Source organism: Triturus cristatus, chromosome 6, assembly GCF_964204655.1.
Source record: "Triturus cristatus chromosome 6, aTriCri1.1, whole genome shotgun sequence".
Lineage (NCBI taxonomy): Eukaryota > Metazoa > Chordata > Amphibia > Caudata > Salamandridae > Triturus > Triturus cristatus.
In genome coordinates this window covers 24,712,668-25,142,224 of record NC_140589.1, presented here as the reverse complement: position 1 = coordinate 25,142,224, position 429,557 = coordinate 24,712,668, and the positions used below count along the sequence as shown (strand labels likewise).

The window sequence follows — 429,557 nt, the reverse complement described above, 5'->3', positions numbered from 1 at the left end:
GAATCCACAAACCCTGGGTACCTTTAGAATCCCCATGATGTTGGAAGAAAGGGACGCAAATTTGGTGTGGATATCTTATGTGGTCAAAAAGTTACAGGGGCCTAAGCGTGGACAACCCCAAATACCCAAAAAAAGGCTTAGCACAGGGGCGAGGGAGTTTAGTTTAGTTTAGTTTATTTAATTTGTAGAGCGCTTGGTTACACCAAACGGTGTGTGTCCGCGCTGAGACATAGGAGAGGGAATAGCTGCTATAATCTAGAAAAGGTTCTTGCCAGACATCTATGAATTATTCTGTACTGGTAAAGAGCCAGGTTTTTAGTTGTTTGCGGAAATTGTTCTCACATGGCTCTGTCCTTAGGGCTATTGGCAGAGTGTTCCACATTTTTGCTGCCAGGTACCTGAAAGAACGTGCTCCCAGTCTGGCTTTGTATATCCTTGATACCTTTCACCAGGGCTTTCCCTGAGGACCGCAGACTCCGACCAGGGGTGTATTCGGTTAGTAATGGATGAAGATATTTAGGGCCGCGTTTTGTGAGCATGCGATGGCCGTAGCACATTGCCTTAAAGGTGACCCTTTTTTCCACTGGCAGCCAGTGCAGTTTCTTCAAGACCTTCTCAGTGTTCGCTCTTCTGGGTAAACCAAGCACCAGTCGAGCTGCAGTTTTCTGCACCCGCTGTAGTTTGGATAGTCCTCTCTTTGTGGCTCCGAGATACAGGACATTACCATAGTCCAGTTGTGAGGTTATGATAGCATGAACAATTGTTTTCCTGGCATTGGAAGGTAGAAGAAGGTAGAAGATCGAGGATCTTTTGCAGGAGGGAAAGGCCTAGCAGCGAAGGGGTTAATCTATACCATAAAATTAATTACCTGTGAAACCAGCTGCTTTACACTCCTTCTGGACTAAGCCTGAAGGCTGCTCTCCACAGCTACCACTTAGAGAGCTTTCTAAGGTTGTCTAAGACCACTAAAATCACAATAAAGGTTGTCTGGATTAGTGCAGGGTGCCCACTTACATAAGTGAGCACCATATACTAAGCCCGCCTCTCACAGTCCTGTACACAAACTTTCGAATCATACTCAATACATCTATCCACTTATGACCCATCAGGAGCACAAGCAGTTTGTAAACAATATCACTCGTTAGCAGCAAAGAGGCCATACACATTTAGGCAGAGAAGCTGGATGGTTCTTACCTTCCACTGTGTTAAGTATAAAACAAACTAACACACTCAGTGAATGATGTCATCAGTGGTATTATCAGTGATGTCATCAATAATGTCATCAGTGATGTCATAAATGATGTCATAGAACATGTCATGAGGGATGTAATATGTGAGGCCATAAGCAGTGCATGGGGGGCGCAAGTTGTAGTTAGCTCTGCTAACTATAACTGGTGAATTTGTTTTAGTTCAAAACGTTATGTTGGCACTGACATATTCATCTAAATATAATGTCACTTATATATATCGTGTGCATTCCGTCCCATTCATTCAGCAGACCTCTGTCATTTGTCTGAAGAAAGGAGAGGCAGGAAAGTGTATTAGATGCTTACGATTATCCAACGTATCCATTCATGCGTATCCTTGACATGATGTGGATCTGGAGCGCGGGAAAGAAGAATCTGAATAGACTGGCAGAGAAGTAAGCAGCAGCGGCTGCCCCAGGGGGTGCCAGGGCACCGACCCTCTGCCACTACTGCTGGCATATTACAGCTTTGTTTGCATGTAAATACTGAAATGTCAGCATGCCAGCAGATGAGGGTACCACTACCTGCTTTGTGCCAGTGTCAGGCGAGAGCTGTTACAGCCCAGCCGAACACATACACAAAATATATCTGACATACTGCACTAGCATCACACAGTGCAGAATGTCACAAAATGGAGCTTCAGGGCTGGTCAGAATGCCCTCTTGCCCAATCTGAATCTGGAATAGAGAAAAAGGTCTACCTCTGTACCTTCAATCTTATCCCAGCTTCCGATTGGGGAAAAGCTCATGGATCTGCCTCTGGCTGCTGCAGAGAGATGGGAGTGTTGGAAAGCATGGGCCTGTCTCTGGTATGTTTTTCTGAATTAAATTCTAAGTGTGTCTGTTTGCTGGCGTGCTGGGGATTGCATGTGTATGTATGGATGTATGAATGTATTTGTGTGCGTGCCTGAAACTGTGAGTGTATGTCTGCATGTCTGCTTGTGTGTGAAATAAATGTCTGCCCCAGGATTGGCAAGGCCCGAGGCACAGTGCTGGATCATGCTGTTGGGCTCACCACATCCATAATGCACCAGCCGCCACTGGAGGTGAAATAACAAAAGTTACTTGGAAGAGCAAATTCAAGGAAGAAGTTAGAAATCATTTACAAATGGAACGAACAAGGGAAAGAAATAAATAAAAGTACACTTCTTTATAATCACTGGAAAAACATTATCCCCGTGATTTTGTATGAACCAAAAAGTTACAACACTGATACCACAGATAACCACAGGTTTTGAGTTTTTGAAAACATTTGAAAACACTGACAAAAAAACACCAGAATTCACAACAAATAGAAACTGAAACCAATAAAACCTAAGTGTAACCTATATGGAAGAATCCAATTAAAGTAATAAATGGATCCAAGGGAGAGGGGAAAAGTAGTAATCGGTCATGATTTATAAAGTGCCAATTGTTGCCTGAAAAGGGATTCCGGGTGTTATAACATTTTGTAGTATTTTACTTGTTTATTGCTGTCCCATTCAAAGGCTTTCTGAGGGTGACATGTGACTTTATGCCCTTCAGAGTACAAAGGAGAATATTCCAAGCTTTAGTCTTAAGTTAACTGAAACAGCCGCCTCCATAAGGGATGAGTTTGAACTGAGGAATTCTCGAGGTATTGTCCGATGGTGACCGAAGACAGCGAGCTGTAATATAGTGCTGTACACTTTTTCTGGAGATACAAAGGGCCTACTTCCTCAACTACCTGATAAACCAAGCATAAGGCCTTAAATACATTATTTTATCCACTAGGAGTCAATAAACTGCCCTTTGGTGGAAGGGAACATGTATCTGTTTTGGTGGCCCCCAAATGAGTCATTCCACTGTCATTTACTAAAAAAGGTACATAGAAAAAAACAGGCGAGTAATCCATAATTATGAAATCCTGCCCTGGCATTGCACTGCTAATGAAATGAAATAAAGTTCGTTGGTGGCTGCAAGAAATTTACTGAAGCACGATAAAATAAAATTCTAAAAAGACAAATTTTGAAATAACATCATGATTTTTTATTTATTTGGAAAAATGATTTCTTGTCGTGAGAACTCCATCTTTAGCCAAATATTTTGAGTTGAAAAGCAGAGTCTGTGATCCATAAAATATGTTGTCCTCACAAATGTCAGTGTGTCCTTAGAGTCCCTCTCATCCCAGGGCCATCGGTGTCCTTAGATCTTGTCCAGATTCTTCAATGGAACATGTTCCTTTGGCTTGTCCTCGGGCAGCCTGAGTTTCAGTCCGCTGTAGAACAAATTACAGCAGAGGCGAATGAGAAACAGCAATCAATCTTCTCTGTTCAGTATTTGTCATTGACGGTCAATAGGCACTATCTGTTAACTGGAATCAATTGATGATCAATTCTGTCTTCCTATGTTCACATACTTCAAGAGATAAAACTACGCTTGACTGGATTGGCAGAAGCTACGGCTGGGAGTGCTTACCTGGTGCCTGGACGAACAGACATCACTTCTATCTGATCCTCAGAAATGCCCAGCTTGCACTTTCTTGCCTGAGGGTGCAGTGCACCAACATAAACCCAACATAGTTACACTGATCTGAAAGGTAGACATCTGCCTAATCCTTTCATTGTTTTGGTGAAAGCAAAGGATCTGTGGAGAGGTGGCGTGCCAATAACTTGAAGACATCAGTTGGTTTGGAAGCAGAGCTACTTTAGCTATGTGTCTCATAACAGCACCAGGAAGCAGCTGTAGCCCAACCAAACCATCACCTTCCATACAGAATGCAGAACACATGCACTCGAAGCATTCTATAAATGCTTTGCATGAGCATCATTGTACATCAGGACAGAATCCTTAAGCATCATGACAATACATCACCACAACATCTTCCTCCCTTTATTAAACCAAAACCTGTAGTTCCCACAAATAAAACAACAGCATAACCACCTGAGCCTAAAATAGCACACGTATGGAATCATGTGTTCACATATCATAACTATGTGAATATGAATTCACTGGAATCAGTTCAAGTACGAAACCGTACCACTGTCCTTATCGTCCTGTTCTCTCTGGCATTGGCTTGACCACTTCCTGACTGATATGGTAAATCCGAACCTTCGTCCTGCTTTTCTTGAGAATCTTCATTTGACTTGATCACCTTCACCACCCTGCCAAATTCCACCATTCGTGCCCTTTTACCTTGACTGCATCTACCAGTGCAGGCTCTCTGAACTTAGATGAACCCTTCGGTACATGACTGGACTCTTGTATGCATACCCAATCTCCTGCTTGGATTTTACGTTCAGCCACTTTGACACCATGCCGGTCATCAAAATACTGTTTCATTTTCTTCTGGGGGGCCTCCACCTTGGGCTGGATCTCCCCATCTATAATGCCTTCCTGCAAAGAATGATTTTTGTACCCCTTCAGCCATGGTGAACACATTAAGCATGCTGGCAATCTCCCTCTCATGACCTCAAATGACAGCTTGAGTTATGTCGGTATCCATACTCGGCCACCAAAATACTGACCGTATTCCCCTCTTGGTAATAGTTGAGCTCAAGTGTCCCTTATGACCTGCACATATGATTTTTTCACATTATGAACTTGACGGCACAAGTTTGTCACCCCTCGTGACCATGTTTCCTTTCTCCAATGTTAACTCATCCGTCACCTTTACAGAAGGTTGCAACCTCGGATGAAGAGATGTTTCCTTAGGCCACCCTTCCCTGATGTATTTCTGAACTAAATTCAAAACTTCATCTAACTTCTCACACTCAAACCCCTCATTTTCATCAAATCCAGTTTCATTACATACATAAGTTGCAGCTATAAGGCATTCGTCATCTTCCTCATCTTCTCCAATTGAACTCATGTCACACGGCTGGAATGTCCTTGCGAGATAACCTGCCCTAATGTTCTTCCCGATTGGAATGTGCTGGACATCAGAATTGAACTGTAGTAATTTATAACTTAACCTAGTAATTCTAGGGGTTTGGCCCTTGATGATAGTCCCACTCAGGATTTTCACCACCAACGGTTAATGGTCAGTGAGCATTGTAAACTTTCTCCTCCACACAAAACTTTAAAAATCATTCATCGGCCATACCACACGCCAACAACTCCTTTCCAATGACTGAGTAAATGTTTTCATTTTCACATAATGCTCTAGAAGCAAACCCAATCGTTCTCTCTCCTTTTCCATTGTGCTGAGAACGTGCTGCCCATAATCCGCTGTTGCTGTCATCCACAGTAATTAAGCATTGGCAATTCGGGTCGATTTTAGCTGATACATTTTTTCCCTTTCAGAGCTTCAAATTCTGCCTTGCACTTATCACCCCAGGCAAAAAACTTTGCTTTATTTTGGCATACCCTGCAAATTCTCTGTTTTGCTTGAGAAACCCTTGATAAACTTTGCATGGAATTCACAAACACCAAGGAAGGAAGAAACCTGTTCCTTACCATCAGGAATAGGAGCGTTCTTGATTGCATCTACCAACCCTGGATGTGTTTCAACACCCTTCTCATATATCACATGATCTAAGTATTCCATGAATGACTTCCCAAAAACACATTAGCTACAATTCCTGCTCATTCCAGCCTCTTTAACACAACCCGCAAAACCTCATCATGTTCCTATATATCTCTTACCACTACCAAAATGTAATCTTGAAATGTAAATACCCCTCTGATATCACTAAGAACTAACTCCATTATGCGTTGAGAAACTGATACGGCCAAGGCCAGCCCAAACGGCATTCTCCTAACCTGGAAGGTGAGACGTTCACCTGGTTCACGCCGCTGCCGCCTCCTGCCTCCTGCTTCCTGCCTGTCGCTTCCTGCCGCTGCTGCCCCTCCTCGCCCGCTGACCTCCGACGCTGCCCCGGTGACTTCCGCTCCGTTTTTTCCCGCCGTTTTCGCCACCGCTGACCCGCTCTCCTCCTTCCTGCTCCCGCCTGCAGTCCCCGCCTCCCCCCACTGCCCATTGGACAACCCGCTCCCGCCTCCCAGCTGACCCTCCCTCCCGGCTCCTTATTTATGACGCCCCCTGAGCGACCGCGCAGCGGACGCGCGCAGCGGGAGCGCCGACTGAGCGCCGAAGGTGCGCCAAAGGTAAGCCCGTCTGCGCCCGTCCGTGCCTGGACCGCGCCCAGCGCCAGACCCCCTGGCCCCCGCGCCCGCCATCCTCCCCGCAGGACCTACGACTTCACTACGCTCATCGCACTCAAAACCGCCCGAGCCCCCGGGTGCTACCGAGCGTCCCCGCGACACACCCATGGACCCTTCGCCTGCCGATCCTGCAACTTCTCCTGCCTCCAAACAAGCACCACGCCCACCAAGACGGACAACAGCAACCACCTCAAGTGCATCCTGATCAACACACGCTCCGTCCACAGACACGCCGTGGAACTCTGGAACCTCCTCGACACCGCATCTCCAGATGTCGCCTTCCTCACGGAAACCTGGATGAACACCTCCTCAGCCCCCGACATCGCCATAGCCATCCCGGACGGCTACAAGATCATCAGGAGGGATCGCGTCAACCAGACCGGAGGAGGGATCGCCATCGTACACAAAGACACCATTCGCATCTCGACTGACTCCACCGACGCATTCAACACCGCCGAATACCTGCACTTCCAGATCCACACCGACCCCAAGACTACCCTCAGAGGCACCCTCATCTACAGACCCCCGGGACCACGCGCACAGTTCTGCGAAGACATCACGGACTTCATCAGCCCTCACGCCCTCCCCTCCGCCGACTACATCCTCCTCGGGGACCTCAACTTCCACCTGGAGAACAACAACGACCGCAACACGACCACCCTGCTGGACAACCTCGCCAACCTCGGACTCCAGCAACTGGTCAACACCCCCACCCACCACGCCGGCCACACGCTCGACCCCCTCTTCTCATCCAGCAAGCACGTCACCTTCAGCCACTGCACCGGACTCCACTGGACTGACCACAGCTGCGTCCACTTCAGCTTCAAGAAGAACACGGTCCAGCACCACCCGAAGCAGGTTCCCCACAGAAACTGGAGCAAGATCACCGTCGACCAGCTCACCACCTCCCTCAGCCAGAACCCACCGGTCAGGACAACGGACCCTAACACAGCAGCCCTCGACCTCACGCAATGGCTGACCTCCTGTGCCAACGACCTCGCCCCACTGAAGAACCCTCTCACCAGGCCCAGAAGCAAGAAGGCCCCCTGGTTCACCGACAAACTCAAGGACTCCAAGAAGGCCTGCCGCACCCTCGAGAAGGCCTGGCGCCTCGATAAGACCACCGACAACAGAACCGCCCTCAAACTCGCCACCCGCAGACATCATCAGCTCATCCGCACCACCAAGAAGAAATCTTTGAAGGAACGACTGGACAAGAACGCCCATGACAGCAAGGAGCTCTTCAACATCGTCAAGGAGTTCTCCAACCCCAGCGCCGGCAACAACGACATCACCCCCTCGCAGGACCTCTGCGACTCCCTCGCCTCGTACTTCCACCGCAAGATCGCCGACATCCACAACAGTTTCGGCGCTCCACCCCCGCACCCATCGACCGAACCTACACACCCCGCCGCTATCCTCCAGACATGGACCAAAGTGGCCACCGAAGACACGACACGCATGATGAACACCATCCACTCCGGATCTCCGACCGACCCATGCCCCCACCATGTCTTCAACAAGGCCGCCTCTACCATCGCACCTCACCTCCGAGACATCCTCAACGCCTCCTTCGACACAGCCACCTTCCCGGAGAGCTGGAAGCACGCCGAGCTCAGCGCACTACTGAAAAAACCAACAGCGGACCCGACCGACCTCAAGAACTTCCGCCCAATCTCGCTCCTTCCATTCCCTGCCAAAGTCATCGAGAAGGTCGTCAACAAGCAGCTGGCCGCCTTCCTCGAGACGAACGGATCCCTCGACCCATCGCAATCCGGATTCAGAGCCAACCACAGTACCGAGACCGCCCTCATCGCAGCCACCGATGACATCCGAGCCCTGCTCGACAAAGGTGAAACAGCGGCACTCATCCTCCTTGACCTCTCCGCAGCATTTGACACGGTCTGCCACCGCACCCTAGTCCAACGCCTCAATGACACCGGCATCCAGGGGACTGCTCTGGAATGGATCATCTCATTCCTCTCCGGCAGAACACAGAGAGTACGCCTCCCTCCGTTCCGCTCTGAGGCCACCGAAGTCATCTGCGGCGTCCCGCAAGGATCGTCGCTCAGCCCCACTCTCTTCAACATCTACATGAAACCCCTCGCTGCCATCGCACGCCAACACAACCTCAACATCATTTCCTACGCCGATGACACCCAGCTGATTCTCTCCCTCACCAGAGACCCCGACACCGCCAAAGCCGACCTACACGAAGGGATGAAAGATGTCGCCGAATGGATGAACATCAGCCGCCTGAAGTTGAACACGGACAAGACAGAAGTCCTCATCCTGGGACCGTCGCCCTCCGCATGGGACGACTCCTGGTGGCCCCCGGCCCTGGGCACCGCACCCAAGCCAACGGACCACGCACGCAACCTGGGCGTCATCCTGGACTCCTCCCTATCGATGACCAGACAAGTCAACGCTGTCTCCTCATCTTGCTTCCACAACCTCCGCATGCTCCGCAAGATCTTCAGATGGATCCCGACCGAGACCAGGAAGACTGTCACCCAGGCCCTCGTCACCAGCAGACTAGACTACGGAAACACCCTCTACGCCGGCACTACAGCCAAGCTTCTGAAAAGACTTCAGCGTATCCAGAACGCCTCCGCCCGTCTCATCCTGGACGCCCCCCGACGCAGCCACATCTCGAGCCACCTGAGAGACCTGCACTGGCTCCCTGTCAACAAGAGGATCACGTTCAGACTCCTCACCCACGCACACAAATCCCTCCACGACCTGGGCCCAAGGTACCTCAACGACCGCCTGACTTTCTACACGCCCACCCGACAGCTACGATCCGCAAACCTCGCCCTCGCCGCCGTCCCTCGCATCCAGAGAGCCACCGCCGGAGGAAGATCCTTCTCCTACCTAGCGGCCAAGACATGGAACTCCCTGCCCGTCCACCTGCGGCTGACCCAGGACCACTTCGCCTTCAGGAAACAGCTCAAGACCTGGCTGTTCGAGCAGTAGCAGACCCCCTCCCCCAAGCGCCTTGAGACCCTTCCGGGTGAGTAGTGCGCGCTATAAATTCCATGATTGATTGATTGATTGATTGATAGACGTCTGCCATGAATGGTCTAATTCAACTTGGTGGCACGCAGATGCCAAGACGATTTTACTGAATACAGGTGCTCCCGCTCCGTCGTGAGTTTATCATCTATATGTGGTAGTGGATAGGAATCCACCCAAAAGACTTTATTTCGGCTTCGTAGAGCAACACAGATCTGCAAAGCTCCATTTTTGTGGAGATAGCCATAAAGACAACCCCCCTGGTTCAATTACACCTTCCATTGACATTTTCCTTAACATTTCTGCCAATTTCTCTCGAACACTGAATGGCACAGCACTCATTTTGTCTTTTACTGGAACTACTCTGTCCTGTACGTGGATCCTATGCTTGAAATCACTGATGTTTCCGAAACATCCACTGAAAACATTCTTAAACATGTGCAAACACTTCTTAACCATTGGTTGTTCCTCTTGTGAAACCACATGTGGACCATTCCTACCGTGTGGACCACTCTGATTGTATTCACTTACCAGTGACACCTGTACTTTTCACCCTGGTTTAAGTGTCATCCCAAACAGACCCTGATGGTACCATCTCAAAATAATCAGCCCCTCCTTTGCTATGTATACTTTTCTAAAAAATTGTCTTTTCTTTGATTTGTAGACTAGTTTCAAAGTATCCCACCAACTCGATTTTTTCCCTTCATAGGATCCAGGGCACCTATCTGGTAGGAGAAGTTATTTTCTCACACATTTTTTGCAAACAGATCTTCAGTAATTGTGAGAAGTTGGCCTGGTATATGCTGTCCACTAGTTATAGTGGGCACCCTGTACCAGTCAAAACAACCCCTTATTGATGATAGGTTAAAGACAACCTTTATTGAAAGCTATCCTAGTAGTAGCTATGGAGAGCAGCCTTCAGGCTAAGTCTTGAAGGAATGTAAAGCAGCTTGTTTTACCAGTCTATAATCTCTTGAATGACTAAATGAAAGGAGACCACACCAGGTATATATATAAAATATATGTATTTATTACTAAACACACCCCTCTCGTCTCTTTATGAGATTAGAGGCAAAAGCACATAAGTTACACTTCAACGAATACAGTAAATAAGCACATTATATGCTAGGCCCTAGGGGCAAGTCAAACCATATACTAAGAAAGTGGTATAAGAACCACGACTTGACTAAACACAAGGCCTAGAGCCTGTAGAATCGCTGGGACCCCAAGGAACCACCCACAGGGGACCCACGGGCCGTGTGCAGTGTGAGGACACAGCCGCGAGTGCCGTTAGCTTCTATGGGGAAAGTTGCGGTTAGATTTTTAAAGTTAAAGGACACTTAGAAATAGACTAGGACCAAATCCTCTTGGACTTAGACAGTTCTAGGGTCAATACCCACGGGAGCACTGGAGTACTCGAGTTACCTCACCCAGGGAAGCCGGGTGCATAGGTGTCAAATGGTGTTGGGTCGCGTTGTCGTTTTCAATGGCAGCTTGCGAAGAAATGCTGCTGCCAGGAAGATGCAAAGTGTCCGAAGAGATCCAAGCCTGGATCGGAGATGTGAAGAACCTGAAAGCTGAGGGGACAGAGTCTTGGTCACTTGCCAGTTACCAGGGGCACGATAGACGAATGCCCACCTTTTAGAATTTGGAATCTCTAGTTGGCACAGGTATGCACTTGCGACAAGCAGGGACTCTCAATTCTAAGTCAGAGTAAGGGGATCACCCTTTCAAATAACCCCTGCTCACCCTTTAGGTAGTGTGGCGCAAGCAGTCAAGACTATTCTCAGGGCGTCATAAGTCAAGCATTTGTGAACACATACAGTAATACAATGACACACCACAAATGGACACCAGTCAAGGTTATATCAAAAATAAAACCTTTACTAAAAGATGTATTTTATTATTCCGAGTTCAGGCATACTTAACACGAATTTCTACCATGCTTCCTGAGCCTGCTAGGATTATAGAGTGTTATAATCTAGCAGCCCATTGTGGCCTATGGAGAGCAGGTAGCCTTACAATAGTGAAAAACGAAAATGGCTGTAATTCACTATTAGGACATGCTACACACCTCAGGGCATGTCCTACCTTATCCTTACAATGCACCCTGCCCTAGGGCCTACCATAGGGGTGACTAACATGAAGGTAAGGGAAGGTTTAGGGACTGGCAAGTGGGGACACTTGCCCAGTCAGCATGACAGTACCAGATTGCATGCAGGTTCTGCAATGGCAGACCTTAGACACATTTTACCGGGCTGCTTCTGTGGGTGGCACAACCAGTGCTGCAAGCCCACTAGCAGCATTTGGATATACAAGCCCTCGGCACCCCTGGTGTACCCTACTAGGGGCTGATAGTAAACCAAATAAGCTAATCATGGAATCCAATGAACATCAACATTTTACCATAGGGAGAGCATATGCACCTTAGCACTGATCAGCAGTGGTAAGGTGCCCAGAGTCATAAATCAGCCAACAACAGGTCAGGAAAAATATGGGAGGAAGGCAAAAAGTTTAGGGATGACCCTGCAAAAAGGGCCAAGTCCAACACCACCGATGTCTGGTGTTTCAGGTGAAAGAGGTGAAGCTTGACTTTTCAGCCACGAGGACCGGGAGGCGTCGAGGACGACGAGGAGCTGGATTCAAGCTGTCCCACAAAGGATGTCGAGTGCTGCAGTGTCGGTGCCCGGATTGGACACAACAAGCCTTGGCAACAGCAACCCACGCAGAAAGGAGAAAGATGCTTCGGTGTGGACCAGCAAGGTCCTGGGGACTCCCCAAGAGATGGAGAGTCGAGGCACATCTGGAGCAACCAGGGAAGCCCAATTGAAGTAAGAGTTGCCTTCACAGGGACCCACCAGTTGACGGACCAGGGATCGCGAAGGTACCTCGAGCCGGAATGCAAAGAGCGGGCTCACGGAACACTCGTGAAGTGTAGACCCATAATCTTTGGTGCAGAAGGTGCTCGGGGTCTGGGCTACAAGTAACCCAATGCACAGCGCTCTAGAGTCATCGGGAAGCTGATGAACTTGCAAATGTGCACGGTGTCCAGGGGTTCCGGTTCCACAGTACCCACGAGGGCTGCAGGTCTCAGCTTTGCTGGGGACTCGGTTCGGCCTCTGGGAAGTCTGGAAATCCACCTCTGGTGTTGCAAAGTCTTTGGCGTCCAGCGGGAGCTTCGGAGATGCAGACCGGGCAGATGCTTCTTTGGTGCCTGCCAAGCAGGGGAGTAACTCCTTTACCCCAAGGGAGATTCTTCAGCCATCTAGCGTTGAACAGATCGTCGAAGGTCCAGGATTCAGTTTCAGAGTTTCGTCCAGGAATATCTAAAGTTCTGGTTACAGAGGTTCCTTCTATATACCCAAGGAAGGGGTTGGACTAACTCAGGGGACCCAACTATGGGAGGGTTTGGGAAGAGGGGTGGCTACACCCATTTCCTTTGTTTAGTTTCACGTCAGAGCAGGGGCTGGTAGCCCCTGCAACCGGTTTGAACTGGACTATGCACAAGGACACCAAATGTGCCCCCAGTGCAGGACTTCAAAGCACTCTCAGAGTGCACCCACCCAGCCCCAATACACTAAAGCCTGTCTGGGAGGTGACAACACCTCCCTGTGACAGGAAACCTATAGTCCAGACCTCCCCTGCCAGAGTTTCGGTCAGCAGCAGGAGGCCAGACTCGCGTCTGTGGCTGCAGCATGCATTTTGTGATGCCAGGGCTCTATTAAGCTGGTACCGGCTATACCGGTGCTGTCATGTCTCTCCCTCTAGAAGAGTGGGATCATACTCCCACACCAGTTACTGAAGTGGGGGTATGATTCCAAGGTGTTTGACACCAAACACGACATGTTTCCGTGCAGCCAGTCCAAAGTTATCATTTACCGTTTGCTTATAATGCACTTAAGAGTATATGGTCAGGCTGCATCACAGACAACCCCGGAGAAGAGATTCCAAAGGCTGCAGAGGGGCTCTGCTCATGCATGGGCACCCTCTCACACAAAACCAAGCACCCTGCCTTCAGGATTGATAAGGCCTGCCATAGGGGTGACTTATAGGTTTATAAGTGCAGTGATAGGTGAGATATAGTGAACCTATATCTCAGTAAAGGGTGCATGCACCACCTTACCCAGGCTGCAGTAGCAGACCTGTGGTGTCATTTTGGAGGGCTTCACAGGGGTGGCATAATACATGCTGCAGCCCCTGCTAGGCCTCCGGGGTACCTATGCACTGGGTACATAGTATACCATGTACTAGGGATTTATAAGGGCACCTCAGAATCCAATCTGTTGTGTACCTAAGGTACTAGGAATACATTTAGAGAGGAAGCAGCTAGGGTGGGGTCCTGAATAGCAGGGCCCCAGCCACACGAAAAACAGTGTTACATCAGTAAGAAGTGGGGGTAACCATAAGAAGCAGATCCTACTCTCCTACAGTAATTATTGTCATTTTTGGCATCTGAGCCAACAAGCAAATTAAGAATGGTTCCACCAACACAAATCTCAGTGTAGGGATCCACAAGATCTTGCTCATTTCCCTCAGCAGTCCTACATCTCTTGGTCTTTCCACGACAACCAACCATTCCTCATCATTGTCACTTTCGGCCAGGACGTTCGCCATGTTCCTCTTACTTTGACATACTTTACTGAAATGACCAACTTCACCACAATATTTGCATGTTCCATTTTTGGCAGGGCAAGGTCAACCCATAGGTGCATGATTGGGACGCCCACACCTAAAACATATATTCTTTTTGTTAAAAAACTGATTTTTTGTCTCCCTTACTCGCTTCCTGTGTCTTTCTCTGATACCCAGCTTTACGCTTGTTTTGGTCTTTACTACTGTTTTCTGAAACAACATGTACACCTATATTTTCTTTTTTTTAACACTTCTCTTGATGCTTTGTGGGAAATTGCTATACTTTTAACTATATCAATAGTCTCCGTTACATTGGTTGGTGCTTTTCACACCAGGACATCTTTGGCTCCTGAAAGGCAAGACTGTAACTTTGTCAACAAAAGTAGGAAGGAAAAAGAAAAGCTTCTATAGCACAGACAAGGGGTGCACTGATGACATTTTATAGTGGGCAAGAAGGTAAATGAACCCTTCTCGGCTTTGATTGTCTAAAGAATTTCTGACTACAACATACATGGAACATGTCTTTGTCTCACTATAGACCTAAGAGACTCGTACTTACAGATTCCTCCCAGACATCATCGTCACAGATTGCTGGAGCAGCATTCCCATTGCTAGTTCACGGTCCTATCCTTTGGGTTAATCCTTCCTCTCAGGATCCCTAAAGACTGCCTTGTGGTGGTACAAGCACTACTGATCTGGATAAAGGCCTCTTCGAGAGGAAGCAACTTAAGTGCCTGCGGATCCCTGCAAACCATGTACATGCTCTAGGATTTTGGTGACCTGGGAGATGTTGTGCCTTCTTCCTCGAAGCCTGATGGATATCTTTTTATGTAACTACAGACACACAGAATACGGTTACCATTAATGCCATGTTGCTTTTCTTACAGAAAAGTATCTTGGAGATATGGTTGGAACCTTTCCCTAGGGGAAACAGCCACTACAACGCGACCGATTCCACTCATACACTTAACCTTCAACCTTCCCTAGCATACAAAGATGCCTCTCTGCTGGGATTGGTGTCCTTCTCCTTTCCAGGCACCACATACCCATCTGCAGGTGGAACCCCTGCAGGAGGGTGGATAATAAACAATTATACTCTGGATTCGGGGCATTGCTTTCCAGGGCCATGATTGCATTCACTCTCTCAGCTGGACATCAAGAACACCTTGACAGGGTTCTTCTTGGTTCCCCACAGCATCAGAGGACCTTTATCACAGATGCTGTCCTCAGGCTGTGCAGCCTACTGGGGTAGATTTCTGTTCAGCAGTGCAGGTCACCTTTACTATATCAACATTAGGGAGCTGCGGCCACCTCAGGCCTCATCTTTACACCTCAGGGGAAGTCAACACTAGAGCTGTCTGGAAACAGGGCCAGCCGGGGAGGAGGTGGGGCAAGGTTCACATTCTGTCCAGGGAGCTTTGGCAACAGTGGCACAAAATTCACTACAGTCTTTTCAGTTCAGCACCTTCCAAAAGTCCATGGAGAGAAGCAGATGCTCTAAGAAGGTGCTTCCCATGAGAGAATAGAAGCGTTGTCGTTTTTCATTGGCACCTATGGAAAGTCTTATTTAGATTTGTTTCCTTCACAAAGAAATCTTAAATGCCAGCTTTACTTATTCGGTTACCCAGGTCCAGGGTCGCTGGAGGAAGCACTGTCGCGGAACGTCCCTGGGATTACAATAATCAATGAGTAAGATCCATGCTGATTCTAATTGACTGTAACCGGTGAAAGAAATGTGGTACCCGGATCTGCTCCAGTTATCTGTTGTATCTCTGATGGGTCTCCCTGGCATTTAAATCCAGGGACGCCTGCAGAAAAATCATTATATATGTTAGATGGGAACCGAACACAAAGTCCTACGTTGAGAGGTGAAAGATGTCATGGAATCCAGACAGCTGAGGGTCTTCTGTGCTCATGTCAGTATTGGGAAGCTTATCATGAAACAATGAATCCCTAAGTAGATGGTGGAATGCATTAAAAGTGAGTTATTAGAAGGCCAACAAAGCACTTATGGGGCATCTTGGAGCCCATGCTGCTGTTTGCTGTACCTCTTCAATTTGCAGTACTGCATCTTGGAGTTGAGTACTCACATTTGAATCCTTGGATTCCAGTGGATCAAGAACCCCTCCAGATTCTTGTTGTCAAATCAAAACATACAATCCCCTGTACAACATCTAACACATGTGGACAGAGGCTCAAACCTTGGAAGCCGTAGGACTTGAGAAGCGTAGTGAGATTCTGAAGGTAGAACTCAAAGGATGTAAAGGGGTCAGAGATGCTCCACTAACCCTTGTTGGAAAAGTCAACAATAACTAAAGGGGCAGGAACAGCAGTTGTCTCCTCAGTGGCAGAATTTTCAAAGACAGAAATGACTGAGGGGCAAACATCCTTAGCAGCTGTCCACGGCCATGTGTAAAGCTCCCCATCTGACCAATGAATGGAAGGGGCAGTCGTGCTTCCACCTGCAGTACCACAGCTGAGGCTCTCCAGCCTCTGGCACCAGCCTAAGACCACCATGTTCTTGAGTGTGGTGGCGGTGCGGTTGTATGGGGTCTCGAGGGGATGTTGGCGCTTTCCTGCTGTACTGTTGCATTCTGTGCCCGTGTGCCACAGCCTCAGAGATGGATTGTATACACCATCCAGGTATGCAGGTATACAAGCCTGTGTGCTTCCTCCCAGCCTTGGAGAAGCCCTGGGCTCGGGGGTCACCAGAGGAGATTGTAATCCCCTCCCCCCACGCAGTGTTGGTGGGGGGCTGCTCAGGAGACCGCAGGATTCTGTTCAACATGTACAATGTCACTGGGGACAGCAGAGAGACAGGCCAGCTTTGAGTTGACGCCGATCACAATTCATGGCTTGGAGCTCGCCTCTATGCTACAGTTCCTTGACAGAGTCGCTGACCCCAGCTTATCTCCCCATGGGGGTGTAGTTGTGGGTCCAAGGCGACAGAACTCTGCTGGACGCTCATATGGGGCCATGGCTAAGGAAAGATGCCCCGCAGGAAGGAATGAAACCAAACTCCAATTGGAGGACGTTTTGGAAGTGCCAAAGATCCCTACCAGATTTTTATAACTGGTTATGTCACCTCATTTTACTCTAATGCGCTATTTTAAACGTTTGTTTGTACCTGTTTGTCTGTGTAGCACTTCTCATGTAAATTGCCTTATGCAGTGCATCACTGTTCTTTTGTAAAACACTCAGGTACCCATTGGGTATAGTTCGCGCTATATAAAACGGCAAACATAAATAAGATGACACAGAGCGCATTTCCAGCCAATTCTCTTTCTGGCAGGGGACAACAAGCAACAACTGGATGTGAGAAATTGTAAGGAGACCAGGTACAAGATGAAATGCCTTTCTATTCCACCCATCATTCCACTAAGGGTGCCTAGACTTCTATACCAGCTGCTACAGCAAGTGTAAGTCCTCATTCCGGACAGTGGAGTGGACTGGGCGTCTCATTGCCAAAAGAATTAAGTCTTTGTTCCCTCTAGTTATTGGTAAAGAAACTGCGGCCTACTCTCAAAGGTGAATTTACACTTGAGTAAATCTATTGAGTAAATTTAGTCTTACGCTTTGTACTACTTTTACCTATTCACCATTTCCGGGTGTAAATTTACTGCAAAGTGTAGACTTACTATTCTCCACCCCCTGAAACAGGGGATGGTGGCACATTTAGAAGTGTAAAGTTACTACTAATAACTTTTCACAGCTAGGCGGAGATATCTGCCTCTAGAGTGTAGACGGAGGTATCTGCCACTACGGTGGAGATCGCCCACAGTAAATTATAGGGAAACTTTAAAATGGTAAAAGTGTACTAAATTAAACTTTAAAAAACTTTAAAAAATACTAATCATATTATTATCTTAAATATTAATGTGAAAAAATGTTACATATTCATTTTCAATGTAGAAGAAAATAAAAATGCTAAAGAAATATTAACTTAATTTTAAATTAAATATTTAATTTACTTAAATATATTAAATGTAAATTATTTTTACACATTTATTTTACAAAATCCCAACTAATGCAAAATGTTTATATTTATTTATTATGCGGCAAACATTTCTAAAAGTTATGTTAAGAATTTATTTCAAATATTGTTTTTCTTTAAATGTTAGTTTTTTAATTAAAAATGTAATAAAATAGTTTATAATAAAATAATATAAATTAAAAAAAATATTGTAAAATTGTTTCCTATGGGCTATTTTAAGCCTCTACCGCCAATATTTTCTATGGGAGGGTGTTGCAGTACTAGTGGTTGGTCATGTTTGGGGCTGGACTTTCTCCCGGTGGGAGCTGAAGCACATTTACAACTGTTTTGGGTCCTTTTTGCCTTTAGAGGTGCTGTTTGTGAATAGGAATGTGCTTACATTTTTGTGGGTGGGTGCATGCTCCTCCCTAAACCCCTCCTGTAAGAAGGGCGACCACCAGTGGCAACGGAATCTCACGAGTACCTATCAGAGTAAGGCTCTCCGATAAAGAGCTCCTTCAAGGGCCGAGTTGGGCTCTGCAGCACCCACCCAACTAGGAGTTGACCCAATGATGTAGCATGCCTCTTTGGTGGGTGAGGGACCACGCATCCTATTTAGGATGTCCCCTGTGACCCCTAACTAGTCCTTAAACCAGTAATCATATTATGGGACCCGCATGAAGGAACTGCACACTGGTTTGTGAATGATTTTTGACTGGGAGGATGTGTGCTGGACCGTGACAATTCCTTTCCCTCCTCCTTTTTTCATTTCCTACATGAGAATCTCTTCTCTGCAGATGATGACGTAGTCACACCCCACCCTGAGACGCTCACATCAAAAGGAATGGGGTGCTCTCTGCCGAAGGAAAATGGTCTTTTGTAGAAAAGCTGTACCCTATAAATGTGCAAGAGCTCAGAGCAATTCACCTGGACCTCCCTACATCATCCGTTCTCCAGAAAGACCACACAACTACAAAGCCTTCCCTCGACAAGCAGATGGGATCTACATCCAACGTACTGTCAAGGGAAGCACAGCCAAATGAGACATGTTCCTGCCGGACAGCACCCGTCTGATGTCTTCTGGGAATTTATGTGAGACCTTGTGTGCCGAAGTAACAGGAGTGATGCTTTTCCATCTCTCACCAGCTTCACCAGTAACCATATACACAGATATATATATATATGGGGATATGAGGGCCAGTGGTAGACGTAGGGCACCACCACTCTGACTTCTTATTTCTGTAGGTGAAGGAGGCAGCTGCGGTCCATGCAGGTAAGATCGGTGGGGTTGTAGTGCCGGGTGGGGGGGATTTGGACAGACGACCACAAGTGAAAATTAAATAATTAATATTTCCTCATCTTCTGTCGAAATCTCCCCCCACCCGGCCCTACCGCTCTTACCTGCACGGGCCACGGCTGGAAGGAGGATGTAAAAGACAAAGAGAAATCTTAAGTAACTTTTCTTCAAGAGTCTTAAACATAACTGTAATTGTGAATGGATATATCTGAGCACTGTCTCTGTGTAGCCAACTATCTGCACTTTGACATTAAACTGGTAACTCGTGAAGACTAAGCACATGAACAATAAGTACCTCAAATATACATATGCACTAGGACTTCTCCCTATGTCTTGAATGGCTACCTCCAAAGTTTAGGAATAACCTCTGACTTTTGATCTCAAAGAAAAGCATGAAAGGAATATGCTCTTGAAGAACATCTCAAGGAGTGTATTGGAGAACGTGACCTTCTAGAGCACCTGGAATGACGCATGTGATGTCTGTCTTGGTTTATAGACTGCGACCTCAGAGGACAACATGATCTTCAACTAGGAGTCTTGGATCTCCTTGGTCACCTGAGCCAGGAACAGTGAGTGGTCCTGATGATGGGGCTGCTGGAGGTGTCCCTGTAAACGGGGTGACTGGAGAAGCGGGTCTTGACAGGGAAGTCCCAGTGGTGCAGTCGACTGTGGAGGTGACCGAGCTCTCAAGCAAGTCCATCCCCATAATAGTGGCTGGAATGGATGCAGGCAGTGAGTTCTCAAGAATCTGAAATCAGTGGCAACCTAAGAATTTCAACTTGTAAATCAATCCTGCAGGGTGGTGCAGAGCGACTGATGATGAAGTATGCCTCGACATTGAGTGGTGCCTCAATGTCATTGACCCCCTCGATGTCTAAACTCTTTCCTTCTTCAACGTCAGATGCCTCCTTCATGGGAACCCAGCCATCGATGGTGAGCAAGCCCCCATGTCATGGATCTCGACGTCAGGCAGGAGCAGCACCATTTTGCGTGAAGATGGTCCTTTTGGATATCCCTCTTGAGGAGTCATCAGAGATGGAAATTTGATCAATGGAAGAAGGTCCCCATCTCGTCACTCTACTGGACGTCCTGTCCAGGGAGAGATTCTTGAGGCCTGCGCTCTGCCTCCTGAAGTCCATGAAGCCAGATGATTTCTCTGTCCTTTGGATGGGGAATGGGTCTCATGAAGGCATTTAATACACAGATGATGAGAATCTTTTTGCTACCACATGAAGTGACTTCACTATTAAGGAAGAAAATGTTCCGAACCAGGAAATGATAGCAAAGCCCTCCACGTCCTTCGTGGGCATTGAGTAAAGTTCTTTCAACTGTGGGTTGGAAAGATTTCCAGAGGAAAACAAACCAAAGAAGATCAGCACAGTGCTCTAGGATGCTGCCGCCAGGAGCCAGAAGGAAGAACTGCAGCATGAGCAGAGCATGATGGGAAACTGAGGGATTTGGATTCCTTAAAGCTGCAGTGTCAGATTTACAGCCTAGAGTGGTTGTAGCCTGTATGGCTCTATGTCCCTGGCTTTTCCCTTCATTTCCTTTCAAAAGAAAAAAGTTTGCAAAACAGGTTTTTTTCTTGTCACCCAGTTCTCTTGGTCTGGTCACTTTTATACTTTTTAATTGGTTATTGGTCTTAAGAAAATAAATTAAATTGGTTAATATAACTTTCTACTAAGCTGCTAGATTAGTTTGTGTATCATTGAGAAGAAAAGGCTTTTCTAACGAAAAGCAAAAATAATGTATATTTTTTAAAAGAGTTGCAGGAGCCAGCGTGTGAGCGCAGGTCCAGTGCTCATGATTATGAACAGAGATTCCCAGAAAGAGAAATACAATTCCTCAAACCCTCTGAAAAAAAATTAAACTGCCAATTATTAGCAAAACAGGAAATAGTTAGTCACTTGCTGCATCCTGTCATGGGATTGGAGACAGGAAAGGAGAGGCTGATGGGAGAGAGAGGAAAAGAAACACTTGGGACAATAATCCAAGGTCAGTAGAGTTGCTGAGTGAAGCTTGCCTAATATGTCTGCATCCTTTCTATAGATCCCTGCAGATGCACCTCCTGGAGATACTGTTCCATACACAGTGGTACAGCCTGCCTTACCGCGTCTCTTCGATGTCCTTTACTGTGTCCGGCAGCCGCACGTTGAGAGTCTCAGGGAGGCAAAAAGCCACCAAGCCACAGACGATGGCCACCAGGCAGTAGATGAGCTGCGGCAGGACCTTCCAAACTTCATCCAACAGCAGGATCAAGGGAGCCAGAGACACCCCGATGCGGGCGAGGAACGAGTTGTACCCGATGCCGTTCTGCCTGGAAGAAGACAGTGAAAGAAAGGTCTGAAGCACAGGATACCAGAGCAGCAGCTCTCACATGTACGCACTTGAATATTATCACCACCATTCCAGTTTTGTGTTCCGAAGGATGGATACTTCCTCCTAAAGGTGCCTCGTGCAAACCTTGCGCAAAATCACAAATAAGAAAAGCTCTTGGGATTGCAAGAGCATCACACATATCCCCATGGTATGTAGGCTTAGGTTAAAAACAATTATTATTGAGCAACACTCACAATGCTATGGTACAACCATGACCTAGGCAAACACCCCCTTCCCCGCCAATAGCCCCGTATTACACACACCTCCTGGCAAAACATAGAAGGATCTTTTGGGGTTCCCCAATTCTTCATCTTAGGGTAGAGACCGACCAACATTCCCAAACCAGCCCCATCAATAGAAGTCCAGAGCTCTCAGAGTCTGAGGTCTCAGTGGACTATTTTCAACCTTTGTCGGGCCTCTGTCAATGGTTGCAATACGGTCTTACACTGCCAGTGAACATCATCTTTCCATTGCCAATGGCATTCACATTTTGGAATAACATCTGAGCCATGTGAGGGGCTCGGGGCCTTATTATGAGTCCCGCGATCCATAGGACCACCGAATCAGTGGTGGCAGTCGGACCACCGCCACTCTGTGTGACCACCCTAGCGGAGCCCCCTGCTGGATCTGGGCCAAGAGGTGCATGGGGGGGGACGTATTTGGACCCCCACATCCTGCACAGTGTATGTATGCCACACCGTGCAGGAAAGTACAGTCAGCGGTCTCACTGCACCAGTCTGCATTATAGCCTCTTCATTGAGGCCTCCAGACCACCACAATCAGACTGCCGCAATAATGCCCGTCAGACCAGGATTTAATTCCTGATCTGGCGGGCGGTCGCACAATGGGTTTAGCGATGTGACGGTGGAGGACCGCCGCCGCTGTAGGACTGTAGGACTGCAAAACTCACAATCATGCCCTTGGTTTTCTTCCAGTTGACTGCGACTACTTATTTGTAGCTACTATTAATCGGTGGCTTATTAGCCCTCCTCCTGCCCTCATCATTGCTTATGCCGTATTGTCATGGCAAAGATTTGTCAAGCACTATAACATCTTTTCACAGGATGTGTCATATATTGTATTTGTCACAATAAGCTAGAGCAAAATGTTAAAAACAGAAATGTTCAGGCTCTGGAGTTTATTATCAGAGTTTTGTCTGCTAGCCCAGAAGGTACATCATTTCAAATAGCCAGACATGCAATGTCAGAAAGAAGATTAGAGGATACTTGTGGATAGGAGCGGGGAGGGACGATGGATGCACTGTGTAACGGAAAAGGTTCAGGTGCAGTTTCCGTTAAAAAGGCATTTTTTGATTTGCTTATAACTTTTGGCACCATGAACGTATCTGAACAGATTCGGTGATCTCTTGGCGTAGACAGCTAAGACGCTGGGGGGCTTATTTACAAGAGGTGTAAACCTGGGGCAGCCCCAAAACCTTACGCCTCCCCAGAGCAGGCGTAACGAGGAAAAATATTTTTATTTCTCCTCGTTTTTTCCTCTTTCCATGTATGCTACATTCTGCTGCACACATAGAAAGAGGAAAATGACCCTTGAGATTGTTTTTGTGCAGGAAGGTGCGCCTTCCTGCACCAAAACAATCCTGCAAGTAAAGGAGGCACCCTGAACCCTGGTGCAAGGGGGCCTGCGTTGCTGCTTAGCATCAAATTGTGTGCCAGCGCAGCGGGAAAGGACAGGAGTGCACAGTATTGCATAAATACGGTGCATTCCTGCCCTTTCACATTGGCATAGGGCAGCACAGCAAGACTTGTGGCGTTGCCCTACGCCAATCCCTCATAAATGAGGCCCTGGATGTCAACCCTTGTGCAGATCTATGCTCGCACCTACATACAAACAACAGAATTATACCACACTTGGTATGACAGCACAACTTTACTCCCAAAGCATGCTTTTGTTGTTTTGCTGCTAGTGGTTTTTCGGGCGAGCTTCGGGGGGCCCTCCAGCACTGTGCACGGGTAGCGGGCCCCTGGCCTTAGAGGTTAGGGGCCACCTCCATATACTTTGCAGGGGGGCCCTCTCAAGTTTCGTTACGCCCCTGCATTTCATGCCCTTAGTGTCAGGCTGTTCCTCAAATGCAAGGTATGTTTCTGATGGGCCAAGTGTGGAAATGCAGGATGCTACAACCCATGCTGTTAGTTATTGATTTTCACAATTCCTTTGAATCTCTGTTTTGAGGCTCTGCTAAACATGTTTCAAGGCATAAATACTCCAGCTCAACTCTAAACGTCTGTCTTTTCTCAGCAACTCTGACTCCCTTGACGTGATTTCACCTTTTTGCATTTCTGATTGTGTACAATATTTTTGGCTTCCTATTTTAAGTGAGTTCCCACATAAATCACCTTTTGATAAAGCTCTCTGAGAATTGAGAGGGGGTATGAATGGCCATCCTTAAACTCACCTTTTTGGTTAATTTCCCAAAATGCATGGCTTTCCTTCATACTCACATTTGAGTGTTATCAAAAAATCAGGGGAAGTTACTTGCTCCAAGTATCACATGTTTTTCTACAAACTACACACACTATATATTTCTGTGACCAGACACGGAGAGGTTATTCGCTTTTGTTATTACAGACGTTTATACAAGCCACAACTGCTATATATCTCTGTGACCAAACAAGTATGGGGGAGATAACAGTAGCTGTCATTTATAGCTTGAACTTCAATACACCAAGTGTTGGAAAGTCATCCTGTGCCCTGGGCACCCCCTAACTTTTTGCTGACTGATGCTGGTGGTAACTGACTCTGACTGAACCTGGGCTCTGCCTAACCAGGCCTAGAGCCAGTGCTATGCTGAAAGACACTTAGAATACAGTACAAACACCTACATACACTAAGGTACACTATGGGTTGGGGTAACTGTGATTGACATGGCCTACCCTATAAGGCCCTAGTACATAATAGGGCAGGGGAATTGAAACTACCTATCAGTCCCTAGTATATAATAGGGCATGGCAGTTTAGAGGCCAGCAGCCCTTTCCGCACTTGCATGTGTGCACTGCTGAAGCCTGAGGTCAGTTTAAAAGTGACTCTGTGTTGCATGACTGCTTTTAAAATGTAAATTGTGCCCAAACTCGACTTTGGTGTTACAAATGGTTGACCTACAAAGTTTGGGCATATTAGGTACCCCCAGGGTCTCCCATGGGTGTCCCAGGGGTGGGGAATTGGGTATTTATAAGGAGGAGCCTTATAAAATGTGTTTTATATGCCCTTAAGTTAAATTGCACATTTCACTAACCACATTGTGATAAAGTGCTGCCCAAAATCGACTTTGGTGGTAGGAGCACTGTGGAGGGAGGATCTGCAATATTGTTACATATTCAGAACCCTTAAAGACTCCCCTAGGTGTTCCTGGGGTGGGGGTCCTGTAGATATATGTAGAGTACTTATAAAATATGTTTTTATAAGCCCTGGTGCTGGAAAAATGTCCAAGTCATTTTCCCCATTTTAAATCCCATGCCACATAGGTTAACATGGCAAGAAGTTATTAACTGCTAACTCTTGATAGGCTAAAAATACCACTCAAAGACTTCCTAGAATGGTATTAATAAATCCAACAATATGATATTGTAGAATTCCTCCTAAAATGTACAGAGAAGAAGTTATAAGACGTTCTTGTTTGTAAGCCCAGATTCAACCTTCCAATGGTCTGTCCTGATTGGTCAGAGTTAAGTGGATTAGCCAGTCTTCTTTGAATAGGTGATTAAGAGCCCCTGGGGTTAACCAGCTATGCTGGTAGGGCAGTGTTCTGTTAAACAGGAATGCCAGGGCAGGGGAGGAGTCGAAAACAATGGACTTCAAGGGAAGGGAAGACACCAGTGTCATTTACAACTCTACTCTTGTGACCCCAGCCAGATGCTAGGATTAAGGAAAGAATGAGCCGATGCAAGGGGGAGAGACTGTGGAGATTACCCATCCTAGGGGTGTGTTTAGCCAGCTCTTCTCTCCCTGCTGGAAATTCAGCCATTATGAATTTGGAAGAATTCCCTGCAGCCCAATGGACAGGAGGGACCTCCTGGTTGACCCAGAGAAATTAAAATAAGTATCTGAAAAGGGCAGAGCCCCTTAGATCTGCTGCTTGAAATTCAAGAAAGCAAGACGGGCCATGCTGGAAGTTTGATGTGTATTCCTAAGGCCTGCACTCCGAAGACTCCACCATCTGAAACTACAGCCTGTGGATTACCTTGCTGTAAAAAGGACTAAAGAGTGGATGCCATGCAAGCTACAGGTTAACAGAGCTCACCTGGATCACCACCAAAGAACCTCAACCTGGAGAACTACCAGTGGATTTGTAAAGGTTTTGTCCAAGTGGATTGTGGGAACTGAAGTCCTCAACTTTTAAGGACCATCTTGGAGATTCCAGACCCTTGGAGTGAGTTTGACACACTTTGGGACCCTTTGGGGAACTTCAAGAAGAAGTTCCAGGAGTTTGGAGAACTTTGGAGCAACTTTGGAAAAAAGCTCCATAAGGGGACCGACTCAACCTGGCCAGCCAAGCCGCCTGCCTTCAACTGTGAGCTGGCCAGCCATCCAGATTCATCCCGCTAAAAAGCTCTGTAGGTCCGACTTCCAGAATTTGACCGGGAGTAGATGAAATCCGAGGCCGGCGAACCCTCACCGAATCTGGCCTCTTTAAGAGCATCGAAGGACTCCGCGAAGAAAAGCTCCAGAAACGTTTCTAGGGCCAAACGTAAAAACTGTGACCAAGACCCACCACTAGGGGTAGCAGAGTAGGGCTCCATTGAGGTTGGCCTGAAACTTTGACTTTGACCCGGTCTATCGTGACCAGATGTCCCAATAAGCCACTATTGGTTTCTATGTACTAGAAATTGCTAAATCTTTCAAAATTTATTTCTCCAGTTCCCTACATTGGACGTTTGTTGTTTTGGTGTCATTTTAAAGATACAAATATTTCCTTTTGTTATAAATTGGTGTTGGATTTTTATTGTGCATTGTGTCTTAATTATTTACTGAATTGGTGTTTTTAGATGCTTTACATACCTGTCTTTGAAGTTAAGACTGCCTGCTCGCAGCCAAGCTACCAAGTGTTGGGCATGGAAATATTTTTCTAGGACCTATTCTGAGCCCTAGACTGTGTTAGTGGCCTTATTGCCAGTGGCAGACCTACATTTGCCCCTACCAATAATCCACTTTCCAACACCAAGGTACCAATGCAAGCCTTGTCACCAATTTGTCTTCTTTCCCATTTAAATTAATTATTTTCTGATTTCCAGGATCACTGTACTTTCGAAAATATTTGCAATTTACACAAAGAAACCCTTTATGAATATAGAATTGTAGCTGTTTTTCAGAAACTTAAGAGTTTTTTTGGTTTACCCATGTTTCACATCTGTTCCCCCACAAATAGCAAGCATGTGGATACCATAAAATGAGAAAACATTGACCACCAGGCACAAAAGGGAACATGGTAAATAAATCTGCTTCTACCTGTTTCTGAAAGCCGGGAAGATGGCTATCCTAGTAGAGTAAACCCTTTACTGATTGCATGGTAAATCACACACCAGAGGGACCTTTAGAACTCAAACGTACAGGGAAAAATTCATGTAAACTTGTCCTGTGTATCCTTTATGAAAAACGCTATGATGCCCTAAGTGTGAACAATTTCAAATGGCAACAAGCATTGGCAAAGTCAATAGATCTGAGTGTTTGCATGTCTGCAATACCTCAAGACAGTATTAGATGTCACTCATGAGTCAGAGGCAGGAGACTGAAGTCAGTAAGGATGCTGCAGTCCCTCAAGTTATTTCCAGATGTCCCTCTGATGCTGAAAGCACCTGTTTAAAAAGTCTATACAAAGGCTGAAGTACCTCAAGTCGTTACTACATGTCCCTCTCCATCACATACAATTGTGAAATGACCTTCACAAAGATGAAGGCGAGTGGCTTCAATGTAGACATTTACAGCTATACTTTGTTTCTACAGCATAACATCGTCAACAGTGTTATCACAATACTAAATATTGTCAAAAAAGTATTGAGGACACAAATATCGACTTTACCTACTTTCGATGTAAATTACAAAAATACTGACTTAAAAAACGATAGTGGATCAAATTATCATCATTAAATCGATACGCACATCAAATGTAAAATATTTAACATGATATTATTAAAATAAAATAGATTAAAATGCATCTTATATTTCAAAAAAGATATGCATAACATATTGAAAATATATAAATACATATAACTTAAAAACATAAAACAAATGATAAACTTTAAAATAACTTTAAAGCATAAACAAAATATGGAAATAATTAAAACTAATAAATAATAACATATAAAAGAATAAAACATACAAAGAATGAAAAATAAGATTCCAATATTACAATTTTGGATCATAAATAGTATAATGCTACAATTACATTGCCAACTAAAAGCATAACAAATAAGTACACCCACCAAAAATAAAACTGCTACAAAAACCAAATAGCATGCATTCTTTAAAAAATATAATGCTGTAAAATTAATTCTTAATACAAAAATAATAAAACATAATATGATTAATGAATATAAAAAGTATTAAAACAATTAAATAGTTTACATAATCAATATTCTAAATATCCAATAAACTGTTAAAAAAATGAATTAGAAAATGCTTTTTTAAATCACATACAAAATAACTTAGAATTTAAATATTTACATAGTTGATAATGAAATCAACAAATTGACATTTGTAAAGTAAATAAACTGTTTACAAACAATTATAAAGTATATATTGGAAAGGCTTGCCAACCTACTCCCCAATAGACCCAAAACCAACCATTAATGAAATTCAATCAAAATATAAAAGAAAATATACTAAAAAAAAGAAAAATAATTGATATTAAACACATAAAACAAAAATATTCTGTCTAACGATATTCTTGACTCCTCAATATTTTTGACACAATTGAACCTGTAGACAGCTTTGTTATGTAGTCAGTGAATACATAATTTCACACGCTGTATCAATCCATGTAATATTGCAGGGCATTCTTTAGCTGGAATTGGGAAAGGCCATATGCTGGTGAAGAATCCCAACTTTAACTGTAACAGCTATCAGGAACATGATTATACCGTTTGTGTTTTGATGTATCAATTTCTTAAATAAAAACTCATTTTAAAAAACGAATGTTGTTTTTTCCCTGGTACTTGTAAAAACTACAATCTGGAAGCACCTACTAGTGAGGTTGAAGGTGGCCACCTTGCAGCACCCAACCCAACGACAAACTTTTACTCAATAACAATCTGATTTGCCACCTCTTTTAGAACATGGTGGCCTACACAAAAAGGTTGGTCTATCGACTCTTGTTTAGGGAACAGCATTGGAAGGGCTAACCCAGGACTCTGAAGCCACCAAATGGGGTCTAGGGTTGATATTGTAGCCACGGCATGAAGAGTGTCCTTGGGCCCGATTCACAGAACTAACCTAAGACAAAATCCTAAACTTGCTACCATTTTGGTATTCACAGACTTCAAAGCTTGGGAACCAGGTTCGAGTCTCGGCAACGACGCTCAACATCCTTTGATTTTGGGCAAATCACTTAATCTCCCTGTGCCTAAAAAAAAAATTAATGTGTCCTTGTGTAATGAAACTGGTGCTATGAAAAGCGCTCTGATATCCGATATCTTCGGGTCTAGTTCGCGCGATATAAAACTCTAAAAAATGTTTTTAAAAATTACCATCCATTGGGGTAAGCCTCCAGATGTTTGAACGTTTCCAAACGTTGCTGCTTTAATCAAATGTTGACAAAAGGACCAGGTGAATGGGTATCACTTTAGTCAGTTTGTGTGAAATATTTTCGTAGCTTAAAAATACATAAGCCTTCTCAGAAGTGCCCGTCCAGTCTAGAAAGGCGTGCTTTTCGTTGGGTGAACTGCGGAATACAGACTGTGAGGGTGTCAGTGCTCTAAGAGCGATTGTGTTAGAAGTGAAGGCTTGGTACATTACATACATCCCCGCAGGTTCTCTTTAAAAGAGTCCAGGGGCACTGACAACCACCAGCTTGGAAAGACTGGGGGGGTGGCAGAGTACTTCCTCCATTCCTGCCATGTGCATTGTTAATGCAAAAGGCACACAGGTTGGAGTACCTGAGGTTAGTTCTAATCTACCTCAGTTACTACCTGTGAGGCAGAAAACACAGAAGAAGGGTTCGCTCTCCTAAAATATTAGGAATCGTGAGTTTAAATAAAATAAAACATGGCGGTGCTTACCTGAGGACGGTGGGGTAGAGCTCAGCAGTGTACAGCATGACTGCCGTGAAGGAAGATTCAGAGAAACCTTTCCCTATAATGGCGATTATTGTTCGCAGAACATCTTGAGCTGGAGATTGTAAAACAAAGGAGAGAGAGAAGGAGACAGAAGGAGACAATAAGAGAGAGAGTGAGAGAAAGAGAGAAGGCACAAACTATTCATGAGTTGCTAGGAAAATGGGTTGAACCATAATAACAAAGCTATGTGGTGAAAGAAGCATTGTATGATGGGAAAATTACCGGAAAGGATATTGCATGATGGGAACATGACCGGAAGGGACATTGCATGACGGGAACATGACACTAAGGGACATTGCATGATTGGAACATGACTGGAAGGGACATTGCATGATTCGAACATGACAAGAAGGGACATTGCATGATGGGAACATGACACGAAGGGACATTGCATGATTGGAACATGATCGTAAGGAACATTGCATGATGGGAACATGACTGTAAGGGACACTGCATGATTGGAACATGACTGGAAGGAACATTGCATGATGGGAACATGACCGTAAGGGACATTGCATGACGGGAACATGACTGTAAGGGACACTGCATGATTGGAACATGACTGGAAGGGACATTGCATGATTGGAACATGACTAGAAGGGAATTTGCATGATTGGAACATGAGTGAAATATGAGTGAAGCATGGCTTCAAACCATCACCAGAAGGTGTACCAAGAAAGACTTTCCGGAATATGTGATACCAGTGAAGGAGCCTATCAAGTATTCTCGATTCAAGAGTTTAATTCAGTAAAGATGGCAACATGTAGCATCTTTCAGTCTCAGAAACATTACCGGAAGGGACATTGCATGACTGGAACATGACTGGAAGGGACATTGCATGATGGGAACAGAACGGGAAGGGACAGTGCATGATGGGAACATGATTGGAGGAGACATTGCATGATGGGAACATAACGGGAAGGGACAGTGCATGATGGAAACATGACTGGAAAAGACATTGCATGACGGGAACATAACAGGAAGGGACATTGCATGATGGGAACATGACCAGAACGGACATTGCATGATGGGAACATGACTGGAAGGGACATTGTATGATGGGAACATAACTGGAAGAGGCATTGCATGACGAGAACATAACAGTAAGGGACATTGCATGATGGGAACATGACTGGAACGGACACTGCTTGATGGGAACATGACCCGAAGGGCCATTGCATGATAGGAACATGACCGGAAGGGACATTGCATGATGGGAACATGACCGGAAGGGACATTGCATGATGGGAACATGACTGGAAGGGACATTGCATGATGGGAACATAACGGGAAGGGACAGTGCATGATGGGAACATGATTGGAAGAGACATTGCATGATGGGAACATAACGGGAAGGGACAGTGCATGATGGGAACATGACCAGAATGGACATTGCATGATGGGAACATGACTGGAAGGGACATTGCATGATGGGAACATAACTGGAAGAGACATTGCATGACGGGAACATGACTGGAAGGGACATTGCATGATGGGAACATGACTGGAACGGACATTGCATGATGGAACATGACTGGAACAGACATTGCATGATGGGAACATGACCCGAAGGGACATTGCATGATAGGAACATGACCCGAAGGGACATTGCATGATGGGAACATGACCGGAAGGGACATTGCATGACGGGAACATGACCGTAAGGGACATTGCATGACGGGAACATGACTGTAAGGGACACTGCATGATTGGAACATGACTGGAAGGGACATTGCATGATTGGAACATGACTAGAAGGGAATTTGCATGATTGGAACATGAGTGAAATATGAGTGAAGCATGGCTTCAAACCATCACCAGAAGGTGTACCAAGAAAGACTTTCCGGAATATGTGATACCAGTGAAGGAGCCTATCAAGTATTCTCGATTCAAGAGTTTAATTCAGTAAAGATGGCAACATGTAGCATCTTTCAGTCTCAGAAACATTACCGGAAGGGACATTGCATGACTGGAACATGACTGGAAGGGACATTGCATGATGGGAACAGAACGGGAAGGGACAGTGCATGATGGGAACATGATTGGAGGAGACATTGCATGATGGGAACATAACGGGAAGGGACAGTGCATGATGGAAACATGACTGGAAAAGACATTGCATGACGGGAACATAACAGGAAGGGACATTGCATGATGGGAACATGACCAGAACGGACATTGCATGATGGGAACATGACTGGAAGGGACATTGTATGATGGGAACATAACTGGAAGAGGCATTGCATGACGAGAACATAACAGTAAGGGACATTGCATGATGGGAACATGACTGGAACGGACATTGCATGATGGGAACATGACCCGAAGGGACATTGCATGATAGGAACATGACCCGAAGGGACATTGCATGATGGGAACATGACCGGAAGGGACATTGCATGACGGGAACATGACTGGAAGGGACATTGCATGATGGGAACATGACTGGAACGGACATTGCATGATGGGAACATGACTGGAACGGACACTGCTTGATGGGAACATGACCCGAAGGGCCATTGCATGATAGGAACATGACCGGAAGGGACATTGCATGATGGGAACATGACCAGAAGGGACATTGCATGACGGGAACATGACTGGAAGGGACATTGCATGATGGGAACATAACGGGAAGGGACAGTGCATGATGGGAACATGATTGGAAGAGACATTGCATGATGGGAACATAACGGGAAGGGACAGTGCATGATGGGAACATGACCAGAATGGACATTGCATGATGGGAACATGACTGGAAGGGACATTGCATGATGGGAACATAACTGGAAGAGACATTGCATGACGGGAACATGACTGGAAGGGACATTGCATGATGGGAACATGACTGGAACGGACATTGCATGATGGAACATGACTGGAACGGACATTGCATGATGGGAACATGACCCGAAGGGACATTGCATGATAGGAACATGACCCGAAGGGACATTGCATGATGGGAGCATGACCGGAAGGGACATTGCATGACGGGAACATGACCGGAAGGGACATTGCATAATGGGAACATGACCGGAAGGGCATTGCATAATGGGAACATGACCGGAAGGGACATTGCATGACGGCAACATGACTGGAAGGGACATTGCATGATGGGAACATGACCGGAAGGGACATTGCATGATGGGAACATGACCGGAAGGGACATTGCATGATGGGAACATGATTGGGAAGGGACTTTGCATGATGGGAACATGACCGTACAGGACATTGCATGATGGGAACATGACCACAAGGGACATTGCATGATTGGAACATGACCGGAAGGGACATTGCATGACAGGAACATGACCGGAAGGGACATTGCATAATGGGAGCATGACTGGAAGGGACATTGCATGATGGGAACATGGCTAGAAAGGACATAGCATGATTGGAACAGGACTGGAAGGGACATTGCATGATGGGAACATGACTGGGAAGGTACATTGCATGATGGGAACATGACTGGGAAGGGACATTGCATGATGAGAACATGACCATAAGGGACATTGCATGATGGGAACATGACCGTAAGGGACATTGCATGACGGGACCATGACTGGAAGGGACATTGCATGATGGGAACATGACCGTACGGGACATTGCATGATGAGAGCAGGACCAGAAGGGACATTGCATGAGAGGAACATGACCGGAAGGGACATTGCATGACGGCAACATGACCGGAAGGGACATTGCATGATGGGAACATGACCGGAAGGGACATTGCATGATTGGAACATGACCGGAAGGGACATTGCATGATGGGAACATGATTGGGAAGGGACATTGCATGATGGGAACATGATTGGGAAGGGACATTGCATGATGGGAACATGACCGTACAGGACATTGCATGATGGGAACATGACCACAAGGGACATTGCATGATTGGAACATGACCGGAAGGGACATTGCATGACGGGAACATGACCGGAAGGGACATTGCATAATGGGAACATGGCTGGAAAGGACATAGCATGATTGGAACAGGACTGGAAGGGACATTGCATGATGGGAACATGACTGGGAAGGGACATTGCATGATTGGAACATGACTGGGAAGGGACATTGCATGATGGGGGACATTGCATGATGGGAACATGACCATAAGGGACATTGCATGATGGGAACATGACCGTAAGGGACATTGCATGACGGGACCATGACCGTAAGGGACATTGCATGATGGGAACATGACCGTAAGGGACATTGCATGATGGGACCATGACTGGAAGGGACATTGCATGATGGGAACATGACCGTAAGGGACATTGCATGACGGGAACATGACACTAAGGGACATTGCATGATTGGAACATGACTGGAAGGGACATTGCATGATTCGAACATGACAAGAAGGGACATTGCATGATGGGAACATGACACGAAGGGACATTGCATGATTGGAACATGATCGTAAGGAACATTGCATGATGGGAACATGACCGTAAGGGACATTGCATGACGGGAACATGACTGTAAGGGACACTGCATGATTGGAACATGACTGGAAGGGACATTGCATGATGGGAACATGACTGGAAGAGACATTGCAATCTGGTAAGACATTGCATGATTGGAACATGACTAGAAGGGAATTTGCATGATTGGAACATGAGTGAAATATGAGTGAAGCATGGCTTCAAACCATCACCAGGAGGTGTACCAAGAAAGACTTTCAGGAATATGTGATACCAGTGAAGGAGCCTATCAAGTATTCTCGATTCAAGAGTGTAATTCAGTAAAGATGGCAACATGTAGCATCTTTCAGCCTCAGAAACATTACCCAGACACCACATAACCTTAGAAGAAAGTCTATACCATGGGTGAGTTTTAGCCCTGGGTGCAGAAACATTGTCAGCTCTGATCCAGCATTAACATAGCCCCAGAGAGAGCTGTGCCTATATTATTAACTAAACATACATCATTAGGCCTTCAATATATGTATACACATTCTTATGTATCCTAAACCCTTCAATGATTAACTGCAATGATGCCTGTATGTGACTTCAGTCGGTTAATCATCATCATAGAAACCTCTAATATGATTGGCGCTCATCATATATCTCAATTTTCATCTAATCGGGCTAATAACTAACTGATATGAAGCGATCAGAAATGCCAATATATGAAAGCAATCTATTCATGCATCTCATTCAACCATTTTCATCCCATATAGCTCCTATTAATTTTTCTTTACCCCAAACACTCACTAGGCGTATGGGTATTTTTCACAGGCATACAGTAATAATCAGATGGTTCTTTTATTCCATGTCTATCCCCATTTAGCCTTATGTCAAAGCCAATATCATCAAATAAACATTTACAAATTAATTGAGCAGCTCATCAGGTCAGCAATGTCTAATGCAGTAGACCTCATGTGAGGGATGATACACGCAGAAGAATGTATTCAACAGGAATGCTACGTCATGGTTCATGTAATTTTCATGCAAATCATGGATATGCTGATTATTCTCTAACTTCCACTGCCATTCCCCGAAACAACAAATAACACCATCATAAATGCGTACTCAGCTCCTCATCCCAGTTCAGTCCTATATGGTGCATACTTTCTAGCGAGATTAGTATACTCTGATTCAAGTCTGTGTAGCATCGCTTCCCTGTCACCGCCTCAGATGTCTGCCCTTACCGGGTCGATTCCATAACAGACTAATGAATCAGGGTCACATCCACACTCCTGCTGAACATGACGTGCCAAAGGAATGAACAAGTCCCTAATTGTTATTGCATGCGTGTTTCAAAAATCTCCTTTTTAATTGCAATCGTGCTGCCTGCATATGTACTTCCACTTACATTTAAACATTGATAAAAAATACATAAAAATACCTGTTATTTTTCTAAATTGGTCCTGAGTGTCTCATTTATTCTCTCTGTGAGTACAACAAATGCATTAACACTACCTTCTGATAAGCCTAAACTGCTCACCCACACTACCACAAAAGTGAGCGTTTGGGAAGCTGGATGTAAGCACTGTAGACTAATAAGGGTCATCTGGACTTTCTACATAGTGTACCTTGTTTTGGTACCCTACATAAAATGCCAGCTCCCTATATTGTGGAGCTAAGCGCTGCTCTAAATTAAAATGTAAACGTGCCGGTACCCATTATCCCGGAGTGCCTGATTGATACTGGGAAGTACCGGTACTCTCCCTTTTAAATCACTGCACCCCTGAAGAACCACACGATTATTGAAAGGGGGTCAGGGTAATAGGGTGTAGGCATGTAGGAGGCTGACTCTCTATGGAGTGCACTAAAATGAAGTGCACTGTGCAGAGAGTCCAGTGAGTCCCTCCTTGGTTCACAGAGGCATAAATAGATCACACTAACGCTCCATTTGTGGTACTGTGGGTGAGCAGTTAGGCTTAGCAGAGGGCAGTGCTAAGCACTTATATACTCACAGAGGCAATAAGTGAGACACACTCCAGAATAAATCTGACACCAACTTGCAAAAATAACACTGATTTTAATATCATTTTAAAGACCAAGAAATTCATTCACAGATAAGTACTTTCTTAGATATGAATTTTCAAAGTTCGGAAAATAACACACTGTTGTGCGCAATTACGCACCATGAAAGTCTATGGAAAAATACACATAAATGTGTATAAAATCGTACAGTCAGTTTTAGGGGGTTCACCTGTGAGGTTTAGGTGAGCAGCAGGCCACGGTCCAATGTTCCACCAGCGGTTCGCCAGGAGTGTCCCGGATTCGGCCGGGGGCAGAGTGCTGAGGTTGTTGGTAGATGGTGTGCTACAAAGGAAATGGCCACCTCAAAACAGGCTGCACAAGGGGACTTACAGGTAAGTCCTGGGGATCCCAAACAAGGGATCAGGTTGCAAAGGCCTCAGGACCACGGGAGGACAGCTGGTTCGTCGGTACCCACGCCTACAGAGCAGGTAGGTCCGCCGAGCTCTGTGCGTCAAGATGGTCGTCGCGGTCATGGGCATGCAGGTTGCAAGGATGATTCTGGGACAGCTGGGCTATTCAGAGAGTAGGTCTCGGTGGTCTTGATGGGTGCCTGCTTCCTGGGCAGCTGGAGTGAGGATTAGATTCTTCATCTCAGTGTTGGCTGCAGGTGGTCTGGTACCTCGGGTATTGCGATGGCATGGATCTGGTAGATCCTGGTGTCCTCTCATGTGGTGGAGGGGACAGATCTGACCCTCCGGATCTGGCGTACCACTTTTGGTTCGGTTGCTGTGTTGCTGGGGAGTGGCAAGTCAGGCTCTGTGGGTTCGGTGCCTGCTGCTGCAGGGGAGTAGTTCCTCTACTCCAAGGGAGTTCTCTGGTGATTTACGAAGGGCTGAAGGTGCTCCAGGGTTCTTGGAGGCCTCACAGCAGCAGGACGAGTCAGCACACCAAGTCCTTAGAGGCAACAGGCAGGGTTTCGTGCCAAAATTCTACAACAGGTACTCTGTTCTCGGGTCAGCAGCTCTTCTTTGTCCGTTTTCTTCTTAGGTCTATTGAATCTGAAGTTCAAGGCATAGGGGTGCCACCTAAATACTACATTAAGGAGCATTAAAGGGAGTGACAGGTAGCAGCCAAAGGGCTATCAACCTCTACCTTTAGGGTGTCTACACCCTCTTTGTGACCACTTCTCAGACAGGTTAATCCCTTCCATTCCCAGATACAGTAATTGAAAAAGTGGGGTCCACATCACCTGCCCCACCTTAAGGGTGGTGCTAGCTGAATGTGGGCACACTGCCTGTCCTCCTGCCAAAAGCGGAGCAGGACAGGGGGGGTGGCATCCTCCACTAACTGAATAGTGGAGAAGTGTGGTTCAATGGTTAGAGCGGCAGACCCTGATGCAGAGGTCTGGCCCGGACCAGGGCCCAATTGTCCACGGACTCGATAATTCTCGCTTCGGTGCCCACTCTAAGCACGAGTTCACACTATGCAGCTCTGGGCAACAAGCTTGCTTAATCTCCACAACGGCCCCCCCGCGGCGGGATGCCTGGCTTTCACCTTGGGGATGCCCAGTACGGGTTATCTCACAGGGAAAAACCAGGACGGGTTCCCAATGCAAGCGCCAAGATGCCCAAGGGTGAGTTGAGCGCTATATAAGAACAGATAATAATAATAATAATTCCCGCCTCGGTGGGTCTTGGGCTCAATTTCCCCGGACCAGATAATTCTCGCCTCGGTGCCTATTCTAATCATGGGTCACACTTTGCAACTCTGGGCAATAGCTTGCTTAATCTCCACAACGGCCCCAACAGCGCTAGGATGCCTGGCTTCACCTTGGGGGTGCCCAGGAGTGGGCACTTCACAGGGAAAGGCCAGGAAGGGTTCCACAGCGGTATGTGCACAGCGCCTGAGAGACCCTTTCGGGGGTGTGCGGAGCGCTATATAAATGCACTACATTTACATTTACAATATTCCTGGGTTGCATTTCAAAGGCGGCATCGCCTTTATACCTTCATGCCTTGGAATTCCATTACGGCCTGCAGGAGGTGTGAAGTCCCAAGCCTTTGAGAGCGCTGGCTCTCACCCCATGGGGCCATAAACATGTCTGGCGGTGGCAGGCTGGCTAAGACTACTCAAGGACCACACCAGTGTTCTGTAGAATTTCAGGGGCGCCTCTAAGGTTCCCTCTGTGTGTATTTATTAATAAATCCATCACTGGCATCAGTTGGATTTTTTAAGACGAGATCTTTGCTACCAAACATAGGTACAGTGAAGCCGTCATGTTGCTGGGGAAGTCGTAATGACAGGTATCGAGCCCATGTTCTCTCTATGGCTTCGCTGTGCACTTACAATATCCAAGAACGGACTCAGATATTGTTGGTTCATATCTGCTTAGGCAGACATTGCCACACATGTGATATAGTGCATTCTGCCTTAGGGCAGTAAGGCCTGCAGTAGGGGTGACCTTCCTATGCCTCATGCAGTGTCTGTGGGCATGGCACACCAGGATGTGTGCCATGTCGACTATTCCATTTTCTCTGCACCAAGACACGCAGCCTGAAGTAGCCGTTTGCATGGTCCTGGCGATGGGGCCCTAGGATGGCACCAGTTGTGCTGCAGCCCCAGAGGACCCTCTTCAGTATCAATGCCCTGGGTACCAGTGGGTACCATTTACTAGGGACTTACAAGGGGGCTGAAGTTGTGCCAATTGTGGAACATTTTTAGGGAAAGAACACTGATACTAGGAACCTGACTATCAGAAACCCAGTACGCCTTGGTCAAAGTTGAATTAGAAAATAGGCAAAAAGTGGGGTGATACTGCAACAAGAACCCAGTTTTTCACAAGGCAGGAATATATGTACTGAGTTATTGGTGGGATAGAGAGTACTGAGGTATAGGAAGGTTTGGGTAGAGGCTGCTTAGGAGTCAGAAGCAGTGGTGGTCCTAGGGTCCAAAGGCACTCAACACAAGTAGATATAAAAGTGTTGGACTGTGTTGTTACAAGGGTGCTAGGGTTAGTTAACGCTAGAGGTGCTATGGGTTAGGTAGGTCGGGTAGTAGTGCTCCTAGGCCATAGCTATTAGTTGAGATACTAAAGTTCAGAAAGGGATTGGAATACAAGAAAAACAAAGAGGAAGGGGTGAATTGATTTGGCTTTGGTAAAGGAAGAGGGAAACAACGAAGAGACAGATCGGAAACATGAGATCCAGGCGATAGTGTAAAACTGGACGGCAGAGATGTTTTTTCACCAAGAGATGCAGTTACAAGGAGGAATTCCACATCCTGGGAATCCCACTCAATAGAAACATCTGAGGAGGCAATTCCCAGAAGAATTTTCTCCAGAGCAGATTTTCATAACTGACTAAGCGTACTCTTGAGTTAATGTAATCTGTCTATAATATAGCCATAAATTCATAATTAATACCTCTGCACTGCTTGTATGTAGTGCATCCCTGGAGTTCACACTTACATAGCTTAAGAAACAGAAACAAAAGCATGTTCTCTGAAGAAACTCACAGACTGGGATGAGCGTGTTTATGCCTAAGAAGAAGCCGGTGATGAGCAGGGTCCAGGCCTGCGCGTGGCGTCGTCCACCCTTGCTCATGAAGATGTAAATGCCCAGCTTGGAAGGTATTTCAATGGCTCCATAGATGAACTGGGTCATGTACATGTCCAGCCCAAATCCTGTGATGTTGAGGCTGATTCCATAGTAACAGAATGCCACGCCAAACCTACAAGAAGAGACAAGCAATCACATGGAATAACGCTGCTGAGACACTGAGACAGTAAACAATATAAGGTCTACATTTTAAAAATGTCCATTACCATACCATCCCCGCACAGATGGAGATTTTCCTTAGTACTGGAGTTCTGAACAAGTCTATGTACGAGTAATGGGCACCCGTGTTCTCCTCTTTTGCTATGTCACTAAGTGTCTGAAAACAAGAAACAAAGGAAATCACTGCATAGTGGTTATTTATTTACTTGAAATTAAATATGCCTTTACCCCCAAAATATAACCAACCTCTTACGTCGATGGCACCAGAATTAGAGCCCCATCATTAATTTACAGTCAAACCATTTTATTAAATTCTTTCTGATTAAAGGGCCCCATGCTGATGCTCAGTACAACAGACTGTCGACAGGTTTCGCCCATCACTCAGTGCTTAATCAGGGCTTTCTCAGCTGTTTACTCTTACCACATTGACTGCCTGCACTATGGTTTACTGATTTAATAGTTCTTAAGTAATTCACAGCAATGATTTAATAAACATGCTTAGTTACCGATACATTTAATTTGGGAACCATGCAAGATTTATGTTGCTGAGTTTCACATACATTCACCATGTATGTTCCCAATAAAAGCAAAGAAATGTATAACATTCACCCTCAAGTAAAGCTTAGACTATACCTGAACCATCAGGTTGCTGTGTGTTCCACACTGTATGCTCTTCCGCCAAAAAATAATTCATCATATTACTTAAAAAACAATAAGCATGTACCTTGTTGCTGGTGTTCTTTTATTGGTTTTCAAACTTACATGTACCTTTTTTTATGTCACTTTTATGTGACTAAAAACATTCAAACTGGCACACATCACTTACTGCCCACATAGATTAATGTAATGGAGAAATAGTCTATTAGTAAATCAATGCACTACACTGTACACTGTGCATCTCCATAATCAAACACTGGCTCATATATCCTGTCTGTTTTCAGGCCACAGCCCATGGGTACGGCGCGAGCGACAGGGATCACCGGGCTTTGTGTATTAGAGCCTGGTGCACTCAGTACCATGCTTGTGGGTGATGCCACACATACCATGACCCTTCTTCTACGCAAGTGCGCACTCATACCACTTCTCTTTATCCCCCCAGCAGCGTGGATGATCGCCAGCTTCTCTAGTTCTTGGGAACTAGGGCCTTGTTTCTCTCTTTTTCTGATGATTTGTTACTCTTAGTCTCTTCCCCCTTCATCTCAGATAAATTACACTTAAGTGCACCATTCTTAAGGCATGTGCCTTGTCACAAGTTACTGGAAGTTCCCCAACATATTCTGTGCTCCTAACTTTTTTGGGACTACTGGTCTCATGCATGCCTATACTTTGTATTTGCACAAAATGCACGACGTTCTTTGGAAAAAGCGATGTGTCAGCCACTGGGTCCCGTGCTCGGTCAAGCTAACACAAGTGTTGTCAACAATTCCAACTGCCTGTTCTGGGACCATGGCCAGCAGCAGTATGATATGTTCAATCCACGCAAAATGTACAGGTGTCATAAAACATCATTCACACTGTCCAGAGACAACCTGGCTTAGCAGTTCGGGCTGGACTGTTCCCATGAGGAGCAGGGTCAAAACTGATTTGCATATGGCTGGGTCAAAACTGAGGTGGCATGATGGGCAAAAGAACAAAGGGTTTGAAATCTACCTCCACGGATTGGCAGTGGTTAGATTTGTTGCAAGCATTCTGATGAACCACCTCCAGGTGCCAAGGGTATGCCCATACGTGGGTCCCGTGCTCACTGTGCCATTGGAACCAACCAACACCCAACTGACGAGCCCCAGTCAGGGTGAAACCAGTCCTGGGTCGCTTGCGTTCCGGTTCAGGGAGGACCTGGCTTGGCAGTTTGGGCTGGACTGTTCCAATGAGGCACAGGGTCAAGACTGATTTGCATACGGCTGGGTCCAAACTGGGGTGGTATAGTGGGTAAAAGAACAATGGGTTGGAATAACAGGCAGAGCAATTGTCAGTGATTAGACTTATTTCAAGCATTCCTTCCATCACCTCTCGTGAGTTGATGTTCCGTCCTATGTGGCCAAGTTATGCCCAGACGTGCGTCCAGTGCTGCCTGTGCCATTGTAACCAAGCTGTACCCAACTGACAAGCCACAATCAGGGTGCAATCAGTCCTGGGTTGCTTGTGTTCCAGTTCAGGGAGGACCTCGTCTGGCAGTTTGTGCTGGACTGTTCCTACTGCAGTCGACACATTGATCATACTGTCATCCCCATGGACCTAGATTATCAATGCGTCGCTATCGCAAGGGTCCATCCCGGATTGCCTAAAAACCGGCCAAGTCATCCCCATCCTTAAAAAACAACAGAAAACCCTTCGAACCCAAATAACTTCTGACCAATAACCAACATTCCCATGCTAGCTAAAGTAATGGAAATATTTGTTCAACAACAACTGAACCAACACATTATGTAATTCAAGCTATTAGACGCCTGTCGATCAGGATTCAGACCCGGGCGCAGAACTGAAACAGCAATTTTACATATAGAGGACAACGCCCTACTCGCATTAGACCGTAATGAAACATGTCTGCTTGTGCGGCTTGACCTCTCGTCCGCATTCAACACTGTTAACCATGGCAAACTACTCGGGAGACTTGAGAACAGGATGGGTTTAGCGGGAACCGTCCAAGAAAGGTTCCTTATTAGAGGACAGAACGCAGAAATTTCTGGTGAATCAAAATCTATCCTCACCATCCCCTAACCTATTAGGGGTACCACAAGGCTCAACACTATCCCCATCACTATTTAATCTCTATAGCGAACCCGTAACCGAAATATTACAGCAGTCAAACATCTCCTTCCTCATGTATGCCGATGACACACAGCTGTAGATTAAGATTACTTCCGTCGAAGAGATTAAGATGATGAACCAAGCACTAAAAAAGACTGTTCAATGGCTAACATACAATCACCTTAAGCTAAACTCTCAAAAAAACAAATCCCTTCTAATCTCCCCCCAAAAAAACTCTACAGTGAAAAGGATTGGATCAAGTTCATCACTGTACTACACTGCACTCTGATCCTAGTGGACTCTAAGGGGCCGATTCACAGAACTAACTTAAGACAAAATCCTAAACTTACTACTTTTGGTATTCACAGAAGCTAGGATTTTGTCTTAAGACAAACTTAAGACAGACTTAAGACAGTCTTAAGACAGACTTAAGACAAACTTAAGACAAACTTAAGACAGTCTTAAGACAGACTTAAGACAGACTTAAGACAGACTTAAGACAGACTTAAGACAAAATCCTAACTTAAGTCTGTCTTAAGTCTGTCTTAAGTTTGTCTTAAGTCTGTCTTAAGACTGTCTTAAGTCTGTTTTAAGACTGTCTTAAGTCTGTCTTAAGACAGTCTTAAGTCTGTCTTACGTTTGTCTTATGACAAACTTAAGACAAAATCCTAACTTCTGTGAATACCAAAAGTAGTAAGTTTAGGATTTTGTCTTAAGTTAGTTCTGTGAATCAGCCCCTGAGTGTCTGATGGGTAATGTCCTGCAAAGGGGTCACTCCACCAGGAACTCAAATAGTGCATTTTAATAGCGTCTTTTATAAAAACAACCAGGCTGCTTCCAGTTCTGATCTGAAGCGCCCACCATCGAAAGTATCAAATCCGATAAAATATTGTTGTTGTCATGAAATCCTGCAAGGGTGATGAGCATTATAACGCATTGGTCGCAAATGTTTTCATAATTCCTTTGTTTTTTTTATCATAGTCTTGATATTAGCAGGTCCCAAATGTATATATTAATAATCGCAATTAGCCTGGTCAGGGTATCTCTTGAGTACTTTGCCATGGTTAACAGTGCGGAATGCGGACGAGAGGTCAAGCAGGACAAGCAGACATGTTTCATTACGGTCTAATGCGAGTAGGGCGTTGTCCTCTATATGTAAAGGAATATGCTACTTACCAGTATGCATCTGTTCTTGGCATGTAGAGCTGCAGATCTATACACTGTGCATAGATCGCCATCTGGTGTTGGGCCCGGATGTTTGCAGTTTGTTTTTCATCTTGGAAAGTCTTTGGAAGTCACAAGGTCGGTGACTCCTCCTCTGGTTAGTATTGCGCATGGGCTTCGGCTCCATCCTCAGATTGTTTTTCGCCAGCAGGGAAAGATGGAGCGTAGTAGTAACAGTAAAGAAACCCATGTGTATTGTATCTAAATAAGATAAGACTGGAACGGATACTGGTAGCCGGGGAGGCGGGTGGGCGTGTATAGATCTGCAGCTCTACATGCCAAGAACAGATGCATACTGGTAAGTAGCATATTCCGTTCGAGGCATATGAGCTGCAGATTATATACTGTGCATAGATTATATAGCAGTACCAAACCCTAGCGGCAACCACCGGCATCCGTTGCAGTTGTCTGAAACAGTGTTTTTAGTACAGCTTGGCCCACACTAGCTTGTTGCTTGGTTTTGAATATGCTACTTACCAGTATGCATCTGTTCTTGGCATGTAGGGCTGCTGACATTCATATCTGTGCATAGATCGCCGCCTAGTGTTGGGTCCGGATGTTTGCACGTTGTTGTCCTGGAAGAGTCTTCGAAGTATCCTTGGATAGGTGACTCCTCCCCTGGACTACAGTGCGCATGGGCATCCTCTCCATCCTCAGATTGTTTTTCGCCATTGTGGCAGTGATGGAGTAGATACAGAAAGTGATGACCATGCTTGCAGTAATTCTGAGAGCTGCAGCTGCGACAGGCGCCGGGGAGGAGGGAGGGCGATATGAATGTCAGCAGCCCTACATGCCAAGAACAGATTGTGAGAAAGTGGCTCTGTATATACTGTTCCCTAATAGGTACAGGGTGTACAGAGTCCACAGTCCCCCAGAGGCTGATAGAGGTCAAAGTTAGGTATGACCTTACTCTCAAAAGTGGTAGCTTGGTCGAGCAGTAAGGCAGTACCAGAGGACAGTGTAAAGCATTTATTGTACACACTCAGTCAGCAAATGGTTTCACACACTCAATAACTGAACTCTAGGCCAATGATTTGTATATATAAAATATATGCTTGTTTTATTTTTAGAACCACAAAGGGGGTAAAAATATACTTTCTCAGAATGAGAGGTTGAATATAAATACTTTTGTTTCAAGCAATAAATTTGTGTAAACAGTCACAGTTGGTTGCAATAAACAATCCTATTTCCTAAACATAACAATGCATTGAGCTCAATGGTAAATTTAGGTTATTTGTAATAAATTACTTTTCAGATTACTTTTGGAATTCCAGGTCTGGATCCTAGAACCAGCCTGGGGTCAGTATTCAGAATCAAGTGATGAAAGTCGACTTAATAACTGTAAGGATTTTTAAATAATATTTAGCTATTTCAAAAGTTAGCACTTTGAAAATATTTCACAGAAAACATTCAATGGATCTCTATGGCAAGAAATTCAAATTGCAGGTAGAGTACTTAATCGTTACTTTAGTAATCCAGGACTGGGTGCCTAGACCCAGGACTGGGGTCCTTATCAAAAGCAGGTAAGTAATTTCGTTTGCAGAATTGGTACGATTTTAAAAGAATATTTCAAATTTGCAAAAGTAGACACTTAGAAGAAATTTCACAGAAAAGCAGACAATGGTTTCCTATGGGAGAAAAATGAGTTAGAAGTAAGTATAGTTGTGAACACTTTTCAGAGTCAGGGCTGGGCACCAAGATCCAGCACTGGGAGCTCACCTAGGAGCAGGTGAGTAAATTCGTTTTTGTCACTTGGCTGATTTTTGGTGAATTTTTGCAGTTTTGAAAAGTTCACACTTAGAAGATTTTTGAAGAAAAAGCCAGTCAATGTTACCCTATGAGGAAAATGAAGTTAGCGGTTTAAGGGTAAGTACTCGACTGGTAGTGTTGAAATTCCGGGCATGGACTCAGGGGTCCCCCAGTGTCAGGTAAGTACAGTTGATTCACCCTCAGCGGTTTCAGGACGGCCGGGTGCAGAGAGAGTTGGGCCCAATGTTATCCTATGAGGGATAGGGGGGCCTTGGTTGGTGGCTGCTGTCTGGCAAGCCACGCGGCTGTGGGAGCTGGGCTCCTGGTCACTTACTCAGGGCAAGTGGGGAAGTAGGTTAGAGTAGAGAGGGCACTGCCAGGGCCACTCGGGCGGCTGGGTGCAGGGTGCTTTTGAGCCTTAGGGCGCTCAATGGAAATCAATGGGAATATTCCGGTTTGGAAAGAGGCTGCAGGCTCGGGGACGAGGATGTTTCAGGTGCCACCACCACTTCGAGAGGTAAGTTGGGTAGTTGTAGGTTAGGTGGGTACCCCGGGATTGGGCACAGGGGGTCGCAGGGCGCCGGGTGCAGGGGTGCCTTTTGACGTCGGGAATCTTACCCTCTGGTTGATCGCGGCTGGGGTGGCACTTGGTTCTGAGGCTGCAGGCTTCTTCCGGGATGTCGAGGGGGGTCCTTGGGTGCCGGACTCTGGGTCACAGTCGCCGTGGGGTCGTCCTCTGGGTCTTTGTCCGCTCCGGCACTGGCCAGGCTTGGCTGGTGCAGAGTGTGTTGGGTCCGCGGTCCCGGGCTGGTGCCAGGGATAGCAAGTAGGTTTCTTGAGTAGAGCCTCTACTCGTGGGAGTCCCAGGGGCTTAGAGCTAAAGGGTAGCCAGGTCCTCCGGGGTTGGTGAGGTTGCTGGCCACGTGGGATGCCGCGCTGGTGCAGGTTCGAGAGTCGACAGGCCGGTAGGGCTGGGGCCAAAGCAGTTGGTGTCTTCTTCTCTTTTTAGCAGCTGCAGGGCAGGTCTTTGTTCTTCTTGCTCTTCTTGTCGTTTTTCTATCTGGAATCTGGGGAAGGAAGGTTCAGGGGGCCCCTAAATACTAGATTTAGGGGCGTTACAGGTAGGTGAAGGCCAGGGACCAATGGGTCCTTGTCCTGGGGTGGGTACACCCCCTATCCTGCCTCTCTCCTGTGGGAGGGGGGCAGTAGCCTAATCCTGATAGGGTAGGGCCTCCCATCTTCAAGATGGCGAGAGCCCGGAGATGTGCTTCACCTCGCCTCCCCCACCTGAGGGGTGGGGTGGGCAGGCTGGCACATCCCCTGTCCTTGTATGGGGTTTCCGGCCAAGCTTCCCGCCAGAGTGGGGGGTTGCAGTGGCCTGGGGAAACTCCAACTGGCGGCATGCCTTTGAAGCTTCCCTTTGCTCATCCTGGGGGAGGAGATTTCTCACCTCACCCAGGATGTGCATTGTTGCAGGCCCGGGAGAGCAGGGGCTCTCCCACCCAGGGGTCCAGCAACGTGTCTGCTGTGTGGCAGCCTGGGCAGCCTCAGAGCAGACGTGGATTGCAAGTTAGCTGTAAGGGGGCATCTTCTAAGATGCCCTCTGGGGTGCTTAGTACATTAAATCCCACACTGGCATCAGTGTGGGTTCAATGTGCTGAGAAGTTTGATACCAAACTTCCCAGGCTTCAGTGTTGCCAATATGGTGCTGTGGAGCTCGTGTTTGACAAGCTCTCAGCACCATGTATTCTTAAATGACAGCACTGCACTTACAGTGCCCAGGAATGGACCCGGGTACTGTAGGGGCACAGGGCTCCTGCTCCTGTGCCCACACCATAGGCGTAATGCACCCAGCTAGAGGGGTGGCTGACATATGCCTTGGCAGTGTAGGTGATGGGCATGGTACACAGTGATGTGTGCCATGTCGACTCTTTGTTTTGTCCTACACCCAGACACTCAGCCTGCAAGGGCAGTGTGTGTGTGTAAGGGTACAGGGCCTCTGAGGGTGGCACAATGAGTGCTGCAGCCCTTAGAGGCCTTCCCTGGTCACAAGGCCCTGGGTACCTAGGGTACCATTTACTAGGGGCTGACATGTGGCTAGGGTTTGCCAATTTGGAGTTTGTGTGGTTTAAGGAAGGAACATAGGCCCTGGGCACCTGATTGGCAGGAACCCAGGGTACACTCAATCGAAGTACATTCAGCAATTTAGCAAAAAGTGGGGGCATACCATGCAAGAAAGATGGCACTTTCTCACACAACCCCCCCCCAAACGAAAGGTGATGAGACTAACCTTGTCCTATGGAGTCTTCATTGTCTAAGTGGAAGAACCTGGAAAGTCCATCTGCATTGGCATGGGCAGTCCCTGGTCTGTGTTCCACTTCAAAGTCCATTCCCTGTAGGGAGATGGACCACCTCAGTAGTTTTGGATTTTCCCCTTTCATCTGCATTAGCCATCTGAGAGGTCTGTGGTCAGTTTGAACTAGGAAGTGAGTGCCAAACAAGTATGGCCTCAGCTTCTTCAGGGACCAAACCACAGCAAAGGCCTCCCTCTCAATGGCACTCCAACGCTGCTCTCTAGGGAGTAGTCTTCTGCTTATAAAAGCAACAGGTTGGTCTTGGCCTTCATCATTGGTCTGGGATAGGACCGCTCCTATCCCTAGCTCAGAGGCATCAGTCTGCACTATGAACTGCTTGGCATAATCTGGAGATTTTAGAATTGGTGCTGAGCACATTGCTTCTTTTAGGGTGTCAAAAGCCTTTTGACAACTAACTGTCCAGTTAACTTTCTTGGGCATTTTCTTGGAGGTGAGTTCTGTGAGGGGGGTCACAATGGACCCATACCCCTTCACAAACCTCCTGTAGTACCCAGTCAAGCCAAGGAATGCCCTGACTTGGGTCTGGGTTGTTGGAGCTATCCAGTCCATGATGGCCTGGATTTTGGGTTGTAAGGGCTGTACCTGGCCTCCACCTACAAGGTGGCCCAAGTACACCACAGTGCCCTGCCCTATCTGGCATTTGGATGCCTTGATAGTGAGACCTGCACTCTGCAGAGCCTCTAAAACCTTCCCAAGGTGGATCAGGTGATCCTGCCAGGTGGAGCTAAAGACAGCAATATCATCAAGATAAGCTGCACTAAAGGACTCCAACCCAGCCAGGACATGGTTCACCAACCTCTGGAAGGTGGCAGGGGCATTCTTTAACCCAAAGGGCATCACAGTAAACTGATAATGCCCATCAGGGGTGGAGAATGCTGTCTTTTCTTTTGCTCCTGGGGCCATGCCAATCTGCCAGTACCCTGCAGTTAAGTCAAAGGTACTGAGAAATTTGGCAGCCCCCAATTTGTCTATCAGTTCATCTGCTCTTGGGATAGGGTGAGCATCTGTCTTGGTGACAGAGTTGAGCCCTCTATAGTCCACACAGAACCTCATCTCTCTCTTTTCACCCTGTTGATGAGGTTTGGGGACCAGAACCACTGGGCTAGCCCAGGGGCTCTCTGAAGGCTCAATGACCCCTAACTCCAGCATCTTGCTGACCTCAGCTTTGATGCTTTCCTTGACTTGATCTGACTGTCGATAGATTTTGTTCTTGACAGGTGCACTGTCACCAGTGTCCACATCATGGGTACACCAGCTTGTCAGACCAGGGGTCAGGGAAAAGAGGCTAGCATATTGTTGCAAGACTTGCTTGCAGTCAGTCTGCTGTTGGGCAGAGAGGGTGTCTGAGAAAATCACACCATCTACTGACCCATCTTTTGGGCTGTAGGATAGGAGGTCAGGGAGTGGCTCACTCTCTGCTTCCTGTTCTTCATCAGTCACCATCAGCATGGTGATGTCAGCCCTATCATTGTAGAGTTTAAGGCGGTTCACATGGATGACCCTTTTGGGTGTCCTGCTAGTGCCCAGGTCAACTAGATAGGTGACCTCACTCTTTCTCTCTAGGATAGGGTAAGGGCCACTCCATCTATCTTGGAGTGCCCTTGGTGCCACTGGCTCCAAAACCCACACCTGTTGCCCTGGTTGAAATTCAACCAGTGCAGCTTTTTGGTCATACCAGTGCTTCTGGAGCTCCTGGCTGGCCTCAAGGTTCTTGGATGCCTTTTCCATATACTCAGCCATTCTGGACCTTAGGCCAAGCACATAGTCCACTATGTCTTGTTTGGGTTCCTGAAGAGGCCTCTCCCAGCCCTCTTTTACAAGACATAGTGGTCCCCTTACAGGATGACCAAACAGAAGTTCAAAGGGTGAGAAACCTACTCCCTTCTGTGGCACTTCCCTGTAAGCGAAAAGCAAGCATGGTAACAGGACATCCCACCTCCTTTTGAGTTTCTCAGGGAGTCCCATGATCATACCTTTCAATGTCTTGTTGAACCTCTCAACAAGGCCATTGGTTTGTGGGTGGTAGGGTGTAGTAAACTTGTACTGCACTCCACACTCTTTCCACATGTGTGTTAGGTAAGCAGACATGAAGTTGGAACCTCTGTCTGAAACCACCTCCTTAGGAAAACCCACCCTGGTGAAGACACCCAGGAGGGCCTTGGCTACTGCAGGAGCTGTAGTAGTCCTAAGTGGAATTGCTTCAGGGTACCTAGTAGCATGATCCACTACTACTAGAATGAATTTGTTCCCTGAGGCTGTGGGAGGTTCAAGTGGACCCACAATGTCCACACCTACCCTTTCAAAGGGGACCCCCACCACTGGTAGTGGAATGAGGGGGGCCTTTGGGTGGCCACCTGTCTTGCCACTGGCCTGACAGGTAACACAGGAGCTGACAAACTCCTTCACCTTTTGGTGCATCTGGGGCCAGTAAAAGTGACTCACTAACCTTTCCCAAGTTTTGGATTGCCCCAGATGTCCAGCTAGGGGGATGTCATGAGCCAAAGTTAGGAGGAACTCCCTGTACTTCTGTGGCACTACCACCCTCCTGGTGGCTCCAGGAGTGGGGTCTCTTGCCTCAGCATACAGTAATCCCTCTTCCCAATAAGCTCTGTGGGTACCACTGACATCTCCCCTGGCTTCTGAAGCAGCTTGTTGTCTCAGGCTTTCAAGAGTGGGACAGTCTCGCTGGCCCTGGCACAGCTCTTCCCTAGAGGGTCCCCCTGGGCCCAAGAGTTCAACCTGGTAAGGGTCAAGCTCCATGGACTCAGTTCCCTCAGGGGTATCTACATCCTCTCCAGGGGGAGAGGGGTTCTGAGTGTTTGGCTGTACAGAAGCTGGTCCCCCAGTCTCCTTGCCCTTCCTCTTGGTTGGTTGGGCCATTATTCCAGGCTCCAAACCTACTTTTTCACCCTTCCTCTTGCTCTGTGCTCTGGTTTGCACACACACCAATTCAGGGATGCCCAGCATGGCTGCATGGGCCTTTAACTCAACTTCAGCCCAGGCTGAGGTTTCCAGATCATTTCCAAGCAGGCATGCAGCTGGCAACTTTGGAGAGACCACTACCTGTTTCAGGCCAGTAACCCCCCCCCAGCCTAATGTTACCATGGCCATGGGATGACTAGTGGTGACACTGTCAGCGTTGGTGACTGGGTAAGACTTCCCAATCAAGTATTGCTCAGGGGAAACCAGTGTGTCTTTCACCATAGTGACACTGGCACCTGTATCCCTCAGAGCTTCTACCCTAGTTCCATTTACCCAGGGGTACTGTAAGTATTTCTTTAAGTTGGGGGGCCACACAGCCACAGTGGCAAACTCCACTTCTCCCAAGGAGACTAAACTTGCTTCAGTGTGTTCCCAGATTTGCTCAGGGTACACCTCTGATCCCATTTGTATACTTGCTGCCCCAGGAGTGGCTGTACTGGGTGCCTTAGGGGCTTTGTTTTGGGGGCAAGATACAGTTAGGTGTCCCTGCTTCTTACAGGTATTACACCAGGCCTTTAAGGGATCAAAGTTCTTCCCCCTATATGGTTGGGGCACATAGGGAGTAGTTTGGGTCCCACCCACCTGAACAGGTTTTTGGGGCCCTTTGGAAGACTCAGACTTTTTATCTTGGGGATTCTCACCACCTTTCCCCTGGGGAGGTTTTGTGACCACCTTCTTTTGGTCACCCCCAGTGGTTGTCTTGGTCACCCTAGTCTTGACCCAGTGGTCTGCCTTCTTTCCCAATTCTTGGGGAGAAATTAGACCTAGGTCTACCAAATGCTGATGCAACTTTTCATTTGTGCAGTTACTCAAAATATGTTCCTTCATGAATAAATTGTACAATCCAGTAAAATCCTGCACACCATGTCCAGCTAACCAACCATCCAGTGTCTTCACTGAGAAATCTACAAAATCAATCCAGGACTGGGTCTGGGTTTTGTGAGCCCCCCTGAATCTAATTCTATACTCCTCAGTGGTGAATCCAAATCCCTCAATCAGAGCTTTCTTCATGAGGTCATAGGATCCTGCTTCTGGCCCAGAGAGAGTCAGAAGCCTGTCCCTGCAGTTACCAGAGAACAGTTCCCACAGGAGTGCCCCCCAGAGAGGTTTCTTTACTTTCCTGATATCACAAGCCCTCTCAAAGGCTGTGAACCATTTGGTGATATCATCACCTTCCTCAAATTTAGGGACAATCCCTTTGGGGATTTTAAGGTCAGAAGTTTCCTCCCTATCCTTGTTTTTATTATTGCTGCCACCATTGATGGGTGCTAAACCCATCTCTCTCCTTTCCTTTTCTAGAGCCAGGAGCCTGGACTCTAGATCTATTCTTTTGGCCAGCCTCACAAGGCTGTCCTCTTCACTGGGGGGTCCCCCAGTGTTGTCTCTGGGACCAGAGCCACCTGTGTGGTCTCTAGGTGCCCAGATGCTATGTCTTGAGTTGGAGGGTATGGGTGCCATCTCCTCCCTAGGGAATAGTATGGGGAGGTTGCTGTCCTCCTCCCCTGATTCCCTTTCCCCATCTGACTGGCCATCACCATGTTCAGATGGGTGGTCTTTAGCATACTCAGCCAGGAGCTCCTGGAGCCCTTGTTTGGTTGGATGCTGACCCATTTGTAAATTTTTGAGTTTACATAAGGACCTCAATTCCTTGAAAGACAAGTGTAAGTAAGGTGTGAGGTCGAGCTCCTCCACCAGGTCCATGTTATTATTATCACTAATAGCTGGGTTTGTTTGAGACATTCTAACCTGACAGTTCTAACCCTCTACCCTGACTATAGTGACTTTTATTTTTCTAAAATTCTAATGGGACTTAAGCAAGGCCCTAGCAAGACTTTTAGTAATTTTGGAAAAACCAATCAGAATTCTAAAGGCAATTTTTAAGAGTTCTGTCGTGTGATCAGATGGTAACCAAGTAGTCCAACAAATGCAAGTTTGTATCCCACCGCTGATCCACCAATGTGAGAAAGTGGCTCTGTATATACTGTTCCCTAATAGGTACAGGGTGTACAGAGTCCACAGTCCCCCAGAGGCTGATAGAGGTCAAAGTTAGGTATGACCTTACTCTCAAAAGTGGTAGCTTGGTCGAGCAGTAAGGCAGTACCAGAGGACAGTGTAAAGCATTTATTGTACACACTCAGTCAGCAAATGGTTTCACACACTCAATAACTGAACTCTAGGCCAATGATTTGTATATATAAAATATATGCTTGTTTTATTTTTAGAACCACAAAGGGGGTAAAAATATACTTTCTCAGAATGAGAGGTTGAATATAAATACTTTTGTTTCAAGCAATAAATTTGTGTAAACAGTCACAGTTGATTGCAATAAACAATCCTATTTCCTAAACATAACAATGCATTGAGCTCAATGGTAAATTTAGGTTATTTGTAATAAATTACTTTTCAGATTACTTTTGGAATTCCAGGTCTGGATCCTAGAACCAGCCTGGGGTCAGTATTCAGAATCAAGTGATGAAAGTCGACTTAATAACTGTAAGGATTTTTAAATAATATTTAGCTATTTCAAAAGTTAGCACTTTGAAAATATTTCACAGAAAACATTCAATGGATCTCTATGGCAAGAAATTCAAATTGCAGGTAGAGTACTTAATCGTTACTTTAGTAATCCAGGACTGGGTGCCTAGACCCAGGACTGGGGTCCTTATCAAAAGCAGGTAAGTAATTTCGTTTGCAGAATTGGTACGATTTTAAAAGAATATTTCAAATTTGCAAAAGTAGACACTTAGAAGAAATTTCACAGAAAAGCAGACAATGGTTTCCTATGGGAGAAAAATGAGTTAGAAGTAAGTATAGTTGTGAACACTTTTCAGAGTCAGGGCTGGGCACCAAGATCCAGCACTGGGAGCTCACCTAGGAGCAGGTGAGTAAATTCGTTTTTGTCACTTGGCTGATTTTTGGTGAATTTTTGCAGTTTTGAAAAGTTCACACTTAGAAGATTTTTGAAGAAAAAGCCAGTCAATGTTACCCTATGAGGAAAATGAAGTTAGCGGTTTAAGGGTAAGTACTCGACTGGTAGTGTTGAAATTCCGGGCATGGACTCAGGGGTCCCCCAGTGTCAGGTAAGTACAGTTGATTCACCCTCAGCGGTTTCAGGACGGCCGGGTGCAGAGAGAGTTGGGCCCAATGTTATCCTATGAGGGATAGGGGGGCCTTGGTTGGTGGCTGCTGTCTGGCAAGCCACGCGGCTGTGGGAGCTGGGCTCCTGGTCACTTACTCAGGGCAAGTGGGGAAGTAGGTTAGAGTAGAGAGGGCACTGCCAGGGCCACTCGGGCGGCTGGGTGCAGGGTGCTTTTGAGCCTTAGGGCGCTCAATGGAAATCAATGGGAATATTCCGGTTTGGAAAGAGGCTGCAGGCTCGGGGACGAGGATGTTTCAGGTGCCACCACCACTTCGAGAGGTAAGTTGGGTAGTTGTAGGTTAGGTGGGTACCCCGGGATTGGGCACAGGGGGTCGCAGGGCGCCGGGTGCAGGGGTGCCTTTTGACGTCGGGAATCTTACCCTCTGGTTGATCGCGGCTGGGGTGGCACTTGGTTCTGAGGCTGCAGGCTTCTTCCGGGATGTCGAGGGGGGTCCTTGGGTGCCGGACTCTGGGTCACAGTCGCCGTGGGGTCGTCCTCTGGGTCTTTGTCCGCTCCGGCACTGGCCAGGCTTGGCTGGTGCAGAGTGTGTTGGGTCCGCGGTCCCGGGCTGGTGCCAGGGATAGCAAGTAGGTTTCTTGAGTAGAGCCTCTACTCGTGGGAGTCCCAGGGGCTTAGAGCTAAAGGGTAGCCAGGTCCTCCGGGGTTGGTGAGGTTGCTGGCCACGTGGGATGCCGCGCTGGTGCAGGTTCGAGAGTCGACAGGCCGGTAGGGCTGGGGCCAAAGCAGTTGGTGTCTTCTTCTCTTTTTAGCAGCTGCAGGGCAGGTCTTTGTTCTTCTTGCTCTTCTTGTCGTTTTTCTATCTGGAATCTGGGGAAGGAAGGTTCAGGGGGCCCCTAAATACTAGATTTAGGGGCGTTACAGGTAGGTGAAGGCCAGGGACCAATGGGTCCTTGTCCTGGGGTGGGTACACCCCCTATCCTGCCTCTCTCCTGTGGGAGGGGGGCAGTAGCCTAATCCTGATAGGGTAGGGCCTCCCATCTTCAAGATGGCGAGAGCCCGGAGATGTGCTTCACCTCGCCTCCCCCACCTGAGGGGTGGGGTGGGCAGGCTGGCACATCCCCTGTCCTTGTATGGGGTTTCCGGCCAAGCTTCCCGCCAGAGTGGGGGGTTGCAGTGGCCTGGGGAAACTCCAACTGGCGGCATGCCTTTGAAGCTTCCCTTTGCTCATCCTGGGGGAGGAGATTTCTCACCTCACCCAGGATGTGCATTGTTGCAGGCCCGGGAGAGCAGGGGCTCTCCCACCCAGGGGTCCAGCAACGTGTCTGCTGTGTGGCAGCCTGGGCAGCCTCAGAGCAGACGTGGATTGCAAGTTAGCTGTAAGGGGGCATCTTCTAAGATGCCCTCTGGGGTGCTTAGTACATTAAATCCCACACTGGCATCAGTGTGGGTTCAATGTGCTGAGAAGTTTGATACCAAACTTCCCAGGCTTCAGTGTTGCCAATATGGTGCTGTGGAGCTCGTGTTTGACAAGCTCTCAGCACCATGTATTCTTAAATGACAGCACTGCACTTACAGTGCCCAGGAATGGACCCGGGTACTGTAGGGGCACAGGGCTCCTGCTCCTGTGCCCACACCATAGGCGTAATGCACCCAGCTAGAGGGGTGGCTGACATATGCCTTGGCAGTGTAGGTGATGGGCATGGTACACAGTGATGTGTGCCATGTCGACTCTTTGTTTTGTCCTACACCCAGACACTCAGCCTGCAAGGGCAGTGTGTGTGTGTAAGGGTACAGGGCCTCTGAGGGTGGCACAATGAGTGCTGCAGCCCTTAGAGGCCTTCCCTGGTCACAAGGCCCTGGGTACCTAGGGTACCATTTACTAGGGGCTGACATGTGGCTAGGGTTTGCCAATTTGGAGTTTGTGTGGTTTAAGGAAGGAACATAGGCCCTGGGCACCTGATTGGCAGGAACCCAGGGTACACTCAATCGAAGTACATTCAGCAATTTAGCAAAAAGTGGGGGCATACCATGCAAGAAAGATGGCACTTTCTCACACAGATGCATACTGGTAAGTAGCATATTCAGTTCGAGGCATGTGGGCTGCTGAATTCATATCTGTGCATAGAATACATAGCAGTGCCCTCTATTAGCGGCGGCTACCCGTGCCAGCTGCAGCGGTCTGAAAAAGTGTCTTGAGAACAGCCTGTCCTACAGCTGCCTGCTGTTTTGACTGCACATCTACACAATAGTGTTTTGTAAATGTGTGTGTAGTGGACCATGTGGCTGCTCTGCATATATCATGCAGGGGAATATTTCCTAGGAAGGCCATGGAAGCCCCCAACTTACGTGTTGAGTGGGCTCGTGGTGGAATAGTTAATGTGCGTTTTGCCTTTTGATAACAGATTTGAATACACTTAACTATCCATCTGGCTATCCCTGCTTTGGAGATGGCGTTACCTTTGTGGTGTGGGGCAAAGGCAACGAACAGTTGTTTTGTCTTCCTGAATGGTTTAGTCCTGTCGATGTAGTACATGAGGGCCCTCCGTACATCTAGTGTATGTAGTGCCCTTTCTGCAACAGTTTGTGGGTTTTGGAAGAAAACGGGCAGTTCAATAGTCTGATTCATGTGGAACTGCGATATTACCTTGGGCATGAATTTGGGGTTGGTACGTAGTACGACCCTGTTGGCGTGAACCTGAATAAATGGCTCTTGAACGGTTAGTGCCTGGAGTTCACTAACTCTTCTTAGGGAAGTAATCGCTACTAGGAAGGCCACTTTCCAGGTAAGGAATTGAATCTCGCATGAGTGTAGAGGTTCAAAGGGTGGACCCATCAGTCGTGTGAGGACCAAGTTGAGGTTCCACATTGGAGCCGGTGGGTGACTAGGTGGAATGACTCGTTTGAGCCCTTCCAAGAATGCTTTGATGGCAGGCACTCTGAATAGAGAGAGGTGCTGCCTGGTTTGCAGATAGGCTGATATTGCGGTCAAATGGACACGTATAGAGGTGTACGCCAGATTGCATCGGTATAGGTGTAAGAGGTAACAGATGATGTTGTGGATGGATGCGTCCAGCGGGTTGATGTCATTATTACCGCAATAAATTACGAACCTTTTCCATTTGGCTGCATAGCAAGCCCTGGTAGTGGGTCTCCTGGCCTCCTTGATGATGTCCATACAGTCAGGTGGCAGGTTGAGATAGCCAAACTCTAGGACTTCAGGAGCCAGATCGCCAGGTTCAGCTGTTGCGGATCTGGGTGCTGAACCTCTCCATGGTTCTGCGTCAAATGCGCGGGTTTGATACGCAGCCTTTGATGCGGCACCACGGAAAGTTCGAGGAAGGTGGTGTACCACGGCTGGCGTGCCCACGTGGGAGCAACTAGGACGAGTGTCAGGGAGTGTTGTCGTAGTTTGCGAGCCACCAGCGGTATCAGCGGCGCTGGGGGAAAAGCGTACGCAAATCTGCCGGACCAGTTCATCCATATCGCATTGCCCTGCGACTGCGGATGTGGGAATCTGGCGGCGAAGCTTTGGCATTTTGCGTTTTCGCTTGTCGCGAATAGGTCTATCTCTGGATGACCCCACTGCTGGAAGTACGGTTGGAGTACTGATGGGTGTAACTCCCACTCGTGCATCTGGTGGCTGTGTCTGCTGAGCAGATCCGCCATCTGGTTGTCCTTGCCAGGGAGGTGTTCCGCCATGAGGAACATGTTCCTCTGAATGGCCCACTTCCACATGCTCTGAGCCAGATGAGACAACTGTGGAGAGTGTGTTCCTCCCTGCTTCTGTATGTAGTACATGGCAGTCATGTTGTCCGTCCGGATCAACACGACTTTGGTGCACAGATGTACTTTGAATGCCTTCATGGCCAGGAAGATTGCCATCAGTTCCAGAAGGTTGATGTGCATCTTCTTCTGTTGTGTCGTCCATAGTCCCTGCACTGTGTAGTGGAGTACATGAGCTCCCCATCCCTGGAGAGACGCGTCCGCTGTCAGTACTATTTGCGGAACAGGCTCTTGGAACGGTCGGCCCTTGCAAAGGTTTTGTGGATTCCACCAATGCAGAGAGTTGTATGCCCGACCGCTCACCAACACTAGGTCTTTCAACTGTCCTGGAGCCTGATTCCACTGACGTGCTAGGCACTCCTGAAGTGGGCGCATATGTAACCTCGCGTGCGGGACTATGAAGATGCAGGAGGCCATCATGCCTATCAACTGCATAAACACTCGCGCTGGATGCGAGTGATTGGGTTGGAACTTGGAGATCAGCAGTTGTATGCTGTTGATCCTCACTAAATTTGGCTGAGCTGTGGCCGCCAGAGTGTCTATAGTCGCACCCAGGTACTGTTGTACGTGTGCGGGCTGGAGATGGGACTTTGGGTAATTTAGTGAGAATCCCAGACTGTGAAGAAGGTGAATGGTGCGGGACATGTGGCTTGCACATTGCTGGGCTGACTTCGCTTGAACGAGCCAGTCGTCTAGGTAGGGGTAGACGTGTATATGCTGCCTCCGTAAATGTGCTGCCACCGTAGCTAGGCACTTCGTGAAAACCCTGGGCGCTGTCGTCACGCCGAAGGGAAGGACTTTGAACTGATAGTGCTGCCCCTGAACAGTGAACCTGAGGTATTTTTTGTGTGAGGGGTGGATGGGTATGTGAAAGTACGCATCCTTGAGGTCCAGTGAGGCTAGGAAGTCTACCTGCTTGAGAAGCGGAAGGACTTGCTGTAGGGTGAGCATGTGAAAGTGCTCTGAAAGAATGTACTGGTTCAGGGGTCTCAGGTCTAATATAGGCCTGAGCGACCCGTCCTTTTTTGGAATTAAAAAGTAGAGGGAGTACACCCCGGTACCCTGCTCGTGGATGGGGACGACCTCTATAGCGCCTTTTAGAAGCATACTTTGCACCTCTTGCTGTAAGAGCGTTAAGTGCTCTGAGGACATAGGACGGTTTCTTGGTGGTATTGTGGGTGGAGTGGAGGTTAACTCCAGACAGTAACCGTATTTTATAATATCTTTGACCCACCTGTCCGTGGTGATGGAGGTCCACGTGGACAGGAACCTTTGTAGTCTTCCCCCGACAGGTGTTATGTGGTCGGGAGGAAGGGAGAGGGCGTCACTGCTTGTTCTTGGGGGAGGACCTGGTGTTGCCGTAGCCACGTCCTCTGCCCTTTGTACTGGAGCCACGATATCCACCTCGGGTGTTTTTATCGTAGGTGGTCTGTGTATTGCCTTTGTTATACGTTTGTTGTGACCCCTGTCCTCTACCTGCCCCCTTGTTTCCGGGGCGACGAAAGGAGCCGCTCCGAAAGGACTGAGTTTGGAGGGCGCCCATGGACTTTGCAGTGTCCGTGTCCTTTTTTATCTTTTCGAGGGTGGTGTCAACCTCTGGGCCGAATAAATAGTCGGGGTTGACGGGCTGGTTCAGTATGTTGTTTTGTACCTCAGGCTTGAATCCTGAGATTCGTAGCCAGGCATGTCGTCGCAGCATGACGCTTGTGTTTATGGCCCTGGCAGCCGTGTCTGCAGCATCTAGTGCACATTTGATGGAAGCATTTGTGAGTAGCTGTCCCTCTCTGATAAGAATTTCTGCACCTTCTTTGAACTGGTCAGGGAGATGTTGGAGTAGTTGCTCCAATGTGTCATAGTGCGCTCTATCGTAGCGAGCGAGGAGCGCTTGAGTGTTGGCTATGCGCCATATGTTGGCAGCCTGGGCGGCAACTCGCTTGCCGGAGGTCTCTAGCACCTTGGACTCTTTGTCCGGGGGAGGAGCGTCACCCGTCGTTTGCGAGTGTGCCCTCTTGCGAGCATTCGCTACGACGATGGAGTCGAGTGGTAATTGTCCTTTGATGTAAGTAGGATCCCCAGGTGCTGATCTGTATTTTTTATCAATCCTGGGGTTTATCACTCGTGCCCTGATGGGTTCCTTGAAAATGTCCTTAGCTGGTTTGAGGACCCCCTTCAGCATTGGCAGAGTTTTTGCATGTCTTTCAGAGGATGCAAAAGTGTCCATTAGAAAGTCATCTTCGATGGTATCTGAGTGAAGCTGTACCCCATGGTTATTTGCAGCACGTTCAATAAGAGCGTTGAACGCCGCAGTATCCTCCGTGGGAGATGTTTTTGCCCCATAGAGTTGTGGGTCCTGTGTATCGAGAGGTGCACTGGGGTCTGCAGGGTCGCCCCAAGTTTGATCAGGGTCCTGCTGGTCATCAGGGTCTGTGTCTACATGGTAGGGTGCTTGGTCATCCATGTAGTCCTCCAATGCATCCGTGTCGGAGCGCGTGGGGGAGAACCGGTGTGGATCCTGGTAGGAGGAATGGAACGGTTCATAAAGGAGAGGTTCTGATTCCACCGGCAGCTTCCTTTTTAGTGGGATCCTGAAAGGGTCCAATGGCGGTTCCGAAGTTATTCTTCGGTCGTGGAGAATCATCCTGCCAGTGTCGGCGTCAATGACACGTGACGGAGACGTCTCGTCCGGTGGAACCGGAGTCTGGGTAACCCGTGTCCTGAGTTGGAACATCTTTGGGATTGTGGACGGAGGCAAGCCGAAGGTAATGTTGGCTGGCCCCGTAGAGGTTGCTGGAGCTCCGATCGGGCCGGAACCCGACGGGTCTTTGAGGGCCGCCGTGGTTTTGTTGCTTTGCGTCGCAGCAGGCCGCACTTGGGGCGCCTTTGAGGCTTTGGCACCGGGCAGGTTCGTAGAGCCGGGCGTGGATTTTTTCGGTGCCGGCGGGTCCTCGAGTCGAGGTGTGGAGATCACCGTCGACGTCCTCGATAGGTGAGGCATCGGCGTCGTCGAGGGAGCGACGCGAGGCGAAGCAGGCGGTATTGCCCTCGGTGTTGTTGGCGTCGGTAGCCGAGTAGGTTTCTCGGTGCCGATGGCCTTTTTCCGCTTGTCGACTCCGATGTCGCCCGATTCCAGTTCGGCACCAAAGTCCCTCTTGGTGCGGTCGGTGCCGACGCGTTGCGCTGGCGTCGAAGGCGTGGAAGGCCTCGATCCGACCAGCGCCACTTTCAGTTTCGGTTTCGTATGAACCGGAGCAGCTTTCGGTTTCGGTTTTGTGGTAGGGAAACCAGCTGGCTTATGCAGCAATGGCTGCCGCTGAACGTCCGAGGCCGGGCCCGAGGGCGGGGCCGAAGAACTACGGGATGGGTCTCGGGTAAGGCCCGAAGGCGATCCCTCGACCGGAGCCAAAGGCTGTGGCGCTGGTGTTTCTTCGGTGTGAACAGGTAGGCCTTGTTCATCATTGGAGCTACTCTCTTCGGCCCCTAAGGCCTCCTCGTCGTCTCCTACCTCGGTGTCGTCTTCACCTCTGTGGAAGAGTGACTCGTCGCCCTCGTCCGATCCGGGGTCGTGTTCGGAAACGGGACTGGAGGGTATGACTTCTAATTCTTCGACGTCGGCCTCGTCGAAGATGTCTGTTGGGGCCGGTGCCGCGTGCCGCGCCTCGAGTCTCGCCGCTCTTCGGTTCCTTAGAGTCTTCTTGGAACGGAACCGGGCACAGGCCATGCATGTCGATTCGTCGTGGTCCGGCGAAAGGCATTTGTTGCACACCGGATGGACGTCGATGTGTGGGTACTTCGCATTGCATACCGGACACCTTTTGAATGGCGTCCTGGATTCCATCGTCGAAGTAGTCGATGGACAGGTAAATGCGAAAGAAGTCGGTGCTGAAAGTTAGTAAACTAACCAAATGCTATCGAAACCCGATCGATAAACAGTACCGACGCGAACTAAAGGCCTTTTGGCCTCGACCAAATATATTCCTAACTTGAGCTAAGATAGCACATCCGAACCCAATGGCGGAAAAAAACAATCTGAGGATGGAGAGGATGCCCATGCGCACTGTAGTCCAGGGGAGGAGTCACCTATCCAAGGATACTTCGAAGACTCTTCCAGGACAACAACGTGCAAACATCCGGACCCAACACTAGGCGGCGATCTATGCACAGATATGAATTCAGCAGCCCACATGCCTCGAACGCACATCTACACAATAATGTTTTGTGAAGGTGTGCGGTGTTAACCATGTCGCTGCTTTGCAGATGTCATCTAGTGGTATGTTCCCTAGGAAAGCCATAGAAGCCCCTATCTTCCTTGTAGAGTGGGCTTTAGGGGGAACCGATAGCGTTCGTTTTGCTTTGTGGTAGCAAATCTGTATGCATTTTACAATCCACCTAGCTATCCCTGATTTGGGAATAGGGTTGCCTTTGTGTGGTGGGGAGAAGGAAACAAATAGCTGTTTGGTTTACCTGAAACGTTGTGTTCTCTGGATGTAGTAAAGTAAAGCCCTTTTAACATCCAGTGTGTGTAAGGCTCTTTCCGCAACTGTTTGGGGTTGCGAGAAAAAGACTGGTAATTCTACCGACTGGTTTAGATGGAATGGAGAAATGACTTTGGGTAGAAATTTGGGATTGGTGCGGAGTACAACCTTGTTGTGATGCATCTGAAGAAAAGGTTCCTGTATAGTGAGTGCTTGTATTTCACTAACTCTTCTGAGGGAAGTGATGGCCACTAGAAAAGCTGTCTTCCATGTGAGGAATTGCAGCTCGCACTTTTGTAATGGTTCGAAAGGGGGTCCCATTAACCGTGTGAGGACTATATTCAAGTTCCAAACAGGTGAGGGTGGCACTCTGGGTGGAATTACTCTTTTGAGGCCTTCCATAAAGGCTTTGATGGCAGGCACTTTGAAAAGTGAGAGGTGCTGCCTGTTTTGTAAATAGGCAGCAATTGCAGAGAGGTGCAACCGAATGGAGGTATATGCTAGGTCACACCTTTGTAAATGGAGTAAATAACATATAATGTGCTGTATGGATACATTTAAGGGATTGATTGTGTTGTTGTGGCAGTAAACAACAAATCTTTTCCACTTTGCTGCATAGCACGCCCTAGTAGTAGGGCGTCTAGCTTCCCTGATAATGTTCATGCAATCAGGGGGAAGGTTAAGGTATCCAAATTCTAGGACCTCAGGAGCCAGATCGCAAGGTTGAGTTGAGCTGGGTCCGGGTGCCTGATCTCTCCAGGGTTCTGGGTTAGGAGGCATGGTGAGAGGCGTAGCTTTTGGTGTGGTACTACTGAGAGTTCCAGCAGTGTGGTGTACCACGGTTGTCTGGCCCATGTTGGAGCTACTAGGATCAGAGTTAGGGAATGCTGCTGTAGCTTCCGCACCACTAATGGAATTAGTGAGAGAGGGGGAAAAGCGTATGCAAATTTGTTTGACCAGTTCATCCATATCGCATTGCCTTTGGACAATGGGTGTGGATATCTGGCGGCGAAGCTTGGGCATTTTTTGTTTTCGTGGGTGGCGAATAGGTCTATGTGTGGATGCCCCCACTTCTGAAAGAACGGGTGAAGAACCTGTGGGTGAAGTTCCCACTCGTGGATCTGCTGTGTCTGTCTGCTCAGCAGATCTGCCACGGTGTTTTGTACTCCTGGGACGTGTTGGGCTAGGAGAAAAATCTTTTGTGGAATTGCCCATCTCCATATGCTCTGTGCTAACAGAGAGCTGTGGAGAGCATGTGCCCCCCTGTTTTTGAATGTAGTATATGGCAGTCATGTTGTCTGTGCGAATGAGGACTGCTTTGCCTGAAATCTGCGCCTGGAAGGATTTTAGGGCGAGGAAGATCGCCAGTAACTCCAGATGGTTTATGTGGAGTAACTTCTGTTGCGGCGTCCATGTGCCCTAAAATCCCCAGCCGGAGAGCGATGCATCTGCCTTTAGGATTATTTGTGGGACCGGGTCCAGGAACGGTCGACCTCTGGAAAGATTTGTGGTGTTCCACCACTGCAGAGAGCGATGGGTGCGACCGTCTACCAACACCAGATCTGTCAGTTGTCCCTGGGCCTGGTTCCACTGTCGCGCCAAGCACTCTTGGAGAGGGCGCATTTGGAGTCTTGCATGGGGCACTATAAAGATGCAAGAGGCCATCATCCCTATGAGCTGCATAAACACTCTTGCTGGGAGAGAGTGTTGGGATAGGAATTTTTGACGCAGCGCCTGTATTTTTGCAATCCTGGCAGGGTTGGGATAGGCTATGGCCTTTGAGGTGTCTATGGTGGCACCGAGATATTGTTTTGTGTGTGATGGTACCAGGTGGGATTTTTGATGGTTCACTGTGAAGCCTAGCTGGTGAAGTAGTTGGACTGTAGCGGCGGTATGTTGCACACATTGTTGGTAGGACGTGGCTTTTATCAGCCAATCGTCCAGATAGGGGAAGACGTGAATGTACTGTCTTCTGAGGTGTGCAGCCACTACTGCCAGGCACTTGGTGAACACCCTTGGTGCTGTTGTTACCCCCAACGGGAGCACCTTGAACTGGTAGTGTTGTCCGTCTACCACAAACCTGAGGTACTTTCTGTGAGATTGGTGTACTGGGATGTGAAAGTACGCGTCTTTCAAGTCCAGAGTGGTGAGAAAGTCATTCTGGGAGAGAAGTGGAAGAACCTGTTGGAGGGTTACCATGTGAAAATGGTCCGAATGAATGTGTTTAGAGGTCTGAGATCTAAGATAGGTCATAGGGTCTCGTCTGTCTTTGGAATTAGAAAGTACAGGGAGTAGACCCCTAAATGTTGATTTATGGGGACCTGCTCTATTGCTCCTTTTTGGAGGAGAGAGATCACCTCTTGTGTTAGTAGCGCTGTACGTTCTTGCGACATAGGGCGATGCCTGGGTGGAATGTTGGGGGGTGTAGATGTTAATTCTAGGCAATACCCTGACTGAATAATTTGTGTCACCCATCTGTCTGAGGTGATTGTCTCCCAGACGTGAAGGAAATGCCGTAGTCTGCCTCTGACCGGAGAGGAATGGTCTGGAGGGAGCAGGGCAAAGTCATTGGGCAGGAGGTGTGGCAGAGCGGGCGGTATTTGTTTTGCCTCTGCCCTTATTATTATTGCCTCTGTATCCGCCTCTTTGATAACCCTTCGTGAAGGTAGACTGAGGAGGGGATTTATAGGACGGATGCACTGTCCGAGGAGTAGCCTCTGCCCGTGCCCCGAAAGGAAGAACGGCGAAAGGAGCGTCTGGGAGTCTGTGTTTGTAGGGCTCCCATAGATTTCGCTGTGTCTGTATCTTTTTTTATTTTTTCCAGGGCTTCATCTACTTTAGGGCCAAATAGATGATCTTGGTCGAATGGGTGATTTAGTATAGAGGCTTGAACCTCTGGTTTAAACCCTGAAACCCTGAGCCAGGCATGGCGACGGAGAAGGACACTGGTGTTTATGGCACTGGAGGCTGTATCTGCTGCATCTAGGGCACATCGTATTGAGGTATTGGTTATTTTTCCCTCTTGAATAAGTTCATTAGCCCTAGTCTTGTACTTTTCAGGGAGATGGCGCATGATGGTCTCTAGCTCATCATAGTGCGCCCTGTCGTATCGGGCTAACAGTGCTTGCGTATTGGCAATACGCCATATATTGGCCGCTTGTGACGCAGTGCGCTTCCCTGACGCATCTAGGAGCTTGGACTCTTTGTCAGGTGGTGGTGCCTCGCCTGACGCCTGAGAATTTGAGCGCTTCCTGGCTGTAGATACCACTAGGGAATCTAATGGTGCAGGGCCCTTAATGTTAGAAGGGTCTGTAGGGGCGGCTTTGTATTTCTTTTCTATCCGAGGGTTTAGGACCCTGGCCCTGACTGGGTCTTTAAAAACCTCAGGGGCATGTTTAATTACGCCCTTTAACATAGGTAGAATGGCAGTGGACCTATGTGTATCGTCAAAGGTGTCTAGGAGGAAGTCCTCCTCCACTGGGTCGGTATGTAACTCCACCCCGTGGTAGTGTGCCGCCCGTTGTAACAAGTGGTGAAAGCCCAAGGAATCTTCAGAAGGGGATGGCCTAGATGGATAAAGGTCATCCTGTGGGACATCTGGGATGTCCGGATTGTTATAATCATCCCATAGGTCTGGAGATCCAGTAGGGGTGGGATCTTGTGGCACATCTGCTGGATCATAGTAAGGGTCCCCCAAATCGTCTGGGACAGGAGACAAGGTGGGGGAATGATGAGGTGGAGGGGGTGGAGGTGGAGAGGGTGGAGGAGGTAGAGGAGGTGGGGAAGGCACCCTGAAAGGAGAGGTAGCAATGTCCTTTCTCTTTGGAGGTGGAGGTGGAGCCGGCTTGTCCAAGTGTCTCTTTTTTGAAGACAATGTCAAGTGTCCGGTCTTTGGATCCTTGGTGAGGGTTTTTTGCAAATGATCCGGTGTGAAGAGCTCCTGTGACACTAGTTGTTCGGTCGGCGCCGAAGGTTTCGAGGCTGACGGCTTTTTAGGTTTGTCGAAGCCGTGCTTCCTAGGAACCTCCGTTTTTTTGGTCGGTGCCGAAGAAGGTTTCGGCACGGGAGTGTCGGTGCCGAGGGTCTTGTGATGTTTGGTCGGTGCCGGAGGAGCAGGTTTCGGCACCGAAGGCTTCGGTGCCGGGTTCGGTGTGGAGGTGGAGTCCGATTTTTTCTTCGGTGCCGAAGGGTGTTTGTCGGCACCGGTGGCCGGCTGGCTTGAGCCCGAGCTGCCAGAAGGCTTAGTAGGCTTCTTTACCGGGCCCGAAGGTGGGGTGTGAGAAGCAGTGTCCTTGGTCTTGCCTAGGCCCGGAGGCGAAGGTGTGACCGAAGCCTTTTTCGGTATCGGCGTGGGCGTGGGAGGGGAAATTGTACTCACGACCAGCTGCGCAGGGGCGATGTCCTCCACATCTGAGTCGTCGGCCTCGGAAGCGCTGACGAGGTCGTCGTCCTCCTGTTCGATGTCCTGCTGTCCCGGAGCTTCGACGTCGTCCCCGAAGATGTCGACTGGAGCGGAGGTCGAGGAGTGCGCCATGTTGCGTCTAGCCCGTCGATCTTGAATGGTCTTTTTTGAGCGAAAAGACTTGCAGTCGGGACAGTCTCGGGCCTCGTGTTCTGGGGAGAGGCAGAGGTTGCACACCTCATAGAGATCGGTGTGGGGAAACTTGGACCCACATCGAGGGCACTTCTTGAAGGGAGTTCTTTCCATCAGCCGAGACCGGAGCCGGAATAGGCCCGAAGGCCGCCGTCGACCACCGGAATCGAAGAAGTGCCGAAGAGAAGATGAATAAGATGATTTATGTCTTTGAAGAAGCTCAATGAGCGAGGATTTGTGCGTCGATCGGTGAACTGGGAAGTTCGGAACCGGAGCGCGAAGTTTTACATCGTCGATGGCGGAAAAAAACAATCTGAGGATGGAGCCGAAGCCCATGCGCAATACTAACCAGAGGAGGAGTCACCGACCTCGTGACTCCCAAAGACTTTCCAAGAGGAGAAACAAACTGCAAACATCCGGGCCCAACACCAGATGGCGATCTATGCACAGTGTATAATCTGCAGCTCATATGCCTCGAACATTGCTGTTTCAGTACTGCGCCCAGGTCTGAATCCTGATCGGCAGTCGTCTAATAGCTTGAAATACATAATGTGTTAGTTCAGTTGTTGTTGAATAAATATTTCCATTACTTTGGCTAGCATGGGAATGTTGGTTATCGGTCGGAAGTTATTTGGGCCTGAAGGGTTTACTGTTGGTTTTTTTTGGATGAGGATGACTTGGCCAGTTTTTAGGCAATCCGGGATGGATCCTTGAGAAAAGGGCGACCTCGAATGGCCACAAGAGAGGGCACAACAGAGACCACATGGTAAGCAGTTTGTCATTGTAACACTGGCACAAACAGTGTTTTTTTTGTGCAAAGCCTATACACAATATCAGATTTATGATGTTTTTGACAGATCTAGGATTGGTTTGACAGTCGAATACGTTTTAAATTTTTCTGCCAGACTTCAGTAATTTGAAGAGGTAAGACACAGTAATGCAATACCTACACAAGGGGAATACATTTTGTGCCTTTGGATAGACACCACCCCAGAGAAAAAACACACAAGGCATATGTGAAACTAAATACTACATCTGTCTTAAAATGCACTCTCAGAAACTGATCACAGAGGCATTTGCTTTAGGTGGCAGATGTATGCGTCTGGTTAGACATCAAGGCTAAATACAGCCCGGCTATCGCCCAGTCTACCAGTGGGTCTAGCGTCAGACACCTGAGCTATCCTCTGTGCTCCATCACAAAGTTCAAGAGACACAACCTGGCCGTTCTGCTCCACTTCTTCTAAAACTGCCACCAGCCCTGCATTGAGTGCCTGAGGCCCCCAGTGAATATATTTAAAACCTAAACATGCAAAGTAGGAGCTGAAACGAGTTGTTACTTATAGTGCAACAAACGTGCTGAGGCCTCTTGGAGCTCAACTAACATCAGAAAAGCCATGAAGATAATATATATAGAAGGGTCCTCTATTCTACCCAGGCCACGACAGAGTGCCCTCCAAATAGAAGAAGCAGCTAAAGGGAAGGAACATGCCCCTCGCCCCAGACCCGACCGCCCTGTATGGGCCCTTCTGAATCAGGGGACTGAAGGCAGGAGGAAAGGGCCAACATGAAGGCATCACGCAGACTTGGAAGCAAACACACAAGCATCATGGGGCTCGCCTCTTGACGGGCCCTGTGGGCAAAGCAGAACACCTTATAATGGATCCATCTACAAACTGCCAATCCCTGCCGCTCACGGCGAACCTCGGAGAACCAGGCAAATGTCCTAAAATTAGGACAAGTCTTGGTGTCATATTCTAAACGCCTTGAAGTTTATAAACTGCTGCCTCAGGAGGGCCTATGTAGCATTCATCGGCATAGGTCAGTACAGAAATGATGGTTATATCAGCAACACAAGCTTTCAAGAAGCACAGGTCAACGCAAATGCTACAGCAAGATGAGGCAGGTGGAAATGCCATCCTTGAAATCTTATCTGATGTCGTTCAGTACAGCCACAGGGGCGGCTCAGTGGCTAAACAGGGGCCTAAACGTATCCAGCCAGCAAACAAAAGATGAAACTATAGCTACCTTCTGACCAGTGGTCCAAGTCTGGCTTCTACAAAAGGAAATTGATGATCGCTTTTTTCCATCTACTGAGGACAGCACCAGATGGAGACCAGTGCTAAGGATGAAGGTAAGAGCAGGTTTATCAACCCTAGCCCCTCCCCCTCCATTTTTAGCTTGCTTCTGTAACTCCCCCCACCTGCCCTCATTGTCAGTTTCTTTCCCTGTACCCTTCGGCCACCATCTGTTCTTGCTGCCCCAAACTCTCCTGCCCACTCCCTGTTGTCAGCATGCTGCCCCAGCCCCTCCTGCCTGCCCTCCTCTGAGCACTAGAGAGTCTGGCCTCAGTGGTCAGCTTGCTGCCTCAGCCCCTCCTGCCTGCCCTCCTCTGAGCACTAGAGAGGCTGGCCTCAGTGGTCAGCTTGCTGCCCCAGCCCCTCCTGTCTGCCCTCCTCTGAGCACTAGAGAGTCTGGCCTCAGTGGTCAGCTTGTTTACCCAGCCCCTCCTGCCTGCCCTCCTTTGAGCACTAGAGACTCTGGCCTCTGTGGTCAGCTTGCTGCTCCAGCCCCTCCTGCCTGCCCTCCTCTGAGCACTAGAGAGTCTGGCCTCAGTGGTCAGATTGCTGCCCCAGCCCCTCCTGCCTGCCCTCCTCTGAGCACTAGAGAGTCTGGCCTCAGTGGTCAGCTTGCTGCCCCAGCCCCTCCTGCCTGCCCTCCTCTGAGCACTAGAGAGTCTGGCCTCAGTGGTCAGCTTGCTGCCCCAGCCCCTCCTGCCTGCCCTCCTCTGAGCACTAGAGAGTCTGGCCTCAGTGGTCAGCTTGCTGCCCCAGCCCCTCCTGTCTGCCCTCCTCTGAGCACTAAAGAGGCTGGCCTCAGTGGTCAGCTTGCTGCCCCAGCCCCTCCTGCCTGCCCTCCTTTGAGCACTAGAGAGTCTGGCCTCTGTGGTCAGCTTGCTGCCCCAGCCCCTCCTGTCTGCCCTCCTCTGAGCACTAGAGAGTCTGGCCTCAGTGGTCAGCTTGCTGCCCCAGCCCCCCCTGCCTGCCCTCCTTTGAGCACTAGAGAGTCTGGCCTCTGTGGTCAGCTTGCTGCTCCAGCCCCTCCTGCCTGCCCTCCTCTGAGCACTAGAGAGTCTGGCCTCAGTGGTCAGATTGCTGCCCCAGCCCCTCCTGCCTGCCCTCCTCTGAGCACTAGAGAGTCTGGCCACAGTGGTCAGCTTGCTGCCCCAGCCCCTACTGCCTGCCCTCCTCTGAGCACTAGAGAGTCTGGCCTCAGTGGTCAGCTTGCTGCCCCAGCCCCTCCTGCCTGCCCTCCTCTGAGCACTAGAGAGTCTGGCCTCAGTGGTCAGCTTGCTGCCCCAGCCCCAGCCCCTCCTGTCTGCCCTCCTCTGAGCACTAGAGAGTCTGGCCTCAGTGGTCAGCTTGTCTTAAAGTGTTGACTCTCTGCCAAAATCCTTCTTTTTCTCATCAGCGAGCCTGCAGTAACATTAACATTAAAGTGCACCCCCTGCTTCTCCTGCTATGCTGAGCCACCGTGCTTGGCAAACAGAATGATTTTAGGAGAGGCCCTGCACCTGAATAACCACAATTAAATAATAAACAGAACAAAAAGGTCCTGCACCCCCAGAGTTTGCTCTCAGTTTTCAGGGCTTCAAGGAGACAGGAGAAGAGCAGCGTGGCGTCAGAGAAACATGTTCTGTCTGCAGCTGTTTATCTTTAGTTTCATTGCAAAATCTCTCGTGTGTGGTGGAATATTGTCCCCAGCATGCCCCCACTCCAAAATATGGGGGGAATATATACCCCCAGCTCCCCATGGTTCCTAAAACCCACGGTCAACATGCAGATGGCAGTGAGCTAGTTGTGCGCAGGACAACCTGCACTGCCATGACCGTGCTAGACTCTTAAGACATGCCTTGACAACATCATGCAACCCTCAGTCCTCCAGCTCAGCTCCCATGCAGCCCTTAATCCTCCAACTCAACTCCCATGCAGCCCCATGTCCTCCACCTAAGCTCCCATGCAGCCATCAGTCATCTAACTCGGCTCCCATGCAGCCCTCAGTCCTACAGCTCAGCTCCCATGCAGTCCTCATTCCTCCAACTCAGTTTACATGCAGCCCCCAGTCCTCCAGTATATCTTCCATGCAGCCCTCAGTCCTCCAACACAGCTCCCATGCAGCCCCATGTCCTGCAGCTCAGCTCCCATGCAGCCCTCAGTCCTCCAGCTCAGCTCCCATGCAGCCCTTCGCCCTCCAGCCCAGCTCCCATGCAGCCCCATGTCCTGCAGCTCAGCTCCCATGCAGCCCTCAGTCCTCCAGCTCAGCTCCCATGCAGCCCTTAATCCTCCAACTCAACTCCCATGCAGCCCCCAGTCCTCCAGCATATCTTCCATGCAGCCCCCAGTCATCTAGCTCGGCTCCCATGCAGCCTTCAGTCCTACAGCTCAGCTCCCATGCAGTCCTCATTCCTCCAACTCAGTTTACATGCAGCCCCCAGTCCTCCAGTATATCTTCCATGCAGCCCCCAGTCCTCCAGTATATCTTCCATGCAGCCCCCAGTCCTCCAGTATATCTTCCATGCAGCCCTCAGTCCTCCAACTCAGCTCCCATGCAGCCCCATGTCCTGCAGCTCAGCTCCCATGCAGCCCTCAGTCCTCCTGCTCAGCTCCCATACAGCCCTCAAGTATTCCAGCTCAGCTCCCATGCAGCACCTCATTCGTCAAGCTCAGCTCACATGCAGCCCTTAGTCCTCCAGCTCAGCACACAACCAGCCCTTATTCCTCCAGCTCAGCTCCTATGCAGCACCTCATTCCTCCAGCTCAGCTCACAGCCCTTAGTCCTCAAGCTCAGCTCCCATGCAGCCCTCATTCCTCCAGCTCAGCTCCCATGCAATCCTCAGTCCTCCAGCTCAGCTCCCATGCAGCCCCTCAGTCCTCCAGCTCAGCTCACATGCAGCCCTCATTCCTCCAGCTCAGCTCCCATTCAGCCCTTAGTCTTCCAGCTCAGATCCCATGCAATCCTCAGTCCTCCAGCTCAGCTCCCATGCAGCCTTTCGTCCTCCAGCCCAGCTCCCATGCAGCACCTCATTCCTCCACCTCAGCTCACATGCAGCTCTTAGTCCTCCAGCTCAGCTCCCATGCAGCCCTCAGTCCTGTAGCTCAGCTTCCATGCAGCCCATCAGTCCTCCAGCTCAGGTCGCATGCAGCCCTTTGCCCTCCAGCCCAGCTCCCATGCAGCCCTCAGTCCTCCAGCTCAGCTCCCATGCAGCACCTCATTCCTTCAGCTCGGCTCCCATGCAGCCCTTAGTTCTCCAACACAGCTCCCATGCAGCCCTCAGTCCCCAAGCTCGGCTCCAAAGCAGCCCTCAGTCCTCCAGCTCAGCTCCCATGCAGCCCTCATACCTCCAGCTCAGCTCCCATGCAGCCCTCAGTCCTCCAGCTCAGCTCCCATGCATAACTCAGTCCTCCATCTCAGCTCCCATGCAGCCCTCAGTCCTCCAGCTCAGCTCCCATGCAGCACTCGGTCCTCCAGCTCAGCTCCCATGCAGTCCTCAGTCCTCCAGCTCAGCTCCCATGCAGCCCTTCGCCCTCCAGCCCAGCTCCCATGCAGTCCTCAGTCCTCCAGCTCAGCTCCCATGCAGCACCTCATTCCTCCAGCTCGGCTCCCATGCAGCCCTTAGTTCTCCAACACAGCTCCCATGCAGCCCTCAGTCCCCAAGCTCGGCTCCAAAGCAGCCCACAGTCCTCCAGCTCAGCTCCCATGCAGCCCTCATTCCTCCAGCTCAGCTCCCATGCAGCACCTCAGTCCTCCAGCTCAGCTCACATGCAGCCCTCAGTCCTCCAGCTCAGCTCCCAAGCAGCCCTCAGTCCTACAGCTCAGCTCACATACAGCCAGGTACACTTTGCATGTGAACAGTGCTCAATCGTCCCATGCTCTGCAGGTTTGTCCCACTTTTTGGTGGGCTGCCCTGTCTGCATTGTGCTGATGTGGGACACCAAGGGGCCACATGCACGAAATTCTGTTTTAACGTTTTCTTAATAGCGAATCCTAAGAAATCACTATTTAGGAAATGCAAAATGGAATGTACAAAAATAGAGATTCCCTAAGAGCGATTCCTAGAGAGTAGGAATCGCTATTAGGAAATCACAGTTTAGGAAAGGCTAAACCATTTGTTCCTATGGGCCTAAGGCCCCCCTCAATGCACCCCAGAAAAAGGGGTGTACGTGTAAAGCAAGCTCATGCCCTAGGGGCATGTGCGTGCTAAATGGCATTTAAAAAATGCTTTTTAGGTGCATTTTTTTAAATTGCACATGGTTACCATCGACTTGGAGTCGATGGTAATAGTATTTACTAAATGCCCATATAGCATTCAGGAATTGCTTTGTAAATGTGATTATGAAATCGCAAAAAGGAAATCCCTATTTATGATTTCCTGCTTAGGGAATCGTAAAATGCAATTCCCTATCTGCTTTTGTACCTATGGGAAAGTCAACATAGCATTTCTTAACGGACCGAAATTGTGAGGAACTGCAGGACATGGGAGTCCTGCACAAGGCACCTCCAGGGACAGGGTCACCTCTACAGAAGCCGTTTAAAGACCTTGAATGTGTGACCGAAACCCGTGCTGGAGGCATGTTTGGAATTTGGTATGTATGTCTTCCTTGAAATCTGTTTGTCACACCAGGAGAAGAAGCGCAGGGATATCCTTTGCCCAAGATCACATGGTAGGGGAGTAGGATCTGCTTCACATGGGTACCCCCACTTTTTGCTGGTGTTTCACTGTTTTTCGACCTTAGTCTGGCTGTGGCCCTGCTAATCAGGACCACAGCCTAGCTGCTTCCTCTCTAAAATGGTTTCCATGTACAGTAGGTACATATCTAATTGGATTCTGGAGTGCCTTATAAGCCCCTAGTATATGGTATACTATGTACCTAGGGCATAGGTACCTCAGAGGCCTACCAGGGGCTGCAGCATGTATTATGCCACCCCTGCGAAGCACTCCAAAATGGAACCACAGGTCTGCTACTGCAGCCTGGGTAAGGTGGTGCCTGCACCCCTTACAGTGGTATAGGCTACCTATATCACTACCATTGCACACACATATAAAACCTATAAGTCACTCCTATGGCAGGCCTTAACAATCCTGAAGGCAGAGTGCTTGGTTTTTATGTGAGAGGGTGCCCAAGCATGAGCAGAGCCCCTCTGCAGCATTCGGAGTACCTCCTCTGATGCTGTTTGTGGTGGAGCCTGACCATATACTCTTAAGTGCATTATAACCTCGCGGTAAATGCTAACTTTGGACTGGCTGCACGGAAAGATGTCGTGTTTGGTGTCAAACGCTTTGGAATACTACCCCCCGCCAGTTCTGGCGGCGGGGATAGCATTCCATCCTTCTAGAGGGAGAGACATGTTCACACTGGTATAAGCCGGTAGGACTTTCTACAGCTCTGCCATCACAAAATGGATGCCACAGACACGGGTCTGGCCTTCTGCTGCTGACCGAAACTCCGACAGGGGAGGCCTGGAGAATAGGTTCCCTGTCCCAGGGAGGTGTAACCACCTCCCCAGACAGGCAGATGTGTATTGGGGCTGCAATTTTAAAGGGATTATTGATATTGAATGGTTTGTAAAGTGCTCGATTGCCCAAGGGCGTCTTAGCACTAGAATCAGAAGAGATGTAGGTAAAACAAGTCTGTATATATGATAAAAAGGAGGTATTATAGGGGGAGGGCCTGTGAACAGAGACAGGTTTTAAGATGTTTCCTGGACTGCAGGAGAGTGGGTTGGGCTTAGAGGTGCAAAGGCAACATGTTCCACAGTTCAATGGTGGCGTCGGAGAGACTTCTACCTCCCAGGATGGTTTCCTGATTTTAGACATAGGCATCGATTTAGTGGAGCCAGAGCGCAGGGGTCTTTTGAGGTATACCAGTGGAATATCTTTCTCATAGTGAAGGGTTTTATGTTCTGAGAAGAGTGCCTCAAGGGCTACTCTTCTCCTAACCGGAAGCCAATGAAGCCTCTTGATGGTTTGGGAGACTGATGCATATGTTGGGATCTCCGTGAGAATGCGAGCTGACGCTTTTCCAAGTTTTTGCAATTTATTCATCTTTTTGTATGCCCATATAAAAGGCGTCAGAGTAGTCAATCCTAGCGAGAACCAATGTCGTGATTACTGTTTGCTGCAGATCGAAGGGATGAATGGAAGGATCTTTTTCAGTGTTCTTAAAAGTTAGGAACAGGATGATGTAATTTGATTAATGCAATCTGAAAACCTGAGCTTGCTATCAAAACCACCCCCGGATTTCTAACCTTAGCGACCGGAAGGGGAAGAGGACCCAACTCTAGAGGCCACCAAGTAGCATTCCAAAAAGTTGCTTCCTTTCCAAAAGCAGCACCTCTGTCTTCTCAGAGTTTAGCTTCAGACAATTGTCTCCCAACCAGCGCTGGCTCTGTACTGTGGTTTTTCCTAAAACCATATTGCCCATGATCTAAGATCTCATTCTTGTCCTGAAAGGATGCGAGTTGAGGTGTTTTCCCATTGTCTTCGCTGTGAATGGAAGCCTAGAAATGGGTCTATAATTTTGGGGTCAAGTGAGGGCTTTTTCATCAAGGGAACTTTCTTCCAATCATTGGGGAAGATTCCTGCTGGAAGGGTCGTATTTAAAAGTCTAGTCAGATGAACCGGGAGTGCATTGGTTACTGACTGCAGGATTATTGGGCGACAGGGACGAAGGGAAACCTGACTTAGAGGGGTCAACAAGCATCTTGACTTTCTCCTCATTCAAAAGAGGGAACTCCACAGGGTGGCATAAGTAATCTCTACGCTATGCAAACTATTTCCTGCCGATTTTGTGTTCTGACTGGGGTTGAATTTACAGTATATTTCCTGTACCTTTTCTTGGTCGAAAGTTGCTGTTTTGTTGCACATAGTTCGGTCGGGCACCAAAGTGTTTGGGGTTTCAGGATTGGAGAGTGTTTGCACTGTTTTGAATGGTTTCATAGCTGAGTTCTTGGGGACTTTAATTTTCTTAGTGAAGTATTTTGATTCATTATCTATAATCAGGCTTCTGTAATCCAATATGTATTGCTTGTATTTGGTTCTTGTGAAGACTAGTGATTCAACTCCTGCCTTGGAGGCCATCTGCTGGCCTCATGGATCCCATTCCTTGGATGTGTCTGGTTTGGTTTTGGCCTGCGCATTCAGGTTTTGGTTGAGAATGAACCCTAGTGATCTAGCGCTTACAACAATGGACGACTGGCAGTTCATTAGGTTTGTAAATCAAACCACGGTTGCACGGGAGTTGAGTAGTGTGGGTGAAGGCCTGTTTTCATGATGTGTAGCTTGAGAAGGTGTGCTGACATCCAGGAGTGGAGACACCTTAGGGTCTTACCAGGGCCATTATTGTTCTTCGGAACGGACACTTATGAATACAGCTGAGCGCCTTCTGCGTAATGATGAAATGAGACGTTAAATTGTCGCAGAAGGGAGTGGAAGGGGTCCATGTAGAGACTGAAAAGCTTCAGAGAGAGTCTTGGCCCTTGAGGAACTCCTTGCAAAGGACTAGAGAGGGAGTTTGATAATTTTATTTGCTGGGGATCAATTGTTCGGATCTGATTGAGACCATCTCAGGACTGTGCCACTGATCCCCATCCCTTCCTGTATAATCTTTAGAAAGGATGTAAAGCGGACTGCGTCGGATGCAGCTGACAGAGTTAGAAGGACGAGAAGGCAGGATCTGCCCTATCCAAGAGTAACAACGCTTCATCTGCTGTGTGTAGCATCAGCGTCTCAGTGCTGCATCCAGACCTCACCGTTCTGAATGCATTTTAGCTGTAAGTGTGTGATGTCGAGGGAGAATCAATTTTGGGCATCATCTCTACAGTGCAGCACTACACATCCTCTCACCTCAGTGTTGATTTTGGAAGACAAACATTCCTGGCCGTTCATTGAAGAGCAACGAACCAAGTAAGCATAGGTCTCCTTCACCTTCCCTTTGGCCAAAAGCCACCTCGCAGACTCAGGAAGCCACCTGTGTGGGACAAAAGGAGACTGGCGCACTAATACTGTGTATAGACATCAGAAGGAGGACACGACACAGCAGACATGGAAGGGCGTAAGGTCTCTCAGAAGAAGGACATGCAGAATGAGAGGACATAAACTCACTCACCATATGCTAATAATGCCCAGAATACAGGGGGACGTGAGAGCAACAAGAAGCCAGCGCCAGTCCCGGATCAGGTACGCCACCAGGGCCAGAAACATGTTCCCGATGCTCCAACATAGGCTGGTCAGGCACCCGGCTAACGTGCGATGCTTCATGTCCACCCACTCCACACCTGCAAAACAAGGCACACTCATCAGATCTCAATCGTTTTGGTTGCATCATTATATAAGGTATGACCCACCTCCCAAGATCTGTGCGCCCATCAAGGACATTGTATTTTCAATTTGCCTGTTTTATGTGCTTATTATTGAATCAGTGTTTCTCTTCGACTGTAATCCTTTAAACTAGTGGTGTCCCCACTGCCCAGAAGGGGTTGGAGAGCTTGCTTCACTGCGGTGGGGCTGCAGACCCACCGCCCCACATAGAGGCCCGGGGTGTGTTAAAGTTCGTCTCCGTGTAGCTGCAGTCCTCGGGCTGTTCTGTTTCCACCTATTCGACTTGAGGTTGCGATGACCGAGTGTTGACTGAAAGATGCGATGTACGCTGAGAGGGGTCATCATATTCATCACACGTCAGTTTTCCAGTTCTGGGCTTTCAGTTGACAAACTAATGTAGTGTGGACGTTCAAGCCTTGATTTCTATTGGACGAGTGCTCTTGATGAGAATTATCTATGCCTTGGTGCGCTGCAGACACTGCTGGAAACCTCAGCCTGAAATGACCCTAGATTAGAAAGGAGCCGCATTGTATGTATTTACTTACTGCCTATAGGGTCCAAAATCAGAGGTGCAAGATATGTTCCCCAACGGCTTCTATAATGGTCCTGGGCTGGTGGACCCCCCTTCAGCCCCCCTCAATGAACCGCAGTTGACCTCCATGAACGGACGCCCATCTAGGACCATCATTTCCCCAGACCTTGTCTTTGATACCCGTGCCCTGCTGAAAAGCATCAGCCCAGGACCATTATACATCTCGCCTCCGCTCTACAAGGCATGTTTACAGTACTCTGCCCTATAAAGTGATTGTCTTATTGCCTTGATAAAGCCCCAGGTCTGCGCACCTCCAATGGCGCGAAACACGTGTTGGCTGCACACTGTTGGCTAGTTTTGGCTCTCAAATTGGAGCATCCTGCTGATTTTTATAACAAAAAGTATTTCTAAACTCCAAGAACTGATTGCAACTATCTACAAATACCATTTAATCAATTACATACCTTATCACTCCACATATCCTCAAACACTTTCTTCTTTAATGCCCTAATGGGCAAGGAGTTCCCCATCTTGAGGTATGGGAGTCATCCAAAATTGATCCGCTTATCAAGGCTGGAACCTCTGGGACACTATCCCCTTCTCATCTTACACACTGTTCAAGGAGGGCCTGTCCTGGCAGTTTGAGCTGGACTATTGGAGCAAAGTCAAGACTGATTTGCAAATGGCTGAGTCCATACTGAGGAGGCATGGTGGGAAAAAAGCAATGGAATGGGATGCGGCACAAGCAATTGTCAGTGGCTGAGATTAATTCAAGCTTTCCATCCATCACCTTGTTGTTCTTATTGTAGTGGGACCAGCATCCTATCCAGAGCAGGCACAGGGCATCATTCCACAAATGCCCACAAGTTGCCAGGAATTAACGTCATTATGCTAAGGTCGGCATTTTACCATAAACGTACAATAAGCAACATCCGTTAGATACTCAAAAGTTACCAAGAATCGCCAGCATTATGCAAGACCATGCATGGAAGGCAACAACCGTCATCCGCCTCCTGCAATCAAATATTGAATAACCCAGCATCTGTGTTCATCGCACCTGAGAAAGCCAGTAGAGAGGTCCTCAAAAATGAGAGTTAATTTTGGCCTCATTATCCTTACTCCAAAGCCTCAGCTACAAAGAGCTCTGACCAACACACCAAATTTGCATCCCAGGCAAAAGGGATCAGGAAATGATCTGACCATAGAAGGGATTAAAAAAAGCTTGGGAAGATTAGGTTGAATGAGCACCCCCTTTGATGTGTAGCGCACTTGAAATATTTAAAATAGATTAGGAGCATGACGGCTTCCACCAAAGCTCGCTCAGAGCTATCTGTAATCATATCGACAAGTAAATGGAAATCACCTACCAAGGTCACATTGGTGTACCTAAGTACCTAAAAGACACTGAACGATTCACCTCATCCCAAGACTCTGAGGCCAGCCTCAGTGGGCGATACACAGGCACCCATGAAAAAGAAAGTTGAGGGACCAGAGAAATTTTGAAAAAAACATACTTTCAGCCCCTTTAAGATTAGTAAGCTGGAAGGGGCTGCACTGAAAACCATTTTGAACAATAATCACCCGCCCTTTTTTCCTTATCCGGTCTTTCCTGTGCATGACACAATCAGAATGGATAGCTTGATAAATGCTCGGCGTGACTCAGAATGCCGTATGCAATAAAGTTTCCATTAAGAAGAAGGCATCCATGTCTGAGTCTGAAAGCACTTGCTCAATAAATAGGGTGTGCTTGTGCAGGGAGCGCACACTCACTAACCCAGCTTTAAAATTGGGTTTGTGAGCCGAGTTGTTGGTCAACAGATCTGAAGTGCTGCAGGCCAGAAGCTTCTTCAAATTAGAAACGAGCATAGTCGCAGGTAACGAGAAAGAGAAAACAAAGGGCTGCCCAGAATTACACACTATCTGAGGATAAACCGCTCGGCTCCTCAGCTGGGTACCTCTGACATCTATGGTGGGACGTACTAAATGGCAATAGCTCATCTCCTGTATACATACGATGAGACGTCTTAGGGGGAACAGATCCTCATGCCGGCTCCCCCTAAGACGCTCCTCTTGTCCAACTGAAGTCCGCTACTTTCGGCTTCCTTCCGTTTTGTTCCTCCTCTGCTCGTTTTTCTTCCTCTTCTTTGCTCGCTCCTGCCCTCTATTTTTCCTCTTTCTGCTAATTTCTAACCTTTTCCCTCTTTCTGCTTGTTTCCAACCTTTATTTTACCTTTTATGCTAATTTCTGACCTTTATTCTGCCTCTTTCTGCTCGCTTCTGACATTTATTCGGACATTGCATCCACTGAGCCCAGATACCCCTAGGGGTGACAGTGCTACGCTGTACAAATGCTGATTGGTTGATTGATTGACGTCTGAGCTAGAGGGAACTGGCATAGAGGCTGATGCTGAATACAAGCGGGAAGCTGGCAGGCTAGCCTTGTCGTGTCTGTGGTACTCGTCTGTTCCACAACTCTCATTAAGTAGGCTGTTAACGGCTAGATCACGTACCACCAAAATGGCGACTCTAGGGGCCCGATTCACAGAACTAACTTAAGACAAAATCCTAAACTTACTACTTTTGGTATTCACAGAAGTTAGGATTTTGTCTTAAGTTTGTCTTAAGTCTGTCTTAAGTCTGTCTTAAGACTGTCTTAAGTCTGTCTTAAGACTGTCTTAAGACTGTCTGAAGTCTGTCTTAAGTCTGTCTTAAGACAAACTTAAGACAAAATCCTAACTTCTGTGAATACCAAAAGTAGTAAGTTTAGGATTTTGTCTTAAGTTAGTTCTGTGAATCGGCCCCTACATGTCTGGCCCGGCATAGGAGTGTGACTCAGCTCTGTCCTCAGAAGCAAGTGGTGAATCAGAGAGCGAGTGGTCGATAAAAGGTAAAAATAGGCAACGCTGAATATCACGCAGCTAGATACGTTGGGCCCGATTCACAGAACTAACTTAAGACAAAATCCTAAACTTACTACTTTTTGTATTCACAGAAGGTAGGATCTTAAGACAGACTTAAGACAGTCTTAAGACAGACTTTAGACAGTCTTACGACAGACTTAAGACAGTCTTAAGACAGACTTAAGACAGACTTAAGACAGACTTAAGACAGGATTTTGTCTTAAGTTTGTCTTAAGTCTGTCTTAAGTCTGTCTTAAGACTGTCTTAAGACTGTCTTAAGACTGTCTTAAGACTGTCTGAAGTCTGTCTTAAGACAAACTTAAGACAAAATCCTAACTTCTGTGAATACCAAAAGTAGTAAGTTTAGGATTTTGTCTTAAGTTAGTTCTGTGAATCGGCCCCGTTGTGACAATATCAGCGCTTAATTTGAGCCAGTGGTTTCTGGTGCTCAGTATTGGCACTTAATTGTCAACACTGACAGTTGTGAAAGTCTGCCACAAGGTGGCACTGTCTGGCTAATTTAGAGATGACCACAACAACAGGTAATTATTAATTCAATATACATTAAAAATGACTCTTACCTGCTGCCCAAGCCATTCTTGAGCTTTGGAGGGCTGAAATAATCCGAATTGTCACACTTCGTAGGAGTGTGATGGTTAGTAATTGTGTTGTTACTATCATTGGCAGCTTGGCAGGGGCGATGGGTGGTGCAAGCTGCAGTGGCCTCCTGAGCAGAACCCTGGCACTTATGTTTGTTACAAATGAAGCACTGCACAATATATGGAGCCTAAAAACAGTTGCTGCCTTCTAATTACTCATGTAGACATACAACTCCCAGATCTTGTTTACTTACTTAAAGCCACAGTGATGATAGACAGCCCAGAAAGGGACACCCCGGAAAGAGACCGGAAGACCACAAGCATGGGGTAATTGATGGAGGCTGCGGCGGCCGTCCCGAACACCAGCGTGAAGACAAAACAGACCACGAGCATAGTGCGTCGACCAAACCTAGAAAGAAGCACATCAGAGCATGTTTATTTTGGACCACTTACACTCTGCAGACCATGAAGAACTAATGAGATACCCTTCTACTTAAAACGAGAGGCAGGGAATAACGGGAAATTCATCTGGACCCGCAACCCAGGAGTCAATAAGATAATGTACGTGTGCATTTACCCCCTAGTTATATAAGGAGGTATCTACGTGTTTATCCCCATTAGAGGCTTTTTCACATTCATTGCAATGATCCCAGTGTTTCATTCTACTTAGACTGCAGTTCATAAATACTAATACTGTACCTTAGCAGCAGCTTCCTTATAAAGGCAGTCTGGTTTTTAAAGATATTGGAAGGGAGGATGGTGACTGCACCATCACTCATATGCTGATAGCATTATTGACCCAGGAGCCAGTCGTTAATGCTAGTTTTTGTTGCTTGTCCTCTTTATGCACCCTAGTCTTCATCTACTGAAGTATACGACAGGTAAAAGGTAGACAGGACTACAGCAAGGTTCTCTAAGTAGGAATTGCCGTACACCTCCTATCGAGACTTCAGACCATACAGAACGTCGCAGCCAGACTCATCCTCTGCCTTTCCCAACAAAGCCATATCACACCCCACTTCAGGAAACTCCACTGGCTCCCCATACAGAATAGATGCCAATTCACGCTGCTGATGCATGCACACAAGGCTGTACACAACCAAGTGTCCACATACATTAACCAGCACCTGAACTTCTACCAACCATCAAGTTGACTACTCTCCGTCTCCCTTTCACTTGCCCACACTCCCCGCATCTACCAAAGCAGAAGTGGAGGACGTTCCTTCTCCCACATCACAGCAAAGACCTGGAATATCCTCCCCACGCACCTCCGGAACATAACCTCACTTCTGGAATCCAGACTGGCCATCAAGACCTGGATGTCTGAATAAGCCTTCGGGCCTGCAAGCGCCTGAATACACTATTGAGTGATTATCCACGCTTTTTAAATCCTGATTGATTGATTGATTGATTGATGATAAAAGCAAATACTGGACATTGCTGATGGGCTTAGTGGTCAGGGATGGTACATTGCTTCAGCACAAAGGTGCATAACTCTAGAACCAGTCTAGCTGGACCAGACTACGTTGGGTAGAATTATCTTTCATTAAACAGTTTTCCAGTGGAGAAGATAAAATGTCTGCCACCCCAAGTTGCCCTTTTAGATTTAGGTACCAGATTTTTTGTGAAGGTGGAACTCATTGTTCTTTAAGGGACATACGACTGGAATCCAAAATTTGAATATTCCAGGCCATAGTCATGAAGAGCCTTGTGGGCAATGCACAGTTCTTTAAAAGCGATCCGCGCCTTTACCGGCAGCCAGTGAAGTCTAGGTAGTGCCTGCGAAACAGACTGAAACTTAGCAGCCCTACAGAGACGCGCAGCTGCATTTTGAAGGATTTGGTGCTTATTTAATAGTCTCTGTCGAATGTTGTCATAAAGAGCATTGCAATCATCGGTTCTTGATAATGGTATGGCAACTGTTTCTGTTTTCTGGAGCTCCGGGAGGAGACAAGGAAAGACTTCAGTATTTTCAAAATATAGAAGCAAGATGAAGGACCTTGATTAATTTGATCTGAAAAAATCAACCTGTTATCAAGCATTACTCCAAGATTCTTGACCTTTCTGGGGGAAGATGGAAGAGTTCCAAAATCCTGAGGTCACCAACTGGGGGACCGACCAGAATGAGGTATCATTGCCGAACAGAAGGAACTCAGTTTTACCAGAATTAAGTTTGAGGCAGTTTTTCATCCATCTTCCAACATACAGTCATGGAACCTACTTGCGACCTCAAGGTGGTCCCTTGAAATGGAGACCACAATCTGGGTGTCATCTGCGTACGATACCAAGGAGAACCCAAAGATGCAAATCAATCTGGCCAGAGGTGCAACATAGATATTAAAAAGTGTGGGGCTTAATGATAACCCCTGTGTGTAACCTAAAACTTTTTAAAAAATGCACCTTAGTGCATTTTTCAAAGTTTTTGCAAATTACCATCAAGTACAAATTGATGGTAATTTGCGCCCCCTATTAGCAGAATCGCAATTTGCGATTCCATCATGCATTGCATTTAAGGAATCACAATTTGCAATTCCTTAAATGCAATCGCAATTTAAGAAATCTCAATAATTTGCGATTTCTTAATTTGCGAGAGGCTGACAGGTTAATACGGGCGCAAACGGATGATTTTTGCGAATCGCACCGATTGCGCTCGCAAAAATGGTTGATGCTTGTACCTAATAGTCCCTGAAAAAGTACTTTCATGATTAACTTCATGTAGGGAGGTTTCCGTGTAATTCCTCATATACCTCATTGACTTTTGATTGAATATGATGGAAAGGTTTGTCACAGAAGGATTGGTTCAAGCCTGATGTATTGTTGCTGTTGAAATTTACAAGTGTGTTCACCGTTTGAAAAAGTTCTCTCGCAGGGTTGTTAGTGGATTCAATGTTTCCAAGTAGATTTCTCAGTCAAAACCATGGCGTTATGACCCCGCATGCATTGCTTGTATCTGTCTCTCCCGCATGGGTCATTGATTTTTCTCCATTTTGGTTCCTTTCTACGGCAGAGTTGTTTTTGGGATCTTAGTTTGTTAGAGTACCAAGGAGCGGAGGGTCTCCTTCTAGGACACTTTCAAGTTTTTATAGGGCCATCTGATTTACTGCTGCCCCAATCCATTTAGTGTAGTTTAAGGTTACCAGATACAGGGTATTAGCTATGACCGGTTGGGTTTCCATGAAGGTCAATGTAAACTTATCTGCATTCATTTTATGCCAGATTCGCGGTTTAATAGTTTTGTGAAGGTTGTTTTTTGGTGTTGCTTTGGTGTTGCTCTGTTGTCAGTGTTAGAATGACCGCGTTGTGGCCTGACCAGTTGAGCAGTAATGTGGATACAGCAGTAATAACTGGGTTATTAGAGAAAATGCCATCCAAAGTATGTGAACCAATTGGGAGAGACTAAAACTCAGCATGTTATCAACTAAGTATTCCGTATCCTCATCACAAAATGTTTCTGAATGAAATTAAAATGCCCATGTAAAGTAAAATTAGACCGGTGGAGGGAAGATTCCAGAATTGCACTAATTGTTTGCACAATATTAGCTTTCATATTAGGAATGAATAATTCTTAGATAGCTCAAATTTAAAAGTAAGAGCTTCACAGTCAATGGCGTATCATGTCCTTTATGCTAGTCCTGTCATGTACACCCCTCTTTACATGCATTGTCCTATCCACATGACGATAACGATTCCAAACAGGTGACCTTTTACCTAGTAGCTTGCTCCTGTCTCTTCGACACCAGGCTCTTAGTTTTCTGTCTGAATCCCTCCACCTGACGTACATAAACATGTCCCAAGGCACGGCAGAATGATTCTGCATAAGGGTCACTCACCACTTTTTTCATCCTTGGCCAACAGTCAGCTGTGCATGATCACCTTTGTTTGGAAAAACATTGGTGACTGTTTTCAAAACGTTTATGATTGTTTTGAAAGCTTTTATTATTGTTTTAAAAACATATTGCTTCTAGAAGAAACCACGGAGTGACTACTCTAGTATATATAAGACTCTTATTTCCCCATGCAAATTAGAGGAGAATTCCTTCCAAGCTGACACGGGGTCCTGCACGCTGAATCTTCGGCACGGAGCGGTCTGACATCCCTTGCGGGCTGTCACCCTCGAAGCAGAGACGGGGTTCTTTCATTCTCAACCATCAGGTGAGGGGTCTGGTTCTTCACTAGGGGTTTCTTGGCTACATGCCTACATATACACATATTTATGCTACACATACAGATCTAGGCTAGGTACATTTAGGCAAAATACTTAGGATGCGCATTTTAGGAACATGCACGTGCTACTGTTTTTATCTGAACTGCTTATGTTCATCATTTTAGTATTGTAGAAATGTATCTACTATTTAATATATTATTACTTGCAATCTCTTTTGTACACTTCTGTCTCCTGATTGTCGCAGTAAATATCATTCACACACACACAAGTGAGCACAAGTGACTGAGCGAAAAGTACTGTACTGTTTTCCACGATCCCTGAGGAATCAGGGTTGTCATGTTCAGTGGTTGCCAGAAACTACCTACGCCACTGTAAGATACAGGGAGGGTGGTAGTGTCACTGTAGAGCTCGCTGGTCTAACGGCTGACATAGCCTGTGGGGGTGTCTTGAAGTGGTTGGGACACCAAGCCCTCAGTTTAGGTCATCCAAATCTCGCAGGTCCTGGGGGATTCCTAGGAACTACAAGACAGGTGGTCACAGGCTGAAATATAGCCTCCAGATAATTGCGATAGATGACTGCTAAGCCACCTCCCCACTTGAATATGTGGTCCACTATGCAGGTGGATTAGCCTGCTGGAATGGCAGAGACTAAATTTGGGCCAGATGTAGAATCTGCCCAAGTTTCAGTAACAAACGCAATCTCAGGAGCGTGGTTCTTGAGGATGTCTGCAAATTCATATTTATTTTGAATTAAGGAATGTGCGTTAATGATCCCGCACTTTAGATTGCCTCCTGGTTCTTTTTCTCTAGTGCGAACAGTGTCTTCTATTGAGATACCTGTGGTACCCCCGTTTCTTTTTCGCTAGTACTAACGGTGCCCTCCATTATGATACCCATGGTGGGATTTCCGCCATTCCTTTTATTAATTAGCGAGAAGTAACAATCATTACAGGTTTAGTGGCCTCTGTCTCCAGTATACTAAAATCAAACACGGCACATATAGTTTTCTTACCTATTTAATTAAAAGACAAAAGCTCTTCCTTCAAGTGACTAGTGGTTGTACGAGGCTGCGGGGCGAATTGAGCAGGGTTTCCGACACTAGGCGGTATGTGGGCGCAAACAGAGTTGACTTTTGTGTGCCTGCACGCACCCACAGCGTGTCAGCGACGTAGAATGCAATACATAGTTAGAAAAATGTGGAGAAAGGAAGAAGGACACCAGTTGCCCCAGCCACTAATGCGCTAGCTCAACAAAATGGTGTCTCTACGGCAGGGCATACAATGGCGTAATAATGGCACTCCACTTCCTGAAGAGCCAATAAAATAGCCCCCCTGCAAAGTCTAGATAAAGTGCAAATGTGTACAGAAAATCATGAAAATGTAACCAGAAATTTCCCTCCGCTTTTCCCTTTTACCACTTAAAAAACACAGAGAGCCCTTCTTTTACAATACAAAACAATCTCACACAATGAAACACAAAAATTCTGCCGTTAGATAATAAATCAGCCCCACAACAATAGCGATCGATAGAACCAGCCAGTTGCAGTCTACGCTGCACGTCTGCAGCACAGGCTGCATTAAATATTGAGAACAATCTTGAGACAGGAGGATGGTCACCAGTCGTCCCAGCTGCTAGAAGGCTAGCTCAACAAAATGGCATCTCTGCGGCAGCAGCCCATACAATGAGGGAAAAATGGAGCTCCACTCCCCAAAGAGCAAATATAATTGACCCCCAAAGGCTAGATAAAGTGCAAATGTGTACAAAAATTCACAAAAATGTAACCAGAAACTTTGTGTAACTGTAACTCACAATACTGTATGTTTCTACGCCAGTGCTCTCTATGCTACTCCACTGTACGCTATTACACTCTACCACACTACACTATACTCCACTTAACAGTATGTACCCTTCCACTGTACCTCATTCTACTCCTCAATACCACTGTAGAGAACTCAACTTTACTCTATAGCACTTTCTGACACTCTTTTCCACTCTACAGAAACACCTCTATGTCGCTCCACCCCAGTTAATATCCTCTATTCTATGAGACACTGCCCCACTGTACTCCACTGTACCACACTACTGTACTCTACACCACTCCACTGTATGCTTCTCTATCCCACTCCACTCTACCACACTGTACCAACTCTACTCTACTCCATGCCACTCTACTGTACAACACTTTAACCCACTCTGTGAAACTCTCCTCTACTCCACTCTACAACACACCAGTCAACTCCACTGTACCACCCACCACTCCACTCTACCATACGGTACCACACTCTACTCTACTCCATTCCACTCTACTATACAACACTTTAACCCACTCTATGACACTCTACTCTAGCTCCACCTTACCACACACCACTCAAATCTATAACACTTTAATCCACTGTACACTACGCCACTCTACTCTACTCGACTTCACACCACTGTACTCTGGAAAAAGAAAGTCCACTCTTATGCTACGCCACTCTACTGGACTCCACTACACTCTAATCAATTGCACAACACTACCCCACTCTATCACACTGATCAACACACCACTCTACAGCGGCCCATTGTACCATACTTTACTCCACTCTATGCAACTCCACTCTACAAACCTACCGAGAATGTCACTATACCACACTCTACTACACCCAATTGCGCTACAATACAAAGTACAACACCTACTCCACTCTATGCCCCTCACCTTATAGTATAACACTCAACTTCAATCTACAACACTTTCAAACACTCTACAACGCACCACTTCACTGTACTGTACAAAACGCCTCTACAATTTATAACAATTTACCCGACTCTACACTATGCCTGTCCATGCTGATGCACTCCACGCCATTATACAACACAAGATGCCACAATACTATTTAAAGATTTAATCCACTGTGCACTAAGGCACTCCACTCTACTCTACTTTTTGATACTCCACTCTACTCCACTCCACTCTACCCTACTACACTGTACCCCACTCCACTCTGCACCGCTCAACTCTACATCACTGCACTGTACACTATTCCACTGTATGCCACTCTACTTTACCACATTCCACTCTACTCCACTCCAGTCTACTCCACTCTACAGAGTTATATGACAGTACACTATACAACACTCTCCTCCACTCTCCTGTACCACATTCCACTTAATGCCGCTCCACTGGGAAACTGAACTTTACGATTTCAAACACATTTTTATTAAAACTAAAATCAATGAAATTCAAAGATAAAAATCAATGGTTAAAACTTTGGTATAGTAAGGAAAAGTTTATGTATTCTTTCTATACAAACCAAACTTAAAATACACAAACATTGCAAATTCTTAATTTATTGTGATACCTTAAATTTAAAACGTATGCACCACTTTTAAATTAATATCACCTGGTTTTTTCTTTATCTAGAAGCCAAACCTAAACTTCACAACAATTTAAATTTCCAAACTTGTACCTTAAGTTTATAATTTTCGCAAACCTTCAAATTATTATAGCACGCACACCTCCATACACGGTGTATTCAACTAGGTAGCCACACTACACAAACTATAACTCATGCCTTCTCCATGCACTGCTTACACTGTTTTATGGTAGCTCACTTATACCATGAACAATAATAGTATTTACAAGAACAGTTATGACATTGCAAATCAAATCTTTTGGGAAAACACTGTTCATGGCACTGTGGTGAGTTACAGTTAATATAGTATTTCTACCGATTTGAATACACTGTGGTTAGAGGTGCATAAGACATACATAGCCCTTGTAATAGTGTAAAAACAAACATTAAGTTTCCCATCATAATCTTAGTATCTTACCTACATATAACTCAATTTTAACCTTTGTTTTTTTCAGTGAATTTCAATTTTTTTAAACGTAAAGTAAGATCTAATTACCATACCTAAGTATACTACAGCAGTGCACCGTGGGGGTTGGATGCAGGGCCTAGCTTGCGACCTAGTCCAATTTTGACCCCAAGGGGCCTCTGGGTCAATCAAATCACTCAGCAATGTCCAGATATCATAAATGTTGGAACCTTAATTTATCACAAATGGCTAAACAGATTTTCACCAAACATAAAAAGTTCGCTTCCTAAGTGAAGATCTGTCATTCTGCCAAATTTGGTTTTTTTTTTTTGCTGTTTCTTCTGTATCGCTGTATGAAAATTGTATGTGAAATTACATGGTGAAAATGCATTTTGGGACCCTCTTTTAATCTCGGATCCCGCTTTACAGATCACTTTGAAACTTTCTAGGAAGGACCTGAGGTAGATTGCATTTTTTTTTTTTGTAAACTATTGAGAAGACTCGTTAAAAGGCACCAAAATTATTAGCAAAACAAAAAACACTCTTTCTATGGAAACTCTGACCTACATATAACATAACTTATAACTACACATATATACACACACACACATAAATATGCATATACACACACATACATGCATCTATACATACATGCGCATGCTCACACCTATCTCTCTCTCTCTTGTAGGCATTTCCTTCATCAACTTCACCAATGGTTTGATTACATTCAGTTGTTTAAATGCTCAATTATTCAAACGTCAGGGTTGCTCTTTGATTTTTAGTAAGTTTTATTCAGTAAGTCAATTTTGCTCAACGTATTTTGAGTTCAGCACCAACCAAAAAACCTGGAAATATCATAACGAAAACTTTAGAGTTCATGTGAACCTCTCATGCTATTTTCTTAGCTCACTAATACATCATTCAGGCTCATCATTTTGTGGACTGCCCGAGTGAAACACACCTGCTTTGCTCATGCCAGTGCGTTTGTGCCTGCTCCAAATTAATTTACAAAACACTGTCACCTTTTGTATTTAGTGCATAAAGGCGTATGTATCCCTATTTTAGCTCTGACATACATACAGCTTTAGAAGTCTGTTGGCAACAGATTTGTTGTATCTAGTCTAGACGTACAGTGGGCTTTGTGTCTGCACCTTGCTCATGACTCAGTGCCTCTCCTGTCTATGTTAGTTTCCTGCTCTTGAGTCTGTAGCTTTTGCACTATTCAACCAGGGGTTTATAGAGCGCACTACTCACCAGTGAGGGTCTCAAGGGGCCCGATTCACAGAACTAACTTAAGACAAAATCCTAAACTTACTACTTTTGGTATTCACAGAAGTTAGGGTTTTGTCTTAAGTTTGTCTTAAGACAAACTTAAGACAGACTTAAGACTGTCTTAAGACAGACTTAAGACAGTCTTAAGACAGACTTAAGACAGACTTAAGACAGACTTAAGACAGACTTAAGTTAGGATTTTGTCTTAAATTTGTCTTAAGTCTGTCTTAAGTCTGTCTTAAGTTTGTCTTAAGTCTGTCTTAAGTCTGTCTTAAGACTGTCTTAAGTCTGTCTTAAGACTGTCTTAAGTCTTTCTTAAGACTGTCTTAAGACAAACTTAAGACAAAATCCTAACTTCTGTGAATACCAAAAGTAGTAAGTTTAGGATTTTGTCTTAAGTTAGTGCTGTGAATCGGCCCCAAGGTGCTGGGGGGAAGGGGGTGTGCAGCTCCGGGTCAGTAGAAGAGCCAGGTCTTGAGACTCTTTCTGAAGGTGTTCAGAGTGGGGGAGCGTCTGATGTTGACTGGGAGCTCGTTCCAGGTCTTTGCTGCGATGTAGAAGAAGGCTCTTCCGCCTATTCTGGTTTTGCGTATGCGGGGGTTTGTTCTAGGGCGAGGTCGGTGGAGCGGAGGTTCCTTTAGGGTACGTAGAAGGAGTTTCTTTCGTTGAGGTATTTGGGCCCGATGTTGTGGAGGGATTTGTAGGTGTGGTTGAGTAGCTTGAAGGTTACTCTCTACTCGATGGGGAGCCAGTGGAGGTCTCGTAGGTGCTGGGTCATGTGCTCATGTTGTGGCGTTCCAAGCACAAGTCTGGCCGCGGGTTCTGGATCGTTTGGAGCTTGTGTAGCAGGGTTTTGTTGATTCCGGCGTAGAGGGCGTTGCCATAATCCAGTCTTCTAGTTACGAGTGCGAGGGTGACGGTCTTTCTGCATTCGTGGGGGGATCAACTTGAAGGTCTTACGGAGGATGCAAAGGGAGTTGAAGCAGGTCGAGGCGGCGGCGCTGATCTGGTGGATCATGGTGAGGGAGGAGTCCAGGATGATGCTGAGGTTCCGGGCATAGTCTGTCGGTGTGGGAGGGTTTCCGAGAGCAGGGGGCCACCAGGATCTGTCCCACGTCGTGGGGGAGGGTCTTAGGACGAGGAACTCGGTATTCTCCGAGTTCAGCTTCAGGCAGCTGTCCCTCATTCAGGTTGCGACGTCTTTCATTCCTTCTTAGAAGCGGAGTCTGGTGTCTTTGGGGTTCTTCGTGAGGGAGAGGATGAGCTGGGTGTCGTCGGTGTTGAATACTATGCAGAGCCCATGCTGTCTGACGATGGCGGCAAGGGGGGCCATGTAGATGTTGAAAAGAGTGGGGCTGAACAAGGATCCTTGGGGTACTCCACAGTTGATCTCTGTTTGGAGACGAAGGCGGGGGAGTCTGATCCTTTGGGTTCTGCCGGTGAGTGTTTGTGTTTGTCCCACCCTAAGAGCATTTCAGTCTCACGGTGTTTTGATTGGATGGATTGTAGACTTCCGCTACTGATGCCAGACTTTCCTTTGGAGTGTATGAAGGACTACTTTTTCTCCTTCTACCTGCCTCTTTCTGCTCAACTCTCCTTTTCAACCCTCACTCTCTTAAATAAATATTTGCCAAAGCCAACACCTGCTTGCACCCAACACACACCATCTGCTGCCTCCAGCTGTATTGGTAGTATGCCATCCGTAAATGGCTTTTAAACTGTTGCACTTTCGCCGTCTGTGCATGTTGCATGCATGGCCACGGCCGTGGAATTCATTGTGTTTGCTTTAGGAAGATCCATTTCAAGATGGGTGACTCTTGAATGCATGTGTGTGCAACAGCCATCTTGGAATGTTTTTCTTAAAACAAAAGAAGAAAGAATCATTCCACAATGGCCGCTGCATGCACGCCTGCCTACTTGGAGAAGTTTTTCTTTTGTTGGCTTACAGTGTCCAAGATGGCTGCCCTGTGTGCGCATTCACAGCCATAGTGGAATGTTCTGTCTTAATTCAAAAGTAAAAGCATTGCACGCTGACCTGTGTGTGCACACTCATGCACGCTGGCAACCTTGTAATGAATGAATGAAACAATGGAAAACCATTACAAGGTGGCTGCCACATGTACATTCTCAGGCACAGTGACAATTTTGAAATAACTCTTTTTTTGCTTTAAATAAAATTATTTCACGATAGCCACCTTAAATGTGCATGCACGGACGGTGGCCATCCAGGGTAAAAAAAAAAGTGTTGACAATGCCAGATCTGCACCAAGAGGCTTAAAAGTAGGCCTTGTACATCTCTAGTTACCGCTCAGAGCAAGGTGGCATGTGGCATTCGGTGGTAATCGAGTACTGAAGTTATTTGAGAATGTGACATTTTTTCTTTTGTGAATTAAAAACTTTGTGAAGGAGACTGGCACCGTGAGCATCGTCCGCGCCCCGCACAATCTGAAGCCTCCTCAGCAGGGGATTCCTTTCAACCTTGTGGGAGTTGGCTCGCAGCTTCACTTCCCAGCATGAGGCAGGTTTTCATCCTTCGGCGTCCGTTCGTTACCATAGCAACGGTGTTGATTTCACTTCACTTCCCCTCAAGCGGCAAGTTTTCATCCTTCGGCGTCCGTTCGTTACCACAGCAACGGTGTTGATTTCACTAAAGCTGGCTCTGCCCACAGCGGGAAGTAACTACTTACGTAGTGGCGGCCTCTCCGCCTGACTGGCGCTCAGCTGTTAATTCTCCTCAGCGAGCGTTCCATTCAGCTGCTCTCTCCCTCAGCGACCATGTCAACCCGACCCACTGACTCAGTTCGCTAAGGAATGTATCATAAGCACTGAAGGTGGCACTCGCATGTTTCCTCACCAGCTGGGAGTCAGCTGTCAGTCAGCTTAGCCGTGAGTACATTTTCTTCACTTGCAGCGCTGCGGGAGGCGAAATTCTCTGCGCAAGTTCTTTGCTGCACGTTATCAGTTTTCTTTCATTACGTGGAATGAGTACATTTCATACCAATGTAATATTTACATCTTCTACGTGCTGAAAACTGCTGTGTAATTTGAACAATTGCTTCCTTCAAGTCAAGTCATTCATTCAAGCGTGGCAGTAATTTATTTTCCTGCCACAAAGGTCTACATCATCTCCTCAGCCTGGGATATCATCATTTTCCTAAAATACGTGTTTGGCCTGCCTTATGGTGCTCCTACCATTTTTTTCACAGCACTGACAGGCACTTCACTCTGTGACTCTGACTTTCCTATTTGGTGCCATATTTATAAACATTTTATAGTTTAAAAGGTATTGAACTTTGCCCAGGATATTGTATAAGTTAAAAATACACCTTACTAGGTAGTGTTTTATTTTTTTTCAACAGTGTTGTCTGATTACCTCCTCCTCTTCTTTCTTCCCATCTCTACTTTTTTCTCTTCTTATACTCTTCTCTTCTCTCGCCTGTCCTTTTCTTGTTTTCTCCTCTTTTCTCTCCATAATGGCGTCATTTGCAATGTCTCAACCTCCCTCATTCTTGAATGAAGAAGGTGAACCGCTCATTCCTTGGAAGAGATGGGTGAATCTTTTTTAATCTTACCTAATTGCTATTGGGAGGGCCAGATTTTCTTCTGTAAGAAAACAGCATATTCTGTTACATAATTTGGGCAAACATGCAAGAGAAATTTTTGATGATCTCCCTGACATTGTATTTGAGGGCGGAAATGGTAGTGAGGATGCTCATCGAGATCCCAAACATGATGTTTATCAAAATACCCTTAAAAAATTAGAACTCCAATTTGGAGAAAAAGTTAATGTGGTACTAGACCGCCATAACTTTTTCTCTAGATCACAAGGGAAGAATGAGAAGGTGGTAAATTACATTGCGCTGCTAAGAGGATTAGCTTCTACTTGCGAGTTTGAAAGGTTAACTGAATCTCTTATCAGAGATCAATTGGTAAGGTGCACTTGTGACAAAAAAATCCAAGAAAAATTATTAGCTGATGCTCCTGATTTAAAACAAGCAGTTGATATTGCGAAGAGCATAGAGCATACTGCATTTTGTATGAACGAAATGAAAGACGCTGTTGAGGTAAAACAAGTCAATGACAATAGTGTACTTAAGGTGTCACCAAAGGATGATAAAAACAAAGTATCCTCCACTGGACATGTAAAACAAAGAACGGAAGTTTCAAAATTTAAATGCTTCCGTCATGGTAATCCCAATCACTTGGCCAACAATGTAAGGTGTTCAGCTAGGAATGTTACATGCAGGAAATGCAACAAACGTGGTCATTTCTCTAAAGTTTGTAATGATATAAGAAGAAATGCCACTCACATGGTTCCCAGTGAAACAGTGCCTAATGAAGACATTATATTCCAGGTAGCAGACCCTAAGGAATTGTCTAACAGTAACTACCCCAAATGTGAAATTCTCCTTGATGACATTCCATATATGGTGTTTGCAGACTCATGTTCCTCCTATACCCTTATCAATGAAGCTACATTCAAGGCCAACTCAGGAACCAAGGATTATGAAATGTTGCCCCCGATGTCAATCCAGGTGGTTACAACCACGATCCTATACCCTTGGTAGGCATGCTCGTTATGCAGATCAATTTCAAAGACAGAGCTACTGTGGGGAAAGTTTACATTACAAGAAGTGGGTCTAATTTATTAGGGTGGAAACACCAAAAAGATCTTGTGATAAAATTGAATCTTAATGCTTCTGAACCTGTGTATTTAGTTGAGAGATCTGGCTTAAGGAAAGAAGTTTGTGAAGAATTTCCTGACGTATTTTCAGACAAGTTGGGTCTGCCGAAGGGTTTTCTGCATAAAATCAAGTTAAAGAAACAAAATAAACCAGCTGTCCACACAAACCTAGATCAGTCCTCTTTCTTATAAGAGACCCTCTCAGAAGAGAATTAGAGAGATTAGAAACTTGTGGGGTGATTGAAAGAATTGAAAGCTCGGAGTGGTTAGCTCCCATTGTGGTCCCATCTAAGGAAGGAGGGAAAGGTATCCGCTTATGTGTGGATCTTAGGGATCTCAACTCCAACATTTGGGTGGATAGACACCCTCTTCCTAACATCAACGAGATGCTCAGTGTAATTCAAGGTGCCAAATATTTCAGTGTCCTAGATCTTTCCGCACTGTACCATCAAGTAGCTCTCCACCCCGATTCTAAAGCCCTCACATCCTTCATAACGCCCTTTGGAGCCTAACACTTTTGTAGAATGCCGTTTGGCGTGGCTTCAGCAATGGCAGTGTTCCAACGAATAATGCAGCACATTTTAAAGGGATTGGACAAAGTGTTGTGTTTCCAGGATGACATCCTGATACATGGAGAGTCAGAAACAGAACACAACAAGATCCTAAGAGAAGTTCTTTGTAAACTAAGCAAGGCAGGATTCACCACGCACAGAGACAAATGTAAAATAGGTGTGAAGTCTGTAGAATATCTGGGCTACACCATCTCTGGTGAAGGAATTAGACCTAAAACCAGCTTAGTAGATTCGGTCAAGCTCGCCCCAGCTCCCACTAACAAGGAAGAGCTTAAATCCTTTTTGGGCCTGGTAGAGTACATGTCTAAGTTTGTGGAAAAATTTGCAGGACATGTCCACTCTCTAAGAGAATTATTTAAAAAAAGGTCCCCCTTTAACTGGAATTCACAATGCCAAAGTGATTTCACTTATATCTAACAAGCCATAGTAAAAGCTCCCACTTTAGGAATGTTTGATCCCAGTGCCAGGACAAGTTTGACAACAGATGCAAGCATGAAAGGTCAAGGAGCTTCACTCATGCATATGATAGATGGTAAAGAGAGAGTGATAGCGGTTGCGTCCAGGTCATTGAAAGAGCCTGAATGTAACTATTTCACAATTGAGAAAGAGGCCATTGCCTGCTATTGGGTGATAAACCATTTCAAATTTTTCTTATGGAGAATTCCCTTTAGGCTGCGTACAGACCACAAACCCCTACTTCCCATGTTCTCCACAAAAAGCATAGAAAAGGCTACTCGCTGCATCTCTAAATGGGTGTTGGGCTTACAAGGTTTCAATTATACCATATGTTATGTTTCAGGTGACAAAAACCAAATAGCTGACTGTTTGTCGAGACTTCCCATTTCCAACGAGGATTTACAATTTAACCCTCCTGATGAAACCATTCTTGCAATTGACATTCTAGCCATTAACAAGGAAAAATGGGAAAAAGGGTTACAAGAAGACACCATTCTAAGGGATCTAACAAATTTGATCTGCAAAGGATGGCCCAGAACTATTAAAGATCTTCCCGAGAATCTCAACTCTTTCTGGGTGGTGAGAGATGAATTATCCATGGTAGGGGATAAAATCTACAGAGGAAACAGAATTTTTACTCCCACTAAGATGCAGAAATGCATCATAGAGGTGGCACATGAGGGACATCCAGGAAGAAGTATGACCAAAAGTAAAATTAGACAAAACTATTGGTTCCCCAACATGGACTGTATGGTGGAAAGAACAGTAAAAAATTGCCTAGCCTGTGGATCAAGTGACAAATCCAAAGTCACTCGTAAAACGCCCCTCAATCCAGTGTCTGTTCCTTCCAAACCTTGGGACAAACTGGGCTTGGACATCATAGGTCCTTTAAATCTACTAAATGTTTCTCAAAGATTCTTGTTCGTACTCATTAATTATCATTCACATTAGATCTCTACAAAAATGGTTTCCTCCATCACCACACCATCTCTGATTGAATTTCTGAAAGATGTATTCTCGAAAGAAGGGATACCCAGTACCCTTGTCACAGACAGCGACGTTCAATTTACGTCGGATTTAATGACACAGTTCTTACCCAAATTAGCCATCTCACATGTAAAATCTCCCCTTTATTGTCCTAAAGCTAATGGACTGGCGGAAAGGGCTAATAGAATGATAAAGAACACCATTCAAATGGCCCTCATGTCGCTCAAACCCATAGATGAAGCCATGAGAAGGATGCTATGGTCATATCACTCCTCTCCCAATGCCATTACAGGAGTTTCTCCATTTGTGTCCCTGAAAGGGAGGAATCCAGGTCCTAAACTCACTTCTAATTGGCTAAATGGTGGAAGTCCCGTCTGGGTAGATAGAGAATCAGTCATGAAGAAAGTTGGTCGGCATCAACAGGAGTACAAAGCTAAATATGGCCAGAAGCGGGGAACTACCAAGAAAGAATGGTTTGAAGGCCAATGGGTAGTGATCAAAAGACCACAGGTTGGTCGTTCCAAAGTATCATCATTCTCTAAAACTCTAAGAATCCAGCGTGTAAACAGTAATTCAGTGGTATTGGAAGATGGTAGCAGCTGGAGCATGGACAATATAGCTTGCTGCCCCAAAGTGTGAATTCCCATGGCCACTAAGAAAGAATGTCGGGATGAGCCGTTCTCAAACATGCAACAGCCTAGCGTTGTCAGAATACATCGTCCACCACGGTGGCAAGAGGACTATGAAATGTGATGCCTATTTCTTTTAATTTCATGAGGTTTTCATGATATATGATCTACTGTATTGCAAATATTTCTCTTCCCTATCAAAGGGAGGTGTGTTGTAATCTATGCCTGTCATTCCACATGTTTACTATATCATGTATAGTTTGTAGCTTCCCTGCCTCTTTGTAACCCATTATCCCCCTGCCTGCTCCTCTCCTCCTTTCCCACCACCTTGGTATTTCCCTACCTTAGAATGTTGAGGTGAAGCTCACCTTAGAATGTTGGTGTGCCTCAGTTGCCAGCTGGTGCCTGAGGATCTGGTCTTAATGAACTGCTTCTCTTCCTGTGTCTGCAGTTTATCTTAATAGTCGCCTCCTTCCCTTCTCTGAACCCCACACTCAGACACCTGCGCCTTCTCTCTGCTTTAAAAAGTCACGTGATCTTCATTGGAAGCCTGTGTAGAGCTTTCTACATGTCTGCCTTTCCTATGGAGCTCGCTCTAATAGGGTTCACTTGGGGACCCCTTGGCCAATCTGTGAATTACAGTTAATGATTTTTCTTTTGTTAATAGACCTTCACAATGTGATCAGCGTGTGTACACATTTTCAGATTTTTTAAAGGAATGTACATACGACGCTTACATCATTTTGTACACAGCTAAATGGCAAAATGAAGCTAGAATTTAACACAAAGGCTATTAACCTGAGGGAATTTTTCCACACAAGTAAGTATTCTGCCCCTGTTTAGGCATGCAGTCGGTTTAGTAGCCTGTCCCACCCCGGACCTTGAAACCCAAACCATCAAAAAATGTAATTGTTTTTTAACCTTGATTCACCAGAGATTTAGGAGTTTCGAGATCAACCAAATTTGGTTTACCCGAGCCTCTTATTCTATCTAGATATTTCTTGAATCTCCAACATAAATTGCACATTGGATTGACACCTACCGAGTGAGTTCCAGGAGCCACCATCTCTCCCCTAGCTCTGTTTTCATTCATTGAACCATCCGCTGTGTTGTGTTTGGTAGTTCACTTTGTATTATATGCGCTTGTGCTCCCGCACCTTGTATTGGTCTCGCGACCTGCCTCGAGCTATCTCTCTGGTCGCGAGCCCTCGCCTAAGGTTCTGTGAAGTCCACCCGTTCTGGAATGGAACCTTGGGCGAGGGTGGTGGTTGGAGGGACAATTGGAGGCGAATTGTGGTACCAAGAAGACACCTAATGGTGTAAGGGCATTTTTTACAATAAAGACTACTTCACTTACCAGCTGGTCTATGAGTGGTCTCTACACGCTGTTGTCACCATCACCTTCAATGTACTGAGCTGTTATCTGCTCAACGTTCATGCTCTTGAAGGAGTTGGCAGGATCAGCGTCACGCACAACACCTATCAGACTCTTCCCAGAAGACCTTTCGTGTCACAAGTAGTTCTATCGGATGCTGGAACGAACGCATTCAAGTTATAGAAACAATAAAAAAATACTGCACCTGTCTGAAAGATAACCAATCAGAATGGCTCCCATTGTGACCCCGATGAAGAAGAAGGTGGCTGAGGCCTGATTGAGCCACTTCCGCTCGCACACGAGGTCCCACTGAAAGGCAAAGGCAGAGCCAGTGTTACAATGACTGATCGCAGAGCGAGAGTCTTCATGCCACAAGGGTGTGCCCCATGTGCTCTACTTAGCCATTGGGTTGGCAGAACCCCCTCATTACATGCATTCATGCACTGAGATCAGCATAGCCACATGGCCCTCTGTTCAGCTGGATTACCCCGCCAGTGTTTCACACTAAAGCCAAAGAGCCCTGGAACCACTAGTCACATGCCGAGCCTCTCACAGTGAAGACTCCTTGGATTTACAGACAAAGGGCTTGATTTGGATCTCGGCGGACTGATTACACCCTCTCAGCAGTGAGGGATAACCCATCTGCCGAAATATAAACCCCATAGGATAGAATGTGATTTACATTTCGGCTGACTGGATATTAGTCACCGTTGTGACAGAGTAGCCCGTCCACCGAGATCTAAATCTTTGGCCTCATTATCCTTCCCTTGTCTTTCCAGACTGCTTCTCAGATCTCCAGATGGCCTACAAGGGCAAGACGATGCTTGTGTTACCATAGAAAAGCATTGTTGTGTGCCCAGTTAAAGAGTGGAATACTTAACTCCTTCACAACCTATGATAGAAGTGCACACAGACCCTTTGCATTTGTGCTTCAACCTTTAGTGATGCATGTTGTGCGCCAAGACACTCCATGCTGTGCGTGGTCTGGGTGGCGGATGTAGCTTTCAGTCACACCTTGTGTTTACTCCCCTCAACTCTGGAACACACCGGAAGCCTTTGGCTTTCCCACGACACTCTGGCCTGTGAATAAACAACAACACTCAAGAGGGTTAACCTATGATATTGTGATCTCTTCCAATCGAAAGATCAGTTGAGCGGTCCTTGGTAAATCCCGAGAGAATGAGGGATCCGCACCCTGTTGAATTAGTGCAAGCCTGGCCTCTCTTGGATATTTCTGTATGATCCTCACCCACAAGTACCACCTGTGGCACGCTTCATCATCGGATCCTCACCCACAAGTACCACCTGTGGCATGCTTCATCATCGGATTCCCACCCACAGGTACCACCTGTGGCATGCTTCCTCATCGGATTCCCACCCACAGGTACCACCTGTGGCATACTTCATCATCGGATCCTCACCCACAAGTACCACCTGTGGCATGCTTCATCATCGGATCCCCTCCCACAGGTACCACCTGTGGCATGCTTCATCATCGGATCCCCTCCCACAGGTACCACCTGTGGCATGCTTCATCATCGGATCCCCACCCACAGGTACCACCTGTGGCATGCTTCATCATCGGATCCCCACCCACAGGTACCACCTGTGGCATGCTTCATCATTGGATCCTCACCCACTGCATATAGCCATGTCCTGTGCGCTCTCTCCCCTTGAGACCAGAGTCCAGAGGGCAAGACATCTGTCCTGCCCAGTGGGCAGAGGATATGGAGCACGTCTCTCGACCACGACCTGTGACCCGTTCTATGCCTGCTGTTATGTTAAGCCTCTAAACTCAAGTATGTTCTTTCCAGTTTGTTTTTTTTGGAGAGGTTTGAAGACTTGTGGTTGCAGTTTGTCTCACCCCATTTGTGAAAGAACAATCATAGAACTGCATATTATTTTCACGCGTCCCCAGAATCAGGGTTTCCGTTTGTTTGTAGCATGTTTAAAATGAGCTGGCACAAAGCTAGAGTTTTCTCTGGCCTTTTCTGTGCGTGAGTTGTACAAACCACATGCCAATATCACCCTGTCCATGCGTTCTACAAAATGGTAGACAGAGGAACCCAATGCAGCTCAGAGTAAGAGAGCCATACAAGTGTTTCAGCAGATTGTTTACATTTTTACCCTCAAATATTTGGGAACATTTCCATAAACTGCTGGAAGAATGTGCATCAAATATGAAGAAGAAAGTAGAAGGCAACAGTGTCTGTTTTCAAGCATAGTTTGGAGTTCATCTTCCAGCGAGACTATAGGTTTTGGCTATAACTGGTTCTCAGACCCTTTGTAAATATGACATAATGCTTGATAATACAGAGGGGCTGTGGGTCAGTCCCCTTCAGCCACTGCACCCCTGATGGGGTCACTCCTCTTTGGGATCGGTACACAAGAAAGCTTTTGGTGGCTGAGTGCAGCTAAGGTGGGGAGGCTGGAGGGAGCCGCAAGCCTCCTGCACATGGTGTGTGACTGATGCTGCCCTAATGGCCCTTGGCACCTTAACAACATCTTTTGTCAATGGTTGATCTTGGGCGGTGCACACACCCAGACACCTACCCATGTGCGCATAATTTAGCTGGTGCTTCTTATACCCTCTGTGTGCGCCCTGGAGAGCTCGTGTGCAGGAGTCCATGGAGGTGGCGGAAACAAACTCCTCTGATGTTGTTGTCACGTCTATCAATGACATGAACACAGGTAAAGTGTCAGTTGCATTAGTATCTGCATCACACCTAGGGGCCCTGTATGTACACAAATACCTGCCTTGTGATCCATGAGCTGGCTAGCATCACTGAGGTAAGGTTCCTGGCTGGCCCTCCAAGGGTTCACCTGTATTTTCTAGGTCACTGATTCTTGGAGGTTCGAGCATCAACAAGGACCCACGCCACCAAGGCGACCCCACCCAGATATATGCGTTAGGAGTCAGAACTACAGATGTTTGAGATCACTAGACGTATCAACAACAATCTATACTCCATATACAGTAGTCGCATAGGGACTTTATTCACAGTTGGCTTGTAAGGGGTGATCTTCCGTAAAGGGCATGCAGTGGACAGGCGTTGGGTTGTGAGCCCCATTTGACCCCGGTGCAGTAACCCTCCGTCTCCTAAGTTCTCCTGAACCTCTCTTCTCCTAACCTCCCTGAAGTGGGTCTCAGCCCCTCAGCAGTGTTTTCTTTCCTAGATCTTTTCCTATCCAACCATTTTTTTTAAAGTGTAGAATGCCTTTTAGTGCATATATGTGTGTGCGTGAGTGGGTGGTGGTGTTCTACAACAATACTGAGTTTTAAATGCCACCATGCTATCTCTTAAAGTATGTATACATTTATTGTTCTTAACGCTACACTTACACACCTTGAAGATAATTATATAGCTATAGTAAGATCAGAGTTTCCAGAGCAAGACGTTTTCTTGTTTTTCTAATAACTTTGGCGCCATCTGATGAATCTTCAGGAAACTTTACCCCAAAGAAAGTTCCCCCACCACAGCTCCTTCCTGGGAGTTTCAGGGGGGTCAATGCAACAGGGGCCCAGAAAAAGAGGGGTCCCAAAATGTATTTTTACCCATTCAGTTTCCCATTGGAATTGAAAGAACAAAAGACGACTGAACAAAACTACACCACATTTGGCAGAAAGCTGGATATTTACTCAACAAATGTGTTTTTTGTGATTTGGTGTAAATCTGTGCAGCTGTTTCTTTAGAAATGAAGGTGCAAAGGTTTGTGATATATGTACTGTTGGTCCCACTGGAGTGACCCAGTACTTCCACAATAACGTAAATTATGTTAGAGATCTGATTGGTTGAGAGGGCTTTGGTCCTGTCAGCCGCTTCGATATCAGCTGTTGGTTATGAGGCCTGGAACAAGAGACAACACTAATAGTGATATTCATGAGTTGATGAGTACGAGTGACTTGTAAAGTGTAAACCTAATAACTTGCCAGTTACCTTTCCATCTTCAGCGCTGAAATGTGTAGAGATGCATGGATAGTAGGAGACACTCACAGGAAAGCAAACATGTTCATCTTTCAACAGACACCAAGATCTCAGACTCAAACCAGCTAATAGAAAGCTCTAACTATAGCAACGTGGATTCTTCTGCTGCAAATCTGATAGACAGTGTATTTCCCTTTACTGTTTCAATGAACAGCACTCCATAGAAATTCAGTAAATTGGTCACAAAGTCTCCACAAAGACCCATACGTGACCTTTTTCAAAGCAAGCTTGTATAGAAGTTCAGTTACCTTACAGTGATTAATGGAATCACTGTTCAAAGCCTGCCACGAGGGCCACTGGAACCACAGATTCAAGTGCATGTGCTTCTGTCTTTTCAGTGGAACTCAACTCCAAAACAGTGCTTAGAAACAGTGGCTGTGCCTTGACTGGTGTCTTACAACCCTGTACAGAAATTAATTCTTATTCATGCTTTCAAGGTGGCCTTTGATTCTCTCCCGTGCCTTGCTTTACAGGGTGTGAAGAACAACTTGTATCAGTTAGACCTCATAAGAAAATAGACAATTGTTTTTAGTAAATGTTTTAAGCACAGAATATCATCATGCAGAGGAGTAACACCTAAAACATTGAAGGTTAAGAATGTACTGTTATATTCAAGAGAGCAATTTAAACAGGAGTTGGTGAGTTGAGCAAAACTGTTATCGTTGAAGAAATAGAAGCATCACAGTGGCTCTCAACGTTCATCATAGTACACAAACTGTGCAGTTTGATTAGTGTGTGTGTTCACCCCCTCAATGCAATATGGACAGATAGACACCTCCTGCCATCAGGTGTAGCCCAACTATTAAGGAGTTCTTAATTACTTTACAAAACTACCTCCTGTTACTCAAAACTCGTAGCGGCTAACATCCTGACTTAGTCCTCAACTACACCATGGAAATGTAATATAACTCTATCTAGATTCTCTCCGGATTTCTATTATGCCTGCAACATTTCAGGGTGATTAATTGTGCGAAGTCAGGTTTAAATACAAAATGGTTGTGGGAGACATTTTGTCCTGGAAACAGATCATATGTGTATTTTGATACTTTTGAATCCTCAAGTTCAATGTTCATGTGAGATACAGGCTAGTACATTTTGTGAAATTCTGTGCTAAGAATATTTTATCCCTGCTTGTAACTGATGTGTGTGCATTATATCTGATATTCAATATGTTGTTGCTCATCCTTGCCTTAAGTGAGTCACAGCATTGCATTCCACTTCTAAACATTTAAGCCTCTGTACATCTCCAAATCTGTCTATTGCCCTATGTAACATATAAAGTGCTCTTCTGTTTTCCACGGTTGCTGTAAATAAATATATTTAGCAATATAGGTGAGAGGATGTGTTATATGCAGGTTTCACTTTATCAGTGGGATATAGGATGTAGAACATATGAAAGGTATCAATTTGTTAACCAGATTTATCAACAGCCATTGGTGGAGCATGAGAGAGGAGCTGCTGCCTGCCAGGTGGGTATGCTGACGATAAAGATATCAATTTGAGATTTGTGAAGACATTTTTTTTAAGGGACCTGGGACACAAAGAGGGCCCATCTTAGGCTTATGCAGTAGGTGCCTACCCTATGCCCTCCCAAAGTTTCTGACAAGGTATTTTCAGAGGGAAACACTGGTTAGGTTTTCGCAAAATGGCTTGATGCATTTGCCCCCTGGTCTTCCTTCCTCTTTCTTTTTCTCTAATTTAAATTGTTGCCTTATTTGCAATCTGTTTTGATATGTTACTACACTTTCAGGGTTATGTTTTACTATATTTATATTGTTTTCCCAAAATACTAGTTATTATTGCTTGTTTTAATATTTCTGAAATTATTATTGTATTGTAGATGGTTTTAATACTTATCTCTTGAAATGTTAAAGGTTTCTGCTCTCCTATAAAACATCAAATGGTTTTGTCTCATATTTCCAACTTAAAGGGTGATACTGTTTTGCTGCAGGAAATACATATTTCAGACAAAGTAGTATCTAAACTTAAAAGTCAAGGGGTTGGTCATGGTTTTGCTTCTCTGGGCTCATAAGCATCTCACTATACAAACTCTTGCCCAAGATGTTGATTGTGAAGGCAGATGGGTTTCAGTTTCCTTACTCATTGATAAAATTCCTTTAACTATTGTTAATCTTTATGCACCTACTAAACCATATAGTTCCTTTTGGCCGGGAGTATTGTCAAAATTGATGACTTATACTGATGATTATTTGATTGTTGGAGGGGATTGTAAAATGGTTTTTGATCCCATTATAGACAGGAGATCCAAAACTAGATTTATACCGTCACAAATACATCCCCAGTTTAAATCGACAATATCCCAATGATCTCTTGTTGATGCATGGAGATTGTGCAATCCAACACGTCAGGAGTACACTTTCTTTTCCCCTGTTCATTATTCCCAACCTTGGATAGATAACGGGCCCGATTCACAGAACTAACTTAAGACAAAATCCTAAACTTACTACTTTTGGTATTCACAGAAGTTAGGATTTTGTCTTAAGTTTGTCTTAAGACAAACTTAAGACAAACTTAAGACAGTCTTAACACAGACTTAAGACAATCTTAAGACAGACTTAAGACAAATTTAAGACAGACTTAAGTTAGGATTTTGTCTTAAGTTTGTCTTTAGTCTGTCTTAAGTCTGTCTTAAGACTGTCTTAAGTCTGTCTTAAGACTGTCTTAAGTCTGTCTTAAGTCTGTCTTAAGTCTGTCTTAAGACTGTCTTAAGACTGTCTTAAGTCTGTCTTAAGACTGTCTTAAATCTGTCTTAAGTTTGTCTTAAGACAAACTTAAGACAAAATCCTAACTTCTGTGAATACCAAAAGTAGTAAGTTTAGGATTTTGTCTTAAGTTAGTTCTGTGAATCGGCCCCTATATGTTTATTTCTAATGCTCTTGCTCAATACGTTATCAATTCTGATATAGGATCCATATTGATTTTTGATCATGCACCAGTCACCTTGGATTTAGAACTCCTTCCACCTATTCAGGGAACGAAACGATGGAGATTTAACAATTCTCTTCTCCTAGATCAGCATTTTACACACACTTTTAAACAATTTGCTAACTCATTTTTTAAGAAAATGAATCTCCTGATCTATCTCCTCAGATTATTTGGGATGCTTTCAAGGCCGCTTCTAGAGATTTTATTATCAGTTTTGTTTCTCAGAAACAGACATCGGCTTCCAATAAATTGAAAGTACTTAACTCACGTATCAAGCATCTAGGACACTCTTTTTATAATTCTCACTCTAAACACATTTTAAATGATCTTGTGACTGCTAAATTTGAATTTAATACACTTTCTACAGAGAATGCCAACTCTTATTCTACTCAAATCTAGTGCAAAATATTATGGGGGTCTGAATAAAGTGGGGGAACATCTTGCCAATTATCTTAAAATCAAAAAACAACTTACTAAAATAGATTCTATTTTAACTGCCACTAATCGGAATATACATAAAAATTAAGATATACTTTAGGAATTTACAAAGTTTTATCAGGCCCTTTATACCCCGGAATCTCAATCTGATCCCCAAGATTCTTTTCATTATTTATCATCCATTCCTTCGCCTTCACATCATGGCATTGATTTTTCTATATTGGAAGAGGATATTCAAATTCAGGAAATCTCTAATGCTATTTGTTTAATTAAACGTGGCAAAGTTCCGGGACCTGATGGTTTTATGATTGAATTTTATTCATATTTTTCTTCACTTCTCTTGTCCAAATTACACCAACTTTTTCTTTATTTTATATCCTCTCTATAAGTATCGGGGGTTCTTTTCAAGAGGCGTTTATATGTCTTCTTCCCAGGGACAATAAGGACCATCGATTATGTAAGAATTATCTCCCAATTTCCTTAACTAATTTAGATGATAAAATCTTTGCGAAAATCTTAGCTCTCCGCTTGGATAAGTTATTTCCCCAATTAATTGGGAGAGAACAATGTGGGTTTATTAAAGGGAGGCATCTTTCTGACATTATTTGAATATTTTTTAATGTTATTAGTAAATCCAAATCTTATAATTATTCTTTGGCAGCTGTCTCTTTAAGATGCGGATAAAGTGTTTGACAGAGTTAGTTGGTCTTTTATTTTCTCCTTGCTTTCTGGATTCGGTTTTGGTCCAAAATGTATTAACTATGTTTCTCTGTTATACTCTTCTCCCATGTCCTTTATTTTAATTAATGGTCTTTTGTCCCCATTTCTTCCTCTTTATAGAGGCGTACGACAAGGTTGTCCACTCTCTCCAATATTATTTATATTTGCTTTGGAACCCTTTTTAATAAAGATTCGATCTAACCCACGAATTACAGGTTTTTCTTACGGGGACACTCAACTTTAAACTTTCTGTTTATGCTGACAATATTTTGCTTATCTCTCTTCCACAGACATCTTTACCAGCTTTTTATTAGAGGTAGATAACTTTGCGTCTGTCTCAGGCTATAAATTAAATGCTGATAAGTGTGAAATTCTTCCCCTAAATAATTTATGTTTTCATGCTGATTTCAGTTCATCTTCTTTTCATTGGTATCCAGATAAGATTAAATATCTTGGTATGTGGTTCTCTGATACTGTTAAAGATTCCATAGCTTTAAAGCGTTGCACACAGTCCTACTTGCACTTACATCCCATTGGAATTTTTATCTTGGTGTGGTCGTCTCGATACAATCAAAATGATGCTTGTACCAGTTCAATTATTCTATATTTCAAATATGCCTGTAATATTCCCCCAATCTCAAAACAAAAAAGTATATTCCATTTGATCTAATTTCTTATGGAATAGTAAAAAATCCAGGATGTTGCTTCATAAACTTAAAAGACCAAAGCATATGGGGGGAGTCAACTTTCCGGACTTCCATAAATATCACTTGGTCTTTTGCCTCAAACAAGCCTCTCTTTTACTACAAGACAATGATTTTGTAGTCCCTCCCTTATGGACAGATCTTGAGAAATCCTTTTTGCTCACTTTTTCACTGATGGAGTGTTTGTCTTTTACTTCTGGACCATCATCCCTATCTCTTCTGATTTTTAAGATTCTCTCCCCCATTTTTATTTCTTACAAAACTCCTAAGGATCAATTTTTAAACTCATCAATTTGGTACAACACTTCTATTAAAATAAATAATATAATAATGTTTTGGAAGGATTAGTAGTCTAGAGGTTTTAAATGGATTCATCGGTTTTGTCAGAGCCGAACTTGCCTACTCTTTGTGGTAGTACAGTCGTTTTTTTCTTTACCGGATCCGGTTACATGCCTCGAAAAGTAAATCCTCTTTTCACACACTCTTCTTCCTCATCTCCTCATACTTATAAGTTATTAGATGTATTACTGTCTGCATCCCAATTATATAAGTATCTAATACTTATTCCTGAAGATAGAGATAAAACAGAGGTAGAACATCTTTGGGAACTCGATTAGCAAACCACTTTTTCCACTCCTTTAAGGAATAAAATTTGGAACAAAATAAGGAAATCTTCTAGAGCGGCTAATACAACTCAAACTTTTTTTTTTCTATAAATGACTTTTGATCACTTCTGTTACAGTACATAGAATAGATTCTGCTGTTCCTTTTAATTGCTGGTCTTGTTCTCAACCCTTAGCAGATCTTAAGCACATGTTATTTGAATGCCCTCTTATTTATGAATTTTGATTGAGAGTTTGACAACAGATAAATACTATTTTTAACACACAAGTCCCATTTAATTTCATGAAACCTTTTCTAGGTAGTACTTCCGACCATTGGTCATCCCAGTCCAAAGATTTTTTTATAGTAGATTTACTTCTGGCGATTGCTTTTCAACAAATTACGAAATCTTGGAAGGATGCATCTCAAGTATCTTTTCAAGCATGGTGGTATGGAGTTTGCTGCAACCACAGACTTGATAGAGCATATGTTTATCCAGTTACACTTGCAATTAAAAGAGATCTCTTATGGCTACCTATAACTACTTTTTTAAATAGGTCTGCCCGTAATTCACAAATACACAATCCTCGAACTGAAGAAGTGCCTAAGACTCCATGAATTGTTCTTTATTAATAATATTTGTTTTATGCCTTTAGATCTTTTTAGAGACTGTTCTGATATGGTTATGTATTTAATATGTTTCTTCCTGATGGTGTTATGTATTTTACACCTGTGATTATATGCTCAATGAATATTTTTTTTATTTTTTTTGTATTATAATTGCATATTTATCTCAATAAAAATCCATTATCAAACTTAAGAAATATCACTTGTATTTCAAGGGACTGGAGAGATCTTCTGCCAGAAGTGGACATCATGCAACAGTGGGTCAGAGTGTGAGCGGAGAGATCTTACCTGGGTGGCGATGGTAGAGGTGAACTGGGAGTGGTCGTAGTCCCAGCCATGCTTGCAGCTCTGCAGGGCCGATTCATTGAGTGTTCCCCAGGTGGAGTCATCGGGTGTTCCCCAGGTGGAGGTATTGGGTGATCCCCAGGAGGAGGTGTTGGGTGGTCCCCCTATGTAGTCCATGGGTCTTCTCCAGGGGGAGTTCTGCACCAGGTGCCACTGGGGCTCCCTGTACATCTTGCAGGAGCTGAAGGTCCCATCAGGCTCCCTGGGGATGCTGGCGAGGAGCAGATCCTCCTCTGTGAGGTTCCTAAATCCATCTTGGTTGGGAAGGGCACAATGATGAGAGGGCACCGCTGCGAGGAAGTTGTGCAGCAGGAAATGTGAGGGCAAAATAATCTGAGGGATTATAAGGAACACCAGTATTTGGATCTGGAAGAGGCCAAAACCACCCACCTCTAAGATGAGATCCTCAAACTTCATACTTCCTCCTACAGAGAGACTGACCCACCATGCAAGGTGCACGGATTAACCTTATCAGTTCATAGGAGATAAGCCAGGGTTCAGGGGCTTGGAGGGGTCTGAGCAGAGAGCTACGGTCTCAGAGGAGGTGTAGTGACTGGGAGGAGTCTCAGGGGTCAGAGGAGGGCCAGGAGGGTTGATCAGGCTAAGTAGAGCACTGGAGTCTCAGCAGAGTCTGAGGAGAAAACCAGGGTCTTGGGGAGGATTTTGGGAGATATAGATGTTAAAAAGTGGTTCAGGGTCTGAGTAAAGAGCCAGAGTCTGGGAGGAGATGCAGAGTCTCTGTGAATCTGAGGGGACATCAGAAGTCTCAAAGGCAGCTCAGGGAAGTCTCAGGAGGTGTCATGAGGGTAGCAGGATGCCCTGGAATAAAAGGGGGGCTCAAAGAGGCCCCAAGAGTTAGTAGAGACTGGGTCTCAAAGAGGTTCTTAAGCTTCAGAGTGCTTTGGGTCCCTGACTGCTCAGGGGTCATTAGAAGGAGTGGAGTCATAAGACACCTAGGGTCTGGAAGGAGTCTTGGAGGTCACCGGAAGCTTGAGGTAAGAGGAAGCTCACACACGGAAATTGAATTTTTGAGTCACATGAGCCTTTGGGTTGCAGGAGTCATGGGGTCACAGCCTTGGGGTTGACCACGCGCTAATGGATACAGAGGCTCAACCAATAGTCCATACACTGAAGGTTCTGGGACTTCGCTTGGACTGGTCCTGGCAGGGGCTGATTCTTAATTGAGAGTCTGTCAACTTGACACGCCGGGAGTTTGCAAGAACGTTCCTGGTGGGTGAAAGACATGTATATGTGTGAATTACTTTACTTTCACATCTTTCTTCAGAAAAATCAAATACTCTCAAGAAACATCTACAATCATCAAAGTAAAATACTGCACACACTGACAGCTGGTACTGTCCTGTCTGACACTAAATAGAATTCAAAGTGTCAGCCACAGATTTAGGAACTCAGGTGAAATGACTGCTATTAAAACAAGCTTACAAACAACAGAGGCCGCCCAATGACCCTCTGGAACCAGGGCCTGGTGCATTCACTAACAAAAATGGATCCTCAAGGAATATTTCAATCAATGGACAAAAAACATACCGACATAGACCAGTTTTGACTGTGTGCTCAATATGTGGTTTATATGACAGTACGCGCGAACCAATATTATTCCACGGCATGTATTGGATGAGCAACACCAACGGCAAATCATACAGATTATTTAGATGACACAGTCAAAAACTCAAATATATTTCATATATTATCAGTGCTCAGACAAGGACTGACAGTGTGTACAAAGAAAGTAAGTGCAAACACGTGCGGAGGTTTAAAAAGCCACAATCAGAACTAGGAAAACAGATTTTTTAAGGTGACATTCTGCTCAAAATGTTACAACAATTGCCACACAAATTTAATCAAATTTGGTTACACAATTCCTGTTTATCAACAGCGTTTCGGCCCTGAAGAAATTACTAGGCCATCATCAGGACTGACAGGAGTAATGAGCACGAACCATGATCAGGCTTCATGTCCATACACCAGGAGCTAGACAGCTACCCCAGTTGGTGTGAGTTTACACCAGCATGACATTCTGCTGCAAGGAGCGAAGAAATGGTGCTCCAGTAGTTAAGGATCAGTCATGTAATTGGGGCTTAGGTATAGTGGTTAAGGTTAACGAATGTAAGAGTTTTTCACTACTAGGACATGTAAAACTTAAAAGTAGATGGCACTTTAAAGACTGCACACATAGGTGGCAGTGACAGGCCTGAGACATGTTTAGAGGGCTACTGAAGTGGATGGCACAAGAATTGCTGCAGACTCAAAATGTGCCCATTGGGGATACGCCCATGTCACCATATGCTAAGGAGGGAACACGTGCACTTTATCACTGGTCAGCAGTGGTAAAGTGCACAGAGTCCTAAGGCTAGCTCAAATGCGATCAGAAAAATGGAGGAGGAAGGAAAAAGTTTTGAAGAAGACCACCCTAAGGCGACAGGTCTAACAATAGTCGAAATTGCAGAGCCCAATACATTTCTTATTTTCCTTTGTCAAAACCCTGTTTATTGATAACAAGCATAAAGAGGAAAGGGATTGCATCATATATTCATTCCCCACGATCCCCTCTGAATCTAAAGACACAGTATCTCAATACGTGGGTATATCTAGCACTAGACACCTTGTCAATCACAGTCCCTTCCATTAAATCGCCTACCTTGTAACGTTTTTATAACCACTTCCCTGCTGTCCCCCCCTTCCTGTTTCCCTCCCCCTAACAATGGTGGTGGAGAAGCACTGGAAACCGCAATGTCTATTTATGTGTATTGTGCAGCTTGGGAAATGAGGCATAGGCCCTAAGGAATAGGTAGGTGCGATGATAGGTCGCCAAGTGTCCGGCAGGATGGGGAGACCTGTGAGTGAACCCGGGATTGATCTAAAACTGAAACAGGTGCATGCCTCTCCGCGTGGGTGGGTACACCGCCAGCGGACAACCCTGTGTTAGGTATGTCACAAATGGACCCCAGCTGTATTCAAGATTCTTGTAGGCATCTCTAAAGATGTCTGCATGCCTCTCCTTAGAGCAGAGGTTTTCAAACTGTGGGGCGCGCCCCCCTGGGGGGGCGTGGATGGGTTCCCAGGGGGGCGCAAAGGCCTCTGCAAGCACATGTAAATGAAGACGCCTGGAAGTGCCAGGGATGTTTATTTGCTGCATTTCCAGGCTATGAAGCCCTCAGAGTGCCGTGGGGCCAGAGGTCAGTGGGTGTGCTGCTGGGGGCTCGCTGGGCAGTGTCTGGTATCTTATCTCCGGCACGCCTGAGTTTTTCACAGGTCTTTAAAGACCATTTGCATATTTACATACCTTTAGAAACTGCTTACCGAGGCTTAGTTTTTTTTCTGTTTCCAGTACCCCCTCGGCCCCCACTCTACCTATTTATACATTGTATTTTACATTTACTGCTGTAGTGTGAGAATGCATTTCATGAAAAGCAATATAAAGTAGGGTTGCCAATAAAAAAAAGGCCAGCCATGTATGTTTAAAGAGCCTGCAAAGACCTTGCTTTGACACTAAATGGAGTCTTAAATAAAAACATATGTACTCATTTGTAATGTGACTTTCTGTTTGTTCCTTTTATTTTCAGCCATGAATCATTCAGGCAGCCCTAGAACACATTTAAAAGTGATTTATATTTGCTTTTCGAAGTACGCACAGATAAGTGCTGAAAATAGGGCTTTAGGTGACTGTTTATTTTGGTACCGTCTGGGACATCAAAATAATGAGCTGGCAACCCTAATCATAAGACTGGAAGTTTGTTGCAGGATCAGCACATTATTTATTTCCTTCACCCTTGATTCCCTGATTAATACCATAATAGCAATTGTTCAACTTATATCTGAAACCCTACGCCCCGTCAATAACATGCTGATTAACTTCCAAGTGTCTGGGAATTCACCCTGCATTCAGACAACTCACTCCTCATTCTCACCCTTCACTTTCACGCTCACCCTGCACTCACAGCGCATAGTTATGGTTTTCCCGCACTTGCCACATAATCCATCGTCTGCTGCATAATTTGCCGATTAAAAAATGCACAACACATGTTACCTCACAGTGGAAGGCTCTTTCTAAAGGTTGACTGGTCACCTTTCTGCTGCTTATTTCTATATGTGGGTGTTAATGTTGTACTTATGAGGGGCAATAAAGGCCAGGACAATGTTAACAAGTGTAAAAATAGCAAAATAGCGCAGTAATGCTAGCACAAAAAATGCAGCATAATTCGCCTTTGCTTGCTGCAGAATTTAGTCAACCATGCTGCATAATTTGCCATACTCCTGCCGCACAATTCCAATGGCCCTGTTTATAGTGCTGTGAGGTCCCAGCCTGTGGCAGAAAGCACTGTGAATATGTAAGTCATTATTTTAAATCATTATTCACATACTCTAAGCTAGTCTGCTGCAAAATGATGCAGTGATTGAGATAAAACAAGTTCTTACAAAATGTACTTTTTAGTAATAAGTAATCAAACTGTATCTAATGCAGACATTTTTGTAAGTGTCTCCACTATTCCAAATTCCAGCTGATAACTCCTTTACATTACATCTTAAAAAGAATAGATCTTTGCCACCATAAAGCTATAAGCAGATCCACCAGAATTATTCAGCAGAAGAGGACAACATTATGCGGCACGGTTGACTAAATTATGCAGCAAGAAAAGGTAAATTATGCGGCACAATGCACCACATTTTGTGGTTAGCATTACTTAATTTTTTGTCATTTTAACTCATGGTAACGCTGTCAGGGGAAATATTTCACCTCATTAGTACCAGTTTAACACCCACATACAGCAGTAAGCAACTACAAGATTACCAGTCAATCTTTGCAAAGGGCTTTCCACTGCTCCGGAACACTTTGTCACGCTTTAAGTAACTTTTGTTCCGTTTGAGCTAGAATCAAGTTTTTTTTGTTGAAATCTGCAGATTATGTAGCAAATGCAGTAAACTGATAATTATGTGGGAAACGCTGCTGCTGCAGAAACTCATAGTTCCAGTGGCCCTGGCTTTAAGTGACTCAATCAATTATGGCTGATAAGAAGGCTGGTTTCTTTTTTAACTTTCTGCACTATCACCACACTCTTCGATTTCAGGCAGAGGCATCTCAAAGTCAGTATTAACCATTCAGGGTCAGTTTTTTTGTGAAAGCGGAGTCCATGGGGTGGCAGGTAGAAGGCCAGGAGGGTTACATTCAGATGCAGAGCCCTAATCCTCTCAACCCCTGGGGCCTCACAGTACTGGTCTAGGAAACAGAGGAAAGGAGCGAGATTCATGGATATTGTCAAAGAGTAGGCCCAGAATAGGGAGCACTGCATGGGGACTCATTTTTGTGTTTACAAATGGCCAGAAACCACTTCTTCAGAGAGATACCCCAAAGAAGGGGACAATATAAGTGTTTTTTTCTTGTTTTTTTTTAAGGGACATTCCTTAGTGAAGCTGGTACTGCTGCCAAGTGTGTAAGTGGCCACTGCTGGTTATCATAAAGGAGCAGATGCAGCAGGACTGGGGCCCAGGGATTTGGGAGGCCCACTGCATCACAATTATGACTGTCTACCTTTAAAAAAGGGGCATCAGAGCTTATTGTCCTTTCAAGCATTAGGACCGAGGTGATGATCCATCATGGAGGGGAAGAGGTTAAAGAGGCAGAGGAGATAGCCTGTTACTCAGGACTGCAGTTATCATTAGTGCAGCAGGTGTAGTTGCATTGGGGTCAAAGAGTGTGAGGGGCTCACAACACCCCAATTATGGGGAGCAGTTTGTTTGGGATATCAGTTTTTGTTTGATGCATTTGCTGTTTTATAAGTCTCATATTTGGTGCGGTTCATAAGCTATAGAAAAAGTATTCCTGAAATCATCTCATAAGCCCCGCTCCCTGCACGCAGCCATGCCCCTTCCGCTCCCCCAATCCTTGCCATAAAGTTTTGGAGGGGGGCTTGACCTCGAAGCATTTTGCTTAGGGGGGGCTCAGAGTAAAAAAATGTGAAGACCTCTGCCTTAGAGAGTATTTTCCATAGACGGGAGTGCCGCTGTGCCACCACTGGCGCTGCTCTTTTCTTCCAGGCAGCTGCGTTTGCCGTTTTAGCAGCCCTCGGGTAATCACACCCTACTATTTATAGGAACTTTTATTCACTGGTCAGTACAAGTTAATTTCGATAGCTTATTTTGGCTGTTTATATTTCACTGGTTGTGAGCTTTGCCTTTGTGTTCAGAGTAGTGTTTTCTGCATATTGACAGCGCTGGTACAGAATTCCAACAGGGGTGAAGTAGTTCCACAAGTAGTTACAAGAGGGCTCGCTCCAGTGGTTAAAATGTCAATCACAATCCTGTGGGGTTGTGGTTTGTGGTTTTAACCTAAAGATCTGCATATACACTTTAGCTACTCTAATTAATTGTGCTTAAAGGATAACCAAACCTCCTAAATCTGGTTTGTGGTGGGGAATAAATACGTCTTGAGAGTTATGAAAATAGTTGATGTAACCCTACTATACAAAGGGAATGCCAGTCATTGGGAAGTGCAAGTGCCAAACAATTTCTGGTTTTGGGGCACTGCTTTTTTAGGTGTGTGTGTAAATGTGCAACAGTAAAATGCTGTCACTCAAAGTGTATATTACGAGTGGCATGTCAACAGACCAATGGTGTAAGAGTGTTGATTGGGAGCCCTTTTATGCGTATGAATTTCTTGTATGAAATGTTAGGGAAATCATGAGGCTGGTAAGACAGTTAAAGGTGTCTTTAGGGCAGACCTAAAAAGCTGTGAAAGCCACCGCCTGTCCTTGTAAAATATGCTGCCTAAATGCAATGAGTGCAAGTATGCCACCAAGTGAAACTAAAGCATAAAAACTGAGACCCGCCGTGGGAAAATCCATTTTGTCTGAGTTCCCCTATATTGCTTGCATTTGTGGATCTGGATTACTGACAATTGTTAGTCCTCTAGGCAGAGAAAAGCACTTTATGTGCTTAACCCCTAAAACATTGCAAATGATCGGTGTTAGAAATTGGGTTGTTGGTTGACTGGGGTATGAGGCCATGTCAAACAGCAGCCGCAATCCTAGTCAAGGTAAGAGGCAGGCAAACCCAAAATTAACCTGTGCTCACCCTCTGGTAGCTGGGCACAGAGCAGTCAGGCTAAACTTTAGAGGCAATGTAAAGTATTTTTGCAACACTTTAAGTCCCCACACAAACGATACCACAACACGTTAGGAAAATAGATCTGACTTAAATAAATAAAACAAGAGCAAAACAACAAAAATCCAATTAGTAGAACTAGAGATATTACATTTTGAAGTTTATAAATAAAAATAGCAACAAAAAGCACAAAGCACTATTGAAGGATATCTGGTCATGCCGGACCAAGACAAAGTCACAAGTTCAGGCCAACTGCGATGGAGCGCAGGCCAGCTACAGGCACCCAGTTAGGCCCGCTGAACAAAGTACCTTAAATCCTGGTCGCGGAGCATTGAATGGATCGGCTTAGAAGATGCGTCATGCAGCACAGGTGATGCGTCAGTTCTGAGATGTGGCGAGGCTGCGGTGCGCGGTCGGCCGGCCGCCTCCTCTTCTTCGTCCTCTTCCTGGCTTCTTGGGACATACAGGAAGCACCAGTGCTCCCAGGCTCCATGTAGCCAATCAAAACACTGAAATGCAGCATTGTGCTTGGTCTGCACGCTGTGATACGGCACACAGCCAAGGGGTGGGCATGTTCTCCGCGCAGGCTGCATGGAAAACACAGTATGTGCGCATTACTGTTTTGGGAGGCCCGAGAGGGCCGGCCAGCACTCATGCTCTCATAGACAGTGCAAACCACTCCTCCCCCTGCACTGAGAGCAGCCCCGCCCCACAGAGACGCTGCAACGGGAAAACTAAAATGATAATAACCCAAGGTTATTATCATTTTATTTTTCCTTTGTTTAGTTTGCGTACAGCAGTGGGGCGTCGCTCCTTCGCCTTAGCAGAGGAGCTGCCACTGAAGTGCATGTCCTGCCTTTTAAGTGCATTGCTCTTTGCCCTCGGGGTTGTCCAAGGCCTATCTTACGGTTGACTTATATGTATTAAAAGGGAAGGTTTGGGCCTGGTGAAAGGGTTAGTATGCCAGGTCGACATAGCAGTGTAAACTGCACACACAGGCTCCTCAATGGCAGGCCTGGGACATGGTTAGAGGTTAAAGTGGCTGGCACCATCAGTGCTGCAGACCTACCAGTAGTCTTTAATTTACAGGTCCTGGGCATATGTAATACCCTTAACTAGGGATTTATAAGTAAACTAAATATGCCAATTGGAGATGAGCCAATACTACCATGTTCATGGGCGAGAGCATAAGCACTTTAGCACTGGTTAGCAGTGGTAAGTGCACAGAGTCCTAAAGCAGGCAAAAAAAAGGTCAGAAAAGTGGAGGAGGAAGACAAAAAGGAGGTGAGTCCAGCCTAAAGCTGTCAGGTCTAACAACTGGCAACGCCAACTGTCATATGTGAATTTTAAGCACGTCTGTAGGAGAGTAGGCTATGCCTCTTATGGTTACCCCCACTTTTTGCTGATGTTTCACTGTTTTCGACTTAGTCTGGCTGGGATCCTGCTATCCAGGGCCCCAGCCTAGCTGCTTTCTCCTCTAAATTGATTGCATGTACTTTAGGGACACTCCAGATTGGATACTGGGGTACCCTTATCAGTCTCAAGTATATGGTACACCATGTACCCAGGGCATAGCTACCCCAGAGGTCTCTCAGTTGCTGAAGCATGTATTGTGCCACCCCTGAGAGGCCATTCAAAATGACACAACAGGTCTGCTACTGCAGCTTGTGTAAGGAGATGCATGCACCCCTTGCTTAGATATAGGTTACCTTTATCTATTCTAAATCACTGCATATATAAACCTATCAGTCACCCTTATGGCAGGTGTCGTACTTTAATATTCGGGACCGCGTAGGGGACAGGGCCCTACCCCTGTCTATCTTGGCATTAGCGAACCGCAAATGGTAAATGCGGCATGTACGAGTGCTTTATATATCGTTCTAGCTATGAATGCACTGTGTACACGTTATTCTGCTTCACTACGCGGGTTCCATTTTGGAAGCAGTGGCCATCTTGTCATTGCCCTCACATAGGCTATAATGGAGTAAATACGGGCCTCACAGTACATGGGCTTTCCCTCTGACTTTTCTGTGACCTGGGCAGCTGGCTCTGCTGCCCCAGGTCAAACCGGTCTCACGAGCTCCCCTTCCTCCGTCCACCTGTGATTAGCATCAGGGCTTGACCCGTCATAAAACCCTTTCATTCTACACAATCCTCCGGCTAATCTCTTCCACACCTGCTTGTTCCTGCTTTATGACTTGTTTCCCAAAACAGGAGATGCTCATGTTTATTGGGGGGTCTGTTTACATCTGATGTGGGATCTGAACCTTACTGTGTAAATCATTGTGGGCTGGCCGAACTGGAATGTGGGATGGTCATCATGACTCTGCCTTTTCTTTGTAATGTACACTTGTATATTGCCGTATCATAAAACCTAGGAATGTATGCTTGAGGCAAGGAAAAGCGTATTTAAGATGAAGTCCGTTCCTATGATTTTCAGCAGTCTCCTGAGAACATACACGCTGTTGTACTTCTAGGATACCTGTCATTGGTCTGCAGCCAATAAACGAATCTTTGACTTCACCCAGAAGACTCTGTGTTTCTGTAGGTCTGGAACAGGGTGAACCCAGAAGTCATAGGGTGTGTGCCCCTGCACCGCTGGGTCTAAAATACCCAGTACTTCAGTTTGGCGCCCAACTCGGGACGATTTCAGCGGTACCAGTCCAAGCCAGAGGTTCGTGAGGAGCTTCGTGTGGAAATTCCGGAGGAAGGCCGCCACTTCATCGACCCCTGCATGTCGACGTGGTCCGAAAGTCTTTTCTGCGAGGTTCTCCGCGTCCCGACGGCTACGAAGGACTGCTGCCCTGATTAATCGACCTGTTTTGGACCCTTGACGAATCTGAGAGAGCGAAACAATCGAGAGTCTTCTGGTGACGCCATCGATCAGCAATATTCAGTTAAGTATAAGTGGAGCGTCTCCTATTTGTTTTTGGTATCCTTCGGGATCGTTTGATTTGGTAATTTGGTACTTTGGAGTTTGCAAACGCTAAAACCAGAGGACTTGTGTATTCACGAGAATATCGTATTCGATAATCCTTTGACGTTTGGATCTAGACTAGTGAGCAAAGATGCCTGGTTCTGGACTATTTGGTAGATTATTCTGTTTAGGTTGTGGAAAAGATTTCCAGCTAGAGGAATCATGTCCGGTTCCTCCGGTTGGAACTCCAACTTATGAGCTCTATGTAAAACATGGCGTAGGCCCCATTGCATATAACGAAGTGTGGATCCACTACACCAGGAAAGATGGTGTTTTAAAATGGCCCCAAAATGGTAGTTTTGATACCGATATTTTAGATAATTTAGAAATTAAATTGTTTAAGAAGAAAGCCCGGCCGGCGATGTTTGACTCTTTCCGCTTATGGCGAAAGGAAGCCAAACAAAAGGAAATTAAGCTAGCGAAAAAGAATAAGAGAGAGAAAGGTATGACAGTAATGCAAGCAGCTGTACAATTTAAAGACAATGAGGAGGAGCAGATGAGTGAGCAATTGCATAGGCAGCGCAAGTTAGGGATTGACAAATGTTACCCAGCTTTACCACATTCTAAGCAGAATGAGTCCGAAGAAAAGGAGAAAGATCCCCTGATGTCACATTTGTTGAGTTCGCCACCCCCGTATGCTCAAAATGCCACGGCGCCTCCCCAGCTTGTAAATATGCCACCTCCAGTGAATATACTGCAAGCCTTGCCACTACCGCCAGTTGCTTTGCAACCGGCTCTTATCCATGTAGCGCAGCCCTCTCAAGGACCGCCAGTTGTGCTTCCAACTGCCCCCGCACTTCCTGCGACTTTGCCTAATACAGCAGCTGCCTCCCCTGACACTCTTCCTTCCACCACTCCAGTACCTGTCTCTACATCCTCTTTTCTTCCCTCTGTTTTTCCCCCTGTTCTCGCCTCAGCTTCTCCTTCAGCGCGACAGCGCTTAGCTAATGTGGTTACTACATTAATGTCTCCTCTCTTTGAGTCATCTGGTGCGACTCCTGGTTTACAGCGTAAGCAGTTGCGCAGCCAATTGCCTAACCCCGATGAGAAGAAGGTAATAGATAACATGGCGCGTAGATGGATTGTTTTCCCTTCACTGTATGATGTGGAATCAGTTGTCAACGTTTTCCATCAATGGGATGCCCCAAAACAGAGATATGTGTTTGAGAAAATGTGCGAAATTCTCTGTGAAGAATTGGAGGATAGTGGTAAAAATCCGAACCCGCAGGAATTGTGTAGAGTGAGGTTCGATTTTGGAACTGGTATAATTGTGGACCGTGGAGTAGATAAAGCAGTTGCGGTTGTATTGTCCTTTAGGAATGATGATTGCCAACAGTCATTGTTTGAACAAGATGTCCTTGTGGGGAAAAAGGTAAAAGCACGACAATACCCTATGAGAGAAGTTCCCCCTGTATGGAAGGAAGCGGTTGCAGCTGCCGGTGGTAACCCCGCTGTGGCAGCGCATTTCCAGCGTGTTTGGGTGCATGTTCCATGGAAGCGCTCTGAGGTGTTAGCGCTTAAGCAGTCCTTGCCTGATCCCCGTAAAAACCCAGCAGGTTATTATAAAGAGTTGTCACAGACGGCAGGGTCATGCATTATGAATCTGGCCGACATAGACATGTTGTTTGGTAATGTTGTTCCACAGCCTCTATGGGGGTCAATTCGTAATGTAGATCACAATGCAGAACTAGGGGATACATGGGCTAACATTGTTGCTGCTGATGCTAGACAAACTGGTGGTGCGAAACCAGAACCTTTAGTAGCTGAACTGCCTGGTAGAATCATCACGTATATGAAGACAATAATGCCTGCGATGCGTGTAAATTGGGACAAGTTATCTGCATGCAAGCAGAAGAAAGATGAGACAGTGTCAGACTTCTTTACTAGGTTTGAAGAAACGTTTATTGATCACAGTGGGCAGGATATGAGTACTGAGGGTGGCCAACGGCTGTTTGTGGATAAGTTTGTGCAGAATTTACTTCCTGACCTGTGTAAAAAGTTAAAAGATTCAGAAAGTTCTTGGGCTGTTTCTTCTTCAGCGCAAATACTGGCTACTGCACAGTATTATGAAAATAGAGATAAGGACGAGAAAGATAGAACAGAGAAGAAAACGAAGGAACTAAAGACAAAGGTCCTTTTACAGCAGGCCTATCCGCCACGTGGAGGTCAGAATAATTATAGGCAACCCCAAGGTGTCTATCACCAACCCCAACAGTTTCAGAACAACCAGCAAATGAATGGGTATTACCAACCACGTGTCCCTGTAGGTCCCAACCAATGTTCATACTGCAAAGAGGAAGGTCATTTTAAATATAGTTGCCCTAAATTAATGCAGCGGAACGGTAATATGTATGGTGCAAGAGGTAGGGGTGGTCAGCAAGCTCCTAGAGGCAGAGGGCGTGGAAATGCTCCCCAGAATGCGCGTCCTCTGCCGCCTCAAAGTACCATCAATAGCTTTGATCAGCAAGCTAACGCGATTAGTAATACGGCTCAGTATTACAATAATGATTATTATGCAGAGGACGGTGATGCAGAAAATAATGATTACTAGGACAGCCATAGACAGAGAGAGGGAGTTGTTTCAGTGCCAGTGGATCAGAGTGGACCGTATGTTGAGGTGACTACATCAAATGTGACGGAGCCTTTTCTGCTAGACACTGGTGCTGCAAAGAGTTCAATCATGCATTCAAAACTCCCTGGCGCACCTTTGTCTGGCGATATAAATGTTTCGGTAGGTTTTTCTGGCGCCCCAGTTAGGAACCCGATTTCTAGTCCCATGTCACTTTCTGTTGGACCTTGCGAGCTGAAAGCACCCCTAATTCTGACAACAGGTTGTGGTGAGAATTTGCTGGGATTAGATTTGTTGAAAAGATTGCACGCTACACTGTATTGTTCTCCTTCAGGAGTACAACTTACGTTAGGCAAGAAAGTGATTTCCCCAATGTACTTGTCTAAAAATACAATGCCGCCTGAATTGTCATCCCTTCCGGATTCCCTTTGGGCTACTGGTCCCAATGATGTGGGCCTCTTGGAGATACCGCCATATGTGGTGACTTTAAAGGCTAATGTCAGACTGCCACGTATTCCCCAGTACAAGATCTCTAGTGAAGGGCAGAAAGCATTGTTAGACATTGTCAGCGACTTGATTAAGAAGGGTGTGATTGAAGAGACAAGAGGCAACGTTTGCAATAGTCCGATTTTACCTGTCTTAAAACGAACGGACCCTTCACAGCCACCTGTTTACAGATTTGTGATCGATCTTAGAGAGGTTAATAAGATTGTTGTGCCACAGTTTCCGGTTGTCCCCGATATAACTGCCCTGTTAACGATGATTCCAGCCTCTGCTGCATGGTTTTCAGTGATCGATCTAAAGAATGCTTTCTTTAGCATCCCAATTGCAGAAGAGAGCAGAGACATTTTTGGTTTTAGTCTGGGAGGCCGAAGCTTCCGCTTCAAACGCGCTCCCCAGGGCTACTGTGAGAGTCCATCAATATATAGTCAAGCTTTGAAGGCGCAGCTTGATGCACTTGTTTTACCTAGTGGCGCTATCCTGATTCAGTACGTGGATGATTTACTAATTGCCGCGGATACTGAGAAGATCTGTAAAGAAGCCACATTGTCACTGTTGCGCCATTTATCCGCTTTCCATCACAAAGTGTCTCTCTCTAAGCTGCAATATTGTCGACAAGAAGTGACCTACTTAGGTCATCTCTTATCGAAGGAGGGAAGGAAACTGACCCCAGAAAGAATTCAAGCCATTGCACAGTTGAGTGTGCCGAAAACACAGAGAGAAGTGCGTGCTTTCTTGGGCATCACTTCATACTGTAGGCATTGGATCCCTAGTTTTTCTTTATTGGCAAAACCTTTGTTAGCCTTAACATGCAAAGACACACCGAATCCTATCCCATGGTCTGAAGAGTGCCAGAAAAGTTTTGTGGAATTGCGTAATGCATTATGTTCAGCACCTGTGTTGGGTACCCCCGACTACAGTAAGCCTTTTACATTGTATGTTCACGAGAAAGATGGATGTGCGTTGTCAGTGTTAACACAGCCTTTTGGCGACAGACCGCGCCCATGCGCATATTTTTCATCAACCTTGGACCCTGTAGCGAGGGCATTGCCAAGCTGTCTGAGAGCGACAGCTGCTGCAGCGATGTCTATCCGACAATCTGCTGGTTTGGTAATGGACAATACATTGATTGTTATGGTTCCACACGCTGTAGACACATTATTAAATAGAACCAAGACACAACACTTGACTAGTGCGCGGTTATCAGGTTATGAACTTACACTGTTAGCTAATCACATACACATAAAAAGATGCAATACGCTGAATCCAGCCACATTGTTGCCAATTCCAGCAGACTCAGATGAGATTGAGCAACATGACTGTCTGTTTAGAACAGAAGAAGAGACGAAAGGGAGAGTAGATCTAAAAGATACTCCCCTGACTGAATGTGATGGCACTTTATGGGTAGATGGTTCATGTTTCAAGCTCCCTAATGGTGACACGACTGCTGCATATGCTATCACGACTTTGCACACGGTTGTGGAAACTGCACGAGTGCCACATAATTCGGCCCAAGCAGCGGAATTAATCGCCCTCACGAGAGCATGTGTGTTGTCTGAAGGAATGAGAGTGAATATATACACAGATAGCCAGTACGCCTTTGGCGTGGCTCATAATTTTGGGCGACTGTGGAAGGAGCGTGGGTTCCTGACGTCGCATGGAGCTAAAATTCAGAATGGCAAGTTGGTGAATGATCTCCTTGAGTCACTGACCCTACCGTTGCAAGTTGCGATCATGAAATGCAGTGCGCACAGGAAAGTCACAGATGATGTTGGACGTGGGAATGCGTTTGCTGATGAGACCGCGAAAGAAACAGCACAGAATGTGAAGACTAGAATGTATGTTGCAGGCCCCGCAAGATGGGTTAATGATGTGGGAATGTGCGAGAACACAATAGAGAGCGTGAAGTCGCTTCAAGCTGAAGCCACAGAGGAAGAGTTAAGCAAGTGGAGAGAAAGTATGGGTAAGTTGGATGAGAATGGTTGTTGGATTGATCTGACAGAACATAGGCGATGGTTGTTGCCTGATGCATATGTGCTTCCAGTGGTTACTATGGCACATGAAATGGCACATATCAGTACGAAAGGTATATGTAAGTTGTTGGCTCCAGTATGGCAGAATGCTGGGATTCCCAAGTGTGCAGAGAATGTGGTCAAGAATTGCATAGTATGCTTGAAGTACAACCCTGGTAGGGGAACCCCAACTCCAGCTGGTCACTTTGCACCCCCATCATGTCCATTTGAAGTTTTGCAGTTGGACTTTATTCACATGGAAAGATGCAACAACCTGAAATATGTACTGGTGGTTGTTTGTGCTTTCTCAAAATGGATTGAGGCTTATCCTCTGAAAGATAACACTGCCCTATCCACAGCCAAAGCCCTTGTGAAGGAGTTTTTCCCTAGGTTTGGGATGCCAAGAATGGTGTGGTGTGATAACGGAAGTGAGTTTGTGGGTAAAGTGATGAAGAATGTATGTGAGGGGCTAGGGATAAAGCAGAAGTTCCACGCTGCAAATCACCCCCAATCAGCTGGATTAGTAGAACGCTACAATGGAGCCTTAAAGCTCAAGCTGGCCAAAATCCAGGCGAGCACCGGTCTTAAATGGCCTGACGCTCTGCCTCTAGCACTCCTGTCCACCAGAATGACCATACACTCACGAGTGGGACTTAGCCCTTATGAGGTCGTCTTTGGCCGCCCGGCTAATGTATGGAGCGTGCCAAGACCGACGAAATTTAGGGCCTCATGTAGGTAAATAAATTTTACCGTTTCTTAAATACCGAGCCGTACCGAATCGTTAAATTAGAATCGTTAAGTTATATGTAGGTAAAAATTCGGTAACAGTTACCGATTCGGTAACATTCGGTAATCACGAATCGGAATTCACCGAATCGGTAAATACCGAGGTGGTATTTACCGAATCGGAAAATACCGAGGTGGTATTTACCGAATCGGTAAATACCGAGGTGGTATTTAGCGATTCGGAAAATACCGAGGATACTACCACCTTCCCTTAACTAAGTAGCTAATATCATAATTATGTTATAATAGAAGGTCTCTTAGGCTTGAATAGGGGACCCCATACCTCAAAAATCAGCTCAGTGAAATCACATCACAGGAGCATCAGGAGCCGTCTCGCAGGAAGGCTCGTCTTCGGTCTGAATAATAAACATGATGTCTGTGATATGAAAAGCACCAACTGTCAGGTATTTGCAGCTGCGCGTGTGTCATGGCTAAATAGTGGGTCGAACAACCTAGAGTGGAAAACATGCATTGTGTAAAATTCCAGACTGTGTGTCACAGCATGTACAGACCAAGGTCGCTGCGCAGAGCTTGGGATGGGAACAACAGAATGCACTCGTCTGAAGGAAGTCTCGAGTCAGCAGTTTATTCAAGAAAGAACATGTAAACGCAGTGTCGTGTGCAAAGACAAAAAGATGGCTACATAACATTCAACGTGGTTATGCTAACTGAACAATGTATGTACGTATTCAGGGAGAACTCACTACACGCCCCCTTGAGCGAAGCAATATTTGATAGGCAAGAAAAGAGTGAACGCAGAGTTCAGTATCGTCAGAGCAGAACAAGGCGTAACCAATGCAGCGCCAAAGTCCTAAAGTCCAATTAATTGCAGCATAAAATTCCAAAAAACACAATGCAAGTATAGTAAAAAACTCAAGCCGACCATCAGGAAGAGAAAAAAGAGAAATAAAAGAAATAAATGTTGCGCCAGGGTGCTGTCCAGTAGCACAGGCGCAATGGACGACAATCCAGTTAATCCATGAATGTATAGGCAGCATATGTGGCCACGGCTTCCAACAAAAAATCGTTTGCAGGGCCACTAAAAGTCTCAGCCATCCAATTAAGTAAAGAAAAGGAACATACGTGTTCTCCAACCAACGGAGCCTCTAGCACAATCAGAGGGCACCCGGAATGTTCCTCCAAATAGCTCATGGACAAGAAGTCGTAGGCTGCCGCTGAGATGTCCCAATTACCCAGGATACCATGCGCCGCACCACACGCCATGATCCGGACACCAGAACAGGACAACTCGTGAGACACTAAGGGCCTCATCAGTCGATCGAAATCCGGCACCGGAGACACCATGTTGGTCAAGCACAAATCCAGAGGCCATTCAAAGGGACAATCCAGGCAGTGTAATACAGGTTGTACGCAGGTGAAGTAGGAATACCTGAAGGATAATCCATAAACCAGGCTCAAAGTCGCCAATGGCAGAGTACCATAAAAGTCAAGCATCCTATCACGAAGAAGATGCAGACGGGACAGGTGCTCGTGTGGCACAGAAGGAGCAGCCATTCCGGAGTATGAAAAGGAAAGGCAGCACACCTGCCACTAGCGCCAGGAGCAGCGGGACACCTCCAAAGATGCTCGAGAACAGTGAATGAACAAATGCCGGAATTACACCAAAAATAGGTTGGAAAGAGGTCACGAGACCCGAGCCCACATGTGTAAAAAAATGAGCCAGGCCGGTCGTGGACGAGGCATTGAAAATAGTTTGGATCAAAGAGCCGAAATGCAGGGGGAGGTCAGTATTCAGAGGCGCCTGTACCTCAGTGCGCGTATTAGCAACGTGAAGGACAAATGTTTCACGAGAGGAAGTCAAAGGCACCTCTTTGTGGGACAATAGCGCTCTATTCTGCTCAACTTGTTGAACTCTGCTTTCAAGGTTGGAATCGAAGGCCAGATGGAAACATCCAGCCGCACATGCGGGGGTGGAAGAAGAACAGTATTGAAGCAGACAACTTTATGCGAGACAGTTATGTACGGGATTCCCACTCACATCCCGCAGCAAGCTTCATTATTCAACATTAAATAAATACCGTTTGCAAGCAGAGTGAAAGGAGGTGTAATCACAGGCACTGGGATACCTCGTAGGACGCACGCCAAATTCGGGGCTTGTACATTGCATGCGCCGTGTACTTGCATGTGCCTATTGTCTCATGTATGAATCCTAGAAGAGAGAGTGCTGAAGCTATTATCTATAACGGCTAAAGCCTTCTCCATGTTTGCTTGGTCAATAGCTCTCAATCTGGAAGCCGCCTCACTGTGCGACAACTTGCAGACTTCGTTGTAAATAGCATACGCCCACCTTTTGGTTGTGCCACCCACAGGACCATTCACAAAATCATTCAATTCGGTATGCACATTGATGGAGTGGGTGGACTTCCTGATCCTGTAGATGTGCTCTGTGTCAGCTGGTGGACAGATTGGGATGTGTGTACCATCAATGCAGCCAATGAAATGGGGGAACTGTGCCATGTGAGAAATGTCTGTTTTTGTTTACTGCAGTGCAGCCTGTGTGTTGTGGAAGCTGATGTAGTGGTGCATTCTCTGCATCATGGCATCCAGGAAATTCCTGACGGAACGGGACAGGCAACTCTGGGATACACCACCCACCGCAGCTGTCACCACCTGATAACTGCCGGATGCCAACAGATGTGGGCTGCAGAGCACCTGCACATGTGGGGGTATGGCGTGCGCCCTTCTTATTGGCTGGTCCAGGAGTGGGTGCAGGTCCCTGATTAAGGCCATGATGTTTTCGGGGTGTAGCCTGTACCTCTCATGTATCTCTGCATCAGTCAGCTGGAATAGTGTGATGCGCTGTCTGGAGATGCGTTCCTCCCGTCGCCAAACCCTCAGTCCTGCTGCCGGTGGATGTGGGCGCCTTGCAATGACGTACATAGCGGGCATGTTGTCCACGCTGTTGCATTTTGGGATTGCTTATCTGCACTGTTGATGGTTACCACCTGCTTTCAATCCGTGTTAATTACCGACTCTTATTTACCGATTTTCTTGGATTTCTTAATTACCGAGTGCTCCTACATGTCATTTTCATTTTTACCACTTCATATTTACCACTTCATATTTACCGATTCGTTAAGTATGTATTCGGTAAATCTGAATCGGTATTTTAGAATTCGGTAAATATGAATCGGTATTTACCGAAAAGTGGTTTTTGGACTCCTACATCTCACTTGTCTGAATACCGGTCGGTAACGGCATATTTACCGAAAATCGGCCGTTACCGACCGGTATTTGGCTACCTACATGAGGCCCTTAGTGAGATAGAGCATCCAGTACTGCTCGATTACCTGTATGATTTGACTGTTAAACTGCGTGTTTTGCACCAACAGGTACATGATACTCTTCCCCAAGCCTCTGAACCTCCTGGACACCCTATCAACCCTGGTACGTGGGTGCTAGTCCGAAATTTCCAGCGCAAGAGCAACGACGAGCCTCGCTGGATCGGCCCTCATCTTGTTCTTCTTTCGACAAGATCAGCAGTGCGAGTGAAAGGGAAGAAACACTGGATTCATGGTACCCACTGTAAAGTAGTCCCCTTGCCTCTGCCATATGACCAGTGGGTCAAGGAGGGTATCGCCGACTCAGAGACAGACATTGTACCTCGTTTTGTACCATTCAGTGACGCACGCATAAGAGGCACAGTTTCAGACCAAGAGAGTGACAATATTCTGCAGGAAGCTGTGCCACCATCAAGTCGACTGGACACCACTGAGCCTGAACTTTTGTTTCAAGACCAAACAGCACCTGGCCGTCTCCGCTATAATTTGAGACCTAGGCCCATGGACAAATAAAGATTTCCTCACTATTTCCTTTTCTAACATTTTTGTTCTCCCATCTGAAGGACTTTCTTGATTTTTTGTTTTTCGAACCACCATCCGGGTTCTGCCGCAGGGTCGCGGTGCCAAGACTTTGGGGTACAGGCCGAAGACGCTAGGTCAACGGTTCTGGTTGGTCTAGGGCGTTTCCCTGGACTGACAGGCGTACTCCTTAGCAGAAGACACTCATCCGCCGCGAGCGGCCCGAGTAGAGGATGGAATTTTTCAAGATGGAGAGACCGATTGAGGAAATGAACTCTAACGCAAGGATGTGTAGAATTGTAAAAAGTAAATGTTTTGTCTTTTTGTGCCTTTTTACACTATGTAGTATCATAATGTTTATTGTAGGATTTGTGTTTTTCTCCGCTCAAAAGCCCATTGAACCCACTGAACAGCCTATACCTCTTTCTACTGCCTCCTCTCACTCTTTTCACCCTTTGCCTGAGCACGAACAGACCAGACGATCAGAGTTCGTAAATAACTCGTTTATCCAACTCTTGCACCAGCACCAACTGGTAATGAATACGACCAATTGCTGGGTGTGTGGGTTAATGCCACATACCATTAACAAGGGTATTCCCTACCTGGTGCTGCCGTATAGTTACAATGGATCGTCATGGGCATTCCAAACCATGTTTCTCTATGCTCTAGATACATACTCCCCTCGCCAACCGCGTTCCATCAGACCTATCACCAATAATAAGGCTTTGATGAAAGGAGTTGCCGATATGAGTAGGGATATCGATGCATACTCATCCATTCCCAAAGAAGAGTTGAGACCTTATGTAGGATGGAACGCGACGGGGTATAGTATTAGTCTGGGTGAAAGACAGCGAAAAATCTCATCTCCAATCTGGGTCGTACCCCACATGGGTCGGTTCTGCTTACAGGGTAATGGTCAGAATCCTAGAGCTCAACTGGGAAGAAGTGACTGTACTGAAACGTACACCTTCCCATCACAGTTTTCCCCTGCGTTTTTGGCTGCCAAGGGCACTTATTTCATCTGTCATGACCGAGCATATACATGGCTGCCCCCTGATTTCTCGGGCACATGTTATATTGCGAACTTGCTACCGCCGACATTTACTGCTGCCTCTGACTATCACAAGACCAGAGTTGTGAGAGGTGTGATTAGTAAGGAGGATACTGCCGGTCAGGAAGCAGGAGACTTCTTCTTGGGTTTCCTGCCGTTTTGGGGACCTATGGTCAATAGTAGGAACCTGAGACAACTGACACGTGTGGTTGAATCCACTGTCAATGTAACGGCTGGTGCCCTTAGTAATCTGACAGCTGAGCTCCAAGCGGATCGCCTTATGACTCTGCAGAACCGCATGGTTCTAGACGTTATTCTTGCAGACCGCGGTGGGGTATGCAAGGTCATCCAATCCAGTTGCTGCATTTTCATACCAGATAATGCTCCAACAGTGTATCAAGCCATCTCCAAACTCCATAAAATATCTGAATCCATACACGTGGATAAGGGGGATTGGTCACTGGTGGGGTGGTTCTGGGAATTGATATCTGCCTGGGGTTGGAAAGTTCTGATGGTCATTGGAATGATCTTAGCCATTCTTTTCCTGTTCTGTCTGTGCATACAGTGTGCTCCTGCGATATGTGGCCTCTGTGCTACCTTATGTGTAAAGAAACCTGTATCGAGGGACGAACTAAGTAATAGGATGATGCTACAGCAACATCTCCATGACTTTGCGGACATTGACCTAGACTCGGATTAAGATGAGTATAGTGATTGCCTATGTAAGGGCAAAAGGAGGGTCTGTCGTACTTTAATATTCGGGACCGCGTAGGGGACAGGGCCCTACCCCTGTCTATCTTGGCATTAGCGAACCGCAAATGGTAAATGCGGCATGTACGAGTGCTTTATATATCGTTCTAGCTATGAATGCACTGTGTACACGTTATTCTGCTTCACTACGCGGGTTCCATTTTGGAAGCAGTGGCCATCTTGTCATTGCCCTCACATAGGCTATAATGGAGTAAATACGGGCCTCACAGTACATGGGCTTTCCCTCTGACTTCTCTGTGACCTGGGCAGCTGGCTCTGCTGCCCCAGGTCAAACCGGTCTCACGAGCTCCCCTTCCTCCGCCCACCTGTGATTAGCATCAGGGCTTGACCGGTCATAAAACCCTTTCATTCTACACAATCCTCCGGCTAATCTCTTCCACACCTGCTTGTTCCTGCTTTATGACTTGTTTCCCAAAACAGGAGATGCTCATGTTTATTGGGGGGTCTGTTTACATCTGATGTGGGATCTGAACCTTACTGTGTAAATCATTGTGGGCTGGCCGAACTGGAATGTGGGATGGTCATCATGACTCTGCCTTTTCTTTGTAATGTACACTTGTATATTGCCGTATCATAAAACCTAGGAATGTATGCTTGAGGCAAGGAAAAGCGTATTTAAGATGAAGTCCGTTCCTATGATTTTCAGCAGTCTCCTGAGAACATACACGCTGTTGTACTTCTAGGATACCTGTCATTGGTCTGCAGCCAATAAACGAATCTTTGACTTCACCCAGAAGACTCTGTGTTTCTGTAGGTCTGGAACAGGGTGAACCCAGAAGTCATAGGGTGTGTGCCCCTGCACCGCTGGGTCTAAAATACCCAGTACTTCACAGGCCTTACCAATCCTGAAGGCAGGGTGCGGGGTTTTATGTGAGAGGGTGCCCCTGCATGAGCAGAGCCCCTCTGCAGCCTTCGGAACCTATTTTCCGGGGTTGTCTATGATGCAGCCAACCATATATATTTAAGTGCATTATAACCTCACGGTAAATGCTAACTTTAAAACGGCTGCTTAAAAACATGTTGTGTTTGGTGTCAAACACCTTGGAATCATACCTCTCTGCCTGTAACTAGCGGGGGAAGGTATGATTCCACCCTCCTAGAGGGACCTATGTGGATCACCGGTACACCCGGTACCAGCTTTCTCGACCTGGGCATCACAAAATGGATGCTGCCAGCCACAGACACTCCCCTCCTGCTGCTGAGCTGAGCTCGAGCAGGGGAAGGCTTGACAATAGGTTTCCTGTCACAGGGAGGTGTGACCACCTCCCAGACAGACTTTACTGTATTGGGGCTGGGTGGGTGCACTCCTAGAGTGCCAGAAAGTCTGCACTGGGGGCACATTTGGTGTCCCCATGCATAGTCCATCTGAAACCGGTTGCAGGAGCCATTTGCTCCTGCTCTGGCACATAACTGGACAAAGGACATGGGTGTAGCCAGCCCCCTATCCTACCCCTCCCTTAGAAGGGTCCCCATAGTTAGTTCAACTCCTTCCCTGGGTATAAAGTGAGAAACTTGACTACAGGACTTTGGATTTTACCTGGACTAACCTCTGCAAGCAGAAACCAAGTACTTCGACGGTCTACACTTCGATGGATGACAGAAGAATCTCCCTTGGAGTAAAAGAGTTACTCCTCTGCAGCAGCAGGCACGTAAACACATCTGACCGGTTTGCATCTCCTGAAGACTCTGAAGATTTCTGCAACACAGGAGGTGGGTTCCCGAGCATCTCCGAGGTCGATCTGCTCTCTCAGCAATCCTGAGACCAGTGTCCCTCGTAGGGACGTGCAACCCGAACCCCTGTGCACCGTGTACTTTTGCAGCAGAATATGCTTTGTGTCGATTTCTGCAGCTGTACTTTGGACTACGTGTAGTCCCGACCCTGAGCAGTATTTCCACCGGCCTCCTTTCCACAAGTGCTCTGTGGGCTGATGCTTTGTGATTCAGCTTGAGGTCCCTTCGCGATCCCTGGTCCGTTGGCCTGTGGGTCCTAGCGAGGGTCACTTTGATTTTCTTTGGGCTTTCCTGGTTGCTCCAGATGTGCCCTGACTCCCCATAGCTTGGAGAGTCCCCTGGACCTTGCTGGTTTACACCGTAACCTGTTTCCTCTTCCCATGTGGGTTGTCAAGGCTTGTTGGTGTTCATTCCGGACACTGACCCCTCAGCACTCGACATCTTTCGTGGGACAGCCCGCCTCCGGACTTTGGTTGTCATCGATGTCTCCAAGTACCCGTGGCTGCAGAGTCAAGCATCCTATCTTCACACCTGAAGCACCCGACATCGGTGGGCATTCGTCTATCGAGCCCCTGGGCACCCTGAAGTGACCCAGACTCTGTCCCCTCTACTTTCAGGTTCTTCTCACCTCGGATCCAGGCTTGGATTCCACCAGACACTTTTCATCTTCCCGGCATCAGCACTTCTTCGCAACACGCCACTGAAAACGACGAGGGTTTAGAACACTACTTGACCCCTATGCACCCGGCTCCTCTGGGATAGGTAACACGGGTACCTCGGTACTCAAAAGGGTGCTGGCCTTAGAACCTTCTATGTTCCAAAGGGTTTGCTTGAAGTCCTCTCCGAAGTGTCCTTAATTTTCCAACCGCGACTTTCCCATAGAGTTGTAGGGAGCTCGCACCCGTCCTCCGTGGGTCTCCTGTGTCACTCCTTTGGGTGGTTCCTTGGGGTCCCAGCGATTCTACGTGCTCTGGGTCCTGTCTCTATTGAAGTCGTTGTTGTTATATCATTTTTTTAGTATTTGGTTCTTTCTTCCCCTGGAGCCCGCTGTGTATTGTGCTATTTACTGTCGTTCTATTGATTAAGTATTGTGTGCTTTGTGCTCTAATCACGTATAGAGGTTAGTAGAGAGCGTTTAGTAATAAATACATATATTTTATATAACACTTGTGTGGTTCTCCTTTCATTTGGTTACTCAGGAGGTTCTGATCTGGTAAAACAAGCTGCTTTACATTCCTTCAAGACTTGGCCTGAAGGCTGCTCTCCATAGCTACCACTAGGATAGCTTTCAATAAAGGTTGTCTTTTTTTTTTGTAAATCTGTTTATTAGTACAATCAGTATTCCAACATCACTTTACAAGCAACAAAGCAACACGTTATAGTCCATCTATACCCAATAATTAAACTACGTTCAGAGCTCACGGTACACATGTCGTGGGGGGCATCAGTAAAGGATTATATTTACAGTTACATTGTGGCCTAGGCCATACATGTTGATACTGCTTCTTGAGGGGTAGTTCCCCGAGATCCTCCCGCATGCCATAGTCCGTATGCAGTTGTGCCCTTAAATCAAATTCCTACTAGTTGATTTACGCTTTTAATGACAACAACCCCCCCGCCCCCTCAACAAACTACTATAACCATTTGACAGCTCCTGGCGGAATGAGTGACCCCCCACGAGTTGTAGTGATGCGTCTTGCCACTGCGTGTAGGCGCAGTCTCAGTGTGACGTAGCTTCTCATGCTCCTAACCCCCCCCCCGCCCACCACAAGGCACACCTACGTGGGGGGAGCCAGGGATAGGGAAGGCCCAGGGGGCCGCATGGGGGTGCCACGCCCCCACCGCGGGTCGGCACTGCGGGCACAGCCCATGCGCTGGGGGGTCAGCCGTAGAAAGGCCCGTGGGGGTCAGGGGAGCCAGGGTGTGCGCATATGTTGATGCCGCCTCTATGCGTGTATGTATATGCAGTCTCAGCGCTGCCGCCACTACTTGTCTGCAGGGGGAGGTGAGAGCGATGGGGCATCTGGGGCGGGAGGGGGGGTTTTCCGTCATGCGCTAAGGTGCAGGTGCAGTCCTGATTCGTCCCTGGAGGGATCTGCGCAAGCCTCATCTGCATGGGTTGCTCCCATCATGATGCCCCATGTCTTCAAGTCCCTGTCCGCATTTGTATCCGTTCGGACCGCCCTGAGCCTGCGCTCCTCCACCACCCCCCATTCCCTTAGGTCCGCCCTCCATTTCTCCAGGGGGGGGAGGAACCCCGACTTCCAGTGAATGGCTATGCGGCGTTTCGCCAGCACTAGCCCCAACATAGCAAATTTGTGCTTTGTGGTCTTGGGAGTCGGGAGTACCCCCAGAAGGCATCTTTTTATGGAAGCTTCAATAGTGAGCTTCGTGGTGCTGTGCAGGGTGTCCAACACTACACTCCACTAGGGGCCAAGTCTCGGGCAATCCCATGTAACATGGATAAAGTGGGCCGGGGAGAAGCCACATCTTGGGCATGCAGCTGTCTGCGTCGGGTCAAACCTCACAATGCGTGCAGGCGTCAGATAAGTGCGGTGTAGATAGTTAAACTGTGTGAGCTTGAACCGGGCATTACTCGAGACGTCCTGAGCCGCTGCCATGGCGCGGCGCCATTCCCCATCCGTCAAGGGTGCGGGCAGGTCTTCCTCCCACCTTCCCCGTATCAGTGCTGTGTTTGGTCTGCGATCCGTTTTTAGGGACTCGTATAGCCGGGATATGAGTCCTCGGAAGGAACCCGGGTACAGAATCGTGCGAAAAGTGCACGAGTCCTCTGGCTCCGATGGGAATGTAGTCCATATTTCCCAAAACGTGCGGGTAATCTCTGCGTATTGTAGACAATGGCCCCCTGGGATCCCATAGTGGTCCCTGGCAGCCTTGAAGGTTAAAAAAGAGTTATTAAAATACAGTCGCCAGCCATAGTGCAGCCGCCTGCACTCCAACTGGCCACATCCCTCACCGATTGTATCTGGCGATATCCCGGGAGCCATTCCAGCGGAAGCGCGCGTGCATAGGGGGCTCTTCATAAAGGTTATCTTTAACCTAATCACCATAAGGGTCTTTTGGACTAGTGCAAGGTGCCCACTTTAACTAGTGAACAGCATATACCAGGCCAACTTCTCACAACGTCCACAGTAAAAAAAACATAAAAAGCACTGAAAAAGCACAGTTGCATGCACGTAGGATCCCCAAGGTAGGATGGAGCACGACTTTATGCTGCACACATGGCAGACAGGCAGCTCTGCAACACTCCAGACACCGCTGGGGTTTTAGACTCTCAGGGTCATATTTACTAGAGAAGTAGCGGAGCGCGACGTTAGCCTCCTTGGCTTAACGCAGCACTCTGCCACCTCTGAAACGCAGGGCTGTACAATATTTACAACAATATGGTTCAACCCTGCGTTTCCCCCTGCGCTGGTGCTAATTTTAGCTGTGTAGTGCCATCTCAGGCACCCTTGCACCATAGTGCAAGGGTGTCTGCATTAAGGGGAAGATTGTTTATGTGCAGGAAGGTGTCCCCTCCTGCACGCAAACAATCTTTAAATGGTGTTTTGAAACTTCTATGGCATTAAACAGCACAAATAGAAGTTGCAAAATGTTATTTTTTTTATTGATCATTTATGTGCAAGAAGGGACACCTTCCTGCACATGAAAAAATCAAAGGCCTTTTGATGTTTCTATGTATGCTGCACAATGCAGCACACAAAGAAACAGCAAAAACTAGGAGAAATAAAAGATTTTTCCTTGTTGTGCCTGTTGGAAACCAGGTTTTTCCTGGTCTTAATTTTGGCACTGCCCCATATTTACACCGCCCTTATTAATATGGGGCTGCGTAAAAATCAATGAGTGTTGTAATGGAACGCCCACCACAACACCCGTTGCCCTCCCCTTACACGCTACGTATAGCATGAATGGGGGCCTTATTTGCAAGACAGTATTGAGCCATGTTAATGGCAGAGGAGCGTCGCCCCACTGCCTGGCTCGGAGCCAGCAAATCTAAATTAAAACAATGCTCTTGCATTGTTTTAATTTACATTTGCCGAGTCTTAGCCAGCGCTGCTGGGAGGGGCGGGGCCGAGTGTGGGGGGGAGGAGGAGTGCAACGTGCACTCCACTCCCTAAGTGCGCATATGTGTTTTGGGCAGCCATCTCAGGCTGACCAAAACACACATGCTCACTTAGGTTTTCTCAAGCCCAGCTGCATTGAGCAGCTGGGCTGGAGAAACCCCACATACTCCCTGGTCTGAGCAGGATGACTTTTCTGCCAGCTCAGACCAATCCCCGCACTGAGCAGCGTGGGGTTTGGACAGGAAGTCTGTCCTAGGGGCTGCTGAGGCCAGCAGGCAGGAAAAGGTGAGGCGGCACAACGAGAAGTGACGCTGGAGCAACCGGCGGCAAGAGGTAAGTTTTCTTTTTATTTTATATATAACCCCCCTGCGCGATGCCTCCTGCGCGACCCCACCTGCCCCACCATCCTTCATTTATAGCAGCCGTCGCTGCTTAACGCCGCCTTGTAAATTAAGCGAAGCACATATCGCCACAGGAATGTCACTAAAAGTGAGGTCCCTGAGGCAATAGAGGCTTGTAAATACGCCTTTGTGATTCCATAGCACCGTCCGTGTGGTTAAATCCGTCCGTGTGGTTAAAATAAGACGTGATAAAAGGCATGAATTCTCATATACACACAAGATATCATTACGAACCCCCAAAGGCATCTGTGCCTGCAGAGTTAAACTACTAGGAAACTGCGGTAGTACTGTGCGTGGTTATAGAAATAGACATGCGCGTCATGCGCGTCATGATCAACAATGCACGACACTGAAACAAAATCCCTTTGCCATGCGACGCGGAGTGGGAAGTGCCAGGAAACGCTTACAACAGAAGGAATAATAACAAAAGACGAATCCCATAGTAATAGGGGATGTTATGAGCACCCTTGCTTACCAATGTGCAAATAAAAGCGCTGTTGCAAAGCAGGGCTTGTGGCTGTTCACATAGGAAATGCCTGACCTACCTTTGTAAGGGCCATGTGTACAGCTCGGGCTAGGAAGCAGCAAAAAACATCATTCTTGCTGCATTTACTAATGAATGGAAGTCTAGGGGCAGATTTACAAGCCCCTTGCGACACTTTTACGCTGCCACTGCGTCACTTTTGAAGCAGGCGTAAGGAGTGACGCAGCATAATAGAAATAGGCATTCCGAGGCATTGCTGGAATTGTGTTGTGCTTGCGACACGACTCCAGCAATGAGTTGCTTTACTCCAACAGATGCGTCACGCATCTGTCAATCCTTGCGCCACGGTGCGCTGCATTGTAAATGCAACGCATCCATGGTGGCGCAAGGGTTTTTCTACGTGACACAAATTTACTGACTCATCTCTGCTAATATGCAGAGACGCGTCAGTTCTGGTAAATCTGCCACCTACTTCTGTGGCAAGATGCATGAGTAACCTATGCGTGTGGGCCTGCGGGGGTGGAAGAGGCTGGGACTCTAGGACCGCCCCTGGAAATGTTTGGGCCTAAGGAAGAATGGTGGTCTGGTCTCTGGTTGGATGGGGTCCCTCGGTTCCAGATATGCGTATTTTCCGAAACGGAGTCTTCAGTCCCACATGAAATAGCCTAAGGTGGATGTCACTTCCAGCTAATTTCTGGTACTTCCCTTCAGCCTAACTAAAAAACACAAAGGGTCCCTATTCAACACATTCAATTAAAAAATTTCTATACAACATTGGTGCTTAAAGGGAATAATAGATCATGCTAATACAAAACAGTATTATTGAGATAAAGCAAAAGAGAACTAGTAATACACTTATTAAAAACATGAACAGTTTATTCCAAAATCAACAGGAATTTAAAAACATTTCATACTAAAATACATATTAAAATACATATACATTATTACGAGAAAACAAAAAAGCTGCGTTTCGGTGGATGAATGATCGTTCACCTTCTTCAGGACAGTTTTCTAAACGTTTTGAATGCAGCTAGTATTGCACTTTACTAGACTTGCCAATGAAGCAATTAACTTTCACATTCCGGGAATTGACGATGTCCCACTAGTAAAAACCTTTGATTTGGGTACCAGATTATTGAGTATGTTCGTTTGTGCCACCGGTCAGTGCTAAATGAGATCGGAAAGAAATCTTTTTAAAACTTATATTTCTGTAGCTCGCAGTTGGTGAGTCAAGATCGGATATAGTGTTTACAGTTTTCAAAGTCTAACCCAATATTTATTCCATTTGGGACTTCTGTAATAGCTGTGATCAACGATAATCTATTGGTTTAAAAACCTTGTGTATTTGCCTTGATGAGCATGCATCTAGTAGATTAAAACCCTTTTAAAATAACGACGGCCTCCTTGCACGCAACAAACAGCTTCCGGGTCACTACGCTTCAGCCTCCCATCGGCCCTGAAATCTTTACAAAGATTATGTCGGTGGTTGCGGGTCTTGGCGCAGGTGGGGATCACTTGTTCTCTCACCTCGAAGTCTGGCTATTAAGGTCAGGCATGCCACAGAGGTTGTTGGATCCCCTGCAGAGAAGGATATCTTTGTTTTACAACTGGGATTTTCTATCAACTACCCGAGGTCTCACCACTAGCCCACCAATATCTGCTTGTCATTGGGGTGATTTTGGACACAGTGGGCCCGTTTAACGAAGGTAAAGTTAGACCAAAAGTCTAACTTTACTATTTTTCAGTATTCACAAAGGTAAGTTACTACTAGTTAAGTTGGACTCTTGGCCTAAGTTTACCTTTGTGAATACTGGAAAGTAGTTAACTTAGACCATGGGTACTCACAAACTTTTTCTCGGGGGCCAAAATTACAGTCTGGTTTGTGGTCAAGGGCCGCACAGATTGGCCTACGTGATGGGGGCGGGGTCGGTGGGAGAGGTGGGGTCAGTAGGGGCAGGGCTACTGGGGTGAAAATAAAATCACCCCCTTTTCAAAATATGACTAGAAAACGCTGTATTTTAAAATGCGATATATGTGTGTATGTAGCCAGAATAAATGCTGTCAATATTTTTATTTTTATTGGGGTCTGAGTGTTTGACCATAGTTTTGTATCTTTGCCTTGTTTTGACAAAAACCCAGTTCCCTGCTCTTAGGCCCTCAGTTGCGCAGATACTTGGACACACCCTTCATTTGTCTCTCAGAAGACACAACTCATACCCCTATGCCTCTTAAAGTCGCCCGAACAACCCTCAATGGGCCTGTTGAGAGTTTAAAGTACCAAGGCCCAAGATCATCCATTAAAGCTCAGAAGCGTAAATGCACAGTGCATTGATAGAGGTAGGTTTTCTGTCCTCTGTCCAGTCCACTGTGCACACCCCAGCTCATGAAACGTGCCACATGAATGTAACCCCAGGCAATACAAGCATCCGTGACAGCATGCTGTCATATTCTTAATGGACCGAGACAGCACATGCATAAATGGTCCCATGCTGTAATGTGCATGCTTGGGCCCACACAATACATGCATTCATTTACTTGGGCTGTAATGCACATTTACAATGGCACAATGTCCGGCATAATGGGCAAGAGACGTGCTGTGGCTCATGCTGCCCCGTCAATGAGCTCGCGCAACAATGCGGCAGAGGTACTGTAGTGTCATCTCCAAAATGACTATCATCTCAGGTAAGTGCACGTCATTTAATAATAATGCATGTATCAGGCAGCACGTCTGCTGCTAGTCTTCCTAATCTCCCCTGAGCCCCACACTCAATCACTCTGCTCTTAGGGTCTGCTGCGATCCTGGGTCTTCACTCTGTCCCTGCACTCTGACTCTGACCCTACCAGACCCTACCTTCATGCTTGCCATATTCCCCTACTTTACCCCCTCATCCTACCACTACCCACCTCTTTGGCCTTAATAATTCACTTTTTTCCTGACCCGTCCTGCAGCCTGGCACTCTGTCACAACTTTACAGTTCTATTGTTTTACCCTCAATGTTTACCACTTATTGTACCTCTCCCCCTACCCATGCTTATTTCCTTATCTAATGAATGCCCCTCACATTGTCCCTACCCCCAGTTTCTATTCCCATCATCGCAATCTGCTCCCAGTACCTCTTTGCTCAGCTCATAAGCTTCCTTTGTCTGACCCTCCAACCTCATGATTACACCCCTCTTCACCCTCCTTATACTCATTTCCTGGCCCTTCTATTTCACGATGCTCATAGGCTGTCATTTTGCACCTACTCTGCCCCCAATTTCTTAAACTGCATTCTCTCTCCACACCTTGACTTTTTAATCCCTCCATCACACTCTACCCCTATCTGGCCTCACCTTTTTGGGGCCACACTTGTCTACTTTTTTCAGCATTATTTTCCACACTCTCCTCCTAAGCTATCAAACTGCCTACCCTCTCATTGTGCCCTAACCCTTCATCCTATGCCTAACCCTGCATTGCACGCTAATGCACCACTCTGCGCCTACCCTCTCATTGTGCCCTATAGCATCACTCAGCGCCTACTCACTCATTGTGCCTGTACACCTTCACTCTACTGAAGATTCACTCTATTGATGAGACAGTCCCGTGTCCTTCCTGCAGCCCTACTCTACACCTTCACTCCACTGCTTCCCTCCCTCTGCTGCTCCCCTTCACTCCACTGCTCCCCTTTACTCCACTGCTCCCCTTCCCTCTGCTGCTTGCTCATATCTGTTGCTTCCATTGTGTCTGACCCCTCACTATTTCCTTGCCCATGTCCCTGGTTTAGCACTCACCCTCCATATATATCGCTCAATGTAGTCCTTGTATGTAAAGCAGCCCACTCTTCCAGTCCTTACTCTGCTGCGGCCCCCTCACACTCCTCATAACCTGCAACACCCTCACTCTGCGCTCATAATTCACATGGCTCCAACTCCCTCGCTCTCTTCTGTTAACCTCTGACCTTTCCAAACCTCCGCACTGCGCTTCTCATCCTGCTGTTATGCTTTACTTATATGGAGTCTGACAGTACCTATGTCTTCCCCTTCCCTCCACCATCTCATTCTGCCTCTGCCCATTCATCTTTTTAGGTCTCGGGACCATCCGGTCGGCAGACCGGAAGTCCGGAGATTTAATGTTATTGAGAAGAGGGGCTTGCACCCGCCCCTCTTCTATCCTGTTCTCCATTGGCTGGCCTCTTAAATGCTGGCCAGCCACTGGAGAAGAGGTCCAGTCACTCCGTTGAAGGCCCGTCTTTTTCGGATCGGGGGGCGTGTTTTTTGCGTTCCGTTTCGTTAACTCCTAAAACACGCCCCCCAATCCGAAAATGCCGCTGCCTTTACTCCCGCTCCACATGCGCCTCAGATTCCTGACAACGTTCATTATTTTCAGTCATTCGCAGTTACAAACATCCGGTGTTCTTTATGCGCGGTAACTGTGGCATGATAATCTGTGCATCGTCGAGCAGGGAAAGGTCTGCGTAAGACTGCGCTGCAGCCGTCAGTATCACTAACCAGCTGTCGGAGGTTAGATTTGTTAAACTGCAATTAGTCATGTCATCCCATTCTTCCACCATGTCTGTGAATCAAACATGTGTTCACTGCGTCTACTAAACAACTGATACTAGTTTACTTTTACTTCACAAACGCATAGACGATGTGACACAAATTTCATCTAAGAGTGCGTCCACTACACAGGCTCAAAGAGGTGAGCGCGTGCTACGGCGGTCCGTGTGCAAAGCTCAGAATCGAGGTCCAGCAGGGCTGATTCCCCTATTCATCATTCCGTTCTAACAGTTGAAGAAAGGCGTAACACAGCAGATAGAAAATATCCGTAACTTAGAGTGTCATACTGTTATTGCTGCTAAAAAAAACCTTCAGATTGAGCAGTAGTTCGGTTTCACTGCTGAATTTTTAAAAGAAAAAGCCTTTTCACTGAGCACTCATTTCAGCCAGTGCACAGCATTAATAGTGCCACATTGTAGAAAATGAACCGGAAAGACATTCTGCCTATTAAAAATATCAGCTGATTTAAGGATAAAGTGTTTTCAGTCCCCAGCTTCCCCCCGCCCCCCTAAAAAAGAAATCGGTACCGGCAAATTCTCCATTTTGTGCGCAGTGGCCTTTCTACGGCCTGGAATGACACTCGCAGCATTTACGATCGGACACCTTTAATTTAAATTTTTTTTTTTTTTTTTTTTAATCGGGTGGTACAGCTGAAACAAGGTCAGGTACATGCATCAGTTACCTGTGCCTCATACTTTCTTATTGTTTAAAATTTGAATTAAAGTCGCAGATGGTGGATTGAACAAACATTAGGAGCGCAACCCTTCCCTCACTGAGCCACCCCTGCCACCGAAGATGGAAAAAACAAACATTGCTGCCAGGGCGCCCCCTGCCTCACTGTCCTCACAGCCTCCGATCAGTGTCACCGAGAAGCATTAATTAGATGCAATTTATTCCCTTTTTGCTGCTTGGAATACCAGATAATCACAGGGTGTTAATTGAAGCCAGCCAGACACTTAGCTTTCTTAAACACCGCCAGCACTTTCTGCTGGGAGCATGTTGTGGGTTTTTTAAGACAGATAAATAACAGTTCAGACGGGGCTGCTACTCCTGTAGTACTCTTTTACATACTGTTAAATGCCTTTGTGAACTGTCCCCAAAACATCTAAAAAGGGAATAAAATGAGAATATTAAGGTAATAGGCATACTCAATCAGTTCAAATAGAAAGGAGTGGTGCCCTTTTTGCACTTCTACTAATAAAGAATTCGACGTTTGAGATCTGAGTCACAAAGAAATGTAAGAGTACATAAAATATTACTCCTTAAGTACTACTTTCCCTACTCCAAATGTTTTTGCAAATCATCCCCCGAACTCCCTTATAACGGTTGGGATCACTCGCTACGCTCGCTTGCCACATGCCACTCATCCCGAACTTTTATGCCTCACCACTTTCATATGTCATCAGCCGCCACTGTTCTACGCCCAGGCTTAACAGTTGTGACAAATGCATCATTGCTGGGTTGGGAATGGTGTGTCCTACAACTTGAGAAGATTGGTGAAACGTGTGAGAATCAAATCAACTGTCATCCAGATGCTGCAAAAAAAAACTTTTCATGTGATATTCCTGGTTGAATTTGAGCTTAAAATGAAAGCAAAGAAACTCTGGATATAATGGTCCCTGTCTCTGTAAGTGAGAGTGCTTCTCAGACCTGCTAGTAAGCTCAGGTCAAAGCCATAGGTCAACATGTTTCATGCATTAGGTGGTCATTGAGCGATCTGGTGGCATTTCGTCCGGCCCAACCATTTATACAAACGGGTAGATGTGACCTAATATTCTCTGCAGAGAGAGGAGCTCAATGACTCAAAGCCCCACACTGTGAATATCTGATGAGGTGCCGACTGACATCTTACCACCACTGGCGAGCACTGTTCTAATAAAGTGCTCGAATTGTGAAAACCCTCCTGCAATTCAGGGCAAATCGACCTACCCGATTGCGAGGATGCCAACACAGAGCACAATTTGTCAACTCTGGGCAGTGCCCACTATCTCCTATCCCCGTCCTTGCCTCAGAAGGTGTGGTGTCCATGCCATGAACATTACATGTGATTATGCTGACTTTGGTCATCCTGTTGTTACAACATAAGAGTGGGCCCCAGAGAGACCCATAAACCACATGGCGACAACCACAAATCTAGGCACCAGAGCCACATTTCTTGGAAAGGAATATGATAGCACACCATATGACTCTGCAAACTGCAACAATAGAACCTACAACACACAGGGCAACACTAGAACATGTAATCACCCCGACTGAAAATTACCTCTTCTGGACCCTTTCTCTGCTGTGCTAAGTATGTATGTAATATTGTGTCAAATGCAGTCAGATAACGTGTAGACTCGAGGAATGCCGTTATTTGCCCCCACATTTTACACAGTCTCCATAACTTCTCAGCCATTAGGAGAAAAAAGTGACAGCTACCAGCAACCCAACACGTCTCAGCAGCTTCCTGATGTTTCAGACCTAACCATACAAAATCCTGAGACCAATGAGTAATCATCATGGCAAACCTAGAGAAAACCTCAACAGCTTCCTTAACTTTCCGTTCTTTTGCGAGGCAGAGAGTAACGACTACGGCATGAGTGTTCGCTGACCAATCGCCCCCACTATGGCCACCTCAGAAACCTTTCTGATAATCTGTCAATTTTTATTAGTCATTTATTTTTTAAATGCTTAATTTTTAGTGATAAATGCAAAGATCTAGAAACAACGGTGCCACTTCTGCTTTGGCTCCCAAGATCAATGTGTATGTGTCTAGATCCATGTGTGTGTGTGTGGTTCTGTACGTGTGTGCGTGTGGCTGTGTGTGTATGTGTATGCGGCTCTGTGTATGTATGTGTGGCTCTGTGTGTGTGTGTGTGTGGGAGGCTCTGTGTGTGTATGTGTGTGCCTCTGTGTGTGTGTTGCTCTGTGTGGGTGGCTTTTTAGTAGGTGGCTCTATGCGTGGGTGGCTCTGTCTGTGTGTGGGTGGCTCTATTTGTGTGGCTCTATTTGTGTGTGGTTTGCTCTATGTGAATAGCTCTGTGTAGGTGGCTCTGTGTGGGTGGCTCTGTGTTTGTGGGTGGCTTTGTGTGTGTGGCTCTGTGTGTGGGTGCAAATGCAATAGGTCTCGCATTTGAGATAGATTACGCTATTGACATTGTAAATAACAATGGCGTTTCTTTAAATGTTTTAAAAATAAAAACACACACAAAAAAAATGTCATGAGCAGTGCCAATAGCTCTAACTTTAACAATGCCGAGACCATTGCATTGTAAATGCTTGTTTACACAATGTCCCCCTGTCCCCTCGGCTCTGTCTCTACCTAATGAGTGCCAGAGCCAATAACTATTTGCTGTTCAATTCTGCAGCTTAAAAGACCTGATGCTCCATCTCTGCCATGACTGTGAGTGAACACGCTTTCTTGAGCAATGCACAAAGCAAGTTGAAGTAAGAAATGTGGGGAAGCTGGGGTGTATACATAGCTATCCGGCTGCTTGCGAGGCATATAATGTTGTGTATAAACTGCATCCCCCTTTTCCAATTCCACCTGTAAACTTTTCCTAGCACCACTGTTGTCAACAGTGGGCTCACGTTGGTATCTCATGTAAAGCCATAAAACAAAAGGCTACTTGCACCCCAGGGATTGACATTAGGACGTTGCTGAATCCTCGATGTACTTATTTTATTAACACTACGTGCGGGCTTGGCTGAAACCTAACCCAGGGGCCATAAAAACATAAATTTAATTACAGAGAGCGCTGATTTAGCAGCACCAATTGAGACATTAAAGAGGCCACACTGTGAGCAGCATGCACAGGCAGCACAGAACATGCTCTCAGAGGCAGGGTGAGTAAGTGACGTCAGAGAGGCAGGTGAGGGCGACCGGCTCCGGGTGAGAAAATGGTGTCGAGTCCGTGCCTGCTGTTTTTTATGAGGGCCGCATGGACTGACCTGGCGGGCAGCAAGTGGCCCGTGGGCCGTACTTTGAGTAACGCCGACTTAGACTCTTGGTCTAAGTTTACATTTGTGAATACTAAAAAGTAGTAAAGTTAGCCTCTTGGTCTAAGTTTACATTTGTGAATACTAAAAAGTAGTTAAGTTAGACTTTTGGTCTAAGTTTACCTTTCTGAATACTAAAAAGTAGTAAAGTTAGACTCTTGGTCTAAGTTTACATTTGTGAATACCGGAGAGTAGTTAATTTAGACTCTTGGTCTAAGTTTACATTTGTGAATACCGGAAAGTAGTAAAGTTAGACTCTTGGTCTAAGTTTAAATTTGTGAATACTAAAAAGTAGTTAAGTTAGACTCTTGATCTAAGTTTACCTTTGTGAATACCGGAAAGTGGTTAAGTTAAACTTTTGGTCTAAGTTTACCTTTCTGAATACTAAAAATTAGTAAAGTTAGACTCTTGGTCTAAGTTTACATTTGTGAATACTGGAAAGTAGTAAAGTTAGACTCTTGGTCTAGGTTTACCTTTGTGAATACCGGAAAGTGGTTAAGTTAAACTTTTGGTCTAAGTTTGCCTTTCTGAATACTAAAAAGTAGTAAAGTTAGACTCTTGGTCTAAGTTTACATTTGTGAATACCGGAAAGTAGTTAAGTTAGACTCTTGGTCTAAGTTTACATTTGTGAATACCGGAAAGTAGTTAAGTTAGACTCTTGGTCTAAGTTTACATTTGTGAATACCGGAAAGTTGTAAAGTTAGACTCTTGCTCTACGTTTACCTTTGTGAATACTAAAAAGTAGAAAAGTTAAACTCTTGGTCTAAGTTTACATTTGTGAATACCGGAAAGTAGTTAAGTTAGACTTTTGGTCTAAGTTTACCTTTGTGAATACCGGAAAGTAGTTAAGTTAGACTCTTGGTCTAAGTTTCCCTTTGTGAATACCGGAAAGTAGTAAAGTTAGACTCTTGGTCTAAGTTTACCTTTGTGAATACCAGAAAGTAGTAAAGTTAGACTCTTGGTCTAAGTTTACCTTTGTGAATATTAAAAAGTAGTAAAGTTAGACTCTTGGTCTAAGTTTACTTTTGTAAATACTATAAAGTAGTAAAGTTAGACTCTTGGTCTAAGTGTACCTTTGTGAATACCAAACAGTAGTAAAGTTAGACTTGTGGTCTAAGTTTACCTTTGCGAATACCAAACAGAAGTAAAGTTAGACTCTTGGTCTAAGTTTACCTTTTTGAATACCAAACAGTAGTAAAGTTAGACTCTTGGTCTAAGTTTACCTTTTTGAAAACCAAACAGTAGTAAAGTTAGACTCTTAATCTAAGTTTACCTTTGTGAATACTAAAAAGTAGAAAAGTTAGACACTTGGTCTAAGTTTACATTTGTGAATACCAAACAGTAGTCAAGTTAGAATCTTGGTCTAAGTGTACCTTTGTGAATGCTAAAAAGTAGTAAAGTTAGACTCGAGGTCTAAGTTCACATTTGCGAATACCTAACAGTAGTAAAGTTAGGCTCTTGGTCTAAGATTACCTTTGTGAATACTAAAAAGTAGTAAAGTTAGGCTCTTGGTCTAAGTTTACCTTTGTGAATACTAAAAAGTAGAAAAGTTAGACTCTTGGTCTAAGTTTACCTTTGTGAATACTAAAAAGTAGTAAAGTTAGACTCTTGGTCTAAGTTTACCTTTCTGAATACCGGGAAGTAGTAAACGTACAGAGAAGTGTAAGTTTACCTTTGTGAATCAGGCCCTGAAACTCAGAGAGTGCTTTCCACTACCCAATGCATCTTAGAAGTTCAGGATAAAAGCCTGATGTTTCGGGTGGGGCCCATCTTCTGGCACAAACATCCTTAGCTACGTGGCCTCCTGTCTCAGCATTCTGCTTCTTCCAGACATAAAGTGGCATATATGGGGCACTGGAGTGGTGCCTGCATCTTCAGTGAGCCCAACACTTGGGGACCCTTTCGTCCAGATTTCTTCAGAAGTGTCCCAGGACCTGCACTGGTGGCAAGTGCCGGACCACTGTGACCGCTGCGCCTCTCACCAGGCCGGGTCACCCCCTTGCTCCTCCTGCCGCCTCCTGCTCCTGCCTGCCAGCCTTGCCGCCTTTCTCCGACGCAGACGCCCCCCTGGCCCCCCGAGCGGCCCAGCCTCAGCAGAGCCGCCCGCTCGCCAGTTTCCCGCCGCAGCTCGCCACAGGCCCCGCCCACCACCGGCCCATTGGCCGAGCCGCTCCAGCCGCCCAGACCGCGCAGCGGGAGCACTGACTGAGCGCCGAAGGTGCGCCAAAGGTAAGCCCGTCTGCGCCCGTCTGCGCCTGGCCCGCGCCCAGCGCCAGGACCCCTGGCCCCCGCAGACCCCAGCCCACCCGCCGGACGTACGACGCCGCCACCCTCAACGCACTCAACGCCGGCCGAATCCCAGGATGCTACCGAGCCAACCCGAGACGCACCCACGGACCCTTCTGCTGCAACGCCTGCAAGTTCACCTGCATCCGGACCAGCACTACTCCAGCACCAACCAAGACCAAGACGAGCAACAGCAGCAGCCACCTGAAATACATCCTGCTCAACACCCGCACCGTCCACAGACACGCCATCGAGCTCTGGAACCTGCTCGACACAACCTCACCAGACGTCGCCTTCCTCACGGAAACCTGGATGAACGCCTCTTCAGCGCCCGACATCGCCATCGCCATCCCAGATGGCTACAAGATCATCCGAAGGGACCGCATCAACCAGACCGGAGGAGGCATCGCCATCATCCACAGGAACAACATCCACATCACGACCAACACCGACGACACCCTCGCACCCGCCGAGCACCTGCACTTCCAGGTCCACATCAACCCCAAGACCACCCTCAGAGGCACCCTCATCTACAGACCCCCGGGACCACGCACACAATTCAGCGAAGACATCGCCGACTTCATCAGCCCGCACGCCCTCCTCTCCGCTGACTACATCCTCCTCGGGGACCTCAACTTCCACCTGGAGAACAACAACGACCGCAACACCACCACCCTGTTGGACAACCTCGCAAACCTGGGACTCAAGCAGCTGGTCACCACCCCCACCCACTACGCCGGACACACACTCGACCCCGTCTTCTCATCCAGCAAGGACATCGCCTTCAGCCACGCCACCGGACTCCACTGGACGGACCACAGCTGCGTCCACTTCAGCTTCAGGAGGACCACGATCCACCACCACCAGCAACAGGTTGCACGCAGAAGCTGGAACAAGATCACAGCCGACCAGCTCGCGACCTCCCTGAGCATGAACCCTCCCACCAGCGCAACGAACCCAAGCCAGGCAGCCACCAACCTCGCAAAGTGGATCAGCAACTGCGCAGACGACCTCGCCCCTCTGAAGACACCGCCTAGCAGATCCGGTAGCAAGAAAGCCCCATGGTTCACCGACGAACTCAAGAGCTCCAAGAAGAACTGCCGAGCCCTCGAGAGAACATGGCGCAGAGACCCAACACCGGACAACATGACTGCCCTCAAGCTCGCCACCCGAAAACACCACCAACTCATCCACGCCACCAAGAAAACCGCATTCAAGGAACGACTGGACAATAACGCACACAACAGCAAGGAACTCTTCTACATCGTTAAAGAGCTCTCCAACCCCAACGCCGGAAACAACGACATCACCCCTTCGCAAGACCTCTGCAACTCCCTCGCCTCCTACTTCCACAACAAGATCGCGGACATACACAACAGCTTCAGCACTCAACCGACGCACGCCACGACCGAACCACCGCCCCCCACCACCACCCTCCGCGCCTGGACCCCGATCAGCACCGAAGACACCATCCGCACGATGAACTCCATCCACTCCGGATCTCCTACCGACCCCTGCCCTCACCACGTCTTCAACAAGGCCGACGCTGTCATCGCACCCCACCTGCGGGACATCATCAACACCTCCTTCGACACCACTACCTTCCCAGAGAGCTGGAAGCACGCTGAACTCAGCGCTCTACTAAAGAAGCCATCAGCCGACCCCACCGACCTCAAGAACTACCGCCCCATCTCGCTGCTCCCGTTTCCTGCAAAAGTCATCGAGAAGACCGTCAACAAGCAGCTGGCCGCCTTCCTCGAGACGAACGGTTCCCTCGACCTCTCGCGGTCTGGCTTCCGGGCCAACCACAGCACCGAGACCGCCCTGATCGCAGTCGGTGATGACATCCGAACACTGCTTGACAACGGAGAAACAGCAGCCCTCATCCTCCTAGACCTCTCCGCGGCCTTCGACACTGTCTGCCACCGTACACTAGTGCAGCGACTCAGCAACGTCGGAATCCAGGAGAAGGCACTGGAGTGGATCATCTCCTTCCTCGCCGGAAGGACACAGAGAGTCCGCCTCCCCCGTTCAGATCTGAAGCCACCGAAGTCATCTGCAGCGTTCCTCAAGGCTCCTCGCTCAGTCCAACCCTCTTCAACGTCTACATGAGCCCCCTCGCAGACATCGCATGCCAGCACAACCTCAACATCATCTCCTACGCCGACGACACCCAGCTGATTCTCTCCCTCACCAACGACCCCGCCACCGCCAGAGCCAACCTTCACGAAGGGATGAAAGAGGTAGCCGAATGGATGAAGAACAGCCGCCTGAAACTGAACTCGGACAAGACGGAAGTCCTCATCCTGGGATCCTCACCCTCCGCCTGGGACGACTCCTGGTGGCCCCCCGCCCTAGGCAGCGCACCCAAACCAACAGACCACGCACGCAACCTGGGCTTCATCCTGGACTCCTCCCTCTCCATGACCAGACAAGTCAACGCCGTCTCCTCGTCGTGCTTCAACATCCTGCGCGTGCTACTCAAGATCTTCCGGTGGATCCCCACCGAGACCAGGAAGACGGTCACCCAGGCCCTCGTCACCAGCCGTCTGGACTACGGCAACTCCCTCTACGCCGGAACCACCGCCAAACTCCAGAAGAGACTCCAGCGGATCCAGAACGCCTCAGCACGACTCATCCTGGACATCCCCCGTCGCAGCCACATCTCCGGACACCTGAGAGACCTGCACTGGCTCCCGGTCAACAAGAGAATCACCTTCCGACTCCTCACCCACGCACACAAAGCCCTACACAACCAAGGCCCAGGATACCTCAACAGCCGCCTCAACTTCTACGCTCCCAAACGCCATCTTCGATCGACCGGCCACGCCCTCGCCGCCGTCCCCCGCATCCGAAGAGCCACCACAGGGGGACGGTCCTTCTCCTACCTCGCCGCCAAGACATGGAACTCCCTCCCGACCCACCTCCGCCTGACCCAGGACCACCTCGCCTTCAGGAAGCAACTCAAGACCTGGCTGTTCGAGCAGTAGCGGACCCCCCTCCCCCAGCGCCTTGAGACCCTCTGGGTGAGTAGTGCGCTATATAAATGCTTTGATTGATTGATTGATTGACCACCTGACCTGGTAAAATCTTTCTGTCCGCCTTAGACCATCGCCACAGTTTAGACAATGCGTATTCCCTAGATTGGGGAGGTCTTCTAGCTGGCATGGAAATTTGGGACCTCTTGTCTCCTATGTACCCTCATACCCCAAACTCCTTGTGTTCTTAGGAAGTTAAGCAGGACCACGCACAGGTAAACTTGTTTTGCGATGTGGTGTGCCAAGGATAGAGTTGATCTAATTAAGGCACGTTTGTGTTCTGTGTTGCAGTTTGTGCGTTCTTTGTCCTGATAAGATTTTTCTGTGGGCTCTGCCAATGGTTACCCGTCAGCAATGTCAGCAAATCCTTGTTGACAGATAAGCTTCATTTTTTCATTCATCTCATGAAAAGTCTGAGCCATATGTTTCCTCCTGCTCCATTCATCATGCTCCTATAGAGGGTTTATAGGGTTCTCATATTTTTATGAGTTCGCTGTTTAGATCCATAGACAGCTGCCTCAAACGCTTCTCACTCTGAGGAAGGCCTCCTTTAGCCGTTCCTCTGGATCAGCGAAAGAGCCACCCGCAGGCCCTTTTAATTCAGCCACACTTCACTTTTTGCGTCCTACAGAAGTCAGTGCTCCGGACGATGGTGTCCTCCATGTCTAAGGTCGTTTAGCTGTTTCTAGTCATCCAATCCATGAACCTGTCAATACTCTTCCCTCCTTCGCAGCCTGCCTCAGAGGACCCAATGCTGCATCCAGTGCACCTGCACCTGCCTCTCATTGTGGACATCAACAGAACTTTGGGCCATCGTGTTTTCCATCAGGTGTTTGTTGCTTTTGTGGGTGCCAAACAGGGTAGGGCTGAGACAGGGCACCTGAATAAAAGAATTCCTTGTTGGGAATTGATTGGTAAAAAAAAAAGTGACCCACATTCATAAATCGAGAAACACTTCAAGCACCTTTGGAGACATGCTGTCTGGGCCTTGTGAGGGCTGCGCGACCACATGCATTCCTGCTTGCTGCACACAGTGAGCCTCATCTACGAGGCCCCTAGCGGCTCTTCGCGCTGCCGGAGCTTCACATTTTTGACACTCCTGTGGCACAATGTGACACAGCATATTGACAAGGCCACGCAAAGCCACTTTATGTGGCCAAGTAAATATGTTCCCTTTTCACTCAGAACACTGCGTAAAAGGGGTATTCCATGGATGTCACTGTGGGTGTTCACACGAGACACCCATATAATTTGAATTATTCCCAGATTTACAAGGAATCGTAAACCAGGGAAATGCATCAGAATCCTATGACTCATCATGAGGTGCAACATGGAGAAATCCTTTTATTTCTTTTAGTTTTTTCCTCTTTCTATGTGTGCTCCATTCTGCAGCACACATAGAAAGAGAGAAAACGCCATCAATGATTGTTACTGTGCAGTAAGGTGTCCCTTCCTACAAATAAACATTTATCTCTGCGATGCAGACACCCTTGCACCATGGAAAAGGGTTTCTACGTTGGCGCACGGCTGCTGTTTGTGTGCCAGCGCAGGGGAGGAGAGGAATATGCCATATCTTGTTGCTACGGCACTTTCCTGCCCTTAACTTTTGACGTGTGGCAGCGCTGCAAGAAGGCCTGCTGACCTGCCGAGCATCAAAACTTTGTAAATGTGGCCCGCTGTTCGTTGTAACAGTAGTGACATGCAGCATTTAAATATTTTCCTTCCATGTCAAAAAACATAAAAACACATTTTGTTCTTCTATCCAGTAAGGCTCTGATTCCAAGTTGCACAAAGCTAGCAGGGCATTAAATGTACATGCAAATTTACCACTGCCACGCAATAAATGTCCAATGGTACCGCTGTGCGGTTATTACTTACGCCCCATGGAATGGGGAAATCACTGTGTGGGACCAAACTCACCAGTCATAAAACCACACAGAATTCAGCCAAAACCTCATGTGAATTTTTCCGGGTGGGATAATTTGCTCCAAAAAATTGGGTCCGGTCTTTCCACGCCTGGGAAACTAGTGCGTGAAAACCGATCCACTCAAATCAAGTGAAGAGGATTTCCATACTGTAATTCCACTCTGCCTGACTCATTATTAGAATCTAAGGGCCTGATTTAGACCTCGGTGGGCGGGTTACTCCATCACATCAGTGACGGTTATTCCGCACGCCGAAATATAAATCCCATTATATCCTATGGGATTTATATTTCAGTGGACGGGACCGCAGTTACCATTGTGACAGAGTAACCCGTCTGCCAGGATCTAAATCAGGACCTAAGTGGGTTTGTTCCGCAAACGTCGTCTTCAATGAGGCAATCGCACCCGACGTGCAGCTTCCTCATTCCTCAATCATGTTTCCTGTTTTCCTTTCTTCTCATCCCACTTTTCCACTTTTATTATCCCCCAACAGTGCTTAAGGTGAAAGTATCATTTTATTCTGGACTGCAAAATGTGATCAGCAGGTTACATGCAGTGCTTTGAAGCAGGCACATTGACATTCCAAGATGCTTTCTGATAATTCAGACTTATGAACAACAGATTTAACACAGATCTCCTTAACAAGTTCATAGACAACCTGAGCAATATATTAGAAGTATTAAACCAGGTGCTCAGTGCACTGCAATCAGATGTAGGATAACAAGTGGTACATAAAACACAAATAAAGGCAGACAAGTGTATGTGAGCAGGGAAAGTGGTAATCCTATCTGATAACACCCTACTAAGTCCGAGAGGTTCACAGAGTCCTTGTAAGTGCTTTGTTTCTATCTTGTAATTTTGGACGTGGGTGGCGGCTGCCACTTTAGAACATATAGGGCCCGGTAAGATAAACTTACACTTTTGTGTACATTTACTACTTTTCGGTATTCACAAAGGTAAACTTAGACCAAGAGTCTAACTTTACTACTTTTTGGTATTCACAACGGTAAACTTAGACCAAGAGTCTAACTTTACTACTTTTTGGTATTCAGAAAGGTAAACTTAGACCAAGAGTCTAACTTTACTACTTTTTGGTATTCACAAAGGTAAACTTGGACCAAGAGTCTAACATTGCTACTTTTCAATGTTCACAAAGGTAAACTTAGACCAAGAGTCTAACTTTACTACTTTTTGTATTCACAAAGGTAAACTTAGACCAAGAGTCTAACTTTACTACTTTTTGGTATTCACAACGGTAAACTTAGACCAGGAGTTTAACTTTACTACTTTTTAGTATTCACAAAGGTAAACTTAGACCAAGAGTCTAACTTTACTAGTTTTTAGTTTTCACAAATGTAAACTTAGACCAAGAGTCTAACTTTACTACTTTTTAGTATTCACAAAGGTAAACTTAGACCTACACTGTACCTTTAGTACTTTTCGATATTTACAATGGTACACTTAGACTAAAAGTCTAAATTTACTACTTTCCGGTATTCACAAAGGTAAACTGAGACTAAAAGTCTAACTTTACTACTTTCCGGTATTCACAAAGGTAAGTTGCTACTAGTAAACTTAGACTTTTGGTCTAAGTTTACCTTTGTGAATCCTGAAAAGTAGTAAAGTTAGACAAAAGTGAAAATGTACCTTTGTGAATCGGGCCCGTAGAGTAGAGGCAGAGCACATGCCTGGATGGAGCAGGCCATACTTTTATCCTTCTCCGTCTCTTAGCATCAGACCAGCAAACCTCCCTTACCTAAGTGACTTAAAAGCAACAGAACTCAGCAAGAAGGGCGGGGGATTCACAGCAGACCTGAGTACTTTTTGGAAATATTTCTTAGTCCTCGCTGCTTATGGAGCCGGTGCGGCGCTCCTTGCTCAGCCCACAGTGGAAGGAGTCATTCTTTTCTGTGCACAGTGGACCTGAAGAATGGCAGCAGAGGAGCCAGTCTGGAGGGGGGTACCAAAGAGACAGCCTGGCCCCAAAACTGGATTATTTCATAGGGAGGGGGACGATTTGACTGGGTGTGGTGGCTTAGTGGACTAATGTGTCCACTGTAGGGGCCAGTTCTTGACCTAATGATCGCAGGTTCAATTCCCAGTGGGTCCACTCCACCTTTCATCCTGCTGAGATTGATAAAATGTGTACATTTGGGTAACAGGAAACATCTAGCACCCTTCGCGGTGAACAGGAGCTTTAGAATTACTCGTTATGTTGTTGTTTGATTCTCAGAAAGTATTTTGCAGGCTGGAGAGGGAAGTTGGAACAATTTCAGTGCCTAGGGCCCCCATACGGCTTCAGACCTCTGCCCATCGGAGGGGCTGCTTGCATGTTGCAGTGGGTGAGAGCACAGGTCTAGCACTCTCTGGCACTGTTCAACAGCGTTGCAAATATAGCGCTGCGGGCAATGTTATGATTGTCAAAGGCCTCACCCTCTTTGACTGTGGCCAGCTGCTAAGGACGTGTGGGAGGGGCTCCACTCTGGTGTCTCCAGTTTGCCTCACATGATTGTGGCACATTCCAGGGAGAGGGTTTCACATCTTCTCTCCTGTTTTTCAGCCCTGGTCTGTAGACAAAACATTTGCCATCCCAAGTATAACAAAAGGGAGAGGAAAGACATGTGAGGAAGGGAAAGAGAGGCAAAGAAGGACCAGGGAGAAGGGGAGAGAACATGGGAGGGAAGGAAAAGGAGACATAGCAACTGTGGTGTGACAAAGGAGAATGGTGAGGCGGGGCACTGACTGCAGGGTGGTCCGATGTGGTGTTGAGTTCTTGGCTTGCGGGAGGAAGTTCTTACTTTCTGTAGGGCTCCTAGAAGCCATGTTATTACTCGGCACATTTCACTAACAGTGCCATAGCCTGGGTCCTCTGCCCATCATATCTGAGCAGAGGATCCTTCCTGAGTGTACCGTCATAAGATGATTGAAGGAGGAAGCCATCTTGGCTTGTCCCAGGTCACCCTCAAGGACACTGCATGGTGAGTACTGAACTCCTTCTTGTGAACTCATAGCATTTACCCTGGTCTGACTATAGTTTAAATACATACCAAGTCCTGTTAATAAATGGAATCTATTTTCTGCCACAGAACACACCATCCAACAGAAACTAGACTCCAATGTTCGGATTTAACATACCTGCTTCTGGAATGACCAGACCCTGCATGCGGTAGCTTAGGAGTTCCTAGTACTTCTTGAAAACATTAGATGCTCTTGACCCTTGTGCACCTGTGAGCCTAAAGCCATTAACACCAAGGAAGGCTTCACAGATATATCAATGCACACCAGTGAAACATCAGTGCAGTCCCTCCTTTGACCGCTAGGTTAATCCATACCTATCGCTATGGGGTGAAGCCCTCCTACACCCTATGAACACTCCTATGGTAAAGCAACATCTGGCTAAATAGACAACAGTCTACATTAACCTCAGGCTTATCCTGTGTTGGCAGGACACTTGGAACAGCAGCCACACCCAGAATCAACACTCTTCAGTGACGTTCAGTCGGGGCTAGGACCCTTCATCAACATCACTGAAGACCTACTCAATACAGGACCCAAGGCGCATTACGACACCATCAGCCACAAGAAGCTCTTCGCCGGCCTGTCTCATCTGGTTCGAATCAGCATTAAAGTCCTATTTGTTTTGGTCATGTTGTGAATCCCTTTAAAAAGCCTGTGGTAGCCTCAAGGTGCTTGTAAGAGATGTATAGGAGATTAATAATGTAGTATGTTCTGCACGATAACTGAACAACCATATATGCTGATAGACTGGGAATAACGTCATGGTAAACAATCTGCAGGTTGAAGGGGTGGAGACGAGTTTTAGGAATCTGACTGACAAGCTTTTGTACAGAAGGGGAATAGAGGCAGGCAGGGGAGGATTAGCAAAGAATCTGCCTGTAGAAATGGGATTTAATGATTTGGAATTAAGAAAACAAGATTCAATGTGTAGGCAGAGAGAGAGATTCATGGGGATTAAGGGCCATTCTTTACAATTACTGTAACACGTTGAGGAGGTGGACAGTGATATAAGTTTGAAAGACAAGAAGGGACAATTGCCTCGAACAGGTCATTTGGGGCTCAGCCATGTAAGACTTTGTGGACAAGGAAGTTGAATTTGAAAATGGCTCTTTCCTTCACAGGAAGCTCGCAGAGGGCTTTCTGCTCTGCCGTGATGCGTTCATCTTCTTTCAGGTTAAACAGGAGAAGAGGGGAATGTTCCTCTTCCATTAGAATATTTTTTTCAAAACAATTAAACTCAGCTAGCCAGCATGGCGGACGTGTGCTAAGTGGGCTCCGTCCAGCCCGCTGCATTATCCTTCAGATATCCTGCTCCTCCGGCTGCAACATCCACCACTGGGCTCCCGCTGTGGTGGAGAGCCTTGGTGACCCTTCTGGTGGCAAATTTGGACTTGCGCCGTATCCTGCGGCGACGGGGTGGTGACGAACGCACCTGAGGCCTTGCGGCGGTGCTGAAGCCGCGGACTCGAGTGTGGCCCTGCCGGCGATCTCGGGAGGGGAGGAGCCGCGGCGATTAATCTGTCCCGCCTGGTGGCACTGAACAGGGCTTTCATTGCCCTCCCAGAGCCTGTCCTTGGCTGGGCGCTTGCTTCCCCACTGTGCAGGAGCCCCTCCCCCCCTGGTTCGGCGGTCAACTCAGACCGGAGGGGGCGAGTGGGCGGGAACCAGGGACGACTGGTGCAGACGCCGACATTTTGTGCCGGCCGGGCCGCGGAGTGCTAGGCCCCTGATCTGCCCTCGGCTATGCTCTTGGCCCCCCACTGTGTAGGCCCCCCTCGCTCGGCAGCCGGATCGGACCACAGGGGGGGGTGAGTGGGTGATCCGGTGACACCTGGTGCAGGCGCCTCCATTTTGCCCCACCCAGGCTGTGGGTTGCAGGAGATGCACCTCATAGAGACGAAGGCAAGTGTTCCACTCCGGCTTCGTGCGAGGGTCCCGGGGAGTCGCAGTCCCTATCCACCGACGAGTCCCTTACATTCATGCTAAGACGTGGGGTGACACGCAGGGCCGATACCTCTTCCTCCTAGGCGAGGTAGGTGGTGAGTCTGTGATATTGGGCAGTGTCTATGCTCCACCGCCACTATCTAGGGGGCTGGTGGAGAAACTTGTGACCGTCTGGGCGGACATTCCTGAGGGCCCGACTGTGGTTGGTGGGGACTGGAATGATGTGGTAGATTTTGTCCTGGATCGGTGAAGGCACGGTGGGGTCCAAGAGGCTCATCACCCCACCAAGCTTCACTCCCTGGTAGTAGGTCAGGATTGGGTAGATCCGTGGCACAGGTTACATGGTGGAACTCGGGGATACACTTACCTCTCAGCGGTGCATGACTCCTTTTCCCGCATTGATTACATCTTTATCTCCCGGGACATTGCTGGCAGGGTGGTTGAGGCGGATATTCTCCCCCGTGGGCTCTCGGATCATTCACCAATAGCAATTACTCTGCGCACTGGACTGGTGTGTGGTGGGCCTTTCCAGTGGCGCCTCTCCACATGGAATCTTCAGAATGAAGATTACAGGGACCGTATGGAGGAAGCCATTGACCAATATCTATCTTGTAATGTGGGGTCGGTTTCTGCGGCGGAATCCCTCTGAGAGACAATGAAGCCCACTCTTCGTGGGGTAGATATTTCCTTCTGCGCCACAGCCCGTAGGGCCCATAGAGAGTCCCTTATTCGGGCAGAAGCTACACTCTTGAATCTGGAGGGGCGTAGCAGGGAGTAGGGGGGCGGCTGGTCCGCCACCAACTGATACTAGCACAACAAAGCTACTCATCTCTACTGCTCGACGAGGCCCATCAGGCTTGGCTGGCAACCCGAGTAGGATATACCAGTGGGGAGACAAATCGAGTAAGCAATTACATAGACTGTGCAGGGGTGCATCGGGTTCCCTTGTTCTTCCGGGTATTGTTGGTCCGGATGGGCTGCCCATATTGGATCCATCGGCCATAGCGGTGAGTTTTGCGATGTATTATGTGGACCTATATACTCCCAGGGACTGTCTGACAGCGGAAGTGATAGGCCGGTTTTTAGATGATCTTCCGCCTCGGGCCCTTTCTGATGAGGTCAGTGTGGAACTGAACCGCCCACTCACTGAGGACGAACTGGGTTCCGCTCTACGGGAGCTGCGTCCGGGAAGGCCCCTGGTCCCAATGGTTTCCCGAATGAATTTTTCAAACGGTACTTTCTCCAGCTCGGCCCTCACTACCGTAAAGTGGTGGAGGAATCCAGGGAGCTTGGTCGATTGCCCAGTGATTGGCGGCATGCAGAGGTAGTGGTCTTTCACAAACCCGGTAGACTGCCCGAACACCACGCGTCCTATCATCCCATTTCCCTCCTCAACTTCGAGGCCAAGGTGTTGGCCAAGGCTTTGGCCAACCGTCTTCGGCCTCATATCTCCTCCCTGGTACATCCGGACCAAGCTGGGTTTATGCCCCAGCGGGCGACCCGGCATAATATCCGCCGAGCGCAAACAGCTATGGCAGCGATTGGGGACCTGGGGGTCCGTGCAGCATTATTGCTTGCGGACATGGATTGTGCTTTTGACTCATTGAATTGGGAGTATTTAACCCTGCTTTATACTGATATAACGGCGTCTGTACGCGTGGCGGGCTCTGTGTCGTCAGTTTTTACCATTGACCGTGGCTACAGGCAAGGGTGTCCACTGTCTCCATATCTGTTCGCCATGGCGATGGAGCCCCTGGCGGCCTGGGTGCGCACTGATGCACAAGTCGCTGGTCTTGAGTGGGCTGATGGGCTGTCAGACCGTATAGCCCTATACGCAGATGAAGTGTTGTTTTTTCTTACGAATTTGGATAGCACTGGCCCGTGATTGATGCAGGTGTTCGGCGAGACCTCTGGTCTTTATATGAATGAGCAAAAATCTACCCTTTGGGTTTTGGGTGGAGGGGGTGATCCTGGCAACTGGGCCTCCGTGGTGAGGGTGGTGCACGGTGGGCTGAAATATCTAGGTGTGTTCCTCTCGGATTCGCAGTCATCTGCTTGGGACAGGAATCTGGTGCCGGTGTGGAATAGGGTGCATGAAGATATTAAAACATATTTTCACATGCCCATATCCATATATGGTCGCTCGTCTATTTTTAAGATTGTCTCTCTTCCCCATCTCTTATATCAGCTACAAAATCATCCATTTCCCATCTCCCAGGATGGTTCCGCCAGGTTAATGCGGTCTTGGGTCAGTTCTTATGGGGGGTGGGGTGGCCAGGGTGGCTCTCCGTACCTGTTTCCAATCCACATATTGTGGCAGGCTTGCGACATCTGACATTCTTTCGTACTATATGGCTTCGCACCTTCCCGTCCTTAATGAATGGTGGTATGGGGACAGGTCGGATCCGGCGTATGCAGTGGAGCGGCGGCTCATGGGTAATCACTCGCTGCACACACTTCTATATTCTGCACACTTGCGGCGCTCGTTGCCGGTCGCCACACAGCAAATTTTTTCGGATCTGGAGGCAGGCTTTGCGGAGGATGGGTTGGTGGAACCACTTAACCCGGGAGACCCCATTGTGGCAGAATGGACGCCTGCCGCAGTTGGCGACCTTGCCTGGATTTCGTGGCTGGGACGTGATCGGGATCTCCGTGTTGGGGGATGTCATGCGGGGGCCCGTTTTGAAGTCATTTCAAGACCTGCAGAAAGATTTTCAAATGCCGCGTACCCAATTTTTTAAATACTTGCAATTTCGACATGCTATTTACCCTAGCTTGGAGGGACTGGAGGTGCTGGCCGACTTTAGCCCAGTTGAAGCAAAAGTTTTCATGGGTGATTTGAAGGACCAACTGATCTCTCAAATTTATCAATCCCTTGTCACGCATAGCTCCCCAACTCTGCAGCGTCTTCGTGAGACGTGGGAGGGTGATGTAGGTCCACTCGAAGAGGAAGACTGGGTGGAGGCCCTTCAATCAATCAATCAATCAGTTAATTTGTAAAGCGCACTACTTACTCGCAAGGGTTTCAAGGCGCTGAGGGAGGGGGGGGGGGGGGTGCTGCTACTACTGGTCGAAAAGCCAGGTCTTGAGTTGTCTCCTGAAGGTCAGCAGGTCTTCCGTTTGTCGTAGGTTGAGGGGGAGGGTGTTCCAGGTCTTGGCGGCGCAGTGGGAGAAGGATCTGCCTCCGGATGTGGTTCAACTGATGCGCGGGACCGTGGCCAGGGCGTGGTCGGCGGAGCGCAGTTTCCTGTTGGGTACGTAGAAGTGGAGTCGACTGTTGAGATAGGCTGTGCCAGTTTTGTGGAGTGCCTTGTGTGTGTGGATCAGGAGCTTGAAGGAGATTCTTCTGTTGACGGGGAGCCAGTGCAGGTTCCTCAGGTGGGGGGTGATGTGGTCGCAGCGCAGAGGAGTTCTGGATTCTTTGCAGTCTGTTGATGAGCTTGGTCGGGGCTCCGGCATAGAGTGTGTTTCCGTAGTCGAGTCTGCTGCTGACTAGGGCCTGGGTGACTGTTTTCCTCGTGTCTGTCGGGATCCATCTGTAGATCTTGCGGAGCATGTGGAGGGTGTTGAAGCAGGTGCAGGAGACTGCGTTGACTTGTTTGGTCATGGTGAGTTTCGAGTTGAGGATGACTCCCAGGTTGCATGCGTGGTTGGTAGTAGCCGGGGGTGTCCCCAGTGATTCGGGCCACCAGGAGTCATCCCATGCTGAGGGGTTGGGCCCGAGGATGAGGTTTTCCGTCTTGTCTGTGTTCAGCTTAAGTCGGCTTTCCTCCAGCCAGTCGGTGACAGCCTTCATTCCCTGGTGGAGGTTGGATTTGGCGGTGAGGGCTCCTTGGTGAGGGAGAGGATCAGCTGCGTGTCGTCGGCTCAGGAGATTATGTTGGGGTCGTGCTGTCAGGCGATGCGTGCGAGTGGTGCCATGTAGACGTTGAACAGCGTCGGGCTGAGGGAGGATCCCTGCGGGACGCCGCAGATGATCTCAGAGGCTTCGGACCGGAACGGGGGGAGGCGGACTCTCTGAGTTCTGCCGGAGAGGAAGGGGGTGGTCCAGTCCAGGGCCTTGTCTCGGATCCCTGTGTCGTGGAGGCGCGTGCGTAGTGTGCGGTGGCAGACGGTGTCGAAGGCGGCAGAGGGGTCCAGGAGGATGAGGGCCGCCGTCTCGCCGTTGTCTAGCAGGATCCTGATGCCATCTGTGGCGGCGATGAGGGCAGTCTCGGTGCTGTGGTTGCTGCAGAATCCTGTTTGGAAGGGGTCCAGGATGCTTTTGTCTTCGAGGTGACGGGTTAGCTGGATGTTAACTATCTTCTCTATGACCTTTGCTGGGAACGGAAGCAGGGAGATGGGCCGGAAGTTCTTGAGGTCGCTCGGATCCGCCTTAGGTTTCTTCAGTAGGGCGTTGATCTTGGCGTGCTTCCAGCTCTCAGGGAAGGTAGCGGTCTCGGAGAGGTTGATGACATTTCGCAGGTGGGGTGTGATGGAGCTGCTGGCTTTGTTGAAGATGTGGTGTGGAAGAGGGTCAGACGGGGAGCCGGAGTGGATTGTGCCCATGGTCTTGATTGTGTCCGATGCTCACCTTGGCCCAGGTTGTCAGGCATTCGTGGACGATGGGGTGCCATGGGTCTGGCGTGTCAAGCCTGTAGGGGTCGTCCGGGGGTTGAAGCTGTCATGGATGTCGGTGATTTTGCGGTGAAAGAAGGTGGCGAGGGAGTCGCACAGGGCCTGCGATGGCGGAATGTCGTTGGCGCTGGGGTTGAAATGTTCCTTCACGATGTTGAAGAGCTCCTTGCTGTTGTGTGCATTGTTGTCGAGGCGGTCTTTGAAGGAGGTCCTTTTGGTGGTCCTGATGAGGTGGTGGTGGTTGTGGATGGCGTCTTTGTGGGCAGCACGGCTTTCCGGCGTCTTCTCGCTGTGCCATTTGTTCTACAATTTCCGGCAGGTGCGCTTTGATGCTAGGAGTTCCGGGGTGAACCAGCTGGCTCTCTTGCTGGTGTCTCTGTTGGTTGGCTTTTTCAGCTGGGCTAAGGTGCTGGCGCAGTCATCCATCCAGCATCTGAGGATGCGTGCACCATCATCGGGGTTAGTGGGTTTGGTCGGTGAGTTGAGTACGAGGTTTGTCTGTAGTTGTTCTTCAGTGACTTTGCCCCAGCAGCGGCGGGGGATCTGTAGGGTGCGGTGGTGTGTGAGGGGTTTTCGGAAGGTTAAGTGGATGCAGTGGTGGTCTGTCCAGGTGAATTCGGAGGCGTGGCTGAAGGCGACGTGGGGGCTTGAGGAGAAGATGGCATCGAGCGTGTGACCGGCGATGTGGGTCGGCGTCGTGACAAGCTGTTTTAGTCTGATGTTGGTGAGGTTGTCGATCAGGGTGGAGGAGTTGCTGTCGTTGTTGTTCTCCAGATGGTAGTTCAGGTCTCCGAGGAGGATGTAGTCGGTGGAGGTCAGCGCGTGCGTGTTGATGAAGTCGGCGATGGAGTCGCAGAATTGTGGTCGGGGTCCGGGCGGTCTGTAGACGAGGGTGCCTCTTAGGGTGGTCTTGGGGTCCGTGTGGATCTGGAAGTGCATGTGTTTGGCGGTGCTGAGAGTGTCGTTGGTGTTTGTTGAGACCCTGATGGTGTTCTTGTGGACGATGGCGATTCCTCCTCCGGCTCTGTTGGTGCGGTCTCTGCGGGTGATCTTGTATCCGTCGGGGATGGCTATGGCGATGTCTGGAGAGGAGGCTTCATTCATCCAGGTCTCGGTCAGGAAGGCGACGTCCGGAGATGCTGTGTCGAGTAGGTCCCAGAGCGGGTGTTGATCAGGATGCATCTGAGCTGGTTGGGTTCCGTCGTGACGGGTGTCTCGCCGCCTTCGAGGCAGGAGAAGCTGCAGTTCCGGCAGGCGAAGGGACCGTGGGTGCGCTTCGGGGCGGCCTTGCAGCAGGTGTGGGTCCTTCCTGAGTTGAGAGCAACGTGGGTGCTGACGTCGTAACTGAGGCGGTCTTCATGGCTTGTGCGGGGGCCAGGGGTTCTGGCGCTGGGCGCGGTCCAGGCACGGACGGGTGCAGACGGGCTTGCCTTAGGCGCGCCTTCGGCGCGACAGCGGTGCGGCCGTGCAGCGGCCGCCATATATGGAGAAGTGGGGTGGGAGGAGCAGCTGGGAGGCGGGTGGCAGGGGCAGCGAATGGGCACGGAGGGGGCGGGGCCGCGGGGGATGCAGCGGCGGGGACGGGAGCAGGTAAGCGAAGCGGTCGCAAAGTAGGAAAACAAGGCAAAAAGGGGTACAGAAGCAGAAAAGGGGCACAGCAGCAGCCGGACAGATGGGCAGGGGGCACAGAGCAGAAAGGTCGCAGCAGGGACGGAAGGCAGACGAGGGACAGAGGGAGAAAACCGGGCAGTGGGGGCACAGAAGTAAAAGAGGTCACAGCGGCGAGCGGGGTGCAGGGGGGTACAGAAGTGGAACGGGTGTACAGAAGGAGGGCAGAGGAGTACAAAAGAGAGGCGGGCAGACAGAATACAGGCACAACAGAGAGCAGATACAAACCTAAGGCCACCCTTGAGGGGCAGCCACTGCCATGAGCCTTCGGCTAATCCAGTTTAAATACCTTCATAGTGAGCAGAGTGTGGTAATTTGCATAATCAGCAAGTCGTACATTATTGATTTCTTTGCACTACCTAATGAACATCTACTCCCTGGTAGAACAGAAGAAGTTTTTTTTTTTTGGACATTATTATAATTAGTTTTTATCTGTTTTTATCTGTTTTTAGTTTAGTTGCAGAATGTAAGCAATTATATTACATGGTTATTTGGATAATACTTTTGCGGCCGTTTTAATATAAAGTATTTAAGCCACAGCATCCGAGCTACATCCGAGCTACACAAGATATTTATTTAGTTTTGTCATAGTAGCCAGTGGTGACATTACTCATAGCATTAGTTCGTCTGGTCTTAGTGGCCTTGTGTTTTAGGTGACCTATAATAAGGCTCTGTGTTGGGGTAGGATGTCTAAGCGTAAACAATTGAAACCCCCCATAAATAAGGAAAGCCATAGCCCAACTATAGACAAATATTTAGTTAAGGTTGTCAGTGCCATAGATGTGGAAATAAATAGTAAAATAATTGGAGCAGTGCACCACCAAGTATTCAATTGTAATCACACCAAGTGATCAATTCTGTTCATAGAAAAAGTCGTTATTGTAGTTTTCCAACCATATACATGAAGAACGTCTCAGCCAACGCGTTTCGTTCAAATGAACTTCGTCAGGGCGTACTCAAGAGTGTTTCTCAATCCCACAGTAGATCCACTATTTGTATCGTGGGTGGCCCGTCTCTAAATAAAGAGCCTATGGCGTGGACATGAAGTTTCCAGTTGCACTCATAATATCTGGTGTGTCTCGTGTGCAGGCAAATGCCTCCTTGATAAGGGCACCACAAAAGATTCGCGAGCCTGCGACCGTCCGCGCTCTTTCCTCTGCCATAGATGTGGAAATAAATAGGGCTGAATGCCGTTTGTCTCTTGGAGTTGTTAATGATCAAGTGAATCCATCCGTCCCGGGGTTAGAGGTTACATCGGGTAATGCTCAAGATCCCATCCCCCAAGTGCATTCTGAGAGCCCTTTTCTTCCCCAAGCCCTACCGATGCAAACTGTGACACCTCAATCACCCTCTACAAGCGGATCCCCGGCCCTGAAAAGGAAAAGAAATTGCAGGAAAGAACAAACCAACACAAGGAACAGTAGTAAACCAAATAAAGGGGCCACTTCTCGCAACACGAGTAAGGAACCGGTAAAAGAGAGTGTTTTAAATCTATTGCCGGATGAACAAGCTAATTTTATTATATTCACTCTAACACAAAAAATCGAATCAACCATCAAACCCCTAGTTGATAAAATAATTAGCTTAAATACGGAGGTGACCAAACTTGGCAATATCCTTAAAGATATTTGTGGACCGGTAAGGTTACCGTCGAGTGATTGCCCAGTTGGGCGTAATTTAAATCCAATAAATGAAGTTATTTCTATTCCATCCACTAGTGGTATAGCTACATCTCACAGTCCCATTAGGAAGTTCTATGATACAGGGACTATTAATTCTACATATAAGGCAACCAATAATTCTTTAGCAAGAGTGGACCGGCGGATTGGTCTACATATTAATGGAGAGGCAATAAATAATAAACACCCAACACGTAATAAACTGGAGAGGAATGAAGAGCCTGTGGGTTTATCAGTTACTTCTATTAACCTACCGCCAGAATGTAGCCCATATGTCGCAGTTTTGGTTAATGTTCCACAACTAGAGGCGCAACAAAAAGAAAGCTATGATACCCTAAAAAATAAGGCGGTGCACTGGTTGCACCAAAAATGCGGTTTCCCAGTGGGGCAGGCGGACCAGGTACTTTTTACCAGAAGGGTGAACTGGACAGGGCCCTCTAGAAAGACTCTGTATGGGTACTGTATCGTTATTAACTTTAAGAACCCGTCCTGGGCGCGAATGTCCCTTGAGAGAGTAGCTTTAAGTCCACATACTGAACGCCGTGTCTCGCTCTACCCTCTTGGTTATTTTTATAGACACTTAAGTCACCCTCAGTTTGGAGACAGGAACCCTAGTGCTTGTAGTTCTAATTTAGTATTAAATTCGCAGAAATACCCCGGTCTGCCCATACATAATAGATTCCAACCTCTCAGTACCCTAGACTGTAATGACTGGATCCAACTAGTGTATATGTAAGGGGGTTGGGAGTTCCTGGGTCCTTGGAGTTAGATTTGCCCTCAGTAAAGGGGTCCACCAAAGATCCCGTTGGCTTCTCCATGTCGAACTGTGTAGCCCGTGATAAAATTATAACCTTATATCAAGGAGAGCAAAAAACCTCCCAAAAAGGGGTTAATATAGATTGGAGTAACGGTCACAGTTTAATCGCAAATTCATCTAGTAGTGCACAATTAGACGACAGTACAAATGTTTTAGGTGGAGCCCCCATTAGTGACCCTACCCGCCAAGGAACCATCCTACCCGCATTACAACAGGGAACACACCAGGATGATGGTTATTCAATCATTAGTTGGAACATAGCTGGCATTGCAAGTAAGTCTGGTGTGTTAAGATGGAAGGAATTTGTTAGTTCATTTGATATAGTTTGTTTTCAGGAAACCTGGAGTACCGTAGATGTCTATTTCGATGGTTATGTAGCATATAATCTGCCCGCAACCCCTTCCCCCCGTGGAAGAGCAAAGAGAGGTTTGTTAATTTTATTAAAAAATAACTTACCGATGAAAGTCAAAAGAGGCACTAATATAGGGCATCATTCACAGTTATTACGACTACAGCATAGGGAGGCCCAGGATTTGCTTTTGATCAACTTCTATAATAATATTTTCGATTCCACCCGCTATAATGTAGTTTTAGAATTAAAACTAGAATTAGATAAAATGGCCAATAGGGAAGAATTTTATTCGAATATTGTTTGGCTTGGTGATTTTAATGTTGTTACCTGTCCTTTGTCGATGACCAAAGTATGCGGATATCAAAATGAAGAGGGTAATGATTATCTGCACTTCCCACATACCACCTATGGTAACACTCTAAATGCAGTATTGACAGAATTTGACTTGGATATTGTGCAATGTGCTAAGGATGGGAGCGGACAAGAGATCCCAACCTTTATTGGAAGGTCTGCGCACAGTTGTATTGACCATTTCATAGTTTCTGCCAATATTGTAAATTTATGCTCTATCCCGCAGGTTGTCGAATTGTCTATAAGTGACCATAATTCAATCACTATGTACCTGAATATATGGGGGCGTCAGACAGCTGAACCATGTACAATTGTGGATAACATCATTCCGACACGCCCTAACGGTACAAGACTGAAATGGAGAGGTTTCAGCTCCTGTGAGATGCAAAAAAAGATTGTACAGACATGTTGTAATGAAATAGATGATTGTTTATCTCCCGGGACGGAACCACCACAGATTATGTCTAATTTCCTTAAATTCTCCGCACATATCACTAAATTACTGTCTGTTACTACCGTGGAAATTAACACAGGCTAGGGGCTGGTTTGATCACTTTTGTACTGTTTCCCTAAACCGTTTGAAAATAGCCCTCTTAAATAAACCAAGGGATAGTTTAGTCATCCATTTGCTAAGAGTAGAATATATTCTTAATATAAAATGAAGAAAGAAAGAGCTCCAACAAGACGCATGGGACAACCTTGCATTCGCAGCAGAAACCTCAAATAATAAGCTATTGTGGGAAACAGTGAATTCAAAATGACTTAAAATCGAATCAGTCCCAGAGCTTTTAAGTCACGTAAGCTGTGAAGAATGGGTGTTCCATTTTTCTAGTATTTTTAGCCCTAGCGATATCCCCTCAGTAAATTTAAATATCCAATGCCTTTGGCCAATTATCCCGCTTGATATAACTTTGGACGAAGTCCTGATAGGAATAGGAAATAGTAAAGGAGACAAAGCACCGGGTGTTGACGGTGTCCCCATTGATGTGTACAAATCAATAACTGAACTGTGGGGACCCATACTTACCAGAGTTTTTAACGCAGCGGTAACCGAGGGTTGCCCTTCTTCTTGGGGAGAATCCGTTATTATCCCATACTTACCAGAGTTTTTAACGCAGCGGTAACCGTGGGTTGCCCTTCTTCTTGGGGAGAATCCGTTATTATCCCTATTTATATTAAAGGTAACAAATCAGAAGCGAAGAACTACCGCCCAATCTCCCTACTTGACTCCTCAGTAAAGATCATGAGTAGGGTTTTATTGTTAAGATTGGAGGAGTGGGTATCGGATAATGAGATTATGTCACAGGCGCAATATGGTTTCAGAAAAGGGTTAAGCACATTGGAACAATGTATTAATTTGGAGCTTTTAATTGGCAAATATACCAAAGCCAAGCAGGGTCGGCATTTTTTATGTTTTATTGATTTAAGTAGTGCTTTTGATTTGGTTGATCATGGAATTTTATGGTCTGTTTTACCCAATCTAGGGGCCCCGAAATCGATTATTTATTTCTTGGCCAGGTTGTACGAAAATCTTTCAACCGAAGTTAGATATGGCCAGAAGGGTGAATGCACCCCCAATTCTAACGTAAAACGCGGCATTCGCCAAGGCTGTGTACTAGCTCCACTACTCTTTACCCTGTTTATTAACGAAGTCGATGCTATACTTAAGAGGATACAGGCGGATTCACCGCTAGTGCAAGGCAAAGAAGAACCAGTCCTGCTTTACGCGGACGATGCCGTGCTTTTATCAAGAACACCGGTTGGCCTCCAGAGGTTAATAGATGGGTTTGGAGCTTTTACCAACCAGAGGAAGCTGGTAAGAAATAAAACCAAAACCTTCACAATGGTATGCGGCCCAAAATATAAAAGCTTGAAACCGTTTAACGAGGGTAATAAAATGGAAAATGTGGATATTTCTGTTATTTGGGTATCTCTTTCTCATCGGATGGGAAATGGAATCATGAAATATCCCAGATTTGGGCCAAATTGAGGAAAAGTATATATGGTGTTTTTAAATTTGCCATTAATCTGGGGGATCGTCGTATCAAAGACATGAGTGAGCTCTTTAAAGCTAGATGTACATCGGTCGCCCTTTACGGGGCTGGGATCTGGGGATCAGAACCTTGCCATGATCTACAGGTGGAAGAGAACTCTTTTTAAAAAAAGCTTTTATGTCTGCCCGTCTCTGCCCCCTCTGAACCTATTCATTGCGAGGTTGGTTTTAACTTTTTGAGTGATTTAATAGCATTGAGACCGCTTCAGCTTTGGCGTTCAATACGGTCTAAAGACGAGACAACTTTCACTAAGTCTATTATAAACGACTGTCTATGCCTGGAAAATTATCTAAAGATACCATGGTTGAGATATTTAACTCAAACTTATGGGGACATTTTTACTCTACCTGTCCTGGGAAAGCATAACGAGACACCAGTTACATCTAAACAGGAGTTAAAGAACATCTTTTTGTCACATAAGAACGCATGTGGGAAGGAATTAATTAAGAAACAAACCACGTACCAGTTTTACCACCAATATATGGACACGCTGGGTTTCCAATCCTATCTCTCTTTAGTCACAAGATCTTCCCATCGTTATGTATTAACCAGATTGAGATTAGGCCTCGTGCACCATTTGGTTGCGTTTCCTGTGATGAACCAGCACCCAGTTACCCCTTGTCCTGTGACGGGTCCACAAAACAAAGCACTTTGCACTTCCTTTTTTTAGGTGATCTTTTTCTGCCTTTAAGGATTGTCTATCTCAAACCCTTGTTTAAAAAGTATGAAACCAATACCATCAATGCTGCTATGACCCTGCCGTTTGCACTCAACGACCCTGGTGTATGTTTTTATACTGCCACGTTTATTTTAAGTGCAATTAAGTTAAGAAAGAGTATGCTGTTCTAACGTGAACCTTTATCCTTCATTAAGTTAGGGCCAGTTCTATTGCTCCTGTAGTTTGCACTTTAGCATTTGCATTTTGCACTTTAGCTTTAGTACTTTTTAAGCCTTTGCGAGTTGATCCTTCGCTATCGCTATCAATATCAGGTTACGCTGCTATAAGTCCACTGTTTACATCTGGAGTTTTGCTTTAACTTATGCATTATACACCGGACATTGAAAAGCCCCGACGGTTCCCCTTAATGTAAATATGCCATGCTATTCTGTGCTTACTGTTTATTTCAAGAGAAGATAACCACAGTCTGTCGGATACTGAAAATGATAACTGTATGTGTTTTAATATTGTATGTGGATCTGTATCATGGTATTTTAGTATGTTAGGTGCTATACATTGTGCTTTTATGGTTGTATGTCCCAACCGAATAAAGCTTATTTTGAATTGAATTTGAATTGACCTTCATAGGGTATATTTCACTAGAGCCAGGCTGTATAGGGCGGGCTTGGTAGCATCCCCAGTGTGTCCATATTGTATGCTCCATACTATATGGGATTGTTCTGCGCTGGCGCGGTTCTGGCGGGGAGTGATGACATGTTTGTCAGAGGTTTTGGGTTGGGACCTCACTCGCACACCTAAGCTGGCGCTCCTGCATGTTATGGATGATATCGGGGGCAACGTCTATAAACGTCATCCTCTGCTCCTGGGCTTTACCGTGGTCAAGCGTGACATTGCTCGAGCCTGGAAGGCGACAGTGGCGCCGTCCGTCTCGGTTTGGAAGGTGGGACTAGATTTTTGTATGGGTTTGGAGGCTCCTATCTTTATAGCGAGGGGGTGCCCCTGTAAGCACTATAAGATCTGGAAGCGTCGGGCGGACTATTGGGGACTAGATTTGGAGCCGGTTCCAGCTCAGGGCTCGGGATGGCTCTGATCTTCTCCCCCCCCCTCCTCTCTCTTTTTACCTTGGCTGGGATACTATTTATTTCCCTTTCTCTGTGTGTGTGTATGCTGGTGGGATTGTGCCCTTTTGTAGGGTATAGTAGTGAGCGTAGGATTGATGCTCTGACTGCATTATTTGATTTTGCTTGGCTAACAGTGCGGTGGGTGGGAGGGTGGGGGGGTTTATTTGTTCTTTATTTCTTTTTTATTATTGAATTTGCAAGTCCTTTCAATATTGTTTTCCATTTCTATATGAGAAAAGTGTCAAAGTCATGATACTACGGAAGCCTCTGGGTTACAGAGCTCCGCTCCATTTGTTTTTTGACAAATAAAATATGTTCTCAACAAAAAAAAATTCAACACCGTGGCTATAAAAGAGAGATAATGCATGCAGAACAAAATTTAGAATGCCTGCCGTGCTGAGCATTCTTCCTCTACATTCAGCACTGCATGACAAACGTGTCCAGCAATAAGTAACTCTCCACTCATGCCTGTAGAGTTTACCCTGCACAGGCAAGCAACCACAACCAGTTTTAGACATGGCCCCAACCGCCCACATCCAGCCAGCCAGCTTGGCTTGGGGAGCTTCAGGTGGTATGAGCAATGGGCATTCATTGGCACATTCTGAGTTCATGCAACAACAAACAACGAAGAGCTGGACAGTGGTTAACTTGTGGAAGGTGTGTGTGCAGCAGCTATGTGGGTTGGGTGGCAATTGTTTGTCAAATGAGTACTTCGCCTCGTAGGAAGGTAGGATCCTTCTCCATGCTCACCCCCACTTTTAGCCTGCTGCTGTGATGGTGTCTGACTGGTCTGACTAGGACCCCGCTAATCAGGACCCCAGTCTCTGTCCCTTCTCCCCTAAATTGGTATGGCAAGAACCTAGGTACCACAGCACAAGCTCCCATACAGAAAAGGGAGTTTGTGTTTATCCCTGCACTGTGTGGCAGGCACCCCGTGGTGCGTGCCACGCAGTGCAGGGATCAACAGGGGGGCACTAATGGTTCCCCCTCGGCCATCACCGGAGGCCGCTGGCTAAAGGAGGCCCTGCTAGGGGCCCTCAAACTTTCTATCCGACAGCCTTTTCATGTTGGAAATCTCAGCATGGGAAGCCTGCCGGAAACCGAGCATCGTAATCCGGATGGCATGAAGCACCATCCATATGGATTAGGGGCCGGTCTCCGACTGGCCGACGGGCTCCTTGAGCTAGTCGGAATCCACCCGGAATGACTGGCCAGTTTCACTTCCGACCGCCTAATTTGTAATTAGGTGGTCGGAAGTGAAACCGGCGATCTCTCTTTCCGACCGAGATCCTTATTGGGCCCTTAATCTTTAATGAATTTAAATATATTAAGCGAAATAAATATTGTCTTCCTGAAGTTTAAATTAAAAATGAATTCCCACCTAAAGTAAAACATTACATTTTTATTGCGCAATAATTATTAAAATTAATATGGAGATTTAATTAAAAGTAATCTAATTATATTTCAATTTCTAAATTGTTAAAATATTTTGAAATTAAATGATAAATATGTTTTTCTTTTTTGATTCGCTTTACATTTAATTGTACTTATTTATCTTTTTTTACGATTTTTTTAAATGTTATTTCATTTAACATTATTTCCTACGGGGCTTTATTTTAAGTCCCTACATTCATTAAGTCAAGTCAAGTCCATTAATTTCAATGGAAGGATGTTACGGTACCAGTGGTTGGCCATGTGTGGTGCTGGACTTACTCCAGGTATGAGACGGAGTAATTTGCTACTGTTTTGAGTCCCGGTTTGGCTGTAGTACCTTTAGAAGTGCATTTTGTGACTAGCATTGGGCGTACTCTTGTGAGCGGGTGGACGTCCCTCCCTAAATCTCTCCGTACATCCGTAAACCCAGCCCCTTTTCCAGCCATGTCCCTGGTCCCCTCACATTTACTCAGTAGTAAACCTCTATGTATGGAACTCCACCCACAGTGAAGATAGAAGGGGGGGTACACCTGTAGTTTTGTGAACAGCATTGTGTGGTACTTCAGTATTACAATTGTAGTTGCTATTAAAGTACGACACAATGCAGTTTGTGAACAGGCCCCCATGTGCGTAATCGGTGCACACCCACCAGTTGTACGCAGCGCCGCTAGCGTTAGATTCCCTCTAGTCCTTCAGCCTCATAGATGCCAGATGCTCCGCTTGCTTGTGTGTGACAGTTCCACATTTTCTGTGCCTTCGAGCGTGACATTTATAGTCATATGCGTGACACGTTGAAGGGTAGGTTAACCCCGACTAGAACAAAGCAGTCACTAAACACAGCTTTAAAATGACCTCCTTTTGTGTAACTATCTGGAAACAGCTTTACAACAGTTTACAACAGTTGTCACGCGCCTTGAGTGTTAACCCCTGCTTGCCAATCTATCCTGGTGCATTCTGGGACTTCTAAACTCATTCGTTGTCCAGTAAGAGGAGGAATCCAGCATGGAGGTGCCTGTGTGTGTGTGCTTAGAAGCCTGCAGGAGGCGCTGCAGCTCAGAAGGTCTCATGCACAACACAGGGTTGCCTTCCTTGAAGCTGGGAAATGTGACCCTTGCAGGCGCTTGGTCGTAAACAAGCAGGTGACAAGCCCGCGGCATGCCATTCAGAATGTCCCAGTTGGGTTAGGGTACTGGCCAAACACGGTACTGGCTGGCCTGCCCCTCGGAAGAAACAACTGGAGGTGCCAAGAAGCCGAGCGTCAGTCCGGTGTAAGAGAGCGCCGCCAACTGAAGGTGTCAGACACACAGGACGGCCACAGATAGGGGCGTAACACAGGCCCCCGCAGCCCCTGCGGAGCGGGGGGGCCCAAAGCTCCAGGGGCCCCCTCAGCACAGCACTCTGGCTGCAGGGCTCCTGATTGAGCCGCCCGGAGGGAGGGGGGGGGGGGGGGCAGGTGCCTTGCAGGGAGGCCCCCTCAAGGTTCCTTACGCCAGTGGCCACAGAACAGTTATTTCAGGGGTTTGAACACTTCCCTTGACCCACAACCCACACGCGCTTAAGAAACAAGAGTTCCTGTCAGTTTCAGACAGAAATAAATTAAAATTAAAGCACATTTTTCAATGTACGTCAACGGTGAGACACTCGAGCCTGGAACAAGCCGTCCTCCGCGTGTGCGGGTGTCCCATCCTCGACACACACTGGGACAGATACAAGGCCCCCACCCCAGCCCCACCCGCTCCTCTGACCCCCTGAATGGACCTGCGAGCCTTCTGCTGTCCGAGGGGGGGTCACAAGGACGCACGAGCGGTGCACTGGACTCTCACAAGTGCCGGCCTCTCGGGGCCAGCGGTCAAGGGCGCAGAGGAAGTGAAACGTAGTCTCATATGTGTAGGCAATGCGAGGAACGAGGCCATAGGTTACTCTACATTGGGTCGCAGGTAGAAACAGGGATTATAAAGCAGCGAGATGTTAAATTAGATTCACAGCGCTAGAACGCACCTTTCTTCCAATGGGTGAACCGTACTGGAGGAGTAACTACCAATCGGGTGGTAGATGAAGGGTCATGATGGTCCAGAGGACAAAACAATATATAAGAAATTAAAGTTATACAAAAATTAGAACGCTACTGGACCAACAGACTAGAGTCAATAAAAATGTGTGCGTGTTTTTTACTGGATCGTTTTCAACCGTTATTCACGCACGTTAACGGGGCATGTCACGCGTCAGGTGTCACATGAGTCCCAAACTGTGTCTCTCCCTTGCAGTCTCCCCTTAGCCTCAGTCTTTCTCACAGCCTGCGCCCCCAGACTGGAGGCATAGCATGGTTACAGCGCCTCGAGGACCAGTTGGAGGCAATCTAGCGAGCCTCACTAATGCATCTCAGTGGCAATGCGGTGATGCGTGATCAGGCACTAAAATGCCTCAGTCTAACCCTTGATGCGTGCCGTTTGGCAGACCACACTCTTCCTGCACCCAGTGGATTTGTTATGCCCTATACTTCTCCCAGTGACCACACATACTCGTGGTAGTGGAGTTTTAATGTCAACTGTTGTCACCCAGGCATTCCGTCCACCCCCCCCAAGCCATAAACAGCAGCATGCAGCCTACATAGAGAAAATCCAGAGTGCGCATGACTGGAGGGCCGACCAAACAGTCAGGGCCCACAACAGTGGGCAGGCCACTCCTCCCAGACCCGCCCACCCACCTGCCCCCAACTAGGCATACCCTCCCGCCCGCCCCCAATCAGGCATAACCGGCCTTCTGCTTCCTCGCAGTGCAAGAAGCAGAAACATAAAATAAATAAATTTAAAATACCATTTTATGTTTCTGCTTCTCCCACTGCGAGAAAGCAATGGGGTGACGCTCCTCTGCCTTAAAGGAAAGTAATCGGTTCAGTAATGCCGACTGTGTAACGTCTGGACAGACGGGGCTCTCGACTGTGCGTCTAGACCCAAACGTGTGCTATGGTGCAGGTGGGACCTGAGCAACATGCTGTGATGCAAGATGCATGTTCACGCTCGATATGTAGTAAAATACTAAATATTGAGGAACCAGTAAGAATCACTCATGGGTGCCAATGTGGATAGATTTTTATTTAGACGTGGGTGGAAATGGAAACCTACTGAGAGTTGATGGGCTTCTAAGGATGGGAAAGCGCAGAGTTTCCGACAGCAGAGCCGCCGCTGTCGGCATCCCCTGGTCTGTAGCAGGCCGCTTCCCCAGCATCAGAACGCCGGCTCTCGTTAATATGGGGCTTCAAGCGCGGATCTTTCCCTCTAGTGACTGCCATGCAAGGCATGAAGGCCGCAGGCTGCAAAAACCCACGACCCTCTAGAGCTGGCAGTGACCTCCGCTGCATCAGGGACATCGACTTTCTTCTATTTTTAAGAAATAAAAAGCAGCTTCGGTGGATTAATTTTGAAAAACAAAAACAAACTACTGACCGGTCCACCATACAAGGTTTTTGATCAGGCGAATACTAAAAACATTAATATTTCCTCTACCTATCGGGGTCTGGTGGCTTAGTGGACTAATGCGTCCACTGTAGGGTCAAATACCGGCAGGTCCACTCAGCTTTTCACCCTTCTGAGGTCGATAAAATGAGTATCATTGATTTGGGTAACAATAAACATCTATTATTCCACACCAAGATACCCTTAGGTGAGATGGGTCCGCTGTCGGAGAGATGGGTTCCTTGTCGGAGAGATGGGTACACTGTCAGAGACATGGGTTCGCTGTCAGAGACATGGGTTCACTGTCAGAGACGGCAGAGAGATGGGTTCGCTGTCAGAGAGACGGGTTCGCTGTCAGAGAGATAGATTTGCTGTCAGACAGACGGGTTTGCTGTCAGAGAGATAGATTCACTGTCAGAGAGACAGGTTCACTGTCAGAGAGACGGGTTTGCTGTCAGAGAGACGGGTTTGCTGTCAGAGAGACGGGTTCACTGTCAGAGAGATGGGTTTGCTGTCAGAGAGATGGGTTTGCTGTCACAGAGACGGGTTCGCTGTCAGAGAGACGGGTTCGCTGTCAGAGAGACGGGTTCGTTGTCAGAGAGACGGGTTTGCTGTCAGAGAGATGGGTTTGCTGTCAGAGAGACAGGTTCGCTGTCAGAGAGACGGGTTTGCTGTCAGAGAGACGGGTTCACTGTCAGAGAGATGGGTTCGCTGTCAGAGAGACGGGTTCGCTGTCAGAGAGACGGGTTTGCTGTCAGAGGGACGGGTTTGCTGTCAGAGAGATGGGTTTGCTTTCGGAGAGATAGGTTTGCTGTCGGAGAGATTGTAGAAATGACAAGATTGGCACAGTGGGCCCTGGAATCTCAATAGAGAAGAAGAGATATGAGGCTTATCTCAGCGGCAGCTGACAGCCAGGTGTTGCCCCCGGCTACTCCCTTGGACTGTGTTGTAGGTCAGTCAGCCACTCCGGAATGTCCCTCTGACAAGGGGCAGTGCAGAGGCGAGGGAGCACTTCAAAGGAGCCGACACCCACAACCTGAATTTCAAAGAATTAGACACTAAGTCACATTTGCATCTGGAGTTGGACTAAGGAGGAGGGAGCATACGTTTTGCAAATTCTTAATCAGGACAAAGAAGATCCCCAAGAAGCCTCACTGCTGCTACGAGGATTAAGGACGAAGGTTGGCTCGTGTCTCTGCTAGGCTGGGGGCGCTCACCCAGGAAGTCAAGGTAAAGTTACTTGTGCCTGGATCACCAGCCCTCTGCCTCCTTGCCTGCAAGGGTCCCCTGGTCTGACGGACTAACCACGCAGTGAGGAGTAAGGGCACGTCTGGAGCAACCAGGGAAGCCCAAGGAAAATCAGAGTTGCCTTCACAGGGACCCACCAGTCGACGGACTAGGGATCGTGAAGGAGCCTCGAGCGGAAATGCAAGAAGCCGGCTCACGGAACACTCGTGGAGTGTAGGCCCACAATCTTCGGTGCAAATGGTGCTCGGGGCTTGGGCTACAAGTAACCCAAAGCACAACTTCAGGAGACGTTGAGAAGTCAATGCACTTGCAAATGCGCATGGTGTCCAGGAGTTCCGGGTCCACGTCACTCACGAGGGCTGGGGGTCTCAGCTTTGCTGGGGACTTGGGTCGGCCTCGGAGAAGTCTGGAAATCCTCTTCCTGGGCTGCAGATACTTCGTAGTCCGTCGGGAGCTTCGGAGAGGCAGACTGGCAAAATGCTTCGTTGGTGCCTGACAAGCAGGGGAGTCACTCCTTGACCCCAAGGGAGATTTCTTCATTCCTCTAGTCGTGAGTAGACCGTCGAAGTTCCAGGATTCAGGTGCAAATGTGCCCCCAGTGCAGGACTTCAAAGTACACTCAGAGTGCACCCACCCAGCCCCAATACACAAAACCCTGTCTGGGAGGTGGTGACACCTCCCTGAGACAGGAAACCTATTGTCCAGGCCTCCCCTGCCGGAGTTTCGGTCAGCAGCAGGAGTCTAGACTTGTGTCTGTGGCTGCAGCATCCATTTTGTGATGCCAGGGCTCTTTTAAGTTGGTACTGGGTATACTGGTGCTGTCATGTCTCTCCCTCTAGAAGGGTGGGATCATACTCTCACACCAGTTACTGGTGTGGGGATATGATTCCAAGGTGTTTGACACCAAACACGACATGTTTCCGTGCAGCCGGTCCAAAGTTAGCATTTACCGTTTGGTTATAATGCACTTAAGAGTATATGGTCAGGCTGCACCACTGACAACCCCGGAGGATAGATTCCAAAGGCTGTAGAGGGGCTCAGCTCATGCCTGGGCACCCCCTCACATATAACCAATCACACTGACTTCAGGATTGATAAGGCCTGCTATAGCGGTGACTGAGGTTTCTATGTGCAGTGATAGGTGAGATATAGTGAACCTATATCTCAGTAAGGGTGCCAGCACCACCTTACCCAGGCTGCAGTAGCAGACCTGCTGTGTTGTCATTTTGGAGGGTTTTCCCAGGGGTGGCATAATAACTTGCTTCAGCCCCTGGTAGGCCTCTGGGGTACCTATGCCCTGGGTACATAGTATACCATATACTAGGGACTTAGAAGGGCATGCAGCAGCATACATAGAGAAAATGGCCTGTGTGGGGCGCACTCCGCTGCGCCTCACCAATCACAACGCTGCCATTGCAGCGTTATGATTGGCTGGGGGAGGAAGTCTGCATTTCCTGGCTGATGAAGATGCAGGAATTTGAAAAGGCAGGACGGCGGGGATCGGGAGTCGGACCCATCCAGAAGCTGAGGTGGCAGGGGCGCAGGACGCTAAGTTATCTTTTATTTTATGTATTTTTTTAATTAAACAAACCCCTCCCGCCTCCCGCTATTTCCCCCCCCCCCCCCCCCTCTGGACGACCCCATTTCCACCCCCTGCCCCCCCCCTGTCATGCCGGCCGCGACTGTTACAGCATCTGGAGAGCTGACACCTGCCTGCTGTTACTTTCTTTTGTTCTTATATCTTCTCTCTTGCTAGAAAGAAAGATGAGATTGCCTGGGCACAGTTTCTTTCTGGGTCTTGTGCTTTTCTCATCAATCTCAGTTGAGCTGGACCCTCACCTTGAGTGATGTGCTTTGCTGTTGCCTTGCGAGCTTTGATATCTTCAGATACAGTCTGGTTTTGGGGGGCAGGGGGATTGTCTGGTGAAGTATGAAACGTTCACACCAACTCCTGGCCATTGGCTCCCGCAGTTACACTTTACTCTTTCCGGGCTGTCACATTAGAGCACAGGTCAGTTATTTCTGCACCATCACCCAGTCCCCTTTGCTGAGATCTGGTGAGTGTGCCCATCCCCCTCTGGCACATACTGTTTCATCTTCTCTCTTGCACTCCTCACCTTTAGGCGCCTGAGGCAGAGCTGCTGGTAGCAGCCAGCTAGGGATACGTCTCTTGTGCCAGCATGAGTGCTGGAGAACATGTTCACATGGAGCGGTGATGTTCCTATAAGCCCTAAGGATGAGGGTGAAGACTTGTTGCATGGGCGTGTGGCTTAATTCAGCTGGTTGGGGAGCATTATCGATGCATTTTCACATCTTTTTCTCGTGAAGCTTTTTCACCAAAGTTCAATTGGGCTCGGGGGTTTAAGTAAAATGTTTGTATTCAAGTTTCCTCCCTGGGTTCTTGCAGTGATGATAACATTAAGGCAAATGACTTACACAGCCTGTAACCGCACTGTCAGCTGGGGACACTGTTCGGCAAAGTGAATACTTTTCACTTTTCTCAAATTACACCATTAATAGGGCGACACTTGTGATCTTTGGCAAATAACATTAGTACTTTCCTCATTGGTTTCATTGGCTGCCAAGTGTCATTGTTTCAGCTCGCTGAGCAGCATTGTTATGCGCCGCAGCTACGACTGGATCAGTTGCACGTGGAAGTGCCTAGAGTCGCACCAATTTGCACAAGCCCTCGCAGCCACACCCACTTTGGCTTTTCGGTCATTCATTTTCACTTTATTCGAGGCGATGTTAGTCCTTTTTGGCTGTTTTGTGTTAAGGGCATTTGTGTAGCGCTTTCTGCTGTTGGTGTGGCACAGTACTGCTTGTTTATTCTGGGCGACCTTTTGCACAGCATTGCATAGTGCACTATTTGGTTGTGTCTCTTGTGAGACTGTTCCATGGTATATGATTAGAAGAGGATTGTTTTCTGTTAGGTTTAGAAGTGGTTTATGGATGTAAATTTGAAAGTAGAGGGAGCCTGGTGTAGATACACATCTTTCTGATGCAAAGTGTGTATGGATGGGTGTGCCAGAGAACTTTTCTCTTTTTTCTCTTTAGTGAAAATATTTCTACCAATACCTAACACAGGCACAATATGGGCAAAGGCAGTGCAAGCGCCCCCAAAATCGAACCTAGAAATAGGGTGGACGGCAGTAGTAGTGCACCCTTGCAAACACCAGGTCTGATTCCTCTTCAGGGGCTCCAGAGCGTAGCCTGGACCCACCTATGAGACCACGGAGCCTCTGTAAGTTATTCTATTACACTTGTAATAAGCAGTGTTCATGCCTCCGAGACCTGGCCCTGCTGCTTGGTCTGACTCCTGGTTAAGTATCATGGCTTGCCGGTTCCATTTCCCATCTGCTGTGCCAATGAACCTCTGAGCAGCCAGAAAAGAAGAAAGGTTAATAAAAAAATAATTCAGTCTTGTTTCTAGGTGCTTGTGCGAGTAAAAGTGTGTTTGATTGAGAGAGAATGAGATTAAGTGTCGTGTTTGAGAGTGTCAATGAGAATGAGAATCAACGAGGGAGCGTGAGGAAGGGAAAGCGAGGTAGGGAGTAAAGTAGTGGGAGTTACAATGAGTGTGTGAGGGGGTGATTGAAAGGGAGGGGGAGTGAGTCAGAGTTGCCTCTATCAATGGTGCAGCTTGTGCAGTGGCACCATGGCATAGAGGCCCTGGTGCAGCTGCTCTCGCTGCGCTATTAAAGCAGAACAACGGTACCCTGGGGGTTCAGATCAGAGCCCCTGTATACCAATGGTTGTGATTGAGGGTCAGTGATTATGAAAGTGTGTGTACATGTGCATTTGTGTGCAAGAAGCAGTGAGTGTTAGTGTATGGGTGCTTTTGTGTGTTAAGGCACCCAAGGCAATTTTTGACCCTTATGAGGGGAACCAGTGGCAAGTATTACGCCACACCACTTTCAGGGATCACCAGCCGCCACTGCCTACACTTGAGTGTGAGAGGACCAAACTCAGAATCAAGAGGGAACAATTGGCCTTACACAGGGAATCCCTAGAGCTCCAGAGAGATTCCAGAAGGTTGGGGCTAGAGCCCCGTGGTGGCAGCAACAGGGTCCCTAGAGCTAGAGAATATACTCATGTTCATAGGAACCCGAACAAGATTGTTCCTCCCTACCAGAGTGGGGATGACATCCACAAATGGATAACTGCACTGGAGAGGGCCTGTGAAGTACAGAGGGTCACTCAAGAGCAGCGGGCAGCTATCTTGTGGATCTCCTTTGCAGACAAAGGTAGAGACAAGCTCCTCACTGTAAGAGAAGAGGATGCTGATAATTACAAAGTCTTGAAGAAAGCTCTGGTTGATGGGCGTGGCTTAACCACTGAACACATAGGATTAGGTTCAGAGACACCCAAAAGGCACAGACTCAAGACTGGGTAGACTTTGTAGATTGTGCTACTAAGGCCCTGAAAGGCTGGTTACTTCGCAGTAAAGTGTGTGATTTTAAAGGATTGTACAATTTAATTATGAGGGAGCAGATCCTTAATATTTGTCAAAATCAGCTGTTGCATCAGTACCTGGTGGACTCTGATCTGACCTCTCCCCAAAAATTGGGTCAGAAGGCAGACAAATGGGTCAGAACCAGGATGAGGCAGAAAGTTCAGAACCAAGGTGGTGACTCCGAGAAGCAAGATTCTAACACCTCAGATAAGGGTGGGGAAAAGGGTAAAGACCAGAGGTCTTCTCAAGGGCCCTAAAAATCTGCATCTGGTGGGGAGTCACAATCAAACAAGGGTAAAGGCAAGAAGAAACCATGGTGTCAAATCTGTAAACAGAAGACCCATTGGACAAGTGATTGTTCAAAGTCCAAGGACTCAACTCCAGCCACCACTGCCCCATAGGCAACTGTTTCCTCTAGTTCAGCTCAAAGTGGTGGTACACAGAATAAGGGTGTAGTAGGGTTAACCCTGGGTTCTGAGATGGACTCTGGCCTAGTCAGAATTCCAACTCAGGCTGTGTTGGTCTCTGATGGAGGCATGGATATGGCCTCCTTATTTGTCAGTCCCAGTAATCTGGGAAAATACAGACAGCAGCCTTTGATAAATGGAAAAGAGGCCTTGGCAATGGTGACAAAAGATCTTGTGGCCCTCAACAAATCATATTTGGTGAGATGTACCAAGTGACCAATGCAAGCAAAGTCAGAACCGACCATTCCTTGGCAGTTGTGAATTTCAACTGGGGATGGGTAACTGGCCCTAAGAAGGTTGTGGTACGCGCAGACCTCCCTGTTGAATGCTTATTGGGCAATGATTTGGAAACTTCAGCTTGGGCTGAAGTGGAAGTCTACACTCATGCATAGATGTTGGGTATCCCTGCAGATGTGTTTGATATGACTAGGTCACAGGCAAAAATGTCTTCCACTAAACAGGCCCTGGATCCTGGAATAATGGACCAGGCGCCTTCCAAGAGAAGAAGCAGTAGGGGTAAGGCAGTGTCTCGCCCCCCGACTCAGAGTGCAGATCAGTCTCTTGAGGGAGATGATCTTATTCCTGAAGAAGGAACTGTCTCAGAGGAGCTTGAGCCTGACCAGGTTGAGTTCTTGGGGACAGGAGGCCCTTCCAAGGCAGATCTGAGCCAGGAGCAGCTGAGCTGCCCCTCTCTTGAACCCCTCAGACAGCAGGCTGCTGATGAGGCTGCTGGGAGTGCCAGTGGGTCCCATAGGATCTACTGGGATGATGGACTGTTATACTCAGAGAGTAGAGACCCCAAGCCTGGTGCTACCAGGAGGTTGGTTATACCTCTGAAGTTTAGGGGCTTCGTATTGACACTGGCACATGATATCCCATTAGCAGGTCACCTAGGCCAAAACAAGACTTGGGACAGGCTTGTCCCTCACTTTCATTGGCCATATATGTTAGAGGACACAAAGGAGTTTTTTCTCTCCTGTATCACCTGTCAAGCCAGTGGTACTACAAAGGTCCCCCTGATACCACTACCTGTGGTGGGGGTTCCCTTTGAGAGGGTTGGGGTTGACATTGTTGGTCCCATGGATCCTCAAACTGCATCTGGGCACAGATTTATACTGGTGGTGGTGGGCCATGCCACTAGGTATCCAGAGGCAATTCCCCTTAGAACTACCACAGCTCCTGTTGTGGCAAGGGCCCTCCTGGGAGTCTTTTCCAGTGTTGGTTTTCCTAAGTAGGTAGAATTAGACAGATTGCAAACTTCATGTCTAGTTACTTGACTGCTATGTGGAGGGAGTGTGGGGTAAATTACACATTTACCACCCCTTATCACCCACAATGCAATGGGTTAGTTGAAAGGTTCAACAAAACCCTCAAGGGCATGATTAATGTCTCCCTGAAAAACTCAGGGGTAGATGGGACATACTCTTGCCGTGCCTTCTCTTTGCCTACAGAGAGGTTCCTCAGAAGGGGGTTGGTTACAGCCCTTTTGATCTTCTGTTTAGAAATCCAGTTAGGGGTCCTATATGTCAAGTGCAGGAGGGATGGGAGTTACCTCTCAAACCCCCTAAACAGGATATTGTGGACTATGTACTTGGTCTCCGCTCCCGTATGGCTGAGTACATGAAGAAGGCATCCAAAAACCTTGAGGGTAGCCAGGAATTGCAAAAGGACTGGCATGACCAAAAGGCTGTGTTGACTGTTTTTCAGTCAGGACAGAAAGTATGGGTGTTGGAGCCTGTGGTCCCAGCAGCCCTCCAAGACAAGTGGAGTGGCCCTCATACAATCATTGAGCAGAAGGGAGAGGTTACCTACCTGGTGGACCTTGGAACTCCCAGGAGCCCCAATCGGGTGCTCCATGTGAACGGGCTCAAACCATATGTTGACAGGGCAGACATGGGCTTGCTCATGGCTACTGATGAGGGACAGGAGGAAGAGAGTGATCCACTCGCTGACCTGCTCTCACAGAACCCTGATGACGATTCAGTTGATGGTGTAGCCTTGGCAGGCAGCCTCACTGACCAGCAGCAAACTGACTGCAGATAAGTTCTGAATCAGTTTAGACATATGCTCTCACTGACTCCAAGTCAGACCACCTGGTGCACTCATGATGTGGACACAGGTGACAGTCACCCAAGGAGCAGCAACCTCCAAAGAGGCCTGAGACCCTGACAGGCCAGAACCACAGCCCAACGAGCAAACAAGGCAGAAGGGGAGAGGCCCAATAAAAACCCATCTCGGAGAAAGACAAGAATAGAAGCTGGACCACCAAACATGGATCTAGGCTAAGAGAAGAGCACCAAGAGACAAAAGAGCCTCAACGCGCACCACAGTCTGTAAGTGTTGAAGGCCAATGCGACAATGGAATGCCACCAGCCACCACAGAAGAACAGCCCAAAGACGCCAACGACAGCCGCTCAAGAGCCAGGTCAACAAATAAAGGCAGCAAAGATAGGGCAAAGACAGGTGCAGCGTAGCCGGAGTCAAGGGAAGCCGGCCAAACCCGCCCCCCTCCAGCAGCAGCGGAAACCAAAGGCAGCGAGGCCAAAAAGGAGCAACCAACAGCACAGACACCTTCATCCCCCGGAATCCTCTGCAGCACTCCTAGGAAGAGGGAAATAGGAGGGAAGGCATACAGAAAACCCAAAGGCCAAGGAAATGTGAGAGCAACCCCCAAGCCTGAGGACAGACCACCTTTGAACAAAACTGGGGGAGAAGAGCATCGTGAGGGGAAGCAAAAAGACAGACCAGATCCAAAGACAAAGGTCCCGGAACAGAGGAACAGACAGACGGCACAAAACAGAGGACAGGAGGAAGCGGCCCAATCCATCCTTACGAAATTCAGATGCCTCTGAATGGAAACAGCCCTCACTGCCAACAGATGAGATTTCACCCAGACACAAATCACGGAAGGCAGCAGGTACAGAGACGCGCACCTGGACCCCCCAAGAAGGCGCAAGGAACAACAAGCCACCAGATTGTCGGGACGAACCAACTCGTCATCCACTAAAGACCCCAACGCGGCCCCCCAACCCCAAGGACAGGTGTCCGAGGTCAACAAGAGGAGAGAAGGAAGCACAAATCGCACCCCCACACCAGGGTGGGGGAGCAAAGCCACCATACCAAAGTAGGAACCAGAACAGGGGAGGGGAACCAGAGCCACGCAACCTGCATGGGAAGGGACCCAACAAGCCAACAGAAGAATCACCAAGGACCCGAGGCGCAGGTGAGCTCAAGGAATCACAGGCATGGAGGCAGCCACGAACCCCCGGACCAGCAACCAATGCCGAGCCGAGCAGAAGGGCAACCCAGCAGGACCTGCAGAAGAGTCAAAAGGGCAAAGAACCGAGCCCGAGGGAGAAAACAGCCCCATGCATAGCGTCAAACAGGCCTCTGAGAAACTGAAGTCCCAGAACAGGAACCAGATGAGAAAAGGCCAGATCCAACACGAACCCCAGATCCTGGAAAAAGGCCATCAACGGCACCACTGCCAGAAGAGCCACAAGGAGGGTGGAAGCAGAAACCAGACAAAAGCAACATAGGAAAACATAGGGACAACCCAGACCCAGCAAAAAAAACCACAGCAGGAGCCGACACCGCTGAAAAACCCAGGTAGCAGTAGAGAGGCCGAAAGGCACCACCTGAAAATGGTAATGGAACCCATCCACCGCAAACCGCAAGAACCGCTGACCTGCCGGATAGACGGGAAAGTGAAAACAGGCGACTTCCAAACCCAGGGAAGCCAGAAAATCGCCCACCAGGATGAGGGGAACGACGGACAGCAAGGGGAGCATCCAAAATGATCCAGCTGCACCAAACTGTACAAAACCCGGGGATACAGAAACTGAGCGGAAGGAACCATCGGGCACCAGGACCAGGAACAGCGAGAAATAGAACCCCAGGCCCGGTTCTGTCACCAGAACCAGCACATCCACGCCCCAGGACAAAGACAGGCCAATGCCAGAGAAGATGGCAGAGCACATCACGGGGCCAATGGACAACAGGGTAACCTTGAAAACAGGCCATTAGGGGGACGGCCATGGATCAGAATCCGGTAACCAAGATCGATGACCGACAAGACCCAGCAGGGGGAAACAAGACCAGACCAACGATCCAGGAACAACCGAGCCGAGTCCCCAAAATGGCAACAATGCCAACAATGTAGATGGGGAACTAACAACCAGTGAAATACCAGGAGTTGAACACATAACCTCTTGAGGGAGGGACCGCAACCACAACCACCAGGCCACAGTTTACACCACTTGGGCAGAACACTAAATGACCAACACCCAGGGGGAGCTGCATGAGGCCGGAAAGCAAGCGGAACATAGCCCCCCGAAAACTGGCCCTGCCATGAAAGGGCCGAGAAGAAGACAGAACACCCGGAAACTCCAGAACATGGAAAAATACATGTCACTTCGCATAAACTGTCTGGAGAGCAAGCCAAAAAAGCCAGGGATCCACAAAAGGCAGGTAACGGACCAAGGTGTCAGAGTAGTGGTAAGGCATCTGACCCATGGCCACAAGCAGGAAGAGCAAACCATACAGGAAGCCCAGCACACACCAGGAAGTGCTCATCCACTCCACTTTAACACTGTCCCCAATTAATCAAGTCTAGTGAAACACAAGACATGGAAACCACAAAGGACAGCCCTGCAGTTACCCCCTCCCTCCCCACAGCCACAGAAGAAAGCACCATGGCCGCGGGAGCCGAACGCTGCTGGAAGACCCCAGCGCCGGAATGATCCAGGACCAGGACATCAGGAAAGCTCCCCGCCCCAGCCAGGCACATGCGCGGGGAGCGTCCTAACCCAGGAGCAGGAGCGCTGTCGGCCGGAGCAGCGGTACGGCCGCACAGTTACAAACAACAAAGTCAGAATAAATAGCATGTTTATGACCTCCAACAAAAAGATTTACAAAAACTTACAGCACCGCAACAAGACCTGCAACCACCAGAAACAGCAACAGGATACACGGAGCACCAGCGTTCCAACCGCCATCGGAGCAAGAAAAAACAGGCATGGCGGTGGGTGGGAGGGGTTTATATGACCTCTGACTTTAGTTTTTTTAGCGTTTTGATTGGCTGGCTGGAGGCAGGACTGCCTCACTTTGTAAGGACTGGGACAAGGAGGACCCATGAGGGGGTAATATTGCCTCATAAAGTTAGGTTAATGCATTGATTACATAAAAAAAGCATGTGCTGATTTTAAAAAATCTGCGTGTTTGCTAGTGCATGGTTAAGACATGTAGAAGGGGGAGGAATGCTCCTAGCTACTTCTGCTTGAATGCTAATTAGTTTAATTAGCTGATGGGAAAAAAATGAGCAAAGAGTGCCAAACAGGCTGTGTGTCCGCCAAGTGTCGAGAGGGGCTCCTGGGGGCATCCTGGCGCCGAGAACCTTCCGAGCTCATAGTTTATTTGATAGAAATATAGCATTGTTTCTCGTCCTGGTTACTGAAAGGTGTATACAAGCATCTTCTAAGCAGGAAACACTGTAATTGGAACAAAAAGGGGTATGTAATATGTATATATTTGTTGTTTACGTTACAACATTCACTGTCCGTAGCAGAATGTTCAAATCCAATGCTGCAGATCTGCTTTTTAATGTAACAGGTTGGCTGTTTTCAAACTGCAAGAGGCAGAAAGTGCCCTTGCTGTGAAGGGAATACATTTGAAGGTCCGTATCTTGCGAACCACACACTCGAAAGCGCAGATCACTGGCTGTGTTAATTACAATAGCCTATAGCACAAAGTAGCTGATGGAGAACACATTCCATCACCCTTCGAAGGAATAAAACGTATCCTAGCGCCATCTTTTGCACTTTTACAGAGAGTGTAGACTGGAGACCAGGTGTTCGAAAAGCGCTTGGTGCACTACCAGACCATACAAGCACTTTGGACAGTCCACCTGCCTTATCTCTTTCCCTTTTTAGGTCTCGCCTGACCCAGCGCATGCGCTGGTCTGGCGAGACTTATTGAGAGTGCTCCAAAAAGTGCTTCCAGGCCAGCCTAGAGCGACAGTGCATGTGCGCGGGCGCGCGCGCCGCACTTTACCCCGATTGCTTTCACTTTTGCGGCTGCATGCCGCTTTGATGTTTGATTGTGACCGCGATCACTTTCACTTTCGCGGCCGCACGGCCGCTAGGCATAGCCAATAGGTCTCGCTTTTGGGACCTTATAAGTATTTAGTTATGCAACTGTTGCATGGCTAAACACTTATAAGGTCCCAAAGGCGAGACCTATTGGCTATGCCAATGCTTGTTAAAATCACGCCCGGGCACAATAGACTGGGAAGAAGGACATGTGTCAAGGGAACTCTTTATAGTAAAGGGCCCGGTACTCGCTTGTCAGTGTTTGTGTTACGCACTTTCCCAATGCAGAGGATCATCCAGGCAAGCACATGGGCAGGGTTTATTCTCCATTCCAAGAAAATTTGTTTAAACACTGTCAAAAGAGAGACACCCAGGGCCGCTCCATTAGTGCCTGTACCCTTTGCCCCTTGCCGTGAGCACACTAACGTCCCACTTTCACACCTTGGAGAGCTGGTGGGGCACGGGGGTAGCACAAGTGACTGTAGAAGAACAGCTGGCAGCCAGCACAGACTGCTGCATGCAGCCATGGTGAAGAGTGACAGCACCACGGCACTGCTGCACCTGCTGGTGGAATGAGCGACTGAAGACTACACCCACTCCGGGGCACCACCAGTCGACCTACGCCATGGTTAAAATATAGAACTGGATGATGACAGTGGCTATTATAGCTAACGCGGCGGCCATCTTGGACAAGGTCCTTTTGTAGTTTATATGATGTATGTTAAACAAGATATTTGAAAGGCACCACGGATGAAAACACTATTTAAAAATACTTGCTGTGCTGATTACGGACATTAAATGCTATTTTGGCTCAATTAAACTTTTTCTTAAAACGCTTGGGCCTCTTTTGCGTCATTTTCAACATGGGAAAAGTGACGTAAGGGAGGCGCAAGGGGCTTGTAAATAAGCCCCTTGATTTTTCATTTTGAACAGTGGAAGACGTTTTAGATGTGCTTTGTTGATTAGTATGGGTCTGCCACAACAAATACTAAAATAGTACTTTAAATGTACTGTGACGCTATAAATTAGCATAGACTGTTCTGACTTCAAAGACCAGAGACGCCTGAGTAACCCCTTCTCAGGAGCTGTCCTCGGTAGCACATATGTACCGCAAATCACTTAATCTCCCCTGGTATATCTTTCTACAAATGTACATAAAAAAGCATCTTCATCTTCACACTGAGCACTAAGGCTGCTGCGCCATTTCAAACGAGGAGGAACAGTGCCCAAATATACGTATTTTTTGGTTAACCATGTAGTGTTTTGCATATTACTAAATTGAGTTAAGGGAAACACAACAAACCCACCAGCCGTAAAAAGAAGCCCAAACAAAATCATATCCTACCAAACAAAAGCCCAACTGCCCATCGACATGGAAAAATGCAAAAAGGTTAAATAAAATACAACAGATGGAGCAGGAGGCACTGCGTGGGAGGCAGCACTGACCCAACTGTAGCATTAAGAGAAGGTGGGAGAAAGAAATTCTATAGTTAAAGCTAAACAGCTATGCCACCAAAGCTCAACACAGGCAAACAGTCACAGAGCAGGAAACCAAGAAAAAAATTGTCCCCCAAAGAACAAATGAAGAACCATTGCTTAATGAGCCAGTACTTGGACCCTGCTGCGTGGGAGGAACAGAAGAGAAAAGGAGGGACAAAGAGGCAGGACTGGCCACTAGCAAGCAAGGATTTTTAAAGGGCACTGAAACAAACAAATCAAGAGCAGTCGGATGGTTTTAAGCCACAAGAGAAATTACAATAGGTCTCGAATGCTTGACCTAAAAAGGGAGACAAGAGCCAACCCCACTGTTACCACCCGATTTTTCTGCTAGACAGTATGGTAAAGATTTTGGACACGGTAATCCTAGCCAAGCTGGAATGCTAGGTAGCAAGTCTCTGCGACTCTCGGTTGTCCAGTTCGGGTTCTGTCCCGGCCTAGGAACCTCAGAGCAATCCCTGAATCTATCACTTATCATCCAAACACACAAAGGCAAAAAAGGGTGCGTCCATCTCGCCTTCATGGACTTAACATGTGCCTTTGACACAGTAGATCGATCTCAACTGTGGTCAATTATGGCCGATCTGGGGATTGACAATGCTATAATTATTCTGCTCTGTGGGTTACAAGTAAACGCAACAGCTAAAGTTTGATACAGCAGGGGTGGGCTCTCAACTGATGGGTTCCCCTCTTTATTTGGGGTAAGGCAAAGATGTGTCTTGGCCCCTTTTCTCTTTTTAATCTACATAAATAGTCTAGAGGAACATCTGTGTGGAGTGGGGAAGGACATGCCAAAACTCGGCTCTTGGCATGTCCCTCTTTTACGTCAGACAATGCCGTTCTCATAGCTAGAACAGCCAATGGCCTCCAGCTTCTACTTGATGCTTTTAATAGCTTTATGGAAAATTTGGGACTTAGGACAAACCTCATCAAATCTTTTATAATGAAATGTGGCCCAAAGTTAGCCAAAACGAGGACATTTTTACCTGGCTGTACAGGAATGTTTTAGTTCCTGCACTTTACGTTCCTAGATGTCTGCGTCGATGTTGATTTTACCTGGAGGTTCTTGTTAAACATCATTCCCCTCCAATTTCAAAGGTCTATCGAGGCTGTTTTTAGGTTCTCCAAAAGACTAGGGTAGAAGCCAACAGAAGGATTGCTCTGGTTCTTAAAAGTAAGTGCCTATCAATTGCCTCTTTTGGGGCGGGTGTTTGGGGTTAGGCCAACAGCAATTCACTCCAAACAATAGAAAACAGTTCTTAAGAAGGCTGTGGGCTCTGCCACAATCTACGCCCCCTTCATTCTGTCCTGAAAAAGTTTTTTTCTCATAAAAGCAAGTATTTGGCTGGACAATCGTCTCAATGGCGTTACTGTGTGTACTTTGAGTTTTGCCCCTATGTACACCTCATACCTACCTCTCCCTCGAAGAGATCTGGACTAGCGCTACCACTGAGAGTCAAGTACTGGATGGGGTGCTACGTGGCCCAGCTACTCAGAACCCATAGTAGGTCAGTAAGTAAGTAATAAGTTTATTGTACAGTTAATTAAAACCATTACAAAAATTGACCATCTCTTATTAACATGATAAAAAAAGGAAAGATAAACAGTTAAAAGAGAAAAAAAAAAAAAAAGAACACACATTTTAGAATTGCACGGAATATCCACTCCCCCTGCATTGGTGGCCCATAGTCTTAATTCTTCAGTTCTATTGGAAATATTAGCAGCAATTTGTTGGGTAACATTTCCCCCCCATTCAGAGTCTTAGCTGCAGAATGATATCAGGCCATGGCGTGCAGGATTAAACATACATGTTTAAAGTGCATAGTGCCGCCGCAAGTATCAGAGTTGGCCATTTAGATGTCCTTTTGGTGATTTACTTAGGGCATTTACTTGTGCTAAAAAGCATGAGATAATAAACTTAAAACACTGTTGCAGTACACTTATTTTTAAAACGAAGGTCAGCTACAGATAAGAACTTTACTAGGCGACAGCTTAGCTGAATGTCTTCACCAGAGAAGCTTGCAAGCACCGCTTGTCTGCACGACCGTAATTGTTTTTTGTTAAAAATAGGCCTGAGTAGTAACCGGCGTTCTCGCATCAGCTCACGGCAAATCGTTAGGATATGAACTATGTCCTCCTCTCCTTTACCACAAAGACGACACATTGCAGGTTTAGGAGGGCGCAGCCAGGGAGGCAGATGGTATGCCGTCGGTAATAAACCTAGCCGAAATTTCAGAAACTTTTCTTTAATGGTTCTAGAGAAGTTAGAGAGGAGATAGGCTTGAGGAGTCGCTTTCCCATAGGTTTGTATCGTGAGCCAGCCGTGTGAGCGTTTTGTCAAGGTCGCTTTATCTTGTAAAATGGACTCTTTTTTGACTATCTTGTTTACAATTTTCTTGAAGCTAGCCATGGTCCCGGGCAATGCCCAGAGTTGCCGTAGCCCCAGCTGGTCCAGTGCAGTATTCAAGTAATGTCTGGCTGGGCAAGAACCTGTTGTTTCCACTTCTCTCCACAAGTAAAAATTCAGCGTTCCTGGTTGCCCTTTTTTTTATCTTAAACCAGGTTTTGACAAAGGCTCCTTTTCTGGCTAACTCCTGCCCTTGTATCCCAAATTCCAACCTCATAGTAGGTCAGGCCTTGGGACAGCAGGAGTAACAAACATTTGCAATGCAATAGGTCTCGCATTTGCGAGAGTTTAAGCTATTGACATTGTAAATGACAATGCCTTTTATTTACGTTTTAAATATCAGCACATAAGGAAAGGTTCTGACATTTACAATGCCAATAGCTCAAACTCTCGTTAATGTGAGACCCACTGCATTGCAAATGCTTGTTTTGTTTGCAGTGGAGGGATCATTTAGAAAAACAAGGTAAGAACACAGTAACATTTTGTGTGTGAGTGCACCAGAGTATTTAGCAGCTTGAACAAGTTCTAGCTAACAGGCTACGATGACAGATTTAACACACCTCGTGTTGAAAACTTTGCGCTTATTTTACAAAACCCCAATCACATGAGCAGCGCATGAACTATAGGTTCAGGGACAGCCACCCTGACTGCGTCCTACTGGAGCAGCGCATGAACTACGAGTTCAGGGACAGCCACTCTTGAATGCGTCCTACTGGAGCAGCGCATGAACTACGAGTTCAGGGACAGCCACCCTTGACTGCGTCCTACTGGAGCAGCACATGAATTATAGGTTCAGGGACAGCCACCATTGACTGCGTCCTACTGGAGCAGCACATGAATTATAGGTTCAGGGACTGCCACCCTTGACTGCGTCCTACTGGAGCAGTACATGAATTCTAGGTTCAGGGACAGCCACCCTTGACCGCGTCCTACTGGAGCAGCGCATGACCTACGAGTTCAGGGACTGCCACCCTTCACTGCGTCCTACTTCACTGCGTCCTACTGGAGCAGCGCATGAACTACGAGTTCAGGGACTGCCAGCCTTGACTACGTCCTACTGGAACAGCGCATGAACTACGAGTTCAGGGACTGCCACCCTTGACTGCGTCCTACTGGAGCAGCACATGAACTATAGGTTCAGGGACTGCCACCCTTGACTGCGTCCTACTGGAGCAGTGCATGAACTATAGGTTCAGGGACAGCCACCCTTGACTGCGTCCTACTGGAGCAGTGCATGAACTGTGAGTTCAGGGAATGCCACCCTGACTGCATCCTACTGGAGGAGCGCATGAACTGTGAGTTCAGGGACTGCCACCCTGACTGCGTCCTACTGAAGCAGCGCATGAACTATAGGTTCAGGGACTGCCACACCTCACTGCATCCTATGGGAGCAGCGCATGAACAGTGAGTTCAGGGACTGCCACCCTGACTGCGTCCTACTGGAGCAGCGCATGAACTATAGGTTCAGGGACCGCCACCCTTGACTGCGTCCTACTGGAGCAGCACATGAACTATAGGTTCAGGGACTGCCACCCTGACTGCGTCCTACTGGAGCAGCGCATGAACTATAGGTTCAGGGACAGCCACCCTTGACTGCGTCCTACTTTAGCAGCGCATGAACTATAGGTTCAGGGACAGCCACACTTGACTGCGTCCTACTTTAGCAGCGCATGCACTATAGGTTCAGGAACAGCCACCCTTGACTGCGTCCTACTGGAGCAGCGCATGAACTATAGGTTCAGGGACTACCACCCTGACTGCGTCCTACTGGAGCAGCGCATGAACTATAGTTTCAGGGACTGCCACCCTGACTGCGTCCTACTGGAGGAGCGCATGAACTGCGAGTTCAGGGACTGCCACCCTGACTGCGTCCTACTGGAGCAGCGCATGAACTGCGAGTTCAGGGACAGCCACCCTTGACTGTGTCCTACTGGAGCAGCGCATGAACGTAAGTTCAGGGACTGCCACCCTGACTGCCACCCTGACTGCGTCCTACTGGAGCAGCGCATGAACTGTGAGTTCAGGGACTGCCACCCTGACTGCGTCCTACTGGAGCAGCGCATGAACTGTAAGTTCAGGGACTGCCACCCTGACTGCGTACTAAAGAAGCAGCGCATGAACTATGAGTTCAGGGACAGCCACCCTGACTGCGTCCTACTCGAGCAGCGCATGAACTGTGAGTTCAGGGACTGCCACCCTGACTGCGTCTTACTGGAGCAGTGCATGAACTATAGGTCCAGGGACTGCCACCCTTCACTGCATCCTACTTCACTGCGTCCTACTGGAGCAGCACATGAACTACGAGTTCAGGGACTGCCACCCTTGACTGCGTCCTACTGGAGCAGCGCATGAACTGTAAGTTCAGGGACTGCCACCCTGACTGCGTCCTACTGGAGCAGCACATGAACTGTGAGTTCAGGCACTGCCACCCTGACTGCGTCTTACTAGAGCAGCGCATGAACTGTGAGTTCAGGGACTGCCACCCTGACTGCATCCTACTGGAGCAGCGCATGAACTATAGGTTCAGGGACTGCCACCCTTGACTGCGTCCTACTGGAGCAGTGCATGAACTGTGAGTTCAGGGAATGCCACCCTGACTGCATCCTACTGGAGGAGCGCATGAACTGTGAGTTCAGGGACTGTCACCCTGACTGCATCCTACTGGAGGAGTGCATGAACTGTGAGTTCAGGGACTGCCACCCTGACTGAGTCCTACTGAAGCAGCGCATGAACTATAGGTTCAGGGACTGCCACACCTCACTGCGTCCTATTGGAGCAGCGCATGAACAGTGAGTTCAGGGACTGCCACCCTGACTGCGTCCTACTGGAGCAGCGCATGAACTATAGGTTCAGGGACCGCCACCCTTGACTGCGTCCTACTGGAGCAGCACATGAACTATAGGTTCAGGGACTGCCACCCTGACTGCGTCCTACTGGAGCAGCGCATGAACTATAGGTTCAGGGACAGCCACCCTTGACTGCGTCCTACTTTAGCAGCGCATGAAATATAGGTTCAGGGACAGCCACCCTTGACTGCGTCCTACTTTAGCAGCGCATGCACTATAGGTTCAGGAACAGCCACCCTTGACTGCGTCCTACTGGAGCAGCGCATGAACTATAGGTTCAGGGACTACCACCCTGACTGCGTCCTACTGGAGCAGCGCATGAACTATAGTTTCAGGGACTGCCACCCTTGACAGCGTCCTACTGGAGAAGCGCATGAACTGTGAGTTCAGGGACTGTCACCCTGACTGCATCCTACTGGAGGAGCGCATGAACTGTGAGTTCAGGGACTGCCACCCTGACTGCGTCCTACTGAAGCAGCGCATGAACTATAGGTTCAGGGACTGCCACACCTCACTGCGTCCTATTGGAGCAGCGCATGAACAGTGAGTTCAGGGACTGCCACCCTGACTGCGTCCTACTGGAGCAGCGCATGAACTATAGGTTCAGGGACCGCCACCCTTGACTGCGTCCTACTGGAGCAGCACATGAACTATAGGTTCAGGGACTGCCACCCTGACTGCGTCCTACTGGAGCAGCGCATGAACTATAGGTTCAGGGACAGCCACCCTTGACTGCGTCCTACTTTAGCAGCGCATGCACTATAGGTTCAGAACCAGCCACCCTTGACTGCGTCCTACTGGAGCAGCGCATGAACTATAGGTTCAGGGACTACCACCCTGACTGCGTCCTACTGGAGCAGCGCATGAACTATGGTTTCAGGGACTGCCACCCTTGACTGCGTCCTACTGGAGAAGCGCATGAACTGTGAGTTCAGGGACTGCCACCCTGACTGCATCCTACTGGAGCAGCGCATGAATGATGAGTTTAGGGACTGCCACCCTGACTGCGTCATACTAGAGCAGCGCATGAACTGTGAGTTCAGGGACTGCCACCCTGACTGCCAACCTGACTGCGTCCTACTGGAGCAGCGCATGAATTATAGGTTCAGGGACTGCCACCCTTGACTGCGTCCTACTGGAGCAGCACATGAATTATAGGTTCAGGGACAGCCACCCTTGACCGCGTCCTACTGGAGCAGCGCATGACCTACGAGTTCAGGGACTGCCACCCTTCACTGCGTCCTACTTCACTGCGTCCTACTGGAGCAGCGCATGAACTACGAGTTCAGGGACTGCCAGCCTTGACTACGTCCTACTGGAACAGCGCATGAACTACGAGTTCAGGGACTGCCACCCTTGACTGCGTCCTACTGGAGCAGCACATGAACTATAGGTTCAGGGACTGCCACCCTTGACTGCGTCCTACTGGAGCAGTGCATGAACTATAGGTTCAGGGACAGCCACCCTTGACTGCGTCCTACTGGAGCAGTGCATGAACTGTGAGTTCAGGGAATGCCACCCTGACTGCATCCTACTGGAGGAGCGCATGAACTGTGAGTTCAGGGACTGCCACCCTGACTGCGTCCTACTGAAGCAGCGCATGAACTATAGGTTCAGGGACTGCCACACCTCACTGCATCCTATGGGAGCAGCGCATGAACAGTGAGTTCAGGGACTGCCACCCTGACTGCGTCCTACTGGAGCAGCGCATGAACTATAGGTTCAGGGACCGCCACCCTTGACTGCGTCCTACTGGAGCAGCACATGAACTATAGGTTCAGGGACTGCCACCCTGACTGCGTCCTACTGGAGCAGCGCATGAACTATAGGTTCAGGGACAGCCACCCTTGACTGCGTCCTACTTTAGCAGCGCATGAACTATAGGTTCAGGGACAGCCACACTTGACTGCGTCCTACTTTAGCAGCGCATGCACTATAGGTTCAGGAACAGCCACCCTTGACTGCGTCCTACTGGAGCAGCGCATGAACTATAGGTTCAGGGACTACCACCCTGACTGCGTCCTACTGGAGCAGCGCATGAACTATAGTTTCAGGGACTGCCACCCTGACTGCGTCCTACTGGAGGAGCGCATGAACTGCGAGTTCAGGGACTGCCACCCTGACTGCGTCCTACTGGAGCAGCGCATGAACTGCGAGTTCAGGGACAGCCACCCTTGACTGTGTCCTACTGGAGCAGCGCATGAACGTAAGTTCAGGGACTGCCACCCTGACTGCCACCCTGACTGCGTCCTACTGGAGCAGCGCATGAACTGTGAGTTCAGGGACTGCCACCCTGACTGCGTCCTACTGGAGCAGCGCATGAACTGTAAGTTCAGGGACTGCCACCCTGACTGCGTACTAAAGAAGCAGCGCATGAACTATGAGTTCAGGGACAGCCACCCTGACTGCGTCCTACTCGAGCAGCGCATGAACTGTGAGTTCAGGGACTGCCACCCTGACTGCGTCTTACTGGAGCAGTGCATGAACTATAGGTCCAGGGACTGCCACCCTTCACTGCATCCTACTTCACTGCGTCCTACTGGAGCAGCACATGAACTACGAGTTCAGGGACTGCCACCCTTGACTGCGTCCTACTGGAGCAGCGCATGAACTGTAAGTTCAGGGACTGCCACCCTGACTGCGTCCTACTGGAGCAGCACATGAACTGTGAGTTCAGGCACTGCCACCCTGACTGCGTCTTACTAGAGCAGCGCATGAACTGTGAGTTCAGGGACTGCCACCCTGACTGCATCCTACTGGAGCAGCGCATGAACTATAGGTTCAGGGACTGCCACCCTTGACTGCGTCCTACTGGAGCAGTGCATGAACTGTGAGTTCAGGGAATGCCACCCTGACTGCATCCTACTGGAGGAGCGCATGAACTGTGAGTTCAGGGACTGTCACCCTGACTGCATCCTACTGGAGGAGTGCATGAACTGTGAGTTCAGGGACTGCCACCCTGACTGCGTCCTACTGAAGCAGCGCATGAACTATAGGTTCAGGGACTGCCACACCTCACTGCGTCCTATTGGAGCAGCGCATGAACAGTGAGTTCAGGGACTGCCACCCTGACTGCGTCCTACTGGAGCAGCGCATGAACTATAGGTTCAGGGACCGCCACCCTTGACTGCGTCCTACTGGAGCAGCACATGAACTATAGGTTCAGGGACTGCCACCCTGACTGCGTCCTACTGGAGCAGCGCATGAACTATAGGTTCAGGGACAGCCACCCTTGACTGCGTCCTACTTTAGCAGCGCATGAAATATAGGTTCAGGGACAGCCACCCTTGACTGCGTCCTACTTTAGCAGCGCATGCACTATAGGTTCAGGAACAGCTACCCTTGACTGCGTCCTACTGGAGCAGCGCATGAACTATAGGTTCAGGGACTACCACCCTGACTGCGTCCTACTGGAGCAGCGCATGAACTATAGTTTCAGGGACTGCCACCCTTGACAGCGTCCTACTGGAGAAGCGCATGAACTGTGAGTTCAGGGACTGTCACCCTGACTGCATCCTACTGGAGGAGCGCATGAACTGTGAGTTCAGGGACTGCCACCCTGACTGCGTCCTACTGAAGCAGCGCATGAACTATAGGTTCAGGGACTGCCACACCTCACTGCGTCCTATTGGAGCAGCGCATGAACAGTGAGTTCAGGGACTGCCACCCTGACTGCGTCCTACTGGAGCAGCGCATGAACTATAGGTTCAGGGACCGCCACCCTTGACTGCGTCCTACTGGAGCAGCACATGAACTATAGGTTCAGGGACTGCCACCCTGACTGCGTCCTACTGGAGCAGCGCATGAACTATAGGTTCAGGGACAGCCACCCTTGACTGCGTCCTACTTTAGCAGCGCATGCACTATAGGTTCAGAACCAGCCACCCTTGACTGCGTCCTACTGGAGCAGCGCATGAACTATAGGTTCAGGGACTACCACCCTGACTGCGTCCTACTGGAGCAGCGCATGAACTATGGTTTCAGGGACTGCCACCCTTGACTGCGTCCTACTGGAGAAGCGCATGAACTGTGAGTTCAGGGACTGCCACCCTGACTGCATCCTACTGGAGCAGCGCATGAATGATGAGTTTAGGGACTGCCACCCTGACTGCGTCATACTAGAGCAGCGCATGAACTGTGAGTTCAGGGACTGCCACCCTGACTGCCAACCTGACTGCGTCCTACTGGAGCAGCGCATGAACTGTGAGTTCAGGGACTGCCACCCAGACTGCATCCTACTGGAGCAGCGCATCAACTGTGATTTCAGGGACTGCCACACTTCACTGCGTCCTACTGGAGCAGCGCATGAACTGTGAGTTCAGGGACTGCCACCCTGACTGAGTCCTACTGGAGCAGCGCATGAACTATAGCTTCAGGGACTGCCACACTGACTGCGTCCTACTGGAGCAGCGCATGAACTGTGAGTTCAGGGACTGCCACCCTGAATGCGTCCTACTGGAGCAGCGCATGAACTGTGAGTTCAGGGACTGCCACCCTGACTGCGTCCTACTGGAGCAGCGCATGAACTATGTGTTCAGGGACTGCCACCCTGACTGCGTCCTACTGGAGCAGCGCATGCACTATAGGTTCAGGGACTGCCACTCTTGACTGCGTCTTACTGGAGCAGCGCATGAACTACAGGTTCAGGGACTGCCCTCTAGACTGCGTCCTACTGGAGCAGCGCATGAACTATAGGTTCAGGGACTGCCACCCTGACTGCGTCCTAAAGGAGCAGCGCATGAACTATAGGTTCAGGGACGGCCACACTTGACTGCGTCCTACTGGAGCAGCGCATGAACTATAGGTTCAGGGACTGCCACCCTGACTGCGTCCTAAAGGAGCAGCGCCTGAACTATAGGTTCAGGGACTGCCACCCTTGACTGCGTCCCACTGGAGCTGCGCATGAACTATAGGTTGAGGGACTGCCACCCTGACTGCTTCCTACTAGAGCAGCACATGAACTATAGGTTCAGGGACAGCCACCCTGACTGCATCCTACTGGAGCAGCGCATGAACTATAGGTTATGGGATTGCCACCCTGACTGCGTCCTACTGGAGCAGCGCATGAACTATAGGTTCAGGGACAGCCACCCTGACTGCGTCCTACTGGAGCAGCGCATGAACTATAGGTTCAGGGACTGCCACCATGACTGCGTCCTACTGGAGCAGCTCATGAACTATGAGTTCACGGACTGACACCCTTGACTGCGTCCTACTGGAGCAGCGCATGAACTATGAGTTCAGGGACTGACATCCTTGACTGCGTCCTACTTGAGCAGCGCATGAACTATGAGTTCAGGGACTGCCACCCTGACTGCGTCCTACTGGAGCAGCGCTTGAACTACGAGTTCAGGGACTGCCACCCTTGACTGCGTCCAACTGGAGCAGCGCATGAACTGTGAGTTCAGGGACTGCCACCCTGACTGCGTCCTACTGGAGCAGCGCATGAACTGTGAGTTCAGGGACTTCCACTCTGACTGAGTCCTACTGGAGCAGCACATGAACTGTGAGTTCAGGGACTGCCACCGTGACTGCGTCCTACTGGAGCAGCGCATGAACTGTGAGTTCAGGGACTTCCACTCTGACTGAGTCCTACTGGAGCAGCGCATGAACTGTGAGTTCAGGGACTTCCACTCTGACTGAGTCCTACTGGAGCAGCGCATGAACTACGAGTTCAGGGACAGCCAACCTGACTGCGTCCTACTGGAGCAGCGCATGAACGATAGGTTCAGGGACGGCCACTCTTGACTGCGTCCTACTGGAGCAGCGCATGAACTATAGGTTCAGGGACGGCCACCCTTGACTGCGTCCTACTGGAGCAGCGCATGAACTATAGGTTCAGGGACTGCCACCCTGACTGCGTCCTACTGGAGCAGCGCATGAACTATAGGTTCAGGGACTGCTGCCCTTCACTGCGTCCTTCTTTAGCAGCGCATGAACTATAGGTTCAGGGACAGCCATCCTTGACTGCGTCCTACTTTAGCAGCGCATGCACTATAGGTTCAGGAACAGCCACCCTTGACTGCGTCCTACTGGAGCAGCGCATGAACTATAGGTTCAGGGACTACCACCCTGACTGCGTCCTACTGGAGCAGCGCATGAACTATAGTTTCAGGGACTGCCACCCTTGACTGCGTCCTACTGGAGAAGCGCATGAACTGTGAGTTCAGGGACTGTCACCCTGACTGCATCCTACTGGAGGAGCGCATGAACTGTGAGTTCAGGGACTGCCACCCTGACTGCGTCCTACTGAAGCAGCGCATGAACTATAGGTTCAGGGACTGCCACACCTCACTGCGTCCTATTGGAGCAGCGCATGAACAGTGAGTTCAGGGACTGCCACCCTGACTGCGTCCTACTGGAGCAGCGCATGAACTATAGGTTCAGGGACCGCCACCCTTGACTGCGTCCTACTGGAGCAGCACATGAACTATAGGTTCAGGGACTGCCACCCTGACTGCGTCCTACTGGAGCAGCGCATGAACTATAGGTTCAGGGACGGCCACGCTTGACTGCGTCCTACTGGAGCAGCGCATGAACTATAGGTTCAGGGACTGCCACCCTGACTGCGTCCTACTGGAGAAGCGCATGAACTGTGAGTTCAGGGACTGTCACCCTGACTGCATCCTACTGGAGGAGCGCATGAACTGTGAGTTCAGGGACTGCCACCCTGACTGCGTCCTACTGAAGCAGCGCATGAACTATAGGTTCAGGGACTGCCACACCTCACTGCGTCCTATTGGAGCAGCGCATGAACAGTGAGTTCAGGGACTGCCACCCTGACTGCGTCCTACTGGAGCAGCGCATGAACTATAGGTTCAGGGACCGCCACCCTTGACTGCGTCCTACTGGAGCAGCACATGAACTATAGGTTCAGGGACTGCCACCCTGACTGCGTCCTACTGGAGCAGCGCATGAACTATAGGTTCAGGGACAGCCACCCTTGACTGCGTCCTACTTTAGCAGCGCATGCACTATAGGTTCAGGAACAGCCACCCTTGACTGCGTCCTACTGGAGCAGCGCATGAACTATAGGTTCAGGGACTACCACCCTGACTGCGTCCTACTGGAGCAGCGCATGAACTATGGTTTCAGGGACTGCCACCCTTGACTGCGTCCTACTGGAGAAGCGCATGAACTGTGAGTTCAGGGACTGCCACCCTGACTGCATCCTACTGGAGCAGCGCATGAATGATGAGTTTAGGGACTGCCACCCTGACTGCGTCATACTAGAGCAGCGCATGAACTGTGAGTTCAGGGACTGCCACCCTGACTGCCACCCTGACTGCGTCCTACTGGAGCAGCGCATGAACTGTGAGTTCAGGGACTGCCACCCAGACTGCATCCTACTGGAGCAGAGCATCAACTGTGATTTCAGGGACTGCCACACTTCACTGCGTCCTACTGGAGCAGCGCATGAACTGTGAGTTCAGGGACTGCCACCCTGACTGAGTCCTACTGGAGCAGCGCATGAACTATAGCTTCAGGGACTGCCACCCTGACTGCGTCCTACTGGCGCAGCGCATGAACTGTGAGTTCAGGGACTGCCACCCTGAATGCGTCCTACTGGAGCAGCGCATGAACTGTGAGTTCAGGGACTGCCACCCTGACTGCGTCCTACTGGAGCAGCGCATGAACTATGTGTTCAGGGACTGCCACCCTGACTGCGTCCTACTGGAGCAGCGCATGCACTATAGGTTCAGGGACTGCCACTCTTGACTGCGTCTTACTGGAGCAGCGCATGAACTACAGGTTCAGGGACTGCCCTCTAGACTGCGTCCTACTGGAGCAGCGCATGAACTATAGGTTCAGGGACTGCCACCCTGACTGCGTCCTAAAGGAGCAGCGCATGAACTATAGGTTCAGGGACGGCCACACTTGACTGCGTCCTACTGGAGCAGCGCATGAACTATAGGTTCAGGGACTGCCACCCTGACTGCGTCCTAAAGGAGCAGCGCCTGAACTATAGGTTCAGGGACTGCCACCCTTGACTGCGTCCCACTGGAGCTGCGCATGAACTATAGGTTGAGGGACTGCCACCCTGACTGCTTCCTACTAGAGCAGCACATGAACTATAGGTTCAGGGACAGCCACCCTGACTGCATCCTACTGGAGCAGCGCATGAACTATAGGTTATGGGATTGCCACCCTGACTGCGTCCTACTGGAGCAGCGCATGAACTATAGGTTCAGGGACAGCCACCCTGACTGCGTCCTACTGGAGCAGCGCATGAACTATAGGTTCAGGGACTGCCACCATGACTGCGTCCTACTGGAGCAGCTCATGAACTATGAGTTCACGGACTGACACCCTTGACTGCGTCCTACTGGAGCAGCGCATGAACTATGAGTTCAGGGACTGACATCCTTGACTGCGTCCTACTTGAGCAGCGCATGAACTATGAGTTCAGGGACTGCCACCCTGACTGCGTCCTACTGGAGCAGCGCTTGAACTACGAGTTCAGGGACTGCCACCCTTGACTGCGTCCAACTGGAGCAGCGCATGAACTGTGAGTTCAGGGACTGCCACCCTGACTGCGTCCTACTGGAGCAGCGCATGAACTGTGAGTTCAGGGACTTCCACTCTGACTGAGTCCTACTGGAGCAGCACATGAACTGTGAGTTCAGGGACTGCCACCCTGACTGCGTCCTACTGGAGCAGCGCATGAACTGTGAGTTCAGGGACTTCCACTCTGACTGAGTCCTACTGGAGCAGCGCATGAACTGTGAGTTCAGGGACTTCCACTCTGACTGAGTCCTACTGGAGCAGCGCATGAACTACGAGTTCAGGGACAGCCAACCTGACTGCGTCCTACTGGAGCAGCGCATGAACGATAGGTTCAGGGACGGCCACTCTTGACTGCGTCCTACTGGAGCAGCGCATGAACTATAGGTTCAGGGACGGCCACCCTTGACTGCGTCCTACTGGAGCAGCGCATGAACTATAGGTTCAGGGACTGCCACCCTGACTGCGTCCTACTGGAGCAGCGCATGAACTATAGGTTCAGGGACTGCTGCCCTTCACTGCGTCCTTCTTTAGCAGCGCATGAACTATAGGTTCAGGGACAGCCATCCTTGACTGCGTCCTACTTTAGCAGCGCATGCACTATAGGTTCAGGAACAGCCACCCTTGACTGCGTCCTACTGGAGCACGGCATGAACTATAGGTTCAGGGACTACCACCCTGACTGCGTCCTACTGGAGCAGCGCATGAACTATAGTTTCAGGGACTGCCACCCTTGACTGCGTCCTACTGGAGAAGCGCATGAACTGTGAGTTCAGGGACTGTCACCCTGACTGCATCCTACTGGAGGAGCGCATGAACTGTGAGTTCAGGGACTGCCACCCTGACTGCGTCCTACTGAAGCAGCGCATGAACTATAGGTTCAGGGACTGCCACACCTCACTGCGTCCTATTGGAGCAGCGCATGAACAGTGAGTTCAGGGACTGCCACCCTGACTGCGTCCTACTGGAGCAGCGCATGAACTATAGGTTCAGGGACCGCCACCCTTGACTGCGTCCTACTGGAGCAGCACATGAACTATAGGTTCAGGGACTGCCACCCTGACTGCGTCCTACTGGAGCAGCGCATGAACTATAGGTTCAGGGACGGCCACGCTTGACTGCGTCCTACTGGAGCAGCGCATGAACTATAGGTTCAGGGACTGCCACCCTGACTGCGTCCTACTGGAGCAGCGCATGAACTATAGGTTCAGGGACTGCTGCCCTTCACTGCGTCCTTCTTTAGCAGCGCATGAACTATAGGTTCAGGGACAGCCATCCTTGACTGCGTCCTACTTTAGCAGCGCATGCACTATAGGTTCAGGAACAGCCACCCTTGACTGCGTCCTACTGGAGCAGCGCATGAACTATAGGTTCAGGGACTACCACCCTGACTGCGTCCTACTGGAGCAGCGCATGAACTATAGTTTCAGGGACTGCCACCCTTGACTGCGTCCTACTGGAGAAGCGCATGAACTGTGAGTTCAGGGACTGTCACCCTGACTGCATCCTACTGGAGGAGCGCATGAACTGTGAGTTCAGGGACTGCCACCCTGACTGCGTCCTACTGAAGCAGCGCATGAACTATAGGTTCAGGGACTGCCACACCTCACTGCGTCCTATTGGAGCAGCGCATGAACAGTGAGTTCAGGGACTGCCACCCTGACTGCGTCCTACTGGAGCAGCGCATGAACTATAGGTTCAGGGACCGCCACCCTTGACTGCGTCCTACTGGAGCAGCACATGAACTATAGGTTCAGGGACTGCCACCCTGACTGCGTCCTACTGGAGCAGCGCATGAACTATAGGTTCAGGGACAGCCACCCTTGACTGCGTCCTACTTTAGCAGCGCATGAACTATAGGTTCAGGGACAGCCACCCTTGACTGCGTCCTACTTTATCAGCGCATGCACTATAGGTTCAGGAACAGCCACCCTTGACTGCGTCCTACTGGAGCAGCGCATGAACTATAGGTTCAGGGACTACCACCCTGACTGCGTCCTACTGGAGCAGCGCATGAACTATAGTTTCAAGGACTGCCACCCTTGACTGCGTCCTACTGGAGAAGCGCATGAACTGTGAGTTCAGGGACTGCCACCCTGACTGCGTCCTACTGGAGCAGCGCATGAACTGCGAGTTCAGGGACAGCCACCCTTGACTGTGTCCTACTGGAGCAGCGCATGAACGTAAGTTCAGGGACTGCCACCCTGACTGCCACCCTGACTGCGTCCTACTGGAGCAGCGCATGAACTGTGAGTTCAGGGACTGCCACCCTGACTGCGTCCTACTGGAGCAGCGCATGAACTGTAAGTTCAGGGACTGCCACCCTGACTGCGTACTAAAGAAGCAGCGCATGAACTATGAGTTCAGGGACAGCCACCCTGACTGCGTCCTACTCGAGCAGCGCATGAACTGTGAGTTCAGGGACTGCCACCCTGACTGCGTCTTACTGGAGCAGTGCATGAACTATAGGTCCAGGGACTGCCACCCTTCACTGCATCCTACTTCACTGCGTCCTACTGGAGCAGCACATGAACTACGAGTTCAGGGACTGCCACCCTTGACTGCGTCCTACTGGAGCAGCGCATGAACTGTAAGTTCAGGGACTGCCACCCTGACTGCGTCCTACTGGAGCAGCACATGAACTGTGAGTTCAGGCACTGCCACGCTGACTGCGTCTTACTAGAGCAGCGCATGAACTGTGAGTTCAGGGACTGCCACCCTGACTGCATCCTACAGGAGCAGCGCATGAACTATAGGTTCAGGGACTGCCACCCTTGACTGCGTCCTACTGGAGCAGTGCATGAACTGTGAGTTCAGGGAATGCCACCCTGACTGCATCCTACTGGAGGAGCGCATGAACTGTGAGTTCAGGGACTGTCACCCTGACTGCATCCTACTGGAGGAGTGCATGAACTGTGAGTTCAGGGACTGCCACCCTGACTGCGTCCTACTGAAGCAGCGCATGAACTATAGGTTCAGGGACTGCCACACCTCACTGCGTCCTATTGGAGCAGCGCATGAACAGTGAGTTCAGGGACTGCCACCCTGACTGCGTCCTCCTGGAGCAGCGCATGAACTATAGGTTCAGGGACCGCCACACTTGACTGCGTCCTACTGGAGCAGCACATGAACTATAGGTTCAGGGACTGCCACCCTGACTGCGTCCTACTGGAGCAGCGCATGAACTATAGGTTCAGGGACAGCCACCCTTGACTGCGTCCTACTTTAGCAGCGCATGAACTATAGGTTCAGGGACAGCCACCCTTGACTGCGTCCTACTTTAGCAGCGCATGCACTATAGGTTCAGGAACAGCCACCCTTGACTGCGTCCTACTGGAGCAGCGCATGAACTATAGGTTCAGGGACTACCACCCTGACTGCGTCCTACTGGAGCAGCGCATGAACTATAGTTTCAGGGACTGCCACCCTTGACAGCGTCCTACTGGAGAAGCGCATGAACTGTGAGTTCAGGGACTGTCACCCTGACTGCATCCTACTGGAGGAGCGCATGAACTGTGAGTTCAGGGACTGCCACCCTGACTGCGTCCTACTGAAGCAGCGCATGAACTATAGGTTCAGGGACTGCCACACCTCACTGCGTCCTATTGGAGCAGCGCATGAACAGTGAGTTCAGGGACTGCCACCCTGACTGCGTCCTACTGGAGCAGCGCATGAACTATAGGTTCAGGAACAGCCACCCTTGACTGCGTCCTACTGGAGCAGCGCATGCACTATAGGTTCAGGGACTACCACCCTGACTGCGTCCTACTGGAGCAGCGCATGAACTATAGTTTCAGGGACTGCCACCCTTGACTGCGTCCTACTGGAGAAGCGCATGAACTGTGAGTTCAGGGACTGCCACCCTGACTGCATCCTACTGGAGCAGCGCATGAATGATGAGTTTAGGGACTGCCACCCTGACTGCGTCATACTAGAGCAGCGCATGAACTGTGAGTTCAGGGACTGCCACCCTGACTGCCAACCTGACTGCGTCCTACTGGAGCAGCGCATGAACTGTGAGTTCAGGGACTGCCACCCAGACTGCATCCTACTGGAGCAGCGCATCAACTGTGATTTCAGGGACTGCCGCACTTCACTGCGTCCTACTGGAGCAGCGCATGAACTGTGAGTTCAGGGACTGCCACCCTGACTGAGTCCTACTGGAGCAGCGCATGAACTATAGCTTCAGGGACTGCCACCCTGACTGCGTCCTACTGGAGCAGCGCATGAACTGTGAGTTCAGGGACTGCCACCCTGAATGCGTCCTACTGGAGCAGCGCATGAACTGTGAGTTCAGGGACTGCCACCCTGACTGCGTCCTACTGGAGCAGCGCATGAACTATGTGTTCAGGGACTGCCACCCTGACTGCGTCCTACTGGAGCAGCGCATGCACTATAGGTTCAGGGACTGCCACTCTTGACTGCGTCTTACTGGAGCAGCGCATGAACTACAGGTTCAGGGACTGCCCTCTAGACTGCGTCCTACTGGAGCAGCGCATGAACTATAGGTTCAGGGACTGCCACCCTGACTGCGTCCTAAAGGAGCAGCGCATGAACTATAGGTTCAGGGACGGCCACACTTGACTGCGTCCTACTGGAGCAGCGCATGAACTATAGGTTCAGGGACTGCCACCCTGACTGCGTCCTAAAGGAGCAGCGCCTGAACTATAGGTTCAGGGACTGCCACCCTTGACTGCGTCCCACTGGAGCAGCGCATGAACTATAGGTTGAGGGACTGCCACCCTGACTGCTTCCTACTAGAGCAGCACATGAACTATAGGTTCAGGGACAGCCACCCGGACTGCATCCTACTGGAGCAGCGCATGAACTATAGGTTATGGGATTGCTACCCTGACTGCGTCCTACTGGAGCAGCGCATGAACTATAGGTTCAGGGACAGCCACCCTGACTGCGTCCTACTGGAGCAGCGCATGAACTATAGGTTCAGGGACTGCCACCATGACTGCGTCCTACTGGAGCAGCTCATGAACTATGAGTTCACGGACTGACACCCTTGACTGCGTCCTACTGGAGCAGCGCATGAACTATGAGTTCAGGGACTGACATCCTTGACTGCGTCCTACTTGAGCAGCGCATGAACTATGAGTTCAGGGACTGCCACCCTGACTGCGTCCTACTGGAGCAGCGCTTGAACTACGAGTTCAGGGACTGCCACCCTTGACTGCGTCCAACTGGAGCAGCGCATGAACTGTGAGTTCAGGGACTGCCACCCTGACTGTGTCCTACTGGAGCAGCGCATGAACTGTGAGTTCAGGGACTTCCACTTTGACTGAGTCCTACTGGAGCAGCACATGAACTGTGAGTTCAGGGACTGCCACCCTGACTGCGTCCTACTGGAGCAGCGCATGAACTGTGAGTTCAGGGACTTCCACTCTGACTGAGTCCTACTGGAGCAGCGCATGAACTGTGAGTTCAGGGACTTCCACTCTGACTGAGTCCTACTGGAGCAGCGCATGAACGATAGGTTCAGGGACGGCCACTCTTGACTGCGTCCTACTGGAGCAGCGCATGAACTATAGGTTCAGGGACGGCCACCCTTGACTGCGTCCTACTGGAGCAGCGCATGAACTATAGGTTCAGGGACTGCCACCCTGACTGCGTCCTACTGGAGCAGCGCATGAACTATAGGTTCAGGGACTGCTGCCCTTCACTGCGTCCTTCTTTAGCAGCGCATGAACTATAGGTTCAGGGACAGCCATCCTTGACTGCGTCCTACTTTAGCAGCGCATGCACTATAGGTTCAGGAACAGCCACCCTTGACTGCGTCCTACTGGAGCAGCGCATGAACTATAGGTTCAGGGACTACCACCCTGACTGCGTCCTACTGGAGCAGCGCATGAACTATAGTTTCAGGGACTGCCACCCTTGACTGCGTCCTACTGGAGAAGCGCATGAACTGTGAGTTCAGGGACTGTCACCCTGACTGCATCCTACTGGAGGAGCGCATGAACTGTGAGTTCAGGGACTGCCACCCTGACTGCGTCCTACTGAAGCAGCGCATGAACTATAGGTTCAGGGACTGCCACACCTCACTGCGTCCTATTGGAGCAGCGCATGAACAGTGAGTTCAGGGACTGCCACCCTGACTGCGTCCTACTGGAGCAGCGCATGAACTATAGGTTCAGGGACCGCCACCCTTGACTGCGTCCTACTGGAGCAGCACATGAACTATAGGTTCAGGGACTGCCACCCTGACTGCGTCCTACTGGAGCAGCGCATGAACTATAGGTTCAGGGACGGCCACCCTTGACTGCGTCCTACTGGAGCAGCGCATGAACTATAGGTTCAGGGACTGCCACCCTGACTGCGTCCTACTGGAGCAGCGCATGAACTATAGGTTCAGGGACTGCTGCCCTTCACTGCGTCCTTCTTTAGCAGCGCATTAACTATAGGTTCAGGGACAGCCATCCTTGACTGCGTCCTACTTTAGCAGCGCATGCACTATAGGTTCAGGAACAGCCACCCTTGACTGCGTCCTACTGGAGCAGCGCATGAACTATAGGTTCAGGGACTACCACCCTGACTGCGTCCTACTGGAGCAGCGCATGAACTATAGTTTCAGGGACTGCCACCCTTGACTGTGTCCTACTGGAGAAGCGCATGAACTGTGAGTTCAGGGACTGTCACCCTGACTGCATCCTACTGGAGGAGCGCATGAACTGTGAGTTCAGGGACTGCCACCCTGACTGCGTCCTACTGAAGCAGCGCATGAACTATAGGTTCAGGGACTGCCACACCTCACTGCGTCCTATTGGAGCAGCGCATGAACAGTGAGTTCAGGGACTGCCACCCTGACTGCGTCCTACTGGAGCAGCGCATGAACTATAGGTTCAGGGACCGCCACCCTTGACTGCGTCCTACTGGAGCAGCACATGAACTATAGGTTCAGGGACTGCCACCCTGACTGCGTCCTACTGGAGCAGCGCATGAACTATAGGTTCAGGGACAGCCACCCTTGACTGCGTCCTACTTTAGCAGCGCATGAACTATAGGTTCAGGGACAGCCACCCTTGACTGCGTCCTACTTTATCAGCGCATGCACTATAGGTTCAGGAACAGCCACCCTTGACTGCGTCCTACTGGAGCAGCGCATGAACTATAGGTTCAGGGACTACCACCCTGACTGCGTCCTACTGGAGCAGCGCATGAACTATAGTTTCAAGGACTGCCACCCTTGACTGCGTCCTACTGGAGAAGCGCATGAACTGTGAGTTCAGGGACTGCCACCCTGACTGCATCCTACTGGAGCAGCGCATGAATGATGAGTTCAGGGACTGCCACCCTGACTGCGTCATACTAGAGCAGCACATGAACTGTGAGTTCAGGGGCTGCCACCCTGACTGCCAACCTGACTGCGTCCTACTGGAGCAGCGCATGAACTGTGAGTTCAGGGACTGCCACCCTGACTGCGTCCTACTGGAGCAGCGCATCAACTGTGAGTTCAGGGACTGCCACACTTCACTGCGTCCTACTGGAGCAGCGCATGAACTGTGAGTTCAGGGACTGCCACCCTGACTGAGTCCTACTGGAGCAGCGCATGAACTATAGCTTCAGGGACTGCCACCCTGACTGCGTCCTACTGGAGCAGCGCATGAACTGTGAGTTCAGGGACTGCCACCCTGAATGCGTCCTACTGGAGCAGCGCATGAACTGTGAGTTCAGGGACTGCCACCCTGACTGCGTCCTACTGGAGCAGCGCATGCACTATAGGTTCAGGGACTGCCACTCTTGACTGCGTCTTACTGGAGCAGCGCATGAACTACAGGTTCAGGGACTGCCCTCTAGACTGCGTCCTACTGGAGCAGCGCATGAACTATAGGTTCAGGGACTGCCACCCTGACTGCGTCCTAAAGGAGCAGCGCATGAACTATAGGTTCAGGGACGGCCACACTTGACTGCGTCCTACTGGAGCAGCGCATGAACTATAGGTTCAGGGACTGCTGCCCTTCACTGCGTCCTTCTTTAGCAGCGCATGAACTCTAGGTTCAGGGACAGCCATCCTTGACTGCGTCCTACTTTAGCAGCCCATGCACTATAGGTTCAGGAACAGCCACCGTTGACTGCGTCCTACTGGAGCAGCGCATGAACTATAGGTTCAGGGACTACCACCCTGACTGCGTCCTACTGGAGCAGCGCATGAACTATAGTTTCAGGGACTGCCACCCTTGACTGCGTCCTACTGGAGAAGCGCATGAACTGTGAGTTCAGGGACTGTCACCCTGACTGCATCCTACTGGAGGAGCGCATGAACTGTGAGTTCAGGGACTGCCACCCTGACTGCGTCCTACTGAAGCAGCGCATGAACTATAGGTTCAGGGACTGCCACACCTCACTGCGTCCTATTGGAGCAGCGCATGAACAGTGAGTTCAGGGACTGCCACCCTGACTGCGTCCTACTGGAGCAGCGCATGAACTATAGGTTCAGGGACCGCCACCCTTGACTGCGTCCTACTGGAGCAGCACATGAACTATAGGTTCAGGGACTGCCACCCTGACTGCGTCCTACTGGAGCAGCGCATGAACTATAGGTTCAGGGACGGCCACCCTTGACTGCGTCCTACTGGAGCAGCGCATGAACTATAGGTTCAGGGACTGCCACCCTGACTGCGTCCTACTGGAGCAGCGCATGAACTATAGGTTCAGGGACTGCTGCCCTTCACTGCGTCCTTCTTTAGCAGCGCATTAACTATAGGTTCAGGGACAGCCATCCTTGACTGCGTCCTACTTTAGCAGCGCATGCACTATAGGTTCAGGAACAGCCACCCTTGACTGCGTCCTACTGGAGCAGCGCATGAACTATAGGTTCAGGGACTACCACCCTGACTGCGTCCTACTGGAGCAGCGCATGAACTATAGTTTCAGGGACTGCCACCCTTGACTGTGTCCTACTGGAGAAGCGCATGAACTGTGAGTTCAGGGACTGTCACCCTGACTGCATCCTACTGGAGGAGCGCATGAACTGTGAGTTCAGGGACTGCCACCCTGACTGCGTCCTACTGAAGCAGCGCATGAACTATAGGTTCAGGGACTGCCACACCTCACTGCGTCCTATTGGAGCAGCGCATGAACAGTGAGTTCAGGGACTGCCACCCTGACTGCGTCCTACTGGAGCAGCGCATGAACTATAGGTTCAGGGACCGCCACCCTTGACTGCGTCCTACTGGAGCAGCACATGAACTATAGGTTCAGGGACTGCCACCCTGACTGCGTCCTACTGGAGCAGCGCATGAACTATAGGTTCAGGGACAGCCACCCTTGACTGCGTCCTACTTTAGCAGCGCATGAACTATAGGTTCAGGGACAGCCACCCTTGACTGCGTCCTACTTTATCAGCGCATGCACTATAGGTTCAGGAACAGCCACCCTTGACTGCGTCCTACTGGAGCAGCGCATGAACTATAGGTTCAGGGACTACCACCCTGACTGCGTCCTACTGGAGCAGCGCATGAACTATAGTTTCAAGGACTGCCACCCTTGACTGCGTCCTACTGGAGAAGCGCATGAACTGTGAGTTCAGGGACTGCCACCCTGACTGCATCCTACTGGAGCAGCGCATGAATGATGAGTTCAGGGACTGCCACCCTGACTGCGTCATACTAGAGCAGCACATGAACTGTGAGTTCAGGGGCTGCCACCCTGACTGCCAACCTGACTGCGTCCTACTGGAGCAGCGCATGAACTGTGAGTTCAGGGACTGCCACCCTGACTGCGTCCTACTGGAGCAGCGCATCAACTGTGAGTTCAGGGACTGCCACACTTCACTGCGTCCTACTGGAGCAGCGCATGAACTGTGAGTTCAGGGACTGCCACCCTGACTGAGTCCTACTGGAGCAGCGCATGAACTATAGCTTCAGGGACTGCCACCCTGACTGCGTCCTACTGGAGCAGCGCATGAACTGTGAGTTCAGGGACTGCCACCCTGAATGCGTCCTACTGGAGCAGCGCATGAACTGTGAGTTCAGGGACTGCCACCCTGACTGCGTCCTACTGGAGCAGCGCATGCACTATAGGTTCAGGGACTGCCACTCTTGACTGCGTCTTACTGGAGCAGCGCATGAACTACAGGTTCAGGGACTGCCCTCTAGACTGCGTCCTACTGGAGCAGCGCATGAACTATAGGTTCAGGGACTGCCACCCTGACTGCGTCCTAAAGGAGCAGCGCATGAACTATAGGTTCAGGGACGGCCACACTTGACTGCGTCCTACTGGAGCAGCGCATGAACTATAGGTTCAGGGACTGCCACCCTGACTGCGTCCTAAAGGAGCAGCGCCTGAACTATAGGTTCAGGGACTGCCACCCTTGACTGCGTCCCACTGGAGCAGCGCATGAACTATAGGTTGAGGGACTGCCACCCTGACTGCTTCCTACTAGAGCAGCATATGAACTATAGGTTCAGGGACAGCCACCCTGACTGCATCCTACTGGAGCAGCGCATGAACTATAGGTTATGGGATTGCCACCCTGACTGCGTCCTACTGGAGCAGCGCATGAACTATAGGTTCAGGGACAGCCACCCTGACTGCGTCCTACTGGAGCAGCGCATGAACTATAGGTTCAGGGACTGCCACCATGACTGCGTCCTACTGGAGCAGCTCATAAACTATGAGTTCACGGACTGACACCCTTGACTGCGTCCTACTGGAGCAGCGCATGAACTATGGGTTCAGGGACTGACATCCTTGACTGCGTCCTACTTGAGCAGCGCATGTACTATGAGTTCAGGGACTGCCACCCTGACTGCGTCCTTCTGGAGCAGCGCTTGAACTACGAGTTCAGGGACTGCCACCCTTGACTGCGTCCAACTGGAGCAGCGCATGAACTGTGAGTTCAGGGACTGCCACCCTGACTGCGTCCTACTGGAGCAGCGCATGAACTGTGAGTTCAGGGACTTCCACTCTGACTGAGTCCTACTGGAGCAGCACATGAACTGTGAGTTTAGGGACTGCCACCCTGACTGCGTCCTACTGGAGCAGCGCATGAACTGTGAGTTCAGGGACTTCCACTCTGACTGAGTCCTACTGGAGCAGCGCATGAACTGTGAGTTAAGGGACTTCCACTCTGACTGAGTCCTACTGGAGCAGCGCATGAACTACGAGTTCAGGGACAGCCACCCTGACTGTGTCCTACTGGAGCAGCGCATGAACGATAGGTTCAGGGACATCCAACCTGACTGCGTCCTACTGGAGCAGCGCATGAACGATAGGTTCAGGGACGGCCACTCTTGACTGCGTCCTACTGGAGCAGCGCATGAACTATAGGTTCAGGGACGGCCATCCTTGACTGCGTCCTACTGGAGCAGCGCATGAACTATAGGTTCAGGGACGGCCACCCTTGACTGCGTCCTACTGGAGCAGCGCATGAACTATAGGTTCAGGGACTGCCGCCCTTCACTGCGTCCTACTGGAGCAGCGCATGAACTACAGGTTCAGGGACAGCCACCCTTGACTGCGTCCTACTGGAGCAGCGCATGAACTATAGGTTCAGGGACTGCCGCCCTTCACTGCGTCCTACTGGAGCAGCGCATGAACTACAGGTTCAGGGACAGCCACCCTTGACTGCGTCCTACTGGAGCAGCGCATGAACTATAGGTTCAGGGACTGCCGCCCTTCACTGCGTCCTACTGGAGCAGCGCATGAACTACAGGTTCAGGGACTGTCGCCCTTCACTGCGTCCTACTGGAGCAGCGCATGGACTACAGGTTCAGGGACTGTCGCCCTTCACTGCGTCCTACTGGAGCAGCGCATGGACTACAGGTTCAGGGACTGCCGCCCTTCACTGCGTGTACTGCAGAGTGCCTCAGCAAAAACTTACGACCGCATGAGTCGCAACTGAAAATCTTCCATAAAGCATAATATTTGAGTAACTGAACATTAACGGCCCACGTTAGATTTATTAAGTGTGAATGTCTCCAACCCAGGAGGGACAAAAAAAACCTTCCCCGGGTGCATAAGGCCCCAGTGAGGAGAGGGCTTGGACAAAGAGCATGACATGTTTTAAATCAAGATTATGGACACACAAGTCGCTTTAATGTACTGAAGATGCAACAGATGTACGTAACTGGGTGCAACCGGAGGAGAGCTGGCCGCAGGTACCAAGCACGCAACATCCATTCTGCACCACAGACTGCAGTGAAGGAGGTCCAGTCACCCCTCTTACACACGTGTGCATGCTACCAAACCAAGCACTGCATCCGTGTTCACACAGAGCACCAGACCAAGGGGCATATTTACAAGCAGGCGATAAAAATTTACCGCCGCTTTTGCGGCCGTTTTCCGCCGAAAAGCGGCAATAATTTTATCGCCTAATTAGCAAGGTCACGCTAACGCGTGAAACCTTGCTTTAGCGTGGGGAATCTTTACGCCCAGCTTTGCATCTCTAATGAGATGCAAAGTGGGCGTTCCTGACCTAACATGACAGGAGAAATGTCGCTAAGCGACATTTCTCCTATCATCAAGCCCCACGCTATGAAGCATAGCGTTAGGAAAAGTAGCGATAACCCCTGTTATCGCTACTTTCCTTACGCCTGCTACAGGACTGACTTAGCCATGATATCCTTTGGAAGGTGGATATCATGGCTAAGTTTGTGAGTCCCTATCAGCAAACAAACGCCACATTGCGTAAGATTATCGCTGGGTTTCCAGCGATAATCTCTCGTTAGGCAGTTAGCGTGAGGATTTTTATCGCTGAGGAGATAAGCGTTGCTAATAGCACGCTATCGCAGTGATAAAAATCCACGCTAGCCGGCGATAATTATCCTCACGCTAAGAGCGCTGAGCGATAATTATCGCCGGGCGTTGCTGATATGCCCCAAGACTCCTCATACAGGAGTCCGCTACTGGTCTGCACACCGTTCTTCTTTGAGAGGAACTCTGACAGCAACCGCCTAATCACACCTGATGTCAGCAGCGAGTGCAAAACTCGCTGATCTGTTTTGGCGGTGAGATATGTGAAGGAACACATTTTGTACCAGAACGAAGACTCACCATACAGGAGTCCACTACTGGTCTGCACACCATTAATCTACGCGAGGAACTCTGACAGCGACCGCCTCATCACACCTGATGTCAGCAGCGAGTGCGAAACTCGCTCATCTGTTTTGGCGGTGAGATATGTGAAGGAACACATTTTGTACCAGAACGAAGACTCACCATACAGGAGTCCACTACTGGTCTGCACACCATTGATTTTTGCGAGGAATTGTGACAGGTGTCACTTTCACAGCACACTGGTTAATGTTTTAAGAGCTCAGCTCTTTTTTCAAGAGCAAACTTTGCAAAGTGAGCAACTCTCACGGCATCGAGGTGCTGCCGGCAGTGGTATGCACCCTCTGTCTGAGAAGTCATTGCCGCTCGGCCTGCTCCTAGGGTGACTGTGCATGAGTGGGTGTCCTCAGGGTGATGTTGGGGGCTGTAGGTGATGCTGGGGTTCAGGCTGTTTTATGGTTGTAACCTCTGGCCTTACCAATTCCCAACAAAGGGCGCGCCATGTACCGACTGCGTAAGGATAGCAGGTTGAATTGATCTCACAATCAAGGGGCATATTAACAATGCGGCAATAACAAATTATCGCCGCTTTTGCGGCCGTTTTTGGCCGAAAAGCGGCGATAATTTTATCGCCTTATCAGCAAAGCCACGCTATCGCGTGTTTTGCTGATTTTGCTCCCGTTTCCAGCACGCCTAACTTTGCATCGCTAATGAGATGCAAAGTAGGCGTGTCTGTGGAAACAACATGGGTAAGGCAGCTTCGCGATATTTACAATGCGGGGAAGCGATTATTTAAATCGCGCTAAGTATGCCTTAACGCAGGAATTTAACGTCTGTTAAATTCCTGACTAAGGCATACTTAACATGGGGGGTGGATTGTGTGGCTAAGACCACAGGTCCCTATTATCGCGGGTCTTCTTCAGGACTAAGGCTAGCCTGAAAAGGAGGATAGAGAGTATCAAATTGTGTTCCAGGTCTAGGGGACAGTACGGGGTTGGCGGAGTGATGCCCACTCACCCAGCAAGTGGGAGGTATCCCTTGGCGTCCCTCGCTCAGTGGAGGCTGCCAGAAAGATCTGAAATTGCATCAGATAATTACTATAGGTTGTACTTAGCCCTGAAGAAGACCCGCTAGGACACCACACTAACGCGTTATCAGGATCGAAACATCGACGATAACACATGGCTCAGTCATAACAAATCTCTTGGTGAATACTATTGATCGGCCCTGCCACAACCAGAGATATTGACTTCGTTGTTGTTCTGACCATTATTCAACTTGTACATATTTGTATATAGCTTCACTTTTGTATATGTGCACTGCACTTCCAGCACTGAGCACCCACTGTCACTTTGAAACACTGGTCACTTTACATTTGTGCCTCACCTTGACAGCCTATTGAAAAATATTTTGTGAAAAATCAAAAATAACAAATAATTATTATTTTTTCAAGCAATTTGGTGTTTCTTGTTGTACTATTGTGTTCCAATATATCAACAATCTTGTGTTGCGTACTGGGATTTAGAAGTTGAGATATCACGCACACCAGTTCTTTCTCTAAATGTTATTAAATCTTAACAGGTAGTGGCGTGCTGCAAGAGGAGCGACCCCTAAACCAAGGTCGGTAAGTAATGATAGTTGCACTGCCCCATCCGGGGTGGTGTCCCTCTATGCGCACAGCGCTGTGGGGTAACAAAGTTACCAAGTCTTCTCAAACGAAAATTGAATCAAAGTTCATTTATTCATGATAGAAAATTCTTATGCTGTATTACAGATTTCACATGTTGTGTCAACAACGGTACCAACGGATATCCTCAATGCATTTCGGGTTGGAACCCTTCATCAAGAGGAATCCTATAACAAAAATAGGAGATAATGTAGTATGTCCCCTCAGGGGATTCCATAATTCAACAAATAATAAACAAAAGAGAACCACAGTATTTGACCTAAAACCATATACAAATGAATATGTGACATATTCCATCCGGGATACCAAACACTGAGAAAGTACGCAATAGAACGTGAAGGAACACAATTGTGAAGAATCACCAAACGTGTGAACGTTATATCCAAACTAACCGCTGTATTCAGTTTAACGCGTGTAGATAGTGCGCCGAAGTAAAACACGGTAACGGCAACACAGAGAAAGTGCGCAATAGAAAGTAATGAAACGCAATTGTGAAGAATCACCAAACGTGTGAAGTTATACCCAAACTAACCGCTGTATTTAGTTTGACGCGTGTAGAGAGTGCGCCGTGATAGAACACGGTAACGGCAACAATGAGTGAAATAAAACCAAGCACCAAGGTCGGAAAGGTTGATTAATTGGGGAAGTTACCTCGGCTCGTTAGTTAGACGGGCATCTCCAAAATGCTCCGATCCGGAAGGATGTTTACTGTGCGTGTAGCCGTGTTAAGTATAGAAAGCAAATAGTCAACAGAAAAAGAGGACTCAAAGTATAGCGGCCATCTTAAAGAAGGAAAATGGGCTTAAAGTTATGACGGTGTCAAACCGTAAGTGTAATGAACATCGGTAAAAGATAAGTTGAAGGAAAAACATGTGTGTTTGCGGATAACGTGAGATTAGTTAGGTGCAAAGTAACTACAAACTGAATGTGAATTCAGCTTATGGTATCAAGTTTTAGTTGGAAGGAAGTTGTGTCAGGAACAATAAAGCTATAGAAAGTCAGAAAAACTCAGAAAAAAGTCAGAAAAAATCAGAAAAAATCTATAGAAAGTCAGAAAAAATCAACAAAAGGTCCAGAGATATATTGAGGAAGAAATGACTAACGTATAAAGAGGAATAGGTTGAAAGAACAAGAATGGGTTGAAAAAACAAGAAAATATAAGAGAAAATAAGAAAGAATAAAAGTGCTTGACATTGAAAACATTAAAAAATTAAAAAATTGAGTGTCTTTCAAATAAAGCATGAAATGTTTAAACATTTGTACATTCTCGCAGACATCAATACAAAGTCAAATAAAGCAACTGAGTTCGAGGCGGTCATTCAGTCCAAGGGGTACCATGGAGTTCATTTTGTATATCCAAGAGATTTCTCTTTGGATCAGAAATTTTCTGTTGTCACATCCTTCTCTTAATGGAACTGTCTCACACACTAGGAAGCGTAATTGACTGACATTGTGTTTGTGTTCATTGAAGTGTACAGCTACTGTGGATTTGGGGTTGTTATTGCGGATATTACTTTTGTGTTCATTTAGTCGAGTTTTCATCTTTCTTTCAGTTTTACCGATATACGGCAGGCCACATGGACACTTCAACATGTAAACAACGTTTTTAGAATCGCAGGTCGCTGAAACAAAGAGTTTTATGTTATGGCCCTTGGTTGGATGCTGTATGTTGTTGCCTGTAATGATATTGTTACAGTTACCACAATTGTGGCAAGGTATGGTACCCTTATATTCGGAAAAGCACTGTGGGGAGCGTGTTGGTTTTAATAACTCCATGAAATTCTTGCTCCTTTCGTAGGCAAACAATGGTTGATCTGAAAAAATCTGATTGAAGTCAGACTCCATTTGTAGTAGGGGCCAGTGCCTGAGAATGGATTTCCTGATGTTGAAACTTTCGGTTGAAAATGTTGTGACCATAACCATTCTCGAAGGTGATTCTGAAGATGTTGGTTGTTTGTCCAACAATGCTCTCCTTTGTTTGTTTAGCGATTTGTCAATGGCTTTTTCAAAGATTTGTAATGGATAGCCTCGCTCTACAAAGCGTTGTTCCATGTCCAAGGTTTGCTGGGTAAGTTGCTGCGGTTCAGAAATAATTCGTTTTATCCTGAGAATTTGTGAGTATGGTAGGTAACGTTTAAGTGATGGCTGATGAAAGCTGAGGTAATGTAACAAGTTGTTTCTGTCCGTGTCCTTCCTGTAAAGTGTGGTTTGGATGTGTTGATCAACAATGTAAATAGAAACATCTAAAAAATTTATGTGTGTGTCACTGATGTGGAAGGTAAATTTCAACCTGTCGTTGATGGTGTTGAGATTCTCAATCGCTTCCATCAATGTGGTCTTGGAACCTCTCCAAATTAAAAAAATTTCGTCAATGTAGCGGACAAACAGTAACAAATGATTCTCCCAAGGTGTGGTGTGCAGAATATGGTCCAACTCAAACTTGTGCATGAACAGGTTGGCGTAGCAAGGGGCTGCGCAATTGCCCATGGAAGTTCCGTTCAATTGAAGGAAAAATTGGTTGTTGTGTCGTTAGTCATTTCTTCCTCAATGTATCTCTGGACCTTTTGTTGATTTTTTCTGACTTTCTATAGATTTTTTCTGATTTTTTCTGACTTTTTTCTGAGTTTTTCTGACTTTCTATAGCTTTATTGTTCCTGACACAACTTCCTTCCAACTAATACTTGATACCATAAGCTGAATTCACATTCAGTTTGTAGTTACATTGCACCTAACTAATCTCACGTTATCCGCAAACACACATGTTTTTCCTTTGACTTATCTTTTACCGATGTTCATTACACTTACGGTTTGACACCGTCATAACTTTAAGCCCATTTTCCTTCTTTAAGATGGCCGCTATACTTTGAGTCCTCTTTTTCTGTTGACTATTTGCTTTCTATACTTAACACGGCTACACGCACAGTAAACATCCTTCCGGATCGGAGCATTTTGGAGATGCCCATCTAACTAACGAGCCGAGGTAACTTCCCCAATTAATCAACCTTTCCGACCTTGGTGCTTGGTTTTATTTCACTCATTGTTGCCGTTACCGTGTTCTATCACGGCGCACTCTCTACACGCGTCAAACTAAATATAGCGGTTAGTTTGGGTATAACTTCACACGTTTGGTGATTCTTCACAATTGCGTTTCATTACTTTCTATTGCGCACTTTCTCTGTGTTGCCGTTACCGTGTTTTACTTCGGCGCACTATCTACACGCGTTAAACTGAATACAGCGGTTAGTTTGGATATAACGTTCACACGTTTGGTGATTCTTCACAATTGTGTTCCTTCACGTTCTATTGCGTACTTTCTCAGTGTTTGGTATCCCGGATGGAATATGTCACATATTCATTTGTATATGGTTTTAGGTCAAATACTGTGGTTCTCTTTTGTTTATTATTTGTTGAATTATGGAATCCCCTGAGGGGACATACTACATTATCTCCTATTTTTGTTATAGGATTCCTCTTGATGAAGGGTTCCAACCCGAAATGCATTGAGGATATCCGTTGGTACCGTTGTTGACACAACATGTGAAATCTGTAATACAGCATAAGAATTTTCTATCATGAATAAATGAACTTTGATTCAATTTTCGTTTGAGAAGACTTGGTAACTTTGTTACCCCACAGCGCTGTGCGCATAGAGGTACTGGGATTTAGCCCACTTTTTACTTTCCAGCATATTGGTTAAGCTGAGAGTCATATATACAAGTCATATATATGAAATATTCGTATCAGGATTCGTTTTTTAGGTCTCGCCTACGCAGCGCGCATGCGCTGCATAGGAGAGCCTTTAGCAGTCGCTCTGCTCATTTTCAAGCACACACTCGTGCTTGTGGCAGCATCCACCTTGCGGGAGCGAGCAGCGGCGAGCCACAAGCACGAGTGCAGTGCTTGAAAATGAGCTGACTGCTCTCCCAAGCGCGCGCGCGCACGCATGCACCACTTCCGGGCTTGTTCTTCTCATTCTGCTTTGGCAAAGTTAGCCGCGTGTTTATTTTTGCATCGCGCTTTCACTTAAAGTGAAAGCGCGATGCAAATATAACCAAGCGGCTGCCTTTGCGCAATGGCACAAATGCAAAAGCTTTTTTTAATCAGCCCTACACCCCTGCCATACAGCTGCTAGCTCGGAAGCCTCCTGCCTGCTACGGCTATTCTGAGGAGAAAAGGGGGGATTTCGGTCCCATTGGGAGCGATCTGCGAAAGCGACGGTAAAGCAAAGCCTATTTTACTCTCTTGCTGCCGGCGCACATTTCAGCCTGCAGGGTTTTGCGCGAGGGTTACCGGACTTTTTACCACAGGGCGGTATGCCCTGCAGTGAACGGATTATAACAGGCCACTTCTGAAATTGTAAGATATTGCCAGGGGTGATGTACACACTTCTTGGTGCCAGGCTCAGAAAAAGTGTACAAAACGGTAGTGCATTTCACACACAGCAGCCGCGAAGTCCGCTTTGGTCCTACAACCCCGTGGTGGTGCCTGTCTTTTGCCGTCTAGTGAATGTACTGGGCTCGCTAGACATGCTAAAATGTATGCCAGATAAACGTAGCAATCAGCCTCTGCTGCACATAGCAACCGGGGTTCACCATCCAACCTGGGGAAATTGTGCATTATTGTGGCTTCCGTGTTCCTGGCAGACAATTGCATGAAATTCTCTGAGAAATATTTACAGACAATATTTTGCCGAGGGGTGGCTGGGACGGTGGTCCTTGTTGCACGTCATTGTATATGCCTCTCTGGTAGGTTTAACTCAGGGGTGTTGGAGGATGAACCCTAACTGTACATTTACAGTTTCTGTTGAGAGCCTGACGCCCCCTCCCTGCCCCCCACACACACACTCTTGCTCACCCCTTCCCGGGTGGGCAAAGGGCTTGCATTGCAATTTCATATTCACACGTGTCGCCCAGATTAAAATCAAAGGACGCAGCGGCGAGGGGCAGCGTTTAATTGCATTTGCCCGGCTTTTCCCATAATGCAATTTCGTTAATTTCCGGGCCTCTCATTTTCAGCGTACAGTAGTAGGTGCGAGGTACAAGGCGCTGCAACGAGGAAGCAGTGTGGGCAGCAAAATGTTTTTTTCAGTTAACTTTCGCCGAAAATAACAGGAAATGTTGACAGACAGTAGACACAAGACTCACTCTCTGCTCGCGGTGTCACATCACAGGAAGTAACATAACAAAAAGTGACAGCAGATTTTAAGACCTTCACACATATGTTTATCAGGTATATTATGAGTACATTTAAGCGCGTTATGAGATTTAACAAATTAGATTTTGCATTGGGACTGTGGCAAAAAAGTGGCCCAATCCTGAGGCAAAATCTGGGCCTCAACTAATACATTTTATTTTTTTAAACCCTGCCACAACGATATTGGCAACAAGGAGAAGCGTGGCCGTAGATCTGTTCTGCTTAGTTGGTTGCGAAGTCTGCATTTTAAAATATTTGATTGGGTTAAGGCATCTGCTGCACAGGTGCCCTGTAAATCTCGGGGAATAGTGGTAATGGTGAGATAACTCTGGCGGTTAACGTATTTGTGGGAGAGATCTGTGTTCTGTGAAGTTCCAGATTTTAACCAAAGTAGTGTAGATGTTAATGTGTCTCCTGCTAAGCACATCATGTAACATGCAGATGACAGTTATTTATTTTATGTAGATAGGTATGTGGGTTACTGCTTTTAACACAGAGATCCTTTTGTTACCTGCTGTTCATAAATTGTAATCCCTCTAATCTAGCACAGTGAGATGTGGACATGTTACATCTACACCTTGTAACCCTGTCTCATGTCACTCATCTTGTACATTGATTTACACACTTACATGATTTATTGTTAATTTATAATGTGTATGTTTTGTAAAGAGTGCTTGGCTATCGCCAATATCAAACTAAATAAAAACAAACAAAGAAAGCAAGATATCAAAAAGAACACATTGTCTTAGAAGTCCCTGGCCTGCAGATGTGTTCCATGGAAGCCATCCATGCTGGAGGCTGTAGTGAGCAGAAGAAAAAGTGAATGACACAACTGACTAAAGGGTAAAGAGGGCTGATGGAACCCCCTATAAATAGGTATAATACATATTTAATTTTTAGCAAAATCAAAAGCTCTTGGATGCTGCTAGACCTAAACATTATGTGGGTGTAAACTCGGGTGTTTCTGTGCAGGAAAAAATATTTTCCCCATGGGGAAACAAAGAAAAGCTAAACGTGCAAATGTTGCAATGTTGAAACTAACACCTGGCTACAGTTTGCATAAAGAAATAGATAGCACACTCGAGTACATCTGGGAATCGGCGACTGTTGTGGATTCGCAGTAAGTAGTGCTAATGGAATTGTTTGTGAATTTCAAAAAAGTTTGGTGCTTGTCCCATACCTAGGAGTAACTATATGGAAGAGTAACTATATGGAGGGGGAGGAGTTGGCCTAACGGCTAGGGCGCTCAACCTCAGACCTGGGGAACTGGGTTTGAGTCTCGGTAATGACGTTGAACATCCTGTGATTCTGGACAAATCACTTAATCTCCCCGTGCCTAACATAAAAAATAAAATGAATGTGTGTCCTCATGTAACGTAACTGGTGCTATGTAAAGCGCTCTGATACCCGATTGGATTTGGGTCAAGTTCGCGCGATATAAAACTCTGAAAAAGAAAAACAAAAGAGCATTTCTGTTTTATATATTTATTTATTTTATAGGATATTTTGTGAATTGAGACCATTATATTTAGGCCTGGCTAGAGACAGCTTAAACTGCTTGCCTCATGTAATCAATAGTAGCCCTAAAAACAAGCTTTAAAAATGCAATAGGTCTCGCCTTTCATTAAGTTAAAGCCATTTGCTTTGTTATACAATACCATTAGTAAAGCAAATGGCTTTAACTTAATCAAAGGCGAGACCTATTGCATTTTCAATGCTTGTTATTGTTAATGCTTCTGAGAGTCTTGTCGCAGTTTTTATAATTAAGACAAGGTAGTCCCTCATGCACTTCCATGAGATGGCTGACCAGTCTTTTCTGAAAACGATATCCTGTAGGAAGATTTGTGGTGCATTGTGTACCCAAAGGCCTTTGGGGCTGCGTTGGCGCAGAGGTATTCTGTCATTATTAGGCCATGTATGGCTGTCCTGTCTTGTTCTTTCACACAGGTACAAGTGATCCATTCTCATTTTGATTATTGACACTACAATTATAGTCACGTCAATTAGATATGTGGTGTAATCAGGCCCAGTTCTAGAAGGTGGGCAAGGCCCACCCAAACATTATCCTTGGCCCTCCCAGTCACAGCATGAAAGCCATTGCAAAATGCACATGTGAAGTTCCCCTCTCTCTGTGTCATCGGCCGAATGCTGTGGTGTTCCTCAGCTGCTGTGGGCTCGGCTGAGCAGTGTCTGGCATCTTATCTCAGCCTCACCCGAGTTTTTCATAGGTCTTTAAAAGACCATTTACATGCCTTTGTGAACTGGTTAATGAGGCTTTATTTGTTTTTTAGGTTTCGCCAGCATGAAATCTATTGTTTTTAAAATGTCTTGAATGGGGCTTCTCTTATCAGTTCCCAAGGCCAAAGTACTCATCCCAATCCGCGTTAGTGGGTGGAACTTTTTTTCTTACATTAAGGATGCACAGCATTTACTGTTTACAGATACATATCTTCCTCTGGCTGCACACATTTAGGATACTTATCTTCTACTAAAACTGTTCACACTGTTTAAGCCACATTCACTTTACAGACTTCAGGGACTGTTAAACTATAAGATAGGATCTCTTCCCAGGGAAAAGGCAGACAGCTTCTAACAGTATGCAGGAATGCTTGCTTTTTATTATTGTTGTGTAAAGCAGATGCTTAATCCTTAGAACTTTTGTGGCACTTTCTATTCATTCATCAGTGACCTTTCTTTGCACTTTGTGGGCATTATCAGATGGATTTTACTACTATACAGTTAGAAGGGGCTGCCATGTCCTTTAGAATAGTCCTGTCATGTATACCCCGTTTTATATACATTTGTCCCATCCATATGACAATAACGATTCTAAACAGGTGACCTTTTACCTAGTAGCTTGCTCCTGTCTCTTCGACACCAGGCTCTCGGTATTCTATCATAATCCCTGTACCTGGCGTACATAAACATGTCCTCAGACACGGTATAATTATTCTGTATAAGGGTCACCACTTTTCTCATCCTTGGGCGAACAGCCCAGCTGTGCATGATCGCGTTTGTTTGGAAAAACATTTATGATTGTTTTCAAAACATATCGATTCTAGAAGAAACCTTGGCGTGACTATGTAAGACCCTTATTCCCCCCCAGCAAATGAGAGAACTTTTATTTTCTAGCTGACACGGGGTCCTGCATGCTATATTTTCGACACGCAGCGGTCTGACATCCATTGCGGGGTGTCACCCTCAAAGCAGAGATGGGGGGTCATTCATTCTCAAGTAATCAGGTGAGGGGGGTGGTTCTTCCAGAGGCGACTCTCTCTCGCTCTCTCTGTCTCTCTCTCTCTCTCTCTGTCTTTCTCTCTCTCTCTCTCTCTCTTTCTCTCTCTATCTCCTGGCCCACCTTCCAGGTACGGACCACAGAACGCCACCACTCAATTAAAGCTTCTTCGTAAGAATATTTTTAATCAGAGTATCACCCCATAGTGTAAACAGACAAGCGTCCGCCATGACGCGTTTCAATCGCTCCAGCGGGATCTAGATCACATGACACGCCACTACCGAATCACAACTTAAATACAGTGTATGTTCAATCGGTTTAAAAAGACTGATAGGCATTGTGATAAATACAAACAACAGACTATCGGTGCTACGATAAGGAATATGTGTCCAGAAATACTTCATACCTTAAAAATTAACACAGAAATATAAATATGAAAAACAGCGGTGGTTAAAATCCCAAATTGGCTTAAGAACGGGTAATATAAAACGTAGAGAAAAATCGGTTAAATAACGTAATGTATATTTTATAAACATCCTTTTGCCATTCTATCTAAATTAATGTTATCAATAAGAGTTGTAATTAAGTGCTAGTGCTCCTATTAATACAAAAGAGACAGCAAATGACTGAATACGTATTGTATACCACCTCTCTCCCTCTATACATTGCTAATGCCAATCTAAAGTGCCTAGCAATCTTGCCTATCTGTTGTACCAACGCTGTATTGCAATGTCATTATATCTCGAAAATTAGATAGTCCGTAAAGGGCAGTGCATATTTGAAAACCCAAAAAAACCTATGAGAAGCAACAAATGCTCGAAACCCTAAATCAGATAAATGTACACATATATACAGATCGTGAGGCTGCCCAGAGGCGCTAGTTGACTGGGTTGTAACACATGGTTGCCATTGAAAGTGCAAGTGCTTGTATCAACAAAGTGCAAGTGCATGAGCATCCATCATATATTTACAAACAGTATGTCATATTACTATACATTGGTATGTTCTAGTTCGGTAATCAAGACGAATATTCACAAAAGATTGAAAAGAAAAAAGAGGGAAAATTTGGAAAAGGAAGAGACTGTAAGTCAATCCCTACCACCAAGGCCCAATAGTATACGGAGAACCTATTTTGAATGAGTACAGTTAGAGGAAGTTGTGTAAGTCCTCGCTCGTATTCAACCCGTTGGGCATCTTGGTATCTAGGGTTTAGATGAAATATGATTCTAGTTGTCGCAGCTTCCTTTCTCTGCTACCTCCCTGTCTAAGTATGGGGGCTGCAGATATTACAGAGTACTTCAGTTTGTTGACATTGTTCTGATGCCCCAGTTTAAAATGTCGGGCTACTGGATAATTAGGGTCCGAATTGATAATGGCACGCAGATGTTGCAAAATTCTATTGAACACTGGGAGTGTGGTGCTGCCTATATACTTTAGCCCACACATGCACTCCAGAATGTAGACGGCATAGTCAGTACGGCACGTGAAGTGTTCTTTAAAGGGAACTGGTATGGTACAGAAAGCAGTCATGTATTCTGTAGCATTTGCACCACATTTACAGGCACGGCAGGACCTACATTTAAAGAAACCCGGTGTGGAAAGCCAAGTAGATTTGGGGGTAATTTCAGGGCTGGATTTGACTAAAGCATCCCTCATAGAGGGTGCTCGCCTAAACGTAATTGAAGGTACTGGCGGCAGAATAGATTTCAAAGTAATGTCTGTAAGAACAATGGGCCACTGGGAATAAATGATGTTACGAGTCTTATTGTAAGAATATCAATATCCTTCTCCTCCCCTCAGCCTGTGATGTAGGTTCTACAATCCTTTCCCTTTTGGGTACCAGACACCACTCTCGAGATTGGGAATTGGGTTTATCCAAGGTTTTCTGTAGGTCAGGTTGTTTGTAACCCCGTACCACAAATCGGTTCACAGCCTCTTGTTGGCACTGTGGTAAAACATCATTAAGACTTCAAATTCGGCGTATACATAGAAATTCGCCATAGGGTATACTACGTATTAAATGACGAGGATGTGTGAGCCAGTGGCGTGCAAAGTAGAATTGCCGGCAGTGTTTTTTCTGTGTAACTTTGCAATTTACCAGCTTCAACAATCACTTCAACATCCAAAAACTCCACCGTAACACTAATAATCTCAGAAGTGAAGCTGAGATTTAGCTCATTCTTGTTAATCGTAGTCACAAACTGCTGGGCTGTTTCCCTAGAACCCTCCCATGAAATAAAGACATCATCAATATATCTCCAATAGTGTCTTACATGGGAATCCCAAACATGTTTGTGCAGTGACCTGAGGGCATGCTCCTCCCACCGTCCAACATGCAAACATGCTTAGCTGGGGGAGAAGTACGCCATCGCCGCCCCCCTCAACTGTTGGTAAATGTCCTTATTAAAACAGGAAAAGGTTGTTATTGAGGCACAAATCAATCATTGTTAAAATCACGCGGTTGTGATCATGTAGATGGATAGCTCTATCATGAAGAAAATATTTTATAGCAACCAAACCATCTGCGTGATGTATACTCGTGTATAAAGAAGCAATGTCCATTGCAATCAACTAATAATCGGGGTGCCACTCTACTTCATTGATTTTTCGCAAAAAATATCCCGTGTCTTTGATGAAGGAGGGCAATTTGGTCACTTGATCTTTTTAAAAATAAGCGACATACTTGGACATTGCTTCTAAGATGTTGTTCCTCGCTGAGATGATCGGTCTGCCAGGCACTGGAGAAATATTCTTATGCACTTTGGGTATAAAGTACAAAATGGGGGTAATGGGATGATCGTTCTTTAAAAAGTTATATTCATTTTTAGTCAATAATCCTTCCCTTTTCCACTGTAGTAGCTGCTTAAATACTTTGTCTTTTACTGAGACCAGATCTTGTCGTGAGGCTATACGGTAACACGTTGGGTCAGACAAATGTCGGTTAGCCTCCTCCAAATACTCAGTTTTTGTCCATAACACAATGGTTCCTCCTTTGTCAGCATTGTTGACAACTATCGCATGTTTAGCCTTTAATTTCTTTATGAGGGCAAAGCAGCGAGTCTGGGTGTGCTTGCGTAGATTTTTCTTTAGATTAATGGAGTTGTTGAGCTGTTTGAGTTCCTCAAAAAAAAAAAATATATATATATATTTTTTTTTTGAAAAGTTCCCCAGAGATGAGGCCGCACTCCTAGGCAGGTAAGCGTCACCACTTTAATTAAGAAAAACGGGTTGCTTCTCACCCACTTTAAAGCCCCCTGGCCTGACGCGTTTCAGGGAACCCTTCCCTTTCCTCAGAGGCCACACGCGAGCCACCTTGTCATGTGCTGCTACAATATCCTCTGCAAGCTTCCCTTTAACAGGCCTCAGGTGTGCCACTCGGTTGATCCGTGGCCTCTGAGGAATGGGAAGGGTTCCCTGAAACGCGTCAGGCCAGGGGGCTTTAAAGGCGGTGAGAACCAACCTGTTTTTCTTAATAAAAGTGGTGACGCTTACCTGCCTAGGAGTGCGGCCTCATCTCTGGGGAACTTTTTGAAAAAAATAATATATATATATATATATATATATATCTCTCAAACAATTCCAGTTCCCAAGGCGCACACAGCCGGGGCAGGCAGCAACGAGTGGAATTACGCCCGTATTAATTATTATAGAAACAAAAGGATGCCGCACTCCAGGGTATCTTTGTAGCCAAGATGTATTCACACCACTAACACCAACACGTTTCGACACTAGGTTTTGATCACGGTCCATGATCAAGACCTAGGAGTCTATTAGTATGTCGGCAGATCCCCACCGCCCACATAATCCCCCGCCCGCCTCCCATTTCCCCCCCGCCATATCATGATGGCGGGGAGTACCACGGCAGACGGGAAGACCGTCCGCCGCTGTTCTGCCCGGTCGACGAGTCGACCAGGTGGAAAAGGGTTGCATATGGTGGCAGTGTCTGCTAGACACCGCCATCCATATTACAATGGGAGTGGGAAGCAGCCTTTCCGTGGTAGCGTTTCTGCCACTGAAAGGCATGCGGAATCCACAGTTGGGGGCCCGTTATGGGCCCCCAGAATGTTGGAGGGGTGTGGGGGCACATGGGGGGTACCTATGGTACCCCCCAGTATTTGCATGGACACACGTTGTGCATGCAAATGCACATTGTGCAAGCAAAGCATTGTGGCGGGCGGTGCTGTGTGCACTGCCCGCCACACTGAAGTGGATGGGGGATGCCACCGCCACCGTGGTAGTGGCATCCTAATTGCCGGTGCAGGACCACCGCACCACTGGCAGCCGGTCCCAGCACTGCTAGGGTGGCAGGCGGGCAGACGTAAGTCCGCCCGCCATCCTAATAGGCCTTGTTGGACCCGGCATCGTGGCGTGGTCATCGCCCCCTTTTCAGGTCGACCGGGGACCCCTTCACCCTTCGGGGTCCCCCCTGGATTGTACACATCTACCCACACCAGCCAACGTGACCCGGCCTCCCCCCGGCCGCGGCCCCAGCGAAACCCCGACATCGAGGCACCAAGATCCGGCCAGGGGGCACCACGTGACCAATCCCCCGATCCCGGAGGAGGGGAGTGTCGATGGGACCCCCTACCGTCCCCCAACGCCTGGGTGCAACCGCTCTCCGGCCTCCCTGGGCACTGGCGCCTCTCCCGCTGGGCGTCTGGCCTCTCCCAGCCCGGCCTCTCCGCCCCCTCCGGACGCAAGGGTCCGGACATCAAAGGGCTCCAGACCTATATCTGGGGCGAACCCGCACCAGGACAGTAGTTGTATCCTAGAGTCGAGAGCCCTGCTGATCGGATCGCGGCTGACCCTACGGAGAAAGGACTCTTATCTGGACCTGTACCTCGAGCCCTGCTGACTGCATCGCGGCTCCACCTTGCTGAGAACAAGACCCTCACGGAAACATCGGAGCCCTGCTGACGCCGTCGCGGCCCAACCTCGCTGAACGACCATCAGAGCCCTGCTGACGCCGTCGCGGCCCAACCTCGCTGAACGACCATCGGAGCCCTGCTGACTTCATCGCGGCTCGAGCTCGCGGAACTGACCCGCTGAGCCCTGCTGACTCCATCGCGGCTCAACCTCTTCGAGCTGCCCTTGTGTCCGGCACCCGACGCTCCAACTCCCGGAGCCCCTCCCAGCTTGAGGCTTAATACCTGGGCGCAGGGTACCCCCGTACCAGGCTGAAACTGAGACCGTCCCGCTACCCCTTCCCCACAAAGACATTGAGACTCTCTTGCGGATCCCTCGATCCACCTGTACATATTGCCAAAGAAACCTACGATAATTACTGATAAAGATATATGAGAACTGATACTCGTGTCGAGTCCTGTGTGGTGGTGTTACTGGGCTAGTACGATTATAGGGGAAGGACATCTCCTCGGAGGCTTCTCAGCGGCGCTCGGCTACTTCCTTGCAGTAAGGAGGCCCACTGGGTGGTTCCGCCGACTCCCCAGCGGTCCGCCTTCTAACATTTGGTGGCCAGCGACGGGACCCGAGCCGGACGCAAATCGTACAGCAAGTAACTCACCCGCTACCTAACCAGACGCAGAATAACCATGAGCAGCCAGGAGACCACCACGACCGCGGGGTTCCAACAAGAACGGTTGGAGGAATATACCCACAAAGAACTCAAACAGTTCTGCAAAGACAAAGGTATTTCGACCACCGGATTAGGCTCAAAAGAGGACATGCAGAAAGCCCTAAGAGCCTGGGTAGAGTCCGAAGCAGCATCGCCCCAAAACGAAGGAACGTCAGAACTAAACGTAGCCTTGCAGCCAACCCCGGCCCCGGCAAATGGGGGGAGAAACCGCGTGGAAGCCGGCCTATCCCCAGAAGAGATACGGGAGCGGGAGAGGGTCCGGACCCATGAATTAGAATTCGCACGACTCCGGCTGGACGGAGAACTCCTGCTGGCGGCAAAGAAGTTGGCCCTAGAGCAACTACGGTTGCAAGAAGAGATTGAGGAAAAAAAACGGCACAGAGAACTGGAGGAGAAAAAGCTAACCCTCGAGCACGAGCAGAGACTCAAGGAACTTGAACTTAAGTCCAAAAAGGGGGAGACCGGCACCCCCGGAAACAAGGACACTCCTCCGCCGACAGAGGCGAAGGTACATATCCCCAAGGATGTCGTCAAAGAATACTACAAAAACGACGACATCCAACAATGGTTCAAAGCCTACGAAGTGGCCATGACCTCCCATCGGGTACCCCGGAAGGATTGGGGTGCCGGCCTATGGGGACGATTCCTCAGCGAGGGTCGAGACACCCTGCTACAGCTCCCAGACGATGTAATGACCTCGTACGATCACATGAAGGAGGCCCTGCTCACCCGCTATGGCCTCACCGCCAAAATGTACCGCCAGCGCTTCCGAGACTGCAAGAAACTCCCCGGTACCACTTGGGTGGAGTACGTCGACTTTTTTAGCAGAGCCCTGGAAGGGTGGGTCAAGGGCAGCAAGGTCACCTCCTACGAGCAGCTGTTCGACCTCATTGTCTGGGAGCATCTCTCCAACAACTGTTTCGTCGAGCTAAGACAGCACCTCCTCGACAGCAAACTGACCGAGCCACGGAAGCTCGCCGTCGAGGCCGATCTGTGGGTGAACACCCGGGTCCCCCGGAACTCAATGGGGGAGTACCAGCGGAACGCCACAGGACCCCCCCGCCAGCGCGGCGGAGGAGGGGGATCAAACCGGAACCGAGACTTTACAGCAGGGCCGCCCCGGAGTCCTCCTCGGGGTCCGCCCTCGAACCGCACGTCCCCGACCCTAGCACGAAGGGGGACAACCCCAGCACGACCAGGACCTCGGACAACGGTAACCTGCTACAGCTGCCAACAACCAGGACACTATGCCAGTGACTCATCCTGCCAGAGTGTCAGGCCTGCTGAAAGTGACCGTCCGCGACGACGCCCCGGTGGACTGCCTCCTGGGGATTGACCTGGAAAGTTCCCCCTGGGCCCAGGTTGAGCACCGGGAGCACCTAGGGATGCTGGGACTGCCTGAATGGGCCTGTGCCACCACCCGGTCCATGACCGCCCAGGCCCACCGACTAACCGTAGCGGCGGCCCCCAACAAGCCCGAGGGGCCCGAACCCGCACCTCCTTCGGTCGAGGAGGAGCCCGACGTGGATGCCGGGCCGTCCGAACTCCCCCAGAACGAGATCGCCTCCCTCGGCGAACTCCCTGAACTTGCACAGTGGCGCCACGACGGGGGACCCACCAGGGAACAGTTCCAGCAAGAACAGAAAACCTGCCCCTCCCTCGAGGGGATCCGACAGCAGGAGGCCGCCCAGGCCGCCGGTGACCACACAGGAACGCACTGGGTCTATTGGGACAATGACCTGCTCTACAGCGAGCAGAAGATCGCAGAAATAGGGGCCGGTCGAGTGCTGGTGGTCCCCCTCCGATTCCGAGGATACCTCCTCAATTTGGCACATGATGTGCCCCTCGCCGGGCACCTGGGGCAAGACAAAACATACAGCCGCCTGGTGAGCCACTTCTACTGGCCCCGAATGAGTAAGGACATGGATAATCACTGCCGGACCTGCCCGACCTGCCAAGCCAGCGGGAAGACTGGGGCACGGGTCAAAGCCCCTCTCCAGCCCTTCCCGGCCGTCAACACCCCGTTCGAGCGAGTGGGAATCGACATAGTGGGGCCCCTGGACCCCCGAACCGCCCTGGGTCACCGCATCATCCTCGTCCTAGTCGACCACGCCACCCGATACCCTGAGGCCATCCCTCTCCGAACTGTGACAGCCCCCGTGGTGGGCCGGGCCTTGATGGGGATCTTCTCGAGAGTGGGATTCCCCCGGGAAGTGGTGAGGGACCGAGGTACAAACTTTATATCAAAATACATGCGGTCCCTATGGCAACAATGCGGGGTCACCTACAGGTTCACCACCCCGTACCACCCCCAGGGGAACGGACTAGTCGAACGTTTCAACAGAACACTGAAAGGGATGATCAAGGGCCTGGAAGAGCCCCTGAGGCGGAAATGGGACGTCCTGCTGCCCTGCCTTCTATTTGCCTATCGGGAGGTCCCACAGAAGTCTCTAGGGTTCAGCCCCTTCGAAATCTTATACGGACACCCTGTCCGAGGTCCCCTCAGCCTGGTCAAGGAAGGCTGGGAGACGAACATCCGAAATGCCCCTCCCGACGTCTACCGGTACCTCCTGACTCTGCGGAACCAAACCCGGAGGTTCCGGGCACTGGCCGAGGCCAACCTCGAGGCCAGCCAAGAGGACATGAAACGCTGGTATGACCAGAACGCCTCCTCCATTGAGTTCGAGTCGGGCCAGCAAGTCTGGGTCATGTCACCCGTGGACCCCTGTGCCCTCCAGGACAAATGGACGAGCCCTTCAAGGTGGTGGAGAAGAAGAGCCCCGTCACCTACCTAGTCGACCTGGAGTCCCCCAGGAACCCCCTCCGGGTTCTACACGCAAACCGGCTCAAACCCCACTTTGCCCGAACGGAACTAAACCTGCTGCTGGCTACCGACGATGGGGGCAAGGGCGACTCCGAGCCCCTACCCGACCTCCTGAGAACCTCCGACCGAGACGGCTCCATAGAGGGCGTCAACCTCTCCACCACCCTGACCTCGGAACAGCACCACGACTGTCAACAGCTGCTGCAACCCTTCGCTGCCCTCTTCTCCCTCACTCCCGGGGTCACTCCCTGGTGCGTCCACGACGTCGACACCGGGGACTGCCCCCCCCGTGCGACACCGGGCCTACAGGGTGCCCGACTGAGTGCGTGCCTGCATCCAAGCCGAGGTCGCCAAGATGCTAGCCCTCGGGGTCATCGAACCTTCCGACAGTCCCTGGGCCAGCCCGGTGGTCCTGGTGCCGAAGGCCGCCGCCCCAGGCACCACCCCAGAACTCAGATTTTGCGTGGACTACCGAGGGTTGAATGCCGTCACCAAGACCGATGCCCATCCCATTCCTCGGGCCGACGAACTCATCGACCGCCTAGGAGCCGCCCGCTACCTAAGCACCTTCTACCTCACTGCCGGATACTGGCAGATCAGGCTCACCCCCTGCACCCATGAGCGATCCGCCTTCTCCACTCCCGATGGGCACTACCACTTTCGGGTGATGCCCTTCGGCATGAAAAAGGCCCCGGCGACCTTCCAAAGACTAGTGAACAAGGTCCTGGCCGGACTGGAAGCGTTCAGCGCCGCCTACCTGGACGATATTGCCGTATTCAGCAGCCACTGGGCCGAGCACCCGGAGCACCTCGGGGAAGTTCTGGCCGCCCTCCAGAGAGCCGGACTCACGATAAAGGCCAGCAAATGCCAGCAAATGCCAGTTAGGCCAGGGATCCGTGACCTATCTGGGCCATCAAGTGGGGAGCGGCCAGGTGGCTCCCCTCCAGCCAAAAATTGATGCCATCAAGGCCTGGGAGCCCCCAGCCACCCAAACCGCTGTCCAGGCCTTCCTGGGCCTCACGGGCTATTACCGGCAGTTCATCCAAAACTATGGGAGCATTGTGGGACCCCTCACGGAGCTTACGTCCAAGAAGCAACCCAAAAAGGTGAACTGGACACCCCGCTGCCAGGCGGCCTTCGAGACCCTCAAGACAGCAATTTGTACCGCTCCTGTGCTGCAAGCCCCCGACTACAGCAGGGAATTCATAGTACAGACCGATGCCTCAGAGTACGGGGTGGGGGCGGTCCTGTCCCAAGTAAATTCGGAAGGCCTTGACAGACCAGTGGCCTTCATCAGCCGGCGACTGCTGCCCCGGGAGCAGAGATGGAGCACCATCGAGCGAGAGGCCTTCGCCGTGGTATGGGCCCTCAAAAAGCTCCGGCCCTACCTCTTCGGCACCCACTTTTGGGTCCAAACCGACCACCGGCCCTTGCGGTGACTAATGCAAATGAGAGGAGAAAACCCGAAGTTGTTGCGATGGTCCATCTCTCTGCAAGGGATGGACTTCACAGTAGAACACCGGCCCGGCAACGACCACGCCAATGCCGACGGCCTGTCCCGTTTCTTCCGCCTTGGCGAGGAGAACCCCCAAGGAGATGGGTGACTCTCCCTGCCTTCGGCTGGGGGGGACGCCTGTTGGACCCGGCCTCATGGCGTGGTCCTGGCCCCCTTTTCAGGCCGACCGGGGACCCCTTCACCCTTCGGGGTCCCCCCTGGATTGTACACATCTACCCACACCAGCCAACGTGACCCGGCCTCCCCCCGGCCGCGGCCCCAGCGAAACCCCGACATCGAGGCACCAAGATCCGGCCAGGGGGCACCACGTGACCAATCCCCCGATCCCGGAGGAGGGGAGTGTCGATGGGACCCCCTACCGTCCCCCAACGCCTGGGTGCAACCGCTCTCCGGCCTCCCTGGGCACTGGCGCCTCTCCCGCTGGGCGTCTGGCCTCTCCCAGCCCGGCCTCTCCGCCCCCTCCGGACGCAAGGGTCCGGACATCAAAGGGCTCCAGACCTATATCTGGGGCGAACCCGCACCAGGACAGTAGTTGTATCCTGGAGTCGAGAGCCCTGCTGATCGGATCGCGGCTGACCCCAAGGAGAAAGGACTCTTATCTGGACCTGCACCTCGAGCCCTGCTGACTGCGTCGCGGCTCCACCTTGCTGAGAACAAGACCCTCACGGAAACATCGGAGCCCTGCTGACGCCGTCGCGGCCCAACCTCGCTGAACGACCATCAGAGCCCTGCTGACGCCGTCGCGGCCCAACCTCGCTGAACGACCATCGGAGCCCTGCTGACTTCGTCGCGACTCGAGCTAGCGGAACTGACCCCCCGAGCCCTGCTGACTCCATCGCGGCTCAACCTCTTCGAGCTGCCCTTGTGTCCGGCACCCGACGCTCCAACTCCCGGAGCCCCTCCCAGCTTGAGGCTTAATACCTGGGCGCAGGGTACCCCCGTACCAGGCTGAAACTGAGACCGTCCCGCTACCCCTTCCCCACAAAGACATTGAGACTCTCTTGCGGATCCCTCGATCCACCTGTACATATTGCCAAAGAAACCTACGATAATTACTGATAAAGATATATGAGAACTGATACTCGTGTCGAGTCCTGTGTGGTGGTGTTACTGGGCTAGTACGATTATAGGGGAAGGACCTCTCCTCGGAGGCTTCTCAGCGGCGCTCGGCTACTTCCTTGCAGTAAGGAGGCCCACTGGGTGGTCCCGCCGACTCCCCAGCGGTCCGCCTTCTAACAGGCCTCCTAGTGTCGAAATGCGTAGGTGTTAGTGGTGTGAATAAATCTTGGCTACAAAGATACCCTGGAGTGGGGCATCCTTTGGTTTCTATAATATATATATATTCATTACATATTATTATTTTTTTACCTTCTGATTGTTTATATAAACAAGGAAAATGAAATTGAAATCATATACAATACACAGACTAATCGGGCCACTAGGATGTGGAGAGAACATTTAATTTTAAGAGGGAGATGAAAATAGTTTTATAAAAATAAAGAATAAAAAGGAAAAGAGGAAAAATTCTTAACAATGTTATGCACTAGCACTTTAACCTTCTACTGTAGCACTAAGCACTTTAACCTTCTACTGTAGCACTAAGCACTTTAACTAAGCCATTATCACAATTGAATGAAATGTACTAACATTTTAAGTTGGCATACATAAAGAAGACATAAAATTGATCAAATTGCATTTTTAGAAACAGAAAAGAATTTTTAAATGTATTCATTTACGTTTTTTAAATCTTGTGCGAACAGTGATAATTATACATAGTAAAAAAGGTAGATAAAATGTTTTTATCTGATGCACTTGTGTAGAAACTAATTGGACTGCAATGAAAAAAAACAACTCCAAGATGGCGCCTACCTTTGCTGTGAAAATAATGCTTAGATGTGCATTGGGGAATGCCCTTTGTCATTGTCTATGTTTTATTACAAGTGTATTTAAACTAAGTTTAAAAAAATGGCACTATGCATCTAAACAAGGCTACCCTGACAGCTGGAACGCGTGGATGCCATCGTTCAAATAAAAATTGGAGTAAAACCATTCCACTCGGAGTGCTGGATTATTTCTGGGAAGCGAAGAAATTGGTAATTTGAATATATATATATATATACACACACACATGCGCTACACCTACATATCTAGGCTAGGCACATTAAGGCAAATTACTTGGGGTGCGCTTTATAGGAGTACTCGAATGCTACTGTTTATCTGAACTGTTTCTGTTCATCTTATTAGCACTATGGTAGAAATGTAACTTCTGTTCACTATATTGGTACTTGCGATTTCTTTCGTATGTTACGGTCTCCTTATTGTCGCATCAAATATGTTTTACACAAGGCTGTCGCTGGACCAATAAACTCTCATTGAAATGTCCTAATCGCCATCCTGTGTATTTTCTGTGAGAACGCAAGCACGGGTGCGTGAGCGAAACGTACTGTACTGTTTTCCACGATCCCTGAGGAATCAGGGTTGTCCCGTTCAGTGGTTGCCAGAAAGTGCCTACTTCACTGTGGAATACAGGGGGGTGGCAGTGGCACGGTAGAGCTAGCTGGTCTAACGGCTGACAAAGCCTGTGGGGGTGTCCGGAAGTGGTTGGGACACCAAGCCCTCAGTTTAGGTCATTCAAAATGCGCATGTCCTGGGGATTCCTAGGAACTACACAACAGGGCTTGATTTGAATGGTGCAGCAGGTGCAGAGGCACCGGAGCCAAAAGTTGTCATAACTCCACCAAACACCAAATATTGCTATATTTTACTACTAAACAGTCTGTTACAAGTGCAGTTATCTTTCAGGCACTACGGTCATGATTTGATTGGTGCAGCGGTAGCGGGCCCAAAAGTTGTCATAACCCCTCTAAACACATAATATTGCCATATTTTGCTACTAAACAGGCAGTCACAATCGCATTTACCTTTCAGTTAAAATGGGCATAATTTCAATGGTGCAGCAGGTGCAGTGGCACTGGGGCCAAAAGCTCTACGGACCCCACCAAAATGCTGAATATTGCTACATTTTACTACTAAACAAGACAGTCATAAGTGCAGTTATCTAGCAGGCAACAGGGTCATAATTTCAATGGTGCAGCAGGTACAGTGGCACCAGGCCCAAGCTCTCCACTAAACACCAAATACTGCAATATTTTACTACCAAACAGGCAGTCATACGTGCAGTTATCTAGAAAGGGCTAGGGTCATGATTTCAATAGTGCAGCAGGTGCAGTGGTGCCGGGACGAAAAGCTTCAGGCACCCTGCCAAACACTGATTACTTCTATATTTTACAGCTAAACCGCAAGCCACAAGTGCAGTTATCTTGAAGGTAACAGGGTCATTGTTTGAATGGTGCAGCGAGTGCAGTGGCACCGAGCCCAAAAGCTCTAGGGACCCCACTAAACACAGAATATTGCCAAATTGTACTACTAAACAGGCAGTCACAAGTGCAGTTATCATGCAGGCAATAGGGTCATAATGTCAATGATGCAGCAGGTGCAGTGACACCAGGACCAAAAGCTGTCGGCACACCTCTAAACACCAAATATTGCTATATTTTACTACTAAACAGGAAGTCACAAGATTTGAATGGTGCAGCAAGTGTAGCGGCACCGAGGACAACAGTTGCCATAACCCCTCTAAACACCAAATATTGCTTTAGTTTACTGCAAACAGGCTGTCACAATTGTAGTTATCTTGCAGGCACTAGGGGCATGATATGAATGGTGCAGTGGCACCGAGCCCAAACGTGATCAGAACTCCTCTAAACACATGAATTCATTCTATTATTTCCCTCGTTCATTTAAGTTTAGCTATTATTTACCTGCCCTATACCACTAGTAACAGCACAATATATTACCTTTTTATACATAAACAAGTCATGACACTTTAACAGACTTTCTGTAACTTATAGTGTACAACTTCTCAGTAAGATACAACTTGCAACAATACACATCTTATGGTTAATCGTAGAGGCGAAACCTAATGCATTTACCAATGCTTGTTTTTACAGGTTCCAGTGCTCCCTGGGTCCCCACTCTGCCAATTCCTTACATTTGCATTTTACTTTTACTGCCACAGTGGGAGAATGCATTTCATGAAAAAGCTTTGTCCCCATTTCAAGAGACAAATATCAGGCATTTGTCGAGGTTGAAGGGTCTGCAGAGGCCTGGCTGAGATGGAAACTAGAGCCGTAAATAAAATCGAATGTATTCAATTGTAACACGACTTTTCTGTCTTCGCTTTCTTTAATTATTAGTCATTAATGCAGCTCGCAAACACATTTAAAAGTGCTTTCAATGTATATCTGATGCCTGAAGCATGCGCAGGTAAGGGATACAAATGCCGGCTGTAGGTGATGGTGCCCACTCTTGGACTGGCCGGGGCATCAGAATACTGGAATCCGCTCAGCTGGCAGCCCTGATCACGAGAGTTTGTTTGTTGCAAGATCAGCACTTTATTTCCGCCATCCCTGGCTGATGCTGTCTTAGCAACAGTTTAACTTATCTCTGAAATCCTACGGCAGCCGTCGATAACATGCTGCACTCTCAGTGTCTGGCCATACATCCTGCATTTAGACAACTCACTCCTCATTCTCATCACTCACCCTTCACTTTCACACTCACCGTGCACTCGCAGCGATCACACTGCACTCAGACTGCTCAACACGCACTCATGCTGGTACCCTGCACTCGCACCGTTCATCCTCCTCCTACCCTGCACTCACATGAGCACACTGCTTACCCTGCACTCGTGTGACACTTCACTCACCTGTCACTCTCACTGCTCACCCTGCACTCACAGTGACCACACTGCACTCAGACTGCTCAACACGCACTCATGCTGGTACCCTGCACTCACACCGTTCATCCTCCTCCTACCCTGCACTCACATGAGCACACTGCTTACCCTGCACTCGTGTGACACTTCACTCACCTGTCACTCTCACTGCTCACCCTGCACTCACAGCGATCACACTGCACTCAGACTGCTCAACACGCACTCATGCTGTTACCCTGCACTCGCACCGTTCATCCTCCTCCTACCCTGCACTCGCATGAGCACACTGCTTACCCTGCACTCGTGTGACACTTCACTCACCTGTCACTCTCACTGCTCACCCTGCACTCACAGTGACCACACTGCATTCACGCCATTCGCCATGAACTCACGCAGTTCTCCCTCCACTCACCCTGCAGTCACACAAGCACACTAATAACCCTGCACTTGTGTGACACTTCACTCACCTGTCACTCTCACTGCTCACCCTGCACTCACAGTGACCACACTGCATTCACGCCATTCGCCATGAACTCACGCAGTTCTCCCTCCACTCACCCTGCAGTCACATGAGCACACTGCTTACCCTGCACTCGTGTGACACTTCACTCACCTGCCACTCTCACTGCTCACCCTGCACTCACAGTGACCACACTGCATTCACGCCATTCGCCATGAACTCACGCAGTTCTCCCTCCACTCACCCTGCAGTCACACAAGCACACTAATAACCCTGCACTTGTGTGACACTTCACTCACCTGTCACTCTCACTGCTCACCCTGCACTCACAGTGACCACACTGCATTCACGCCATTCGCCATGAACTCACGCAGTTCTCCCTCCACTCACCCTGCAGTCACATGAGCACACTGCTTACCCTGCACTCGTGTGACACTTCACTCACCTGCCACTCTCACTGCTCACCCTGCACTCACAGTGACCACACTGCATTCACGCCATTCGCCATGAACTCACGCAGTTCTCCCTCCACTCACCCTGCAGTCACACAAGCACACTAATAACCCTGCACTTGTGTGACACTTCACTCACCTGTCACTCTCACTGCTCACCCTGCACTCACAGTGACCACACTGCATTCACGCCATTCGCCATGAACTCACGCAGTTCTCCCTCCACTCACCCTGCAGTCACATGAGCACACTGCTTACCCTGCACTCGTGTGACACTTCACTCACCTGCCACTCTCACTGCTCACCCTGCACTCACAGTGACCACACTGCATTCACGCCATTCGCCATGAACTCACGCAGTTCTCCCTCCACTCACCCTGTAGTCACACAAGCACACTAATAACCCTGCACTCGTGTGACACTTCACTCACCTGTCACTCTCACTGCTCACCCTGCACTCACAATGACCACACTGCATTCACGCCATAAACTCAGCCAGTTCTCCCTCCACTCACCCTGCAGTCACAGAAGCATACTAATAACCCTGCACTCGTGTGACACTTCACTCACCTGCCACTCTCACTGCTCACCCTGCACTCAGTGACCACACTGCATTCACGCCATTCGCCATGAACTCACGCAGTTCTCCCTCCACTCACCCTGCAGTCACAGAAGCATACTAATAACCCTGCACTCGTGTGACACTTCACTCACCTGTCACTCTCACTGCTCACCCTTCACTCACAGTGACCACACTGCATTCACGCCATTCGCCATGAACTCATGCAGTTCTCCCTCCACTCACCCTGCAGTCACAGAAGCACACTAATAACCCTGCACTCGTGTGACACTTCACTCACCTGTCACTCTCACTGCTCACCCTGCACTCAGTGACCACACTACATTCACGCCATTCGCCATGAACTCACGCAGTTCTCCCTCCACTCACCCTACAGTCACAGAAGCATACTAATAACCCTGCACTCGTGTGACACTTCACTCACCTGTCACTCTCACTGCTCACCCTGCACTCACAGTGACCACACTGCATTCACGCCATTCGCCATGAACTCATGCAGTTCTCCCTCCACTCACCCTGCAGTCACAGAAGCACACTAATAACCCTGCACTCGTGTGACACTTCACTCACCTGTCACTCTCACTGCTCACCCTGCACTCACAGTGACCACACTGCATTCACGCCATTCGCCATAAACTCACGCAGTTCTCCCTCCACCCACCCTGCAGTCACAGAAGCATACTAATAACCCTGCACTCGTGTGACACTTCACTCACCTGCCAATCTCACTGCTCACCCTGCACTCAGTGACCACACTGCATTCACGCCATTCGCCATGAACTCACGCAGTTCTCCCTCCACTCACCCTGCAGTCACAGAAGCACACTAATAACCCTGCACTCGTGTGACACTTCACTCACCTGTCACTCTCACTGCTCACCCTGCACTCACAGTGACCACACTGCATTCACGCCATTCGCCACGAACTCATGCAGTTCTCCCTCCACTCACCCTGCAGTCACATGAGCACACTGCTTACCCTGCACTCGTGTGACACTTCACTCACCTGTCACTCTCACTGCTCACCCTGCACTCACAGTGACCACACTGTATTCACGCCATTCGCCATGAACTCACGCTGTTCTCCCTCCACTCACCCTGCATTCACAGAAGCATACTAATAACCCTGCACTCGTGTGACACTTCACTCACCTGCCACTCTCACTGCTCACCCTGCACTCAGTGACCACACTGCATTCACGCCATTCGCCATGAACTCACGCAGTTCTCCCTCCACTCACCCTGCAGTCACAGAAGCACACTAATAACCCTGCACTCGTGCGACACTTCACTCACCTGTCACTCTCACTGCTCACCCTGCACTCACAGTGACCACACTGCATTCACGCCATTCGCCAAGGAAGAACTCCCGGAATCGGAGGGGGACCACCAGCACTCGACTGGCCCCCAGTTCTGCAATCTTCTGCTCGCTGTACAGTAGTCCTTCGGCCCAATAGACCCAGTGGGTTCCGGTCTGGTCACTGTTGGCCTGCGAGGCCGCTTGCTGCCGGACTCCTTCAAGGGAGGGGCAGGTCTTCTGTTCCCGCAAGAACTGTTCTCTGGTGGGGCCCCCGTCGTGGCGCCATTGGGCAGGCTCTGGGAGTGTGCTGAGAGAGGCGATCTCGTCCGGGGGGGGCACCGTGGATCTGGCATCGGTGTCCGCTTCTTTCTCGCTGGAGGCAGGTGGTGGCACGGGCCCCTCGGGCTCGACGGTGTCGGCGGCCATGGACCGGGTGGTGGCGCAGGCCCATTCGGGTAGTCCTAGCATTCGGAGATGCTCTCGCCGCTCCACTTGAGCCCAGGGGGAACTCTCGAGGTCGTTCCCCAGGAGGCAGTCCACCGGAGCGTCGTCGCGGACAGTCACCTTCAGCATGCCCGTCACCCCTCCCCATTCGAAGGGAATCTGGGCCATCTGGCACATGCTCTCGCTGTTGTCGGCCGTCCGGACGGGGCATAGCACATTCGGCAGGATCTGTTCGGGGGCCACCAGGTGGCAGCGGACAGCGGTGACACTGGCTCCGGTGTCACGGAGGGCTTCGGCCCGTCGTCCATTGATAGTGACCCACTGTTGGTACTTCTGGGTGTTGCTCGGGATGGGCGTTCGGGGCACCATTTCTCAGCTGCCCAGGCAGACCAGGGACATGGCCGCCGACTCCCACTCAGTGGACCCTCCGTCGACGGGTTCTTCCTCTTCCTCCCCTTCTCCCAGGGCGGCAGCCGCTAGTTGTCGGGGCGGGGGCCCGCTGGTCCCACTTCGTCGGTTCATGGGGCAGGCAGGGTCGCTGGCATAGTGTCCTGTTTGTTGGCAGCCGTAGCAGGTTATCGTGGGCCGGGGTCCGGTTTTGGCTGGCGTCGTCCCTCTTCGGGCTAGGTTCGGGGAGGTGTGTTGCTGAGGCGGCCCCCGAGGCGGACTCCGGGGCGGCCCGGCTGGGATGTCCCGATTCCTGTTCAACCCTCCTCCCCGCCGCGCTGGCGGGGGGTCCGGTGCGGTTTCGCTGGTACTTCCCCATCGAGCTCCGGGGGACTCGGGTGTTGACCCATCGATCGGCCTCGGCGGCGAGCTTCCGTGGCTCGGTCAGCTTGCTGTCGAGGAGGTGTTGTCTTAGCTCCACGAAGCAGTTGTTGGAGAGGTGTTCCCAAATAATGAGGTCGACCAGCTGCCCGTAGGTGGTGACCTTGCTCCCCTTGATCCAACCTTCTAGGGCCCTGCTGAAAAAGTCAACATACTCTACCCACGTGGTACCGGGGATTTTCTGGCAGTCTCTGAAATGCTGGCGGTACATTTCCGCGGTTAGTCCATAGCGGGTGAGCAGGGCCTCCTTCATATGGTCGTACAAGGTCATCACCTCTTCCGGGAGCTGGAGTAGGGTGTCTCGGCCCTCGCTAAGGAACCGACCCCATAGGCCGGCACCCCAATCCTTCCGGGGTACCCGATGGGAGGTCATGGCCACCTCGTACGCCTTAAACCACTGCTGGATGTCGTCGTTTTTATAGTACTCCTTGACGACATCTTTGGGAATATGGACCTTGGCTTTGGTGGGCGGCAGAGCGTCTCTATTGCTGGGGGTGCCGGTCTCCCCCTTCTGGGCCTTGAGCTCGAGTTCTTTGAGGCCCCGCTCGTGTTCGAGGGTCAGCCTTTTCTCCTCCAGCTCTCGATGCCGCTTCTTCTCCTCTATCTCCTCTTGTAGCCGTAGCTGTTCCATGGCCATTTTCTTTTTGGCCAGCAGGAGTTCGCCGTCCAGCCGAAGTCGTGCGAGCTCTAGCTCATGGGTCCGGACCTTCTCCCGCTCTGGTATTTCTTCCGCGGAGAGGCCGGTTTCCAGGCTGTTTCTCCCTCCGTTCGCTGGGGTCGGTGCTGGTGGCGTGGCTGCATTCAGGGGCAGGGGACCTTCACTCTGGGAGGGACCCGCCTCGGACTCTATCCAGGTTCTCAGGGCTTTCTGCATCTCTTCCTTGGTACCTAGGCCGGTGGTCGCAATGCCCTTGTCCTTGCAGAACTGTTTTAACTCTTTGTGCGTGTACTCTTCCAATCGTTCTGGTTGGAACTCCATGGTCGCGGTGGTTTCCTGGTTGCTCATGGTCTCTGTTCGTCTGGATGGATAGCGAGTGGGTTACTTGCTTGTACGATCTGCGTTCGGCTCGGATCCTGTCGCTGGCCACCAAATGTTGGAAGGCGGGCCTCGGGGGAGTCGGTGAGACCACCCAGAGGGGCCCCCACACTGTATGAAGTAGCCGAGCGCTGCTGAGAAGCCTCCTAGGAGAGGGCCTTCTCCTATACCGTACTAGCACAGTAACACCACCACACAGGACTCGAGGATGTTTATCAAGCCGAGCAATTCTTTATCAGCATTTAGGAAGTTACGGTTATCGATATATACAAGGGGGGATCGAGGGATCCGCAAGAGTCTCAAAGTCTTTGGTAGGGACGGGGTAGCGGGACAGTCTTTAGTAGCAGCTGGGTACGAGGGTACCTTGGCCCAGTTCTGGATCCTCAAGCTGGAGGGACTCCGGGTCTCGGAGTGGTCGAGCCGCGACGGCGTCAGCAGGGCTCTGGCGATCAGTTCGTGGAGCTTGAGCCGCGACTAGGTCAGCAGGGCTCTTACGGTCTTTCAGTTCAGCTCGAGCCGCGACGACGTCAGCAGGGCTCTGGTGGAGGTTTCAGCGAGGTTGGGCCGCGACAGCGTCAGCAGGGCCCCGATGTTCCGTGAGGTTCCTGGTCTCAATAAGGTGGAGCCGCGACGCAGTCAGCAGGGCTCGTGGTATAGTGTCAAGCAAGAGTTCTTCTCCGTAGGGTCAGCCGCGATTCCATCAGCAGGGCTCTTGACTCCGGGATACAACTACTGTCCCATTGCGGGGTTGCCCCAGATATAGGTCTGGAGCCCTTTGATGTCCGGACCCTTGCGCCTGGGGGGCGGAGAGGCCGGGCTGGGAGAGGCCAGACGCCCAGCGGGAGAGGCGCCAGGCACGGGGAGGCCGGAGGACGATCGCACCTAGGTGTTGAGGGACGGTGGGGGTCCCATCGAAACTCTCCTCCTCCGGGAGTGGTGAAGTGGCCATGCGGTGCCCCCTGGCCAGATCTTGGTGCCTCGATGTCGGGGCTTCGCTGGGGCCGAGGCCGGAGGGAGCCGGGCTGCGTGGGCTGGTGCGTGGAGCAAGCATGGGGGGGACCCCGAAGGGATGAGGGGTCCCTGTGCGGCCTGGAAAAGAGGGCCGCTGAGGCGGGTGTAGGAAAACGGGTACAATCCAAAGGGGGCCTCGAAGGGAGGAGGGGTCCCTGGCGGCCTGAGAGGGCGGCCCGTGTAGGCCGGTGCGGGGGACGAGCACAATCCAAGAGGGTTAAGACTACGCCACGAGGCCGGGTCCAACAACACCACCGTGCACACTCTCCTCTCACCCTGCACTCACCTGTCACTCTCACAACTCACCCTTCACTCTCACCGCTCACCCTGCACCACACACAGGCACATCACTCACCCTGCATTAACACTGTTCACACCACCGTGCACACTCTCCTCTCACCTTGCACTCACCTGTCACTCTCACAACTCACCCTTCACTCTCACCGCTCACCCGGCACCACACACAGGCACATCACTCACCCTGCATTAACACTGTTCACACCACCGTGCACACTCTCCTCTCACCATGCACTCACCCGTCACTCTCACAACTCACCCTTCACTCTCACCCAGCACCACACACAGGCACATCACTCACCCTGCATTAACACTGTTCACACCACCGTGCACACTCTCCTCTCACCATGCACTCACCCGTCACTCTCACAACTCACCCTTCACTCTCACCGCTCACCCGGCACCACACACAGGCACATCACTCACCCTGCATTAACACTGTTCACACCACCGTGCACACTCTCCTCTCACCATGCACTCACCCGTCACTCTCACAACTCACCCTTCACTCTCACCCAGCACCACACACAGGCACATCACTCACCCTGCATTAACACTGTTCACACCACCGTGCACACTCTCCTCTCACCATGCACTCACCCGTCACTCTCACAACTCACCCTTCACTCTCACCGCTCACCCTGCACCACACACAGGCACATCACTCACCCTGCATTAACACTGTTCACACCACCGTGCACACTCTCCTCTCACCATGCACTCACCCGTCACTCTCACAACTCACCCTTCACTCTCACCGCTCACCCAGCACCACACACATGCACATCACTCACCCTGCATTAACACTGTTCACACCACCCTGCACACTCTCCTCTCACCATGCACTCACCCGTCACTGTCACAACTCACCCTTCACTCTCACCGCTCACCCGGCACCACACACAGGCACATCACTCACCCTGCATTAACACTGTTCACACCACCGTGCACACTCTCCTCTCACCATGCACTCACCCGTCACTCTCAGAACTCACCCTTCACTCTCACCACTCACCCAGCACCACACACAGGCACATCACTCACCCTGCATTAACACTGTTCACACCACCGTGCACACTCTCCTCTCACCATGCACTCACCCGTCACTCTCAGAACTCACCCTTCACTCTCACCGCTCACCCAGCACCACACACAGGCACATCACTCACCCTGCATTAACACTGTTCACACCACCCTGCACACTCTCCTCTCACCATGCACTCACCCGTCACTGTCACAACTCACCCTTCACTCTCACCGCTCACCCGGCACCACACACAGGCACATCACTCACCCTGCATTAACACTGTTCACACCACCCTGCACACTCTCCTCTCACCATGCACTCACCCGTCACTCTCACAACTCACCCTTCACTCTCACCGCTCACCCGGCACCACAAACAGGCACATCACTCACCCTGCATTAACACTGTTCACACCACCGTGCACACTCTCCTCTCACCATGCACTCACCCGTCACTCTCACAACTCACCCTTCACTCTCACCGCTCACCCGGCACCACACACAGGCACATCACTCACCCTGCATTAACACTGTTCACACCACCCTGCACTCTGTCCTCTCACCCGACACTCACATGGGCCCTCTCCTCACATGCATTCATGCAGCTCACCCGACACTCACATCTGCACATTTTTCACCCTACACTCGCACCACTCACACTACACTCACACACTATTCACCATCACTTACATGAGCACACCTCTTACTCGACACATATAAACATGGTACAACTCTCATATCAGCTCTTATTTCTAGAGAGGCACCCACAAAGTGCCCGGCTCCTTCTGTGGTCCTAGGGGTTCGGTGCTGGATTGAGAATCGGGTGACACCATCAGTCATTCCTGGTTTGCCTTCACCACGATGCTTCATTGCGGGACATGTAGTTTTTTAGGTCTCGCCTGACCCAGCGCATGCGCTGGTCTGGCAAGACTTATTGAGAGGGCTCCAAAAAGTGCTACCAGGCCAGCCTGGAGCTACAGTGCATGTGCGCGGGCGCGCGCGCCGCTCTTTACCGCGATCACTTTCACTTTCGAGGCCGCACGCGCTTGGCATAGCCAATAGGCCTCGCTTTTGGGACCTTATAAGTATTTAGTTATGCAACTGTTGCATGGCTAAACACTTATAAGGTCCCAAAGGCGAGACCTATTGGCTATGCCAATGCTTGTTTTTTTTTTTACATTGTGAACTTGGCCTCAAAAACCCCAAAATGCAGTGTTCTGGATGAAATCCATGGCTGCTGAAAAAGTCCAGCTTTTCATAACTCGGTTGGATGCTGCGATATTGCAAGTTAGACCGTGGATTCGGTTATTTCCAGCACCGTGACCGCTTGATCCACGCGTGAAAACAAATATAAGCCCCGCACAGTTATTTTAAGGAAGTCCCTGTGCATTCACTTCCTACTTGTGGCAAACATTGACAAGGCAGTATATTTTTTTTTTAATAGCGTGTAGAGAGATAGGGCCGCCGTGGCCCCGCCAGATGACTTCCTGGAGCCGGGCCTGGTGTAATCAGGTCAGCGACACGGCGCAGGGCTCTGTGCCAAAGAGACAAACGCCTCGAAAACACCTCGATAAAACCTCTCCTTTTGTGGGAGCGGGCTGTGCTTGCTGCCCGGGACTTCTGCAGACGGCCCCCTCCCGGCCTGCGGTACTGTCCGTTTGTACCATTCTGGCGCTCAGAAAAACAACCACTTATGCGTAAAATTAAAAAAAAAAGTACACCGTGTCCCGTTCCAGACATTCCTCGCCTCTTACTGAGAACTCCAAAAATAAACGTGTTAAAAAGAAGCATTTTAAAGAGTCGTCCCAGGAAGCCAGCCCGCCCCCACAGGTCCAAGAATGGACACATTTACAGAGAAATATCAGCGCCCTCATGCTGAGACACAGCCCCCCCCTCCCCCAGCGGCTGTCCCTGGCAACGCTCCCGCCTCAATATACATTAAAAACACCCGGATCGGGAGTTCTAGCGCTCTACGAGCATTGGTCCCAAGCGCCTCGAGGCGAGTGAAGCGCTACGGCCCCCCATACACTCACCAGGCCTCAGGAGCAGCGTGGGCACAAGCAGGACCCGTCGGCGCAGCTCTGGAAGGATCCCCTGCCAGCGGCTCGGGTATATTTATAAATTATATGATGCTCGCCCTCGCCTCCCCGTCTCCAGACGGATCGTTTACAAGTGCCCACATGCTCGTGCCCGCGATCAGCCGTCCAAGAGCACGGACACGTGCACGCGGATGTCTCGCCCTCCGCCCCGCCCGTTCACAAACTCTCACTTACACACAGTCTCTCTACGCACTGCCCACCACCCGCCTGGTGCACAAGAGTCGGGCTCGCACTTGTGCAACAGTGAAAGCATTTAGGGTGAAACGCTGACGGGGGGGGGGGGGGCTGACGGGGTGTGCTCGTCACAAACTGTAGGGAAATTCCATGAGTGCATTACTCCGCAGGGCTCTAAAGCCAGCCCGGAGTCACTGGGATATAAATCTTCTGTCAGTGGGGGGGACATTCCTTCCACATTTGTGCGAGTCTGGGACGCCACGTGCTGCAGGGTTCATTCATTATTATTATCAATCATCACTTTCCTGCTTAGGAAATATTCAGACATTTATACTTTCCAAAAGAAATGACGAATCCCTTCAAAGTGAAGAGGAACCCTCTAAACTGATTTGGGTGCTGGAGAGGAAAATGTTTTCCCAGTGATAACAATAAAACAAACAAGCATTGGCAAAGCCAATCGTTCTTACTATGCCAGTGATGTACAGACAACGTGTTGGCTTTGCCGCTGCTGGGGACTTTTAAAAAGCTTCGACCGGCCATGTTAAAAGAGTAAAAAGCATACAGCTTCATCCTTTCAAGATGGCTGCTGCATTGGGGGACACGTTGAACATTCCTCGTCGCCACTGTTGGCTCTGGCAATGGTGGAACATTTTTAAAACCTCCTGGCATTGGCAAAGGTAGTAACGGGGGCTACTGTGGAACAGGAGAAGATTGATGAGGAAGGGAAAGATGCCTGGAAAAGGGGGTAGAAAGAGAGCAACTTCCAGGGCATCACCAAGGCCTCCATTCTGTGCCTGGATCCCCACCAAGGAGTACTGAAGGGAGGGTCTGCAACAACGAGGAGCGAGGGAAAGAGCACAAGAAAATAAGGAGCAAGAGATGAGGGTGATGTAACAAACTAAAGCAAAAAGAAAGTAGTTCCATGACATCAGCTGTGGAAGAATACTCCTCATCCAATCAAAACCAATGGTACGCACACTATGCTTCAGAGGGGTGGCACGGGTCAAACAGGAAAAGGAGGAAAGCCATCCAGTTAAGAGAAGGGAACGGAGACTGTCGAGTAACCCATTCTATCAAGTAACGGCTGACGCAAATCCACTCTGTGCCGCAGTACACACAAACCTGCCCTCATCAGTGTGCCGGAAGGCACTGACCTTACAGTCAGTATCCAGTGAGTGATCACTCTTCCGCCATGACAGTACCTGCCCTCAACCATTGGCAATAAGTATATATTGGCCAATACTAGAAAGAGACGGGGCCTGTGGAGTGCGACAAGTGAGGAAATGGACTCCTCTGAGGACTGACATCAGCAGATCGAAGGAGATCTCTAAAAATGATGTGAGATCTCTTAATATTCTGCCATGAATCGATCCTTACGTGCAGTCTCTGGGTCCCATGCAGATCTGGTCCTGGGACCAATCTATCATTCAATCAATCCATCCATCAATCCATCAATCAATCAATCAATCCATTAATCCATCCATCCATCAATCAATCATTCAATGCATCCATCAATCAATCAAACGAATTAATCAATCCATCAATCAGCATTTGTAAAGCGCAGCACAGCCACCCCTAAGGGTTTCTGGGCTCTGAGGGTGAGGTGTCCCTGGCAAAGAGCCAGGTCTGGAGCTTCTTCTGAAGTCCTCTAGGGTGGATGCAGTTCAGCGATGGAGGGGCCGGTCGTCCAGGTCTTGAGCTTCTTCTGAAGTCTGCCAGGGAGGAGGCTGTTCAGCGATGGAGGGGCAGGTCGTCCAGGTCTGGAGCTTCTTCTGAAGTCCTCTAGGGTGGATGCTGTTCAGCGATGGAGGGGCAGGTCGTTCCAGGTCTTGAGCTTCTTCTGAAGTCCTCTAGGGTGGATGCTGTTTAGCGATGGAGGGGCAGGTCGTCCAGGTCTTGAGCTTCTTCTGAAGTCTGCCAGGGTGGGTGTTGTTCAGCGATGGAGGGGCAGGTCGTCCAGGTCTTGAGCTTCTTCTGAAGTCCTCTAGGGTGGATGCTGTTCAGCGATGGAGGGGCCGGTCGTCCAGGTCTTGAGCTTCTTCTGAAGTCCTCTAGGGTGGATGCTGTTCAGCGATGGAGGGGCAGGTCGTTCCAGGTCTTGAGCTTCTTCTGAAGTCCTCTAGGGTGGATGCTGTTCAGCGATGGAGGGGCAGGTCGTCCAGGTCTTGAGCTTCTTCTGAAGTCTGCCAGGGTGGGTGTTGTTCAGCAATGGAGGGGCAGGTCGTCCAGGTCTTGAGCTTCTTCTGAAGTCTGCCAGGGAGGGGGCTGTTCAGCGATGGAGGGGCAGGTCGTCCAGGTCTTCAGCTTCTTCTGAAGTCCGCCAGGGAGGGGACTGTTCAGCGATGGAGGGGCAGGTCGTCCAGGTCATGAGCTTCTTCTGAAGTCTGCCAGGGAGGGGACTGCTCAGTGATGGAGGGGCAGGTCGCCAGGTCATGAGCTTCTTCTGAAGTCCGTCAGGGAGGGTGTTGTTCAGCGATGGAGGGGCAGGTCACTCCAGGTCTTGAGCTTCTTCTGAAGTCCGTCAGGGAGGGTGTTGTTCAGCGATGGAGGGGCAGGTCCTCCAGGTCTTCAGCTTGTTCTGAAGGCCAGTAAGGAGGGCACTGTTCAGCGATCGAGGGACAGGTCACTCCAGGTCTTGAGCTTCTTCTGAAGTCCGTCAGGGAGGGTGTTGTTCAGCGATGGAGGGGCAGGTCCTCCAGGTCTTCAGCTTCTTCTGAAGGCCGTCAGGGAGGGTGTTGGTCAGCGATGGAGGGGCAGGTCACTCCAGGTCTTGAGCTTCTTCTGAAGTCCATCAGTGTGGGTGTTGTTCAGCGATGGAGGGGCAGGTCCTCCAGGTCTTGAGCTTCTTCTGAAGTCCTCTAGGGTGGATGCTGTTCAGTGATGGAGAGGCAGGTCACTCCAGGTCTTGGCAGCGATGTAGGAGATGAAGCGGTCCGCAGTGGCTGCATCAGATACAAACACACTAGCCTGTGCTGCTAGAGCCCTGCAACTTGGTCGGGGATGGGCAGAGGGAGGTCTGGCCTCTCTCGTCTTCTCCTCATGTCAGTTGCCTTGAGCTTCTATCTAGGATCATTGGACTTACTGTAACTTTATTTTACATAGAATTCCTCCCAGGTCTCTCCAATAGCAGAGTGTGACTGTTACTCGGTAAATGGGTGGTAGATCTCATATCACAGATGATTGCCACTGGGATCTTCTGAACGTGAATTTCTTCCACGTCTGGCCTCTGGGATCCTCTGGACGTGAACTTCTTCTGCTTCTTACATCTTGGATTGTCTGGACATGAACTTCTTCCGCTTCTGGCCTCATGGATGTGCTGGAGGTGAACAACTTCTGCTTCCGGCCTCTGGGATCTTCTGAACGTGAACTTCTTCTGCTTCTGGCCTCTGAGATGTACTGGATGTGAACTTCTTCTGCTTCCAGCCTCTGGGATCTTCTGGACATGAACTTCTTCCACTTCCGGCATCTGAGAAGTTCTGGACGTGAACTTGTTTCACTTTCGACCTCTGGGATGTTCTGGACATGAACTTCTTTCACTTCAGTCCTCAGGTTGTCCGCTTTAAAAGCTGTTGGCCAGACCTGAGTAGACTATAGTTTTTTCCAGACTAGAACCTCTTCTAAGGCTGCGCCACCCTCGTTTCTCAATGAGTCCCTCAGTTATGTTCCATAGTTGTCTTTCAGTGACTCGCTTGATGTGACAGATACAAATGTCATACACAATATACCCGTTCACATTACCTAACACTTTACCATTACCACTATTGATGTAAACACTGTGAAAATAGTTGTATTTATTGGTTTGCGTTTTCACGTGTGTGGGATTGAGTGTGTGTTGTTATTTAACACTCTGCAGTCCTAGGTGTTGCTACTTGTTGGTTCACATAGTGTGAGATCATACGCCTTGCGTTTGGTGTGCGTGAGTTATCGATTGCAGATCATGATGAGGTGTTTCAAAGAGGTGCGTCTTCAGCTTTTTTCTAGACGGAAGCAGGGTTGGGGCAGTCCAGATGGATACGAGGGTTGTTTCTAGAGTTTGATCGACAGGGAAGGCCCTCGGTCCTCTTTTGTCTTCTTACACTTAATGGTCTTAGTCTAGCAGTGTCCTGGCTGCAGGAGTGCCAAGAGCCAGGGAGATGGAGAACTTATTAGCCGGTGGACAGGGTGCTTCCTGCGACAGAGGTGTTTGTGTGTGTATGTGATACTGAAGGTGGTGCAGGCCAGCAACAGGAGATAGGGGTGTTCCATCAGGGTTAGGGTTATGTGGTCATTTTCCTTCACACCCTTAAAGAACTGTGTTGCAGCATTTAGATGCCCTGCGGTCAAGCCATTATGGACTCTAAGAGTCTATGGTTCAATGTGTTACCACCTTCCAGAGGTCAGAGTACAAGGGTTTCAATGGTAGGTCTGGAGCCACTTTCTGGGCGTGAGAAATGTGGATTATTATACGATGTGGTTGGGCAAAACCACAGTGCAATAATGACACAATTCTGTATTGGGTCCAGTCAGGTTTGTTTGGAAAACCTTAGCTCAGTCCCGGGTTGCTGCGGTTCGGAGCAGTCAGGCTCCATCAAAGGAACACGTGTGACGCGTGAAGAAGCACCAAACCAGCAAATAAGAAACAAACGCGACCTAATAAAATGTTGACACCAATTTATAAAACTAGTTCATATTTATATCTTTAAATAGAGACCTGAAGGACAAAATCCCACTGCGGGGTTCGGGCGCACGAATCTTGGAAGAGAGAATGAGCCACAGCTTTTTCTCTCAATGCGGTAAATCATTGTACTCGACCACGATAGGGCTTTAGGGTTAAGCGCAACGGCAAGTTGAAAATAGATATGTGAGACTCTTTGGTGTGCCAACTTCGACAGGCAGCCAGCCGCAAGCACCAAAGGTCCAGCGGGGGCAGTTACCGGTCACCTTTGGAAGTCTCCAGTCCAGTTCCCAATCCTCAAGCAAGGCTGCCGTTGAAGCCAATGGAGCGGTCCTGATGTAAGAGACTCGGGATGCTGACAATGCTGAGGATACTGAGCTGGTATGGTGGCCACCCCTCAGTACTCAGGCTTGGGGGAGGGGAGCACCTGGGCTTCAGGGGTCGATCTCCCATGACATCGGGGGGGGGAAGTCCAGTGCAGGATCTGTTGCCCCTGGCCCACTGGTCTGCGGTTCAGCACTCCCAGAGGCTTCCTGTCGCTGGCAGTAACTTTCTTGCAGGGCTACCAAACTGCAGACAGACGGCCTTTCAGGTTCCAGCGAACTTGGGGGCACCTTGTGAGGGTCAGGATTCGATGCCTCAGGCCTCACTTTGGCACCTAGCTATGGTCATGCTTTTTGGCGCTGGACTTCCCAAGGGTGCAGGCGTCTCAGCTTTTATGGCTCTGAGGCTGTAACAGGAAGTCAACCAACTGACTCTTTGAGTCACTCCTTCTGTCTGGCACTGGTGGGCAACTTTTCCACGAGTAGGGCCCTGAATCCACTGTCTTCTCTTTGCCAGTCCTCAGGTGCAGCAGGTGCAGTTAATTCTTTGGTGCAGCCTTGCTTTGCTGAGTCCAGAAAGTAATTGGGCGATCCTTCTTCAGTTTGTCTTTCAAGACAGTAGTGATCTAAGGTCTGGGTGCCAGAGGAGCTACTTTTATGCCGACTACTAGCTTAGGGGGTGGTGGCTCGTAGCAGTCTTTGTAACCAATGGGCCACCAGGCCCCCTCCAACCTGATGACTACTTCCTATGAACAACTAAAGACTTGGCTTTTCAACCAATAAATCATCCTGTTTACCTTCCTGGTCACTGTCCTCAGCGCCGAGACACCCACGGGTATTTGCGCGCTTAATAAATTGCATGAATAAATAAAATAAAATATGAAGTGTGGCCTCCGGCTATCCCAGAGTGCACTATTCTGGCCATTCCCAGCATGGCAAATCTCTTCTCTTGGTACGTAGCTTCTAGCCCACCAAATAGGTGTTGTTACCTGGGGTTACACTCCCTTTGCAAAACAGGTTTGACAACGGCTTCTCCCTCTCTGCACGAAATGCCCTTCTATTTGCCAAAACAGAAGAGCAGACCCTTCCTAGTGTGACTTCCACTTCACAGGCGGCTTCTCCCTTGAAACTTGCCCCTTGGGCTCACACCCACGCTGGCCATCCTACCAGGAGAAGGGCACACCTCTTCCTTATTTAGGTCAATTGTTCCTCTTCCTGAGAGTCGTTGGCACCTCTCCCCAGGAAGGCAGCAGGCTGTCTCGAGGACAGCAGCTGTGTTGCAACAAAACACAGGTCACTGGAAACTTGGGCAACTAAGTGGAAACATTTTAAAGTTGCCATTTGTAAAATAGTTACAGTAAATTCATCTTGAGCAACAGGTCAAGTTTAATGCAGCACTTCTTTTGCTATCTCGAAGCATCAGGTTAAGAGGTCCCATTTGGAAGTTAGCGCTGCGGAGTTGTCAGCGTGTAACTCAGCACTTGCCAATGGGGCCACTGGCCTCCCTACAGTGAAACCAACAATGCAGGGTTTTTACTTTCGGGACATATAAAGCCGCCAAAAACACGTCTTTCTTTTTAAAATAATGCACTCTCTCATTAGGGCTCTTTAGGTCTATTTTAGGGGTGTCTTACACATATTTAAAAGGAAGGTTTTGGCTTTCCCGTGGGTCGAAATGGCAAAGTTGGTTTAGCAGTTTAAAAACTGCTCTGCCAGTCTGCGATTGTGTGCCTGGGACTCATGCTTTTCTTTATCACACCCGTGGTGGCACAATCAGTGCTTCAGTCCATGAAGGGCATTTAACTGACATCTAGTACCATACACTAAGGGACTTATAAGTAAGTTAACCTATGCCGATTGGGGGTAAACCAATGAAGGATATCATTTTGAAGATCAGAGTGGTGGCACTGGGGCGTGGTTGTCAGTTCCCAGTGCACTTCCAGAGCCTAAAAAACCAGCAGCAGCAGTCCAAAAGTTTTGGGGGGGCTTCATTCAAAAAGGGGCCTTTCCTTAGATGACCCCCCTCCAGATGTGGTTCACCTGCCATGGAAAGGCTGGCGGGGATGGCCTTTGGGGGCCCGTTGCGGACCCCCTTGTGCAGGGGCAGTTGGGTTTTGCACTTGGGGGACACCCATTTCCCTGCACCATGTGGCAGGCACTGCGTGGTGCCTGCCACCTGGTGCAGGGAAAAGCAAAACCTGTCTTTTTTCCATTGCGGTGGTGCTGCAGCCAGCAGCACCAACCGCAATGGAAAAAAATGCCTTTTGCAGCCGCCGTGGTGGTGGCCGCATTGTAATTGCATATGTGGGACTGCCGCCTTATAGGTGGGCGGTCCCCATCCCCGGGATGATGGCGGATGGACAAAAGTCTGTCCCCCAATGTAATCAGGCCCTTAGTCTCTTTTTTGGAAGTTGAAAATCTCCAGCGGGCGAAGCTGCAGGCTGTAGTCGATGAGGGCTCCACAAGGCAAGATACTCCTTCTGAGAGGAAGAGCTGCACCAGATTTGCTGCTGCAGAGAAGAACGTACCGTGAAGTCAGTCCGAACAGCGATGAATCTGAGGTGGATCTGTGAGCAGGTAGGCAGAACATTTTATAAGTCCTAAGTTTTGATTTGAAGCACCTTCAATCCAAAACAAGAGGGGCCCCACTTGGAGGGTCAGGACTCACCCAGGCCGGGTCTAGGTGTGGGTTCAAGATGGTTGGAGCTTTTTCTATCCCTGTGGCTCTGATCAGAAGGACAGCCAATTAGCCCATGGAGTTACTGCCAATGTCTTGGGTTCAAGCAGGGACTCAGGACTCAAACAGCAGGGCAGTCTTCAGTCAGCAGGGCAGTCCTCTTGAGTACCCCGCTGGCCGCAAGCAGCAGGGCAGTGCTCTGACAGTCCGTCTGCAGGTCCACAAGTGAACTGAAGAGTGGGCCCAGGGTCCCATTTATAGGTCGAGCTACGGCGCGCATGCGCTGTCTGCAAGACCTGCTGTTTTCCATTAAAGGATGGTATTCCCGCCTCCTACTTACCACTGGTGAACTCCAGCGTTGCTCTTCTTTCCTGCCTCTTAGGTCATCCTGCAGCCTAGATGTCACTTAATTTTGAGGCTGAGGCGCACTGACAAAGTACAATGTACTTCCGCTTGTTTAATATATAGCCCTTACTGCGCACTCTTTATCCTCACTTCAGTGTCAATCCGGCAAGTCATATATGCAGACATCTCTGAGCATTTTTAAACTCGAGACATACGCATTGAAAGTGCGCTCCAACCATACAAACGCATGCTGGGGAGAGCACCATGAAAAAGATAATGACACCATAGTGAGTATCCCTAAACATTATCACCTTTCTGTTGTCGGTCTTCGAAACCATTTGTACTAGTCGGCCACGCCCCCGCTAGACGACTAGAGCATGTTCTACCAAACTTACTGCGTTGTCTTTTCAGTTAGGGACACTAACTTTTACTTGCCGTAAGGCACGCACTACCTTATTGAGTACACAAGAAACACACCCCACAAGTAAGGTAGCATGTGTTCCGCCATACCCAAGTATCAAGAAAGCTAACTTCACGTACATCACTGAAGGAGCCGCCCTATTAGTAACAAAAAAACACCCCCCTCGTGTCGCGGTTCTCGTCTAGGCTGTCCTCTGCACACACACGCATTAGACAAGATACATTTTGTTTGAACTCGACCAGAAAGTATCGGAGCGCTTTTTATGAGCACCGGCTGCATTACAGATGGACACATTCATTTTTAGGCTCGAGGAAATTAACAGATTTGCCCGGAAACACTGGATGTTTGAGCTGCACTTGGTTCCCCAGATTCAGGGTCAGCCACCCTAATTTAATTTATTGCTGAATCTGTTTTTTTAATCATTGAATCCAGTCCGCCCTAGAAGTCTCCTCCTCACCGCGCACGTGCACACAGTGGCGTCACTAGGGGGATGCGCGGGGTGCGGACCGCACCGGGTGACACCATCACATGGGGTGACACCGTGGGACACAAGGAAAATGTAGAGGTAGGGAGTGCGGAGGCAGGGTACGGGGGGTGCGGAGGTTAGGGCACAGGTGAGTGCGAAGGTAGGGGCACCGGGGAGACGAAGGTAGGGGTACAGGGGACTGCGGCGGTAGGGGCAGAGCGAGGGGCTCGTTCGTCCCTAAGGTACCTGACAAAATCCGTCTCTCACTTCGCACAAATCCTTCGGACCAAAAAAAATTCTTCATCACGACCCGTAGGCGTTCATATGACGGCAGAATTTGATACTTGGTGGGCTATATTTATAACACGGTAAAAAAAGACAATCCGGGAGGTCTTTATTCTTTCCAACTTTACAGCCCCCCACCCCCCCAACAACGTGTGCTTGCTGAAAGCGGCCTAGTGTGCAGATAAAGGCGTACAAATGAAGTATCAGATAGCGCTTTGTTTTGGGGTGATGACCACCGGCAAACTACAGGGGAACAAAGCAGCACGTGAATGCGCTCGCGCAGGCCTCCTCTTGGGCGCACGCATTTGTCTCGCAAGTCAGGATTAGTTGAATAATTCACAGGCTTCTGCGTGATAAACGGCTTCTGAAGGGTAATCTCTTATAAACAGTGGCGTCAGTAGGGGGATTCGGGGGGTGCGGACCGCACGTCACCATGAGTTACCGCACTGGGTGACACCAACCCTAGTGACCCCGCTGCGTGCACACACACACACACACACATGCACTCACTCAGCACTAAAACACAGAGGCTCACACTTCTTCGTATTATTATTATCACACATCCATAAACAAACAAAATACGTACACCTGCATGCACACAACACACGCATGCACCCATGTAGACATACACGTAGAAGAAATGCCTGCAGCCGTCAGGCTTGGATTCCTGGTACTTTTCGCACCTCTTCCCCCTGCTGGTAGTTCATTTGGTACGTCCTAAGTTTCCTCTACACTGCATTTTGCATAATTAAGTTACATAAGCGCTACATACACAGTGATTGGCTGCTATAAGAATTGCACCCTGGCAGGGAGGGTGTGTAAATATGCGCGGAGTGATCACACCCCCACGGTAGGCACGCCCCCCAGCCGCATGCTGCAGCTTGTATGATGTATGCACATATTGTGCATTCATTCTCGTATTGCTGCACAGCGGACTGGACTGGCACTGTCAGCGCGTGCCACTGCAGCACGGACTGCTGTGCACAAAGCTCGCCTCCGGGTGTAATCGAGTTACAAGCAGAGTGAGTCGCGGTGAAACCAAGTGGTTTATGCGGTGTCTTCCCGCCGGGCCCTTTTAGCATCTCTGTACCATCCCATGCAGAGCCTCGGGGAGCGCCTGGCAGCCAGCACGCTTCACGTGTATATCGTTGCTACACCATTGATGTCGGTCAAAGATCACACAGTGAGTCATTTGGCACACACCTCTGGGCACACTGTGTTTGCCCGCACCTTGTGAGGCTCCTCGTGTTTCAAGTGAAGGTGAAACTACGGCCCGCAGCAGTGACCTGCAGTCTATCCCGGCGCAGGGCTCCGGCCCGCAGCAGTGACCTGCAGTCTATCCCGGCGCAGGGCTCCGGCCCGCAGTCTGTCCCGGCGCAGGGCTTCGGCCCGCAGCAGTGACCTGCAGTCTATCCCGGCGCAGGGCTCCGGCCCGCAGTCTGTCCCGGCGCAGGGCTCCGGCCCGCAGTCTGTCCCGGCGCAGGGCTCCGGCCCGCAGTCTATCCCGGCGCAGGGCTCCGGCCCGCAGTCTATCCCGGCGCAGGGCTTCGGCCCGCAGTCTGTCCCGGCGCAGGGCTTCGGCCCGCAGCAGTGACCTGCAGTCTATCCCGGCGCAGGGCTCCGGCCCGCAGCAGTGACCTGCAGTCTATCCCGGCGCAGGGCTCCGGCCCACAGCAGTGACCTGCAGTCTATCCCGGCGCAGGGCTTCGGCCCGCAGCAGTGACCTGCAGTCTATCCCGGCGCAGGGCTTCGGCCCGCAGTCTATCCCGGCGCAGGGCTTCGGCCCGCAGCAGTGACCTGCAGTCTATCCCGGCGCAGGGCTTCGGCCCGCAGCAGTGACCTGCAGTCTATCCCGGCGCAGGGCTTCGGCCCGCAGCAGTGACCTGCAGTCTATCCCGGCGCAGGGCTTCGGCCCGCAGCAGTGACCTGCAGTCTATCCCGGCGCAGGGCTCCGGCCCGCAGTCTGTCCCGGCGCAGGGCTCCGGCCCGCAGTCTATCCCGGCGCAGGGCTCCGGCCCGCAGTCTATCCCGGCGCAGGGCTCCGGCCCGCAGTCTATCCCGGCGCAGGGCTCCGGCCCGCAGTCTATCCCGGCGCAGGGCTTCGGCCCGCAGTCTGTCCCGGCGCAGGGCTTCGGCCCGCAGCAGTGACCTGCAGTCTATCCTGGCGCAGGGCTTCGGCCCGCAGCAGTGACCTGCAGTCTATCCCGGCGCAGGGCTTCGGCCCGCAGTCTATCCCGGCGCAGGGCTTCGGCCCGCAGCAGTGACCTGCAGTCTATCCTGGCGCAGGGCTTCGGCCCGCAGCAGTGACCTGCAGTCTATCCCGGCGCAGGGCTCCGGCCCGCAGCAGTGACCTGCAGTCTGTCCCGGCGCAGGGCTCCGGCCCGCAGCAGTGACCTGCAGTCTGTCCCGGCGCAGGGCTCCGGCCCGCAGCAGTGACCTGCGGTCTATCCCGGCGCAGGGCTCCGGCCCGCAGCAGTGACCTGCAGTCTATCCCGGCGCAGGGCTCCGGCCCGCAGCAGTGACCTGCAGTCTATCCCGGCGCAGGGCTCCGGCCCGCAGCAGTGACCTGCAGTCTATCCCGGCGCAGGGCTCCGGCCCGCAGCAGTGACCTGCAGTCTATCCCGGCGCAGGGCTCCGGCCCGCAGCAGTGACCTGCAGTCTATCCCGGCGCAGGGCTTCGGCCCGCAGCAGTGACCTGCAGTCTATCCCGGCGCAGGGCTCCGGCCCGCAGTCTGTCCCGGCGCAGGGCTCCGGCCCGCAGTCTATCCCGGCGCAGGGCTCCGGCCCGCAGTCTATCCCGGCGCAGGGCTCCGGCCCGCAGTCTATCCCGGCGCAGGGCTTCGGCCTGCAGTCTGTCCCGGCGCAGGGCTTCGGCCCGCAGCAGTGACCTGCAGTCTATCCTGGCGCAGGGCTTCGGCCCGCAGCAGTGACCTGCAGTCTATCCCGGCGCAGGGCTTCGGCCCGCAGTCTATCCCGGCGCAGGGCTTCGGCCCGCAGCAGTGACCTGCAGTCTATCCCGGCGCAGGGCTTCGGCCCGCAGCAGTGACCTGCAGTCTATCCCGGCGCAGGGCTTCGGCCCGCAGCAGTGACCTGCAGTCTATCCCGGCGCAGGGCTTCGGCCCGCAGCAGTGACCTGCAGTCTATCCCGGCGCAGGGCTCCGGCCCGCAGCAGTGACCTGCAGTCTATCCCGGCGCAGGGCTCCGGCCCGCAGCAGTGACCTGCAGTCTATCCCGGCGCAGGGCTTCGGCCCGCAGCAGTGACCTGCAGTCTATCCCGGCGCAGGGCTCCGGCCCGCAGTCTGTCCCGGCGCAGGGCTCCGGCCCGCAGTCTATCCCGGCGCAGGGCTCCGGCCCGCAGTCTATCCCGGCGCAGGGCTCCGGCCCGCAGTCTATCCCGGCGCAGGGCTTCGGCCTGCAGTCTGTCCCGGCGCAGGGCTTCGGCCCGCAGCAGTGACCTGCAGTCTATCCTGGCGCAGGGCTTCGGCCCGCAGCAGTGACCTGCAGTCTATCCCGGCGCAGGGCTTCGGCCCGCAGTCTATCCCGGCGCAGGGCTTCGGCCCGCAGCAGTGACCTGCAGTCTATCCCGGCGCAGGGCTTCGGCCCGCAGCAGTGACCTGCAGTCTATCCCGGCGCAGGGCTCCGGCCCGCAGCAGTGACCTGCAGTCTATCCCGGCGCAGGGCTCCCCCGGCCTCTCCCATTTCTACCGTGTGTGCTCCTTAGGAGAATTGTGAGAAAATTAACTGGACGAGGTAACCCCCTCCAGATCCCCCCCCCCCCCCGCTCTCTGATTAAAAGAATCTACAGGAACATAGTGGGACATTAGGACATCGGTGTGTTTCCAGCACGAGCTTTCCTTTTTGTGTTCCTATTTAACGTTTCGCTGTTTCACTCTCTCTCTCTAACTCTCTCTCTCTAACTCTCTCTCTCTAACTCTCTCTAAATCTCCGTCTCTAACTCTCTCTCGCTAACTCTCTCTCTCTAACTCTCCCTCTCATGGGGGCATATCAACAAGGGCTTTATCTCTGCTTTTTTGGCTTTAAAAGCCAAAAAAGGAGAGATAAAACTAGCGCCCTATCAACAACAGGGTGCTAACATGCAAATTTGCATGTTAGCACCCTTTTACTCTATGCTTCCCCTTGCATCTCTAATGAGATGCAAAGGGGGCGTTCCAGAGTAAAATAATAGGAGAAATGTCGCTAAGCGACATTTCTCCTATTATCAAGAATATCGCTAACCCTGTTAGAGACAAAAAAAGCAGCGCTAACCGCGGTTAACGCTGCTTTTTTACGTCTGGTATTTTTCTGACTTAACCATGATATCCTATGGAAGGAGGATATCATGGCTAAGTTTGCCTGTCCCTATCAACAAGGTAACGTGAGATTATCGCTGGGTTTCCAGCGATAATCTCCCGTTAGCCTGTTAGCGCGAGGATTTTTATCGCTATTGAGATAAGCGTTGCTAATAGCACGCTATCTCAGCGATAAAAATTCACGCTAGCCGGCGATAATTATCCTAGCGCTAAGTGCGCTTAGAGATATTTATCGCCGGTTGTTGTTGATATGCCCCTAACTCCCTCTAAATCTCCGTCTCTAACTCTCTCTCGCTAACTCTCCCTCTCTAACTCTCTCTTTCTAACTCTCTCTCTCTAACTCTCCCTCTCCAACTCTCCCTCTCTAACTCTCCCTCTCTAAGGGGCATCTCAACAAGGGCTTTATCTCTGCTTTTTTGGCTTTAAAAGCCAAAAAAGCAGAGATAAAACTAGCGCCCTATCAACAACAGGGTGCTAACACGCAAATTTGCATGTTAGCACCCTTTTACTCTACGCTTCCCCTTGCATCTCTAATGAGATGCAAAGGGGGCGTTCCAGAGTAAAATAATAGGAGAAATGTCGCTAAGCGACATTTCTCCTATTATCAAGAATGTCGCTAACCCTGTTAGAGACAAAAAAAGCAGCGCTAACCGCGGTTAACGCTGCTTTTTTACGTCTGGTATTTTTCTGACTTAGCCATGATATCCTATGGAAGGAGGATATAATGGCTAAGTTTGTCTGTCCCTATCAACAAGCTAACGTGAGATTATCGCTGGGTTTCCAGCGATAATCTCACGTTAGCCTGTTAGCGTGTAGATTTTTATCGCTATTGAGATAAGCGTTGCTAATAGCACGCTATCTCAGCGATAAAAATTCACGCTAGCCGGCGATAATTATCCTCACGCTAAGAGCGCTGAGCGATAATTATCGCCGGTTGTTGTTGATATGCCCCTAACTCTCTCTAAATCTCCGTCTCTAACTCTCTCTCGCTAACTCTCCCTCTCTAACTCTCTCTCTCTAACTCTCCCTCTCTAACTCTCTCTCTCTAACTCTCCCTCTCTAACTCTCTCTTTCTAACTCTCTCTCTCTAACCCTCCCTCTCTAACTCTCTCTTTCTAACTCTCTCTCTCTAACTCTCTCTTTCTAACTCTCTCTCTCTAACTCTCTCTCTCTAACTCTCCCTCTCTAACTCTCTCTTTCTAACTCTCTCTCTCTAACTCTCCCTCTCTAACTCTCTCTCTCTCTAACTCTCTCTCTCTAACTCTCCCTCTCTAACTCTCTCTCTCTAACTCTCCCTCTCTAACTCTCTCTCTCTAACCCTCTCTCTCTAACTCTCCCTCTCTCTCTAACTCTCCCTCTCTAACTCTCTCTCTCTAACTCTCTCTCTCTAACTCTCCCTCTCTAACTCTCTCTCTCTCTAACTCTCCCTCTCTAACTCTCTCTCTCTAACCCTCTCTCTCTAACTCTCCCTCTCTCTCTAACTCTCCCTCTCTAACTCTCCATCTCTAACTCTCTCTTTCTAACTCTCTCTCTCTAACTCTCTCTTTCTAACTCTCTCTCTCTAACTCTCTCTCTCTAACTCTCCCTCCCAACTCTCTCTCTCTAACTCTCTCTCTCTAACTCTCCCTCTCTAACTCTCTCTCTCTAACTCTCCCTCTCTAACTCTCTCTCTCTAACTCTCCCTCTCTAACTCTCCCTCTCTAACTCTCTCTCTCTAACTCTCCCTCTCTAACTCTCTCTCTCTAACTCTCTCTCTCTAACTCTCCCTCTCTAACTCTCTCTCTCTAACTCTCCCTCTCTAACTCTCTCTCTCTAACTCTCTCTCTCTAACTCTCCCTCTCTAACTCTCTCTCTCTAACTCTCCCTCTCTAACTCTCTCTCTCTAACCCTCTCTCTCTAACTCTCCCTCTCTCTCTAACTCTCCCTCTCTAACTCTCTCTCTCTAACTCTCTCTCTCCAACTCTCTCTCTCTAACTCTCCCTCTCTAACTCTCTCTCTCTAACTCTCTCTCTCCAACTCTCTGTCTCTAACTCTCCCTCTCTCTCTAACTCTCCCTCTCTAACTCTCTCTCTCTCTCTAACTCTCTCTCTCTCTCTCTAACTCTCTCTCTCTCTCTAACTCTCTCTTTCTAACTCTCCCTCTCTAACTCTCCCTCTCTAACTCTCTCTCTCTCTCTAACTCTCTCTCTCTCTCTAACTCTCTCTCTCTCTCTTTAACTCTCTCTCTCTAACTCTCCCTCTCTAACTCTCTCTTTCTAACTCTCTCTCTCTAACCCTCTCTCTCTAACTCTCCCTCTCTCTCTAACTCTCCCTCTCTAACTCTCTCTTTCTAATTCTCTCTCTCTAACTCTCTCTCTCTAACTCTCTCTCTCTCTCTAACCCTCCCTCTCTAACTCTCTCTTTCTAACTCTCTCTCTGTCTAACCCTCCCTCTCTAACTCTCCCTCTCTAACCCTCTCTCTCTCTCTCTCTCTCTCTCTCTCTCTCTCTAACTCTCCCTCTCTAACTCTCTCTCTCTAACTCTCCCTCTCTAACTCTCCCTCTCTAACTCTCTCTCTCTAACTCTCCCTCTCTAACTCTCTCTCTCTAACTCTCTCTCTCTAACTCTCCCTCTCTAACTCTCTCTCTCTAACTCTCCCTCTCTAACTCTCTCTCTCTAACTCTCTCTCTCTAACTCTCCCTCTCTAACTCTCTCTCTCTAACTCTCCCTCTCTAACTCTCTCTCTCTAACCCTCTCTCTCTAACTCTCCCTCTCTCTCTAACTCTCCCTCTCTAACTCTCTCTCTCTAACTCTCTCTCTCCAACTCTCTCTCTCTAACTCTCCCTCTCTAACTCTCTCTCTCTAACTCTCTCTCTCCAACTCTCTGTCTCTAACTCTCCCTCTCTCTCTAACTCTCCCTCTCTAACTCTCTCTCTCTCTCTAACTCTCTCTCTCTCTCTCTAACTCTCTCTCTCTCTCTAACTCTCTCTTTCTAACTCTCCCTCTCTAACTCTCCCTCTCTAACTCTCTCTCTCTCTCTAACTCTCTCTCTCTCTCTAACTCTCTCTCTCTCTCTTTAACTCTCTCTCTCTAACTCTCCCTCTCTAACTCTCTCTTTCTAACTCTCTCTCTCTAACCCTCTCTCTCTAACTCTCCCTCTCTCTCTAACTCTCCCTCTCTAACTCTCTCTTTCTAATTCTCTCTCTCTAACTCTCTCTCTCTAACTCTCTCTCTCTCTCTAACCCTCCCTCTCTAACTCTCTCTTTCTAACTCTCTCTCTGTCTAACCCTCCCTCTCTAACTCTCCCTCTCTAACCCTCTCTCTCTCTCTCTCTCTCTCTCTCTCTCTCTCTAACTCTCTGTCTCTCTCTAACTCTCCCTCTCTAACCCTCCCTCTCTAACTCTCTCTTTCTAACTCTCTCTCTGTCTAACCCTCCCTCTCTAACTCTCCCTCTCTCTCTAACTCTCCCTCTCTAACTCTCTCCCTCTCTAACTCTCTCTCTCTAACTCTCCATCTCTAACTCTCCCTCTCTCTCTAACTCTCCCTCTCTCTCTAACTCTCCCTCTCTAACTCTCTCCCTCTCTAACTCTCTCTCTCTAACTCTCCATCTCTAACTCTCCCTCTCTAACTCTCTCCCTCTCCAAGGGGCATATCAACAACAACTGGCGATAATTATCGCTAAGCGCACTTAGCGCTAGGATAATTATCGCCAGCTAGCGTTCATTTTTATCGCTGAGATAGCGTGCTATTAGCAACGCTTATCTCAATAGCGATAAAAATCCTCACGCTAAGTGGTTAACGTGAGATTATCGCTGGAAACCCAGCGATAATCTCACGTTAGCTTGTTGATAGGGACAGACAAACTTAGCCATTATATCCTCCTTCCATAGGATATCATGGCTAAGTCAGAAAAATACCAGACGTAAAAAAGCAGCGTTAACCGTGGTTAGCGCTGCTTTTTTTGTCTCTAACAGGGTTAGCGACATTCTTGATAATAGGAGAAATGTCGCTTAGCGACATTTCTCCTATTATTTTACTCTGGAACGCCCCCTTTGCATCTCATTAGAGATGCAGGGGGAAGCGTAGAGTAAAAGGGTGCTAACATGCAAATTTGCATGTTAGCACCCTGTTGTTGATAGGGTGCTAGTTTTATCTCTGCTTTTTTGGCTTTTAAAGCCAAAAAAGCAGAGATAAAGCCCTTGTTGATATGCCCCTAACTCTCTCTCTAACTCTCCATCTCTAACTCTCCCTCTCTCTCTAACTCTCCCTCTCTCTCTAACTCTCTCTCTCTCCCTCTCCCTCTCCCCTCCATACAAACGGACACACAGCACTCACTTGATGAGCTTCAGTTTTTGTGGGAGTGAATCTCCATGGGTCGTGCGCACATGCTCTTCTTTAAGAATGTGTACACTGTGTCTACATTTCTAGCTGTTGCATTGAAGGGCTCACGTAGAACTCCAGCCCGGCAGCAGCCTTGCAACTGCTGCCGCTGTTTCTTCATTGCCAAGACTTTATCACCCACTGCCCTTATCCAGGTGGATGGATGATTCAAAAAGGTACCCAACGCTATCTGACCTGTCGGAGTGCCTAGTTACAGCAACTTTTATTTTTCATACATCGCCAATACCGAACATTGGCTAGTCCAAAAATCTTTAAACAACAGCAGTCTCTGTTACCCAATTTAACAGTACTTTCACTGACATGGGTAGGATGAACCGTCGGGTTAGCTTTGCTCCTGCACTGTCATGTAGCTGACCATAGCAGATGTTAGCAGTGAGCATTTATCTCGCTGAGCCATTTTCCTAGTTAGGACCATTTTAAGTGCGCTTAATAGTATGTTTTTTTGATGCTCTCTCACTTCAACCAGGCAAGTCTATCTCATCTCGCCCCTCACTATCAATCTCATCTCACACGCCCACTGCCCCTTCTCATCCCTCCCTCACACTGCCTGTCTCCTCCCTGTACTGCCTGCTCACACATGCTGCCTTCCTCAGCGCCACTCTACTCTGCGACTGCACTCTACTCTACACAGATCAACTCTACACTAATGCGCTCTAAGCCACTCCACTCTGCATTACTCCACTCTATGCCACTGCACACTACTCTACACGGCTCAACTCTACACCAATGCGCTCTACGCCACTCTACTCTGCATTACTCCACTCTATGCCACTGCACACTACTCTACACGGCTCAACTCTACACCAATGCGCTCTACGCCACTCTACTCTGCATTACTCCACTCCATGCCACTGCACACTACTCTACACGGCTCAACTCTACACCAATGCCCTCTGCCCCACACCACTCTGCATTACTCCACTCTATGCCACTGCACTCTACTCTACACGGCTCAACTCTACACTAATGCCCTCTTCTCCACTCTACTCTATGCCACTGCACCCTACTCTACATCGCTCAACTCTACACCAATGCGCTCTACCCCACTCCCCTCTGCATTACTCCACTCTATGCGACTGCACTCTACTCTACACAGATCAACTCTACACTAATGCGCTCTAAGCCACTCGACTCTGCATTACTCCACTCTATGCCACTGCACTCTACTCTACACAGCTCAACTCTACACTAATGCCCTCTTCTCCACTCTACTCTATGCCACTGCACCCTACTCTACATGGCTCAACTCTACACCAATGCGCTCTACCCCACTCCACTCTGCATTACTCCACTCTATGCGACTGCACTCTACTCTACACAGATCAACTCTACACTAATGCGCTCTAAGCCACTCGACTCTGCATTACTCCACTCTATGCCACTGCACTCTACTCTACACAGCTCAACTCTACACTAATGCACTATACGCCACTCCACTCTGCATTACTCCACTCTATGCCACTGCACACTACTCTACATGGCTCAACTCTTCACCAATGCGCTCTACGCCACTCTACTCCGCATTACTCCACTCTATGCCACTGCACACTACTCTACACGGCTCAACTCTACACCAATGCCCTCTGCCCCACTCCACTCTGCATTACTCCACTCTATGCCACTGCACTCTACTCTACACGGCTCAACTCTACACCATTGCCCTCTACGCCACTCTACTCTGCATTACTCCACTCTATGCCACTGCACTCTACTCTACACGGCTCAACTCTACACCAATTTGCTTTACGCCACTCCACTCTGCATTACTCCACTCTATGCCACTGCACTCTACTCTACACGGCTCAACTCTACACTAATGGGCTCTACGCCACTCTGCATTAATTCACTCTATGCCACTGCTCTCTACTCTACACGGCTCAAATCTACACTAATGCGCTCTACGCCACTCTACTCTGCATCACTCCACTCTATGCCACTGCACTCTACTCTACACGGCTCAACTCTACACTAATGCGCTCTACGCCCCTCTACTCTGCATTACTTCTCTCTATGCCACTGCTCTCTACTCTACACGGCTCAACTCTACACTAATGCGCTCTACGCCACTCTACTCTGCATCACTCCACTCTATGCAACTGCACTCTACTCTACACGGCTCAACTCTACACCAATGCGCTCTACGCCACTCTACTCTGCATTACTCCACTCTATGCCACTGCACTCTACTCTACACAGCTCAACTCTACACTAATGCACTATACGCCACTCCACTCTGCATTACTCCACTCTATGCCACTGCACACTACTCTACACGGCTCAACTCTACACCAATGCGCTCTACGCCACTCTACTCTGCATTACTCCACTCTATGCCACTGCACACTACTCTACACGGCTCAACTCTACACCAATGCGCTCTACGCCACTCTACTCTGCATTACTCCACTCCATACCACTGCACACTACTCTACACGGCTCAACTCTACACCAATGCCCTCTGCCCCACACCACTCTGCATTACTCCACTCTATGCCACTGCACTCTACTCTACACGGCTCAACTCTACACTAATGCCCTCTTCTCCACTCTACTCTATGCCACTGCACCCTACTCTACATCGCTCAACTCTACACCAATGCGCTCTACCCCACTCCACTCTGCATTACTCCACTCTATGCGACTACACTCTACTCTACACAGATCAACTCTACACTAATGTGCTCTAAGCCACTCGACTCTGCATTACTCCACTCTATGCCACTGCACTCTACTCTACACAGCTCAACTCTACACTAATGCACTATACGCCACTCCACTCTGCATTACTCCACTCTATGCCAATGCACTCTACTCTACACGGCTCAACTCTACACTAATGCCCTCTTCTCCACTCTACTCTATGCCACTGCACCCTACTCTACATGGCTCAACTCTACACCAATGCGCTCTACCCCACTCCACTCTGCATTACTCCACTCTGTGCGACTGCACTCTACTCTACACAGATCAACTCTACACTAATGCGCTCTAAGCCACTCGACTCTGCATTACTCCACTCTATGCCACTGCACTCTACTCTACACAGCTCAACTCTACACTAATGCACTATACGCCACTCCACTCTGCATTACTCCACTCTATGCCACTGCACACTACTCTACACGGCTCAACTCTTCACAAATGCGCTCTACGCCACTCTACTCCGCATTACTCCACTCTATGCCACTGCACACTACTCTACACGGCTCAACTCTACACCAATGCCCTCTGCCCCACTCCACTCTGCATTACTCCACTCTATGCCACTGCACTCTACTCTACACGGCTCAACTCTACACCATTGCCCTCTACGCCACTCTACTCTGCATTACTCCACTCTATGCCACTGCACTCTACTCTACACGGCTCAACTCTACACTAATGGGCTCTACGCCACTCTGCATTAATTCACTCTATGCCACTGCTCTCTACTCTACACGGCTCAAATCTACACTAATGCGCTCTACGCCACTCTACTCTGCATCACTCCACTCTATGCCACTGCACTCTACTCTACACGGCTCAACTCTACACTAATGCGCTCTACGCCACTCTACTCTGCATTACTTCACTCTATGCCACTGCTCTCTACTCTACACGGCTCAACTCTACACTAATGCGCTCTACGCCACTCTACTCTGCATCACTCCACTCTATGCAACTGCACTCTACTCTACACGGCTCAACTCTACACCAATGCGCTCTACGCCACTCTACTCTGCATTACTCCACTCTATGCCACTGCACTCTACTCTACACGGCTCAAATCTACACTAATGCGCTCCATGCCACTCAACTCTGCGTTACTCCCCTCAATGCCACTGCACTCTTCTCTAGATGGCTCAACTCTACACCAATGCGCTCTACGCCACTCCACTCTGCCTTACTCCACTCTATGCCACTGCACTCTACTCTACATGGCTCAACTCTACACCAATGCGCTCTACCCCACTCCACTCTGCATTATTCCACTCTTTGCCACTGCACTCTACTCTACACAGATCAACTCTACACCAATGCGCTCTACGCCACTCTACTCTGCATTACTCCACTCTATGCCACTGCACTCTACTCTACACGGTTCAACTCCACACCAATTCGCTCTACGCCACTCCACTCTGCATTACTCCACTCTATGCCACTGCACTCTACTCTACACGGCTCAACTCTACACTAATGCGCTCTACGCCCCTCTACTCTGCATCACTCCACTCTATGACAATGCACTCTACTCTACACGGCTCAACTCTACACTAATGCCCTCTTCTCCACTCTACTCTATGCCACTGCACTCTACTCTACACAGCTCAACTCTACACCAATGCGCTCTACCCCACTCCACTCTGCATTACTCCACTCTATGTGACTGCACTCTACTCTACACAGACCAACTCTACACTAATGCGCTCTAAGCCACTCGACTCTGCATTACTCCACTCTATGCCACTGCACTCTACTCTACACAGCTCAACTCTACACTAATGCACTATACGCCACTCCACTCTGCATTACTCCACTCTATGCCACTGCACACTACTCTACACGGCTCAACTCTTCACCAATGCGCTCTACGCCACTCTACTCCGCATTACTCTACTCTATGCCACTGCTCACTACTCTACACGGCTCAACTCTACACCAATGCCCTCTGCCCCACTCCACTCTGCATTACTCCACTCTATGCCACTGCACTCTACTCTACACGGCTCAACTCTACACCATTGCCCTCTATGCCACTCTACTCTGCATTATTCCACTCTATGCCACTGCACTCTACTCTACACGGCTCAACTCTACACCAATTTGCTTTACGCCACTCCACTCTGCATTACTCCACTCTATGCCACTGCACTCTACTCTACACGGCTCAACTCTACACTAATGGGCTCTACGCCACTCTGCATTAATTCACTCTATGCCACTGCTCTCTACTCTACACGGCTCAAATCTACACTAATGCGCTCTACGCCACTCTACTCTGCATCACTCCACTCTATGCCACTGCACTCTACTCTACACGGCTCAACTCTACACTAATGCGCTCTACGCCACTCTACTCTGCATTACTTCACTCTATGCCACTGCTCTCTACTCTACACGGCTCAACTCTACACTAATGTACTCTACGCCACTCTACTCTGTATCACTCCACTCTATGCAACTGCACTCTACTCTACACGGCTCAACTCTACACCAATGTGCTCTACGCCACTCTACTCTGCATTACTCCACTCTATGCCACTGCACTCTACTCTACACGGCTCAAATCTACACTAATGCGCTCCATGCCACTCAACTCTGCATTACTCCACTCAATGCCACTGCACTCTTCTCTAGATGGCTCAACTCTACACCAATGCGCTCTACGCCACTCCACTCTGCCTTACTCCACTCTATGCCACTGCACTCTACTCTACATGGCTCAACTCTACACCAATGCGCTCTACCCCACTCCACTCTGCATTACTCCACTCTATGCCACTGCACTCTACTCTACACAGATCAACTCTACACCAATGCGCTCTACGCCACTCTACTCTGCATTACTCCACTCTATGCCACTGCACTCTACTCTACACGGTTCAACTCCACACCAATTCGCTCTACGCCACTCCACTCTGCATTACTCCACTCTATGCCACTGCACTCTACTCTACACGGCTCAACTCTACACTAATGCGCTCTACGCCCCTCTACTCTGCATTACTTCACTCTATGCCACTGCTCTCTACTCTACACGGCTCAACTCTACACTAATGCGCTCTACGCCACTCCACTCTGCATTACTCCACTCTATGCCACTGCACTCTACTCTACACGGCTCAACTCTACACTAATGCGCTCTACGCCACTCTACTCTGCATCACTCCACTCTATGACAATGCACTCTACTCTACACGGCTCAACTCTACACTAATGCCCTCTTCTCCACTCCACTCTATGCCACTGCACTCTACTCTACACAGCTCAACTCTACACCAATGCGCTCTACGCCACTCGACTCTGCATTACTCAACTCTATGCCACTGCACTCTACTCTACCCGGCTCAACTCTACACTAATGCGCTCTACGCCACTCTACTCTGCATCACTCCACTCTATGCCACTGCACTCTACTCTACACGGCTCAACTCTACACTAATGCGCTCTACGCCCCTCTACTCTGCATTACTTCACTCTATGCCACTGCTCTCTACTCTACACGGCTCAACTCTACACTAATGCGCTCTACGCCACTCTACTCTGCATCACTCCACTCTATGCAACTGCACTCTACTCTACACGGCTCAACTCTACACCAATGCGCTCTACGCCACTCTACTCTGCATTACTCCACTCTATGCCACTGCACTCTACTCTACACAGCTCAACTCTACACTAATGCACTATACGCCACTCCACTCTGCATTACTCCACTCTATGCCACTGCACACTACTCTACACGGCTCAACTCTACACCAATGCGCTCTACGCCACTCTACTCTGCATTACTCCACTCTATGCCACTGCACACTACTCTACACGGCTCAACTCTACACCAATGCGCTCTACGCCACTCTACTCTGCATTACTCCACTCCATACCACTGCACAATACTCTACACGGCTCAACTCTACACCAATGCCCTCTGCCCCACACCACTCTGCATTACTCCACTCTATGCCACTGCACTCTACTCTACACGGCTCAACTCTACACTAATGCCCTCTTCTCCACTCTACTCTATGCCACTGCACCCTACTCTACATCGCTCAACTCTACACCAATGCGCTCTACCCCACTCCACTCTGCATTACTCCACTCTATGCGACTACACTCTACTCTACACAGATCAACTCTACACTAATGCGCTCTAAGCCACTCGACTCTGCATTACTCCACTCTATGCCACTGCACTCTACTCTACACAGCTCAACTCTACACTAATGCACTATACGCCACTCCACTCTGCATTACTCCACTCTATGCCAATGCACTCTACTCTACACGGCTCAACTCTACACTAATGCCCTCTTCTCCGCTCTACTCTATGCCACTGCACCCTACTCTACATGGCTCAACTCTACACCAATGCGCTCTACCCCACTCCACTCTGCATTACTCCACTCTATGCGACTGCACTCTACTCTACACAGATCAACTCTACACTAATGCGCTCTAAGCCACTCGACTCTGCATTACTCCACTCTATGCCACTGCACTCTACTCTACACAGCTCAACTCTACACTAATGCACTATACGCCACTCCACTCTGCATTACTCCACTCTATGCCACTGCACACTACTCTACACGGCTCAACTCTTCACCAATGCGCTCTACGCCACTCTACTCCGCATTACTCCACTCTATGCCACTGCACACTACTCTACACGGCTCAACTCTACACCAATGCCCTCTGCCCCACTCCACTCTGCATTACTCCACTCTATGCCACTGCACTCTACTCTACACGGCTCAACTCTACACCATTGCCCTCTACGCCACTCTACTCTGCATTACTCCACTCTATGCCACTGCACTCTACTCTACACGGCTCAACTCTACACCAATTTGCTTTACGCCACTCAACTCTGCATTACTCCACTCTATGCCACTGCACTCTACTCTACACGGCTCAACTCTACACTAATGGGCTCTACGCCACTCTGCATTAATTCCCTCTATGCCACTGCACTCTACTCTACACAGCTCAACTCTACACTAATGCACTATACGCCACTCCACTCTGCATTACTCCACTCTATGCCACTGCACACTACTCTACACGGCTCAACTCTTCACCAATGCGCTCTACGCCACTCTACTCCGCATTACTCTACTCTATGCCACTGCTCACTACTCTACACGGCTCAACTCTACACCAATGCCCTCTGCCCCACTCCACTCTGCATTACTCCACTCTATGCCACTGCACTCTACTCTACACGGCTCAACTCTACACCATTGCCCTCTATGCCACTCTACTCTGCATTACTCCACTCTATGCCACTGCACTCTACTCTACACGGCTCAACTCTACACCAATTTGCTTTACGCCACTCCACTCTGCATTACTCCACTCTATGCCACTGCACTCTACTCTACACGGCTCAACTCTACACTAATGGGCTCTACGCCACTCTGCATTAATTCACTCTATGCCACTGCTCTCTACTCTACACGGCTCAAATCTACACTAATGCGCTCTACGCCACTCTACTCTGCATCACTCCACTCTATGCCACTGCACTCTACTCTACACGGCTCAACTCTACACTAATGCGCTCTACGCCACTCTACTCTGCATTACTTCACTCTATGCCACTGCTCTCTACTCTACACGGCTCAACTCTACACTAATGTGCTCTACGCCACTATACTCTGTATCACTCCACTCTATGCAACTGCACTCTACTCTACACGGCTCAACTCTACACCAATGCGCTCTACGCCACTCTACTCTGCATTACTCCACTCTATGCCACTGCACTCTACTCTACACGGCTCAAATCTACACTAATGCGCTCCATGCCACTCAACTCTGCATTACTCCACTCAATGCCACTGCACTCTTCTCTAGATGGCTCAACTCTACACCAATGCGCTCTACGCCACTCCACTCTGCCTTACTCCACTCTATGCCACTGCACTCTACTCTACATGGCTCAACTCTACACCAATGCGCTCTACCCCACTCCACTCTGCATTACTCCACTCTATGCCACTGCACTCTACTCTACACAGATCAACTCTACACCAATGCGCTCTACGCCACTCTACTCTGCATTACTCCACTCTATGCCACTGCACTCTACTCTACACGGTTCAACTCCACACCAATTCGCTCTACGCCACTCCACTCTGCATTACTCCACTCTATGCCACTGCACTCTACTCTACACGGCTCAACTCTACACTAATGCGCTCTACGCCACTCTACTCTGCATCACTCCACTCTATGACAATGCACTCTACTCTACACGGCTCAACTCTACACTAATGCCCTCTTCTCCACTCCACTCTATGCCACTGCACTCTACTCTACACAGCTCAACTCTACACCAATGCGCTCTACGCCACTCGACTCTGCATTACTCAACTCTATGCCACTGCACTCTACTCTACCCGGCTCAACTCTACACTAATGCGCTCTACGCCACTCTACTCTGCATCACTCCACTCTATGCCACTGCACTCTACTCTACACGGCTCAACTCTACACTAATGCGCTCTACGCCCCTCTACTCTGCATTACTTCACTCTATGCCACTGCTCTCTACTCTACACGGCTCAACTCTACACTAATGCGCTCTACGCCACTCTACTCTGCATCACTCCACTCTATGCAACTGCACTCTACTCTACACGGCTCAACTCTACACCAATGCGCTCTACGCCACTCTACTCTGCATTACTCCACTCTATGCCACTGCACTCTACTCTACACAGCTCAACTCTACACTAATGCACTATACGCCACTCCACTCTGCATTACTCCACTCTATGCCACTGCACACTACTCTACACGGCTCAACTCTACACCAATGCGCTCTACGCCACTCTACTCTGCATTACTCCACTCTATGCCACTGCACACTACTCTACACGGCTCAACTCTACACCAATGCGCTCTACGCCACTCTACTCTGCATTACTCCACTCCATACCACTGCACAATACTCTACACGGCTCAACTCTACACCAATGCCCTCTGCCCCACACCACTCTGCATTACTCCACTCTATGCCACTGCACTCTACTCTACACGGCTCAACTCTACACTAATGCCCTCTTCTCCACTCTACTCTATGCCACTGCACCCTACTCTACATCGCTCAACTCTACACCAATGCGCTCTACCCCACTCCACTCTGCATTACTCCACTCTATGCGACTACACTCTACTCTACACAGATCAACTCTACACTAATGCGCTCTAAGCCACTCGACTCTGCATTACTCCACTCTATGCCACTGCACTCTACTCTACACAGCTCAACTCTACACTAATGCACTATACGCCACTCCACTCTGCATTACTCCACTCTATGCCAATGCACTCTACTCTACACGGCTCAACTCTACACTAATGCCCTCTTCTCCACTCTACTCTATGCCACTGCACCCTACTCTACATGGCTCAACTCTACACCAATGCGCTCTACCCCACTCCACTCTGCATTACTCCACTCTATGCGACTGCACTCTACTCTACACAGATCAACTCTACACTAATGCGCTCTAAGCCACTCGACTCTGCATTACTCCACTCTATGCCACTGCACTCTACTCTACACAGCTCAACTCTACACTAATGCACTATACGCCACTCCACTCTGCATTACTCCACTCTATGCCACTGCACACTACTCTACACGGCTCAACTCTTCACCAATGCGCTCTACGCCACTCTACTCCGCATTACTCCACTCTATGCCACTGCACACTACTCTACACGGCTCAACTCTACACTAATGCGCTCTACGCCACTCTACTCTGCATTACTTCACTCTATGCTACTGCTCTCTACTCTACACGGCTCAACTCTACACTAATGTGCTCTACGCCACTCTACTCTGTATCACTCCACTCTATGCAACTGCACTCTACTCTACACGGCTCAACTCTACACCAATGCGCTCTACGCCACTCTACTCTGCATTACTCCACTCTATGCCACTGCACTCTACTCTACACGGCTCAAATCTACACTAATGCGCTCCATGCCACTCAACTCTGCATTACTCCACTCAATGCCACTGCACTCTTCTCTAGATGGCTCAACTCTACACCAATGCGCTCTACGCCACTCCACTCTGCCTTACTCCACTCTATGCCACTGCACTCTACTCTACATGGCTCAACTCTACACCAATGCGCTCTACCCCACTCCACTCTGCATTACTCCACTCTATGCCACTGCACTCTACTCTACACAGATCAACTCTACACCAATGCGCTCTACGCCACTCTACTCTGCATTACTCCACTCTATGCCACTGCACTCTACTCTACACGGTTCAACTCCACACCAATTCGCTCTACGCCACTCCACTCTGCATTACTCCACTCTATGCCACTGCACTCTACTCTACACGGCTCAACTCTACACTAATGCGCTCTACGCCACTCTACTCTGCATCACTCCACTCTATGACAATGCACTCTACTCTACACGGCTCAACTCTACACTAATGCCCTCTTCTCCACTCCACTCTATGCCACTGCACTCTACTCTACACAGCTCAACTCTACACCAATGCGCTCTACGCCACTCGACTCTGCATTACTCAACTCTATGCCACTGCACTCTACTCTACCCGGCTCAACTCTACACTAATGCGCTCTACGCCACTCTACTCTGCATCACTCCACTCTATGCCACTGCACTCTACTCTACACGGCTCAACTCTACACTAATGCGCTCTACGCCCCTCTACTCTGCATTACTTCACTCTATGCCACTGCTCTCTACTCTACACGGCTCAACTCTACACTAATGCGCTCTACGCCACTCTACTCTGCATCACTCCACTCTATGCAACTGCACTCTACTCTACACGGCTCAACTCTACACCAATGCGCTCTACGCCACTCTACTCTGCATTACTCCACTCTATGCCACTGCACTCTACTCTACACAGCTCAACTCTACACTAATGCACTATACGCCACTCCACTCTGCATTACTCCACTCTATGCCACTGCACACTACTCTACACGGCTCAACTCTACACCAATGCGCTCTACGCCACTCTACTCTGCATTACTCCACTCTATGCCACTGCACACTACTCTACACGGCTCAACTCTACACCAATGCGCTCTACGCCACTCTACTCGGCATTACTCCACTCCATACCACTGCACAATACTCTACACGGCTCAACTCTACACCAATGCCCTCTGCCCCACACCACTCTGCATTACTCCACTCTATGCCACTGCACTCTACTCTACACGGCTCAACTCTACACTAATGCCCTCTTCTCCACTCTACTCTATGCCACTGCACCCTACTCTACATCGCTCAACTCTACACCAATGCGCTCTACCCCACTCCACTCTGCATTACTCCACTCTATGCGACTACACTCTACTCTACACAGATCAACTCTATACTAATGCGCTCTAAGCCACTCGACTCTGCATTACTCCACTCTATGCCACTGCACTCTACTCTACACAGCTCAACTCTACACTAATGCACTATACGCCACTCCACTCTGCATTACTCCACTCTATGCCAATGCACTCTACTCTACACGGCTCAACTCTACACTAATGCCCTCTTCTCCACTCTACTCTATGCCACTGCACCCTACTCTACATGGCTCAACTCTACACCAATGCGCTCTACCCCACTCCACTCTGCATTACTCCACTCTATGCGACTGCACTCTACTCTACACAGATCAACTCTACACTAATGCGCTCTAAGCCACTCGACTCTGCATTACTCCACTCTATGCCACTGCACTCTACTCTACACAGCTCAACTCTACACTAATGCACTATACGCCACTCCACTCTGCATTACTCCACTCTATGCCACTGCACACTACTCTACACGGCTCAACTCTTCACCAATGCGCTCTACGCCACTCTACTCCGCATTAATCCACTCTGTGCCACTGCACACTACTCTACACGGCTCAACTCTACACCAATGCCCTCTGCCCCACTCCACTCTGCATTACTCCACTCTATGCCACTGCACTCTACTCTACACGGCTCAACTCTACACCATTGCCCTCTACGCCACTCTACTCTGCATTACTCCACTCTATGCCACTGCACTCTACTCTACACGGCTCAACTCTACACCAATTTGCTTTACGCCACTCAACTCTGCATTACTCCACTCTATGCCACTGCACTCTACTCTACACGGCTCAACTCTACACTAATGGGCTCTACGCCACTCTGCATTAATTCACTCTATGCCACTGCTCTCTACTCTACACGGCTCAAATCTACACTAATGCGCTCTACGCCACTCTACTCTGCATCACTCCACTCTATGCCACTGCACTCTACTCTACACGGCTCAACTCTACACTAATGCGCTCTACGCCACTCTACTCTGCATTACTTCACTCTATGCCACTGCTCTCTACTCTACATGGCTCAACTCTACACTAATGCGCTCTACGCCACTCTACTCTGCATCACTCCACTCTATGCAACTGCACTCTACTCTACACGGCTCAACTCTACACCAATGCGCTCTACGCCACTCTACTCTGCATTACTCCACTCTATGCCACTGCACTCTACTCTACACGGCTCAAATCTACACTAATGCGCTCCATGCCACTCAACTCTGCGTTACTCCCCTCAATGCCACTGCACTCTTCTCTAGATGGCTCAACTCTACACCAATGCGCTCTACGCCACTCCACTCTGCCTTACTCCACTCTATGCCACTGCACTCTACTCTACATGGCTCAACTCTACACCAATGCGCTCTACCCCACTCCACTCTGCATTATTCCACTCTTTGCCACTGCACTCTACTCTACACAGATCAACTCTACACCAATGCGCTCTACGCCACTCTACTCTGCATTACTCCACTCTATGCCACTGCACTCTACTCTACACGGTTCAACTCCACACCAATTCGCTCTACGCCACTCCACTCTGCATTACTCCACTCTATGCCACTGCACTCTACTCTACACGGCTCAACTCTACACTAATGCGCTCTACGCCACTCTACTCTGCATCACTCCACTCTATGACAATGCACTCTACTCTACACGGCTCAACTCTACACTAATGCCCTCTTCTCCACTCCACTCTGCATTACTCCACTCTATGTGACTGCACTCTACTCTACACAGATCAACTCTACACTAATGCGCTCTAAGCCACTCGACTCTGCATTACTCCACTCTATGCCACTGCACTCTACTCTACACAGCTCAACTCTACACTAATGCACTATACGCCACTCCACTCTGCATTACTCCACTCTATGCCACTGCACACTACTCTACACGGCTCAACTCTTCACCAATGCGCTCTACGCCACTCTACTCCGCATTACTCTACTCTATGCCACTGCTCACTACTCTACACGGCTCAACTCTACACCAATGCCCTCTGCCCCACTCCACTCTGCATTACTCCACTCTATGCCACTGCACTCTACTCTACACGGCTCAACTCTACACCATTGCCCTCTATGCCACTCTACTCTGCATTACTCCACTCTATGCCACTGCACTCTACTCTACACGGCTCAACTCTACACCAATTTGCTTTACGCCACTCCACTCTGCATTACTCCACTCTATGCCACTGCACTCTACTCTACACGGCTCAACTCTACACTAATGGGCTCTACGCCACTCTGCATTAATTCACTCTATGCCACTGCTCTCTACTCTACACGGCTCAAATCTACACTAATGCGCTCTACGCCACTCTACTCTGCATCACTCCACTCTATGCCACTGCACTCTACTCTACACGGCTCAACTCTACACTAATGCGCTCTACGCCACTCTACTCTGCATTACTTCACTCTATGCCACTGCTCTCTACTCTACACGGCTCAACTCTACACTAATGTGCTCTACGCCACTCTACTCTGTATCACTCCACTCTATGCAACTGCACTCTACTCTACACGGCTCAACTCTACACCAATGCGCTCTACGCCACTCTACTCTGCATTACTCCACTCTATGCCACTGCACTCTACTCTACACGGCTCAAATCTACACTAATGCGCTCCATGCCACTCAACTCTGCATTACTCCACTCAATGCCACTGCACTCTTCTCTAGATGGCTCAACTCTACACCAATGCGGTCTACGCCACTCCACTCTGCCTTACTCCACTCTATGCCACTGCACTCTACTCTACATGGCTCAACTCTACACCAATGCACTCTACCCCACTCCACTCTGCATTACTCCACTCTATGCCACTGCACTCTACTCTACACAGATCAACTCTACACCAATGCGCTCTACGCCACTCTACTCTGCATTACTCCACTCTATGCCACTGCACTCTACTCTACACGGTTCAACTCCACACCAATTCGCTCTACGCCACTCCACTCTGCATTACTCCACTCTATGCCACTGCACTCTACTCTACACGGCTCAACTCTACACTAATGCGCTCTACGCCACTCTACTCTGCATCACTCCACTCTATGACAATGCACTCTACTCTACACGGCTCAACTCTACACTAATGCCCTCTTCTCCACTCCACTCTATGCCACTGCACTCTACTCTACACAGCTCAACTCTACACCAATGCGCTCTACGCCACTCGACTCTGCATTACTCCACTCTATGCCACTGCACTCTACTCTACCCGGCTCAACTCTACACTAATGCGCTCTATGCCACTCTACTCTGCATCACTCCACTCTATGCCACTGCACTCTACTCTACACTGCTCAACTCTACACTAATGCGCTCTACGCCACTCTACTCTGCATTAATTCACTCTATGCCACTGCTCTCTACTCTACACGGCTCAACTCTACACTAATGCGCTCTACGCCACTCTACTCTGCATCACTCCACTCTATGCCACTGCACTCTACTCTACACGCCTCAACTCTACACTAATGCCCTCTACGCCACTCTACTCTGCATTACTTCACTCTATGCCAATGCACTCTACTCTACATGGCTCAACTCTACACTAATGCCCTCTTCTCCACTCTACTCTATGCCACTGCACTCTACTCTACACGGCTCAACTCTACACCAATACGCTCTACGCCACTCTACTCTGCATTACTCCATTCTATGCCACTGCACTCTACTCTACACAGCTCAACTCTACACCAATGCACTCTACGCCACTCCACTCTGCATTACTTCACTCTATGCCAAGGCACTCTACTCTACACGGCTCAACTCTACACCAATGTGCTCTACGCCACTCCACTCTGCATTACTCCACTCTATGCCACTGCACTCTACACTACACAGCTCAACTCTACACTAATGCGCTCTATGCCACTCTACTTTGCATTACTCCACTCTATGCCACTGCACTCTACTCCACACGGCTCACCTCTACACTAATGCGCTCTACGCCGCTCTACTCTGCATCACTCCACTCTATGCCACTGCACTCTACTCCACCTGGATCAACTCTACACTAATGCGCTCTACGCCACTCTACTCTGCATCACTCCACTCTATGCCACTGCACTCTACTCCACACGGCTCAACTCTACACTAATGCGCTCTACTCCACTCTACTCTACATCACTCCACTCTATGCCACTGCACTCTACTCTACACGGCTTAACTGTACACTAATGCGCTCTACGCCACTCTACTCTGCATCACTCCACTCTATGCCACTGTAATCTATTCTGCACCACTGCACTCATCACCACTGCATTCTACCCCACTCTAGCGCTCTGCACCCAAACCTGCATAACTCCACTCTACACAACTTTACTGTGCTCTGAAGCAATCTACTCTATGCCACTGCACTCTACACCAATCTACACCACTTTGCAACACTCCACTCTGTCATTGCGCTCTGCGCCACTGCAATCTACTCTGCACACTCTACTCAGCGTCACTGTACACTGTGCCAATGACTCTACACCACTTCACTCAAACCCACTGCACTCTACGCCAATCTATTCTGCACCAGTGTACTTTATGCCACTTCAGTCTAGACACTCCACAATACTCCACTTTATGATGCTCCACTCCATTAAACTCTGCTCCACTCCACTCTACAGCACTCTACTCCACTCTACTCAATGCAACTCCCTCTGACACTCCATGCCACCTCCCTCCACTCAATTCTATAACACACTACTCCACTCCATTGCATCACCTGAGTAACACCTCTGCACCAGCACATCATCACTTCAGTCTGCCCTCGGTATCTGGCATCTAATGATTCTCCCCTAGTGTCTGTCCACTGCCTGTGTTGTAATTCAGGTACTATTTCCCAACCTCCTCCACCCCCCCCCCCCCACTCCCCCAATATTTTTTTTTATAACAAACAAGCATTAGAACAGGCAGGAAGAAGTTGCCAGCATTGAAAGGACACAAAAACCGGAATACATTTTTATATTAATTCTTCCTTTAATAGGGTCGTTCAGTTGTACATAATATCTTTTTGATTATATTTAAGGCAACAAAAAACGCTTAGAACACTTTTTTATTGTATCTTCAACATGCTGCACAGCAGCTACACTCAGGGCCAGATTGGCCGTAGCGGGCACCGGGCAATCCCCCGGTGCGCCGCACGGGTGGGGGCCGGTTTTGGTCCCCTGGAGGCCGGTTTTGTTACAGGGCCGTTTTTGCAGCGTAGCTGCAAAATCGGCCCTGTAACAAAATCGTCCGAAAACCGGCCCTTGCAAAGAGCTTGGCGGCACCCCCAAGCCGGGGGGGAGGTGGGGGGGGGGGGGGGCGGCCGAGCACTTTTCCAGGGCCAGTTTTGGTTCCCAGTCCGGCCCTGGCTACACTGTTCTACAACATTGCTGAAAAACCCTGGCAAAGCCAGTAGCTCTGGCTAAACACTTATAAGGTCTCAAAGGCGAGACCTATTGGCTATGCCAATGCTGGTTTTACCTGGTGCCCCCTTTGAAGTATAAGAAGCTTTTGTACCTTTCCCGCTATAGAAGTGTCTGGAATCTCCTGCCTCATTGCCTTGGTCTCAGTGTGAAGTCTTTTGAGTGTGAGCTTAAGCAGAGCCTTTTAAAGTGCAAGTGGGGCTGTGCACAGCCCCCCCCCATCTGAGTTACAAAAATGGATTCCGCTATCTTGTGTCTTCACAATGATGAAAAAATGATAATCATCATCTTCAGATGCCAAGATCACTTTACACGAAGTGGACCGATCGCATTCACTGAACATGTCACCAATTCTGTACAACAGGTTTTATGGGCATTCTGGTTTTTGTCATGGACATGTCATGAGTTTCAAACATTTGAGGCACATTACCAGATTCCAGTACTGGCTCCCCATTCAATGACCTCCTGATGAAGGCCCTATGCAGGGGCGGCTCCTCCACATGGGCGGAGGAGCGTCGCCCTACTGCTTTCTCGCAGTGCCAGAAGCAGAAGCATAAAATGGTATTATGAATACCATTTTTTGTTTCTGCTTCTCGCACTGCGAAAAAGCAGAAGGGTTTGGTTGGGGTGGGCGGTCCTGCTCAAGGGCAGGGGGGGAGTGGCTTGCCCACTGTTGTGGGTGCTGACTGTTTGGTCGGCCCCAGGGCCGACCAAACCAGCCATACTCACTCTCCCGTTTTCTCCATGTAGGCTGCATGCAGCCTGCATGGAGTCCTCGGCGTCCCAGCCACAGCGTCCCAGCCAATCACAATGCTGCCATTGCAGCGTGTGATTGGCTTAGGGGAGAGAGGGAGGCTGCCTGCTTCCTGTGAGGAGCAGAGAGAGGAGACACGACGCGGGACCATTAAATTAACCCCCCACACGCGTGCCAATCCACCCACGAGTCATGCCAGCCGCGACTGGCCCTATGATATAGGGAGAAATCAAAGTTGAATGAATTAAAACATTCATAGTTAATCATTTTATTTAATACAATATTTTGAAGAAAAGTTTGTTAAAATCAACATAATGTAGAAACTAGAGAACGGCATCCATGTTCGAAACTCAGAGGAGTGCGAGGGGAAACACTGCACAGTGCATTTATTGCATGACTTTCTAAAGGTGACATTAACAGCTTAAAAATTCATATAGCCTGCAATGGCGGGCCTTGCACATGTTTAAGGGGCTACTTAAGTGGGTGGCACAATAAGTGCTGCAGGTCTTCTAGTAGCATTTACTTAAACAGCCCTGGGTATATGGTATACCACTTTACTAGGGATTTTTAAGTAAATTAAATATTCCAATAAGGTGTAAACCAGTTTTACCATGTTTTAAAGAGTAAGCACAAGCACTTTAGAGCTAGCTGGCAGTGATAAAGTGCACAGAGCCCTAAGGCCGATAAAACCGATTTCAGCAAAAATAGGAGGGATGTAGGTAAAATGTTTGGGGTAAGACCACCCTAAGGCTGAGTGGTCCAACAGTGTTCCACTATAAAGTCCATACCCTGCAGGGAAATGTCCCGCGTCAACAGTTTACGGTTCTCTCCTCTCGTCTGCATCAGCCACATGAACGGCCCGTGGTCAGTTTGAACTCTGAAGTGAGTGCCACACAGGTAGGATCACAACTTCTTCAGGGACCAAACCCCAAAGGCTTCTCTCTGAATGGCACTCCAAGTCTGAACTCTGGGGAGGAGTCACCTAATGATAAGGGCAACTGGTTGATCTTGGCCCTTGTCGTTTACATGAGATAGCACTGCCCCAATCCTATGGCACCTGTTGGGACAATGAACTCCTTGCTGTAATCAAGTGCCTCTGGGACAGATGCTGAGCACAGAGCCTCTTTCAGGGTGTCAAAGTTCTTTTGACACGCTTTAGTCCAATTTACATTCTTTGGCTGCTTCTTGGATTTGAGTTCTGTCAATGGTGCCACTGTGGTACTGCAATCCTTTCACACATCTCCTAGAGTACCCAGTCAGGCCAAGGAACGCTCTGACTGGGCCTGTGTCTTTGGAGCCTCCCAAGCCAGGATGGGATGGCTCTTGGGTTGGGGGGGCTGTAGGTGACCTAGGTACACTACAGAACGTTGCCTTATTTGGCTCCTGCTGGCATTAATAGTCAGGCCTGCTTGATGCAGGGTCTGAAGCACTTCCTTCTTGTGCACCAGGTGCTCCTTCCAGGTGGAACTAAATGCAGCAGTGTTGGAAGCCAGCTCTTTATATGGGTTACCAAAAAGAAGTATACGACGCAGAGAGTCCTGGTATTCCCTTACTAGCGGACAGGGGCTTGCTCTAGCAGTCCTAAGGTGCTCTTCTAGGGGTTAGTAGGATCGAGCAGTCTTAGGCTTATCAGAGAGGAGTGTTAGACATCTGCAAATACGCACAGAGTCAATAAATGATGCGCACAACTCAATAAGGAGATCCACACCAATTTATAAAAATAACACGTATCTTTATATAACTTTAAGCAACAAGATCATCAAAATCCGGTAAGTACTTTTTAAAATCGCAAGTTTGAAGAAAACAGGTTTTTGATTGTAATTAACGCACTTCAGGAGAATGTTAAGAAAAGGAGAAAACATGCCCTGCATATGGTCACTTAGCACGGAATTACTGGACCAATCTTCTGGACCGAAGCTGTGTATAGGGCAGGGTCCAAGACAGCACATAGGAGGTCACACCGGGCGGCATTGGGGCGGCCGGGTGAGGAGCTGCTATTCAGTGTTGGGTGCCCAATGTTATCCTATGGGTGCAAAACATGTGCTGCATTTGGGTACTTCACAGCGACTTATGGGACCAATCTCCTGGACTGAAAGTGGGTATGGGGTAATGTCCGAGGCAGCACCAACAGGTCACCTCGGGTGGCACTGGGGCGGCTGGATGCAGAGGTGCTTTTCAGCATCCAGTGTCCAATGTTATCCTATGGGATCGGTCCAGTTGAAAAGAACAAGTTACTTACCTTTGGTAACGCTTTTTCCGGTGGAAACAGTATCTGCCTGTGGATTCCTCACCTTTTGAATACCCCCTGTGTCAGCATTCAGCGGAAATTCTTTCCTAGCTCTCCCACGTCGACGAGGACGTCATAATAGCACGTCTCCGCTCGCGACTGCGTATGACGTCATCGGAGCCATAAGCGGACCTCGTCGGCGGGCTGACGTCAGTTCCACCCATGTTTTCCGCGCCACCGAGGCAAACAGGCAGACCGACACATTTTCACATGTATACACAGTATACTAAATATATATATGTACAAATACATAACCAGTAAAAGCATGGAAAAAGGGCAACAGACCAAGCATTTCCCATTATTAAAACATAAGTATGAAAAAGACATATTAAAAACATTCATGTCAAACAGTTAAAGCATTTTTTGGAGGAAACAGGTGGACAACAGTGAGGCGGTGGGACAGTGAAGAATCCACAGGCAGATACTGCTTCCACCAGAAAAAGCATTACCAAAGGTAAGTAACTTGTTCTTCTGATGGATACTTCTGCCTGTGGATTCCTCACCTTTTTAATAGGATCCCAAAGCAGTGCCTCTCCTGGAGGAGGGTGTCCGCCTGACTAGACCAAAAGATATTGCAACACAGAACGAGCAAAATGGCCGTCCCTCCGAATCCAAGCAGTAATGCTTTGCAAAAGTATGGAGGGAGGCCCAAGTTGCTGCCTTACAAATATCAATAACAGGAACACCTCTAGCCAAAGCAGAAGAAGATTACTTCGCTCTGGTAGAATGAGCTCTGATACCTTCAGGAGGGTCCTTCCTGGCCAAGGCGTAGCAAATCTTGATGCACAAGTTGATCCAACTGGAGAGAGTTTGCTTGTCCACAGCCTTGCCTTTCATTCGTCCAATGTAGCCCACAAAGAGCTGATCGTCCAGTCTCAGATCCTTTGTTATGTCCAAATAAAAGCTGACAGCTCTCCTAGGGTCCAAACGATGAAGTCTCTCCTCCTCCTTGGAAGGGTGAGGGGGAGGATAAAAGGAAGGTAAGGTAACGGACTGCACCAAAAGGAAAGGAGTAACCGCCTTAGGAAGGAAAGCAGCCCTGGTCCTTAGAACCAACTTATCTGCATGAATGGTCAAGAATGGAGGTTTAGAACTAAGAGCCTGAAGCTCACTTACCCTCCTAGCCGAGGTAATGGCAATCAAGAAAACCGTTTTAAAAGAGAGAAGCCTCAAATGACAACTATGAAGAGGCTCAAAAGGAGAACCCATTAAAAAGGTAAGAATACGATTCAATTCCCACTGAGGCATAATGAAAGGAGTGAGAGGAAACCTATTAGTAAGTCCCTTAATGAACCTCATAACAATGGGGGACTTAAATAAAGATGACTGGTCTGGCAAACCTAGAAGAGCTGACAAAGCAGACAAATAGCCCGTAACAGTGGCCACAGCACAGCCCTGCTGGGCCAAGAAAAGCAAAAACTGAAGAACATCTGATATGTGGGCCTTCAAAGGATCAATGGACCTCTCTCCACACCATTTGACAAATCTAAACCATCTGTAAGAATAAATAGACTTAGTGGAGTGTCGCAAAGACGATAAAATAACATCCACCACATCAGGCGGGAGAGAGGATGAACTCAGGTTGCCCCGTTCAATCTCCAGGCATGAAGGTGCAGGCTCTGGAGATGGGGGTGTGGAACCTGCCCCTGCGAGAGGAGGTCTGCCCTGAGAGGGAGACCGTGCGTAGGGTGCGATGAGAGGTGAAGAAGATCTGTATAATACCACACCCTTCTTGGCCAATCCGGGGCGATCAATATGACTTGGGCTCGGTCTTGGCGAATCTTCCTCAGAACCCGAGGAATCAAGGGTATGGGAGGAAACTCGTAAAGGAGTTGCAAGCTCCAATCCAACTGAAACGTGCCCCCCAGCACTCCCTGCATCGGATACTGGAGACTGCAGAACAAAGGGGAGTGCGCGGTCTCGTGAGTGGCAAATAGGTACAACCGAGGAAACCCCCACATCTCGAAGATGCGACGGACCACCTCCTGATGAAGTCGCCACTCGTGATCGGCTGAGTAATGTCGACTGAGACTGTCCGCACGAACATTCAGCACACCGGCTAGATGATTTGCAAACACACAAATCTGATGGTTCTGAGCCCAGGACCAGAGTTGCAGAGCCTCTCGACAGAGACGATACGACCCTACACCTCCCTGTTTGTTGATGTACTACATCGCGGTAGTGTTGTCCATCAGGACCTGAACCGACTGACCGCGAAGGGAAGGAAGGAAAACCTTTAGTGCCAAACGTATCGCCCGCAACTTCGGAAGGTTGATGTGAAGCAACCTTTGCTCTGGAGACCAAAGACCTTTGACCTCCAGATCCCACAAATGAACACCCCGCCCTAGAGTGGAGGCATCCGTGATCACTGTGGCCACCAGTGGAGGAGGCTGAAAGGGCTTTCCCTGAGACAGGTTGCCCTGCACACTCCATCAAGTCAGCTCCGCTGCAGCGTCTCTGGAGAGTTTGACTGACTCCCTGAGATCTCTGTTGTGTTGATACCACTGCCTGTGGAGGCACCACTGGAGTGCCCTCATGTGGCAGCGTGCATGACTGACCAACAGCATGCAGGAAGCGAATAGACAGAGCAGGCATAGGACCTCCAGGACTGGAACAACCACTCCATCATGAAACAAAGGAATCATCTCCTGTACATCGCGAATCCTCTGCGGAGGTGGGAATGCCCGACACACAATAATGTCCAGTATTGCCCCTATGAACAGGCTGCACTCAGAAGGCACCAGGTGAGATTTGGGAACATTTAACGAGAAACTCAAGTTGAACAACAGTTGTGTTGTCGCTTGCAAGTGGCGCAACACCAACTCCAGAGACTCTGCTTTCAACAGCCAGTCGTCCAGGTAGGGAAAAACAGGAACCCCCGACCTTCTGAGATGTGCCGCTACCACCACCATCACCTTTGTAAAGACCTGAGGTGCGTAAGTCAGACCAAACAGAAGGACCGCAAACAGATGCGGAAACAGATGTGCTTGCCGATGCTTGTATCGGGACTTGCTGTTGCACGGGGACAGATACCTGATCCTGACGTTGAACCCCTCCGCCAGACGGTCTATGTGGTGTGGCGTTAGCATACTCGGGGGCTGCATCGTCTAGATATGAGGAAAGGAAAACATCTTCTGCGGTTCTGGGATGCCCCTTTGGATGTACCTTAATTGGAAATAACGGGGGTGGCAAGTCTTTTGGCACCTCCGTAACAGCCTTAGGTAGTCCTTCGGCTAGAAGGGGATACATACCATTCATAAGAGCATTTCTTTGTCTATTTACTTGTTCTGATTTCACTCGGATACCTTCCTCAATTAATAGATTTTCTTGAACTTTATTTGAACTTTCTTTACTCCTCTCTTCTTGTCTACGTGCTTTTTCTGTTCGTCTATGAGATTCTTTACGCCATAACTCAACGGCGTCTTTCTGTGACTGTCTGACCTTTCTTTTCCATAACTCTTCCTCCACTTTCATGATGCACTCTGCATCCCAGGTTCCCGCTATGGGCCATCTTTGACTTTCCGGTAATCCTTTGGTATAATCTACCCATAGATCAAGAAACAATATGGCATCTAAGCCATGTTTATGGTACATGAAATGTCCTGGAGTGTCTCTAGGAGGAATAGGAACTGCTTCTTCAAGCACCCCTTTTCTAGTAGTAATCTGTCTTAACTTCGAGAAGAGCGGCATATTGACAACTGATCTGATACTTACTCTTGAACTTACTTAATACGAGAAACACAATAATGAACAGTGAACAATGAACAGTCATTCATACCACAATATGCAAGACATTTCTGAATACTTTAAACATTAAACATTAAACATTATAACAATGATCGACAATGATGACAGTCTGCCTAACTAATCACCACGCTGAATTCTTGACAATAACTGAATACTTCGGAATACTTGATATACTGCTAAACAGTACATATACACTGCTAAACAGTGCAGACCGGATTTGTGTACCCAAATCCGTCTTGACCGGCACAACCTATGTGCGCGTCAACACGCCTCCCCGGCGATGGTACTCACCGAGTAGCTCCTTGAAACGGAAGGCCTCAGAGAATGGACAGGACTCGATAACTGCGGACATCGGACCCTCTGGACGTCGGAATTTCGGAAAACCTGGTGGGCCTCTGTATACCTCGGATCTTGCTCTCTCAGCTAGGCTCTGGTCGGGATACTTCGCACTTCTCACCGCCTCGTCTGGGTTGATCGCAGCCTCAGTCGCCCCCGCTTGACCGGAGGGAGCTTACAGGAAATCCTGCTGGTACGCGTTTATGGTCCGTCCAGCTGTGGCAGGAGACCGGGCCTGCAACGCACCGCCGGCGCGTGAGATGAGAAAGTGTCCCTGTTCGGGCGCCATTATGTGGTAAATAAAATAAATATTACCGGACTGAATTTCATGCGGAATCTTAAATTAAAGTAAAATAGCTCAAAATAACGAGAGGCAGAATCCGTGGTATAAGAGGTTTCTAATGGGCTTTATTCCATTCAAAATGGCCGACTCGAGTCGCGGCCCTCAGGTTCCGTCACCACGAAGGTTCAGGAAGTGAAGTACAATAATTTATTAACAGACATGTATTTTTATAATAAGTACATTACAATGAAACGAATGTAGAAGGCGTAACATTTGATAAGAAAAATGACGTGACAGTGACATAATCGAAACTAGGCGTAATAAGGAATAAAAGAAACATGATTGGTTAGAATTATCAGACATAGGTGGATCTATAAGATAATACTTGGCATAGATGCGCGCGCGGCAGCATGACGTGTAATTGACGTGTAACTAGGGGGTGAAGGGGACTTGACATTTAGCTCTACATGTGGAGACGAGAAGTCTGGGGTCAAGTCATCCTAATCCCAAATCATATCTAACATCCTATGTTTAAAGAACTATGTTATCCACAAGGAAGGACTCTCGGACAGAATCTATTCTATACTGACTGTGTGCGTGTACAAGCGTCTAAGTGTCTATATGAGATGCGAGGGACAGAAAACTTTCCATGGCAACAGGGCTATGAATCACTTGCAGGAGGACGGAAAGGCTGAGTCCTTTGCTTGTGAGCTAAAGGAAATGTTTACCTAAATCACTGGACAGGAATGCATCGGCTGGAGAGCAAAATAGATAATTCGAAGGTGAAATACAACTTCTTGGCAGACAGGCGAAAACTGGCCGAGGCAGGCACCGTTAGCTGCACAGGGAGTAGGACAAAGTTCATGGATACAGATGCGAGCTCAAGCTGAAGCTGTCAGAGACAGAGAGCAGGGAAAGGCTTTGAGGACAGAATCGGGCCTACTCGCCTGAACTGTAAAAATGGAGTAGCTAAGCCATATAAAGTCGGTGGCCTTTCATACTAAGGAATCGAATATCCAGCCCATTGATGGCGGATCTGACAGAGAACATGTTGACAGTAGACACACATATGTTTGCGTCTTAGAAACTGGAACTGGAGGGAACATACATGTACTTGTAACATGCATATAAAACCGTTGGGGTCCAAGATAGGGGACATAACTGATCAGGAAAATCCACATTTCCACACCACCGTGATCCGGAGATACTTCCGATGCGACTTCAGGATGGGAGGATGAAAATACGCATCCTGCAGATTGATGGACACCATCCAGTTTTCCCGTTGCAGTGCAAGAAGAACCTGACCCAAGGTCAACATTTTGAACTTTTCCTGCCTGAGGTAAAGATTCAAAATCCTGAGGTCCAAGATCGGCCTCAATCAACCGTCCTTTTTGGGGATCAGGAAATACCGGGAGTTGCAACCCTGACCCCTTTCCTGCTCTGGAACCACCTCTATCGCACCTTTCTGTAACAAGGTAAGAACCTCCTGCTGCAAAAGCAGCAAATGTTCCTCTGAACACCAACCCTGGTGAGGAGGGTAAGGAGGAGGAAACTCTGTTCTAAGATTGGGGATCTAGAACTGCTTTCCTTAGGCACCAACGGTGGCTGGGGGGGGGGGGGGGGTGAGAGGAGGAGGAGGAGGAGGACTGCTGTCGAGGAGCTCCTCTAAGATGTCCCTTTTTTTTTACCCCTGTACGATCTGTACAAAGGATTCTGTTGCTGGCCCTGTTGAGGTTGTTAACGGCCTCGAAAGGAAGCAGACCTTCCAAATCCACGATAACGTTTGTAGCTGTATCCTCGAGACTCCGTTTGAACGCCCAGAGATCTTGCAGTCACCCTGCTATACTTAAAGCGCTGTAAGGCAGAGTCAGCTTTAGTGCCAAACAGTCTTGGACCATCAAAGGGCAAATGCAGCAGGGTTGCCTGAACGGATCACTGACATAATATCGATTACCAAAATATCGACTACTTAAAATATCGTTGCAAAATTATCGACTACAATATTATCGACTCACCATACTTATTAAAGAAAATACAAAAATATCGAGTACACAATATCGTCTTAACAAAATATCGTATATCATTATATCGAATTTAAAAATATCGTTAACAAAATTATCGTCTACTCTTAAATGACTATGTAAATGACAAAATTATCGAAACCAGAAATATAGACAACCAAAATATAGAATATTTCACAATATCGACTATGTAAAAAACTATGAAGAAAATATACTTTAAGCACAACACATACATTAACATTGTAATACATAATAAAACACGTAAATAACATTAAAATTTTCGTTCAAACACATACATTTAAAAATAAACATTCCATAAACAATATGAATACATTTCACTACATAAATAATTTTATAATTATTATACATGCATTAAACCACATTTAAAAATATCTTTAAAGCATTTAATACTACAAATAAACAATGACTTACTACTAATAAGTTGCTAATTAGCGTTTCCCTTACAAGGAAACAAACAGCCGGAAAAGAAAAAAACAATTAAGGTGGACCAATGACATGCTCACATTTCAAATTAAACCAATGAAATGAAGCAACTAATTAATTGCACACTATAAAAACACTACATTTCAACATCTCTTTCACACTACAAACTGAAAAGAAGAAATAAGACGAAACTCTACTCAACTGTTTCCTGAAAGAAGAATTACAATCCTAAAGAAAACTTAACAACTACAGAAAGTAAGTTAAACTCTATTTATAAAGCAACTAATCTAGAATGCTACAGCTGAAACTATTTCTATAAATGAATGTACTACACTTCATTTAATTACATTCATTTCGCCTCTATAGATACCTTCTAAAAAGACAGAAATATTTTGGACATCCCCACAACTCTAATATTAATCAATGTAAGTATTGTTTTACTTTTTCCTACCCACCTACAACTATTAATTAAAAAAATAATTCTAAAAAATATTTATTCCTTATTTGTCTCCTCTACAGAAAACCACTGAACCATCCAAAACTACCTTCTACGCAATCACCTACTGCACCAAAGAAATAAGTAAGTATATAAACCTCAATCATTAAACAGCCTAAAATACGCAGCCAGAATGTTACTTTCCCCTTAAAACAGTAGCACATTCAAAAAAATGTATCCAACTATTAACACATTTTTTTCTATTATCAACAGAAAATCTATCTCCAAGATTAAACTGAAAGCTTGAAGTCAGCTAATTAACATCTTTCAACACATCAAATTATACTATGTAAGTATATTCACTAAAATGTAAATATATTTAAAATATCTATAACATTGTTTATATTTACAACATATTTTTTCATCTCCCTTAGCATAATACAGAACAACATGACTGAAGGTGCTGAATTTATAACGTCTTAAAAAAATAAAATGTTGTTATGTTATATGGGTTATGTATATACACAAGAAAAGCAAAGTGGTCTGAAAATGTTTTGGAAATGTAGCAAATACTACTCAAACAAATGCTATGGTAGAGCTATTACAAAAGAAACCACTGTTCTTTCTGTAAAAGAACATAATCACCCCCCCAATATTACAGAGATAGAAGTTAGAAATGCTCTTGAAAACATTAAAGAAGCAAGTACTAGCACTGATAAACCCACCACCCAAATACTCAAAGAACAATTAATAAAAATACCACACCATGCATCAGCACAATTACCCCCAATTGATAGTTTAAAAAGAACTATAGCTAGACAAAAAAAACTAACTACCAAAACTTTACCTACCCCTAAAACATTTGAAACAGTAATCATTCCCCCAGAATTAAGCATAACTCACAGTAATGAACCATTTATTTTTTTTGACAACAAATCTCCTGAGAAAAGAATAATTATGTTTGCTACTGCAAACAATTTAGTGAAATTACAACAATGTGACACTTGGATGATGGATGGAACTTTTAAAGTTTGTCCAAAACCATTTTACCAGCTGTACACAGTGCATGGATTGTACCAACATTCTAACATTCCATTCATCTATGCCCTCTTACCAAATAAACAGCAAACAACATACATAGAAATATTAACCAAAATTAAAGAAGAAACCAATAATTATTTCCCACAAAAAATAATTATTGATTTCGAATTAGCCATGATCAATTCAATACTAAAAAATTATCCTCACACAGCAATCCAAGGTTGCTATTATCATTTTAACCAGAGTCTATGGAGACATCTGCAAAAGTCCACCCTAAGTGTACAATATGCTACAGATAGTACTTTTGCCTACCAGGTTAAAAAACTAATAGCACTAGCATACGTACCTGTAACAGATGTAGCAGAACACTATAATATTCTAATTGAAAGTCCCTATTACAAAAAGAACGAAGACAAATTAAGCCAACTCCTAGACTACTTTGAGGACACCTGGGTGGGAAGATTACATCGATCAGGACATAGAAGACAACCAAAGTTCCACATTCCTTGGTGGAATGTATACCTGAGTACCTTAAATAAACAATCCAAAACAAACAATAGTGTTGAAGGATGGCATAATGCCTTCCAAGCAACTACAAGCAGAGGGAAACCTACCCTACAAAAACTCCTGGAATCTCTACAAAAAGAACAAAGCTACCAAGAATTACGGATGCAACAATCTGTTACTCAAATAGGTCCTAAATTAACTAAACAAACCAAACAAATGTTTGATCTACTACAAAGTCAAGTAAACCTATACCCATCAACAAGTGGCCTAGACTACCTATCACTAATAGCCAAAAGCATTTTATAATTAACATACACACAGCTAATAAATGAAATAGGTCAATACAATAAACAATTGCAATCATATATTAATACTATATTTTCCAAAATAATATATAATTGTCACATACATTTCATTTTCATATAGGAAATATATATGTACAATTAAATATTATTTCTGTAAATATAATATATATAACAATAAACTATAATAACATTTCCCACCCAAATTATAACAACATATAACTTACCATTGATGTAGCCATACAAGATGAATTCCACCAAGTAAGACTCCTTCCATTTCTATGTCGATCCATAGTAATAATAAAAAATTTGCGCCACCAAAAATGAAAAAATCTACACATCCAATGTAAATCCATCCTCGACAAATCCCAAAACGTGAAACCCTCAAAAACCCGAAAAATAGGTCAAAATAGTAACAAACGCTCCTGGAAATCCCGGTGAAAAAAACAGTGTGATAACTTTATTAGTTTCATTAACTAAAACACACTGTAAAAAAAACAAACAAATAACGTCTCTCTTTCCATCATAATATCCAAACCCTCAAAAACCCGAAAAGAAGTGAAAAATCAAAATAAACGCTCCATGAAATCCCGTAAAAAGTTAAAAAGTGTGTTAACAATATTACTTAAATCAAGTAACACACACTTTAAAAAAAAAAAACGCGTCTTGGTCTTCGAAAAAACATCGATCAACATTTACCTGAAAAACAGAACAAAACATACCCACCCACACAATCACACCCAAATACATTTAATAAATACAATTACATCATTTCAAAACAACACATATTTAATCACAATATTTACTTCGAAAACTACGTCACAACCAGTAAACAACCAGACGTAACTAAATCATTACTAACACGTCAAAAACACCCAAAACATTTTAAATTATCTATCAATACACTATAAACATCCTAACTACCCTAAACATAAGTATTTAATAACACTTAGGTGCCGATTACGATCCGTTAAAAACTGCGTACGAACCGTCGGTCGGAGCGAATTCCCCGTCCGACTCGTACCCGGTTGCAAAACTTTACAAACATGGAATTACGATTCGCACGGAAACACCATTTCCGTACGAATCGTAAAAAACACCGACCGACGAAAATATACATACGAATGTGATCCGGGAATGCTGCGACGTGACGTCGGGACGCTTTCAGGCAGCGTTCCACGAACCAGGAATTACGATTCGAACCGACAGCAGTCCGGACGGCAATATTTTCACGGCACCCAAAAAGTGCCGCAAAAGCGAAGTACGGCGCGAATCGACCAGAGTAGGTGGCCCGGTACGCGCCGACCCCCCCCCAGCCCCCGTAGGTACGCGCCGACCCCCCCCCAGCCCCCGTAGGTACGCGCCGACCCCCCCCCCAGCCCCCGTAGGGACGCGCCGACCCCCCCCCAGCCCCCGTAGGGACGCGCCGACCCCCCCCCAGCCCCCGTAGGTACGCGCCGACCCCCCCCCAGCCCCCGTAGGTACGCGCCGACCCCCCCGTGTGTACACCCGTGTACGGTGCGTACCCCCCGTGTACGCTCGAGTCGTACCCCCCCGTGTACGCTCGAGTCGTACCCCCACCCGTGTATGTACGGTGCGTACCCCCCCCGTGTACGCTCGAGTCGAACCCCCCCGTGTACGCTCGAGTCGAACCCCCCCGTGTACGCTCGAGTCGTACCCCCACCCGTGTATGTACGGTGCGTACCCACCCCGTGTACGCTCGAGTCGAACCCCCCCGTGTACGCTCGAGTCGGACCCCCCCGTGTACGCCCGAGTCGAACCCCCCCGTGTACGCTCGAGTCGGACCCCCCCGTGTACGCTCGAGTCGTACCCCCACCCGTGTATGTACGGTGCGTACCCCCCCCGTGTACGCTCGAGTCGGACCCCCCCGTGTACGCTCGAGTCGTACCCCCACCCGTGTATGTACGGTGCGTACCCCCCCCGTGTACGCTCGAGTCGAACCCCCCCGTGTACGCTCGAGTCGGACCCCCCCGTGTACGCCCGAGTCGAACCCCCCCGTGTACGCTCGAGTCGAACCCCCCCGTGTACGCTCGAGTCGTACCCCCACCCGTGTATGTACGGTGCGTACCCCCCCGTGTACGCTCGAGTCGAACCCCCCCGTGTACGCTCGAGTCGAACCCCCCCGTGTACGCTCGAGTCGGACCCCCCCGTGTACGCCCGAGTCGAACCCCCCCGTGTACGCTCGAGTCGGACCCCCCCGTGTACGCTCGAGTCGTACCCCCACCCGTGTATGTACGGTGCGTACCTGGGGGTACGCACTGTACATACACGGGTGGGGGTACGACTCGAGCGTACACGGGGGGGTCCGACTCGAGCGTACACGGGGGGGTTCGACTCGGGCGTACACGGGGGGGTCCGACTCGAGCGTACACGGGGGGGTTCGACTCGAGCGTACACGGGGGGGTTCGACTCGAGCGTACACGGGGGGGGTACGCACCGTACATACACGGGTGGGGGTACGACTCGAGCGTACACGGGGGGGTCCGACTCGAGCGTACACGGGGGGGTTCGACTCGAGCGTACACGGGGGGGGTACGCACCGTACATACACGGGGGGGTTCGACTCGAGCGTACACGGGGGGGTTCGACTCGAGCGTACACGGGGGGGGTACGCACCGTACATACACGGGGGGGTTCGACTCGAGCGTACACGGGGGGGTTCGACTCGAGCGTACACGGGGGGGGTACGCACCGTACATACACGGGTGGGGGTACGACTCGAGCGTACACGGGGGGGTCCGACTCGAGCGTACACGGGGGGGTTCGACTCGAGCGTACACGGGGGGGGTACGCACCGTACATACACGGGTGGGGGTACGACTCGAGCGTACACGGGGGGTCCGACTCGAGCGTACACGGGGGGGTTCGACTCGGGCGTACACGGGGGGGTCCGACTCGAGCGTACACGGGGGGTTCGACTCGAGCGTACACGGGGGGGTTCGACTCGAGCGTACACGGGGGGGGTACGCACCGTACATACACGGGTGGGGGTACGACTCGAGCGTACACGGGGGGGTCCGACTCGAGCGTACACGGGGGGGTTCGACTCGGGCGTACACGGGGGGGGTCCGACTCGAGCGTACACGGGGGGGTTCGACTCGAGCGTACACGGGGGGGTTCGACTCGAGCGTACACGGGGGGGGTACGCACCGTACATACACGGGTGGGGGTACGACTCGAGCGTAGATGGGGGGGTCCGACTCGAGCGTACACGGGGGGGTTCGACTCGAGCGTACACGGGGGGGGTACGCACCGTACATACACGGGGGGGTCCGACTCGAGCGTACACGGGGGGGTTCGACTCGAGCGTACACGGGGGGGGTACGCACCGTACATACACGGGGGGGTTCGACTCGAGCGTACACGGGGGGGTTCGACTCGAGCGTACACGGGGGGGGTACGCACCGTACATACACGGGTGGGGGTACGACTCGAGCGTACACGGGGGGGTCCGACTCGAGCGTACACGGGGGGGTTCGACTCGAGCGTACACGGGGGGGGTACGCACCGTACATACACGGGTGGGGGTACGACTCGAGCGTACACGGGGGGGTCCGACTCGAGCGTACACGGGGGGGTCCGACTCGAGCGTACACGGGGGGGTCCGACTCGAGCGTACACGGGGGGGTTCGACTCGAGCGTACACGGGGGGGTTCGACTCGAGCGTACACGGGGGGGGTACGCACCGTACATACACGGGTGGGGGTACGACTCGAGCGTACACGGGGGGTACGCACCGTACACGGGTGTACACACAGGGGGGGTCGGCGCGTACCTACGGGGGCTGGGGGGGGTCGGCGCGTACCTACGGGGGCTGGGGGGGGGGTCGGCGCGTACCTACGGGGGCTGGGGGGGGTCGGCGCGTACCTACGGGGGCTGGGGGGGGGGTCGGCGCGTACCTACGGGGGCTGGGGGGGGGGTCGGCGCGTACCTACGGGGGCTGGGGGGGGGTCGGCGCGTACCTACGGGGGCTGGGGGGGGGTCGGTGCGTACCTACGGGGGCTGGGGGGGTACGGCACGTACCGGGCACCTGTTTGGACGTCTCCATGGTTGTTATGGGAGTTCGGTGCGGACGGTCTTTTCACCATACGGTTGTACATTCGGACGCCCGGGATGGATCGTGATTCCCCGGTCGGAGTTCACCTTTCACGTTTGTACGGTGAATCGTACGAGGACGTGTCGGACACATTTTCCGACCCGAGGACGTGTGGGGAAATATTCCCAGTGCGGTTCGTATGGACTTTTTACCATGCGAATCGTGATTGCCAGTTCGTACGGCACTTGTACGATTCGTACGGTAAAAAGACCCGATACGAGTCGTACGGGGACATTTTTTACCGGATCGTGATCGGCACCCAAATACTTAAAACACCCCTTACCTTGCTCAACGCGACGCAGCTTCCAACCGCGAGCTTCCTCAGTCCAAAATGACCCAAAATAACATGAAGCGGTTACAAAATAATCCCATTCAAATGAAAATCCCTACTTAAATCAGTGTAAATAAATTAAAACATTATAATCATATATAAATATAACATAAATGTATCAAAATTTTTTGAAAATTATTTTATAATAAACAATACCTTTAAAAATTATATTCATAATAATTATAAATACATTATTATTATGATTATAATACAGTAATTTTTTTTCACAACTGTACAAACTATAATAAAATGTTTATATTATTTAAAATTTATTTACAAAATGTACATGTTGAAAAACAATTGTTTTCATATAATTATCAAATATAAAAATTAATAATATTAACATTTCCTACAATAATATTATTAATCATCATTAAAAATACATAGCATAAAAATATACTTTTTGTCATGTACTAATTATGTACAACAACAAAATAAAAATGAAACAATATTCTTCAGAAATTAAATATGCACTGATTTTTTTTATGTATATAGCCAACAAAAACATTATTATATGAATACTGTAAGAATATGTTTATTTGCAAACAATGTTAAAAAGTAATAAATGTTATGTATGTTTTTTTGTAATTATCAATACTTCTGTTATAAAATGTGATAATATCAATACATTTTATTTTCCTTAAAACATTGCAAAAAGACACAAATGAATGCATATTTGCTGTATGTCTACTAATGTATACTCCATTCTGTAAATAAAAAAAAATAATCTGTCTACTTTCTTCAACAAAAATAAAGCTTATATAAAAATATAAAATGTGTAATTGGATTTCATAATTTATAACTCTTACATATATAAAGTAGCTAATTTAATTGTTTAAAAATGTAAATAATCACATTTTTTTCCAACCTTAAATCCAAAAACATACTTCAATAACACAATACATATACATTCAGCACACTAACCCTATACAAATTACTATTCCCATTTCACCTACATTAAAGTTAGGAAAACTGCTGGACACTAACCCTATATAATTTACTATTCCCACTCCAGTTAAGATAAAGTCAGGAAAGGTGCTGGACAGTAACCCTATATCATTTACTATTCCCACTCCAATTAACATAAATTCAGAGAATGTGCTGGACAGTAACCCTATATAATTTACTATTCCCACTCCAGTTAACATAAAGTCAAGGAAGGTGCTGGGCAGTAAACCTATATAATTTACTATTCCCACTCCAGTTAACATAAACTCAGGAAAGGTGCTGGCCAGTAACCCTATATAATTTACTATTCCCACTCCAGTTAACATAAAGTCAAGGAAGGTGCTATATAGTAACCCTATATAATTTAATATTCCCACTCAGTTAACATTAAGTCAGGAAAGGTGCTGGACAGTAACCCTATATAATTTACTATTCCAACTCCAGTTAACATAAACTCAAGAAAGGTGCTGGACAGTAACCCTATATAATTTACTATTCCCACTCCAGTTAACATAAAGTCAGGAAAGGTGCTGGACACTAACCCTAAATAATTTACTATTCCCACTCCAGTTAACATAAATTCAGAGAAGGTGCTGGACAGTAACCCTATCTAATTTACTATTCCCACTCCAGTTAACATAAACTCAGGGAAGGTGCTGGACACTAACCCAATTTAATTTAATATTCCCACTCCAGAAAGATCAAACTGAGACAAGGTGCTGGTTATAACATCACTTAAAATATTAATAATCTACATTTATTAACTATGAGATATCATTTAAAAACTATTAAATTTAACAATACTATAGTTACAATACCCACCCCTATCCCATATTAACCCTAATTCAAAAACAAATATGTACAATATGTTTTCCATATAAATTGCAAATATACAATTATTTAATTATAATTTTTTTTTTAAATTTTAGATTTCACAATATTTACTAATAAATTGAATTGTTTTATGATCTATGTTTACACTATTATTTTTAAAAATTACTCCCCACCCTTCTCCCCTAATATACCCACATCCCACCCATAAATACAACCTAAATATTGAAATTATAATTTCCAATTTAAATTATATAATTAGATTTTGACATAAAATGTTCACAAATTTAAATTATTCCCAATTAAAAATTTATTTATTAATCTATAATTTTGTAATAATTATTAAAATACTATCCACACCCTTACACCCTAATAACCCAAAATCCCAACCATGAAACAAAAAAATAATTTCGAAATTATTTTGAAATTTTGTTTTAAACATTGTCAAAATTACATTCAAATTTTAAAATTTATAATTCTTTAGTATTAATATTTATAACTTATTATCCAATTTTACAGTAATCTTTTTAATACACTCCCCGCCCTTATACACTAATAACACTACATCCCACTCATAAAACAAAATTAAAATTTCATTATAATTTCTAATTATATAATTTCGAATTTTTATTGAAATTTTGAAATTTCGAATTCTTGAATATTAAATATTTTTACATTATTATCTGATTTTACAATAACATTTTTAAAACACTCCCCACCCTTCTCCCCTAATAACCCAACATCCCGCTCCTAAAAAATATATATAATTTCTTTTTTATTTTCTAAATTATAAATATTTAATTTAGAAATTTCATTACAATTTACTATTCATAATTATTTATTATTTAATATTTTTAAATTATTATCTAATTTTACACTAATATTTTTAAAACACTCCCCACCCTTATCCCCTAATAACCCAACATCCCGCTCCTAAAAAATATATATAATTTCTTTTTTATTTTCTAAATTATAAATATTTAATTTAGAAATTTCATTACAATTTACTATTCATAATTATTTATTATTTAATATTTTTAAATTATTATCTAATTTTACACTAATATTTTTAAAACACTCCCCACCCTTATCCCCTAATAACCCAACATCCCGCTCCTAAAAAATATATATAATTTCTTTTTTATTTTCTAAATTATAAATATTTAATTTAGAAATTTCTTTACAGTTTACTATTCATAATTATTTATTCTTTAATATTTTTTAATTATTATCTGATTTTACACTAATATTTTTAAAACACTCCCCACCCTTATCCCCTAATAACCCAACATCCCGCTCCTAAAACATATCATACAATAAATTACTTAACACTATTAATTATATTTTAAACATTAATTAAGTATTTATACATATAATTAAACAATTTACTTATTCAATATACACTAAATACACATTTTAAACAATATATATATTATATTTCGATATTTCTAACAAAACTATTCAATCGATATTATCTTCAAACGATATTACTACATCGATATTTCATACTTCGATATTTTACTAAACACAAAAAAAACGATATTACTTACCTCGATATTCTACACTTCGATATTAATGTTATCTCGATATTTTCACTTCGATATTCTTGTTGTTCGATATTATTTTTTCGATATTATGTCTATTTACCTGCCTGAACATCAGGAGAAAATCCAGAGGACCTCAGCCAAGCTTTTCTTCTTGTTGCTACAGAAGACTCCATTACACGAGCCACAGAGTCAGCCGTGTCCACACCCAATTGTATAACTTGATGGGCCGCAGCCTGAGTGTCAGAAAGAGCTTCCAGAAAATTATTCTGATCATCCTCAGGCAACCCTGGAGCTAGCTGCTTGACAGAGTCCATAAGAGCATGGATATATCTCCCAAGTAAACAGGTAGAATTAGTGGACTTTAATGCCAAACTCACAGAAGAAAATACCTTCTTTTTCGCTTGCTTCATTTTTTTAGAATCCCTATCCCCTGGAATGGTAGGAAATGAACCAGAAGATTGTTTTGAGCAAGAAGCCCGGACCACCAAGCTTTCAGGTGACGGATGTGAAGAAAGAAAAGCCGGATCCCCAGGACTGGCCTGTACCTTCTTGCAATGGACCTGGAAACTGCTGGAGCAGTCAAGGGTTTTTGCCAGATTTCTAAAATAGGCTCATTGAAGGGCAGAAGAGGCTCAGAAACGGCAGAAGATGTATTTAAAACCTCAGTCAGAATGTTAGGAAGACGTGGAGAGGCACACTTTCCTCTTCCTCTGCCCCATCTGTCACCACAAGCATGGTCATGTGAGCCCTGTTATGAATCACCCTCTGAGGGTGTCTTTGCGTTCGCAGATCTACCACGTACATTACCCCCCTTTTCGTATTCAATATTTGGTAGGGCTCAGTCTACTTGCCTTCATGGGGCCTGGAAGCCACAGGCTCTACCACCCACACCAGTTGACCTAACGTGTGCTCCACCAGGGTGGAATTTCATATCAGTGCTTGACAAGTTCCTGGCTGGCTTCCATTTCTTGATTTACGTTTTTTCATGTACTCAGCCATGCAAGAATGCAGGCTAAGCACATAATCCATCATGTCCTGCTTTGGTTCAATGGGTTTCTCCCACCCATCTCTGACCAAACTCAGAGGACCCCAAAGAAAAGTTTAAAGGAGCTGAAGCCCGCTCTTTTTTGTGGAAGCTCCATGTAGGCAAATAACAGGCATGGCAGTAGAACACCCCACCTTTTGAGTTTTTCTGGTAAATTTATAATCATGCCTTTAATGGCCTTGTTGAACCTTTCAACTAGACTATTGGTCTGAGGGCGATGGGGGTGGTAAACTTACAAGTAACACCACATTCATCCCACATAGGTTTAAAATATGCAGCCACAAAGTTAGTCCCCCTATTTGAAATGACCTCCCTAGCAAAACCCACTCTGGCGAAGAGGCTAGCAGCACAGCACCCACCACTGTGGGTGCTGTGACCGTTCTGAGGGGAAGTTCTTCTGGGTATCTGGTGGATTGATCCGCTACTACCCAAATTAATCTATTCCCAGAGGCAGTCTGAGGGTCAAGGGCACCAGCAATGTCAATCCCTTCCCTCTCAAAGGGAGTCACAACAACAGGTAGCTGATGTTGGACCTCTCTGCAGCATCACCCCAAACGTTTTGCCTTCACTCTCTTCCCTTACTGAACCCATTTTTGTTGGCTTTTAGAACTCTTTGCACTTTACCACTACCAGCCAGTGCTAAAGGGCTTATGCTCGGTCCCTAAAACATGGTAAAATTAGGCTTCACCTGATTGGTACTGTTGCAGGGATTCTGTCTAGAAACAGAACTGTGTCTGGGACCACAGGACGTCATAATGTAGGGACTGTGTCGCCATACCATATCAGTACCTATGGGCCCAAATCTGACTAACTCATAGTGCCTTATCTGACCCCCTAACCTTGCAGAGTAACAGGTAAATTAGCACAGCAGAACACCACTTTCTAGTCCCCACGGGAACCGTGGAAACAGGCAGTCTCTTAAATACTGACCCTGGGAGTATATCCAGTGAATGCTGAAGGGCATAAAGGCATCGAGGCAGGAACACCATTTTGGCTACCGCCACCTGGCCCGTAAGGGACAAAGAAAGGTCTTTCCAGAAGTTGACCGAGCGGCCCAATCCCTCTGTCCCGTGGTCTATATTGCATTTATTTATTTATTTATTTATAAAGGTTTATATAGCGCGAACAAGATCCCAGGGGATATCAGAGAGCTTTACAATCCAACTAGAACAGGAAACAACCAGCGGTATGCGTGACCATGATGCCCATATATCTGAACTGGTCTGTTTCCCAACGTAAAGGCATCGGGGGAGCACCAGGGGATCCCCACAGCCCAGGGCACTAAGCTGAAAGTTTAAGGACTTGGCCATGTTTATGCGCATACAAGAGATATCTCCGAAAGTATTAAAGTGTTCCAACAAAAGTGGCAGCGACACCGCCGGCGCAGTCAGGTTAAACAACGTGCCGTCAGCATACAGCGATATCAAATGCTCTTTTCCTCTTTTCCACCAATTTGTATCCTTTAGCAACCCATTTTCTTTCTAACTCTGATGGCCAGTGGTTCTAGTGCCATCGCAAATAGGAAGGGCGACAATAAGCACCCTTGTCTGGTACCCGTTTGCACCCCAAAGGGTGCCGAGGATAATCTCCCCAGCCTCATCCTGGTGGTAGGTTCTGTCTAAAGTAGTTTTTCCCATGTCCGGAATCTGGGTCCAAACCCTATTCTCGTCAGAACTGTCTGGAGGTAACACCAGTTTACTGTGTCGAATGCCTTGGCTATGTCTATGGATACCAGGGCAAAGTATTGATCACTGTCCTCAAACTTCATGTATGGCATGCATGAACCTCCTGATATTCATTGTGATATTTCTACCGGGTATGAATCCGCATTGGTCTGCGTTAACCAGTCCGCCCATCGTCGTACTTAGCCTTTGAGCCAATGTCCTACACAATATTTTCATGTCGAGATTTATCATTGTGATTGGGCGGTAGGGGGCCGGGTCCGAGGGTTCCCCACCTGGTTTCAGAATCATTACGACAATACCCTCTCTGAATGTGGGGGGAAGGCTCCTTCATGCCAGGGACTCTTCATAGACCTCCCGAAGGCGAGATGCCACCACCACTGAGAATGTCCGATAAAATTCTGCAGTGAATCCGTTGCTACCTGGTGCTTTCCCAGATGGGAGAGAATAAAAAATTAGCTAGCATTCGCCCCAAGAATTTTCAATTCTATTAAGGACACGGAGGCGAGGATTATGCTTCTCTTTCTTATTTATTGCTACTCACAGCAGCCAATGAAAACTTTTCTTATGCAAAACAAACTACATTTCCCATGATGCATGCACCACATCACTTCCTGCAGAGCCCCATAAGAGCCAGTAATACCGGAACCAGTCCTCTTTCTTTGCTCCGAACAATAAAGTCCAATAATTATAACAAAGTCCAACAACAGCTTCCAACGTGGAAGAACCAGACCAGCTGGGAAGAACATCAACTTCAAGCAGGATTACGACTAATCCATCTTCTTTTCGGATCCTGAAAACAGAGATAGAACAACCCGTAACTTCTGTATAACCAGAATATATATGCAAAACGGGTGGGCAATAATTACAATACTGTAATTTAACCGGGTGGGATAATCCTCGCCTCCGTGTCCTTAATAGAATTGAAAATTCTTGGCGCGAATGCTAGCTAATTTTTATTCTATTACAGGACCGAAGGCTTCGTATTATGCTAGTTTAACGCTGATTAAAAACAACAGAGGATATGTCACCCACCGGTTTATAATAAAACTGTTTAAATGTTGACTCAGATGACCAATCTGCAGAATGCATGATATCCTGTACAGTAGAACCCAACATGAAGGTCTTAGAGGCCATGGCGCCTCGAACAGAATGTGCACCAAAGATCTGAGTATCTACACCCGCCTCCTGCATAACATTTTTTAACCTTCTGGCTATAGTAGCCGCAGTAACAGGTTTGTACGTTTTCTGCAGAGCAATCAACAATTGTACCACATCATCAGGCCTGGTAGACCTGGTACAGTCTTCATAAGCCTTAAGGCATTGGACCACACAAAGTTTAGCATTGTCGGGAAAAGCATGATAATCCACACTGCGTGACATGGTTTTAGTTCTAGACGTAATATTAAACGAAACTCCCTCCGGAGTAAATACTCTACCTGTAATATCAAGAGCCTTAACATCCGAGGAACATCTACAAGCCGCTAGGCATAGCAACATGGCCAGTTTGGCCGATAATTGTTTCCTGGACAACATATTGTTGTCGGGCCATCTGTCAAACAGTGACAGAACCAGCGAGACATCCCACAAGGAAGAATACTTTGGTTTGGATGGATTAGCTACTCTGATACCCTTTAGGAGTTTGCATATTAAAGGATGCATTTCAACAGGTTTGCCCTCGATCTGAGAGTGGCCCGCCGATATGGCGGAACGGAAATTATTAACAGAGCGATACGCTAAACCTTCTGATGCATTTTCTGACAGGAAGTTTACAATAAAGGGTAATTCTGCCCCCACGGGATCCACATGCTGTCCCATGCACCAACGAACCCAGCATCCCCAGGCTGAAGAATATCGCTTCCTGGTAGAGGGGGCCCACGCTTGGTTGATGAAGCCAGAAGCTTGTTCTGAAAACCCTGGCATTTGCCAACGCTTCCTGAAAGTCTCCAGGCCATCAGAGACAGATGCCCCGATAGAACCATCGGGTGCCTCTCTCCATGAGGGCCCTGGAGCATTGTCGAGGACCATGGGATCCGCCTGGGGAAATCGCAACTCGCCTCCAGCAACAACGGGAACCAAGGCTGCGACTTCCACAAGGGAGTCACTAATATCACTTCCGCTTTCTGGCGCATTACCTGAGTGAACACGCGAGGAATGAGAATGAAGGGTGGAAACGCATAATTCAATTTCTGAGTCCACTCCTGTACAAAGGCATCCATCGCCAGAGCCAAGGGCGTCCGCCTCCAGCTGAAAAACTTCGGCATTTGACGGTTCAGCCTGGAGGCAAACAGGTCGATCTCGCAAAACCCCCATATCTCCTGCAACTACTGCACCACCCGTGGGAGGAGTTGCCAGTCGCTGTAGTCCTTGAGGTGGCTTGAGTTCCAATCCGCCACTACATTGGACTGACCCGGACTGTATTCTGCTATGACCGAAATCTGATGACTCAGGCAATAATGCCAAAAGTTCTTCGCTATCTCTACCAGCATTGAGGACCTCGTGCCCCCCAATTTGTTGATGTACCGTACCGCCGATATGTTGTCCATCCGAAGAAGGATGCAACAGGAGACCTGCCTGGGAGATAGTGTCCGGATCGCAAATGATCCTGCGAGGAGTTCTAGACAATTTATGTGAAGATTTAACTCTTCTAGGGACCAACGTCCCCCTGTGGAAATATTTCCGCAGCGCGCTCCCCAACCCCAACGGCTGGCGTCGGATTCTATGACCACTTCCGGTAGAGAGCCGAAAATCGCTCTGCCGTTCCACGCCTCCACGTGGGCCAATGACCACTGCATCTCCACCCTCACCTCCGGGGAAAGAGGGACTACGTCCGTGTATGAAAGACCCTTTTGCAAGTGTTGAATTTTGAGTCGTTGAAGGGCCCTGTAGTGTAGGGGTCCCGGAAATATTGCCTGAATGGATGACGCAAGAAGTCCCACTATCCGGGCAATCACCCTGAGAGAAACCATTTGTTTGGTCAGGAAGGAGCGGAGTTCCTTCTTGATATCCCAAAGTTTGGAACTTGGAAGATTGAGCTGGGCCATCTGAGAGTTTATGACGAACCCCAGAAAATCTATCGTCTGCGTGGGACACAGAACTGATTTTGGTTCGTTGATCAAAAACCCCAGGTTCTGCAAGATACGAATGGTCATGAGCAAATGCTGAACCGCCAACTTCTGAGACTGCGCCATGATGAGCATGTCGTCTAAGTAGACAATCATACGAACCCCTTGTTCCCTGAGGTAGGCTACGACAGGTTTCAGAACCTTGGTGAAGCACCACGGTGCTGAGGAAAGTCCGAAAGGAAGGACCAAATATTCGTACCACCGGTTCCGCCATTGAAATTGAAGGAATCTGCGATGGGGACGATATATGGGAACGGACAGATAGGCGTCCTTCAGGTCCAGACGGACCAACCAGTCCCCCTGCTTCAGTAGGTCTGCCAACAGATGGATGCCCTCCATCTTGAAGTGCTTGTAAGTCATGTAGTGGTTGAAATCCTTCAAATTGAGTACTAACCTGTAACCACCGCCTTCCTTCTGCACCAGAAAAATATTGCTGCAGAAACCGCGAGGGCCCTCGTCGCAAGGTGCTATCGCGTGTTTCTGCAGCAATCCTTCTATTTCTGAATCTATGAAATTGCACTCTAGTTGGGAAAAAGAAAGCTGTCTGGGCCGATGAACCCGACAAGGAGTCTGGAAGAACTCTAGATGAAATCCCTTAACTGTCTGCAAAACCCAGGCATCCTGCGATAGTTGAACCCAATTGTGATAAAACTGCTGAATACGTCCCCCCAATGGAAGAAGAAATAAGTCTGGAGCGCTCACCTAAAGACTCGGGTGCCAATTCCGATCCGGTAAAAAAATCCCCCGTCCGACTCGTATCCGGATTTTTTTCCGTCCGAATCGTCAAAGTAGCGTACAAACTGCCAAGTACGATTCGAACGGAAAAAAGTCCATACGAATCGCATTTGGAAGATTTCCCCACACGTCCTCGGGTCGGGAAAAGTCACCGACACGTCCCCGGGCGAAAAACCCACCGTGCGGAAAAATAAAGTCCGACTGCGCAAGTACGATCCCTCCCGTCCTCCCCATTTCACAACCGTACGCAAAAAACACCGTCCGAACCGAACTCCCATAGCAACCATGGAGACATGTGCCCGCATACGCGCCGAACACCCCACCACCCCCCCCGCCCGCGTATGTACGCACCGAACCCCCACCCCAGCAGTGCATGTACGCCCCGAACCCCCACCCGTGTATGCACGCCCCGAACCACCACCCGTGTATGTACGCACCGAACCCCCACCCCAGCAGAGTATGTACGCCCCGAACCCCCACCCGTGTATGTACGGACCGAACCCCCACCCGTGTATGTACGCACCCAACCCCCACCCCAGCAGTGTATGTACGCCCCGAACCCCCACCCGAGTATGTACGCACCGAACCACCACCCGTGTATGTACGCACCAAACCCCCACCCGTGCATGTACGCCCCCGAACCCCCACCCGTGTATGTACGCACCAAACCCCCACCCGTGCATGTACGCCCCCGAACCCCCACCCGTGTATGTACGCACCGAACCCCCACCCGTGTATGTACGCCCCCGAACCCCCCCCCAGCCGTGTATGTACGCACCGAACCACCACCCGTGTATGTACGCCCCCGAACCCCCACCCGTGTATGTACGCACCTAACACCCCCCCCAGCCGTGTATGTACGCACCAAACCCCCACCCGTGTATGTACGCACCAAACCCCCACCCCAGCCGTGTATGTACGCACCGAACCACCACCCGTGTATGTACGCCCCCGAACCCCCACCCGTGTATGTACGCACCAAACCCCCCCAGCCGTGTATGTACGCACCAAACCCCCCCCCCAGCCGTGTATGTACGCACCGAACCACCACCCGTGTATGTACGCACCAAACCCCCACCCCACCAGGGAATGTACGGACCGCACCCCCACCAGTGCATGTACGGACCGTACTGACGCCAAAAAAACACGTACTGAACCAGGACAAACCATATTTACACAAGGAGAGTCAAGTAGAGTTTCCCCACACCACCAAACATGCCCAACAACCCCACAAACATCACATACACTCACCTGCAACTGCCAAACTGCCAAACAGAGGCCCAAAACTCAATCACTCCTCATAACACACCCACACAAATTTCAAACACAGCCACACCCACAAATGGACCAATAAAAATGGACCACACACACAAACCATGAGCCTTTGCAACAGACCCACTGCTGCCAGAGCCCACAGACGACCCACACCACCATACTTGAACCTCACACTTGCATACCTTCACACAACCACCTACACAAACACCCCCTCATCACATTCACACACACACCTCCACTACCACACCCACACACCCACAACCATCCACACCCACACCCCCACAACCATCCACACCCACACCCACACCCCACGCCATGTCCACCACCAAGAATCCAAAGTTCACAAAGGAGGAGCTGGAGATCCTTGTCGACGAAATCCTCAGAGTCGAGCCACAGCTCTTTGGGACATTGGTCAGACAGACCAGCATATCCGAAAAAACGGCCATGTGGCAGAGGATCGTCGATTCTGTGAATGCTGTTGGGACCACCAGAAGGACCAGGCACGAGTGCCAATCCAGGTGGTACGATCTGCGGAGGACGGTCAAGAGGAAGATGACTGACAATCACAACCAGGGGAACATCACTGGAGGAGGGCCGCCCCCCAGACCGGTACAATACCATCCCTGGGAGGAGAAGGTGATGTCCACGCTGGCGGTGGAGGGACTACACGGACTGCCAGGACTCCCAGACCCTGGTGAGTACACAAACAACTCACCTCGCATGGGGGGGATTCCATACACAATCAATCATGCATGCCACCCCCCCCAAGCCACCACCGGACACAACAACACTCCACAAACACACACATGCCACCAGCGCCTCCATGCCCCATGCATCAATCAGGGCCATGCCAAGTCACAGGCCACACAAAACACCAACACAACACAGGATGTGGTCGATGCTGGGAGTGGGGGCATCAAAACTAACATTGAGCAACTCACAAGCACACAACAATGCCCTCAGCCCATATGGCCCAGGGCACAGCCATACAAACTGTGTGTACCCACACAGTACTGACTTGCCTGCAAATGGTGGCTGCCATGCAGGATGACATGGGTCTGAAGGCACAATTTGCACATAACAGCAGACAATGAAGATGCATCGCTCTGATAGAGTCTCAGCACACACCGCCACAGCAGCAGCCTACACTCAGACACACTGCCCAATGGGTGCCCGGAGAACAGGGACTAACTCACATGAACAAGCCAATGGCCATTCAAAGACCGGCTAACTGTGTGTGCCCAGGAAGCTGGCCTGAGGTGACAGAGAGTGACAAAGAGAGGGAGGGAGAGGGGGAATGAGAGGGAAGGAGACAGAGGGGGACACAGGGAGACAGACAGAGGGAGGGAGTAGGGTGACAGAGGGAGACCGACAGAGGGAGGGAGGAGGGTGACAGAGGGAGGGAGGAAGGGAGACACAGGGAGACTAAATCACCCTTGGGTGGTGTGGCCATGTCCACTCGTCAGCCGGTGGACTGTGTGCATGCAGACCAGGTCTGGCAGTGCCTCAACCCCCCCTTCCGTAGATGAAGACCGGTCCATGTGTCAATCTGTGCACGAGTCCATCCGTGCTGCAGGCACAGACCTAACCACACACCCAGTATACCCACCCACTGTGTCGGTAAGAACCCTGTCACAAATGCTTCAGTCCCCTACCTGCAACATCAAATTGCCTTGGCAAAACACCATTTGGCCACGTACAGTGCAACACGTAAGGCGCCTCTGCATGGCTCGCTACGCCCGCACACCACACTGCTGACTGTGTACCCAAATAGATGCATCAACTAAGATTGTGTCTCACACATGCGTAAAGCCCTGACAGCTGTGGCCAAGGGACATACCCATGCACAAGTGCACTGTGAGAGGAATGCAGGACAGATCCAACTACACAGAGGAAGAGTGCCAAATCAGAAATGCATGCAACATGGATGCCACATGTGACACTGTTAACATTGTCTCTCTCACACACAGGTCAACGTCGACGATCACCCCCCAACACTGGGGGGGAAGTCTCACAGGACCAGGCTCCGCGGGATGAGGACCCCACCGCCAGCGATGACTCTCACCACTCCGTGGATGACCCAGACCAACCTGGCCCCTCCGGTGTCCAACCACCTGCAGCACCTGCGTCAGGTACAACTGTGCCAACCACCACACCCATTCCTGCCACATCCCAGGAGACGTCCAGGAGCCCTGCCCGCACACGACCACCCAGCCAGTCTGCCCAGGAGGGACACGGTCCTCCGGGCACCCAGGAGGAGGCAGGCGGCAACGCAGATGCCATCCCTCAGGGGTCCCGGAGACCCGATGCACCCACAACGGCAGGCCAGGTGCACGTGGGCAGGGGTGGCGGGAGTGGAGGACGGCGGAGGCGCGAACCTGACCAGGCAGCTCAGGACCCGGTAGTGTCCCAGGTCAGCAACATCCTGGATACATACCGGCGTGACACCAGGGGCATGGACCAGATTGCGTCCACCCTCAATGACATCAAGGGGACCCTCCAGGAGATGAAGACCCTGCAGTCCCAGCAACATGCCTGTCAACTGCAACACCAAGGAAGGATGGAGGATAGACAGGCTGAGCTCGTGGCGGTGCAAACCCAAATGACCGGTGTACTCCGTCGGATTGCCGACAACATGGGCAACCCTCCCTGTGGCACCAGGCGAAGGCCATTACCAGACACAGGGAGGGATCAGGAGGAGGAGGATTCATCCGACGGAGCGTCACAGACATCGTCACGGACTGCTTCCGAGGGTCCCCGCAGGAAGGTGGGTCGTCCACGAAAAAGACTGTGAGAGTCAGCAGAACATCACCATCTCCCAGGTCACCTGGCCTGGCACCTGGCCCTCTGGCCCAATAGCAGCACATGACATTCTCTGCCACATGGACTTGCTGGTCACTGTCTGACCTATGTTGACGAAGACTGTGGCATGGACTCTGACATTTTGCTACGGCAAGGATACCAACTCCCCCAGTGAACTTTGGATTCTACACTCCCGCTGTGCACCTCTTGTCATCCCCACAAACCCGTACCCCACCACAAATAAATTAATCACACTTACAAGATGATGCCGTGATTCTACATTATTACAATACATGTGTGTGTCGTACAGTCAAAGCATGCCTGATCTCAGAATTAACTCCAACCATCCAAACCGTGGGGTCGCAGTCTTGCCCAGGACACACATGGGTCCCAATGTCTCATCTGATACAGACATGGAGTACCATACTCACCTGTGCTGGGCCCAACCAGCTGAGTGGTTCCCGCACAACTGTGGCTACAGACACATTCAGGGGAGCAACAGTCATGCGCAGAGGTCAGGGATCATGTGGAGTGACCTGGCTTGCCGCTCCCAGGTATGTCTAGACATGTGTCCCTACAATGCGCAGCATGCTTGCGTCAGGCGGATGTTGAGAATGGTGGCTAGGCCAAGGTTGGATGCATGGAGATGCCAGAATGCAGTTTAGGATCACAGTGCCACATGGTTGTGTTGGGGTTGTGGGCTGCATCATGAGTGTGGGCGTGGATCGAGAAGGTCATCCTGCAGCTGCCTGTGAAACATTCCCCCCATCCCGTTTGGACGTTGATGTGGCCTGGTTGCCCGACGCAGTAGCAGAGCTGTGCAGATGCACTCCGGATATGGACAAGTACCATGGGAGTCGTAAGGCACATGTCCGTAGACTGCAGGGTAGGATTCGACACGGATGTTGTAGTTGCCCTGGGGGATGGTCTCTCTTGCCTTGAGGTGGATGGAACTGTGCATCTTGTGCATAATACAGTTCCCACTCCCTGACAAACCCCTAGCATCTTGTCACTCTACACATAGACACATATGCACCACCTATGAAAACTATGCCAGACATGCCGCACGCACAGTGGCAACAGGCCACCATTGACAGGGAAGAGGCACCTTGGAGACAGAGGGACAAATTTATTAGTCATGTGTGTTGGAATGACAATGATACTCTGTCAACACATACACAGGTCATGTGGATGAACATGTGGGAGCAACACTGGCACCCCCCATTGCAACACAGATGCTGGTATCCCATTGACCTGGCACACAAGTGACGGATAACAGCTAAACACCCCCTGCTGCCACGGAGAGGCCGCTATACACCATTGAGGCCCTGATGGGGCAATCACACACCATGTCAACCCGGTGCAACCTGTATGTTTCCAAGGCCAGTGTTACACACAATGATGGCCTCATCACAATCCCCAATCCCCTGCCACATGACAGTCACCAAGTCTGACCATGGCTCCAGGTGAAGCCTGCCCCATGTCATGTTCCCCATGTAGGATCACCATGTATGCAAATGGAACACACATGAACCGGAGAAGTGCACACAGACTACAAACAAATCACACACCCAAAACGACGTGAGGCATCCCTTACCCTAAGGAGATTTTAACACTTGCCCGTGCATGTGACGCTGAATCAGCACATGTTGCTGTGTTCATGAGGAGTAGCAGGAGCACAACAATGCCACCAGCAGACAGCATGCACATGGACCTGTGGAAGAGAGACACACAAGGATTCAGCACAAAGGAGCACATCCGCAAGCATGTACTCAACACGTATCATGTTGTTAACATGACAGGTGACAATGATGACCCTCAGACAACATCCTTCCATTGCGCCATCACTTGAGTGACACTTCAATACACACCACTGACTCACTTGGCAGACATGCAGATGGACACACACATTGCAACACATGCCACACACGGCCCAATGCGTGCACACTCAGACACTGGAACTCACCACTAAGCAAAGAAGTTGCGTATGAGCCGACTCCGCATGTCCTCCACAGCCTCCTCCTCCTCCACATCACTTGCCCCGTCACCAAGGCCTTCATCCTCCACGGGTGGATGGTCCTGGTCATCTTGATCCAGTATGAGTGGAACAGCTTCCTCCACTGCCATGTTGTGCAGCATGCAGCAGACGATGATGATCTTGCACACCTTCACCGGGGCATATGGGAGTGCTCCGCCGGTCTTGTGGAGGCACCGGAATCGGCTCTTCAGAAGTCCAAACGTCCTCTCAATGACTCTCCTGGTCCGCCCATGTGCGTTGTTGTAGCGGTGCTCGGCAGCCGTGCTGGGGTTGCGGACAGGCGTCATCAGCCATGGCATGTTGGGATAGCCAGCGTCCCCTACAAGGAAACATCATGGACAGAAGTGTGTCAGCACAGGCAGTGAGATTGGAAGATGACGCCAAACACTGAACTGCCAGAGTCTACCCACCAACAATACATGCTCGCTCGTTCCGCAGCTGCAGCATCATTTCAGGCAGCCTGCTACGCCTCATGATGAAGGCATCGTGTGCTGATCCTGGAAAGCGAACACAGACATGTGAAATCACCATGTTGGACAGACACACCACGAGGGCATTAATGGAGTGATAATGTTTGCGATTCCTATACACCACCTCCTGTGCCTGTGGTGGTACCAACGCAACATGTGTCCCATCTATGGACCCAATGACATGGGGCATCCCTCCCAGGGCATAGAACTCACGCTTGACATCTGTCAACTGCTCACGAATTGGGAATTTAATGTACTCATCCAGGTGAACCAACATGGCCTCTAAGAAATCATGCAGAACACGGCTGAACATCGTCTGGGACATGCCCCCGACATCAGCAATGGTATGTTGGAACGTACCCGTGGCAAGGAAATGTAGGGATGCCATCACCTTCAACCTGGGTGTCAGTGCACTGGGATACCTGTGGCGCGGGAGGAGTTGTGCTTCCAGCCGGCCAGTCAACTCATCAATCAACCGTTGGCTGAATCTGTAGCGGCGTATACAGTCCCGTTCATGCAGAGCAGCAATGTCTGGCATACGTCGAGGGAGAGGCGGAGCCCTGCAGTGAAATGGAAGGAACACCTAAGAGTGAGCACTGTACAACAACATCGTCAATGCACTGAGCACATGTTACACAGCCAATACACATATGCCACGTTGTGAGTCAGGTCTGTGCCACATTTCCTGGACACGTACGCCAGTCAGGTGACACTCCTACCAAGGGACAGCCACTAACGGAGTGGGGCAAGATCACGATGACATGGCATGAGACTAGCTGTGGGCCAGTGTAAGTGAACATGCACACGCATCACAGGATTCACAGACATCCACACATGTGCAGAAGTAGTATGCGTATGGTACAGACAGGTAGTTGGATGCGATATGCACTGGTCACATGTCATAGGAATAGGACAGGCCACACACATTGCCTTTGAGGAGTACATGGCGAGACAGAACATACATAGGGAGCATGTGGATATGTACTTGTGTTGATACTCCGTGTAGTTGGATACATACACACCTCATGGCAAATCACATATGTGGGCTGGTGTGCGGAACAGTGTGCCATGCCCATCGACACACAGACACATGTTGGCAGCAGCAACTGCTGATGCATTGAACCACACACCTACAGCAAAATCATGGAAAGACATGCCACACACATGACATGGTTGCAGCGTGCAACGCAGCCATACACGTGTCATGTGTAATATTCCGTGTACCTGGCATCAGGGGACAGGTGCGGGTGTCCGTGACTGGGACATGCAAGTGACTCATGGCTCCACTAGTGTGTACGACATGCACACATGTCAAAGGAGTGCAGGGGATGTGTGGTACAATGCGCACCATCACACACGACATGTGTACACAGCTCATCGTACATGTGCTTTGCCCACACCTCAGGGGTAAAGTGCCACATCACATCCTGACACACCTGTGTCACACACATGTGGTATTGCACAGACAATGCATTGGTGTCCACCCTTGGCAATACCTGTCCGCTCCATTCCTGTCTGTGTGCCGCCTGTCACCACTGACAGTTGTGAAACGCACCGTACATACGCTCGGAGTGCGTGTATAGGGTCCCTGGGCCAATATTGCCGCTGGCGTATGCGTACGCCACAGTAGTACGGACCGTACAAGCGCTTGTGCGGTCCGGATCACAATATGGGCGCTGGCGTATGCGTACGCCACAGTAGTACGGACCGTACAAGCGCTTGTACGGTCCGGATCACAATATGGGCGCTGGCGTATGCGTACGCCACAGTAGTACGGACTGTACACGCGCTTGTACGGTCCGTACTACTGTGGCGTACGCATACGCCAGCGCCCATATTGTGATCCGGACCGTACAAGCGCTTGTACGGTCCGTACTACTGTGGCGTACGCATACGCCAGCGCCCATATTGTGATCCGGACCGTACAAGCGCTTGTACGGTCGGTATCACTGCTTGTGGGGTGCCCTAGGGCGTGGAACGCACCGTACCTGTGTGTAAATGTATGAAAACACATAGGGGACACATGAGGGACAAGTATAAGGCCTAAATGCATGATGGGTGCCATGGAGACTGAGTTAAATTTTTGAATTTGAGCACCAGGTGCACAGCAGAAGTCAGTTTGAAAGAATCTACATTGTTGCAATGTGGATGTTGACTTGACATCATTATCAAAACTGAAACCATGCAAAGCCACACACTGGGGTAGGTTTGAAGGGATTGGATGAAACGTAGGATGCTAATGTGACTGACCAATCAATCTGTACTCCTATACATGAACAGGCCAGCCAGGCATATATAAGGCAGCCAGGTCCCATGAGAGAGCACTTGCCTGCACATCCATTCATCCCTGACCACTGCTGCTGATAGTGATTCCTCTGGCACCATGTCCAGGACTGTGGAGAGGTCACAGCCATTCACCCAGGAGGAGAACCTTGCCCTGATAGATGTGATCCTCCCACAGTTCCAGAGCCTGTATGGTCGACCAGGGGTTCAGGTGAGTGCAGACTCCACTAGCTTAGACTGTGCCCCTTTTGTGTGACAGTGACTTCTGGCATTGTGTCCATGTGTGACAGACATGCACTGTTGTTTGGAGTGGGTCCCAGGGTGTGGAAGGCCTCATGTCACCCATGCAGAGCATGCTGTGTTTCCTGTGTGCACTCCTCACTTGCATAGTGCCTACTGTGACAATGAATGCAAGGTGCATGCCACATTCTGCCTGCATACTCCTCCTGGGGATGTTGTTTCCACAGTCCTGATGTGATCCTGTGTTCCCCCCAGTGTGACAGGTGTCAGTACCCATGGATGTGTGTTTGTTCAGTGTACCTGTGCTGTGAGTGTCCAAAGGCCGTGTTCGTCCCCTGCACATTGGTGTGTGTGTTAGTCCCCTGTCATGTGGGTGAGTGCATATGGGGAGTGTTGCACACAAGCAGCATGAGGGATGGATATGGCCTGGCCATCCGATGTGAGCAGGGAGCAGTGCTGTGTGCATGCCGTGCTGAGCCAGCCCCACACCTGTGACACCCCCGTCTACTGGCACATGGGCAGAGTGAGGTGTGTACCCGCAGTTGGCAATGCCATGTGATTGTCCTGTACCTGTGTGTGTCTGTGTACTCTGCTGAGGTAGCATCAGTGTGCTGGGGCAGGTGACTGCTGTGAGGTGCTGTACATAATCCTGGTGTAGCCTGTGAGGCACAGTGTGATCCCTGGTCAGTGAGTGTGTGGTACCCCTCATGCCACCCGTGTGCTTTCACTGGCACGTAGTGCATTTGGCCTTCCACAGTGGATAATGTCCCTATGACAAAGGTGCAATTAGTTGCATGCATACCATGGCCTGTTCATAATGAGGATTGTTCTATATGTGTGTCTCTGTGTCTTTGCTCATGTGGATTAATGTATTCTCTCTTTTACATCCTCACAGGTAGGCGCCATTGCCAAGGGGGAGATCTGGAGGGAAGCCGTCAGTGCCGTGAGGGGTACAGAGGGTCGGAGGCGGAGCCTGTCTCAGGTGAGGAAACGCTGGCAGGACATCCGGTGCTGGACGAGGAGGATTGCACGGCTCCTGCTGGGGGACTCACCTGAGAGCCGTAAGAACCGTGGGCGCCGTCGTCTGACCCACATCCAGAAGCGTGTGCTGGCGGTGGTCTTCCCCGATATGGACAGGCGCCTACAGGAGAGGCAGCAGCAGGAAGGGGGTAGGTACATGTGTGTCAGTTGTGTGTCCCCAGCCAATGTAAGTGTGCAGTTGCATGGATACACTGCCAGGGTTTGATTGTGCAGTGCGTCAACTTCTCCACAAAGTAGCACAGTGCTGTTCTCACTCCCTCCCTTCCCCTCCTTGCAATGTGTTCCCTGGTCTGTCTGTAGCCACTCTTGCACAAGGTTATTTAGTCAGGCAGTTCATGCAGGTGCCCTATGCTATCAGCATCATGTGTGGGGGTGATGTGCCACAGGTATGGGGACCTTGCTTGTGCCATGGCCAATTTCAGTCATTGTGGTGTCCATGTCACTTGGCACTGATTGAGAATCACGACATAGGGGTGTGTCTCCAAAATGTACAGCCTTCCAGCATGCATGTCCATTTGTGTGCCCTCTGACATGATGTGCCTGAGTGGGAGGCCTGCTAAGTGCAGGGACGGTTGCTTAATTTGCAGTCATGTCCATCCTGGACCATGGAGGAGTGTGGGCACTACTGTGCCCTGGGGCACCTCTTCCTAGGTATCATGTGCGTCATCCAACAATATGGCCATTCACTGTGTCTTCACCATGGGTTGGGTAGGGTGGCATTGTACCCTGGGCTCAACTGTTAGGACCTACAGGTTGCTACATGTGTCCACTGTTCAGGGGGACCCATTTGGCTTGTGCATACTCACAGTGGGCATTACCTGTGTGTGTTGTTGAGACAATCTGATGATGTTTGCCTGTCAATGATGTGTGGACATGGCCACCAGGGGCTGTGTGTGTACAGTCATGAATTAGTGGAGGCCATGTGTTTCCATCCCAGAGTAAGAGGTGTACATACTTTCTCCGTCTCAATGAGATTGTCTCAGGTGTGGGTGGTTTGTGCGTACAAGGCCTACATGTCAGAAGCTTCATCCTCCTTGCTGGGTTTAGCCTGTGTGTGATGTTTGACTGGACATACGCTCAAGGTGCAGTGACCCTGTCATATATGTGGCCTGGTTTCATGTATTGCCTTTGCAGCATGCGGCCAGAGTAAATGGATATGATTCATGCTCATCCCTTTTTGACGACGCAGTGTGGTGCAGGTGCTGTGCACATTTGTCCCCAGAGGCTGACTCCTCTCTAAAATTTCAGGTGCAGTGATTTGCTGTTGTGTCATGATCTCCATTGTGTCTCAGTGGCATGGTGGGTCGAAAAACTGTGTGTTCCATGGCCTACATGTGTACATTGTTTTGTAGGTGTTACTCCTGTTGCTTTTCAGGCTATGACCTATGTATATTTGACTCATGTGACATAAGTGTACAGGTGTCTGATTTTCTCCTGTCTCTTCACCTTGCCCACAGCATCGCCGGGGGACACGGAAGGAGACACTAGCACGGACCGGGAGGAGAGATTGAGCACCAGTGCCAGCAGTGCTGTCCTGTCTGGCACATGGAGTGGCACGGAGGCCGAAGGGAGTGAGGCAGAGGACCTGTTGACTGCCAACACAGACTATGACGCAGACGGGTCCGAGGCTGAGCTCCCAGAGGTGGCGGAGTCTGCCCCCCCAGCTGATGGCAGCCCTCCACATCCCCCCGCCACCTCAGGTTCCATCACCGGCCTCCCACGTGCTCGTGGCCCTTCCCTCCGTGCTCGGTCCCCACATGTCTCCTTCCTGCCAGGCACCGCACCCCCTGCCCCTGTCACCACTGCTGCGGTGAGTGCGGAGTCTGTGGACATCCTGAGGCAGTTGCAGGTTGGTCAGACTGCGATGCTAAATGTCCTCCATGCCCACACCCAGGTGCTGACCCAGATGGAGGCATACATGGAGGGCATGTCGGCTGCGCAGTCTGACCAACGGCAGTTGCTGAGGTCCATAGACTCCACACTGACTGCAGCACTGGATCTCCTGCAGCGCTGCGTAACACCCCCTACCCCTGCCCCATCCACAATTCCCACTCCCGTGCCTGTCCGACGCACATCCAGACGTCAGCGTGCACGCACCCCAACAGACACAGGCACCACACCACCAGGGAAGTCGAAGCGCACACCTCCTGTCACGCACACACAGGGTGAGGAAGGTACACCCACTGGGTCGGGGGGGAAACGTAGAACACGCAGCCACAGTGGGAGTCCGCATTCCACACAACCCACTCCCTCCAAATCCACTCCCCTTAGCTCTCCTGGCCAACAGTCAGTGACAGCATCATCCACTGCGAGTGTGCCCCCCAGCCCCAGGATGACACCACCCCGCAAGCGGTGGAGGCGGGACCCGGCCAGGGGAGTTGAGTCCCCCACCCTGTCCACACCCTCCCCCAGTGGCGCTGCGACCCATCCCTTTGCCCCCCCCCCTCCTTGGGGCCTGTGGTTGGATTGGGTGCGGGGGAGTCGCTGGGGGAACTTGCCGACGTGTGCAGCGCCATTCTGTCCTCCACCTTTGGCGCTGGCACCCCCCCTGTGGCAGAATCATCCCTCCCTGCACCCACAACACCTACCCTTTCCCCTCCTGTCCCTGCGGTGCCTGTTTCCACCCTCCCCCCTGATGCCCCCTCTTCTGTGGATGAAATGGACTTGTGAACTGTGCAGGCAGGCTAGGGGACACACGTCCCGATGTGTACCCCCCCCCGGACATTGCTGCTGGGCTGGCCCATGGCCCTTGTTCATAGTGGACATTTTCTCAGATATATTTTCCTGCTGAATAAAGCCTTTTCTTTTGGTTTTGCACACTGATGCTTTCCTGGACTTGCTGTTGGTGCTGGTGCTCCCTGCGTTGGGGTGGTGATAATGTGTTAGGGGTCTGTGAAATGTTGGAGTGTGCTGCTCATGGGGTGTACCCTGCCATCTGCGTGCCATCACAAAGGTCTCTGCCAATGGTATTTGGTCATGTTTGCTCTCACTGTATGGTGACATTGTCCCAAGGTGTGTTCCATCCTCTGTGGCCCAGGCCATTTTCCCTGCAGGGTGTCTCCCAAATGCTGTGCTGTGCTGTGTCTACATTTCCTGGATGTGTGAGGGTTGCCGTTCGATATAGCCATGCTGGCTCAGCGATGGCTCCGCCTGCATCTGGGGTGTCACCCTTGTAGGTCACTGGACTTGTTGATGGGGTATATTGTCCTATGTCTGGGCACTGCTGGGAGTGATAGGTACACACCCCTCCTGTGTCTGGGCACTGCTGGGAGTGATAGGCACACACCCCTCCTGTCTCAGGGCACTGCTGGGAGTGATAGGCACCCACCCCTCCTGTGTCTGGGCACTGCTGGGAGGACTCTGCACCCACCCCTCCTGTGTCTGGGCACTGCTGAGAGTGATAGGCACACACCCCTCCTGTCTCAGGGCACTGCTGGGAGTGATAGGCACACACCCCTCCTGTCTCAGGGCACTGCTGAGAGTGATAGGCACACACCCCTCCTGTCTCAGGGCACTGCTGGGAGGACTCTGCACCCACCCCTCCTGTGTCTGGGCACTGCTGGGAGGACCCTGCACCCACCCCTCCTGTGTCTGGGCACTGCTGGGAGGACCCTGCACCCACCCCTCCTGTGTCTGGGCACTGCTGGGGGTGTTTGGCACACCCCATTCTTATAGCAGGTTCGGTGCGTACATACACGGGTGGGGGTTTGGTGCGTACATACACGGGTGAGGTTTCGGTGCGTACATACACGGGTGGCCGGGTGGCGCTTGGGTGCGTACATACACGGGTGGGGGTTTGGTGCGTACATACACGGGTGGGGGTTCGGTGCGTACATACACGGGTGAGGTTTCGGTGCGTACATACACGGGTGGCCGGGTGGCGCTTGGGTGCGTACATACACGGGTGGGGGTTCGGTGCGTACATACACGGCTGGGGGGGGGTTCGGGGGCGTACATACACGGGTGGGGGTTCGGTGCGTACATACACGGGTGGGGGTTCGGGGGCGTACATACACGGGTGGGGGTTCGGTGCGTACATACACGGGTGGCGCTTGGGTGCGTACATACACGGGTGAGGTTTCGGTGCGTACATACACGGGTGGCGCTTGGGTGCGTACATACACGGGTGGGGGTTCGGGGCGTACATACCAGGGTGGGGTGGGGGTTCGGTGCGTACATACACGGCTGGGGGTTTGGTGCGTACATACACGGGTGGGGGTTCGGTGCGTACATACACGGGTGGGGGTTCGGGGCGTACATACACGGGTGGGGGTTCGGGGCGTATATACACGGGTGGTGCTTGGGTGCGTACATACACAGGTGGGGGTTCGGGGGCGTACATACACGGGTGGTGGTTCGGTGCGTACATACACGGCTGGGGGGGGTTGGGGGGCGTACATACACGGGTGGGGGTTCGGTGCGTACATACACGGGTGGGGGTTCGGGGGCGTACATACACGGGTGGGGGTTCGGTGCGTACATACACGGGTGGGGGTTCGGGGCGTACATACACGGGTGGGGGTTCGGGGCGTATATACACGGGTGGTGCTTGGGTGCGTACATACACGGGTGGGGGTTCGGGGCGTACATGCACGGGTGGGGGTACGGGCCGTACTTCCACGGGTGGGGGTACGGTCCGTGCATACCCCTGCCCACGCTCTGCGTGCCTGGGTACGGGCCGTACCCATGCCTTTGGTGGGTGGGTACGGTGCGTCCCCCCATTGTTGCGGTGCCGTGGGGTCCGCACCGTACACAGGCCTTGGGGGCGTGGCTACGGGTCGTACCACGCGTACCCCTACATGACCCCAGCAATGCTGGTACGAGCTGTACCAAGGCCTTTCTGACGTGGGTACGGGCCGTACCGCCATTGTTGGAGTGACGTAGGGGGACGCGTGGTACGTTCCGTACCCACGCTCTTGCGGCCTGGGTAGGGTACGTACCGGTTCGCGTGACCATCCACTTCCGTTGTGGCGGACGCTTGTGTTGCTGGCCTCGCCCCCACACCCTGGCAGTGTCCAGGCCCTGATGGTCAGGTATGTCCAGGCCATGTGTGATTTGGTACCATGTGTTGGTGTTGTGTGTCCTGCCCCTGCCCCCCCCTTTGCCCCTGGTTGTTGTGCTGACCTTCTGCGGCGTCTGCGTCGGTTCCTGTACGCCAGGTGGACTGCTAGGAGGGCAGGGATGGCACGTAGGTTCGGGTCCATGTCTGTTCGTCGCGTCCAGCTGCTCCTTGCGTGTGTCGTCCTGATTTCCCGGCAGTTTTTGGCAGCCGGTAAATATTTACCGTGCGGGATGACGTCGGTTCGAATCGTACTTCCTGGTTCGTGAAACGTAGGCTGGATGCGTACCGACGTCACGTCGGCGCCTTTCAGGATCGGACTTGTGTTTAGTTTCTGTTCGGTCGGTGTTTTGTTCGATTCGTACGGAAATGGTGTTTCCGTATGAATCGTACTTGCATTTTCGGATGGATTTCGCACCGGGTACGAGTCGGACGGAGAAAAGGCTCCGTCCGACGGTTCGTACCCGGTTTTTACCGGATCGGAATTGGCACCTCGGTGTTCTGAATCCTCCCCGATAGGATCCCTTGTTAAAGCGTCGCTTGTTGAAGCGTTGCCTGGTGGGGTAGAAGGTGCCACCGCGGGTAGAGTCCCTATCTCCCCTGCCGCGTCCGAAGTCTCCTCGCTGAGGACCTTGGGAAAATTGACGGCCAAACGAGCGTCCCCGGCCTCGTCCGGCCCTGTTGAAAACCCCAGCCTGAAATACACGTTTGATTCCTGCCTGAGCTTTGTCCAGGGTCGTGAAAGTGCCCACGTATTTCGCCACATCTTTGACGAAGTGGTCGCCGAAGAGGTTTCCGTCCGCCAATGGGCCAGGCTCCGCCACCGCCAACTCCGTAAGATTAGAGTCCATGCGCATCAGAATGGACTTCCTGCTCTCCGTGGAGATTGCGCAGTTGGAATTACCTAATAGGCAGATTGCCCGCTGGGTCCAGCCCGCCAATACATGGGAATCAATAGCGTTCCCGATTCCTGCGCCTCTAGAGCCATCTCCAATATCTTGGCCAAGGGACCGACCACATCAAGAAGCTTGTCTTGGCACCCTCGCCAGGCGCGATCTATACCCTTCTTGGGGTCTTTGGCAAACTTCTTATAGAAAGTCAGCAGACTGGAGTCAATTTCTGGCGTTTCAGCCACCTTGTCCGAAAGATCCGGTCGGAGACATTCAGACCGCAGTCTGTTGCGCACTTCCTTGTCAAATTCTCATGCAGGTATGCTGCCACCTCCGGGGCAGGCAACCAATCAGAGGACCTAGGATGAACAATATCCGAGGGGTTGAAGGTGAAAGGCGTAGGGGCCGTCTGTGGAGTCTCCACATTCTTAGCCTTCCTAGATTTCTTCTTGGGAGGGGAATCATCTGGGGTGTCCGATGAGGTGGAACCAGGTTCCGAGTCGGTATCCTGACCCCTCTCTCTCTCCGTCTCAGGACGCGGAAGTGACGAGTAAGAGGCAGAATGAGGCCAGGGCTTAGGCTGTGGCCCTTCTGACGGAGCTCCTGCTGGGGTAGTGAAGCCGTGATGCTTCGCAAACCTCTCCAATTGCCTGGTAATGGGCTTCAACGCAGTCGCCAAAGCCTGCTGCACAGTTCCCGGAACTGCCTTCTCCAGGGCCTTGTTGACCGACTCCTGCACGGAAGCGTCCAGGGCCTCAATAATATTTTCCTCGATGGAAGGTGTACCTACTTCCTCCTCGTATAAGGTGTCATCCTCCTCATAGTGCACCCAATTTTCCATGGTGGAGCCAAATTTATAGACGTACTTGCTCATAGGGCCACAGTAAGGAGGAGTAAAGGGGGGGGGAGCCAACCCACAGCACAACAGCACAGGTACCTAGCTCCTCAGCCAAAGCTGAATCTCAATTATTACAGCCCACAGGGCGTAGTGGAGCCAAAAGAGCAAGAAAAAGCCCAAGGAGGTGTGCTCCCTCCAGGCCCAGGTCGTTTTTGCGGCCAGCCAGGCGTAAAGCAGTGCTCTCTTATGGAACTCAGCCTGGAATGGCAAAAACTAAAGAAAAACGACAGAAAAACGGGCAGTTACGACGTGCATAGCCCAAATCCTACCAATTGGGCTACGCACGTGGAAACCTAAAACAAAAGCAGAAGTGACTGGCTCCCAGCGCACCGGCATATGAGGGGAGCCTTCGCGCTATGGTCAAAAGTGAATTGCACCTGCCGAAGGCGGGGCGGTGCCGTGCTGACTGTTGAAGTGCTAAACGTGCTGAAATTTAATTTGCAAAGCGCCGAGCGCCGTGTTTAAAAATTCCAAAATTCGGCGCGATGCACCCACGCATCGATCGCCGTACTCGGGGGACCCTGCTATGCCCCGAAAGTATCCTCGCTCCCAGCAGGAGCCCCGTAGCACTCAGGGCGCGAAATCCGGCCCGCCTCGCAAAGTTGGGCAGTTCAGCTAATATGCAAAGCGGTGTTAGCTAAGCCTTAAACAATCCATAACAAAGCGCCGCTGACAGCAAATAACGCATCAATCCTTAAAATAATACATTAACAATGTCAGTAATCGAGAGCTCAACTTAACTGTCAGCGTGAGCAGCAAAGAAAGAGGACTGGTTCCGGTATTACTGGCTCTTATGGGGCTCTGCAGGAAGTGATGTGGTGCATGCATCATGGGAAATGTAGTTTGTTTTGCATAAGAAAAGTTTTCATTGGCTGCTGTGAGTAGCAATAAATAAGAAAGAGAAGCATAATATGAAGCCTCCGGTCCTGTAATAGAATTGATAGTCATCTGTACTTCTTCTACTAGCAGGGGTTCATCAAGAGGTCTCTAAAATAGTCGTCAAATTGTTCCGGGGTGGGATCCCCGGGGATGCGTATGCCCTTTCGAGACGGCCCCTAAACACTTCCACTATATCACCCTGAGTGCACTCGTAGCCTCCACTTGGATTCACAAGATGAAGCACCTCTGTGCACGGTGTCTCTCTCTTTAGAATCCAGGCCAGGAGCCTTCCGGATTCATCCCCTTGCTGTCGGTATGATGTTAGTGTGTATTTTTCCAATCTGTCAGGCGCTTCCGTAACCTGTCTCAATAATTCAGTTTCGGTTTCCCGTCCCTCTTCGTCCCCCATCTCACCCTGCTGGGCTGCTAAGACTCTTTCCTTTTCTATGAGTGTCTCCTGCAGAATGCGCCGCACTCTGCATGTGAGAGTCACGCATTGACCCCTAAGAATGGTCGTAAGTGCTTCCCATTCTGCCGCGCGGCTTTCTGCCGTGTTCCAGTTTAATTCAAGGTAGTCCCCCAGTGCTTTACCTATATCATCTTTCCCCACCGGGTCCTGCAAGACTTCCGAGGGTAATCTCCATGGGTACAAGCTCCTGCTCCCCTCCCCCCACTTAAATTCGCATACCACTGGTGCATGATCAGACAAATATCTTGGCAGATGAGTGGCCCCCTGCACTTCCAGCGCTGTCTGATGATGCATCAGTACACTGTCTAGCCTGCTATAGGTTACATGTGTGGCCGAGTAGCACATATACTCCTGTCTCCCGGGGTGTGTATCACTCCAGATATCTCCTAGCCCCATTTGCGACAAGGTTGCTGTCACTCTTGGCTTGGTGTTCTGATGGGGTGGGTGGCGGTCCAGTCTCCCATCGTCACTCAATTAAAGTCCCCCACCCAAAAGGTGTCTATTCCCACTGTAGGGGACAATATGTCTTTCAGTGTGGTGTAAAAGTTCGCGTCATCTATTTTTGGGCCTTAGGAGTTTAGTAATACCAACTCCCGCCCATCCAGCGTGCCCTGGATAAGTATGTACCTGCCCTCTAAGCCAGCCTCCATAAATTTCAGCACAAATGGGACCCCTGGTGCCACCATATTGAGACCCCTCTGTCAAAGGATGAGTAAGTGGCGTGGTATGACTGCCCCTCTATTTCTTCTTTAATTTTTAGGGGTGGGCGGAATTTGCATAGTCGTGCTCCGCAAAGCTCAGTGAAACGGTAAACAATCTGGTCGCCAATTGGCCCGGTCATCTTCTTTCACTTGTCCCGCCCGCTCGCGATGCGTGTTTCCTGTTCGCGAACGCGGGCGCGTCCGAATGACGTATCGCGATCGCACACTCATGCGGGATCGCGCGGCTGGCTACCAAAATCTCATGGCGCACGCGAACGGATAGGAAAACTCATCGGCGAACGCAGGGATCCCGGTAAGTCGCTCTTGCATGCACGAACACACATTTTGAAAGCGCCAACAAGGGAAAAATTCTGCGAATTTTTGGCAATTCCACGTTCTCCGCGGAACGCGGAATTGCCCAAATTCTGTAAATTCCGCGAGTGGAACGGAATTTACTGCCCAGGCCTACTAATTTTGCTGCTTCAGCATCTGTCAAATGTGTCTCCTGGAGACGAGCTATACTGGTTTTGTGCCTTTTGAGGAATGACCAGTCCCAGTACGTTCCTAGTGGTCAGTTTGTATTTGTTAGAGACCTCCATTATGTGTTGTGGTGTGGTTTTGTTTATAAATCCCGCCCACCTCAGGCAGAACAACGGACATTCCCCTTCAAAAACAATGGCAACATAACCGATAAACTTACAACTCACTCCCCCCTCCCTCCCACGGACATCCACAGGAACAACATCAGCCTACGGTAGCCCACCCACTGTTGTGTAAAGACTTGCACAACCACCCCGTTGGCCAACCTGTACAAAGTTTTTAAAAAATTCCCCCTTGAACTGTACTCTCTCCCTACCTCCAGGTCCCCCGCAGATCCCCCCTGCGTGTTTACTCCTTTTCTCCTGGATCTTCATCTTATCAAAACCCCCCACCCCTCATTACTCGTGCAAACCTTCCCGCGTCCTTACCTTCAGTGGCATTTCAGTATAGAATAGACATAAATGCAGTACGCATACCTTCAGGTCATGCAATGTCTCAATTTTCCAATTACCCCCATTCCCCGATTTACTCGGTCTGTCTCTTTATTTTCAAGGCTCTCTTTTACACCCTTCTTCGCCACCCCCCTGATTCATAATTGTATCTGGAAATATTTCAGCTGTGGGACTTGGTGCCACTGATGCTGGTTCTCCACCGGACTCCGCTTCATTCATCCCAGGGGATCCTGGTCTGGATATCTGCATTGTTCCATCTTCCGCAATATGGATTCACTCCGGTGTTTCAGGGGATTGGTTCACAGGTCCAGGGCTAACGGCCTTCTTTGTGGAAGGTCGTTGAGAGTGACTGCCCCATGCTACACAGCCGGGCAGGCCATCAATCTGGGTGCCCTCAGGGTCTCTGACCTCAAGCCTATCCCACACCACTTCTGTTTTTTAAAAAAGTGGGCTTTGTCCTTATGCAGTACCTTTAGTTTAGCTGGGTACAATAACATGTACCTTAGCCCCATTCCCCAGAGGTTTTGCTTGACCACCAGAAAGGACTTGCGTTGGTCCTGGACCTGCTTTGTGTAATCCGGGTAGATGCTGATGCTGCAGTTCTCAAACTGTGGTGTTTCCTGTTCACGTGTCACTCTGAAGATACAGTCCCTGTCCCTATAGTTAAGGATCTTTGCAATTATTGCTGTCGGGGGGCCCCAGTGGCGGTGCGGGAACCAGGACTCTGTGTGCCCTTTCGATGATAAACATCTCTGAGAGGCCTTTCGATTGCAGGGCCTTTCGAATCCATTCTTCAAGAAACTGGTCAGTGGACCTTCCCTCTGCCCTTTCCGGAAAACCGAACACTCTGAAATTGCTGCAGTGAGAGAACCCTTCTGCGTCCTCTGCCCACCTGTTCAGCTCCACCATGGTGGTGGACATTGTGGCTACCTGTCGTTTTAGTGTGATGACCTCTCCTTGAAGTGCCTCAATATTCAATTCCGCTGCCCCAACCTTGTCTGAGACTTTCCGTAAATCCACTTTTAGAAAGTTGCCATTTCCTTGTCCTAACCATTTGTGCCTTCTGCCATTGTCCTGGGTCACATGCATGGGAATGGCTCTGTTGTTGGGATTTGTGTATTCCTGACAGACAGTAACACAAAAGGGGCTTAGGTATGGGCAGGATGGGCCATCTAGCCAGGATGGCTGGAAGCAGAGCTGTGCTCTGCCCCCTTACATTTCAAAGGGCTTTTTCCCCTGTAAACATAAAGGAATCTGACACCTGGCCTACCCTCTTTTATGACCCTCCAGACTTAGAGCCTTGACAGGGGTATGAGACAACCGTCTAGAACCAGATGTGAGGGTAGTATAAGAAAATCCCCCCACTCCAAAGGCTGGCACTAAATATAAATATTGGATTTCTATGGAAGTGGTCCTGATGCAAGGGATGAAGTATGCGTAAAATGCTCAAAGGATTCTGTGGATGCGATGCGGCCAGTGGGGTCTTGCTGCAACTATCCCTTGGTCCACCAAGGGGGTGAAGTGGTGCTCCTGGTCACGAGGTCAACAAAATCATCTTGGAGCTGAAAAAAGCCCAATTACAAATGAACCACCGGTTGCCAAGTATTGCAATCAGAGGCCAATCTTTCCTGGGTCAATAATTCATCCTGTGGGACTCTCAGCTGCACTTCAATAACACTCCCAGGTTCAGCGAGCTCGGGTACAACTTTAGTCATCCGGTCCTGGTCCCTGGTGCTGCATGGCAGCATCTGCGTGGCAGGTTGAAGATTTTCAGCTATCAACTTGCCCCATCAGGATTCTCAGCTGTTATGTCCTTGTGCTGTGAACAAGAGGCCAGCTCGAGGACCCTTGGAGTCTCTTGGCTAGGCTCTAGAGACGACTTGTCTTCGAGCAGGCCACAAAAGGCACAGTCCCTTTCCTTTGCTAGCCACCAGGTTCAGCAGGTGCAGTCAGCACCAGTGCAGCCTCTCTTTGAGGTGCAGCAGGGCAGACCTTCTACTGTCCTTCTTCCAGACCAGTCGAGATCTGAGTTTGTTGTGCCAGGGGTTCCCTACTTATGTACAGAAAATGCCTTAAGGCAGGATGCAGTTGGTAGCAATGGGGTACCAGGTTCCTTCCCACTTGATGACTACAACCTGCGAAGTATTGCATCAAAGCATCCCAGGATGCAGCATTCTGCCTACTTACAATTTGACAAGACTCCTCTCCTAGGGTCTCAACATCGGGACCGTATTCCACTTATTGGGGGTAGAGGTGAGGAGGCTCCCCATCTAGATTGCCCTTCCCATCTGGTGGCATATGAGGAATAAAAAAATAAAATAAAAAAAAAGACTCCTCTCCAAGAGGTGAGGCTACCAAAGGGCCTACACACCCCTGGAAAACCGGTTTGGTATCTGGATTCCCCTCTCCGGTCCTTAGTGCCAGCCTGTCTGCCTGAACAATAGAGCAGCCTGTCTGCCTGAACAATAGAGCAGCCTGTCTGCCTGAACAACAGAGCAGCCTGTCTGCCTGAACTATGGAGCAGCCTTTCTGTCTGAACAACGGAGCAGCCTGGCCGCCTGAACAATGGAGCAGCCTGTCTTCCTGAACAACAGAGCAGCCTGTCTTCCTGAACAATGGAGCAGCCTGTCTTCCTGAACATCTGAGCAGCCTATCTGCCTGAACAACGGAGCAGCCTGTCTGCCTGAACAATGGAGCAGCCTGTCTGCCTGAACAACAGAGCAGCCTGTCTGCCTGAACAATGGAGCAGCCTATCTGCCTGAACAACGGAGCAGCCTGTCTGCCTGAACAACGGAGCAGCCTGTCTGCCTGAACAAAGGAGCAGCCCGTCTGCCTGAACAATGGAGCAGCCTGTCTGCCTGAACAACGGAGCAGCCCGTCTGCCTGAACAACAGAGCAGCCTGTCTGCCTGAACAATGGAGCAGCCTATCTGCCTGAACAACAGAGCAGCCTGTCTGCCTGAACAACGGATCAGCCTGTGTGCCTGAACAAAAGAGCAGCCCGTCTGCCTGAACAACAGAGCAGCCTGTCTGCCTGAACAATGGAGCAGCCTATCTGCCTGAATAATGGAGCAGCCTGTCTTTCTGAACAATGGAGCAGCCTGTCTGCCTGAACAACGGAGCAGCCTGTCTTCCTGAACAACGATGCAGCCTGTCTACCTGAACAACAGAGCAGCCTGTCTTCCTGAACAATGGAACAGCTTGTCTGCCTGAACAATGGAGCAGCCTGTCTGCATGAACAACAGAGCAGCCTGTCTGCCTGAACAACGGAGCAGCCTGTCTGCCTGAACAACGGAGCAACCTGTCTTCCTGAACAACGGAGCAGCCTGTCTTCCTGAACAACGGAGCAGCCTGTCTGCCTGAACAACGGAGCAGCCTGTCTGCCTGAACAATGGAGCAGCTTGTCCGCCTGAACAATGGAGCAGCCTGTCTGCCTGAACAATGGAGCAGCCTATCTGCCTGAACAATGGAGCAGACGGCCTTCCTGAACAATGGAGCAGCCTGTCTGCCTGAACAATGGAGCAGCCTGTCTTCCTGAACAACGATGCAGCCTGTCTACCTGAACAACAGAGCAGCCTGTCTGCCTGAACAACAGAGCAGCCTGTCTGCCTGAACAACGGAGCAGCCTGTCTGCCTGAACAACGGAGCAGCCTGTCTTCCTGAACACCAGAGCAGCCTGTCTGCCTGAACAATGAAGCAGCCTGTCTGCCTGAACAACGGAGCAGCCTGTCTTCCTGAACACCAGAGCAGCCCTTCTCCCAAGAGTTACACATGTGACCGTCAAAGGCGGCTTCTTCTTTCAAGTTCGCCTTTTGGGCCAACCCTGGGTGGTTTCCTGTAAGAGGGAGGAGACACCTCCTTCCAGAGCAGGCCCATGTTGTATCCTTTCTTGGGAGTCATTAGCACGTTTCCCCAGAAGGGCAGAAAGCTCTCTAGGTGACAGGACCCTGTGTGCTACCAGCATTGGCACAGGAAACTAAAGGTAATAGAGTGGCAACTCAACTAAAGTTACGCAGTGCAACATGTTACATTGATTTCGACCTGGGAATCAAGTCGGTCTTCATGTAACGAGTTGTTTGATACCTTGGAGCACCCGCTTTGGTCACACCGTTCCAGAGCTAATGTAGCTGAGGGGCATGCGCCAACTGGCCGACCAAGCTTGTCCACAGTAAAAACAACAGTTTCTCATTTTACTATCAGAACATGTGGATATGGGGCACCTTTCCATAGGACTCGATAGGCATGCTATAGTGGTGACTCACACATATACCAGGGGTAAGTCTGGCTTTGAAAGGGCGTTAAATGGCTAAGCTGGGTCAGCAGCTAAAACTGCTCTTCCAGCCTAAAAATGGTGGTCTGGGTGGGTCTTGTTTTACTTGTGTCACACCCAGGGTGGCATACCTAGTGCTGCAGGCCCTGGGTGACCCTCTATCCTACATGCCATTTACTAGCGACTTACAGGCAAGTTAGATTAGCCAATTGGATGAGCCAATTCAATGTACCAGTTTAAGAGTGTTAGAAATGGGGGTCTCTGGTTGGCAGTGGATGGCCACCGTCCAAGCAGGGACCCTTCTTTCTCAGAGTGAAGGGCTGCACCCCCTTGACAACCTCTGCTCCACCCTGTGGTAACGTAGCACGAGCAGTTAGGCTAATCTCAGAGGCAATGTGTAAAGCGTTGATGATCATACACAGTAAATACAGTGAGGAACACTACAAATGGACACAACACAGGTAGTTATCAAAGGAAATAGTTATATTTATAGAGACTTATCACAAGACCAAATAACGAGGCAATCACAATACTGTACAAAAATAGTTCTCTCTGGATGCTGCAAAAATAGTTCCAAGGGGTAAGGTAAAGTTCAGTTCAGGACAGTGGTCTCTGCGACCCCTCTACTCACAGTTCTGAGATGTTTACAAATAATCCACAAGAAATGTCGCTCCGGCGGGTTAGCTATGTTTTTCCTCACGCTCTGGTCACGGCCGCTCGCTAACAGGGGTTAGCGACGATTTTCATTACGCTCATCCGCTGTAGCGATGATTTTCTGGCCGCAAACGTGCGGGGCGATGATCAGGCCAGCGAGTCTTCAGCGGCAGCGATGCGAAGATTTTCTTCACACTCAGCAAGTGCAGCAATGATTTTTTTAGGCTTTAGCGATAATTTTGAGGTTTTAGCGACGAAATGAAGTGTACTGGTCCTGAGACTTCAGTCAGGAGGGTAGCTCTCTCCCTAGCCCTTGGGTGGTTGCAGGTTCAAGATTAAAAAGTTATTTTACAGCTCCTTTTCCCTCCTTTTTCCAGTCCAATGAAAACTACTGCAGGCCAATCTAGGGAACAGCACACAACACCAGGACAGTCCTCTCCTGCAGCTTTCCTCAGTTCCACGGACAGAGGTTCGTCTTGAAATCCAGGGGCAATACAAATTGTAGGGGTTTGGGCACAGATATTTATACCCCCAAAGTCTTTGTTCTTAGAAGCTACAAGTCACTGAACCCAGCCAGAACCAGGTCTGCCCAGCCCTGGAGCACTTTGTTTACCAGGCTGCATCCTTCCTTTCAGAAAGAGGGGGTCTGCCCTCAGACACACAGTGGGGGGTGGAGCCAGCATTCACCTTGCCAGGCACAGCCCTATTCAAGTGCAGGAGCTACCCCTCCCCTCACTCCAAGGCAGATCTCTCTATTCAACCTAGGCCTGACTTAGCCTGCCCTGTCCCTCCTCAACCAGACAGCCAATACACATAATAGCAGAGCACACTGGAAGGCTTAGGCAAGAAGGTACCTACATTCTAAAAGTGGTAGTTTCAAACACAGGATATAAAAATAACCTTCACTAAAAGATGTATTTTAATATTCTGAGCTCAGGCATACTAAATTCGTTTTTCTACCATGTTCTATGGGTCAGTTAGGACTATAGAATGTAATAGCCAAAACCTCCCATTCTGGCCTATGGCGAACAGGTAGCCTTACAGTAGTGAAAAACGAAATTGGGTGTAATTCCCTACCAGGACATGCTACACACATCAGAGCATGTCCTACCTTACACATACAATGCACCTTACCATAGGGGTGGCTTACATGATGCCAAGGGAAGGTTCAGGGGCTGGGAAGTGGGTGCACTTCACAGCCAAGATGGCAGTTCTAGACTGCACACAGACACTGCAGTGGCAGGCCTGAGACATACTTTACAAGCGGCTTCTGTGGGTGGCGCAACTCAGCGCTGCAGGCCCACCAGCAGTATTTGGTTTACCAGCCCTGGGCACACACAGTCCACATTACTAGGGACTAACAGGCAAACCAAATAAGCCAATCATGGATATACCAATTCACATGTCATATTTACAAAGGGAGAGCATATGCACTTTAGCACTGATCAGCAGTGGTAAAGTGCCCAGAGTCATAAAATCAACACAAACAGGTCAGAAAAAATACAGGAGGAAGGCAAATAGTTCAGGGATGACCCTGCAAAAAGGGCCAAGTCCAACAAAGAGTAAGGGCAAAGGTACTGAGGTCAGGTTAGCAGGCCACAGTGCACTCTCAGAGTCGAAAAACTAGCAGCATCAGTCGAAAAAACCAGCCGCATCAGTGCTCAAAACTTTGGGGTGACCAGACAAAAAGAGGCATTGCCTTACAATTTTACTTGACGAAAAACAATTGTCATTGCAGAAATTATATTACACAAAACAGGCTACTCTAAAAACCCTCCCAACTGTAACACTCAATAAGAACTTGTAATCCACATACAAGGGAAAAAAACATTACGGGATTAAACAATGAACTGATTAAAACTAAGCCCATGCAGGTAACTCCGCCCCCCCAAAGGAGTTTATGGTGTTTTAGCCTACTCCGCGCTCTGTAGAGAATCCAGAGTTCAGGTAAAACTCCTACTCCGTGGCAGAGCCGAGTAACCAGCCCCTCCACCCTCCCTAATTTAATTGTAATTAAAAATGGCACTTACCTGCTGTGGCTGCCTCCTCCTTGCCATGGTCTCTCTCTCCTTACTTGTCATCGCCGTCCTCGTGCGTGTACGTTGCACGCCAGATGTACAACGTAGGGGTTTCCATTCATGAGGGCGAGGAAGGGGAGAGAGACCATGGCGAGGAGGAGGCAGCTAAAGCAGGTAAATGCCTTCTTTTAAAATTGTAAATAGGGCTTTCGGTTTTATGGTATTTATTTTTTTAGCATTTCCGTCTGTATTTATCCATATTTATTTCTTGGCCATTTTATTGGTATTTATCCATATTCATTTTGTGTTTTGAGAATAAATGGGGCTGTAAAATTGTATATTTCCATGTTTATTTAACACCTGGACGTTCACTCATACATGGATGCCTTCACATTTTAGCAAATTAAGCAGAATGTATATCAGAAGACTACACTCACAGGCACATATTAACGTTATATTACAAATATTTGTTATGGAAATCTCAACCAGTTTTTTAACTCTCCATGCTGTCTATCTGCTCTGCGTTTGCCTGGAATTCACGAAATACAGCATGGAGATGCTCTCACCAGAAGCATAATTTTCAGTATATTTACGCTTTTAAAAATAAATACAGACAGAAAACACTATGGGGCCTCTTATGATGGCAGGTGGAAAACCACCCCGACCACCATGGATCCGGAAATCAACCGCCCGCCGGCACCGTGGAAAAATCGGCGTCCAAATTAGGATCGACCGCCAAAAAACACTGACTGCGGCGGAACGAGGCCAAGAAAAACTGCCTGTAGCGGGCAGAGAAGGCCAAAACCCGTCCGCGGCTGTCGCATTCGCGGCGGTAAGCAATCAAACCACCCCCAGGACAGAGGAGACACCGCATGTGAAATTAGGATAAACCCGATGCCCCTGCGGTGCGTTACACAGTTTCTGACCGCGGCGGTTGCAAACAGTGATGAATGGGAGAGCCGGCGGAAGAGCTGCAACATAGCCACCGCTGCGGACGCTCCGTGACAAATATGGCGGACGAAAGAAAATACCCACAACAAGGCCACAAAGTGCACACAGCAAACTAGCCATGCACCCAAAAACACAGAACAGCCCCCAATGACACAACCACCTGGCAAATCCCCAAAAACAAATCCCAGGACAACCCACACAACACACCTGACAGCAAAACCCCATTTGGACACACCCACATAGCTGAGTATAAAACCAGCCCCTTACCTGACCAGAATCCTTTGCAACATTCCAAAACTGAAGGCCACTAACCCTACAACAAAGGATAGGCAAAGCAACACACCGCACCACCACCACTTCCACACCTGCACCTCTGACCCCCCTGCACATCACACCCCATACACATCACCCCCCACCCCCACCACTTACACCCCTGCACCCACAGTACCTTTGCACATCACAGACTATGGCAGCACATAGAGTTGAAGGTTATGGTAGATGAGATAGTCAGAGTGGAACCACAACTGCTTGGTAGCCTGGTCCAACAGACACCATTAGCCACAAGAGCTCAAATGTGGGCAAGGATAGTGATAACATCAATGCAGTAGGGACCACACCGCAATCAAAAAATGAAATCATGAAGCGGTGGCATGACCTGAAGAGGGTTGTTAAACAGAAGAGGAGCAAGAACCGTGAGCTGGCTGACAGGACTGGCGGTGGCCCTCCCATCCCACCAAAACCATTCACTGCATGGGAGGAGAAGGTGCTTGCCATACTGCATCCAGAGAGTCTCACAGGAGTAGCTGGGGGAGTGGAGGCTGGTAAGTACAAACAAATGTCCACCACCACACTGATGTGTACTGTCTTGCACAACTACAAAGCTACACCTCCTAGGCCCAAGTACATTCATATGCACCACACACTCCCCAACACATGTCTCACAGATCCAACATTCACTCACTCACATCCACCCCAAACATAGCTGGCAACATCACCATGGGGGGCATGTGCACAGGCAGCCAGCACAACAACTCCCACCAGGCCCCCTTGTCCCACAGCTCAGCAAGATGGAGCACTCTACACCCAGAAGCATTTGGAAGCCATTGTCCCACTACAAACAAACTAAAAGGTAGGTTGCCATCTTCACAGGGAGGGGTGCATGTGGATGGGAAAACTGCACTGCAACTCCCACCAGGCCACCAGGCACACACCTGAGCAGGATGTAACACTAACCCCCACTCAGAAGCAGTTGGAAGCCATTGTCCCACTACAAATCAACTAACAGGTAGGTAGCCATCTTCACAGGGAGGGGTGTATGTGGGTGGGAGGACTGCACTACAACTCCCACCAGGCCCCCAGGCACACACCTGAGCAGGATGGAGCACTGCCCCCCACCAGAAGCAGTTGGAAGCCATTGTCCCACTACAAACAAACTAACAGGTAGGTAGCCATCTTCACAGGGAGGGGTGTATGTGGGTGGAAAGACTGCAGTAATACTAACCCTGGGCGTAGTTCACGCTACGCGTTGCTACGCGAACTGCGTAGTGCTGTAGGGAAATGCTGTTCGCAATGACTGCACAGTGCCGGATGCTTGTCCGCACTGTGAAATCATTGCCAACAGCATCATGCACAGTGCAAGAGGTCGTTTTCTGCCGCTCAAGTAGATTTGTACTCGAGCAGCAGGTTTCTCAATGTGGACTGGTAGTTTCTCATCGTGAGCGGTCGCGAGCATACGCGACCACTCGCAATGAGAAACCTGACCTCCCTGCGTTGAGAATCTCGCCGGTAGGTTTATTTTCCACGCTCACGATCGGCAACTTGATGTTGCCAATCGCGAACGAGGATAAAGTCTCGCCAGGATGTTGATTTTGCTCGCTCGCGGTTGCCAACTTGACGTTGAGGACCGCGAGCGATAAAAAAATGCCCGCTACGTGGTTTAGCATTGTGCTACGTGTGATTCGCGTAGCGCGTAGTTGCGCTCGCTCTGCACGCTCCGCGGGCATAGCGTAGTTTTCCGCCCAGGGTGAAGTAATACTCCCACCAGGCCCCCTGTACCACCCCTGAGCAGGATGGAGCACTGCTCCCACCCCAAAGCAGTTGGAAGCCATTGTCCCACTACAAACAAACTAACAGGTAGGTAGCCATATTCACAAGGAGGGGTGTATGTGGGTGGGAAGACTGCACTACAACTTCCACCAGGCTCCCAGGCACACACCTGAGCAGGCTGGAGCACTGACCCCACCCACAAGCAGTTGGAAGCCATTGTACCACTACAAACAAACTAACAGGTAGGTAGCCATCTTCACAGGGAGGGGTGTATGTGGGTGGGAAGACTGCAGTAATATTCCCACCAGGCACCCTGTCCCACCCCTGAGCAGGATGGAGCAGTGCCCCCACCCCGAAGCAGTTGGAAGCCATTGTCCCACTACAAACAAACTAACGGGTAGGTAGCCATCTTCACAGGGAGGGGTGTATGTGGGTGGGAAGACTGCACTACAACTCCCACCAGTCCCCCTGGCACACACCTAAGCAGGATGGAGCACTGCCCCCCACCCAGAAGCAGTTGGAAGCCATTGTCCCACTACAAACAAACTAACAGGTAGGTAGCCATCTTCACAGGGAGGGGTGTATGTGGGTGGGAAGACTGCAGTAATATTCCCACCAGGCACCCTGTCCCACCCCTGAGCAGGATGGAGCAGTGCCCCCACCCCGAAGCAGTTGGAAGCCATTGGTCCACTACAAACAAACTAACAGGTAGGTAGCCATCTTCACAGGGAGGGGTGTATGTGGGTGGGAAGACTGCAGTAATATTCCCACCAGGCACCCTGTCCCACCCCTGAGCAGGATGGAGCACTGCCCCCCACCCAGAAGCAGTCGGAAGCCATTGTCCCACTACAAACAAACTGACAGGTAAGTAGCCATCTTCACAGGGAGGGGTGTATGTGGGTGGGAAGACTGCACTACAACTCCCACCAGTCCCCCAGGCACACACCTGAGCAGGCTGGAGCACTGCCCCCACCCAGAAGCAGTTGGAAGCCATTGGCCCACTACAAATCAACTAACAGGTAGGTAGCCATCATCACAGGGAGGGGTGTATGTGGGTGGGAAGACTGCAATAAAACTCCCACCAGACCTTCTGTCCCACCCCTGAGCAGGATGGAGCACTGCCCCCCACAAAAGCATGTTGCAGCCATTGCATGTTGACTGTCATCTAACAGGTAGGTAGCCATCCTCACAGGGAGGTCGGGGGGCTGCACTACAACTCCCACCAGGCAGCCCTGTCCCAACACAAGCAGGATGGAGCACTCCACACCCAGAAGCAGTCCCAAGCCAATGGCTCGCTACAAACAAACTAACAGTCAGGCAGACATCTTCCCTGGGAGGTCTTTCTGGGGGTGGGATGCCTGAACAACTCACCCCAGGCCGACTCGTCCCCCAGACCATCACAATGGAGCCTCCCCTCCCACACAGATGCAGGTGTCAGCCATTGTATCACTACAAACAAAATAACAGGTAGGTAGACATATCATGCTTGCTTGTCACACCCCTGAGCAGGATGCAAGCCTCCACCACACACACACAGATGTGTCAAGTCAAAGCCAAATGGGAAAACATAACAGGTAAGTAGCCACTATGCGCACACAGCCATTCTCCTCAAAAAGCATAGTGCCACATGACAACACCAGCCCTCTCATTGCACACATATACACACAGATCCTATTGCCACTCACAGTGTGCACACAGCCAAGCAAATAAAACTGTCACAGCAACCAAAGTGTGACACACCAATGCATATGTGGAAAAAAGTCTGGGCACAGACATGCGCAGCACTGAATTCCATGTGTAAGTACCATGGGGCCAGAGCAGCGAGGACCAAATGAGAAACAAGCAAGCATGGTTGGTGTTACAAATCTAGATATGCACATGACAAGACCAAGGTATGCAGGAGATGACAATGCCCAGTTCATGCCCAGATGTAAAATCTGACAGGGCAGAGTAAGCCAAAAATAGTCCTCACCGATATTTTCAGTTGCGGCGTCCCTAGATGGCAACATGTTCCTGTACTAAAAAATTATGCATGTTGTGCATGGTAGGTATTGACAACTCACACCATGGACAAGTAATGCATCTACCACAGCATCATGTCAGGAGGCACAGTAGTGCACATAGAAAAAATGTGATGATTAGTCAACTGTGTGGTGTACAAACAGTGAATGATATACAGGTAACAGAAAGCTCATGGAGTGCACTACAATGACCATCTCCCATCTGACCTGTTGTGTCCAAAATAATTATCCCAAGGGCCACACTTACCATTGGCCCGCAATATTAGGTAAGAAGGAGCAGTTGGCAACGTGGAAGGTTCAAACGTTTATTAGCCACCACAGAACTCTATATAGAGGAGCCTCGTCGATCCTCACCCATCAGGTGCGCCGAGGAAGACTGCTGGCTCCTTGACAGTAACACACTTTTATACATTATCAGTACAGCATACAAAACCATATATGTGGAAAAGTACCAGTTAGTCCTGGCGCCCCTAATGAGCTCATGCCTATTTCTAGTTTCGGTTACACATACAAAGGGTTACTATCTTTACAGAGAAGGTCGAAAGGGTGACTCCCTTCTCGTCCCAGGCCTAGAGGAATTTGCCTGATACTCCCTTTTAGCAGATGTGACCTTGCTTCTCAGCAACTCAGCCTGTCTCCCAATTAAATGCAAGGAAAGGGGAAAGCAGAGGGTGTGCGGAAAAGACCACGTGACTCCCAAGCGAGAGAGAGAGCCGCAATCCAAGATGGAGGCGGTTCGGTTTCTCGGCCCTTTTTGTCGTACCAAACATAATCGGGGATTTCGAACTGTTTAATACACCATAACGAGGTAAACTATCATTAGATATACTGCGCTAATCATATCGTAATATCTTGAATACCTCAGAACGGCCCTTTTAGCGCAGCATAGCTAATAACGGGGTCAGTCTTCGAAAATACCCTCATCAATCTGCATTAAGTCGTGCGTCTCCTTCTGAGCCCGCTGAGTATCTATTCTGGTTTGGACGGGCTCGGGCCTAGGGATGGATCGGCGAACTTGAGCAGCACAATATGCACAGCAAGCAGGCCCGCACTGTAGACAAAGGCAGCAGGTGAAAATGAACCCCACTATTCCCAAAAGAATCATGAATAACTTCCATCCCCAGGTGGTCACCAGATCCCAAAACCACCAGGACAAAGACCAAGTACCAGTCTCGGTGTGAATTTCAGAGGCTAGCCGATGCAGTTTCTGAATGGCTAAATGGACAGAAGGGGCGGAGTCAGGTATATATACACAACAGGAGCTGCCGATGACTCTACAAGCTCCTCCGCGATCAGCTACGATAACATCTAAAACAAGACGATTTTGGAGGGTCACAAGCCGGGTCGCCTGGAGTTCCACTGTGATATTAGTGAATATTCCTGCAGTAGTATTAACCACCCCTTCCACTACTCTAGATAGCCTCCTGACTTCTTTACTATTGAGGATGGGTCCCCATATGGGCAACGCCCCTTTTATGATATCAACGAAGTGTTGGGCTGGAGTGTCAGTCTGGTCAGTGGCATCATTACTGGCGGCTTCAGCTTTTAGGCTCCGCCGATTTAAGGAATGCGATTTGTGATAATCAGAAGGAGCTATGTAGACCGGTGGGTAAAGAAAAGATAAGTAACATTGACCTGCCCATCCCCTGGGTAGCCAAGTGTATGCATTTTCACCGCACACGAAATAAACATTGGGAGGGGTGAGTGTTGGGGGACTACTGAAAGTCTGTAGTCTATAAGTGTAATTACATCTACTATAACCTACGGATAGATGTCCAGTACCCTGCACACAGAAGGAGGAGGACGTATTCAATACCGGGACCGGAATTATTTTCTCATCTGAGACATTTCGCTCCTGGAAATACTTGAAATACTCAGTAAAATTAAAGGTCATGAAATCGAACACTTCATCCCTCAACCAGGTATCATTTTCATGATCAGTGTATACGTTCATACAGGCGGTAGGATCAAGGGTACCATCCGTCCCCTCAGCATTAGGAGTAAAACCTTGGTGTGTCTCTATATAGGCTAAGATCAAGGCATAATCCTTCTCTGAGAATCGACGTTCATCTATAGCATAGTGTTCATATAGCATGGATAACATTTTGAACCAGGCTTCGCAACTACCTAAATAAGACAAGGGCATTGATATGAACAAATCTTGCTTATGCATCACTGACGGGAAAAGACCACAGACCCAACAATCAGTAACATTTGTGGAACTATGAGTCTGGTGTAGCATCTCAATGAAAGCATTATGTACATATGTCTGTCGGTGTCTCTCCTTATGAGGGGCAAAAGTCTGGAAATTATGTTCCTTAGGAGCAGGGGTAGACACTATCAAGGTGTGCACAGGATGGCGAAACTCTAGATATATAAACAGACCTAAGCATAGTACAAATGATACAATCAATATAGAAATGAAAACAATTTTAACACGCAAGCTCCATGAGGAGAACATTGGCAAATGCGAGGGAATGGCACGAGGTACTATGGGCCGCCCTTCTTCAGGGACAAAACGAGCAAAAGGGTACATTTTCTCACTAAAAGTCCAATATAACCTCGGGAAGAGGGCTACGAGCAGTCCGACCTGCCGGAGGGTGCTTCTTTCCTGTGTCAGTATAGAGCCTCACAGGCAGACTCCTATTGTTCAGAAAAAAGAAAAAGAAAAAAAAAACTTCTCGCGTTGGGGTTGCACTTGACGCAACCCTTGTTGAAAGGAAACTCCACCTGGGCCCCCCACTGGTCCAATCAATGTCTCTACCTTCGTTCTGAACAGAGCTTTACTGAAAGTTCCATGCTCTCAACGAGTTCAGTCCAGTGTTCTACCAATCCTCAGGTCTTTGCCGAGGCTTCCAACTTCACTTGCCAAGGCTAGACCTGGGATTCCCTATTTCCGGGGCCGCAGGTGATATCGATCCCGACCAGAGGTTTCAGGATTCACAAACAAAGCAGGCACAGTGGGATCAGACGAGGAGCTGGGCTCCCGACCAGACGCCTTACTTGGAGCAATTGAGTGGTCGCAAAAAGGGTCTTTCAGGCTCACAGCACTCTCCCCTCGCCCGTCAACTTCTCTGCGGGTGTCCAGGGAAAGTCGTTTTCTAGTGCTGGGTTCGCCCTGGGTTGGCAGGCCTTCTCCCTGGTCAAGCTGCTCCCTTGGCAATGAGAGAGGAACTCGCTTAAGATGGGAGATATGGATCCAGCCCTGCTTACCCTCAACTTTCACCGCCGTTCGCGTTGCCAGGAGCACCTGGTACGGTCGGTACCAGCGCGGATCCAAACTCGATTTTCGTTGGTAGTTTCGAACCAAGACCCACTGTCCAGGTTCCACGCTGTGTCCGGGTCCCTCCGGCAGGGGCTGCAGTACGGCAGATATCTGTTGATGAATGGAATGGAGATCTTTAGTCAAAGCATACAAATAATCAGTCAACATAGGATGGTCGATGTCCCTGAAGGATTTGGGCCGGGGTACTCCCCACACGTTGGCAGGTCTGCCAAAAATTACCTCATAAGGGGAGATACCACTCCGGGAATGGGGAGTAGTTCTTACGGACAACAGGGCCAGGGGCAGGAGATCAGGCCATTTTAATCCTGTCGTGTCCTGAAGTTTAGCCAGTTTCAATTTCAGAATCCCATTATATTTCTCAACTAGGCCAGCTGATTGAGGATGTCGGGCTGCGTGAAACTTCTGCTGAATGGACAGACCCTTGCATACATGCTTAACTAAGTCAGCATTAAAATGTGTCCCGTTGTCACTCCAAATCACCCGTGGCAACCCATATCGAGGGAAAAACTCCTTTACCAGAGCTTTCGCGGTTGCCAGGGCAGTATTTTCCTTTGTGGGATACGCCTCCACCCATTTACTAAAAGTACAGATCACCACCAGCACGTATTTCAGATTGTTAACTCGTTCTAGCTGTATGTAATCCATTTGAAGTACTTCAAAAGGCAGGGTGGGCGGCGCAAAACTACCCGCCAAGACGGGAATGCTAACCCCAGGATTATGCTGGAGACAAATCATGCAATGCTGAACCAGGTTCCTAGCTGTCTTATGGATATTAACATTATACCAGACAGGATCCAATGTGGCACAGATGCCCTGGACCCCTACATGTGAAGGTCCGTGTGCCATAGCTACTACTGCATTTACAAATGCGTTTGGCAGTAACCATCTACACCTCTCTGACAAGTCAGTCCAACATCCATTCTCATCAAGCCTCCCCACCTGTTCTTGCCAGTATGTCAGTTCTTCCGGGGTCACCTCCTTTTGTAGCTCTTTCACACTGTCTATGGTGTTGTTAAAAACCCCTGCCTCTATCATTTTTGTCACTACAAACATGGAAGTGGTGTCAGACTGGGCTGTTTCCTTGGCGATCCTATCCGCAAAGGAATTTCCCCTCCCCACATCATCCACTACAACCTTGTGTGCGCTACATTTCACTATGGCCAGGGTTTTAGGCAACGTTAATGCAGCCAGCAATCGGTCAACTAATGGCCCATTCTTTATCTTTTCGCCATGAGATGTCAAGAATCCTCTTTCCGCCCATAACCTCCCGAAGCTATGTGCTACACCGAACGCATATTGGCTATCGGTGTAGACATTTAGCTTCAATCCTTTCCCCAACTCGCAGGCCCTGAATAATGCAACCAATTCGGCCGCCTGGGCCGACCGGTATGGTATCTTGGCTGCCTCGACTACCGTTTGCAGGGTAGTGATCGCATAAGCCGCAGCTGTCGTACCATCCGGTAATCTAAAGCAGGACCCATCAACATACAATTCTCCTTGGGCATCAGATAGTGGGGTGTCAGTTAGATCTATCCGGCCCTTGGTTTCTTCTTCAGTTCGAAAAATACAATCATGTATGTCTTGTCCACCATCCCCTGAAGGAAGGGGCAACAGCGTGGCAGGGTTCAAGTTAACACATCGTTTGATCGTTATATGAGGTGCAAACAGGGTCAATTCGTACCCTGTAAGACGCGCACTAGTTAAGTGCTGCGTCTGTGTCCTGTTTAATAATACGTCCACAGCATGAGGCACCATCACTGTCAGATCCGTATTCAGGACTAGCCCTTCCGATTGTCTGATCGCTACAGCCACTGCCGCTGCAGCCCTCAGACAACTGGGAAGTGCTCTGGCGACGTTATCCAAAACCGCCGAGAAATATGCACAAGGCCTTTGCTTACCACCAAAGTCCTGTGTCAACACTGAAAGAGAACAACCGTCCACCTCATGCACGTAGAGCACAAAAGGTTTCCGGTAGTCAGGGGTGCCAAGCACAGGAGCAGAGCAAAGAGCAGTTTTCAGAGCAGAAAAGGCAGTCTGGCATTCATCAGTCCAAGGTAAGGGTTCATGCACACCCTTCGTAGTTAGATACAAGAAAGGTTTAGTCAAGAGAGAATAGTTAGCAATCCATTGGCGACAGTAGGAGGTTATACCAAGCAAAGCGCGGACATCACGTTGCGTGCGAGGAACAGGCATGTTAGTTATGGTTGCGATGCGCTCAGAAGTCAACCGTCTTCCCTCCTTCGACAGGAGATGACCGAGATAGGTCACCTCCGGTCGACAATATTGAAATTTAGAGAGCGACACCTTGTTACCATGAGTGGCCAAGTGCCGTAGCAGGGTAACCGTAGCATCGCGGCAACCCTGTTCTGTATCAGAGGCCACAAGGAGGTCGTCAACATACTGCAATAGGACATTACCTGGCGGCAATTGTAAGGAATCCAATACTCTTTTTAGGGCTTGGCTGTAGATACTAGGGCTTTCGGTATACCCCTGGGGGGCGCGACAGAATCTAAAACTGCGGCCCCCCAATGAGAAACCGAACAAATGTCTGCTATCCGGATGTATGGGAATGCTAAAGAAGGCATTCTTCAAATCAATCACCGAGAAAAATGTGGCAGTGGGAGGAATCATGGTCAAAATGGAATTAATGTCTGGTACCACCGGATATTGGGGTACCACAATCTTGTTAATCTCTCGCAAATCAATCACAAATCGGTAGGTATCAGCATAATCAGGGGATTGGGGTACGGGGGCTCATTTAAGAATCGGAAGAATGGGACTGTTACAGACGTTAGAAGCCGTTTCCTCCACCACCCCTGTTCTAATCAAGTCAGAAATAATGGCCAGTAAAGCGCGTTCCCCTGCGGGGGCTATTTTATACTGTGGGATCCTCGGCAATTTGGCATTCTGTTTCAGGGTGATGGACACCGGGGGAATTTGGAGGAATCCTACGTCAGTGTCCCCCAGGGCCCAAAGATCCTTCGGGAGTTGTGCAAGCTCAGGAGGTAGTGAGTCCGTTTTCGAAAAACATTGAACGGAGGGGATAGAGGTATTCCGAATGGTCAGATAAACTCCATCGGGGGAGCAATAGATGTGGGCATGCAATCTTTTTAAAATATCCATACCCAGGAGATTCTCCCTACACTGGGAGGTGAGGAGGAAAGGTGATTCTATCGTAACCGGTCCCAGAGTGAGGGAAAGTGGCTTAGAAATGGGGCTCACCACCGGAGTTCCAGAGAACCCCACGGACACATTAGTCTGGCCAGACAGAGCGGCCCCCGGGACCAGGGCACGTGAAACAGAACTGTTCATAGCCCCTGTGTCAACTAAAAACCTACCTGATGCATCCAACAATCGTGCATGGACATAAGGTCCAGCTTGATCTATCGGGATTGACACATGCCCCTTACTCTGCCCTTGGCTGTCCTATGCTTGAGTATACCCGGCGTCTTCATCCGTCACACGTCCATCATTGTAGTACTGTTTACCCTGGCTTTGGTCGAAATAATTCTGACTGTTCTCACCTCGGGCTGCCTGTTCTTGTCTCGTGTATCCACCTCGATGCCCACTCATCCTTCCCCGTCCACGACCCCTTGAAGCCGTATTCTGTTCATATAGTAACGGACACTGCGCTCTCCAATGCCCCTCCTCTTTACAGAAAGCACATTGATTTATGCCCAGATCTGTTCGCCCAGATGGTTGCGTCGGTCCCGCCCCTCTTGGAGCGAAATTCTGCAACCCCCGTCCTCTTCCTCTACCCCTCTCCACTTGCTGTAGTAACACTCGTGTTTTCAATTCTTTCGACTTTCTTTCTGTCTTATCCTTGCTCTCATTCTCCCGATGCTCATAATACTGAGCCATGCTCAGTATCGTGGAGGGCGTGGTGGTCGTCCAGGTACTCTCGGCTGCCTGTAACCGAGCCGATACCTCGGGTAGCAAATTTGTTACAAATCTATTAACAAATAAACGTACACCCCCTTCCGTTGCCAAGTCCTGTCCGCTAAAGTCAATGAACACTCCCTCAAACCTCGTGAAAAAATCAGAGACACTCTCGTCCTTCTTTTGCTTACAGGCCGTCAACTTGTCCCAATCTACTTTCCTGGGTGGGATCAGCGAATGCATATAAGTTATTATTCTCTCAGGCAAGGCCAGTATCTCAGGTCGGGGCTTGTTCCCTGGTTTACGATCTCTATCCCAGTTTCTCAGTTGATCCCATGTCCCACCAAATTCCGTAACATGGTCCTGGTCATGTACCTGGCGCCAAATGTCCACCGGTACTAATAAGGCAAAGAATAATTCAATATCTGCCAACGTCATTACCGCTGACGAGGCGGCCTCGGTCAGTTCCTTGTAATATGCGGTGGGGTTCTTTCTAGGATCTGGCAACTGGCTTTTTAGGGATAGTACCTCACTCCGCTTCCAGGGGGTATAGACCCATTGTTCCTGGAACCGGGCGTCTACCCCGGGACGGGTAACGACGCCGTGGGCATCTACTTCTGCGGCAACTTCTGGATGGAAGATAGGGTGCACTTCCCGCATAGGGAACTGGGAGAATCCGGCGGGAGTGGCAGACTGCAAACGAGTTCTATAAGAGACCAAAGTCTGTACCTTCCCATACACCTCCTCCGGTGTCAACTGAGATTTATGGACCTGATCAAGAATATCATATAATATAGCCGGAGCCTTCCCTTCCTGATGTACCTGTTCCCACACAGAAATAAGACGGTTGGCCATATGCTCCAGAGCATGCTGTTGCATCACCGGTTCATAGTCTCTCACAGTACTCCAAATATCAGCAAGCGTATAAATGGGATGTCGCATCCACTGGGATGCTTGTGTAGCTATAGTTTCCCTTTCTTCCGTTCCCAAAGCCGAACGAGTGAACAACTTCCTACCCTCAGTTAGACTGGCCGGGCGTATCGGAGTAGTTGCAGCTGTTACCGGCGTGGTACTGGCGGAGGAGGAGGGCAGAACAGAAGGGGAAGGCATTGACCCCAGTGACAGCTGAGGGGTCCCGGCTGCAGCCGTCGTCAATAAATTAGGCAGTATGGCCATAACTTCAGACACAGATGTCGGTAACCGGGAGAGGTTCGGCAGGGAGGGAGGGGTAGTGGTGGCCGGGGGAGCCGAAGCCGAGGCCCCCAGGAACATATCTGGAGCCGGGGCCGAGGCCCCTGATACCTCCGGATATATTCTCTGTGGTACATAAGGGGGTGGGGGCCTAGTGTCCAATAAATCCTCTAGTTCATCTTCTGCATTCGGGCGGGTCACATAGCTCTTATCAACCTTTAATCGAAATTCGCGATTCATGCAATCCAATCCTTTTTCTACTCTTTCTCGGTCATAGGCCATAGCTTTCTGAGTAACATTCTGTCCTGCCTTGGCTCTGGCTACTTTCTCTTCACTTATTCGCCGTTGTTTGGCCTCCTTCTGCCATGCAATTAGAGCATCAAACATGGCCTGCCTACTTCGCCTAGAAAACAGCTGTTCCTGTAGGAACGCAATTTTCTTCTCATCAAACGAACCCGTTTTGGGCCATCGTAACTCCTCATTGCCCTTGGTATACTTATGCCACAGAGTGCAGAACAACAACGGAGAGATCCCATGTTTGACATACATAAAATGGCTAGGACTGCCCTCCGGCAGGGCGGGTTGGCTCTCCGCTAGTCTAGAGTCACTTGTTCGACAGCAGCAGCCAAAACAATTCAATTTACTAAAACAGGACATTTTGGTTAGTTTTCAGACATGTATACACAAACAACAATCAACACGAATCATACACAACGTACAATCAGTATCAGAGAACCAAGCCCGTCGACTCTGGTTCACAGTCCAAACACCAAATTACACGCGGGATTCCGGCCACCCTCCTGGCTCACCACTAAGACCAGCCCCCAACGAGGACTTGCCCCGTCAGGAGTATGCCCTGTGGCTACCCAGTCTAGGTCGCGGGTCCTTCCACGTGCAATCCGTTTGTAATCCTTCGGCGCGCCGTTTTTACTCAAATCAAATACAACCTGTACGTACTTCGAGTCAAACCACGGTAATGCTAACCTCGATCAAGCAAGACACCACCCTCCGGTGCGTGTCTTCAAATCAATGCACCGCTGTCCAGCGCGAGCTTCAAACAAATGCAATCCGTGTTCAAAATCAAAAACGCATCGTTCTCAACGAATGCTCTCAAATCAATCAAATAGCACACCGTCTTCAACGCGTGCCTTAACCAATAATGCACCGTTTACAACGCGTGCGTCAAAATCAAATCAATACTCACCGGGTGCACCCAGATACGAATGTTCGTTCTCCGCTGCCAACTCCTCCCGACCAAATCGATCCAGTTTCTGGGTTAAGCCCGTAGGACCCCGGTGAAGGGTAACTAGCAGCAGGGGACGTACCGAAAAGTCGTGCAGGGTGGGAGAAATCCTCAGGCTCCTCTCCCGCCAACCGGTCAGGACGCCCCCAACCCCACCACCCGAATACGGGGGGGGAGACCCTTTCATGGGGTCCCTTCGTGGTCGCCAACTGTTGTGTCCAAAATAATTATCCCAAGGGCCACACTTACCATTGGCCCGCAATATTAGGTAAGAAGGAGCAGTTGGCAACGTGGAAGGTTCAAACGTTTATTAGCCACCACAGAACTCTATATAGAGGAGCCTCGTCGATCCTCACCCATCAGGTGCGCCGAGGAAGACTGCTGGCTCCTTGACAGTAACACACTTTTATACATTATCAGTACAGCATACAAAACCATATATGTGGAAAAAACCAGTTAGTCCTGGCGCCCCTAATTGAGCTCATGCCTATTTCTAGTTTCGGTTACACATACAAAGGGTTACTATCTTTACAGAGAAGGTCGAAAGGGTGACTCCCTTCTCGTCCCAGGCCTAGAGGAATTTGCCTGATACTCCCTTTTAGCAGATGTGACCTTGCTTCTCAGCAACTCAGCCTGTCTCCTAATTAAATGCAAGGAAAGGGGAAAGCAGAGGGTGTGCGGAAAAGACCACGTGACTCCCAAGCGAGAGAGAGAGCCGCAATCCAAGATGGAGGCGGTTCGGTTTCTCGGCCCTTTTTGTCGTACCAAACATAATCGGGGATTTCGAACCGTTTAATACACCATAACGAGGTAAACTATCATTAGATATACTGCGCTAATCATATCGTAATATCTTGAATACCTCAGACCCACAGGTGACCAAGACCTCACTGCAGAGGACAACACCCGCAACCTGCAGAGCCAGTCACCCCCTCCCCCCGGTACATGGACTCGCGGATGTTGACTCCCGGGATTCTCTGGACGATGAGCTCGAAGCCGGCTCATCTGGTGTGCCAGGGCGCAACAGGTCCCAAGACCCCATCGTCCCCCCGCCACATCTGCTGCAATATCAACGTCTCTGCAGACCCCTGCTGTCACGGCCTATATGGCCAGCACCACCCCCATTGCTGCCTGCAACACTCCCCCTGTCCCAGAGAATGACCAACCCACAGACTGAGGAGGGCATGGAGAGGATGATGGTGCCTACAGTGGTGAGGTAACAGGTCCGTGGCAGCAGGGAAGGTGGGAGGGTCAGGGTCACCCACAGACACCAAGAGACTGGGACCCAATCACTGGACCACATTAACAGAGTCCTTGGGGCATATGAACATGCCCAGGGATGAACGGGCCGGTCGAAAGAAGTGTTCCGCAAGCTCATCCTGCTGATGAGGTCCATCGACACCTGCATGGGACAAATTGTGGACCTCTTGGGCCAGCAAGTGGCGGTACTGAGGGACAGGCCTGCGCCACAACCAACACCTCCACCCACCTCTGGTGGTCTGCAGAATGGCAGTTCACCATCCTCCCCTGCGGCCACAGAGAGGGGTGAGTCCTCAGACCCCACTGACCCTACAGCAGGGACCCCCCTGCCAAGCGACGAAGGGGTCGTCCGAAGAAAACCCTGGGAGTAACAGGAGGCAAAGCACCTGCCAAACGCCAGTCACGGACCCAGCCATGATGGCAACCCTCTTCACCACTGCATTGACTTTATGGACTGTCCTTCCCCACACTGCCTTGTGAATGGCATCTGTCTGTTGGACTGGGTCACCACATCAATGTGGTGACTACTCGATTATCTCATTTACCACAACTGTCAACTCACTGCTCCACTAATCACCTCAATGGAAATGTTTTTTTATTAAATCCTCATTTGCTTCTTAAAAGAAAAAAGCACCATTCCACTTACACCAGCAAAATGGAAAGCACCATGCCCTTCTGTACATTTGTACTGGAAGCAAAGGAGAGAGGAGAGAGGAAACACCCTATTCAAAACTTTGACGCCCTGGTTTAAAAAGGTGATTTAAGCAATGAATATGCACAATCGCAATAAGCATGTAAAGGACCTGGTAATGTCAGAGAGCAAAATGAAATTTCTACACAGTTTGCTCAATATTGTATTTTATAAAAAACACAGCGAATAGTATTTACACTTCTTTAAGTCAAAAGCGCAAAACTTTGTGCATAGTGTCCCCAAGTGAAAATTGGAACCAAAAAGTGCCTGTACAAGGTGAATCAGTTTGTAAAGGGTTTCCATAAGTTGTAAGAAACGACCATTCAAATACACTTTTTAACAGCCTAGGTATACAGTGATACAAGCTGGGTAATGGTCCGTTCTGTGTGCTTGTAGACGGCGTTTCGACCCTTCTGTGAATGTTGGGTCTCTTCAGAACTAACGATGTAGGGACATCTTAAATAAATTAAATTAAGGTTAGCATAAGGCCCATGTACCGGCACAGATGCGAGAAACTATGGCGAAGGACTTAAATTGAAGGTGGTTACCTGGATTGTGAAAAAGGGCGAAAACTTTTTGAACGTGAAGTGCCTCAGTGAAAAGTGAAAAAAGAAAGAACTCACGTGAGGACCCAGCCGGGTTTTTCAGTGATGGGTTCAAAAAAAGAAGAAAAGCAATAGTCACTGTTTGTGCTGCGTAGATGTGTGATGGCGAATCACTAACTTATTAGATACAGTTATAGTGGTAATTGATGATTAAACTTGAAGGTTACCTCACGGTGAGGAAGGCCGGCTTTTAAGGATGTGGATAGGCCGGTGGGCTCTTCAAATGCCTTGCTACAGCCGTAGCCAAGTGCTTCCCATTATGGAGCTTTCTACGAAATTGCAGTTTTCTCCGGGGTACTCTGCGTGGTAACAGAGCGATAATTTTTTATTTTTTTATTTGCTTAAATCATTTTCCTATTATCCACTGTTTTCCCATATATAACTAGTACCCTGTTTCCGTTGTGAGTAGGGTTCCCCTGTCTTTTGCTGTGACTGGTTTAAAAAGAAGTGCCGTCTTCCAGCCTCGACTTCCTCGCTATCACTCATCTGCAATCCCCCATGAGCCGAAGCACAGATTAGGAACCAGGAAAGGAGAGAAAACCAGACCAGCCATACCAGGCAGATAGGGCATAATCATTGGATATCAGCATTCGTTTGTTGCTCACACCACTCAAAAACGGGAGACCAAAAGTTATGCTTTTTAAAAGCCTTCATGTCTAGACTGGCCACATATTTAATAGAGGACACCCAGTCAAGAAACCTAGGAGGGAAAGTAGATATCCACTGCTTACATATTTCTCTGCGTGCTAGTAGCATGGAGTAAAAAAAACAGCCTTGCCTTATTCTCTGTGGATCCTGCAAGGGAGTCTTCGCAGCCAAAAATAATCGACAGAACGCTTACCTCGATGTCAGTACCCAGCATAGAGGACAAAGCCTTACTCACGTCAGACCAGAATATCTGGATCTGCGGACAGTCCACAAACATGTGCACATCATCTTCTTTCAAGCTACCGCACTTAGGGCAGGCTACATCACCTCCTCTCCCGAACTTTGACAACCTCCGTGGCGACCAATAGGCTCTGTGGATGGAGAAAAGGTGATTTCTCCTTAGGTACGCAGATTTTACAATTTTAAAAAGCATAGACATTGATACTTGCCACTTATTTTCCAGCGAAGACTCCGGCAAGCATCTTCCCCATATAAGTCCCTGAGTAGTGTAAAAACTCTGTCCTCCAGCTTGACCAGCAACCAGTAGATCATCGCAAGCTCTTTTTTAGTGGTTGTCTCATCCAGAAGCTTAACCTCCAGTTTGTTTGTGTTTCCTATCTCCAGGCTTGGATCTTGGAACCAGCTCTGTATTTGTATATATTTAAATCTGGATACTTGTTGATTCGACAGGTGGTTGCACGTTTCCCAGCTTATTAATTGTGCATCCAATGTGATGTGGTTCCAACATGTTAGACCTGCCTCTCTCAATGGCCTAGCCAAGGCATCTTTTGTCCAGCCTGGTGAGCCTGGTGAGTCCCAGATAGGAGCCATAGAACTATAATATGGTATCTTTAAAGCTTTTCTGACCCTATACCAGGTCTCTGCTAGAGCTCTCAGGATCTTCAGCCTGACTTTCTTTTTTTTTTTTTTGAAACCTTTATTACAGTATACGAAAAATATACAAGGATGGGCCTACAACCTTCCGGCTGGCCGCTAGCAAACAGTGGGAGCATAGATACAATTATTGACACACAAACGACAAATGATAAAGGTCCCAGAAATCGAAGGAAGCGTTGGCGGCCACACCATCCGAAGCCCCCAATTGGTGGTTCCATTTTTAAGAGAAACAATAAACAAATCCACAAGGCAGCGAAAGTCAAAGCAGCATTTTAAGCTCCCCTGGGGAGGACCCTACCGATCCACAGAAATAGGGGGGGGGGGGCGGGCCAAAACAAAAACAATGCAAAACCGATACCCAGGACCAAGGGAACAAGCAGACTAGGGTGACTGGGCCACTGCCGAATCAGGTGTCAGTGGCGGGGCACAAATCCCGCCACGATAGGAGTTCCAGGGGCCCCACACCTTCACCCATTTCCCAGGCTTACCTCTCGCAACATACACTACCTTCTCCCGAAACATACACCAATCTATGTTGTCCTTCCACACCGAGACCGTTGGCGACCTCTGGGAACCCCACAATTGGGCTATGTCACGCTTGGCCACCATATATCCCAGAGTCACCCACCACGTCTGCGGCACCGTGTAATCAGTTGGCTCCCACACATTCAACAAACATCTCCTAGCCTCGGGAAACAGCGCCACACGTGTGACCGCTTGCAGCACCGCATGTACACCACGCCAGAATCGCGCCACCTCCGGGCATTCCCACAAGATATGGAAGAAGGTCCCCAGCGAACCACACCCACGCTTACACATCCCATCCACGGCATATCCCATACGCATCAGACCCGGTCCCGTAACGTAGACCCTGTGGAGTATCTTGAGCTGGACGAAACGAAGGCGGGCCGGTATGGCCACCTCTTTCGGGGAGGCCACCGCAGACACCCAGTCCTCGTCATCCAGCTCCAATCCATCGGCGACCCATGCCTCGCGAAGGCCAGTCAGCAGTCCCGAGCGATCGTTGATGAGCTTTTTATAGATCAATGAGATAGTGCCGTCCGGGACATGCCCATCTAGCACCCTATCTTCCAGGGGGGAGCACTCCGGGATGGACGCCACATCCGGGAACACAGAACACAGCGCGTGACGAACCTGTATATACCGGAAGTACTCCCTGTCATGCAACTGGAATTCCGCCTGCAGCACATCGAACGGTTTAAATCCCCCCCTCGTCCAAAGATCACCCACCTTACTGATACCTATTGTGTCCCACTTCTCAAAGCCTTTCGAGGTCCACAAGCAGCCCAATCGCTCCGATGCATACAATGGCGTCGCCCGGGTCAACCGATCCTTCCATCCCATCGCCAAGTTCGCCGCGTGCCACACCCGTACCGCGGCCCGCGTGGGACCCGTCAGGCGTGCGTCGAGCGATCTTGAGTAGAGCGCACGATTATAGTCGCCTCCCGGCAGTAACAATTTATCCATTTCAAAAGCCGGGTTAAGGGCGGGCCCGTAGAGGCCATGGTTTATCACAGCCAGCTGGGAGGCCCAGTAATACCGTTTGATGTCTGGGAGGGCGACCCCCCCGTCATACCACGGAAGCGTTAGCTTCGCGAGCGCGATACGCGGCCTCCCATCCCAAAACAGGTGGCGCTGCAGACCCTCCACCTCCCGAAAGTAGCGTGCCGGGACGACGTCCATCGTGTTTTGTAGGGCGTATAAGAAACGTGGCAGCGACATCATTTTAAACAGTGCCGCACGGCCGAGCGGCGAGAGCGGCAAGCGCCTCCAACGCGCCACATCCTCCTTCAGGCGCCGGAGGGGGGGGGAGTAAGTTCTGTGTATAGCGGGCCGCAGCGTCAAGGGTGATAAAGATACCCAGGTATTTAAATCCCTGTGGAGCAACCTGGATAGGGCAACCCCGCGGAAGGATAGGAGCCTCTCCCGAAAGGACATACACACAGGATTTAGCCCAGTTGATGACTAATCCAGAGTTGCAACCAAATGAACGCAAAACATCCACCAACACGATCAATGATTTACGCGGGGAAGCAAGGTACAAAAGAATATCATCCGCGTAAAGGGAGACGCGAGCCTCATACTTGGGTGTCCATCGGAGACCACGAATCGAAGGGTTCCACCGCAGCATCTCCGCCAGAGGCTCCAAGGCAAGCGCAAAGAGGAGCGGCGACAGCGGGCAGCCCTGCCGCGTGCCCCTGCCCAATTCAAAGGGAGCCGATACTCTACCGTTCACAACCACCTGCGCCAGCGGTCCGGAATATAACAATTTCACCCAGCCAATGAATCCCGGGCCAAACCCAAACTTAGCCAGCGCCGCCCAAATATAAGGCCACTCAAGCGTGTCAAACGCCATAGTGGCGTCCAAGGACGCCAAAATGGCTGGCTCTCGTATAAACGGTACCCTCGCGAGCACCCCATGCAGACGCCGCAGGTTGAGCGCGGTGTTGCGATGAGGGATAAAGCCGGACTGGTCTTGATGGATCAGATCGCACACCACGCCAACCAGCCGATTAGCCAGCACCTTGGCGAGAATTTTCGGCTCCGCATTCAACAACGAGATAGGCCTATAAGACGTGACCCGATCCCGCGGCCTCCCCTCCTTGTGAATAACTACAATAGTGGCAAGACGCTGGTCCAGCGGGAGGGAACCCGCCGACCGGGCCGCGAGGAACATATCACGGAGATGCGGAGCCAGCGTATTCGGTCGTAATTTGTACAATTCGATGGGCAGGCCATTAGGACCCATGGCCTTGCCAGAGGCGACCGAACGTATGGCGAGGGCTATCTCATCAGATGTCGGAGCCGCATCCAACAACAGTTTATCCTCCTCCGAGAGGGAAGGCAGCGCAATGTCTTTAAGCAGGTCATGGGAATCCTCTTCCGAGCGGGAAGATACCGGGGAATACACCCCCCGGAAATACTCAGCAAAACAAGCAACAGTTTCCTCCGGCTCAGTGACACACACACCATCCAGTCTCTCAATCAACGGGACCACGCGACTCGCTCTCTCCCTTTTATCCAACCACGCAATCAATTTACCAGCCTTATCACCCACATCATACAGCCGCCCCTGTTGCTCTCTACTCAAGCCCCTGGCCGCCTCCGTGACTAGGGCCCTGTAGTCCGCCTGCTTAAGTCTGAGAGCATGCAATTTGTCGTCCGCGACCCCACACTCCAGATCACCCTCCAACTCAGTTATCTCAGATTCGATACGGGTCACCTCCTCCCGCGCACGCCTCCGGGAATGGGAGATGAGGGACAGGGCCTCCCCCCGGAGCACCGACTTGAAGGCCTCCCACAAAGAAACAGCAGACGACACAGATCTCACATTGTCTTCAAAATATCGCTCAAGAGATTTAACCAAATCTGCGCGAATTGTGGGGTCACGCAGGTACCAGGGGTTGATCGGGACCACCCTCCCCTCCCCCCTCGGGACAATGTCGAAGTGCAACAGGAGCGGGGAGTGATCTGAAATACCCCGAGCTAGGTGTCGCACCTCTCCAACCCTCCCCGCCTGTGCTGCTGGCATCAGGACATAATCAAGCCTTGAAAGACTGCCATGAGCCCCAGAATGAAAGGTGTATTGTCTCTGCGTGGGGTATTTCAGCCGCCAACAATCCACCAGCCCCAGGGTATCCAAGAGGCCAGCCAACCAAGCTTGGGCACGGGGGAGATCCCTGGGCGGGTGACGGTCCTCAGTTCCCGAAACCACAGCGTTAAAGTCCCCCCCAACCACTAGAATCCCCTCCGGCAGCCCAAGAAGAAGGCGCCCCAAGTCGGCGAAAGTGGTCGTCTGCAACCCTGGCGGGACATAAACAGAAACTAAAACAATCACTTTACCCTCCAGCCTACCCACCAGAGCCGTATATCGTCCCCTGTCATCATGGAGCACCTCATCAATCTCCAATGGGAGCGAGGCTTTAACCAAAATGCCCACACCCCTCGAACCAGATGTGAAGCCCGAGTGAGCTACAAGGCGATAGCCCCGTCTCTTCATAGCACAATAGGAATTTCCAATGAGGTGTGTTTCCTGCAGAAATACTATTGCGGGTGAAATCCGTTTTAAGAACTGCAGGACCACCCCCCGTTTTATCCTGTCCCCCAGTCCATTAACATTCCAGGATAAAAGGCTCAGTCCCCTACCCCCCATCATAATCAAAGCCAATCAGTCCCCCCCCAGAGAGCACCCTGAGGATAGCACAACAACACTCCTGCCTTGTGGTACAAATAAACAACATCCAACCCCAACCCTGCATCCCAACCAAAACTCCCCCCTCCCTGCACCCTTGCATGAGCCCAAACAGCCCCCCCAACTTGCAGTGTGCCTGTCGCCCCGTTACAAACTACGCTACAAAGACCCTCTAGAGGAGGAAAGAGAACCCCCGCGAGACACAGCACAACCTCCACTGGTGGGGGAACAAGACACACCAGTCAAAAGTCCCCAAGCGTGGCCAAGACGTGGCATCCTCAAGAATGTGCATCAGTGTCAATACCTCATACCCGGTCCGGTGGGCACTCTCCTCCCGCTGCCCCCGTCCCATCCCGATCGTGCCTCCCAGACAAAGTGTCCAACCAGTCCCCAGCCGGCTCAGGCTGGTCAAAAAAATGGGTGCGGCCATCAACCTCCACACGCAGCCTGGCCGGGAAAAGCATTGCGTATTTTAAGTTCATGTCTCGAAGCCGCCGCTTGACGCCCATAAAACTCAGTCTCTGTTTCTGGACCGCCTGCGTGAAGTCAGGAAAAAAGTTCACCTCCGTGTTCTCCAACTTAAGCGGCCCGTGCAGTCTGGAAGCTTGCAAAATCGCATCCCTGTCCCGAAAGTTGAAAATACGGGCAATAAGAGGCCGCGGGGGAGCTCCGACCTTCGGCCTGCCACCGGGAACTCTATGGGCCCTTTCCACCGCAAAGAATTTACTCAGTCCTCGAGGCTGGAGATGGTTAGAAATCAGGCCCTCCACAAAGAGATCCGCCGCTGAATCCTCCCGTCCCTCAGGCACTCCGATAATGCGGACGTTATTCCTCCGGGCCCTGCTCTCGGAGTCCTCCAGGCGCCGATCCGTGAGTGCACTTGCCTGCCGAAGCCGGCGCACCTCCGTCTGGAGGGCCGCTACCTCAGTTGTGAGACCCGACGCAGTATGGGCCAAAGAGTCAACACGGTCATTTGTCTTGGAGAGATCAGCTCTCACAAGGTTGACATCGATGAGGACCGCGTCGAGTTTGTGCGCCAAAGTGTCGAATTATTGGCCCACTGAGGTCTTCATCTCGGCAATGGCGCCCATGACGTCCTGCAAAGTCAGATCCGCAGGCGACTCCTGGGCATCCGGGAGGCACTCGGAAGACTTTTGCGATCCGCCGGGAGACCCCTTCGGGAGGGTGTAGCGATCCATAACGTTGACTTGAAGTGCGGTGCCACGCCGGGTCGATTTGGCCTTCGACCGATCTCCATCCTGCTTCGTGGCCATCGTCGTATATCTCACACCCTCACCGCTCTCGCAGTGGAGAGCCAGCAATCAAGGCCGGAGGTCACCTCAGGAAGGCGGAGTGGGTCCCCGCAAACAGTCAGGCAGGGTCCCCCAGCGAGGCCACCACCACACAAAGAAGCGCCGTAATCCCACTCGCGATGACGGCAAGGGGACTCAAAAGCGAAAGTGAAAGTGTGGGGTACGCGACTCGCCGGGCCTGTCCTGCCGTTGTTATTCACTTCTCCACTGGGTCACCCCCAAACTCGAGTCCGGGGTCAGGAGAGAAGCAGGCCGCAAACTTCATTCGGTGCTCATTCCGACACCCGAGGTCCGATGCGAAAAAGGAGAACGGGTACCACCTCAGCTCAGGTTCACCGACACAGTCCCCTCAACCAATTCAGGATGAAGACAGGATAGACGTAGGAGGTTGCGGAGGTCCTCGGGAGCCTCGCACCTACGCGGCCATCTTGGATGCGCGCTAGGCTCCTCCAGCCTGACTTTCTTGAAGTACTTAGGGTCTGCGTATTTGAACATAAAACCTTGACTGCCTCCTGGCTCCTGTCCTGCTATAACTCCCAGCAGTCTTCCAATTTCCGAGGATGTGGGTGTGTTTAGTAGTATTTTCCCGTTTTTTAATAAAAAATGGGAAAATACCTCAATAATAATAATAATAATAATACAGAATTTTATAAAGCGCGAACAGTTACCTCTCCAGGAGGTGTCCCGGCGCTGAACACAAGCAGAAAAAACAAATACCGAAGTGCAAAACAGTTAATTAACGAGGTTGGGAGAAGAGCCAGGTTTTCAGCATTGATTTAAAACACGATTCAGAGGGGGCCTGTTGGAGCTCCGGGGGGAGTGAGTTCCAAAGACTTGCTACATTGGCAGAGAACGTTCTGCCGCCCAGCCGGGCCCTTCTTATTCGCGGGACTGCAAGCTGGGTCCGGAGGTTGGAGCGAAGAGAGCGGGCCTGCGTGTATCTTGGCAATCGGTCCCTCAAGTAAGTAGGACATGAGCCAAACAAGGATCTGAAAGCTAACGTAAGAGCCTTGAATTTAATCCTGTGTGCCACAGGTAGCCAGTGAAGTGATCGAAGATGCGGAGAGATGGAATGCTTGAATGGAATATGCATTAACAGTCTCGCAGCCGCATTCTGGACCACTTGCAAGCGTTGAATTAAGTATTTGGGCAGTCCCAGGAACAGGCCATTCGCGTAATCCAATCTAGATGTGACTGTCGCATGGATTACCATTTTCCTGCAATGTGTCGGCAAAAGTCGCAGGATTTTGCGAAGATTCCTAAGTTTACCCAAGCAACAGCCCATCAGCTGTTGGGTGTGGGAAACAAAGGACAGATTGTTGTCCCATCGCACTCCCAGATTTTTTGCCGAGGGGCTGGGAGAAGGGGGGGAGCCCATTGCTGCCGGCCACCAGAGCTCAGAGGGGGGCGGGGCGCCTTTGCCAAAATGCAGCACTTCCGTTTTGTCCACATTAAGTTTCAATTTATTAGTGTTCATCCAGCGCGCCACATCATGGAGGCAGCCTTTAAAATTTGACAAGGCTGCCTCAGACCCCTCTGCGTATGGATACACAAGCTGAGTATCATCGGCATAAGATACTGCCTTGACCTCCCAGTTAGAGATCAGTGTGAAGAGTGGGGCCATATAGATATTAAATAGAAGTGGACTAAGCGCCGAGCCCTGAGGTACGCTACAACCTAACTGCTTAGGTGTAGAAGAAACAGTCCCCAAGGCGACCTTCTGGGTTCGCTGGGACAGGTAGGAGTGTAACCAGGCCAGCGCTTGATCCTGTATGCCCACTTCCGACAGTCTCATCAACAACCTTGCGTGATCAACGGTGTCGAAAGCCGCCGAAAGATCCAGGAGCACCAGCAAAGCTGAGTCTCCCGAATCTAACGACCATCTTATTGATTCTGCCACCTCGATCAGAGCTGTCTCGGTGCTAAAACCTGGTCTAAAACCTGACTGAGTCTCGTGCAGAATCTTCTTGTCCTCTATGTATTTACTGAGTTGCCGCTGGACAACTTTCTCCAGCATCTTGCCCGGGGCAGCCAGAAGGGAGATAGGGCATAGGTTGGTGAGATCCGTAGGATCTCCATTAGGCTTTTTCTTTAAAGAGAGGAGGGTAGCATGTTTCCATATGTCTGGGAAGACCCCCGATGAGATGGATGTATTCCAGACGTGTTGTAAGGACGGGGCCACAAAATCCGCCATAGTGCACCACAGTTTGGGAGGGCAGGGGTCATCCGGCGAGCCTGACTTGCAACACCTTAATTCATGTAAAACCGCGGGCAGAGTTACAGGTTGAAAACAGGTCAGCGGACCGCTTATCAGCCGTTTAGCAGATTCTTCTGTTTTCTCTGTTGCTACCTCTGGGCCAAATGAATCATAAACGCTCTTAATCTTCTGGTCAAAGAAATCCGAGATTTTATTACAGATAGTGACCGAAGGCGGTATCTCCCTTTCAATGCATCTAGGCTTGAAGAAGGACTGAACCACCTTGAAGACTTCCTTGCTGGAGTGTTCTGCCTGTTCAATTGACGCAGCAAAAAATTGTTTCTTTGCCTTTCGGACAGCCTTCTGAAATTTATGGGAGGCCATCTTATAATGAGTGCCCTCCAGAGTCCCATAATTTACCCTCCACCGCCTCTCTAAACGTTTACATTTAGCCTTCTCCGTTCTAAGATCCTGTGAGAACCATGGAGCAGAGGGGGAGTCCCTTTTGGACAGCGCGCGTTTAGCCGGAGCAATGGATGAAATCATATTTTCAATCCAGTAAAGAAGCCGCTGCGCGTCAGAATTAGTGTTCCAATGTAAATGTTCACCCCCCTCACATGTCACCATTGTAAATAATAAATCCATACACACACGTTGTTGTGTTTGCTCCGTCCTCATTCCAGGATGTACAGTTTTCAACATGTACCAGGAGTATGGAATGTATGTAGGCAAGGAGAGATTGATGGCACCTAGGAAAACACAACAGAACAACATTCACTAGTCTGGGTGTGGCATCACAGATATCACAGAACACCTACCATCAAGCTAATCCAACATACACACATCCCAATGGGCAACAAGTGCCAACATACACATCCTGTCGATGTACAAAACTAACCTGTTCCAGAAACATTGTCAACCACCACTGAGTCAACAACGGGCTGCAGTCACAAAGCCCACATACACCTGCACAACAACAGCAACATCATCAGACAATGGATCCGTTGTACATTGTCACTCACCTTCAACTGAAGTAGCGGGTGATGAGCTGTCGACACAGGTCAACACCTTCCTCCTCTCCACTGTCCTCCTCACTGGACACGGGTTGGTTTGCAGGCCTTTGCTGCTCATCAGCATCCAGGAGCAGGGGGATCTCCTTGCCAATGGCTAGGTTGTGGAGCATGCAGCATGGCACTACAATCTGACACACCTTCCCGGGCGAGTACATCAGCGCACCTCCCGTCTTGTCTAGGCACCGGAAACAACTGTTTCTGTGTTGTCTGTTGAATTTAAACATCATTTAGGGCATGGATGGCATTGGATTGAACTGTAAAATGTGGTTTTTTGAGGGGGTTAAATTTTTTGGTGTGTGTTAGGCCTTTTCAACCAGTAGGCCCAGAGGTACTCATGGGTGCATGAAACAATTGTTTCTGTGGTGTCGGTTTGAGTTTAAACATCATTTAGGGCATGGATGGCATTGGATTGAATTGCAAAATGTGTTTTTTTGGGTGTATTTATGGCCAGTCTTTTGGGTGTGTTGTTTATCAGGCATCCTTTGTCTGGCCATATAGGACTGCTTGAGTTCATTGTTTTCCGTGCCTTGTGCCTGTGAGTGACCATGTGGCTGGGGGGCCATTTTGTGGTGGTGGTTAGTAGTGTGCTGTTTTTGCCACATAGGCCTGCGTGTCCATTGTTCCTCTTATTATTATTATTTATAAATTTATAAAGCGCCTGGTGACCCGGAGGCATCCCCGCGCTATAAAAATACAGTAACCACGAGGAGGGGGGGACCGGAGGACTATTTAGGGAATAGGAAAGTCTTTAGATTTTTTCGGAAGAGGGTGAGGGATGGTTCCAGACGTAAGTGGCGAGGCAGTGCATTCCACCCTGAAGAGGCTTTGACCGAGAAGCGGCGGCCGCCGGTACGAGCCTTCTTAAATTTAGGGACGATGGCCAGATGCTCATCGTCCGAGCGCAGTGACCTTGAGGCTTTGTAGGGGGCGACGAGGTCTTTCAGGGCGGCCGGGCCGACACCATTAATGAGTTTGTGACTGGTGCACAATGCTTTAAACTCAATTCGCTGGCGAACAGGGAGCCAGTGAAGGGCCTTGAGGGCCGGTTTGGCAGAGGCTCTGGGGGGGAGGTCCATTATGAGCCTTGCCGCTGCGTTTTGTGCCCGTTGGAGTTTGGCTAAGGTGAACTCCGGTGCACCAAGGTAGACGGCGTTGCTATAATCAAGTCTGGCTAGGATGAGCCCTTGAACCAACAGCTTCCTGGAGAGCGGGGGGAGGAGGGGGAGGATCTTGCGGGTAGACCGCAAAAGGCCAAAACAGGTTCCAGCGGTCTTAGACGCCTGGGTCTTCATGGTGAGGCTTGGTTCCAGCCAGACGCCTAGCGTTTTGACTTGGGTCTTAGGAGTGGGAATCTCACCAAAGGTGTCTGGCCACACAGCGGCGGGAATTGAGGACCATTTGTTACCCAGGAGCATAATTTCGGTTTTGGCACCGTTCAATTTTAAGGAAGATTCGCACATCCAGGAGTAGATGTCCTGGAGACAGTTCCGCAGGCTGTCTGGATGTTTGTCCAGCTGGGAGAGGGAGACGACAAGTTGGGTGTCATCAGCGTAGTTGACAGCCTTGATCCCATAGGGGGTCACAACATCTTCCAGGGGGGCCATGTAAATATTAAACAGGGTGGGACTAAGCGAGGACCCCTGCGGGACTCCGCATGTGAGTGGACGGGGGTCTGAGCGAGAGTTGCCGTCCCACACCTGAAATGTACGGCCTGATAGGAAGGAGTTAATCCAGGCGTGTGCTGAGCCCACGATTCCTGCCCTGGCCAGGCGATGTAGAAGGACACGGTGATCCACCGTATCAAAGGCGGCACTGAGGTCCAGGAGGATCACCGCCACTGATCCTCCTGAATCCAGAATGCGTCTTGATTCCTCAATGACGGAGAGGAGGGCTGTATCCGTGCCCTGACCGGGCCGAAAGCCGGTTTGAGAGGGGCGCAGGATTTTGTTGGTCTCAAGGAATTGAGAAAGTTGGGAATTAACTAGTTTCTCTGCCATCTTGCTGATGCAGGGAAGGAGTGATATAGGTCTATAATTAGACATGTCATCAGGATTCAGGTGGGGTTTTTTTAATAGGGCTTTGACAACCGCGTTTTTCCAGCTGGATGGCACTGTGCCTTGTCGCAGGGAGATGTTAATAAGATCCCTGAGAGTGGTAGCTATGCTGGGAGCGGCGGTTTTTAATATTCTAGTCGGGGCCGGGTCAAGAGGAGAGCCGCTTTTCATTTTGGCTAACGTGGAAGTGACCTCAATGAGAGAGGTTGCTCTAAAGGAGGACAGCCGCGGGCTGTTCGTGCAAACCTCAGGATCAATGGGATTAAGGGGGGTAGTCATGGGAAGAGAGTCCAGTATTCGTGAGATTTTAGAGTCGAAGAAGGAGGCAAGGTCATTACTTCTGTCTGGAGGGGCATGGGATGCGGTGGGAGCCAGCGGGATGTTGAGGAGTTCTTTGACAATCAGATATGCTTCTTTTGAGGAATTGGTGGCGTTTTGTATTCTGTTGTCATAGAATCCTGCCTTGGCGATTTTGAGAGCTGATTTATAGCGTCTTACTGCACAGTTGTAAAGATCTTTGTTACTATGTCGCCAGTCCTTTCTCCATTGCCTCTCGGCCTTTTTGCACTCTTTGCGTAGGTCCCTGAGGTCATCATTATACCAGGGGGCTTGGCCCTTAATCCTGTTTTTGATCTCCCGATTTTTTATGGGGATGAGTTTATCGAGGGTGGCCGATATCCAGTCTCTGACTTGGGAGTCGGCAGTGGCGGGGTTATCAGAAAGACTGGGGGTTGAATCGTCCAGGGCTGCGGACCAGTCCTCTACGGAGAGTCTGGCCCACGCTCTATCTCTGGTGAAGGTGGGGGATTTTTGAAGCCTTTTAAAGGCTCCTGGGAGATGGGTCGTGACCAAAAAGTGGTCCGTCCACGGGAGGGGTTGGGACTTGATGTAAAGGAGGGAGGGGATGTTGGAGAACACCGGATCGAGAAGGTGCCCTTTCGTGTGTGTGGGATCGGAGTTGACGAGAGACAGACCCAAGGCCGCTAGATCGTCGATAAGGTCGGTTGCCCCAGTGTCAAGGGGATCCTCGAGGTGGATGTTTAGGTCCCCCGTTATGATGAAGTTGGGTGTCAGGTGTGCTGCGGAGGTGACGGTTTCCAGCAGGGCGGCTGTGAAGGGGCCCGAGTAGCCGGGCGGCCGATACACCAGGAGGCCTGACAGGGAGTTGGTCGAAGACAGCTGGATCGTAAAGAGACAGCTCTCTGAGTCTTGGATCGCGCAGTCTTTGGTACGACAGGTAAAGTGGTCCCTGTAGATAATGGCAAGTCCACCTCCTCTACCTAAGGGGCGAGGTTGAGACATGATGAGGAAACCCGGGGGGAGGGCCATGACAATGTCAGCGTTGGAATGCTCCGTAATCCAGGTTTCTGTGAGTAATAGTATGTCCAAATTGAGGTCGGTAATCAGATGGTTGATATGCAGGGCGTGTTTAGGGAGTGATCTGCAGTTAAGGGTCGAAATTTTAAGGACAGGGGCGGGGGCCTGTGGTTTCGGGAGGGAGAGATTGCCTGGTTTACATTTATCACAGCGAGGGAAGGGGGCAGTAGGGTCGAGTAGTGCCTGACAGGCGCTGTTTTTAGTAGGTCTAAGGCTGAGAAGCTCTCTACGCGAGTAGCTTACCTTGGAGGCGGCTGGGACAGGCATAGGGTCTGGCCCAGGGCCCGGTCGTGCGCGGACGGGCGCAGACGGGCTTGCCTTAGGCGCGCCTTCGGCGCGCAAACGGCGCTCCCGCTGCGCTCGTCCGCTGCGCTGGGGGGGACGGCACATTTGTGCTAGATGTGGTGGGCGTGGCCTCGCAGGGGGCGTGGCTCCGCCTTTGGCGCGCTCTCGTGATGTCGTTCCCAGAGGGCTGGATTAGCGCGAAACAGCAGCGCTTCCCCAGGTGAGCAAGAGCGTTTCAAAGCTTTTAAAATAGGGGAGTGATACAAGTTATTAGTGACAGTATTTTTAAAAACACGTGGTGACAATAGCCTCCGGCTTCCGCCTCAGAGGGTTCCAGTAAATGGGGTTTGTTGCGCTTAGGAGAGCGTTTTGAAGGAGTCGGTCGGTGGGCGTGGCCTCGCAGGGGTCGTGGCTCCGCCTTTGGCGCGCTCTCGTGATGTCGTTCCCAGAGGGCTGGATTAGCGCGAAACAGCAGCGCTTCCCCAGGTGAGCAAGAGCGTTTCAAAGCTTTTAAAATGGGCGAGTGATACAAGTTATTAGTGACAGTATTTTTAAAAACACGTGGTGACAATAGCCTCCGGCTTCCGCCTCAGAGGGTTCCAGTAAATGGGGTTTGTTGCGCTAGGAGAGCGTTTTGAAGGAGTCGGTCGGTGGGCGTGGCCTCGCAGGGGGCGTGGCTCCGCCTTTGGCGCGCTCTCGTGATGTCGTTCCCAGAGGGCTGGATTAGCGCGAAACAGCAGCGCTTCCCCAGGTGAGCAAGAGCGTTTCAAAGCTTTTAAAATAGGCGAGTGATACAAGTTATTAGTGACAGTATTTTTAAAAACACGTGGTGACAATAGCCTCCGGCTTCCGCCTCAGAGGGTTCCAGTAAATGGGGTTTGTTGCGCTTAGGAGAGCGTTTTGAAGGAGTCGGTCGGTGGGCGTGGCCTCGCAGGGGGCGTGGCTCCGCCTTTGGCGCGCTCTCGTGATGTCGTTCCCAGAGGGCTGGATTAGCGCGAAACAGCAGCGCTTCCCCAGGTGAGCAAGAGCGTTTCAAAGCTTTTAAAATGGGCGAGTGATACAAGTTATTAGTGACAGTATTTTTAAAAACACGTGGTGACAATAGCCTCCGGCTTCCGCCTCAGAGGGTTCCAGTAAATGGGGTTTGTTGCGCTAGGAGAGCGTTTTGAAGGAGTCGGTCGGTGGGCGTGGCTCTTGGCTTACTGCTTCCATCCCCATTGCCAGCTGCAGCTCCCTGATGCTGCATTCATCCCACGTGATGCGCAAATTAAGGCCAAATAGGTTCCACTACATTTGTATTTTTGTTTTTGTTCTTTGCTATTCTTATTCTTCCTGAGTGTACACAGTACACCAGGAAAACCCTTGTTGTCAAAGTCTCAGAAATGGCTACACTGTTGTTGTTCACTGAGTTACTAACATTTAATAATTGTGACCACCACACACTAAATTATATATTATATTTGTTTGATTGTACTATTAGTAATTTAGGCACCTCCATTTCCATGTTTGACTGATGTTCTTCTGGCTTTTTTGCTTTTAGGTGAACAAAAGACTGAGGAGGAGGTGTCCTCATCGCCTGTTGTACTGCCAGACAGACGTCCTGCTGCTGTCCACGACATGACGTGTGACCTGACCAGACATCTCTGCAACTTGTGCAACTGAGTGCTGCTGACATCTGAAGAAGATGGCTCCAAAGAAATCAGGTACCAGGTCCTCCAGTACCAAGAAAGTTGCTATTGAGAAGAAGGAACAGAAGAAGGAAGTGACACTTAAGCCTGGTGTGCCGCCCAAAACCTATTTGGGGAAACTAAAATTTACACCTGCCGCAGCGGTGTCCGGGGGGGCAAGCTGGGGGCAGCACCTCCGCATCAGTGGGCCCAACCCACCAACCCAGGCCCAAGCACATGAGTGTGGAAGAGGTGGCCAGCCTAATGGTGGAAACCAGTGATGCTGAGCCTGAGATAAACTTATCGCTATCTCAAAGTAGTACCCAATCAACGCAGAAGGAAACACAGCAGATAAGTGGTCAACAACAGCCGCAACCACCGCCCACAATAGTAGTTGTTCCTCCCGAAGAAGGGGCAGTACAGGAAAGAAGCCACTCATTCAGAAGATCCATTGTCTTCCACATCCCCAGCAAGGAAAAGGAGGGTTAGTCCATCGAGTTCTTCGCCAAGCACCCCTTATGATGATCTAGATGCCACTTGGGAGCCACAAACTGAGTCTGAGATGGAGACACATCCCAAGACCAGGCTAGGGAAAAGGAAAGTTCCAGAAAGTCTTACGCTTCTGGAGGTCGATGTAGAGCAGCAGGATGATGATGAGCCAGTCATCATGGACATTACTCCCGCCCAAGTGGAGACCAACATTACCACATCCCAAATTGCTGTGAGGGATGTGGCACGGATAACACCAACACAGGTAACACCAACACCACCTACAGCTTCCATATTTGCATTAGCAAAGGCTCGGCAGTGACCTACATCCAGCACAACCACCACCTCAGTAGAAGTAGGTAGTGGTACTGCACAGAGTCAAATTCAACGCACACCCTCCAGTTCATCCGGCATTGGAAGTGGCACCTCCAGCAGGAGGCAAAAGTTAAGCTTTCCAGTTTGGGACTTCTTTACGGTTAGCGAAAAGGAGGCGAACATTGCTATATGCTCCATTTGTAATACCTCTGTTAGACGGGGTAAGCTTTGTACAAACTATGGTACCGGAGGCCAAATAACCCATCTTAAAAAACACCACTTGATCGACTGGGAGGGCCACCTTTGCAGCATAAAAACTGCAACCATTGCTGTTGGTGGGTATAAACGAGTAGAAGATCCAATCACGGTGGAAGAGGAAGGAGAGGGAGACATTCTCTCTGGTAGTGGTACACAAAGTAGCCCTGTCCCCAGCAGTGCAATGGTATCGTCCACATCCTCAGCAACATCTCAGTGCCACAATAGTAAGAGTCAGCCTGAGACAGCAAGGAGTACCGCAATGAAAAAAAGTGCATCGTTGAGCCTAACAGAAAGGAAAACCATGCAGCCTACCATTATCAGCATGTTTACTAGGGCGGAGGGGCAGTACGAACGCAACCGCCCAATAGCACGTTTGTACAATGCGAAGCTGGCTAAAATGTTAGCACTAGACCTTCTCCCTTTTTCTTTTGTTGAAGGGGTGGGTTTTCTGGAATTTGTGACAGCCATCTGCCCAAAATGGAAGGTTCCCAGCTGCTACTATATCGTCAGAGTTGCTGTTCCAGCACTACATCACGTTGTGCTGGAATTGCTTGGAAAAGCCTTGAAGCAGAGTGCTGTTCAGAGTATCCACCTGACAACAGACATGTGGACCAGTTGCCAAGCCACTGATTACATGTGCATCGCTGCACACTGGATCTCTTTTGTGGAGGTTAGAGAAAAGATATCTGCTGGTGTTGACGCTGCTGAGATTTTTCATGCCACTCGCATATATGCAACTGTAGCCATGTTTACCATGGAGAAATCTCATACTGCTGCAAACATTTTGGATCAGTTTAACAGCAAGGTCTTTGAGTGGCTGCGCCCAAGAGGGCTTAACATTGGTTTTGTTGCCACAGACAATGGCAGTAATGTAGTAAGGGCCATGAAAGATGGTGGCTATTTCAGGGTCTCCTGTTTGGCACACTGCATTAACATTGTTGTTCAAGACATTCTGAAAAATTAATACAAAGTCAGCAACTTACTGGCCACCTGCAGAAGAATATGCACACATTTCAGCCATTCTTTTAAAGCCCGGAAGCAGCTGAGGGTCATCCAACATGAGCATAAAATGCCAGTCAAAGCACTCATCCAGGAGGTGCCAACACGTTGGAACTCAACTTATCACATGCTTGATCGTCTGTTTGAGCAGGACATACCACTCAATGCTTATGTCATGCAAAGATTAGGGGATCCTACTGTGAGAGGCATGACCGTTGAGATGGGCCAATGGGACCTCGTCAAATGCCTGACAGAGATGCTACTTCCTTTTGAGGTCTTCACACGTGAGGTCAGCAGGGAGGACTGTACTATGGGCCAAGCTATGCCATTGTTGCACATGCTAGAGCAACAGCTGAAGGAGGTGTCTGAAACGTACGCAGGTGTGGATGACAAACAAGACGCATATTATTTGGGGGACTCCTTAGATGTTCGCTTATCTGCAAATACAAGGATTCAAAATAACATTGTGTCGCATCAACATTACATTACTGCCACAATTTTGGATCCATGGTACAAAGTATTTCTGAACAGTAAGGCAGTAATTCCTTTTTCAGAAGTGGATGTTGCCAAGTACAAAACTTTGAAAGCTGAGGAAGCCACTGACTTTGAAAATGAACAGTTGGTAATTAGAGGCCCGCCACCCCAGGCCAGAACAAGTACTACCGGGCTTCCAGAGTCAATATCTCCTTCAGAGCCTGAAGGCAGTGCGTTTGCCTCCCAGCAGTCACCAACACTACCAATAACATCAACAACAGCAAGAACAGGATCATCAGCCACAGTACAATCAGCAACTGATTGGTTTCTACGGCATGGGTATGGTAAGTCCAGTGCTAATGCAAAGGCAAAAGAGGCCAAGCAAATTGGAGCTCCCCTGAGCATTGAGCGTACGGTCCAGGCTTATCTGGATGACACAACAGAGGTCTTCATGGATCGAAACCCATTGGTGGATTGGTTTGGGAAAAGAAGCCAATGGACAGTGCTCAGCAGGCTGGCGATAAAGTATCTGGCTTCCCCTGTTGCAAGTGTCTCTTCTGAGCGTGTTTTCAGTTCTGCTGGTGCCAATGTAACTGTGAAAAGGACCAGTCTCTTGCCCAAACGCGTGGAGAGGTTAACCATGATCAAAATGAATCAGCACTTTATACCACCAGAGTACAAAATACCTGAATCACAGCAGGAAGAGGAGAGCGACTTAGCTGACGGAAGTAGTGTGTTAGATGACCTACTTCTGATCGAACCACCAGAGTTTGAGGACGAGCTCCTCTTCCCTGACAACTAGGCTTTCAAATTGTAACTTTCTTCCTTCCTTTATTTGTGTGTGTCTCCGTCTTTCTGGTTCGAATCACAACAAATCCATCACCACCATCTTCTCTTTTTATTTCCATATTGGAGTTGCATCTCTGTGCATTTAACTGTCCAGTCCTCAGAGTCCTGCTCCATCTTCCTGACTTACCCTAAATACATTTCCCTCAAGCCAGATATTGGATGGAGAATAGTACAATAAATGTTGCCTCTAACAGTCCCTCCAGAAGAAGTAGAACATGACTAAAGCTATCCTCCTTTTGTTTCCGAGCCGAAACTCATCACTGTCACAAGGCTACTGCCTCTGCAGGCATCCAAAACTCTTCACTGTCCGAAAGCTATCGCCAGTTGGCAGGCATTCAAAAGTAAATTCCACTTTCAGAAGGCTACAGCCTCGGCATGCATCAAAAGCTCATCAATGTCAGAACAGAAGGTACTTGACAGAGAAAGACAAGACTCTTCGAAAAAACTTGCTGACATGTCACATTTCTGCAAACTCAGTTGATCAATGACTGCTACCCAGGCCGCGGCCCATCTCACAGCGCTAACCGTGTGAGCCAACTTCAACTGCGACAAAGTGCCACAGATGAATAAGAAAACCGAAACAGCGACTAACACTCAAAAGGAATGTGGAGTAATAATGAGGCCACTGCCTCGGTAAAAAAACACACACCTGTCAGAACTAGGCATCGGACAGCCAAAGAGAAGAGCAAGACAAGTAATGATGGTATGCGTTGGATGCTGACTCTGAGTGATTGCTGTTTTTTGTGCTGATGACGTTATGTATGAAGTGGAACTGTACTAGTAATTAATCTACCAACTAAAAGTGACTCAAGTGACAGTCAATGTTTCCCTTCTTGTTGTTTAATAACCAAATTGTACTCCTACTACTGCAGGTCAATACCCGTTGCATTTTTTAATATGGAATATGGACTTACTCGGAGTCGGTACAATACAGACTGAGTAGGAGTTGGACAACACGTATAACACCATGATGATGACCATACTATCTTCGCAGTCAGTCAGTTGGATTGGAGATGATTGATGGAATAACTCGGGGCGTTTCAAATCAAGTGGCATAAAAGGTAAATAAGTAAACAATCACAGCAGACCTACATGTCTGTGTAGTGGTGGAGTCGAATAGTCACGTGTGTAGTAGTAGTAGTAGAGGTATGAATGACAGCCGTGTGTTAATTTAGTTACTTACTTTGGAAAATGCTATGTTGCTGTATATGTGTCCTGTTTCAGGTTAATGCTGGAAACAGACTTGTTGTTTAATAACAAAATCGTACTTCTACTGCAGGGCGATCCATTGGATATTTGAATATGGACTCTGGACTCACTCGGTACGCTACAGACTGAGATGGACACCATGATCATGATGACCACATACTATACTCTTCGCAGTCAGTCAGTACTTAGGAACGGAGCTGATTAATGGAATAACTGTGCTTCATGAAGTGGCATAAAAGGTAAACACAAGTCAACAAGAACCACAGCAGACCTACATGTCCGTGGAGTGGTGGAGTCGAGTGTAGTGGTATGACTGACAGCGGTGCATTGATTTAGTCACTTAATTTTGAAAATGCTAGGTTGCTGTATATGTGCTTTGTCTGGCTCTGTCAAAATTTAAGCTAAATGGAGGTTTGGTCACGGCCCGGTGCTGTGGGCCTGCTCTGTCCTGGTGTTGTTGTAGCTTAATGCTGTAAACTGAGTAGACATGACGTATCCATGCCGCCTCAGTCTAAAAGTGTTCTCTTCTCTTGTTGCACTCCACCGTGATTGATGCATTTTTTTATTCATTGATATTTCAATATCCCTTTTGTTTTTCCATTTACACTTACAGGCCGGCTTTTACCCTGTGCTATACTTGGAAAAACAACACACACTTACCTTACCAATGAATCTACATCTGCCAGGCAGGCAGTGGCGTCACCCAAGATTGATGGACAGAGCATCCATGGAAGGGAGGACCAAGAGTAATGCCGAGATGCAACTCCCCATTTTGACCAGGATAACACAGTAACAGTATCAACTTTCATCATCTTTTGAATAATTTGATTAATTTTTTGTCTTCAATCATTACTACCGTGTGTTGTTGTTATTATTAATAATTATGTTTGCTCTCTGCTTATAATTCATCCCTACAGCTATTTTTACATTTTCTTTGCTATCTTTAAAAGTAATCCCGGTACAACAGGACACAAACTGTATGTAATCCGGGTCTCTATGAGGGCAGACAGGCAGGCAAATTGCATAATATTAATATACTGCTGCCCTGTTGTGAAAAAGTGGCTCTGTATATACTGTTCCTTTATAGGTACAGGGTGTACAGAGTCCACAGCCCCCATGGGTTTGACAGAGGCTAAAGTTAGATATAACCTTACTCTCTAAAGTGGTAGCTTGGTCGAGAGGTAAGGCAGTATCAGAGGGCAGTGTAAAGCATTTGTTGTACACATTCAGTCAGCAAATGGTCTCACACACTCAAGAACTGAACTCTAGGCCAACCCAATGGTTTATATAAAAAATATATGGGGCCCGATTCACAGAACTAACAAGACAAAATCCTAAACTTACTACCATTTTGGTATTCACAGAAGGCACTTACTTATTTTGATATTCACAGAAGGCACTTACTCATTTCGGTATTCACAGAAGTTAGGAGTCCTAACTTTAGGACTCCTAAATGCCTTCTGTGAATACCGAAAGTCTTAAAGTTAGGATTTTTCTCAGTTCAGGAGTCCTATTTACGACTCCTAAACTGAGAAAAATCCTAATTTTAAGACTTTCGGTATTCACAGAAGGCATTTAGGAGTCCTAAAGTTAGGACTCCTAACTTCTGTGAATACCAAAATGAGTAAGTGTCTTCTGTGAATACCAAAATGAGTAAGTGCCTTCTGTGAATAACAAAATGGTAGTAAGTTTAGGATTTTGTCTTAAGTTAGTTCTGTGAATCGGGCCCATGGTTGTTTTATTTTAGAACCAACAATAGGTATCAAAATATACTTTCTCAGAAAGAGATGTTTTAGTTAAATACTTTTGCAATATGCAATTGACTTTTGTAGGTAATAGTTACAGGTTGTTGCAATAGGCAACACAATTTCAAACACAATAATACATCGAGCTCAATGGGAACTTTAAGTTATATGCAATTAATTACTTTCAGGATTACTTTTCTTACTCCAGGACTGGATCCTAGATTCAGTCCTGGGACAGTTCTTGGAAACAAGTGAGTAAATACGTTTTAGTTACTGTTGTGATTTTTAAGCAATATTTTGCAATTTTAAAAGTTGACACTCAGAAACTTTTTCTGATCAAATTACCAATGTTATCCTATGGAAGGAAATTCCCTTAGCAGGTAAGTGGGGTTATGGGTACTTTTTCTAGGTCAGTGTTGGATCCTGGATCAGGCACTCGGGTACCACCTGTAAGCAGTTGAGAAACTGCGTTTAAGTTGCACAGGCGATTTTTAAGGAATATTTATAAGTTTGTAAAATCGACAGAAGAAATTTCATAGAAAAACAGTCAATGGTTCCCTATGGGAGAAAATTCACGCTACGGGTAAAGTATGTTCTTGTTACTTTTGTAATCCAGGGCCAGGGCTGGGCTCCTAGGCTCAGTACTGGGACCTCTATCTAAAACAGGCAAGTAATTACGTTTTCACAGTTGGTACGATTTTTAAAGAATATTTGTAGATTGCAAAAATAGACAGAAGAAATTTCACAGAAAAACAGTCAATGATTTCCTATGGAAGAAAATTGAGTTATTGGTGAGTACGGTTGTGAGTACTTTTCAGGGTCAGTGCTGGGAACCAATATCCAGCACTGGGATCTCTCCTAACAGCAGGTGAGTATTTCCGTTTTCGTTACTCGGTTGATTTTAGGTGAATATTTTAAGTTTTGGAAACTCCACACTTAGAAGAAATTTCAGAAGAAACCAGTCAATGTTACCCTATGGAAGAAAAGTGAGTTATCGGCGTTTGGGTAAGTACTCGAATGGCAGAGTAAAGGTTCTGGGCACAGACTCAGGGGTCTCCCAGGGTCAGGTTGGTACAGTTGTGACACCCTCAGCAGCATGGGGGCACCCGTGTGCAGAGTGAATTAGGCCCAATGTTATCCTAGGGGAGGCAGGGGGGCCTTGGTTGGTGGCTGCTGACTAGCAGGCCACACGGCTGTGGGAGCTGGGCTCCTGGTCACTTGCTCAGGGCAAATGGGGAAGTAGGTAGGAGTAGAAGTTGCACTGCCAGGGCCCCTCAGGCGGCTGGGTGCAAGGTGCTTTTGAGCCTTCGGGCGCTCAATGAATTTCAATGGGAAAGCTCAAGGACGAACAAAGGCTGCAAGCGCGGGGACGAAGATTCTTCGGGTGCCACCACCACTTCAAGAGGTAAGTTGGGTAGTTGGAGGATAGGTAGGTACCCAGGAGTCGGGCACAGGGGACCCCAGGGCACCGGGTGCAGGGATGCCTTTTGATGTCGAGAAATCTTACCCTCTGTTGATCACGGTTGGGGGGGTCCCTGGTTCTGAGGCGTCGTCAGGAGCGTCGAGGTGGGTCCTTGGGTGCCGGATTTGGGGTCACAGTCACCGGGGGGACATCCTCGGGGTCTTTGTCCACTCCGGCACAGGCCAGTCTTGGGGGTTGCAGAGTGTGCAGGGTTCGCGGTTCCGGGCTGATGCCAGGGGTTGGAAACTTGCTTTGAGCAGAGCCACTGCTCATGGGAGTCCCAGATGCTTAGAGTCACAAGGTAGCCAGGTCCTCCGGGGTTTGTGAGGTTGCTGGCCACAGGAGGTGCCGGGATTTAGCAGGAGCAGGTTCGAGGGTCGACAGGCCGGTAGGGCTGGGACCAACGCAGTTGGTGTATTCCTCTTCTTAGCAGCTGCACGGCAGGTCTTCTTTCTTCTTGTTCTTCTTTGCTTTTTCGGAATCTGGAATCTAAGGAAGGAAGGTTCAGGGTGCCCCTAAATACTAGATTTTGGGGCGTTACAGGTAGGTAAAGGGCAGGGACCAATGCGTCCCTGCCCTCGGGTGGGTACACCCCTATCCTGCCTCTCTCCTGTGGGAGAGGGGCAGTAGCCTAGTCCTGATTGGGCAGGGCTTCCCATATTCAAGATGGTGAAAGCCCGAAGATGTGCTTCACCTCGCCTCCCCCACCTGAGGGGTGGGGTTGGCAGAGGCTGACACATCCCTTGTCTTTACTTGGGGTTTCCGTCCAGTCTTCCCGCCAGAGTGGGGGTCAGAACCAGTGGGGGTCAGTTGCTGGGTACAGCAAGGGGCCTGGAGAAGCTCACAAAGGCGGCATGCCTTTAAAGCTTCCCCTTGCCCATCCTGGGGAGGAGACCTAGCTCCTCGCCTAGGATGTGCATTGTTGCAGGCCCATGATAGCGGGGGCTTTCCACCCAGGGGTCCAGCAACATGTCTGCTGTGTGGCAGCCTAGGCAGCCTCTCAGACAAGACGTGGATTGTAGATTAGGTTTCAGGGGGCATCTCTAAGATGCCCTCTGTAGTGCTTTGTACATTAAATCCCACACTGGCATCAGTGCGGGTTTAATGTGCTGAGAATTTGATACCAAACTTCTCAGTCTTCAGTGTTGCCATTATGGTGCTGTGGAGATCGTGTTTGACGAGCTCTCAGCATCATATACTCTTAAATGGCAGCACTGCACTTAAAGTGCCCAGGAATGGACCTGGGTGCTGTAGGGGCACAGGGCTCATGCTCCTGTGCCTACACCGCTGGCATAGGGCACCCAGCTAGAGGGCTGGCTGATGTATGCCAGGGCAGTGTAGGTTGTGGGCATGGCACACAGGGATGCGGGCCATGTCGACTCTTTGTTTTATCTTGTACCCAGACACTCAGCCTGCAAGGGCAGTGTGTTTGTGTTAGGGTACAGGGCCTCTAAGGGTGGCACAATAAGTGCTGCAACCCTTAGAGGCCTTCCCTGCTCACAAGGCCCTGGGTGCCTAGGGTACCATTTACCAGGGGCCGACATGTGGCCAGGGTTTGCCAATTTGGGTTTTAGGTTTTAGGGAAGGAACATAGGCCCTGGGCCCCTGATTGGCAGGAGTCCAGGGCACACTCAGTCAAAGTACATTCAGCAATTCAGCAAAAAGTGGGGGCATACCATGCAAGAAAGATGGCACTTTCTCACACAACCCCCCCACCCCCAAACGAAAGGTGATGAGACTAACCTTGCCCTATGGAGTCTTCATTGTCTATGTGGAAGAACCTGGAAAGTCCATCTGCGTTGGCATGGGCAGTCCCTGGTCTGTGTTCCACTTCAAAGTCTATTCCCTGTAGTGAGATCGACCACCTTAGTAGTTTTGGATTTTCCCCTTTCATCTGCATTAGCCATCTGAGAGGTCTGTGGTCAGTTTGAACCAGGAAGTGAGTACCAAACAGGTATGGCCTCAACTTCTTCAGGGACCAAACCACAGCAAAGGCCTCCCTCTCAATGGCACTCCAACGCTGCTCTCTGGGGAGTAGCCTCCTGCTTATAAAAGCAACAGGTTGGTCTTGGCCTTCATCATTGGTCTGGGATAGGACCGCTCCTATCCCTAGCTCAGAGGCATCAGTCTGCACTTTGAACTGCTTGGCATAATCTGGAGCCTTTAGAATTGGTGCTGAGCACATTGCTTCTTTCAGGGTGTCAAAAGCCTTTTGGCAACTAACTGTCCGGTTAACCTTCTTGGGCATCTTCTTGGAGGTGAGTTCTGTGAGGGGAGTCACAATGGACCCATATCCCTTCACAAACCTCCTGTAGTACCCAGTCAAGCCAAGGAATGCCCTGACTTGTGTCTGTGTTGTTGGAGCTACCCAGTCCAGGGTGTCCTGGAACTTGGGTTGTTAGGGTTGTACCTGGCATCCCCCTACAAGGTGGCCCAAGTATACCACAGTGCCCTGCCCTATCTGGCATTTGGATGCCTTGATAGTGAGGCCTGCATTTTGCAGAGCCTCTAAAGTTTTCCCAAGGTGGATCAGGTGATCCTGCCAGTTGGAGCTAAAGACAGCAATATCATCAAGATAAGCTGCACTAAAGGACTCCAACCCAGCCAGGACATGGTTCACCAGCCTCTGGAAGGTGGCAGGGGCATTCTTTAACCCAAAAGGCATCACAGTAAACTGGTAATGCCCATCAGGTGTGGAGAATGCTGTTTTCTCTTTTGCTCCTGGGGCCATGCCAATCTGGCAGTACCCTGCAGTTAAGTCAAAGGTACTGAGGAATTTAGCTGCCCCCAATTTATCTATCAGTTCATCTGCTCTTGGAATAGGGTGAGCATCTGTCTTGGTGACAGAGTTGAGCCCTCTATAGTCCACACAGAACCTCATTTCTTTCTTTCCACCCTGTTGATGAGGCTTGGGGACCAGAACCACTAGGCTAGCCCAGGGGCTCTCAGAGGGTTCAACTCCAGCATCTTGCTGACTTCAGCTTTGATGCTTTCCTTGACTTGGTCTGACTGGCGATATATCTTGTTTTTGACAGGTGCACTGTCACCAGTGTCCACATCATGGGTACACCAGTTTGTCAGACCAGGGGTCAGGGAAAAGAGGCTAGCATACTGTTGCAAGACTTGCTTGCAGTCAGTCTGCTGTTGGGCAGAGAGGGTGTCTGAAAAGACTACACCATCCACTGACCCATCTTGTGGGCTGTAGGAGAGGAGATCAGGGATAGGTTCACTCTCTGCTTCCTGTTCCTCATCAGTCACCATCAGCATGGTGATGTCAGCCCTGTCATTGTAGAGTTTAAGGCGGTTCACATGGATCACCCTTTTGGGTGTTCTGCTAGTGCCCAGGTCAACTAAATAGGTGACCTCACTCTTTCTTCCTAGGATAGGGTAAGGGCCACTCCATCTATCTTGGAGTGCCCTTGGTGCCACTGGCTCCAAAACCCACACCTGTTGCCTAGGTTGAAATTCAACCAGTGCAGCTTTTTGGTAATACCAGTGCTTCTGAAGCTCCTGGCTGGCCTCAAGGTTTTTGGATGCTTTTTCCATGTACTCAGCCATTCTGGACCTTAGGCCAAGCACATAGTCCACTATGTCTTGTTTGGGCTCTTGAAGAGGCCTCTCCCAGCCCTCTTTTACAAGACAAAGTGGTCCCCTCACACAGTGACCAAACAGAAGTTCAAAGGGTGAGAAACCTACTCCCCTCTGTGGCACTTCTCTGTAAGCGAAAAGCAGGCATGGCAACAGGACATCCCATCTCCTTTTGAGTTTCTCAGGGAGTCCCATGATCATGCCTTTCAATGTCTTATTGAATCTCTCAACAAGGCCATTGGTTTGTGGATGGTAGGGTGTAGTAAACGTGTACTGCACTCCACACTCCTTCCACATGTGTGTCAGGTAAGCAGACATGAAGTTGGAACCTCTGTCTGAAACCACCTCCTTAGGAAACCCTTCCCTGGTGAAGACACCCAGGAGGGCCTTGGCTACTGCAGGAGCTGTAGTAGTCCTAAGTGGAATTGCTTCAGGGTACCTAGTAGCATGATCCACTACTACAAGAGTGAATTTGTTCCCTGAGGCTGTGGGAGGTTCAAGTGGACCCACAATGTCCACACCTACCCTTTCAAAGTGCACCCCCACCACTGGTAGTGGGATTGGGTGGGCCTTTGGGAGGCCACCTGTCTTGCCACTGGTTTGACAGGTAACACAGGAGCTGACAAACTCCTTCACCTTTTGGTGCATCTGGGGCCAGTAAAAGTGACTAACTAGCCTTTCCCAAGTTTTGGATTGCCCCAGATGTCCAGCTAGGAGGATGTCATGAGCCAAAGTTAGGAGGAGCTCCCTGTACTTCTGTGGCACTACCACCCTCCTGGTGGTTCCAGGAGCGGGGTCTCATGCCTCAGCATACAGTAATCCCTCTTCCCAATAAGCTCTGTGGATACCACTGACATCTCCCTTTGCTTCTTAAGCAGCTTGCTGCCTCAGGCTTTCAGGAGTGGGACAGTCTCGCTGACCCTGTCACAGCTCTTCCCTAGACATGTAGCTGGCAACTTTGGAGAGACCACTACCTGTTTCAGGCCAGTAACACCCCTCCCCCCCCACCCGCCCCAGCCAAATGTCACCATGGCCATGGGATGACTAGTGGTGACACTGTAAGCATTGGTGATTGGGTAAGTTTTCCCAATTAAATATTGCTCAGGGAAAACCAGTGTGACACTGGCACCTGTATCCCTCAGAGCTTCTACCCTAGTTCCATTCACCCAGGGGTATTGCAAATATTTCTTTAAATTGGGTGGCCACACAGGTACAGTGGCAAACTCCACTTCCCCCAGTGAGACTAGACTTGCCTCAGTGTGTTCCCAGATTTGCTCAGGGTACCCTTCTGATCCCATCTGTAAACTTGCTGCCCCAGGAGTAGCTGTATTGGGTGCCTTAGGGGGCTTGTTGTGGGGGCAAGATTTATCTACAGTTAGGTGTCCTGGCCTCTTACAGAGAACAGTTCCCACAGGAGTGCCCCCAGAGAGGTTTCTTTACTCTTCTTATTTCACAAGCCCTCTCAAAGGCTGTGACCATTTGGTGAAGTCATCACCTTCCTCAAATTTAGGGGCAATCCTTTTGGGGATTTTAGGATCAGAAGTTTCCTCCCTATCCTTGTTTTTATTATTGCTGCCACCATTGATGGATGCTAAACCCATCTCTCTCCTTTCTTTTTCTAGAGCCAGGAGCCTGGACTCTATATCCAACCTTTTGGCCAGCTTTGCTAAAAAGCTGTCCTCTTCACTAGTGGGTTCTCCAGTGATCTCTCTGATACCTTGCTCACCTATGTGATCTCTAGGTTCCCAGATGCCAATTCTTGGATTTGAGTGTATGGGGGCCCTTTCTTCCCTAGGGAATAGTGTAGGGAGGTTATTACCCTCCTCCTCCTCTTCCCTTTCCTCATCTGACTGGCCATCACCATGTTCAGATGGGTGGTCCTTAGCATACTCAGCCAAGAGCTCCTGGAGCCCTAGTTTGGTTGGATGCAGGCCCATTGTTAAATTTTTAACTTTGCATAGGGACCTCAATTCCTTGAAAGACAAGTGTAAGTAAGGTGTGAGGTCGAGCTCCTCCACCAGGTCCATGTTATTATTTTCACTAATAGCTGGGTTTGTTTGAGTCATTCTAACCTGATAGTTCTAATCCTCTACCCTGACTATAGTGGCTTTTATTTTTCTAAAATTCTAATGGGACTTAAGCAAGGCCCTGACAAGACTTTTAGTATTTTGGAAAAGACCAATCAGAATTCTAAAGGCAATTTTAAGAGTTCTGTTGTGTGATCAGATGGTAACCAAGTAGTCCAACAAATGCAAGTTTGTATCCCACCGCTGATCCACCAATGTGAGAAAGTGGCTCCGTATATACTGTTCCCAAATAGGTACAGTGTGTACAGAGTCCACAGTCCCCAGAGGTTTGGCAGAGGTTAAAGTTAGATATAACCTTACTCTCTAAAGTGGTAGCTTGGTCGAGCAGTAAGGCAGTATCAGAGGACAGTGTAAAGCATTTGTTGTACACACTCAGTCAGCAAATGGTCTCACACACTCAAGAACTGAACTCTAGGCCAATGGTTTATATAAAAAAATATATGGTTGTTTTATTTTAGAACCAACAATAGGTATCAAAATATACTTTCTCAGAATCAGATGCTTTAGTTAAATACTTTTGCAATATGTAATTGACTTTTGTAGGTAATAGTTACAGGTTCTTGCAATAGGCAACACAATTTCAAACACAATAATACATTGAGCTCAATGGGAACTTTAAGTTATATGCAATTAATTACTTTCAGGATTACTTTTCTAACTCCAAGACTGGATCCTAGATTCAGTCCTGGGACAGTTCTTGGAAACAAGTGAGAAAATTCGGTTAAGTTACTGTTGTGATTTTTAAGTAATATTTTGCTATTTTAAAAGTAGACAGAAACTATTTCTGATCAAATTACCAATGTTATCCTATGGAAGGAAATTCACTTAGCAGGTAAGTGGGGTTATGGGTACTTTTTCTAGGTCAGTGTTGGATCCTGGATCCAGCACTCGGGTACCACCTGTAAGCAGTTGAGAAACTGCGTTTAAGTTGTACAGGCGCTTTTTTAAGGAATATTTATAAGTTTGTAAAATCGACACTTAGAAGAAATTTCCTAGAAAAACAGTCAATGGTTCCCTATGGGAGAAAATTCAAGTTACGGGTAAAGTATGTTCTCGTTACTTTTGTAATCCAGGGCTGGGCTCCTCGGCTCAGTACTTGGACCTCTATCTAAAACAGGTAAGTAATTACGTTTTCACAGTTAGTACGATTTTTAAAGAATATTTGTAGTTTGCAAAAATCGACACAGAAGAAATTTCACAGAAAAACAGTCAATGATTTCCTATGGAAGAAAATTGGGTTATTGGTAAGTACGGTTGTGAGTACTTTCCAGGGCCAGTGCTGGGCACCAAGATCCAGCACTGGGATCTCTCCTAATAGCAGGTGAGTATTTCCATTTTTGTTACTCGGTTGATTTTAGGTGAATATTTTAAGTTTTAGAAACTCCACACTTGGAAGAATTTTCAGAAGAAACCAGTCAATGTTACCCTATGGAAGAAAAGTGAGTTATTGGCTTTTGGGTAAGTACTCGACTGGCAGAGTTAACGTTCTGGGCACAGACTCAGGGGTCTCCCAGGGTCAGGTTGGTACAGTTGTTACACCCTCAGCGGCACGGGGCGGCCGGGTGCAGAGTGAATTAGGCCCAACGTTATCCTATGGGAGCCAGGGGGGCCTTGGTTGGTGGCTGCTGACTAGCAGGCCACGCGGCTGTGGGAGCTGGGCTCCTGGTCACTTGCTCAGGGCAAATGGGGAAGTAGGTAGGAGTAGAAGTTGCACTGCCAGGGCCACTCGGGCGGCTGGGTGCAGATTGCTTTTGAGCCTTCGGGCGCTCAATGGATTTCAATGGGAAAGCTCAAGGACAAACAAAGGCTGCAAGCTCGGGGACGAAGATTCTTCGGGTGCCACCACCACTTCGAGAGGTAAGTTGGGTAGTTGGAGGATAGGCAGGTACCCAGGAGTCAGGCACAGGGGGCTGCAGGGCGCCGGGTGCAGGGGTGCCTTTTGATGTCGGGAAATCTTACCCTCTGTTGATCGCGGTTGGGGGGGTCCCTGGTTCTGAGGCTGCAGGCGTCGTCAGGAGCATCGAGGTGGGTCCTTGAGTGCTGGATTTGAGGTCACAGTCGCCGGGGGGACGTCCTCGGGGTCTTTGTCCACTCCGGGACAGGCCAGGCTTGGCGGGTGCAGAGTGTGCAGGGTTCGCGGTTTCGGGCTGATGCCAGGGGTTGGAAACTTGCTTTGGGCAGAGCCACTGCTCATGGGAGTCCCAGATGCTTAGAGTCACAAGGTAGCCAGGTCCTTCGGGGTTTGTGAGGTTGCTGGCCACAGGAGGTGCCTGGATTTAGCAGGAGCAGGTTCGAGGGTCGACAGGCCGTTAGGGCTGGGGCCAAAGCAGTTGGTGTCTTCCTCTTCTTAGCAGCTGCACGGCAGGTCTTCTTTCTTCTTGTTCTTCTTTGCTTTTTCGGAATCTGGAATCTAAGGAAGGAAGGTTCAGGGTGCCCCTAAATACTAGATTTAGGGGCGTTACAGGTAAAGGGCAGGCCCTGCCCTGGGGTGGGTACACCCCCTATCCTGCCTCTCTCCTGTGGGACGGGGGCATTAGCCTAGTCCTGATTGGGCAGGGCTTCCCATCTTCAAGATGGTAAAAGCCCGGAGATGTGCTTCACCTCGCCTCCCCCACCTGTGGGGTGGGGTTGGCAGAGGCTGACTCATCCCTTGTCCTTACTTGGGGTTTCCGGCCATTCTTCCAACCAGAGTGGGGGTCAGAACCAGTGGGGGCCAGTTGCTGGGTACAGCAAGGAGCCTGGAGAAGCTCACAAAGGCGGCATGCCTTTGAATCTTTCCCCTGCCCATCCTGGGGGAGGAGACCTAGCACTTTGCCCAGGATGTGCATTGTTGCAGGCTCAGGAGAGCGGGGGCTCTCCACCCAGGGGTCCAGCAACATGTCTGCTGTGTGGCAGCCTAGGCAGCCTCTCAGACAAGACGTGGATAGTAGGTTAGGTTTCAGGGGGCATCTCTAAGATGCCCTCTGTAGTGCTTTGTACATTAAATCCCACACTGGCATCAATGCGGGTTTAATGTGCTGAGAAGTTTGATACCAAACTTCTCACTCTTCAGTGTTGCCATTATGGTGCTGTGGAGTTCGTGTTTGACGAGCTCTCAGCATCATATACTCTTAAATGGAAGCACTGCACTTACAGTGCCCAGGAATGGACCTTGGTACTGTAGGGGCACAGGGCTCATGCTCCTGTGCCCACACCACTGGCATAGGGCACCCAGCTAGAGGGGTGGCTGATGTATGCCAGGGCAGTGTAGGTTGTGGGCATGACACACAGGGATGTGGGCCAATGTCGACTCTTTGTTTTGTCTTGAACCCAGACACTCAGCCTGCAAGGGCAATATGTTTGTGTTAGGGTACAGGGCCTCTAAGTGTGGCACAATAAGTGCTGCAGCCCTTAGAGGCCTTCCCTGGTCACAAGGCCCTGGGTACCTAGGGTACCATTTACCAGGGGCTGACATGCAGCCAGGGTTTTCCAATTTGGGTTTTAGGTTTTAGGGAAGGATCATAGGCCCTGGGCCCCTGATTGGCAGGAGTCAAGGGCACACTCAGTCAAAGTACATTCAGCAATTCAGCAAAAAGTGGGGGCATAGCATGCAAGAAAGATGGCACTTTCTCACACCTGTACTGTCTAATTGTCTAGTAGTAGTTAGTAAGTACTACTTATCATTAACCATCAAGTTATCATCATCATGCATGCATTTCCTTTGTCTCCCTTAACAGATTTATGGATACGGTTGTCTGCCAAGATTGTGTTTTGTTGGTTGTCCATGCGTACTGTTTTTCTTTGTCAAACCTTTCCCCGAATACCCACTTCCCAACCGTTCATCCAACCCTAACCCTCTTCCCCGGGCTGTGTGATTTATTGAGGTGTGACTAAATTAAATGTACACCAATAATTGATCACACGCTTGCTGGGGCGAATGTGGCGAAAGCAACACTAATTCAATTTCAAAGCAGGGCGAGGATCTTCTTCTCCTTGCCCACCCATGATCAGTATATTTGCGAGGTAACTTTTTTAACAAAGGAACCTAATCCATCATCATTAATTGCCGGCATCGATTGGATTTGTCATCCTATTACATACAGCACTAAAGGTTACACTTGTGTTGAGTGTAGGCCTAGTTGAGTGACTCGACACAACTACAGTTTGTAACTTGTTGTACTAGGTTATCCCCTCCAGCATTATGTTTTACTTACTTCTCTCTACTACTCCTCCCAGAGTCTCTCTCAGGCGAATGACTGTCTCATTTTCTTTTTTTGTAAATGCTACTGGCAGTGTCTACTACTACCACCACAACCATGGCATTTCCATTCTCTTCAGAAACCCAACCTGCATCGTCATGCAGCCACCGCTGTGCCTAACTTAAACATCAATCACAGGTAAGAAAAGATGTTTGGGAGAGGTATAATAATGGACTAGGAGGAGAGACTGACAGTACTAGTAGGACAAGTCACTCAGTGAGGGGTGCCGCATCTATCTGTTTGTGTCTTACAAAGTCAACCAATTATTTAGATCAAACACTGGTTGTGGCCCTGCAGCAGCAAGGAAACAGTGTGACGTAAAACAGTAACCCCACCCACAAAACATTAACAACATTGTATATAAAGTATAAATATATAATTGAATCCCCTAACAAAAATAAACTATGTAAAAATTCCACAGCACCTGACCCACCCCTCTCCCTAACCCCAAGCAATTTCTGAAACGAAAAAGTCCAACAAATTAAATGTCCAATTGTCCAGGTCCATAAATAAAGTGCAAACCACAATGCCCGATTCCCACCCACCAAAAGAAGCTATAAAAAAGGGGCAATCAAACAGGGTCTTTAGCGGTGGGCTCTTCGGATGTTGATCTCCAGGACCTTGACCCTCTTCTTAAGCTTCTCTACCTCCTCCTCCAGTCGCGCATTTCGGAGGAACATGTGGCATGCATATGCCCTGCAGTTGCATCCCCGGGGGGGGCAGCGGTGCTGGATGTTGTTGATGGTGTGCGGCGGCAGGCGGCTGCCTGACCGTGGTGCCGTGCCACTGGAGGGGCCTGGCTGGGGCCCAGGGCATTGGAGGAGGCTGCAGCTGCTACCGCATCCTCCTCCTCCTCCGCCAGAACCACCAGCCGCCAGTACTCTTTAAAGATGGCCTCCAGCTTCCGGCGCCGGACCATGGCTGCCAACTCCTTCCTAGTTGGTTTTGGAGGAGCTATACCAAGAAAGAAGAAAAGACTATTACCAATACTCTTAGCAAAACAGTAACACAAAATTAATTCAACACATAGTGGCATAGTAGCACTAGCAAGCACAGTACATAACATTTGTGGTATGTATCTGTCCTCCCACTTCCTCAGCCTCTAACATTTGTGGGAATTTCAGGCAATATACTAGCACTATGGACTCCAGTACACAGTACACCAGTCTTCTTCTTACCTCTAGTTTAGCTAAATTACATAACCTTGTTGTAGCCGGCATGCCAGCTCAGTCAGCTTGCGCCCAAGACAAACATACTCGAGTCATGACGCAGACTCAGGTTAGTTTTATTTACTACTGTCTGCAGGTGGGGAAGCACGTATTTTTCTATTACGGGTGGCACTGGCCATACTCTTTCTGTTACATCAAGGGCAATTGCTCAATTTCACTTTCACCTTGCCCTGACTACTACAAAAAGGCGGATTATATATCTGATCCAATGATCATTGCTTATATATGGGATGACATGAGGTACTTTGTTTTGATTGATTGTGTAACCAACAGATAGGCCACCCTTTGCAGGCTGGCTGACACAGTCGAAAATAAATTAACATAGGTGGGGAGTGGTCCTAGGAGTCGGAGAAAGGCGCTTGATAACTACATACACACACAATATATATATATATATATGATATGCTTGCAAACTACTGTGAGTCAGGGGAGTATTCTGAAAATACAACTTATATTCCCCTCGGCTTTGCTACTCTGGTGCGGTTTCTTTTACATTCTCTTCAAACTAAGACTCTGCATCCAGTGACAGTCTCCACCTATTCTATCTATGATGAATACATCCAGGCATCCATCCATTCAAAGTAAACGTCTATCATTCTTCTTAATCTCTCAACAAACCTTAGTTTGTTTCACCAACAACCACCCATGCGTCCTTCCTTGCTTGCCTTGGCTTTGAGTTTGACCCAAACACCGCTGATGATTCTTGTTATCCTATCCACCCATAAGGTGTCACCCACCAAGGCAGGCATCTTTTCTTTCATCTTCCATCCATCCTTCAACCCATGCATCTGATTCCTATCAGCCACCTATGCATGCTTCCAACGTATCCTTCTCTGCCAGTCATATTACATCTCGCCCGTCCTTCCTCCTTCCACCCTTCTTTCACGTTTTGTTCAACACATCCATCAAGGTATTCTGATCTGACTTAGACTTCTCCATAAAATTTTCACAGCTGAGTTGGAGTCAGATAGAAGAGGCCATTGGTTACTCAACTCACGCTGCTAATGCTATGGCTAATGCTAAGTAAAGCGTGTCTTCTTCAACCGTTGTATAATGTTCACTACAACTTCATACTTACTAAGTCTCAACAGTACAGTGAATGTACACCCTTCCAGCTAGTGTAATGTCAATAAGTAAGGAATATAACTTACCACCGCCCACCACTGCTTCTGGCTCACCCCCTGTAGCTCCTGCAGGTGCCACATCTCTTACTCCCTCCGAAATGGCCGCATCACCATCGCTGCTGGCCCCAGCACTGGTGGTCGGTAGTACACCTAGAAAAAACATTACACATTTTTAGATGCCATATATACACCTCCCCATTTATTCTTTTTCACTAGCAAGATTGAAAAAAAAGTTAATACATACATATACAACATACATCACTAGTCCAAATCGGGTACTAGAGTAGAGTAGACACTAGTAGTGTTATGGTCCCTAGGGTCATTCTAGTCTAATCTTTGCTAAGTTAGCCAGAGCCATGCAACCATTTTAGCCTCATGTCTTACTCTTTTGCGCACGTGACGTTACCTCGCAGCTTGTTGTGTAAGACGCCCTTGAGCCCACATGAGCTCATACAGCTACTGTCTGAGCGTTGCGTACAAGAGGTCGAAAAATAAACCACTTTGTTATGGAGTTCTGGTTAGTCAGTATTGCTTAGCCATAACATGCTACACTTTTTGGCACGACTGAGAAATGCTTGTATTATACTATCTAACGCACACCATTTTTCTCATAACAGGCGGAAGATTCCCTTCTACGAACCAGAGCTTTGCAGAGCTTATGATGTAACCAGTAATTCTACGATCTAAGGTGAGGGGTCCCCCAGAATTCACACAGAGATCTTTTGTCTTCTATGGACTTGTAATAATGTTTATTGTTTTCATCTTATGCATTTTGCTGTTGGAGCTGGCTCGTATAGTCTACTGAATTGTAGAACAACGTACAGAGCTTGTTAGTTGAAAATAAACCTTTTGCACTTACACATAGACTCTGTGGTATTTGGTATGGTGGACTTACCAGAGGGAGTGAGTGAAAGGGTGTTATGTTCTGGGTTGTCTAATCATTGGGTATCTTCGGGGGGGGTTCGGGGACCTAATGAAACACTATAGCTAGTCGGTCAGGGGATTGTGGGTTCTGACTGAGGTGTGAGGAAGGTCCAACCTCCCATCACCAATATCCTATTTTCTTGTGCATAGTTCTGTACGTGGCTGTGCAGAATCCCCACAATAGTAGTAGTATGTATTATATCCTATCAAAAATAGTCAAATATCTGGTTGAGCATTTTGTTGGTGGGAATTGTCAAAAAGCCTCATAGAAGGACAACCCAAAGGACTGGACTAAGTGGCTAGAGCTATTGGTCAATCTGAGTTTTATTTAAGACCTTTTAAATAAAGAGTGGCCAACTGGGCATGCTTAGCTACAGACAGACTAATAGTAGTAGTAAAGAGAGTCATAGCAGAGGCAGTTAGAGGCAGGGATAACATGAATTTAGAAACAGATAGTCAAGATCAAAGAAGATTTTGTAAAAAATAGAATTAGGAACCAGAATTAATAGTTCAGAAAAAATAAGGTGCAGTAAAAGTTAGGGAAATATAATTATTAATATTAACCACTGGAGGACTTACTAGGGCCAGCAGCAGAGCCCTCGGTAGAGGAGCGGTCCTGTCCATGCTAGGCATCTTGATCTTGTCCCACTGACTCTGACCCCGTCTTCTTGCCCCTGGGTGCTGATCATGTAAGATATAATAAAGAAAGAGACAATCATTAATGATTGGTGTGAAACAAATAAAATATTTTTAAAAACGCTCAAAAAATATTTTAGGAAGCAACAATTGCAATAAAATTGACCTATCTAATCAGATCGACTAGTAGTATTATTGCGGGATTCCCGGACCGTCTACTTATTATTTATGAACACTAATCCAGTGTTCCATTCTGATTTCAGAATACTAACTAAGCCTAAGGACCACCTGACCTAGCCCACCTATTCCAGATGGGCCAATTGTTCACTAAGTCTGCATTTCCATTTATTTTAGCCTTCAAAAATGCATAAATGGAGGACACATGCATAAATTTGTGCATACATCAAATTGTTGGTTGGTTGCATCTGATGTTCTGCTAGTAACACTGCTAAGCCTTACCACTCACTAAACAAACTACAAAAGGTTCTACTAAGGACTGGGGTAAGCAGCACTCAGTGACAGAGGATACGTCACGCAGACCGCTAAAAAAGTAACAACTAATAATAACTAAACCTATCAATCCATCCACCATTATCTCTTCTTAGTGACAGGAGGACAAAGGAAGGACTAGAGTCTCTCTAGCAATAGCATTACCTAACTTAAGTTCTCTAAAGTAAACCCTTACATAATCAGCCCAAGCGAGCGCAGAGTTGCAAACAAGTAAGAGTAGCACCGAGCACCTGTGCCCTACAATCACAGAAGATTTTGAAACGTAATTTACCTGCAATGTAAGCAGCAGTATTCTTGCTATTCAGAAGAAAATTATACACAATACTTATACTACTAGTATATTAGCTACTCACCAAGCCACACGACCTCGACACCTAGTAGGTCCAGCAGGTCCTGCTCCAGGTCCAAGATATCTGACCACCGGTGGGCCAGCTGGTTATGGGTGGGCCGGACCCCTGAGCAGGGAAACACTGCCCGACGCACCTTCGCCCATCGGCAGTGACGTTCCTGGGTAGGTTACCAGGAGCCAGGCCTTCTGCCAAGGTCAAGGGGAGGTGGTGCTGCAGAAAAGCTCCCGGGCCTGCACCCCTGCAGGGCGCAGTCTGCCGTAAGGTAAGTGGCACTTGGGCGCAGACGCCTTGCCCTTGGAGCCGGTAGTGGTGGTACCCTTGGCCATGGTTCTGGGGTGTGCGGGAGGTGCAAAAGAAAATTTAGAAGGAAAAAATAAAGTTAGGGGAAGAAGTAGAAGCTAAAAGAAAGGAAGTAATATAAAACAGTAGAAAAGTGAAAAAAACGCAGTTAAAGTAGAAATAAAATGCAAAATATAGACTTAGGGATAGATAGGGATAGATAATAAATAAAAAAGATCAGAAAAACAGTGTAAAAACCTAAGGATTGCAAAGATAGAGGGAGGATAGAAAAGCAGGCCCAGAACCATAGCATAGAGTGAAAAACAAGATGGCCATGCCCATCGCGACCGCGTGGGTAAGTTTCTGCGATATTTCCCCCCGAGCACACAAAAAGCATCGCAAACACGTAAAACGCATTCCCGAACATGAAATGCGCATCGCGAACATGCTATACACGACCCGTAACGGGAAATAAGGCATTGCAAACGGGCGGGACAAGTGAAAAACAAGATGGCCTCGCCCATAGGCGACCGTATGGGCAAGTTTACATTCTGAAAATCTGCCCGTTTGCGACCGGTTTTTACATTGATGCATGTGCCTGTTAGTCCTGCCCACTGGCCTTGTCGTTCACTGCTGTTTGCCCCTTGCCTGTGCAGCTTCTCATGAACTCACTCTGCACTCAGTCCTGCCCACTGGCTTTGTCGATCACTGCTGTTTGCCCCTTGCCTGTGCAGCTTCTCATGGACTCACTCTGCACTTAGTCCTGCCCACTGGCCTTGTCGTTCACTGCTGTTTGCCCCTTGCCTGTGCAGCTTCTCATGGACTCACTCTGCACTTAGTCCTGCCCACTGGCCTTGTCGTTCACTGCTGTTTGCCCCTTGCCTGTGCAGCTTCTCATGGACTCACTCTGCATTAGTCCTGCCCACTGGCCTTGTCGTTCACTGCTGTTTGCCCCTTGCCTGTGCAGCTTCTCATGGACTCACTCTGCACTTAGTCCTGCCCACTGGCCTTGTCGTTCACTGCTGTTTGCCCCTTACCTGTGCAGCTTCTCATGGACTCACTCTGCACTTAGTCCTGCCCACTGGCCTTGTCGTTCACTGCTGTTTGCCCCTTACCTGTGCAGCTTCTCATGGACTCACTCTGCACTTAGTCCTGCCCACTGGCCTTGTCGTTCACTGCTGTTTGCCCCTTGCCTGTGCAGCTTCTCATGGACTCACTCTGCACTTAGCCCTGCCCACTGGCCTTGTCGTTCACTGCTGTTTGCCCCTTGCCTGTGCAGCTTCTCATGGACTCACTCTGCACTTAGTCCTGCCCACTGGCCTTGTCGTTCACTGCTGTTTGCCCCTTGCCTGTGCAGCTTCTCATGGACTACCTCTGCACTAGTCCTGCCCACTGGCCTGTTCGTTCACTGCTGTTTGCCCCTTGCCTGTGCAGCTTCTCATGGACTCACTCTGCACTTAGTCCTGCCCACTGGCCTTGTTGTTTACTGCTGTTTGCCCCTTGCCTGTGCAGCTTCTCATGGACTCAGTCTGCACTTAGTTCTTCCCACTGGCCTTGCTGTTCACTGCTGTTTGCCCCCTGCCTGTGCAGCTTCTCAAGGACAAGCTCTGAATTGTGTGCCTTGCTCTACTCTAATGGGGCCTAGCTGTGCAATTTGTAAATAAAGACAGTTGCTCATGTTGTCTGGTTTGTCAGTGTCCTTACTGATTAAAGTCTTTCCTGTGTGTATATGGGTTACTGTGCAACATGCTCTGTATGCCACTTCAACATTGCCAATGGCTTGATCACTTTTTCTAGTTTTTACAGGTGTGATAGGGACTTCATTTCCTCCTGACTCTGATGCTTGTGGGTGCAATGATGGTGGTTTACGATGAAATGCTGTTATCATTATCATTCCTTCTTTATGTTAGCTATATTGTACACATGTCAGGTTGGGGGGCACTGCCAGCACAGAGTGGGATTCTTTCCACAGGATTGCAGGCAGGCTGGCCAGGGTCATCATGTATGTGTGTTCCTACTTTCTGTGTGCCCAGCAGTGTAGGTGTATGGTCATGTTGTGATGGTCAGTCATCCTTTTCACATGGGTTACTTTCAATGGGTACACTTGGGTGGTCAAGAAGTGAACAGTGTGTAGGGTGTGTGTTTGTCGTGAGTGTTGATGTGTGTGTGCCCATGCAATGTCAGCTACACACATGTGTCGCCCAGGAGTAGAGTGCCTGTTTGTGTGATTGTTCAGGCCTGTGATTGTGATTGTGTGCACATGTGTGAGTTGTATGTTGTGCACTGTGCAGTGTGTTGGTGTGTTCTTGCAGTTCTGGCTGACTCCTACTTGTTGCTTTTGCCAATTGTAAGTATGCAGAGTGTGTGACTGGCAAGTCAAGGTTTTGTTTTGTTGAAGAGCCGTGTGTCTTGATACTGTTTGTACTCACTGTGCATACCTGCTCAACCACCCTGACATTGTGGATGTGATGTGCTCATGCATTTCTGTCACATGGTGCTTTATTACCTCCAGTGTGTCATGTGGTGTGCGGTGTCATACCATCCCCATCTGAGCTTCAGATGCCTTGACATTGTGAGTCAGCACTCCCGCTATTTGTGTATGGTGCACTCCTGCCATGTCCACTACTGAAGTGCACACCACTTCACTTTGATGTCAGCTGTCCCCTAGTGTTGCCTGTGTGTGTGCCTTCCCATCACTAGATTTGTGACACTGTGCTTTGGGGTGCAGATCTTTGTCCAGGAGCACTGTGCCACTCATGGCATTTCCCCAATTAGTTATCTGTGTTGTTGTAGTACTGTTCAACAGTCATGGTTGCTCATGTGCAGTTCAACTGTCTGCGCTGGCCAGTCCTCTGGTCAAGTTGTTTCCACTTTTGTGTCCCAGACTTGTGTATCTGTGGGTGTTATGTTAGGTGTATGTGTGTATGCTGGGGTACTGCTTGACTTCCTGAGTGTGATGTTGTCAGTGTGCTGTTTTGCTTGTTGTTGTGGGTGTTCATGGTGTGTCACTCATGGCTGTGTGGGACTGTTATGTTTTGTGTGCGCACACTGCTTGGTGTGCATCCAGTGCTGTCGGTGTATGTTGTCTTGTCCTGGCCTGGTGTTCATCTCCTGATGTCCTGCAGTGTTTGCTATGTGATTTATTGTCATGTGCATCTGTTGTGTTTAATGTGGCTGTGTTGTTCTGTGATGGTGCACTTCTTGTCTGTGTTGTGGTATGTTGTCTGTGCATTGTTCCTGACTGATAAGGTTGTGCACTCATGTAGTGTCTGTGCTCCCATTGCCTTCCCACAGTTTTGCTGCACAGGTCATTTGTGGTCTTGTTGTGGTTCTGTGTATGTTTCTGTTGAGTTATATGTTTAGCTGTTGTTTTTGTGCAGACATTGGTTCTGGCATCCCTGTGTGTGTGTGTGATGTTTGTGGATACCCCCAGGGAGTTTGATTGTTTGTCTGTGTATCGACTGGACATTATTGACACCCAGCTGTGTGTCTGACACTGGGGTTGTGTGCTGCAGGTGTGAGGGGGGTATGTGTGAAGATTCCTACTTGTGTTTGACAGTCATGAAGTGTGTCAATGTGCCCTGTGTGTTGTGCTGCTGGCATACTCCTGTGAAGTAGTTGTGTGCATATGTGTGGCTGTTCACAGTTTGACTCCAGGGCCTTCCTTTCATCCCTGTGCCTATACATGTGTTGCCTTGCTGTCTCCCTGAGTTGTTGCACTGGGGTGACTGTGTTTTGGGTTCACTCACTGTGTCAGCCATGTGTGCTTTGATGGGGTGAGGGTGTTGTTCTCTGTTCCTTGTCTTGCATGCGATATACACATGCTTGTTGGTTGTCTCTTTGGCCTTCCATTTGTGTGCACCTCACTTTGGCTTTCCTATATGTTGTGCTCCGTTGCTGGTGGCATGTGGTCTGTGTATGTGTCTGTGTGTCAGTGTGAGGTATGTCTGTCTGACTTGGCGGGCTGTGTGTCCAGTAGAATGTTTGTTCATTGTAGGTATGTGTGTTCATTTTGTGCTTGTACTCAGCTATCTTGCCATGGGTGTGGTGTTGTTGTGGTGTGTGGGTTGCCCTGGGCCTGTGCTTCTGTGCTGTGTGTTCCTCTGCAGCCACTCCTGCTGTGGCTGTCTCCCTGGTTGTTTGTTGTGTGGTGCAGGGTGTGGATTCACCTAGCTTGGTGTTGGCCATGGGATTGCACAGGGAGGTGCACATGGCATGTCACTTCAGGGGGGGCAGTGTGTGAAGTGTGGAGGTGTGGCCCTGTGTACTTTATGCCCTGCCCATGCCTGGCGCTGGCCCTGCCTTCTGCATTGTGCGCAAGTTTTCCCCTGTCTTCACCGCTGCAGTGACGTGACCGGGACATCACTTGGAGTTCGCGGTGATGTGTGACCTGGCTGTGGAGGGGTGACTTGATGGCAGGTAGGACATGTGTGCGTGCACTTGTGGATGTGTTCCTGTTCCCACCAGGGTGTCTGGTGTGGCCAAGGACCATGCATCAGCCCATGAGTTGTGTGTTGTGGTTGTGTGCGGGATTGTGTTGTTGAGTACCTGTGGCAGGGTCCGCGACGGTCCATAAGTTGCTGGTGATGTATCAGGTACAGCACCGGAAAGAAGTGAAGAGCTGGATCCATTGCGGTCGGGACCGGGAATCAGATTTCGCGCTCCGCTGTCGAGCTTCCGCCGTCTCTAGTTGGGCGGTTTCTCCGCTGCGGTGCGACTGGCTTTTTGGGGCATCCTGATTTGTACAGCGGATGGGACGTCATTCCGCACGGCGGTGAGTCTCCATTGGCTCCCACTGCCGCGGTGATAGGCGCACTTTGATGGCGGTGCGCGTCGCCCCACGGCGGACGGGAAATGGGCTGTGTTTGGCCATACTAATATGGAGGGTGTGAGGCCCGCTGCTGACGTGTGAAAAAAGGCATTTTCAGGCACCACGGTGGTGCCACCGCCCGCCATCCTAATAGACCCCTATGTTTTTTGTTTTCTGTCTGTATTTATCTGTAAAAATCAGTAAAAACGGAAAACCGGAAGCTTTAATTATGAATAAATTAGGGAGGGTGGAGGGGAGCAAAGCGGAGTTCCACAGAGTTTTTTACAACTCCATGGACTCCTCGTAGTGGCACTACACCAGCTCTGCCCGGGGTTAATTAAAATTAATAAACAAATGGCCATTTGTAGGAACAGCCTTGAACATATTTTAAGAGTACAATAACTACATGAACGTCTCCGGCACGGTTTGTTCACAGCACAGTTTTTGATACCGCACGAATAGCCAACACCACAGGACAGATCACACTTTTAGCCATTTTATGAAATGAGAGGCACTGTAGAAAAAAAACCAAAAAACTTCCCACATTTAGCTGTGCACCAGGTCCAGTAAATTAGTTTTGCGGCTTTGTCATGTTCAGTACAGCTCAGTTAAATTATACTCAGCCTAGTCATGTTAATAAAACATGCTTTATTTAATTATTTGTAAAAATCACTTTAGCAGCAGTGCAACCAATCATTGGCCTAAGGGAGAGTCCATTGAGCAAGAACAGACGGCTATGCCAGGGTTATACCACTGCCCCGCCTGCTGGCTTCTGTTGTGCCATAGTGAAGGAAAAAACACCAAACATCAGAAATGATCTAGAATCCACGATTAAGGGAGGGATTTATGAAGACGGAATTAGTCGCATGAAGTACCGAGCTTCGCATAACGCTCATGAAAACTACAATTTACACCAGTGTTTTTTTTATGGAGATTTTCATCTCAAAAGCAGGACTTTCAGGTCGCTTTTGAAGTTGTTCTGGGAAAAATAAATGGTATTGAAGTAGTGAGCAAAATGGGGAATATATTAAGTGCAAGAAAATGTACAACCATTGTCAGCACCAACTAGCTCTCGCAAGGAAATTTTGCCAGTTGCAGACAAAATCAAGGTACCTAAAAGTTGGCCCCTGAAACTGTGACCGTCTGTTGTAGGCTCTGGCCGGGTGACCCCGGGTTCCGAGTGGTCTGACTGGCCTCGAAGGAGCGACTCTTCTGCTATCATGACCTGCAGAAGGACGCTCCGCCGGGGCTGAGCCGCCATTGGGGAAGTTTTAATAATGGAGTTAAGTGTGAATTCAAACTCCTCTGAAACAGGTTTTGAGCAGTAGTGTAGTAATCTTTGGATGCTGGTAGGTGGGTGACCAGGACAAATGCAGCACAGAGTGTCTCCTTGAGTCCTTGTGCCAACTTTAAGGCACTCGTTGGGGACTCACACCGACCTATGCATTTGTTACACATACAGTGGATCACAGACTTGGCCCCACCAGCACTTGTCATGTTGCCGCGTGTTCGTTCAATGGGCCTCACTTCTAGCCAGGCGAGCCAAGAGACTCATACCCAACCCATGCAGCCTTCGAGAGCAGCCCTTGACAGGCCTGGCTTGCATCTGCCAAGCATCTCAAGCTTCCATTGTTGGGTTTCTTCAAATGTATCTTATCACACAAGGGTGATGAAGCAACCAGCAAAGTGTATGTGGGAGGGAAGGGTAGAGCACTGTTAGGGTGGTGTGAACAGAAAATGCTAAGCATCACGCTAGATCCTAAACATCCTCAGCAGGTACTTGTTACAGAAGATGCAGAAAAACCCTGGTGGGGTGCCACATTTCCCAAATTGTTTGGAGGGCAGCTAGGGTGTTTAGAAACATTTGAACATCTAATAGTTCTGAAATCCAATAATGTCCCATGTGTACACAAGGCGAGAGAGAGCATTTCCATAAAAGCCTAGCAACTGAAAAGCATACAGACAGACAAAACTATGTCAACAGCATTGAGCACAGCACAGTCCCGGTGGACCAAAACGAAAAGCTGATCAAAAAGGGTCGGAAAGATGTCAACAGCATTGAGCACAGTTCAGTCCCGGAGGACCAAATTGAAAAGCTGATCAAAAAGGGTCGGAAAGATGAGGCCCCAGGACCTGGAGGCATTCCTCCAGCCTTGTTAAAGGAAGATCCAGCCTTCTGGGCCTCCAAGTTAGCTCCACTCTTCACTTCCATCTTAGAAAAGAACACCATCCCACCCTCTTGGCAAGGATCAATTCTCGTTCTAATTTTTAAAGGAGGGGACAGAAAATCTCCAGAAAATTATCGGTTAGTTGCCCTAATCGACAACGAGGCGAAGTACTTTGCAGGGATGCTGCTCAATTCTCTTCGGGCATGGGCCGAGGAACGCTCAGTAATCCCTCCAAACCAAACTGGATTCACAAAAGACACTGGCACTATGGTCAATCTCATGGCTCTCTCTTGCTTGATAGATCAGGCAGAGTCTAGCACCAGACCGCTCTACATGGGATTTATAGACTACAAATAGGCGTTTGATAAGGTCAACAGGACCAAGCTATGGCAGAAGCTCTCCTTATTAAACATACCAATTGGTCTACTAAGAGCAGTACAGCTACTACATCAGGACACATGGGTCAGGATCAAAATTGGTGACGGTTCTAGACTGTCACGACCAATTTTAACAACGCAAGGACTCAAACAAGGATGCGTCTTGGCCCCCACACTTTTCAACTTATTTTTATCGGATTTCCCGGAAAATGTAAATACAGTCAACTCGCATGCTCCCAAACTAGGCAGCCTACAGCTGTCAAACCTATTATATGCCGACGATGTGGTCCTCCTAAGTAATACAAAGATAGGTTTACAAATGCTCATGCATGCAACTGCCGCATACTCAATTAAGAACGAGCTTCAGATAAACAATACGAAAACTATAATCTTGGCGGTTCGTACGGGAAGGCTCAAGAAGATGGAATGGGTCTTAAATTCGGAAAGCATCACAGAAACCGATTGCCAAAAGTACTTAGGAGTCCTCTTCTATAACAACGGAAGATCTAAAAGCCATTTGGGAGAGCAAAAAAAGAAAGGAACAGCACTAGCATTTGCACTCAGCTCTATCCACAGGAAATTACTCGGCCCAACATTCGCTCCAAAACTTCAGGTGGCACAGGCAAAAATCATCCCAACTTTAACATACGGAAGCGAGGTGTTAAAAGGACTGGAGAGTGGCCAACTTGATAAAATCATTGCAAAAATCTTTAGAACAGTCTTCCAACTACCATCAAATACGTCCCCGGCACAAATCAGGCTGGATTTGGGAATCTGCAAACAATCACTGGGCAGAATGATGACTTTCCTAGTGAGCTGCCACAAACTGAGGATATCAAAGGAAGGCAGCCTAGCGCAACATCTATGGGCAAACCTGAAAACAAAACGATGGCTAGCGGGGCATGGCTACTTGTCAAGCGGGTTAAATACCTTAGGTCTGAGCAAAGTATGGGATCTACACGTTAGCCAAAATGAGTTCAAAAGGCTAGCAAAAATAAGCGCAAAAAGGCTCTCCTCTATGGAAGACAAGGCAAGTCTTGCAATAAGAAGCCACGGCTGGATGACCCTTAGATCATATGAACAGCTGACACCTCAGAGTTATCTAACTTTACCATTCAGTGCACGCACTAAACTCCGTTTATTAAAACTAAGATTAGGGATGATACCCTTGTCCTGCCACCTTCCCAAATGGAAAAGAGATCAAGCTCAGGAACCATGTCGGTTCTTTTCTTTTTTTCTTTTAAACTTTATAATTTTGTCACATAATAACAAAAACAAAATTACAGTTCGGCCAAGAGATACACAGCTCAACACGGACTTAGATCTAGTGGGTACGTGCGCAACATCTTCTATCTGTAAGTTCGAGTTAGTCACACACGAAGAGAGAGGGATACAGTAACAGCCTTCAGCTCAGCATAGGCTTTCACATGACCATCCCCCCGTGGCCCGAATCTCACCGTCCTAGTGTATCGTGCGAGTCTCCGCCAAGCGGAAGGGTTAAAGGTCAGTGTATGTGCGAGGCGACCGGTTCTGCGGCTATCCTAGGGAAGATATAATTCATGTTTTATACCTGTGCCCGAGCCTCATGAAGGAAAGAAGGTCCCTCCTACGGAGGGGCTGGAACAATAAGGAAGTCAGATCATGTAGAGCAGCAGAACACAAACTTAAACTGTGCACTGGTAAGGTTTATGGACCGCGCAGCAAAAACATTGGTGGAGGAGAAAAGTCGACCGCCACTTCAGGTAGTGACTCAGATTTCAGGATCTCTACAAAAGCTGGATAAGCTTCCATGCGGGCATTTAGACGCGTGAAAATCTTTTGGAAACCTCAAAACAAAACTGCAACAAAAAAAAAGGGGGATTGTCGTATAGGCTGGCTAATTCTGGGACTAACATACAATCTCACGACCACAAAGGATCATCATCACAGGTATTTGTGGGTAGTGTAATTACAAGAGAGCTCGGACATGTGGGGGGCCGGCCCTTCTTTTTTTTTTTTTTTACAGGAATCGGGGGTTCAATTTTATGTAACTCACCAATGTGTTACATTTTATCTTTTGTACTTGCAAAGGTTTTTTTTTAAATCATGCAATAAAGTTATATTATTACACAAGGCGAGGAATGTGCCATTACTCTTCAGGGAAAAATTGAAGAAGGAGTTACAAAGATTATGCGAAGCACAAGTCATCAAACCGATAGAATCATTGGAATGCCTTAGTCCCATCGTTTGGGCATGCAAACCTGATGGGAATTTACGCATGTGCATTGACTTGAGGGACCTTAATCGCAACATTCTGGTTGACCGTTACCCCTTAACACACATTAATGAGATGGTGTCCTATGTCACTAATGCATCCTATTTTTCCTTAATTGATCTATCAAATGCATATCACCAGATCAGGTTACATCCAACATCTAGGCACCTTACTTCGTTCATCACATCGGAGGGGGCTTTTCGATTCATTCGAACGCCTTCTGGATTAGCGTCCGCCTCTGCTGTCTTCCAAAGAGTAATGTGCAAGACTTTAGGTGGGATGGCCAAGGTGTTGGTGTTCCAAGATGACGTGCTAGTGTGGGGGGCGCGTCGGGATGAACACAATGTGATCCTGGAGCAGACAAATTACAAGATGCAGGTTTGTCTGTGGGGGTAAACAAGTGCAAATTTGGTGTGGAGCAAATTGATTACCTTGGGCACACCTTGTCACGGGAGGGAGTGAAACCTAAAAAGAAATTGTTGGATGCTATAGCGGATGCACCATCGCCACGTGACAAGGACCAATTACGTTCATTCCTTGGTCTAGTGGAATTTTATTCCAAGTTTGTCCAACATTTCGCTGACAAGGTGCACCTTCTAATGGTGCCGATGAGAAAAGGCAATAAGTTTGAATGGTCAGATGAATGTCTGGATGCGTTTCAAACTATAAAAAAACAAATAGTGAAGGCAGTGGCCTTAAAACCGTTCAATCCCATTGAAGGGAAAAGATCTCTGTGAGAATAACACAGGAGCAGGTTGACAATACAATATGGTTTAATGCATTAATCAGCTGGGGCTATCAGCCAGGCTCAGCAGAGACTGGAATCTGATGTCCAACGAACAGTTCAAAAGCAGTGGCTTATATGCTCTAAAACCACAAGAGAAAAAAGTTACAAGCATAGGATTTACGTCACAAATGAGTAGGTTACAATCAGCAGTTACAAGAATTTCCTGAAAACAAAACACATATAGATATTGGCCACATGGCCCTCGCATCTCATATTGGCGGAAACCTCCTCGGTGGTTTTCCTGTTCTCATAGTTATTAGCAACATTTTAAACACATCTGTGTTCCTGTGAAGCAAGTGGTTATGTTTTTGCCTAACGCTTTTTGGCCATGCTTATCTGACCTTTGACCTGTGGTTTCATCCATCATGCCTAGCATCGTGTAAGTGTGACATGTGGTTTTCAACTGAAGCGATTTATGAACAGGGGCAAAACTTGCACCTGGGCCCGTCCATCCTGTGTGCGTGCTTAATCTATGTGTGCATGCATTAGTAACATGGCTGCAAAAGGCATGATTGACACCTTCCAGCTCGGTCTCTCTAGCAGATGGGCTTGTGGTTCGTGGTTTTTGTAGTTCCAACATTTAAAACACTACTGGTTTCCCGAGTCTGGAAGAAGATATGATCTACGCTTCATGCAGTGGCTTATCTTTGTGACTGCAGGCCATTTCCTGACCTTTCAACAAACTGAGTGACCTGATAAATTAAGCTACACTCATTGTCCCTGTAACATGCATTTTCTGACCTATTTCTCGTGCAGAGGCATGGGCCTGTATTTCTACTGAGGCCTAAAGCTGCTTTTAACTTGGAACTTCTGCATAGAAGTTGCAGGCCTTAACTCTGTGTGTGTTTGCACAAAATGTATCCTATTTTTCCCTATATCAATCCATCAGATTATAGCATGATTGTGGTGGATGCAAGCGCATACAGCTCGGGTGCTGTACTTATGCAAAAACATCTTGGGCAAGAACGGGTGGTGCACCCATAAAGAAGCTCTAACATGCTGGTGGGGCGTGAACTATTTTAAAACTTACATCTGGCGATCCCATTTTGAGGTCAGGTCAGACCGCAGACCACTTATAGACTTGTCCACTACCAAGGGAGCCGGAAAGGCAACTCCCAGAAATGCAAAATGGCTGTATAGACTTCAAGGGTATGACTTTTCTCTGATTTATGTTCCGGGTATTCGCAATGTTATTGCAGACAGTTTATCGCGTTCGCCGCTATATTGTGGAGATGAAGAAGAAGATTCCAATGAGGACTGTGTGGAGGCAAGCGTGTCTGAGTCATGCGAGTGTGCCATTTCTGTGTAAGAGTGGAAATCAGCTGTGGGAAAGGATACTACCATTAAGAACTTAATGGTTGTATTATCCAATCCTTCAAAATCTAATTTCTGGCTCAAGACAGAGTTTGGTGAGTTCTGGTCAGTTTGGACAGAACTTTCTGTTGAGGATGAAGTGGTGCGCAGAAATGGTAGGTTGGTGGTGCCAGAATGTTTACGTTGCAGACTCTTAAAATTACTGCATGAAGGATATAGCGGTATGTCCGGTATGAAGAGGAAAGCCAGGGAGACCTTTTGGTGGCCCGAGATGGACAGGAATGTGGAAGAACATGTACGGGGCTGCATAGATTGTATGTGCAGCGACAAATCTCACCGGGTAGAAGAATCTCCTAACACTTCCACCAATTTTCCGAGCAAAGCATGGGGAAGGATGGCTATGGCTTTATGTGGGCCTTTTTCCGCCAAAGGTATAACAAATAAGTTTGCTTTGGTTTTAATCGACTATTATTCCAAATGGCCAGAGGTGGCATTCTCTGGAGAAACTAAAGCGGCAAATATAATTGAGTTTTGTGATCAAATCTCCCGCACGGAGGGTTGTCCTGACACTTTAGTTACGGACAAAGGGCCCCAATTTGTAGCAGAAGAATTTAAATCTTATCTTTCCACGTTGGGCATTTGCCACCATACCACTGCCGTTTACAACCCCAGGGGAAACGGTTTAGTCAAGAGATTTAACTGTGTTTTGAAGGAATGAGTTCAATTGACTGAGATGAGTGGTGGGGATTGTAAGGAAGCAGTAAAAGAATGTTGTGCAGTTAATGCACGACTTCCCACTCTGTCACGAAGGAAACTCCGTTTATACTACTTAAGGGCAGGCAACCAGGAACAAGGGTTTCCCCTGCATGGATGATTAAGGGTTGTTCACTGAAGGTGTGTAGGATGTGCTTAGAATGTAAGATCAAAAAGCATCAGGACAAAAATGTGTGTAGACATAATGGCAAATTAAAAAAAGGAAAACAAGTGTTTGCAGATGGAGATTGGGTAAGAACTAGCACCATGGGCGTTCAAAAAAGGGGATTGTCAAAATGCTCAGTGCCCAAATGTATCACCAAGGTTGCTGGCAACAATGTTTGGTTATCTGATGGCAAAAAGTGGAATAGCCTTAGTGTCACTATGTGCAATGTTGTCGAACGAGATGAGTGGCTGAAAAAGTTGGTGGTGACCAGGGAAAGGTGGGGAATGGTATTTGTCATGAGGAGAAGGTGTCTATCCGTCATGTGGTGTCTGTTGCTGTAGATAGTACCAGACGTGTCAGGCAGAGTCCTAATGGCACAAGGATTACGCATGTTAATTAATGTTTTGAAATCCTTTTATATTGTGTAAAGTTTCCTTTATTTTTTTTGTTACCTAAAAATGTCTACTCTTATGTTATCTAAAAAAAAGTTTACTTATTGTTCTTTATTATTGTTATTGAAAGGGAGATGTGTTGTGTCCTAGCAACTGCTCTTGCATTCTTGTCATGGTTACCAGCTTCCAGAGGTTCTGGAAGCTAGGGCAGAGAGGAAGACAGTTGCTGTCGTAAGGACATGTCCAGGGGTTGTTCCTCCTATCTTAATAAAGGTTTTGTTGTAATGATTCAAAGAGCTGCATGAGCCTGGCTGTTCCATCTCCGTGGTAGCGTCTCCTGTGAGACAGTTGTTACTAGGAGAACTGGCAGGCCAGCAGCTGGAGTTGGTGGCTCTTCATCAAGAGTGATAAAGGTTACCTAAACTTTCCAGTGTGTCTCTTCTCAACACTGGCGACGAGTGCAGCTTGCGGGCGACAAGCCTGCCACCAACTTTCCCCATTCCTTTGAACCCACGGAACTGCCTTCTTCTCCACGACGACCGGAATCGTGTGACCAGTGTAGAGGTTTTCTCCAGCTTCTCCCATGAATGCCCGACGTCTTCTCCCGTTTCTCCCAACTTTCTACCACTTTGGAACCAGAATTGGGCAATTTTTTATAGTTGTGCCTATTTCAAACGGTTCCTGCTCACGGCACTGCTTCTCACGTGCACAGCCTCTACAATGTCAAGCTGTGTTGAGTCATTTCGTCACTACGTGACACGCATGTTACGCGTGCGTGCCACCATCTTGGTTTTCCCATCCCCTTGGTAACGGAGCAACGTATACCGCTATGGAGCCCGTATCTCCAATTCTTCACGGCAATTAGCATGGTCCATCGGATTTACAATTGATTTAACTCCTGGTACAGGTACTGTTTTACCATTTTAATGCTTATTTTCTCGGAAACTGCCCGTCACATTCTCCGTGCATTTATGCAACACGCTGATTGACTGTCTTTCAAGAATGCCTGCCTACCAGTGGCCTGTCGGCTACCAATATACATGGCTTGTGGATTTCTACCAGGCTCAGTGCTCTGCTTATTAACTGTTTACCGCATTTCTAAAGATTTTGACCTCACTTACACGTTTTTTACTGGAAATTATTTTCCTTTATTCAATTTGAGTCACACCTGCCATAGTTATCAACTTATTGATTGAACTTTTGAATTTTTTTTAACTTTGATTCCACCACCATGTCTGCCACTTCATGAGTCAGCCTCCTCCATTTCCTTGCAAGAAAGGTGAACCACTCCTACCATGGAAGAGGTGGAAACTATTGTTTGATTCCTATTTGGTAGGTATCGGTGGTGAAAGGTTTTCGGCTCACAGGAGGCAAGCAATTCTTCTTCATAACCTCAGAATAGAGGGACGCAACATATATGAGAGTATTGACGTAATCCCTGTGGGTGAAGGTGATGGCGAGCCGTCTGCTGTGTTCGAAATGTCCATAAAAATGTTAGAGATGTATTTTGGGCCACGTATCAATGCTGTTTTGGAGAGGCACAAATTCTTCATGAGAATCCAAGAACCCAACGAGAAGGTTGGGAACTACATAGCTTCTCTAAAGACACTTGCACGCACCTGTGAGTTTGGTGACCTCACTGACTCGTTGATACGTGATCAGCTGGTCAGGTGCACCAATAGTACAAGGGTGCAAGAGAAACTCTTATCTAGAAACCCTTCCCTCAAAGAAGCTATAGCCATCGTAGAAGGGATGGAAAACACCTCTGGATGGGTCAAAGAGATGAAAGCCCATAAGGCAACAACTGACGATACTCCAACCCCCAGTAGCATTCATAAACTAACCCAAAGGGAGACACTTCAGGACTTCGTTGACTATGTTTCCAACGTTGTACATGGAACCAAGCACAAGCCCTCCATGAAAATTTCAAGGATGAAATGTTACAGATGCGGGAGTAACAATCACTCTTCTAACTACCCTAATTGCTACGCGAGGAATACAACCTGCCTCAAGTGTGGAATCAAGGGCCACTATGCTAGAGTATGCAAGTCTGGTGGCAGAGTACGCACAGTGGAGAACGTCGAGACCAATGTCACCTCTAGATCCACCATGCTAAGTGTGAGAGGTGATGGCATGGTAGAGGCAGGTCTCATCAGTATGCCGAAATGCGAGGTGGTGATTGGGGACAAGTTGTTTGTGGTTCTGGCAGACTCTGGATCTCCTTTTACCATGTTGGGCAATGAACTTTGGGACAAAACCTTTCCTGAGACACAAATTTTTGCCCCGGACATTAGCCCAGTCAGTTATGGTGGCTCACACATTGATGTAATGGGATTTGCCATCATGAAGATTCATTTCAAAGAAAGGGAGACTATTGGAAAATCTATGTTGCTAAGCGTGGTGACAACCTCCTTAGGTGGAGACATCAGAGAGACTTGGGGATAATTCTCAACCCGAATGCTCGCTATCCTTCAGAGCAGGTCATGTTGGTTGATCATAATACAACCTCAAACAAGTTTTTGGAGGAATTTCCTCAAGTTTTCTCTGACAACCTTGGGTTGCTTAAGGATTTCGAACACCGCATTGTACTTAAGCAAAAAGCTGTACTCGTGGTACACAAGGTTAGAAAGCTCCCCAACATGATGTTAGAACCCCTGAGGATTGAACTTATGAGACTGGTGACCCTGGGTATAATTGAGGAAATCGAATCCTCGGAATAGTTGGCTCCAGTGGCTTTGGCCCCCAAGGATGGAGGAAAGAATATTAGGATGTGTGTCGACTTAAGTAGTCAGAACAAGTGGATATGGGTAGATCGCCAACCACTTCCTAATATCTCTGAGTCAATCAGTATGCTTGGTGGTGGGAACGTCATCAGTGTGTTAGACTTATCTTCAGCCTACCACCAGGTACCACTCCATCCAGAGTCCAAGCACCTTACATCTTTCGTGACACCACTGGGCGCATTCCGTTTCATCAGGATGCCATTTGGGCTAGCCTCGGCAGCTGCATGTTTTCAGCGCATGACAGTATTTTGAGAGTTACTCTGCGCAGGCTAACTGAAAAAGGTTTAACTGTGAATCGTCTAAAGTGTAGGATTAGTGTGTCTTATTTGGGACACGTCATATCTGGGGAGGGCATCCGACTGAAACTGGATCCGGCAAAGAGTATTGTTGATGCCCCTGCCCTAACTGACTAGGAGCAGGTGAGGTCTTTCCATGGCCTCGCAGAGTTTAGTCCAAATTTGTTCAAGGTTTCGCCTCCACTGTCGAACCCATCAGAGCTCTCCCGAGGAAAAGAACACACTTTGCCTGGTCACCAGAGTGTGTTGCAGCCTTTAATGCCATCAAGCAAGCAATAGGCAAGATGCCTACCCTATGTCACTTTGACTTCAAAAAGAAAACTTTCCTGACAACCGATGCCAGCTTATGTTGCCTTGGGGCAGAACTTTCCCAGATTGATGGTGGTGAGCAGAAAGTTGTTGCGTTCACCTCTAGAGCGTTGAAGAAACCTGAGCAACAGTGTTCGTACATCGAGAGGGAAGCCTTGGCTATAGTGTGGGAGATAAAGCATTTTAAGTTTTACTTCTGGGGCATTTCTTTCTCAGCAAGATCAGACCATCGCCCTTTGGTTCAGGTGTTCTCTTGTGTGGAGAGTGAGAGACTTACTCCAAGACTTAAACATTGGAGGGAATGGCTGGAAGAGTGAAATTTCCATGTACAATATCTCCCTGCTTCTGCCAACAAAGCTGCAGATTGCTTATCAAGACTGCCTATTGAGTGTTGTGGAGATACACCAGACTCTGATACTGTTAATGTTTGTTGGGACAAAGAGCCTGCCATCCAAGAATTGGAGTGGGAACAGGCTTTGCTGGAAGATCTGTTGCTTATTGGTGTAACACGTTTTGTCATCAAGGGTTGGTCTGACAACAAAAAACTGGACTCTGACCTATTGCCTTTCTGGTCCATCAGAAATGAACTTACCCTTTGTCAGGGCCAACTTATGCGTGGTGAAAGAGTGGTGCCCCCTGGTGCCCCTAAGCCAAGGCTCATAAACCTGGTTCATGAAGGGCACCTAGGAAGAAATCTCACTAAGTCACGTCTCCGTGAAAGGTATTGGTGGCCGAAAACAGATAGCCAAGTTGAAAAGGTAGTTAAGGAGTTCTGTCAGTGTGCCTCCAGTGACAAATCCCGAGTCACCAGTACTGCTCCACTGTCACCTGTTGAGGTCCCGGGTGAACCTTGGGTCAAGCTTGGTTTGGACGTTCATGGGCCCTTTTGAGCTACTAAATCCCTCATAAAAATGTGTAATTCTTTTGGTGGATTACTCATCCAAGTGTGTCTCCACCAAATGCGTGAGTTCTGTCAGTACCAGGGTGGTTATTGGCTTTATCAAGGATAAATTTGATAGTGATGGTGCTGCAGCGCGGAGTGCAAAATCCCTCCCTACCTTCACGGACCAAAAGATCTCACATACACACACTATCCATACATTCGCTGGTGGGGCCCATAACACCAACATTCACTCAACATCAGTCCGTGTGGGAGGCGATTATCTTTCTAAGCGCTGGAAATGAGAGGAAAATACCACTTCTACCCTAATGCGCGACAAATCTACACCACCTTCTGATACTCATTAGGCCTTAAACTTCACCTTTAGTATTCCTCTCATACATTAGAATGGATCAGTTAGTTGCAGGTTTAAGTGACTTTCTAATTCTCTAATTAACATTTTCATTAACACATTTCAATGAATAAACAACCTAACTCATTTCTGTGGATATTCAATTCAAATTTTATATTAATATTGCAAATTAAATCATTCATTTGATCAAGTTGCCATTCATATTTACCTATTCTGGCTAAATGTCGTCCTCTATGTCATATCTGGCAGTCTCGCAAATCTATGCCCATCAATTTAGTAGGCTCAGTTCATCAAGAGTTTGGGCATTAATTCAGTCCGTCAAAGATTCAGGCTAACAGCTGTCCTGCAGTGTCACCGTCCTCTCCGTCAGCATAACGTCAGGAAATCGAGAAAGGCCAGAAACGAACCCGCGCCCACCTCTCTATTCTACCATAATTTATAGTAAAAATCATTGACAATTTGTATCAAACACGGGTCTTCAAATGTTCTGATTGGTCTATTGAAATCGTCTGACAGGATTCTCATCAAAATAAAGTCTCTGATGTCATTGTACTTGAATTATCCGGTTTTTAGTAGCACATTATTGGTCATTCAGAAAAGCTGGCTTGTGTCCCAGAGCAACCTTGAAGGGTACATGTTCATCTGGGGTCAGGTCCAGGCCTTGCTCAGCGTTGGCAGTCGGGTTAGGCACCAAAGTCAGCCATCTTTCGATAGGCCAAAATGGACAACTTAAGCAAAGAAACACAAAAACGTAATTAATACATAGAAATGACTAACAAAATGTTATTCCCTCGCTAATACCCATATGTGTGTGTATTCATCTAGCCAAAAGCAACACTCAATGCGGTTTATACTTACAAAATAAAGCATGAATCACAATTACATCACCAAAGCAACATATATCATGCAACATTCTAATTATCTATCATTAGTATACGTACGAAATTTAGTTCACATCATTAATTAGGCCATGCAGATGCAAATTCCACGTGTATTTCGGTCATTAATAAGGTTGGTTAGTTATTTTCACATGACTCCAAACCATTAGTACGATTATAATTAATTAATTAATCTAATTAATAAAATGATATGCAAAATGGGGTGGGTATACAACATTTTGCATAACCCGCTCCAGCAAGGGCATTCCCAGGTTCCTCATCACAGATAATGGAGTGCAGTTCATCTCTCAGGAGATGAAAGATTTATTGAGATACTATGGCATCATTCATCGGAGAACCGCACTCTATGCACCGCAAGCCAATGGGCTTGCGGAACGCATGAACAGTGTAGTCAAGGCATGCGTGCAGAGAGCAATTGAGATGAAGGTTCCTCTCAAGTTTGTCCTAAGAGACACTTGGTGGGCACATCGCACTGCCTTCAATACCATTCTGCAAAACTCTCCCTTCCAAGTGTTGCGAGGGAGGGTTGTTTTATCCAAACTTAATCCAGGGTGGCTACCTCTCATTGCGGGTCCTATTTTGGATAAGGAGGAGGTGAGTGCTAAGATCAAATCCTACCAAAATAGGTCCAAGGAGAGGTTTGATTTTAAGAAATCAACCAAAGCCACGACATGGAAGGTTGGTGAGTGGGTACTTATTAAGAGACCGCGGTGGCATAGGAAGGGGGTCACTGAATTTATGGGCCCGTTTGTCATTACTTCTGTCTGTAAGTATGTAGTTACAGTTCATAATGGTGGTAAGTGGAGCATGTCTCGTCTCATGAAGTTCCAAGGTGACAAGTCCAAATTTCCTTCATGCCCAGATGTCTCACCAGGTCCAAGTTTGCCCAAGTCTGGTTCCCCTTCGAGCTTCCATTCTCCTGGCCTTTCTCCAAGGTCTCGCTGTCCTCCTAAGCGTTATGAAGACTATGAAATGTATTGATTTCTCTTGTGATGTATTTGAACTGTGTCGGTACCATGTTAAGACTTTGCACTTTTCTTTTTCTCCTGCCTTCTCTCTTTGTCTCATCTCTTCTCTTCTGTATCCTTTTTCTTTTCTTCTGTTTTCCCTGTAAGGGGGATGTGTTGTAATGATTCAAAGAGCCGCATGAGCCTGGTTGTTCCATCTCCATGGTAGCGTCTCGTGTGAGACAGCTGTTACTAGGAGAACTGGCAGGCCAGCAGCTGAAGTTGGTGGCTCTTCATCAAGAGTAATAAAAGTTACTTAAACTTACCAGTGTGTCTCTTCTCAACAGGTTTCCTATCCAAAACCACTGTCTGCACCTCTTAAAACATTCTGTGTATGCAGCGCTCAACGATACTTCATCATTCATGAAACAGGGCAGTTTAATCTGGCAGCTTAATGTAGAAATGACTCTGGCTTCTGGACTGTGAGGTCTACAAATGGCCTTAAAACAGCTGCAGCCTTCCTGGAGTGCAGATGCGAAGCTTACATGGAGCACAGAGCTCTTGGCTGCAGCTCCCGTCAGGGTTCATGGCCTTGTTAGACGCGGGTGATGACTACATTGGCAGCACCCTGGATCCTGTGGAAGACAGACATACAGAGTATGTCTGAGCTGAAACTGAGAGCCTGTCGTCGGCACTGCCGGAGCCCAGAGCAGCAGGGCTCCACAGCCTGGCCGCTGACACCAAAGAGAGTCAAAGAATAACTTTATGCCAAGAGCCTGTCGTCAGTCCAGCTACCAGTGTGCTCTTCCGCCACCCAGGGAAAGGGCACCGAGACAGCCCCGAGCAGTGGCGCTGCAGCTGCCCATAACAGCAGCGCTCCACAGCCTGGCTCCTGGCACCAGGGCCAGTGTTAGGCATGGGCAGCATCGCCAGTTGCCAAGGGGCTTGCGCTCGGCCCACCAACATGAGGCCTTGTGCCAGTGTCTCCCCTGACCAGGACCTCACACTTATGCTGTATCACTGTGAGCTCCAGGGGAGGGGCTCCTCCATGCTGGGTCTCGCAGGCATGTGCAGCGCTGTCAGGATTAGAGGAAGGGGCGCTTCAAAGGACAAGCAACTCTCACTCTTTCAGCCCTTGATGAGCTGTGAAAGAGATGCTTGTCAGTGTCTGGGAGGGGGCGTTGTACACAGAAGGAGTCCTGAACCATGCAGGTTAAAGAGATGCTTGTCAGTGTCTGGGAGGGGGTGTTGTACACAGAAGGAGCCCTGAACCATGCAGGAGAAAGAGATGCTTGTCAGTGTCTGAGAGGGGGCGTTGCAGCACACGAGGGGTCCTGCACCAAGCAGGAGAAAGAGATGCCATCACATCAGTGTCTGGGAGGGGGCGTTGTACACAGAAGGAGCCCTGAACCATGCAGGTGAAAGAGATGCTTGTCAGTGTCTGAGAGGGGGCGTTGCAGCACACGAGGGGCCCTGCAGCATACAGGTTAAAGAGATGCTTGTCAGTGTCTGGGAGGGGGCGTTGTACACAGAAGGAGCCCTGAACCATGCAGGTGAAAGAGATGCTTGTCAGTGTCTGGGAGAGGGCGTTGCAGCACACGAGGGGCCCTGCAGCATACAGGTTAAAGAGATGCTTGTCAGTGTCTGGGAGAGGGCGTTGTGTACAGGAGGGGTCCTGCACCATACAGGTTAAAGAGATGCTTGTCAGTGTCTGGGAGAGGGCGTTGCAGCACACGAGGAGCCCTGCAGCATACAGGTTAAAGAGATGCTTGTCAGTGTCTGGGAGAGGGCGTTGTGTACAGGAGGGGTCCTGCACCATACAGGTTAAAGAGATGCTTGTCAGTGTCTGGGAGGGGGTGTTGTACACAGAAGGAGCCCTGAACCATGCAGGTGAAAGAGATGCTTGTCAGTGTCTGGAAGAGGGCGTTGCAGCACACGAGGGGCCCTGCAGCATACAGGTTAAAGAGATGCTTGTCAGTGTCTGGGAGCGGGCGTTGTGTACAGGAGGGGTCCTGCACCATACAGGTTAAAGAGATGCTTGTCAGTGTCTGGGAGGGGGCGTTGTACAAAGGAGGGGTCCTACGTCATTCAGGTGAAAGAGATGCTTGTCAGTGTCTGGGAGGGGGCGTTGCAGCACACGAGGGGTCCCGCACCATGCAGGTGAAAGAGATTCTGTCAGTGTCTGAGAGGGGGCGTTGTACACAGAAGGAGCCCTGAACCATGCAGGTGAAAGAGATGCTTGTCAGTGTCTGGGAGGCGGCGTTGCAGCACACGAGGGGCCCTGCAGCATACAGGTTAAAGAGATGCTTGTCAGAGTCTGGGAGAGGGCATTGTGTACAGGAGGGGTCCTGCACCATACAGGTTAAAGAGATGCTTGTCAGTGTCTGGGAGGGGGCGTTGCAGCACACGAGAGGCCCTGCAGCATACAGGTTAAAGAGATGCTTGTCAGTGTCTGGGAGGGGGCGTTGCAGCACACGAGGGGTCCTGCACCATACAGGTTAAAGAGATGCTTGTCAGTGTCTGGGAGGGGGCGTTGCAGCACACGAGGGGTCCTGCACCATGCAGGAGAAAGAGATGCCATCACATCAGTGTCTGGGAGGGGGCGTTGTACACAGAAGGAGCCCTGAACCATGCAGGTGAAAGAGATGCTTGTCAGTGTCTGGGAGAGGGCGTTGCAGCCCTCGAGGGGCCCTGCAGCATACAGGTTAAAGAGATGCTTGTCAGTGTCTGAGAGGGGGCGTTGTACACAGGAGGAGCCCTGAACCATGCAGGTGAAAGAGATGCTTGTCAGTGTCTGGGAGGGGGCGTTGCAGCACACGAGGGGTCCTGCACCAAGCAGGAGAAAGAGATGCCATCACATCAGTGTCTGGGAGGGGGCGTTGTACACAGAAGGAGCCCTGAACCATGCAGGTGAAAGAGATGCTTGTCAGTGTCTGGGAGAGGGCGTTGCAGCGCACGAGGGGCCCTGCAGCATACAGGTTAAAGAGATGCTTGTCAGTGTCTGGGAGGGGGCGTTGTGTACAGGAGGGGTCCTGCACCATACAGGTTAAAGAGATGCTTGTCAGTGTCTGGGAGAGGGCGTTGTGTACAGGAGGGGTCCTGCACCATACAGGTTAAAGAGATGCTTGTCAGTGTCTGGGAGGGGGCGTTGCAGCACACGAGGGGTCCTGCACCATACAGGTTAAAGAGATGCTTGTCAGTGTCTGGGAGGGGGCGTTGTACACAGAAGGAGCCCTGAACCATGCAGGTGAAAGAGATGCTTGTCAGTGTCTGAGAGGGGGCGTTGCAGCACACGAGGGGCCCTGCAGCATACAGGTTAAAGAGATGCTTGTCAGTGTCTGGGAGGGGGCGTTGTACACAGGAGGAGCCCTGAACCATGCAGGTGAAAGAGATGCTTGTCAGTGTCTGGGAGGGGGCGTTGCAGCACACGAGGGGTCCTGCACCATGCAGGAGAAAGAGATGCCATCACATCAGTGTCTGGGAGGGGGCGTTGTACACAGAAGGAGCCCTGAACCATGCAGGTGAAAGAGATGCTTGTCAGTGTCTGGGAGAGGGCGTTGCAGCACACGAGGGGCCCTGCAGCATACAGGTTAAAGAGATGGTTGTCAGTGTCTGGGAGAGGGCGTTGTGTACAGGAGGGGTCCTGCACCATACAGGTTAAAGAGATGCTTGTCAGTGTCTGGGAGGGGGCGTTGTACACAGAAGGAGCCCTGAACCATGCAGGTGAAAGAGATGCTTGTCAGTGTCTGGAAGAGGGCGTTGCAGCACACGAGGGGCCCTGCAGCATACAGGTTAAAGAGATGCTTGTCAGTGTCTGGGAGGGGGCGTTGTACACAGGAGGAGCCCTGAACCATGCAGGTGAAAGAGATGCTTGTCAGTGTCTGGGAGAGGGCGTTGTACACAGAAGGAGCCCTGAACCATGCAGATGAAAGAGATGCTTGTCAGTGTCTGGGAGGGGGCGTTGCAGCACACGAGGGGCCCTGCAGCATACAGGTTAAAGAGATGCTTGTCAGTGTCTGGGAGAGGGCGTTGTGTACAGGAGGGGTCCTGCACCATACAGGTTAAAGAGATGCTTGTCAGTGTCTGGGAGAGGGCGTTGCAGCACACGAGGGGCCCTGCAGCATACAGGTTAAAGAGATGCTTGTCAGTGTCTGAGAGGGGACGTTGTACACAGAAGGAGCCCTGAACCATGCAGGTGAAAGAGATGCTTGTCAGTGTCTGGGAGAGGGCGTTGCAGCACACGAGAGGCCCTGCAGCATACAGGTTAAAGAGATGCTTGTCAGTGTCTGGGAGGGGGCGTTGCAGCACACGAGGGGTCCTGCACCATGCAGGTGAAAGAGATGCTTGTCAGTGTCTGGGAGGGGGCGTTGTACACAGAAGGAGCCCTGAACCATGCAGGTGAAAGAGATGCTTGTTAGTGTCTGGGAGAGGGCGTTGCAGCACACGAGAGGCCCTGCAGCATACAGGTTAAAGAGATGCTTGTCAGTGTCTGGGAGGGGGCGTTGCAGCACACGAGGGGTCCTGCACCATGCATGTGAAAGAGATGCTTGTCAGTGTCTGGGAGGGGGCGTTGCAGCACACGAGGGGTCCTGCACCATGCAGGTAAAAGAGATGCTTATCAGTGTCTGGGAGGGGGCGTTGCAGAACGCAAGGGGTCCTGCAGCATGCCTGGTTGGGATCACCTTCAGCTATTAAGATGAAACTAGGATTGCCACCGTTCCAAGAGAAAAATACAAGCCATGTGCTGCTTTTTTAAAAGCCTGCAAAGACCGGGACACAATACTAAATAAGGCTTTAAAGAAATGTGTATTTCACATGCTTGAATCATTCCCATTGTTAAGTTGTGGGAGTCGCACTGAACAAAAACCGCCTCCGACTCCACTCCAAAAGTCCCCGAAAAAACATCTTCCTCTTCTCAGGTTAGAAGTTCAGACCATGCTCAGCAAAGGGGCCATAGAACAAGTCCTCAGAAATCAGAAGGGAAAAGGTTTCTTCTTCAGTTTCTTCCTGGTCCGGAAGAAGTCAGAGGAACGGAGATCTATCCTGGATTAATGAAAGTTGAACAAATATCCCAGGAAACAGACATTTCACGTGATCATGCTCCAGGATATTCTGCAGCTTCTAACCAGGGAGATTATATGACAACATTAGATCTCCAAGATGCATGTTTTCATATCCTAACCCATCCTCCCCATCGAAAATGTTTAAGGTTCACAGTAGCCGGCAGCCATTATCAGTTCAAAGTCCTCCCATTCGGCCTGAAATCGACATCTTGCATCTTCACAAAGTGCCGGCTCCGGCAGCGGCATTCTTGAGGCAGGAAAAACACCACGTATTTCCACATCTCGACGATTGGCCGGTCAAGGCACCTCCCCATCCATCTGCACAGAGGTCAACCACGACATGCTTACACCTCTTCAGCAAACTAGGCCTTACGCTGAATCTGCAAAAATCAGCCCTTCAGCCGTCCCCGAGAATAAAGTGTTTAGGGGCTACACTGGACACAGTGCAGAACAAAACATATCCAGCTCCAGAAAGATGAGAAAGATTGCTGCACTTGGCTTGTTTATTGCAAGGGGAAAAGTCACTTTCAGTTCCCTGATAGGGATGACATTAGCAAGAGGAAGTGGACAGGCAATGGATCCCAACACAAGGATCTTTCGAAGATATAGTTTGTGTCACCCCGCAAATCAGGAAGTCCTAGAGGACATTTTCCACCAATGGGGCAGGCCAGTTTGCAACCTCCCAGAATCGGGAATGTCTGTTCCACACAAGCTGGCATCCACAACCAGGGTCGTGGAGGGGGGCATTTTCGATCATTTGGTCAGGAATCTTTGCATACGCTTTTCCTCTGATTCCTCTCCTCGCAAGGATTCTCGGGACGAGAAGAGCAGAGTCCTGCAGGACAATTGTTTTAGCTCCGAGATGGCCAAGACAACATTGGTTCACAGAGCGACTTCTCCTATCAGATAGACAGCACAGGCAGCTGCAACCACTTTCGTCTCTAGTGACAGGGAACCAAGGCCAAGTACTTCATCCAGATACTGAGTTCACTGAGATTGCGCATCTGAACATCACAGAAGAGTGCAGAGATATTTTAGCCAGAGGTAGAGCGGATAGTACCAACAAGACCTACAGTGTGAAATGGAAGCTGTTTTGCATCTGGTGCCAATGGTCAAGCGTGCACCCAGTGTCCTCTACACCGGAGGAAACTCCTCCCTACTTGTTACATCTGGCATCGTCAGGTCTCGCTCATACCTTCATTAAGGTACACTTAGCGACCATATCTCACTTCAGAAGATCATCGACATCACCATCGTTATGGTCTAGCAGACTCGTCAAACTCTTTCTCAAAGGTCTGTTTAGGGTTTACCCGCCAGTGAGACGTCCTACCCTGCTCTGGCAACTGATGGGCACATGCATCAAAGGAAATACTGGTTGCAAACGGGCATATTCGCAGAATCTGCCCCTTTGTGACCGGTATTTTTGCATTTGGGATGCATCATCCCAAATGCAAAAATTGCAAATTGCGATTGCATTTAAGGAATCACAAATTGCGATTCCTTAAATGCTAAGCAAGATGCCTTTTAAAATAGCGATTTTGCTATTTGGGTCCGCTATTTACCGAGAAATTATACCAGATGGTAAATAGTGAAAACTTTGAAAAATTCACTAAGGTGCATTTTTCAAAGTTGTAGGTTACACACATGCCCTTGGGACATGTGTGTGCGCAACATGTGTGCACAGATCAATTTCAGGGGAGCAACAGAGTGTCCTTTTGACACCCTTGCACCCTTGAAATTGCATGGCCAATTTGTGGTATCTATTGAGTACTCTCAAATTGCGCATGCAATATCCCATTCATTCCTATGGGCCTGCAGGCCCATAGGAATGAATGGGAAGCCATTCCTTAATTGCGACTCACAATTTGGAGTCGCTATTAAGGAATGCTTAGGAATTGCTATTTTTATAGCGATTCCTACATGCATAGGCTTTTGGGAGTCCTTAATTGTGATTCCTTAAAAATCGCAATTAAGGACTCGCAAAAACATAGCTTGATGCATGTGCCCCTAAATACTGTACTTTCCCAACTAATGAAAAGCCCATTTGAGCCTATACACAAAGTGGACATTACATTTCTTTCTTGGAAAGTGGCGCTTCTGCTGGCACTAACATCGGCAAGACGAGTAGGTGAAATACAGGCGTTCACCATTCAAGAACCCTTTCTTCAATTCAGGAACAACAGTGGGATTCTGCGAACGAATCAAAAATTAATTCCAAAAGTGCCATCACACTTCCATTTGAAGGAACCTATAATTCTAAAGACATTCTTTCCAGATTATTCTAAACACATTCTTTCTCGATCACAAGAATGTTGCAGAAAGGACATTACATTCCTTGGATGTTAAGAGATGTTGGTTTTACCTTGAGCAAATCCGGTCAATTGTTAGTGGCATACAGTGCTCCCGAGCAAAGGGCGTCCACTCTCTAAGCAGAGTTTAGCAAGATGGATAACTCATGGCATACAATTTTGTCATCGAAAAGTTGGCACGCCATTGCAGACTGAAGTGCGAGCTCATTCTACCAGAAGTATATCGACCTCAACAACGTTGTTTGCTGGTGTGTCTATTCAAGATATCTGCAGAGCAGCGACCTGGAAGAATAGACCCCCCCTTTATGCAGCGCTACTGCTTGGATTCCACGGCCCACAGCGATGCGGTAGTAGGCCAGGTGGAGTTACGGCATCTTTTCCAGTAAATGTGAGCCATCATAGTAAGTGATTTCCCACCATTCGGTAATGTATTGTGCAAATTTCACATTGCAAATATATGTATATGTGTATATAGACATACATACAGGCATAGTCTAATGTTTATACATGAAGTGCTATTTTCTGCTATTTAATCTTTTTCAAGCACGTCAATCTATGAAAGATTCAAAACTGGAGAAGAAAATAAGTTACTTACCTGCAGCTGTAGTTCTCCAGTATTGGTCTCTTTCATAGATTGACGTGCGACCCACCCTACCCCCTTGAGAGGCTCACCTTCTCTTTGGTACTATGCATATTCACACTTGTGCTCTAAAAAGCAAATCTGGGAGACACACGTCTCTGAGGGGAGGGTTCTAGAGGCTGCTGCAACATGATTGGTTGAAGTTTGGTCTCTTTTGAATGACAGAGACGTGTTACTTAAGCGAAGGCGGCATGGCCTTCCCAGGCTATGTTTGTCATTACACTGCATCTCTAGTTGTACCGTGAGACTCCCACTTCGATGACGGGGAATGATTCAAGCATGTGAATCTATAAAAGATATCAGTACTTGAGACCTATACTTACAGGGAAGTAACTCATTTTCATATTCATTTGTAACACGACTTTTCGACCTTTGTTTACTATAATTATTAGTCAGGGAACATCAACGCAGCTCCAGAACACATTTAAACATGTTTTCTATTTATATTTGATGATTGAAGTATGCATAGATAAAGTCTAAAAAAAGACCTGCTTCAGCTGATTTTGCTTTTTATTTTACTGGCCGGGACATTAAAACACCGGTGGTGCCGATAGAAAACCCGCCAGGTGGCAGGGCTAGAATGAGTAAATGAAATCATTTTTTGCAGTTTTATATAGGACAAACTTGATTACACAAGGATATGTTCTTTTTTAGGCAGCGGGAGATTGAGTGATTTGCCCAGAATCAAAGGATGTCGAGCTCACACCAAGAGTGGACCCTGGTTCCCCAGTTCCAAAGTTGGCAGCCCTAACCATAGCACCACCTCCTGGTTAGAGGGAGGGTGGCAGGCAGAAGCCATGTGAAAGCTCAGCTCATTATGGGTTCGAGGTTCCAACAGAACCATGAGCTCAGCCAGGAAGTACATCCTTGGTATCTATTTCTCACATTAAGCCTGTTTCAAAGCGCTGCCATATTGTCAGATCAGTAGATGAGGAAAAAAAACACAGCAAGAGCATTATTTGTCCAGGATCAAACAGTTTGTTAAATTAGTAGACCCAGGACTGCAGTACACTGCTGCTTCCTGCAACGGCTAAATATTAACCGCTGTACTGCATTTAGGTGACTAGACCGTGCGACTGGGCACCTCCCTCTCTCAGGAAATATTCAGTGCATTTCTGTCAATCACGCTGACTAGCAGGGTTTACACTGAACCAAAACACTCCCAATCTGGCCAAAAAAGGGAGTAGCAGAGCAATAAACTGGGGCACTGGAATCATGCAGGAGGTGAGGGCCAAATTATGCGGCAGGGAGGAGAAAATTATGCATAAAGAAAAGGCATATTATGCTGTGTAATGTGGCACATTTTATGACAATATAACTTCACTATAATGTCATTTTTACACTTGTTAACACTGCCTGGGAATTGGTTGCATCTTGTAAGTACCAGTTTAACATCGAAACCCAGCAATGGGCAACAGAAAGGTGATCAGTCAAACTTTGCAAGGAGAAGGAACGTCCTAGCCAATAGGTCTCACATTTGAGACCTTATAAGTATTTAGTTATGCAGCACAATAGCCTTTTTGCAACAACATCAACTGTTGCATGGCTAAACACTTATAATGTCCCCAAGGCGAGGCCTATTGGCTTCACTTGTATTTACTAACAAGCATTTGCAATGCAATAGGTCTCGCATTTACGCGAGTTTGAGCTATTGACATTGCAAATAACAATGCCTTTTATTTTTGTTTTCGTTTTTAAAACATAAAAAAAAGGCAGTGTCATTTACAATGCCAATAGCTTAAACTCGCGTAAATGCGAGACCTATTGCATTGCAAATGCTTGTTTGTTTTAGTTCTTGTGATTATCATTTATGTTGTACACTTTAGTGATGGGGGGCGGAGAGAGTGGGGGTGAGATGGGAGATTTGAGCAATTGTCTGAATGCGAGGAGGGATGGACATGACCTAAAGTGAAGAGGGAAGATATTCCAAACGCTGCAGAATCATTGGTTTGGACGGACAATAATAAGAGCGCCGTGTTCCTTTATACTGTGCTTGCGTCTCCAGATTGTGTACGTCTTCACTAGCAAATGTCACCGAGCTGGGAGGAGTGATACTGGGTGTGTAACCGAAGGGGGGGCAAGAGTAGCAGGCGGAGAAGGGTATAAGGTGGAGGGGAGAAGGGTGCAAGGTAGAGAAGGGTGCAAGGGGTAAGGGGAGAAGGGTACTAGGGGAGAAGGGTGCAAGAGGGAGGGGAGATGAGTGCAAGGTAGAGAAGGGTGCAAGGCGGAGTTGGAGAAGGGTGCAAGGCGGAGGGGGAGAAGGGGTGCAAGGTAGAGAAGGGTGCAAGAGGGAGAGGGTGCAAGGGGAGGGGGAGAAGGGTGCAAGGCGGAGGAGGAGAAGGGTGCAAGGTAGAGAAGGGTGCAAGGTGGAAGGGGAGAAGGGTGCAAGGTAGAGAAGGGTGCAAGGCGGAGGGGGAGAAGGGTGCAAGGGGGGGAAATGGGGGAGGGGGAGAAGGGTGCAGGGCAGAGGGGGAGAAGGGTGCAAGGCAGAGCGGAAGATGGATGCAAGGCTGAGGGGGAGAAGGGTGCAAGGCAGAGAAGGGTGCAAGGCGGAAGGGGAGAAGGTTGCAAGGCAGAAGGGGAGAAGGGTGCAAGGTGGAAGGGGAGAAGGGTGCAAGGTGGAAGGGGAGAAGGATGCAAGGTGGAGAAGTGTGCAGGGTGGAGGTGGAGAAGGGTGCAAGGTGGAGGGAAGAAGGGTGCAAGGTGGAGGGGGAGAAGGGTGCAAGGTAGACGTGGAGAAGGGTGCAAGGCCGAGGGGGAGAAGAGTGCAAGGTAGACGTGGAGAAGGGTGCAAGGCGGAGTTGGAGAAGGGTGCAAGGTAGACGTGGAGAAGGGTGCAAGGCGGAGTTGGAGAAGGGTGCAAGGTAGACGTGGAGAAGGGTGCAAGGCAGACGTGGAGAAGGGTGCAAGGCAGACGTGGAGAAGGGTGCAAGGCAGAGCATGAGGAGCGTCTAGCAGCAGCACCAGGCCTGCTAGCAGTTTTTACGCACCCCTAGACAAATAACTCTGCTGGGCCCCAAGTCACAAGCGCCTGTTTCGAAGTTTAAAAATAAAGTGTTATGGGAAAGAGAAAACACAGTAGCTCCAGTCTCCACCTAATGATTTCAAATGCGTCAGCTGACATGAAAAACCTATGCATAGATTTTATAGCAGAAGCACCGGTGCTGTCAAAGCGCAGGGTCTGAGGAAAAGAGTCCCTTTGGTAGTCCTAAGCATTAGTGCTTTCAGTGGGATGAAAATGGTAAGGGTTATCTTTAAAAGGGGCGTGGTTAATGAAGCTTTATCTCAAAATCCTTTACATGAGACGTGGTATTAGATGAACAAAACAAATCAAATAAAAATTGGAAATATCTATGTACGTTCGTCACACAGTGCACAGACAGAAGTGTCAAAGGCACTTTAAAAATGCCACAAAGTACCAATTATCAGACAGTACCAACCATGGTGTTTTACTGGACCGATTTTTGTTGGGCACCAGCAATACTGCACTATTGGAGACACGGCCTCACCTTTCTACAGAAAAGAAAAGCTCAATGTGTTTCTAGCACTCTCTTTTAAAAATGAATGAAACAAACACTGCAACCCATATCACTTTTTCCCTTTTAAATAAACCATGCGGTGTACAGGATTTCTCATTTGCATATAGCTACTGTCAAAAGTAACAAGGTACACGTTTGATATGTCAAACGAGCAACTAGAATACTCCCAAGTGTCAGCCACATGGGCATTTGTGGATCAAGCAGTGGTGCCAGGTTATGACAGCAAGTTAGAGAGATCTCCAGCATTAGAGTTTGGTTGACACCTCTGCGTACTGCTTGGAACAAGTTCCCTAGCTCAGAATCCTTTCCCACTTGGTAGGTCTGATCTAGAATAAGATAACCTAGAGCGGATATCTGAGTACAAAAAAATAAGATTGTCACTCATCTTTTGCTAACATACAACATGGAATTGGAAACCAGATATAACAAGATCCGGAGACTTGGGCCTTTATAAGAGTCTCATTGCTGTCAGAGGCGCAACTAGAGCCAAATTTCAGGGGGGGGGCTATGAAAAAATTTCGGGGGGGGGCTGAATCTTTAAGCAGTAGGCAGAGTGGAGCTGCAGGGGCTCTTAGAAGGGGTGAAACGGGAGTGTGCCTGGGAATCAGATTTAGAGGATTGTTTTCCTCTTACTACTTGGGATAACATTTGGAACAAAATAAGGAAATCATCTAGAGCGGCAAATACAACCCAAACGCTATTTTTTATATACAATCGACTTTTAATTACCCCATCCAAACTACACCACATTGACCCCTCTATCCCGTCCAGCTGTTGGTCCTGTTCGGCTTTAGTGGCTGATCTTAATCACATGTTGTTTATTTGCCCTGCTGTTCATCTTTTTTGGGACAAAGTTTGGCAACAAATTAATTCCATTTTTTCTACTAATTTCCCCTTTTCTTTTTCTCATATTTTTCTTGGGAGTCTCTCACAAATGTGGTCCTCCTCCAACACTGATGCTTCCATTGTTGACCTCCTTCTTGCTGTGGCATTTCAACAAATCACGAAAGCTTGGAAAGATACTTCCCTTATTTCCTATCAAGCATGGTGGTATGGGGTTTGTTATAACCATAGGCTAGATAGAGCATATGTCCATCCTATCTCCCTTGCGATTAAAAGAGACTTATTATGGCTACCCATTACCTCTTTTCTAAATTTGTCTGCCCAATCCATCCCCTTACACAACCCCTGCAGGGAGGAAGTATCTAAACCTCCTTGATGTTTTTGTTCTTATTAATAATTCTGATAGTATTAATATAGGTAATTTTGCCAATTTGCTCTATCTCTTGTTACATACTAATTCCTGTATTATGAAATCATATTTGTTCCTTATACTGCCACTTATTTAATATATTGTTGTAATATGTTTTTGATGATATCCCTTTTTCTTTCCCTCTTTTCTTCTTTCTCTTTCTCTCTCTACTTCTCCCATTGCTCTGAACTGATTTATAATGTATTTTTATCATAAATGTATATTATTATTGTATTGCAACTTTTTTTCATTCTTCAATAAAATCCTCTTTAAACTGAAAAAAAAAAGAAGGGGTGAAACAACAGAGAGGCCCCATTAACATGCAAATGATCTTTTAAAGACCTGTGAAGTGCTCGGGTGCAGCTGTGTGCGCGCCCGGGAAGCTCTCTCATCCCGGGCTGCCAAACACAACAGGGGGGGGGAGGCTGAAGCCCTTTGATTCCAATGGGTGTTGCGCGCTTGATTGCTGTTAACTGTGGATAAAACATCACAC

The 429,557-nt window shown here is 48.6% G+C and overlaps 1 protein-coding gene across 1 annotated transcript; it reads right to left on the bottom strand.

The window, feature by feature from the left end:
- Positions 1-3,230: 3,230 nt before the first annotated feature.
- Positions 3,231-252,287, bottom strand: LOC146813668 (solute carrier family 22 member 7-like). The gene is made up of 11 exons (XM_085610166.1): positions 251,983-252,287; positions 109,848-111,131; positions 99,741-99,844; positions 81,852-82,006; positions 77,355-77,523; positions 77,093-77,216; positions 40,211-40,320; positions 39,902-40,116; positions 29,898-30,006; positions 21,398-21,604; positions 3,231-3,482 (listed from the first exon to the last, which is right to left on the bottom strand). The coding sequence occupies exons 2-11, from the start codon at positions 110,319-110,321 to the stop codon at positions 3,410-3,412; spliced, it is 1,740 nt and encodes a 579-aa protein (XP_085466292.1). The 5' UTR covers positions 110,322-111,131; positions 251,983-252,287; the 3' UTR covers positions 3,231-3,409.
- Between the last annotated feature and the right edge of the window lie 177,270 nt (positions 252,288-429,557).

Bases quoted from the DNA above. Each gene is read 5' to 3' on its own strand.
- LOC146813668 (XM_085610166.1), bottom strand. From the start codon at position 110,321: ATGAAGTTTGAGGATCTCATCTTAGAGGTGGGTGGTTTTGGCCTCTTC. The intron at 77,524-81,851 runs GTAAGTAAACAA...CTTGTTTTGCAG, and splicing joins TATCATCACTGTGGCTTTAA to GTGTGGAGTGGGTGGACATG. The intron at 40,321-77,092 runs GTGAGAGGATGT...TCTTGTTTTCAG, and splicing joins CTTCCAAAATCAACACTGAG to ACACTTAGTGACATAGCAAA.